The 576,716-nt window shown below is 40.2% G+C and overlaps 1 protein-coding gene and 1 long non-coding RNA gene across 2 annotated transcripts; both read left to right on the top strand.

The window, feature by feature from the left end:
- Nucleotides 1–143,003: 143,003 nt before the first annotated feature.
- Nucleotides 143,004–377,787, top strand: LOC139692858 (uncharacterized). The gene is made up of 3 exons (XR_011701805.1): nt 143,004–143,096; nt 279,829–279,956; nt 377,775–377,787. It is a non-coding gene; the product is annotated as an uncharacterized lncRNA (long non-coding RNA).
- Nucleotides 377,788–377,818: 31 nt separating this feature from the next.
- Nucleotides 377,819–571,349, top strand: LOC139692821 (nuclear receptor subfamily 4 group A member 2-like). Its single transcript, XM_071591103.1, has 11 exons — nt 377,819–377,945; nt 492,675–492,820; nt 551,448–551,875; nt 560,154–560,201; nt 560,670–561,559; nt 562,064–562,375; nt 564,081–564,295; nt 564,356–564,453; nt 565,070–565,311; nt 566,393–566,571; nt 567,266–571,349. The coding sequence occupies exons 1-11, from the start codon at nt 377,896–377,898 to the stop codon at nt 567,520–567,522; spliced, it is 2,865 nt and encodes a 954-aa protein (XP_071447204.1). The 5' UTR covers nt 377,819–377,895; the 3' UTR covers nt 567,523–571,349.
- Nucleotides 571,350–576,716: the final 5,367 nt, after the last annotated feature.

Below are 576,716 nucleotides of genomic sequence, written 5' to 3'. Positions count from 1 at the left end.
ATATCTCTATTTAAACTTTAAAGAAGGATAAAATCAATAAAATAGAAACTTTTTCTCCAGCGTTGATATTTTCAGCTGAATTTTTATTTCGCGGCGTTTAAAAATGTCAGCTTCAAATACTTTTTCTACTACAGTGTTTGGAGGTTTGAAGGGAAAGGATATTACTTGTGTTAGTGAGAGGACGAAATGACTGTGTACTAGCTGTTTACTACGGAGGAATACATTTAATGAGAAGACTTCAAGTCATCACAACTCGAGGCAAATTTTTGTCTGAAAAAAGTGGCTAATTTTCGCAGTCTCTTAGACACCAGATTTTAGTGGATGCTTGTGTATATGACTATGTATTTCGTGAGATAGTACAACTTACGGTCTGGTAAAGAAGGCGTTATTACAAATATTTCTTACTTTTGGCTTGATGTTTTCGCCGAATAATATCTGCATTCTATCCTGGCATTCATAAACTGGGTAATTTCTCATAAAAGTGAAGGAAAATACAGCAGATGGCGACAGTTGCATATTTATTTCGGATAAATTCCTACCAAACATGGATGAGTTGTTATTGCTTTACAATCAATGGTATGTGGGGAGGAGGTCATGGACCAGTGCTTGGGATCTAATAATTCAAAACTACTTATTTTTATCGATGCCTTGCTTGCCGAGCAGCTTTGACGTAGGAATCGTGGTGATCTGTTCAACATATTTCAGCCTGGAATGGTGCATTGTGTGCGACTTAAGCGCGTATCTCGTTAGTGCCATTGGCAATGTATCCGGTAGCTGTGAGGCTAGTTAAGCATGACACAAGTCTCAGGGCGTTGCTTAGAAACGTCATCCGCTGCCCTGAGGCAATTTGTGTGGCATTTGCCACCAGATCGAATCTTCCCCAAGCAAAGGTCCAGGTGTATGGATTCAACTTCCTGGGTACAAGGTCGATGTTATTAGTAGAGGACTAATTATTGCTTTTATACTAATGTCGTCATCAAATCCAGTTTAGTTTTTGTAAGCGCTGAATACAATCAATGATTTTAAACAATGGATGCACTTCTTGACAATACCACCTTCTGGGGTTAATTTTCGCGAAAAGATATTGAGTTGATGATCTACGTGCTATCTCTAATTTAGGTCATTTTGGTTGACGAAAGTTCTCCCTCTCTATAATCGTAATTTGCACAGTGTGTAGAAATCGTAGGATAGCATGCGCTGCATGAAATCGTACGTCGGGCTATCTACTGGTAATATTTTTGGGAAATAATTTGATAAAATCAAGTATCATTGAAAATAGTGAATCAATCGTTCAGATGATATGAACTTGTGCGTCGAAAATAATTAGTCAAATCTGTTCATTTTCTATACAAATTATGAGTAAAAAAGAGTCATCACAAATTGTCCTAAAGGTATGTGTGCAAACAGATAAATATAATAATTAATAATGCTAATAGGGGCAATATGTAAAGGTGGTGGTGTACCAGTATAATTCCTAACGATAATTCCTTCACATTGAAACAATAATTAAAACTGGGGGTTATTCAATGCTCCGAAATACATCACCGATTCCTTACCCGCAATGAATCTGCTGTTGCGTGTTAATGGGCAAGGCAGCTAAATGATAAATCATAGTTTACGTTCAATAAACGAAGCTTATTGATACTTAAAGATTGATGCCCTATTCGTGCCGTACTTTAAAATGGCAATATGCAGTATACTTGAATTACGCAAAGCGGTTTTTTTTTAGTTCTTTGGAATCAGAAAGCGATGTTTAACGGCCCAATGGTGAGAATGAGGAGGCGAGCGTTATAAAAGGATTAGGAGTGATGCGCTATGCAGTAAAAGAGCCGGAAATGGGGTGGAATTATGACGTGAGCGCTCGTTTGTGCCTGTTGCAAGGAAGGATGCCGGCTAAACAAAAATGCGTTGACTTACAGGGGAGTGAACGAAACCTTAGGCGGAATTCCTACATAGGCCCATACGCCTTACAGTTGACAATGAAATGCCATTTGGTAAACGTTCAACGGATCGCATTAAACACAAATATGGGTTACAAATCCTAGTTCACGTAGCGCGGATGCCGGAGAAAGATATTTATTTCTGTGTTCACGAATGCATATGTATGCTTAAATATTTCAGTTGTCGCCGAAGAATGCCGAAACCATTGTCATTCTAGGCATGATGGATATAAACCAAATATATTTGTAGTAACTGGTAACACTTATCGTCGCACTTCTTTCCAATGCACAAGCGATTTATGGGAGATTGTAAGTTTAGATACGATGTAATTCTCACAGAGAAAATCTTCCCCGTGGAAAATGGAACTTAGCTTAAATATTCTGTGCCTAGACTTTAAAAGAAAGATGACTGAGGAAATATGGTTAACAGTGAATATTGATTGTCGAGGTTGACTCGTAAAGTGAGACTTGAATTGTGAGCGGAAGACGAATCAAGAACAATTATTCCACTTACAACTTTCAAAAGAACTTCGTAGCACTTGAAGTATCCCCGCCATGAAAATTACTTCGGCGCGGTAAGTAAATCCAAATATTCTAAATTAGGAGGAACAGTTCCTCTCCATGAGCTGTTTAGAAGTGAATTCTGGTACCTAGAAAAATCACGCAGCTTGGGTTCTGATGAAGGCATTCACAGACATTACCCGATAATTGACGCTGTACTCACCAGGTTACCATTACGCTACTTGAAGCTTGAGGAGAGATTTCATTGAGTCTCTGAGGACAATCATTATTTTTTTCCAGTTATCGAATACATTTAATGGATAATCCAGTAATTGTAATGCAGTGGCTGGCTAAATAAATATGAGTACGTTCAGCTTGCGATGTAGAGATTATATTAAGAGTATAATGGATATCTTATGCTATAAAACCAGAGGAACGCTAAATTATGTACATAAATCTACGCCCATTTCGTCTCCAAATACATTTAAGCTCCAAACTCCGGAAAGAATGGTTTGAATGAGTTTAAAGTATCGGAAGCGATACATTTGCACCATATAGCAAGATTAACAAGGTAAATATTCATATTCTATGCTGTGATTGACCACATTATTGATGCGGAAGAGAAAATCATAAACGATGTAATTGGATTGAAGGATCTGGTCATTGTTAGCGTAGATACACCATGCGCACCGAATAGTATTCATCTTTAACATTTGGCCGAGAGAAATGATTAGAAGTTTTTCCATGATATTTAAAACTTCTTTTCAAGCATTGTTAATATTTTGAGCACGGGTTCCATAGATATAATAAAATAAATAAATAAATAAATAATCTATTTGAAACCAGTATGACAGCAGTGATATCATTTCATTACCAGTTGTTTTCCATGCAGTGTATTCATTAAACAGTTATGCAGGGATAATCAATCAGACCGATTCCATTATGCTTTTACTAAAGAAATTGTTTCAACTCTCCCGGGGATTCTTTACTCGCAAAAGATGTTGAGGATAGGAAATGTGGGAACTCGGTTTTAAAAGTAATAATGGACTTTTTCTGTGAAAATTCCATTAATGATAAAGACGGATATTCTTCTAAGTAAGACAGGGTAGAGTACGATTCATTGTGAGGATTTAGTTTTGTTTTTCAGTGAGTGTCGCGAGTGATTAGCTCCCTCGCCGCATTAGGCGCCTCCGAGGATGCCTGGTGAGCGAACGGTTCGGCACGACACATCAGCTTATCGTGGCCACCGATATTCTCATGACCATTGTAGTTAGCCGCGCCTTGACCGCCGACGCTGGTGCGAAGGAAGAGATGAACAGTTCTCGAGGTTTAAATTGATTGTGCCGTCCTTCCCCTTTCTCTCTTCCATTTGATGGCGTGCGTCACTCTTTGCTTTGGCCTGGAGGGATCGGAAACAAAAGCCATTTGGCATTACTTTCCTCTTCTTAACTTTCCCTAACTTAACTTCCTCTTAAAATTAAAAAATGAATTAGTTATTAATTTCCTTCCTGAGCGAATCTCCCTTTCTAGTTAGCACACGCAGCACACGTTAGAAGCGGTCGTTTTCTATGGCATGTTGGTCAATAAATAAACTAACGTGCGAGGTAATTACTGTCAGACAGGGATAAGAACGAGGAAGAGGGTGGTTGAAAATCCTGTCTCGAAATTTCCAATGCTAAACGAAAGTCTTAGCTGGGTGAGCATTTTAATGAATCCTTCCTCGCTGGACGGTGAACTGATTCAGAAATGTTAGAATAAAATTACTCAGCAAGAATTCGAAATACTATTCCTTCGAAATATACTCATTCTTTCCTGATTAACAATCTCGTTCATCGGCACATAAAGGCTTTTAACTAGTTAGTTTTTTACGTGATTTTTGCTTGGGTTACATTTTTTAATAGATCGGGAGTTTCATACTTTTTGGGATTAAAGCCTACCTAACTATGCTTCTAACATTTTAGTGAGTGAAATTTTCACACTATTATGAACTCCTTTTTCAAGCAAAACTCAACATCTTCGGAAACTATAAACTTTTTCCGAGAAAATGGAACCGTTTTTGCAATTTTCAGGGATATTCGAGATTTAACGAGAATTTTGATAGATTAAGATGGTCATTTTGAAGATCAATAAAAATTATTTTCAAGCCTACAATTAAAATAAATGAATAGTTCAAAAGATCCTTTCAAAAGAACCTTCGCCCTTTTGATCACGTAACTACCTAAATTAATTGGTTCGGCGATTTTCGAGATCATACGATTTGTCCTGAATACTTGTACTGAATCTGCCTATTATAGACATCTGCCGCGCATACACGTATGTTCCGCTTGTTAAACTGTTATTAAAGTACCCTCTATTCGTAATCTTTTTTGTGCCATGTGATGAAGACCGCGGGTAATTGAAACTTTAAAACTCAAACATGATTTTCAAAACAGAAGGGCGCTTATTATCGTACAAGTCACTTCAAAGGTACTGATTCCTCATCTCATTCTGAGTTGATATATGATCACACATTACCGCTGCAATGGAAATCGTATGTGATTATTGGATTTAGAATAAATTTCAAATTATCTGGAAATTTGCTTGTATGCACTGACGGCGAAATAATCCATTACGATGATAAATATTTCTTAAAATAAATCATTTTCGAAGTATTACAGTATATTCACATGCAATTATAATATATAAGCGAAGCTATTCTGATTCAATTTGTATTAATAACATTTAATATTTCGCAATAGATAGCGAAAGCTTTGGCTGACTCCACTGACTTCAGTGTAATAATTTCCTGGGATAACATTCAAATTCATAACTTTTTATCCAGCCAAAAATAAAAAGTTCAATTTAGGCGTAGAGTTTATGTTGCCTAACATGGGAACTTCAAAGTCCGTAAAAATTGCAGCCCTTAATTTTTTAAATAATGAGCTGTGCAAATTCCGTCGTATTCGGAACAAAATTCAATTCTTGTTGACTAGTCCTTCATTTAGGTACAAAAAATCATTAGGTGCACCCTTTCTGCTACACTCATTATCTATTAATGGAATCGATTTTAGTTACTTTGCAATGCAATGCATGTTTTAATGAACTAATAGGTATATTAAAGCTTTAGAAGTAAAATAATTAGAAAAGAGCACCAATTAAATATCATATTATTCCGATTGGCATCATACTATGTTCTAAGGCAGTAGAACCCATCCCTTGTCCTATGACCCTTATACTTCTGATTTTAATTTCGTACCAGTGATAATCATAGAAAATAGGTTGAGCTGAGGCCTGAAGAAACAATCTGTCTTTAAGAATCTAATATATTCCTTCACCTTCGATGAGTTCTCCTTAAATAGTAATTACAAGGACACAGTTGAACTATGTTAGAGAATGATCTTTAAAGTTTGAACTATTTATAGTGGATTTTTTGTGCCCACGCATCATGAATCACGAATCGAGCATCATGAATCGTGGGCCAAGCCAATAAATAGCTGAAGTTCAGGACCAAAGTGAATTATTGAAACAATACTAGTTTTCAATACTTCACCCGTAAATATAATACAAAAGTAGAACTTGTGAATGTTGAGCTTTTATTATTATTCCATATGTAAACTAAACGTGCCATAAAAATCATCAGTGTAGATACTTCTTTTTTGTATTTCAGTGGAATATTCGTATATTCATGCTTACAGGCTGATGTCACTGACTGTATATAAATTTTTACTGTTGTAACTTTTAAAGTAAAAATGCTTTCTATGTCTTTTAGCTTCATATTATGCAAAACTATTTTTATGAGGGATATTCAATAACAAGTGATATGCTTTTTCCCAGAGTTTGTAATGCAAAGTTTTAAGTCTGTTATATTGCTAGCTTAATGTACAATTTATATGTGGCACAAGTTTCCATGATTTGACTCCAGTTTTGCGTGAGCAACAACCGCTGAATTTTGAAACGCTTATTTTACCTACGGCTAAGAAGGAGGTAACACGCACTGAGTAATAAGCTGCGCTGAAAGGTTGATTTCGCCTGAACGAGTCGTGAGCAGAGTCCTAAGTAATGCCACAGGATGCTTGTTGAGAGTCTGCTCTTTCCTTGAGCGTAGCTGGAAAAATTGGTTTTACTTATTTTAAAAGGGAAAACGGTCGATTTCAAAAGGTGGGCCCAAAGCTCTATTAACTAACGGCAATAAACATTAGTTAAGATGCTGTCACTGTATGAGAAGATCGTCGGGTAGTATTAGGAGCACTATGAGAAATATTGAAAATTTCATATGAGTACAACCTACACTTGAGTAACAGAAAAATTGCCCATGAAACGTCGTTGTTCGCGGTGGATTTCGTGGTACCACTGCGAAACCTACCGCGAAATCGCGATTATCTCCGAAAAATCAAAGTGAAGTGCATTTATTATCCTCTGTATGGTGTATATTTATCGTCAAGTGTCTTTTTCCTGTTCCCAAATGTCTGGAAACGCACTCGTGGAAAGCGTTCAAAGGTCGCCAATTACAGAATACTGGAGCCAAATGCATGAAACTTATGCCTCATATACATTACACATTTATTATTAATTTAAGGGAACCTACCGGTTAAGGAAGGTTTTTGGATGGACACAGCTTCTAAATAAATATTTTGTGACACCTAACAAAATACAAAACCCAGCAACCTACTCTACATCAGGTCCCTCTTCATCTCTGAGTACTTCCTTTCTCCCTTCATCCCGCCCAATATCCCTATCCTGCGCTTTCCTCGTTTGCCTAACATTCTCCCCCCTATTACAGTCTTTAACATCCCACTGCCGATCAATACGCCCTGCATCCATTTTTCCTGCCTCCATAGGGTTTCTCCTAACAAACCCCTCTCTCTCTTCGCCCACCATACCAAGTACTTCCTCATTTGTTTTCTTCTCGGCACATTTCACCTTCTCCATTCTTTTCCACGCCCACATTTCAAAAGCCTCCAACCTACGTCTACCCTCCTGCTTCAGTGATCACATTTCCGCACCGTACATAGCTGCACTCCATATCAAAGTTTTTACGAGTCTCTTCTTAGCATCCTTACTCAACGTCCCTGCCATAAACTCCCTCTTCTTTGACATTACACATTAAGGTAACAATATAACATTAAATTAAATTTTTGCGATACTAACTACGTGAACGAACAGAAGTATTATCCCCCTTGATTGAACAATTTCGTACGTTGCCTTATGCTCTTCTGTCGACAATGATAAATAGGCTTGATTTTCTTAACCTGCTCTACATTTTCATTGTCTGCATGGGAAAAACCAGGAATCCCTTCTCATTTGCGTGGTATTTCCATTTATTTCACATATTTCTACATAAAAGTCAAAGAAATGGACGTGGTAGGCCGGTGGGGAGAGGGCTGGGCTACTGCCCGGGGGGCGAGGTTTGATTCCGGATGACGTCTCTGGGCACCCTCAGCTTCACCTTGGGGTGAGTGATTTTCTGGGCACCACATCCTCATCAGAAACCATAGACAGCACTGGGAAAAGAAATCTACTACTTTGACCCTCCCCCACTCTGACCTGTAAATTTCGCACGCCGTTGGGCTTAGTACTGGGAGAACTCTACCGTCACCTACCAAACCGAACTTCTTTGGAGTTTTTTGAGTAATTGTCTGTCAGCTCTTACTCTCTTTTCAGTCTTTCTTCCTCACTAATTAATTCAAATTAAACCATTGTCACTCATATTCAGGAACTATTTACTTCAACACAGTCGTTCACATCATATGCGATTGTTTTGAGCCCTTTCGTTTTAATGTGGTTTCAAATATGTGTTCTCTATCTCCGACATCATTGCTGATGATGCCGTGTTGACCGTAATTGCATTTTTGTCTTTAAAACTGTTTCTCACCATCTTAAAAGCTTCTGCAATCATTTCATGTCAGGATGTGTGGCACTTCTTCTCATAGATTCACTGTTTCACTCGCATTTCTATTAATGTAATTTCCTATACTTTATAGAGCTTTTTCCTTTTGGTTGTTAACTCTGCATTCTTCATAGTCCATTCTACCGTTATATTTCTTTATTTTCTCTGTGAATCAGAACCTTCATTTTTTTGACAGATTGGTAGAACGAATTTCATTATTTGTCATGTTTTTTATTTACAAATCCCGCATTTACATGATCATTCTAATTATTTTCGAAAGTCTTAGCATCTCATGCTTGATGCAACATGTAAAACCCGGCAGGCGCACCGGGAGTTTTTATCATAGCTCAGTGCTAATTAGGGCGAACGATCTTTAATGAAGCGCCAAAGACCAGTTTCACGCCATCAATTATGCATTCTCTGCCATTTATCTTTTGCGCGGTGACTCCTATTAGAGTATGAATATACAATGGTGCCTCAGAATGTGCCCAATTAATTCCGACCATTATCTTCATCAGGGCATCTTTATTCTGCAAGAAAATAACTATGAATCTTTTGATCTCAATAGGTGACCAGTTCAAGAACTATTTTGGTGCTTCATTAGGTGGCGAGTTGGGAATCGATACCCTTTCTCTTTCAACCTCACGACCTCCTCGAAGCTACTGGAAAATAATACGCAATCAGTCGCAGAGAGATATACATTCCTCGGGCTAATTTGCTCCCCGCATTCAGTGCTGCCCACGCTCATCCGAACCCCGACCTGCCTTCTCATGCAGCCTTGCTCCGATTCACACGCTCCGGCTCGCTGTCTCGAGGCTCTCCTCCTTTAATATCCCCTACCTCGTCCCAGCCAATCAAAACATCGTCCCGGGCGCGCGTTAATCTCCCGGCCGACGAATCGAGCCGCTGTTCGAAATCACAAACAATGTGACGTCCATTTCCTCGGGGGAAGAATCGATTTACGCATCCCGTTGGTCGGCCGCTGGACCACAAATAAAAAAATAATAAAATAAGCTGACGCGGAGATTCAGAATGCGTTCCGCATTAACTCTCCGCATCCGCGCTCGGAATCGGTTCTTAAGCGGGAGGAGAGATGGACGACTGGCAACTCCATAATGCATAGTCACTACCCCCCACGCCTTACCACCACCTCCTTCCCTCCTCTCCACATGCCCCCTCCTCTCCCCCCTCGGCTCACCAATGGCTGTGCCATCGGGGACGGAGGGGAGTGGTGGAGATTGCGAGGAAGACGGATGGCCATCGTGGCGGGGGATAAGGTGGACGAGGACTCGGGAGGCGGTGGTGGAGTGGCGGCGGCACCGAGTAGACCCCAGCAACGAGTCGGCGGTGGTGCACGCGGACGTCAGCGCCGGCGGACGTGTGGCGACACAAAAATATATATACCTACCTATGTATATTTTCCAACGGTGCGTTACGCAACTTCACAGCCCGCAGGCGAATAAATGCAAGCGCCAATGCTCTATGCTGGGGGAGTGGGTGGGAGGTAGGGAGTTCATTCGCCGTCGCCTCTCGTATCATAGCCCACGAGGGTAGGATAAGCACGTTCCCATTGCGTGCGTGTGTGTGTGCGTGGACGCGCGCTTGTGTTTCAAACGCGCTCTTCTCGGGGATCGAAGCGACGGCGTTGGGGAGAGGGAGCGATGGATGTGGGAATCTAGACATCCTTGAGGAGGCGAACGGGATTGGGGAGGAGCAGGTACCTTTGCGGAGCCAGGAGAGTAGGGTTGGTGAGTCGTTGGGGTTGGGGCAGGGAAGCAAAGGAGGTGATGAGAAGGGATGAAGGGGGGTTGAGGGGTTAAGGGGGACTTCGAAGGAGAAGCGGAGAGTGCGGTGGGGGAATCTGTCGGGAAGATCTCCATGGGTGGCATCAGTCTCTCTCTCGTCGTGCATGGCCTCTGGGAAAGAAGGGGGGGTAGAGTGGGAGGAATCGAGCGGAGATCCCCCTGGAGTAGGAAGGAGGATCTCCGAGGAGAGGGGAGGAGAGAGGGGTGGAATGCGGTGGTCCCGGGAAGCAAAGCGAGTGTATCAGATAAAAGGGAAGCACGCCGGCGGGAAGCGACGTGCGGGAAATGGTTGGCTTGCCGAGGGTTTTCCGATGGAGGGAGGAAAAATCGGTCGTGGGGTGTCTGGGGAGCCAGGAAGTGCATATAAGACGGCAGGGATGGGCGGTCACGAAACCTATTTTGAAGGACCGGAGGGCATGTGGGCGGTTGAGATTAATAAGGGAGCAAACAAATGAACCCCAGCGCATGGGAGTGGCCCCCAGCCTGTTTTATCCCGCACTCCTCAAGGGAGTTCATCTGTTAGCGACGTCATGCAATGAGTTGATTTCGCAAACCTACTCACTGTCTCTTGGTATAAGACCTAACTAAATATTTGATCACCTTTCTTGGCTGATTAGCAGTACATACCGCTAAAAGGCATTCTTCCGCTCTTTTTGAATTTTATGTTTTTTTTTATATTTGCTCAAAATGGAAACAAAAATTAGTTTTGATTTCTACTTATCCTTTAAAAATATTCATACATCTCCCCGTCATGCAGCTTTTGTGACGAATAAAATAATTGCAAGAAATGAGGAATCATATAAATTCAAAGGATTTTGAAAAGTACTTAATTTAATAGAAAACTCACTAAGTTGTCATACGTACACAAATTAATATCATAAAGTTTTTTTTATTTGCGTTTTATTGCCTTTCCTAAGCTTCGGACGCGTACCCAGACATTCTCCGCGCACCATTCAGGGTTCGGTAATTGAACGAGAGATGTATTTGGGATATTACGTAACACTGGAATCGCTGGTGGAGCGGGTGGCGGTAGGGGAGGGTGATTTTTGGAAGGGGTGCGAAGGGAATTCACCTCAAAATCTTTTTAAAAATATTATTTTGCGCAGATTCGGCTGGGTTCTGTTTATTTCCTGGGCGTGCAATTGTTTGTTTACCTTCCCTGTTAGGTAGGCATCCAAGTTCAAACCACCACTTTTCAGCAAATATAGTATGCGATTTTGAAGATGTAACCCCTTTTGTTTAATAATAACAATTATTCTTCTAAACATTATTCCTTAAATTTCAAAAAAATATTTAAACCCTTTTGATTCACAGTGGGTCATCCATCCTAATTGAAAACTTTAATTTTCACTAACCATATTCCAATTAATAACTCTTCATATTGCCTGCTCATCTATTTTTCCCTTAGTCTTCCAAGATGAACCAAATGAAGAGAGTTATAAATTGCAGATTTCAATAAACCAATAATTGGATGGAATCACTTAGGAAGATCATTTGAAGCATTTAGGGCAGTAGGTTGTGGTTACCTTCCTTGCACGAGGCTTTTCGTAATGATACACATGATAAAAATTTGGAAACATTTTAAGTTTTCGCAAAAATTGACATAAGCAATAAAAATTTGTTGTAGTTTTTACCAATGTTGTCCTATTGATTAGATAATATTTTATAAGATCTTGGTAAGTTTGTATAGCAAAATAGTGTCGCTTCCTTCAACTTTAGGAAGAATTTTGTTTTGATGTTCCTTCCATTTTAACTAATATGGTCATCATAATCGCAATTATAATTCTGCGTATTTTCGTATCTCTGAACATATCTTTATACATTTATGTAATATCTTTTTTGTATTATGAATTTATAGGATTAGCTGTATAATTTTGTTAATTACCTTAGCTATCTTAACCGATAACTGTAATATGTACTTTCGCCATATCAACTAAGAATGACACTGTAGGTAAGAGTGGATATTAGGTTTTTCTCCGATCACATCCAAATAACAGTACCGTTTCTAAGTGCTCACCTAATAATGAATGGGGTTGTAGAGTCGGAAATAACACACATAGGAGAAGGGACAATAGAATCGACAACTGAGAGAGAAAGTGACTGTGCTTTGTTACACATGAACTATACAGTTCGACCATTGAGGAAGGATGAAAGTGATTCGAGAAGAGAGAAGAGCGATCGGGAATTCTAGTCCTATAAAGAATAAGCGATTGTTTCCTAGTCTTGTTTGGCGTAATGGTGGTGCTGTTCAACTCCCGTGAGTGTAAAATAGTGATTCATAATGGGGACCCTTCCTTGCTCCCACTTGGAAATCGAGTCCGTGGTTTCGAGCTCCTATGCGCTTACGAATGGTGTGACATAGTGTTCTTTGATGAATTCATAGTTGTCGCAGCACCGATACGTCGTTTCTTTCGCGGCGTCCCCCACCTTTCCAATAAACCCTGGTTCTGAAGGATAAGGAGTGGAATGGTATGTTATCCTCCAGCGTCAAGGCTGAGAATAAAATAAAAATTTTAATCATGGTCTCTATTTGACCAATGAAAAATAATTGTATTTTTTGCTAGATTAGATATGAAGAGCTGGCCAACGCGACATCTATTTTTCTTTTTCTTTAAGCGCCTCCCTACCACTCTGAAAAATCCTATCCTGAGGGTAGGTTTGTACATAATAATTATCTCATGCATATTATTCATTTTGTTCTTTACTTTCCATAATGGCACAAATAATTAGAAGAGGTAAAGGATAAAGAAACTCAGAAAACATTTTGTTAGTACTTGGAAACCCTAGGAATATTGAAATAAGTTTAATTTACTTAGAAACCAAAAAAATAACTCTCTTTCTTTCAATTTCATAAAAGGTACCAGAGGAATCCTCGGGCCAGTAACTGACACCCCGCTGGCTCGAAAACATTCTAGTGGATAGAGAAGGTTTGTTATTGTTTGCATTTATTTTATTTATGAATAGGTATATGACTGGTCACTCGTATAAAGTGCACTATAAATACCAAAAATATATATATATTTTTTCGTCAGACTTTTTTAGATTTTTCGCATTTGATCTGGCGAAAACTCATTAGTTTTAATGGAGTCTCACTTGAGTAAATAGTATGCATATATGAAGATTTACTCTTAGTGGGTGACGGTGTTGCGGTTCTTGCTATGTTTTAGTTATTATATCTTCCTCTTACTACTGAAGTCAGAACGCTTTGGTCCTATGTTTGAAATGCATAACTAATTCCCAAACAATAAATGCTTTTCACTGCCTGAGACTTTAAATGCTTTGCTCCAAGGATGAGAGGGAAACTCATCTGTAAATCCAAATAAATATTTATGCACGGTACAATTAGAATAAACTAGCATTTAAACTGTATTTCAATGATATGTTCCTTATTATGATAATTGTGTTGTAACTTCACGTTCGGCGAAGCTTCCTGCGTGTAATTCGACTGCTAGATACAGTGAAACTGTAAATTCTTCTGAAAGGGAAGTAACAGCATATTGTTTGTATTCGATACACATCAAGCAATAATCTTTGAAAGTGAAAATATACTCTCCAGTTTGCTCAAGCGGCTGCCAGCATTCAAATTCAGATTGCACCCCCAAGAAACTAAATCGAGATTACTACTGATTTACATTACTCATTGATTGGGAGTGGCCTCGATTGCCGACGAGGCAATAACTCTGAATAAATAGAATAATTTACATTAATTCTGCCTCTGGAAAGACATTTTAAGGGAAAATTTTAAAACGTTTCTCTCTTCCCACGATTTATATCTCCTTATAATGTGGAACAAGTGCAGAATTTACATTTGGAAGAACTGCAGTTTAATGTAGGACATAATTGCCTAGGACTTTCCTGAGTCTTTTCCTGTGGGCCATTAATCGACTTCGTTAACGGCATTCTTTGAAGTAAAAGTTCAACCATTTTGCGCGTGAAGCGTGCAAATGAAAATGTACTTCATAGTTCGTATGCACCGAGCGCAATTAAATTTTATGTGCCTTGGTACACATTCTCTTGTGGAAGACAGCTGCGTGCCGAGATGCGCAACAACACTGTTCTTCCATTTTTAAGGCCTTCAACATATGGCTACTAAAGAATCATTGCAAACGGTTAAGATGGAAATCTCCGATATGATCTCGAGATTATGAAATTTCTAATGAGGACGCTAAAAGGGAAGGCATGGCGAAAGAATAGATGCAGCTTCTGTGCATATTGCAGTGAACCCATTTCGATTTTTCAATGACCGAATCACCCCCTGTCACGCATCATGAACGATTGGTGTAAACGAAATTTTGTGACCAATATAATTTTAATTTTGACGAGTTGGATAGTTTAACTCCAGGGAATTCTATTTTGTCAACTTTACATGAACTGCCGTATGAGTTATATCATCATTTGGTAATATTTGAAACGTGTGCTTATTTTATGTTATTTTTATACCATCTTAGTTTCATGAATATTATTTCCCCACTCTTAATTTCCGATATAGTCTTTGGATTGGTTTACGCTCAATGGTACGCATTCAACCTAATAAAGCAAGCTTCTATTTTCCACATGGGGCATTTTAGTTTCCCTCAGCATGTCAGCAGTGTGGCTGTTCTACATGTAGATATGCTCCCTTGTCTTTCACGTTTTCCATTCGACTTTTTAACATTTCGTTTTGTTTTAAAAAATAATTCATCCAGGTTTTACAGCCGTTGTCTGCGCATTGATGCAGATAATTTATCGTTAAGTAAAATGCCAATCTGTCAACATTTATGCACGTCTCATGATGAGGTCTATTTAAGTTGACTAAAAATACAGCAATTTTAGCCTAAGTTAATATGCTATTCATAATGTGAACGGATAGGCTATCAATTACCATTTAATCATATTTAAAGACTTCAAAATTTGGCACGGATCTCTTGAGTTAAAGTTACGTTTCCGTTAATTATTAAAATGCTCTACTTTTAATTAAATACACTCATGATAAATTCTATAAACACGATTTTCAATAATCTTCGACTTGTAAACAAATGTAATGGAAGAAACTTCACCATAATTTGGGCAGCGAGAAAACCAAAGGACAAAATTATTACTGGAAAGCCGAAGAGTTGTAAATATTTCCTTGAATTCGTGTTATATTTTCTTATACTATAGGAATTCGTCTTTTAATGCAAAAAACTGTATCTAAACACCCTACGAAAACTAATAATCTCTACCCGAGTAATATTTATGAATGAGATACTTCCAAATCATTTTGAGTCAACAGCAGTCTCTCATAATTCTAAGCAAACTTCATATTGAACATGAAAAATTCACTCCTCTGAGGGTGTGCGAAGATAATTGAAATAAGCGTAAACACCTTAGCTCACCAGAGACGTGTGTTATTTCCTCCGCCAGTGTGAAAATAAAAAAGGAAGCTATTTCATTGTTGGAAGATTCTTTATGGCGCCTCTTCTTATCAGAATTTAACGTGACTTGCACAAACTGTAATTAAGTGAGCCTTTGTTGAATCATTTGTTGAAATCGTGTCTTTTTCGTTAGTTTTCGTATCGTTGGCTTGGCGGCAGTAGGAGAGTCGAGCGCCGGTTGAGGTCGACCTCGTGGGCTCCTACAGTTGAGGCGAACCTCTATAAAAGTAATGAAGAAGAAAATCGTTTCTCACAGATGTCTGTGCTCCCAGTGGGTGTCTAACCTCTGGCCCCCGCGGTCGAGATGACAGGCAAGGATCTCCTCCCCTCGCTTCCCCCCTCCTCCGGCTGAGCGGCGAAAATTCCTTTTGATCTCCCCTCCCTCTCACTCTCATCCCACGGTCCCCAACGGCTCCACGTAATAACGAAAGACTTAGTCCTACATAATCGACTGTTTTGCGAGGGGTGATGACTAAATAATTTGTATGATAAGCAGTCGTCAAGTCTTCCAAATTGAAACTTCTTATCCCATTTATCGGATCGCTGGTCGTTAGTGACTACGTGCCGTTGACATTAATCCCCGAAACCACGATGCTGAGGGAAGGAAAAATGGTTATTTGATTTGTATGCTGCGTGTATTAACCTTGCTTCCAGCTAAAATGATCCTGGGTAAAATTTTATGGCATAAAAGTAGTACTCTTATATATTTCCTAGTTTGATACGCGTCGCTATTTCAAATTAAGAAAATCTGGATTTTAATAATTGGGTTTGAACGGATTGTTTTTTATTTTATGAATTGCATTGGAGCCTCTTAATTCTATTAGTCGTAATATAGTAGTTATATTAATGTATTGAGTACTTTATTTGTTATACTGTTCAATAATATAATGCGAATTTATCTAGCTTGTGCCGATATTTAAAATAAATGGTGGAAAAAAATCTAATTGAAATTTGAAATAAATTTTTATCAACAACATCTAGATGTGGATAGATAACTTCCTCGTAAAATGAAAAAGTAAGATAATAAGTAATAGGAATATTTCCCGGCCGAAGAAGAGTCCTCAGGTTGAAAGCTTTAGAGCCACTATCGACACCAGACGCATATAACCATCGCAGTAATCAAGGCGAAGTTTGATTTGTTGGATGAGCCTCAACTTGTTCATAATCCTGCGACGCTTTAATTTTAAACAGAATGGTGCATTTACCTTCTACTGCTTGCGGTTTTCTAGGTAGATCTGCTATTTGAAAAATCGCTCATCTTGGTAGAAGCTGATTGGAGTTTTCATTAAACGGTCTACCTCTGGTCGTCCGGCAACCGCTCAAGCTTCCAGTGCAATGTTTTTGTCTCTATGGCATCCATATGTCAAGGCATGAGATTTCCTTCAATAATGGATCCTGTAGCGGCTAACTAGGGATTATCTTGTAGGCAGGAATCACTCGACAGGCTAAGTGAAAGCGTTGAATTAAAAACTTACGTAGCTTAATCTATAAGAAGCTATCTAGCTTAATTCAGTGTAATTCAGAATTATTCGATCAATTGCTGTTCTTTTAAAATACTTACTCCATATGACATAATTCACATTTTATGAATAGAAATTGTAAATTCTTTAATGCAAACTAACTTAATGCGTTACTCATTTTCAGAATAGTTGCGACTTTCTAAAACAATGACATCAAAAAGAAGTATCCAGCTCCAAAAGGGTGTGATGCAAAAAAATAAGTGAATTTGCAAAAGTCGTCATTTAAAGAATTAAACAATCACTTTTATCTATTTACGCATTTACGACCAATTATCAGAGTGTTTTTGCCACCAAAATAAAATATAATTTACCGTAAAACGCCATTGGAGACACAATATGTTTTAAGGTTTACCTAAAATTTATTGAATGGAGTAGAGTATCATACGTTTTAATAACTAGATTATTGGCTCGTCGTCAATTAAAATTCAGAATATACAATTTGGAATATTTTATACCCATTCAAGACCATTAAGATGTTTTATTAATGTTATTATTAAATATATGATTAAACTTGGCATATTTTTCTGGTTAGAGTTAATTATTTTCCTGAATTCATTTGCTGTGTAAAGGAAGTGACTCCGCGCTATTTCATTTTATTTACCGGTCCGCGAAGGCACAAGGGTTTCTATCCTTACATGTCGGATATAGATCGATCAAATGCCTTTTGTGAATTCACTCAAAAGCCTTCTTTGAAAATGTCTCAACTACTCAGTTGTTAAATCAGTTACTATTGCTGCTCAGTCCTCACCAAATCTTCGATCGTGTTGCGATTTTTCAGTATCCATAGAAACATAAAAACACTATTTCAGTGCACCTTATGAGTAGAAAATGAGATATTTTGCAACTGATGGCAGATGTTTTGAAATAACTGTTTTATATTGGGAATCCAGTGTTCATGTAAAATAAATTCGTTTGTCCCTTATATCGATCTGCAATTCCTGCATTCTACCTGAATCATCTCTTTTTCTTCATTAGTCCTTAGTATTCTGAATAAACCTGAATGCATTTACCATTTTCATCATTCTATCGTTTAACGAATGCCTCCTAAGTACTCCCGAACAACTATCAGTAATTTTTCGTCTCCGTCGTATCACCGTCACTATTTCAAAATCATCCTATAAAAAGTTTTTGAAGGACGAGTGTGTGAAGTGAGAAGAAAAAAATGTGCGCACGTCCACGAGTAAAGAATTCAATTAACCTCTTATCAACAGAATTTTCCAATCACGACGGAAGTTGAATCGTCGGCTGGCGTTGGAGAAGATGCTCGATGGATGGAGGAGGTGGAGAGGGGTAGGCTACATAAATTGCCCAATTGATTGGTCCACACGCTCAGCCTCCCTTCCCGCAGCACTCGTCTCTTCTGTCCATTTCCCTTCCATCAATTGTAAGAGGATCCTCTCATCATTCCTCATTCTCATGTGAGATGTAAATTGTTTCTTAAGAAGTCGCCGCTTCCCTTCAAATTCGCTTGGTTCGTCACTTTCCCGCCGCCGTGAAGTGGCGCGTCAGTCGACAGCTTTCCCGTGAAACCGCCGATTGACTTGGCCGAATGGCCCTAGAGTTTTCCGATACAGCTCCATGGAAAGAATAATTTTTTTTCAATTAAGGCAAGTCAGGAGAAGCGAGGATGAAACTGACTTAGGAAATACTGCAGGCAACGTCGGATCTCAATATATTAAGCGTTCTCGTGAACCTCTCCTCTCTTCTGCTCTCTCCGTCAGCAGCGTAAAAAGAGGATGCGAAAAAAGCTTGTTTTTCTGCCAACATGCCTCATTTATTCTTATGGGCAACTTCTTTTTGCTCTCTCATTTTTGTCCCTTCGAGTTCAATCTCGGAAATTGGACGTCAGGGTGAAATGAAGTTGGGAAAATTATGATGTCTCTTAGACTATGGATAGATATTTTGGATCACCGTGGGGTGCGAACTAGTTACCTCCCCGAGAGACATCTTCTCCTTCCTCTCCAAGAGGGGATAGGAAATGTATCCTCAAGCTGGCTTTTGTTAGGGGTTCTTAATATTTTATGAAACCCTAAGGCGGTTTGTCTCCATTGTGGTGCTTAGGGAAATGGGTCGAAACCTCTTTATAAACCTTGAGGTCAATACTTGCCTCACCTCACTTTTACAAAGTGTGTATACAATTTATGGATAATAGAATATTTCAGACATTTATATACCAACTTACATTACTGATATGTATCAATACCAGCAGCGTACTCTGAAAAACCTAGGAGTAAGGTATCAAGGAATGTTGAAACCTGAGTCGAACTGGTCATAAAATCATGACACTTGAGCTGAATAAAACCCACGCCTGAGGAAAGCAATAAAATGATGTTTTGAAATAGAATAGTTTCGTTTTTCCGGTGGCGATTGGATTATGAGTTTACTGAAGATATATATTATACTTAAGATAGAAAAAAAGTTTTCTAGCTTGAAGCGATACAATTTTCATAGAAGGTTGTTTCCTCTCTTTTCGAAAAAAATACAATGAGTCGTGAGAGAGAACACATTATTTCCAAATTTATTTTGAAGAGGGGTTTGGAAACCGAAAGCATAATGCAATTAAAGCTGAACGTGAGAAGCTTATCGCATTAAATATCTATTTCGTTGGCGCCAAGGAATTTGCCTGTTTAACTCTGTGGCCTCCACATAGGTACATTTGCAATTATGGCCGACTTGTTTTTACTGCTGTTCAGATGTCCGATTTTCAATCCATTGAGTCAAAGTGTGAGTATTATTTATGTGATTCTGCATCGTTAGCAAATCGGCTGGCTGTGATTTTAAGGAGTGCGTCAGTACAGGTGCCAGTGTCTACTTTGCGATCGTGAAAGGGAATTGCGTTGCTTATTATTCTCCCTGATGCTAATTTTTATAATATTGATCTTTCATCATGCGCGCAATTAGTCGCCGTCAGTTCTTTCTTCAAAATGCCAATTGTAAAACTGACTGGCATTTAGTCTGTTATTTTTGTTTCATAAATCACTGAACTCATTCTCACTGCATTTATTTGATATTCCGACGATTAACGATTATTTTTGTATGTTGCTCGCTTACTGCTCGCCTCTTTACTCTACGCTGATGTGAAGCGTCCGACCGTCATTGCAACGATGATCACAAACATTGAGATACTAAACATAAGTACGTATTACAGTAACAAGAAAAATGCGGAACTCAATTTTTTTTGTAATCTTTGTTGAATTTTATCCAATGCTTGAGGTCGAGGTATCAGGTTTTTTTGAAGTATTAATGCCGAAACATGATATCAACAGAGCCAACCTTTTTTTGTACGTGACTTGCGCATAGTAGTTGCGTAGTCTTTCTCGACTTCTGAGAGAAGCTTTTTTTGCCACCTCAGTAATGCTATGAATTGCTAATTATTTTTATGAATTCTTAAGTGAAATTTCTATTATTTTGGAATTCTTAGGCTCTTTTTCAAAAATGGATGATTAAAAGAAAAGCATATCATTTAGGATTACAGGGATAACTTCAAACTCTAAACCACTGACCATTAGCCTATGTTCTATACCTGACGTTTACCGCGTGAGTGATATGTATTCCAGGGCAAGTGCATTCTATTGTGAGGTTTGATCTCGGTTCCATATTCATCCATTTAAGAGGTCTCCGGTGTCTTTTTTTACATTTCTTTAAGACTAGATACAGCTTGATTTCGAGCAACTGGCAATAGTGTAATGTATTTCTATTGGACTGCCACGATAAATCCTTGGACGCCTACCTGGTATTTTTCTAACCGCACCGTTTAAGTTAAGTAAGAGTATGTTTTATTTTCATCGAGGGACTTTATTGAAAGGAGAAAAATATTTCATCCAGAAAAAAGAGGCACCAACTGAGGCGTCTGAATTGTAGTGAAATCATCAAATCATAATGAAAAACTATGTGCATCAGTCGTAATAATTGAACAGTATTATTTATTGGCCGTATAGTATTACACCAATGGAAGATATTTGAATAGCAAGACGATCAAAGAAGACTGCGCCAACTTATCAGCTAAATCTTAAAATCAAACAATCATTCACAATAGACCTTGGGGACCTAAATAATTGGAACTCTCCCTTACAAGGCTAGTGTGCCCATTGTAAAATTTCACTTCGTCATTTAGAAAGCAGCAAGTTGCTGCACTCGCGGCTCTCTTCATTCCTTTGTCAAGAGACTCGGAGCAAGTAATCCCTTTGACCTACTATTTTTCATTCATTTTTCATTTGTGAACTCAGCCACATGATTAAAAGGCTCGCGCGCGAGGGCGCGTGTTGCCGCTGCGATAGCATACTTTACTTTCCTCCATACAGGCGAAATTGCGAAAACATAGGCTTCGACGCTGAGATAGAAAAACGAGCGATTCTTCTAGCAGATGGGATATGCAGAACGGCATTGAAGCTCGTATCCGCTAAGCTTATGAGAGAAAAACGCATTCGTTTTAGCTAATTTGTTCATTCATCACTTTTAATCGCGGCATTCTCACTTGGGGGCGCTAAACGGCGGGATTTCATTTGAATGAGCTTTAATTGGCCCCGACAAGTGAGGAGGAGGAGCACGATTAGTGATCCAATAGACGGTAATGGATTCGCGGTCGTGACGTTTCCACTTAAGCCCTCAAACTCTGCTCACTTCACCATGGAGTAGATACTTATAAGGAATAGGGTTAGGCTTCGTCGACACAGAAAAAAAACACTATTTAAGCATTGAACCAAATCCTTGCTCACGTCTGTAGCATTTATTACCCCGGGTGTTCCTCTGTACATACAGTTGTGCGCAACTAGGACTTTTCATGATGCTGTCATCATCGTCGATTATTTACCAAAGTGACGTAGGATTTCATAATTTTGTGGGACTAGGTTTCCCGTTCCTCCCCTAATAATGATCTTAGCATGGGGACGTCACTTAAAATAGTCACTCCACTGGGGTCAGGCACATTTTTAGTCGTCTCACATAGTGAGGTAGCCTTCTAGACTACTATTCTTTATGTTCCCACACTTCCACACAAGATAGCACGACCCTACCAAAAGTTCTCACTGCTGCCGCCAGGACCTATAGGGGTCTTTTAAAAGTTCTAGCTAATCCACCGTTCAAGGCTGCAGTCAGTTTAGTCCTTTGTAAAGACCACGATTACCTATCAATTAATTTTAGAGCTATTCAGGTGCGGCCAGCAAGTGATTAAATTGAGAGATAAGGCTTTTTAAGAAAATGACAGAGTGCATCGAAAGTGTTTTTCTCCGTCATTTTCTTCGTTATCATTCCAAAAATATTTACTTTTGAGAAGGAATCATAGCAACCATTGTCGTGCTAGTTCAATTTAGAGGGAGAAATTTTTTTCCTTCCTTTTTGATCTTCCGTTGCCTCTGTTGGTCAGTTGGCTATGCCAACGATGTGTCTCATTTGACAGCTCTTCTTTAACGGGTTCTGTCCATTATTAATAGTCATGTTCTATCTGATGCCATTTTTCTATAAAATACAATTTTTTCATAGCCACTTTAGCTATGATAATTATTTTTTTTTAATCCTGAGTTTATAATAAAGTAAGTCACCTGCCTTTCTACATTTCTGAGGTCAGTAATATCATCTTTTATCTGGGGTTAAATCGATCAATGGGAGAATCTAAATAATTATTTCAGAATTTAATATTTCTTTACTTAATATCTAATATTCATGATTTGATAAATGTTTTTAGAAAAAAGAGCGTTTAGTTCTTGTTAAAGTTGTATTACGTAGATGTAGATTTCCTAAGAATAATCCGAGGTCGTATCCGAGTTATTTTGGTTTAGCAAGCCCTCCGGAAAATGAGGACCATTCAATTGCCAGGCAGTTGGTTCCGCTGGAGGCCCCTTACATCCGTTCCCCGGAAACAGAATTTAGGATCGACCTTCAAAATTTTATGAAATGAAGCAATAAAATTTTCCTCTTCAGGGAACGCTTGACACTTTTCCTAGAAAAATTATGGTAATGGCGTCCGAAAAAGTTTTTATTTTATTTTTTATTGATAGTACAAATGTGATATAAATCAACCATGTGCCAAGAGTTCATAAACAATATCTGATTTTGCACTACAAAATTTGATCCAAAATAGTGCGTATTAAATCCGAATCTTTTTTGCTATAGTGCAAGAAAATGAGGTACGACGTATTTTGCTTGATTCTTGAGCCAGGAATATTTTGGAATAATATTGTTTTATCCTATTGAGTGGGAGAAATAGTGCTCAGCAACGAAACATTTCTGAAAATTTGGAGACGTTTGCTTCGAAGATCATTTACATTTTTGCTTTTTCGCATTCAATGGATTTGCTGAGCATTTAATCGTATTTGGTCAGTCTTAATCTTACCACTTGGGAATCCTCAAACCTAAGCTAGACATGAGTCAAGGTGTATTTTTCGTTCCAAAGGACTCAATTAAGAATCGAAGTAATAATTAGTAACTTACACATGAAAATTTTTTTTTAATTTCTCTCGATATCACTCGTTGAAAAGAAGAGTTTTCGTAAATTTAGCAAGAAACCCAGGTTATTTGAAATGAACAAATAAAATGGATATTAGTGATCAAGTTATAGTTTTCAGTGTCATATGACATGTTTTAAAAAATTTTGCTACCACTCATGATTGCATTGTTCTACACTCGAAAGGTTTTACTTCCATTAATTCATCGAATGTGAAACATCGAAAAATAAGGGTATACTATGCTTGTAAAAAGTAAAATAACCTTTTTGATGTCATTAGGGCTTTTATTATTATCGGGTTTATTTGGGGATTATTACGGGTTTTTTAATGTAACCTTTATTCAGTACTATGACCTGAAATTCTTCAGTCATCATTAATTTAATTTCTTTATAGGTAGAGGAAGATAAGGAGAATGAGATGAATGAAAACCTAGTGCTGAATATAATGAACAAGACATTACTGTGTGTTAGTAGTTGAAAAATAGTTTTTATCGTTTTATCGACTGCCAAGAGAACATTAAGGCATACGAGCAGAAGCTCACCGTTTAGGAGAGTATAAAACTTGGCAAAAACTGGCTCTTCTGCAAAAACTCACGTCATAATATACACGTTCATGGGCAGGAAATTGCCTGGAATTGCCTTCACGAAAACTTATTGGCATTGGCCTTTAATTATACTTGTTTTGATAATCACTAAAGTTGCTTGATTCGCAGGGTCAAAACAAGCAAATCCAAAAAAATCTATGCGTACATGTTTGACCATAGGCATAAAACCAATGACATCACGCATCTAATTAATAAATACATATATTACCTTTAGTAGCTTTTTTAGATGTTGTTCAGGAAGCTTGTTTTGCTGTAAAAAAAGGGTTTAAAAAATTCAATTTTTGGACAAAAAAACTGACAGATACACAATCTAAGACTCATGTTCAGCACAAATGAAAAGTTCCAGTTCATATGGATATTCACGCGTGATTATAATTCAGATGCAACTTAAATTTGCAAAATTTAACAACATTTACATTTTCATCTGTAAAATAAGCGATGCACTTGAGCATTCTAAGCATTCCCCTGGTGTTTCAGTAACATCTAGTTATTATTTCCTAAATGATAATTGTTAAACCTGTTTATCAATGGCAAAGTAAGTTTTTAGATTGACGAAACGATTTATTCATCCCAATTTTTAATTATTTGTTACAATACGCCGAATTTATTTTCTCTATCAATCTGCGTAGCGAACTTGCTTTTCTTTCGGTATTGAGATGCACGTGAAATGTTAATATACCATCGTAGGGATATTTGTGCGTGGGGGTAGTTTGCAATGACACTATTGACACTATTATTTTAAAATTTTGTGACAATATCCTCCAGGTGTGATACGAGCTACGCGAAATATTCGAGCTACAGAAATGTTCTCTATATTTAGTTTAGGGAAGCTAATTACTTTAAAAACAGGTGGAAAGACTGCCAATTATTTTCCTTTAACTTGGCAGTACAGTATTTACTAATTTTCTGTGAAACTAACTAAATTTTGCTACCTCTGCTTACAGCCATCTAGTTCCTCCAAAAGGCTGTGAACGGTGAGTGGACTTGTTAAGATGGAGACTAACGGTGAATGAAAGGGGTGTACTTTTTCATTAGTTAAGATTTAACATTCCTACATAAATAGAGCGGCACCAGGCAAGTATAGGGGTCGACCTTTTTTTTTAGGCGATCTGATCTTTGGATCAGACTGCCTTAAAACGCTGCAAAATCCTGTGAAGGCCCCGTAACTTTGTTAATGGCCGCTGCCAATCAATAGGCCGCTAATAAGCTAGAAGCCCTCCATGTGAGTGAAGGTGAAAACTACCGCATTGATCTATCAAGTAACATGTCTTTCTAGATCGATGAGGAAAAACACTAAAGAGAACATCATTATGTTTTGAAAGGCTGAGAGGTAAACCACGTTTTTATCCCCAGAAGTAACAAAGCACAACCTTATTACAGTAAACTGATTGAAAATTAGAGAAAAAGAGCAAAATTATGGTTTATAGATGGTTAATTAGAATTGATTTTTGGAAGCATAAAATACAGCTCCCGAGAACTGTATTAAGGTTAAAGAGGATTGTATAAAAGTTTAAAAGAAAAAAATGCAGTTGAATTAAGAAAATGCATAGAAGTAAAAAGCACGAATTTGAAAAGCATATAAGAAGAAAGCGCATTGCAGAGAAAAGTAACATTAACATTAGTTAAACCAGAATATCACCCAGAATACAGCATGCCAACTTTAGCTCAAGTTGGAACATAGAGAGCAAACTTCTTGCATAGGAAGAATAGCTAGCTGAAGAAATGAAAGAAATAACTTCAGAAAATTTACTGAAGATACACACAGAATGATATGGTGCCAGAGTTTAATAGTTGGTTGTGAAAGAGAACCACATATAAGAATCAGAATTTGATGTGGCAGTTAAAGGTTTTTAGATACTTGTAATATCACTTTAGTAGAACAAGCTGGATCATAGGTGTAATATTATGCAATTTTATCTGAATAATAACATGTTTATTCCAGCTAAGATTTTGCGAGTATATTTGTGCAATCTATGACATTTAAATCCTTATAAAACTCCGGGAGAAATTTAATGCACATATTTATTTACAAGTGAATATTTGTACAAAGGAGGCTGATGTCCCCTGGTGTATAAACCCCACGTCACACATATTTGGCTACTGAGTAATTGCGAAGGTTTCCTTCGTAATTATTCCCTAAATCCAGCAAGGACATCTCATGGAGGTTAGCGATGGTTTCGGTTTTATTAAAAATCCAGACTTACGAACAATAACAAAATTTTATACTCGTCAACATGTAAAAATTCACCATAATAACTTCGTCCTACGTTTTACAATAAGTTTTGGGAACATCTACAGATTATAAACCTGGTTTTTGGCTTTAACCGGAGGTTAAAGTTAGCCTTTAAGCTAACGAAGTATCATAAAAGCGGGTATGATTGTGTTTATATCCAAGAATAAGTGTATAGAAAAATGTTATCCTTTTGAAAATATTACCGTGCGGGCCATTCGTGTAAAGGCAGTTTAGAGATGAGTAATAAAGCTTAAGACGGATACTTTACCGGTGTCAGAAGAAAGTAGAGAAAAGAAGGATCAGAGGCTCTAAAACTGCCGTAGAATGAACATAAAAAGACCAGCTATGTTTTCTATAACTCCAATAGTTCAAATAAATCATATGATAATTCTGACTGGGCTGAAACTTATTTCAAACTTATTTATTATGCCTTAAGCAAGCAGTGATCTACACTGATGGGGTAACGATTAGTGGTTTGTTATGCATGCGAATAAGATTCCGATACTTTATATGATACACATACTGCGAAAAAGGACAGGATTTACTCTGTCACATTTATTCTTTATATTGGAAAACTAATGATTGGCATTAAAGAACTATTAATGCCAAGAAATTCTATACGCTATGATTCAATAAATCTTGAGTTTTGCCGATGTTTTTGTAAAGATCTGCCCTCAATGTTGAGAGCTGAAGTAATCAGGGGGCTTCATGATACATTTATTCATCACCGCTAGAGTAAAAACTGGAGCGTGGGAAAGTTTTTTGTGGCTAGAGAAGAGGGATCTCCAGTCATAAAAGAAGCAAGAGACACAGTGAGTGTAATCGGACCGGAAATGTTTGTATTCTGCCAGAAGAAAGCTATACTATCCGTTATAAACAATAATGGAAGTGTGGAAATTCATCCAAGGAGAATAATTTTCTATAATTTCTTGTAACGGTCTCAACGGCACCAAAAAGAAGATTGAAAACGTTAGAAGTGTGGTGTGACAGAAAATTATGACGATTAAATCGACAGAAGGAATCATCAATGAAGTCCTCTAAAGAAGAGGACAAGAAAGGGAATAGCTTGGGAACAGAATTGAACGGACTTAGAGGTAACGTAAGACATTAAAATCAACAGGAAATCAAGTTGGAATAATAAATGTTAGAAAATAGCATGTAATTCTGTCACCAGATCTACCTCCCAGTGACCTTTTCCTGCATCTTGACATTAAAGTTTGGCTTGGATGGCAGTGATTTTAATCGTTTCTCGCCAACGGAAACGCCTCTTTTTAGCGGAGAAGGAAAAGAAAAGAACTACTTTTGGCTTAAAAGGGCTAAAAAAAGTTAGAATATCGCCCTAAAAAGTGTATTGACTTAAAATCAGGCTTTATTGAAAAACTAGCTGAATACCCGGCTTTGCACGGGTTAGGGAGAAACAATAATATAAATATACTACATAAATAAAAACAACAAATTATAAAGTACAATAACACACTACTTCATGCAAATTTTAGAATCTTTTTTATTTAACACCTGTTAATAAACTACATTTTTTGTTTCATATCCGGGAGAAAGAATATATAAATTTTTAGGCGAACCTACTCTGGAGCAAGCAACATAAAGTTGCCCGTGGCTAAAACATGGCGATCTTAGATCAACACCACAAAACTTTAAAGACTGTCCCTGTGATTTCTTAATGGTAATTGAAAAAGCTACCCGGACTGGAAACTGTAATCTTTTAAAGTTGAAGGGAAGATCAGTTTGGATTAGAGGTATCCGTGGAATAAAAATTATTTCACCTTTTCCTTTTCCAGTTAAAATGACTGCCTGGATTATATTTTTCATTAATTTTGTCACACACAATCGTGTCCCATTGCAGAGTTTTGGTGGATCTAAATTTCGCAATAAAATGATTGGAGATCCTACTTTAAGTATAAGGCGATGTTGTGGCAATCCAGCTGGATCAAGTGAATTTAGGAATTCCGTTGGATAATTGACGGCTTCGTCAGCATCCACTACGGTATCAATCGATTTATATTCAATCACGTCTCCTGGCAGCATGGCTAGTATCTCCTTGTTAATTTCATTAACATCATCGTTCCTAGGAGCAAGAATGGCTCTTTCTCGCAACCATTCTAATATTTTATAATTTTGATTAACGTTAGGATAGACTGCTTGTATCATATCGCGGACAGTTTTCACCGATACACATAAATCTTTTTTTCAATGGAGTCAATTTTGGAATGACAGGCAGAGTTTGACGGAAGTCTCCACACAGGAGTACCAGAGCTCCTCCCATTAAACTGCAGTTTCCTCTAAGATCATGAAGTGTTGCGTTGAGGGCCTCAAAAGATTTTTTATGAGCAATCGTACACTCATCCCATACTATCAATTTACATTCTATAAGAACTTGTGCCTGGCCACTTGTTTTATTTATATGACTTGTGGGATTTTCTTGTCGGGAAATATTAAGTGGCAACTTAAGGGCAGAGTGCGCTGTTCTTCCTCATTCCATTAATGTCGCTGCAATACCTGAAGATGCAACGGCTAGAGCAATTTCTCCATGAACCCTGATTTCAGCGAGAACTAAATTAATTAAAAATGTTTTTCCCGTGCCACCAGCAGCATCAAGAAAAATGATACCTCCTTCTTGTTTATCTACTTGATCCATTATTGTTTCGTACGCGAATTTCTGATCTTCATTAAGAAGTGGATTTTTATCCGCGATGTATGCTTCTAAGTCTAAGACATTGTAGCTAGTTTCACGTATATAATCTGGATAAAATACACCCTGTTGATCTTGTACAGGAGCAAAAAGACCGAGTTCCACTAAAGTCTTGTTAAACATTGTGATACACTTTTCCTCCAAAATAATCAAAGTTTTATTAAAAATGTCGGAGTTAAACGTAATATCCAATGTAGGATTTTCACTTCGAACTTTAGCCAGTATATCCTCACTCATTGATTCTTTATATTTTCCCATATTGTTTTTGGGTTAGATGGATTACAGGAGGTTATTATGATGGCAAACAAAATTCGGATTTGTCCTGGAAGAGAAATCAAACTGGCCTCTCGCAATGAGTCATCCCAGTGTTGATCTCTTTCTAGCAACCCTAAATTCTGGCAAGCTTCTCTGAATGTCTCACATGTTTCTCCGTTTACCGTTCTTAATTCTGCAAATGAGCGAGGTCCTCTAATGGTATGTAGAAGCATTCTCAAAAAATAATATTCGGCGTTGTTAGGATGGACTGTGTAGACTCGGCCCAATGGGTCACATGAATAAATATTATTCTCAGGATCAAAGTTGCCCATTTTTCTTCTACAAAAGACTTTCCTTGATGTATTCCACGTATAATATCTCGGCAATTCTGAATACAATAGTGTTCTTGCAAAAGTATCCCGCTGGCATAGTTGGAAAAATGCTGTTTCTATGACAGCAAAAAAGTAAACAAATTACATACATACAAACAAACACTCTCCTTTATATATATAGATAGATAAAAATAAATTTGAAGAAATAAATCTCATTTATTTTTCAGGTCGGAAACTTTTCAGACCAGCGTCGAATTTGGTGATACCACTTTACCGCATGAAAAAATTCATTTACATCTCATCGATGTATTTACTCTGCGACTTTTAACAAATTTAGCACCAAATAACTATTCAAAAATACTTGAAATGTCACTCAAATTCAATTTCTCCCTTTGAGGCCCACAGACCAAGTTGAAATTCTCACGACGCTCAACCTAATGTATCATGACTTCCCAGACAAAATTATCGACTTCAGTAATTGTTCGACCAGATTATTCGGGACGTAATATCATGTTGGACAGCGTTAAAGAGCAAGAAAGAAATGATTAGACTGGCTGAGAAGAGACCGGAGTAGATACTTGCAGGAAAAAGATCTTCTGATCAGTACCCTTATTTTGAAAATTGGAAATTGTTTTCTGAATATGAGCGCTTCCTAGAACTTACGACAGATTTGAAATTACAAATCATGTGTACTCAAAGAAAGGAAACGAGAAGCACCTCAATTTATTATCTCCCGAAATAAGGATGGACAAAGATCTGTATAGAAGCCCTGGCAACACGACATTCGGCCCATTGGGCCATAACCTCCCCTGCCGTGCATGACATAACCCCTGGGCTGGGGTTATGTTATGTACGACAGCAGGAAAGGCAAGGCATCTGCGGGGTTGTCTACTCACGAAGTCGATGCAAAGCGTAATTGACTAGAACAGCACAGACGATACGAAAGAGGACAATACCAGTTAGAATAGGGAATGGGAATGTTAGGGCGATGTTGAGGAGAGGGAAATCAGTAAATATAAAGAGTGTGATTTACGCACAGCGGAAATTAAGATATCTTAGGGTCAGGCAAGGTGAGATGGAATTATATCAGTCATTAACGGAGCACTATTTATAGAGCCATTTACAGCGGAGAGGAAGAAACCCAGAGAGGAGTGGCTATAATATCGAACAAAAAGATAGGAAGGAGCGTAGTAAACATAGCATGTGACTGATAGAATTATTAGGAAAACTAAAAAGCCTAAGCTAAAGAACTTGATCATTGTGAAGATGTACATGCCAACTGGCAAGCATAGGAAATCATTAGTCATAATAGTAATATAATGAATTAGAGGAAATAATTGCGGTTGTTCCTGAAAGGAAACATTTGATAGTGATGGAAGATTATAACGCGTTGGTAGAGGAAGGAATAGATAGTTGTTAGTGAGGCTGAAGGTTACGGTTTAGGAACAAGGAATGACCGCGAGGAGAAGCAATGGAGTTCTGCAGAAGACAACTTTTAATCATAATGAACACTTAGTTTAAACAGCAAAATAGGATTAGGAAGATAGATAGATAGAGGTATTCATTTGAGGGGTAAGACAGGGGATTCGATTATCACCTGTGCCTTTTAAAAATATTTGGAAGAAATAGTACAAGAAACATGGGAAAAGCTGGTGATAGGAATGAAAGTCGGTGCAGAATTCAGAAAATAAGGTTAATGAATAATCAAGCCTGGTAAAGGGTTAAGAGCAATGCTGAGCACATTAGAAAAAGGGTGCAATAGATTTGGGATGCGAATCAATGTAACAAAATAAAGATAATGCAGTTTTCGAGTGAAAGGACGGCTAATTCAAAAGTATAAATTATGTGTCATAACTAGAGCAGGTGGAACAGTTAACCTGTCTCGGAAATGTGATGGATCAAAATTCCGAAAGTAGCCTAGTTATTTATTCAACGACTTCATTGGAGCGAGATTGAGACTTAATAGTCCCTTCTTCCACCTAACACTTAAACAGTATACATGCATTGAAGAAGCAAACAAACAACCAAGCCCTACAATGAGATAAACCCTCCTAGGCGGGAATCGAATTCGTGACCTTTGGGTTGGCAAGCGAGAGCGTTACCCCGCCGTCACCGGGGCCGATAATACCATCAGAAGAAGAATTGCGTTAGGCAAAGAAGATTTCAAAAGTAGGAAGGAGTTGAAGACGGGGACTTAAGGTTAGGTAGCTAAGGATGTAAAGAAAAGGCTCGTCAATATTTGATATGAAGTGTGGTTTTGTACGGCACGGAAACATGGTCATTGAAACAGAATAATAGGCGTAGATCGGAGACTTTTGAAATGTGGATGTGGAAAAGGATTGAAAAGGTAAAATGGACAGAAAGAGAAACGAAGGAGAAAGGTCTAGGAATGGCGGGCGAGGAGGAGGAATTGTTGGGAGAAATCCAAAGGCGGCAGGATCGAAATTTGGAAGCAAATAATTTTGATCGACGATGGAATTTTAAAGAATCGTGTAGACGTTTATAAAGAATCGTAGGACGTTAGGCAAGCGATGAAGGGGAAGGAAAGGAATTGGCATTCTGGTTGGAATAAAGGCAAGAAGGAGCTATGCGGAATCGAAGAAGGGTTAATGGTCATGTTGGATGCCAGGTTGTGTTTTTTTGATACGAGGTATAAGACATGTATCGTTGCGCCGATGTACTGTCTATGGCCATCCAAATCCTACCTTAATTGATATAATACCAATAGTAATAATAATGCATTGATCCTTTGACTCATTCACACTATTGTAATTTTTGGCTGAAAAATTTACGATAAGCAGAAGACTTAATTGATTTTCTCACTTTTAACTATCGTTTCTAACTTATTCGAATCCTTGGTGGTATACTCTGCTATTCCCTTGTCATTTCACGTCACGAATCGGTAATTTTACTATATTGCGCTCTGCAAAGGACAACTCAGCTTCGCACAGTAATTATAATTTGATGAAAGTCAAGGTAGCAAAATGAATCGCGAGAAGTATTTTTTGTCACTAACATAGTAAATTCGACACTTACTCGCGATAGAGAATCCATTTGCTGACAAAACTATTAACGTTCATCATAAGTCTGTCCATCTGAACCTTCCTTAATTTTTTGCTCTCTGTTTAAAATCACATCCATATGTAGGAGAAAAGTTTCAGAAGCCCCCGTAAGGAAATCATTGCTTTTTTTACGATTTGCCCTTGGCCGTGTCTGGATGAGGAATGCGAGAAAGAAAAGTTCTTGGTAGCCAAAACATCCCGTCGTTACTTTTTGGAGACTGGGGTGAGGAGTGAGATCGTCACTTTGACAGGGGTTCATTCATTGGGACGGGTTAACTTTTTGCGACTCGATGGCATTATTCTCAGAGGGCATCGCCCTTACTATCAGATTTCGACGGTCTCCTTCTGTGGAAGGCAGGTCAAAATAAATTGATGGTACGAAATTAGTGTATTAAATCTCTCTCCCAGTTAATTATACTTAAAATAGGACGATGAGAATAAGCGTTTAAGCAACATTTTTCACAACCGGATTTTAACATTGTACGTTAAGGGCGAGTGATGGTGCAGACGAAAAAATGAGTCAATTGTTTCTATTTACATTCTTTCAGTATCCCGTTCTCAATATTTGCTCTTATTCGTATTTTCCAAAATTTAAATGTATTTAATATTTGAAGGTTATTTGATTTCAAATCATTCCTCACTTCTGTTGAACCTAATCCGTGTTTCACCAAGGATGAATTTCCTTTGAGGCAATGGCGTTGATCTGATTATTTTTACCTATTTGCTAGGAAATTCGGCGTTCGTCGGGAATGCTTTTATAGACATTAGAATGACATGTGATTCTGCAAATTCAGTGATTTGATCATGTGATTCTGTTATAATTTCCTGACTATTTATGAATATGTCTCTCAAATTCGAGCTCATTTTTTTTGGTTCAGAGTCGTGACTCAGGATTCATTCGTCGTGGCCAGGGGACATGATGGTAGAATTCCGATTATTTGTTCTATTTTATAAATCTGCACTTGTGCATTCTTTAGGAAAAAGGCATAATAATTAGGTAAGGATATTACCAGAAGCGGCATACAAATTTAGTTTAAATGCAATTCAAGTTGCAGCACTACCCTATACTTGGCTGTCGGTGAGTGACTTTGTGCTGCGGATTTCTGAATTGCATACGAGTATACCAGTGAACGCAATACTTTTTTAATGAATTAATGGTTTTTTGCATGCGTTAGCAGACCGATCGCGTTCCTTTTATAAACCAATTAGTAGCGGAAGGGGGTTTAGAATGCGTACAGGTGATTTATTTTACATTGACTTCACTATAAATATACACGTAATTAACTCGTAGAACTCTTCTTTTCACCAACTTTCGTTGGTGTTTCCAGTAGCACCCTGGAAAAACATATCCATTAGGAATAATAAGGTGGGCGATAAAAAACCATCAATTCTTTTTCAGTCATGCAATAATTTTACATTTTTATCGCTTATGGTTTAAAATCAAATATAAGAATAAGAATAGGTGATTTTTGGGAATTTATAAATATAATCTAATGGAAAATATTTGTCTAGTGTCACTGTATATCGCTATACAATGCAAAATGGTCCATGGCGGAATATTAATTATTTAATTGCTCTAATATTCTGTTTGAAGACGGTCAGTATCATAATCAAGAATAATGTTTCAGCTTATTTGCGAAATATATATGCTGGATCATCGATTTAAATGGTAAAATGGGGTGTCATCGTGTGAACTCTATAAGGATGGTTCCAACAGAGGTCTATGTAGTCCCTTGGGCGATGGCGGACGCATGAAATCAAATCTCGCGCTCGTACATCTATGGCATTATTCTCTAGAGATTTATTGCTTCGCCATTGTATACCACCAACAAATGTTGGACGAGGCATCGCACGCGGGTGCTCATTCATCGGCCGTGTATAATCTGCCCATCGGACCGGCGGTTTCATCCCCTCAATCACTCCCAACTCTTCCCTCGAAAAAGAATCAGTTCGAGCACGGATTCATCACGGCTCTTATTCAGTGCCTCACCCATCATCCATCAGCCCCTCATAACGAGTGGTCCGTGTGCCGAAATGTGTGTTTTTTGTCGCATCACGTGACAGGTGGAGGGCACAACCAGGAGTGAGTGGATCGCGGTCGCACAAACTCGAACGAGGGGGGTTTTCTTTTTTTTTTAACGGTCGAGGAAGTCCGAAAGGTACGTAACGCAAGACACACACACACACACCAGTATCCGTGGCACGCCGAGGCAAACGACATTCGGCCTGGGAGATGTGGGTCAACAATCCGAGGATTGCAACCTTAATTATTCGACCCTCGACGACTCGCATACATTATTGCTCGTTTTTTGTTTTTCGTCTGGCGTCCAACCTGGAGGTTGGGTGGGCGGCGTACCTTGGGAGATGGAGAGAGAGAGAGACCATTGTGTCCGAAGTGCCTCGAGTGTTTTTCAAGTGAGGGCATCCCCGCCACGCCTTCGACTAACCCTTCCCCATCGGCCCGCCCCCCGGCAACTCGCCCCACCTCAACCCCTCACTCCTTCACTCCCCTCCCTCACCCCCGCCACCTCATAGCCTCCGCCTGGAACAGCCCCATTCCCTCCCGTCACCCTCTCCGTCGCCTCCACTCTCTTGGTGAGTCGCGGGGCACCTTCGGTAGTCTTGTCTGTCTGCAGGGTCGACAACCTTGATCGACCTCGGCACGGAGCCGCATGTGATAAGGACTTAGGTAACTGTGTGGGAGTAGGACACGTGTTAGAACCAGATTAACGAGCGAATTGTATTCACAGGTAACACAGTTTTCTAGCTCCGTGCTTACTATCCAGATTTGAATGCGAAGGCAGGAGATCGGGTTAGACTCATGACCCCCCTGAGCGACTTCACGACGTCAATTCGGCTCTCAATTTTTCCAGCAGGAACATTTTTTATGGTCTCTGGCCTCCCGGCGATATTCGTTGTGAAATATCGATGGTGGGAAATTTAGGTGAACGTTTTTAAAGCTCCTTCACAAATGTCTACTCTGCTAATTGATTCTTAATCTTCATGCATTCAATTTCTCAAACTCCGCCGTGTTTTGACCATTATATTTATTGCCAGCATTTATTTTACACCAGGGTTTTTCACTTCATGTGAAGCAATTTTATTAATAAGTATTTTAAAATATAAAGTACTAGCATATGTGACGCAATCCTTGATTCGTTTTTTCTATTTTAAAATAATGACGATATTAGGGATATTGAAACTTCATTTTTATGGGATTTGGAAATAATTTTGATTATAAAGCTATGTGGAAAAAGAAGTCACCAAATTCACGTTAATATTTGATTTTCCGCTCGAATTCTTGTTGCATTATATGCCAGGCGTTTGATTTAATTTTTCCGATTAATGGATGAAAAAAAATATATTTGGTCTCCTATTAACCATTTAATGAAACATTTTTGGAAATATTTTTGCCTTCCTATGCAATTTTTCTTTTTGTGGGCATACTTATAGATTTACAATCAACAAGAAATATTAAGAGGAGATGAAGCCACTCAAATTCTTTTTTAAAATGAATCACCAACACACAGACACATACGCCCAAATTTTGTGTACGAGTATATATATGTGTATATATATATATATATATATATATATATATATATATATATATATATATATATATATATATATACATACTAAATTTAATTGTTCTATTTTCTTAGGCCCCTCGCGTAATATTTACTTAATATTTTAGTATATTAGTAGTTTCGATGAAAACGCATTTTTAATTAAGGCAAAACAAAACTTTTATTATTAGCAAATCACTTAGGTTCACCCATCTGTCACTTTGCAAGCAAAGCATGATTTGGCGTGTAAAGAGAATATTTTTAAAGAATCGTGCTGCATTATAATGGTGCAAAGGAATTGTGTGTAAGAAATTACATTGAAAATGCAAATATGGGGAAGTGGTAGTCCATAAGGTACAGTGCTGGTTTGCTGATCGGTGTACCTGGTTTTCCCAAGCTGTGTGTTTTTCCGGGTCTTCATAGGCGGCGAAGGGAATGGAACTGGGTTTCTTGCCCTGATTTGTGAATTCGGGCTTAGTACTAGGTGAGCTCTACCCTCAGCTATTAAAATAACCTTCTGGTTGTTACCTGTGGTTTTGGTAATAGAAATATCGTTGAAGTTTCTGCTTTTGAACCACAATGTCGTTATATTTTTATATTAGCGTGGCGATCGATATGCATTTTTTTCCAAAACTATTACTAGGGATGCTAAAAATTATTTTATTATTGAAGTTATTTAAAAAAATAACCACCATCGGTGAAAAAATCGAACTGTCGGTAGGAAAAAGAAAACCCGGGATGAAAAAAGGCAATGTAAGAGCGGAGGGCTTCTGAAAAAGGAAGGCCGGGGCAAGGCTCTGAGACGTGATCGGGGGGACGTGGTAATGACGAGAGGGAAAAGTCGGTCGGTTAAGAAATATGGCTCGCACGTACCCGGAAAAAAACAGCGGGACCAGATACCGAAAAGTTCGATTGATTGGAAATAATAATCTGCAGCAATGGTCTCGGATTTGAGCGCAATTTGTCTTATGAAAGATATTTTCTTAATTAATTTCTCCATTTACGTAAAATAAACGCTGGATCAAGACAAAGAGTTGAAAGCATTCAATGATAAATATGAATGGCGATCAGCGGGTTAGGTCATTTTCATCATTATGGTCTTGTAATTCGTCAGGATAAAGATAAGTGGGCAGGCCGGAGGGAATATGTAGGCCGGCAGGTATTTCGGGGGAGGAGAGTAGATGGTGACACATTATCTCGGGTTTTCTTTATCCTACTCTTAAAGAATTCACAAAGGGGCAATGGTTTAATCTCCAATTAGAAATACCTTTCGCTACATTCCATTGGAGGGCACTTCGGAATTCAACTGTTTATGTATAACTACGCTAAAATACGCCAAGCCCAAATTTTTAACCGTGTACCCGGTGCTAGGTGCTACAAACCTATATATAATAAAATCAATATATACATAATTAGTGACATTTGAAATTATATATTCAAAAAATCCTTCTACATGTATCTTTCGAATTGAATAGTAATTGGATGGAAATAAGTTGTTAGTGAATTACTCTAACCGTTCGTTCGAAGGTTTCCGCGGCGATGAGTAGGTGATTTCCACATTTTTCGGGCTGCGTCCGCGTATGTCGTTTAAATGTACAACAGTTTCGCCAGCTATCCTGCTGGCGTCCTCAGGTCAAGGATGGCGTCCTCCTTGACCTGAGGACGCCAGCAGGATAGCTGGCGAAACTGTTGTACATTTAAACGACATACGCGGACGCAGCCCGAAAAATGTGGAAATCACCTACTCTAACCGTTGCTTAGAAGCAAAAAGAAGCTTTGCATACGATATATTTAAAAATTACGCGATTGTACGTATATACTGAGAACATTTCTCATAAAAAATCTTCTCTTATTAGCTCGCCTATTTTGCCAAACATTGTATTTTCTTTCATTTTGCGCGTATCCGATCTAAGCCTGAACGGAGTCCGTTAGTAGTAGGAACAAAAAAAAATCTCTTTGTAAAATATGTCTACTTCGATGAACTGTGCAAGTATTTTCGATATCATTATTGCTCTCTTCACAACGCAATCTTACTCGAACATCAAAAATACAGTTTATTGTTCTTGAGTCGGGGTGAGAGACATTTTTAAGAACGAATTAGGAAGGCTTTGACGACTGAAATCACACTTAAGTTAAAAAGCTGTTCCCTCTACTTAAACTCGGTCTTATAGCACAACCTCTTTCTTTTATTTGATTGGGAAAACTAAAACATAAATATCTGTGGAAGCTGTTATGTAATGCTCGAAGGTTTTATTTTACGAGCGGTTGCAGTAGAAATTCATGAGGACGTGGTTGATTCCAGGATCCAATGCTTATTTCCAAGCAGTCACGACGCACGTTTCATGAAAGGGAAAGGAAGTATATTTAATAACATCCCTGTTGGAAAGCGGCAGTCGGCCATTATACAATTACATTTTGCTTTCGAGGCAAATAATATTCCAACAAATTGTTTGAAGAGGAAAGAAATCCAGAGACACAAGAAATAATTTCTATTCGCTATTTGTCACTTGCTCCTTTATAATTGGTATTCTTCATAATGACTAGAATTTTGCTCAATGTTGCCGCATAAGGAATACAAACCTGTAACTTAAGAGGATTTATACTTTCCTTATTTACCGTCTAAGCTAGGTAAATAATCGTGACAATGATATCTGCTGAGCAGTTATGAAATAGTAATAAAGCAATCGGCCTTCTATTAACGGTGCCCCAGAAGCCAATTTACCGTTACTAATGTATTCTTCTTTCATTAGAAGGCAAATATTTTAAGCTCTGACCCTCATTGAGCATATTAAAAGGCTACCTACCAACACGGTAATAAAATGTGAGACATATTTTTGCATATTCCAACTTTGCATCGTTACTAATTCTCTATGTAAGCACTTTGGATCGAAAATATGTCTACTATCTTAAAAAGAAATGTTTATGAATTTATGGGAAAAATGGAATTTGAGCCTTAAGATGTATTTCGAGTTCCCTGATCATGGACTTATATATGCCCCAATTCCCAAATAATTGTGCTTAAAGATGTTTGAAATGGTTTTTCAGTATATTTAATAGTCTTTGCTAACGAATATTTTTTGCTGGTTTATATAAAATATAGATTTAGATGTGATGTGGTGGAAAAGTTCCATAATGACAGACACGAAAACTCTCGCAAATTTCCATTTGATAAAGATTTATTACCTACAAGTTTCTATGCACTACATCATTTTCAAATATATCGTCAAGCATCGAAACTAGTCAATAATAAATCTTTATTGAGTGGGAAATTGCAAGAGTTTTCGTCTCCGTTATAATTTGCTGGTTTATTTTACGACGATATGTGCACCTAAATGAAACTTGAAGCTCCCTACTCGGCACCCTCTTTCCTAATTAAATTATATTTTATCACGTGGCAAACTGAAATTGTTATAGCAATGAATTTGTCGCGTCTTGGCAACAATTTATTTATGATTATAATGATGGTCAATTGGTGACACATTTGAAACTTGCTAGATAATGACACGTACGGGGTCGCAAATATTTATACCAGAGTTAGAGAAATGGATTTAAAGCCACCAAACATGCGCCACAAGATTTTAATGCCGAGGTGTTATTATGAGGTGATTTTAATCGTTGGTTTTCAAGGTGCATTAAGTTGTCCATTAGACATTTTTTTATTTATTTTATTATTTATTCAGTATTAGTCCGAAAACAACACATTTTGGCCTTTATATCGAACTATTAACAACGGTAACAATGGTCACATTCACAAACACCCAAGCCCTAGGTGGAGGAAAACTCACCCAGGTGGGAATCGAACCCGCGACCCTTGGAATGGCAGACGAGGACTTTACCCCGCCGCCACCGGGGTCGGCAATTGAAATGCCTCATAAGATTCTAAAATTAGTGAAATCACATTTGTTAGATCACAGCTGCTAACGATTCAATTGATATGTTGCCTTTGCTGGTGGAAGAGCCGCGGATACTTCACTCGCATAATACGCCAGGAAAGCACCCAATCCTTCATTGCCCTAGAATCCGTTAAAAATAAACTCGGTTACATAGCTAAAGAAGCATAAAAGTTTTAGTTTAGTGAGTTATCGCATATGCAACAACATACAATTTTTCCTGACGTGTGCGTGAAGTACTGAATTCACACCGTCGGCTAAGTGTACGCATGATCGCATGTCGTAGTTCAATTGAAAAACTGACAGTGCACACCATTATCATGAAATTAGGCGATACGAAAGATCTACTAAACTCGTCCCGAAGGTCTTGCCGGAGGACTTAAAACAAAGTCCAGTGTCTGCTTGCGAAGACCTACTGCGACCCCCTTAGAGTCCCGACTTTGCACCATTAGACTATTTCCTATTCCCAAAAGTGAAATTCTCCCTCAAAGTACATCACTATTGGATCCTAAGTGCTGTCAAAGAAACTTGCACGTGTACCCATAAGGACCCTTCGGAATCCGCCGACCAGGGAACCTTCGAGGCGTGGAAAAGCCGCTGACAAAATTGTTGACGCTCAAGGGATGTAATTTGAAGAATTCTGAGACATTGTAGCAATATGTGCAACTAACCCATTTTTCCGAATTTTTTCCCGACACCTTTTATACAAATCATGCGCAATTGATGCATTTGGGCACTATCTATAATTTTAAGGCATTTATTGCGTACTTGGGCTCAGCAGCCAATAAGGCCTCTTCATATTATCTCACAAGCCACCAGTAGATGCTCAGAATCAGCATTACGATATTACTCCTTTGCATTCGTAAAAATTAAAATTCGTAAGTTTAAAAAAATAAATGTATCTACGATATTCACGAGATTTTGTTTTTGCATTAGCAATGGCTCCACAAATGGAGTGCTTAATCCTGCTTTCTTTCTGAGAGATAATTTGATGAATTAAAAATAAATATATTTTTTCATAGTACAACACTTTTTTTCTAAACGGTCCGCGTAGCTTACTTTGTAATGTATTCCGAGTTCTTAATCAATTGGCAACAGAGTACTCGATACCTCTTTTACCCTTGCAATGTTCAGGTCTATGTTTAGGCAAATTAACCTAAAAGAGATTTTTCAAATATTTGAGAAAATTGTTGTTACGTACAAGTAAGAGCTCAATTGTACGCATGAACTGAGTTTTTGACCTCAAAAGTGGCGGAGCAGGACCATGAGGGTCAAGTGGTGAGGATCGAGTAACGACCTCGCCAGATATCACAGACATTGCGGGTTTATCACCCGAGACCCGAGGTGTTTTTGCTTGTCCTTATTTTTATTTCGTACAAAAATATTTTCCAAAATATACTTATTAGGGGTTTTAATGAGTCTTTCCAACTGAATAATATTGTATTTTTTATTATTTATTCAAAATTTTCACGAGAAATCCACCTGCAAGTCTCGATATTTTATTGGTTTTATATTTGATCTTCCGTTAGCATCAATTAATTAAAATGTGTGATATCGTAGGAAAATATAGCTTAGCATCTTGAAATATTTGTGCTTAATTAATTTCCTGGTAAAGTTGACTATTTATGCAGTATAAATTGCCAGTATGGTTAAATAATAATAATGAAAGATGCGTCCTCTCCGGGGGAACCGTATAACTGGTTGTTATGTATGTGATAATAAACTAGGATCCAGCGTACTTGTGAACGAAAACCTTTTCGCCTCTCATCTGACTATTCATTAGATGCAATATGAGATGGCCGGATGTTTATGGCGTTACACCGTTTGCCTCTGTCGGCAAAATGCTTTTAATGCTCATACGGAGTTCAGGTCATCTGTTGGACATCTTTTTGATCCCCGATTCCTCCTTAGATACTTCGGTGGGACTGGCGCACACGAATATACGCATATATTCAAACACATACACACATAATGAAAAAGAGGAATCGCGACTCCATACACTTCACTAACGACCCTCCTGCTCTACAGCTGTACTCCATGTTATGCCCTCACTTTCCACCGTCGAAGTCTCTCGCAAACTCTCGGGACTTGTGGCATGCAAACGTGCGGTACTGAATTCCTTGAGTGCCAACGTGAGGAGGCCATTATCGCCCTTCACGTGCGCTCATATTGGCGCTTATCCTTTTCTCCTCTTAGGACGTTTGAAGAAGAAATCCCAGGTGATTGATCTCCCAGCCCCTGAGTTTATTTCTCGTACACTCTCACGTCCCAGGATTCGCTTCGTCCTGCAGCAAGTTTCAGCGGTGCCCACTTTAATTTTCCCACCATAAGGATTGAACCAAAGGCTATGCCGACGTTGAGTGAGACTATATGATCGAGCGCAAATGCCAATGAGGGACTCAGAGCTAATTTCATGGTAGTTATTGGTACTTACCGGAGATGTGGTTGATTCTGAGATCAAAGACGCGTTAAAGTTGAATCTTCGTCGCCAAAATTTCCCTTTGTACTCTAAAGGGCTTTGAGTAACGTTCTGCATAATGGTTACATGAAATTGCACTAATGCCAATAGAAATTTTGACCATAGTCCTCCACTAGTTTTTATTATAAGTAGTAGACCTAATTTTTTTTAAATGGAGGCTTTTGTTTTCGGTCTCAGCTTACAATAAAGATATTTTCACAATAATCTTCGCAGATATAACTTGTATACGCATTATCTGATTTCACCAATTCTCTTGCTGCGAAAAAACGAGCACGAGGTTGCTTCATTTAATTACCTGATAATTTCGTGGAGAGTTACGCTTCATAGGTCGCCCGGCAAAATTTTTCAGTTGAAAATCATAAATATTTCTTTGTATATTTGTAATGACGCTAGTTTCCTTGTTCAAAGTTAAGCTTTACATTTAAAAGTTGAATAGATTTTAAAATGTAGAGTACAGTCTTACATTTATTATAAAGTATTCTTCAAAAAAATATTGTGTACATCTGCCCTAACTTGAAGCCACGCGGTATGCGGTTAGTGCATTCTTAAATTTGCTTGCTTCAGACCAGACCCTCCCTTTATGTTGGTGATCCCACTGAGGTCTATTTGGCGCATATTCTCGAAATAATCTCAAGAGAAAAAGGGAAAGGGGAAATTGACGAATGAAGTCATAGGGAAAGGGATTTTAAATCTAGTTATAATTTCGTATGCATCCAGAATTTGGAAAGAGTTGGACGAAATTCCTATACGAAACCAGGACAACAAAATTCAATCGCACCCCCTTTTTTGCGTCAATCATACATTTTTTGCCCTTATTGGGGTACTCATCCATGGTATGTGCCTGAAGTCCCCCACACCTATTCCCTTCTTTTTCATTTCCACCTTCTTGCTCTCCGCCACACGGAGGATGAAAAAGGAAAACGTAAACGGAGATCAAACGCTTGCTATTGAGGGGTAGGGTGAATGGTATAAAAGGGACCTACTCATTCCCTTTTTCGAAACTTTTCACGACGTCCATCTCACAACGGGCCTCCTGGTTCTCTCTCTTTAAATTCCTGCCGTCTGGAAGATGACGCAACAGAAAGACGATGTTAATTTAAAAAAAGTAAACAAACATCTGTCTTTAACCCTTCTGTTTGTGCCCAAACAGCACAACCCAGTGAGTCTTTCCTCTGCAGCTACTTCCCGCCACTCACGCCCTGCTGCCGTCGCTATCCCCGCCGCGACTACCGCAGCCCACGGAACCAGGACTCGGACGTTAACTCGCCCTCCTCCCCTGGCTGCTTCTCCTTGATCGTCCATAACCAATCTTCTCACTACCATTCTTCCTACCTCGCCTATATCCTGTTGCATCCATCCCTCCCTCAAGCTTTGCTCCATACGAGGGCAGAAGATGCAGGCTCATGTACAATACCGTAGACCGCTTTCTCGTATTTCTCTTCCTTCTTTTCCTCGACGAACTCATGAAACCAGGATCTAGTGCGTCAAATTTCGGCTATGAGCCTTAGTCACGATGTACATGGCTCTATTGTCATGGCAATGAATGCTTGTTATTGATATTTTTGTTCCCAATCGATTTCGTTTGGAGCATGCGTGAAGAGAGGTATTCGCTTCATAACACAGTTCGTTTTCGTCAAGAGTGGCATTGTACCTAAGAATTTGTATGCCTGGTATCTATCTTCTTCTTGATGATTCTTCTACCTAACTATTCTACTTCTCTATTTTTGATAATGCTATTACCGTGGCCATTGAGCGAATCCCGGAACGATTTCTATTGTAACAATATTATTAAGCTCCCACTGGCCTCGGACTTTGGTTATCACGTTTTTCATTAATTGTTATGGTGTTGACGTTTTTCGTTGCATGTCCCTACGAGCGACCCTTCCCGTGATTAGCCTAATTAGTATGTGTAGAATTTAGCGAATAAGTTGTGCGCTGATTATTTAACGCTCGAGTTGTTCACGGTATATGAATCACGGGGATAATAGCAACTGAATTGTGAAGTGCTTATTTAAAGTCAGAGATTACGATGATTTTGTGATATAGAAGATGCACTAAAAATATGTACATACTTCATCCCTGTAGTTTCTGGATTAAATGTTTATTTTTCTTACATTCGTCTGTTTATTTATCTTATTCAGTGCTATGCCATAACATCACACCAATTTTATTGCCATGAACCCGAAGGTTGATTTGTTTGTTGAAGTAAAGGTCGCCTCGTACTTGGTCCTTCAGTTCGTTAAATGTATGAATAAGGATAAGAGGAAACCGAAACATGGGTACCGAAAAATTACAAAACGAATCACTTGGGATCGAATACGGGCCCTTACTCTGTACTCTAAAGGGCAATGAATACTTACAATAATAAGATATTGTGATGCATTAATGGCTATTACATGGTCTGCTGGATTAAGGTGTGTATCAGACCATAGCGACAATATTTTTTGCAGCTCCTGATTGTATATCTCCTTAAAGCTATATCCCTTAGTCACGATATTTTATTAGGTAATATACCGGCTAAGCAAGGTTTTTGATGGACACCACTACCAAATAAATATCGTATATCCCCTAAAAAACACAATCCAACATCCTACTCTACTACAAGCCCTTCTTCATCTCCGTATACTTCCTCCGTCCCTTAATTCCGTCCAACATTCCTATCCTATTGCTGCCCCTTCCTCGTTTTTTCCAACATTCTCCCCTCTATCACAGTCTTCAACATCCCATTGACGTTCAATATGCGTTCCATCCATTTTTCTTGGCTTATGCATATTTTCTTACCCTTATGATTTCACCAAACAATCACCTCCCCTTAATCAGCACTTCCTCATTTCTTTTTCTTTCTGTCCATTTCACTTTTTCCATCCTTCTTCACATTTCAAAAACCTCCAATCTACGACTATCATCCTACTTAAATTACTGCATCGCTGCGCCGTACATGGCTACGTTCCATATCAAAGTTTTACCGAGCCTTTTCTTTATATCCTCACCCAACGTCCCAGTCATCAATTCCCTCCTCCTTGTGTAAGCATCTTTGCAATGTAATTCTTCTCCATGTGTTCCTGCTACTTAGACATTTTGGTCCAAAACATTTCCGAGATACGTCAACTGTTCCACCTGTTCTAGTTTCCGCCCTCCTATTTTAATGTTAAACTTAACTTTTCTCTTTCAAGAAAACCGCATAACCTTTATTTTATTTGTTTTTAATCTCATCTCATATCTATCGCGCTGAATTTCCAAAACTCTCAGCAATGCTTGCAAATTCTTGCCTAACTGACAAATTAGTTCAAAATAGGTGAATACAGGAAAATTGCTATTCTTGGAAAACAGTTGGCACTTAACCAACATTTTAACTTCATTGTTAAAAATTATTCTTTAAAATCGATATGTGATAAGAAAGTTACTTTAATACATGCTAAATGGAATTAAAGCACAGCTCCTGTAGTAGGGATTTCAGTATTTTTGGAGGGTGCTCACAGTTTAATTCAAAGACTCTTAATCTCTGCGAGATTATGGTATTATTTCTGGCCTAATGACTTTGTGAAGTTTAGCTCTATTTGGGTTAAAGACCGAACTTTTTCCTTAATCCCCTCCTTCTAGTGGTCCCAATGGTTTTCTGGTCAGTATTGACCGAGTCTAATGTATAAATATCTCCCGTTGCCCCCCGATGACAACGGAGCATCGGGTTTCAATTAGTCATCGCTTAATTCCAAATTAACCCCGTTTAACATCCGGGCCGTTGCATTCTTCCTCCACCCGATCCTATTATATGCAACCTTCTCTCTCATCCGCGAAGTGTTTTCTCATCCTTTCGTTTTCGCAACTACGTCTACTCATCTATCCAAGTTTTTCGTGATTGCCTGTCGAGGCATTTGACAACCTCTCACCCCAAGGCTCTTACGTGACCCATAAAGTTTCCTACGCTTCTCATATTCCGTGCTTGCATTTAATTAAACGAGTTATGGAAAAAGTAGGATACATTTACTATTTTCATATATATTATATATTCAAGGTTATGCCAGCATGGCGGGAGCCTATTTTTGATAATTCCGTGCACGTACCGATATTTTTGCATGTAATTTTTACGCACCATGCGTACATTTTTTTGCAAAATGGCAATGAATTCTACAATTTAGCCCTAATATATCGGAAGAAGAAGAGTTCATGTTCAACATCATTGGCGAAATTAATCGTATACAGATATTCCCTGTTGATCACTTCCAGGGGTATAATAGAGGATATATCTACCATTTCGTATACGGCAGTGAAGAGGTTTACAATCGTGGGGTCAAAACGCAATATTTGATGGCCATGAATACATTAAAAATAATATAAGCATAAATAAAAACCAGAAGCATAAATGGAGACAATTATTTTTGCCGAAAATCCATTTCTGGAAGAACTCGAAACCGAGATCTGTGTATATTGCGATGCAGATTTGGTCATCTGAATTGCACCAGAGGACGGAGGAATCTTCTTCGTAAAGGGGCCGAGTACCGACCCGATCGATGGCTCTAGGAAGATCTCTTAAAAACAATGCCGACGGGTCCCAACAAAGGATTGCATAATTACGGGTGCATCGAGAGATCTCGTGGTTCGTCGAAACGACGTTTCCAAACAACTCCTCCGAAAGCCGTTCTGCCTCGGAGGAATTCGACGGAAACGCTCATTTCTCACCGTCCTCCCCCAATGCACGCCCGTACATTTGTGCATTTCGTAGCCTCCCCTCCTCTCCAAGCAAAAATAAAAAAAGATCTCTGTTCTTTTTGCATCCACCATTTTCGCATCCGAGACCCTCAACCGCCCACTCGGGCAAATCGCTAGTCGTCGCTAACCGTTCGCTTTTCTCCCCTCCTTCCATTTCCCCCGGCTTCGATTCTTCCGCGATGGGGCGGTGTGTGGGAAATCGAGACACGAATCACTTCACCCTCAACTCTTTCCCGGGCCCCCGAAAAAAAGAAAATAATGAAGGAAGGGAAGAGCTCCGGGAGAGGCGGCGATCGCGTGCTCCCCCGCAATTACCCGCCCCCGAGGCGATTTCAAATTAGGGACGGGGGTGTCGCAATGATGGGTATGCAATGGATGAGAGGCCCGAAAGGGGGAGGATGGGGGGGGAAGGGTGTCTCGAGGAGAGGTGGGGAAAGAAGGACCGTATCGGCGAGCGATACCGGGGACTCGGGAAATTTGATACGCGTCGTCGAAGGAATAAACGAATCCTTGGAGGGAAACAAGACACCGCGGGTCTGAAAGGTGCGTCGATTTCTTTTCCTTTTTATCCCCTTCGGGGCTGCGTGGTGGCCTAAGGGTAGTTTGTTAGGCTCCTGTCTTGAGAGTAAGGGTGCAAACCTGGACGATCCTTCTGCAAGCCCCGAGTTGATCTAAACTGTGTTATTTCCTTGGCACCAGATGTTCCTGGCGGCAGGCGGCACAAAGAAAGAAAGTTTACCTCCTACCCTGAATGAGTAAAAATTAATCGCCGTGGGGCTTGGTACGGGGTAAGATCTACCCTCACCTATCAAACCGAACTCCGAGTTAAAGAATGTCGTTTGGTTTTTTGCTTAGCCGTTTTATTTTTGGCGAGAAACAAGGGAATGCCGAGTATTTTGCGCGGGTGTGAGAGATTCGCAGGGTAGAAATCATGGGAATAAGGGCGCAAATGGGTTTGAAAGGAGGATGGATGGGAATGCGGAGGGGCAAGAATGGTGTTGGTGGTGTGTGCGTGGGTGGAATGGGCCGGGACGAATTAAGAGTCGGATTGGCTGTTGCCAAGGACGCTCGGCAATCCGATTGTTCGAGCCGAGAAGATGACTCTCTCGTCCCCGTGAAAACGCGGACTATTGGGAAATGTTGCTCTCTCTTTTGTTCATTTAGGCGCGTTTTGCTCCATTCTCTGACTCTCGAGATACGAAATGAATTAGGTATTCCTCCTCACTAAACACGACAACTTCTCTCGGAAACGTATTTGTCGCCCCTTATGCAATATTCAATTCAGACCCCCCTGGAATTCGATTAAGCTTATTGTTAAGTTACGATACTGGAAACAATTCCTTCTCGCCAACAGTGAGAATCAATATACTATATATGGTTTACTGTCATGGCACAGGTTACATAAAAATAGGATGCGTTTCGGTTATTGAGTTTGTTCGAGTTAGAGTGGGTAATGCGTTGCTCTACCAAATGGACATGGTAATGCAAAAATACTTTTATCAAAGCGGAATGGAAACTCGGAATTTCTATTTCCCTGTAAGACTATTTTTAACTATTCAACACCCCAATTACTTAAACCCACAGAATATTTGGTAAATACACTTGATAATTCTGCATAAAATGAAGTCATTTGGTATTTAACTTTGATTATCGGGTTTAAGATTATGACTGAATATTAACTGAATAGACTTAAGGTATTTACTATTGACTGAATATTAAACCTATTGCAACCTTTAAGCATTTCCCTTAATTAGGGTCAAAAATAGCATATGGGTATGTTTATGTTAGTTTTACCATCCATATTTTTTGTATTTATCTTACTACCTAAAATGATGGAGTATTTGAGGATTTGTTATTTGTGAACTGCCGGTGTATTTTTGATAACGTTATATTTTAAAAGTTTGATTGCAAAATGCGCGAATAATGGCAATAAGCGAGTTGAAATCGAATTCGAACGCTGTTTAATATTGGTTACGTTCTAGGCTCAGTGATGTCTATGGAGACCCCGCGGAGAACCTTGCACGCGGTCACGTTCTCTATTGCAATTGAATAGTCACACTATTGTGATTAAATTCTTCGTGTAGTAAAAATTTAGGTGTGCTATAACCAATGGTAAAAGTAGAACAATTTCGTATGGTTTATAATAAATCTACGTCTCATAGTATAGCATATAGTATGTCATAGCGGATACGACCAAATTATTACGATGGCATGAGATAGGCAAGGAAAAATTTGCAAGCAATGGAGTAGCACGGAGGAAACTCCACTCATTACCCACTCCATTATTCTGATTGACAGCTGAAGTGGAGGAGATTGATGTTTGGCAGCTATAGTATACTTACTTAACACTATTATGTATTTTATTGGTACTACTTCTATTTGCCGCATTACAGTGGACACTGCCACTCCTGGCAAAGGCATTAGAGCTGGGAGGTGCTCCAGGCGGTGTGACTATTCGAATATCGATGTTTCTCTATATAATTTAGTTACCCAACCATTAAAGAACATGGTCACTGAACCCAAATATTTCGTAATTTATACATAATAAAATCATCAAACCGTTTCCTGAGGGCTCAGAAACTAATTACTGGAATAGTAAAAGAGTATGAGTAAATAAAAGAGGAAAGGGCCTCGTGAGGAGGAGATTACATCATTATCCCTATGCCAATGAGTTGCCTTGATTGGGTCCGTTCCTCGGAAGTTAATTGAATCATTTTCCGCGGCTGATGAGCCGGGCGTCAAGAGGTCGGAGACGGGAAGGGGACCTCAAAAAGTTCTCGAGCCTGCTGCTACTACATAACAAATCGACAGGCTGACTAGCTGGGAGAATGGAATAGTGTTGTTTAGGGCGTGGACCGGGAGCAGGCGTGCCCAATACTCACTCACTCGCCCGTGCGGATTCTGAGCCGCCTCCCTGGCTCCCCCTTCTCCTCCTCCTCCGTGCTGCCCCTTTGCCCCTCGCCACCCACTTGGCTCTCTCCCTCCGCCCGCCGCCGACGGTGGGGAGGCGAGGCGTGCCTCACGAATCCCGTGGACCTCCAAAGTGGGACCCACCCACATTTCGCCAGAATTTCAATCCGAAGATATGCAAGAGAGCGGGTGAAAGGGGCCGAGGAGTGAGTTGAGTGTGTTTGTGTGCTTGCAAGTAATGGGTGGAATGATTCTCGGCGGAGGAATTTTTTTTGGGAATTGTCTCCGGAAGAAAATGAATCCTTCAGAACAATGGATCATTCGGAGAGAAATGAAATCCCTCCAGGACGTTGTGCAATGCTGTGAAATGATTTCAGAGCGCTTAATTTTTTTGATCTGGCAGGTGGATAGATTTATATGAAAATAAATCATGTAATTATGATTTATTAAGTCAGGGTGGCTATTACGCGGAAATTTATACCCCTGGAAACTTTTGTGCATCACATTGAGTGGGATTAAAAGAATGATAATGCTTGGATGTAAATTTTTAAAAATAGTTATTTTAGGTGAAAAGTATACGATATTTATTTAAGCTAGCGAAACAGACTTTTGCGAGCTATCAGATACGAAATTTGACTAATATTAAAAACACTCTATTTTCTTTGCCTTTAGCTTCATGGAAAGTTTTGATAGATATTAAATTTATTATTTCAGAGTTTCCAGGTAAAAGTATCTCAATTTTACACCATCTTCGATTACGTTTGTTTCCAAGTCATGGTAGCCTAGTTTATTACTGCGCTGGCAAGTATTACTTCCATATATTCGATAGCACTCCAAAGGAAACCTAGATTCCAGCATTGGCAATCCATCGCATTTTATATTCATGATTGCTATCAGGTAAATGCCTGTAATCTTTTAATGCTCTATGACATGCAGTGAATTGAAACCGTTGTCTTATTTAGATGAAGTTTTTTGATACAGTACGTTCTATGTTTAGATTAAGAGATCAATTTCAAACTCGTAGCTTTAACTTAATAAGATCTTTAATTGCACACCATGTCCCCTTACCTATGTTTTGATGAGTCTATTCCATTTCTTTTTCATCAAGCTCTATTCAGTTTCTATTTCTGGGCATTCATTCGAAATCAATGACTTCATCTGTCCACATCCCTTCAATACCGTAAGCATCTTATTTCCTTCTCCATTTACTCCATAGTGATCTAACCAGGCATTTTTCGGTGTTCCGTATCTCTTAGATCTCACCACTAATAATATATCAATAAGAAAAATTTATTTTTTCTCTTGGAAAACACATTTTTTTTTTCTTGAATTTTTGCAGATACAATGCGTGTAATGTTAATTAAAGCAGTATCTGCAAAACATTTCGTACAAATTATTTTTTAAATTCGGATATTTTCTCGATCTTCTCCACGCTCTCTCCAAATCCCTGAATGTTTTTTTTCACATTACCTGACGTGGCGTTGATGCGTTCGTCGTTTTTATCTACCTTCTCATAGGAATCTGAGTTTCCACAAATTAAGACGTTTACAAGGTGGCTATAATTCAAATTTCATTTGGCTGTTCTTTGATGGGCCCGAAGGGGGGGGGGCAAATAATTCCCGTGTCAATTCTTTCGTCGAAATACTGAATTCTTTATCCCGATCCTTTTTTCGTAGTATCAATTGCTAAATGGTCAATATTCTTATCCGTTCATTTTTAAAGTTTATGCTTTATTGAAAGGGCCAAACGTATTTCTTTCGGGACTGTTTGCCTTAGATACCACTTGAAGAACTACGCATTAATGGTTTTGATAACCTTCCAACAAATTCCATGAAACTGCCGGAGATGCCGCAGCAGTAACTTTGGACGGAGGCATACTTATAATAGATTTTTATGGGAAAAATACTTGAAACAAATCATTATGATAAATACTTCAATTTGGGCACTTTCTTTAGAAATTCATTTCTTAAAAAAATAACAAAATTCTACTGTAAGTGGTGTAGCCAGATACATGTTGAGGACCCCAATGGCATCGTTCCTTCTCCTATGGGTACTTTTTCAAAAGCTACACACAGATATTTTATTCAAACTGGGGTATTTTCATTCTGAGTTTTACCCTTGTTACCAATATAATGCATATAGCATTAGTATGGTTAAAAAAATATCCATACGGTGCATGCGCATCTTATTGCACGTTATTGGATAAATTTCTTACTACATCTTAAAGTGCTATTATTTGTTAGATGATAGTATATGTATTTGCATGCGTTTCGAATGAAATGATTTTTGCATGAATGTATGTGCCACTGTGGGTATGCTTTTGCATGTATGTGTTCATTTTGCATGTGGTTGTGCTCCTTTTTGCGGGTGGTGACCTAACACCCCCCACCACTTGCCCTTAAGACGGCTTGCGGGGAATTATGTAGATGTAGATCTTTATAGTCCACTGATGACATTGATATTACCAAACATTAACTTTACCTTAAACGTTCAGCTTTGCCTCCTCTGATGATGATTGGCAAGGTAGAATTGAAAAACGCCAGTGCGCATTTATACACAGCTACATATGAAGAAGTAATGAAAGAAATCAACTTGTTGTTATTGTTGGTTGTATACGCTCATCATGGCGAATTAATGGATCCCCTACGCGTGGATCATGATAATTTAACCCAACTTCATAGTGGTCTACCTGAAGGTTGACTTTGATTGGTTCGGACAGGGCTAACCTCATACGAAGCCCTACGGCTTCGGATATTAATGAATTCAGGGTGAGACGGCCAGTTCCTTTTCTTGTGTCACCCACAAATATTCTGGTGTCTGGAAAATCACGTTGCTTGAATTTAGTTGAAGTCACCGGATTTTAATCAAATTTAAATTGTTCAAAACTATATTACCTTTTTCATCCATTATAATTATTTAGATAAGCTTGATTGTTATAGTGAGAAAGTAATTTTTCGTTTGAACATACTTCCCACGAACATATTCCCTTTAAATCTTGGTGTCATAACTTGACATTTGCAAAAGTTACGTAGCCAAGAGTACATCTATCTCTGTGTGTGTTGGCGATTTTTTACAATTTCAGAAATGGATTTAAATTTGCAACAACGAACTTGTATTAAATTTTGCGTAAAAAACGGATTTAGTGGCGCACGGACGTTGGAAATGTTGGAAAAGTGTTTCGGCAACGATTCTCTAAAAAAAACGGTCGTTTACCAGTGGCACGAGCGGTTCAGAAGTGGTCGTGAGTCAATCGAAGATGATGAACGCAGTGGCAGACCATCGACATCGAAAGTCGGTGAAAAAATTGATAAAGTAAAAGAAATGTTGGTCAATAACCGCAAATTAACCATCAGAGAAATAGCGGAGGACTTGAACATTGCCTATGGATCCGCCCAAGACATTGTGGTTAATGATTTGGGTTTCCGTCGTGTAGCAGCAAAGTTGGTGCCAAAAGACCTCAATTTCATGCAAAAAAGAGACCGTGTTGACGTCGCAAAAGACATGATTTGCGAGGCTGAATCCGATCCCACATTCATCAAAAGGATCATTACTGGAGACGAGACGTGGGTTTATGAGTACGACACGCAATCCAGACATCAGGCAAGTGAATGGCGTTCACCAAATGAGCCGAGACCAAAAAAACCACGTCGTTTCAGTCAAAAAAGAAGGCAATGCTGACGGTTTTCATGGATTACAACGGTGTAGTGCATCATGAATTTTTGCCAGAAGGCCAGACAGTAAACAAAGAGTATTATTTGGGCGTTATGAGACGTTTGCGTGAAGCAATTCGCCGAAAGAGACCAGAAATGTGGGCAGAAAACTCGTGGATTTTGCACCATGATAACGCACCGTCGCACAGTGCTATCATTATTCGTAATTTTTTGACGAAAAATGCAACAAATACCATCCAACAGCCACCGAATTCACCTGATTTGGCTCCCTGTGACTTCTTTCTGTTCAATCGAGTTAAAAAACCATTACGGGGAACGCGTTTTAGCAGCCGAGAGGAAGTAATGGAAAAATCGCAGGAAGCACTGATGGACATACCGAAAACCAACCGTAACTTTTGCAAATGTCAAGTTATGACACTAAGATTTAAAGGGAATATCAACAACAGATGTACCAATTTAACAAAAAAAACAGAACTCAAATCGGAACGATGGGAGCGCCACACGGTGGTTATTCCGGGAACTTTTTGACCAAGGTAGTATTCCATAAAAGTAGTGTATGCTTGAGGGACGTTAAGGTAGAGTGAAAATGAAAATACGTAGTAGTCTCCGGAAGATGCATTGTGATTTTTGTTCAGTATCCATATGTTTTTACAATGTTACGTTTCGGTAAAATTGTTATTGTAAATAATATGCTTGTTTAAATATCATTTTTGTGATATGGGACCTTTTCCTCACTGGAATAACCAATTATTTACTTAAGGTTTGTCGTCGAATGATTCTCTTTCGAAGGCTGCAGATCTCCCATACTCTCAGGTTGCGTTCGAACTCTCTACTTTTGGGTTACCATGAAGGTACGTTAAAATTAAAGTACCTGAAATTAATTAGCTCAATAAAGGAGTACTGTGCATTAACACTTCTAAACGATTTTCTGAGATTTTAGTCCCAAGTTTTCCCAAAGTTTATTTATTTTATATCATGGGATAATTAAGCTCAAATCAATTATCTGGACTTTTTATGAGCAATATTTATTTTGTTTATGAGCAAAGTTTCAACTAAAAATATTTTATTCGAGGGAATGTTTTATTGCCATAAAAAACCTTGCAGATTTGTCTTTAGTAATAATCTACGTCAGAAATCTCTTGCCTATCTTAGTCCAGTTTTCATTTGCCGTCCTAAAAATTCAATCTCTCGCCAGCGCTATTAAATGTATACCTATAAGAGGCAATCATGGGAAGCACTAGGATTGTGTATCAAAGGATTCAAGATGAATAGTGAAGAAATAAACAAGCAAGAGATCAAACGCGAGAGGATCTGCAAGCAAAGAAATGACCTAGTACTTTGGGAATATAATATGAGCATCGACAAGAAGAAAATTAAAGTAATTTTGTGCGGAAGAGGGAAGCTGAAGCAAATATCACCCATTCTAAGAGTTAAACTAGAGCAAAGGGGATCATTTATCTACCTGGGTAGCAACACGATTTGAGATCAAAGAAGTTCGACCGACATCAAGCAAAGAATAGCGTAACCTAAGAAGACGTTCATGAAACAGGGACAACGACTATTTTCAAAGAAACTTAGGTTGCAAATATAAAAATAGTTCGTCAAAACGTTCGTTTACAGCACTCTACTGATCAGAGTCGTGAAAGATTGGAAAAGTGGGCCAGTGGTGAAGAGAAACCTCTGAAACATGGTGCGGGAGGAGAATACGGAAGGTTAAATGCAAAACAAAATTAGGAACGAGGAAGTATTTCAAGAGCAGAAGAGGGAAGGGCCATATGTAAAACTCGATGGCAAAGAAGAACTAGATGAATTGGACACAGCTTGAGGCACAGTGCATTGGATTTAAGGATTACCTAAACATGCTAAGTAAATAGGAAAATGGAAGAGAAGACCCCTTGAGAAAGATCAAGATGTAAGTGAATAGGACAATTAAGGACTTTAAAGAGAAACGCTGTCAGATGAGGAAATGAAAACTGATGAGAGAAGAATATAGGGCTGCAGTGAACCAATTGTAAGAGAGAAATACTTATGATGATGGTTTAAAATAAGTATGATGAAATGTTATCCTGACTATCTAATCAGCGGTTTCAGTTACCTATTTAGTAAATTGTGAAACGTTCTTAAGAATAGTTCAACAATCATTTTCAGAATTATTTTCAAAATACCATCTGTGAAGTTTTATGTTTGATAATCATCAAACCTCCCCTCCCTCTGACCTGAATACTATCAAATCCACATATTTTCAATAGAAACATGGAAACCCACTACGCTTTTGTACGAGATATTGTACGAGATTCCTTACCAGAGGGAAGATGCATAAATTACTTCAAATAATTCATTCAGTCTCTGTCGGCATGTTGCTAATTTTGTGTTTTTGAATACAATTAAGGGGAGTGAGACCGTTGCTAAGCTGTGCAAGAACGCAGGGGATCAACTATTAAAAAATACCCTTTTCTCATCACGAAATCAGGTAAACCAAAGCTTCACGAAAGTAGAATTGAATCAGAATGCTTTCCCCGAGCTGTTAGCACCAAGAAAAAGCAATTGAAAAACAGCCGTGGAACATGCCTAGGCTTTCATCTTTCACCTTTAATTGCAAACAGATCCGGAAAACATTCTCACGTACGCAATGAAAATCGTTGCTGAAGCGTTGCTATCCACGCGAAATTGGATACGTAAACATTGACTGACGGAGGGATAATGGAATATACTCACAGACTAGTTTAGGGAGGGAATTACGATTCCGCCGGGGAAATGAAAAGGAGCCGACGGTTCCAGTGAATGTACGCGCGATGCGCGTTGCGAGGAATTCATTCCCGTGGCCGGCGACGTCAATCCGACCATTTATGCACCTGAGTGTTTGTCAAAGTCCGCCGTCCGCGAGGAAGGATGAATTTTCCAAAAGGCGATCATGAATTGAACCTTTTTCTCCCGAGAGGCAAGAGAGGGAGTGGGGTAAAAATTGCTGTGAGCTAGAATAGCAGGCACAGATCCAGTGGGGGCTCCTCCCATCCATCACGAGTCTTATCCCCTCGTGCTTAGAATCCTTGGCGGCGGGCTCGTTGCGGCTAACGCGAGATGAAGGAGGAGGTGTCCGAGGAGAGGAGAGAGGGAGGGAGATGGGGAGGAGAAAGGAGACAGAGGAAGAGGGTGTCAGCGCATGGGAGCCAGTCTTTTGTTTAACCACCGGAGCCACACAATGGCGATTGATGGCATAATAACGCCAGTCGCCTTCTCGACCGTTCGGTGTCGATTTATACGCCAGATAAACGCCCTGTTACCGAAGGCTCCTTATGGCAATGCTCTGAGCCAACCGTTCTCTCTCCCCACTTTTCTTGGCTTCTTTCTCCTCGTCCCACCTCTCCTCTATTCTTCATCCTCTCTCTTCTCCCTTTCTTTCATCTTCCTTTTGTCTCCGCCCCCTTTGCATCCCGCCTTGGTTTCATCCCCTCGGGAAAGGAAGTGGTCCCTCCCAAAAAGGAATGCCCTCTTCCACCTTCCATTCTTTTATTGTCTCCTTAACGACGCGTGGAATGCAGAAAGCAAGAGCCAAATGGAGATGGGTGGACTCGGGTGAAGATGGCTCTTCTGATAATGATTCACTGCTATCACGAAAGGATTTTGCTTCAAAGGCTGCAGCGAAAATGGTCTTCCTACTTCCTTCCCTTTTAGTAAGGAGCGCAGGGATATACAGCCCACTGTGCTTGCTGAGTGGGAATAGCGAGGGATAAAAAAATACCTAAATTTTTTCGAGGCAGTAATATTTTCATCATTTTTCGTGGCGATGTCTTGACAAATGTACGAGTACTGCCACTCCAATCCTGTGGAGAACGGAGAGTGGACTAGCTGCATAGCAATTGATAAATATTGATAATGTTTCATCGGTATGAGAGCCGAAACGAGAATACGTTATGTTTACTATAAATTTACATAGCACTGCGATTCCTTTCTCAATGAATTAGTTATTTTGACGCTTCAAATTTCCGTGCCCGAAGTTAGAAGACAGGAAATTGGCAAAGGAAATATAAACTCAACCTCTTATCCCCTTAAGATTGCTAGGTGCTTAAACTGATGATCCTAGACAATTCATCAAAACTGTATTGAATATATAATTTCTGCGCGCGTAATTGATTGAAGTTGACATTATTTCCATAGAAATTTAAACGATCAGAGTTTAAGAGTGAATTTTTTTTCTGCATTTCCAGTTCTTATAAACCATTCCATTCATTCCATATTTAGGATTTTGAGCTAACCAAGTGGTACACGTAATATAGAATGCCAATCAAGCAATGTAATATATTCTTTTAATAATATTTAAAGTAACTTTTATGAGCTGGGTAACTACAGTAAGTAAATCACGAAAAATTTCAAAACCTGTTCTGGATAGGTATCTTGCAGTTAGTAAATCAAAGGCTGAAAACTTTTGTAAACTAATTTTCGTTTGCCCGTTTCGTTCTTAGTCAACTAGTCAACTTAGTGGATCGCGTAAGTAGGAACTTTAGAGGAAACGGAATAGGGAACTTAAAATTTCCTAAGTTTTTCAAATGCGATAAAGGAGAGTGGAAAAATATGCTTTCAGTAGAAGGGGACAATGCTTATTACAGAATTTGAACCTAATTTAATATCCTGGCGGAATATTCCAGTGGCCTCCATGGGTGCAACTCACGCTGTAATTTGTTTAAGATTAAATTTGTTTGGGGTTAAATGTGTGCGAGTGAAGGAGTGGAACTGGTTACCAGAGAGTGTTTTTACTAGCTACCTACATGGAAGGCTAAATGAGACTTGAGCTCTTCTTTATAGCATGTCGAACATGAAACCTACTTGTATTTGAGGCGTGTTACTACGAAATACATCATTTTTATAATTTCTAATTTAAATGCTAATCGAAGGCCGATGTAAGCCGATTAACACCACTTTGCGGGCATAGCTCATGCCCGTCAATTCCTTTTTAAATATAAAATAGCGTTGCTTTTCTACGTCTGGTCCCGAATTCGTCTTTGGATAATACTATAGGCGAAATGTATTGGCTTATGTGGTGCTGACCATGGTCATTTCCAAATGCTCATGATCTGCATCACATTAGGCATTAACAAACTGGTCAACATCCCCTTGAGGTCTGTGAACAAATGAAGTAATCTGTTTTAAAAATAAATCTCATTTTATTCCCTTGAGGAAAACAAGCATGAATTTGCTAGGGTGCAACAGTGTTGAGGACACCTAAAGATACTATATGTTGAGTGTTATAAATTAAAGGCGTTTCGTTCGTGCCTTCTCATTTTTTGCCGTGCTGCAGCATTTTTTTACCTGTAAAACATTTTCTAATTAGAGATTGAATACATTATGCTAAAAATAATATGAACAGTACATTTCGTGAACTCTTACTTTTTAAACGGTATCTTGATTGAACTCATTGATCAATTATTGATTAATTGCGAAATTTGCTGTTACTTCCTTGACAGCGTGAATGCAGTTGCAGGAAAATAAAAGTATTCTCATTGGTTGTGGCTCTTCCCATCACAGAAAGCTTTTTGGCTCTTAGATTGCATGTTGTGATAAAGTTAATGCCAGAAGCTTGCATCATCCACTCATTAATTAAGGCAATGCAGAAAAACGCTTAAGTCAATGAAATAAATAGCTATCAAGGTAGGTTTTGAAATCTCTACTCCGAAGTTTCCCTTTCGAAGTAATTGAACTTAACAGACCTCCGTGCACTGACCCTCTCTTTTGACTTCTTCTGAACTACGTTCTTCTGTCTTTATACGATAAGGTATAGTTTTTTTAGTCTTTTTACTGATACGGGTTGTATTCGTCTTCACACACTGTATTTTTACGGAAACATTTCCTAATTTGTGACCACCTCTGCAGGTTAATATAGGTATATTCTTATTTTATTTCTCTGTCTTTCAGAGCAGCTTACTCTGATGAAAATTATTGCACTTTTATGCAAAAAAAATATTTAGAATTACCGTTACATGACTTATGACAAAAATATGCGAATTGGTTTCTAATATTTTAAAGAAGACTCGATATTTTTAGCATTGCGGTCGAATAATAAGTTTTTTTAATCAATTTAATGCATAATTTACAAGACAATTAATAGGCCGGATCTATAATATTGCTACTTAATCAAATCGTATGATCAACCATAGAAAACTTTGTGCGTTGAAAAATATCATTCATACTCATTCGAGCACGTTGCCTACAAAGCTTTCCGAATTGGATCTTGTCGTTCATTTCTCGATATCAAAATAACACAACTTGCTGTTACGTTATTCAATATATCTGAAAAAATATTGTCTATGGCGCGTTCCTAATTGCGTTAGTATATATGACTCTACACCTTATCTCAATTTTCTTTTTATATTAAATTTGGCTATATGCTAAATTCGATTTTTTCCTCAACAAATATTTTGCATTGAAGGATAAGTACATCTTACACTTTTTTTCAGCCGCAATGAAATTAGGGTGCCAAATTTAAATTTAATGGCATTGACTTTGAGATGGACGGGTTTGTGTCATATATATTTTAGTAATCTATTCTGAATCACCCATTCTGAATAAATCTCATCAATTGCTTTAACTTTATCTGTCATTTATATTCTGCAATCCTATTGGCTAATCGATTTGTAATGAACTACATAGTACTTAGTCACTTGTGATTCGTAAGCGTATAAATGGGCAAGAACCTCTTTTATTCGCATTAAACATAAACCGTGGAACTCGCGTCAAACAGTTGTGAGTCAATAGGCGTTATTACAAACAAATGCACCAACTCGACTTTTTAGAATCACATCGTTGAATTTGATGGAAGCCGTCACGGTAGACTTGATAATTCCTTCTTCCTACTGGCCACTTAAGTCTACTTATTCCTCATATTCTCCGGAAGGCCCTGCCGCTGTATCGCTCGAGCTCGTAGCAAAACATCCGCAAAAACACATTCAAACCCACACACCGGCAGAACGTTGGAGCGAAACGATCTGTCAAGAGGGAGACGAGAGGCTTTGAAAACCTTCTGTAGTGTTTTGTTACCCTCGGTCTGAGGTCCCTGGACACCGTCGTCGTAAAATAGGGACTGGATTTGGCGTTAAGAGCCTTTCGAGCGGGAAGGAGACGGGTGGGAACCTCTCCCCTCTCCTAACCTCCCTGCAACAAACCCTCTCCCTCCCGACGCCCACATGTCGTGGAAACAATGAAGGATGGATGTATGGAGCAACTCCGTTTCGAGGGGTCGAACGCGGACGGGGGTAAGCTCCGAGAAGGAGCATTTGCTCGGGGGAGCCTCTATGGTGCGTTATTTTATGTTATCCTTGTGTCCCGTTCGGAAAGTGGATGTTGTGCGGCACGGGGCGAAGAAGGAAGGTGGGAAGGGAAGGGGTTGAGTTGGGGTGAGAGAGACGGGGTCGAGGAAGTTCAGCACGCCAAACCTTTATGACAGCTCAGTCTCTCTTTGTCTAATGGAAGCTCAGTGTTTCCCACTCCCACCCCCTCTGTCTTGCCTTTTTAACTTGAATTCGTTGCCCCTTTAGGCTTCATTTCCTCCTTCTGCCCTCCCTACTTCTCATCTCTCGCCCGACACACAACCTATGATCTTCAAATGTGGTGTTTACGATTTCGTTCTTGGAATAAAGTCTCGGCCTTTAAATTCTGTGCTTATTTGTATTTCTTGTTCGCGAACAGGCATATAATGTTCATGCCCAGGAATCGGATCACCCAACTCCAGTTTTAAAATAGCATCATGCCTCCTTACGTCGGTGCTTGCTTGCATCAGAGGTAGCCTTACAAATGCTATTTCGTGCTCTTTTACCAACGTTCTTGTTCGTATAATTGGACTAGTCTGGATCACTTTCACCAAAATATATGTAAATACTTTTCACGGGAAATTGTTATAGGACTTATAGAAATGATAGCTCAACTAAGTTAAAAGTTAACTCTCTCGAACATTTTTTATATATTTAAACTTTTTATTTGCATTGCTAAGGTGTCAACTGTACCTAAATAATAGGACGAACTTGGGGGAAGTAGAGGCAAACGGTCGAGCTTTATCCACGACTTTATCTTAATATGGTCGTAGAATTGCCAAAAGTGTATTCGCCGCAGAATGTTGTGGACATGGTAATCAGTACATTATTTTTAAAAGAGTGTATGCATATTTAATTTCCATTGTAATTCAAAAAATTAAATTCCTCCAAAAATGGTAATATTTGCCAAACTTACCTACTGCATGGGAATAAACCGTCAGATTACTACCACATTGAAACCCAAACGATTTTAAACCATCGTGTAAAGACTAGTATTTAGCGCAACATTAATTTTTAGTTTGACAATGGAAAATAGCATACAAAACGGCCAAATACTGCGCCTTATAATTTGTTTAGTGCCTTAGCATTACCCCGTCATTGGGGTGATGAACCTATTTAAAGCTCATAAAATGGTGGAGGAGTGACATACTAATTAGTAAGAACTTAATGTAACGTCTCCCACTAGTCACCACGCTACCAAACCTATGATAAACCTAAAAATAAATCGAAATGAAATTATTGACTTGGTAATTTGTGTATGGAATTACAAATTCAATAATTTCATTTCATTTCATTATGTTATGCAAAATCCATAAAATTAAGCTGGTGACAAGAAATTCTAAAAATAAAGATTGACATCAGGTATATCATATAGACACTAGAAAATATATTTATACCCCTAGGGATTGTTCTAAATAGTACAGCTTTCAATGAAAATCAAGCGTTAAAGCCTTCTATTTTTACTCAACCATTGCGGAGTGATTCTGGACACCTTAAAGAGTTCATTTTCCTTTCGAATGCAGTTAGAAAAACAAAATTTAGTGTCGCGGGGACGATCTCAATTCGTCCGACTCCCTAACAGATTGACCTTTCCTCTCTCCACTTTCCATTCGTCTCTCATTCCTACTTCTCCCTCAGCGTTTTTTTTTCCTGTCACTCACACTCTCCTCTCGGAAATTCGTGAGCCAATTTCTCTGTAAAATCGCTCTTCCTCCTTTTTTCCTCACGTCACGAGGACCATCAAGTATGTTTGCTTAAGAGAAAAGAAACCGTCAGTGTGATACAAATAACGCTCCACTTTCAATATATGTATTCCTCGCCCGTTTCATTTACCTCTTTTATTTTTTTTCCATGAGCTCTCAGCCGAAGGGGAAAGAAAGTAAGTGGTTCATCATTCATCACTCGGCACTAGGGAAGACGGTGTCATGGCAATTAACGAAGCTAAACGGGGCTATGCATTTGGAAAACATACAAAAAAAGACGATAGTTTGAAACCGTTTGATTTTCAAGTTATTCGGAGCCGCGCAATTACGCAACGGTTGTCGCTTTCCGGCGAAATCTCTTCCAAGCATGAGCTCCGTCGTTTGCAGCGGGAGATGCAACAGGTGTCGTTGCCGTCTGAAAATTTATGGATGAAATGCGTTCAACAGGTTGCTCTCTAATGGAATTTTCTGCCGAGCGGTATTTGCTTGCGACGCTAATGGATCGAGCTGGAGGAATTTGATCCCGAATTTTTTTCTTTATTTATTCAAGATGAAGCTGCATTTATCTTTGTTAACGTTTCACTGATTCTGTCTTGGATAAAATAATTTTGGGAGAATTTTGGGCCTATGAATTTCTGTATCTCTTCGTTTATTTTAAATATATTAAAACGAAAATGACACAGATGACCTTGCTCTTTTAAGGAGTTGATAATAAATATTTTTCATTTTTAAAACACGTTTCATCAAAATAGTTTAAATTAAGGAGTGCAAATATGGATTTGGGAAAATATTTCTCTGCATAATGTGAAGACACTTTAATTGAAGAAATACCATTCGACACCATTGGAATTTTCTTGTAATAATTCGGCTGTTATTTATCAGCAATGACTCCCTTTTACTGGTTTCACTTCGTTTCTTCATATTAGCTATCATCCATATGTGTAATAATCATTAACTGAGTTAGCTTATAACTCAAGCTTAGAAATAATATTTTCAGCCAGCTTTTTGTGACAGAGAAAAATCCTCAATTTGCTTTTCTTATAACGCAATGTACTTGGATATTTTGTGAAGTTATGGGTGCATTTATAAAGGAGAGGTAAGTGTAATGCTGTCTAGAAAAATATTGGAGGTTATATAAGAATCAAATTTAAATGCAGTTGACCAGCGGGCCTTGAGTTAAATTAATGGATGACAGCATATTTGTTTACTTGGAATTCAATGAAAGACGACACATTCCTATCATTTTGTGTTATCCGTCCAAAATAAACTAAAAGAAATGCCTTCGAGTAGCGCCATTTATATTTTTAGTGCATTCAACAAGTTTAAAATCTTTTTGAAGAGTTTTTTCGTAAACTTTTTATCCGAATGCCACGAAAGTTTAGCAGCGCTTATAGTAGCGCACCATCGAGTCAGTTTTTACACATCTGTCTTCTTCAAGGATTATTTGTAATTAGACTTATTGCACAATAATAATTGTGATGGACTTATGTAATTTTGAATGCATATATTTTATTGTCGTTTTTTTCTTCGCATTTATTTTATTTGAATTGCATTCGAGCCTTAATAGACGTAAAATTTTTGCAAATGTGCTAGAGCGAAGGTGAGTGATTTTATCACAAAAAGTGTATGAGTGTAAAAACAAACGGAGGTTTGACGTAATTAGTTTCCAAATGGTATAAAGCGAAAAACTCTTCTCTGGAATATGCACGCATTCGATATAAAAAAACGCATTCCAAGAAAATGATGTTCTCCTCATTCCCGGCCCCAACTGTGTCGGTTACTTTTTCTTTTGCCCTAGCTGACATCTTTCTCTCATTTCAACGGGAAATAGGAGTCTTTGCGTCTGCATTTCTGTCCACAAAACGTAGTCTTCGCCACTGCCGAAAGGATTTTTTCGCATTCCCCGTGACTTATTACGTCATTCGAGATAATTCATTGACGTGGTTCGTAATAATTTTTCCAACTTTTTGCACATATTCCAATTTATATCCTCCATGACCTCCTCGTGAAACTGCAAAAGCTACAGCCTGTGGAAAAAGTAACTGCAGATCGCTAATCACCGATTAATAAGAGATTTGTTGATGCCTCGAATTCCGAGTGAACACTTTTTTTGCCAGAGATGTGATGGGAAATTTATCGATAAATCCGCATTCCAAAGATTTTATCGCATGGTCCACTACCTGCATTGCGATCCGTTTTCAAGATACAGGATCACCCCCTTTTGCCCGAAACGATTAATGAGGATGGACTCGGCGTAACTCTATCGTCCCCGATAATACCTCCTCGCTCACGCTGCTCTGTGTTTTAATCGCTTTTTCGGCAGGAGCCAACGTTTGAGAAGTTGCAGAGAGGCACCGCCAGAACCCCCCTTCCCTCCACGGAAACAGGGACGGCGGGTGGCTTCAGGGCACCCCCCGGAAAGGTCTTAGTGAGAGAGGAGATCGGGGAATATTCTCAGGGAAGAGAGAAAGAGTCTCGGAGTGAGAACGGTGAGGCGGCTCCGTTTTCGCCCTGCGGACGTTTACTCCCTTCGCCCCGACAAAAGAGATCGACCCGACCGACCGTTCCTCTCCGCCGGAGGAGAGGCACGGGGTGGATGAGGAGGGATAGGGGGTAGGTGAGGTCCGGGGGGAGGAAGGGGGGAGTGGATCATAAATCAAAAATCCGTCCTCGAGGAAGTTTAATTAAGCATCACGCTCCCAACGTCCTGGAGCCGCCGACGCGTTTTCGAGACCGCGCTGGCGCCGTTATGCCTTCCGCAGTTATTTCCCGAACCGGCGACCACCCTGAGAGATAGGAGTCGGGATCCTCTCTTGGGGGGGGAGGTGAGAGGGATTTATTATAACGGAGAGGGGATGGCTTTCGGATGTGTTTCAGCTAGGGCTGCTGCTTCGCCAGGCGGTGAACCATATGGAGGAGGAGGAGGTGGGCAGGGCCAGGGGCACGGAAATGAAGCTAGCCTGCGTAACGGACCCCTTGTCATTCAGATATCTTCGTGTGGTCACGGAACGTCAAATCGTTTAGGGAAGCATGCAGAATTAGTGGTGTTCCTTTAAATTGAATCGCATTTTTCGCAACGGGTGAGAGTTGGGGGAGGCCAGAAGGCTGAGGCACAAAAACACACGAACCCATGCGCATATATCTTTATGTCAAAATATATTCGTTTTAGACTTGATTGCGAATTCATTAGCCTGGTTTGGAGAAAAGGAAATAAACTGAGGTGACTTTACCAAAAACTCTTGTCCAGTCTTTAACGGAGGTATTCAAGTTTGTCGATTTTGTTCGAAACGCATCACGCTTTACCTACTATAAATACTAGAATCAACATCCAGAAGGTTTTCATGCTTAAAAGAGGCGGGCATACACTAGCTCAGCCCAAAGGTGCGTGAAATAATCAATTCAGGCTAATTGTGTCGGTTGCTTTCCGTGTCACACATAATTAGTTATTCTTGGTACCATAAAATTACATGGCCTGAATTAAACTGGGTTTATCCAGTATATCCTCAATTATTTGAAGCTAAAACCCTCCCTTGGACCTCCGCTAGGGACTCGACAGTTTCTTTAAAAAAATTAACTAACCTAAATTCCTCTGGAGTAAGTGGGTATTAACGAATGCAATGGGCACAGATTATTACTGCCATGGAGTAAAAATCTCCTCTCACCCGCAATTCCCTTAGAAACTAAACATTTTTGTGTATCAGTTGGGCTTAAACTAAATGAGCTTCAACCAAAAGTAGCATGTTGGCTGTAAATAAAACTTTTTTAACTGAATGAATTTTAATTCTCAAAGTTGGGTTATTTATTACCTGAGCATCAGTTAAGCTACTGTAAGATATATTTAAAGTTTAAAAGGAATATTTTCGTAAATTACTGATCTATAATATCGCAGTTTAACTATAAGAGTAATTGCTAGAAAAGTTGGAGGATTCAAATGTATGCATTATAAAATATCGTTCCTTGATATGGGATAGTTTTTTAGTTAGATGGTGGGGATTTCCTGTTGAACTAGACAAAAAATGTTCACAAGCTCAAAAAAGTTCAGTGCTCAACACTGATATTATTTCGGAAAAAATATTTGACGCGTCCTCCGATTTTACAGTTATTATCATGTAGTATACCGTAAAAATGCAATTCTTAACTCTCCATTAAAGACTTGAAACGTCCTACAAATAATGCTAGAGAGTTACTTCATGCACGAAATAACCCTTATGGAATGAGATCGTGGCATTTATACTAATCTTCAACCATGACGCTCGTAATAGGTTGAATTAATTTACTTAATCACTTTGGCTTAAATTGCGTTCAACTCGGTGATTTTTAATCATTTCAAGCTGGTGGAGATTTGACTTTCATCTTGTGTGAGGACAAGTGAGTGCGTTTTATTTACGGCTTGCTTTAATGACCGTTTTGCGAACAAGTGGAAGCAAAGGGCGCGCCCGACTAATTGATGCAGAGATCGATTAGCTTCAAGCAAGGAAGTGCCTCTGAGTGTAGATCACCGATTGCATCGACTTGCATGTGCAAGAAGTTTTACTGCTCAGTAAAAAGAGATGTGTCAATCAATGTAACGATGGATCAAAAAGAAGCAAAAGTTGGGACCGCTGATAGGTCAATGTTTACAGTATCCATGGAGCTGTTAAAAATAAAGAACTGCCGTAGGTGCACTGAACGTCTGATTTCACATCCATCAGTATGATCGTATTAATTCTCCGAGTTGTTTAAAATTATCTTAATACTTCGATTGATGGGAATAAAATGCTTGAGAGGCTGAGCACAAGACGGTAAAAGTGAAGACTTGCCATGCCTGAAGTAGCGACTATCGTTCTTGTGCGATCTTAAAATATTCAAGTATATCCTTTTTTATCGAGATAAATGCATATTATTCCATGCTGATTACAATGTCGATCACACATAGTCTTATGTCATTCACATTGAGGATCGAAGCTTAAGATTCTTACGTGTAATAATAAATTTCTACAAGATAAAATTAATTTCTAAATTTGTCTGGACAATAAAATTGGTCCTTTCTGACATTTAAATTAAAGCTTTTCCAATCAAAAATATGACGACACCTTGCTTATCCAGTGGATTTATTTAACTAATTGAGCGGCCTAATCCATTCCCCACGTAAACATTTCATCTTGAGTTCATTTTCTCTTTTAATTCACGTTGTTTTTATTAATGGTGTCAATTCAACTTTGATTGCGCTATCCAACACGTGTGTTAATACAAGAAAAGTATATGTGCTTACCTGTTCACTTGTGCTACTTGAAAGCATTCTTTTAAAGCCAACATTTAAAACTATGCATAATAAGCAGATTACCGTAAGAATTTAGTTTTGGAACTTTTCTTACTTCCACCGAATTGAGTAAATGTGAAAGACCTGGAGGCGCTGCATGCGTACAGACTTTGAGATTTCAACCAAAGTATGCCTTTTTAATTGCCCTCGACTATGTTGACATTTTCTAGGATGTTATTTGAGGGTAGATTTTATTTTTAACTAAATACTTGTTCAGATAATATTTTGCCCTCCCGAATTCTTAGTTTTCCAATTGGCAGTGTTTCAATCGTAAAAATTTGTAAAACCTTATTTCAGGCAGACTTTTGTCAAACCCGTTATTCCAAGGACATTTCAATTTCAACTCATTCGAGAAAAAAGTCACTCCTGAATCATACTACCTTGATCAAAAATTTCCCGGAATTTATTCAGAAAATTAAAAATACAAGTTTATTCATCTAAATCTATATTGTCCCCTTCAAAGTAATCCCCATCGACTGCAACACACTTATGCCGGCGCTTGATCCAATCCTCGAAACATTTTTTATATTCGGTTTTCGGTATGTCCATCAGTGCTTCCTGCGATTTTTCCATTACTTCCTCTCGGCTGCTAAAACGCGTTCCCCGTAATGGTTTTTTAACTCGATTGAACAGAAAGAAGTCACAGGGAGCCAAATCAGGTGAATTCGGTGGCTGTTGGATGGTATTTGTTGCATTTTTCGTCAAAAAATTACGAATAATGATAGCACTGTGCGACGGTGCGTTATCATGGTGCAAAATCCACGAGTTTTCTGCCCACATTTCTGGTCTCTTTCGGCGAATTGCTTCACGCAAACGTCTCATAACGCCCAAATAATACTCTTTGTTTACTGTCTGGCCTTCTGGCAAAAATTCATGATGCACTACACCGTTGTAATCCATGAAAACCGTCAGCATTGCCTTCTTTTTTGACTGAAAACGACGTGGTTTTTTTGGTCTCGGCTCATTTGGTGAACGCCATTCACTTGCCTGATGTCTGGATTGCGTGTCGTACTCATAAACCCACGTCTCGTCTCCAGTAATGATCCTTTTGATGAATGTGGGATCGGATTCAGCCTCGCAAATCATGTCTTTTGCGACGTCAACACGGTCTCTTTTTTGCATGAAATTGAGGTCTTTTGGCACCAACTTTGCTGCTACACGACGGAAACCCAAATCATTAACCACAATGTCTTGGGCGGATCCATAGGCAATGTTCAAGTCCTCCGCTATTTCTCTGATGGTTAATTTGCGGTTATTGACCAACATTTCTTTTACTTTATCAATTTTTTCACCGACTTTCGATGTCGATGGTCTGCCACTGCGTTCATCATCTTCGATTGACTCACGACCACTTCTGAACCGCTCGTGCCACTGGTAAACGACCGTTTTTTTTAGAGAATCGTTGCCGAAACACTTTTCCAACATTTCCAACGTCCGTGCGCCACTAAATCCGTTTTTTACGCAAAATTTAATACAAGTTCGTTGTTGCAAATTTAAATCCATTTCTGAAATTGTAAAAAATCGCCAACACACACAGAGATAGATGTACTCTTGGCTACGTAACTTTTGCAAATGTCAAGTTATGACACTAAGATTTAAAGGGAATATCAACAACAGATGTACCAATTTAAAACAGAACTCAAATCGGAACGATGGGAGCGCCACACGGTGGTTATTCCGGGAACTTTTTGATCAAGGTAGTAAATCAAATATTACGTTAAATAGGCGCGTGAAGGCCTTTAAAAAAATTAAATCGGAAAAAATCACCATTTAATCTTGACCTTATTAATTACACAATTATATAAATAAAAACTTTTCTACCTAGAAGAAAGATAAAGAATTTATAACTATTTTTATCCACTTATTGAATACCAAGATGTCATCAAATAAACCAAGTAATTAGCGTTTTTTTATACAAGTAGGCGATGTAACTTATTTTAAAATGATGATCAGTGGCTAGCGGTAAGATATGATGTTGGTGACTTAGTGACCATTCCTCATGACGATAATATAGCGAGCCGGCCATATTCCGGACAGTACTTTTTATTATTTCAATGCTCTCAATTATTATTAATTATATTCTAATTTAAATACATGCCATATTAGCAATAATTGCTCATTATTTCTTATCACTCGGATACCACAATTTTGGAGTAAATAGTCTGATGGCCACATCAGACTTTTATGCCTTCTTCTATCGCTAGGTTTAGCTAGGCATGTCAAATATTGTGACTTCACTACTGACATTATTATTATAGTGACATTATTATTGTGACACATTCTACAAAAACCGAAAGTATTATTGTGTAGTAGAGTAATTTTTGCATAGAATTGGAGGATAATATGCATGATAATTTAATGAGTTCGGTCAAATTTTATTGTACGTTTAAGCATAGGAAAGCAGATAGGATAGGAGTTAGATTGAGTAATTGGGAGTAAATGGTTAATTGAAGTTTTTTTGAGCCAACGTGAGTAAATAAATGAGAAACAAAGAAAGAAATCTACTTTGCATTTAAATCTATTTTATTACCCAGAAAATGCATTCTCTGCTGCAACCGCTTAGAGCTACTTGAGATATTTTCTCAAAATTCAGGAAATATTGACGAATTGGCGGGCGAAATTGACGAATAGAACTACTTACCTCCATACACGCAATGATTGCATTTCGACGGTGCTCCACTTAGAAAAAGCTTCTGGTCTATAGGGATTTCATCTTTTCAAGCCAGATGAGCCTTCGATTAGCTAAACACTACTAGATCTTCCGTGTGTGACGTTTATTGATGTCGAGTAAAATATCGCTTAATGCGCATCTATTCGATCGCCAATCTATCAATCGGCACAAAGCAGCTCGCGGAAGCCTAGTTGCACAAGAAGCAGCTATGAGTCCATAGGCATTCACCGCCAGCCTAAACCATGACTACGGGGGTTTGAGAAACTGCCTCCACGACATATCACACACACGCTCACCCACACGCGCGCGCAGTCGCAGAGTTACGAGCGGAACAAAACCGCTTTTGAGCCAATCCACTCTGATCCGAGCGGTGAAACGGGTGAGTGGACGGAGGGGCGCGCAATTTTTTCCTCTAAAAGATAGGAAAGGGTTATAAGAATGCAGACGAAAAGAGTTATAGGACGCCCGAGGGGGTGAAGGCGAGGCAGCGGCGTTATTGAGGCGATGGTGGTGGAGGAGGTGACACGGCGGCAGCGGAGGGGGGCGGAGGGGTATTGAAGGGGAGATGAGGGGATGCAGTGGGGCGTGGGTTGCGGAAAGGGGTGCCGGGGAGGGTTTGTCGCCGCCCCACTACTCGAAGGAAGCGGGACTCCCTCACCCCTCGGAGGAATGTTGCGGGAATGATATGGAACTTGCACTCCTCAGGTGGAGAATGGCCCAGTGGAAAATGGAATCAACGAGTCCGGAAAAAAAGAGAGATAGGGGGAGGGAGAGTCATCCAGGTCACTGATAACAGCATAACGTGAGGGTTTTGGAGAGAAAGAGAGGCAGTTCTTTTATTTTTGAATTTTGCAAAGACTCGACTGCCTGGATCTCAACCACATTCATTATATTAGCTGTACTGTAGGAATTACAATCATTGATGTAGTGGATTTAATCTGAATCAGGAGGTGATATTGGATTCACCCAGTGGATTCTTCGCGCCACGTGGTTTGATGGTTTCTGGATAGCTCAAATTTATGGCAAGCAGAGGATTTATTTGAATCAAATTAATTTTCTAATTAAGAAGTTTTTCACTGTAGTTCATTACGAGCACCTACCATATGTATAAACTGCGCACTATTTAACATTACGTTTTATATCCCGGCCATAGTTTTGAACTTTTCTCACATAAATTATTTGAATTCATTGAATGCACAAAGATGAGTTATGATGCAACATTTTTATGGAACTTTTTTCCAAAAAAGTTCAGAATGGTTTGTATGTTGTGGTATAGTGCACAGTTAGCACACACTTTCTGAGTTAGCATTAAAATGATGAGTAAACTCTTGATTATAAACTATCTCAGGGTTTGGATATTGATGACGAGAAAGAAACTATACATATACGTATTTCATATAAAATAAAATTGATACTTGTAGTTATGGTGACTTGTATGACTGTAAAGCTACGGGGGAATTCCGCCGTAAATGCACACAGACTTGCTCTCCGCCAGGGGACCAAAATCTTTTCCTCCAATTCCGATAGATTTGATAGCTCCTTGTAGTAGTCTTGATATTGACTCACCAGTGCCAATACTGCTTAATAATGATATGCGATATTCATACACGGCACGGAGTGAAATGGGATTAATACTCCTCCGTATGCAAAATCGTGTCCCAATCATTGCTGTCGCTATTGTCCATTAGAACTAGGGAATAAGTGTTCTTAGTGTGATATTCTGATAATTGAACACATTTCATTCAGCAAAATGAATATTTAAAAGGTATCTTGGTACAAATATTTGTATGAACACCATTTTTACATTCCTCTTTTCAAAATAGAAACTCTCGATTTTTCTGAAATAGTTTAATCTTTTAATGGAGATTTTTAAAGACAATTTGGGCTGTATGTTCATATTTCTTCCACTGCATTAACGCTATCTTAATGCGTTTGCTCACTCAGGAGAAGGAAAGTAAAATAATTCCGAAAATATAATTCAAAGGCTCGATGAATGCGTCGTAAATGAAAGATGAAAAACGATTTAATTGGAGTTGATGAAGGAATGTATGAGCGAAGAGAAAATAAACGGACGAGGAGTAAGTAAATAGGAACCAAAGTATGGGAAGTGAAAGGAGATAAAAGGATTTGAAAAGGAGTTTGCGGAGAATGTCTTAGGCTCAAAATTGATTAAATCTAGGAAAATTTTCCGCAAGGTTGAACTCCGATGCATAAAATAAAATTAAATGAAAGCATAAGACGTAGCTAGACTTTCTTTTTTCCTTTATACAGTGAAGGTATCGTAATGAGTTGCCATTGTAACACGTGGATATCACTAAATTCACGACTGATTTAATGCAGAGAAGCTACGAATCGTTGCGATTCATTTAAATCTCAGTAAGCTCCATTAAATCACTCGGGAATGTCCTGTAGAGATTAGAATTTTTGTTTACGCCGTTCACTAGAAAAACACGCGTTGGTGGCACGAGAGCAGGCGTTCCGTGAATTCATGGACTCAAGTTTCAGTTTTTCAGGCGATCCACTCGCTCCGCATGTCCACTTACATGCCTGTGTTCTTTTGCCGTAAAATTCTTCCTTATTTCAAGACCATAACTTGCGAGAAGCTCGTTATTATTTGAAAAAGGGTGTGTGTGTGTGTATATATACATATATATTTAAAAGTTCCCGTCAACCCACCTGCTACATTTTTACCTCGGGCCTCCTTCGCTCATTTAAATGTGAAACAACATAATCCTGGTAATAAATAGTGTAGCGAAAACGCAAATCATGATGCTAGCAACCTCAAAGCCTCTATGAGTAAGCTGCATTTGGTTTTTCGAGAATGCTTATGAGACAGGAATGTCCCTCAAAGGGACAGTTCGTGGAAATCGGGTGGAATAGGGTGGGAGGGAAACTGGTGGGGTGGGTGGGGAGAGGCGGGAGGAGACGGGGAAGAGGGCGCGAGAGAGACTGGGTGCACAAGAGGAGTGAGTAAGTTGTGAGTGTCTCGAAAGTGTCTCCCCACCGGTTGTACCTTTGTATCCAGGCGACAGAGCGTGCGTGGTTCCCGCGAGATCTCGTCCCATGATAGCAAGTGCCTGACAAAACGCGGGGATAGGGGCGTGGGGGGGATGTGATGGAGGCATGCGGAGAGGTAGTGAGGGGAGTGGCTCGCGCGCGCCTCAAAGGAGGAGGAGGAACGGCGGTGGCCGGAGCGAGCAGGGGGGTGGGGGTGGTGCTCTCTCCCGCTATTCCCTCGCTCACCCCTCTCACACACCCACCCTCCAGGAAATAGAAAATGGTTATTTCAGGTGGAAGCGAACGAGGGGCGAGTGTGGGGCGGAAGGGGGGATTCCATGACTAGGGAGGGAGTGGGTGAGTAACGAAGAATAGAGAGACGATGTGGCTGAGATGGGAGCGACGGCGGACGGGAGGGGGAGATGTCACCGATGACGGGGAGGGAAGGGTGGCGATACGCGTGGGAGGACGTGCGACGCGAGAGGGTGGAAAGAAACGCGATCGGGCGGAGAGAGGGGTGTGTCTCGCAGCTCTCCTGGCTGGGGGCAGACTGGAAGGGACTGATAAAAGGGGAGAGGGGGGCAGACGGAGGGAGAGAGAGAGAGGCTGCGGTAGACGTGTGAGATGAAATATTCCGATTTGGAAATGAGAGAAGGCGCGTCTCGTGGTTTACTGGAAGCTCATGCAATACACCGCGCAATGAGGGGGAGGTCGTGATGGGCACGCCGATGGAATGGCTCGACTTGAGGCGGAAACAGTGACCGAATGCAGTAGACGGCAAATTCTGCTCCATAGATACTCGCAGGAGTTAATTCTAAATTATGCATGGGATAACATCAAATGAGGGTTTTGTTATTTATTAAAAACTCATTATTCATCGAAGTGGTAATTATTTTGTAATCAGGGGAAACCGAAAACTATTTCTAGTTTACCTTACCACTATCTTTGGTGGCCGTCTACGGTTTAAACGAGAGCTTAAAAATATCATGTGTATTTCAGGCCATGTGTTATTCATGGTATCAGTAGGAAGAGGGTAATTTATTTGTCATATTGCAACAAAAAGAATTATTTATTACTTAAGATTAAAATTGCTTCACTAACTCAATATATATTTTCTCTGAACGTTAGGTATGGGCATTCACCCTTTGTTCGTAGGTATTACAGGCGCAAGCAGCATTTTACGTATTTCAAGGTATCATGTAGGAAAAATGACGGATACCGAGAATATTTTCGACCAGTATTTACGTTAGTTAAGAGAGTGCCGAAATAGTACTTTTTACGAATTCATCAATTATTATTCACAAATTCCTACTACTTATTGAAGGCTCTTGCTTTGTTTACAACTTATTAAAACCTGAAATTTTAATTTATTCATTCAATTAAGACTAAAAGCCATCATTCACAACTAGCCCATATAAAATAAACTGATAATAGTCCGTAGGCGCCCGCATTTTATTTCATAGTAAGACATAAATCTTGCTAACGAATGGCTTGAAGTTGAAAGCAGTCTTTGTAGCATATTGAATTTAAACATCGTACGTAGATTAACTTTACTCGACCAGAAATGATTTGTTTCCCCGGCGAAGGCGTATTGCGTAATTTAGCTAGTGTCATTTTTAATTCTTAGATGCTGTAACCAAGGCGTTTACTTCTTGTAAAAGATATTTTCTCATGGAAGAAAATATTGTGAATAGGGATCTTTGCATCCTTCACTTGCTTTTCATTTTTACGATTTCTTGAAGTAACAAAGGAATTTTATTTCAAGTTGTTCATGGTTTTCCTTGTCCTTCTAATCTCGCCCTTTGTGCACCTTTGAAGCATGAGCTCAACCGTATGATTTAGTGTTGCAACCTTAGCTTAAACGAAAAACTTTTGATTCTTTTCGTCTTGACTTGAGGAATGGCCTCTGTAAGAATGTTTGCTATTTCACGGTCTTCCATGATATATTTTGAATTATAATGGAACATTCATCATCTTGACTTCAATGACAATGCTTACGATTGCAAGCCATCCCATTCTCGGTGCAGTTAATCGGTCAATGTTAAATGAGCAAGATTCATAAATTCCGAAGTAGATTTCTCTTCTAATCATAGGCGTTGGTTCTAGAGAAATTAATGGATGAGACAAGATATCCTAATACAATCCGTGAGGTAAGGGACCATTTCTTAATCTCGGTAAACTTACTTAAGAAATCAAATTTGGCATGGATTACTCAATTGTAGAAGTTGAAACAGTTGAATTTCCTCGGAGGAAAACAAGTTTAATGTCTCACAGTTGTCATGATTATTTTGTAATATATTTGTTGATATGAGTATCGAGTGGTATTTCTGCGCTAACAATTCTGTATACCTCCTAGGTCCGGAAGATTTTCCCTTGCGATATAGTTTTTCCGAGGTCAAGCGACAATATTTGCCCATAGAGGGAACATGCTTTGTGTGTCAGCAGGTGAGCGCGCCACCCACCAGACTAATCAGGGTGGCGAGTGAAAACACTTTCATCAGAATCGGCAGTGTATCTGTGTTCAGACAGGTCTTAATGGATTTTTTGTCTCCAGGCGCTTCGATTCCGTGCCTCGTTCTTCATTTCTTCGTAGGCCCCCTCTTAATATCTGTCAGCATACCAAATTTCCCTCTTTCTCTCCTCCGTTAATCTTTCTTCCTATAGTCACCTTCCACACGCACCACCACCACCCCCCTCACGATGTGGCCTATCGAATTTTCCTTCCTCTTCCTGGTACTTTTCAATACATTTACCTGCCTCTTTTCTGTCCTTTTCGTCGCCTTATCCCCTCAGTGCTCTATATGTCTCTTATGTCCATCTTATCTTCTTTATTTTGCACCACAGCCACACCTCCGACCTTTCTAAGTGGTTTTCTAAGTAATCCTTTTTTCAGACTTATAGTCCTCTTTTCACATCAATACAAACTCATGGACCCCATGTGACACTTCGCACTGATTTTTCTTCTCTGCTAAGACTCCGAGTTGTCAACAGTTTCTCTATCTTTCCGATCCCTACTTTTCATTGGCATATCTTATTTACAACTTCTTCTCCGCAGTACCCATTTCTTGTGATTGTGCTGTCAAGGTATGTAAGAAACCGAACTGTCTCAAATGTCTTCCCATTTAACAAGATTTCATTTAACCTTCATTCCTTGAAATTTTTATCCCCTTCGATTTTTAGATGTTAATCTTCATCCTATATTCTTCTCATACATAGCTTATATTTTATATATTTTTTAAATTTCTCTTTTCCCTCTGCCCTGAGCCATCTCTGATATCATCGGCATATTTGTTAGCAATCAGTTTCTCGTCGCCGCACCCAATAATGTCCTCGCAAACTAATGCCTATTAAAATTAAGAGCATGCAAACTCCTCGCTCCACACCCTTTCCCATATTTGCCTAATTTGTCCAACACTATGGTAAAACTTTATATTTAGATTAAACGTGTTAAGCAATATATTATGTTAATCGCAGTGCCTTTTCTGGGACTTTGAACTCTTCTATTCGCAACCAGCTTTTTTGGGTCTTCAAATAACTTATTTTTCGTATCCCATTGTCTGTTTCACGTATTGCGCTGCAGTTCCTCTCATACATTTATTTCTATTGTTATATTTAGGAGGTTATTTTCTTGAAGATTTTTTCCAAAACGTTTGTCTGATTCACTTCGCATAGCTTTTTTAACAATTTCTCTTCCCCTATTAACTGATCTTTATTAAACTCCTTGACTCATGCTTCAATAATGTAACCATTTATAAAAGCTGCCAGATATTCTAATGAAGTCTACAATCCTGCCTTTTTTCTTTCAACATTCTGTAAAACAATTTTTCAAATGCTCTATCAATGGATTATTTAAATAACTTATGTTAAATTTTCTCCTCTGTAAAATCTATTAGCACTGTAAATGCGTCCCTCGTGTGTTCATTTCAGTCTCATCAATGCCCCAGATAGATTTGTGATCATACAGGGTCTTATAGTTGGCGTACGTATTCTGGTAATTGTGAGGAGATTTTGAAATTGTGATTCCCAGCCTGCCCGCTACTCCTTTACTGCAAAATTGAATCCTATTGAAAAAATAGATCCCTTATAATCTTCACTCAGAGTATTTTCACCCACCAGTATTGTTTAGTTCCATTCTCATCCGCTGTAATGATCCTCTGTTTATTCTTTCGATTGCTTCACTTACTCCTCGTTTATCGATAGTTTCCTCATAATTGATGCATAGGGAAACAATTGATGATTTGTTACCATGTGATTTAACAATGTATTTTTCCCATTGCCTACCATATTTCATTACCAATTCCATTTAGACAATTTTCGGGGCGTCAAGAGTAACATCAGTGAGTTGGCAGCAGCGCCAATGAGCACAGGTGGAAAAAAACATATGATGCAGCTTACTTGTTATTGTGTTCTCCTGTGCTCATGAAGGCCGCGGCTCTCTCTCTTCCAGATTATGAGCGGCCTGGATGTTGCTTACAAATAATCATTAAGCGACAGTATCTTCATCGGATTTGGTAGAAATTTCAGAAACCCAGAACGAAGTGTATATTCCTACCCCTTCCATTTACCATCGCTTTTTCTTCACGTTTATTATGCATTCGTCCTTTAGCTTATTGCGCACTTCATCTCTACAACTAGAGTTGTTCCCTTCGTCCGCAACTTCCAGATATTGGTATGGCTATGTCTCCGAGGGAAGCTTAAGTGTCTTTAGTTTAAAGCAGACTAGCAACAAAGCCGGATTTTTCTCCGCAGGTCTAAGATTTATCTATTTCACACATATATAATGAACTTCTTTGACATTTATTTTACATTTTTCAATTTACATTTTTTTAGTTTATGGTTTTTTTTTATTTTTACATGATTAAATTTGCAATGAAAATTCAGTTTCTTGATCTAACCCAGCCCACCTATGAATCCCTTATCTTTAGTTTTGGGTAAGGTTAAGTTTTGAACTTTCCTGAGTTTAGCAGAAGTAAATGACGAATATAAGTTTCCCTCCAAGTTTGAGTTCTACCTTTGATGCATAAAAAGTAACTTTTTTAGCTTAAACCACCGTATTAGCTATTGGTTCACGTATTCAACATCATCTTGCAGATTGATTAAATAAATCTTTTGAACCTGATTGGTTTTTTCCAATTCTATGGGTTAAAAGAAATGTTGAATTAATTCCATTAAAATCGCACGTGGATCAAGATAGCGCTGATTTAATATATACGGTATGAACTTACCATAAGAGTTAATTTTATGGGAATATGAACCTTATGAATGCATCAGTATACTGTAAAATACACATGAGCCTCTATCATACGGTGCGAACATAATTTTTGTATTTATGCATTTGCACACAGCATTTAATAAACAGAATCAAGGAAATGGGTAGATATCTACATTTGCAGGAATTCTTAATTTGTGACGAATAGCACGTATCAACTCTAATGCCAGTGAAAACACTGGATTCAGGCTCAACGAAGAGTTTCCTGCAGGCGTTTCTACTTTGGAATTTGTACATCCGCCTGTTTCTCGTGAGGAAAGCCCTCATCATTCAGTGTCTGAAGTCGTGTTGAGAAGTCAGTATCACGCGAAAAGATTGTTTCCCCTGTCCGTTCGCGTAACATCCATCGGGAGGCGGAAACCGCAATGTTATTCGAGCATTCACGCCACCATTTGTAGGAATCGTTTTAGCGAACCTGACAGCCACTCCTCGCCTCGATTGGGAGCGCTAGCCAAACTTCCGAGCAAGAAGTTAAGTTCGTGATATCGGAAACTCGTTCGAGGCGATTGGCAGGTAGCTAGCAAGCTATCGTAGCGAAGTGGAAAGGGCCAGATAGACGTGTCGTCCGCGGTGGCATAGATAGGAGGGTGTTTATAGCGACTGGGACCGCGTTCGTGCAAGGGGACCGGAGAGAGGGAGGCGGCGGATCAGGACGAGGGGAGACCCCTTGATGAATCGGTTCCGCCCGGGGCCCCGTCACATCTTCGCCCAGTACCGACGCGATTCCGTCCTGAGATACACCAGGCACCACTCTGAAGAGAGGCGTTCGCACGGAAGCGGTAGTGGGCCCGCGGGCGGCGTCGGCGGCCCCAAACACGCCCACCCTGCTCCCTGGACCAGACGCTCGCCGTGTCTCCTCCCCCCAGGTATCCCATCCCACGGCGCTATCCCCATGAACCCCCTCCCTCGCACGATCCGAAACGACTCTCGCGCACTCTCCACACATTTCCTCTTCTTGTTCCCCGGGTAATAAGTTCGCGTTCCCTTCCACAGCCTATCAATCCTTCCTAGAGATGGAACGTTCGCAGCACGAAACCATATTTTTAAAAGTAGATATATTTTTTCAAAAATATGGAAAATACCTGCCTAAATCGCATTTTTCACACGACCCTTTTAGCGCTATATTCTGTATTATACCTACAATTAACTGATATAACATATGTTGAATAGGATATATTACCATTGATGGTCATTGGCTTAACTTTGTGGCAGGAAAGGATTGTCAATACAAACAAACAAAACAAATGAAACATTTCATTTATTCCATACCATGTATAGCGTATTCTGCAAGATTTACCTACTGTGTTAGCCTTACAAGTATTTTAGCCATAAACGCCATGAGAAGGAAAAAATGTGCTCCATTTGCTATTGATAACCACTTTGAGAATATGGGTAGTGGAGTTAGCAGTTACCATCCATGGATAATCCATATCAAAAATGGTAAAGTTTAGTCAGAGGAATCTCAGTGCAGTCACTAAAGTCATTCAGCTTCTTCGCACGCTTGGTAGGAGTTGGTTTTGCGTTGAGATAATTAACAACTCTTTAGCAAAACAACGTAAAATTAAGGTATACTTATACATTTATGTAATTGTGTGCAAAAAACAAATGGTTTTATAGGAGTTTAATGGTGTACTGATATAAAAATACGTCAGCAATACAATTTTTTAGATGGAAAAATGGCTCGTAGATAAAATTCATGGTTTTTTAGGTTCTAATTGGTGGAAATCCATTATCACTAAACAAATGAACTGGGCTATTTTCACACAAAAAACTTTATAAAACTACCGTGTTGAGCGTATCGGTGATATCATCAGGTTATTATCACCGGTAGTATTATAAAAGCTTTCTGTGTGAAAAATACCTAGTTTATTTATTCAGTTACCTAGTAGATATTAAAAATTGTTTATTTTCCCATTAATAGTACTTTCTTCTTCCTCATCCGATGGAACTCCCTTTAGAAAAATATTGATGGCATGGTGTGCATTTTTTCATCCATTGTTTAAAGACGCCTGCTTCTCGATAAAATTTGCAAGGAATATGTAGGCTATGACATGTATGATGTAGGCTGGATGACTGGGAGCCAGTGCGATGCATTTTTAAATTTCCTCGGAATGTTGAAAGTTAAATCCTTTTATTGTTATTATTTATTGGCATAATAACACTTTAGTTACATGGGAACAATTGAATTAAAGAATTCTTCGTATTTTCTTTTATCCTGTGTCTAATACGACAGAAAAATTATTTAAATTTTGAGCTTGTTTTTGCAATAATTCATGAATTGTATAATTTAGAGGTAGCCAATACCGATATAATCAGTACTTACGAGAAGCAAAAGGAAGATGGTATGAATTGAAGCCCTCACAAAAAGGTAAAATAAAGAGATCGATCATCATACTGACAGCACAATTGACTCACGGTGCGTAGCCGTACGTTCGTGAACGATCATTATCCCTTTCTTCATTCTTGTAGTTATCTTTGGCTGAGATGGTCTTTGCTCCTCTGCAGCCCTGGATTATTATAGTATTTAGTTTTTTTCCCTGGACGCACATTATGAGCGACGTCCAACATCGTATGTAGCTACCAAGCTATTGTGCTGACACACTCATATTCGAAGATTACAAGGACTATTATCATCCACGGCCATTTCACGTCGGAATAGTATAACGTAGAGCGGAACCATGACTTCATTTTCGTGTGGGCCAAGGATTTTTGCCAAGGGAAGAAGTATGTGATCCCAAAGAGCGTCAGATTGAGGTCAGAAAAACTTTCTCGTGAATTCATTGCATGCGCTAAAAGTTTGTCCGAATTGCTGTGGTTATTGGTGTTTCAGGTAATGAGATAATTGCAATTTGGGATATGGTCACTTGCGGCAAAATATAAAGTTATACTTTGTTTTACGAATTGAACATAATTCATACCACTAAGTGGTCTCCGTATAGATGTGGACGTTCAGAGCATCCGCTGAAATTAACTAATCTCAAATGTATACTTAAAAGGCACAACGCTAATATATTTAATCTGAAATTCAGCTCAAGCCTAATGTTAATATCCAGACAGAGAATTTGAGTTGAGTATTTGATGCAATTAGTCCGTTGAAGTCAATGTTAATATCCAGACAGAGAATTTGAGTTGAGTATTTGATGCAATTAGTCCGTTGAAGTCAACATAATGATCCATGATGTTCTATATGAAATTTTGTGGAGCGAAATATCATTACCCCATGTACTCGACGGCACCAAACTATTCGTAGGCTGTTAATACCGTCCTCCCGCAAGTGACTTGAGTGTGCTGGAAAGTTGTCTCGACTCAGTGTTTCGGGCCACAAATATAGGACCTGTGATTCTTGTGGGTGATTTTAATTTATCCATTCGCTGGGAATCTCCCACGACCCAATCAATGTCAATGACAAGTATTTTATTGGACATTTTGTAAATGTACTCCAACTTCCACAACACTTTCTCGAGAGCACCCGCGATACGGCAAATCTGGAATACCTGCTCTCGACCGCTATGCTCGAGGAAATCACCCCGTCCGAAATATTTTCGACTACGACCACAGTGGACCAGATTACATTTCTTCTTCCCTGGCTCCTGGAAATCCCGCGGGGCTCCCCCCACTCCACATAAGCCCTTTCTTGCCTGGTCGAATGTTCGCTGGGAGGACGTCAACCGCTCCTTCGACCTTATTTCCTGGAGGGTTCTTTCCTCACTATCCCCTGAAGGAGGAGTGGACTTCTTCCACGCTGTCCTCGAGGCCGTCATGAAAGATTTTGCTCCTCTAGTTAAGCCCGGGACAAAAAAAAATCCACTCATGGTTTAAACAGAATACTAAACATGTCCTTGGTAACAACAGTCGCGCCTGGTACCTCCATAAAGCTGTCCAAAATGTGGAAACGCGCCGATCCTTCGTTGATCCCCGCTGATATTCCAAATTTCTCATTCGCCACGACTACAAAAACTGCGCGCAGACTGGTTCCTCTAATATTTCCTCTATCCCCAATAAATCTAGTCATTTACCAATTAGCGCCGCAATCGTCCTCAAATTCCCGAAGCACTCTTCTATGGTACCAAAAATGCCGCGGAATCAGAGAGGCCGAACCTCCATCTAAAATTCTTTTCCGATTGCCTGCAGCCTGCTCCTAACTCTATCCATTCCCTCCTTCCTAATGAAAATCATTCCCTATTCCACATACAGACAGTGTCCCGGGAAGTTTTCCAATAGCTATGCAAACTACCCCTCCACCGCTCACCTGGCCTTGGTAGTCTCAATCCTAAATTTATTTGCAATGGCGTTCATCCCTCACAGACCCTTTAGCCCTCTTGCTCAGTCGCTATTTTTCCATAGGAAACTTCCCTCCCCAATGGATTTGCGCCAACGTCATTCCGATACATAAAACAGGCCCCAATGATGATGCTTCAAACTATCGCCCTATCTCATTGCTTCCTGTCTTCCGTTTGTGAGCGTATTATTATTAACATGATTTATTATTTCACCTCTCCCTTTTTATCTTCCCAGCAGCATGATTTCCTCCCAGGAAGATCATGCCTGACAAATCTTGCTGTCTTTCAGCACCAAAATGTCATGGCAATGGAAAAATCAAGTCAACTTGATGCCATATACCTTGAGTTCTCCAAGGCTTTCAACGCCCTCCATCATCAACTCCTCCTTCATAAACTCAGCCAACAGTTTGGCATACATGGTATGTTCCGCAGCCTTCTTTCTACCTTTCTCACCTGCAGAACCCAGGGTGTGATACTCTTAGATGCTTCTTCCTCTTGGTTTCCTGTGACGTCTGAAGTTCCTCTGGGTAGTGTCCTTGGGCCATATCTTTTCAATTTATTCATTAACGATCTTCCTGCCCGGCTCCTTTCCTCCCAGCTTCATATCCTTCTCTCTACTGATGATTGTAAGATTTACAAGCAAATTAATTATCCACCCGACTGTATTCACCTTCAACTTACCTTATATCAAATTTCCCTGAAGTGTGATACCTGGAGGCTTAACTTAAACCCTGGAAAATGCAGCATCATGACACTTGCTCTGAAAACAAAATCCCTGACGTTCAAGTACACCACAAACTCAACTCCCTTATGTAGAATAACAACTTTGAAAGACCTAGACGTTTTAACCGACCATCAACCAAATTACTCCGACCATATTCATACTGTAAAAAATAAAGCAATGTCCCTATCAGGCCTTCTTCACCGCTTCACAGAAATTAAATATCTAATAGCACTCCATTCGTAATTATCAACAGTTGTCCTTCCCATAGTATCATATTGCTCTCTAATTCGGTCCACCTCATCCCCTAGTAATTTAAAATGCCTCAATTGTATGTATCACTTCTATGCCAAAATAATCAAACACCGAGTCCCACATTTCCGCAGTATGTCCTCAAACACTGTTCTGTCTTCTTTATCCATTTCCAGCCCCGGAAACCGCAGGCTTAAAGCTTATGTAAAACTCCTGCGCAACACCCTAAACTCGACTATTGAATGCCCTGAACTGCTTTCCCCCTTCAACTACAGGATATCAACTCGATCCACCCGCACCCACTACCTACTCCATCTTCATATTCCTAGAATATCTCTCACTAAGCGCTCACATCTATTTTGCCTCTCCTCCCTTCTAAATGCACTCCCTCACACTGTCGATCCTTTTTATTGATCATGTAACAATTCACCATCCAAGCATTATCCCACCTGTCAACAAATTAAATATTTCCACTGTTCATGTTCGGCTCTCATTGTTTACTGTTATGCTGTTATTGTATTTCGTCCTCTTTCATGTTTTTGTTACCTTTTTCACTGTAAATTGCCGCTACTGCTGTACGTGAATAATGTTTACAATAAATAAATATATTCATCTTATCGGAGTAATTCGTAAATGATCTCGGTTTTGTATGTATTGTATTTTTAAAATTATGAGTGTGGTAAAATATTTTATGAAATACATTTAGAATATTATAAGCTAATTTCTACTAATCTCAGGCCTTATAGCATTCAGCATTCATGTAAATTAATTCCGATAGCACTCGCGCTAAGTAGTACTTAGAGCGAATCTCTGAAATAATGTACTTTCATAGGAAAATTTTCGATATGCTTCGTGCTTCCGCAACACATCTGAGCGTTCTACCTCTGTTTTTCAAATTTGTTCAACTTACGCAAATTGTGTAAATTGCACTGCTTCACGTGATGCACGCGCTCAGTTTCGTCTGCTAAAATACTCAAATCTAGGGACGAAATTGAGTAAGATTCCGTTTCGCAACGGAAAACAAGGACAAATTTTAGCAAGACAAATCACTGGCGTAGCTGTTAAATTATTCTTCGCCTCCGAAATCCGCCGCCATCCGCCCCAGGCTGTCGAGTCGGAGAATTGAGAGGGCGATTGTATCGGTGTGCGCCCCTCCGATTCGGGAGATGTAATTTTCCGTCCGACGTATCATATGCCTCTGGTCTCGATTTCTGAGTTGGAGAATGCATTTTAATGGGAGGAGACCCACTAATTCAGGTGAATTAACTTTAATACATTGGTTACTAACATTATTTAGGCGTTTGATTGATATTTACAGTTTGATTACGTCCCAAAAGGTAAAATTATTTTATTTTCCTATTCAAAACTGAATGTATAATGATTCAAAGTTGAGTTGAATTATCGAATGGTTAAACATCTCCGAGACGTAAATACATTCCCGAACGGCCAATCAGGCATTATTCTCTTCCAAAGTTATTCAAATTGAGTGAATGGGCGTATCTATTTTAAATTTCATGATTTTGAAGAAAATTGTTAATAATTTGCAAATAGGGAAAGTAGTATCCTCCATGAAAATTCCCAAGGGCGTAAAAAACACATTTTGATCATAAATTAAATCTCCGTATAATTTACTACATTTACAAATGCACGTTTTCCCGATTTTAACTGTCGGAATACCAGGGAGGACTGTGACCTCAATGGGCGAATCAGTGACTTCTGATTTGAGTTTTCATCTCTCAAAAAACGTCAAATTGATGAAACTCAAGAACTTTTTCAGCTGGCTTCCAACTAAACGGACGTAAACGAACGAACTATAGGGCAATAAAAGACTAATTTTAATTTTCAATGTACATACGTATATTCACTCCATAAAGAAAACATTAATGAAAAACCATCTTAATTTTGTTCAACTCGCATTTCGACGAACGACGAACTCCACCGCCGTAAACATCTCAGATTGTACCCTGCGATCATAGAAACTTGAGAGGGCTTGCAGAAGACAGAACGACCATTTATATGCGTACGCAGTTTCGAACTTATCCTTCGAATTCCTTCCTTCGTTATCGCTAACCTTTCGACCGCAGTTAACAAAGAGTCTCGTGCAGCCGTTTCGACGTTGTCCTTTCCTTATAAGAATATTAATTGGCGATTTAGGAATATTAATAGGCGATTTTCCCCTTTTAACGACTGCACTCCCCAAGCAACGCATTTCCGTGAAATTTCCATTCCCCTCCATCGGCCTTGTTCTTGAGGTGACGTCGTAGATATTCTCCCCGTCCACTCGTTCCGCCTACGCACGTCTCAATATCTCCATTTCCCCCGGCCCTTCCCCTCCTTGCACTCCACACTCCCCCCCCCCCATCTTCTAAACCGATAGGTGGGAAAGGGACGCCGTTGATGGGTTCGACACTAACGGATTCCATTTTGTGAACCGGAGCTCGCATTTTCCACTCTTGCCTCGCCTTCCCGAGATCCCACGGCCTCATTCGGAAAATCGCCGATCACCCAATCGGCATCCCCGTCTTATTTATTCCCTTATCTCCGTCGCGGGATCGAGATTCTTTTCGAAGGCATTGAATGACGAAGGCCTCTTTCTCTCCTCAATGCCTTCGCGTACAGGCGGCCGGGATCGGTGTCTCGGTGGGACTGAGTGCAGGGAGGGGGTAGAAGGGGGGGAGGAAGAAGGCGCGTGCGCGCGGAGTCGAATCCGCCGCAGTGTCTGGAATCCAAGAAAGAGGGTGAGACACGCCGCGTTATTAGTCACATAAAAGAAGGACAAGCGATTTTTGCCGTCATCCTCCTCATCGCTGCAAGCGGCGACAAAAATAACGGTGACGGTCGTGTGTGGACGATTCATGCGTTCAGTCTGAGAGAATGTTTCTCCTTCCCTTTTCCTCGCTCGAGCCCGCTTGGCTGCTTGAGGGCGAGGTCTTATTCTTTCTCTCTCTCTCTCCCACTTTCCCTCTCCCTGTGGGGTATTGGTTATTTATGGTTAATTATGGGTTAAATGGAAGAAGGGACCATTTGGTCTCAATTTCGCCCAAATAAAGACCACTATCTATCTATCTATCTATCTCCCTCTCTCTCTGGCAGTCAGTTGACGCAGGATTCCGGCGTTCTTCTCCGCACACCTATACAAGTTTGTTCAGTTTTTTCCGTTCGCTTCTACGTATGTTCCTCTTTTGTTCTGTTTATACCAACACTGATTGCCCTCCAGTAAATTGAACCAGGGTCTTTAAGGTTTTCGCGGTTTATTGGCGCGCTTTTTTTCGATGGCCCGTAAATAATACCCCTTTTTCAGGTCGTATGGTCGAGGCACTCACCTCTACCAGCGTGCATGAGATTTCCAAACGTTTATTCGAAGCATTTTGGCCCGAGAAAACACAGTTTGCTGGAGCTGTAAAGTGCTAGTCCTAACTTACCCACGGGTTTTCGAATTTATGTTGAAGACCTATTTACTCAAATAATTTTGTCTATAGTACAGAAGTCTGTTTTAGATGGCTGCATGTTTTATAGCTCATTTATTTTAGAAATGTGGTAAATCCAAATGACATACCGGGAGTTAATTATTATGGGCACAATTGCAGTAGAGCAACCGTAGGATTCGCAAATCTTTTGAGGAATCGGAGGTAACGTTTTGTTAACTGACATACCTAGGATTGCTTGGTGGCATGCGTAATTCCTTTTTTGAAAACCTAATGTGCTTTAAGTTTGACTTGAAAATCCATTGTATAGTTAGTAAAGACTTTTTAGAAAGAGGAAGACGCTTTCAGGTAGCGACTAGATTGTTGTAATTTTTAATAGCATATGCTCATCACTCTTCCATCGTAAACTTCTGCCTGTAAAAAGCGCTCATTCTTCCTATCCTGCTCACTTTGATTTAGTTTATGTTCGTTTCATTAACTTTTCGTCTCCCTTCTCCGCTGTCGACTCTGACCCCGTTAGTAGGATTTTCATCTCGCTACCGGCTGACTCCATGTTGAACCCAACTCTTGTCACTTCCACCACTCGGAGACTCCTCTCAACCCTTTCTAAGACGACAACCCTTTTTACAACCGAGACCTCGGCTGCCGCTGTAGAGTCGGGCGGCGCTACAACCGCAACAATGCGGGCTCGTTAAGGACTTTAGCGCTTATCTGATCCGACACGTCTTAATTAAGTCTGCCCCAAATGGCTTAATTATAAAGCGCGATCACGAGAGTTGCTCGTGCGGGGAAGGGATACGCATTGAAGGGGAATCAGTGGGTGGGGGGGGTCCGTGCAAGTGCCGTCGATCCTAACCTTAGACTTCCTTTGCGCTGTTGCAAGAGCAATAGTGAGATCCAGCACCCCAGATTTGCATGATCCCATACCCTATTGGGGACATTCTATTTATCAATTGAGATAAGGGCTATATTTTAACTCAAAAATGCATTCTTATTTTCAATGATGATTGATTCTTATTTCCAAGTTATACGTGCAATGGAATTTTGGAATCTACGGAAACCACCTGATATGAGTTTATGATAGTATGGTAATTTCGGTGAAATTGTGAAGTTATAAACGACAAATGCCTCAAGCAAGTCAATAAACAGTTTGTGTGGCTTTTGCAACGGTAGTGGAGTAATACTATCCTTTCGTCTTGTGTCCTCGTCCATTTCGCCTTTCGTGAGTGAAACTGCTTCCGAACGCCATCTCCGCAGCTCCCATTGTAATTTACGTTTCCTCGATAGCTCAAGGGGTTAGGGAATCGGCCCGGAAAGTCGGATGATCTCTTGTTCAAGTCCCGGTCAAAGAAATATTTTTGGGCTTGTGATCTACTCCATTCCGCCTTCCCCACATCTCCTGCGTTTTTCTTTAATACGTGCTACTATCCCTTTTCCTTATATCTATATCCATGTGAATGAATATTTGTTCGCCATTTGACAGGTTTATGTTATACACACACACATATAAATATATATATATATATATATATACAGATATATCTATATATATCTGTATATATATATACAGATATATCTATATATATCTGTATATATATATGTGTATATATATATATATATATATATATATATATATATATATATATATATATATATATATATATATATATATATGTGTGTATATATATATATATATATATATATATATATATATATATATATATATATATATATATATATATATATATATATGTGTGTGTGTGTGTGTGTATATATATACAGATATATCGTTGATGTGGAAGCACTCACGAGAGCAATATAATATTTGAATGGCACAATAGAACACAAAATAAAATAGATAACACGTAAAAGGACACTCGCATTTTAGATTGCGGCCTTCTTCAGGTCAGGCTCTCCTATTTTTTAATTAATAAACTTAGGGTTCTATTATTGATATTTCGATGCACCTATCTGATTCAAAAACTTAATCCACGACGAACATGCTTTTCACAACATGCAGCTTATTAACTTGTTTTCTACGATACGTTTCATCTGAAAAAGTTACAGAAAATTGTCCGAGCAAATTACTTGAAGGAAATAAAACATTTTGAAAGTGATGAATCCCCTTCCTCTTGCCCTGACGACCATTAATGACATAAGAACTGCTACAAAAAGTTAACGTCATAATCTTTTCGAAAGGAAAAACTCCTCAGATGTTAAAAAAAAATTCACGTGCGTTGCGAGAGAAGGGAGAAGGAAAATGAATGTTTTATTATGTGACCGTGCATCCCATCGCCGCCACCTCGTGAGGGGAAATTCACTCTTAAGGCTTTTAAAATAGTTTGTTAGATTTTTCGCGTCCCGGTTTCTCACAATCCCGAGCGTGACTGACCCTTTGAACTCCGCAAGTGAGCGTGAACGTATGACCCACACGCTGGGCACTCATCACCGAAACAAAAATAAAATAATCGAAAAATGAGTTGAGCTAGCCATCTCTCTCTCCCCTCGAATCTTTTCCACTCCCCATCCCCTCTCAATCCCAATTCGCTGTTCTTCGTAACATCCCGAGTGCTCGAAACCAAACAAATGGCTGTACTGGATTTTTTTATGCTCCAATCACGTTTCATAGCACCTACTTAACGACGACGATCAGTCACGAAAACACTAATGTTTGGTGTGAGCGGTTTTGCGCCATAGTCGTAATTTAATAGCCAATAATATAATGGCTCTCCGTTATTACCGTAATGGAAGTCTGTTATGCATAAGCCTATTTTAGATTCTGCATCAACAATGAGCGTTGTCGATTTTTTTATGATGCCTATAGTCTTAAAGTCCGTGTTATTTCCCGTCACCGGTTGGGTGACTTTAGTGTAGTGCGAAATAAGATTTAGGCGGGACATAAACTGAAAGCCATGAGTTAACAAAAGAGACATCAATTTTCGATGAGTATTTCATTTTAAAAATAAATCTTTTCTAATATGTCGTCTATACTATGCAGGATGAATATTATTTATTATTTCAATTCTACTTGATATAGGAAGAAAATTTCTCCGTCCTACCTTGTAATTTAGTTATGTTCCGTGCGAATTTATATCCAAGCAAACTATTGTACAATCATTCACCATTCCTGAATTAAATTCTGAATCGTTGATGGAGTGTTCTGAATCCAGGTGCTGAAAATAAGTGAAGATAAATCTCAGTCGAGAGATAACTGTTTCCGTGAAAAATTGAGAGAAGAATTCATTCAGTTTCTACAAGCTTTGAATTTGGGTGACAACCATCTTCTCGGCTCCTTTTGTATTAAGCAGTATTGTGCAATTGTGTGTAGGTAGGATTTTGAGGGCGTGCAGAAAGAGACGAAAGTAGTTCATCGCCAGTGTAAATCGTCATTGGCCTCATTTGGTGAAGTACGTTCAAACGGAAGTCCCAGCTGTTCCCTGCTCCATCCGAGAAAGGAGAAATCATCGCCTTAAAGTGATCATCGTGTAAATGTGTAGCTTTATAGGTCATTTAAGTCAATATAAAGGTTTTTTAACCGTGAGCCTCTGTTCAATTCCACAGTACAATGACTCAAATAATTTACTTTACTCTATATTAAACAGGTAATTTTAATTTGCTCTCCTGAGACCACATAATTTAAACTTTTTGTCGTAATATAAACGTATTAATATGTATTAAAGCTAGCATTAATATGCTAGCTTTCACGAGATGTTTCTTAGTTTAAAAATTATGCTCTAATACTTTGTTGCTTAGTATAATCCACCTACATTCAACAAATGCATTTTCCAAAACGTCTTTCATGTTATATAGTTATAAACAACTGGTAGTCGTTACATTTGCAAATATCTCCTTTAGACCTTCCAGCTGGCGAATTAAAATCAGAGGGAAGCAACACATTGTTTTTGGCATGTTGATGGTTGTCTACATTACTAATTTCTTCGAAATAGTCATCGTATTTCCTACAAATTATCAGAAAAAATCACGTAAAAATATAAAAAGTATATCTCGGTAACATCATTAATATAATTCCCTTAGTTCCATGATAGATGAAATAATTGTTCCTTACCTTTAGTGAGTGGTGTTGAACATCCAACGAAAACCGATTTAGCATGCACACACTACGCCTCAATCTATTGCTAAGTAATTATATATTTACGTTGGTCCTGAATATCACATTTACGTTGCTATTCATTATTTTAGAACTTTATAGCCTTTCCTTGATAAATCCTTGACATTAATTTTTCTAATGGCTTTCTTAATGAACGGTTTCATATTTTTCTTCCAATATTTAGTTCAGCACATAGTTATTGGCATTTTTTCCGGTTTCCCAAATCGAATTAACAAATATATCGAGAAATGAATTCGTGAACTAATGATATAAGATAAGAATGATTCTCCCTCTCCCCCAAAATGGGGATTAAAAATGAATTAGGCCTATGGCAAATTAGTACGAGGCTTACTGCTTTCGATAACTTCCTGATTAACATGCACTGAAGCCAAAAATAATTCCATCATGCTTAAATTATTCCTCATTTAAATTTGCATTCATGTTTCATTTTCAAATATAATGATGGAAATGTACTCGTTTATTACATTCATAAAGCAAAGGGAACACATATGGGACCGGTTGACAGCTAACCAGTATGGATTCGCATTAATTTCGTCATCAAGTGGTTTTGCTTTTCCTCCATCCTATTTTGTAACTTGAGCGGATTTAAGTGTCTTCGCCCTCGGCGGACAGAGCAGGCGCCATGTCCCTTGAGGCATTGACTAATTGAATCCATCCGTCGGTGGGATTTCACCCAGGGAGCCCGAGGGCGCTGTCGGAGGTATGCAATCGTTTGAATGGCTGTTGGTAGGCATGCCATTATTTTTCCGAACAGCTTTCATTTTAGAAGAAGAAAGAATTTAATTTCTCTCTAAAAGGTAATTGTGAGATTGACAAACGTATATTAGAGCAAGCTATGAGAAATAGAGTTTAAGGTGATTTATGAGAGAGTTATGTGGGCAAGGCACATCCATATCAAAGTTATCAACCGTAAGTTTTGTTTTGATAGATGAGAGTACATCTCATTCCAAATTTGGGCTGAAGCCAAGTGAAATGCACACGTTCACCCAATGGGGACCGGCTACTCCACCTGCGCCACCTCCAGTTATTTGCAGGGATTTAGTAATAAAGAATTCTCAAGGCTTGAATTATAGATGGGATTGTCCTCATGTATCACCCGTGATTTTATCCAAGGACCCTCTTGTCAATTTATAAAAATGATAAATTTATATATATACATATATATTTATTTATTTATTATTAGATGAAGATGACAAAATAGTGGTGTATTCATAACAGCCCTCCTTCTATAGGTATAATGGTCCAAGTTCAGTATGCTCAACTGAAACTTAAAGATCCCACATTTTCGAGTCCAGGAGATTATTTTTAACGCCCGTTAAATCATTTTCAATTTTAAAATTAACTGAATAGCTTCTCTTTTTTCACGAAGACATTTCCGGTTCTTGTGGCAGAGTCATTAGCGAAGAAAAATGAAATTCGTTAATCAAAATAAAGCCTTCGATTTTTTCCGTGTTTATGATAGTTTCCACGTGCAGAATAAATACCATATTAATCATTTCCTTTTTACTCTTTAAGTCGTAAAGGATTCTGGATGACTAATTTTTCTCACACGGTCATCGGACGTAAGTTATTACTCATGTTTTATAGGTCATTCTACAATTTCAAGTAACAAATGAGCTCCGTGTCGGTGCGGCAATCCTCCGTTATGAGACATCTTCTCGCGTCTAAGGAAATTCGAAAAACGGAAAGTGATGCACAACCCTATTGATTTGACAAAGCAAGAGCTAGATACTAAAGTTATTAATTGAAGGAAATTAAATAGATACTAAAGTTATTAATATATAGCTTTAGTATCTATTTAATGTCCGTTATTTTAGCAAGGTGATATAAAATGTAAGCATCCTGATATAACAATGAAAGCAAAGTAACTAGAGTGTAAAGTTGCTATAAAAATTTTGATGATTTATATTTTTATGTGGTATTTTTAATTGTAACTTATAAAGCTAAAAGACAAAGGCTGCTATATGACTGGGTGAATTTTACTGCAGCATGAACTATTGAACAGTTCGTGTAACAAGAATTTTACCTTGGACATGCAATTAAAACAACATACAAACTGGTGAACAAACGATAGTAGTAGTAGTTTTGAGGGGAGGCGACCGACAGCTGAGGTCATTTGCGCCATAGGGGATGGATAGGAAAGGATGAAGGGTGGAGAGAAACCCGGCGTCGGCATTAGCCTACTCTTTACGAAAGGCGCCAAGGGGTCCGCGGCTTAACGTCCCATCCGACGGACGGCGTACTCACTCAAAGTGCCCTCCACAAAGCACCTCAAGCAGGGATCGAGATACCTCTGAAAAATATTCAACACCGCCGGGATTTGAACCCGGGCCCTCTGGGTGGGAAGCCAGTACGCTAGCCCCCGCACCATCTCGATCCCCATGTGAACAAACGATTCGATGCACAATTGTTCTGAAAATAAAGAAGTTTTCATTGTAATGGATGGTGCTCGACGGTTGAGGTCATTGTCACTGTTGAAAATAGTTCTGTCGGTAATAGATAATACACTTGGAATTATATTACTCCTTGTTGTTATCATATTGCCATTTTAATTCATAATTATCTTTAATGCAGTTACAATGAATAGGTACTTCGGCATGAGCCTAGATTGAAAAGAGACCGATTCAGAAGCATTAAATGTATTAATACCGTAATGGAAAAAATGGCATAGATTTTTTGAGTAAAACTGTCAAAAAAATGAGCGAGTTTGAGTTAAAATCGACGATAGAAAAATATCCAACTTGGAAATGCCAGAAACAAAGCATGCTTGTGTATAACTAATAGATGTTTTTTGATATATTAGTCGATGCATGGTTAGTTATTTTACCCTGAAATTAACCAGTTTGAAAGTTGTAACATTAAACATATATATGATGAAGAATATTCGTAAAATATTTCCTAGAATTAAAATGTTAATTCTATACCTGTTTATCTACGCTAAAAATGTCGCGGCCGTCAATTAACCTGTAGTTTTTTTGCTGCTTACCTTAGCCTTGCACAAAACCATACCTTATATTGAACAGAGAATGGGAGTTCATCAACAAAAAACCTTCCACATGCGAAATAAAGAAAGTCGTGCATGAAGTGGAAATATTTACTGAGAGACGGAAGAGAATCAGCATTATTTCTTTGTCAAAAAAATAATCAAGTTAACTCCTCGCGAAGGACGCAATTTCTTTCCTTTCTAATGGAGCATAATTTTTGGCACCGTCTAGTTTCGAGGAATTGAGGCACGTCGACGCCTTCTCGGTGTAATTTTTAGCCTGGAAAAAAAGATTTCGTATGTTGCCTCAGTTTAAGGAACTGCGCATATTTTTTGGTCCTTAGAGTATGATATCATCATATCTGAGTTGCCCCATAAATGCTGTTCCAGGCCCACACGCAAAAATGGAATATTTAGGTTTGTTTAGAATTAATTTTTCCTTCGTTGTTTTCAGAGTATATTATACTCATCACCTTGTTCCGAATGAGTAGGTTATCGCTACCATATACTATTATTAACTCGTCTAGCCACTCTTTTCGACTAGAATGATAATCAAGGGGAATCATCTTTTGGAAAATTAGTAATTCCGAAAGGTTGAGAAAATATGCTAAGGTAATCCTCGTAAATTCTTACTGTCGCAAGTTAAAATTTAAAACATTGGGGAAATATAATTTCCTGGAGAATATTTCTAAAATTTATGTGAATTAGATAGAATTAATGAGTTGAAATAATATAAATTTTTTTTCTATCGATTGCGGCTGTTGGTAAATGCCATCTAGGATTCCGATAATTGATTCTTGATTTGCCTTAATTTTACCAAAGGGTCAAAGTTTTTTGCGGTTTGATCACCAAACTGTAATCCATATGCTTGCGGGTTTCTAATTCATGGTCTTAAGTAAACCAATTACCATGGGAAATTTAAGGTTTAAACGTTTAATAATATGTTTATCGGAATAATGTTTGATTTTCTCTTTAATAGCGTACAAGTACATGTACAGGTATATGTAAAGGAACGAACAATGAAAGTATATTTGAAAATATTTTTGCCACCATGAGTATTTATTGGCTGTAGATATGTAATGAGTTTGTCGATCATCGATGGAGGTTATACTCATCGTATTTATCCCACACCTCTATTCATAACAATCACAACAAATTATAATTCATCATAACTATTCCAAATTGCAATCGCTGATGATCCAGTATATAATCCCGCCTCCGTTAATGTTATTAGTTTACACGTAGATCCTAATCGTACGAATAATATCCGTTTTTCAGTTCAAGTCTAGTTCCTTGATCATAATAACAGGCTTAAAATAGGATCTGTACTTACATTATAATCATTAATATACGTTGACATAGGAAGAAACAACGTACTTTTGAACGGATTTTTTGGTTCGACGCGTTTCTCCGTGAAACATCCGCGGTGAAACGCTTTGCACCAATGAAAAACCTCTGGATAAATACGTTGTTCCTTCTTATTCTATGGATATATGCAACTTTCTCGAGGTGAAACGTGAAAAATAAGGTGTACCCGTAATTAAAAATAAAGTGTTCAAAAGAACTAAAAAAATGTATTTAGGCACAATTAATCCTAGACTTTCATAACAAAGCAGAATAAAATTAAGTTTATACATAAGTAATACTAAACTTTCTTAGGCAGAAATAACATGGAGATGAAACGTTGGCAACGATTGTAAAAAATGCGTACTCTTCTTAATCTTAGTTCATGTTTCGCTGCTACGTGTGTACTTAATTTTTTTCGACTCTTCTCAATCCTCCATGTCGTCACCGCCGCCAACACCCGCCTAGCTGTGGCTTCCCCTATCTAACTTTAGGCTTGATTTCTCTGATATGTCCAAAACGTGGCCAGTCAAACGCTGCTGGAACCGTCAGTAAATGTGCATTCCACGAAGAGGATCCACTAGTGTGACCCCCGTCTGCGTCCAGGCACAACGTTTGACCAAGGAAATTGGACGCAGGAGAGAAACTAAACCTTTTAACCTTTGCCATGCTGCTTTATGTGGCCGACGATTGGGAAAACAACAAGCCGCACCCGCTCTCAAATCTCCCCGCTTCTTTCGACCCTCCGAATTGATGCATGAAATATGTATTCCTACTCGTTTCAAATGAAACGAGAGGCACCCCGCAGGTTACCGTGGTGGGGGAGAGGATTGACCTAGGTGATTGTCACCTCGCGGGGTGACCTTCCTGGTGATGGTCCTATCCCTCCAAAAGCTCTGCATCCGTTTGGTGACCGACGGCAGCGGTATGAAGTATGCTTATGCTTTAGAGCTGTAAGGATTATTACACGATCGAGTGTGTAATAATAAATTCTAGCTAAGGTTTATCTCAGTATGCCGTACGTGGTCAATGTGAAGTGAAATATTTGACTCCTGAGATTATGGAACGCGAGCAATATCGTATCAGTACTAAATTTGTATGTATCATCGAAAGGACAGCGAATGAGTCGGCCAATCGAGCATCGAAACGTCGGCCAACATGGAACCTCTGACCTGGTGGGAGACCCGAGAAAACTTCATCAACATTTTTATGTAGGTTCCTATTATATAGTTCGAAGTACTAGCGCACATTTATTTTATTAGGCAACAATGAATCATTTGACACAGAATCATATTGGCTTTATATATACAGGTATATATATATATATATATTTTAAATATTTTTCATAGCCTATATACTACTTCCAGAGAGGAAAGCGATTCTGGAAAATGTCTCTAATTCACAATGATTTTAGCGTGTCTGGTGTGAAAGAATAAACTATAACACGACTATTTTGGTCGTGCAATGTTTTGCAACTTCTATCTTTTATAATTTCCTCCAACTTAATTTGGAATCTTGCTCATTTCTACGCTTTTCCCCTTGTTTCTTCATCGATTCCTAGCATTCCACATTCATACTATATGTCGCGAATTTTTCCCCTTTCACTCCATTGTGCAAGACAATTTTCATCCTTCGAGCATTTTTCAGTCATCTTCAAAGTTTATGGCCAAGTTTTTGTTACTGGTTTTGATAGCTTCCAGATAGATACGACAATACAAGAACTACTCAGCACTTAGCTTCCGTTGGATAATAATGAGAGGAAAACACAATGGAATGGAGTATGTACCTACTGGCGCCGCAATTAGTCTACTCTGGCGACAACTCAGACAGGAATCACAACTTCCCTTTTAGTTCTTTCCGAAGGCCAATGCGCTTCTTAATGCAGTTCCTCACTTTTTGCTTTCCTTGCCCTAAGGAACGAAACATTCTGTAGCACCATATGTGATTTAGCGGAAGCCCAATCACTATCAATGTCTGTATATGATGTGGAACATATCTGATTGCCAAATGGTAATATAAAGATATTTTGTATTATTAATAGCAGAAGAATCATTACAGATAACTCTGTGCTGTTGGAACGCCGAGTGGCTATTTTACAACTTGAATCTATAATTTATCCTATGTAATTTAATAGTTCTATATAGTTTTTAAATAATGATTCATTGTTATTCCACGCCGTACTATTTCTCAGTAATCGAAAAAGAAATTTTCTTCCACATTCAAGCTCTAATTAGTTATTACCGATCTGTATACTAATAATTTAAGTACATTTAAATATATTCCGGTTCTATGCTCTAAAAAGGGTCAAAACTCAGAAGCTTGTTCAGTAGTCTCCATAAGTGCCTTTGTTAGATGGAAGAGCTAAGGCTTGAGCATCGCCATGCAAACACGTGTCGAGGATGGATGGACTATAGTTTTAAACCCTATCGCCCATTGTCTCCCAGGTAAATGCAATTCTCAGGAAAACCACATCACTTGGGTGTGGCTGATGGCACACAGAGGCACAAGCTGTATTTCAAACCCGGTTGAGAATCCACCGGTTAATAGCCGGGTACAATGCCCTAAGGTCACCCCGTCATTGCTTTATTATCATGGATCAGAAGAGTCGATGTTAACGTTTGGGTTCGAACGCGATCAGATAAGAAGCTCTGAGGCGGCTGATTGACGTGACCGTCCATTTTGGAATGTGTCGTCACTCTTGCTCCTCGTGGTTCCAATCATTGCCCCCTCTTTAGTTTCCTTCCGTTTCTTCCACACCAGTCCTCCCTTTCTCTTCCATTTCATTCCTTCCTTCGCTTCTTTCAGCGGGGTAACTAGGAGTGTTCAAACTGTCTCATAAGTCTTCTTTTGCCTCTCCGCTAGGACTCAATGCTCCTGACCGTTTCCTTTAAGGTTGAATTTGGGTCAGGGTTACTGGTTACTCTCGCCTCTACGCTAATTCATTCGCTCATACGAATAAAAAGCGCTCGCGAGGTTATTTAGCCGAAGGCAATACCTCAGAAAATTAACTCTTCGTCGTAGTCTGTCATACCTGTATTTTCCAAGCTCTTGCGGCGTTCACTCTCAAATTAACAGATCTCAAAATTATCGGCAATATATATCGAAATTTGGATCAAATGAGACTGCTCCTATAACCATAAGACTATCGAGCTGGCGGCTTCGAATGATTATTTTTTTCTCTTTCCTTTCAAGATCATATCAAAGACAAGGCTAAGCACGGCACTCGTACACTTAGTATACTGTTGCCCTCGTCGGTTTAGAAATTATTACGAAACTTAAATTTGTAGCGAAATTATTTCAAAAATGCTATTCACTCCAGCATTAAACTGATAACATTACACCACACAAGTCATTACTACTTCTAAGGCGGTGAGGCCCAGTGTTGTATTATGGGGTGATTTAGACCTGAGTGCAAATGTCTGGAAAACTGTAGAAATAAATGTGCATTGGGCTAAACTGCTTTTATATTCCCACTCCTTCGCATAGTATTGATGAGGGTTTACAGATGAAGTGTGATTTTCCCAAATTTATCTATCGGCATGATCAAAAAAATACGAATTTCAATGACTCAGCCTGTCTTTGGATACTTTATCCGTGTTTCCTTATTTATTTACAAACATTTAAATCAAAGTTTAGAAATTACTGCCGTAAAAAATCTCGCTACTAGCTGAGTGGGAAGAGAAAATCAATAATTGCAAGATTTAATAATATATTTGTTTTTGAAAAATTACTAGCATTTTAAGAGTCACTTAAAAATATTCAGCTCAGTTCTCTTCAAATAGGTATGGCCTTTAAGAGTATTCAAGGTGGTTTATTTCCACAAAACCTCCGAGAATTTTATGATGCAGCGTCATCATAATACGGGTCGTATCTAAATAAACTGTGAAATCACAATGTTATGGTATTTCACTATAAAATGAATCACGCGATCAAATGAATCATTTGGTCATGCCTCGAATAAACAAATGCACTTCTATAATTTAAGAACCAACATTTTCTGTACCTTCTCAATATCAAGAGAAATTTGCTCTTTGAGTTTAACTTATGTTACCTAATGGAAATGATTCAGCTACTTTCTAGCCATACTTTTCCAAGTTTAGTATATCACCCTATCGTAATCGCAGAACTTAGACTCTTTAATAGGAGCGTATGAGGTGGAAAATATGAAAACTCGTTGCCTTAACTTAAATATTTAAAAGCGTATAATTAAATCCGTAATTTTTTAGAGTTTGAACATCTCGACGGTAATGAGTTTCGTGCAAATCTTTGTACTCTTCCCAAAGAGTCTGCAATTACGACAAGCGAGGCGAGATATGAGCTCCAGAAAAGGGTGACTTATTATCTTCCTTGAGTTCACGCCTGTGCTTGCGTCATACGAATGTGTTCCTTGCATAGCAATGACGAATTTCTTCTCTTTTTTGTAGTTTTAACCTATCAACGCACAACGCATGTGCTCATGCATTACCGTACGAATCTCTCCTGCCACATCATTGATAGTGTTATTTCAGCACTTGAATTATGGTAGAATGAAGCTTAAATAGCACTTTATTCCGTACGGCAGAACATTTTGTGAAATTATGTTCTTACGGTGACAAAATTACGCCTTCAGAATGAAATCAGCTTTAATGTTCCTGGAGTTAATTTAAGGTCACTTCTCATGACAATGCCACTTTAATGATGAACCCAGAATTGCTCTTTCCACCACCTCTTTATGAAAGAATTTTAATGGGAATAGGATTACCAAGGCCGTTTGTTTAATGAAGTTTGAGAGTTCATTCGTATTTATTTCCAATTTAGTGAAACCTTTGAGTAAAAGTGTGATAATTTCCAGCAGTTGAAACTCAAGATACACTTCCCTATATAGTTTGTGTTTACACGTATATAAATTGATGAAAGGGATATTCAACAGCTTCCTTTTATTATTTCCTCGTTTAATAACTATACGCAGTTATCCTGTATCGATTTAATAAATTTATGATGTATCTAATATAGCTTATGTGATATGCGTTTTTAAGAATCCTCTTTCAATTTCCTAGGGATCTGATATATAATTTTTATCTAGACTTTTATCTCGACTGAAAAATTTTGATTAGAAGTATTTTATTCATTATTAAAGTCTGTATTGGTAAACTCGGTGAAGGAAATACACATTTTACCCAGTTTTTGAAAAGCAGCTCTTAGAAATGGAGCGTAGTTTTTTATGGCTCTGAGACTTGGTTGTTGAGGCAAGGGGATGTGTAGATTCTATGCTTTTGAGATGTTGGCGTGTAAAAAGTGAAATGGACGGAAAGGAAAACAAATAAAGAATTACTAGGCATGGTAGAAGAGATGGTCTTTAAGGTAGAGCGTTGAAGAATGTGATGGAGGAAAGGGCGTTAGCCCAGCGAGGTAGGGGAAGGAAAATAAGCGTTGAACGAAATGAAGGGAGATAGAAAGCATGTGGAGTTGAAGAGTGTTTTAGTGCCCTTTCGAGTGTCAATTATTGCCGAGTTGGCCTAGGAGTGTAGTGATTTTTTGTGTCCATCCATAACCCACCTTAGCCGGTAGAAAGAAAAGATTGAGAAAAAATAACCCCTTGATATACTAGTTCTCTGAATGGGTGAGTGTTTATCACCTTTTTATAAAGCTTAGAAGAAGCTTTTATAAGGAATAAACTGACTTTAATAGAGACATCTAGTTCAGCCGTAGAATAATTGTTGTTTTTAGAGGCTTGATGAGGATGGACAAGCTGGACTCAAATATTTTTCGGCTGCTTTATCTACAATTTATACGAGTGTTCGTACTCTCTAAGATTTCAAAGGGAAAATGTTCCGCATTTCAACATCCTATTAGATGCCCTGTTTTGAGTAATTTTTGAATATAATTTTCTAACTTCTAGAAATGGAATAAAACTTTGGATTTTATTATTAGGACTTATTTTCATTTCCCTTGCGAGGAACATTTGAGTATCCTGGCTTCGGTCATCATCATTTGGTCAGCAGTAAATATGATCAGCGCTCTGGGCAAAATTGAGTCATGCTAAGGCGTTTTCTGAAGGTAGGATACCCCTCACCCTTCTCTACCTCAGCTACGTGAATGTTACCTCCGTTCATTCATTGAAAAATACAACTCATTAAACGAAGTGAAACCTTTCTTTCCTCCCTATTTCCTTCGATCTTCTCCATCATGCTATCCTAATTACATAGAAGCTCTGTACCAAAAGTAGTATAATTATTTTTTCCCGGATAGAACGGACGGGCGGCGGTCTCTAGCTGGGTTCGAGGGAGTGGAGTCTCAGAAAAGGCTGGAGGCCGGTGATAGCTGACTCCCAGCCTTTATGGAGTGGGGATCATTCGCTAGCGAAACCTCTATAGCATAACCTCGTTGCTCTCCGTCGTTGGATCAGCGCTACGCCATCAAATTTTGTGTGAAACTGGGTAAAACCGGGAAAGAGACTCATAACATGCTCAAGGCAACTTATGGTTATAAAGCCATTGGTAGATTGGGTGTTTTTGAGTGGCACTAGTTGTTTCGGGAGGTGAAAAATCCTGATATTGGAAAGGAAAATCATTATTATTATATAAATCTCGTTTCCATTAGAAAATTGTCCTGGTGGCGACGATCAAGTCTGGTCAACGATCACTCTTAAAATGCACATGCATACATGAACAAGAAGAACAGATATGAAGGACGACGCCGAACGTTCAGGATGCCCTTCGGCATCAAAATGTGACCTAAATCTTACAAGAGTGAAGGCTTTCTTAGGCAGGAATTGCAGGTTAAGTGTTCGTGTAGTTTCTGATGATCTTGGCATCCATAAAAGTTATGTGTATTGACTTGTGACCGAAAACATGGGCATGAGAAAGGTGTCTGCGAAGTTGGTTCCGCGGGTGCTCTCTGAGTAACGGAGTGAATAACGGACTACCTGGCCCGGCACAACGAGGAAACCCTGCCTCAGCCACCCTGCAGCCTCATCAGACTCATGTCTCCTCCCCCGCCTCAAATCCGTGCTGAATGGACATCATTACGGTTCGGTGGAAGCGTTACAACAGGCGAGGGAGCTTAGCAGCATTTCGGGCACCACCATCCAGAAGGCGTGCGAGGCGTGGAACACCCGCTGGCAGCGGTGTGGGGACTCATAGGGGTGCTCCTTCGATGACTTTTGAGCGAATTTATCACTTCTGGCAATAAATTTTTTTTCAATTGACTCAGTCCTACTACTTTTCGAGCAGACCCTGTATGACTGCACCCGTCCGCTGTGCAATTAGCTACTACGGCCGAAAGTGTCCATATGAACTACTATCCTAATGAAAAAGCCCCTAATTTAACCTATTGGAAAATATTAAACTCTTAATATCTATTTAAAATATAAAATGTATTTTTATCGCTCTGGTGGTATGTTGCACCTGCCTCTTGGTTTTTCATTGATGTCGGATGACGTTAAAGAAGGGAGCTGCTTAACGCCCAAGATATTCCGAATGAACGCGTCCTAATTTTCAAACTGAAATCGAGGCCAATGAAATTGTCCGTAAATCGCCATGTAATCGCCCTCCCTATCGCCGCTTTCATTGTCCCGAGTGACAATCTATTTCTCATTCTCACGCTCCGCTCACCGAACTCCCGTCATTTTCAATCTCTTCTAATTTTTCAATCTTAATTCCTTTCAAAGTCTGTCATTTTGAAAATAAAAGAACTCCAATAGTTGGAGGTTAGGTTGCTGAGAACAAAACACAATGGAGTACAACATGAATTGAAACGTTATATATATGCAGGACTACCCGAGTGTCGTGGAACGGGATTTTCGGATACTAATCTTTGTTTTTCCTAGTCATCGGGCAGCGAGAAGAAAGCCATTTTCCGATCGGATTTGTAGAGAGGATTGCCAAAAACAAGGGATCTCATCTAAATGTTGTGCAATATAAAACCTTTTCTGTCGGAGATGTGTGCCTCGGATATTCTTAAACAGCAATTTTGCACAGAATCAGGGGCGCTCTAAGCCACCCCAAAGGCCTAGCATCTACCTGCCGGCAATGATCTACCGTGTTTAAAATACCTTCTTTGATTTTTGGATTTTTTTACTCCATGGTAACTTGAAAGAAAGACTGAAACAATTAAAGGATCTTCATTGACTACTCAAAAATTATCGTCCGACTTTAAATCTCTCCTGTTTCCATGTAGGCTTCTCTCTCATGGCTACCATGTAGGTAACATCTCTCCATTAAATTTCATTGTAAGTATTAGAATTTTAAATTTCTTCATTTATATAAATATGAAGATATATTTGCTGAAAGCATTTTATACCCAACTGAAAATAACTAATACTCATTTTAACTAGTCGTGCAAGGTTTAAGGAAAATTTTCTCGAGCTTTCCTGGGTGCTTAAGAAATGATTACTATGGCATCAGAGTCACTGAAGAGTTTTAGTAGAAAATAATAGGATATGTTTTGAAATGGAAAGTATTGAAGGCAACTCAAATTGATGTTATACTAAAGATAAAGGAATTACAGTCACTCTATGGGATACCATTGTTTTCCATTGATGTATGAAGTGAACGGAAAAGTGCAGAATTAGAATAAAAGTTCTCGGTTAAAATGTGAGAAAGGGCATAAGTGCCATTTAATACGAGTTAATATCGAACCCTGTAACGGAGAATTCTAAATTTACCCGTGAGAAATTAAATTCCGTATTCTACTATTATCGATAACAATGCAGTAACGAACCATTGTGAAACACTGAAATTTTCATGTGGAGAAAAAATCGCTTGGGGCCAATAACGTGAGGCTGATTCGCAAAATATATTATGATCGGTTTTGAAGATTATTTTTTGGTGACTTTAATTTAATCTGTCGTTTTTTTTATTTGGAATGTTATATCTATGTGTTAAACAGCTTTTACTCGTTATTCATTGGCACCGACGCGTGGGAATTTAAGTGTCATCTCATACATGACCATTTGGCCATGAAAGTGCAACTTTGTATCATTAGTGTTTGAGAGAATTTCTTTAGGATATTGCTTTTTTTCGGCACAAACCAATCAAAATCAGTCATGTAAAAAAATAAATTAGTCTCAAATACGATTGTCTTCTCCCTTGGGAAGTGATCGCAAAATGTAGAACGTCACTTCTTGCCAATAGCAATGTTTGCAAACAATTGCCATCTGTTCGTCGTGGCCTTGGCGTGAAGCATTTTCAGCCTCATTGCAGCTTATTCTTCTCAAAAGATATTTTTTGAAAGGAGGCTATTAATGGCTTATGCGGTCGTGTTTATTACGCTATTGAGCTCTCATAATTAAATGATCTGTATCAGAACCTCTTCGAATATGGTATCCCAGTTTATCCATCTTACAAGTCCTCAGATGAGAATTATTGTTCATCTGCGGTGTCCCACTATTTGATTCGTATTTAAACCGTACTTCACTCACTTATAATTTCAATTTTTCTGGCATCTACGTCAGCAGATAAACTATGTAATCCAGGGACGATGGTCTGGCCGATGGTGTGCTCTCCTGCGCTTGCGATGGGTGGATACGTGGTTTATTTTGCAGATGGCCTGTGTAATGTTATCGATAGTAAGAAAATATGCGGACATTCCGAAGACAACATCCACAGAATGAAGCTTGCCCATTCCCATATAACCCCTACGATTTGCCTCACTTTCAGAAATAAATGTGAAAAAGTCGGCTATAAGAGTCTTGGATAGAAGATAAAAACAATGCTACAATTTCAGAGTGTAAAAATAATGATTTTTACACAATGAAATTGTTGCGTTGTCATGCAAAGTAGCGGATGACTCTGTCAAAAGTTACTGTCGCGGTATTTACCGCGATTTCGTCGAAGAAGATTAGAAGTCTAAAAGCCAACTCCAACTTTGCTATAAAGTCATAAATCGAAATAGATAGGTTGTGGATAGCATTGCAATATCCTCCTTGCCGAGTCTCTGAGTCTGTTATAAATTTAATTAAACACGAAGGCGTCATATCAAGGCGGCTGGCCGAAGTCGTTCTAGACAGCAGTGGCTCATTTAGATATTCCAAGTTTTGTTGTATTTTTGTCGTTTCACAAACCGTGGAACACTCCTGATTAATGAGAATATAATTTTTAACTGCAGAAGTGTGTTTTGGCTACAAAGAAAGCGCAAGTTAAATTGAACAATTGGCTATATTTGAAAAAAGCAAGTCTCATCTGATTAGAGCTGTTAATGCTCACGTCATCATTTTTCATAAAGTTTGCGTATCTACGTGTAATAATGAAAAAAAAATTCACTATAAGAAAGAGATAAATCAATCAGTGCAATTTCTGTATTTTTTGCCCCTCCTCCTCCCTCCCACGACATCCCCGGATCTGATTTCAAATAATGTAGAGAAAATATGTAATAATCTTGGTATAATTACCCCGTACTACTTTGCTTGCGATAATTTATTTACTCCAGGATTAGTTTTCACAAGGCTAATTATTCCATTCCTCCGGAGTTGTCGAAGAAATTGTTTCTAACCTATAACCCATTGACGGGAGCCAACGAAAAATGTAGACTGTCAGCTGAGCCACGATGATTGAAATGTGGGTATAAAGCGTCGGAGCTTTGAAGGGTTCTCATACTATCTGATTTCATGACCTAACTTTTCCTGGTGCTTTATTCTTGATTCTTGCAGCTGTTATGACGAAAAAAGAGATAATTACGCGATGAAGCATCCAGACGAAACGGCAGACAGAGACCCACACGCATAGATATATATATATATACACGAGGGTCATCCGGAAAGTAGTACCCGTTCGTGCCGCATGAAGTGCTGACGACGCGAGTAGCCGCTGGACGAGTTCAGATAGCTTCAGTGGCTTGTCTGCCTTCTCTGAGCCAAGTTGCGTGACGCTAGCATTGCCTGTGTTGTTTCTGTGATTGTTTACAATGTTTAAAAAAATTGAGAACGCCGCCAGTTGTGAAGTGAGGGCAGTGATTAAATTCCTCAATGCAAGAAACGTTCGCCCATGTGATATTCATCGCCAATTAAAGGAGGTGTATGGAGACAATGTAATGGACGAGTCGTCTGTTCGGCGGTGGTGTCGCAACTTCAACATGGGGAGGGGGAACACACACGACGATGAGCGTTCGGAGAGACCGTCTGTCATTACAGACCAACTGGTGAGCTCAGTTGACGAATTCGTGAGGAACGATCGGCGCGTCACAATTGATGACATCTGTGAGCATTTTCCCAATGTTTCTCGAACAATTGTTCATGAAATTGTTAAACACCATCTGCATTATGCAAAAATTTGTGCAAGATGGGTCCCTCGCGTATCTCAATGAGCTGGCGGCGAAGGACTATGCAGCAGGAATACAGAAACTTGTCACACGTTATGACAAATGCCTTAATTTGCTTGGAGATTATGTTGAGAAGTAGTTTAAAGTATCCTCTTTCAAATAAAATTTTTTATGTTTGTTAATATTTACTTTTGTGTCTTTATTTCACGAACGGGTACTACTTTCCGGATGACCCTCGTATATATGCGAGTCCGTTTCCAGCTCAGGGAGCGGAAATGCCTCATTCAAACGCAGATCGAAACATGCCTACCCAAATGTGATTCTCATATGCCTGCCGCGGCTTGTATCCCAATTAAATGCAGCATTGTAAATCAAAGAAATTTGCAACTTAAAACAAAAGAAATATGGATACGACAGCGGAAAGATAGTAGAAGATTTCGAGAAAAGTATAATGATTGCAATACCGAAGAAACCGAAAACATAAATGCAAAGAACGCAGAACATTGGGCCTGGTGACATAAGTATCAAAAAGCCTTACTCAGATAATTAGCCGAAGAATAGAAGGAAGGATAGAAGGAAACCTCTCAGAAAACCAATTCGGATTAAGGAAAAAAACGAAGAGCAATAGAGACAATTCTTAGCTTGAGAGTTTTGGCCGAAAAAAATGAGACATAAATAAGCTATCACATATGGTATTCGTGGACTTGGAGAAAGCCTTCGACAACGTGGAATGGAACAAGATGTTCAAGATACCAGAAGCACTTGGATTGGACTACAACGATAGAAGAATTATTCAAAACCTGTACAAAAATCAGGTTACATCGATGCAAACGAAAAATGGAAGAAAAATAGAAGCCAAAATAAACAAAGGAGTAAGATAAGGATGAAACCTTTCGCCAGCAATATTCAATGTATACCTGGAAGAGGCAATAAAAGAAACGCAAGATTGGCGTATCAAAGGAGTCAAGGTGAATGGCGAAGAAATTAACATGCTGCGGTTCGCAGATGACATCTCAGTAGTAGCAGAGACGCGAGAGGACCTGCAAGCAAACCTGAATACAATGAAACAAGTACTTTGGGAATATAATATGAACATCAACAACAAGAAAATTAAACACCTTGTGCGCGGAAGAGAGAAGCTGAATGTAGATATCACAATTCGAGGGGTGAAACTAGAGCAAGTGGAATCCTTCATCGACCTGGGCAGCTGTATAACATGGGTTGGAAGAAGTTCGACCGCCATCAAGCGAATAATAGCCCAAGCGAAGAACGCATTCGTGAAGGAGAGGTATTTACTTTGTCCAAAGAACCTAAGGCTGGAAACAATGAAGCAATTCGTCAAGAATTTCGAGTGAAGTATGGCGCTCTATGGTTCCGAGACTTAAAACATTGGAAAAGTGGACCAGCGAAAAATAGAAGCCTTTGAAACATGGTGCTGGAGGAGAATGCTGAAGATTAAATGGACGGACAAGGTAACAAGCGAGGAAGTATATATAAGAGCAGAAGAGGATAGGACCACAAGGAGAACTCTACGGCAATAACAAAATTGATGGATTGGACACACATTGAGACACAATAGATTGATTAGGAATATGGTAGAAGGTAAAATAGAGGGGAAGATTCCACGAGGAAGACCAAGAGACGTGTGCATAGGGCAAATTAAGGACGTAAAAAAGAGAAGGAATCAGGAAGTGAGGGGATTGACATTAAATAAAGTAGGATGGAGGGCTGCAGTAAATCAATTCTAGGCTCGAAATACTGATGATGATGTATTTGAACAAAATATACGAATTATTCTACGTTGATTCCTTTAATGAAATTATAGATATGCTATTTCTCTACGTGAGGGGCGTGGCAGCCATAGTAGGAAGAGCATTTGACTACTGACCAAAGGAACCAGGTTCTATTCACGATGGTTTTGGACACCCTTGGCTGTATCCGAGCTGTATTATTCTCTGACTTTACTATATCTCCTTGAGACATCGTTGGTGGAGGGTAACGAAAATGCCCCCCCCCCCGTAATCTGATTTGGGCTCCTCTGCCCATGGATTTCACCCGGCGGCGTAGGGCTTATTTAGAGTTAAGCTCTGCCCTCGCCCATTAAACCGGCCTTCGGGTTGATTGATATTATATTCATATGCAAAAAACATCTAAAAGACCGGTTTGGAGGATTCGGTAGCAAAAATAATTCTTTAATTGTAAGGGAATATATATAATTTCAGGAGAAAAGCTTGACAACTCATTCGAAAGGAGGGAATTAGAAACCAAAACAAGTATCACTAATCAATAACTATTACCCACACTGAAGATATTTCTTGATTTTCCTTTGCGTGGATGGATCTGTTGGAAACCTTTTATCCACACGTCACATAAAAATCAATTCTAGAAAGAATAGGCCCATCGCGCAACTTCTTGTGTAAAGTCATATATAATTGATCGTCAATTATTAGAGAAATTTCGATAGGAGAACGAGAATAATGATGGCATTAAAAAATGCATTCAAAATCTTCTCTTCCCAGATTTAATATCCCAATAAATGGAGGTGGTAGGTACCTGGTAGGGCTGAAGTATCTCCGCAGCATATTGGTTTCACGTTATGCATATCTAGTAATCAAAAACGGATTCTCGTACGCACATTTCGTGAAACAACACAAGACGTTTGGTTCAGAATCCATGTAGTTTCAGGCGATAAAAACGTTTTCGGACGCACTCAGCTAGAACTTAGATGTGCTTCCTGCTGGAAATTTTGGATACTCTTCAATACCTTTGCTAAATGCGGAGATCCATTCATATATGAAGCTAAATAAACTGTGAACAAGTATTGATCAACTACTTAGTAGTGATATTTTTAGAAAATATTGCGGGCATTACGTACAGAGTGTGCTAAAGCCAGATGCCATTTGGCCATTTCGTATGAGGCGGTAGTTATAACTTATGATATGCGTGCAACCGTAGTTGCAATTGAGTCCATGCATTTGCATTTTTCACAAGTATACATGATAACTCTTTGAAGTTACGCTATGCTGTCGGAACACCGGCGTAGTCTGCCCACTAAATCTCGAAAACATTTACGTGTACGAGGGCGATTCAATAAGTACCCGTGTTTGACAACAAAGGGCGTTCCTGAGGGAAGTTTATGTTATCATCGTGTGCTGTCATCTATCAAACGACGATGGAACAAATTTCAGACTGATTTAAAGGTTAGTTTGGATTTGGTAGCCATTCGACTAAGACTGGGATACCTGATGGAATCTGTCTCTTTCAGCTTTACGAGTGGTAGCAATTAAGTCAGGTTTACATAGGGTGACACAATTTTAAGCGAGGCCAAAAAAAAGAAGCAGCTGAAGAAAGCGATTTTTAGATAAGATTTTTTATTGCAAAAAAAGCTAGTTTGGATTTCAAAGAAGATAGCCCCACATAGATGCCGAAATTCTCCATAAAACTTCGCAAATTAATTAAAATTGTCACAAAATAGTTTTCTATTCTGTCGAAGCACCCACTACACCAAATGATTTAAAACTTGAGCTGAAACACGGTTGTGTAATTAGAAAAAAATAATAATGCTTAGAGGCATACAGGGTCCTTTTAATTATTGCATGTACCAATTTTGGAAACTTATGCGGCACATTTTTGCATGATAATATGTAAGGAAAGTGTATCCTACACTAGGCATCAATACACGCAACAAAAAAGCACACAAATAGAAAATGAGTAGTATTTTTTTGCGTAAAATATGTTCCTCACCATGGGGAGAAACACGGTCAGTCACACTAATTGCGTGAGCTTGTTTATCAGAGCCTTTTCTTCTAGAACCAAGAAAAGAAACTGCAATCCTAGTTCCAAAGCGAAATGTTTTACAGGGAAATTAATCACGAGCCCGGAAGTAACACACCAAATTGCACTGCCACTCACACCGCTTTCCATGAAGCGGAAAGAGATACACGTTAACGTTCATTTAAGCTCCACGTGCACATCTCAAGAATGATGCTATTTCAGACGCCTGGGAACCTGATGCTTGGAGAGATTTCATTACACCGCAGATCATCGTTCAAAATAATTACACTTGAAGATTAAAAATCATAAGGATCCATAAAATCGTATGCAAAACCTCCCTTAAAAAGCGAAAGGCTGTTTTAAAATTTTTAAGCCATCCTCAGGTCCTCATTATCTCACAAACAAACATATTATTTGTTTGGTTCGAACTAAACTTACTTCGAGGCACGTTTTGAAAACCCTTGGGTCCAGTTAGAACGGCGTGTTGTCCTTGTTTGCATATTGCAATCCAATCTCCCACCTGCCATCCTGAAGAGCATATTTTTTCATTTAGTTTCGATCATCAGCACACTTTTTTCCGCTTGAAATTGCAAGCACCTACATTTAGTCTAGAGAAACCTGCTTTCTCGAGCGTTGATAGACCAAGCTTAACTGCTCAGCCTACGAATATGTCAGATATTGATCACGGGTTTGCACGGAGCCTTATCAAGTAGAGCATCATATATTACATGGTTCTCAACTTCCTGTGAGCACCAAATGAGAAAGTCTTTCCATTTAATACTATTTCTTAAGTCCATTCCACCCGTTTTGAGTAGAGCTTGGGGTTGATATGGATGAGTGATTTTAAGCTTAAAACTCGGTTAACTTATGGCCTAAAAGTAATTGCTTCTCCCTCGAAGCTATAACGCTTCTTTGGAAAAAATCTAGTAGCGCTCACCTCAAGATTTTCCTCTCTGAGAAATAATAGCGTCCTATTTATGGAAGAAGAAATTGCAAGTAGAATTCAAATGATGCATGATTTTACTGGAAAATATTTCCTTTTCTTTTGATTGGGAAAAATAATGCAGAGATTTGAAATGGATTTCCTGTAAATAAAAATATCTTAAGACATGGTCCAGAATTATTATAATGTGCCTACGTCTATATTATTATTGCGATGATATTTATTTGGTCATGCTTGTTATAAAATTAATGAGGGGTCAATTTACTTAATTAATTCTTCTATATAGGTGACCATATTGATACTCAATCGACGGTCAGAGTCCAACAATTGTCGAACACAAGCCATTTTGTTGTCGGTTTTGCTGGTTGACGGCCGCCCAAAGCGTTGCTCGTCGTGAACCTCATCCCGGCCCTCCTTAAAGGCCTTAAACCACCTCGAAACTTGAGAGTAGGACAGAGTAGAGTCCCCGTAAGCCTCGCGAATCATTTTTTTCGTCTCTTCAAGAGATTTTCGGCTGCATAAAATATAAACTTTCCAGAATTATTTGCGTTTGAGCTCTCACGTGTTCCAATCTGTTGCAAATTCGTTTGGATCTGACTATCTTACGCTGCATAGTACTTATTTTGATCTTTTGATCGTGTGATTGTGCTTTGAACACGTCGCAAATTTCGTCCATACCATAGACACAACTTAGCAGCCTCCACGGCAGCTCTGTACTAATACCATTTATAAAAAGTGATTCCTCATTTCATTTTTGCACAGATGCCACATAAAATTAAGTTGGATAATACGGGAAGACCATACTCGTAATGTATGGTCTTAGGTTTACATTAAGAGGTTTACATTTCTTATTATAAATCACATTGGTATTGTGTTTTCAGCCGTCTAAAAAAGTTAATGCTTGGCGATGGATTATAGCCTATCGTAATATGATTCAACCGTAGCAGTGATAAAAGTAACCAGCAAAGAAAAGTCAGAACGTACGGCCAAGTGTGATACGTTGTTTATTTAGAGGGATTACCGGCTTACAACTCTATCTTTTTGCTGAAATGTAGGCGGTGAAAGTTATATATTCAGTGGAAATTCCCCTCCAAGACGGTTACACTCACCGTGCACTTATTAAAAAATGTATGCTACACACGCATGTTTCGTCAATTGTTTGTATTTCACAACCACACTGAATGGATTTGATAGGTTTTAATTCAACCTTTCCTTAATTCATGAAATCCGTTTGGGGATTTGAAAGGTTACAGATAAACACCGCTAGCGGCCTTCTTTCTTCAGCAAAGTGAGACGTCCGCTTGGCCGCATGGCTGAACGGATTATTAATCCCGAGTGTCACGTCTTGTACTTTTGCGGCCGAGGCCCTCCCCTTTCTCCGCTTACAAGGACTGAACTCGGCGTATTTGGGAGATGTCAGAAAGGGAAGAGGGGATTCGACGGCGGAGGTGGGAGGAGGAGCGAAGGAAAGGGAAATGGGGGGGAGAGGACAAAGTGAGTGAAGGGGGACCCCCTGCAGATTGATCCCACGAGCAGAGTGCGCAGATGGGCGGACGAAGAGGAATCGGAAAGGAAAAGTCGTCACCGAGACCTGGGCGCCGGGAGATCTTCAACTGTCACGCCCAAAATTCTCCGCTCGAAATAAATTCGTCGAGTCACAGTCGAAATAAAAAAATCAGAATAAATTTGGTCACGCACGAGTCGTCGCTGAGCTCTTGTGCTCAGTTGATACATTCGAGTGACTTCGTTTGGCGCGTGGAAAGCGTTCAGCGTTCTGGGATTCATGTGTGCGGTACATCAATTAGTTAAAGTCAAGTGCTTAAGTCCCGAAAGGAAGCGGATGAGAGCAAAAATATTCTCCGTTTTGAAATGAAAAGTGAAATCGTCATAAATTCTAAATGTGGGTGTAACATAGGGGCAGTGAGCGCAGAAATTACATGGAAATGGAGGAGTAGGAAAAAATCTTATGCAGTAATTAAAGTTAAAAATGGTATTATACAAAGCGGTATTTGGTATCTACTATATTTCAATCAATGTATAATTAAATAGAAAATGAATAAATATGTATAAAATATTTTGAAATATGAACAGATTGGTGAAAGCCCTCTCTCGTTATCCAAATTTTCACGTGTTAATGCGCTCGCTTAGTTGATGGGTCGTATGAAAGTTGATCCACTTTGAACCCGGTGTCAAAAAAATCCATGTTTCCGGTGATGATATAGCCACCAGTAAACAGCGTTGGTGAAGAGTATTTTTTTTAAATTAGGCCTTTGGACACGAGGCGTTTTTAAGATTAATCAAATCATATTTTTCTTACTGTTAATTAGCGAAACCTTATCTTATTTTGGTTCTAAATTTTAGATGGATAAAGTGGTGGACAAATTATTTATGTTAATTGCTACTTTGGTTATTAGACAGTCTCATCATAATCGTGTCCGATTGTTTGAGTGTCTGCACTCCTACTTTATCCCTGTGGTATAAATCATTTTTATTGCCCTCTGAAAATCACATTTCAAAAATTTGGACGTGCTTTTAGGCTTACGACGAGGTCTCCAGTTTGTCACCTCAGAGCTCCACGAACGAGAGCATAAAAAATATACAGGTGACGGCCCACAATAACCATTCAACTCGTAGACGTGAGCTACTGTAAGGTTAGTTCTTGGTAAGACGTGATACAGTGCAGTTGTCTCGCTATCTTATATCTGGTAATTTCCTATTGTTCCTCGGAAAGGAGGGGACCATAAAAGAGGTTAGGATAAATGCTATGTTTTTGAGAGGTGGGTAGGTATTGGGATAAATATTGTCAGGGCAAGGACGGGCGCTCAAGTGAAGCGAGAAAAGGGTATCAGCTATCAGGCGATGAAGTCATGAAAAATTTTGCTCCAGTGACGCACACTGGCGTTAAAAATGACACAAGAGAATTTTATGAGCAATATTAACAGATGTGTTTTGGAGATAAAGAGGCGAGATTTATTTTTCCACTACTTTGTTCAATAAATTTGCATGGGGGAGCGGCGCATTCAGCATTTTCGTATTCATTCTACCTAAGAGAGAACGAATCCATTTGAGTAACGGGATAGGGATACTTGTGCAGGTACATTAAAACTTTTTCCACGTGCATGGTTTTGAAAGGCTGAGGTATTTTAAGACATTCATCGTGTATGTTGTGTTCAGGATAGGGAATATTGCAGGCTTACGCCCTCAAGCTGCAATGAATGCTTAAAATTAAATCCAAAGAGAATTACTTCGTCACTCGGTGATCAAAATGACGATGATTTGAATAGGAATTTGAACTTCTATCTATTGATGTACAGACGTGAATAAATTTACAAATCATTTTAACGTGCACCAAGACCAATTTTTTTTAAAGAATTGGATGGTATAAGTGTAAAATTCTATGACTAACATTCATGACATAGTATTTTTAATGCAGACTTCGGGGGTAGCACCAAAACTGTTGCCGTTGGCCGATTTTGTTAGCATTTTTTCCCAATAAACGTTTCATCTAGAAGTTGTTGTAGGTATTGTGATGGTGAATTATGTGCACTAACAGTCACTTACTGTCACTAATTATAGTGTGTAATATCAGCAAATGATATATATCAAAGGAGACAATTTATCCTGGAATTCATTTGTCTAAAAGAAAAATATATATTTTTCATTTTTCAATGTACCTGCTTTATTTAATGAAAAGAAGCACAATGTGAAGATTAGGAAATAGTTGGGGATGAATAGCCATGATCAAAATATTTTAATTTTGAATACACATAATAAGTAAATGGGTCTAAGGTTTGGTAGTGTGATGACAAAATAATGTTAAATTAATTATTATTATTATTAAATTCTCAGATATTATAACCATGAGTGGAAAAAGTAACAATTTTAATTTAAATGTGGTAAGCTTTAACACTTGCATTCACTCTTATGACATCTTTAAAACGCAAGTGCAGAAAGTAGTTACCAAATAACCTCTCAATATTTAAAAAGTAATGCGATTGAAAATTTAATAACATGCTTGCTCGAACTTTGAGTTAAAGCAAAAATAATACCTATTCTCGTCTTTGCTATTTGAATGCTTCCTATTTATATGAGTTCTTCAAAACTTACGATTAACTGATTTTTTAGACTGACTGACTCATTTAGATATCATATGGCAAAAGAAATGGAGCTTTGAAAATATTTATCACAAATTACGGCTATTGCGTAAAAAGGCCATTGATCACGTACACCGATCGTTGAAATTGTGCGGTTTTCTTCCAAATATTTGTTCATTCACCTAATCACTTTTACTCACTAAGTAAGAGTAAAAATCAAATAAATCAAGTGTCCTAGGTTCGTATTGATAACTGCTCAAGCTTTGAAAGTTCCTAAAATGAATCCTACGTCAAAATTTCCCATGTTATTTTTGACTTTGAAGAATCTTCAGTAATTCCCAATGCTGAGATATCACATATGCAACTTGAACAAAGATGGTCCACTAGAAGCTCCCAGAACTCCAACACTAGAAGCTCCACAGTTGACCAAAATCGAAACCGTGTGGCATGCTCCAAGGTCAGTATTCAGCAGATCAGCTGCGGCATCCGCAGATATTGAGGTGTTATATCATCGCTGTGGACACGAAACTTGGAGACGCCAATAAAAGGCCTGAAACGATGGAGCAGTCCAAGCAATGGGCTACCAATAAACAGTTTGCCCCAAAAATAGCGGATATTTTTAGATGTTTTCAGGTTAACTATGTGGAAATCCATTATCACAAATAAAAACACCGAAGATTGTTCCTGTAGCTGGGATGATTTTGGAGACTTCATTTGGAAATCGCGAGTGATAATCGTCATTGACTATCTGGATACGCACGAAGATTCGTGTTACTACACATTACCAGTTCATATTATGCTTCTTTATTAGATATACTCAATACGGAGATGAATAAAAACGACCACGATTGGCTCACAAAAAATTCCTTTTCCATGACAAAAACATTGGCAAGAAAAATTGGTGAAGTTAACCCGTTCCCTATTCTCCAGATTTGGCTGGCTTGGAATACTTTCTGTAAATATTGGCTGGCGGGAAGGAGAATTGTATGTTCTAACGAGGAGGTGGTTGAGGAAACAAATACCAATTTTGCCGAGTTTCAACAATTGCATCATTCCGAAGGTTTCAGTAAACTGGAGCAGAATTATACGGAATAAATGAGCCTAAAAGGAGAAAACATTGGAAATTAAAAACTTTTTATTCCAAAAAAATGAGCAATTTTCATTTTGTACATATATTCACCTTTTATTGCGAAAAATAAGTGGAAAGAGATTAGTGGTACAGCATCCTTCGTGTGTCTACTCACCTAATAGCAGTCCTCATGAATCTTCTGTAATATACTGATTTGTGTTTAAAAGTATTTTACAATACTCAAAATCCAATTATTTTTAGGTAATAGCACTTATTATATGGTTTTTAGGAAGTCAATTTCAGGCTTGCAAAATATGCACACACATTCTTAGGAGTAAATTACGTTAAAATCTTCTACCGCCAAACAGAATTTTCTTCAGTCCGTGCGGCCGTTAGCATTTTTTATTTCTGAAATATCTTTAACAGTATGTTAATTATAATGAATTGCTAATATTTTTTGAAAAATTTGTTCAGTATCACTCTTTTTCTCTTCAGATTCGGCGCCGTGTGTCAGGGCCTTAGGTTTTCCGTTAATTAAGCGGTCATAGTGGCCCAATAATAGTTCTCAGTGTTTGAAGGAAGTCGACTGTATTTCATTTCCAAAATATGACCTCGAGCGAGACCTTATTTCTAAATCATGTAAAAAAATACATCCTTTTTATACAATTCTGATTAAATATTATCTCATATACGATGGATTTAAACATAGCTGTTGTGTAATATTTAACAATGTTAGAAGGTGTACAATAATTTAAATTAAAAACATAAAGAATTGAATTTACGGTAAAAAGGTGAAAAATAAAAACAAAGAAAAATTTGTACGAAGATATAAATTACAATTTATTTTCTTAGGAAGACAAAAATGCAATTATATGGACCAAAAGTTATGATATGTTTAACCAATCGAAGAAATACACTGCACTCAATTATACTTTATTTGAAGCATAAGCAAACAATTATTATATCTTTAACAATGGTTATATATGAAGTTGAAAAATATATTGAAATAACCAGCCTGAATATACAACTGCTCAAATACGAGTAATGACTTATTTCCGCAAAACACCGCATAATTTTCTGTTTCCTACCGAAATTGCGTTAAAATGCTTTTACGCTGTATGTGCTGCGATTTATAATCAACTGCTTTCGTCATTTATTTTATTTTTGAAAGTACTTCTTAATGATGTATTCGTGGCTTGATTGGGAAGGTCACTCCAAGGAAAATATGTAAAGTAAGAGGTTTCCTACTAAACATTTTCCTCTATATTTTCCCATGAGCCATTTTGTTAAATTATACTGAGAGTAATATTTTTAGGGCCCAAAAATGAATCGGCCGGATGTATTCAGGGTTGTTTAAAATATTTTACTATGCACTTCCGTTTTGGGATGTGAAATGTAGAGTAATCAATTTGGGAGACACTCTATGGGAAGAATTAAGGCAATTTAAAACAGAATACCCAATAATCCCCCCCTTGATGTTAACTACATTCTAATTACCTTCAGTTGAATATGGATGAGCACCCTCTCCACGTCACCGACGAAAATTGGCAAAATCAATTAAATACAGAGGCTCAAGTGGTTGATTCTTTGTTAATAGTTTATGTATTCTGGAAGTTAATTATGCTGTCGTATTTTACTTTCTGGCTGCCGTCTTCTTTGCATCATTTCCAATTTTTCACTTTCCTATTCACTTTCTCAATATTTCTTCGGCAGTCACACTCCGCACCTCTCTTCCGCTCTCTCTTCCTTTACTTCGTGCAATCCGTGCAAGTAGTTAGTTCCTTTCACTCTTTTCATTCACCCCCTCCCCCGTCCCCGAGGCACGAAGGCGCGCACAGGCTTTCATTCGCCCATGATGCCCTCTCGACCGAGAGGGCGTGTAAGGGATTGACCTAGGTCACAGCGTGGCTGGCTGGCGGTGGGATAACTAGCGTCGGCGGCGGGCGTGGCGAGATTATGGAGCAAGAGGCGTGGTGGATCTCGGTGAGGGAGATGAGGGGGAACGGGCGAGTGCTGGATGGGGTCGGGGTGGGAGGTCAGGAATGGGGAGGAGATCAGGGCAAAACGGCATGGTCCTAAATAGGAGGGCGTTTTCTGGGCTGTGGCCGGAGGCGCCTGATAGAGCTCAATGCACCAGGAAGAGGGAGAAGATGGAAGTAAATAGACAAATGCCTTTATTGTAGGCGGAATGGAGACCATGCAAATCACAGCCGTATTTAGCATCGTGACAAATACCTTTCAGTCTCCATGAATTAAACAACACCAAGCACGAAATCGCTGATCGGTTGAACCAATTTAAAATGCAATCAAGCGCTTGAAACGCTGCTAAGATTTACGCTCAGTACGTGCTCAGCAAACGCAAGTGAGTGACTCTTTGTAAGGGCATCATCACTCTAATACTTTTATTCGAGAGAAATCACATGTCCTGAACTATGGGAACCTAATGCAACTGAATAAATACAAACTTTACAAGTGAAAAATTTATTAGTATCATTTATCACTTGTTTTTGGAATTGAGAAGCATTTTGCGAAGTACGAAAAAGTCACACATTTTGTAATATAAGAAACTCATTAATCTCATTAAGTGTAATCCCTTGTAAAATTCAGAATTTTTACCCTTCTTTTTGGCCTCTATTTTTGCATAAATATAAAGGTATAAGGGTGATATAAACGAGAAGCGAATAAGACACTAGAATTACCAGCCAGTATGAAAAACTAGGGATAGATAAATTGGTTGAAAGTTGAGTTCAGCAACTTAATACGAGTAAGTCAAAAATAAAATAGTTGTATTTTGTGGACAATTAACACCTAATACTGAACTATATTTCATACAAACGTCATGTAATGTATATGGTTGTAATTGCAATATTAGAATTTTGCAGTTTGCCAGAGGTCAGAATGTTAGTGATTCAAAATTAATTAGCTAGGCTAAAGAACCCCTATAATGAGTCTGTAATACAATCATCATGAAATGTAGGTGATTTCATCGTTCCTGAGTACTTATTGGTAATAACATTTATGGCAAAAAACCTCTATCTAATGCATCTTCACAATCACCTATTTTGGCACTTTCCTTATGGCTTTGTAAATTTAATTATTTTAATTAAAATCTATATTATGCACTAAACCATCTGGTGTTACCTCACATTTATCAGCTAAAGGCTTACATTTCCCAATTGATATATAGTTCTCTACATCCGATCATTATATTTTCTAACACCGTTAGGGAATATGACATTTTAAGCTAATTAAATGAGCTAATTCTGCTGATATATATCGTACGTTTCTTATTCGAAATCGCCCTCGTATTATTTTAGTTGAAATCTGCACCCTGGTGAATCAGTTTAAAGGTGAGTAGGCGCCAATTTCAATTTCGTTATGTCTCAAGTACGTCTCGAAAGCTGGTGAAAATTTTGACACCGAGAGGTAGTTCGTGGAAAACGCCCCGGAGAGTTCATTCGCCACCCGTCAACTCTACCGAGGCTGGGTGGTTCGGGTAGGTGGAAAATGAGGGAGATGTAGCAGAGAAGGAAAGGGGAGACATGGAAAGAGGTGAATTTGGGGTGAGACATTCGGGAGGATCACCCGTGGTTGAGGCCTGGCGGTGGCGGGGGAGGCGCCGGGAGTTCGGTGAAGGGGTCGAAAGGGTGCGGAATGGGGTTTGAGGGAGATGCGAGGCGAGGGCGGGTGGGAGCTGCTGCCGGAGAGGGCTGCGTCGGTGGTCGGAGGGTTTGTTCGGAGCGTGCGGGGTGGGAGTAGACGATGTAGGGGGGCGGAGAATGGAAAGGGGGTGTGGGAGAGGGTTGCCGGTTGCGCCCTCATACCCCTTTCCACCCTGGTGGCGCGATCCGTGACTGATGCGAGTCGTGACGCTAGATTCTTCCACTACAGCCATTGTGGTTTTGACCCCGGAGATCGTTCCATTGTAAGGAAATACCGCTCACTCCTTTTTGAAGGCGCAGCAACTGCGGAGAAGCCGGAGATGCTGTTTTGTGTGCAGAGATTTCCACCTCATCCTCCCTTCCCTATCCTCCCCCCCGTTCTTCCCCTCCCCTCGCATCTCGGTCCCTCTTTCTAACCCTCCCCCGTCTATCTGCTTAAAGAGTAAACGCTACGTTCCTAAAAGAAATGGTTACGTGTATTTCTTTCTCTCTTTCTCTCTCTCTCTCCCTCGCTCAGGAGTCTTAGCGGCGTTCCCGGGAGTCGTTTTGTGACGAGACTTAAACCTCTTACTTTCAAACGGGCGGTCGGATAAAACAGGTGTGCGTGCCGATGTGTTTGTAGGTATATGTATGTGTTTGTGTGTATGTGTGTTTGTATGCGTGCGAGTTTGTTTGCAGGCGTGCGAGTTTATATAGAGAAGGGCAAAAGCATGGGCGGCCTTGCATCGAACGGGAACTGTTGTGCTTTTACTTTTCAATGCTTTTTTCTCTCTCAGTCAACGACCGTCGAAATAGTCCTGAGGGCTATTATTCAGTTATCTCCGAGCTGAGAATGTTTTCCTTTTCTAGAAAAGTGATCTCACTAGCAAATTACTCCATGCAAATGATGCCTTCAAAAATGTATAAATAAAATACTTTAGTCCATGGGTTTTTTTCCCAACTGATATGTTTCAGAGGGAAGATTTGAGTAGTCAGTTGGATTGAATTCATAAAAATAAAACCCCATCAAAAGGTATCGTTTTATCGAATATTTTCTTTTTTTCGGTATTCTAAGAGACGTGCTCTTTTTTAGGGATTAAGGATAGGTAGTTAACTAAATATAATTAAAAATAAGGTGAAAATTTAAGATACAAACTCACTTCTGACATAAATATACACTTGGCTGAGGACACTGGTGGGGCTGTAGAGCTTTGGTGTGCAGCCTTCTGTTTGCGTGCCTGGCTTAGCATGGCAATCCCCTCCGGCTGTGAGGGAATCTAGTAATAGATATGGTAGACGACCGAAAAGAGCGTGGGGGTGGATACCATTGGGAACAAGAAAGCGAGGTCGGTCACCTATAATCTGGACTGCTGATTAAAGAGATGAAATGACCATACAAAGACTACAAGATCAGGACTGGAATAGAAGATATGACTGGCCATTAGGATTGGAATAACGATTAAAACGTTGTAAACGCTTATCAATAAATTACAAGTAATAATATAATATTTCTAATCAAGCAGATTTTAAGTCTTTAAGGCATTTGAAAGTGTTGCACGAGCGTTTGCCAATTGATTTCTGGAATTAACTCCTGACAGTCACTTCCAACAGACATGCAAGTACCAAGTAAAAAGCGTGAGACAGTGAAACGACAATCACTCCCAATTTTTCAATAATATTATCATAATTTTCTCGTTCATTAGATTACTAATTTCTCGTTTCTTTGTAAAAACTGGTGACTTAATTTATTACTCGAAGACCTATCGGAAAGAGACAGATTTGAGGACATCCTAGTGCAAGGATATTTTATTAACACGTAAGAATTTTATTTCTGCAGTTCAGTTGTTCAATTTGGACTCGATTTCAGGAGCAGGCAAAACTGGTCTCAAAGTTTACAACGCCCATGTAGAACTAAAATCAAGGGCATGAATTGATTAAATTTAACTGTAGGGAATTACTTCGAATGAAATTACCTCGTTATTATTATTTTTATTGATATATTTTATTGTGTTTCATATACATACTAACAACTTGGTGCTAAATTTTAATCAAATTGTTTCAAGTTGAGCTAAATGATCATTACTAATTGATTAGAACAAGATATAAAAATATGACTTTTCGAAATTCGATTTCCAATAAACTGAGAGAAATTAATCATGAAGACATCCAGGAGGTAAAACTTACTCAAAATTTTATTCAAAAAATTAGATCAAAAGTATTCCAAAAATAGAGTAATTAGTGAAAGGAATATTTTGAAAATCGATAAGTAATCTTGGATTTTATTTAAAAGTATATTTTTTATAATAATAATGTTCCCGTCATTTTCGCTTATACATGATTGTGATAATTACTACTCGATATTGCAGTCATGTGGATTTTCTCTTAACCAATCTGATCAAAAAATAACTTACTGAGGTATGACAAAACCCCTAGAATAAGACTGATGTATTTTTCTTTGTATCATCATCATGAAAAAATATGCGCGACAAAAAAATGTTAATGAAACAGGCGTTCGAGAATCTATCCTCTCTGAACAGGCTCTTCCAGAAAAATGGCCGTCAATATTTCATTAAATAGCGGATTTAGATGTGAATCATTGTATTTAAATTTTTCCCATAAGAAAGCTCCAGAATGAATATACATACTACTCCACAAATGATGGAAGGAAATTCCTTTATTATTGGTGCACAATATGCTAGGCACTAAAAATGAAATATACGAGTAACGCATGAAATATTTCACAGCCGTTGGTGTTACAATGCTAATTCAAATGTGAATGGTTAGCCAATATGCAGGACTGCATGTCACAAGTTTGAATGCTCTGAGGCCGTATTTAAATATTTCACGAAGTATTTTCACTGTGTAAAATTTCGCGTGCGTTAAACTGTAAATTCAGTATACTCCGACGTGAAATTTTAAGTCTGGACGGTCTTAGATTCTTGGATCGAACCAGAGTGTGATTGATAGTAGATTTGAATTCACTTTGGATATAAATTAAATCTGTAAATTTTCGTTTAAAATCACTCACTGGGTAAATTGAGTGCTTTGATTTGGATTTACCTTACATCATCAGAGCGTCGTGACTGATTAAATATTAGATCACGAGTGCCTAACAGTTCTCTTCTCATCCCTCGGGAGACTCTTTATCGAGGCAGAAATAGCCTTACGGAACAAATAATTTTTTCACAACCAATGATACTGGTTTAGAAAGTAATCACCCGTCTGCGCGCTGTAGAATTCTGAGAAGCGTTACTTGCAGTGCGAGAGGGCTGAGACGCCCCTCCGTGTCGGAAAATCCGAAGGCATCCGCGAAATTTCCGCGTGATTCAGTTCGACGGGAATCGAGGAGGGGAGAGAGGGGAAGTTGGAGAAAGGAAAAGTTTCGCGGCATGGGGAGACCCAAGTTTCAAGCGAACATTACCCTGAGACATAGTTTCGTCAACCGTATAGGTGGCGGATGCATAAGAGCTTAAAAGGACTCCTCCCACTCTGTTCCGAATGTAATCCATATAAATATTTAGTACAAACCAAAAGATTTCGGAGAAGTCACAGCCGAGATGTAGCCCCTTCCACTACCACTCGGTCCTTAATAAATACTGGCTTCAGCCTCTTTTGCCTTCATAATGCACCTAGAAATCGTATGGAAATATTTAAAATATGAAATAATAAAATTCACCACTATTCTGGTACTAAGAGGGCACAACATCTTAAATGGATCTACCATAATTTCTAAATACTATCGCATCTGGTAAATGCTCTCTTATGCGCCAAAGCATGTACTATAGTTACTAATGCCGAAAGTAGTTAGGACATTTCGATTTAAGGACGATAGATCCAAATGAGTTTGATTTCGTGTATGGATCAATGTAATTCTGTCCCATTTAAGATTTTAGCTAAAAGGTGGATGGGGTATTCTGACCAAACCAAACGCTATCTTTTAATTAATTATATCCATATGTCCTCGCTTATATTTCCCCATACAAGCAGACCACAATAATATAATAATATTTCGATATATATATATATATATATATATATATATATATATATATATATATATATATAAACACAAATGTAGATTTTTAGAATATAGAGACACAAAGAAAGGACACTCACAATTTTTTATTTGACGTTTCGACAGCTCGGCTGTCGTCTTCAGAATCTGCTTCTGAAGACGACAGCCGAGCTGTCGAAACGTCAAATAAAAAATTGTGAGTGTCCTTTCTTTGTGTCTCTATATTCTAAAAATCTACATTTGTGTTTTTATATATTTGTGCGTCGCCGAAGAGCGTCCCATTTCGAAGATATATATATATATATATATATATATATATATGTACATACATATGCAATATTCACATGTGCTCGCGGGTGCTAATTTCACTAGCATCCTCATTCCTCATTGCTAACGTGTCTCAATAGGCATTAGGACTTCACTTTTGTAAATGCCTCTTTTTGAATGCAGGTGATGTATATTTCATTGCTATTTCCATTTCGATTAAACTGGAATCATTGCATCAGGTATTATTATTACATTTACACTTTCAGCGCATGATTTTTTTAAAATCATGAATGTAAAGTGTAACTCCTCAAGTTTGTAATAGGAAGGGGTCTTAATGAATAGATGGTGTGTATTCGAAAATGTGGTGATGAATGATTGGGATCCGAAATCCCTGGTCGGTGTCAGCTGAAATCCCTTCATCACACTCAAACTCTTTCACATCCTCGTTCATCAGTTTCCATGGAAACTGATTAGTCTTTCATTCTCGTGTGCGGTGAAGGGCGTTGGGCGGTCCCATATATTCCTTAGAGTTCTGCCCTCCACCTGTTCCCATAATGCTATTACGCAAAATTCAAAACCTCCTTCGCCACTCTCCCTTCAGTGACACCACACCTCACATATTCGTCTCCTTTTGAACGTGTCTGTTGCCTCTGACGGCCCAAGTCATTCGATTCCCGTTGCCGATTATTTTGGGTCAGTTATTTGAACTCACATGGCGATATACTAGGGTAGGCATTATTAATTTTGACTCGGCTTGTATGGCTGTTTTCCGAGTTGCGTAGCGTGATATATTTTCCTTGAATGGTTTACAACGAATGTTGATTGGTTTCCTTGATGTCATAAAACTCAAAAAGGACTAAAAATGAAAGTGTAAAGGATACTCTATTTAAGCATGATTAAAATGGTTGCCAACATTTTAAATTTCAAAGTTCAACTAAGAATTGTTATTATTCACTCAGTATTCAATGTAATTATATTGAATTATGAATATATTAATATTTTTTACCATATATTTAAAGGAGTTACATTCCCAGAAATATACATTTTGTGATGGATTTCATGATTAATTAGTCATGTATCCTGTAACTTGGAAACACTTAAGCGATCTATAGAGTTGTACATGTAGGCTATTTTCCTGGTCATGAAAATATGCTTTAATATTATTTGTAGGTCTCCTGTTGTTTTAAGGCCGACGTCCCGAAACTTCGAACTATGCGAATTAGTTAAATGAATCAATTTCATAAATGAGGTAATTGAATTCAACGCAATTTGTCCGTGGAAAATTTGAATGTTTTAAAGGGATAAAATGGGTGGGATAAAAATAACTAAGAGGGATCAGAGCTTGGGATTGCCAACTTACTTAAGGGTTCCTTGATTAAATCCCAGATCCCGTATATACTAGCTCATCGAAAAATTTAAACAGTGAGATTCTATGATTACTAGAACTTCGCGGTGAGGTTCCCTTTTAGTTTGCACTGAGCTCTATCTTCACTGGTATAACGCCAGATCCGCCGTAAAAATTAATATTTTGTTTATTACCATTGATGCAAAACAGAATATGGATATCATCTCCTGCATTTTCATACACGGGTACGAAATTAACACTTATATCATACGAATAGTCTTTTTGACCTTGTAATATAGATATTTACTCGACATTTTCACGCATCTCATCTTTAAATTATCTACTTAGAACTTTGATTGTGGCTAGGAGTAATGAAATTGCTCCTTCTTAATCAATTTCTTGATAATTTCTTCTAAATATTAGAATTGTTCTGTATTTTGTAGCTCGACAATTCCTTAATGTTTTGGATTAAACCTGTTTAGGCTAACAAATGACCTAAGGCACCATAGTGTATGTCAATGCCTGGCTTTTTTTTCAAATGCTTACCTCATTGATTTTAATACGAATCACTGGATTATATCTCGTTAATGCTCAACTATGCCGCCTTTTAACAAGATGTTGCAGGGGTTATGTATCAATCGAATACCTGAGTCGCCATGTTCCTGCCGTGGTTGCTCGTTTCCCTTTCCTCCCTGTCCATGTCTCTCTCTCTCTCATAGCTCGCCCCTTCACTTCGCATTACTCCATTCTCTGCTGCGAGGGTTTCCAATAAATCGAGTCGGCGGCTCCGTGCGCCCAGATCATCGAAACTGAAAGAACCAGTATTCAAATTAGCTGTCTGGAGTGGATTTACGCTGAGGTTTTTGTCTCTCCCCTCGTGTATACATTGCAATTTGTTAATTCTTCTCTCCCCTCAATCCAAGTCAAAAAGATTTTCTTGTGGCGAATTCCAATTCGAAAGCAATTTCTGGCAAATTCCATAACATTGAATTTGCCATATGGATTTTGTTTTTTCCATACAATTAATATATTTACAGTTGTATTCTTAAATGTATTAAATCGATAGTTTTATCAAGCTCCTCATCAAGTTTACATCAATAATATTTCAGTCAATTAACTATACTCAATTACATTCCAATATTGTGTTCAATATCAATATTTTTCCTTTCCACAAGAAATTTTGATGTAGTATCAAGTCATAGCGTGTCTAACATTTGCTAAACTTTTATGGTTTCAGTGTACAGTAACATTTTGATTAATCATTACCTCTGCTATGCATTTTATTAAATAATCAACACTTGTTAACCATTAAATTTTGTATTAGGACACTTTCGTACTCATTTTTTTTCATTTTTCTCTTCCTTGATCAAAATACTCGAAGAGAGAAATTAAGGTGCAAATGATTGTCTAAAATATCCCGGGTAGAACTGACTGCTCTTTCCAGCTCATTGTATGGCTCTAAGATTAAAACTCACAAATAGTTAGGTATGGTATTTAAGGTGCTTCGACAATGTCGGTCATAAGTCACAAATAGACAGTAGCATGAATTAGAAAGCTATCCCAATATAAATGTGTGAATTGGAAATAGTTTCTTCCTAAGCTACTTGAAAGAGTGCCAGCTAACCAGGTTCATTTTTACGGAAATTGATGACAAGGAATTATTTTTTTATAAAGATGGCATAGACAGGGAAAAAACCTTAAATATCTCTACCATAAACTAATAACTCCTTAGCATTTTCCCCATATTGCGATGTGTTCCCGTATGATCTGAGTACTCCAACTTATAAAGATGATATATAAATAAGAAAGTACTCAGAGATGAAGAGGGACCTGATATAGAGTAGGATGCTGGGCTTTGTGTTTTGTTAGGAGTCACAAAATGTTTTATTTAGTGGCTGTATCCATCCAAAAACCTACCTTAACCGGTAGATTACCTAATAAATATACATATATTACATATATGTGCGCGCGCACGCACACACACACACACATATACATATACATATATATATATATATATATATATATATATATATATATATATATATATATATATATATATATACACACATATATATATACTGAGAAATTCTGCAAATTTTGTTTTTTAATTGTCTTTTTGAAATTATTTGATTAAGGCCCTTGTAATTTTATTGCCAGAACTACCCTTGTGATAATCAATGGAAGTAGGGCATATTATTATACGAACAAAAAATTAATGTTGTTAGCGCAACTTTTTAATATATTACCAACGTTCGCATTTTTCGTCCACAGAAGAGACCTAATTTCTAATAACTGCTTTTTCATCGTACGGCTCAATCATTTGCCTGTTTTGAAAACAAGCTGGTTTCTTTTAATAAAAGGCTGCTGCATACAGTTCTCAAAAAATGTGTGAAAATTGGAATACTCGTATGCTAATAAAATCAAGGCATAAATCAGTGCACTTGAAAGCATTCTTAGCATATCTCTAGTAATTATTTCCTGGTTTTTACATGAATACTCGAAATAAAACCAAAAGAAATAGTATCTTAGGGTTTGGAATTATGATGCATGTATATAATTACATTTACAGTAATATCTCTGAGGTTTCCTTAAGCAATCGGCTGGAAGTGAAAGACATAGTGCAATATTATTGACATATTTTAATTGTTAACTTTTATAATTTATTCACAGAATCATCATTGCCGTTAATCACTTGTGCAGTTATAAGGACGTGGATGATATCTCCTATTGCACCCGTTTTCAGTTTCTTAAATGTTAATATGGTCATTAAATGTGCTTAAAATCAATGCTTGTCTTTTACCCGTTCCTGGTTAGAATGTAGTTCGAGGAGCTGTCGTTCCCCTCAACGCCTAACATACTTGATGGCAGTCGTTCTTACCATCCATCTCCGTTGTCTTGAGTCTTGAAGCCGACCCAGAGATTTATTTTTTTGGGTGTTTATCACGGCACCGCCATCTCTGACTTAAAATGCCGCTCCATACAGAATTCAATGACGTTAATTCGTAAACCGGTTGCCATGAAAATGGAGGTATTCAGATTTCATGCAAACTGCTTGTCTTCTTGTGTGTCACCTCACATTCCCCTCTTATTTATCCTGTGGTTGATTAACGCATGGATTCTATAAATGAATTCCGCTCGTTTGGCTTTACAACACACGTATCACGATTCAAGATTTCCTATTTTAGTACCGCTCGTTTAGCTTTCCTCGAGTCCTTTTCATAGAGGAATTAGCTATTCCCATAGGACTTTTTTTTAACTTTCGTTTACAAGCCTATGCTAAAAATATTTTGCTAAGTTAAAAATTTTTTAAATAAAAATGCGTATCCCTGCTATTTTTTGTAGCTCGTACCACATTACGAAAATTTTGAGCTACTCAATTGTTCTGAAATCAATTATTCTGGAGAGGAATGACATCGCTTACATTTTACCAGGCTGCTAGTTGTCCAAAATCTAGGACTGTGGAAATGATCTAACTAATACTATACTATACTAATTAATTGGGATAGGCAATGTGAAAGTTAAAAATTTTCTTTGAAATATTAATTTTACATCAATGAAATATAATCTCTTAGAATACAAAGAAAAATAATACCATACATTCCACATCAATTCCCCCTTCATTATCAGGTATAAATATCATAAACTATATGTTAATCCGTTATTGCTACGGTAAAATTATATCTGAGGGATTGGATTTTAGAGGCACGTGCATCATCATTATATTCACCGAGCAAGGAGGGAGAGAGTCTATTTTGGTGACCACTTCCCATTACGGGTCACTGGTTCGAGTCCCTTCTCGGTCGTGTCCAGTGGTTTCGCCTTGAGAAATCCGAAAGGAAAACAAAAATGGATCGTCGAGATCCATGGCTAGTGAACGTCAGAGGCCATCATCATTGCAACAGTTTTTATGTAACCCTACTCGGTATTCATGTGTCTTCATATTCACAGTTGGTTTGTGTTTTTTACTTCAAATTTGAAACCACACATATTTTTCATGATAAATAAACCGGCCCGCTGGCTAAAGAGCGCGAATTTATATGGCGTCATTTGTCTTTTAAGTGAAAATATGAACGAAAGGACGTGAGTCACTTGCTGTTTCGAATTTCTATCTCTTCCCACAAAAATTCCCGCCTGCCGTGTGAGAGTGCGAGGAATCCTCGAGTTCTCCTACATATGACCCCTTTCCATGCCTTTCCCAAACCGTTATTGCAACCTCCGCCCTCCGCGACCCGGGATCGGCCCCCCACACCACTCACACCTCCTCCCCCGCACCGCTGACGGATGCAACCTTGAGCGAAGGACGAGCCAGTCAGTCCTCAGTCGTGGGAGTGTTGGGCGGGGAGGGGAACTCCCACTCCTTCGCGGGGGAGGTGGCGAGGGAACGGGCGGCGGGTTGGCGGGAACGGTCGAGGCTCTAGGGTGCTGGCGGCCTGGAGCTCGCGGGCGAAGAGGGAGAAAGGGAAGCAGGAAGATGTGAATGTGAGGGAGGACGAAAGATGTAACCGGTACCTTATGCACGGAGCTCCAGGATTTCATAATGTAAACTCAACCTTATTTTCTAACAGTCGTGGTCTTCATAAAAAAAACTCATTATGGACTAATTAAAGATTTTCCGATTTCTAAATAATAGATATGGGATTCCTCGCACTCGATAGTCATTTTCATGAACGTATAAGGTTTTTGAGAGAAGTCGTAGCTAGCCATTTATTAGGGTCATCAATATCCCGTGTAATTCAAAGTTGAAAGTACTATATTTTTTTCAGTTTTCCTTGCGTATAAAGCGGCACATATTTATTTTTGCATGAATGTGTTCAAGTTATTGGCCAAAAGAAATTTATGAAGCTAGCTTGGTGAACGAAAATTCAGATTAATATTTACTATATTATTTTTAAACAGCTCGTTATCTATGAAACTATACTGAGAAGACACAGTATCTCACAATATTTTCCTACCTATATAAGAAAATATTAAGAGAATACCAAGAATGAATAGCAGATTTAGAAAAATATAGGGTTTAAAACGATGTGGAATTATGGATAAGATTTTTGCGTTTCCAATAAAGAAAAGTGCCAATCAAATTGATTTTCATTAATGAGTCTACATTCTGGTTTTCATACTATATAATTAAAGAAGTTCATGAGGAATAAGGTTAACGCTAATGACTTTATGTCGTCACAATTCTGAGTTGCATGGTAATACAAAGATTTGGTACGTGCATAAAATTTGGCCTCGGCCGCTGAAATCCTTTTTTTTATGAGAAGATCAACTCGGGTATCCTTGGGATTAAAATGTTAAGAGTTTAAAAATAATCAGCAACCTTCTTTTGTGCCCATTATTATTGAAGGCTAAGAAAACAGTGGCAGCATAAAAAGCTGCGGTAAGAACATTAAATGTAATTTTGCCTCTCCAATCAGCCGCATGTACGATTTTCTTTGCGTCTAAAACAACAATTAGGTAGATAATGCCTGAACAACTCGTGCAAAAAAACGAACTGAGGAAGAAATAAGGCTTAATCACCTAGGCGGGGACTGTTAAATGGAAAGATACAAGAACGGATGGGATAGCAGCAGGAGAAAACGATGAGGGAATGTTTGAAACAGTCAGAAGAAGATTTCATTTTCGATCTGATAATTGCGGATACTGTGGTTTTACCTTTCTCACCCCCTCTTGCACACCTACTTTGCTCATCATTTATTTTTTTTTTGTTTTCTACTGCCCTGATTCTCCTCTTCATGTTTCTCTGGTTTTCTACTTCTGTTCTTTGTGAATACACAAAACCTTATCGTAAGTTTAGAACCTTTGACTTTCTGGCATCGTTTCCCTAGGCCTGGGATATTCTAGCACAGATCCTTGACGTATATTAATTCTGCCTTGTGGCGTCTGGACGTTGTATTCAGTGGCATCTTTTACAATTGAAATATCTTCAATATATATGTTCATTTAACCATTCACATCTATACACGTAATTTATATTATCGTTCGACGAATGAAAAATGTAATAATTTGAGACTAGGGAGTAAATTCTAAATAGGTATGAGTCTATTATTTTTTAATTTTTTGCTAGATTATTAATATTAGGGTCTTAACTCAAGTTGAAGTTCATGTTAAGTTAAGCTATGGAATAAATCGGAGTTTCAAATTAAATTATTTCTATTTTTAATTTACAATATCCATTCATGCGTTAATCATATATACATATGCACACACAGCCTTGTTAAGAAATATTGGATCCGGCCCTGAGTAAGACCTTCGGTTATACATGTACTATGAGTGGACACCATTGTATCTTTTCAGCACTCACCACAAAGTCGCGTCCCCATTCCCAATAAATCTTTTTTTCTGTATCAATATCATTCCTTTTGCTTATATTTCTCTCCGTATTAATGATCACTGTCATTTGTTTCAAAAACTGAAAACATTTTTCCATTAGAGATTGGGATTTTTTTCCATGGGAAGTCTTTTTTTGAAAGAAATCACCTCTGGTTAATACATCTACTACAATGCACTTCTCGGCACGGATGGGAAGTATATTTCCCTCTTTTATCAGACCATTTTCCGTATCTTTGTTTTCATCATAATATAGGTAGCAATCTTTTATTTTTACAAATGAATCGACTTGTCTCATCATTTGAAGAGTAGTTTTTTTTATTTTATCCTAAATTAAAGCCGATTTTTTCTCTATTTCTATTGCTATTGAGTAAATTGGTCTAGTTTTTCTCAAGGAAGTAGGAGAAGAGGTTAATATTAGGATATTAATTTATAATTACAACGAACGGAAAGTGTGCAGTTTTTTAAAAATCGGTTATACAAATATTGATCTTTAATAGTTTTGAATATCTCAGATCTTAGAAATTTATGTAGATACAACAGTAAAAAATAGGGAACTGACAATTAAATGAATAAAATCGGTAAATATTATCAATGTCAAGTCTGCAACATCCTGCTATCCTTTCTACTTGTGAATACGTATGCTTTCACCAAAGGTACAGTTTTTAAAGCCATCACTGCGTCACTCTAGATTCATATGCCTCGCAATTTCGCAATTATTTGGAGAAAATGTAAACCGTAAACCTACTAAAATGGAGGGTCTTTCCGGAATAAATCCCCTCTTCGTTGATTGTTTTGCGTATCTATGTTTTCAATGAAAAAAGTGAGGCAAATAGGTACCGTTTAAATCGAGGCACAGCAGATTTATATCTGCTGCAAATGCTAAGTTTTCAACCGTCACCGGGTAATGACGTCACCCGTGGAGATCCCGAAGCTAACACCCAGGTCTTTCCCCAAAGAAAGCCGCTCTTAGAGAGCCGGAACAATGGGATCATCACCCGGAGCAGTCGGCGAAGAACAGGAACCTTGCCGGTCCCAGTTGCATATTTCTCTCTTTCGCTGTCTCTTCTCCGAAGGGGAGCATATATGCATTTTCCCTTTTCCTTCTCCCTTCGCTGCCATATCCCGTCCCTCCGCACTATTCCCTCGGCCATCAACTCTCCTTCCATCGCCCTCACGCTTCCTCTCGCTCCTACCAACCCCACCCCCACTCACCCCCCCACACTCCCCCACCACCTGCCCCTCGCCCCGGAGGACGGGCCCCATTTTCCACCGCCGCTCGTGAGTGCGTTGCCGTTGTCTTGTGCGCGGGGCGGCGAAGGCAGCGTGTGGTGTGTCTGTGTGTGAGCAAGCCGGCGCAGTTATTGGATCAAGGCGTGAGATAAGGAAGCAGGTGCCCCGTTACTTTCGAATCTTCCTATTTTCTTTCCCTCCCTCCGTTCAGGAGAGGAGGAGATGATGGCCTGGGGAACTCGTGGGTGGGGTGGGAGAATGGGAGGAGGTAAAGGTGGAGTAGTGAGCGAAGTCCGTGATCGAGGAAGAAGAGAAAGGGATTTTTCTTTTCCCCGAGATCGAAAATGTGAGGAAATCCGCGTCTGGTCCTGGGTCCTCCCCCCATCCTCTCCAACAACTCTACCCAACCCCCCTTCCACCCTTCTCGTCCTGCGCTCCTTTTGTTTCCGTCTCGGGGCGCTAAAATCCCCTCTTCTCCCTGTCGTGCCGGGACCACGCCAGTGGGTGAGTAATCTTTGGCGATGAAAAACGAAACAAAAAAACAGAAAATCCTCCTCAATTTTCATCCCCAACCTTCGCATTCCCACTCTCCTCCTTTTGGTCGAGTCATCTGCCTTTATTTTTGGTCTTCGAAGGGATGCGCAAGTGTGAGAACCGCTACCTATGGAAGGGAATCGAAAGAAGGGAAATATTAAGAAAACTTTTTTTTTCATCCTCCGGGTACTTCTCTCTCTCTTTCTTGACGTGTGATTCAGGTCCAAAAAAGTGATTCACGCAACCGATTTGCTCCTCGGGAATTTTTAATGGGTGGTGATTTCCATCCTCCGAGGTATAATTCCGAAGACGGCGTCCTTTTTGCTTCAAAATGCATTTTTCCATATCCAGCCGTTAGCGATGTCTTGGCAATAGTTCGATTATGATGATGCATTCATAAGACATATTGATTTACATTGAATATTTTGCTTCCTTATTTGAATTTCTGAGCGACGTGATTGTATTTATTTGTTTCTCATGCTCGCTTATATTAGTAGTTTTTTCTTTAGACTTGCCAATTGATTTTAGTAATACACGGTCTATCAATTCAGAGAATGAATTTTTTAAAATTTTATTATGCATATTTCCAAAACAATGAAATGAAATTTCCAAGTTTTGGTGAAGATTGCTTCTTTATAAACACTAAGTGCATTTTAATGTGTCTAAATTGTACGAAAGTCCTACTCGGGTTAGAAACTGAGGTAAAAAGGTCTTGGAAATATTATTTTAACACTACTTACAATCCATTCCACTCCAATTTTGCTTGCCTTCGTATTTTGGAGTTTATAATTGTGTCGTTTGTGCTTTGAAATTGGTATAAACTTTGAATTTGTTTACTTTTTTAACGACAATTTATCATGGAAGCCTAACACATTAATTGGAGTTTCAAAGGTCCACTGATTTATTTCCAAATGGGAATAGTGTTTATGGATTTTGACGGCCAACAGAATTATTAACGATACTACTAACAATACTATTGTTGTTAATTGTTATATCTCCTAAAGTAAAAAAATTAATTGGCGCTGATTTCCCAGAAAACATTTTTTTTGACAGAATTACTTAGGTCTCCCTTGTATATTTTCTATTTGGGGAAAAAAGAGATGAAGACTAACTTGATAGCTTTAGACAAACATTGTTATAATATGCTAATACACGAATTTCAATATTCAATCATTTAGTATAAAATAGTTCAATTTAATAGTCTTGTCAGGTTTAAACCACCAGATTAGATCTTATAGATAAATTCTTCGTGGGCGGCGAATTGCAGAGCACCTCCTTCGTTCACTAAATGGCTTAATGACTTGATCTCAGTGAATAATGATCGCTAGCAATATTACCTGTGGCACAAGTCATTTAGAAAGGAAGCAATTTTATGTATTGTAATCGAAGAATAATTGTTGTGAAACTCACACTGCAAAACGGGGCGATGACATGGTGGCGTGGAATTCAATATAGGAATTGGTATACCATCACTACCGTAATAAGCGACAGCATTAGAACATCGGTCACAGGCTCAGGGAGTGGGAAGGAGGCAGAGTTTCTAAGAGGGGTCGGGGAACAAGCGAGTGTGTAATTTTTCAGCAATTTGCAGCATTTTCTATGCGTTCCTCCCACAGCCTTCCAGTCTTCCGTTATTTCCTGATTATCCATGGGCATGAAAATGCAAATGAATAACTCACCCACGGGGTTTAAGTAAGATCCGTCAATTCCTCCACCTCATCCAATCACCGTGCGCCAAAGTCAAGCTCCCTAATTATATTCCCTTTCCTCTCCCACCCGAGTATTTCCATTTTCCCGAGACCAACTCAACTTCAAACGAAAGAGCGCCGTAATCTCCACCACTTCCCTCTTAAAGACTCTTCACTTTTTAACTTTTATGTTACCTCTAACTTAACTCAATAACCTTCCTGAGGCTTGGCGTGTTTGTGAAACTTTGGTGCTCCTCTGCGCCGCAAATGAAGTGGGAGACGAATGAGGCGTAGAGCCGAGAACTTCAGCGGGCCCAGAGATCAGTGGTGTCTTCTCGCCTTCGATGACGCGAAGAGATTTGAACGCCCGACTCTTTGAAGAGCGGGTGTGAGGGGGACGGGGTTCCGGGTGAAGGAATCGTCTAACTGGTAATTAAGGCGCCCTGTAATGTCTATCAGGGAGATTCATATTCAATTACTCGTTACCTCTTCCCCCAGACCTTGATTACTTCTCGCGTAACACACAAGAAGTAATCAAGCAAAGTCATAGTGAAGATATTTTTCCGTGCGTGTGTACATCACCGTCATCGGTTATTGCTTAAGAATATGGTAAATGTCGAAACGCTACTGACCGTGCTCAAAACAATCAAGGGATAATGATCTGATCCCACGTAAAACTCTGTCTGATTGGCCCTCTGTACTTCCTTTTGAACGAGGAATATTTTTATGGTTGCTTGAGGCGGTTCATTCATGTTTAGTACATTAGGTCATTCCTTTACTCTGGCGCTTTTACGTGTTCCATATTAGTGGCACGTTTGCTTCATTTTACATTCAGCGCTTTTGACGTTATCCTCTTAATTTTTAAGAAAAATCTATAGTCGTTACAGAATAGAAACCGCAAAACCCAAAAAAGGGAACAGAAGATAAATTGGCTTATGACCTAAAGCATCACACTTAATAATAATTCAGTTATTAATTCCTTGCTGTTCCTTGCAGGCTTCTTTTGGAATCCGTCGTGATTCCCGGTAATGGACAACATGTTGTAGCATATCCCCTCATCTCTTGAGGTAGCGCTTCCATTCATTTTCCCTGCCATAGTCTGCTTTAAGAGGTATTTCATGAATTTTTTCGCTAAGATGACGTCATTACGCCGGCTCGTTCAAAGGAATTCACAAAATAGGGAACGAAGGCTCAGAAATAACAGGAATAACCCCTTCAACGTCAACTCACTCCACTAACCACTAAGAACAAGAGAAAGTAACTCTTCTCATTTTGTTCCTGAATTTTTTCAGCAAGCTGTGTTTTGCGCTGTCCTCTAATTAAATGCGGCGAATCATTTTAACTAATTGAAATTCGTTTTAAGAGAATGCGTTTTTTCCGGTTTTCTATTTCCATATATCTCGAAAAGGTTAATTAGTTGCTAGAAAGCTTTCAGACTTACACTTATATCTAGTATGCCAATGGACAGTTTTCCCCGACTTCCAAATTGCGTCTACTCCTGATACGAGGGTAGCTAGAAAGGTTCTCGAAATCATCACCAGATGTCAGCACTAGTGCAACGAGTTTCCCGTGTAGTAATAGGTAATTCTTTGTAAGTGGACACATAACGCATAGGTGCTCTCGGAAGGGATCTGTGGTGCGGATGCATCTCTGTTGTTTTTTTCGTGTAGTGATTTGTACACATCGAAAAAAATGAGATTCGAGCAGAGATTAAATACTTCGTAAAGAAAGATATGAAACCGAAGAAAACTCATGTTGACTTTCAGAACACTCTGAGGGACTCTGCTCCTTCATATCCAACTGTTGCCAAGAGGACAAACGAGTTTAAGTTTGGTCGGGACAGCTTAGATCATGATCCGCGTAGTGTTCGGCCAAAATGTGTCACTACCCCAGAAATTATTGCAAAAGTAAATAAAATGGTAAGGGAGGATCGCCGACTGAAAGTACGAGTAGTTGCTGAAGCTGTAGAGATGTCATCTGATTGGGCATATCACATTTTAGCAGTGGAATTGGATATGAGAAAATTATCTCTTATAAGGGTGTCGCAACTCTTGACGCAGGATCAAAAACACATCAAAATTGAAATTTCCGAACAATATTTGACCAGTTTTAACAGCAATCAACCAGATTTTTTGCACCAGTTTGTGGCCACAGGAAAAAATTGGGTCCACTGCAATAACCCAGAGACAAAACAGTAGTCGAAGAAGTGGAAACATGTTGATTCACCACTACCATAAAAGAAAATGCAAAATGGTCGACCGGAAAGATAATGGCTTCAGTTTACTGGGGTGCGAAAGGGATTCTGCTGATTGTTTATCTTCCCACTAATCAAGCAATTACTTAAAAATGTTACTCTAACCTCCTGGACCAACTACAGCAAAAGATACACGAAAAAAGACCATGTTTGGCAAGGAAAAACGTCATCTTTCAGCAAGACAATGAACGCCCACACACGTGTCGTTGCTATGGTAAAATACGAGAACTAGATACGAATTGTTGCCGCGCCCGCCTTATTAGCCTCATTTGGCTCCATCATATTTCTATCTTTTCCTCCAGCTCAAAAGTTTCCTCGGCGGACGGGGTTCTTTAGACAAAGAACAAACAGTCGAAGAAGACGGGTATTTTACATGCCTGATGGAATATAATTTTCAAGACATTGGAACATCGCTTGACCAAGTGCATTATTTGTACATGGGGACTATATTGAAAAGTAAAAAAAAAAATTCACTGAGTTAATTCGTTTATTTCTATTCCATTCTGAGAACTTTCCAAAATACCCTCATATTTTAAGAGAGCGAAAAGTGTAAATGATCAAAATGCTTACTGTAACTTTGTCGTATTGACATAAAAAAGATGTCCACCATGGCTGCGAACACATAAAACATTGCGTTGGCAATGTTTGAAAATTTCTGTTTGTTTATTTTTCAGTGAATTATCAGTTCCCCTCAGTTTAAGCAGTTGGACTAATAAAATATTTTTGAGCCATCTGAGGTTTGTGGCCACCACCTCTCCGTTACCGTCATTAGCATTTAATAATAGAAACCATATCTTCTGCAACGAAAATTATTTATTTGTATTGTAATGTCCAGAATTCTCGTTCCATTTACTGATTATGCATACTGATCTTGTTAATAAAATAATTTGATACTATATGACGTGAATTATCCCATATTTATGTTATATTCCATTACTTTATTGACAAATGGAGAAATGAAATCGATAAAATTAAATTCATTTAGGAAAAAACATAACTCGACCCCAAGAAACTTGCTAAATCTTTAAATCTGATAAACATTTTTTCTTTACTCGGTATCGTCTTCGTGCTTTTTATCATCCCACCAAGAACCAAAATTCTTATCAAGGTTTTGATATTAATTACATGCGTGAAGCTGTTTTTGTGGGGTCTTCATCGAAAAAGGTCCATTCCCTACTCATGCTCATTTCATAAGCATCAGTAATCTGATGCAGGAAAGGCCTTATTACTAATTCAACGCGAAGGATCGCACTTGTAAGCGAACATTTTCTCACGTTCGTCATTTCACACCCTTCAGTCAAAGTGTTTTAATCACGTTCGCAGTTTGGTGGAAGGAGAGGTGGGCACGGGAGCATTGGTGAGGGGAGGACTTCAGATCACCCGCGGAGAATTGTGGGGGAACAAAAGACCACCACGCTTCTCTCCCTGCGGGGCAAAAAATAAAAAAAAGGCGTCCGGTGCCGAGTAACGCCACCGAATAATAATCGGCTTCCCATAGTAATGATGGGTTGGAGTTCGTTGCGAGGGTACGTACGGATCGACGGCCGAGGGGAAAAGGGTTGGCGAGGGGATTCGCCTCTCCCCACTCCTCGACTCCCCTCCTGGCCTATCTATCTACCTAGCCAGCCCGCGAGTACTCCGCACCTAGTAAGCCCATTATTTTACATCCCGTAGCGCATACCTCCAGGACCTCATCCCACCTCCAGTTTAACAGCAACAGACACCCGCAATCATTTTTTTGTCTACGTCTTTCTTCGGATTCGATTGATAATTGCGACCGCCGCCAATAGACGCGAGATCATTTTAATCTGTTCCCGCACACATTTACCACACCGAGAATCTTTCAGATTCTTTTTTCTCTCCACTAACTCGTCGTTACGAAAATGTGTCCTCTCTTCTCTCCCCTCTCTTTCTCTCCCCCCTACTCTCAAAGCCTTTAATCCTGACTTTATGGTGCGTTTTTTTGTTTAGAATGTTCTCCCGAAGTTATTTCGTCACGTTTCGCACTCGAATATTGAAATCGCGGGGTGGTGACGAGGGCACGAATGAGAGCCGATGGTATCGGAGAAGAAAATAATTTTCAAAACTTTCGCCCGATGAAAATAACAGATCTGACACGCTTCCAGGTTATGACTTTTTGTATTTTTTCCACGAAAGGTTTTCAACGCTTATGAGCTTATTTTCCAGAAATAGATAGTAAGAATCTCGTCTCATGCTTCCACATATTTCGGGTTATATACGTGTTGCTGTTCATTTGGGTAAAATTTGGGTTGGGATAAATGTTAAATTTGAGGTTTTTTGATGTCAGAATACAGCTAAATTTTGTTGCTACGTTTGCAGAGTAATAATAATCTGGGAAAATATAAGGAGGTACGGTACATGAGGACCTGGTTGTTTGGTGGGTATAGCGCTGGGCTACTGGCCGAATGGTCCGGATTTGATTCCCAGGCTCGCCTCTTGTTGTCACCCAAACTGTGTGATTTATCGGGTACAAGATCTATCTGGTAAACCAGAGGTGGTGCAAGGAAGGGATCCACCTTCTTGTTACACTGATGTGTGACTTTCACACTTCGTTGGGCTTAGTACTAGGTGAGCCCTAACCTCACTTTTCAAACCAGCCTTCGGGTTGATAACTGCAGTTGGTTGGTGTATATTTCATCGAGATATCTCATCTCATTTCCATGGTCCGAGTGGGTAAAAATACTATAGTATCAATTTTTTAAATCAACGGAAGTACATTAACTAAATTTTAAAATGACAGATTTGGATCCCTACTACCTTAGTTTATCAATCATTATAGTTTTTTTCGGAAAAGTATAAAGTGAAACCTTTGGAATTCAAAGGCAAAACATGATTTCTAAATTGTAATATGCTTTCTATAATCTGTTATATTTTATAAAGAGTAATTTTTATCAGGCCTATCAACCTATTTTGTACCGATCTAAAATGAAACTGCTATCTTTTTTTCATTTCGTCCAAAGAATAACTCTCGAGGGGTTTGATATGAAGTAATGCTGTACAATTGTTGTGTAAGGAAACGGCTTAACAAACTACTAATGATCAAGCTTCATAAAAAGGGTCGTGAGTTTTGGTTACGCAAGATGGCGTGCACGCAGAGCCTGGGGATTCATCGCTGATGTCGGAGGAAGATATGCAGGATGCATGCAATATATTATTTTCAGGTGCGGTATGTGATTTGCGAAGAGAAGGGATTCGATAGAAGAGAAAAGCGAAGGTTCATTAGTAGTTCGGATATAAAATGGGACGTTTAGATGAGACACGTTGTGCAGAGATAAATGTTGGGTATTGGAGGATGAGGATTGGTATTGAGAACGTTATGAAAATGTTGATAGTTCGGCTTGGAAGAAAAAAAGTAAGAATGGAGAACAGGTGATAATAATGGCGTCAAGCCGTCCAATTACAGAACATGTAAATATGAATGTTTTTGAAATCCGTGGATGCCCTTATCGAAATATACCTTTTCTGGCTAACTATTTTTTCATCTGAACTTGTAATTGGAGGTAATTTCTTTAATGAGATGCCTTCTTTTTCTCACGTAGAGAAGAAAAGCAAATTGATATTTTTCTTAAAATTTAATGCACTTTTAGCACGGCCCTTTAAAAACTAAAACAGAAGGCAGTGGAATAGCATTTATAATTTATGAAAACGAACTATTTGTGCGTCATTTTTTTTATTTTAATTGAAATTGGAGGAAAATATTTATGTATGAAACCGTATTAAAGCTATAAGGAGAAACCACATTTATACGCAAGTCAAATTCATCTTCTACTGTATGTGTCTCGTAAAATTAAAAAATTGATCGTCATACATTCATCGTTACATTTATGTTCATACTTTATGTCAGAAAAAGTATTGCGAGGTACAATACATTTCTGTTATAATTTTTCTCCCGGATTACATTGTTTTTAATCTTTAGTTACTTCCCATAGAAAGTAGATTTTAACTCTCTATTATTTTAGTATCTACGAATTTCTTATTTTTTTACGAATTACTTCTTTGATTTGTTTTAGTATTTTAGACAGCATTTTAAAGATTAGCTTTTAATCTAATATCATAAGTAACTATGTTTTGAGTCTCAAATCTACGCATATGCAATAAATCAGTCGTATACGTTTGAAATGGAGGCATACAATTTATTTTAATCAATTTTAAATTGATTGAGTCAATTCAAAAGTCTATCTGGAAGAAATTTGAAAGGTGGAATTCATTCGTGCAGATTCTAACAAAGCTTGTCCAGTAACTGTGAGGTTACAATTTTTGTTTATTCACCTCCAACATCTATGTATTATATTTCATGTCTGTTTTAGGTGCAACTGAATATACCAACAGAAATGGTGGTCTACTCTTCATTTCACTGAATTGACTCAACTCTCAAAGAAAATAAGCACGGCATCAATGGTAAGATTGAAAACATTTATCCTCTTTCTATTTATTGATAGGGTAAAACTTATTTCCAGATAGTGTTAATTCTTTTAACCCAAAATTGAAAAGCTTTATTGAGCTATAATATTTCATCACAATATCGGATAGTCTACATGTTCTCGTGATAGTCCTTCCTCCTTAACCGATTTGACACTTTTAGTGTTACTTACAAGCGCATACCTCTCATCTCATAGGTTTATGATACACAATAGGTTTATGATACATAATCTCATAGGTTTATGAAGACGCTTGGATTGAAGATGGATTCATCAAAAAATGAAGCAGCGAGTGGTTTTGCTTTCATAGTAAACATAATAATACATTGGACCCAGATAAGGTTCCATAATTTTGTGTATCCGATGTTGAATGAACAGAACGAACAACTCTTTTTGCCAAAAAAAATCGTCACCGGTAAATACGCTGTGAAAGTGGATTTTTGAAGGTCTGAGCGAAAGAATTCTGGAAAGGAATTTTGTGGGGATGAGCTTTGGAAGCAATCGGAATGGAATGGTAAAGGGGAGGGGATTTAGACCTGGGAGTGGGTGGATGAGTCGGGGGAAGGGGATTGGCGAGGAGTTGGGTGAGGAGGAAGATGCGGAGGAGGGGTCGAAAAGGGGTGGAGAGGAACACGAGAGGGCGTTGAGGTGCTTTCCAGAGGGCGATGACGGGCGTTTGTGGAGACCGAAAGTCGTGCCCGTGTAGAAAAAATGAATGTATAAAACCGAATTCCCTCCTCTCTCCCAACCCCTCCTCTCACTCCCGCTCCGAGTTTCCTCCACCTCCCTCCCCTCTCAAGAATCTCTCCTTCCCAGCCTCTTTCCAAGCAACCCTTCCATCCGCTTCCATCCACATCCTTTCCCGACCGTTTCATCCATCCACCGCCCCTTTTGGAGAACGCCTAGGCGCGCAGGGGAATCAGCATGCGGTCTCCCGTGACATACATACCGCTCGTATCCTCGTAACTCCTTTCCCACCCGCCCGACCGCAGCGCCGCCCCTTAACACAAGCAATCTCACACGCTCTCTTGCCTCTATGCAGCAACATCCCGCCACCCCCCCCCCCACTCTCTCTCTCTCTCACTCCCCCTTTTCCCCCCACTCCTACCACCTCCCCCCCCGTCCCGCGGTCCGCACTCGGCTTGCATACACTCTCCTTTGCTCCTTACCGACGCCCATTACGGGTGCCAAATAGCAATCTAGTCGGTCGGCAGTCTAGCCAACGTGAGATAGGGCGGGAGGAGTAACTTACCTTCGAAGTCAACCCGCTCTAGGTTCTTCATATTTTATGGCTGACCCGAGCGTGGGCTGAGGTAAGGGCAAAATCGTTCCCCTTCATCACGTGCGTGGACAGTCAATGGTTCGTGGTGGAGACGCTTCCGCTCCCTTCCGAACACCCTCCGCAAATCCTAGAGTGCTGTGATGAAGATGGAAATGGAGAAAATATTCGTGTGCATTTCATTTAAATCCAAGGATGTGATAACTTTTGTCCAATGAGTAATTGGTCTATACGCATATTTCAGGGCTAGAGTCATGAATTTATGCTGTATCCATCTCTTATATTTTGAATCGGAGTTTCGAAATTTATTTTGCCGTCGCAGAAGACTTATTCAGTGATGATATGCATTAAAATATTGTACTTTCGGCAATTGCTCACGTGCATTACGATAGAATCGTTATTTGAAAAAAAGGAGATATTAAGCAGATTTTATTTTGATTCATGAGGCCAGGTAGATTATGGTGAGGCGCTTGAATATTTGGTATTATAGCATAGGAATCATTAATTTTTAACCATAGTAAACTCGTTATTCATTTGGAACAGTTAGATGGTATAATCTAATATTCAATAGATCTGTAAATTATTTTAAGAAGCTCATAATACTTTTGATTTCATTGTCCTTGGAATACTCTCCATTCAAATGGGTACAAAATACAATTCTGTTTCTTCACCTATCTCCACTTTCAATCTGATCGCCCTTTCTTAATTTTTATCTATTGATAAATTTACATTCTACATATGTATGATGCTCTCGTAAGATTTTCTCTCATTTGCATCTATATGAGTGCATCAACAATGTAGCTGAATGACAGAAGTGCTTTATTCCTTATGCAAATTTAATGGATATAAATCATTCCAAAAAAAAGTCATTCACTTGAAATGGATGGAAATCGTCTTTCATTCATTACCTCCATTTTGAAAAACAGCGAAATTTAATCGCATTTCTTCGTTTTCATTTGGTAATGAATATTTCTCGGGATACCTGTTACCGAGAAATCGTCATTAAGATTAGTAATCCTACCCTACTGTTATCCGCAGATATTAGGACAACACAAACACACTCATTGCTTCTTCATTACTGCCTGCTGCGATTATTTAACACATTGATCCGCCCAATTTAAGTTCCACATTAAAGTCGATTTTTTCAATATTCGACATATTTTTCTCAATCAGCAATAACATTTCCCTTCTCACCCTCCTTTCAACACAAGCACAGACAGCTTCATCTCGCAGGATGTTGTTTGTTGCTATTTTTTACAAATCCTCAGCCGCATCGTCTCATTCTCGCTGCTCTTATCCGCTTCATCACACATATCTCGCCTTCATCTACGTTACTTGCAGCTGGAGCGGCATACAATGCTGTGGCTTCCCTCCCTGTACCTATCCAGAGATTTAGATTCCCTGCGCCGATAAATGACCACCAGGGCTGACTTCATCATCTTCCCTCTTAGCTAACGGAAACCTTGTGCACCTTGCGTGTAACAAGCCGCTATAATTTTCATGGGACCATTTCTCTACCGTGGTTTGTAGCTGTATTCACCCTGACTTCTTCTCTGTCTTTGTATTTCATTAAGTTTTTTATATGACTGTCACTTAGGTATTAATAAAAAAAAGTGTAAAGCTGGCATTATTTATCAGCAATGGGCCGTTTAAATTAGCTAAATTATCATGTTCGCTTTTATATTGTGTATTCTGATTATAATACTTTTCCTAAAGCTCTTGCTCATTTTTCGTGAACCAATTCCTTAGTTTTCCGTGCTTCAAATTACGGATAGAGCTGATATAGCATGTATAATTCCCAGAAGGACACTCAAGACCATCAATCTAATGCCTTGATTAGCTTTGATATGGCATTGATTGTACGATGAGTGTACCGAGGAGCAAGTTGGTTCATAATGGTCTGGCTGCCCATTAACTCTTGCCAGCCGTCACATTTCTTTAGTGCCTATTCCTTATTTCCAATTCGGGGATACTGCCGCCGTCGGGGAGTAAAAAACAGCACTCAAAAGGATAAAAGCGGCTCTCGCTGTTATTGAAGGATAGTTGTAGAGTCACGAGAACTAAGGCTCTTTATCACGGTGGCAATTTGTACGCGTCAAAGTGCATCTTTTTGTGATTTTTTGCAGGGAACTGAAGTTTAAAGATGAGTAATGTAAAGAAATCCCGTCCACATTCTTCGAAAAGCCTCTGGCGTCACTTGTATCAACAATCAACGCTCATATGATGTGGCATCATCCTTAGCCATTAACTCATAATTTTTTATACTAATTTATTATTTGATATCCCCTAACGAGGAGTGGTGAATTTCAAATATCGCGTCTTAAGGCAGAAGCAATTCGAATTATAAGAAGGTTTCAGGAATTAACTTTGATAGCTAGAAATTCGAATTTAAATGTTGCAGTAGGAAGACAAATTCACTGCTTTTTGAAGTTCTCCAATTTTCGGAGCACCTCACATTAAAGGCAGAAATATTTGTAATGACGCTGGCATTTAAATTCATGTCGTAATATGAATAATCTTCTCTGTTGAATGAATGACAGAAACGTTATATGGGCAAGGAAACAAAAGACTAGTTCAATATCCCTTTCTCGTCTCGCCACTTGTTGTCCTCTGAAACCTGATGGCACTGAAATGTGGACTCGAAATAAGGTGGGTGTAAGTAAATTAAAATTCCATCAGTTGCCAATATCTTGACTGAAGGCGGAGAGTGACTTGGAGGAGATGAACACAATGTAGTCTTAGATATGATGGGTGAGCAAGGAATTCCATGGATAAAAATGGATTAAATATAGGAGGAAATACTAGTATCACTTATGACAGTAGCATGCTGAAAAGAAAGAGATGGATTAGCGTCGCCAGGTAATGGAATACGCTCAAGGAGAGCGTATTTTGCATTGCATGAATAATTCAGGAAGTTTGGTAGACGTTATGGAAAGATGGAATATTTAATGCACCATTCTATATTGTATATTTCTCTCTATATACTTTTTCTGGGAATTAAGATTTCTAAACTCATGACCTATTTGTGCATAATGTGGTGTTGCATATCATCATGATATTTCTCCTAATTTTCGCTCTTTCTCTTTTTTTAGACTTTTCCTTTCTAATTAATGCCAGAATTCTCGACCTAGATTTGAATAAAGCTATGTATCAATCCATAATGCCAGATTTCATTAGGATAATGCTCATGAGTTATGCTTATAATTAGTGCCAGCTATGCCTGAGTTTAATTTAGAAATTGCTCTTAAATTAAATTTATTAAAATTATTGGCAGATATCACAGACTGGACAAAGTTTAATTGCACACAAAGTTTCTTTCATGAGATTTGTTAAGGTAATGTTTTCATTTGGTTAGTGTCGTTTTGAAGCCTTATAAAAACCTAGCCTATTATGCTAAAGCTATACTTTTGAATTTTATACTTTTGAAAACAATACCTCACAGACTCTAATATTTTGGCTGCCAAAAAAGTAAATTTATCTAAATATATTTTTAACCTGTGTGACAAATATTTGGAATATGTGAGAAAGAGAAAAGAGAGTAAGTAGTTTGTTCAGAGAACACCTTCATCTCTAGAATAGTAAAAAATTGTTTTGCGAAGAAAATAAATGCAACGGTTCATTGGAGAAGGTGGAAAAACAACTCCTCCAGCCACAAAAAGTTGAACGAATTACTGTTTTAGAAAGAAACCATACTCGGAGGGAATCATTTGCATTCCATGTTATATCTACTGGTGAAATCATTCAATCTGACGAAACATGATGGAATGTAGTAGTCATTCTTCCCATAAGTATTTTATGATCACAGAGAAAGCAATTGTATTTAAATTATTTTTGTTGTGACTTTAAGCTAATAGGAAAAGTGCGTTTTTTCCGCCGTTTCTAATGAATTGCGATATGGATATTCGCGATTATTCACTGCTATCTAGTAGAAATTAATGTCTCAACATCCTGTCTTCAACACGTTTTCCACATGTTTAGACAGAAATGACGTCAATGTTTATGTATATATGTATGTATACGTATGTATATATATATACGAGGGTCATCCGGAAAGTAGTACCCGTTCGTGAAATAAAGACACAAAAGTAAATATTAACAAACATAAAAAATTTTATTTGAAAGAGGATACTTTAAACTACTTCTCAACATAATCTCCAAGCAAATTAAGGCATTTGTCATAACGTGTGACAAGTTTCTGTATTCCTGCTGCATAGTCCTTCGCCGCCAGCTCATTGAGATACGCGAGGGACCCATCTTGCACAAATTTTTGCATAATGCAGATGGTGTTTAACAATTTCATGAACAATTGTTCGAGAAACATTGGGAAAATGCTCACAGATGTCATCAATTGTGACGCGCCGATCGTTCCTCACGAATTCGTCAACTGAGCTCACCAGTTGGTCTGTAATGACAGACGGTCTCTCCGAACGCTCATCGTCGTGTGTGTTCCCCCTCCCCATGTTGAAGTTGCGACACCACCGCCGAACAGACGACTCGTCCATTACATTGTCTCCATACACCTCCTTTAATTGGCGATGAATATCACATGGGCGAACGTTTCTTGCATTGAGGAATTTAATCACTGCCCTCACTTCACAACTGGCGGCGTTCTCAATTTTTTTAAACATTGTAAACAATCACAGAAACAACACAGGCAATGCTAGCGTCACGCAACTTGGCTCAGAGAAGGCAGACAAGCCACTGAAGCTATCTGACCTCGTCCAGCGGCTACTCGCGTCGTCAGCACTTCATGCGGCACGAACGGGTACTACTTTCCGGATGACCCTCGTACATATATATACACACACACATATATATATATATATATATATATATATATATATATATATATATATATATATATATATATATATATATATATATATATATATATATATATATATATATATATATATATATATATATATATATATATATATATATATGTTTATGAACAAGAAAATTTATAGCTCTATGCTTGATAGCAGCCCATAGGTAATAGTTTTCACAAGTTTATGCTTTATGCTAAGGGCAACGTTCAAGAGAATCTAATAAATATTTCGGGGAAATGCTTGGCTAATCTGGGAGGGTCCAAGTGTGGAAGATCGTGAAAGTAAAATATAATGAGTGTTTGATTGCGACTTCAATATCGAATTCAATGCGACTTTCATTTTAGCACCTGCAACAGCTGAAACAGGTATGATTTGAGTGTGTGTGCAAATAGGATGCATCACATCGGACCATGGGTAGCAATTTTCCATTGGAAAAAAATATTTATTTTTTATAAAACATCCATAACTTTTGGACCTTTATACTTTTTACTCATTTTTACCAGCTGAGCTTTAACACTACACAATACATTTTTGCTAATTTTGATAGCAGTTATTAAAAATGAATCCGCATGTTATGTAACGTTTGATTTTTCATTCCTCAATTCTTTTAACATTCTCTGTTAATACCAGTTATTATATTGACTGAGGAAAAAATATGAAACACAGCAATATTCCATCAATTATTTTCCACCAAAAATATACTTTTTTCCAATCGCCATGATTTGTTTCGAATATTAGGCTTACTGATTTCGTTCTTACTGTTCTTTTGAAATAATTTACTTCGCCACTCTGCTCTTTGAGTGGATTTGATTAACGAGGCAGAGGCAGATTGAGTTGACTTTAGTCGGAGAGAGAGATAGGTACTCGTAATACTCTTTCTGGTTCATTGACGTCCTTTTTCCGGACCATATTCCTGTTTGCATCCAAAGTCTTACCCTCTACATTCTAATTCCTGCTCAACCTTGCGCCCTTTCATTTTTCTTCTTCCCAACATCTCCGTAAGAGAAGTAAGCCTTATCTGCTTCATCGGCCCTATGCCTTCACGTCCACCCAATCCCTTTCCCTCTCCGTTCTCCACCTCCATTGGAACACAAACCCTTGGGAGGATAGCCCCCATCCCTTTTGGAAACGGCCCTCTATGCCAACCCTCCTCCTTGGGAGAGAGGGTCCCTCTACCACCACCGCCTTCCGTTCCTTGGACTTCCCTTACCCCCTCTCACTTTCCCTCCTCCAGGGCCGCCCATGGCCGCCTATCGTACACGGGCGCATAAGACACGGGCCCACATCAATCTCCCGGATCGCCCCCCATACTTAATCCGTCGTAGTTCCGTCCTTTAAGGGCCATCCTTCATCTGCCTTATTATTCTGTCTCCATCCTCTTCACTACCCGTCCTTATTTCCCTCAGTCCGTTTCTTATTTTCCCTCCCCTCCCAATCGCGCCCTTCATTCCGTTAAGCGTTTGTTCCCTTTCTCTATACGTACATGAATCCTTTCTCCAATGATTGACCTAACCCTTTTTGTTGCTCCTAGCTCTTGTAATGCGCAACCTATATTTCTGCACATCATCACGTTATAATCACCCGTGTCTGAAGAGCGAGAATAAGAGAGATTTTTCAAATGGTGTTGGTATTTTCTTATGTATTTTCTTGCAAATGTTGACAGAAAGGCAAAACCCGATAATGCTCTTGTAATGAAAAGGGAATGGTAAGTTAAGAAAACGATTTAAACCACACTGAAGGCAAATGACTTAATCATATTTTCAAGTTGTTTGAAATTTGATATAGTAATTAGGTCAACCGACCGAAAAAAATCTTAAAAATGATCACCCTGTAAATAGCTATAGTATAGCAAAAATCTCTACCGTGGGAATACGCTCATTTTTGCGCAGTGACGTTTGAAAAACTATTATTCTATAAAGGAGGTCAGATCATCAAGGTCAGATCTTTTTTTTCCAAATATATATTTTTATCGTAATGGTGGATATAGCTCATCAATGGGAATATTTTCCTATCTCTCGGTATTTTATGATTCATTGTTTCATAAAGATAAATTAATGGTAAAACTAAATCTTATTCTGTTGTTTTTGTTTATCATATTTAAGTTACGATATTTGGGGTAGCATTCCATTTAAGTTATTCTGAATCAATTTTATTTTCCTTAAACATATGCTCACTCCAATAACCAAAAGTGATTTTTCTTTTTATATTTTAATATTGTATTAATTCGAAGCCTAATTTCGTAGAATACATTTATCATTTCACCACCACCAATATATTACAATGCTCATGTAGGAAAAGGGATTTAATCTAGATGACATTTTTTTCTGTCTATATTGACAAACCGATATTAATATGAGTCCTCTTTGTGATGGTTAGAAACTTACAAATCCTGCGAATCATCCCTTGCAAGCCAAAGCTTTGCTGTTCTTCCCTGGTTCAGGTAAAGCTTTTTTGCAGCAGTTTGGCACTTGTCTTGATGATATGACGTTAATATCCTCAGCAGAAGGCTTTAATGAAGCCATTCAGCAGGAGTCGAACACGACCTTTCCTTTGGCATTGGAAGTGGTAACCCTCGCAAGGAATCAAAACGATGGTTTACTCTGCAGTATTTTCTCTATTACGGGAGTTGATTCGTTTTGCTGCGCCTACTCCAATATTTAAATCATACCTATAAACGCCCACCTCAGCCGAGTAATTTTATTCCTCTGGTAATAACGTTTTAATAAGAGAGCAAGAGAAATTTAGTTAACAGTTATATGGCCGACCGTTCTCGCTGCACAAGCACATCTCTTGACACACCACGTTGCATTTTCAATTGATTTATTCTTAATTTTAATTTTTTCATTTCATTAAATACTTCATTTAAATTTCATTCAACGCTAAAACCCGCCCCACTTTGAAAGTTGCAATATAAATTAGAGCTGGTTACGTTGCAGGCAAGAGTTCACTACCACCATGGCGATAATCAACCCGGATATTGCTTTTGATTTTTTCAATATTGTCCATTCATCTGACACAATTTCCCAATATTCTGGTTTACCGATTTCTGGAATTAAATGGCTTAAATATTGTTGTTATTTATGAGTAGGGATTAATATTTGGAAGGTATGGTAATGATAATGTCGTGAACAAAATTTGATCAATTAAGTAGGTATTTATCTTAAGTATGTACTCTTAACTTTGCGGAAATTGATCATATGTATATATATATATATATATATATATATATATATATATATATATATATATATATATATATATATATTAATTGCTTTAATTTTTCAAAACCCATAGAGAGGCATTCTGCTCTTTTCAGTGTCACATATATTGGTTCTAATCCTTCTAGTAATATAGTATATGTTGACAATCATTTTGTTTTAAATACCTTGTGATCCCATATAAACAGTTGGAAGAGAAATGACGTGGAAGCTGTGAGCGATTGCATATGCCTACAATTTGATTTGTAACGTAAATTTCACGTTGAGAGTTTTTCAATTTGATATTATATTTCATTGATTCAACATGTGCACCCAGAATGTGGCATTTTTAAACTACAGGAAGAAGCCACGCATCAATGCATATAAAACTTCGTCTTGTCCCCAAACCACTCATTCTCACTCCTATTCCTCTTTCACTTTGAGGTGTGAGGTCATTCCAGATCCGACATCATTAATCGACTTCGGTGGTAAATGCGTTTGCCGACTTGCTTAATTTTCTTTCATTTTCATGTGGTGGGAGAGGGTGGAAAAGTTCTCAAGTTTCCTTCATACCCAATAGGCTCCTCTTTCTTGATTCTCCATTGTGTTTTTAACTTCAATTCTGCAAATAACCTCGGCCTCAGGGAAATGACAGACTGAAGTAACCAAAAACGGTCGATTCATATTTCCTCTGGCTTCATACTTTTTTATCATGGTCAAAGGCATGCTATTTATTTTTCTCTCTTTTCACTATTGGAGTGTTCACGCCATGAAGCGGCCTTGAAAAAGCAAATTGCATTCATCCAGCACTTTATTGACCTTGGGTGATTAGAACGAAGAATTTTAATTGCACTTGAATAGGCATTCCTCACTCACATTTTAGGTTTATTAAGGCATAATAGAAACATTTAATGAATGCCAATGACTACCCGTATTCCTGCATGTTCTCACTGCCATTAAGTGGAGGCTGATTTGCATTTTATATTAATGTTCGTTGTTTCTTATTAGTTGATTTATTTTCGTTAAATAAAAAGAAGGAATAATTAGCATATTATGAAGGTAAAACGATGTATACTCTTACCAGAAAGTAATTAGGTAACTTTTGCTCTAAAAGTCACACGTTTACATTAATGCTTCCTTCTAATCTCTATGTTAACATTATTTCTTTGTTTCCTCCTAAGGTAAGAATTTCCAGAAAATATTTAATCAACTTTATTTTAGACAGAGATATGGAATACGATTCTGATGCCATTAGTTTCCCAAATGGATGAATCAACTCCAAACGACCTTCTATCTTAGGTTTTCTAGTTACGAAACTATTGCAAGTTGGTATAAAACTTTGTGTTTGACATGGTAACCACATCGGGTGTGACGAGTAGGTGTGCAAAGTCATTTTAGTCAAAATCCCTTAAGGAAAAGTGTAAACTGTAAATAAAGATAAAAACTTGATTTCAGTCGCAGATTGAATGAAGAGCTAGGATTATTTAGAGAAAGAAAGAGGGTAATATTTTGTTAAATTATTTAGAATAAATTGGTACTCAAATAAATAATCACTGATGAATGAATAAAAACTTAAAGGAACTGTTGTTGTTAAATCATTAAGCAACAAAAATTACACCGAGGTAAATATCAAAACGATATAATAAAGTTTCATACTCGAAAGTCATAAAAGGCTTATGATTTTTTAAATAACTCCGTAGACACTTTCATGTTCTATTTTATTGAGCACTATTACTTAAAGTTTTGTCGCCAAAAGATGAAAGATAACTTCTCTGTTGTTACCTCTCGAGCACTTTTAAAGAGCTAAATTGTAGAACCTCAGAAAAATGTAATGAATTAGACCAAACACCTCTGAAAATTATATCTAACAGAGAGAGCTTGGTAGTATTACCAATAAGTGAAATCTATGAGTTTTGATCCAAATGATTTTTACAAATATTTGCTAGGATTTTTATAGGAATCTCTTTATTATAAGTATGCCTTTACTGTCTGATATATATGGGATTATATTAAAATGGATTGAAACTACGAAAGCTGTGAAAGTCTGTGAAATTAAGCCTTGTTATTGTTTTTATCATATCTGTAAAAGTGACTATTCTGGGGTGCCAACTCCCACTTCCCCCCACCAGGTCATTTGATAAATTCCTCCGTACGCTTCGAGCAGTCCTCACATCAGTTGCTCGTCTAACTGCCCGCCCACACTTATTCCCGTGCCCATCTGCATGGAGAATCTCTCAGGCCATCATGCTCTTTGAAAGTGTTTGCTTCCTCCCATTATCCCTTTACAACCCTTAACTCGGGATCGCCAGCTACGGCGACCTCCTCTCGTTCCTTTCCCGACTTCTGACCCCTTGCCTCTACCCACCCTCCCGTTTACCCCACGGTCCTATATCCATCCTCTTTCCCCAATCTTTTTCTTCGCCTTTAATTTTGTGGCTTCCTTTCCATTTGATGTGATACCCCTCAAATGCTATCGATCACAGAGATTTCTTTTGCACTCCGTCGCAGGTGCGTAGATTCACCCGTTGATGTCTCCAGGGCAGCAATATACCTCTGACGCAAACTTTCGCGAATGACAAATATGTTGTCATTACTTATAAGGGGAAAAAGTCTTCACTCGTGTCTAATCGCTTCGGAAATTCCTTTTCTCATACCTCTTGTGAAGGAGTCTATCATTAATTTCCTAGTGTACACTTCTCGATTAGAATCGTAAGTCTATTCATCTACGCTTTTTCGTGACTTTTTGTATACAGAGAAAGGTAGTGTTTTTTTCGGATTTCCGCCAACTGCTGCGAGAGTCGTGGTTTTCTGTCGTGTTACTTGGCTCGAGGTGATAATGAGTTAATAACTAGTCTTAAAACGTTCTTTCGCTCCTGGCAATCGCTTGATTCGTATCTTACGAAAAATCTGTATTCCCCTATTTTTCTTGCACAATTCTTCGTCGAGTTCGGTTGAATCATTTGCGGTAGCTATCTGTTATACTCACTTTTTAAACTAACTTCCTGGTGGCTATCATTTCATCATCCGGTGTGAAATATCAACATAACGTTTTGCCGGTTTTGATTTGGATATGTTCTATTTTCTTTGGAACAAATAAAAATGATAGCCTTCTTTATCTCCTGATTTGACAATGTTCGCCCCTCCATAGGAGGCCGAAGGTAAGTGCTAAAGGAGTTGTATTTTTTATTGAATTTAATTGTCATATATTTACTACTTTTATTAATTTCGTGCTGCATGTGACTTCCTGAAAAAATAGCAGAGCGTAACCCTGTGTTGCCATTTTAACTAATTTCGATCAAAATGGACTACAGCTTACTTAATACCAATGGAACTTACTCTTTGCGTAATAATACCAATTAACATAAGAGAGTTGATAAATATGAATTGTTCATATCTATCGACTTGGACGGGAGAGAAAATCTCAAGGCAGAGAACGATGGGGATCTGATGAGCGCTAATGTTCACTTGGTGACATTGATAAGAAAGTTTATCGTTGTACCCTTGTATTTGTATGAATCATTGTAAGAAGACTGTGTCCATTCAAAACCTACCTAAACTGGTCAAATACTAAATAATTATATGAAATTACCACTTGAAAATAAGTAAAATCAAAACAGATTAATAAATATCTGTGAAAATGCGATTCAATACAAACACAAAACTGGGTATTTAAAAGACAAAAATAAAAATGTTTTGTTAACTCAAAACAATATGAGCAGCTTCTGAAAAATCAAGAATTAATTAGCCAAGAAGACTTTCTATAAAATTAAAATATACTGAGATCACATAAATAATTCTATTTTTAAATATTCATTTAATCACAATGGATGTATACAGTATACTCTTCTATGGATGTGAGACATGACCGGTGGTAGCAAACGAAAAACACGATTGGCACGAATGGAAATATTATGCTACGGAAAAATTATGAAGATATAAGATATGAAGATGAAACAGCCTATTGAAAACAACTGTGAGTATCAAGCTGAACGGAAATAAGGGGAAGAACCCGCATGCGATGCTTGAATCAGGAAATGGATGATCTGAAAGCGAGTCGTTATGAGCGAGATAACATCTGAGAGAAGAGCCGTCAGAAGATCTACGTCAAAAGTAACCAAGAATCGTTGTCTACTGATGGCAGTGAGATTACTTGAAAACATATACTCAGGTTTGACGCCATTGCTCACATTTTTAACTAGTGCGTGAAATATTTCATTAAAAATGGTGAATTTACTCTTACTGCTGCCGACCCTAATTTTTCAGGAATCACTGCTGCCCACACACTCCATTGCTGCTTACATCTTAATTGGGGAAAGATGTGGAGCAAGATACTCGAAAATCGTATTTTGTGACAGTGAAAGCTGCTTTATATTCCGTGCATTTAGTTCCACTTTAACACATGCAAATGTATGATAATGGTTGAAAATTGCAAATAAAAATGTGCACATGCTATCATTAAGGTAGGGCCTCGATTCCAAATTGAGTATTTTCTTTTTTTTCAGCCAGGTTGGTTCCGGGGTGTATTAGTGATATTCCAATCCCGAATTGTTTGGAAGCCACCGCTATATAATCATGTCAAATAAAGAATTAATTCAAACTGTGAACTTCATGGTTGATTCATTACAAAATTGAAATTGACAACTAACAGTCTAAGAAGTATAGGTAAATAGAAGCGCCCAAATAATCACTCTACTACTTTGTTTGAGAAGAACACGATTAATTGGAGTCTTTGGATTGGAATGGGTACTCAATTAAGGGAATAGTAAATTACCATATGACTTGGTCATGGAGTATCTTGCCGGTATCTCTACTTGCGAAAAACACGTCAAGTATCCTTATTGATCAAGGCTAAATCCATAAATATTTCTCATTGTTTTGGCCCGATATTTCTAATCCATCACTGTCAAGTTAAAATAGGCATAAATTATGCATTCCCCTTTTGGCGCAATCTTGGAAAGTTTTGTGAGTTTAGCGTAAAGAGAGAACACTCCGCCTGAGGCAGCGACCGTCAAGCCGAATCTTTGGAAGTTGTTCTTTTTCTTTCTCTTCTGTTCCCTCGGGTGACTTTCTGACAAGGGGTCAGTCACCCTGTCATTCACTAGAAACCAGTATCTTGTTTTCCCTCTCCCCTCCTCTCCATCAGCCCCATTGTAGCCTCTTTTCTGTCTTCAGGGATTTATTCCTCATCACCCTCAAGCGATAAGAATTGGCACATACCTTTTTATAGTTTTCCGAAAAAATTTATTAGTTTAACGTTACTTTTAATGGCTAGTGCTTTCATCATTTAACGTATCGTAAAAGCAAAGTCTTGAGATTCCGCGTAATGCCTCCCATTAATTGCGTAATATACCTTTTGGCCCCTCTAAACGGCGCTAGTTGTTTCGCCGAGCTTCATGTCTCTCCTCCGTCACACGATCCTCGTAGTTACCACACTTGTACGCTCCACTTCTTATGACCTTCGCTTTCTAAATTAGCTAATTGGTGTCGTCTTTGTCAAATTTATAACTTTCTTTTGGGTTTCACATTCACCGGAAAGTTTATATGATAAAAGCATTGGGTTATTATGACCAAATAATTTAAATGACTATATTTAAGTAAATTAAAATATAAAGTATATTGCATCTCCACAAAAATAGTGCAAATTATTCTATGAGGCAGATATTTTTGTTCAGTTTTGGATTCTTAACGTATTATTTTTTGTTTATTGCATTGCTTGGGAATTGGTTTCAGATGCAAAATTTCAGTTCGTGTTGAGTTACATATAGAACATTGGGTGACAATATTAACGATCGCTTGATTGATTTGATATGAATTTCATGGAATTTCTGGATATTTTTTTTGAAAAAGTAATGTTTCAGCATTGTCTAGCCTTCTTTCTAAGAGTTTCACCTATCAAAACGGTCAACAAGGACCCATCGTTTAGATGATTGTTAACTTATTTTTCTTATTTGGCTCAGCCAAACAAAATACTTTCAGATAAACAATTTTATTGCAGTTGTCATAGTGACTGTACGGGCAATTAAAATATAAGCTTCTTTCTCTTACATGTGAGGGATATTCTTGTAGGCAGGCTTTACGGAGTTTGAATTAAAAACGTGTCTCTACTTCATAAACATTAATCCTTGAGATAATGTCATCGTTAAGCTCAAACTCATACAAAAAGACAAATGAAAACCATTCTTATGAACTAGGGTCCAAAATATGTGCTGCTCCTTAACGTTTACTTTTTCCTGGCGTTTTATGGCTCATTCTGTTATTGAATTTGAGATAAGGTTTTGTTTCTATATATATGTAATAGCGGATTTAGGTCTTTGACTTTGTCCATTTCTAAATAAGAACCTTGGTATTTTCTTAATTGTACGAGGCATTATTTTTTGTCAATATTCTGTATAAATTCTGATGAAAACTCTTTTTTTCTTTTGAATAAAATATCAATGTGTAAATCCTTGAATAGATCTTTATCTATTACATTTTCGTCAATATATTACTTCTCACGTCAGAACATACAGGTTGTATGGGCCCTGTATATGATACCTTCAGTTACTAGTCGTCATATTTCACGCATCCTGAAAATGTAACCTCCAGAAATAATGTGTATGCACAATAAGTATTCATCCGCTCTTTTTTGCATCGATTCATCGGATTGGCTAGTTATTCAAATGCACTAAGAAGAATTTCTGATTTCAGCCTACTATCCTTTATCGCTGATTTGATTTTTAGCATTCCTTTTCCAATCCAGTAATTCATTCTCTTTACTTATTCCCGCAAATAAATCATTTGACCTGCTTTACCCTACAATTCGTCTTGAGAACTATATCCTTCGTAGATCACATTAAAACAGCCTTCCCAATCTATCATCAATGTCTTTCATTTTTCTTCTTACAAATTAGATTCATGGTTGTAAGGATTGAATTCAATCCAAATATAATTCGTCATGAACTGCTATCCAAGCATTCGTGATGCAGTTTGGCTGCATATCAGAGGCAAATGAGTACAAGATTATTAATAGCCTGTCAGTCAAGAAAAACATTAACGGAGGCATAATTTATTCCACAGAAAAGTGATACCCATTCTCTATAAAACGCAACCAAAAATCATTGATTTCAAGGATAACTCTGATTGCAGTTGGCTGTCATAGTAGGGAATGATGGAACATTTTCTTGTGCGAGTAAAAACTATGCAAAGTATCTATTAAATTGAAGCCAGTTCCGGAAACTTAAGGTGCGAAGAATGTTAAAATAAAGTGAGAAACAGCGTCTGTAGTATTTATAAATTATGATTCTAATGCTGTGATATGCAGTTAATATGATTGTTTGCAGATACCATAGGTTTTTTACATATTTTCATAAATACGCTTTATAAACGATACGTTACTTTACATGCTTATCCTAAAAATGGCTTTGTATTAAGGTTGCAGAATTTTCAAATCCTTATATTTCCTGGTAAATTGTTGCTGGTTTTCGTGGGTCATGAATCCTACTCCGTGATTTAATGCTAGGTATTATTTCCGAATATGGCAGTGAATTATTATGATGGTCACCTCAGTCGTATCCAATAGCTTTTATGCCGTACGATATTTAAGCTCCTGGAAACATTTCACAACCAGAATACTGTTGAAATCAAACATAACTAACCTAATACCTTAGTCACTAAGTACAATCCGGGAAAAAAATTAACTTCTCGGGAAACGTATTGATAACAAATGAAACTGCAATTAAAGGATTTTGGTTTACTGATCCACATGTTACCAAATAACCAAAGCATACAACCTATTGATAAAAATCAAACGGTGATTTCATTTGGCGTTTCAAAGTACTTTATGTGTCACAAAGTTTCTATTACATCATGCTTGCAAGTTAGGCTGATACTGGGTAGTAAAATAGTAAGAGTTATAGAGAAAAGTGTTTAAAACTTGGGATAGTTAGTATTGAACCGTAGCAGAGAATATTATTTTATTCAAAAATATTTTTTCTTGCGATTACCTTGCGTTTATATAAATTGCTCGTATAGATACTTCTTTTATGTGATTATTTAACGTGTATTACCAATTTAAAATTAAATTTCATCTCATAAACTGTAAATCATATTTTAGCTGTTTAAAGGCTAGATTTGAAAACTGATCTTCAGTTTTATTTCCAGTTTTAATCCGAATTAAAATGCGAAATTTCGTTCCCTCTAACGGCTGCGTTGCTATATTATAACGCCCCTGATAAGGAAGGAGTGCAAGTGGATACAGGAGGTCAGTGTATTGGTAGTTTGTGTATGAAATAGTATTTGGGCACATCCTTTAGTGCTAGCGTTTCGCTTAGTTCTCTATAATTTCTAATGTTTCACGAATAACGATCACTGATAAATATCATTTGAGAAACCGATAAAATAGTCAACATTTGGCAATATCATCATCAGAATCATACTGTCGTGCCGTATAGGGGTATTTGGGAATTTCTCTATCTATCTCACTCAATGGAAAACTCTTCTCAACCTGAACTTATTGATGAACTTACGAGCTCGGGGATAAATAATGCCAGCGGTGATTAAAATTTGTCGAATGTAAACATTCTTGTACGATATGCCAACCTCCCAAAATTGATTCTTCAACCGGTTTCTTAACGTATTGATTCCGCATTATGTGCCAAATGTGGATAGAAATCAAAGAGTCGAAATTTACCGAGGAAAAAACCACTCTGTCGACCTGGGTCAATTTAAACGACCAGCTGGCCGGTTCCATCGTCCCCCATTCGCATTTTTTACCAGTCTCCCGCCCCTTTCACCCGCGGCGTGTCAAAAAGGGCTTCTCCCGTGAATCCTTCCCGTTTTCCTCCTCCCTCCCACCCCCGCACCCAGTTCATGACGACGAGTCTTCCTCGCGCATTCCAATGTCACATTTCCTTTCACTCCCCTCATCCATTCTCCCATCTCCACGCACTGAGACCAACCAACTCTTCTCCCGACGGGTGGCATTGTCAGAACTACTCCCACCCATCCGCCTCTCTTCCTCCCGGACCTCCCCTCTCACCCTTCCCCTTCTTATCAGTACCACACAACCCCTTCGCCCCCTCCGTCTTCCCCCACCCACGCCACCACCAGTGGCGGCCTGCCTACCCCTCACGCGTCTGCTACCGTGGACCTCACGGTAGACAAATTACGGAGCCTTTTTTTCTAACGGGGACAATGCTGTGGGGAACCTTGAAGGCAGAGATGGAACGGTTGCGAAGAAGCGGATGGAATGAGATGGTCTCCAAAGTGGAGTGTGGGGAGGATAGGAAGGGCAGGAGGGGGAGGTGGGAGATCTCAAGGGTGGAGTAAGCGAGGATGCTTCCGTGCCGTTGCTTCCAGGCTTCCCGTGTTCCTCCGACTGGCTTCCCCTCGGAAAGATCCGTTTCTTCCACTCGTTTTTCGTGTTATTTTTTTCACCAGTCCGTATTCTCTCCATCCATCGAACTTAAACTTCTGTCTGTACATACTACGCTCTCTCTCCCTTCGCTACCCGAAAAAGGGTTTATTGGCCTTGTTTATTCGAACGAGGCCGATGGGAGCGAGGGTAGCGGCAGGTATTTTAGTGGGCCTTGCCGTGGAAAAAGAAGGCCTTTTTGGAATGAACGTAAGAGGCCTCGTTGTTTGGCACGGAAAACTGCGTGGGTTCCGTGGAGGATTAATTGGGCTCTATTTGACAAGAGACAGAGTGAGGGAGACCCTTTTGTTCAATAGCAATTGCCTTCCGCCAACGTGTTTACGTCTAAGTTGGAATTTATATTTGATTCTTCTTGGGAGGCATTTTAACGAGTTCCGGGAGTAGACCTTGTTGAATTTCCTCCATGGTGCTCGAAGAATTGGCTTTCACGGAAAGCAGAGGACTGTGTTGTCTTCGTTGGGAGTTATTTTGCGTTTTTTCACCCTTTTACCTTTTCTTAAGCAGCTTAATGGTACTTTAAAAGAAGATAAGAAAGCATGCCAAGGTTAAGTGAGTTTATATTAATAGCTTCTCCATCACAAGTGAACCTTCAAAAAGTCTGATAATACCCATATTTGCAGTGGTTTATCATTATTTGTCGTTCCCTCTTTACCATGTCCTTCAATGTGCGAAAGTTCACTAGGTGAGTTGATTCTAAATTGATAAGGTATTGATACCTCATATGCCTATGTATGCATTTTGAAGTGAAAAGCTCGTTTTTGCTCTTGAAAATCCGATTGATCGCGATTAAAAAGATTTACTTTTGTTTGATAGGCCGATCGAGATATTAATATTTCCTGATTTCATAACTTACTTAATCCAGGTTAATTGCCTTGTGGTTAACTCTCAAGTTGGTTTTCTTTAGGTCGTCTCGCTTAAAAATAAATAAACCATTATGGTATTTACTGCGGGTTAGTTATTAAAATATGTGTTTTCCGCATATTCTTCCGAACAACCGAGAAACACGAAATCGTGGTACGGAGGTGAAACTTTGTTCATCGTTTTCGCTCGTCGAGGAGTGCGTAACCGAGTAGCCTGACAGGATAATGATTTACAGAGGGGACAAGTATCTTCTCCAGGTGGAATCGTGTAGCATAACACGTGAAAGGAAACAACGACGACAAGGAGAGAATTCATGCTTAGTTTGAACCCAAGGGATGGGAATTACGACTTCGTTGGCTGATATTATTTTGAAAATGAAACCAGTGGTAGCATGGTAGATGACACAATGTCTCCTCTTTACAATAGGAACCCACTCAAAGCGTTGTTACATTGAGTATGAAATGTAAGAAATATCGACTAAAATGAGAAAATTAAAAAAAACATGCTTCTTTATTTTATGAGGCAATTCGTTATCTTCCATTAGTCTCCTGTCTTTCATTTGCCTTTATCCCAAATGTCCTCTCACTTGAATGTAAGTAAATAAATTTCACCAACCAAAATAAGTTTCCATTGCCTGACCTTTTCTCTGCCTAATACGTCGATTAGTTGAAAAATTGAGATAAAACATTGATTTTGAACCTTAGCCCATGGTTAAATGAGGAATACATTTATAAAGTTGTATTTTCTTAAAGTTAGCGTCTTACGCGGTTCTTCCTTCAATATTTATGGACCACCAGTTTAGGTTTCCCGAAATTCTATCCTAATACGACATCAATTAATTTAAACATAATGTCAAGTTGATTATAAGTTATATTGACGGCTGAGGTCGGGTCTTAAATAGGGCCATCACGATCAAAGTATTCCAACCCGCAGCCATCGGGTGCGCTGGAGAACACAACCCGGCGAGAACAAGATGTTATCTCGCTCCTGATTGGCCGCGGGTAACGCTCCCCACTGAGCTGTCAGAGATCTTTGTTCGATAGACAGGGTATGCCCACCATGTAACACAGTAACGCCATTCCGATAAGGTTGCATATAATCATGTGGCACAGTGAAGTCTATTTCAACATCAAATAGACGCTCGCTCATGTTGTAGCATTACGCAGCAATCTCGTTTTGAATTACGAATCTTTAATTTCATGACTGATATTGAAAGTTTTTACTTCATTAATAGGTTAAAGCTGTAATTCGTCATAGTCGTGCGCTCAGGTATTATTCACGACGTGATTTGCATCGAGCAGAAGTGAGATTTGTAGAAAACCTGCCGGCATTAAACTTTATGCGTGTGAAAGAAAAATGATTTGAAATATAGAACACTCGTAATACAAGTTATATTGGCCAATCAGAATGAACAGTATCACTCTTTGACCTTTTGACTTTGACCTTAATGTCGGATTTCTATGGCTAAATATGTATTTAATTATACATATTTCGGATTGCGACTTGAATTCAGAACTGGTTCTGGTTCCATTCTACGTATATTCGCTCATTTTCTAAGTTAAGACTTTCCGCCAGCCCCTGTCTCGTCCAAAACTTTACTCTTACCCTGCCATCTCGCAACCGACTGAGTGTCGGGGTTTCTCGAGCACTCACTGCGCAACGCTAATCAGGCAGACCCCTTTCTCCCGAGCATCGACAGGGGGGATCACACCATCCCCCGTCCAATCTCTTCATTTTCCATCCTCCTCACTTCTTCTCCTATCTGGATAATGAGCTTGAGCGTCCCCTCGTCTTCTCCTTCACCCATTCCTGGAATATTACCACCCCCCGATTCCTTAGGTCACGAACCGCACGCACGTACTACGGAGGAAGAGACACCTCTCCTCTGCCTCCTTCCTCTCTCCTTCCGCGTCTTGATGCTGCACACTCTGTTACCTCCTTAATCTTGATCACAAACATGCCTTCTTTGGTGTACACTCACTCTCACGTCGTTAAGGACCCTTGCACTCTTCTTCCTTGAAAAATAATGCGAGTGTTTTTAAGCATGGTCGTGTCCCTCATTGCGTGCTTTCGCTAAAAAAAAGTCCTCGGGAGCCTTTCCATCGCACGCACGTACACATCTCAGTAAACGTTTATTCATTCTTCATCGTAAGTTGAAGGTTTTAAAAATCTCCATTTCCGTGTAAATAAATATAAGGGTCGTGAACGAACTCATTATGGTGATTCTAATGGGTAACTAATGTCTTTTCAAGGGTGTTTATGTGATGCATACCTTAATTTGAGGAAATGTTTCTTTTGAAAAATCATCTAGTGCATGAGCAAGTCATGAGAACCCGTAAATATCCTTCAAAAATAATTCTCTGAGATGCTTTGACAAATAATGACACCGCTATCCTAAAATTAATTCATTTCGAGGAGGCTATCTGAAGTTACCGTCCATATATATGTACGAGTATATTTGCTACGAGTGGGGGCCAAAATTACTGTATATATATTTATATAATCACTTTTAGCGTGAAGAATTGATTCGGAAGATATTCTTTAATTCATGAATTATTATTTAAATATACTGCGTTAGAAATTCAATGATTTTATATAAAATCTCTGTTAACTATCACTAATTTTTCCCTACTCTCAAGCTGTTTACTTCCAGCTGCATCAGCTTCCCTTCAACTTTACTAAAGCCATAATTTTATATTTTTGCGATTAATTTTGAACTAGCCCCTCATAATGCCTCATATTCATTTCTCTACGATATGGCAATGAATCAAGAGAACAGTCAATAAATCGGTATTGTTTTTTGTTGTTTTTTGAAACTTATATAAGTTCGACAAATTATTGATGAGAAAATATACCATATTAACTTTACTTTTTGGAATTGCATTTTATCTCAAGTCATTCATAGGTTCTGGCCTTTAATTTCCATAAAAAATCGTTCCCTTCCTTATATTTCCCCACGAAAATGGGCCTTCCCACTACGTTTCTCCGATAACAGGGACGAAATCGTCGAAACAAGACATCACGTTAAACAGTAATCATATCGAAGCACGGTCAAAACAAGACATCAAGTTAATAAAAACCGGATGAGAACTAAAATTTTATAATAGATAAAGCTTTCCTTAAATAACTACACAGAATTAATCAGGATTTGAATCGTAAATATTGTGTATGCTGAATGAAAGATTAATGATTCTGGTATATGACATGTACATAACGACGTCCACTTCTTATCGTTGTCCCACAATTATAGTGCTGTAAACTAAATGCAATGGATCATCAAACTCTTAAGACAATTCAGAGATACTAGAGGAAGTCAAAGAGTTCTTATGATATATGGCGTAAGTTGTGAATAAATAATGCAAGGCAGCCGTTTTTTTACCATTTTTCTTACTTTTATATGCTCTTAATTGATGATTTATTCCAAATTTTTATAAATATATATATCAAACTGAGTACTGTCCTTCTCTTCCTTGAGAAAGGTGCCTTGGACCACCGAAAATTCGAAACCGAGTGAGTTTCTTTTCTTTTTTTGTGTGTTTTTCTTTATATATATATATATATATATATATATATATATATATATATATATATATATATATATATATATATATAAAGACTACATATACATACACACACACATATATATCATTCATTCAATGGCCTTTTTTCCGTCCTTTAATATCCTCACACATATTACATATTTTCTTTAATTTATGGATCTGTTTTGATTATGTGCATGGTAGCATGATGCTATTAATTGTTTAGCGAAATAAAATATATATTATAGTAAAAGAAACCCACATGATCCCATTATCAAGTGTAAGAAATATTGCGTAATTACGAGGTCAGAGTGCATAATTTAACGATAGCAGTTCTTTTACAAATTCCTGGATATCGTTTACTTGTAAATATGTCATTACTTGTATGTTATACCCACATCACTTCCTCGTTCTCGGAGCACCTTTCTGAAACCTAAAAGCCGATTCATAAGCATTTCAAAACGGCGTGCATGTGCCTTATACAAACTTCAAATTTGAACTCGATTTGCTTTGTCAGTCAAGCAAGTTCTACGCCCTTTATTAACGTTAGCAGACTCTGTAAGTACAAGTTATCAGGACATGCAAATTAGGTTTGGCGCTTCGGAAAACTGGCCTTGCTTGAAATTTTAGTACTCCAAGATCATTGCACTTTTTAATAGAATATATGTATCATATGCGATTACACATCGTTGTGAAATCGAGACCCGCATGGTGTAAAGTAATGATAAAGATTAGCGCTACATTGTTGAAATTAAGCATTTGGAAATCGATGTACAAAATAACTAAACATAATTTGACTCCATTAGTATTTCACGAGTCCAAATAAGGATTATCCATCGAAGTTTTGGTAATAATTGAAGGTCTCTTGATTAAGTTATATCTCTCCGGTCGTGCGATCTCCGTTTCCAAATTGTCTTTGTCCCCGTGCTGTGGAACACGATTGTAAACACAGATCGCCGACGACTAGTCCTTTCTCCGAGGCCACAGAGGGGGGCCCCCGGAGATAGCGAGCGAGCGACAGATACACTCACCTCCTCTGGTTCGGTCCTCTGCGGGATCGCTCCACATCCAAGGTCCCTTTTGGGACGTCCACTTGCCCGTGACGGCGCACGACTTTCCGTGATGCCGAACTGCCCCTTCGCGAATATGATGCATCGCCCTCGCACCTCTGCCCCGTTTCACGTGATCCGGACCGTCCTTCCCCCTCCCCCGCCACTCCCCGCGCCGCAAGTTGCACACTATTCATCCCCGCCTCCGCCCTGAATCAGCGTGCTGCTGCTTTCGCCTTTCGGATCGCCTCCTCCGTGCGCATACCTTGCCGATGAGCATCACCCCCTTCCCATGAACGTCGTGACACCCGTCGATCCTTTCCTCACCTGCTCAAAGCGCGAATAAATTAGTTTCGACTTAATTAATTGCGATGCGGCTGGAACAAAAGGGGTTGTTAAATGCTGACAATTGGCTGCGAATATGAATATCGACTTCTCACCGCTTCCCTTCCTTCCCCCCCCCCCCATTAAATTCAAACCCTCATCTCTCTTTCCCTGCACACCCTTGTACATTTCCATTCTCATTCGCTGCCTTATAGTCGTGTTGCATGGCGTGATATCGGCAGGATATCGAAGCGACGGGTTTATTTGAGTCACTGGTTCGTCGAAACGGTGGCTTGGATTGTTATTTAGCACGCAATCACACGCTCTGATGCAATTCGAAAACGCTACGGCGATGCATATAACGGATTTCCTTTATTGGCGCTCACCGCAGTGAGGTTCCGACAAGCATTTTGCCGATTCCATGCCAACGCCTTCCACGGCATTAATGAGTTCAGCATTCCATTATGGTGGACTCCTACCGATAAATAAAACTTTCCAGCCAATCAATTAGTAGGATGGCGTTTCTATAGTTTTTACTTCATTACACATTGACACTTCCTTAACTGGGGGCTCGTAAGAGAGATAATATTAAAGATTAAGGGGCTGTTAAATAACCAAAATGTTTCCCATTTCGCTAGATTAGCAGTTGAAGTGTTTTATATCGACTCAGAAATTTGTCTGCAGAGCCATCCCATTGTGGTCAATTTTCGTCTTCGGGATGGCCTCAACTTTCAATTTATTTAACCCCCGAGAACATTTTTTTGACGTCCAAAGTATAAAGAGGTGCATTTATTTCATTTGCTTCAAACCTTGAGATGGCAGATCTTATTTTTTCCCCCCAACGGTCCAGTGGGGAATAAAACGGTATCTCCATTTGTCAAAGGGAACGACCGACCTCCTATCGCGAGCTGTTTCAAAGACAAGGAGTGGTAAAAAACATACCGAGAGAGTTTAGACCATCTCACATTTATAGAAGCGAGAATTACATCATATGCCTTTAACTTTCCCTGTGAGGCGTTGTGTTTTGTATCCTTCATTCAATCCTTTGACGCTTGCGCACACGCGCAAAACACACATGTTCAATATGTCAAAGGCGCACACACACGCACACTTGCGCAGAGAATATGAAAAGGACTTACCCCGCCGGCCATGCGGATATGAAAATATTTTTTTTTTAATCTCACCGGCGGTCAGTGTGCACGGCCTTGGGATCGCCGCAATTTATTACGAACCCATCGAGGGTCCAAGACGGCATAACAGCTTCGAAAGGAGGAGGAAGGATGTTTTCGTGAAAAATCACATTTGCTCACTCAATCCACTCCGAGGTGTCAGCTTACCTGCTGTAGTCGTTATTCTCCGAAACCTCCCTCCTCCCCCTCTCCTCCATCTTTTCCCTTTCCCCTCTGCCCTTCCCTCCGGAGCTACCCACCGCTACCCCTCCCATCCACCACACATCCACTCCCCATCGTGGATGGATCGGAGCGTAACAAGCGCATATATATTAGCGCACCGCCTCCGGCACAGATCGTGGGGTGTGTCTTGGGGAGGGAGCGGGATGCTAGTCCATCGCCCAGGGATGACCTCACTGTGGGCAGCACGTACCCATCTCATTTATAGGCCATTTGCTCCTACCCGAATATCGGTGCTCTTTCGATGACGCCGCCGCCGGCGGGCCGCTAGATTCCGGCTGCTCCGGGTGACTTGCGTCCTCCGGAGAAGAGAATGTTGGGTCCCAGTGGAGCGGGGCATTGCGCGTGCAATGAAAAGGCAGCACTTACCCTGGCCTAAGCGACAGACGGGGGCGCGAGAGACGTGCGCCAGAACCGTGGGAAAGAGAAGATTCCCCATTTTAGACACCCCCGACGGGCTTAAGTTAGGGAGTATAACGATGCTCGCGGGGCGTAAACACCCCGCGAGGATCAAGCGCACGGAGTACTTGTGTTTCTTTTTTGGGTTTGGATGAGTTTTTATTTTCTCTTGGAAAGGCGTTTTGTGCTTTCACAATACTGTAAGTTTAAAAGTAGAAGGGAACAGTGCGGCTGGAATGTTCCACGGATTTACGGAACGTGTTCGCACACCGAGGTCCTATTTGCCTTACCTGCTATTTCGTGCTGATTATATATCTGAGATTCAACGATGTATTATTCGATGTGTGATTTATGAGAAAAGTAATTCGCGTACAATGTGGGCGGGTCTATGTTTTCCCCCAGCCTCTTCCACATTTTTCAAACTAACTGCTTCCCTCGGACGTCGAAAAGTAGCTTTTGATGCAATACCTCCTCTTATATTTACAGGTGCCATCACGCTCTCGTCTCACTCATGGGACTGCCGTAACTTGATCAATACTTCCAATGCACTATCAACTTAACACTTCACCGCTCATGATTACCACCGCTAACCCAGTCAAACAACCTATTTTGGCTCAAGTGCAGCGACACGAAATGAAAATTTGATTAAGGCTGGTGGAGAAATATTTTTGGTAAACCCTAATATCGTGACCTAAAGAAATTGTTAGTTTATGAGATTCAATACCTCCTCAAGTGCTCTTTAAAAGTTATTCATTTGCAAAAATATCAGTATACACCATGTGCGTTTCTTACGTTTGATCCATGCCTGGCTGATTAAATATAACGAAGCCAAAAGTGCCAATGCCAAAATGAATCTGCAAAAAAATCATTTTCCGAACGATATAAGTATTAAACGATGCATTTACAATGATAAAAATGGAATTCAACATCGCGGTTAACTTAGATTCCACAATGACTGTTAATGATGGATCAGTGATTACACATACGCCTGATGAGATAATAATTGATTCACGCGAAACTAATTGATGCGAGAATCAATCGAAATTTAACTAATACCTTGGATGCCTATTAATTAAAAATGAATAATAGATTCCTATTTGTGATTTGTACTGTCACATCTCACACCGAAGTGGTGTATGTTATCCTAAAAGAAGTTGCCGATGGTTCTTCTACCGTTAAATTTCCTTAGTTGAAACGCTTATATCACCTAATTGCCTATTTAAGATAAATTCCATGAAAATTAGTTTAAATAAACAAAATTTCTCAGCAAATTTTTCTGACTTAGATCGAAATATTTTATCAGATTATTTAAGATAAAAAATGGAATTAAAGTGTTTCAGAATTTACATGCCGGAAATATTGTTTCCCCTTACCATTTTGATGTTCGTAATAGAAGGGAGAAGTTGTGTCTCCCACCCTGAATAATTTACCGTGCACCGATTATTCTGAACTTATAGTATTCTCTCGCTAAGATTTTCTTCAGATACGTCGGATAATTATGTACATACGTGTATCCTTTTAACATTTTCCAAAACCATTTTATTTATTTTTATATTTTCCAGTATAAAAAGGTATAACTCTTTTATTGTAGGCACTGCGGTAAAGTATCGACTTTTATATCCCAATTTTTGAGGTGCATACCACGATCCAAGGTTTTTATGACTTGCAAATAGCCTCCATTGTAAATTCAGCCATCAATTTGCGGAGGGAGATCCCCCCCAGGGTGTAAGCGCACACATCGAAGAGGTGAAAGCAGCAAAAAATTTCGAATCATTAAATAGGTATGAACATCGTCGTCCACTCACTACAAAGAGATGATCCCTGTTTCGAGATTTTATTTCAGCCACTCTTGATTTCACTTTTTTTCCCCTATAGTAGATTGAATCTTTTGTTAAATTGAGGTTATAATTTTAGGACACGGTCTTCCTAAGTAGTCCTTTTGTGAACAAGTGGCCTTCTCTAATCCATTTCGTTTTATAGTCTAGTCTGTTTTCTGTCATAGTACTATCTGTTATCTCTCCTAATTGGTGACGTTGGTTTGAAAAACCGTTAGCACCTCTCTTTTACATTCATTAGGATACAAAAAGGATAAATATCTCTGTGACGCATTCCTACTCTTCAAATTGACAGCTTCATTCCAAAGCTTAGTGCTACCAAACCGTTTTGTGTTTACCGAGTATTTAAAATAAGTTCTATTGTATATGAAATGATGAATTTGGTGTAAGGAAAGCCATTTTCTTTTTTTTCCAATTTAATCATATGCCAATCAATTTTCAAAGCAGAGGTTCAATTTTAAGGTTCTCTTTGAATATATTGTATTTTAGTACAATAAAAACTTTGCACTTCATAAGAAAATTAAATGGAATCAGATGTTTGGCCATACTTGGTAGTTCGCATCCTACTCTTTGTCCGTCACTTCACTTACTTTTCTCATACCTCCTTTTAAAGTGTAAATTTATCACTTATCCACGCATCGGTCTCTTCTTTGAAAGTTTGAAAATTCTAGTGTATGAGTTAGTTCAAATAATATTTTAATATATACTAATCGACGTTGTAGAATTTATTTTGCATTTTATGAGGAAATTGAAAAACTATCGTTGGAATCGGAAAATTTTATTTAACAACGAGAATCCCCGAAAAAAGTATTTGCTGATAATTTTCAACACATCCAGGAATAAATATTTAAAAAAATGAGTTGATATATTTCCTTTATCTTTCCCTTCTCGGATATCGTTTAATGCACCGCCATCCTTTCATCCACGTGGATTGCTCGGCATGGTACTACGTGGTGTGGGGAGTTTAATGTTTATCATAATTACCTGTATGTATGATGATTTAAAAATTCTTTCGTTAAAAACTTTACTGCTACTAACAATATTTGTATGGAATTAGATTCATTTAGGAATAGGAACCCGACATGTAGAAATGAATGTTTGCATGAATATGTCACTTAATAATGAACTTCCAATAGGTTTTTACTCACGATTTTTCAGCCATGGGATGCAATTATGTATCTCTTTTCTAGGGAATATCGCCAATGCTCCTTATATTATGCCGCTTCTCCATCACAACGTTTTCTGATTACCAATTAATTTCCCACAATGATTCGTAGCAGTTCCGTGAATCGCCTTATTTTAGGTTCCATTGTTATTCATCGTGTTTATAACGAAATAAAAGTATAGCGCCCGTTATGAAGATCCGCGATCACGACCCTATGCCTATATTTGTAGAAAACAAATGTTATCAGCCCTGACGTTGGTGGGACAACGTCAGGGCTGTAGGGTGGCTTAGGCATGGTCGAGAATGTATTGGCAGATCCGTGTGCGAGGTTCCTTTTGCTCGTCCGAGAGCACTCGCAGTACCAACTCCTCACACACCTTTCTCATACCCATGTTTTCGGTAAAATTTTGATGCACATCACTTTCAGAGATGCCAAGTTTATCAGAAAGCATGCGAATACCTAATCTGCGATCCTTATCCAACACAGCCTTCTCTCTTGCAAGATTTTCGTTACTTTTCGAGGTCGAAGGGCGTCCTAAACTTTCAGCGTCATCAACATCTTCTCTAACCTTCCGAAACAGCTTGCGCCACTCAAAAATACCTGATTTTCCCATGGCGTTATCACCAAGAGCTGCCTTAAGAATTTCATAAATCTCTTCCCCGTTTTTGTCCAGTTTCACGGAAAATTTGATGGCGTAGCGCTGTTTCAATAATCGGTTCATGACGGAGGGTAACCAGGTTACGTTATAGAGGTTTCGCAAATGAGCAATCCGAACTCCGGAAAGGCTGGGAGCCAACTAACACCGGCCTTTAGCCTTTCCTGAGACTTACCTTCCTCGAATTCACCCAGAGAAATCGGGAAAAAGTTATTCATATTACTTTTGGGGCTGTAAATAAGACATACTGCACACCTTGTACATTCATACCTACGCATTTTAATGATTCTGGACTGACTATTCTACGTTGGACGACGGCGGTATAACTGCCGGAACGTTAAAATAATACTGTGTTCTTTTCATCTGTGTTTAGTTTTATTTGTGTATTTAATTGTACTATGTGCATACACAAGACATTCGAATTTAATGAAAACATTTTTATTTCTAGTGTTAGGGAATATTAACATGTTGAGGTGTTTTTAACGAATATCAATGAAATACTGACAATACATACGGTAAACTGTGAATAAGTGTCAGATTAAAAAATTATTCATTTCTTATTCTAAATAAATATGTAAAAATTCAAGTTTAATTTTGCTCAAATTTAATTTCTTTTTGATAGGTGAGAGTAGAGCTCACTTATAGAGCTCAGGTTAATATCGTCAGAGTAATTGAAGTCCCAAATACAATTGCTAACACAAGGATATACTTAATAGGAATGAAGAGAAACGTGTTCAGAAACCTTGAAACATATTGTCCGTACAATCTCAAAATATATTTTTTCTTGAACTCAATGAAATGATCCCTCAATATTTTCTGGCAAGCAGGAAGCATGAAGAAAGGCAGAAATTGGTTCTTGCCAAAAAATAATGAAATTTTCATTCTGTTCATGAACAAGGGCCCAGTAAATATTAATTATTCTTTTCATTGTACCGTTACCAGTAATAATGTTTTTCACATTCATATTTCAAATCCGGTTTCATTATATTCTAAATCATCCAAGTATTCCTTTATGGCCTTTTTTTTAACTTTCTTCTACCGGATACATATTTGTGCCAAGCTTACAATACGTGGATATTCTTTCCGGGGAAAAACTTGATCCATTAAATTTGTTGGTGGGCGGAAAACTGTAATTCCTTTTCAGTTTGTGATGAGTTACACTGTAATTACATTTAAATAATTCTCATTTACATTTATATATCACTGCGTGTCATATATTTCAATGCAGATCTTTATTCATTCTCCAAGTCGTCATAATTTTTTTCTTGCTCTTCCGTTGTGTATCACTGTCCAGTTCGGAGCTCTGCTTCTCTCTCTCTCGAGTGAGTCAAGATCATGGCCACATGTCCTACAATTTAAAAGTTGATACTCAAATGGAAGCCATGCTTTCTCCTAAGCATAACGGAACCCCCGGTGAGGCACAATGGGCCTAAAGAACATTGATCTCCTGGAGCGTAAACCTTTTTTTTAATTCCAATCTCCTTCGTCATTCCCAAAATGGTCTGTCTTTTGATGGGCAGTTACTATCTCGCAGCTTCTTGCCTTTGAGGGCGTGACTGGATTGCCACGCTGATGTAGGGGCGCCAGTATTGAGTAGGGGCTATATCCATGTCCACCTCTTTGATAAATGGAAGTATGCATTTAATTCCTGGTGTTTGCGTGTTTAAAATGCTCCTCTTTTGCAGAATACTTTAATGATAGATTCGTCATTGCAGTAATTTCTTTCCTGCCTACTAATGCTAAATAGCTGAAATGCTAGATACCTTATTCCAAACTAGTCAAAATACCGAGATTCGTTTAAATGTATTTTATGTCATTTATTTTTCCATATGTATTATTATATTATGATAAAAATCTTCATTATTTCATGGTAGCCGTGGTAAATATTAACGATTACGGTGGCGCAGAAGTATATGTGCTCTGAGCAGGAAACCAGTCCATAGTAATCAACCCGAAGATTGGTTTGATAGGTGAGAGTAGAGCTCACCTATGGCTTTGTTAGGTGTATGTATAAATCACCTATATAGCTCCTTTTATATTAGAGCATAATAAAAAGCGGTAGTTCCATTCCGTGTGCCACCTGTGGCTTCACAGAATTGTGATGAGGGTAAGGATGATTATAACTGTCACCCGAAAGCGAACCCGACTCATTAGGTCAGTGGCCCCACACTCTCCCCCCTGGACTCCACGTCACCCTTTCGGGAAGCATCGATATATTTTAATTTTTTTCGATATATATTAATTATATTTTCAATCAGTGAATTAAGAAACTTGTAGCAGATGATGACAGCTAATAATTTAATAATTCTTTCTCAGCAAAAGAGTTGCGTTTAAAAGAATAAAAAAGTTAAAATCAAGCTCAAAACGCGGAAAAGTTAAATTGAGATACATAATGAGAACTTTGGTATGGAGCATGAAATAAAGGGTAAAATTGAATAATTTTATTATTGATGCAATAATTACAAGTCAATCATTAGGTCGCGTGGTATCAAAAAAGGAAAGATACAAACATTACTCCTATAGGGAATAAAAAATATGTACCAAGATTTGAACGACATACTTCTCAAAAAATACATTCATTTTTTCTCAGCCTAGTCATAAACGGTCCAAAGTTACTTGAAAAGGGCTCTAGGATACTTTTGGGTGGCGCATTCCAATCTTCTATTTCGCAATGAAAAAAGAATGTTTTCCTGTATTAGGAAAATGCCTTCGCACTCTCATCTATTTAAAAACTATGGTATTTCCTCCCCAGTAAATAGGGCTTTTCCAACCTTCCTGAACTATCTTTTCAGTCAGCATGCCCAATGTTAAATGTGACATTCAAGCGTGCTTTCTTCCTCCTTGAGTCGAGCAATTCCCAGCCCATTAAATGATGAACTTAGAGGTGTGAGACAACACTTAGCGGATAAAAATTGAAGTTATTTGTAGAAATCTCAGGAGCCACCCCATAGATAGTCATAAAAAATACGATGCAATTGAAATTATGAAAGGATGTACCAAAAAGAACATAAAAATGAAAAAAAATTTAAACTTAAATAGAGAGATTATAATGGAAGAGAGCAAACCGAAAACGGCTTCTCCAAACGACGTAATAGACTTGAATAATAATTGAATAATGCGATTACCATCACGAAATTTTTTGTGAAGAACATACGGCCGTGATCAATTGATACTGCATCACCGAAATAAGAGCAAGGAAGCAAGGTTTTGAAAGTTTATCTTTAAATTGAAAATAATATTAAAGAAATAAGGAGGAATTTTATTAATTAAATTTATTTAAGGATTTAATTAATGGAATTAAGAGAAAAAACTTGGCGTGGAAGCCAAGCTCTGGAAAACGTGATTAAGAAAACACAACTTTGAAATATATGCACATGATACCCAAGATCTTTGGATGAAAAATTTAAAGAACACAGGTGTAAAACCTGAAAAAGTAGAAAAATTGTGTGAAATGAGGGAAAATGATGGCCGAAGACGAAGCAGAAAGAATAAGAATAGTTTTAAAAAATTACTTAAATGAAAGAGAAATGTTTCAATATGAAAAGTATATAGCTGGCAAATCAAATCTTAACTGGCAGGTAATACTGCAGCAAAACACATATTTAAAGTATGTTATTCTATGCAAGCAAGCCATGGTCAAATAATGGGCTGGCAGGCAGGAGAATACAGGTGGCGCTGCTGGAAATATGACATAGAAGATTATTGAAGTTATAATGAGTGGAAAAATTCACCCAAGAGATATCATGTGAGAAATCATAGAATAAAATAATATACTGAAAGCGGTGAGAATGGAAGATGCACTCGTAAACCTATTTGCAATACTCAAAGGCATGGTAGCTTCCAGACAAAAAACGTTTGAAGGAAAAATTGGAAGAACCAGTGAATGATGTCAAGAACGAGATACCTTAAGCAGACTTGGAGAGACGAAAATATTACGAGTTATTAAGAAGCGTGGAGGTCAGTCAAAGAGTTAGTGTGCTGCAACAAATTTATCTTCGGATTAATAACTGGCGATGATGACTCTCTCCATTCGTAACTAGAAATTTCAAGAAGCGAACAGGATATCTACTCTACAATATTTATGATAGTGATGCACAGATTAAAGTCATAAAAAGTAAATGTACGTGATTCATCAATGGTCGAGGTAATAATTACATATTGTGTTTTCCTAGTGCAGTTCATTGGATGAATGATGAGGCCTCCATGCTGCTATGAATACTCAACGAGTTTCCGCGTGAGTAATTTTCAGACTTTTTATTTCCAAAGTTACTTCGGACATGCATTATCAGAGTGAAATTTTAGGGCCTGTCTGAGTCTTGCTGGTGGAACGGCCTAAAAAACTGTAATAAAACCGTCTCCCGGATGCTCCCTTCTTGCGCCCGAGTTAAAGAGCAGGATTTGACCCTGGCGTGGTCCGCGTGCACAGATACCCGCACTCTCTCCCATGATCCTCAGCGTGACTGGCTCGTGTGTTATGTATATGCGATGTGCGCACCACCTCTGCCAGCGAGTGGTGGAGGGGGATGGGAGGAAAGCTGAAGAGGCAAGAAGATTGAGGAGAACGGTGGGGAATGAGAGAGAGGAAGGTCATATCCCCACGTCTTCAAACGCTGCGGCCGGGTGATTTGATTCCTCGGTGTATGGGTCCCGATATATCATTATTACTTAACAGGAGTATGTGAGCGGATCAGGCCGTGAGAAAATTCTTTATGTAAATTACATGCGGCACGTTGCATCCTTGGTGGTGGAAATATCCGTTTGCTACGGTGTTAGAGACGAATGGAGATCCTTAAGTAAAGCCGTGTCACATTGATTCCACGCATGCGATTGCTATTCCACTGAGTGAATAGATATGAAATGGCTGTGATTCAGGGAGGAGACTGATTTTTCGGTAAATTAGCTGTTCTAATACTTGAGTGATGCCTAGCATTGGTCAAGGATTCAACGCAAGATCTACATTTATCAATATAAATATGGGATAAAATGCGGCGGTTAAATATTAAATCTCTTCTACTCAATACCTCGCAAGCCACCATAAGGGCATTTGGCAGGGGCACCAGCCATGCATGAACAAATATGAGTTCATACTCGCATTTGTATTATATATTAGAGCAAAAATAACTCATACGCATACGTGCCAATATACATTATACATTAATTGGTTATATCATTAAAATTTTTTTTTGCTTAATACGAGTATATATTCGGATGCTTGCGTTCAAATTTGATATGATTTTACTTGAATTTGTCGGTGACGTTTCCTCTCTCTCATATTTTATTTCGGTGGTAGGAGCTATTGATATAATTTAGTTCCATAATAGTTCCCTTGATGGCACAAGAAAACTCAGGTGTCCGGTAATTTTCTATAAGTCCAAGTCTTGCATGCTCTCTTCCTAGCTCAAGGAGCTCCAAGCCCGAGTCATCCCACATCCCTTGGACTTTCTCTCTGCTCGTAGCAATCTCTAACAAACAAAGCAGTTTTCCTCTTAATCTAATCTACTTGTAACTCCTTGATTTTATTTTTTCCTTGGATTCCAAATACTCGTTCCGTGTTCCTAAATTTGGCCTAAATAAATTGTAAAAATATCTTTCTCTTACCTATTTGTTTCTTCAAGACTGATCCGGATATTCTAATGATGTGCACACTCTTAATAATACTCTCCAATGAAAGGCTTGATGTCAGTGCAGCACCAAATTATTTGACTCATATTAAAATTTGTTCCATTCCATGTATTTTATAATTTACGTCTTGTATTTTTTTCCCAAAACCTCAACGCTACACATTTCCTTCGATTAAATTTTCTCATTCTTTATACCATTTTGATATTTGGTCTTATTTGGCCCTCATTTTTTAACTTCTGTGTCCAATTTAAATGAATACTGTGACAACTACGTCTTGAAATGAGTTAAGGTAGCTGCTCCTGGCATGGGAAAGCAGATCGGTAATGTATACCAAGAAAGGTATGGATCCTTCAACACTTCCCTGCGGCACTCCTGAAGTTACGTCTGCCTGTAATGAACTCGACCTATCGACGACTTCTTTTTGCTTACGCTTAGAAATGAAGTCGCTTGTCCATTTCGTCACTTACTCAGTATTTTTCTAATATCGTAGTTTGTGAATCGGCTTCTCGTGATGAACTTATCGATGGCTGCCTTGGGATTCGATAACTATAGCATGAATTTGGGTATTTCCGTATCCCGATTCCAGAGTATCATGGATAAAAAGACTCAACTGTCTATCGCATAATCTACTTTTTCTAAACTCACTGGTTACGCCATGTTCGTTCATTCCTGTCCGGAAAGGTCTTTCGGTTTCTAACTGATATTCTTGATGTAACTGTATATTTGATTCTTTCTTGTGTGTTCTAATATTTTGCAGAATATTAATGATGTAAATAACTAAAGACTTGCAAATTATGTCATTTGTATCTTTTTGACAATATTACTTTGGTTTCCTTCCAGATACATGTTTGAATTTTGTTGAAATAATAAAGTAATTTTATTAATAGATAAAAATAATCATCTGAGGAATTCGTCTTTGGTATTTCATTAAAATGAATATACATTAATGTAATTCAGTAAACGAGTACAGTCGCATATTTATTTTGCAATTTTTCATTGTATTTCAAATTTTGTGAATATTAAAGCTTCATTTTTCTTTTTACAGGGTAGTTTCTCTTTAATCGGTATTGCATTTGAAATTTGTTTCCATTCCAAGTTTTATTTGCATATTAGGCGTTATTATTGACAAAACATATGTATCTTTTGGTAGTAGAAGTTTATATTTTTTCATCTTTTAGTATATTTACAGAAACATAATGAGAAACAAATACTTATTAATGAATGTATTTATCCAACAACCTTTGTCGATAATCGATTAAGGAGGCATAAAAAAATTAGGCAAAGGCTTAATTCTTATAAACATGCAAATTTCCTGAAAATGTACATGTAATATAAACACAGTAATATGAACACCTATGGGTACATAGTATAGCATCGCATCTCATCACCAAGCATTAATGCCATACTTCAATTTATTTTAGCTGAGCGTGGGTATTTCGCATTATTTTATTGAGCATACTAGCGCCACCATTATCAATAGTGTGAAAGTGCTACTAATGTGACCAAGCCCTGCAAAAATGTCAGAATAAGTTTGTTTAAGCATGCAGTATTTTGTTCATATGTCTATGTTAAGTCCATCTTTTGCAACCGGGTTGCAACTAATAATAAAGCCGATGAGTCCAACTAATGGAAAAATGGTAGATATGATTGTCATCTGTAATTAAAACCATCTTCAAGTACTCGATGTTAAAATGTCAATTCTGACTTTGGATTGCGCTAGTATGGAGCTTGGTTGCTGATTCTCTTACTTATTACAATTGCTCTTGTCACTGAATCTGGAAGTTTCTGAGGACCAAGACATTTTCGTACTTCCTCCTTGAAGTTTTCCTAATGCTCTAATTGTTGTTCGGGTTCTAGATTGCCTCATAGTGCTTTATTCGGAGACATTGTCTCCCAGTGTACCGGGTTTTATTTAGAGGTTGGATGAGTTACCTGAGAATTGTTTCGGTGATAGTGAGAGCGCCCTTTTTGACTCAATTTCTGATTTTTATGTTAATATATTCCCCATAAGCCGAAAGTGACCTAGACAGGCTCAAGAGACGCTGGTAAAATAACTGAGGCTCAGCCTAAATTAAACGGAAGCTAGGTGATTGCATTGTCTTCTTCAGGCAATATGCGTCAATCCTTTGAATGCCCTTCTGCCATACATATCTACTGCGATATTTTTTACAACAATTCGCGGGTAAATCATAGTGGGCCGGTATGAAAGATGTACCTCATGGACGTCGTCATGGGAGCAAAATTAAACCAATCCGTATGGAAATGACTCCAGTTAAGAACAAAATGCCTGCTAAAACTGTGACGGCCTGGATTACGTCTAATGCAGGGGCTCAAGAAAGAAAGAAAAAGCATTACAAAATGTAGGGACAAAGGAACAAATACCTTAGATTAAACTTCTAATCGTGCCGAAATATTTTCACAGGGGCTGTTTTCTGGCAACTTGATGTTTCAGTACTCTAACGTTGCATATCAGTAGAGAAAAATGGATGTCTGCTTCTCTTGGCGAGTCGGACGCATTCCTGTCTCTCGTCTATATTTTGAAAGCTTTGGAGCACGTTGCACATGATCCTGAAAATGCGGCTCTAAGTGCAATGCCATTACTTTCCCAGTGATCATGGGAGGAAAATATTTCTGGATGTTACGTAGTTTATCCAAATCATCAAGATACCATCAAAGTATTTAAAGTTGAATATTTCCGTTCTCTACGGCGTATACCAGCTATTTGCTCATAAATGTGAAGCCAACCGGAAAAATACCCACGTCGTTGATTTAGAGCGTTATAAAACAAGCCTTCAATAGTATTAGAGGTAGTATGTACGTCCAGGGGATAGAACAAGATGCCGGTGTACCAATGAAAAGTTTCTAAGGCATTCCGGCATATAGCCTTTCCATGAATTTATTTTCCGCTTAAACTCACATTTTCTCTTCAACTTTGTTCTAAGTACGTGTATTGTCTCTTGCATTCATTTAATTAGCTGGCATTGTGATATTCCCTACCCTTTAATTCTGAATGCTTCCGTGAAGGTCCTCCTTCCTCATCTCAAGTGTTTAAGTCTCAGGCCTCTCTATTGTAAATCTCTGGTTCCAGTAATCATAAAATTTCCACATTCTTCACGGCAGAAGCATTTCGTTTCTATCTTCGGGATTCTTTCGCACAAATGGTCGTTTCCGCACTCTCCGACTCTCACCTCGACACGCTTCGAGCCTCCCCCCGTCCTTCGCCCGCATCTTCCCCACCCTTGCACTCCCCACAGCACTCCCGCCTACCCCCACTCTCCCCCCAACTATTCTCTCTTCCTCCGGAGCGCCGCGGGCAACAACATCATCATCAGCTCTGTTAGATTTACGCCGTCGCGTCGTGTTCTTCCACACAGCGCCATTGCTCCGTCACCAGTCTCCCACTTCTTGCTCCCTTCTCGCATTAGGGATACATTAGGAAATCTCAACGCCCGCGAAGGGCATTGTCTACATTTTTCTCCGATGGAAAAAAACGCTAATTTATTTCACCCTATCCATTTCCGGTCTAAGAAAATAACGTATTCATAATAACTCTTTTTTGTCCGTTACAGTGTCCATGGATAGAATTGACTTTGCAGTGCTCGTAGAGTGATCAAACTAATTTCCGTGCATGAAGAAAATCACCAATTTTATTAAGCAGGCTTTCACGTTACCGCAATATGTACCAACACTACTACATTCATTTGGTAATGAAGTTTTTGCAGTGGAATTTTTATGGAAAGGTAATTTCAAGAGAAGATGTTCAACTCGTTTAGATTTTGTCTTACTGGTGAATTGGATGATTTAACAATAAATGCTTATTAATTTTATGCGTAATTTTACTGTTTTTACTCTTAATGTTTACTGTCAAACGAAAACTATCACGGCAACTTTTGAAACGCATGAGAATTTTAAATCTCTTGCCTTAAAGTAAGGGAACAGTACAGGAGTGCATGTATATTGTGACATCGTAGGAACCTTTTTGATTTGTTTGTGGAAAACGCGATTCGCGGTCCGTCAATTTTTCGCCAGCTGTCCATTCACCTACCTGATTCACTGTCTATATCCACCTGTACGCATCCTCCGCGTCCCCTCTTCCATTCCTATCCCCCTCTGACTTGGACACGGAGGTCTCTTTTCCCATCCTCTGGATAGTCATGGAAGAAATGGGAGGTCAGCCGTGATGGACTGCCTTGTGGCCCGCGCTATGGGGCTGACTTACAGACCGACTACGTGATTATGAAGGAGAAAGATGAGATAGCTACGTGAATCAAGCCGCGTATCTTACAGTAGGAGGGAAAGGGTTTATTTTTTTAGTTCATCCAGGGAATGACGAAGAGGATGAACTGGAATGGGAAAAGATTGGCTAGGGCTCGGATCAGACGAAGAAAAAGATCGCGGTGTTTATGATTTCCATGCCTACGCGTTCTATTTCCAAAGGAATAAATTTCTCTGCATTAAAAAAAAATAAGAAACGACTCGCCGACGGGTGAGGTGGAGGAAACGTTTAATGGGCCTCAATGTGCTTGTGTACCAGTGATGTTTATCAAGTGCTCGTGATGATAGATGACCCCTCGGTGCGCATTAGGCGGAGGGACTGCTTTGGCGTTTTCATCGCAGCGCAGAGGACGCCATTAAGAGCCGCGGCACTAATAAAACTGCAGGTGGCGCTTCTTCGCGGGGAGTCCATTTCGTGGGCGGCGACGAAAAGATAACGGCTCTGGCATTATAGGGTAGGCCCACTCCTCTTAAAGAGTATATCCGTAATTGCTGCACATTCTGGAGGAGAAATCGCCGAACCGATGCGCGAATATCGCTTCTATCGGAATTGCAAAGAAAATGGGTGTTTGAGTTTACAGCTGAGAGTAGACGTGGTTAAGAAAGGCATGAAATATAACCCTAGAAGAAATATCCACGAGTGCTGCGAATGGCCGCCACCTTTGTATAGAGGCCACGTCTGCTGGTATTTAATTTTATTTGAAAAAATTAAAGTTAAATTTCTTTTGCTTTTCTTCGTCCCTGTGTAAGGATAAACACATGATTTTTGCGAAAAAAAATAAGCTAACAATTGAGCAATATATTTTAAATAACGTTATCATAAAATGAGCATGTGGAAATCACTTGAATTAAGACACCACCTTGAGTGTCTGAATAAAGATGCCAAATTTTTCTGTTTCTTCTCTTAATCTTTTGCTGTAAGATTTTTTGCCTGTTATGTGGCCTTAATTGCTTCTTCACCGTCGTGAACATAAAAATCCAAAGACTGTTACCCAGGATTTGGTATTATTTGTTGTCATAACTGATTCCCATGAGTTATCATTTTGGATAAATTCAGATGGGAAAACTAACGCTCATGAGTTGCAGTTTTACTTTGGTGACAGTGATTAACTTTACACTACACTATTACTAGTACTGCTCAAAGTCGAGATTCCTGTCAAAAAACTAATGTTAAGAACGTGTTTTCCCTTGTTCATAAAAATTATCTCATATCTTAAATATTCAAGTCTTCACCGACAGGCGCATGTGAGCTTAAACTAAAATGTAATTACACAGCAAATTTGCGGTGCTCAAATCCGCAACAATTCGTCTAATAGCAAATGCAACGCTAGCCGAACCAAAACAGTCCGTCTCGATATTTACAATGTGGTGTGGTTAAGTTTCATCCACGGTATCCGTTTAAAGCTTTTCAGTTCAAGAAAGTCGTAGATTTCATCTTTTTTTTTCGGACATTACAGAGCTTATTTCCATGGCGCACGCATAGTCGGAAAGTGCCTCATTGGTTTGTTACCCATGCCAAAAGATCGTATAGCGTTGTACAAGGACTCAACTAAGAATCAACTAAGGAGCCAGCAGAAAGTGGTTTTTACTATTAGTGTATTGTGAATTAGGTGCAAAGGATGCCTGATAAAACGACAACGCATCATTTTAAAAACATTTGAATTTCCCAACAGGAGCAATTCTTCAAATTAATTAGCGGTTACAATGTGAATGGGAGGAGGGATTTCACAATAGAAAAACGTTTTCGTCACGTCAAACATCTTGGCCTCTTTCTCGTCCGGGCCTTTATTTATTTTTTTACGATCTTTAACTGAGAGGAAAAGCCTACCCTTATCGCCCCATCCTAACTCCAGCAATTTTCTTTCGGCGGTATTCTGACCTACATTATGCGGACGCTTTTGAGGCGATGAGGCTGAGTTTAGAGGGGAAACAAAAAACGCATCAACCCTTCCTTCAGTCATTAGTCTCCGCGTACACGCCCCCTTCCTGTTAATTCGAATCTTCGGATGATCGAATATTTGGAGGCCGTGCGTGATGGCGGCGCTCTCTTAAATTATTCCTGCCGAAGGGTGAGAGTGCACGTATCCCTCGGCTAGTGGTGCCGCAAGAAATCTTTGATATTTCGCTTTAGTGTATCTTTTGAATTGTCGCCCTAGATTTCTAGGATTAAGCACTAAATTACCCCATCATACAATTTTACCTCTACTCTCAAGGGAATTATTTAATATTTATTAGTTCTTTGATTGATCAACTGCTTACGGAAATTAAGGCTTCGTGTCAGCGTGATAACTTGAAGAAAATCATTTTATAGAAATAATGGCCACTGACACGTCCTGTTATGTTGGACGCACTCTTAGGAATCGCAATTTTAGGGTAAAATGTTTTTTAATACAAACTTTGTTATCTTTGAAATTCACGTCACATCAAATTTCAAAAACTCATTGCTTATATCTAAATATACGAGGGTCATCCGGAAAGTAGTACCCGTTCGTGAAATAAAGACACAAAAGTAAATATTAACAAACATAAAAAATTTTATTTGAAAGAGGATACTTTAAACTACTTCTCAACATAATCTCCAAGCAAATTAAGGCATTTGTCATAACGTGTGACAAGTTTCTGTATTCCTGCTGCATAGTCCTTCGCCGCCAGCTCATTGAGATACGCGAGGGACCCATCTTGCACAAATTTTTGCATAATGCAGATGGTGTTTAACAATTTCATGAACAATTGTTCGAGAAACATTGGGAAAATGCTCACAGATGTCATCAATTGTGACGCGCCGATCGTTCCTCACGAATTCGTCAACTGAGCTCACCAGTTGGTCTGTAATGACAGACGGTCTCCCCGAACGCTCATCGTCGTGTGTGTTCCCCCTCCCCATGTTGAAGTTGCGACACCACCGCCGAACAGACGACTCGTCCATTACATTGTCTCCATACACCTCCTTTAATTGGCGATGAATATCACATGGGCGAACGTTTCTTGCATTGAGGAATTTAATCACTGCCCTCACTTCACAACTGGCGGCGTTCTCAATTTTTTTAAACATTGTAAACAATCACAGAAAAAACACAGGCAATGCTAGCGTCACGCAACTTGGCTCAGAGAAGGCAGACAAGCCACTGAAGCTATCTGACCTCGTCCAGCGGCTACTCGCGTCGTCAGCACTTCATGCGGCACGAACGGGTACTACTTTCCGGATGACCCTCGTATAAGCGCATTTTCCACATTGCCTGTCGGAGAAGGAGCCTTTCTTTGTCTACGTGCCAGCATGTGCTCATGCATCGAAGCACTAATTTTTATTGCTTTTGCCAGAGTCGCAGAAAAAGATGATGCCAAGTAGTCCGTCGAGTGCAATTAAAACTCTCCCATGATTTGGTGACGGGAAAAAATTATTTTTTTCCTTTCCGACGCTCTTCGTATCTTACATAAAAAAAGCCTCACTCTGTGATAACTGGCGTTGGGTAAAGATGAAAGTAGACGAAGTGATTCTGAAAGAAGCGAGGGAATCTTAGGGGCCTCTTGCATTTCAACGGTTGGGCAATTTGGCATCCAGGCAATCGAACTTTCTTCTGAATGCGGAGTCTCGGTCGTGAGGGAGAAAACTGTGGCCAATTAAGAGAAAAATAGGCATCAACGCCGTTTTTAGAATAGCATCGGATGACAAAACTCACGCAAGTTTGTGTGGCTTTGATCCTCATTTTCCGCTTGTAATTTGAAATGCATTGCGGATTTTACCTCGAGGGCGGATGATTTATTCATCGTCATACCCTCCAGTGTAGTCTACGGCTCAGATTGTTGCTGTGGTTGGCGTAACGACCTCTCACTCCGAGGAAATGTTTCATTCCTGGTTACTGCCGAGATTTTTCTATTTCTCCCTCGTTTCGATATGGGCGTAGACCGCAAATTACTCAAACTACTACGCACTGCTAATCAGATGGAGTATTAAAAAAATATTACGTCTTGGGGCTCTTCTGTAAGGGTGTATTACCGCACAATTTGTTCCCTGATTCCGTAAATTAAGTGTCTCGCTTGCAGAAAATATCTTTCCAGTCCTTAGCAATAGTACACTGTCTTCATAGATCGTACCTTTAAATAATCAAGTTATATATCATTTCAATTTATTAACAGGTTAAAAACAGTATAAATTATATTTCCAAAATCTTGCAATAAGGGCGACTTCACCTTTACACATTTCACTTGACTAAGGATTCTTATTCTAATTATATTGTGAACTGGCGCTAAAAAGGGTTTCACGTCCCATTTTTCACAACAAATGCTAAGAATTACATTATAAATAAAACGAAGATATTACCTGTTATTTTACTTGGCCATTCTACACGGAGCTTCAATAAGCGGGTATCATATGATCAAATTGTGAGTTCCATCTTCAATTAAATATTTTATATAATTCTATTTAATCTGGATCTAATCTGAAACCCCATGCTATTTCCATGTTGATTTTGAATGAGGAGCTTTCATAGCTCTCGTGCTTGGCATAGGAAAATATATGAAAAGTATTAACTGGCATTCATCGTGTTCAAGTATTCGGTACTTGCATTCGTACACCTGTACTTAAATGTTACCTTCGAACCGCAGCTAGGGTGTATGGCAATAATTGATTTCAATTAAAGTGTTCACAAATAATATGCAATGCTACCTAAACTAATAGTTTTTATAGGTACTCATTCAATAATATCGAATAGAGCTAATTACTTATTGTTCTAAAGTTTAAGAGATGCATTGCAAATGCTAGTTGGTTGTAATCAAATATTTACTCAGATGAGAATAAACGAGGTAAGCAAAGAAGCAGGACAATTATGAATCTCTATTATCTGTTATGGTAGTAAATGAAATCCAAGGTAAAGATTTTGCGCCAACGAGGAAGTAGAGACTAATTTGCAAACTGCCGATGGCATAGCAGCAGACAGAAAAAGAAGACGATCTGAATGAGTCCCGCCTGCTAACTTGGAGAAAGTGACAAAGGTGCAGTCTGATTATAAGCTACAAAACCGAGATAACGACCTATGGAAGAGAATAAAACTAGGTGAATTCCAAATCCGGCTGTGAAAACTAGCAGGAGTGAGAATAAAGATCACGAATGACGGAAAAAAAGTTCTCATTTGATAGTAAAAATACATTTGTAAGTTAACGCTTACTCATAAGCATAAGTAAATATAAGCTTATAAACTCTAATGCTACTCTTCAAGATGTTTTTTCGTTGTTTACGAATTACGAAAACGTCTTTACGAATGAAAATATAACCAGCGGAAGCAACAAAGGAAATATTGGCAGTTTGGGCATACTGGTCTAAAAGGGATTGGTGTTGATCAGATATTAGCTAACCAACCAAGGAGTTCTTCGAAAAGTGAGAGTGACAAGAATCAAATAAAAAATGATGGAAAGAAGAGGAGAGCCAAATTCGGCCCTTCTTGCAACACGATGCATGGCAATAGCTTGATGAAGACAGATTTTAGAGCAAAAGTGAACGGAAAAAACAGCAGAGGAAGACCCACAAAGAAGCTTGGTCGAATTCGCAGTTTTTATTTTCAGATTAATATTCTTGTCGATCATTCATTTATCTCAACTCGCCAAATTTTTCCGTTTTTACAAATATGGAATTGTGTCAGGTGGGAAGTGAAGAATGGAAAGTTTTGACACTCCACTTTTATGCCATGCATAGCATACAGTGTGAATTTAAATTAAAACTAAACAATTTAGTTATCTAGTATACTTAATTTGAGTCAACTAATTTTGAAATGCGTAGCTTCAAAATATTGGATAAGATTTCAAATGTGTAATTCGATGCTATTCGGAAGTTGGTTGAGTCCACGGCAATTTTCAATAGAATCTTAATGCTCGGCAAAAACTTTCTTAGAATCAGAAAACTACTAAGAAATGTAATAATTAAAAAATACATTTTACAGTTAGGTACCTCATTTAAACTATAGCGAAGTCCGTTTCATGACAGGTAATATTTTATTAAAAGTATTGATTGAATAGAACCGTGTCGTGTGTCTAAGTGCAGTAACCAATTTTCAAGGAACATGACGGAATCATGTGGTTCAGCAGTGACTGTTGACAAACAGCACAATTAGCGCTTTACCCAAATAATCACTCACCGAGGAAAGACGAATTTACCGCACAAAGCCACTTCTCAGACTGATGAGAGATGTGTTTTCTACTAGGTTTTCATAGCAGCGTATTAATTCCTTAACGGATGAATGCTTTCTCTTCCTATTATCAGCTGGTTTACGAACTACTTTATTACTCGATAATTTGACCACTGAGCTCCCCGGGAAGAAAGTCTTTCTCCTCGCAACACGCACACAAACTCTTATGCGCCAGTCTCAAACTGCTCATGACGCAACATTGTAAATCGCCTCCTGAAAAAGGTAAACAAAGAAATTGGTGGGGCGCGGGAATAAATTTACACTGCCGTAAAACTCCGTGGTCCAATTAACCCGCTCACCTTGGCTGGCCATAATAAAAGCTGGCGAACAAAAAGCCAGGTGCATGATTAAAAAAAAATAACGGTCTAACCACGACGTACGGGATGCGGATGCGATATGGTGAAAGGCAAGAGAGTGGACCAACATCGCCGTCTTAATTCCCAGCCTCCTTAATCCGCTTCCCATCCGCGATGCGATGACTTGAGATTCGTCACAATTTGTCAGAACTGCCATATCTCCACCACCACGGCCGCACAAGCCATCCACCCTCCCACCCCTTACACCGTGTTCTCACCCTCCCGCTAATTCCTTGAAATATCTCTCCGTTCCTTAGCGCGCGGCCTCCCCCGCTCCGCCTTCCGACAAAAACACCCAAGTCAAGAGCCGAAATCTCCGCACGGGGCCTTCTCTCCTCCACACACCCTCCTCCTCAACCCCCCCGTCCTTCCACCCCCCCCCCTACCCTCCCCCTCCCCTCTCCGCCATTGCCTGCCATCACTCTTGCACACGCGTCTCCCTTTTTTTGACGCACGTCTTTCACCCTCGACCTACCCTTCACCTCTCCTCCCCATCCTTAACCGAAGCTTTAAGGAAAAAAAGTCACCGCCGCCTCCTTCAGGCGTACACACTCTCCGACCCCGGCTCTTACGGCCAGCCGCAGAGGCCAGAAGGGTCTCAGAGCCGCCTTTAAAATCCTTGCCCATCGGAGTCTCACGCCCCGCATCAACCGTGAGGGGAGGGGAGGATTGTGAATGGAATGGGGGGGTGTAGGTGGGAGGGAAACCGCTTTATAATCGGCACTTTTGGGAGAGTTAACGCCGTGCGCTCATCCCAGCGTAAATCAATTCCCCAACGCAAACGTCAGCGTCCACCGAGTCGACGGGGTCCTCCGCGGAAAAGTAAAAAATATATGTACATATAATAAAGCACATCTAACGGCTATTCCTATTTATTCCCTTCTTCACGGCTCCGTATCTTTTTTTCTACCCATGCCCTTCTCAACCTAACCTCCTGCCCCTCCATCTCGTCTTCTCTCCGTGCGATGGATGTTGAAATTCCCAGTATGCACGTCCGAAACGTGTACCGGTGGGAATAAGAGGATGAAACTTCTTGAGTGCGTATTTAAAACGCAAATGGTCGTCATAAACATCACCCTTCATATGAGACAGGCTTATTTCCTCGGTCACTTCTTTTTCCTTTTTTAGCGTTCTTTGTTTCCTTTTCATCCGGTCTACTGACATATTCCTTGAAATTGCTTTTACGCTATGACAAGCGGAATGAATGAATATTTTCAGTATGGCGTATAATTTATGTTATAACTTGCTTACGGTCAGTTATTACTAGATTAATAATAATTGAACTGAGCAGTTGATTGTGTGAAAGAATAGTTAAAACATCTTCTTGCATATTTTTACATTAAAATTTTACAGAACTTGCCTTATTTTGCAAAATCAATTGAGTAATTAAGTTTATGCAGTATTTTGCACAAATTAATCCCAAATGTCTAAGCAATGGTGTACTGCCCTGTTCTAAATGTACAATATGCCCTTGATTAACGTTTTTGGCATATTTTTACGTATAATTTAATCCGTCATTGTTTTTTTCCCAGCTGATATTTTGAAACTAAAGCCTGGGAAAGGTTGGTATCAGATGTTAGTAAATGAGCATTGAATTTGATAAAAGAAACAACAATTCCACTGAATGGTTTTATTGATTTACGATCATAGTTTCGAAACTTAGGGGCATCGTATGGTGATGACGCTAAGGTGTTCCTTTGGAACCACGATCGTACATCAGTAAAAATAATTCTGTCAAACTGTTGTTTTTTACTAAGTTTTAAATGAATTCCACACAATATTGCTTGAAACGTTCTCCTTTGTAAGAGAGGATCTCATTAGGTCAGTTACATTTGCAGATGATCAAGCTTTAGTTAGCCATTTAAGCGGGAAATTTCAGGCATTGCTGATTGCACTGCAGAACTAGTATGAAACGTAATTATGGGGTGAAGTAAGTCATAAGAATACGAAGGGAATGAACTCCTCAAGGAATGGAAATGCTAGGTGAACCATTTTAGTTTGATGCCATAAATAGGAGCAAGTAAAACAGTTTACCTATCTAGGGAGAGTTTTAGAAAAAATACAGAATTGTCGTAAAGTCATTAAAAAAATTGCCTTGTGTAAAGAAGCTTATTTAAAGCGGAGGTAGTTCTTGGCATAAACCCTAAGTAAAGATTTATAGAAAAGGCTGATGAAACTCTGACGTGGAGAATTGTTTTATATGGCTCAGAATCATGATCCTAGACGGAAGAAGATAATTGCAGATTGGAAGTTTACGAGATGATACGATGTGAGATTGGGGAGGAAAGTAGAATATTACGAGGGACCTAAGACACTCGTAAATTAACACAAGGGGTTACCAACGAAGAAGTGCTAGGCATGGTAAGTAAATTAAGTTTTTTTGTGATAAATTCAAAGAGGGTTTAAATAGGCAGGGAATATTGAGTAGTAGTGAATGTGAAGAATATGCTAGGGAGGGCTATGTTGAGCAAGCGAAGAAAATATCAGGCAGGCTAATACGAGGTGTATATTCGAATAGTATCTTATATTTGAATTTTGGCGGATTATAACGAAGTTGTAAATATGTAGTACTATCAATTGATTTTTGCCGAGGCCACTGAAGTTACTTTGATTGAGTAGCCGTTTGCCTATAAGTGAATGCAGATAACAGTGCCCGCGAAAATCGTTGCTCCCACCCGTTGCAGAGTGCGCGCAGTGAGTCGATTTTTACGTGCGAAAGGATCATCAACTGCCCAAATTCATCGGGAGTTTTGCCTATGTTTTGGAACTACAGTCAAAAGTGAAGAAAAGATGAGGCAATGGTGTCGAGACTTCAAAAATTGTCGCGCAAATGTGCATGATGAAGAGTAGGCAGGCTTATGGCAAGCTTAGTATCCAGATCGATGAAATCATTCTACTAGTGGACCAAGAACCGCGACCTGATCTACGATTGATTGGCTCCGGCTGATGAATTTTATCTTGTTGGACGTACCACTATTTACACGATTGTTACAGAAAATCTCTGCTATTACCCATTGTGCGCAAGATGGGTACCGAAAATGCTTATTGGCCAACACAATGAGCGAAGAATGTTGAGTGGACGAACGTTAGTGGACCGCTATCAACAAGACGAAGATGACTTGACCTTGCGACTAACGACTATTCCCCCTTCTTTAAACACTGGCTTGGTAGAAAACGATTTGAAGGCGACGAGGACCTCAAGACCGCCGTTGCCCACTGCCTCTATGTTCAGTTCCTAGGTGTGAACTTCTATGCTGAGGGATTAAAGAAGCTTGTGCAGCGTTGCGATAAGTACTTAGAAGCGAACAGCTATTATGCAGAAAAGTGAAGTTGATTTGTAGGAAACTAACAACATCAATAAAAACTTATTCTAACAGATATATTTTTTATGATCAAACGGAATTTACTTAAAATAAATTAATAAAATAACCCTCGTATAATAATAGTCAATATCTTATCATTATCGCCAGAGTGCTCACCAATGTCTTCATCACTTTGAACAATTCTTCTTAATGGTGTAGATTTCCGATTTTTTTCTCCTCTTCCAGTCATTTAGGTCTTACTGGCGGGTACTATGCTATGGGCTGTTTTTCAATTTTGTAAGAAAACATGTCATATTATATAAATAATGAGTGCTATGACGGTATCAAAATAAGTATTTAAAAATGAATATTCCGCATAACGGCTAACGGAATCCATGAATAATTGGCAGTTGCGATTTTACAGTTACCCCTCGATTGTAAATTACCCCATTAAATTTCGTATTATTCGTTAACACTACCTATCATAATATGGTGTGTAGTATCTATCATAATGTGTAAATCCAGTACCTATCATAATGCGGAGAAAACTATTTTGCGTAACTCTGTCTCAACTGCAATGGTTGTGCATTCCTCATTTTGAGCAAAATGTCCATTACAGAGGCTCGTCCGGCTTTCATTTTTAATCGTGGAAATTGCCTCTTTTTACCATTTAAGCCGTCATTTTACCTGGTACTCGCATTGAATTCTTGTTTAGTCTTAATAAAGGAATTTTTAATATCTCGAAGTAAATGGGGCATTTCCTCGGCCAATGCTAAATTGTTTTTGTTTGTCGGCTTTAGGATGTAGTATATATTTCTCCTGCATAATAGCTCGTTCAGCAGTTGTGTTTATTGGCGTTTTACTTTAAAAATGTGTATATACTCGTTTGAATTTTCCGCACGCACTGATTAGGTGTTGGGGTTTGCCATTTTCTTCTTTTCCAGGGGTATAAGGATGGCCCTTTCAGAAAAGAAGACCAAGGGTGAATGTATTTTCAGATAAATCGACCAGCGCAGGCTTTGTTTGTTTTGTCTTCTCCCCCGTACAATTCTACCGACACACCTGCCTTTCGAACGCTCTCCAATCCACTGAAACCTTCCCTCACCCCTCTCCTGAAATCTCCCTTTCTCCTCCTTCCCTCCTCCCATCCCACTGTCATTTACTCCTATTTCCTATCACTTCACCCTCCTTCTTATTCCCTTTGCCTAGACTTCCTCTGTCACATCCTCGTGTTTCCTAGTCTGGTATTTTCAGAGCTTCTTTCTAGGAAGGCAGATGCGCTGGACTCTTCGAAGTGGTCTTCCCATCATCGGTCTATCCCCGCGAACACCGTTTCCCAGCATGACATTGCTCCGCTTCCAAGGAAGTCTCGTTTCGCAGTGCTACATCATTCTATTTCATGTTCCCCATTTCTCGTATGCAACTTCCCTTCAAATATTTTCCCCAGCCCTTATTTCCTTGTGTATTGTGACGCAATGATCCATCTCTGAGTCATAAAGTGATGTTTCTTAAATATTAAAAGAGACGCTTAAAATTTTCGCCACCCATAGAACTATAGGTCTTTTGAAGAAGATTGGATTCATGATATCGAATGCTCAATAAATTATTGCAGGAAATAAATTCTGTCGACGTGTAACGGAAGACATGTACAGGGTTGGTCCGGAAAATAAGTGTGCTGAGCTCAGGAAAAAAAATTTATTACACTTTTACATATCTTAAGCTAATATTCCTCAAAATAGGACCCTTGTGAGTCGATACACTTGTTCCAGCGGCGTTCCCATTCCTGGAACGCTCCCGCGAAGGCATCATCGGGAACCTCTCGAAGACACGTCGTCACGGCCTCTTTGACGGCGTCCAAAGTCCCGTATCGCGTTCCTTTCAAACTCCTCTTTATCTTCGGGAACAGAAAGAAGTCCGGTGGTGCCAAGTCCGGGCTGTAGGCCGGGTGCGGCAGCGTTGCCACGCCGTGCTTGGCCAAGAAGTCCGACACGACAAGCGCGGTGTGAGACGGCGCATTGTCGTGATACAGCCGCCAGATGTTTTTGATCGCTCGCCGGACGCGGGCGACTCGTTTTCGAAGCCTGTCGAGCACTTGGACGTAAAATGCAGCATTTACAGTTTGTCGTTCAGGTACAAATTCGTAGTGGACGACTCCCCTTTTGTCAAAAAAGACAATGAGCATCGCCTTGATCCGAGATTTGCTCATGCGAGCTTTCTTTTGACGGGGTGATGATGGGGTGTGCCACTCCGCACTTTGTCTCTTCGACTCCGGGTCGTACTCAAAGATCCACGTCTCGTCACCCGAAACAACGTTCCCTAAAAAATGTGGATCATTTTTGCAGTGATCCGCAAGTTGTGTCGCGATTTCCAAACGATTGAGTCTTTGATCATCACTGAGCACTTTCGGCACCAACTTTGCACAAATTTTTCGCATCTGTAATTGCTCCCTAATAATCTCGTGCACTATTGTTTTTGGCACATTACACTGCTCTGCTATCATCCGAACACTAAGACGACGATCAGAGTTCAGTACATCGCGAACTTTTCGCACATTTTCGTCGGTGAGTGTCGTTGATGGGCGTCCAGGCCGTGGTTCGTCGTCGACCTCTTCTCTGCCCTCCACGAACATCTTGTGCCACCGAAAGATCATGTTTCTGGACATGGCTGACTCCCCGTAAGCCTGGTTAATCATACCGACAGTTTCGGTAGACGATTTCCCAAGCTTTACCGCAAATTTGATGGAATAACGCTGCTCCAAAAACTTCGGCATCGCGTTCCGTGACGTGGGTCGAGCGTGGAGGTTCGCGTTAACAGAGCTCCTCACTACACCACAGCTCAGAGCCGACTGCCTTTTTCAGCGTCGCTTGCCAACATACCCCCCTCCAATCGCAGCCCGTCAGAGCGGTGCTGGGCGCGCCTGGAGCGGCGGGAAAAAATCAGTACACTTATTTTCCGGACGAACCCTGTATATGTTGACGAAGGGTAAATCACTGATAGGATAATCAGGGGTTAATTAGAAAACACCTCTTTCAGACGATCTGTCTCAATGAAACTGCCAACATGGATTGATTTCTTGGATAGTTTACATCAATGTCTACTCGTATCATTTGCATGGTAAACTCAGCAAATTAATAAAAAACGTGGTTAGCATGAGATTAATTTATCACTTCTATAACATGAGGAATATGATATGATTTTTTATGCGAAAAGTTTCAGATTTTTACATCTGAAGTTGTTGCATTGTAATGCACATCTAGCGGATGACTCCGTTAGAAGTTACTGCCGCGGCAACTCCTACAGTTTCATGGAATTTGTAAATTTTCGATTATTACCTTCTCTTACTCTTATTTGAACATCTCAACAAACCTTTTGATGAATATCCTCGTCGGAGAGAAAAAAGCGTCCGCAGAAGTTAAGCATTTAATTCTCGAAAAAATATGTGGATAACTTGTACTTTACGAAGTCAAAAAATATGAAGGAAACCGCGAAACGACCTGCCAACGTTTCTCTAATGGTCTACCAAGCAACGTGTTAAATATTAACAAATTAACCTTTTTAGTGTATAAATCAAAAAACAATTATAAAGAATGTTGTAAAAATAGGTAGGAGTGCCTATTTTATCAAAGTTTGATAGATTTTTGTAAATGGGTGGTGTACCTGGAAAGCAAGAGGTAGGTACGTCCTCGTATGTAAACTTGGCAAAGTTACACATTCGGACGCCAGCTCTATGATAAAGTCAACAGATGACAGTTTTTTTTAAATAATTAACGACTGGAAAATTGAAGAATCAGAGTGAACATTATAGCTTTAATGCACGTTCTTAATTCAAAGAACCCACAAGACTTATCCAAATGAGGAACGGAGAACCCAAAGAGGTATCCATCCAAATGGTGGTAAATTGTTTAATTTAATCTTAAGGTTCTACTACATTTCATGTAATATCAATTAAAATTGGTATGTTACCATTAACTACTGGTGTCCATTTTAAAAGTAAGTGATTCAAAGCGTATGAGCTTAATTCAAATGCGAATGCTATTTTCCCTCCGTAAGGTATTCATTTCATCAAAAAGCACTTTTCCTTCAGATTAATATTTTACCGTACCCACGTTAAACACAGCCGACTTAAAAGGAATTTCACCCTTACCCTTGCCGCTTGCCCTCCTCACCTCCCACCCACCTTCCACCGAAATGAAGACATTCGTCCGCCCAGCCCGTCCCCCTTTTGATTTCCCCCTCCCTTCACTCCTGTCCGCCCTTCCTGTCAACCTGCATTCTTCCCTTGTCCTTCTCCTTAATATCATCCTCTCTCCTCCACTCTCAAACTCCAACAAATGTACTTTCTCCCCGCATCCCCCCCAGTGATTCTACTCTTTAATTTCCCACCGTTCTTCGACCGTTGCCTCGACCTCCCTCTCTCTACTATCCTCAGCCACCTCCTCGCCAACCCCCCCTCCTGGCGATATTTTGGGTGAATTCAGTACATTTTTTTTGTACCGAGCCGGCTCTACATGGTTATTTCTTTTTCCCGCCGCTTCGCCTGAGACTTAATGATTGGGTGTTAGCAGGAATAAAGGATCTCTTACGTTTCCCGACGAGCCAGAAGTAAACCGTGGGATTTAAGTTGGAGGTATTTTTTGGATCAAAGTCAATAGCAAAATGGAAGCTGCTGGTGCAGTTTCGTTTCATAAACATAAGTGTGGAGAACAACCGGCTGCACGATGCGGTCTGAAAGAGTGTTCCCTTCTTTGCATTGCCAAGAGGGTTTTTTAAATCATGGTTGCCAAACGCTGTTCAACTTCGAAGCTATCTTTGTATGAAAACTATAAATTTATTTCGTAATAGAATCTCCTTATTCCTGGTGGCCACAATACCCGAGGGGTATTCCACGAACTTATTTGTTCGCGGATATAGTTTTCTGTAATAGAAAGACTTCGAAATGAAATGAAATAATTTACTTTGCTAAAGTAAATTATTTCATTTCATTTCAATATGTTATGAAAATTCCATAAAGTTACGCCTGAGACAACAAATTTTAGCTAGACTTCGCTTTTGATAGATGGGAGACTCGTAGAATAGAGAGCATAATTGTCGTGAGGCTTCACTTGAAATTCTTTGACTTAGGATTTGATTAGTCTACGAAAGTTTTACTCAGCATTTAGGTATAGATAATTGAAGCCCGATTATTACAAACACCGGTTTTACCACTTGGAAAAATGGACTCTTGGTGAACTTGTTGGTAGTAATTGTGATCCCTTACAATTAGCCGGAAATATGGCATTTTAAAGCTGTCAGTTCCGCAGTTTATCTCTCTAATCGTATATCCTTGATCTCTCCTATCATAGAGCGATGGGATAACTAACACGTTTTTGACTTCATTAAAATGAACTGTGTGTACGTAATTTTCCACACTACCATTTATTGGAAGGCGACCATGGCATCAACGATTAGCTGTCATTATACCTTGATTATGACAGTTACCCGTTGAAATCACTGTCTGTGTCTAATAAATTGAGATGTTGAAAATTACATAGTCACAGTTCCTTTTAATATGAAAAACTTCCTCAAAGTAAAGCCTGAAACGATTTTTTGTAAATGGCTTGGCAACACAAAAAACATGTTTATAATTTACGTTAGAGATTTGCTCTATAATTTAACATCCTGTGTGTGAGTGAATGTTGAAGATGGCAATTAAAGAATTGGTAGAAGAAATCGAGTGAAATAACTGACAACAGGTCATGGATATCAACGAAGATAAGGTAACATCAATATAAGAACTCGATTAACGGAAGAAGGAAGCCTTCTACTACAAGTTATGATACCTGTCATACGAGAGTCGAAGAAGACCAAAGAAGATAGGGTTGAAAGTTTATGCAATGCAATCGAAGTGTGCATAAAGATACAAATTATCAAAAAATTATTAATTTTATATAAGGTGCAATTTAGAGAAAGAAGAACAAAATTCAATACTACCTATCCCGGCCAATGCATGAATGGGAGCGTGAATATACTGGCAAATTATAAAGGCATGTGATAAATATGAAGGAGTTGGAGCGAATTCAAATGATTATTTCATTAAAACATTTAAACGTTTGTTGAACAGCTTTACGAAAACTCCGGAAGACGATATTTAATTAATTTCGAGGGAAAGTTGAACGAAGACGTCAGTCAACGGAGTAATTATCAAGATTTTTGGAGATAAAGCTAAAGAAATTAGGTTTAAAATAAAAGCAGTGAAAGAAGATGACTGGCAGAGATAAAGGCCTGAGATATTCCAGGAACAGCGTACATTCATCCCGAGATGGTGTGGTGGCTAACGTACACGCTTCCTACCGAGAGGGCCCAGGTTCAAATCCTGTAGACAACAAATATTTTTCAGCGGTATCCCAATCCATACTTGAGGTGCTTTGTGGAGAGCACTTTGAGTAAGTACGATGCCTGTCGGTTGGAACGCTTAACTGCGGACCCCGACAAGAGTAGGCTAATGCCGACGCCAGGTTTCTCTCCACTCTTCCTTTCCCAAATATCTCTAATGGCGCAAATGACCTTAGCTGTCGGTCGCCTCTCATAAAAACTACTAGCACCGCAATCAATGCAGAGAATCTAGAAGACTTAAAAATAAAGGCATTTTTAACCCTCCTCGTACGAAATTGATGAGATATTTCAAAATAAAACACGAAATGTAATTGTTATAAAACTAAAATATACGCGGAAGAAAATAACTGAAGGGGTCTTTCCTCTCTTTACCTTAGAAGCCGTATAAAATGGGAAGGAAAAAGGGCTACAGGAATTGAAATCCAAAAAGCTCCTGCTTGGGAGCGTTCGCGATTATTACTCAGTTATTATAGGTACTCAAAGATCATGTAATCATGAATATTTTACGATAAATCATTTAAATGGAGTATAGCACTCTATCCGTCTGGGATATGGCCCCCTGGAAGAACAGGTTGGAGAAGAACTTAAGTCTGGAAAAGCTGAAAGGGGAATCTGAAAACAAGGAGAATTGTTAAACCGAGGAAAGATGAAGCATGCGGAATTATAAAATAGGGCAAGATATTAGCCACATCACGTGTATTAAAACTAGCAGTGCCTTTAGGGTAGTTGAAGAAAGAAAGATAAAACGAAAGGTACAATGAGGAGGACCAAGAAACTAAGCCACGGAAATTATAAGTGTAAGATACACGCTAAGTTAGCGAATGTGTTTCATTTGCTTCTTCTTCTTCTCTATGCGAATCTTGTCAGTTAATCATGCTTAGCGCTCAAAAAAAATAATATGGTATTTTAATTATCATTTCCTTTTGTCAGATAGAAAATTTTGATTCTTGGATTTTGAAAATACGGCCTTCCATAGATTCATTATAACGCATTCTACTTCATAATGGCGAGTCAGAGAAGAACAGAAACTGAATTTGAAATATAATAAATGTTTTCTGATATTTTTATTAAATAAATCATTTGCGTATTGATTGGTTTATAAACTAGATGGCATTGAGTCATAAGTGTTGTAAGATATAATTATTCTCTGTTGCTACCTTCCCGACAACTGAGCATTGGTTCTCGGTAGGCTTAAAATTATGGGGCTATCTAACAAGATTTAGGTTTCATTAAATGAGCTGGTGAAATTGTTACAAAGTTTAGGGCTTACGTTTCTTTCTTACTCTTGTCAGACTACATGTAGGCGACGTGATGACGATCAATCGAGTAATTAAGGTCCTCGTTCAGTCAACAATTGTTATTGAGAAAATAACATATTGAAATTGTTTTTTCACGTCCGGGACACCTTATACCTTCTTGTCTCGAACTCGGCACTGTTTGTGTACAATATCATAATGTGTTAAGGGCTATCCAAATACCGATTTTTGGACACTTGCGATGATTGTTAAAATACAATATCGAAACACCCCCAGGTGTAGAAACCATTTAGAAAAGGTGTTTTAATTTCGATTGAAAATGATAGAAAAGTTGTAGCTTATGCTTTTACTCCTGAGGTCCAATTGTTTATTCACTTAACAACTTGTGCTTGTCTTGGACAAGCAGAAGAATTAATGAGACCAAAGAGACTTTGGTCATCCCAATTCCCAAAATAATGCGTGGCGGTAAACATAAAGGTCCCTACCACGAATCCAATCCCTTTGTTGTCTGCGCCCCCTCTCATTGCCACCGTTGGATGGCTTAAAGAGGAGGCGTGAAGATTCAGATGTCGAGAAAAAACAGTAACTATGTGAGTTCTGTAAGGCCAGTTATTTTACCCGAACGTGAGAAGCTGTTTTCACCGTCTTAATAAATTAAGTGAGTCTTTCCGATTAATTTTTCTTTCTCGATTCAGGTCTCAAAATCAAGCTCTAAACTGAACCATAAAAAACTCAATTAACGCCATCGTTGTAAATGCAATTATTTGCCAGAAAAACGGGAAGTAAACTATCGTTTTTTTCCTTGAATGAGATTCTTATCTCGAAATTCTGGTGGATGCTCAACGTTTTCAATTTAAGCGTACCATAACTGCCATTGACGGCTGTCAACAAGCAGGAACGGCCAAATGAAATATATTTGGAGATTTTTATCGATATGCATGACCGATATAAATATCGATTAATCATTTATTTACCTACGACTCACTCCATGTTTGGGAATACATTAACGGGAAGCTTACTTTCTCTGCTAGAGAAACAACGTTCCTAACTAAAACCTATTGAATGAGGTACTATTTATGTGTAGAGAGGAAGGCTTTCAACTTGTATCAACTTAGAAAAGTTTGTAGGAGGTTTAACAACGAGTCAATCTTGAATCATAAAAATATCTCCAAGTCTTTAAGCGTTCCACATTGATTCCAGATATTATCCCGCATATTGCCAGGTTGCGGGGTGAAAAAACAACGAATTTCCATTATTTCGGTCCCGGCACGAATTCTCTGAAACTAACGGCTTCTGAACTGGTTTACAGATGATCCCAGCTTTCCACTGGTTGTACCCAATAGAAGGTTTTATTTTTCATCATAGCATATGATATCTAAATGGCTTTCAAAGTGTATAATATATAATGTGTTCCTTATGAAACCCATCCCCGTTTCTCTGAGTCATTCATATTTATAGTTTGGTAAGTATATATTTAATTCCCAGAAACAGTTTTTGATTGAAATTAATGCTTACATAAAACCAAAATAAAATTTTCATTAACTTTTCGGAGGAAAATCTAATTAAAAAGTCTATAGCAGTAAAAAATTTCTTTTTACTCATTCTTACCTCAGAATAATCACTCTCTAAGAAATCGACCTTTGGTTTGTTTGCGAGCCTTTCGGAAAAATCAAAATTTTATGCGTACAATTTTACATAATTGTAAAATAGTTTAGGAATTAATGCAGGTTTTGCTTATTAAAATTATAATGCCATAATGTATTCATTCAGTTGATTCTTTAACAAACTTCCCATCGTCAGTTTATCATATGAGATTGAAAAAGCGATTCAGATAAAGTGATTAGCCAGGCGATCCCGCATGACAAAATTATACGGTATCTTAACTTATTTCAGATTTTGTTAAACTGAACTGCAAGTTATTATAATATTTCCCATTCGATTGAATAGACATAGCGATAAATGAATGATTACGTTAATCTGTTCCCTAACCAAATTGATATGGAACACACGGGTTGTCCCTGAGTATTTGGTTGCCCGCCTTTTTATAGACAGTATCCTTAAGGTGTTAACGTTAATTTGAGCAATTTGAATGTTTGGTGCAGTTGAAATCGACTCTATTAAATAAGAAATTCATTATAAATTAAAGAGACGAGATATATATCAATTGTAAAAGATATATGGGAAAAACACTGCAGTCAGCTTGGGTGAAGAAGACAGAATATGGCGTAAAACTCACCGATTACGCAACGCTAGAACATGACCACGACAGGGACATAATCTACATCTACATAAAACCCCGCAAGCCGCCGCAAGGGCGTGTGGCGGGGGGTGTTAGGTCACCAACCGTAAAAAGGAAAAATACCACAAGCAAAAAAAAAAACAACACGGAAAATTACACCCACAGCAGCGCACATACTCATGCAAAAATCCCTTCATCCAATACTCATGCAAACACATATACCGCAAAACAACTAAAAAACTGCACCCCATGATGCAGCACGAAAGCCATCCTACAACACGGAAGCCAGGACACAACAAGCAAGAAATTGAAAACCACATGAAAATGCACCACGACATAATTCGCTTATAAAATGATAAAATCGTTATCGACTCAAATATATAAATATTTTATAACATCTACTTTTTCAGCACTTTCTGAATTTCTCTTAGGCGCAGCATATATAATGCATGTTTATGAGAGTTAATCAATGGGTAAAATACTATTATCGGAAGAGAAAGGAAAATTCATCGTAGAAAGCGTCTTTAATAAATTATATCGTAACACTTAAAATTTTAATTTAAAAAATAAGAAAGTTCAACCTTAGGCACATTTAGCCTCTATAGCATAGGGCAAGCCTTTCGGAAATGCATGGATGATGGTGCTTCTAGTTTCGGAAACGGTTTGCTATTAGTAACCCTCTTTTCTTAGTAGATTGCTGTTAAATGCTCACCTATACCCGTTACGTGGCTTCATTTTCATAGTCGATTGAAGCAACAAGCGTTTTTTTATTTAGAAAAATGAAAAAAACGAGCTTTGTGCGGTGAATAACACATTTAAAAGACTTAATACCAAAAGAGATCATAGCTTAGTTGGATGAAGTTTGTAGCACATCTGCTCTTGTCTTGGTGACTGTTTACAATTGGGAGTTTAAACGTGGCCGTACATCCGCAAATAGTGAACATCGCTCCGGACGTCCAGCGGAAATGACTTCCTCTGAAATAATTAAAAAATCCACGATATGATGTTAAGTGATCGACGAATTAAAATTGACGAAATATTTGAGACCACAGGGGTATCACTACGAACAGTATTGTCAGTTTTACACGAGAAATTGGGACTGAAAATAATCTCGGCAAGGTGATGGCCATTGTTTTTGGGATGCACGCGGAGTCATCTATATAGTTTACTTCCGCAAAAGGAGAAGCGATCCACGGAGAGTATTGTGCGTCGTTATTGCACCGGTTGATCAAATGAGTCAAGGAAAAATATTCTCTTTTGGCAAAGAAAAATACTATCTCCCATCAAGAAAATGCACGGGTTCAACCCTTCACAGTTTATGAAAATGAAAATTATGGAATTTAGGTTCGGATTGCATGTTGCAACATTTGCCGTATTCACTATATTTGGAATTTAATTCTCCGTAAAGATCATCATTTTGAGTAAACTTAATGAAGAATCATATCAGTTAAGTCATGAGAAGCATGGGTAGTAGTTATCAGGCGTCACCTGGGTAGGGCAAATTGTTATATATGTGCGCTGTAGCGGTATACCGGAATAGAATGACAAATGGCAAGATGGAGCCATGTGAATCATACGGCATTGCGTGATATCGTGATTATATGACTTAAAAATGTCTTTCAGATAGTGCGATAAGGCATTTCGCTACTGCCTTTTCATTTCCACTCTTAAAAATCGATATCTTTTTTCATTACATCACATGAAGCCTGAAGTCAGTCATTAATATCAGGAATGTTTAATGTTTTCGTCTGGATGAATGGAATAGCTAGTCACCAGGGGTTATGATTCATGGAGGAAAAAGAAACACCTGAGTTTTCCGCACAGTATTTTTATGAAATACAGTATGACCTGTATGAACAAGTGCTTTATGAAACATGAGCAAGCACATCTCTCGCAGTTTCTTGGTAGCTAAGAATTATTACTGAGGTAATTTTTCGTGTCAGTTGATATTTTTGAATATCGTGTGTGAAGTAAAGTACTAGAGATGCCATGTTTTTCATGGTAGCAGCTTGCCAAAAAGTCGAATTCAACTCAATAAATTTTGGCCTTCAATAATATCCGGATAGAATACAAATTTTTATAATTGCTCTCGTCCTTAAAGTTTAGAATAGGGATCAGTTTTCACTGTGGAGAATGCCTAGGATATATCGTATATTTGGCAGTAGACGAGGGGTTTACATTATGTTAAATTTCATGATGACTCTTTAACACTAAAAGCCTCAATTCTCAGTACATCTACTGTAAAGTACATGTACAAGTACTATGTACAATCTCACAGTAAGAAACATTCCGCTAAATGGAAAAAATAAGAATGGTTTTAAGCTATCTTGGGGAGATTGATTTTCGTCACTACGAAATATTTTCTGCTCTTTGACCTCTCATTAGCGCACTGGATCTCATTACTCATTGCAAATCTTCTTTCTTTTGGATTATTTTTTTGTGTCCGTAAGTTTCATTTAAATAACTCTAGTGAGACGGCTTTTCAATGGTAAACTTAGATTTGCTATTTTTCATAACTTTAATTTGGCTTAAAAGTCAAACCTTCCCAGCAGTTACGGGCACTTAAACTGAAAGATTTATTGTCGTATCACGTTCTTTTTTGTACAGGCATTGAACGATGTATAAAATATAAAATTACTATAGTTTACGACCTTTGCATAGCGGGGATAAGAAGAAGCGTGAAAGTTACTAACATGTTGAGTGCCCATCAATTTCGGCCCTTTTTGGCGTGACCAGTCATTTTTTCAGGACTCATATATTTATCCTTAAAAATATCTTTTTTCACATAGGTTTCGAATTAATTATTTTTCCTTCCAACTTAAGAAGCACACAAAAAAGGCAAGCATGTCGTGAATTTTTCTATTTACCGTGGTAATATTCGATGCAATGATGCTGTGTTGCCCTCGACACTATCTTCAAACAGTCACCTAAACCATTGGAGGCCAAGAATTTGATCCTCCAACCAAATTTGTTCTGAAGCATGTGAATCGCTCGTTCGTCCTTTATTCATCCAATCTTAATTTGAAACTTTATTGAAACATTATATTTAAATGAAGTTTCTTATTAACTGGTGGTTTTTGAGGATTTGAAAGCCTGTAATGGTTGTCTTTTCCCTTTTACTTCCGGTTGTAAGAGCTTACATTTATTAGCTTTACATTTCCTGCAAGAGCTTTTTTGCGCAACATGCGTTGCAATTTGTAAATCTTCGGGAAAATTTTCTAATGTATCCTGAAGTGTTAGTGATTCTTTGAGAAGTAATGACTTAATGCATTAAGCAGTTATGAAAGGATATTTTCCACTGTTCAAGATGGTCCACCGTCTTCAAAAATTAAAATTGGGTTTTAAAATATCAAATTCTCTTCAAGTCTTCATTTTTTGAGTAGCCTTTATTGTTGCTGTTCATCCTATTTGAAACGTATTATTAGAGAATGTACCCCGCTAGGAAACTTAATCGTTGGCTATACCATAACTTAACGGGCCCATAGAATACTCGCCGTAGTAAAATACAGAGTGGCCTATAACTACATTTTTAAAGAAAATCTTTAAAATAGATATCTTATGTCCATATCCTTAAGGGTTACAACATTTATTAAGTTAATGCTAATAAATATAATTTTTTATCTACTTTCAATTAAAATACAATTATTGGATTCAACTCTTCACGACATCAGTCTCCAAAAGAGTAGATGATTTCAACAAATTTTGCGGACACTATGGTCGTTGAAACACTCCACTAGCACTCCGTCAAAACTTTTTCTTGGTACAATTGATAATTGGTATTTCCCTCATTAGCCCAGGGGTTAAAAGGGAAGTTTTCCTCAAAATGGTATTTCTCTTTTTGAACTGGCTACTTTGCAGTGCATTACCGACCATTCACTAGCAATATATTCTTCTTAACATTCTGTAACTCACTAAACATGTTGTGAATTCACATTTGGGACCGATCAAAAATGATATCATTTTTTCAACACGTGCTCGAAAAGTCGAGTTTTTTTTCTTGGTCGATTTCATCGATTCTAATTTCTCTGTTGTCTATTTCTGAAATGGCAGAATTGCTATTACCCTTGATAATGGTGTTTTTAGTGAATCTACCAATAATGGAGGGGAGGGATATTCGAGCATTTTCATAATTACGATTATGAACAGGGTCGTCGAAAGATATCAACCAAGCTGTTCTGAGGTGATACAGATCTCTTCTAGACATTGAGCTTACACGAGAAACGTCGGCCCATATTCCGATGTATCTCTTTATAACGATAAGGAGAATAAAATTCCTTGCGAGGCATAGGAACCGGTTATATGATAGCAAGGGACGTGATCGCAGATGCGTAATGAAATGGTCCAAAGGAAAATGTATCTTTTCAACAGGAAATACTGGCATTTATTGAGGCACAAATTTGACATTTCCATTAATATCTGCACTGATAATATACGAGTACATTACCGTTTATTCCGTCTCCTAGCAAGTACGAAAGTATCATTGAGTACTAATTTAATATTGTAGCGTGATAGCCTAGCGAGTGATGTTCGACTACTGGATGGAGCACCCCGGTTTAAAATCAGGGTGGTTTCTCGATCCTCAGTGGAAGTCAAGCAGTGTGGGTCCCAAAGCGTCCTGGGAAAACACATGGAGAAAGGAAATGGAACACACGTGTGAATTCCACTCGCCTTAGTGATTATTCCAGTGAGTTTTACCTTCGGCTATCAAAATGCTACCTTTGGGGATAATGACAATGTTTGTGGTTTATCTCTTCATCCTTATCAATGATATCATCTGCTGGCCACCACGGTGTATGGCAGAAGGTTTCAGGGCGCCCGTCATATTTGAGTGGTGTTTGTGCATTTATGTAAATGTGGGTTAAACTGATGTGTTCGTAATAGGAATGTCAGATTAAAATTGGGTTTTAAAATATCAGTTGTTGGGTACTTAACCTTCTTTTTGTTGTGACCGCGAGACGTGCGATGGGAGAAAAAGTATTTAGATCTGTCAGAACTCGAATCTTTTTCTCTTTTTTCTCTCTCGAGAGGTCGGTTTTTTTCCGTTGTAAAATGCGGCACTAATCGGAGGCTGCCACGGCGTCATAAGAAAACTCGTGTCCTGTGCCTTTATAAATATCTTAGTCTCACTTGGGTCTGAAGAGACTCATCTACTTTTCTCTATTAGCCCCACACACCTTTTCGTAACAATTTTCCACACAAGTCGTTCTTTAACTTTACTAATTTCCTTCCTTAATTAACACTTCCTCTGGTGGACCTCAATTACTTCCTTTGACAGGCCACATATTCCAAATGTGGTTTAACCAAGTCGATACAACGTCTCCCTTTTATCATAAATTTTCCGGTGGTGAAGCCGAATCTCTCTCAGTAAGCGTTCCTCATTAAAGACTATAGATATTAGTACTCATAGGCAATTGTTCTGAAGTACTTCATTTAATTTCGTCTATTCTGTGTCATTTATCCCATTTTCTAGGCTCCAATATTATATTTCTGTGAACTATGAAGGTTAAATTTTAATCACCATTTCGTTAGATTCGTAACCATCACCAGTCCGAGGTATTGTCTGAATAAATAGAAAGTAGCACGGCGTCATCTTGCGTGTTAATTTCCTAGTAGGTCATTTTGTCATCGGCTAATAAGTAATCTAATGTTCTTGATCAATTTAAAGCGTATGCCATTATGTGCATTGAGAAGAGATGGTACTCTATCCCGCTTCATTTTAGCGAATAGAAAATTGCATGCCGCTTTTGCAATCCATTTCTTTTGGGCGGCATGATGAGAACTTCAGAACACAGTGAGTTACTTTCTCGCAATTCCTTAAATCGTTTCATTTGGACGTGGGATAACTCTTTTAAGCGGTATATCATGATGATCAAATTCTTAAAACCTATGCTGCTGCATACAATTGAGCATTCCTTTACCCGTATTTTAGGATACCATGAATAAATTGGAGGCCCATAAAAAAATGGGTCCATACATCCGTGTTGAAATCATGTCTCACCGCCAAATCATCAGTTGTCGTGAGTCCGTAGCTTGAATAAACTATGTACACACAGCCGTCACCGCTTACGCCGCTGCCCACGAATCCCTCGAGCGCACACCCTCTCCGGCTGGCTCCGTCCCCTCAATCTCTTCCCGCGAAACCGGACCTCCACTGGCCGCCGCCGCTGTGACATCGAATCGCGGACTAAGGACCCGTGAGTGACGCACGGCGGCGTCTCCCCTATCCAATTTGGAGCCCCCGTGCACGCGGTTTCGTTTCGCAACTGTTCCCTCCAGCCTTCCCACCCCTTAAACCCCCCCAGCCCCGACTCTCATCTTCCTCTCCGTCACCAAGACCCGCACCCTCCCGGCCAGCTTCCCCTGACTTCTTCGTCCCCCCTCCCGCCCAAACCCGCTCGCAGGCCCACGAATACGTGCTGCGCACCACCGTCGGGCGTGGAAGGGGCCGCTCGGTCCGGGAGGGACTTCGCGGAAGGTGGGGTTGGATCTTTCCTGCTTTCCCATCCCCCTACACCCTCAGCGCCCCGGCACCACCTCCCCCTTTCCAGGGGCAGATGGCGCACCAAATATAGGTTTCGTCACATACTCGCTAAGACCCAAAGAAGTGCCCTCCTAATCGAATGTTGTCCTTTTTCGGGGACAAAAAGAAATCCGCCCTCCAAATTACCTTCCTGACGGGTGTTATGGGCCTTGTCTTTGTCTTGCGTGCCTCCTTTTTTCACTTATTTTGTGGCCAGGTATTTATACCTCGAACTGGGAGGTGTGGGTTTTGTGGCATGGCAAGGTAGTAGGTGGGGAGGTAGTAGGGAGGTGGCCGGGAATATGTAGAAGCGGGGGAATGCTTGCCGCTCGCATAAAGCTTTTGAAATCACGAAGTTGTACCAATGCGTGTCAAAACAAATTAGGGAAATGATTTATGTCAGTGTGTCAAACCCCCACGGAATTGGATGGCGTTCGAAATTCATCCCACCTAACCTTGCCTACAACCGCTCCAAAATTACACATACGGTTAAATAATTATGTGGTCATGAGGTTCATTACTGGAGTTTCTGGGCCCAGAAAACCCACATTGTATTTATCATTGTTTTAAGTTGGTAGTGCTCTCATTTTGTAGGCTAATATTTCGTAATAAATTACTGGTATCGTATTTCTTATTTGATTTTTTCAAACGTTTTATTTCCCCACGGGTGGAATTTCTTTCCAACTTAAGGATATTTCCAATAACCAATTAGAAATGAATAACAGAATATTATGGTTGTGGGATAAAAATGGTTATGTATTTTTATCCTCTGCTGTAGCTTAATCTATCACTAATGAACACGGCAAATTCAGCAGATGCAGTGTAATATAATGATTTACACGCTTCGTAGTCGTACATATTGATGCAATTCTTTGCTTGGGGTTACTGAGAATTTTTCAACCGTGTACAAAGACGGATAAATATCCTTACATTTATGCTACATAGGCAGCCACAACTTTGATGGTGGGAGATGATTCCACGCCCTGTACTTTCAGCAAACATTATCGATTACTAAAATGTTACGGACAAACAAAGGAGTGATAAAATTCAGGTAATGAACTGATTTTTGCCTACAGCTTTATGTGAACTACAGTATCTATGTCTAAACTAATCTACGCGTGCGGTAAGAGGTGCTATAATTGTTTACAGAATGGTTTATAGTCTATATAGGTATTTTAAAGAAGCTACTTAGTATAAAAAATTAAACTCATTGACTTCAATGGCATTTATTCTGATCCTGTATCGCTCATGTGAAAAATTGCATCTTAAATATATTTTATTTTACAAATCCGTGAGTAGTTAACAGAACCCTCGCTTTTCAGCTGCTTTTAAGCAGAGGAATGATAGGTATTTTTTAAGAAAACCAATCCAAAGAATTCAAAGTGAGCTGAAATTCTTAAAATAGGTATCTTATTTGTGACAGGCTGTGAGGACTACTATTGACGTAACATGGCTCCTCTAAATTTTCACTCGCGGGATATTTCCTTAGGTCGGGAGGAATGAGTTCTCTAATAAGGGCTTTTATGAAATTTCTTGGCGCTTACTTCCTCGACTCTTGCAGCTATTATTAAGAAATGCCAGAATGGGTTCTTCTCATCGTGAAGCGTGTCAGCGACCCGAGCAGAGCACGAGAGAGAAAAAGAGCCTAAAAACCACGAGAGGATGATGAGGAGGTTGGACGTGATGAGATTCGTTGTGTGACGGACATGACGGACAGATTACAAAAGTGGGTTGGCAAAAAAAAAGAACGCGAAGGGGATAAACGCCGTGCCGCTACTCTCTTGTTACCCACCGCCTGAGGGTGGGATTGGAAGAAGGCCGGGCGAGGGAGGACCACGTGTAAGGAGGAACCAGGAAGGGTCTCTAGGCGGCAAGGCGAAGAGAGAGCCTGCCTCTCCGCGCGCCCTCGTCTCTCCCTCCCTTCTGGGAGTGGTGGGAGAATGCGGCCTCTGTGGATGTGTCCCGCGAGGGTAGAGCGTGCCTCAGAAGCATTCCAGTCTCCCCGTTCGCTCATTAGCTTCCCAGGCGCCCCCATCGCACCGAGCGGAGCAAGAAGCACGCGCCTTGTCACCATAGTGCAGACGCTGGGGCTCGGGGGCTACTCGCCGCAGTCACGGCCTCCCCTGATTGAGGGCCGGCTTGAGGTCGTGAATCCATCGGCGACGCTTGAGCCCCGGTGGAGACAATTGGGGGAGGGGGGGTGCAGTTGATTTGCGGCCCCACTGACCACTTAGGACCCAATTGCGAGGCTGTGGCGTCACTCGGCCGCGTCAACGCCCACACGGTTCCCCAAGGCTCAACCCCCGACCCCTCTCTCTCACCCCGAGAACTTGTTTGCAATTCAGTTGAATGCAATACCTCTACTTTTCTAGCCTCTTTTCTAAGATTTCTAGCCACGCTAACGAGATTCGCTTGGAATCTTTTCATCAACACAGCATCTATGATTGGGCCGTCCGAGGATTTGATTCTGAACATCTGCGTTTCTCAGGTTGTATTTTGTTTTCCAGATTCATTCATTGTGGCGGTAATGCAATAATTTTCGTTTTCCCTCTCAAATTACGACTCACCAGTGCAGTTTTCCAAAATCAACTGTTGTGCACTATAAATATATCGGAAGAGCTGGTCTTTGAAATGAATCGCCTAGATTTTTTACTTGTATTTTTCCAATCCTCATTCCTGAAAAATTAACTCCAGAAAGCATCAGTAGTCACTGAATTTTTGAAAGAATTGCTGCCTCCATAAATATAACAAATAATTTGGAAGGAACAATATAATTAATTGGAAACATTAACTATGGAAAATACAGTAAATAGTGAAGGGCCCCTAGTCCCGAATATTCTCAGAATGGAATAGGTTTTTTTCAATGAAATGAGGTATTTATATTAACTGAAATGCTTAATCATTCTTCTAATTGTAGAGGATCGGGATGGTGCGGTGGCTAACGTACTGGCCCAGCTAGAGGGCCTGGGTTCGAATCCCGGCGGCGTCGAATATTTTTCAGTGGTACCTCGGTCCCTGCTTTAGGTGCTTTTGGGAGGGCACTTAGAGTGAGTACGCCGTCCCTTGGAATCGGACGTTAAGCTGTGTGGAACCCTTGGCGCCTTTCGTTAAGAGTCGGCTAATGCCGACGCCGGGTTTTTATCCATCCTTCATCCTTTCCTGTCCATCCCTAATGGCACAAATGACCTTAGCTGTCGGTCGCCTCCTAAATACTACTACTTCTAATTGTAAATTTTATAGGTACCTCCCAAAACATGATATCATTTGGTCATCATTTTACTTGATAAACCTTTCCTGTAGGTTCCTTACACACAATTACGAGAGTGGATTTTTTATTTCATTACTTCGGGAATTTCTTTTTGTGGTTTCAAATGATGCACCTTAGGAAGCCATTTAGCGGGTAATTAAAGGGATGGGTACTTAGGTGCGTCGTAAATTGTGGATTTGTAGGAAGTTAAGAGAACGTAATTAATCGAAGGAATTATCCCCTGAATACACATGTCCCTAAACACCTTCCTTTCATATTTTTCCGGCAAGTAAGCCGTTAAGATGCCCTAACAAATTAGTGTTTTATTGGATGCCACACTTAGGTAAAGGATTTCTATCAGCCATTTATACCGCGCAAATACCAGGTCTAATTGACGCAAATGATAATTTATCCACCACCAATATTTACGAGCTTATTCCGAAGATCCTTTGCCAGAATTGTCTTACTGTGTTTTATGCAATATGTTCATCAGGCACATCTACCTATATGCTCATTTAGAATTCCAAACCTCTCTACGGAATCCATCTATTGTCTCTCATACTCGTCTGACTCTGAAGCGCGGCTTTGTCCTTATTGTGTTTAATCCTATTCGAGGGGGTTTATGCGATTACTAATACCAAGGGAATCTTGGGCAGCTAAAAAGAAAAAAATTGCTTGATTTTAATTTAGTATGTTGAAAAATTATTTGAAACTCCCCACAGGAGCCTTATTTCTGCTCGGTACAACTCCACTCTTTATAGTTGAGTAACCTCATTATCCTCTGCGTATTACGAGAAAATTACTGATAATGATGGTCATTACATCCGTAAGATTGCCTAATACATGTGTATTTTATATCGAAATTGAAATTATCGATTGCAATCTCAAAAGATGGCGCGATCATTATTTATGCCCGTTTGTTTACGCTCGTAAATTTGTTTTGACCGTCCATCAGTGAATATTTATTCGTTGACAATTGTCGCAGCGAGTTCGATTTTCATTTCCTCATCTTTCATTTGAGATTTTTATACTCTGGCATAGAAGCCAAATGTCGTATCAAGCCGCCACAAAAAGGAGCAACACAAGCTAGCATCACTTAATTCAGCATACATTTTGCTTCGACTCAGCCTCCGTTCGCATACACGGAACCACTCTGAGGTTTGATTTCATGGAGTTGACGAACAAGACAACTTCTTCAAATGGTAGCCGATTTATCACGTTGCCGTGCTGAAGTCTCATGCGTGGAGCAAGTGCTCTTTTCAATGAGATCTACTCATTTCCTGGACCCGAAAGTTAGTCCAAAATTTGGCGGTGAGTTGGGCACGCCCTATTACTAGAAATTTTATTTCGGTTTCTTCCAATTGATCCCGGCACACATTTCCTGTCTTTAGCACACACACACACACGCAAACACCCACACAAGCACTCCCTCACGCACGCACACTGGAATCTCCATTTCGACCGTTTTTCTTTCTCAGTTCTACCCAGTCTTCTTATCTTACCGTAACCACCTTCCTCCAGTGGTCTTCCCGGCTGTCCCTCCCCCTCTGCACGCCTCCCGCCAGCTCTCTCTCTCTCCCAACCAACCGCCCACCACCCCATCCACCGGACCAACACCCATCCGCCAACATGCCCACCCACCCTCCCCATTTTTTAACGACTCCTGCTCGCTGGGCTTGCTTGGGAGTGACTCTTTTTCTCATCAACACTCGGTTGTGGTTTGCCTCACCGGAGGAGAGCTCCTGGTACGCCCGCATTCCTCCGTTCCCTTAACCCTCCTCCTCCTACTCTCTCCTCTTTGCTTGCCGAAAAAATATAATTTACCGTGTATCTTCACTCCTTTCGGGTGATTTTTCGCGTAGTTCATTAAATCGTCAACAAAACGCACAAACACTCACACACACACGCACCACTTAGAGGTTTCCATTCGGTATTTTGACCAATTGGATGGACCCAGGGTGCGCCCCAGCTCGGTGCGCGATGATGACTTGCGGGAAAAACTCGTTTACTTATTTTCCTCCGCCGCGTATTCGGTGGACTTCTGTCGTTAATATTTTCATTGCAATGACCTGCTCTCGTGCATTGTGTGCGGTTTTCTGCCCAAGCCACGGCTGGGGTCCGAGGGAGATGATGGTAATGCCAGGTACAAGATGCCGAAAGCCTCCCCTACGCGACCTCCTCTATCTCCACTGTGCGCAAATTCACGATATTGAGTCGCGGTGGGATGAGGAATCAGAATTTACCAAGTTTCAAAAAACTAATACTCTTACTCAGTGGAATACCATTTTAAGAAATTTTCTCACGGCTGAAAGAATTATTTAGGTCAAAAGTTTGGCGTTATTTTAAATCGTGTCTTGAATTAATTTCCCTGAAGTACATCTAAGAGGTGTGTCTAAATCAATTTAAAACCAATTTAAAAAGTAAGTATCGATTACCCAAGTAGTGGGCATGTTTCATATAAAGTTTAGCTTAAACTGATTTTTTTGAATTTACTATATTAATCATATTTGTTTCTTTGCATATATATCGACTAATTCAAGATAATTTGCAGTATTTATCTTCTCTATTCTAGTTCTGCTTAGAGTGAGGGTACTTTTCAGGTTGGTAACCAAATAATTATAACAAGTTTTGTTATTTAAATTTACTGATAGAATTTAATATTATTTGAAAAAACTAGACATGATTTCATTACGTTTTTCACTAATTAAATAGCAACTCTAATTTTCGTAATGATGCCAGCATGAAACACAGCGGGGCCAGAATTGACGAACACCTGTTTCAGTAAGTTATCTATCCAAATTTTTGGATTAAGTGCTTTTTGAAAAGATTCTACATATTAGACTGAGATTTCAAAGGATTTCAATACGAAAAATTGAAGAGTCTCCCACTATTTGCGAAAACTTTTGAGGTTCACTGAGAACCGATATACCTAAGACTTTAAATCTAAATTTGAAACTCTCATTGTAAGTACACTTTAGTTGAGGAATGTTTCAATATGACCAAGGAGACCACTGAAATCCCTGGCGGGGTCATCTGGTGGAGGAGCAGTTCCATAAGATTTTCCAAGCAATTTATCACCATTAAATTTTGTGAATAGAATTAGGCGGTGCGAAGCCTTAGGTTGACTTGACACCAAAAGAGGGCATGAAGGTTTCTATTCGTGATGCCAAACCATAATATAAATAGTAATTTTTGTGGTCGACACCAAATTTTCACTCTACATTTTTTGCCAACCAGGAATAGTGAGTAGGGTGAGACACGGCCAAGGAACCTTATCTGTCCATTGTTTCCAGGAGAACCAACTCTGGAAACATGGGCGTGCAATATAGGGACCGAGGCCAAATTCACTGTGGTCCTCGGCAGTTTCGAGGTCGAATGGTGAACTTCCCTCTGTGGTTTATGCAGCGAAATCACAATGTACTTGCGAAACGTTGGCATTCCTAGCCGATCCAGTTCTTTCTTACACTAGTATTTAGGGCTGAAACTTGACCGGATTTATGTTGATTTGTGATCGCTTGGAACCGGTCGCCCCAGGAAATAGTGCCGCTTCTGGTTGCAAGGTTTTTCATATAGACTCTCGATGCGATTGTGCGCGCGTGTGTATGTGTGTGTTTGTGCGTTCAGTTTGTTGGATGTTACGACATTTTGATGAAGAAATTCATCTCTGAGCAGCCGTGGACCGGCGACGGACCGGGCGGTGGCGGGGAGGAAGGGGTCCTCGGCCGGGCAACTCGCGCGGCGGAGGTGGCACGTCGCCCGCTTGATTGTAAATCAATCTCTTAAAACCAGGCTCTCCGCCTTCGATCACTTTTTTAATCTCTTTTTTGAAATTTTTTTTTTTTACTCCCCCCTGTTTTCTTTCCATCCTTCATGGTCGGACGTTTGATGGATCGGAAATACTTGATCTGACAAGGTTGACGCGATTTTACTTCACGGCGATCTCTCGAGTTTCTTTTACCTCTATTTTCGGACGCATAGTTATTTTTTTCTCTTGAACAGGAATAGTAGGCGACTGAGAGGGTTGGGCTTTTGGTGGGTCACGCCCGGGTGGATTCGGGCGCTGATGTTTTCATGTATCGTTCTCTCCCGCTGGATCGGATACAGTGTTGATACAAAACGGTCGCTATTTTGTGTATGATTTATGAAATCAAATGAATGAGAAACGGGCGGCCTGGAAAATTACCCATGCCGCGAGGATTTGGTAACGTTTTGCGCCAATGTTCGTTTATGCTAAAGTGCTCTAACGCACTCCTTTGACCCTAGCGGTTGTCCCATTTAATTTAAAGAGGTTAGATCCAGTTTCTCTCCGAAACAGTCAATTGCGTGTTAAAATGCAAGGGAGAAGCGTGTTTATCGGTAATAGCCGAAGAAATATATTTCCCTCGAGGAAAGCACGCGATGACGGCTACACCATTCTTGATTTTCGGCTTTTTAGTGAACCCACCCCCACACATTTGTATTTTTCGGAGCACACAGCTGAACAGGTGATGGCCTTATAATTCACCCAATCTAAGTAGTCTCGGATATGAGCCAAAATCACTCCCGTCATGTAATTGTTAACGTGCCTTTGGATATAGTCATATTTGAGCCAAGGAAAGTTTCTCGTGCCCTGCTCAATGTCTTGAGGAAACGAGAGCATTGATAAAACTCGTAGGTAACCTATTTACAACACAGAAATCCGTTTCTCCTTCATAACACAGGTCTAACCAAGTGATTAGCATGCTTCGAGGTTGATAAAATCTTGGCGTAATATGAGAATTTTTAAAGGATCTTTTAATCTTGAAACGAAACAAATTTGAAAATTATTATGTTGATTAGGGTGGACGTTGAATTGGCTATACTTATAGACTAAAATATCGGAGTTTAACTTCCTAACAATTCTTTTCAAGTGCCTTGTAAATAGGATGTTCAACTTTTTTTAGGAAAATTTACCAAGCCTCTACCATAAAGCTGATAAATTAAATAGGTTCCTTACACCGAAAACGTTCTCGTTAATGCTAGCAAAATTTAGAAACTTCATAAATGCACTCTGGAGATTTTTTTCATTACATTTTTAGCCATGGATGGCCTGAAAAACTCCTTTTCTTGAAAATTTGTCCCTGAGATACTACCTCGATAGTCTTTCATCGTCGGAATTTCCTGCAGTGAATTACTATATTTCGGATTCCCCTTAAGGATGAAAATCGTCTACCGAAATTAATTTTTTTGCAAATGATCAAGGTTCTAGGAAATCCGTAGAGCTGCAAGCATTTGGTTTTGACTTAACTCTTTCCACAAAAATTTGAGGAAATCGCATGTTATAATTGCACCGTCAATCCCGTAAAGATTAGTTTCCTCGCCCCAGTCTGCCTTTGGTCAATATTTTGGTGGACAATCCTCGCCTTGTGGCACATCCGGTCTCTCGTACGTCAGATTCGAGTATCCCCCCACCCACCAGCCATCGTCCACCTTTCCCTCGCCCCTTGAGCCCGTTGGTGTCTACGTCTTCGCGCCAGGACCCGATATATCTCCGCGAGACCAGACGGTCGCGAAATCGGAGCATGTTGCAGGTTCCTCCCTCCCCGTCTCTCCTCGCACCGCCGCCGCCGATTGGAATTGAATCAATGGCTCTCTGGCGTCACGCCCTTGTAAATCCCGCTTGGCATCGCGCCCTGTGCTAATGCCCGGAAAGGGAGAGAGGAGGGCAAGAGGGTCGCACCCCATCCCGTCTCCTACCCCACTCCACACCTCGCGGTCCCAGAACACGCGCGGCGTGTCGCGGAAGTGGTGCCCGGGGACCCCATGCGCGTAATGAGAGAGGAACGCATGATTTCCGTCACTTGAACGTGGAACTTCGGAAGAGAGTTTAAAAAACATGGGCGATTGTGTCTGTGGAGGAAACGAAACTTTACAAAATGGGACCGGAGCGTGTATATAAACATCCAGACTTTCAATATCCACATCAGCGTATTTTCTTGAAATGCGTGCAATCTACACAGCCAAGAGAGGCATCGGACCATTTGATATGTGATTGTAATGTGAGTATAAATAATAACATGTATAAAATTAAAACCAGATCAGGCTATTATTGTACATGGATAAGGAGGATATGATAAGTACATAATTGTGCGTATCGTAAATAGAACAGAAAAACAGCTTTTTTCTGATTCTGAAAGATAGTGTAAGCGTTTTAGAACACACTGAAATATTATCTGTTTTTACCTGTGGGCATTCTCTTAATTACAGCAAGATATAGAGTGGAACCCGATATTGTATACATAATTTTGTGGACAGATTTTTCATTATTTTTTAAGCCAGCTTTAGCTCTTTTAGGTCTTTCTTCGGTATTTCCCCTATCATGTCGTTTAAAATGTATTCTTTCTTCTGATACTTTCTCAAAATAATCGCATCTATCATAAACGTTGTTATTCCTCTAGCTTTCAGTATCTCCGTTTTTTCCTTATTCTTATTTCATCGAGGTTAGCCCAATAGCCTCAATAGCCCTTCCTTTCTCCGGATATCTACCACTTTTGGCAAAGTTTTGTGTAATTCAGTTTATTTTTCTCCTTCTCCAAGCCCACATATAAAAATACGTCGATATACTCCACACCTCCATAGACCATACAACACTTCCATTCCCATTCGACACTTTTTTGTTTTTTGTTCATTGACACGCTTCTAGTCATATGATCATTCCTTCACTTTACTCTTAATTCCTCCGTGTGCTACGGCGGGCGTTCTTCAATCTATATATTTTGAAAATCTGTTCTAAGTCATTAAAATTAAGTCGATATTTTCTCGTACTCTCGAAATGTGTCGTAGAAACGATCGTATATCTAATCCGTGACATTCCAATTTCTTTACTTAGTCACTTTTAAATCATGGTTTAATGCACAGTACTTTTAGGATCATTCATTCCGTTTTAACAAAAGTTGCAATGTTTTCAGTATTTTACGGTTGATCTGTCTTGAAGTTTTTTTTTATCAGTGAAAACCATATTTTGATAATATACTCTCCATGCTTTGGCAATAATTCAAGCAAAATGGGGATTGTGGCTTCGCTGGGAATGAGGAAGAACTCTTTCTGTTCTCTTAATCCCTGAACTTTCTTACCCAAGAAAGAAGGGCACAGAGGATGGTGTGAGACCCCGTCCATCACAAAGGGTGCAGGGTAGGCAGATGATGGGGTCGGGAGGAGGATAATGCCCGAGGAGAAGCGGCAACAACGTGAACGTCTCTGTAAACAACATGCCAGGTGGCAATTACAAAAGAAATAATGACAGCTGAAAATCTCAGAGGGTGAGAGGGAAGGACTTAATTATTCCTCGGAGATAAAATCATCCACTAGTCCACACTGAAATCCTTATTGCAGAATTAACCTATATTCTTTCTCCTATTGCTTGGATCTGATCTATTTAGAAATTATTCCCACGGCTTCAGCAATATTAGTGTATAATTTCAAATTAATAAAGAAAAGTTTTACTTGTATCCATTCATTTAGCAAAAATTTTTATAAAAAATCTTTTTCATACTTTAATGTTGCAAAAATTTGACAATCAATGTTTTAATCAACTGAATTTTCGTATTTATAAGACATTTTAATATTTTTCTTGAATCATAATTGCAATGAAAAGATTGCGTAATTAAATTCATACGTTAACTACAAAGAAATTCAGTCATGTCTTAAATTCGCTGTGTTAAAAGTGCATAATTATTATCTCTTTCAGCTCAAATCCAAATCGCTCGTCATCGCAGATCTAGCCCCTCGAAACTTCGCCTTTTCCTTCTTATACACCCTCCTAATCCTCCTGCCTATCACTCCTACTCTGTATTCTTCCTTCCAATGAATAATGTGGTTATGCTGTCGAAATATTTAAAAATACGGAATCATTAGCAATATTTTTTGTGGTTTATGCTATCGTTCAGCCTGTGACTATAAATTCACCTTCGCTATTTTTCCCCGTGAACAAATATGTGCATGAACACACTTTGGTATTGGTTGAACGGTCTCAGGTTCAAATCCAGGAGGTACTTCTGGACTCCCCATGCCTCACCCCGACCAGCTCTGTGATATTATGGGTTCCAGATTATCTATGGAAAGTAAACGTCCCTTTCTAATCTGAAGTGCGAATTTTACTAGCATAAGGGATTCGCGACGGGTGATCTCTTGCCTCGTCTATCAAAACCAATTTTGAATCAATCGCTGCGGTTATGGCAATAGTTAGCAACTTATTGGAATGGTATGGTGCTAAATATTCCGTAGGGTTAGCAACAGAAATAGAGCGATCGTTCAATAGAAGCATGCTCTCTGGGGAGATTGATAAACATTGAGTAATCAAGAGATAATGGAGGTAATCAAGAAGTAAGAAAAAGTGAAAAAAGAATCTGAAAACTGTAGGTCCGAGAGGTCATTGAGACTAAAAGTTTGTGGAAATCCATTGCATGATAGGAAAGTTGCGTCCCATGGATAATACATTTGCTATTCAACTATTTTCGCTGAAATGAAGTATACTCTGAAGATCCTGTAGAGTAAGGAATATTTATTATTTATTAATATCTATTCCTTTAGCCATTTCTTTTGTTTCTTTGGGGTTTCCATATTTCCCCTCTTTGTCCCCGCCTCCCTTGCTCCTCACTCTTTTCTTCCCCCCCCCCTTCCTCAAACAGGTATAAATATGACGTATCACAAGTTGAATCTTGTCTTGTACCTCAAGATGGTTCGATGAACTGAAACGCGTAGTACGTTACAAATAAATCTGTGGGAAAGTGCAATTTTCTTTTCTTCTAATAACAAAAATATGTAGTTGTATGATAAATATATTTTCAGTGGACTGCAAAGTTTATACTTTGTCACTTTCTTATCAACTTAGAGTAATTTCGAATTAAAAGGAAAAAGTTAATTAGATAAATTTGCCCCGACTGCCCACTGAAAGCTAGAAAAGAAAGGAACGTAGTATTAATGAAGATGCTCAAAAGCGTGTTACGTGGGATAGGTGAAGTAACTCTTGAAACAGAGAAATGTGAAGGTGCCTATGTTAGATATACGCATTAGATGGAAACAGAAAATTGAATCCAGACATGCAGGATATCTATCAGCAGATCACGTCTACTGATACTAATGAAGGTTTTCAATAACAGCTTTTAACTGATCAAGGAGATATTTACATTTGTAATTTGATAATACGTTACATAAGATATATTCACTGATTCATACCTGCTTATTTTAAGTTCGACTTTGAGATTTGTAAAGTAATTGGGAGCATAAACACGGCTTGTTATAAATTTTTCTTTCATGTTTCTAGTATATTCACTGATTCTAGGGTAGGTTGAGGTGAAATAAAATTTATTTCAAATCCAGGATAAGATGGGAATGGTACAAACAAGAAATTAAAACTCTGGCAAGTAACTTTAAAACCCATTTCGCTGAAATCCCAGAAAACCCCCTCTTGTAGATATTAAACGAATTTCTAATTAAACTGGATTTAACAGAACTGAACTCGATGTTCCTGCTCGTTGACGGGATAACGCAAGCGATATTTTAATGGGCAGCGTCCACGGGGGTAGTAATTCGGCCGAGACAAAAGCGTGTGGCTGTGATCCTCCTGTAATTATTCGTGAGTGTAATTGTGGATTTCTCGCGCATTAGGAATGGATTCCGGCGAGAAGGACGAGAATCAATTAACGGAAGAATGCAACCTGGCTCTCCCCGCGTCATCCTCCCCATCTCTCTCGAACCGTCAACCGCTAAGGAAAGAATAACACTAGTGGGGCCGAGCGTTGGGAGAGATGAAGCATCCCGTTGGGCTAGAATTGACGAGTAGGAGGGAGAGGTGAGACGCAGGAGGTGAATTATAAGTGAAAACGACCACTTCAATTGCCCCGCTCTGTCCAAAAGAACACAGGAGGGATCATGAGCGGGGAGGGGATAAGAGGTTCATGCCTTTGGAGAAAGACTCGAAATACTGTCGGGAGACAACGGGGGCGGGATTTCTCCATCTCCTCCCCTCTTTCTTTCTCAATTAGCGAAGTCTCCTCTCCGCCAATGCACTCCATCAGCATTTACTCAATTTCCTAGGTGTATTTAAAAGTGATAATTCGGTAGAGTGAGAAGCATAATTTCATATGCATATGCACTCAGGGGAAATATCTATTTATTTACACAATAATTCAAGGGAGTGTGATCGATGCGCACGGCCGACGAGCAGAGCGTAGAAATTGAGAGATACGAGATTTCCTTATGTGCCCAACTATGAAATCTGTCTATCCTCATTGTTATTATAACTCCATCACTGCTACCAAACGGCAATTGCGAGTTCCACTAATCTTCTCCGTCCCATCTGACCACCTCACCTTCTTTGCTCCGTGACTTCTCTTTTCCGCCCCCTCTCTCCTTTTCTCTTTTAGACATACTTCCACGAAGTACGCTTCACTTGAAACCTGTTCGATGCTTAGTATCCAAGGGTTTATTTTCAACCCTGATTAAAATTTTTATCCATGGATCTCATTCTCCCTGGATTCAGCTCTCTCTTTCATTTCCTACATCTTTAATGGAAATCATCGCGCTCGTCATTTTGTTGGTTTCTCTCACGAACCACATGACTCATTGTTGTCTTCCGCTGAAGTTTTGCTCAACTCCTCTCTCAGTTAGTTATTCACGGGCCCTTTGTAGGTTTTGGTACAATGTACGACTGCTAATTAACTTTTTCTCCTAAATTTTAACCTATTTAAATGTATAGCCTAGTTGCGCTTTTAGCAAAGTCGGCGTGGGGGAGCGGGAGGAGTGGTGGGCTAAGGACCCGGGTTAACGGGCACATATTCAGTCGGGAGAGTGAGGAAAGCGTGGTGGAGGGATCTACACCCCCTCCCAAACCAAGCTCCCTTGCTCCCCCGGCCCCCTTCGAAGGAGGGATGGGAGAGAGTTGGGACCACGCTGACCTCAACTCTGAGGATACCTGTTTGTCCACTCTGGGCAGGCGTGCAATTCAGAAACATATATCTCATTCCGGAGCGGTAATTCTTAAATAAAAGCCCTCCTTCCCTTACACGCCTCCTCTCGGCCACTCCTAAGACTCTCTCGCTTCCCTATTCCTCTTTTGAGATCCTCACTCTCTCTCTCTACTCATCCCTAGCTTTCTCCTTCGTTTCCGTTTCCCGTTCCCTTCCCGGTGATTCTCTTTCAGTCTCACAGAGACCCCTCCCCTATCAACTCCCTCCGACCGATACCGGATTGGCAGCCTCACACCTGCAATTCAGATTGCCTTATTATGAAATGTCTTTTTTTTCACCGCCTCTTTTTTTCGATCCTCGCTCTTCACCACTCCCTCCTTTGGAAATCCGCGTGGAAGCTCACGACGACTGCATCGCATTCAATCTCCTCCTCCACTTCTCAATTCCTCCTCTCGGGGCGAGAGATCCTTAACTCCTCCTTCCCTTCTCGACTTCCTATCCGATTTTCTACCTTGCTTCGTCCTGTTCACAGACTGGCTCGAAATCGCTTGCGGTCGCGATGGGATTTTGATTTTAATTAAGTCGGCGTTTACCGGGCTTTTTTCCTCTTTCGAACGCCCCCATCTGCGAGAAGCCCCAGGACCCCCCTGCTAATTAGGCTTAGAGCAAATGATCTACGGAGTTTCATGTTTATAAATCTGGAGGAGGCTGAAGCGTATTCCAATAATTGCGTCCTATTAGCTGGTTGGGTGGGGCGCCCTCTCATTATCCATATTTTCTCATTTGAATGATCGCTTGAGAAGCATTTTATAAACTGTTTGAGAGACATTCAGTTTCTATGAGAACTGACCTTCGTGGCTCTTGGTGAGCAATCGCAATAAGACGCTCGGGAGAGGATTGAGGAAATCATAGCAGTTAATATGGTCGTTGCTGTGATCAAATTGTGAATTTGATTAGTTAATCTTTTTTCGGTTCGAAACCTAGTTAAATATCTTCGGTAAATATGTCTAAAGTGGTGCGTATTCCTTTTATGTGGGCGCCTCAGCTAGTCGAAGTCGGTTTCGGACGCACATTTTTCTTGCTCCCCGATTACTCTCATCATTTTACAGCAGTGTAATATCCATTCCGTGCCTCCTTTTCGTTTTCCCTGCACCTCCCATCGACAGTATCCAATGCGTTTCTTTTGCCTCACGCATAAGTCTTCCCTCTTGAAATACGACACGAGTAATAAGCGGTGGTGGGAAGAGAAATTGGAAGAAGAGAAAATCATTCCCCTGGGCCCTTGCTTCGGCGGTAAATCTTCGACAACGAGCCCGTTCGGTTATTTTTTTCATTCTTTCGCCTTGCTTTTGAGGTCCCTGCATTCTCCGTCGCATTATTCCTGTTACGTCTTCTATCCCCGTTTCTTAACCTGCAGCTCCGCGCACCCCTGTGACCAGCAAGGCGCATCCGAGGCTTAAATAATTCGTTCGAATATTGCATGCAGTTTGAAAGGAGATGTGCGTGGGAGGTGCCAAACAAATTGAGTAACACACAAAGAGTGAATTTCGGACATGTGAACTTGGTTACCATTTTAGAATGCATCGCCAGTCCTCATTCATGGATGAGCTTACTTTTTCACGCGGCAAACTAAGCAGCGAAACTTCTCGTCGACGAGCACTGTTAAGATTTATTTTACGATTGGCCTCTCGTTTCTCACTCTTTCGTTTTGCCGTGACACAATCAGCCACCGACGCCAGGACATCAAATTGCTTCCATATGAGGAACTGAATCAAGTTGCATCAAAACTAGAAATAAATCATTTTCACTTTTTAGCTGGAAGTGAAAAGCAGATGCGTTCTAACTATATTACCCAACCTTACATCAGATGATTGGTTTTGACCACTCATATTGAGGTCCTCGCTCAGATCTCTCCTTTCAAGCCAATCACTCTCCATTTCAATGCTAATCACAGAATTATTTTCCATCCACTCGAGAGTTGAATATAATTCACACTAAGGCTGAAATGGGGCTACCCGTTCATCATTAATGACTTGCAAAACGGGTTCTTAAGTCCATGTATTTTAATGGGTGTTTTAAAAGCTTTTTAAAATTCTTAGATTTTAAGTAGTGGTGATATAGAGATAAAAGTAGTAATTTCCAGCAATTTTAACGACTTAAAACTTCAGTCAATCGTTCTTTTATCGGCATATTTTTGCAGACCTTCACAATTAGAATCCAAATATGCCATAAGTAACACAGAAAACATGTTTTCTTGTTACAAGGTGTTGAAAATTGGGTAAAAGTGTTTCTTTCCCAAGTCAATCTTAAATTTTGGCGATTAATGGTCATTTTTTAATAATTTGTCATATACGAGCTTCGTATTATTTATACAAGCCATGCACAAAATAAGAGTTTTTGTACCATATTTGTGAATCGATCGAAATGGGTATTTGAAATTTTATTGTGCATTCTAATAAATTCTGATTAACCTTGAACATTTTTACGAACCGCTTCTTTTAGAAAGATAATGCCCTTCTGTATAAATAATTTACTTTATACTTCACTGCAAATCGATAATTTTTTAACTGAATAAAAGTTTTAATGTATTGAAAAACTTAGTATAAATCTCCCACTATTGGAATTATTTCATATTATTAGAGCTTGAATTCAGCCGATAGGTTTGATACTTTGAGGATTTATCTAGATCACCTTCAGATCCCTTAGGCTAACCGCCACACTTTCTCCGAGCTCATACTGATTTTCATTAACATCAAGATTGGTGTCCGTCAACACCTTTTTTTGCTCCACGTTGGATTTTCAACGACACACCATCAACTTGCTCGACCGTGACTGATTGGAAAAGCTACTTATTGCTCACATGTTATTTAATATTCCATATATTTACATGCATATTCTTCGAGAGCGAAAGATTTCGGGGCGCTGAAATTGCTTTACCCTAAATATATTTTAAAATAAGTGATTAATATTTTCCGGAAATTCAAGTTCAAATTATCAGTATGTGCGAGTTTTTCTGTTAAACTAACGCCACTAAACTATTTAAATAAAAATTGATTTTTTCATCGGCTCTCTTTGGTGAAAAATTTCTGTTCGTTACCAAGCATGTTTCTAGTTCTACTGACTCTACCCCAAGAATGAGGGGTATTGAATGTTTTGAAATTTGATGTTAAATATCAATTATTTATGATCGTTGCATAATTTGTGTTTAAATAGGTTCGTATGTCACTGCTTTCGCCCGTATTTAAATATCATTGAGGGTAATAACGTGTCAGAAGTCCCAATCTTAAGATAACCTCACAGATTCATCAGCAAATTCGTCATTTCATCGAGATACGTAACATAATAAGATAAATTTATTATGGGAAAGACAAATTTGCACTTTAATCTGTGGATAAGTGGAAATATTTTTTTCTCATTTTGACGAACTTCCACTACATCTCGCCTGAATCTGTTGAATATATTATTATTTTTAACGTTGATGTTACAGTACATTTGGCATTTCCTTCTCTGGGTTTTAAAATTAGAATAAATAAATTTTGTTTTTTTTTCTGGAATGTAATAGAATTGCCTTATTCTAAATGCTTCCGCGACACATAGTGCCAAACTTTTGACAAAGGCTTCAATCTTCATTCTGGTTTTTTGTTACTTAAACCACGGAAATTTCCGAAAGACAAATGGAACCCTTCATCAATTATATTTTATTTCTACTGATTGATATTGCGTTCAGCCATGTTTAATAGAAATATTTGCAAGCACTTGTATTAATTGGGCATCCAAAACGAAAAATTCAGCTGGTTGATGTAACTTTTTACAGAGCTATTACCAATTTACCACCATTTACAAAGACTCATCTGAGGGTAGACTCGGGTAGTCAAGGGGGCTGAACAGCTCAATGACTAATAAGATCGTAAATCAGATGGAATCCAAATCAGCTAACCTTGGAAATGGATGTTTCGCCATGATGTTATATGGGATGGAGTGCAACCGTAGTAGTAATTGATAACTAACAAATAACACTGCAACTGCTCATTCGCGATAGTAAATATAATATTTGAGTAACTCTAAAGTGCTCGCCTTTAAAGATTTCAAAACCCATTATTTAATCTAAATAAATCTAAATGGAATAAATAATGTATACCATTAGATAACTCACCCACTTTCCACATCCGAGTGGCCGATCAAATCTAGATACACCCTTTCTCCTGAACTCACTATCATATATGAGACTCGTAGGCACAAGATTCTGAACGTATATGGTTACGCAAACTCAGATTTGTGAGTTAACACGGCCGCCTTGCAGCCGCGAGATCTGCTAAGAGCGGCAGCAGTCAACCGAAGCACGCGCCCGCTCCTCCTGTTGCGCTCCCCGGGAGTCCAATAAAACCCCTTAAATGCTCGCAATACCCACTCTGACCACATGGCTTCCCTTACCTTGCTCTAAACTGTCGATCATCGGCGTGTTCGAAACCTCAAAGTGAGTTCACCCTCGGAAAGTGCCCGGATTATCGTATTTTTTATTCCATCGGCTGCTCGGTGGCCGGTGGTAATTAATTAGAGAATTAAGAAATTTCGAGACAGGTACGTAGACGGATTATCGATTGCCTTAAGGGTTGACTGCTGTGAATGTTGTTAACTTCTATGTTACCCCTGGGGCCCCGTGACCTCCTTGGCGAGAGAGTAATCATCGTGCGCCGACGGAAACTTCAATGGCCGAATGAGAGATGACAGCAGAGCCTTCAATGGCGAAAGAATAAAAGAAAGTAATCGACTCAATGGGAACATTTTCAATTCCTTTGCATATGTATGTAATCATCTTCAGTCATGATATCGCAATTATAAAATACCTAAATGCCACAGTTGATCATTGTTCAATAGAAATCGTGCTTTCCCGGTGGGTCCCTTTCTTTCTTTAGTTCTTTAATGGTTATAACTCAATATGATTTATTGACTATTGAAATCTTTCTCCTCCTCTCCTCGTGTACCAATATCAAAGTTAAGTAGAGTGCAGTTATTAGCAAATCAATTTGTTTAAAGAATCAATATTTGAGTACCAAATATTTTTTAGAGCCTACAAGGGTGGTCTGAAAAGTTTCCGACCTCAGAAAATTTCAGAAAAAATGTCTTGCATCTTTCTTAGGTCGGAAACTTTTCAGACAACCATCGTACATTCAAATGCACCGATTACATTGTTTTGAGTTTTACATCACTTTGCGGATAGCTATTTAGATTTATTCAAAATAATTTATTCGATATTATCATGTACTACTTATTAAAAAATGTTCATTAAATTTTTTTATCATTTCCTTATTGACAAATTCATCGATTAAATTGAAGAATAGCTTCAATAAAGGTAAAATATGGTTTATTGAGAAATCATTGCTGTAATTGTGAGAATAGGCATGCCTGGTTATTAACATATGATTCATTGAATTTTTGAAAAATTATTCACGATTCGATTGAAACAAGGTAATAATGTGTCCGATAAAATTTTCAATCTACTAAAAACTAAGCAATCAGGTGCTTAATTGTTTAGCAATGTCACTTCCGCGGTAATTATTGTAGTTCTGCGTCTGCGTACTCTACTTCATCTTCCCTTCGGCTCCAAATTCACCATTATTTTCCTGCTGCCACGTTTTTAACTCTTCTTTATCCATGATTTTCTGGTTACGGTGACATTCAAAACGATTCTTAAAGGTATTCTCCTCTCACCTTATACCCGATTAGCACAATAATATGTTAAATTAAATTAATTTTTGGGTTTTCATTACACTCAGAAGGTATCTCCTACCACTTGAATGCTTCTTAGTGCAAAATTTTGATTTCATAAAAGGAGTATTTTTATCACTTCAACGACCTACAAGAGTCTTACTTTAGCTATTCATATTCAGCATGCATATTTAGCTACTCATAAGAAACTCTGAAGAAAATAATTCTTAGAAAACAGTTAAACTTCATCGTAATATTACAGAAGTGTTCATTTTTCTCAATATGTCAAAACTAACATTTGTAATAAAAGGTGAGAATGCACCATCACTCCACTTTAAAAATGCATGACCTTTACTGCAATATTACGCATATTTTTTCATATTCGGAAAAATTAAGTGAAAAATTCGGCTCCCAGTTTCCACGAGAAATATCCAAGAAATGGTATTCTTATGATTGTTATGAAACATATTCTTATTCATATATATGATCCTATTAAGCTGAAATTTAAAACTATATTTCGGCTTAGGAGTTTTGTGGTCAGTAAACTCAAACAAGACAAGGTAAAATTTCATTTCAGTGGTATCTCGCCATCGAAATGAAAAAAAGGCGTCGACCTACTGAAAAAAAATAAGGAAGGCAGTGGAGTCGGTACACGAAGCTTGAACGAAATATTTATGCTTATTAAGGTTATGTTTCCCGAGTGAGGCAATAAGTGCGCGGTTTATTAATTTCGGAGGCCACAGCTTTCCAATCAATCTGGTGGTGGCGATTTAGACGACGTTGGGGGTCAGCTGAACTCCCACCGCAAAATACTTGCAAGGACCGAAACTCGCTGCCCGCCTGTCAGATATAGTCTGGAATTTCTAATTTCGGAACCGCGTTTGCAAGAAATAACTGTTGTGCGCGAGGCAAGCGTGTGGCACAGATTTCGTCATATGCGGAACGCTCAAACAATCGAGCCGTTCAAGTATAATGGGCTGTTGGATATCTTTCTTAGGAGAAGTCGCAGGTTGTTACTAGGAAAATATAATTTATTATTCCTGTTCTGCTATCCATGTATTATATATTGCAAATACTTTTCAAGTACATCCTAGCGTTGGCTTATTCCGAATTACAATTCTAACCTCTGATATTGTCAGCGATGCTTAATGTCTTTTTACTTATTCTTGCCAATAGCCAAAACCAATTGTTCAAGTTTACGAAAATATAGCAGGTAATATCTGCAACAAGTAATGTAATATCGGTGTGTCAACGTTGACCTAAAGCCGCGTTTGGAGCACGAGGAACTATACCTAAGAAGTGGGCTACATTGTGGGGTAGTTTAAATACAGTAGCTCACACTTAACAGTTTTCAGTGAGCAAATTAGAAAAATCACAGTCTTCAAATTGCAACAGCAGGAGGCGTACTGAATGTAGGGACGTTTAAACACCAAGATAGTGGCTCTAGCACTTCCCACCGCCGCACTAGGCCGAAACTTAAGTTACTTTCTTGACAGTCTTCGCATCTTTCTTCTCCTTAGAATGGTTAATTTTTTTGGGAACTAATACTTTTAATCAGATCACCTAGATAATATTAATATCATAAAGTAAGAGCCAATCATGATACTAGAATATTCCATTGTGATACACATAATTCCTTTTCTAGTTGAATAATATGGCCCAAATTAGTGATGTAATTTTTAGTGTTCGGCTTTTTCTTTGCTCGGGAACCCGCGTAGGATCGTAAGAAGCATCGAGAGAATTATCAGCGAGAGCTATTTGAACACTGTATACTCTTCTTTACTGAATAAAATAACAAGGTTAATTAGGTTCATAAAGATCTGCCGTATGGAGAGAGAGAGAGGGAAAGATCCATTGTGAAGCACTTATCTCCAACATACGTATACGCGTAGAGAAACCCTAAGGTATATTAACCATGCCATCCACGAAGGGACACTTGAAGTATGTGACGTCCGAGCTCTCTCCTTGGAGTGTAATCGGTTTTGTTTTTTGTTCATACGAGAATCCCTACTTAATCCATCATAGTGAACGATACTACGCAAAAGGCCACCAGCGTGATCGCTGAAAGTGGAATCGGCTGATTGAGCAGAGGTAATAATACTCTATGAGTCAGAATAACAATTTAATTATTTTTTACAACTGGAATTCAAATAATCTACATCCAATAATTCTTGTTATGTAAATATAATTTGCGTCTATGAAGACGTTTTTCCCGCATATATTTGTACCTAAAAAATCTTCTCTGATTAAACAATTGCATAGAAATCATCTTAATTATATAGACTTTCGGGGGTTTGCTGAACACTCGCACTCCCTGGATCAGGGATAAGGAATATACTTAGAATGGACTAGAGGATGGCAGAGTTTCAAATAAATGTCCAGCGCAACGGTTAAATTGTAAAATGTATTGACTCTTAAAACATTCGTTTATCGCTACAAGAAATAAGTAGGCAAATGAAATATTGTTAATTGAAAATGATTTTTCATAATTTTACTCAATTTGAAAATTTTTAGCAATACACTAGGGGTATATGTATGAATTACTATGTGCATATGAAAATTACTAGGGGTATATGGATAAAATACTACTAATATCAATTAGGTGTCAAATTAAATCAATAAATCTCATAAATTAATGGCTGCTTTTCAACATCTCTTACCGACATGTATCTGTAAATATTTCTGCAAATTAGTAGAAGCCTTTGCTGTATATTATTTACTTCATTTTATCCGGTTAGAAATTCAGCTATTTATATAATTATTGTTTGATATTAAATTTCTCCATACGTGGATATAGAGGAAAGTATTATTTTCATGAAAAAAATCGACTTCAAAGTTTCAACAGATAACCCGGACTCATTTGAGCTATTTTCTGGATGTGTCTGAATATAGTGATAGATTTTATTGTTTGCGCTGTGACTAAGAGACTATGAAACAGTTTAACATAAAATTTCATCATCAACGTCTTCATCAGTAGTAAATGAACTAGTTGATTTTGGCCTGGAAGTGACCATTTAGGTCTTCTTTTCAACGTCTGTAAATGGCACCACCACAGTAAACCATTTTAATAGAGTGGGAGAACTATATACTATTTTTAGTAAAATAACTCAACACCATCCATGAAACAACATTTTGTTTTTTCCGTAAATTATAAAATAATTAAATTATTGACGTGAGAGTTGAGGTAAGCAAGGGGGTGACGGGGTAAGCAAAAGCAAGACAAAAGGCTGGCTAAAAATATGAATATGGATGTATTTAAAGAGCTTATTTCATACTTTTGAATGTGGTTACCATAGGTATCCCGTTGGCGTTGGTTTATTCTCCTGAATGGATGAAAAAAGTTACTAAAACCCCACGTATTTAGAAATAAACTCTAGAAAGAGTAGATTTTTAGAATATTGAGTATACATTTGTAATACAATAAATTACCGTCCATTATTGCTCCTCATTTTTGGTCATGAAAAGCAAAGCTTATAATTGTTCATGAAAGGGAATAATAAAAATTAATAAAAAACAAATGGAGTAATTATTGTACTGGCCTTATCATATGTTTTGGTACGTAGTTGACTGTATTGAATTGCCCAATGTGTAACAAGAAATGAGAAAAGAATTGGATGAAATTGGATAAGGATGCGAGTGCAATGGGTGAAAATAATCTCATTTTTTCAGAGTTCCGATAATCTCTTTGCCTCTTTTAACTAATTGATTCAAATGCTGAGGTATTAAATTTCAATTTCTCTATAGATTGTTAATTCGGGTGAGGTGGAAATTAACTATATTCAAACAATGATGGACTTATTCGTGTTACAATCCGATAATTACTTTTTCATGAAAATAGAATCCTGTTGTCTTACTATGCATATTTCTTTCATAAATATTAACCTTAGTAAAAAAATGAAGTTCATATTTATCTCCAGTGGTGTTCACAAAGTATGAAAGAAAAAGGCAGGCTACTTGCAACCGGAGGAGTCACGTTACGTATTTCATTTATGAGTCATATAAAACTTCGCCATCTCCGTCCATGATGTTTGACAATAAAAGTGAATGAATCGAAGAAAAAATGACGTGAAATGAGGTCTTCTTGAACAAAAAAAGGTGAAAGCAGTCAAGTTGCGTCGTAAAAATTTACTTCAATCTGGTTTTTAGCATCTTGTTGAACAATTTTTGAGCTACCTAATTGCTATTACCAATTAGAATCGTTTAAAACGTAAATTAGAAATTAAAAAATCCTATCCAAAAACGTTTATTTGGAGTAAAATATTACATTAATGCGAAACTTGGACATTGGGAAAGAGGGAAAAGGCTCGGTTGGAAGCAATGGAAATGTAGATTTGGAGAAGAATTACAAGAGCATGATGGACGGGCAAGAAAAGCAACGTAGAAGTATTGAGAGAAATTAAAGACGAAAGGAATTTAATAAAAGGGATGGAGAAAAGGAGAATTTAATTTGTTGGGTATGTTCTCAGACATAACAACTTCCTGGAAAATACAGGTATCATCAGTCAGTCACCATCAGTCTTTCAACCCTAGGATTGGTTTACTCCAGTTGCTACATTCTACTCTCATTAGAATGCAAGGCAAGGTTGCATATTCCAGGGAGAATAATGTGGTGGTTTCCCGTTACCATCCACATCGTAGTACTGCGGCCGATACAGTAAACTTCACTCCATTGCAGGACCGACCCACTCGGTCTGCGCCACAAGGGCCTGATAGTGAAACTGCTGTATTTCACCATGGGCTCAGGGTAGCTTTTAGTAGGAGTTTTTTCGTTGTCGCGTGCCAAAATACCATTTTTAATGGAAAATATTGATACGGGAAAACATAATGGAGTTGAAAATAATAGGAAAAAGGCAAAGAAAGGCCAAGAAAGAAATGCATAGATGATACAAAAAGTATTACGAATATAAGAGTGAGAACCTACAATGAACAGAAAAGAACGGCAATGGAGAGAGACCAATGGCTGCTGCGACAAGGCTCCGACTTTAGAAGCTGATGTCGAAAACATTTAATGAATTTTATGTTTTCTATTTTGGTTGCATAAATATGATAAATTGAACAAGATCCTTAAACTTTAAATGCCTAATTTATTAATATAAGAAATTGTTTCACAAATTCAAGGGCTTCTGAAAAAATATTCGCGTAAGGGAGATATAGTAATGTTACATAAGTAGATATCAATTGGATAGTTTTTCAGTGGAAGTATCAAAGGAACCAATGTACTCAAATCAAATTTTACAGTGATATATCAGCCTGTCTACAATTTATGAATTTACATATCGCTAAAATTTTTCGACTGGACTAATCATTAACCCTCTTAATTACCGGTTTAATATCTTTGTATGATAAAAGTATTCAAATCCTTATATTTTAGTGTGGTTTTACGGGGAAAGACTTTTATGTGATTGAACGAGATATTATCTGCTGACTTGAGCTATCACTGCCTACGGCCAAGATCGAGTGTTGCGTGATTGAAACTTAAAAGTCAGCCAGACTTTAGTGATCATCATACCACTTATTTGCACGCTTTTGCTTTAATGGGGATGTAAATTCTGTTCCAGTCGTCTTGGGCAGCTTCTGAAATAAGTTGTACGTTTTCTTGGCTACTGGGTATTCTTAGCCTTCCGGGATCATCTTGGAGCCATTTTCTCCCGCTTTCAAGAGTTCAGGTGGCTTGATTTCCCACAATTTCCAATGATATTACCATATTATCAATTCTACGATGTTTCTGAAGGAATGCTGCATCTCTGATTTATTTCACGATGAGTGCCTCGTCTTTTGCGGTTTAGAAAGCTCTGGTCTGTTTTTTCCTCCTCCCTTCGAATGAGTTTTTTGTGCGTCCGAGAAGATCGCCGCGGAATTTCCTGCTAATTCAGCTCTTCGAATGGAGGACAACCAAAGAAGATACGCCGGGTGTTGAGCCTATTTTTTGGCTGGCGATAAATTCGTGGTCTCCGCGCCGTAATCTAGGGTAAAAAATCCGTACCCAAACCACTTCCAAGAATTTCCGTACTATGCCAAAATTTAAACAGTATTCCCACCGATGGCCAGTGTTCGAAAGTGTATATTTTGGTTTTTTTATTCATGATGAAACGCGCAATTTTTTTCAGGATTAGAATACGCCTGTCAGCAAATAAACAAATTCTTGAATACATGCCCCCGATGGTTTGTCGTCAAGAGCGTATGTGCTTTGCATATCGTTTATTATAAATGACCTGAGGAGCGGCCGTGCTGATTACGACCCATAAAGCCATTGTAGGGAATAAACTATGATAAACTATGAACTATGATAAATGGTATGCAACTCACGGACAAACTTACAACTGTATAGATTGACACATACTTTTCATTGAAAAAAACTTTATTGACTATCAGTTAGTTCCGACATTTATAATCTTAGGCAACATTGGCATGCCAATTTTTTTTATTTCCATTAATAAATACTCATTTCATCTTTCAGTATCAAAACCCCCTCCATAAATAAGTTTCTTCGGAAGAAACCTCACTGAGGCTGTTACTTTTGTGATATAAATAAAGCAGGTTACATTATAATTTAGAAATAATTAAAAAGTCTTTGTCAACAAAAATCTATTTGTTTGATATTAGTGGATCTGTTATTTGTATAAATTTGGCCACTTTATTTCAAAATTACTTAAAGTTGTAATACGAGGTCGTAAGAGTTTTTGGCCACTCCTAAGCTGATGAGAGGCCAATTCGTTCCCAGTCATACGTGCACGAATAATAATTTGCATTTATTTTTGGTCTTAGCTAAATTTAATGTAAATATTCTAGTTTTAATTGATATTTAATCGCGTTCTTTCCCCATTAAAAACTCAAAAACAAACCGTGAGGGCGTGATACACTCGGCTGCAGAGTTTTGATTAACACTTTCTTGTAGGCATGAGTTTCGAATAACCACTATAAACTTTAGGTATTGCCATATAAATTGTTTGGAAGAAATTAGCCGTATAGACTTTTATTGGTCGTAAGAATATTTACTATATATAAGTATGCAGTAACTTTTTGAATTTTATTTCGTACGATGTCAGTCTCAGACGAACTCCAGAAAGTTCAATTAAAAAGTCCTCCATAATTTAACTCTGACCCGCACGACAGAGCCCGCCAGGCTTGAATAATGACTTCATCCCTTTTGCACGACCCCGCCACCCTCGTCGACTTCGAAACAACCGCTCCCGTGGTTGCAGACCAAGTGTCACTACCGAGACACTCGGGTGAAAGTACCCATCCCCCTCAAGCCCCACTGACAAGCTTTTGCAGCAGCAGCTAGCTGGCCACAGAAAACACCAATCCTAAAGAAATGATAAGCCAATTTCCAACCCTTTCTCTCGGTCGCAGCCCGTCCCCACAACAAAACCAGAGAGACGTTCTCTTTCCTTTCTTCTAGGAGGAGAATACAATTAAGCTACTTGTAATTTCCTGCCTCTCTCCCAACTCTGCGAAAAGTTAAATGGCATAAATTTATGAAAAGTCAAAATCTATTTCGCTTATCCATCATAGTTTAGTTTCATTTAGGAAGAAGAAAGGAAATTCCTAATCCAGATCCTCTGAAAGCTCGAAATTTGTTAATTCTATACCAAATATTTACTGTTTACCAGAATTAAAAAATAACTGATTGTATATAAAACCCTTCAAGTGATTTTGTCGCTAATATTTTGGAGGCTTCATTTTAATTTATATGATGAAATTGGGTTTCAATTAGTATCGTAATGCTTGTTCAATTTACATATTTACTTATATGAAGATACTCGCATAAGTAGCCGTTTGCACTGGCAGTGCAAATAACTGCTTTATTTCCTTATTTTATTAGATGGGACCTATAACGTTACCGAGAAGTTTAGGGTTGGTTAAGAGAAATTAAGAGTTAATTCCCTAAAGATGGTAACTATTTTTTTAATTTTTTGCTTTTGAAGCAGTGTATTCATTACCAATATCTTTTCTTTTACGGATAAAATTTTTCTTGAAATCTTATTTTATTCGTCATTGACAGGCCTAATATGAAAACGCGTGTAATGTACATCTCAGAAAATTGGTAATCAATCTCATCTTGTTTTTCATTGGCGTAATAGCCTCAAAATGGTCGTTTAAAAATATATTTAATTTTTACTTATTCAGTGCGCTGCACAACTTGTTATTTTGTAATTCCGCATTTCGTGTTATGGAAAGCATATGAATGATCACGCAGCGTACACGCCTACCATCAAATTATATCGTGTACTTTCCGAAGTAGCTAACTCGGCCATGAGCTTTCCCGAAGCGGAATATTCAGAGATAAATCATGCTTTACTTATGCTTTTCGTTGATGTTGATGAAAATAGTTTGCTTTCCGCATTCACTTACGTCAAGAGAATTTCAATTTCCAAAGCATTTTGCATAACGTCCTTGTACCGACGAAAAACGGTTCGTCCAAGCGAGAGGTAGTAAGTGCAAACCCCGGAGGAATTTGCGGCCATTATCCGGCGAGAGCGCCTCTTCAGAGACGAGCTGGCCCTTAAGAGTGTGCGAGAGAGGTTGCCAACGCCCCCGAGCGGCGCCCATCTGCCTCCCTACGCCAGACGCCCAGACGGATAGACAGACAGTCTGGCCGGTTCGGCCGGAATTGAGTCGCCCCTTGCGTTGCCACTTTTACAGTCGCCGACATAACTCGTGATATCAAAATATACGATTCACCTGGATTATAAAAATTCAAGTCGAGATTCCCCCCGACGGGAAAGTTTTCACGAAAAAAACGCGAGTCGTTTGGGGGAGATAATAATCTCTCGGGTATTTATTTTAGCAGACCACGGGTCGCTGGTTAATTCTCACGGCTGTGTTGCGACAGCGCGGTACCTGACGACACGGTTTCCTCCAACCGTCATTCCTCTCTCGCTCATCTCCTCCGGAGGGAGCGCGAGGTGGGTGGAAAGGCGGTCGGGGGGAGAGAGGAGAGGACTCATTCAAAGTCTACTTGATAGCCCATCTCCAAACGAGTGGAAGGAGGAAGATGTAGTGTGGAAGGGGACTTCCTCCGAATGGCTCCATAAAGAATGACAAGCCTTTGGGTCAAAACTCGTCCCTCGCCCTTCGACCTCTCTCACCCCCATTCAACCCTCCCGCTGAGCCACCCTCTCTCACTCGCCCCCCCCCCTGGCCAAGTCAGAAGTCGTACCCACGAAAATGAGTCCGGTCCTCTTCTGCAAAGGGATCCGTGCGGCAGCTTGCTCGATTGGGCATAATTCCGCGCGGCAAACCACCCGAAACTAAACCACTCCCCAAAAGTAGCCAAATGACGGCCACCCGCGGCTCTCGGAGCTGGCAAGGGATAGAGGGAGAGAGTGAACGGGGTAAGTGGGATGATGGTGGGGTGTACATGTTGACGCTGTGGGACATGACACGGCGGTTGCAAAGCTACAGAACTCGATTCCCCGGCCAAAATGGACGGAATCGACCCGAAAGTGGGGGATTGAGGCTGAAAGCTTGATTTGGGTGTGGGAAGAATGGAGCCCTTAAATCAGGGAAGAGATTTGGGAAGCCCTTTCCCCGAAATTTACCCCCCCCCCCGCTACAACCGTCTCCCGCCCCCTCACTTCTCAACGAACCGTGACACCACCATCTCTGCCCTCTCACGGCACCATCCTCCATCCCCTTCCACCATACCCTTCCACCTCCTACCCTCTTTCTGCTCGCACCCGGTCATACTGAGCCGTTTACCTCGGTTTTACAATTGAAGTAGTTCACAACCACTGTTACAGAAATTGTGATATGCAATGTATAAAGATCGTTGCCAGTATTTCTTGTTGTTTCTGTTTTAACCATCGAGAGTTCTTAGAATGTATTGGGTAATTTAACTAATCCAGAGGTGGTATGGTGAAGTCTTTTCTATGGTCGATAATAATATTTTACATTAGTCTGTAGGAACAGGTTTTTTTTACGGAAACATTTTTACTCTGCTGTGTGATTCGCTGCAAGACTATCTACACTCAATTTCCCGGCCCAAATATTTAGCACTGAACAATATATTATGACGCAGTATCACTGTAGCTCCCCATGTACGGAATAATTTTTAAAAAATTGGTGAACAAGTACAAAATTATTATTTATGAGGAACATAAATATGGGTACGATGCAACTTTTAGACATATAATAACAATAAAACGCATACAGACTTTTAGTGGAGTAGAATTTCGACCCTATGTCTCAAAAATACTTATTTTCACTGCTAATTTTATCCGGCTCATATTTCCAATTTTTCTACCGACTAAAAGCATGTGAACGAACACAGTTGCTCATTACGGTCTCGTTTCGGTAGTGTCCATTTGACGAATTAATAATTGTACAACGATATTTACTTCTTGAAAGAAGCAAATACTAACTTTCTGATGTGTTTTGCAAGATATTTTGTTACCTTATTGCACGCGTGGTATTACTAAAAATGCGCTCTGTAATAAACATCCTTTGCTGCTTTACTTCTTTAAAATTTAATCCTCGCCCTTAAAATTTTTGTGTCTTCAAAACTATTTCTGCGTCATTTTTCATATAAATTTTTGAACCCAAATAAGGGAGCCTACGACCGTGAATTTTCTCTAATGCTTTCCCTTTCTTATTTGGCAAAAGTGGCCCACAGCATTTACATCGGTGGAATTAAATTTCAAATGGTAGAAAACTCATTTCCATAAAGACTGGGAGGAGTTCACTCCGCATTTTTCACATAGTTGATGCGTAACCTTCATGCGGTCAAATTTTATCACTCATCATGAAAGTGCTCTCTTGGCTTGAAGACTTAGTAATGAAAGCTCAGTTGTACTGCGAGAGCCATACTAAGTGATTTTTTTAAGTTCTAGAAATGAGGAATTAAAAAGGACTTAATTTTTTTCCCTACAGTTAAATAAACTTGGAAAGGAAAACATCGAAGATAAATAATGCAAATGTTATTTTTACAAGAGTAATTTCAATGGATTTTTCACTCAGAGAATGTACGTAATGTTTTATTGTGTCCACATGTCCCATCTTTGAAACACAAATTTGGCTGATATATAATCAAATAACTATAGATTCTATAACCTCTTGATTCTTTACTTTTATTGATTTCAAAGAGGAATGACCTTTCGGTATTAGAATGCATCAAGAATGTGAAATTATACGCAATGCTTTTACCACTAAAAAATAAGATATTTTACATACTCGTGCATATTTGAATACTTATTTTTTACAACTTCAGATGGCATATCAAGGAAAGCTTGTCATGGGTCCTGGTCCGTATCCCTTTCAATTCTTCAACCAAAGGACAAAGTAATGGATACCAGAGTTTAGAACATAAAAATTCCGCCGGAGAACATCAAAATAGTGTGTTTTAGTATCTTGTTTTTGGTAAACACCTTCTGGCCCGCAATTTAATGGAATTCAGCATACTGTCATCCAGAAGTCATGAGGCGGCAAGAACCACACATTACATTCTAAAACTCTAAACTTAGCCATCGCTCCGTTCTTTTGTAATTATTTATGCTCCTAAATTGCTTTGCAGAAATTCAGTTTTTTTCTCGGAATTGTTTTAGCTACTTCATACGCCTCGCCATTAGATCCTGCCATACCAAGTCATGAATTCGAATAGTTGGATATTTACTTAATTTTATTTCCAACTGAGATGGAAATCTATTCAACCATTGACTTCAGAGGGGGTTATTCTTCCTTGTCGAGTGAGTTTCAGAGGGTTTTGAGCCTCAGATTCGTTAAAACACTATAAAGAATTTTTTTACGGAGATTGTTTTATGTTCCTCAAAATATAAGGAAATAAAAGTATCACCCAACTAATGATTTATATGCTAACTCTCTGAAATGTGTCTTTTAATTCCTACGTACATAACCGGAAGAGGGAAAGGAATGCCATTTGGCATGCTTTGGTAAAGGTCCTTTAGCAAATAAGGTTTTGACCAACTGAGCTAGGTACTGATGAAGTTTTATTTTCATAATTTAATGTCGATTATTAATTGGTGACAATGGAAATGGCTACGCGTGTTCTCTCCTCTGATTTCAATTTCAAGGAGAGTTTTGATTTTTTGCAATAATTTGTATCAATTAAAAAAGCCATTTTGAAATGCATCACCTTCTTTGCGACCAATAGGCGCCGTTAATTATATACTCCTTCGGCAGCGACCGATCAACTTCCTTCGCCCTGATTGCATCGATCATTCCCTTTTCTCCCCCTCAACATTATTCTCGCCTCGCCTTCGAGCCTTCCTCCGTGCTATCTCTCGCCCTTCGTCCCTTCCTCCCTCACCACCGCCGCCACCCTCTCGCTCCGTCCTCGCCAGCGTCTCGCCCACCCCCTCTGGTCACGTGATACCATTCTTCTCTTCTCATTTGGAATCCGCCTCGCGGGTGGCCGTAAATTAGGGCCGTGCGCGCCGAGATGTGTCCCGTTCCTCCCCTCTCCCTTCAATGCCCTCGTCCCTCGCTGCCCTTCCTTCGCCTAACCGCGCTTCCACCCACTCACCCCCCGGTCTTACCCCAAGATTCCGTTCTTCCGTGCCGGGACAGAAAATGCCCTTGTCGTAATGTTTATTTAGATTTACTTCCCGATTTGTTTTTTTCACTATGTTTTAACAATTGTTTAAAAAACAATTACCTTCGGGCATATTGCTATCGATAATCATAGTATGTTTGGATGGACCCAAGAATTTAATAATACATAACTTCAGGCCCCTTCTAATGCAACACTTAGCATATAAACATGCTGTTACTACGCCATAATAAACCAATCTTCAAATTTTACATCATTTCTATCTCCCTCTAAATCAGCATTCTTCCCTCCATCAGTTTCCTTGAAGAAACTTCAGGGAAAACCTTACTCCGTCGTAAAATTTTACTGTGTTGTTTTGGCCCAATTTCGATAAGTGTGTGTTAAATACCTCAATTGTTGCAGAATTTTGAATTTTGTTTTCTCCGTGTGAAGGTGATTCGCGAGGTTTGTTAAAACGAAGATTTTAATTTTTATTATCTTAAGATAATTAGTACGTGCCATGGGAAGAGTGGTGATCGTGTTCCCTAGGCCTGAGATGCTACTGATGTCGAGGGGAGCGCACGGGAGGGCCGGGGCCGCCCGCACACCGTAATTGGCTACATCCAAAAGCCTCGAGATTCCCCCGGCGTCGAGGGAGCGGTACTGTACGTGACGAGTGACTTCCGCGATCGAGACAAGAGGGCGCCAGCAGCCTCTTGTGTCATGGCATCCCTCCCCACAGTCCCCATTTTTTCCCCGTCCTTTCTTTCCCGATTTAATGCATGCAGCACCTGGACCTCATTGCTCGCTCGCGGCGGTGGCGTTCCAACGATCCACGGAGGACGCGCACGCGATATCTTAAGAAAAACCGCTTGGTAACACACGCTAGCTCTCACACAAACACACAAGCGCGCGGTCCATGCGAACGAGTTTTGCAAGTGTGTGTGTGTTCCGTAGGGTAGAATTCCTTTGAGATCCCCGCGTGGCTTGTAGCTTCTTGGCTCCCATCTACTTGCCTGTCGTGGTCCACTTTGGTTTCCGCCTCACACTCGAATCGCTTTCACATTGTCTTCATGGTATTCATTCGTCGTTTATGTGTTGACCAGCCGTCTTTTATATATGCATTTTTTTCGTCCGTTCAACCCACCCCCGGGAATGGCAGCAGCGGGGAAAGAGATGCCAAAACAATAGTGGTCCGGTCCGGCCTTATTCTTCGTTTTTCCGTCCCAATGAGTTTCTTGCCCCCTTATAATGTGCTCAATGTCCCCTCCCCCCAATCTCTCTTTCTCGCCCTCACCCTCGCCGTCACGTCCTCTGGGAGCTCGTTTGTTTGTATGTAGGTCGAATATAAAAGGGGTGAGTAGGATTTTCTTGCCCTGCCAATATTTCTCTCCCTTTTGTATTTGCATACATTTTTGGAGTAGTCGATCAAGAAACCCATTTTCAGAGAGAATTTGAAAAGCGGGCGTTTTAGATGAGAGGTAAGCCATTAAAGTGATGATGATAATAATAGAAGGTCGGCTTTTCTCACGGCCATACAACAGCGTACATTAAAATGATGGAATGAATGAATCAAAAAAATAAAACCAAAATGCGACTTTAGATTAATTTAATATAAATCTGTCATTCCGAGGATCAGATAAGTTAGATTTAAGTAAAACGTGGCAATGAATTAAAAGTCTGATTAACCGTTACGGTGAATCATAAAACCATAATCTCTTGAAATGTCTTCGTCTCTTGAAAACAATTATGATTTTAATATGTGCCATGTGTAAATTCTGATAAACAATAATGAAAGTAAATAGCACAGTTTCAAGATGTTATGCTCTAACGAAACCTGGGTCGCGATAAAAATACTTAACGTGGTAAAGCAAAGTGTCTTCTTTGATAAAAATGAAAGTGTTTGTTAGACTTAATATATTTAGCCTATGCACAACAGACATAAAGCTGGAATGAACACCTACAATTAGATAATTTGAAAGCTTACGAATCTTGGACACACCTTGATTCGTCGCGTAAAAGTCAATTACCTAAAATTGGAATGCTTCCCCTCACATTTCCTTTCAGCTCCCCCAACCATTTAACTCCCCGTTCGTTGTCAAATCAGTAGCACCTTCCCCAACCTTACTTGTTTCTACATGCTCTGGTGTCATAAATTGTTAATACGGCCTGTGTTTTTTTATTTATGACATGTATGGTGGCCAGGTTGGCCCTGGAATAAGCCACTCTCTGACCTCTGCTCAAGCACCCCAATGAACGAATTGCTAGATTTGACGTAGCATTAATGGCCGAGGGATTCGTGCCCTTCCTTCCTCGACGCATGCAGCCATTGCTACGGTTTCCTGTACGATACATTTTTAGAGTAAATTTTAAGATGTCTTCCTCTTATAAGGAAGAAATTATTCCCATTCCCATCATAAAAGTTGTCTTCCCATGTTACCTCCCTGCCAAATGGTCGACTTGTACCAACTCGTATTGTGTGAATAATATTCTACGTAATGTAGAGGATCCTAAACCGTGCGTCGTGACTTCCTCGTGAAATACGAAATTATACTTAGAGCGGCGTTAAAACCGAAAATAATGGCTTAAAATAAACAATGTAATATAATTGATGTATTTATTGAATTTCGATACCTAATGTGTTGAAAAACCATGATCCTAGTGAGTGACTTATTTCACTCTTTTTTTCTTACACGAGTAAAATCATGTCAAGTTATGTATTTATTGCTACATACTTTGTGTGCTTCGTGTCAAAAATATTTTCATGACTCTTCATTCAGTTCATGCAATTCATTAAATACTCCCATGTTCGTTATCATCAACTGTTCTTAATTTCAATACCAAGTCAAGAGTTAAAAGCTTGGACTTTGTAATTTGAGATTGTTATAACAAAAAACCCAACTTAATTGCATATCATTGGACAGATGTCGATATTAAATTCATTAAATATCATATCGACTATTCATTAAATATCACAAAATAACGTTTATCTCGACATTATCTGAGAAATATTAATCCGTTGGGCCGTTTAGTCCGTTGTTCATAAATACATCAAATTTTGGAAATATGATGTTGTAGTGATATATTAACAGGTCGCGGAAGTCCGGGGGTAGAGCATAGGACTCCGCTTTGATGCCCGGGCAAGCTTCTCTGGGCACTCTCAACTCCACCCGAGTTGTGTGATTTTTCGTGCACCAGATCTTCCTTGAAAACTATAGCCGGCATAGGAGAAGGAACTGGCCCCCTAACCCTGATGTGAGAATTTCACACACCTCGAGGCTTAGTACTGGGTGAACTCCAACATCACCTACTAAACTGGTTAATTACTGTGTCAATAGTTTTTTTATGATATGATATTGTCTAGCTGTACTTCTTTATCATGCATCAAAATGGATAATTACGGATGAATATTTGCATAATTGCGAAAGGATTGAGAAGAATACTCATTTTATCATTCATTGAGGTTTTCCTTTATTTTTCTAGTGGTAGTCATCGATAGTGCCCTTACCATTTGTAATCTTACATAGAAATATAATCAACAATAGAAATAATAATCGAAATATTCTTGCCCGGAACGGGTGTCAAATTCGCGACCTTGAATTTTGCGTATCAGCGGAGTGTATGAAATTATTGTATGCGCATGGCGTGCTGCATTGAATTAAATAGGCCTATTAATTGACTCTAAGTTGTTTGAACACCTAAATAAGAAGGAAAATTTTGAAACTACTCACGGGATTGTGGTTCTTTTGGTGTCTGACTCCATATTTCAGTTTGCGCATTAGTTTTAGACCTAGACCTATTTTTTATTGTACTCGGTGTGATTTAAATTCCTAGCATCTGAATATGTTAGTTAAATATTGAAATACATTTAGGAGAATAACATGCTTAGCCTAGTAACATCATGGAGATATGGTGATGAATTCGAAATATATTATTTCAACCGGGAATGTACATATTATGATGAACTTACTTTAAATCACGTACTGGCGGGCGCAGTGTTATGCACAGTCATTCATTCAGCTTATCTCATTTTAATTTACGCGTGAAATAGGCGAAGGCTGTCACGGCTGAGCATAAATGGACCTCCACACACAAGGTTGGGGCGGAAATAATCAGTCATCAGAAGGACTTAGGAATGCTGCGGAATAATAAGGCTTTTGGATTGAAATTAACAAAATGGATTTATTACCCCACATATTTTCGCAATTCACTGCTTAGCAATTATTCTAAATGAGAACATTTCCACCCTTTGCACGCTAATGCAACCTTTTGTATTTATTTAAAGTTTTGCTACGACACTTATTCACTCCTTCATACCCCCAGCTGTTTTGAGCAGCCATTAGGGTGGAACACGGAAGTCTTTACACCTGCCCGGGAGAAGATGCAACTGTTCAATAAAATCGCTTAACTGCAGATTCTTTTCTACCTATTACACAAGTAACAACTGGATTATTGTAAATTACTCAGGATTACGGGCCGTTACCTACAGAGTCATCCTAAAGAGTAATGCTTGTCTCTCTGAATATCCACCATCTCCTTTATGCTTTTTATTTATTTATGTGGCATTAGTCCGAAAATAGCACATTTTGGCCTTTACGTCGGACTGTTATCTGTGATAACAATGGTCACATTTACAAACACCCAAGTACAAGGTGCAGGAAAACCCACCCAGGCGGGAATCGAACCCGCGACCCTTGAAATGGCAGACGAGGGCGTTACCTTGCCGCAACCGGGGTCGGCGGCTTTTAGCAGCCTTATTAATTTAGTTTTTTCTAAATATGAGGCTTTTATCTAGAAAAATTTTAATTAAGCCTCATTTCTGATACCAACTGATTTACACAGTTTTAACTATTTCTGGGTGTGATTACTGATTATTTCTTTTCGAGCTCTTGCTACTTCCTGCAGTTATCGATATCCATGGGGTGATTTTTGTTGGAAAGTAACGCGTAAACCTTCCATGAGCTAGAAATATTATTCAATATTTTAATATTGAGAACCTAAGAAAAAAATTATATTAATTTACGAAACGAAATCGTTCGTTAACCGAGAACCTCGCTTTCAAATGTACTACATCGATCCTTATTTTTAAATTTTTCAGAACTATGAAGATGTATCATATTGAATTTGTGCCCAATATATGTGATAGAATCCTCAATTACCATTGCTAAAATTTAAAGAGTATTACGAAAAATATCCATGTACCACTAAGCAATATATAAAGCCTAAAGGATCACCCCGGGGAGGGTAGAAATATTATACACCTGATAGGCTTCCATTTGCGGAAATACACGATAAATAAAATTTTTTTATTTTTTCACTGTTCTTTTTATTGAAAAAATACAAAATGTTTCAACGTAAGCAATAAAAATAATGGTGTAAAAATAAAATAACTGTTGTCGCTTAAGGGAGAAGAGAGAATATTTTTCCGGAGATATAATTTTTCTGCTAAAAATTTTGAATGGATGCATTTCATTATGCCTCTTTTTACATCTATTAAAATATAATTTCTGTACATTTATGGAGATATTTAAAATAAGCATTCGTTCATATGTAGTAGTGAAAAACTCGTTGGTATCTATTTAGTTATTTAACCCCGAAGTACACATGGAGGAATTAATAGGCCACCTTAGCCAAGCCAATGTCAATGTAATCAATTAATGCTTCTTGTTGTTAAAAGTACTCTTTTTTTCCAATGTCCGTGTGAGCGCAGAAATAGAAATAGTGGGAAATCTAATTGAATATGTAAGATGTGGAGATGCAATTTAGGGATTACTTATTTGCTGGGGTAGATGAGGGTACTTGATAAGCATCACGAGTAGTATTTATCTAGGACACATCTCACTGAATATGTACTGAAACTAAACTAAAACGTTTTAGTTCAAATGAGAATTCGATTAATACATTTTGTCTCCCTATCTTAATCCCTGATCTAATTTATTTCTAGGAAAAAAGTAGTCTAAATAAAAACCTCTTCTTTAGAATTTCCTGAAATCAACTTACAGTATCTCTAATTTTCACCTGGTACAATAATGGCAATATTTATTTTTTATTTATTTATTAAAATTCACATGTGCTGATAGACAATGTCAGGTGGCACGCAATTCCCAAGTAATCACAAAAGGTAAAAGGTAAAATCAGACATTAAACAAAAGTACATTTAAAGGGAACTTCAAAACACAAATCTCTTTCACAAAATAAGAACATCCCCATCTCAATAAAAATAAAATAAAAATCCCCATCAATCAATCAGCATGGAAAAAATCATAAAGTAAAAAAATTAAGCTATTTCACATAATTTTACGCCACATGGCAAACAAATTATGACATATATTCCTTACATTTTTCATTAAAAGTATGCACTCTGTTAGGAAAGGGCTCGAATGTTTTTTCAGGTAAGGTGTTCCAATCAGCAATTGTTTTATTTAGAAAATAAAATGCTTTTTATTCGTTGTTTGTGCCCGGCATTTTACCTTGAATTTGTGGTCATTTCTCCCAATAAAATTTGGGTTCCCCGCCTCTTTCCTAAGATCTGCCCAAGCTTTCTCTCCCTTCAGAATGCGAAACATTCCACAAAGTCGGCATATATTTCTTCTAATTTGTAGAAGTTCCCAGCCCAGCGTTTTTAGCATGTCAGACACACTCTCCATCCTCCTATGCTTCCCCAGTACATATCGGGCAGCCTTTCTTTGTACCTTTTCCAGTTTTTTGATATGTACTTTAAATATAATTCAATGAACACTGAATATATAAACAAACCATACTACCATTCATTCTATTAGATTAAATTACATTATCGCATTAAATTCATCTCATTAGAAAAATGTGGTTTGGTGGTATTTATTTGCTTTTAATTCTTCATGATCAATGGTATAATAGTCATTGTTTGGTCATTGAGTTTATTAATTGATATATATTATTGAATCACTTTCTTTGAAACCGATGAAACTAGTAAATATTTTACTTAATTCTCTCTTAATACTTATATACAGCAGCTAGCATAATAAATAGTGTTTGAAAGTAATACGATTTCTAACTACATATTGAAGGCTCAAAGGTAAACTTTTTCACTGTAAACCTTATATTTTGATAGTTCTGAAAATGAGTTGTCATTCAGAATCCAAGTTTTAGTCGCCCACTTTAATAGCCCCTCCTTCGAAACCTTAGGAAACGATTAAAATGTCGCATTCAATCTCCTCCCTCGTCGGTGTTATTCCGTTCTCGTCCCGAGGGCAGAGCTGTTAGTTATTTTTATGGACTAGCGATTATCGCATATGCAATCTCACGCTCATCCCTTAGCCTCATATTCCATTTTCGGCGTGACGTTGTATAAATTTTCGAAGTGAGTGAGCCCGGAACATCCTCCGTATTTGTCGAGCTGTTTTGCTACTGGTTCCATTTTCAACGACGTCATGAATTCCCATTCGTCTAAGTGGGTTGAGTTGAATAGTTGAGTTATAATTGCTCGGAGAATGTCTTGTTCTGGGTCCCATTTCAAATGAAATAAAGCTAACCGTAAGTCAAATGTAAGATAGTATGGCAAGCAAGCTCCACCCCTGTGAATGGTCAGTAATGAAGTTCATTCGATTCGTCTCAATACAAGTGGATTTTGATCACGCCTGTGAGTACTAGTTATGGCATATCATATTCTATTTTATTACTAATGATATATCATGTTCACTCAGTCCCTAGGGACGATAGATGAGTTAGTTGTGCGTCTAAGCGTCGACAATGAAATATATAACCCGATGGAGAGTCTTCACCATCAATATAGTTTAATTATTATAACAATATATAGGGGGTTTCTCTGAATTGAATCAGGACCTCTGATAATTTCGGATTTATTGAATTTTCTCTCTTTATTTTATCAAAGGAAATTGTGATATATTTAACAAATATATCATATTCCTGCTTGTGGAAGTGCTTCTCCTACGGCTTACTCAGCCTTAAGTTGCAGAATAGTGTCCAGGTTGTACTTAGACAGCTATGTCGAAGAATTACATCAAACAATTTGAAGATATACATTCAATGGAATAACTAATGGAAAAACTTGTCATTGGAGAGATTTATATCTCCTATTTCATGCTAATCCTACCTACCACTGTTTTAAATGTATATCGTTTGAGTGGGTGAAAAATCGTTTCAGGATCTGGTTTTAAACTGTAGAAGTATCTGAAATGAAAGGTGCACACCAACTTAAAGATGGCATTGTTTTTTGTCATTACCCAATAAACCTGCTGCTATAAGCCATTACCAGAAACGGAAATCATTCGCTGAAATGTTTTTTTGCCAAGCGATGTAGCATGATTTCGTTCTTAACTCGGTCGGAGGTGAAAGTTTTTTTGCAAGTCTCAACCGCCAATAAATTTGCTGGCGTAAGCGATCCTTGGACTCGAATCTTCATTTCTCACTATTTTTCCAGCTTACCACATCCCAGAGTCACTTGGGCTCTCGTGACTTTTTATCATGACTTTTTTCTCTTCACCGAAGACCTTAGTTAGTAGATAATTTTATCTTTAAGCCTGTTCATGTGTTCATGTGTGGCTTCCAGCTGAAAGTGACCTAGCGTTCATGATTCTGTGAGTTGTGCTGAGAGTATTATGATGAACTTCACCTATTTAAAGTGTAAATTAACTTCACTGTTAAAAATAACTAAACTCAGAATTTGCTGCTACAAAATACACATTGTTTTCTCTCCGAACGCCTTTCTTCTTTCTTCCCTTAAATTAACTTCTTAACTTCCTTCCAATAATGGCGCTGTCCAGTATTTTTGCCAATTGTGAATTAGTGATTTATTGCTATGAAATGCACGTATGCCATTTGAAAGTCGGAAACGGATGGTATTTTTGCGTTGGTAAACATTTCAACTTATCTTCTCATAAGCTATCGTAATAGGATAAAGTATGTGCGGAATGTATGTTGACATTACAGATATATATAATTTTAAGAAAATAGATTCCCTATTTATTAAAGTGATATTAATGAATTAACTCTTTATTTCACTTTTAAATTTCAAATATTATACTTGCAGAATGTACATGTACGGATCTCCAGTATGGAGCGGTAGGCTATAGAATTTCGAATAGTAAGATATTTTCAAAATCTTTTTTTAAAAGAACTCGCTTTGATGGTAAATAGTGGAATTCGAGATGTACCACTCTAAAAGGCAAATGCGACCTGGATTCGTTCAATTTTCTTTTCATACTGCTTTTAAACTCTTTCCTGCAAGGAGAGAAAGTTATATTGTTATGAATTCTTAGTTTTGCATTCGAAAATGATGCAAATGCGTCCAAGTCACCTCTACTCAGCTGCAGACTTAACACTTCCCGAGGTTTTCTCTTTAATCAGCATGACAAAGAAAAATCCTTTCTGTGTAACTTGCGGTTTAACATACGTTTGTCTGGAGTGCAGGTACACACACAGGGAATCAGTAGAAAGGAAAATCCTTTTAATATGTGCCACAGGATATTTTGATAGGAAACTCATCACTTTGATCAAGGAGCATAAATTGGTAGTCATCCATAAGATTTTAGCGATCGGTGAGAGCGAGATTGCCTTGTCCGCATTCTTGTGCTTAAACATGCGTTGCTTGACGAACGGCAGGGGTCTCTCCCATCTATCATGTCCCTCCGAAATTTTGCTTACACAAAATTCCAATTAACAGAATTTAAAAGGATTTATCAGCGAAACCAAAATTGATCTTTATTCTCTGGAATAGTTGTTTATCAGACGATTTACAATCCGACAAAGCAAACCACTTCTTCTTATCGCTGCCTTTATATAGAATACATTAGTCTCTCTAACTTTCTTTTCGCCTCCAGCTATTTATACTTTTATGTGTTCAGTGACTATATTCAATGTTTGCTGAGAAAGGACTATACTTTCGGTTTATCCTATTACGCAACCTAAAGATTAAAAATAATGAACAATCCTGATTGAGAGCTAGTATGTTCTCTAATCAAAAAATCTGCATCTTATTCCCTAAGAAAATTCCAACATCTTGAAGTATAGCATGTTACTTTGTGATTGGGTCAGAGATGCTTCGTTAAATCTCTGAAGCTACTCAAGTACACCAAGCCGTTAGCAAGGCTGTAAAATTTTTAGGAAATGCCCGAGGCCAAATCTCACACCATAACCATTAAAATGGTGCAGAAGACGAAGTCCAATTCCCAAGTTTCATTTCTCATTCGCCCTTAATTTGGTAACGTGGATATTTAGGAGCGCCCTGAAATTAGTCTTGCGGAAGGAATTTAGTCGTGTCCCAGGCGCGAGTATCGTTCGGAGCTATTTAGACGTGGCGAGCAGGGCAGTTTCGGCGGCCCGCCTGCTTAATCCTAATCTCGTTAAACTGGCCCTTTGGGTGTGCACGAGTGGTCTCGCCCACGATCTCTTGCCGCTCTAGCACTCGCACTCTCGCTGCCCCTCCCCTTTCGCCAGTGGTCAATGAATCACTGGTGGTGGACTAAAAAGGATCAGGGAAAAGCCAGAGAGGCATAAACGCCATTATGACTGTGTTGCAAGCTTCCTCGGCCGCGTCAGTCAACTCCTCTCAATGTGTCCGCGTGCCTACATCGCATGACCCAAATATGCCCTCCGTGCGACGCTAGTTTTTTTTTACGCGCAATCACTTGGGGGACCCTCAGAGCTCAAATCAACTCTATCAGAATGTCTTGGGAGCGGCCCCTTATCTTGAGTCGAAAAGCTCGTTCTCTTGAGGTCCTAATCGCGTTAAAAAAAGGAGGAAATTCGTTCCACCTCCTTTGCGTCGCGTTGAGGCAACACCGACCAAGAAATCCGAATTTCAACCTCTTAAAATCTGGGTGAATGTATTCATGCGTGCTCATTCCCACAGAACTGTCGTTTTTCGTCAACATGATCTTTTTTGCAATTTTCCGAGCTTCTTTTTGGAAAGATAGTACCAGTAGCTGTAGTGGGTTCTTGTGTATTGAAAAATGGAACAATATGTGAATTCGCATGCACTCTCCGTAATATAATTTTCGCCAATTCAGCATTCAATTTGTATCACAGCATTAATTTTTTTAATAGTTGAGTTCATGGCAAACATAGTATTTTAACAAATTTATTCATTTCATAAAATAAAGGCCAAGCCGTTTGTCTGTAACAGTTTTACTTGGCTTTTGCAAGGCATCGTTCTGAATATGATTTCATCTCAATGCTTGTCACCTTTTCTGTTTCTTCTTTTCTGATGCCCTATTTTATCATTCATTTGCCTCAGAAAAAAGTTCTAAAACTTCGTTCCAGTAATGATACAATATGGTTGATCTTCACTGTTTATCTTTCCTTCTGAACCCATTCATTTCCCATGCTTCCATTTCTGCCAAATTTCGCTCCTAACAGCCCAAGGGATAACACAGTGTTTACAGTCGGAGCGCGACAACAATGCACGCCATTTCATTTGATAATATCGAATGAAAAGTTCAAAATATATTCCGAAACTTTGTTTGCCATACGGTTTTTACCAAAAAACTCCACGACGTGACGATTGAGTTATTTATGGCGGGATACCGTGGAGCTCAGGTAACCCAGGAGCAAGACACTGCTAAAAACGGAGTCTGTCGGATTAGAATGATTATTTTTATTTGAACGTGGCGCAGCGAGTCGGAGGGTGTAAGAGAATTTCTATTTATTGGGTCAACACTCCCTCGCCCACGCCTCCGTCGCCCTTCGCCCCTACCTTCCCGTGCGTGTGCAGGCGCGCGCGTGTGTGTGTGTATTCCGTCCACTCGCACCGTTATATCCCCTCGTCGTAGTCTCAAAGGGGGGAGGAGGACAAGCAGCCTCACTCGTAGAGGGAATTTTTCGTGGGCATCAGGTAGGAGGTTGCACAAGGTGAGGGAAACCGGAGCTCGGTCAGGACGGTCCACCTCACTCTCCACCGATTCGCGCGCGGGACTCTCATTTATATATATCTCTCTATTTTTTTATGTCGTGTTGTTATCATTATTATTTCGAACGAGAACGGTAGTGGCCCCCGTTGGAGAGTTTCCCTCCATTTGGTCCGCGGTCGGTCCGTGCACTCAACCCGACGGGGAACGAAACGGAGGAACCGGCCGCGCCGAGGGTATAATGCGCGGGCCAAGGAGACCGAGTTTACAACTTCACCGAGGGGAGAGAGGGGGGGCGTGCGATGGCGCACTCCTCCCTCGCGCTCGTGCGTGCCGGCGAAAGAAAGTGACGCGGTGGGAGAGGCGCCGCGATGCTGCTCTGTCTTCTGGGGAGGCTTCCTACCTCCGGTCGGGGACGACGCGGAGGTGTCTGGGATTTTATTCAATCGACAGAGGGTCCATTTCGGGTTGTGGAGAAAGGGGAGGCGAGGTGACCCGAGAGATGAGATGGCTCGTCCGGGGCGAGCGTTATCCTCTCCAGCGCGTCCGTCTCTGGGTGGAGGTTGTCTCGGCCATATGGTTGGCCGTCGCCGTTGGGTAATACCTACTTATATGTGGATATGAATTGTTTCCTAACATACCCACCCAGTGAGGCCGTGTCCGGTCGCGTTATTCCTTTTTATTTATTTGTTCAGCGTCGAGGTTAGCGGAGAAATTCGCGCTCTTTGTCACACTGCCGAGAAGATAAAAGAACTTTCAATGAAGGGTTGTTTCTGTCCTTGAAGGAACGCATATTCGGGCCAATTGATTTCATCTACGAAAATATTGATATTAATTTTCCATTCATCAAGATTTGATTTAGGAAAGCGTTGTTATTTATCCGTTTCGATAAAATTAGAATGAATATTCTTATAGTTACAAAATATGATTGAAATAATCGATTGGTATTATATTTCAGAAAGTTATATATTAGCCCCTATCGAATTCAATGTTAGAAAAATTACGATATCAAGGGTAATTCTTATATTAAAATGATACTGTGGCTACAATTTATTTTATTGTTTTACAATATTTCAGATACTGTTATTATTAATCTATTAAATGTCACGACGATGAAGCTGGCCACGATGAGTCTGAAAACGTTAATTTTACTTAAGAGCTTGGCTTTCGCCCAAACTTTTATTAAAATAATACAAGTACAATCCTTTTGAGAGCAGTTTCATTAAGATGTCTGTGTGTGTGTGGGGGGGGGGGGAGGTCGGCAGATCAATGTTAAATGTTCAGCACATTTTCTTCTATAACTTCACTTTTTAAACACTTAATAATCCTATTTCATAAGGCAAAACTGAGGTACAGTTTATAATTAAGTCTTAGTTAATTAAGTAGCGTGGTAATTAATGATAATAATATATGTAGCCAGTCATTTGAAAGTGCTTCAAGACTACATAGTCACATTTTCAATTAAAGGTACTTAATAGAGAAAAGCGTAAGGAATGAGCAACCGTATTTTTCAAACATTCAGCACTTCGCATTAATTTAAAAAATAAATAATATCCCCATTAACGGCTGTTGAATACCTTTGGAATCGCCTTCACAAGAGGTTTTTTCTTCAAAGAAAAATACTGTAGCTTTTTACCAAGGAGCTATCCATGACTCAATATATCTCTTGCGTTTGTGAATACCGGCTTCAGAAACAAAGCTCGTGAATTTTTTTTTGATACATTTACATGATTTGACGGGAAAATTGATTGAACTTAGTACAGCGGTCCAACAGTGGTACTGTTGGTGGTTTGGCCAAAATAAAATCAAAATCCGCTCGTAACAAAAATTTAAGCACGCACTTACGTGTTGTTCAAATGAAATGATTTGAATTATTTCATTTGCACCAGGCGTAAGTTTATAAATCAATGCGTAAGTAAATAAATTAAATTATTTAGTTTTAGTATCCAAAAAACTCTCAATTATAAAAGTCCCAAAAACATGCTTGCAAACAGAGGTAATTGGAAATAGTGCCAAAAGTTATATTCGTTGAAATCAAAAATTCAGTTTTATACACAAAGAATTGATTTTTTGAGAATGAGAGATGGGGATTTAAATTTACTATTAATTAGTATAATATCATTTACTTTTACCTATTTAATCCTATTTCAATATTTAAATGCCAGGTGTACATAGAAGGGAGCATTTTTATGATCCATTGTGTAATGCCTGTTATTTCTCATACAAGTCTAAGTTTCTTAAGCTAGATGATTAGCAAAAATTTAATTTTCATTTCCCGCTTAATCTAAAACTTGATTGTACGTGGCGATTTGGTATATGACATGATGTTATAGTGATAACATTATTTCTTGTTACGTGTGCCTTAATCCGTTGAATTATATATGGAAATATAATCGGATAAGAATTCTTCATTAGCTATATCAAATTTAGTATTATTTATCCCAACTCTTCAAGGTGAGGACAAGTGTGAATGCCTTTGCAGTCCGCTTGGTAAGGATTTCTATTCTGGGCCTCACATAATGAATTATTTTGGTATCTTTCAGCGCGCCGGCCTCATCTAATTAGCCAAATTGATCGGCGGAGTGGTTTGGTTGTAAATTATTGTAATTTAACCGTTTATTAGTGATAAAGTTGCATATAACTCAAAATTAGGGCGATATCTTTCTTCCGATATCGCCCTACACGAAGGGAAATCTCTTTTTAATACACCGTCTGGTATTATTTCTGAACCATAGCCTCAGGACAGGTATTGACTTGAAACGCGTGGCAAGAACCAAACATTCGATCCTCTAATGATTGGTTTGTAGGAAAGTTGCTCTATTAACTCTTCTAAACACGTCCAGAAAGCTTTAGCACTCCAGACACCCCCTATATTTTTGGCGAGATTGAGGCATCTTTTACTTGGTATAAGGACAGGGTCATTGGCAGTGCTGTTGGCGATAAAGATACGCCTCTTGTCGTCAGAGGTACATTCAATGTAATAAATGGCTTCAGAAATGAAAGCAATAATATCCAAGATTGTATCCTTATCCCTGACACACAGAAATGATAGATTGGAGAGAATTTCGTGCAGAGGAAACGTTAAATCTAATGAAACAATGAATTAAGATTGTGGAAACCTGATCATGAATTGCCTTTACTCGTATTCACGTTCATCAAACTGCCCAAATGAAATTTCTCATGATGTTATACACATATATTTCCATTCTTTTCTGTATAAGTATAAAATATGTTCCATGCAATGCCTGAATATACCTTGCTCTAGTGTCTGGCAATATATAGTATATACTTCCTCCACGTTTGCAGCAACAAGACTAATCATTTGAGTGGTATAATTTTGCATTCCCATCACAATCCATTCTATGGGAAAGTTTTCCTTTGTCTGTTTATGTTACATTTATCATTCATAATTTATAAATCACCACCTGAAAACTATGGCCGATGACAAGATTATATTTTCTTTGCACTAACTACAGACGCAAAACATTCGCATTCAAATTGTTGTTCGACAGGTTTTACTCGATTAAATACTTAGGCGTTACCCTCACTCACGACTTCTCCAAGGTAAAAAATACACGGGGAAAAGGTGGACAAGCTAAATAAAATATTACTTATTAGAAGAGTATTGGGGAAATGTGACAAAAAGGTTAAAGAGCAATGTTATCTTTCCCTAGATAAGCCTCATTTAGAATATACTGCTAGTAAATGGGATCATCATGAAGTTGAATTGAATGCCGAATTAGATCAGGGTAGGAGAGTTAGTGTTGTGAAACGCTGTTACGATTAAATGAGTAGCTTATCAAAAATATTAGACGAGCTAGGTTTGAAATCACCCACGAGGCGAATATTAAATTATAGATGAAATCTCTTTCATGAAATGGAAGGAAGTCTCTTTAGATTATGTTGAAAATGTATTAGCAGCCCCAATGCTCTGAGGTGGGAAAGATCATGTAAATAAAATAAAAGTGATTGAGCGTGGAGCAGATAGATTTAAGAAGTCATTTTTCCCACGAAAGATAAGGGATCAGAATGAGGTTATCCGAACGCGCTAGTTGGGAAACGTATTACAGGGTCAAAAGTGGTCTGGTGTGTAATCAACCCCTGCCACGCGCACTAGCAATGGCTTGCAGTGTACCATGTATATATGGATGTATTCCCATGTTTTGAAGAATCCCTAGCGTGTATTCTGAGTGGAAATCAGGATATTCAAGTTAGCATTTTAACTCTTATGGGAAATGAATGTAATTCAAATGCGCTGTTGAACAGTTGCATGATAATGCAAATGGAACATAACGCAAAGTTTAACATTAGGTCATAACAATCCAAATCTATGATATTCAGACGTGGCCAGTAGATTTCTTTCAAATATTTAGCTACTTCCATTTTTAAAACATAATTGGTAGCGAGCACTAATATTTTTATGACAGTTTACAGTTACCAACTGAATATTTTTTATAAGCAAGTAAACACTCATTCACTCGTTAAAAATGTCTGACATATGCTTTCAAATTATTTTTTATCAAATAGACTTATTATGTGCCATATTTTTTTCCTGAAATTGCTCACGATAAATCGAAACACCTTTGGGATAATAGCTTTTCTGAAACTTTGCTCGGCAAAAATGCATAGGTGTCTACTTTTTAAAAATATTCTCCCATATAAGCGAGATCATTCGATTTGAAGCTGAGGAAGAGGTTCAAATGAATCAAAATATTCTTTAGTTATGAGTGTTTGAGAATCATAAATAGCTCTCTTTACGATTATGTAAGTTGTAGATGTGCTTCAAAAGGTGATTTGAAATTTATTCACCTCTGGTAATCATATCGATTGGGACAGCGGTCAAGATACGTTTAAAATTTTAACAGCTTACGTATTCTTGGACCTAAAAAGGGGCCATTAACACTAGTTGTCCCCAATGGTCCTCTCAGAACATGCCACCTAATTAAGTATCATGGTAGAGATTCTGGAGGACAGACTGGCCATTTCGCATCAAATAAGTTATGTCATTAAGCTTGACGAACATGACCTTGCCATGCTTCATACTTTACCTTGAAATGTCTTTTACACTCTGGAAAGGGAGGTATTTCTGTTATTGCCAGCAACCAATTACCAAAAAATTTTCATTTGATGGATATTCGGGAATGAAGTTGTGCTCCTTTAGTCATGTAGTAGTTGTATTTAGGGGAGGCGACCGACAGCTGAGGTCATTTGCGCCATAGGGGATGGACAGGAAAGGATGAAGGGTGGAGAGAAACACGGCGTTGGCATTAGCCTACTACTCTTTACGAAAGGCGCCAAGGGGTCCGCAGCTTAACGTCCCATCCGACGGACGGCGTACTCACTCAAAGTGCCCTCCACAAAGCACCTCAAGTAGGGATCGAGATACCTCTGAAAAATATTCAACACCGCCGGGATTTGAACCCGGGCCCTCTGGGTGGGAAGCCAGTACGTTAGTAAATGGCTGATTTCATTTTTTACTAATAAATTCATGGAAATGACTAGATTTTCTTTATATGCGGTACTAATATTTTATTTTAAATTGATCTTTCGTCATGTAAACTTTGCGGAAGCAGCCCGTGATGTGCTTCTGAATCACAAGATTGGCACTGTTTTGAACGTCACCACAATTTGAACGTTAGTAAGTCAATTCATTATGCCTACCCTGGAATTGAATTGACGTCAACATAAGGTGTGTTATCCTGTATTTTTCCATAGCTTCCTAACTGTGCATAGGTTTTTGGTAAATAATTCAAACGACTTTAATTTCCTAGTACTTTCAAATGCATTGTCACTTATCCTTTAATAATATTTAGCTCCTCGGATCCATAAACTAAATAGTGGAAGCGTCTAATTACAGAACCATTGTTCTTTATTATCCTCAACCAGCCAATTAATTCCTCCATTTGATTAAATGACAAGGTTGGCTTCAAGTTGTTGAGGCATAAGTTTGACAGCGACGAAAGAGTTGTAGGTACCCATAACCCATTCGTCAGCTCGCCTAAAAGGGCGGTTACACTTCAACTATAGATTACAAAGGGGCGTGTTGATCCATGGAAGGAGTACTACTGTAGTTCAATTGCTAGGAATACATCTGTTCTTCCCCCGAAATTCCGATTATCCTAACAAGTTCACCTCCCTGTGGATATACTCCAGAATAAAACTCCTATCAGTTGAAAAGAAGAGATGTAAGCCCTCTTCATCTCAAAGCAAACTATGGCCGAATTAAATTAGCCACTATTGCCGTGAAAACGAGTGTTCTCACTTTCCATGTAATGCCCCCAAGTAATCCTTCAAAAAGTATACTACATGCGATATTCATATAGATATTCATATTGAAGAAAAATAATCTCTAGAGCAAATAGAAATCAGGAATATAATCCACAGCTCGAAATCTGCGACTGGAAGAGGAAAACATATATAGTAAAAGCCCGCAAAAAGTAACCTTGGAGTAATGAGCCATTGCTCTCAAGTTCTGTTTTATCTAGGACATGTATTCGGATCTATTGAATTTTACTCCTTCATTCCTTTCCCGTTTTATTTTACGTGGATTGATGGCACTCATCTCTTTTGTTTGTCTGATGCAATCCAGAAACACAATCGTATGGAGGCATTTAATACCCAAGAAAAAAGGTTTGTTCGGAAGGCTTTTCTTTTTCATCCCAAGGCAAAATAAAATCTGCTCGGGGCGCTGCCAATTCGGGCACAAAGCTCTTGTGAAGTTCCAAGTCCTCTTACCCTCGCCGGCAACTGTGACGTTCGTACCTGCGGAAAAGCTAAAGAAGACTCGGAAGTTGCCGAATAACTGACCTCCAAACGGAGCGAGAAGAATCCCATCCTCCTCTCTCATGCATCCGACGTGTCACTCTCTCAGCACGAGCCCCTTCTAGTGCTAGCTAGCTAGCTCCCCCCCCTTTCCACTTCTCCCCTCCCCCCCCCCCGGCGATCTATTGAGCAAGCGAGAAGGCAGGCGACGGCCTATCCGCGCTCACACTTGGTCACAGTCCAGCCATCCCCCGCGGCAGGCCGCGTGTAATCTCTCCTCCGCGCGCCGCCGTCCGCGACTCCTCCCCCCGGCCACTCCCGAGATTCACACGCACACCTCTTCTCGCATTATACGCGTCCCTCCGCCGTCCGTCGCTCAACCCACCCGACGAGCCTCACGGGAAGGGAGGGGGAGGATTCCTCATCTCCCTCTCTCGGCGCCTCCCTCCTCCTCGTCGCCATCCTCCACCCCGTCTCGCGATCCATCCCCTTCCTCCCGCTCTAATCACCCCCCCCCCACATCTGCACCGCCGCTCGCTGCTTGCCGATGACACGCCGGGGGCGTTTTTTCGCCGCACCGCGTTCCGCCGCTGTGGCGCGGGCGGGCCGCTCGCTTTCCTCTGGGGCCTCGTTTGAAGGGGCCGGAAGGAGCCGAAGGGCTGTGAGGGGGAGGGTACAAAGCGTACACACAATGGAGGTAACTGCCTGCAGAAAGAGACGTCGACGCATCAGAATGTGTATTTTTAAGAGATCATGCATGCTACATCGATTCCGTGAAACAGACATTTTAACCCGCTTCCATGCCCAGTAGGTACGGGTACGTTTATGAATAAATAAATTCCGATTGTGTGGGGAACCGGGGAAAACAGTTTTCGTTCTCATTCAGTGAATGTTTTTCGACTTGTGGCGCGAAATATGTTGAACCAAGTCCAGCAGAGTGCATATTTTGAGATAAAATAAAAACCCTAGGATTATTGGGCTTTTGATTAATGTGTTCTTCTCGACATGTTTTTTTAACCTATAAATATCAGAAAACGTAAGTAACACATAAAACACTGACGTTTAGAATGCGATTTTGCTCAGTCTTTCCTCGTATATTAATAGTTTACTTTGAAATCTTCATAACCTTGCCATCTGTAATTCGTTTCCGATTGCATACTAGCACAAAACATCATATTTTTTCGAATTTTTAGTAATCTGATTAATTTATTTTTATTTAAGTTATGTCACTCAAGAATGGTTAAAATAAGGCTAATATTTTAACGTCAACCCAGAATAAGTTCATATAATTATTGAGAGATTGCTGTAAATAATCCCCATTGTTTTCTTTTAATTACCACCTTCACTTTGGTCAGCGCCCCGTTGAACGAAATGCTGAAACTTGTTTTTAAACAATTTTTTGGGTAATTTTATATTTTTGATCAATATTAGAACAATATGTTATTACCCATGTTGAAGTTCAAAGTTGAACACCAAATCATTATTTATATATGCATGAAATAACATTCATAATTAATCACAATTTAGATTATTAAGTGTTACTAAGTGAAGAAAAAAATATTTCTATGAATCCAGATATGCCGTCCATAACTAGGCAGAAATATTTCGGGTATGGAAATTGCATTTTTCATCGATTCATCCTCGCCAATGTTGATGGATTGAAGCAGTCCAGGTAGAGAAGCCCCACGCGGAAAGAGGAGTGGGCCGGCGGGAGGATAAAAAAAGAAAGCGGGAAACATGGACTTGTTTTCGCCCGTGTTATTTTATTTTTCCCTCTGCCCAGATCTTTCGTCTCGAGCGCTTTTTGTACTCCCGAACCGGAGAGAGAACTGGGTCTTAGTGATACCGTTTTAGCGCCTTCATCCTCTCTTCGAAGAGTCGTAAATATATCTTTTTCGGGTTCGTGGCCTCGAGTGTTTTTGTCTTTCCTGCTATCGGAGGGGTTTTTCCAACGCGCAAGGTAGGGGTAATCATGTTCTCTGCTTCGCCGGGAAATATTACGGTTTCAGTTAAAAAGGAAAGAATTTTGAAAGGCGGTAGGACGAATCTATTCATTTAGGCTATGTGTTCTTTTTTTAGCCGTGTGCCTCAAAAAGCAATTCCTTATCCTTCCAGAACCTTTCTTCGCTATATTCTAAAGTAGAAACGGAAGCCTCTGCGTGATAGCGTCGTGTCAGTAGCTTCTCCTGACTTTTTTCATCTTCCTGAATTTTCTTAATTGAAAGTCACCCAGCAAGGCGCCCCAAAGGAATCTGGTAGGGAATGAACCATGTTCACCCTTGGAGGAGTGAAAGGAAAGGAGGGCAGGGATAGTGATTAAAATGTAAATGAAAAGTTTGCGGAACGAAAGGGTAAACTGGTTCGAAAATCTAGGGGTTTTTGGTGGCGTAAGAGATGTTTTACATACAATATTTCTTTCATACCTGTATATATACAATACGATCTCATGTCGTATTGAATTCTTATCGTGAACGATTTGAGGGAAGAGTGGAATCCTTCCGTTCTACACTATCTTGTCTTTTTTCTCTCTTAGGATTCATACCCTTATCACCAGGTAATCCACAAATTGAGTCGACCCCTGTGGTTTGAAATATTGGCCATGTACACAGTTCCCACTCCCTTAACTTTTTTCCTAGTCTTTCGTCAATTTTTTGTACCTCCGGTATTGTTACAGAGCAAAATATCTTCATTATATTGTCTTTTTTTGTATTTGTATGTAATTAGTTCTTTATTAAAAGAAAATTTTATATTTTTCATAATTATGAGCCTCCTTCATGTAATTTCAACTGCAAGGCAGGCGACGCAAAAACAGAAGGGGTCGCAATTTTTCTGTATGATAAATTTACGATTTTAGAATATTATTCCTTTATCATAAACTATTTTATGCGATTTTCTCATTTTTGTATTAGCTCTGGTAAATTTATAGATATTGATTTCCTAACAACGATTTGTATTTTTTTGGTATTTATACACACACACACACATACATACATATATGTACATATATATATATATGTATTTATTTATAATACATACATATGTATATATACGAGGGGGGACCCAAAAATAACGGGAATGTTGTTATAGATTCTTTAGTTCTCAATATATTTACATTGAATTTTGTTCACCTTCAAAGTAATCCCCATTGACCAAAATGCACTTCTCCAAATGACGCTTCCATTGTTCAAAACATTTCTGAAATTCATTTATCGGGATTTCCTTTAGGCCTTCTAGTTATTTTTGTTTTACCTCCTCCACAGTACCAAAACGCTTTCCTTTCATATCCCTTTTAAGCCTGGAAAACAAAAAGAAGTCACAGGGAGCTAAACCTGGTGAGAAGGGGGAGTAGACAATCGATGTCATACCGTTTTTTGTCAAAAACTGCATCACGGAGAGGGTGGTATGAGCCGGCGAGTGAGATAGCGAGGGACAAATTTGGCTGCAACTCTTTTCATATGCAAATCTTCAGATAGAATCCTCTGGATTGAACTCCATGACACTCCAGACATCTCACAGAGTTTATCAATGGTTCTGCGATTGTCTTCACGAATGAGGGCATTGATTTTGTCGATGTTTTCGTCAGTTCTTGATGTTGAAAGGCGACCTAAACCGGGTTGGCCTTCAATTGACATTTCACCATGTTTTAAACGCGTAAACCACTCGTTGACTCTGGTATTGCTTAGGCCAGCTTCCCCATAAGCAGTCTTGAGATTTACAATAGCTTCCGCGGCCGATTACCACAACAGGAAACAAAGTTTCACTGCAGAGTGTTGCTCTTGATAATCCACCATCATGTTTTTCACCGAAATGAAAAAAGTTGTTTCACTGAAACAGCTCTCACTGACGGACCTATCCAGTCACAGCGACGGCGCTGCGCATACTGACGCAGGAGGCGTCAATTACAGTCTTCAACATCCCGCTGCCGGTCAATACCCCCTTCAGCCACTTTTCCTGCCTCCATAGGATTGCTCCCAACAAACCCCTGTCCTCGCCCACCATACCAAGTACTTCATCGTTTGTTTTCTTCTCTGTCCATTTCACCTTCTCCATTCTTCTCAACACCCACATTTCAAAAGCCTCCAGTCTACGTCTATCCTCCTGCTTCAATGACCACGTTTCCGCACCTACGCTCCATATCAAAGCTTTTACGAGTCTTTTCTTAACATCCTTATTCAACGTCCCCATCATCAACTCCCTCCTCCTTGTGAAAGCCTCTTTGCCTAGCGCAATTCTTCTCCTTACGTCCCTACTACTTTGACCGTGTTGGTCCAAAACACTACCGAGATACGTAAACTGTTCTACCTGCTCTAGTTTTTGCCCTCCTATTTTAATATTAAGCTTAGCCTTTTTCTTTCTAGAAAATCGCATAACCTTTGTTTTATTAATATTGATTCTCATCTCATACCTGTCGCACTGAATTTCCAATTCACTAAGCAATGCTTGCAGCCCCTTGGCTGACTGACAAACTAAAGTTTGGTCATCAGCAAACCTACGATGTTACGAATGCTGCGCCCACTTTCATTCCTACCTCGAGTTCTTCCCATGCCTCTTTAATCATTTCCTCTACATTCAGGTTGAACAGCAACGGTGATAATGGGCAACCCTGCCTTACACCTCTTCCTAACACTGCTCAACCGGACTCCCCGTTCCCCACTCGTACCTGAACAGTCTGAGACATGTACAGGTTGCGGATTAGCTTCCTTTCCTTCCAATCTATTCCTATTTTCTGCAATATACTCATTAGTTTTTCCCAATTCACTCTATCATACGCTTTTTCGAAATCTACGAAACAGGCAAATACCTCCTGGTTGTGTTTTATATTCCTCTCGATTAGTAATCTCATTACTGCAATGGCATCACGCGTACCTCTGCCCTTCCTAAACCCAAACTAATCATCCCGTAAGTAATCATTTGCCCTACTCTCTATCCTTTTGTTTATGATCCTGAGAACAACTTGAGCTGCGTGGGATGTCAAACTAATTGTCCTGTAGTCCTCACATGACGTGGCCTTTACCTTTTTGTGTATATATATATATATATATATATATATATATATATATATAATAAAATATCTTCGAAATGGAACGCTCTTCGGCGACACACAAATATATAAAAACACAGATGTAGATTTTTAGAATATAGAGACACAAAGAAAGGGGTGGCCCAATCATTCAAACCGCCCGGGCTAAACCAAGCCCACTGAATGCATCAATTGGCTGCCTACATATCCCCCCCACCCCCTTGTTCATTTCCTATTGGTCCCTTTACCTCTCCTTCCCCCACCTCTCCCCCGCACATCCTCTCCGCTCTTCCCCGAGAACGCCATTCTGAAGACGACAGCCGTGCTGCCGAAACGTAAAATAACAAATTGTGAGTGTCCTTTCTTTGTGTCTCTATATTCTAAAAATCTACATCTGTGTTTATATATATATATATATATATATATATATATATATATATATATATGTATATAAACATACATACATATATTTTTTTGTCCAGCGAAGTAGTTTCAAGAATTCAAAAACTTCCTTGTCCACATTGACTTTTCATTTTTTCGTGACTGATTTTCAGTCACTGCACCAATGTGACGAGTGAATTGACATTACAATGGAAGTCTCTTTCTTGGGCTTGCAACTGCGCAGATTCTTAATCCATATTGAAGCACGGCTGCAGGCTCAAAGATTATAATCAATTGACAGGAGGGGGCATGAGTGATTACGAGTGTCATTAGTTGAAATATGTATTACGGTTATAGAAAATAAAACTATTTGGGTCAAAAAAATGTAGTGCACATATTGTATATGCACGTCATTGATGGATAAGTAATGATTTCATGCGAGATATTGTCAGCGTGGGCCACGGAAACCAAGACAGATTGAATAGACTTTCGAAAATGCAATAATTCAATTGGAATTCGTCCATGGATGCGTCGTATTCATTAAAACTCGAGCGCAAACTAATTCTTCCCAAGTGCCTAATATTGCGATGCATTTCTTCATATGTGGATCTAGAACAATCAAAGTGGATTCTAGGTCTCTGTTCATGGCTTTGAATTTTTATTCATACCATATTCATATCATTTATTCGGATTGCATTCATAGTATACCTTACTTGGAATAATATTAAAATAAAGCTAGAAATTAATTCTCATTACCCTTAATGAATACGAGTTCTCTGAATTATGATTTGATTTTGATGACCGATTATGTTTAATATTCCTAAAATAAAATTAAGTATGAAGAAAATCACTTGAAGAAGAAAATAGCAGAGGCTGTTCTTGGCTGCCACGACCGACATTGAAAATGTTTGCAGGCATCTCTCATCTTTTTCGAATGACTCTCGCTTCATGAGCAGTAACGATTCTTTGTTCGTCATTATTCCCTTTTCTGATTCACTCAAATGAGTGGAAGAATAGGTTAGAGACTTGATACGCACTGAAAGAGATGAAGGGAATAAATGAAATATATTTCGTTTTTCTATATACCTACATACCCTTCGCACTGTTACATTTCGTACTAGGCTCTGTCAAGAAAAGGCAAAATTAAATTTAAACTAGTGAATTAGATTTCAGGGCAGAAATTAAATTACGAGGGGAAATTTTCAAATTTCTTTAACACTGGTTATTCCATGCATCCTAATTGTGCATTTTTCACAATCATGCATTATTTTGCGCATCCAATTCTTTTCCTACGAATATTCTTAGCCATTAGATTCTCTCCATCTGCATTCGCCAATACCCTTTATCTACCCATTCCTATAAAACATTCACTCTACTCTCAAATCTCTTTCGGTGATTTGACACTAATCCATTTCTCAGAATTGCCATACCGACAAATCACCCTTCTTTCAAACTTGTCAAAAACCGGAATATCCGATCCGCATTCTTTCAATACCCTATGCATATCCTATTGTTACCACAAGCACTCTCCAGTAGCATTTCGTACCCGCCGCAATGAGTCGGCATTTATTTTGCTGTGGCACAATCAAATTTTATTTCACGCAATATGGTGGAGGGAAGTGCACTTTTATGCACTGCCGATTCTGCTTTCTTAGAAAAGCATTATTTTTTGCGTACTCCATGTATAACCAACTGCCTTCTTTTCGGCATGCTCCCGACATTGGAATCCATCTGGAGGCCGCTGGAAGTTGGCTCCCAGCCTTTGCGGAGTGCGGATCGTTCGTTTGCGAAACCTCTATAACGTGACCTCGTTAGACTCCGTCATGAACCGGTTATTGGAACAGCGCTACGTCATCGAATTTTGCGTCTTACAGGGCAAAACCGGCAAATGTAGTCATCATACGCTTAAGGCAGCTTATGGTGATAACGCTATGAGTAGATCAGGAGTTTTACAGAGTACAAATTGTTTCGGCAGGGTAGAGAAGATGTTGAAGACGCCGAACGTTCAAGAAGCTCATCGATCTCAAAAAGTGACGAAAATCTTGCGAAAGTGAAGGCTTTGTTGGACAGGGATCGCAGATTAAGTGTTTACATGGTTTTTGATTAACTTGGCATCCCTAAAAGTGATGTGCATCGAAAAACATGGGCATGAGAAAGGTGTGTGTGACGTTGGTGCCGCATATGCTCGCTTAGTAACGGATTATCTGACCTAGAACAACGTGAAAACCCTGCATCAGCAACCCTACAGCCCTGACGTTGCCCCACCAGAGTTCTTCCAGTTACCGCGCTTCAAATTCGTGCTGCATGGACGTCACTAAGGTTCGGTGGAAGCGTTACAACAGGCCGTGACGAGGGAGCTTAGCAGCATTCCGGGCACCGCCTTGCAGAAAGCGTACGAGGTGTGGAAAACCCGCTGGCAGCGGTCTGTGGACTCACAGGGGTGCTACTTCGAAGAATTTTGAGAGAATGTATCAATTCTGGCAATACAATTTTGTTAATCGACCTACTACTTTTGGGGATAAATTATGTATTTGGAGAAGAATTGCGATAGGCATAGAAAATTTCACTAGGAGGACGGCATTGATGACAGGGACTTTGGGTAAGTACGTTAAGAAAAGACTAGTGAAAACTTAGGCAAGGAGCGTCTTTAAGGCAAGTTGATTGACCTAGAGTGGAGGTTTTTAAGATATGGGTGTGTCGAGGAATATAAAATGTGAAGTGGACGAAAAGGAAAACAAAAGAAATGCTATTCATAGTAGGGAATGAAAGGACGATTGCTGGGATAAATCAAAAGGAGGCACAAAAGATGGATGCTGAGTAATTTGATGGGTGGTTGAATGTTGAAGACTGTGATAGAAGGGAGGGCGATAGGCAAGCGAGGAAGGAGGAGAAACAAATAGGTCTGTTGTAGAGGAGTGATGGTAGGTAGGAAGTATGCGGTATTGAAGAACGTTTTATTGGAATTTGGGGTGCCCGGTTGTGTCTTAGAGGCGATACTAAGAAATGTAAACGCGTTTAGTCGGTCTACATCCAAAACCTGCCTTGCATGGTACAGCACCAATGTATAGCGCGATGAATCTTTATTAATAATATGTGCCAAGATAACTGTTAAAATTATAAACGTGCTTTTATTTATAAAATATTATTTCCACCTCCCGGTGCCTATTAATCTTAATAAAAATCTGCAAACTCTTTTCTTACATATATTAACTGTTTCATCAATATTTCATGAGACGCATGATCGCGAAGGTGTTTTCCATGCACGAGATGCGACCGTCGGGATTGAATTGTTAGTGCAGTTGGGTGAAGATGGCGCGCCCTTAATAACCTACTTGAGAAATGAGGGAGTAGTGTCTTTCACTTTAAGTTGTGGTGATTATTTCTACGTTGTGTGGGAATAGAAGTAGTGCCTTATAGACGTAAGTTAATTCAAAGGTGACCGGGACAGTTTCGATTGAGTGATACAGGACTTGGTTCCAGTTTGGTTTCCACGGGTACACGAGTTTGACAAGGAATTTGACAGTCCTGCATTCCTAAATTGGGAATTCATATCAATTGCGGTTGGTTCTGTAGACAATGGCATCTTCAATAGACAGCTATACAACCGGTTGGAAAACTTCTTGCTGTCGATTGATTAATAAGCACTGAATGGGGGCCTTCCGCCTTGCATGACTTTGGCGCGTTGGTCGGCATTTTGCAATTTTATTGCATTCCGTAGGGTCTGGAGGGGCAACACACTTGGTTCATCTGGACTTCGAATTATTTATAATGAAATCTATACTTTTGTTAATTTTCCAACCTTGCTAATTCATCTCATTTAGTGAAAATCGAGGGCTAAATGTTTTTCAAAATGTATATGATTTATATTCTATTCCGTGAAAGTTTTTATTGAGACTCATTTATCGAGGCCGTCATTTATCACTGTCATCATCTCTATGGGTCTCTAGTATAAAGGTACAGCTTCACCAGCGATAAGGAATGTTCTATTGATATTCTTCGTTGACGTCGGTGCCCTTTGTCATACCGTGACTCCGGAATTATTGAGTACTCATCCTTCTATCGCGTATAAAGGATATGTCATGTACATATGGACAGCTTGCAAGAACAGTTATCCTTCTTCAGGCAATGCTCATGCATTTGTGATTTTAAGTAAATCTGTCATTATTTCTCATAATAATTATTTTTACCATCTTCATTAATGTTAATCAATCCTGGGGGAGGTTTGACCCTGCTCCCCACTCTGTTCTCCCATTTGCTAACCACTCATGTCTTCATTGTTCTTCTCTTCAGACACAGTTTCAGTTCATTTTTCTATTATCTTCTTCTTCTCCCCTTTTTTTCTTCCATTGCAATCATTTCACTTCGCTTCTGTTTATACAGCTATCTTCAGCAAGCCGTTGTATATCTGAAAAACTGTCAAACAGCCCTTTCCCTTCTTGTCTCAGGGTCTTCAGTCTTCTCGGTTGGCTACTCTACTCCTTCACTCTTCGTAACAATTCTGTATTTCTTCTTCGATCCGACCGTTTGATCATTCTTCCGTGGGGCACATTTATATTGACTCCGCCAACTATTGACCCCACCGTCAATATTCCTATAGGATGTTCCATATTATAATAAATTTATATGATTTCTATGCTTATGTTTAAATTGTGTAAAGTTAATTTTCTTTCATTTTTTATACTCTCCGAACAATTTATTCCATGATTTATTCGTAACCAGTGATCCTACTACCCAAATATCAAAACGTTTTCATTCATTTGACTTCGGATTTTCACTGGGTTTATATCATCTCCGGATATCTGGCTTGATTTACTTTTTTACCATCATGTTACACCTCCTCATTGTCTTCTTTAAGATATCCCGTGTATCATCTTTAGGTTCCCTTGTTCATTTGATCTTAAATCTATCTTTGGTGAAACACAGGATTCTGCATGTCCCTTAAATCCACACAGTTTAAGCTTTTCCTTTATTGCATGCGTTCCTTTCTCTGCGTGGTAGTTGAAACTAATGATTGTGAGGGCATTTCTTTGTTTCAGTTGTGTGACAACATAATTCATAAGTAATAGCAAAATCCATTATTTTCACGCACTGTGAAATATATTTTATGCCCACCATTTATTACTTCCATCTTCGACAGGATATGAAAATTTTGTGTCAGTCGGCGTTGTTGATCGTTTTCTTTTAATCCACAAATAACTGATCTTCATATGGCCTAAGAGACGACAAAGCTTCACTTTGCAGTCTGCATATAGTTTATTATGCTTGCACTATATTTTCTCTAAATCCAAAAAGAACTTAAAGTGGTAATTCCTCGGATTTGGGCTTTATTCTTCCATAGATCCTCGAGCCCGGAGGACCTTTAATTAAAGCCGTCGATCGCAGGAGATTCGAAAGAAACAATCCATTTCGGTATTGACTAATGCAAGCATTTATATCTAATAAATACTTCTCAATATAAACGCGGCATTTTCAATAGTTGTGCTAAAAATATTGAAACATTAAATTTAATAATTTTAACCGCCACTTGATATAAATATTTATTAATGTGTTTATTTATATGGAATTTATGTGAACGCAATTAATGCGGAACAGGTTTATAAAATAATCATTTGGCATGTGTAGGTCTTTTTTTTTTAAACTACAAATCGTGTTTAGAAGTAAATCTTCAAACTTTGTCAAATATTTTATCCGAGTACTTTGAGTATGAACATGACTACCTAATAGTATATATTTTTACCAAGTTTAGGTATTTTTCTTAGTGTGGTAAGCCTCTAAGTCATTGGGACTGAGCCCAGCGGAGGACTACTCACACCAATACACGGTTTTGTTTCTCTTCCCATGATTCGTGCGTACAATACATCTCCTTTGTGTGTTGGCCTTTTTTCTGGGGTATAAATCCTTCTGATTAAATGTCTCTCTGGGAGACGTGTGAGCGTGTTTTCTGAATAACGTAGACACGGAAGTTTATGCTCCGCTCTTCTGGTATAGTTTACGAATAATAATTTCACCATTTTCACATTGAATGATAGTTGATCCATTTTATTTCCGGTTTTATCTCGTAGTTAATCATTAAATTTAGAATAGCGTTATTCAGCAGTCTTCGGAATAACTTCATATACCATTGATTAAGGCGCTTCCTTCCTATTAGATATGTCTTCAGTGTCTGATATCTGAGGCCAGCTTTGGCACTCTTAGATACACATTAGCTCTCTTGAAGCGATCCTTCATTATTCTACGCTCAGATTATCCTTTTGCTCCCAACTGATTATACGTCTTTGGTTGCAGCCTTGAACTATTTACTATTTAGTGATGAACTCCCAAGTGTTATCCCCGTTCAAAAAATCGAATAAACGGCTAGTTTAACTCCAAAATATTTCACTCCAGGGTATTATATAGTGTCTGATATTGATAGAAAATCACGCAGTATGATTGCTCATGATGAACGGATGCTTGTGATAATGACTTGATGAAAGTTAAAGATGAATTTTCTGCTATCTAGAATTGGCCAGCTTCTGTCAGTGTTATATTCCAGTTCATACCATCGCTCTTTTTCCTTCACATCTTTCGTAAACCATTTCAATGAAATTTAAATCGCAATCTTTGATTAAAAATTAATACCCTAACGGTCCCATTCAAACTCTTCAGAGAAAAAACGTCTCCATATGGTCGAAATTGATCCCCATTATGGTCCCACTTCCATACAACCCTATCGTAGCAGAGCAAATTAAATATAAATTACATTACATACTGAGTGAACTATGAATATATTGGATGGTGGCGGTACTAATTTAGCTAACATTATTACAGTTATTGAACAAATAAACATACAAAATATCGAGGAAAACACTGGGCATCAGGTGCCCAGTGTTTCCCAGCTCTAGTAAAACCCACCATGTAGTACCAAACACTCCATCATCTCGTGTGGAGGCCGCGATAAGGGTTTGCAGAAGGGAATATAGGGTCACCAATCATTAGAGTAATTGTTGATAAATGATATTCCATATCATTATATTTTGGGAAAGTTCAAATTGCCTTATTTTGTGTTTTCTACGGTTATGACCACGATTTGTGTGAAAAAAAAGCCCTGATATCGTTCGATTTGGCAGTAAATTTACCACCTCTACTTATTGCGGCATTACAATAATTTCTTCTGTGCCAACGACAAACTGAAATTATTTATATTTATCTAAAATAAACTCTTTCGGCAAGGTCCCAAAGACAAAGAAGGAGTGTACGTGGAGCATATGCTTGACCCTTCGCTGATCGTAAAATGAGAATTGAATATCGTAATCAATGAAAGTATATCTTGAACAAAAAAAACCACTTTGTCCCTGTTTTGACATGCTGAAAAATTGTATGCCACTCTTATATACCCTTTACGCCAGATGACAGTTAATTAGGGAGACATTCTCCCTTAAGGCAACAAATATTCGTATGACCTCACTATACCCACAGTTATTTTTAAGTAACCTCAGATGTTTTTCCTTGATTTTCAATTTGTATATGCCTGTATGTCTTTTTAATTTTTTTTATCCAGCGAGTATGCATACTTTCGCAGTTATGTTCGTGTTTGATGCCTGAAGCTGTAAAAAAAGCCAAATATAGCATTCACCCCAATTTGGGTGAATCACGGATCTGCAAAGGCGTTACCATCCTGCTGATGATATCACCTTTTTATTCTCAGCTCATCTTCCGTATCCATTCACTCGCCGCCTGGCATAATAGGCGCGCACCATACCAGGTCTTCGGAGAATCCCGCAAGGGATATAGGTACAAATGCAAGATTGCAATTGCGAAATTGACCGAAAAAAAGGATGGGATTCGAAGACCGGAGGCAAACACGAGAAAAAAATAAGCAGTTCCAAGAAGCATCATCAGCCGAGAGCAAAATCTGAGGCACAGCAACAGTCACACGCTACCCCGAGCCGCTTCTCAGTGAAAGTTCATAATGGCCCCAGCAGTTTGACCCACCTTTCGCAGCAGTCAGACCTCCAACCTACCCGAAGTCTCCCTCCTCCGCCGCCTCGTCCTTCCCCTCCTCTTCTTGCTTTGCCAAACCACTCTCCCTTTCCATACTCCTCTCCCCCCACCCCCACGCCCGCCCCCCCATCTTCCGCCCAACCCCCACCCTCCTTCCTACGTCCCAGATCTGCGTCCCCAAACATCCCCATCCCCGTCCTACCCCCGGGCTCGCTTTCCTTCCCTCACACCCCCCACACACTCCGGCGGCCGCTCGCCTCCTCCCCGCCTTCACTCCGTCCCCAACCACGAGCAGCCCGCCGCTCACCTACTCACTCCCTCAATCCCACCGCCTCCGCTCATCCCCCGAGGCAATGGGACGCTCGCGTGAGAAAGCAAGTGCAATACGGGCCTCCCGAAGACGGAGGCGACCAACTGTCCTGCGGGAACCCCGCCGGCCGCACGTCGCCTTCCGGTTATTAGATGTTATCATTTGCAGATAGTCCTCGGTGATAACGTGAGTCCTTTCGGGGTGATATCTTTTCTTTACATGACGTATGACCCCGCTGCTTGGCATGTGATGGAAAAAATTCATCTCATTGTCGAATGCTTGTAGCTTTCTCCTTAGTGCTTATCCATCTTGATGGCAAATAAAAAATAATTAATGAACTATTGCTTTAGATTTCATGAGAACAGTTAGCAATATGTTAAACACTTGATGAACATAAATCCTGAGGAAGGAAGGATATCAGCAGAAAATCTTGCTTCTTAATGTCTTGTTCCATTTTCAGTCGTGGCTTCCGGGAAAGCACCCTCACTGCAAACATAGGATTTATGGTATTACGCGTTACCAAGAGCAGTCGACTAAATTAAATTGTAGTCAAAAACATTAGCGATGGTGATGGATGATTACACGATAGTAGGATCTCGGATATGGATAGAAAAGGCAATTCTAATGAGAGAAAAGGGGCCTGCCTTAACAATTTGAATATTCTATTGAATTTTACATCATATATGACGCCTGAAATAGGTTTTCTATCAGCAAAAAAGCAATTGCATTTGTGTTAAAAACATGGTGCCGTCATGAGTCCTTTCACCTCACTGTTGGGCAGCTTTAAATATATTTTCTTCAAAAACTAAATTCAAAGCCCTTTCTGCCATTTATTTGTATTCATTAGAATTTAAAACTTAAAATATACACTAACTAACTCACTGGTTCACGATTGCGGTTTACGTTCGTATATCTCACACGTATATTAATGGCTTTTTTATATTTTTTCACGCGTAATTTGAATCCCAGGGACCGCCAACAATAATTATTGAGTTTTTCGCTCAATTACCTTTTATAAATATTTTTCAATTGGGATACCGAGGCTACCTAAGATAAACTTTTAGTTTAAATAACAAGAAGTCGTTGTTGTAGGGATATCATTGAACTGAATGGCAAAACTCGTTCGCAGTACATTCTTGATGTTTTACTTTCCGGCTGACGAATGGCCAACTTCATTCCCCACTTGGCATTGAGAGGGATATTTGTATACCGCCAAAAAGTAACCCTTAGCTTAAACATGGAATCTGGTGCGGACCTACGGGAGTGAGCCCAGTGGAACAGCCATCGCAAGAGCCGTCGCAGCATCCAAGCGAAGCTTTCCCGTCGCCATGGCGTCTTATCCCCGCTGAGTTGGCGTGGGCGCCAAAGTAAGCCACGCGTGGGGACTGGAAGCATTCGATGCGCGCGTCGCATTCCCTCCTGCCATTTATTTCAATCTTCCAATTATTTTACTTGCCCCTCGGGAATTCTCCACAGGCATCTAACAAGAATCAGCTTCCGCCCTTGCATAGCTCTCCCTGGATTATTGGCATCTATACAGCTCGGAGCTTGCGAGCGTACTTCAAGCAATTTTATTGCGTATAGCTATTTAATAAATACTCACTTCATTTTAGAATATATGCATAAAGTGAATGTAAATAATCCAGAACGAACGCAAAATAAAATCTGATTATTATGTGATGAATAGTTTATGTCTTTCGGATTCTGAAAACGGGACACGAAGAGAGATTATTAAGTCATTACACTTGAGATATATTGAAAATTTACCAATTTGAATGTATTTATTTGAATTGAGAATGCTTAACATCAATACTGTTTGCAATTTCTGAGGCATTACTTCAATTTTAAACTGACAATCTCTTCAGTTATACTGCAATAGCGTTTTATTGATTGGATATAAATGGCAACGTATTCTATGGTGTATTTAAATGTTTTTGAGTTTTACTGTTATTTCACAGATATTTATTGAAAGTTTATAGATATTTAACGTTAGCATATATATTTATCCATTGTGTTTTTTCATAGTTTTCAGTTACAACCTGCATTGCGCGGAATAATATATGCTAGTTCATGGGGTGACGATGCACATCTTATGAGATTTAGAGATGTTTAACGTATGTGATTACCCAGAAACAAGTTAATTATTAGGTATGAAAGAGATTTTATCAATCGCTTATTTTAACAATATATTTTGTAGTTACGATGTTTAAGAAAACATTTCTTAGCTCAGATGGGTTAAGAGCAAACGTTTGCGCAAAAGTATCTCGGAAACTGAAGGAATGCTTCCTACATGATGTAGTTTCCAGCGTTACTTTGTGGAAGCAATCCATGACTTAAAATACGTTTTGCATTTCCACATAAAATTTTATTAAAGACCCATGTATCAACGAGTTTCATCTTCTTATACTTCATAGGCTCTTGTTGTCAACCTCATACATTAGCCAGCTGATATTTTCATTTAGCAGACTTGTATTTACATAAGAATAGAGGAGAAATTGTGTGTATCGAGCAAAATACCACACAGCCATTTCATTATTTGATGCGGAAAACTATTAATTTAGGGGCACAAGAAATGGTTCATTTCAGGCCCCAAAGAATAGCCATCTAAACTTTGGTAAATGTTTTGTTCTTTGCAAACACAAGTCCTAAATAAGTTGAGATGAAAACTTCATTACAATTTTGAGGCGACAACAAAACTATTTTTTTATTATTGACCCCATCAAGCCCTCGCAAATGTATTTAATTTCCAGGCTTATTCAAAATGTGATATGTCGAGGGGAAAGAAAAATCAAAAGTACGATCGATGGTTCAACCATGTTTAAGAGTGTAACTGTTATGATGCTTTGACAAATATAAAAATATTGCTACAACTCTCTTGCTGAATATTTTTTTAAATCGTCGGCTCAAAATTACAGACCTTGACAACCTTGAAGTTTGTGAAATGCTTACAAATTTGCCATTTTTCTTTCACGTATATAGAGTAATGATATTGAATAAGCCATTAATTGAACCCCTTCGGTGAACCTACTCATTTGGAAATCAAGTGAAAATTTTTTAAATATATTTTTAGGTATTTTTAATTGCCAAATTTAAATAATAAACATTAAAACTGTTAGTATTCCATCACTTTCCAGCACAAACGTAGTCTTCTAAGGGCCACGCGAACGTTCAATAGCCGGGGGCGAAAGGCGTTTTGCCGTAATTTCTTGACATGCATCTATACATTAATAATCGTTTTTTTCTTGGCATCTTGTAGCCACATTGCCTCACGCATTTTCTCAATTGACTGGAAATGAGGATTTGGAGTCGTTTCTTCGACTCGTGTAATGAATATATTTTGATAATATTTCGAGTTTTTTTCGAAATCCTGAAAAAGTAAGTTCAAAACACCTTTTCTTATTTTAGTTGTTGCGAGGCCTCCAAGGCGCGTAGTTTGTGAAGGTTGCATGTTATAGGGTTTTGCCGTGTTTACTGTTATAACAACAAGCGCGGGGAAAACTAAGAACTCGCAACCTTTGTACTGTTCCCGTAAGATTAGTAAGAAATAACAAACAGTAAGAAAACTTTATTTGTAGGAATTCCTTTCGGTCATTTATCTCTCCCATTGATAACAAATAGCTTAGCTCCTCAGCTCATAGTTGATACTAGTCTCAATTATGTTTTTATGAATACCGCCCGTTGATTTTTAGCAGGTAACTACGCTCTGGTATATGGTATAACAATGATTAACCATTTCTTTTTCACTTTTAAGTAGCATTGCAAACAAAGGAGAAATTTATAAATACACCAAATCTGTTCATAAAAGGGGTGGTATGTTTACGTAGCCTTACGTGTTTATGTAGTCGCTAAAATGGGTCAATGATTCTTTCCGGGTTTCTTCAGAGTATTCATAAAAATTATTTCGCCACCAGTTTGGCGTCTCCTTGATGTCCCTTTTATTTTTGGATATTTATTTATAAAATATTTTTGCTCATAAAGCATCATTAAATCAACAGGACTCTGTTTGATTAAAATTTCAAAAAACACCCATCCCCCTAGGGTGGAGACTTTAACGACTGGTAAATTTAAAAAATGTATTATTGGTACCGACGAGCATGTTTGGGCACGATTTCTCCAAAGAACTTCCTTAAGTGCATTACTTTACCGTATTGAACTTAAGGTACACCAGGAAATATCGAGTTTTTGTAAAACATTTGCCGAATGATTAGCCTAATGCCAGTAATAAGAAATAATAATATTAAGCTTCAGGTACACAAAAAACTCATGATTTACAATAGTTTCCAAAAATATTAAGATGTCTATCGAGACAAATTAAAGCATAATAGTAAATTATTTCCATTAATGACTGGATTCTCATGGTTTTCTCCCCCTTGGGATTATGATTGTAAATGACAGTTTACCGGCTTGTCAGTCGGTACCTCCAGATCTGATGGTGAATGACGCGCCGTCAAATCTGTCTTTTATCAAGGTGATCTCACGCGGGAGGAACCCGAAATCTTTCGAGTCATCTTCATATCACTGATGAATCCTTTGCAGCAACATTTAATTGCCTTCGTAGTTGTCGAATAAATTGTTTTTTTAATATAACCAACAATAAATTAATACTGTAAAATAACGATTTATATTTGTCCCCTGGACAAGCTATCAATAACAAGGAGACTCCTCACGTTTGCTTTATAAATATGGACCTAAAAAAAATTACCAAAAGCGATGTTTTTATTAGTTTGATGAAAATTGCAATGCCAACATATTAAGTGTAGGGATTTAATCCTAAAACTAACGATAACATTAAATATCCTCTAATTGTTGGTAGGTTTCCCTTTCATTCTAGAAACTGGAACAATCAATCCAAGGCTGTTCTCATCTATCTCTTTTAATAGTTCAATGCTTAATGAGGAAAATCATAAGGTTCTTTAATTTATTTCTATAATGTTTTATTCCATTGAGGTCATTATTTTCAAATTTGAATTGAAAATTGAACAATATCAATCAAACGACTTCGCGTTACCGGTAGTTACAATTTATTAACGACCCAAATCATTCAGTGAAACTACCCACGAAGAGACTTATTCAGTTTTGGCACTCTGTCCCTGAATTGATAAAAATAGTTAAAACACGTCCATCAGATTATGTTTTCGACTCCACATGCTTTTTGAGCCCTTATTTTGGCCCATTTTTAAGAGTCATGTTGTCAACAAACATAGCCTGTAGATTAAAATTTGCACTGTTAATTGACTCTGGCGAACCATGATTCCCAAAAGGAGACATAGTGACTGGCAATTTGAGTGTTGAGTGGCTCTCAAATAAACAAGTATTTCCTAAGGAGGCTTTCACAATAGAACTCTTTCATTTCAGTGGAAGTGGACGGCTATTTCTGCTTGAAATATAGAAAGTGTACGGCCTGCAGGGAATGCAAAATCGCATACTCGAATGCTGCAAGGAAACGTCTCTCATCAACACTGTGGAGGGACATTCATAAGGCTCGCTTAATGGATTCGTCAGCACGTGTGCCTCTTCGCGCGCTGACTGTGATGATCAGTCTTCACCGCGGCTATACGCGCATCAAGGCGGCCAGAGATCATGTCACGATGCGAGCGCAATCCCACCACTCAAGGCATCTCACCTCCTATTTCTGCGAAAGCCTTGCAATATGTGAATGTATTTCAGACGCAAAAACTACGTATACTTACTAATAATAGCAGAATAAACGAGCGGCGGTTGGAATTCTACCGTATCAATTAATCTAATGCCCAATACCAATCACAAACTTGTAGTACAGATAAAAGAATTTATGTATGAGAAGACAGGAAGGCTGGATGGAATACGTTCTCAATAAATCCAAGCCCAAATGTCTAATCTTTTAAAGTATGCATAGTAGAAATTAACTATTTCTAAGGTATTACTCATGTTTATATATTGTATTTACAATTAATACTGGTTTTATCTGATCGATTTCCATTTTTCTATTTGTAGATATCCAAAAAGGAGGTTTTCCGTGCCTGAGGTACACCAGAAGCATCGTCCAATGCTGGTTAATGTCAGCCTTTTTCCGGAAATGCGACGGATTTGCATGAAGAATTACTGATGTAAAAGCAGTGAAGGTAATTTCAAATTCAAATTCTCATACAATAAGGAAATATTTCAGATGAAGTATATTAACTGGTTTATTTTCATTTATTTGTTCATGAAGTTATTTATTTATGCAGTATTTATTTGGAAATATTTTATTTATTTATTTTACATTAATCCGAAAACAGCGCTTTGGCCTTATATCTTACTTTCAACAACGAAATAACAAATACAAACACCCAAACCCGGCGTGAAGGAAGAGCAATGAAGGTGCTGCATGTATTACGAAGCTGTTTGGTAAAAGTATATCCTCCGTTACTGAAGCATCGGTCTGAAAAGCATTTATTTAGCAGCCGATCATTCTAATCACTCGTCATGGTGTGAAACGGAAAGCTCTCTCTATCAGTTTCTCCTTGTTTCTGCTCTCCCCCACGCAGAAGATACCACTACCACGTAGACGGTAACCTTTTATACCCAATCACCCCTTCTACAGACACCATTCCACATCTTCCCGCGATGAAATCATAGTGATATGCCCTAGATGCTTTTCGGTGTAAAATCGGGAACCATGAAAAACGAGGGAAATTGCGCTCCAAACGTTGCAAGGCGGTGCGAGACTCGAGAGCTGACGACCCCGCTTTCCCGTGTCGGCCAAACTCTGGGAGGAGAATTAGGAGTCGCTCCATTGCACGCACGACCCGAGGGCCGTTTCCCGTCGGGGCCCTCTCCTCGGCGCGCCCTAAGACGTTCAACGGACCGGATTCCTCCGCCTCGGCTCCTTCAGTCGGCCAGCCTTCTTCCGGATTGTCCCACCCCGCAAGGGGAGAGCAAAGAGAGATCCGCTGCCGCCTCCACCGCCTGCCCGTCTCATAACTCCCTTTCGTTCCTCTTCCCCTGCCTCTTCGCCCACATACTCTTCCTTTTTCACTCTATGCTTGTCCTTGGGGCTCCTTTATCGTCCCTTCCACTTTTGGGGACTTCAGTAAAGCGAGGTACATTCTTTTTAAGCGAACCATCATGCGTAATATCCTAGAAAAATTGTATTTATTTATTTATATAATTTAAGCGTTTGTGTCATCCAATCAAATAATACAGATTTAGACGTACTGACATATAATTAGACAGGACTATAATGATGCAGGCATTCATTTTTTGCACGTAATGTGAGTTGGTCATAACATGCAAATTTATTCGCTTAGATACACGCTGAAAAATAGAGCCGGATTGAATTCACAAGTTGGGATGCGTGTGCATTCGATTGTCTTGAAAGTATGTACCATCTTTGGGATTATCATTCCTCTTGTTCTCGATGAACGAAGCCTATTTACAAATGGGATTATGAGTGCGTTTGTGTGCGTGAAGTCCTCCGTGCACATATTATAGTGGATGAGGGGGATCCGGAATAAATTTCCTTTCGCCTTTTCCCTCCTCCCATTCTCTATAGCTCTCTCGGCTCGTCCTTTCCCCAACCCAATCGTCCGTGGCCCTCGATTTATTTGCCCGCGAGATAATGGAAACGCAGGAATGGAGACGGCGTAGACAAAGGAAAGTCCCGAAAGGGACCGACCCCTTCCTTTTCACATCTCCTTTCAGTGAAGGAAGCCGCGTGAGTGGGGGCCCCGATGGATTTTTTTTCACTCTTTTTACTCGTTCAAATTAAAATCAGTCCCCACATCTCCGCGATAATAACTCTTTAACTCGTCTATTTACGTTAACATGTTGGATTTTTTCTCAAGTCCTGAATGTCAGCAGAGCACAAATTTGTAGGTTTTCTATTGGCCCGGTTTTACGGTTTTCCTGACACCCGGTTAATATGATTCATATGCCATGAAGTTACACAATAGGTAAGATAAACTGATATTTTATGATCATAAGATAATTTATTCCTAGCTTTTTAATCTTCGAATAATTATGGAGTTTTTATTCATACAATTTTTAATTCTAATTTTAGCACCTTCCTTAGAGCTCCCGAAATTGGAGAATTATTACTCCAAGTTTCAGCATCTCATTCAAATTATAACATGACATGCTAATTTATCAATATAAAGAATAAAAACTTAATTGGTTATGTTACCAGTAGCACAAAACTACTCTTTAGCGATTATCAGCCAGTATAAACTAACTTCTTCATATTCCTGCCCTAAGATGAAAGTTTTAAATATTCATTCACTATCGATTGGCAGAATCATCATTTGTAATCAATGGATCTTTGAATGCTGGAAAAATGGCTCTTCAGATCGTACAAGAGTGATAAACTCCATGCTCCGAATGAAGAGTGAGATAGAGTGCCCCATTCGTTTGAATTTTAAGAGTTGTGAAAGTTACTTCGTACTTCGTAAGGTATAATTCGGTCACTTTTGCCCTGAAGTATAGATAACTTCAAGAAAAGTATTCATCTATCGAATTAAATTTTTCTTGCAATCATAATAGAAAAGATAGTATTGCCAATTTTTTTGTAAGCTTCTATCCTTTCAATCTGAAATCGTTCGTTTTCAATGTACCGATGAATGTTATTGCAAGGGATGAAAAGCTTTAAACGACGGCGAAGTAACCACACTTTGGATTATACCTTAAAAGCAACGGTACAACCTGTTTCTACGAGCATTTACAACACCCAATAAAGAAGGTACGGATAAAAATCCTTCAAGTTTTCTGTTCATATTTCCCACGCTTGAAAAATCGCGCAATTGCAAAGAGGTCAAACGGTAGCTGATGCGATTAGCTCAAGAAACCCCGAGTTCATCTCCCCCTTGTGTTTTATGCGGTACCATAAATTAAGGGACGGATTTCGACGAAACTAATGTGCGTCTCTAGCAAACTGACGGGCTTCAACAAGGAGTTGGGACCCGAGGCGGGGTGGAGGGTCAAGATGGGGCGTCGGGGTCATTCCTCCGGAAGGAGATGGTAGATGGAGAGAGGGATAATGTAATTCCTCTGGAGCAGAGTGAGCAGGTGACACGGCCGATGAAGCGGTGAGCCAACTTGTGCCGAGAAAGTTGCTAAAGCTGCGTTGCCGTTGAAAGCAGAGGAGCCCATGTCCCCGGTGTACGTAATTCACGAGAGGAGCAGATGAAAAATCAATTCGTGTACACGAGGAGACGGAGAGGAATAAGCGAATGGATCACAATTCGTAGTAGAAAGCAAAAAGGAAAAATTACCGTAGGGACAGGAGACGAAGAAGGAAATCGCTCCCTCGGCAGTCATGCCAAGACGGGCGACATAATTCAAGGAAGAATTCTAGCCATGGGAGCATAGAGTAAAAGACTTACGTCTGGAGAAACATTTGTAAAGACTAAAAATATCAGATCGAATTTATAAAAAAACTGGTGAATAAATTAAAACAAGAATACAGTTTAATAGTCAGGCAACTGCTTAACTGATTGTGATGACCAGATACTACTTCTGCAGAGGGCATTTTAAGATTGAACGAGCAGTCCTTATCGCTTCGAGCTCCGGCATCATTTGAGAGTTCACCCTGTTGTACATCACGCATTTTAAATGGCGGAACCTCATTATTCTCTCTGAATTTTGCAAAATTTTATATAATATAACTTATTATGCTCGAAATTGTCTACCTCTCAGTCTTCGACATTCTGGTACGTTCAAATTTTGTGGTAGCTCCTTCAGTTTTGACCCATCGTAATCTCACTAAAAATGTCTCCGAATACATTGATTCCTTCTAAGAATGAGTTTTCCGAATGATCTCGATGAACTACCTCCCTTCTTGGTCGTTAATAGAGAAAAACGAGTGGTTAAATATCTAGCGTGGTCCTTTTTCCACGTCAGTGATGTCATCATTCAAAATCCTATTTCAACATGAATAATTTGTAATGTCAGCTGTACATTTAAATTCTTCTATGACGAAAATAGGTAATATTGTCGCATCTTTTTATTGCAACCATATACTTTTTAAATTTGAAAGGTTTATAAAATATGCTTGTGAGAGTTAGAGCATGAAACTTTCCTTTTGATATATTTGTATATTGCTCATCTTCTAGTATTTTTATCTCCCTCGTTTCAACTTCGTACACTCAATGCTACATGTTGCATATGCTTAGCGCAATTGATGATTATTCTGAAAAATAATTTTTATGCAAAGGAAATTAATAATTGTATTTTGGATGGAAAATTAATTTGATGAACATTTTTGGGGCAAAAATTTGCCTCACTTACACTTTGCTCCAATTATCCTTTGCTCTTTTCTGTTAGGCTGAGATAATGTTGTCTACGTAATAAAGTAACCTTAATGCAAAATTTGTTTTCCAACTTTTAGAGTGTCATCTTGTATGATCAATATACATGGTTTATGTAAAAAGTATTGGGAAAAATTTCGGAATAATAGATTTATTTCAGATATTGCTGCAATACCTCAAAACTCTTTAAAATAAATCCCTTGGCACAGACACGATACACTTTTTACAACGGCTTTTCCACGTCTGGATGGTTCCCTAGTAGGTGGATTCCTATCGTAAGTGATTTAATGAAAATTTTTAGTGAAAATATTTTCTTCACTGCAAAACTTCATCTGCTGCTAATTTAACAAGTAAACGGGGAGTAAATAATTTATAGGTTACATCCAAGGCATTATTTCACCTGTTCTCTTCAGTAAGAGAGATTCTAGTAGACTATCAGAGATAAAAAAATGACAGCTAACGAGAATTTTCTTTGCGCTCGGACTATTAAGTCTCTGTCCACCGCTGCATGTAACGTATCTACGGGAAGAGATTTCCCTCAGTTGCATTTTCCGTTTTTCTGCTTCATACACAAATTGAATCTAATTATATGATGTCGATAAACATTACTTCTTTCTCGGTCCATGGATATCTGAAAATTAGTTTTATTTTGTTCTGCCTTCAAATCGTTACGGTCCCTTTCATACTAAATTTTAAATTCCTTCAATAATGTGTCTTATTTATGAACTCAATGAGAATTGATTTTCCGAATAGGTAAAATATTGGATAATATATAAAAGTCGAAATAAATACTGCCATATTATTACGAGTGAAAACGTTTGTAAATACTATTCATCCCTAATATTCCCTTAGGATATTCAGTGTTTTGAAGTTCATTTTCTTATGTACCTACTATTTCAATAACATTTCTCGCTGGATCAATGTAAATTACCAGTTCTTCAGCTACTCCTATTGCTGGTTATCCTCGCTACCATAAGAGTTTATTCCTACACTATGTATGCATCAACTATCATTACCTGAGCTGAGCTATGCCTGACAATTGTCTTCATCAATTTTAGATCTAAAATGTGAATTATGCCTCATATCTTTAAGAAAAAGGATACCGCCTTTTCGTAATCAACCAAAATTCGTTATGTATGTAATGTATTGCATCATCAAAATCTCCTATGTGATAGCATATGTTTTGCATGTACACTGAATCCTATGTAAGATATTGCAGTAAGTACCTGGTCTTTGTGGTGAATACACTTCCAAAAATACCTTAAGCGGTAAAAACCACTAGTGTAGATAGCTTTAAGGCACAAAGGTGGACGTTCTCCCGTTTCTTTGATGCCGGTATAATTTTGTTAAGACCCACCTGTAACGTAAATCAAGATAAATGTACGCAAAGCAGTTATCTGGAAAAAGAGCCATCATGCTTCGTGGTTGGACGAAAGTAAAGACGCATAAATATTACCTACTCAAATGCGCGGGGAATTCAACGCGTGACTTACTCATAAGTCTTCGAAAATTTTGAAACTTACCATCTTACATTTTTTGTGAAAGAAAATTCTTCGGTACAAGTTAGTTCACTTTCATTGCCGTGGTTGGAATCCGAAAAGTTATGCTGGAAAGCGTCAGGTTAGCGAATTTTCATATTTAGCTTCTCTATGATGCCCTCATGTGCTTCTCATGAAATTCATTATAAATATTGCTGCTTGCACGCCGTTATGCCACCAGTTAACAAGAGTATAGGCATGTCTCCGGTTTATACTGTTTGAAATGCTAGTGGCTATCGTATCCCGCAGTTTGCACAATTTCGCACCAACCGGCGCTGAGAATGGATCCACCGAATGAAGAAAAGTACGATGGCTTCTTCCGAAGAATGGAAGAAGCCACCGTACCTCGTTTCTACCTGGTAAATCGACTACGCCTGCTCATCATTCACCAACCATTAACCTCGACGTGCCATAGAGAGATAGGGGAGTTGGCGAAGCCTTCGCTGAAGTTTTGGAGGGCATGAGTTGAAAAGGTATTAGGGACCTCGAGTACTTAGATTGTGAAAAGGCACGGTGCGGTGGAAGGATACGTGAGGGTGAGTGGTGGTTGGGTTGGTTGTGTGCGTGCGTGCGTGTGAAGGAAACGGTGAGGGATGTGGATCAAGGTGAGCAATTAAGATAGGGTGGGCGAGGAAGACGAGGTAGGCGTTGGAAGAGTACACCTACATGTACACCGAAATGCTTGTATCACTCCTGTAATTTACTCTGAGGAACAAGTAAAAAGTCATTCCTTATAATTACTCTTCGCTCGCAGGGAAACCGCAAGAACCAACGAGGCCACAGCTCTCGGGATTAGAACATTCGGTCCCGAGAAATTGGTTCTGGCGTCACCCAGTGTAATTTCGTTATTAATTAAAAAAAATGGTTATATGTGTGATGATGATTTCGTAACATAAGGTAGTTGCTACCACAAAAGTCCCTTTGGTGTATGTTGAACATGGTTTCAGAATTGAAGACACTCTTCCACAGTTATTAATTTCAAGGGTAGCTATGGCTGCAACCTTAATGCGGATAACTAAATCACCAAAACACGTTACCTTCCTACTCCTGATAAGGAAATACCCGCCCTAACCTTTTGAAAGTGACGCACAACTTAAGTAGGAGATATTTTTTAACTTAGTTCCGTTTTGTATGGGTACCTTGAAATTTAATTGCGCAATTTTTAGTGACTCTAAAATCATAATGAAGAGCAACTGTCTCTACGGTATTAGAAAACAGTGATGATAAAAATCAATGCTAAATAAATAAGTGCCTTGACGACGACCACAGCAGTCAATGCGGCACAATTTGAAGTTCAATCGATAGGGTGTTATTTTGCGGTGAAATTCGGAATATCAGTTTGCTTGTTATAGTCAGCTTAGTCATTCGATTGTGCCTTTCTCCTTTACAGCCGTTGGACGTGTTGTGTACAGTTAAGTATCGAATGCGTCAGACGCATGAAAAGTGTAATACATGTAATACAGTGTAATACATACTGTATATCTAGGGCATTGAAGACTCGTATGAGGAAATTTCTTCTGTAAGTTGTGAAAAATCTGTTCAGTTATTGCAAATATTATAAAATTTGGGGATAGATATTCAAGCATCATATCGAAAATTGCAAATTTCTCGATCCGGAGACTAGTTTTTATGGGTAAAATAAGAGTTTTGTATGTGGTGTTCACAGATTCGGAGTACAGAGATGCCACTTTTCTGTGACACCTGTGGTTTCCCAGCAACTAGTAGTGCCCATAAAATCTCATCACTCGGAATTCTTATGTAATTCTCATAGGGAATCACCCGAGATTTTGACCTGAGACCCAGAGATAAGTTCAAGCGTACTACTCGCTAGGTAACTCTGGTTCCCTACGCAATATGGGTACCTCACATAAATGTATAATTGCTGTTTAGAGGCGCTTTATTTCAACCTGCCACAGACTTCTATGATTGCTCTTCTGTGCATAGAATAAATTTCCATGCAACAATTAGTTCCTTAAATACATATATTTCCCCCGGCAAGTGTGAGTGGAAACCCGACGGTTTTTCATTGGAAGTTCCAATTTTGCTGTTGCTGAAGGTAAAAACGCCACAAAAGAAAAGAAAACAAGATGAAAATGGCAATCTTGCAAATGGCGATAGAAAATGGAGAATTGCTAACAAGTTTTAAGATAATAGAGTCATGGAAAGAGGTTTAGGTTAAGAGAATATCCCACGAAATTCCATCTTCATTGAAAGAATTTCTCAGTGAAAACTCTTCAAACTTCTTCGCTAAGCATAATGGAATCTTATTTTTTTTAACTGCTGCCTTGATTGCTTGAAGCGAGGTGTAACAGAAAATAAGTATGCTTAATATATAAATAAAATACGCATATTTATAGTGTTCGTCATGTTGGCAGGTGATAGTCGAAATCGCCTTCGCTATATTAAATATCGATCACTGCTTTTAAGAGCAAATTTGACGAATTAAAAGAAAATTCACAAATAATCAGCCGCATTGGCACTCCTTGAGGTAATGGATTTGTTAAGAACAAATTGTGATGGAAAATCACTGGAAAGGCGAAAGGAACTGGAAATTACTCAAGACAAGTGAAGATGTACACTGAGCCGAAAATCTCTCAATGCATCGGCGGGAGTAAGTATCAGAATGGGAAAAGGCAAACTTAGGATTAAAAACACTGATAATAATAAAAATAAATCCGTCTAAACTGGAAAGAGGAAAATGGATTTTTGTCTGCTCTGTGCGATGGGCCAAGTAAAGAAAGGTCAATCGCAAATTCCGGTCCAGGTGAGTTCTTTCATCAGCTATCAAATCTACCTTTGAGTCGGAATTTTAAAATGTTATACGAGTATATTTATTCTCGTATTTCAACTGAGAACATCACAAAAGTTAATAAAAATGTAACAACACACAAAAAATATCAAAAGAAATCGATTATTACTAAAATTTATGGTTGACAAATCTTTTCGGCAAATTGGAGTATAAAGAAAGCTACGATTTTCTTTCGTTTTAAAGAGAATTAAGTTCAATAATGACCTAGAAATAAATCATATAATGAAGATGAAAGATCATATTGTGTTTAAAACCAAGTTCTACATCTGCGGTTGCATGGCAATAGGATTTTACTATTGTCCCTGAATTTTATCGTTATCCTTGCTAATAAAAATGATCCATATAAATTAAATTTGATGTTCAATACTATGTAAAAATATAGTTGGCTGCGCTGAATGCCAATTTAGAGCATTTTATTTGGGTTCAGGGTAAAAAGAGACGTTTCAGGCGTGATATGGTGGGATATCATAATTGATAAAAAATTAAAAATTGGCCATTTTCCTCAAAATTGCCAATTTTTAATTAATTTAGTTTCAGGGTGTTATGATAGCCATTTATTTACCGTTTTCAATTCTTTTAAATCTGATCGTTACGGCTTCCCAAGAAAAGTTGATAAACTTCCTAAGCATTCCTTCTTGAAGCTATTTAGAACCCTCTTGTGTGCAGTTTCTTCAAACTGCAGTGCCTTTGAAAGAGATATAAAAAGAAAAAGGAAACGAGACACGGTACGGGTGTAAAATACTATTCAAGATTATCTGAGCAGTAAAAGTTATGGATCACCAATCAGGGATTCAAATTTTCTCTACTTTTTACTGTATCATGAGATTTCCACGAACACTTTTTAAAAAAGTTTGACTTAGGATTGAATTTCGACGGTGATTTGATACATAGACCGCATTTAATTCGTTCCTTAGAGTGATACATGTTTGACTTTGTATTCCAGAGGAGAACAAAATAGCAACAGTCTGCTATTTCAATAGCCTGCGCTGCGCTTTCGACATTAGAGTGAAACAAATACCAAGGAAAATCTGAACAGAGCGGTCGGTTATGTAGACTGTAGGACTTCGCTTTTTAAGTCGCGGGATACCACTGGACAAACCTCAGCGAAAGTTCAAGCTGCGCGAATTTCTATATATTACGAGAACCCTATGGTAAACCTCGGACGACATATAAGAAAGATCTTACCTACTTTGTGCGAGTGCGAGGTTAATGTCCTTGCCTGTGAAAACCTACCTTATGGTTTATTAATGTTTCATTGGTTAAAGGGAAGCTGTGCATACATTATTTATTAAATATTTTAAACCATAAGTCTTCATAATATATGTGTTATTAGTTGTTATTTTTCCAATCAGCCCTTCAAATATGTATGAGAATAACCCTGAGGTTATTGAATTTAGGTGTGTGGCGCATTTTGATAAACTGCAAGTTAATGCGTTTATTTTTTAAATTGCTTAGTGTGGGAGTGAATAGTGGGGGAGTGTCGAAAAACTAAAGACAATTTTGATGGAGGAGAAAATGATGAGGCAGGGATGAAATCTACGGAGGGGCTCAGAATGAAGGGTTAGGTGGGAAAGGGAGGAGGAAAGGGGGGATGAAGGAGAGGAAAGTAGGAAGAGAAGAGGGAAGAGGCGGTCGTAATTCCGGTTAATGGCGCCCGGGAATGGATCGCGGATGGCCACTCGTCCGAGCGGCCCACCTCGCAGATCGAGTCAGCAACGGAAAAATCTCATTCCATCTCCCCCTAAACTCCTCTTCCTTTTCTTTTTCTCTGAAATAAAAAAGAAAACGTTCCCCTACCTTCCTTTTTTCTTCAAGCTTTTCCATCTCTCTCTCTCAAAAACCCCACACACCTATCTTACCCCTCCTCTCTACCCACTTCACCCTCATCCTCATTCATCCCTCCCCATTCCACCCGCCCAAAACATCGCTGCAAGTAATTTATGGATTTGAGGGGGAGCTTATTTCTCCCTATTCGTCCTCTCTCTAAGTGGAGAGGAATGGTCCTGGGGAGAGGCGGAAAAAAGGATTTCGGGCCTCCTCTGCCTTCTTGTTCTCCGCCCACTTGACCTCACTCCATCCCATCCCCTCGCCCCCTCTCCCCCCCCTATTGCTCTCCTGTCCTGCCGACCCCTCTTGTCCTGTCCCCCCCACCCCATCCTCCGCGGGATAGGGACGGAAGAGATGAATTGCGCGCGGGGGATGAGGCGGGAGAGGTGGAGACGTAAATTTTTCGCGGAGGATCAAATATGATTGTGACACAAGGCGGCTCGCAAGTAGCTTGATTAAGAGTCAGCTGGGGAATGAGGAGAAGAAGCAATGGAGACATGAGAGCTGGACGTGAAAGGAGAAGCCCGGAATGAGGGTAGGTAATTATGCAAGCCGGATTCTTTATCAAGCAAGAGCTCGCCATTGGGCTCCGTTTGCCCCTTTTATCCGGTGGCTCCTTTGTTTATCTGTTTACCCGAACGCCCCGTTGCTTTATTTTTTACTTTCCCCCTTCTTGCGAATTAAGTGCATGCAAATAAAGTGCACGCAAATAGAGTGCACTTTCAGATTTTTCCCTTCCGCAAGCCCATCCCAACCAAAACTGGAGGGGACATGAGGCGCGGAATGTTTTGGAAGAAATTTCCCGAAATTCCTCGTCTTTCTTTAAGTTGCCGCGCGCACTGGATGTCTTCCCTTGCAGTTCTCTTTGTCGCCTGCTTCGCGAAATGCAGGCGGCATTACTAATGAAGTCTTTCGGGTCCGCTACTTGAAGTGCTGGTTTGGAATCTATGGCCCAGATGCGGTCTTAAATAAGGACAGAAGTCATCGGATAAGATGGATTGTACACTTCATTTTTTTGTTTATTTGGCGTGCTGGAAGAATAATGAATTCCCGTCGTTCTCATCTTAATCTTGCCCTCGATCGGTCCACCCGTTACACAGTGAATTAGTTGGCAAATGCTTGTCCAATGAATTTTCAATGTATTCCTAAGGTCAATAATTTCTTGCCAAAACGAGAACATGTTAATTTATTAAATGAGGGTTATGTGCTCTGATCTAGACATGAACAGAAAGCATCTTAATTGAAAACATATTTTCAGCCTCGGCTTCCAAAAGGTGATTGATGAAATCCTTTGGAAGTCTTTCTATTAGACTTTCGGAATATTATTCGAATACGTGTAGTTATTTCAAATAGAGCTCTGCAATTTGAGGGTCCTTTCATTCGAGCACATATTTATTACAATACATTAAATTTCTCGAAAGCATACCATATACAGTGGTATAGTGATGATCTCTTTTCATCATTAGGAGTATATTTTGTGAATGGCGTATTTTACGAATAGTTGCAGGGGTGAACAGTTTAAAATTCACGTGTCGGATACGAACATTTAAGTCAAAACCAACTGTTAATTTTTTATTTCTTTCTACAGACCGCTTTGGACTTGTTCTACGTCCGAGTTGATTCCATTGTTCTTCCCCTTTTCGCTCCGTTGGCAAGCAAGCCTTCTTACAGCTTATTGCAGGGTGGTCCTCAACCTCTTGGTAATTGGCTCAGGGTGGTCCTCAATTTCCCACCTGCAAGAGTCCGCAAAGTCACGTGCGAGGTGAACCTACAGATAAGACGAGGCGGCGGGAGAGGCGATAAATCCAGAACATCGGGCGAAAAATCTTTATAACCTAGCTTTCCAGCGATGAAATCTCGATATTCTCGCGGTGAATCTGCCGTTAAACCGTCACTTATCCTTTTTCCTCGAAGACTTGAAACGGCCAACACATGACCCAATGCAACAATGGATCCCGTCCTTGTAGTCCCTATCTAACTTGAGGTTGATATACATAATATACTACACACGCTCATGCACTAATACATGTACATAACATACACACATACGTATATATGTGTGTGTGTGTTATGTACATGTATTTGTGCATGAGCGCGTGTATGTATGTATGTATATATATATATATATATATATATATATATATATATATATATATATATATATATATATATATATATATATATATATATATATATATATATATATATATATTTATATCTATATATATATATTTATATCTATATATATATATATATATTTATATCTATATATATATATATATATTTATATATATATCTTATGCGAAAGTCTCACGGACGTGAATAATAATGTACATGAAGTTAGTACTAGCGAACAAAGTCAAAAACACAGAAACACACGAAAAAGAAAAGAAACTGACAAGTTTTCGATTATTCGGTGGTGCAAGCCACCTTTCTCCAGGAAGAGAAAGAAGGACCTCCATCTCAAGGAAAAAAGGAAGGAGTTCCTCCCTTCCCTTCCTTGGGAAAGGTGGCTTGTGCCACCGAAAATTCGAAAACTTGTGAGTTTCTTTTCTTTTTTGTGTGTTTCTGTGTGATTGTCTATTCGCTTGTGCTAACTTCATGTAAATTTTACGTATATATATACATATATAATTAGCATTAAATAAAACACTCACACATTGCTTGACGTTTTGACAGCTCGTGGTAAAGAAATGTATCTCGCAATCCACAGTGTGAAACAGTACGTAGAGTGATACCTTTATTTTTCTCTCCCAGCAAAACAAAATCTGGCATCCAACACCACAATAAACCCCTCTTCAGTTCCGTTAACTTCCCTCCTCCCAGCCTTCTGTCCAACATGCTTATCTTTTCCCTTCCTTGCGTTTCCCCCCCCCCCAATCACAGTTTTCAACATCCCATTGCCAATCAAAATACTCTTTATCCACCTCTCCTGCCTGCTTTGAATTTCTCCAAATAATTATCTCCCCTGCTCCCACCATGCCTAGGATCTTTTTGTTTGTTTTCCATTCCGTATGTGTCACTTTTTCCATCCTTCTCCTCATCCACATATCAAAAGCCTACAATCTTCACCTTTAGGGAAAAAAATAGGAAATAATATAGTTGAACACACATTGAAAGTTACAAGGAAAAATATGGAACATCCGGCATGCGTATCCGTGACCTCTCGATTAAGCCGATTACTAAAAAAACTGAGAACTTTATGGACCAGGCCTAGATTAAACAAGTAACCCAATAAGGGACACTATAATTTTTTTTTACATTTCCGCAGTCATTTCATTTTCATTATACGTATACATGTGTATATATATGTATATATATATATATATATATATATATATATATATATATATATATATATATATATATATATATATATATAACTTTTGGGGATACATTGATTATGTTATATGTTGTGGAGGTTTTAGGTGTTGAGGCATCAACTGTAAAAGGAAAGCGAAAAACTTGGAAGGCAAATTTTCAAACATTCAACCTGTCATCTAGTCAAATTCAGAGAGACTGCTTATTGGCCCAGAAGACTGTTTAATGCCTCCGAAATTAGTCCCGTATGTTTATTTTGCTTTTCTTTAAGAGTTTTCCCGTCTTGACATCTATCCCCAAGGCATTTTATGAATACTATATATAGTAATGTTTTTCCTTCCCGACATGCGAGTGAAGGATCACATCCTTCTTCCACCTGAGGCACTAGTCGGAGATGGGCAAAAGGGGAAGAGCTGGCCTCACCTTAGCTCACGCGACATTCAACGAAACCGAAGCCGGATAGGAAAGGAAGGCTTCACACTTTTTTGGGAAGGATGTGTGAGATCGCCGGGTGCGACGCGGGGTATAACACGAGGGGCGAGCCCGGTCGGTCGCCGTAACGGAGATGGGGGACGGACGGACCCCACTCAGCTCCTCGCCCCGTCCCCGTGGCTCCTCTCTTTGAAGGGAGGCTGGACGGGAGGGGGGCTGGAGAGAGAGAGAGAGAGAGGCCTCGCCTCGATGAAATACGGCCGTGACTGACTCTCCTCCTTATGAACAGAGAGCGCTCACGGATCCGTGAGGCGTAAATTTCGCCTCCAATCCTCTCTCCACCCACCCTCCCTCTCACACACGGCGTTCTCGCAGGTGCACGAGTGGGAGGGAACGGGTAGGTTCTTATATCAGTATGTTTAAGACTTTGATCATGGAGGTGGAGAGATAGAGGGTGGTATGGCTGGAGGAGCAGGGGGAGAAGCGAGACGGGAAGAGGAATGGGAAGAAGAGAAAACGGAGAACGGGAGGTCAAAAGGAAGATCGGGCCGATTCGAAGGCAAAAGTCGAAGGAATGAAATGGTTGAACGATGTGTGCGTGTACCAATTGTTACCAAGTAAACCTATGCTGCTTGTGTATAACGTTTGCTCTCTCTTCAACGAATACCACTACTCCTATCTTCAGATTACCAATAAGCTAGGTTTAAAAATCGCCACTATCACTTTCAATACACGGGTGTTTGCGGTGAATTTTTTAGGTCAATTTATAAGTATTCTTTGGAAAATACATATGTATTAATAGTACTACAGTTATGATGCAAGTTTTTGTAGCGTCTCGGGTTTAATATTTTGTTTCCAAGTATTGGATTTCTCTGCATTTATGGTTCAGTGTTGCCCTAACCGTCAGAGAATCTGAAAACCTTAATTACCTTGATAATATTAATACATGTATAAGTCTAAATTTAATGAAAGTGGATGTCGATAATTAATTGTATAAATACCATAGTTCATCGCGTGACGCCTAAAATATCCCCGATGTTAATGAGCCTCTAGTTTTCTCTGCGATTGATATAGGAATGCATATATTTGTATATTTTTAATATATTTTTCGACGTTTTGGCTCTACTCAGCTGCTTAAGTGAAGGGCCAAATTCGATTAATTAAACAGTTTATCTTAAGTGCCGCGTTAATTAGTCAGAAGAATATTGAAATCCGTCGACCTTCATGTAAAAATGTCCTTTTTTTGTTTTCTAGTGAGTTTTCTACATATGTTTCGCTCTACACGATTCATGTTGAAAGATTCATGGACTTAATTCTATATAAAAGGCATGTTCTGTAAAGTATTCTCTAAATAACGAATACTGTTATTATGATTCTTGAAATGTACGCAGTTCAAATACTGTTACGGATATGTTGTTACCCATCCGACAGTGGGAATACTTCCGGACTCAATATATTATCTGACGTTCCGAAACGATGACCCATTAAAAGTGGGTTCCACATATCGGCTACGAATTCTGTCTTGATTTGTGAAATGGTGTTCGATATTGCCTAACATGAAAAATAGCGCTGTTCATCTACTTTCATGCATGTCTTTTGTCATCCTTTCATTTAACAACCTAAAGGATCGGTTATTACTTTCCCCCCTATATTTTGCCAAAGAACCCTCCAGAAAACCCGCTCTTCTCCCTCTCAAGTCATTGCCTCCCCACTTTTTGCTCATTTTTTTCTCGTTCACATATTTTCTTCCTCCCTTGTTTCCTCCCGCTTTTTTCGCTACCGCCATCAACCAGGAATCTACACTATCACCAACCCCATTCCCTTATTCTTCCTAAATCCTTCCTTAATCTTATTGTGCTTCCCGCTTTTTTCTAACCTAAACTTTTTTTCAAGCTAAATTTGCAAAGCTTTCTTTTTAGTATTTTCCCTTGCAGAGCAGTTATAAGCACTTTTTCGCTCTGAAATTTGTTTGTTTTGGTTTGCGGCAGGGTCAAACTAGACTTCTTGAAGGGTCTTCAAGATCAAGCCTCTGAGATTGTTTCCTTCAATCTCAATGCTATTATGTTTATTTACTCTACTGATAACTAAATTATTCGGCTTCTCTACTACTTGCAACTTTATCATAAGGTAAATAAGCCATAGTTAGCTCCGTTGAAGACATGGGCATTTGTCGTGCACGATCATTTCTATGCATCAAAAGGAAAAAATAAAATCAATCAAGTGTCGGAAAAGTCAGAATAAGGTTGGTTTTAACTATTGAGGTTTTTTTGACAGTTTCAACGTTTAATTGGCATTATAAATGTAAGACTAAACATGTAAACATTTTTCTGCCGATTTTAAAGCAAGAAAATGGTATATTTTTCATGAATGCCTAATAGTTTTGAGAATATCATTATTTTTTATTTCCTTGACAATTGGCTCTTCTTTCTTTCATTTTTGAGGAAATATTTTTATTAATGAAATCCATTGCAAAAACTTACATAAGGAGTGCCATAAGAAACATGGCAATCGTTACTTTCCCGTTTTACTCGAGAAGCGTCTTAAAGTAAGAAAATATCGGGTAAAACTTTCTCTCCGCATGAAATTTGCATAAAACGATTCGCCCATCAACGTAAAAGGTGGGAGAAATATGCATCACTTTAGAACTCCACCGCAACGGTCGATATCTCTGGATTAAGACGCATTTCGCATCCCCGGAGAGCAAATGGATTCTATACTCAAATAAAGTACATCCATAATCAATGCTAAAGCTTTGGTTCTCCATTTTTAGCTTTCATATTTTTCCACAGCGAAGTAAAAACCCATTAAAACCAGGCTATGAAAAATCATTCGCGTGGGTATTATCGGCAGAAAAGGGTCGTGACCGAATCATCGCCATACATTAGCATTACCTTACCTAGGAGTCCTGATTTATTCTATGTTTGAGCTTGTCGTTTTGGGATATATGCTAGCATTGCCGCCCCGTCTATTTTTACTATGGTCCGCTTTGGATTAACAGCCAGTTTTTTCTTTTGTAACTTAAGTCGCGGAAATAAATATCAAATCCATATTGATACCCTCTGTAAACGGCCAAGAGAATCCTGTTACAGAGTTTATTGTCGCGTTGGAGACTCAGCTCACTCGTATCTCCAGGCAACCCTGTTTTGCGACTGGAAATCTACCACCTCGGTGACTTTAACGATCGGGTAAGACGGCAAATGGTCGATACAAAGTTTATCGACAGCTCGTGCACTTCGGATCAAAAGATAGGTTTCCACTCCCAACGAGGTGCTTCAGAAACTCCATCACATCTTCGAGAACGGCGTAAAAAAGATAAGCTGACCTATGACAAGCGAAAATTAACAAATAAAGATCACATATCCTCAGAAGTAGAAATGCATTTGGAATGTACATTTGGAAGGAACCAGAAACGTTTGTTGGCGAAAAGAAATTAAACAGTTATATTGATGCGAGTTTGGAGGCGTAAAAATGAAGTACGTCACTATTAGGCTAACATGTTCTATAATAGCGAAATGTCTTGTAGCTTAAAAATTTTCCTTAGGGAGATATACTCACGATTTCTTTTTTTTTGTTGATGAAAAGTCTGGTAACATGCTCATGCATAATGAAGACGACGAAGACAATACGATATACATAAGTTCTATTACAATTTAGGTGACACATGTTTATGTGTATGTATCATTGTGCGTTCCAAAAGTAATGCAATTAAATTTCCCGCGCCACTTTATTGGTCGGAGTGGGATGAAATCACTTAGAGGAGGTATGGGCGGGAAGCTAAATTTTGCTGCAAAACCGGTCTCAATTTTCTGCAAGCTGTATAAGCAGCAGTGCGTCAGTTATTGTAAACGTCTGCGCGCCGAAAGTGTCACAAAATACCAACTGAGCGGAAATTTCGGGTGCCCTTTTGCAATGTATTGAAAATGAACCTGATTATTTGGAACAACATCATCTCTTGTGATGAAACCTGTGTTTTTTAATACGACCCAGAAACAATACGCCAAAGCTCTGAGTGGCACACCGACTAGTCCCCCAAGCCCAAAAAAGCAATAATGAGAAAATCAAAAGTAAAAAAATGTTCATTGTCTTTTTCGAAAGTAAAGGAGTAGTTCATAAGGAGTTTGTTCCTCAAGGACAGACAGTTAACGCTGCCTACTATGGAGATGCACTGGAAAGACTCCGAAAAAGGGTCATTAGGACGAGGAAAGACATCTTCGCTGCTTGGCAACTCCACCACGACAACGCGCTACGAATCCGTGAGTTCCTGGCCAAACACCAGGTGCTAACGCTTCCCCACCCCCCAATAGTTCTGACATCACCCTTGCAGACTTTTTTTGCTCCCCCGGATTACGGCAGCTCTGAAAAAAAACCGTTTTTCGTCCATAGAAGAGATCCAATTAGCTGTGACGAAGACCGTGCCAAAAGTCCCCGAAGACGCCTTCCAGGGCGCGTACCGATCATAGCAGAGTCGTTGAAAAAAATGTGTAGAGGCCCAAAGTCAGTACTTTGAAGAACTTTAAGTGTTTGTGCAAATCTGTTCAATTAATTACTTTAAAAAATCAATTGCTTTACTTTTGGAACGCACCCGGTATACATGTATATCTTTATATGTGTGTATAAATATCTTAGAAATAGAACGCTCTTCGGCGAAGCACCACTTGACTTTCGACTTGGGGTCGAAAGATCCGGTGTTCAAGTCCTGGTGAAGGAAATATTTTTGCACTTATAATCTGCTCGTATCCGCCTTCCCCACTTCTCTTGTATACGTCCTTTATATGTGTTTCTGTCCCTTTTTCATATATCTATTTCCAATCTAATGAGTATATATGTATAGCACGCCGGCCACATCCTTAATACCAGTTAGTATAAATTGATCACAATAAAAGAATCGTTCGAATTATTTGCTCAAATAACAGGGATAAATCCGCCAAATTAAGGTATTACGTAAGTTTTCATCCGTAAAATTCAATTTTCAACTGTATTAATTATCGATATACGTTCTTCATCATTAATTTGATGCACTATCTACTAGTTCATGGATAATTTTCTTTTCATTTTCGTCCTTCAATGCTGACGCGTCCGTATGAAGAATTTGGTCAGCATTGTCCTAGGCCGTCAATTCACTTATGGCATCAAAACACTCTGCATAAAACCACATGAGCCGCCACAAGAGTGGGAGAAGAAAGAGCTTGGAAAATAAACATAACAATATATAATAAGACATTTAAAACGGAGAGTATGAATATGTGTCAATATTTCACTCTCTTTTTATTCCGGCAGAGAAGAGAAAAATTAAACCTTTGCTTTCTAATTTTCTCCCTACTGCCTGAGTAACCAATTTATTTTTTCGTAGGCTTATTTCTTCAATGCTGAAAATAAAATTAACCCATTCATTCATTCGTCATGTATTCAATCTGAATTTGAAATTTGAATCTGAAAGACTCTAATTCTATGCTTGTGATATTATTACCCCATTAACAGTCTCAAAGGAAACACTTGACGGGAACTGATAGTTTTTCATTACCATTTTTTAATTCTTGAATTAGCTTCTGAGCTGATTTCCAATTAATCTTAGCATCTTCACGTTTGACCAGCCAGAGATAAATAATATTATCTCTCTATATTTCACAGCAATGAATTTCTGTATCGATTCCATCCCATGAAAAGGGTAAGTGGCTGTACGTAAAGATTATAGGGCCATAGGTTTGATTCCTTAAGCAGCTAAGAAAGAATAATCATTCACAGAAGAATGGGAATGGTTACTGATCATTTTTGGTTTGGAAAGTGCAGGGGCACGCGTGATACCACAACAGTAAAGTCATTACCTATACAAATAAACATAGAATATAAATCGGAATGCATTTCTTTACTTTATGGATTTAGAGATTGAGTACAACAGAGTTGTTTGGGTACCTCTAACATATTTATCCCACAAGATAGAAGTGAATTGAAGGGGTAGGCGAACTATCCGAAACCTATTCGTCCGAAGTGAACAGATTCGGATTGCGGATGGAAAGTTTGGTGGAGCAGGGTTTGACTGGAAGCCAGACACGATTTTTTTATTATCACCAATACTTTTTAACGTACACGCGGAGGAAATGATATTAGAGTGATAGGAAGGGCTGGAGGAAGGAATGAAAGTCAGTAAGTAAACAATAAAGCCAGATTTTTGGATGATCAAACTTTAGCTAAGCAGTCAGCTAAGGGATTTCAATGATTGCTGAGGGAACTGCACAAATTGTGTGATCGGTATGGTATAAGAATAAAAAAATTAGTTTTCCAAAAAATTGGACGGTAAAGGTAAACATTAAAGTTGTAGAACGAATTGGAGATGTGTGAGTAAAATCTATTTACGCATGCTTTTAATGTTAATGATTCAAAAAATGAGGATATGACAAGGTTCAAACAGTGAGGATATGACATCTTCACTTTAGCTGAAGAAGCTTTATAGGGTAAGTGAAAATTTAAAAAAAAGTGAAAAACATTGCCTGAAGCATATTACTATCGTATGGTTACAAAATCTTGTCGTTAAGTCAAGAAGAAAGTCCTTGATTGAAGACTTATGAGAGCTTCATTTGGAGGATGATTGAGAAAGCGAAATGGGTGGAAAGAAAAACGAACAAAAGAGTTATGGTTAGGAGAAAAGTATGGAAGTATGGGGAAAAAGTTGATGGAAGAAATTCAGAAAAGTCAGGAGTAAAATTGATTTCACAAACTTCTTTGAGGTCGCACAAAGTCTTCATAAGTTTTCGCCGAAGCCCGATATGGCCATTACACTCAAGGTTTTTAGTATTGCAATCAACAATACGTATACACCTGAACAACTCTGAGGCGTATGTGCAGGCCTGTTTTTGTTAATTTCAATGCATTTCCTGAATTTTTAAGCGATGCTTCCATGCTTAAATTTAATTTCCTAATTTAAATATTACAATAATGTTTCCTGAATCTAATTCTAGATGCCATCCAATGATCCATTTGTGAACGATGTGCTAATCACTTGAAGTTTTTTTCGAACTGCATGACCCATAAAGTCTCAAAAATCTATGTAAAATCTGTCAAAAACTCAGCATAGTTATTTTTTTTGCGAATTCATATTATGTAATATAAAACTTATAGCCCTGTTATACTTTCCTGAAGGGTACTATAAATTAAGTGTAACCAACTGAGGGTATAATCTTTAATATCCGTCTTTCGGTTTCGGTTGTAAAGAAAGTCGTCATTCCAGTCTATAATTCTTTTATTTATTCCACATTCGGATAGCTTATGTATCAACTTAGTATGTGAGATTTTATCGAAATTTTGTTAAAAATGGGAACTTACGCTTGCACCTTTCCCTTTATTTCAGAAGCTCGGGAATAAAAAGATGTATATGTGTCTCACAAGACCTGTTTTATTTTGGAGTCATTCTGGTTGTTATATAATAGTCGAATAAAGGCATAACTTCACTTACGACCGTTTGCTTTAGTGGTTTGCATAACAGGTAGCTTAAAAAGATTGGTTGATAATCTGCATATATTAAAATAAAGTATTTGCAAAAGTATTCTATATTAACAAAAATGGATACTCGGAGCCAATAATTTAGATTGCGGACACGTTCTTAAATAATACAACTAACCTAGAGTGAAAACCACATTAAGCACTTCCTCGTAATTGGAATTTTAGTCATATTTTGCCATATTTATGTTTACAAAGTTTCAACAAGTTTGGAATACAAATCAATTAGTCATGCAAAACGATTGTCCCATTCTAATATTGCAATCTGCCAATGTTTCAAAATATATTCACTATTTTTCAGGCATTTTTCCTTCCAACCGCGTGTCAATACTGCTCGTTCAAACATCCCGCCGTAAAACACATGAGTGATGAGTTAGGGTGGGAGAAAGAAAATGGTCCCCCCTTTGAAGCGATAACTTTAAAAAACAAGCTACATTTTTATTTTTTTAACAAATTGACTTTTTCATAGGGCGGGAAGCGGCTGCAAATTTCCAGTCACTGAGCATTGGTGTATTCATTAATTGTCCGTTTGAGCCTCCTTTAAAAAGTTTCTCCCGCAAGAACCGTGGCAAATTCTCCTCTGTTGGCCGGTGGGGATAGTGGGAAAGTAAAGTCATCCCTCATCACGATGATAGGTGAGACATTGATGGCTAAGAAATTGGTCCAGTGGTGCCATACAATCAATTTTCCCAGTTGTTTGCCAGATTACATATTTTTAACTCTCTGGACGAGAATGTAAACTTAGGAAAAAATGCGACAGTAGTGATTATATGGATTCAACAAGACAATTTTCGAACTATCGTTCCCTGACAGTATTTCGCTCCTCTCTCATGAACTAAGAATTTTTCTGGTTTTCGTGGGTTTTCGCGTGGGCTGGTCGCCCATCTTTCCGCAACCTGCTCCTTTCGGCGCACCTGTTGTCATGCATTAACGAGCACGAGACACGAGAAGATCCCGGAACCGATGTCCTCAGCACAGGGGTCATGCTTCCCTTCACCTCACATAACTTTGCACCGCAAGCTTGGAGCTCCGTAACCACTCATCAAGGGCTCATTTGAAGTAGTAAGATGAATTCATCCGATATCTGCGTTTGGTTTTGCCGTAAGTATGGCCGTTTAACCAACCGAAGTGCCTATTTGCAGTTTTTCGTGAAAAAAGTATGTTTTGGTGTTTTCAATGTTTCATTTCATTATAAATAAAACGTGGCAATGCCCTTGGTTAAGAATGGCGTAAAAAGATTATTTATTTTCCTTCGAAGGTGTGAAAAAATTGCTGTTCGGGCTCTAATGGTGAACAGATTGTTCAACTGTTAGCGCAAATTTCGTGGTTACAGTCCAGCTTAAATTATTGTGTAATTCTGGTAGTTCGGTCTTTTGCAATCGTTCGGAGATGGTGGATGTGACTTATAAGACTCCCACGTAGGACCACAACCACAGACTTTTTCAACAGAGAAGAAATTAAGTCTCATTAACTCTACAGTGGAATAAATCACTTAAAGTGTCATTTATTTCGTGAATGATGTATTAAAACTATTTTTAAAGAGTCTTAACCGAGCATGTTAAGAATTGGACTGTTAGCCATACAGTTTATATTTCTAGATTTTACTGTTCTACATTGCATCGATATAATTTGCCATACCCTTTTTAATGCACATTCATTATTTTCTTGGAATAATATACTCCAGCATCTCATTAATCGTTGCAACATTTACGGCTACTAATCTTTCTAACTACTCTCAATGCTCTTAAGGTGAAACTCAGATATAGTTTTTAATGTCTCAGAAAGACTCCTGGACGTGAAATTAACGTTGTTAGGAGTAACTGAGTGGAAATACTACATTATTGAAAAATTTACAGTGAATTTATGGTCCTTGACGAAGTTCACTGGGCATTCTTCAACTCCTGAAGTTTTATGTGGTCCTTTGGTTTAGTATAACAGTATATTCCAGTTCGAATTTGCCAGAGATTTGCGCTTCCATGCCAGGTCGTTTGGCAGTTATCTCGGTCTAACACCACGCTCGGAATTTCCATCAAGCCTATCCAGTTTTAGATGTTTGGACTTCTTACAGGGCTGCAGCTTAATAAGGTGATGTCCGAAATTAGCGCGATAAGCGTATTATTTCGTAAATTATTTCAAATAAAAATATAATGGTAGAATAATTATGGAATGTGAATGGTTGAACTTAATGAGCTGCGTTACGTGACTGAGTCATCAAAATAGCAAAGTTGTCAGTAATATTACGATTTGAAAAAATATACGTTAGCAATAACATTAATTCTTTTTATAAAAATCCTTATCTAGTATTGCTCTCAGTGCCCTCAGCAGATTAGTTCTTGAAGAATCTTTTACGACTCCTAGAATCGGTCGAGTTATAGTGTACTCTGTTACTATCTTTAGGAATTTCAATGAAGAAGTTGCTGACTTATCATGTTGATGAACGCATACAGAGCCGTTGATTTTTCATCACCGTGTTTTTCCAGTAGTCTTGTTTTCTCAAAGCTTATATATGTAAATATTGGAATAGTGTGCATCCGCAATTGCCTGACTGAGTTAAATACTTTACATCTCGGCAGGAAACATCAGTTGACATGCAAGTACTTCGCTGAGCGAAATAAATAACAATTTGTGCCTAATTATATGACAGAGAATGTTATTAAAATTGTAAAATCAAATGATAATGGAAATAACTAAATAGTTACTTGGGATACATATGATAGATAATTCTAAATTATACTATATTAATGGTATTGTTGAGCATCATTTACATCAAGAACCTTGAGAACAAGGCAAAGACCAGTCGAGCTTGTAATGAAGTCAAAATAAGAAGAAATATTCACCTTCTGATATTAAGTATAATTGAACCTTTAAAACCACCTAATAGCCTTCACATCTTTAAGAGAGTGAAACGTGGTCGGCAACCTTTAAAATAGACTATGAAAGAAAAATGAAGTTTTGCATAAGAATTATGGTCGAACAGCCGTAATCGAAGTCAAAGAATTTTACGCGAAAGTGAGTGGAGAGATCGGTGAAAGTGATTGAAATGAAGAAAACAAACACACTGAGTGTATCATAAAGCGTGGAGGTCTGAAGACAAATAAACTGTATATATATATATATATATATATATATATATATATATATATATATATATATGTATGTATATTTGGCATAAATATTATAATAAAACCTCAAAATTGAGTTCTTTGTTGAACTAATAAAACGTTTGCAGAAGTATGAGTGCATTAGAGGTCTATTTACTTGACAGAAAAAAGTACAATGGAATATGAATATATCGAAAAATACGTAATATTAAATATGGAGCAATCCTAGTAATTCTTGATACTGATGAGGGTGAATTTATGATAGAGAATATGTTTTACTTCAAAAGATCCCGTGTATTAAAAAATTATATATTGAGCAATTCTTTTGAAATATTAATCATTAATGAAAGTTATTTTCAGCTAATAATCACATTTTTCAGACGCTATAAGTATACTAAAGATTTCTCACGGTATTTCTCCGGCTGTTTGACTTCATCGGTAAAGATGACGTAATAAGTACCGTATTTCTTTGATTCATTGTTTTTCCAAGGCCATTGATAACTTACTCTTCAAGAATTTATGATTTCACTCGGAATAAGAGATGAACTACTCTACGTAGATATATTAATCGTGCGTTGTAATTCTAATATGAATAGGTGATTGATGGCTTCGATGGTCACGTCCTTCCATGCTATTTGAGAATGCCAAAGATATTTCAATCACAATTAAAGCATAAATCAAAATAATTTATTAGATATCATATCTCTATGAATAAAAAATTCGCATGGTATTTACTCACAGTTGGTGCAACTTGGTAAGTAAATTGAACAGAAATTATTAAACATTTTGTATCACTTACAGATTTACTTGGAACAGTATGCACTCGATTGAATGAACCCCAATTCTTTATTGCTGGGATCTTTTTATTGGAGGCTTATATGACTTAGACTCGTACTCGTCCCAAAAGAAGATGATTTAATTCACCTGGTTCAAGATTTCAGAAACTTTTTCCTCCGTAAACTAGAAACTTAAATTATTATTCAATAAGATATTCTAGAGTGAATGCATTTTCTCCATAACTATTATCCTCAGTATATTGACTATTTCTTCTGAGAACATTCATTGAAAATTATTATATTTTTTGTTATGATAATCATGCATATTTGCTGCCCCACTTTCGTAAAGTCAAAGTGACAAGCGATAAGAAATATAAAGCAACGTCAGTTGTCAATTCCAGAAATAATACATGAAAAACCTTAAGTGTTCAATCGTTTTCCTAATACTTTTCGATACTAGTAACTCAAATTTAATAAATCATTACTTTTTCGAAGTGTACTAGATAAATGTAATTTTAATTTTTTCTTCGAAATTTTTTTACATAGTCGTGAAATAACAAAGAGACTTTTCTTCGGTGTTTTTTTTCTTTCTTGTGAAGTTCTTGTGAAGTGAAGTTTTGGCTCAGGTAGTTGAAGTTTGAAATTTTTATAAAAATATCCATGTAAATGAAAATAAAGAAGAAAAATCAATAAACTGAAAATAAATTTCTTTTTCCCACCGGTTATGTTGTAGTTGGAATTTGACAAGAGCAACTTGGGTGACTATTTTACTTATGACGTCGCGATCGAATTTAAATTTATGCGCCACAATTTTAATTTGCTTGTTGACTATTTAGTATCATAGCTTTGCTTTAATTGAGTGAAGGTTACCCTAAAAGGATTGGAGTTTATAGCTTGCTTGCAATCCAGGTTACTTTGGTAATGGCTGCAAAAAATGTCGCAGATAGCGGTTGAGAAAGCGTGTAAACACGGAAAACGAAAGCAAGGGCAAAAACGCTAATTGAAATAAAATACCACCGGGGACGGAGTGAAACTACTCGGTAGTATCATAAAAGCCTCATTTTTGTTTTTTTTTTATACAGTCAAATCCCAGAACACACTTCTACCAAAAAAAATACTTCTCTCGGCGATGAATCTTGCAAACGCAAAAGCTTTTCCTCTGGAAATGCCTCCTCTGCAGAAGCCTAACTCATCCCTATCCGAGACGAACTGGTCGAGTCTCCGAAACGAGAAAGAAGCGCCAGCCAAATCCCAACAAATCATGTCCCAAAAGAAAAGAGTTAAAACCGTTTTCACTTTTCGAAATGAAATGAACATATTCTTTCCCCTCGATTCTTTATTTTGCTCAACCAGTTGAGCTCACGAATCGGAGAAAATGTGCTTTCAAATGACTTTCGTAATTACATGGGAGTGTCGATGTGATTCATCTGCCTCAGAAGAGAGCCTCGTATATTTTAGGGCGTTGCCTTAGGGTATAGAATCATTTTATATTCTCGCTGTTCATGTATCTTACCTCAGGGAAGTATTACTATTGATGCTGAATTTTAATTCGATGAATCACTGCTAGATATTTTAAAACAATCATGTGATTAGAATCAATGTCAAATTATGCACGTAAATAAAAGGGCTTTTTCATATGATTTAGTAATAATTTCAGCCGACTATTAGGACATATGATTTCAGTCATTCTGTTTTTAAACCAGATTGTTTCTTTTCTCTGTATGTTTTGATAAATTTGAAGGCAATCCAGAATTGATCTCAAATAATAATTCCTTATGAACATAACAGTAAATCTATAAGTTTCCATAAGGCAATTTATAAAATTATAGTTAAGAAGGGAGCCTGCACACGCTCATGATTGGAAAAAATGCCGTTTACGCTTATTGTTAACATCGATTGCCAGTTACAGTCTCAGTGGATCATCTTCGTGAAGTACGAGGGTCATCCGGAAAGTAGTACCCGTTCGTGCCGCATGAAGTGCTGACGACGCGAGTAGCCGCTGGACGAGGTCAGATAGCTTCAGTGGCTTGTCTGCCTTCTCTGAGCCAAGTTGCGTGACGCTAGCATTGCCTGTGTTGTTTCTGTGATTGTTTACAATGTTTAAAAAAATTGAGAACGCCGCCAGTTGTGAAGTGAGGGCAGTGATTAAATTCCTCAATGCAAGAAACGTTCGCCCATGTGATATTCATCGCCAATTAAAGGAGGTGTATGGAGACAATGTAATGGACGAGTCGTCTGTTCGGCGGTGGTGTCGCAACTTCAACATGGGGAGGGGGAACACACACGACGATGAGCGTTCGGGGAGACCGTCTGTCATTACAGACCAACTGGTGAGCTCAGTTGACGAATTCGCGAGGAACGATCGGCGCGTCACAATTGATGACATCTGTGAGCATTTTCCCAATGTTTCTCGAACAATTGTTCATGAAATTGTTAAACACCATCTGCATTATGCAAAAATTTGTGCAAGATGGGTCCCTCGCGTATCTCAATGAGCTGGCGGCGAAGGACTATGCAGCAGGAATACAGAAACTTGTCACACGTTATGACAAATGCCTTAATTTGCTTGGAGATTATGTTGAGAAGTAGTTTAAAGTATCCTCTTTCAAATAAAATTTTTTATGTTTGTTAATATTTACTTTTGTGTCTTTATTTCACGAACGGGTACTACTTTCCGGATGACCCTCGTATTTTTTCCAGACGATTAGATCTTCCTTAATGCAAGTAATGCTGAGAGGTAATTGGTTACTAAAGACAGTGGTGGAGAGCAGATGTTGGGTCAGTGAGGTAGATAAGGGAAAGAATTGGTCTTTTGAAAGAATTTCTTAGTGTCAAAACGTGCAAGAAGGTTAAAAATGGTTTATAGTAATATCTATCAAAGTGTTTAGTACCATATAATACCTCTACCGTATATATACCAAGGTATATATGCGGTAGAGGTATCTATGCGTAGAGCCTTAGACCGTATGGTACATCATTTTCTATGCTAACAGAAAAACTACCGTTAACTCATAGGCTGTTATTTATAATATTCTTTAATAATTCTGTCATACTATCGAAGTGGAAATTTCGCATGAGCACAACCTTTACTGCTCGCCTGAGATAAGGAGAATGACAAAAAATGTAGCGCTAACAGAAAGAGGTGATATTCTTTCGCACGGATATAGCATCTCGGTAATTTAAATCTCATTCATTTATATTTATTTGTATATACCCTGCAATCCACCGCCAGGGTGGGACACCAGAATAATTTTACCCGAACACGTAGCCCTACCGCGGTCAGACAACGTTATTATGTTCCCCTATCGTTCGTGGAAAAAATGAAATCTTAAATGTATCTGTTCTACACTTAATCTCTCTAATTTTACTAGCATGATCTCTCCTACCGTATTATGATAGGGGTAATAATACATTTTCAATATCACTGCTAAAGAGTACCACTTCCAATTTATGCGAGAGATTTAATCTGAAATTAAACCTTCGCTCCGTGAGTGATTCCCCGCCTAGCCCCTCTAATATTTTGCATACGCTACTAAGTTCATCATGGCAATGATTTACAAATCTAGCTCCTCTATGCTGCACGCGATCCAATTCGGCCATTAATCCAACTTCGTCAAGATACTTGCAGCATATTCTAAATGAGGCCTAACCAACGACAGATAACATTTCTCTTTTTCCTTTTCATCACATTTACCAAGTACTCTTCTAAAAAATACTAGTTTTTTGTTACCTTGTCCAAATATTCCCCTTATGTATTTCACCCAGGAGAGATCGTGAGCGAGGGGAACAACTATTTAATCGAGTCTACGCATTCCATTTCGGTGTTCCCGATGCAGTAGGCGTTCAGGAGCTCTTTTTCCAAAAATGTATTACTACGCACGTTTTTAAGCTTAATTCTAATTGCTATGTGTCGCACTAGCGTTGTATAGCATTAAAGTCATCTGACAAAGCTGCTGTGTCCTCTGGATCACGGATATCACGGTAAACCCCGTGCATCGGCGGCAAATAAACTTATCTTACGAGTGACCACGGTGGCAGTTTCCCTGACGTACAGGAGGAAGTAAAGTAGGAATAATAATTGTCATTGGTGTATTCCGCAATTCACAAATTTGTTCATAAATGGATGTGCCTTTTGAATCCATGGGTTGATTTTGGAAATTTAATCTTAGAGAGGAATGCGAGTTGACATAAATTTAAGTCAACTGAACGCTGGTTTCCTTTCCCTGACGGCAAATTCTTTTACCGTCCGTGTATCAGAGGTCGTCATTTTCATGGATGCGGTTGGGTGTATCGACTGCGCCAACAGTCTGCGCCACCGAGACGGTCTCCGTGGATGAGGTACGGTTTGGTCAATTTGTAGCGGCATTTGCGCACCCCCTCCCATCGCTCAGCAGACGCGCCTCAAAGAAAACCGGGATAAAACACCGAATGTGGATTCCTTTGGGGACGGACGGACTTCCAAGTTGGCCGTCGCTACCGGATGTGTCGCTTGCCGAAAGGAAAGGGGGATGAGGAGGGCGGAGGAAGGGCGGAGGAAGGGCGGAGTGGTCTGGATGGTATGGCAAAACTGGGAGAGGAGGAGTCTCGCACGTGAACGCGGCGACTGGTTCGGGAGGGAAGGGGAGGAGTACAAGGCACGAGGATCGCCTCACGGGAGGGAGTAGGGTGCGACGTACAGGCGAGGATGCCGGAAGAATCTCCTCCATCCGTTTGAAGACAGTTACACCTGAGCTTTGGTCCCTCTTTCCCAATCGCATGGAATTTCTCCGTCAACGCTATCCCTCGTACAGTTCTCAGATTTGCGTTGGTCCTGAAACCAAATTGTGTTTGGCTAATGAGGAAGAGAAGGTTCAAATACGAGTACTAGTTATGTTACTAGATGCACGGATAAATTAAAATGGCTGAAATTAACTCTCTTATTTACTAGTTAGATATTTTAAATTACCAAAGAGGTAATTTATTTTTTGTCCTTTTCAATATGCAAATGTTAAAATAGAAACGCCGAAATAGTTCATTCTCCACGGCATTCTTACCAATGTGGTCATCCGTGATCTAAATGGTAGGCACTTAGTTCTCTTTTGTAATCTGAACTGATAATAATTTTATCACACTAATGTAATCGGTGATTAGAGGACACTTTCCGTATTTATTTCGAATGAATCATGGAAGGTACCGAGGATTTTGATGTTCTGTTCTCCAGTTTTTATGGGTATGATCTGGTGCACCATATTTTGTCATGACTTAAAACATAGCTCATCTTTTGACCAAGTCTTTATCATTGGAGTTCCTTGGATTATTCCAACGCAGAAAGTATCTCGAAGCGTGATGTGACAGCAAATCTCTATCTTATTCGTTTTATTCTCGAATTCTTGAATGACCATCAGGTTCAAAATGTATCATCTCACCAAACCAGAATTAATTGCTACTTCTGGCTCTAGGTATTATGAGTGGATTAATTTAAAATCATGGTGTTAATTAAATTTAAAAAATATTAAACAAAGTATATACTTTTCCAATTAATCCGAAATAGGTTCAATTAACTCTATTGTAGGCATTTTCCAGATAAAGCGTTGTGGCAATTTATCTGCGATAAAATTAGCTCCAAAGATGAATCTTCCTTCTTCCGTTTTCTTCCTAAAAATTAGTCAGTCCAGTTAATTTACATTTTGAAACTATATATAGTTTTATCATGTCTATATTTATGTAAACATACACAAATATTGTTTGTAGTAACTATACTTGATTTATATCTAGTATCTTAAAATATGTATAGAAAACGAAACGAAATTTTTAGTTAATGAGGCCTTCTTTTTATCATGCTATTCTTGCTACTCACACGCTGGAGAGATTTTTAATTCTATACTTGTAAGCTTCTACAAGAATATTGCAAACTTCTGAAAAAAAATATTCATATATATATATATATATATATATATATATATATATATATATATATATATATATATATATATATATATATATATATATATATATGTGTGTGTGTGTGTGTATATATGTGTGTGTGTTTAACAACAAAATTAGCAATTGAATGAGCACTAAAATTATATTTGGACACATTCAGTATGAGCTAGATACATCTTTTAGCTTAAACCAGGAAAAACTTTGGCATTAATAATACATCCAAATGGTCGGCGAAATCTTTGAAACTAAAGAAAACGAATGTATCATTTTAAAAAGGGAAATGATATCCGTGCTCGGCCCAGTATTTATTGGCCTCTCCTTTCGACTCAACCAGCGTCTGTTGGCCTCGAACCCGAGTCCACCAAACTCGAAGCTGTGTCCCAACCGCGACCACTTCACCATTGGCAACAGTGGCGGGGCAGATATGGGCGAGAAGGGGTGGGGGAGGGAAAGGAGATGGGGTGTCGTGTCCAAGATTTCGGCGGATGGTAAGGTTGAGTTCGGGGTGGGAGAATGGTGGAAGAGGGGGTCCAATGTGGGTCACGATACGGTGGCGACTGGAAAAGTGTGAGGGGGGCTTTCGAGAGGAAAGGCGGAGGGGGGAAGCCGTCAACTCGTGTCTTTTCACGGAGGAAGGCAATACCTCCGCTTGGGGAAGAAACACGAGTCGAGGGAGGGAGGGAGAGAGGGATCGGGGGATAGGAGGGGGGTCCTCATCGGGAGGATGTTGATGCAGAAGAACTGCGAGTGTTTTCGTGAGAAGAGAGGGAAGAAGTACCTGGAGGAGGGGAAGGAAGACTCGTCGAGACATTCCGCTAGCAGATGTGTACGTTAAGACGACGCACCGCCGCCGCTTCCAAAAGAAATGAGGTCAGACGGGCGAGCCACAATTAACCCTACCTGCCCCTCTCATTCACCAATCGTAATTTCTTGTTTATTTTTTCACCCATACTCTCTCTCTCTCTCTCTCTCTCTCTCTCCATCAGCCCCTAATTCTCCTCCTTCGTTCTCGCACACACTCTTTCGTTAATTTTGGATTTTTTTTGCTTCTCCAAGACTGGTTTCACGTTCAACATACAGTCATTTTTTTCCATAAAATCCCTCCCTACCTTCCACCGCCCTATTCCTCCCCCTCTTCTTCATCCCGGCGTGGTTTCTGGCACGCGATTGCAGGCAGGGTAGGAGAAGGTGCAAGAAAGACCAGAGTTTATTTTTTTCCGGTGATTCTCTCTTTTTTTTCTCCATAATCTTCCCTTCCCTGCCTATTAAGGAACGAAATCCGTGCGTGCTTTAATAGAGATTGCCCGAGATCATGGGAGGGCAAAAAATTTCTCAGATTTTTTTTCCTCCTGCCTTTCAATTCGGAATCTTTCGCAATTTCACGGTTTAATTCGGTATTTCCCCTCCCTCCGCGAAAGATGGCACGGGGGTAGGGGAGGTGTAACTACCTGGCTCCCTTTTTCTCCGTTTTCGTCTTGATTTTTGTCTTTTTTTCGGTCGCTTTTATTCTCATCTCATTGTTGATGTGGAAAGAGAAGTCATTTATGAAGAGGAAAAAAGATTGAGGCTCCAACTTCGGATCGATGCCATCTCGCCATTTGGCTTCGCGTCACTCCCTCCATTATCCCCTCTACTTCCCTTCATCTCAGTTTTCCCTCTCATCTTCCCTCTTCTTCGACTCCCTCCTATCTCTCTTGACGAGTTTTAATAGCTTTCATGCTTCCTCCTTCGGACGCTATTTTCTTTTGACGGCGAAGGCCGAGTCATTCATTAGATATCGACAGGACTAAAAAATCTCCAATCGCGATGAGTACGAGGCTCAAATTGTTTTATAAATTCCTCCAAGAATTTGCTTTTGACAATTCCATTCATCCTACATTAAACTTTTAAATATAGTCTTTACACAATAGTCTTCAGTGTAAATATGAGTGCAACGTAGAGTGGAAATGATGGGCCACACCTTTGTTGCTTCTTTGAGGTAACCTAAACTATTCAAAGATGCCATGGAGTAATTCGGTTTCTAATCTTTTGGTAATAATTAAAAAGGATATTTCCACACCTAATTGTCAGTAAACGTTTTATTCATTTGAAATTGTGACTTTATTGACCGCATTTTCCTCTCGTTAATTTCACTAGCTCGTAGCTTTTTCACTCGAATAAATGCATTAAATATTATTCAATTGGTTTATGCAAAAGAATTATGATCGTCGCGTGATTGGTTTCATTCGGAGGCAATGAAGTTTTTAGAATGGAAGTCTGGCAGAGTCGTCCAACGTCATTTCGTAGCACCTCAAGTCCTGCTGCGAGGCACAATGAAGCAGTCAGTTCCCGACATGGTTCGATAATCCCAATCGAGTCATTCTTTTACTACCCTGCCCTTCTTTTTGAAACTCTCGTTCCATAACCAATTCTTGGACCCGACTTCGACCTTGTTGGCAATAAATGGCATTAAACTCCTTCTCAGACTTCCGTCAATCCCATTTTGCCTCTCTTATATTGCATAATCAGGTATTCTGAAGTTGCGTAAATATTTTACCTGCTCCCGCAACGCCAGCTGGTAAATACCTCATGCAAATTAATATAATTTATTCCGGCGCATAAAGGAAATACTGGTATATTTTACGAAATTAAATGTCGAAAAAGCGGAATAAATAAAAATATCAAATAAAAAAGTAGATATAAAATTGAAAAGATGGCAATAGTGTGGGGTTGCTGGGTTTCAATAGAATTATGAGTCGATCATTAATTAATCAGCCTGGGTTATATCTAATTTTAAGTTTTTACCTATGCATAATAAAGAGGAACGTTGCCGAAAGAAAAACGATAGGAATGTTGTTGATTGTGTGTACAATCCTATGCTCCCCGGAGACTACAGCTTCATTCTCTCATATGAGATTTGACATCCATATGCATTAATGGAAATGCCGATATCATTTGGTTTGGAAGGGGAACTAAGTAATATACTAGAGCAGATAGAGGAATGGAATTAAGGGTGTTACTAGTCCTCAAAACTCACTTGAAGCATATTTTGTTGCTTTACTAAGGCCAGTAGCGGACGATTTTTCATGTCCTACACTATTTTCGTTTGTATTTTCCTTTTAACTTTGCTTACACACTTGTTAAGGCCTCCGAGATTATTTATAATTCTCAAATATTCTGCTGTCATTCTTTTGAATCTAAAACTGAGTAGTGGAGACGATCTTTTTTTTAATGCATCAAGAGCGTTTCGGGCGTTCTGGGCCATAATTACATTCCTCTTTTCCCCATCAGATCAAACTCGTAGCCTGTGCCGCAGGCGGAGATCGGAACCATAACTTAAATGGCGAACGCATTTCCCCTTATACTGCTCCTCTCCCTCCCTCGGTTCGCCTCGACGCCGATCTGAGCCACAAAACTCGGACCGTCTAAATGTTTAAGCCCGTAATCCGTCTCCTGGTTGTCGCGCAGCCTCAAACCCCTAGTCGTTCAAATGCAGTGACTTGGCCGCGTGGTCGTCCGAGTAGCGGCTGACCTTAAGATTGTGCAGTCTGTCGGGGGAGGGTCTGTGGGGGAGAGGGGGACGAGCGCTCCCGAAACGGAGCCCGGCTTCCCGGGGATGGAGCGCGCGTGGCACCTGGGGCGAGGGCGTCGGGAGGTGGTGAGCGGAATCCAATCCCATTATTCGCGGTGCCAGGGCTCCCGCATTAGTTATCTCCAAGAGCTCATCAAGATGGTTATCTAAAGTGCCTGGGATGGCAGGGCGGGGGGTCGGAGGGGTTGGTTGGTGGCTAACTGTTCTCTCACGAAATTTTATCTCATTCGCTCAAAACTGTAAATTGTCTCGAACAAATATGTGCTTAATATCTTTTTTGGCATCTAAACTAATTGGATAATTAAGTTTCCATAGCTATTAATACAGTTATATAAGTTCGTGAATGTTTGATTCCACACCTCTTCCATTTGTTCTGGTTTATGGCGATTTGTGCATGAGCAGATGTTTTATTTCTCTTCGCTCGATAAACATTAACTGACATCCATGCATATTAGCTTACCCCTCGACTGGTAGCATTTTTGTGCTTCTGTAAATGGTTGAAGCAATAATTTTGCTATGAATTAGAAAATTTATTATGAAAGTACAGGTTCTGAGTATTTCCTTATTCGGATTGAAGGCAAGTAATATGCTAGCAATGGAATGGCATATAACTGATGGTACGTGATGCCTTCAGGTTCTCCTGAAATTCATAAAATATCGAATATAAAATGAGACAAATTAAGTCATTTAATGTCAGTGGTCAAAGCTACACATGGAGGAGTGCGATAAAATATTGATAATTTGATTAAAAACACGAAGAAACGTTGATGTAAGTAGGCGTCAAATTAGCCGAAACGTTACGAAAGGTTCAAAGTTACAGCGGTGTTTCTCTCTGTAGAATTTATGTTAATTGAATGTGTTATTGAAAATTTGCACAACTTTGCATACACGATAAGTAATAGGCAACAAAGTTGTCTACTTAATTACTCTTGCTCTCCACGTTTAGAAAAACTTTTAAGAAAATATAATATGGATTCTGAATTTTATCGTTATCCAAAACTTGGGATTAGGTGTATAAGTGTATATGTGTGGTCAGTTCCTTATATGGAGAAATTGTTAGCATCTGAGTATAGAATTAAGATTAGAAAAATCTTTAAAATATGAGTTCCTTTCAACACCGCAGTTTATATTTTTAGTGAGCACAATAGAAATTACACAAATTCAAATTTTATTCACTCCACGTCGTGCACACTGTACTACTCTCACTTAGTGAAAACTTTGGCACACCGGCGCCTTTCAATATTCACCCCAGTGGAGTGTGATAATGGACTGATTTGTTTTACTTTTTAATAGTTATAGTACATCTGCGAGGGCTTTTCCATGAAGAGTCATCATAGATTTTTTCATTCACTTAATTTATATGCTTACATAACCACAAAAGACACCACCCTCCGTTAACAACCTTTTGACAGTTGTTGTCACGTCAAAGTACGAGAAATCTTCCCCGAATTTGCTAGCTACATCAAGGTGAGAACTCACATATGGTTAAAGAAATATTTCCTCGAACCAGGTATTAAGGTGTAAATATTGATAACAAAGTATGAATATCAATTATGCATAAATATTGATGTCCCATCCCCAGCCTCCACACTTTTAGATCACACTACCTCTCCTCACCTTCCCCTCCAAACACTTGCTGTCTCCACCCCTGGCCTCCTGGCCACTCACCTCACACCTCAAACAAAACACAACCTGACACTAAAGCAAGGTCCTCCCCATCTCCACATTCTTCCTTCCTGTCTTAATTCCGTCCTGCGCGCCTATCATATTTCAACCCCTTCCTCGCTGGCGTAACGTTATCCCTTCTAATCTTTTGAATCCCATTGCCAATCTAAAAGCTCTGCTTCCATCTTTCCTACCTCATTTTTATTTCTCCCAACAATCCCCTCTGTTCCCTCACTTCCTTGTCTGCATTCCATTCTGTCCGTTTCATCCTTCTCCGCACTCACATTTCAAATTCCTTCAATCTACGGCTATTCTCTTACTTCATTGACCATGTTTCCACGCCGAACAAAACGACACTTAATATCAAAAAGTGTTAAAGATTTTTCTTAGGATTCATACCAGATGTCCCTGTCATCAATTCTTTACTTTTTGTGTAAACTTCTTCCTAAATGCAATCATTCTTCTAACGTTACTATTAATTTGGCCATGTTGGTCCAAAACAATTCCGAGATAGGTTAACTCTTCCAACCAACTCTAGTTTTCTACCATCCTATACGCTTTTAACTTGACTTTCCTCCATCTCGAACACTCATAACCTTTGTATCATTTATTATTTATTCTCACCTCATACTCGACCCCGATGGTGGGGTAACGTTCCCGCCTGCCAACCCAGAGTTCGCGGGTTCAAATCCGGCCCAGGTGGGTTTTCCTTTACCGTTGGCATGGTTGTCTTCAACTTTATGTTAAGGGCAGAAGATTGAAATGTATAATCTTAATCTCGCTCCAATGAAGACGTTAAATAAATAAATACCAATCTCACGGGTTTCCCAATGCTCATAATAATGCTGGCAACCCCTTGGATGACGGGCTAACAAAAGATTGATAATGCGAAAACCTGATTATACGGATTCTCTGCCTATTCCTATCTCCAGTTCTTTCCATACTTCTATAAGTATATCCTGCATATATACGTTTAAAATCGCGTGTGAAAATGGACACATTTTCGCCTTACTCCTCTGGTGGTACAGATTTCGGATAAGTCGCATTTCCCGCGAATATACTCATACTTTCTGCAACACATTCTTTAAAACTAAATTTTATAGTTACCCCTGGATTAAAAACTAAAACTTGACCATCCGCAAACATAACTGATTTTATAAATTTATCAATGGCGTTCATTCCTACCTCCAGTTCCTTCCATCCAAGTTTTACAATTCCCTCTCCATATAAGTTGAAGAGCACGGGTGATAATGTACATCCCTGTCTTACTGTTCTTCCGTCCACTGCCCATCCTGACTCTACATCCGTCTCACCTACATGAGCAGTTTGACAGGTGTAAGATTTGTGCGATTGTGTTTGTTGGAGAAATTCTCTTAGAAAATCTGACAATATTTTACTGATCTCCTTCCCTGAACCATTCTGGAAAAGTTTCTAGTAACATTCATCAAATATATAGTAACATTTACCTTACCTAGTGTTACAATTTGTTTACACAGAAATAGTTTACGGTGAAAAATTGCGACACGAGTACTTCGGAAAAAATTGTGAGCACCACATGCAAATAAAAATAAAGCCTATCAATCATTCAGGGAATAAGCTTTTGCAAACTTAGATAGATTTTCATTGGTACAGAACGGAGACAACACATTAGGCGTTTATGATATACGTATACCAGATGTGATGCAGGGCAGCGAGTTGCTTATAATTGTTGTTATTGGGTTTAGAGATGGTGAATGTATTCTCTGGCTGAAATAGGAATGTGGCTTATCCAGCCCGTACATGCCAGAATGATTTCTTACAAATTGGATAAAACAAAATTTTTTGTAAGGTATTTGAGGGGATGAGAACAAATCGATAATACGAGAATTTTAGAATTAAAACAATACACAGAACATGTGGAATAAGCATCGAGCCTTAAGGTACACATTTGTTTTCTTTTAATTACTGGTTCAGTTCCGTTTAATTCATGAACCTTCGCACTGTTCGCCTAGTCAGAAAAGGTTAAACCGTAGCTATTGTCAAAAAGTGTGGCCAGCTACTTTATAATGCTAGATGCATGATTTCTAATAAAAATATTTACCTTTCCATGGACCGATTTCTAGTATTTTGCATCTTCTCCTTCATATAGTTATATTTCCTGTACCAAAGAAACTGCGGGAGATGCCGCAACAGTAACTTTTTTAACGGAGTCATCCGCTAATGTGCATTTCAATGCAAAAATTTCAGAGTATAAAAATCATTCGCCTTGACTTTTCCGAGTTTAAGAGGACGCCTCGATAGCTTAAGTGGCTAAAGCACTCGACCGGATATTGAGGGATCTGGGTTCAAATCCCAGTCAAGTCGAAAGATTTTTACACTCTGAAATTGTTGCATTGATATTTCCTCTTCATTCATAGCGTGCATATTCCTTCTCAGCCGCTTTTACCGACGGCTTATTCGTGTTTAACGTTTCAATCTCTAGGATGTACAGTTTAATCTTTACCTTGAGTGACAATACTCCGCTAAATGAGGAAACAGACAAAAAGTCCTCTTCCATATAAAGGCGTAATTACTTGAAACGAGTTTCTCTCCACCGCCTTTCAGATTGTCACAGTCAGCGTGCTCGCAGAATCAGTCACATTTCGTTCGTTGCGAACGTCTATGATTTCGCCAAACCCGTCGATTAAGAGTAGATCAAGAGTAAAGATAAATAGCCTCGCTGTTAGGGCAAAAAATGCGTCAAATTCTGGAAAAAAAGGTTTCGAATCAATCTATCAACTTCAACAAGCCTCCACGGAAAAAAATTGGTCCAAGTCAATTCCCAAAAAAAACAGGTATCACCGTTGCTTAATCCTCGTGACAAGAAAACCAGCCAAGGGGAAAAACCACCCACGATTTGGCGTTGGAAATAAGATATACATGGCCGTCAAGGGGTTGGACTTAACAAGAAGTGCCTCATAATGGCGTGATCACGGATTTGTCTTCTGATTCCAGCATAGAGCACAGAAAAATCTCGTAGAGGAAGGAAAGTAAAACAAAGACTCGGCCGACATGTGACAGCCGACGTGTCATGATATTTTTTAATTTGGAGGAAGGGTGGATTGCCTCCCGCTGACCGGTAGTGACGGTCTCAGTGTCCTGCGTTCGGGCGTGCTTACCATCCGCGGGGAGGTTATTTAGGTGTTCGGAGGGAGGGGCGTGGAATTTCGTTGGTTGCAAGGGGAATAAGTTATAGGTCGAGCATCCGTGTCACGTTTCAAGTGTGCTGAGGAGGAAGTGTGCTCCCATGCGACAAAAAAGAAGCGTCGGCCGGTGCCCAAGAATTGGGGACTCTTCCTCGCATCTCGCCTTACAACCAGTAAGAACTGGGAATAAGTTTAGATGGCGTAGAAGGCAGAGGAAGTCATGTGTCGAAGAAATGTCCAGCAACGGTTAGGCGAAAGGTAATGGCACCTGATTCAAGAAAAGGACTTATTCGTATCGGCACACTAATAACTATCATGAACCCCCGCTCCTCCTGGTGCCCACTTTTTCAAGAACTTCAGTTGTTTTTTTTAAATATGGAGTTTCTTATCTTATTCCCAAAATGCTGATGTAATATTCATTGCTTTTAATTGATTGGACCATAAATTAAATTTTCTAGTCATTTGACTATTTCCATTCCTGAAATTTAAATTATTGGTATTAGTCTACCGGCTTAGAGTTGGTTTTTAAAGCACCCTGTCATCTTAGCCCAATTTACTACCGCTTTCAAGCCCCAATTATCATGACACGAAATATCCCGGACGCCATACCATTTACGTATTATAGTCACTCATTCTTCGGTTCTTTATACTTTCTACCCCCTTACATTGATAACATACCCATTTTTTTCTTTCCTCTACCTCCCTCTCCCAGCATTCTACTATCTACAACTGTCTTCACCCATTGCCTTTCAGTTTCTCGATTATCCACTTGTTCTGACTTCTTCGAAGTCCTCCTAATAACCCTCTCTCTTCCCCTACCATGCCTAGGACGCCGCCGTTAGTTTTTCTTTCCGTCCTTTTTAATTTTTCCTCAAATGCATCTAAATCTACGCTTGTTCTCCAGCCTCAACGACCGAGTTTCTAAACCATACTACAAAACGACACCCCATATTACAGCTTTTACTAGTCTTCATTCATATCTTCAATCAACGTTCGCCTCTTTTACCTGGTCCAGTTCATGTCATCCTAATTCAATTTTCTCTCAACCTACCTATTTCTTGAGAAGTTAATTAATTTTTCCTCATGATTTTCTCTCATTGGTGACTCTCATTTCACACCTATCACAACAATTCTGCAATACGCTAAGTAACAATGGTAAACATTTGGTTGACTGGCCAGCTTACACATGATCATGCGTAAATATAACTCATTTCAGGAGTATTGTGTTATGACAGGAAGACACCATTAACAATACATATTTCGGTCAACAAATTGACAATCGTAAGGGAGATAAAAATGTTCAGAGAACTTGCAACGGAAAGAGTCAGTGCAGAGTAACGATGTTAGAGGTCAAGTTGGAAAAAGGGCTGAGGTTAGCGGGTTGGTGGGGGTGGTGAGGGAATGGGAGAATGGGGTGGGGAAGTACAGGAGTGGCAAAGTGACCGTTAGTAATCCGGGTGGGGACTCATTGTTTTAATGTTTTGAAACCAAATTAAAGACTATACATTTAACGTCAAATGTATCGTTGCTAATACTTTTGCGTAAACGAATGTTTATTTTTAGACTTTTGCTAACCTCAATTTTGGAGTTTCCAATCCGTTTTCATCAAGTTGTCATGTAAGAAGCTACGACGTGGACCCTTTCGGAGTTGCTTTTAGCATACACTGATTCATTCTCAACGGTTCTCAAAGTACGATAGATGTTCATTAACTTCACAATAGGATTAGCTTCAAGTTTGTTTGCTCCATGTGAGAGTTGGCACAGTACTCATTTCAATATATGCATTTTGATTTTTTTCTAAACCCTGTTTCTTTAGTGATATTCGGTCATTGCCATTCAAATAATCTTCGTGGTCAATCTTCAGACACGGGTATATTAAGTTGTGGCTTTGAGAAATGGGCCACAGGCTTAGCAAAAATTCTTGGAAGAATGAGGCGAAGAGATATACAACGCCGGAGCAAAAGACACCTTTCGAAATGCATCTCAAGGCTCACAGTTGACTTTTATTGGTTTCTTTTCTGCATTCTTTCTGAGAGACTATCTTGATGCCCGGGATCAAATAAAGAATCGAAGGCTTTAACATAAACATCGAGCTCTCCTTGTTTTGTAATGATGATATAATAGCTTCTAAGTCACTTTCTGCATTTGGTAAAATAAGTTCCCGCAGTCCATTGGTTGAAAATTAATGTTACTAACCAAATGGTATCTTCATTGTGGGTAGGTGGGTATTGTGTATATGCATGTGTGTGTGCGTGTATATATACACAAACACACACATTCAAACACCAAAACCCCCAAATGGTGAACAAATATTCATTCACATGGGCATAGAAATAAGGAAAAGGGATAGGAACACATATAAATAACGAACACTGGAGAGGTGGGGAAGGCGGCTTCGAGTAGGTCACAGGCGCAACAATATTCCCTTGTCCGGAAACCATCACTAAGAGGATATTTGCTTTCTGTGTTCATCTTTTATGTGTTCCTATTTCTTTTCCTTATATCTATATCCATGTGAATTTTTTATGTATGTATATATATATATATATATATATATATATATATATATATAATTATATATATATACTCATATATACAGAAACATATATAAGGAAAAGGGATAGGAACACGTATAAAGGACGAACACAATAGAGGTGGGGAAGGCGGAATCGAACGGATCACAAGAGTAAAAACTCTTGTGATCCGTTCGATTCCGCCTTCCCCACCTCTATTGTGTTCGTCCTTTATACGTGTTCCTATCCCTTTTCCTTATATATGTTTCTGTATATATGAGTATTTATTCGCCGTTTGGCGGGATTTCGTGTTTGAATGTGTAATTATATATATATATATATATATGTGTGTGTGTGTGTGTTTTATTTATGCGTATATATAAATGTATATAATTCATGCATGTAAATATAGCCTCTACAAATTTTGGAGAAGCCTGGTTATGTTTCTTTTCCCTGTTTAAACAAATTAATATTTTCCGTTTCTATTCCGCTTCAAAAATTCAGCACGATTTCTTTCAAGTTGCTACTCGCTCACCTCAAAGTGTATCGTTATAATGCAGACTTTTGCAATATATAAGAGAAACTATTAGGGCCAATCGAGTTCCATGAATACGCTTTTTCTGAAAATGCCGAAAATTTGTAGTGATTCACATCGTTTGAGTATTTTTTTCGCACTTGGACGGATCTCTTGGGAAATGCTCCAAGACTGTTCGATAAATACATCCCTTATGGGCCTGGTAAGCTTTTTCTAAGTCGTTAAACACTTACCCGGCAATTTCGCTTGCTCTCACCGTGCTCTATCGCTGCAATGTAGGCCATGGAGAGGAGGAGAGGGATGCCGCTCGAAAATGGACCTTGGGCACTAATTCCACGTCGAGGCACTCTCAAAACATTGGAGGCTAATATCCTTGATCGAAATCAAATTTATACGATCTCCAGGAAACCTTTGAACCCTCACTTGCCGCCTCACCTTCGTTGGGACCGGACGTCATGGCCTTCCCGACCTGTTTCATAATTGTTTTTTTATTCCTAAAAGGGAGAGAGCACTAATATTACGGTTATTTTTCGATATTGGATGATTATAAAGCAAGCACAAGTATAATGTAGGGGTAAATTACCTATGTGTAGCCTTGGTAATTCATTATTCGTTTTCCTCGTTCGGTTAGTAGCTTGAAATTGCGATCAAAATGTTTTAAGAATACCCTTCGAAAATATTTTGATATGGTACTGTTATTTCTTTAGTTGTTTTTTGAAGAGGAAGAAAACCATTCATTTGTGCTGAATGATTTTGAAGTGCTCTTACGTGAAAGCTGAATATCATTTCACTATCATTCAACCCTCTCCTGTTTAACATTGTCTCTTCTCTGTCACATGAACGACTAATACTATTAGAAAGATACAAGGAGTTAGATAGAAAATTAAAATGAATAATGTTAATCTCTCTTCAATAAAGACGTAAAAGAAATAAATACCAATCGCACTGACTTTCAAATGCGCATAACAATGCTTGCAACTCCTTGGATGACCGGTAAATAAAAGCTCAATAATCCGCAAACCTGATTTTATGGATTCTCCACCGACTTTCATTCATTCCTATCTCTTGTTCTTTCCATGCCTCTTTAAGAGTACTATACGCATATGCTTTGAAAATCACGGGTAAAAAAGTTCATATATTTGACTTACTCCTCTCCTGGTACAGATTGCACAAATCATTCGAGTTTAATTTTGATGCCAGAGAATGATAATAACCTTATTATCGTATTACATTCGTAGGCGAGAGCTTAGAGATATAATGATGGAAATTGATGGGCCGACGTAGGGAATCATGTTTCCCTCGCACAAATCGAGAGCGCCGCAGTAGAATAAATCACAAAACACAATTTGAACTGTCAGAAAATGAAACAATATTGAATTTCAATAATCGCCCTTTAAATAATGGCTCTTAATCGTACATCCTCTGCCACACGCCCATTTGGAGGTTTAGTAAAATGGTAAAACAATGAAATCATGGAAAATATAAGTCCGTTTCATTCTTAGTTTTTCACTAAAACAGGTGTTCCAGTATCCCTTCCAAAAAGAAATGATCGCATTGATGTTTATCTGCGTGTAGTTTGCACTCTGACATTCCTCTCGCCGCAACATAATGCTTCCTCAACAATTGAGACTTAAGATCTCTTCTTTTCAGTTACCCTTCACTTAAAATCGGGGTCGGCTCCGGTTTAAAGCCCTTGGCGGGCCACATACTCACTCAGATGAATACTCCATCATATGGAGAAAAAGGGTTAAAGACTTTCCATGAATTTTGACATAAATTATTCACCATTATCATGAATAACTGAAGAGTGAATAAAGAAAATTTAGATTTTTTCAACTGAAATTTCATTTTTGTACCGATTTCCCAGAGAACCAATATGTTAGGCATTATTTTTATTTGGCCAAGGTTTTCAAGCCCCAGACGCATTATTTCTCGTTCGAACAATTTATCATAGTTTTCTATGCACGGTAAATCCCTTCATAAATTTGTTAAACACGGCCGAGAACCTTTTCCACCTCCTATCGGAGGCGTCAAAAACATTAAGGAGGAAGACACCATCAAGGTTTTTTTCAGTTTGATGCCCCTGCTCACTTCTTACCCTCGGGGCCATCAATCACAGAGGTGTGGGGGGAGAGGGTGCAGCGGGAGCTTCCCGCGCGGGGAGTTAGTTGCTCTCCCTCCGCGGAGATCCGTCGCCTCCGAGTCCGGCAACAATTAGTCGGGGCGATGCTCCTCCTCGCACCCACACATGGGAGAGGCAACTGTTTCGTCCGAGAAATCATCAATCCATCGGTCTCCCTCTCCCTTTCGCCCTCCCTTGCCCTCTCGCTCTCCCAGCTCTTCCACCCACCGCCTCCTCCCCGTCCTCACGCCGCTGCAGTACATTACTAACCCCTCCTCAACATGCACCATCTCCACGCACAAAATATCCTTTCACTCGGAGACACGAGAGAAAGAGAGAGAGTAAGGCGCTCACTCTGCGAGAGAGCATACACGCACGAAGCACTACGAGTGCAGCGCGCGCAGTGGTGGTGCACAGACGGAGGTGATGCATTGCCGACTCGTCGACGCCGGGAAGCTAAAGGATTGGGGGCGGAGGAGGGTCATTGAGTTGGTTGGTGGGAACTGAGGAATATGCCGTTCCATCTCGGTGGGGTCGAGATACGGGAACTGGACCGCGGGAAATATCGATCGCTCCCTTTTTAAAATAAATAACTGCCTCTTCATTTCCACTTTCCCCTCCTCCACACGTTTTCCGGCCATCCATTTCAAGGGAGAAGCGGAATTTTTGCACACATGAAGGCGGTCTGGTTTGGTCACTCCCCGCTAAAAGTGTGTCGTGCATGAGAACGGTGTGAAATGACAGGTTTTGATTAATAATTTTCTATTTGAATAATTTGTAAGTGGAATTTTTACGCCCTCAAAAGCAGATTCGAAGACACAGTAGTGAAAATCACTATGGAATTACTATAAATACTGGGAGTCTTAATTTATTTAATAAATAACGTGGTTCTCTTCTCAACCAGAATGTAATGTTCTTTTTGGAAAAGTAATTTGCATTTTTTTGCAGATTAATCTTGAAACCTAGTCACAGTAATGTTTCAATAACCAATAATGAGGCACCTCCTGACTCTAATTAATGAATTGTCAAATTAGGAATTGTTGATCAATTTAGTTCTTTGCGTTGGTTAGGCGGTTTCACTACTAAAAGAGTATTTTCACGTGTAGTTACTTTAAAATCAAGGATAATTGAGTTAACTTTTCGTGATGATCTTTTGAAGTTTAAAAATTAAAGATTTTATAGGAATTAATTTAATATTTAGCATGGGTAGTTGTAGTTTCTATATGACGAGTAATAGCGACTGTAGAAATGAATGAATAATATAATTCCTCTTGAAGGGTAAGAATTTCACGCAATTTGCAATCATATCTCGCCACAAACTGATATAGCGTCCGGCTAAGAGTTCATGGGTTGTTTCTGTTTATCATTATTAGTTGCTTACGAGGTAGGAAATAATCGTAGGTAATGTTTTTTTCCTGCCGGCAGAATTACGGATTTGTTTCCGCATTGCGTCACCTGGCAAGGCCGTTTGTGAGGAGCAGGTACTTAACTAGAAAGCTGATCGTCATAAAGAAGATAAACAAGCGATCAAACTCGTCCTTCAGCTGGATATCGAGTAATCGCGCGACGAATTTGGAATAAACATCCAATGATGCGAATACTAAAATGATTATTACAAGCCATTACAGTTGCTTGGTTTCCTTCTTCACCTGATATGTACCAAGTCATTCGCTTTTCTTGTTCTTTCTTAAGTGCCGAGCGAAATTCCTTCGTCATTAAAATTGCCGATATCCTGTTTCCATTGTACCTTTTCTTGAGTTTCCTTACCGATTGTATTTCATCGACTTAAAAACTTAAATGGCTGACCCTTCTTAGTTTCTTTTGAGGACAACATTGACCCCATTATCATTTTCCCTTCATCTAACTGGTTATTAGATTATTTAATTAATCTGGGAGAGTTTACATTGATTTTAAATACTTTGCACATTAACTATAAAAAATAACGAACAAAATCCGAGATAAATTGTATATAATATATTTTTTTAATAGTTTAAACACTTTTGGGCAGTTGTTTTTTCAATAAATACCAAATTAATGGCGGTTATATTCCGTCATAACTCATGAAAAAGAGCATGGGAAAGAATTTATTTTTTTTGCGACACAGATATCGGCATAGTTTGTTCATACAAGTATAATATCCAAATTATTTTGTTGACGTTATTATAAGACAATGCCATTACATGCGTTCGAATATTAATAAACTAGTAAAGTGATTTTTACTCGCGTATTTTTTCTGAGAATTTCAACATTCATAGAAAATGCCTCTTATCGAGGATTTTTGCTTGGTTTTTAAGTTCCGCATGGATCTTCGATAATAGACGCAATCGCAAGTACAGATATTCCATAAATGACGGTAAACATGCATGTCGGAGACGGAATCGGAAGCCGTGAACCCAAGTGATGTTGTTAGACTAAGAATGCGTTATCCGCCAGGCTAACTGATACAGTCAATTGCGTTTGTTTAAGCAATAATAAGTAGAAGCCTGAGTTGTCACTCCCTTCCAATAGAATTCGCAATGCTGGAGTGAAAAGAGTTTTCGGAAATCTGGGGTATTTTAATGGAACAACCACGTCGTGAGTACATTAATCAAGTGCTTTGACTTGATGAAATATCTCGGTTCAGATGAACTTGTCGAATTCGCGTGCAGCTACGGGCTTGTTACGAAGTGAAGACCGTTTTTCTCAGCCTTGAAGAAAAATCCTGAAAATGTTCACCTGTTCACCTTCTGCTGCGCTCTCCTTCTTTCTCTTGCTCCCTCAAGCAATAAACTCGGAGCGCGCTAATGAGGAGGCGAAGCGGGCGGCGTGGTGCGGTGTGGCGTGGCCAGCTCTCCGCGCTTCTTGTCACTTCGATTACAGCCATTGAAATCACCAAGCCCCACGTCTGCGCCTATGCGGACGATAGAATGCATCAGCTGCCGCTATTTTCAACCACCCTTTAAATTACAATGCATTGCCAACAGCACTCTATTGAGATAGCTACATGGGTAGCACAAGAGCACTCCCAGACAATTCACGCTCAACATCATTTGGCGCACTACATAGTAGAGGTAGGCTTGGGATGGTCCCTGCGTGATTATTTTAAGCCTTAATTATTTTGGAACAATACAATAGCGCAATTTCCTGAGTTTTTGATATCTTAAACTTCTTGTCTTCAGGATTTCCAATATATCACCCATATTCTTACTTACGTCTCCCTTTAACTTCAGCCCCCACTATCCCATTTACATCCAACATCTCATCAGTCGACCGTTTCTGCCTTTCTTGAATGTCTTCCACACATTCATTATGTGGTTCTTCCTCTCCCAATTGTAAAAGACTGAAATCGAAAAATAGACGGATTCCAACAACACTTCGCTCTATGGTAATGCTTCATTTTCCTCCTCTTCGTGTCCCCCAGCCATCGTTTGTTCTTTTTTGTACACATCTCTTTGATTTAGATTTACATAACTTACTTACATCAGCCACTTTTAAAATACTGATGATATTATTAATTTAAATTTTTTTCTCATTTCCTTAAATGTGATGTTGACCAAGTAAAATATTTCATGTTCAGATTTTCATGATTTCATGTATTTAACTTCACCCTCTTCTATCATTGATAAATATCGATTTCTTGTAGTTGATCATTCCCCTCATTTCACAGCCTTTGAGGTCCAAGAGAGATCGAAATGTTAACGCCATGTGGAGGATTGCTCGATTTGTAAATTTGACGTGGAAACTCGAATCCTAGTTTCGTTCAACATGACGTAATTCTTCAACGAATGGCGAGAAAATTAGGTGTAGACTCCGTTTGGAAGAATAATTGAGCTGTCAAAGAATTCAAATAGAATGAACTGGCTTATTTTTGCTGTAATTTTATGCGAAAGAGATTGGTGCGGAAGGAGTGTGAAAGAATGACCAAGTAGAATTATACACTTTCGGCGACAAGAATAGAAGGCAATTGACTGGGAGATGAGTTTTGAGTTTTGGTTGCAGTCTTAAAATATTTGGTATTTTTTTCTCTTGGGGGACTTTCACCAGTTAAAATGCGATTAATACAGATTTACTTTTTGAGTTTGAAACCAGTTACTAAATTATTCATTCCCTGAGATCTATTAGTATTTAGTCTCTAGGTCAAGAGAGATTTTTTATGAATCCAGGAACTAAGTAATGCAACACTTATAAGCGCCTCTAAGTTGATGCCCTAAACCATTCTTCCAACCCACATGCTTGCTTGCTGGTCCTCTTCATTCTGTGGAAGATGCCTTCCTCCATCGCTCCCACCGAACATCTTCTCCCCTTTAAATATTTTAAATGACAACATTAAAAGACCGAATAAGTCCCACTGACGATCTAAATACTGAGTACTCAAAATCAAGCGATTGAAAGTTTGTAAAATGAGCTATATTTCTTAAGGCGTTCTGCAATTCAATATCTCCCACCATACTGGTCTGCATTATAAAACCATGAGCTTCTGCCCATTTTAACAAGTGACATTTAGTATTAAACTGAGATATTTCAGTAAAAAAGCCGAATATATTGCTGGTGTTGATTATGTTTTAAGGATAGTATTAGTGATGTTTTATACCATACTAGCGAGAGGAAATACTTAAAATAATAGGCCAAGAAAAATTCAAACTTGGAAAGTTAAGGGACTCAACCTGCCTAACTCTTACGCTAAAAAAGTTGGCTATCAATATAATTTCTATTAACTTATGGTTATTTAAAATAGTATAAATAGCAAATAATTTGGCCACACAGCGAATTCATCTTTCATAAAAAAATATCACGATGATCAACTCAATCAATCAAATAAACATCAGTTTGGCTTGATAAACTACGGTAGAGCTTGCCACAAACTAAGCGCTATATACGGCGAGTGAAAGTCACATATCAGACTAAGAGGGGCCAGTTACTTTCTTATGTGCCACATGTGGCTTCCTAGGAAGATCTGGTACCCGAAAAATTACACATCTCTGGTGAAATGGATTGCCGCAGAGTCCTCACCCGGAATCAAACCCGAAGCCTCCGGTCAGTAGCCAGTAGTACGGGTTAACCCGTGGACTGCCAGGCCCCTTTTTATTATGAACAACCTGAAACTTGTTGTTTACTTATGTTAATAATAAACCTACTTTTTCGGTTTGCTAAGTGTCTAAAGTCGGTAGCATAATTGAAAATATTGTCATAATCTAGGTTGAGTGGTCTTTTTGATAAGCGATACTTTTCGAAACATAAATTGGTCAAAAGAAACTTGGTACCACTTTCATCAGAAGTGCGTGCGTTGTCGAATTTGTATTTCCCTGCGTGTATACGTGGATATTGATGCAATTGTATATTATGCATCATCGTCCCAGCTGTTATTTTGGTCACTAATGTCAGTTTTCAATTTGATTAAGTTACATAATAGTACCTTTGGCAATTGAGCAGTGTTAGATGGCTCATTTTAAGCAGCTTTTGACGCCGCTAAAGAAAACGAAGGAGGAGGAGCACCAGGTTATGGCGTCACCTCCCTCCTTATCAGTTGAGAGCATCTGCAAGGTGGAGAGTAAGGAGACCCATGGTCTTTCTTTTGCACGCTACGATACTTACATGGCCCATGGGCGAAAAGTATAGACGATGTTAGAAGTAGTGTCAATATAATTTTCCACTTCATCACTCGAAGTGTACAGCTATGGTGGTTACGCATGATTTAAGTAACAAGAACTGCTAGAAGTATCTTTCACATTGAAACTATTAACGAGTTTTTGATCCATTCATTCGTAGTTAATTCGTTCATTTAATCTAATCTCGATGTAAGATAAGATAACTAATTTTAACATTTGATATTTTTATCCAGAGCAATTTTATGGCAGTTAAAATATCATTAAATACATGCTGCAGAAATTGTTGAAGGAATTTCATCATATACTTAATATGTATTTTACCATGAAATTATATTAAATTATATAGGTATATTATACTACTCTGACTAAATCTGATGACTAAAATGCATCACCAGGACAGAGAGCACTTAATTTTCTTTTCATATTGCTTATTTCTTTATCACTTAACGCCGAAAATATATAAATAATCCACTTAGTCTAATGATTACTTCTTTGACTAGACAGAGAAAATTAATATTTGTATTCCTCATTTTCTCATCAATTGTAACAAGATCTCTCCTCCAAAAAGCCTTATTAGGCATCCCTATTTTACTCTATTAAATTCTGTTTACGGCCGGCGTTAGTTATTCATTACATAAGATGTTCCCACTATGCGAAAATTTCAAATTGTTAGAAATGTAATATTGCGCCGTGCTTTGCGTTTGGCCAAGGAGATGATGGAATATTATCATCCTAATTTCCTTGCACCAAACCACCGTGTGAAGTACTTGAGCATTTCATCCCGCCTTGAAAAATGCCTCTTGAGTTTACAGACCTAAGGAATCCTTCACTCAAATGTTAACTTTTACTTCTAGATCAGTGATACTAATGTAAAGTAGTGACATGCGCCTAGTTTTCTCCGACGAAATAGCTAGAACATTAAAGCAATAGTATGCTTGTTCTGTTACAATCTCCTTCTTAGCAGTACAAGCATGTTATTTCTTTCTTTTTTTATGCCTACAGCGGTAAATAATTCACTAGGATTTTCCTAATGAAAACTGACTTGTGAACTCATGATTCAATGCATGATTTCATTCATCTGAATTTCCTGATTTTCATTGATTCGGGGATTATTTTATTCAGAACAGAATAAAGTCTATCCTGAGCCAAATGTAGTGTATTCAAATTTGCTTTGATGTCTTAACTATCCCTAATTATTTCCTTTGGGAAAAAGAAGCCTAGAGGAGATTTCACCCAGTTAACTGTAACCACTGATTTTCCGACTCCACGACCTCGTCAGGTGCGGGAACTGCGATAAAGCCACGGTGGATGGAATATTCGATTCGTGGGCGTTGCTTATGGATGTTGTTGTCGGGGTAGGAGGACGCGAGCCAGTGACTTCACGTGCGAGGCATTCGTCTCTCGAGACCCCATCCCCTCCGCCGCCCAATTCTCTCTCCTCCCACTCGCGCGCTCTAGCCCTTGTCTCTCGTGATCAATTGTCCGACACCTGTCACCTAGAGGCAAAAAAGGGCCGTTTAAAAAATATTCTACATACCCACTGCCTGCGTTGGTCGCTTTCTAAAAAATAATTACAGGGGGTTAAAAATTTCGTCGGTTGGTAAAGGGAATGCTTTCCTATCAAAGCGCGCTGTCGTAAAGAGGACGAATTCCTTGACTTTTTTAACCTTCACCATGCAGTTTCACCTTTTTCTCCCCATCAAGGTACCCCCGCGTCCCGCAGGGCCTAAATTAAGCAGTTGGTATGTTGGTAGTACGCTCGTCGCTCCACAGTCGTTTGCTTCTTTATTTTTACCATATTGATCATTGTTTGTCTCCCGAGCGTAACTTTTTAATCTCCTCCTGTCATCGTCCAACCTCGAGCTTTCTCCATCTTGTCTCGAATGCTCTGGACGGCGAGCTGTCGTTTCATTTATTTTTTAATCTTATAAAAGCGTCCGGGTGTAGGTACTAATAAGTATATAAAAATATATATATATATATTATGTGTATATATATATATATATATATGTATATGTGTGTGTGTGTGTGTTCGCCAATGTGTTCTCCACCGACGCAATACCCTCCTCGCGGCGGGCTCTTTATCTTATCTGTGACCCGAATCCGTCACCCAAGCTAGTCGCCTAAACCGAAAGTGTGTGTATGTGTGTCTGCACGCGCCTCGCCCCCGCCTGCTTACTTCCAGAGCTCCCAAGTCGCTCCACCTCTCGCCCCCACTCACCCCCTCACCCTCCGCCCGTCACACTCGGAACGCCGAGCTTCCCCTTTTGCCCCATGCAATATCACTCCGCCCTCTACGCCCCTCCTCCCGTATCCACCCACCCACCACCAGTGACGTCCCGAAAGTCTCCCCGAGGGTGCAGGCGCCGATCCGCACAACGGCCTCGCCTACCATAACACTGCCGTCGACTCGGCCGTGCGGAAACCACACCTCCACCTCCGAGGACACACTAGTCGAGAGCAGGAATCGCTTCCTCCCGGGCGACGATTCGTTTATTGGTTTCTTTTTATTTTATTTCTTCTCCGGCACCCCGACTCGATTTGTCAAAGGCTCTGGCCCTAAATGCGTCCCCGAAAGAAATTTCGTGCAAATTCCTACCCACGCCCCCCTCTGGCTCTTCCCGCTCTCCCTCTTCGTGCGCCTCCACCCCATTAAATAAAACCCCTGCCAACGCTCTTCCTATTTCATACCTCGAGCTTTCACGCGCGGCCCTCCTCCCGTTTTGTCGCCCAGGCCTTTATAACATTAGATTTCTCCCCTGGAGTGAACCAGGGCGTGCTCGAGTCGTCGGCAAGTTTGGTCCTCACATTAAAGCTGTCAGACGTGAGTGAGTGCGCCTCGGGTTCGTTCATCACGGTAGATGATGATTTCTAAGGTCCTTAATCCCCTTTGGATTTTAAATGAGCTAATATTTTTTACGGTGTCACCTACTGAGATTTCTAGTCACGGTACTTTCAATGGGCGCGAGTTAGATGTGGCCGAAGGCGCCATGGGTATTTTTCACCTCTTTACAATTCTGCCACTTTTCACACTCACTGCGTTGTACTCAGAAAGTTACTCTGCGGAGTTTCCGGGTGTAATCACAAGAAAACATTGCAAAACTAATACTATCGCCTTTCACGAAATTAATCAGCAGCTATTAATGTTCATTTTTGTGATCGGAAGGAAATAATCAGCTCCGTCCGGGTTAGGCAGTTATCAGGATCCTTTAGACCCGACGAAAAGTTAAAAAAGATAAAAAAAGGCTAACTAGGAAAGGGGTCAGTTTTGCTCCATTGGGTTGATTAAATGAAATTTATTTCATGGAAGCGAGTGAATTATTATCCGGCGGCTGAATCGCAATTTAAATATATCGATTTGAATATCTGCTACAGGAGTCCCCATGTGTTTTTCTGTTGAAGGTAAATGTGTGTCAGTTCGATTCCCCGATATTTCAATACCGTGGAAACCTTAAAGAATAGCATGCCATTCTTGTTAAATTTCAATCCGTAGGTTTTCATTTTTCTGTCATATTACGTAGCATGTGAAATCAAAGAGGAAAATTCATCTATTTTTACGCAGAAAATAAGAGGGGAAACACGGACTAAATGTCAGTTTTAATAGCAAATATCTCATTCTGTGGAAAAATGGGCAAATTTTTTAAAGCATTTTTGGGTACGTTCTAAATGGAGTACGTATGTGCATGAAAACCCATGCAACCCAGAACCGACGATCTATTTAACTAAAAATTTAAACATCCCCATTTCTAGACTATAAGCCGTAGTTAAATCTCATCATAGTAATTCAAAAACGTACGTTTATAAATTTTTAGTATGACCCACTTGGCACATGATACCACAGTTAAGTCGCCTTCATTACCATTAATTTGGCTTAAAATATTCTAAAAAATATCCCTTCAGAACGGAAATATTTTGATTCTGTATTTTAATGCTACATTTCCAGAATTTCAATAATATTTAAGTATTTTTATTACACGAAAGTGCAGTTTTAATCGGCCCGTTGCTGAAAAATTAATAAGGATGAACGAATTCTAATGCTTCACTCACCTTGTGCGTGCGTACAATGATATCTTCTCATATTCCTAAGGTACTCAACTTCGGGCCACAAAATACCCATTAATCGAAAGTTTATAGATTATTTTACATATTTTAATGATTAAGATTTACTCTCCAATTCTTTCGTTGAATAATTCCGTTCAAAATCATCGACTTTCGGTAGCCTCTGCGTCGTCATTTGTGGCTCTTTCATTCTTTCACTTTCGCGTTCATTACAGGTTGGATCATTAGGAGTCATGCGTCATTGTTCCTGATGATAGGATCTGCTATCAATGTGAAATCACGAACGAAGAAGTTATTAATGACGACGCAACAGCCGACGATAGACTCCAATACCAGTCATCAACGATATGAAAACCTGCGTTTAGTATTTTCGCACAGAAATTCGTTGAATTATTGTCATTTAGTTTGTAGGCTGTTGAATTAACTTAACTCGAATATACCGTGATTAGGTGATGCTAATTGAAAAAACCTGTTCATAGAAAATTCCTTTGGTTCATAGTATAATTAAAGCAGCAGCTTATTGTCGAGAATTAGCATTATCAACATGGCCTATTTATGTGCCCTTCGCGTGATGCTAAATGCATAAAACAGCTTACCCCATTAATTCAATTTTTTTCCTCAACATCCGGAGCTTGGTTTCATCATTCTTATCGTGTAGGCTTCATCACTGCCCGAAGGATCGTTTAGTTCTAGTTATAACTACTGTGATTGGTATCCATACGAATTTTCGTTTAAAATAACAAAATATTAAGGAATTGAAAATTAATATTTTTTTCCAATGGAACATTGAATGAGATAAATAGTTATAATTAAGCAGCAGGTGTCGAAATATAACGCGGATGAGGAATGTTTGTATTGCTCAATAGTTGTTATTGTACGGCCTCAAGGGGGTACCTGTTTATTTTTGTTTTCTCCCAAATTTTCTACTTGCATGTTTTGTATACTATATTGGACGAGGAAAACTGAATGTTGAGCGGTTTTTAGAATCGGAAGGCTCTCTCGTCACGCTCGCTTCAGAAACTATCCCTGATTTTTGGGCTGATGACTCGCAACATCGTTGCGATATCTAATTTCGCTAAGGAGTGTTCTCTATCATTATTTGGGCCTAGTTTTCATCATCGCTCCACTCTCTCAACTATGCGGTCATCTCTCGTAATTCAATTCTTTGGTCGCTTTCGCAATGCTTCCTCCCCCTCCCAGCCCTTCTCCTGCGTCCTATACAAATTTTTCCCAGCGGACCGTCAACTGTAAATTTTACGCGCATTAGGAAACGTTTTTCTCTAAGTGAAATTGATCAACATGGATGGAATCGGGATAGCCAGGAAAACATTTTTAATCGTGATACGAGATGCTACCATTTACACATGGACCTAAGGGTTCCCTCCTGTAACTACAAAAATTGGTGCAAGTGCATTTGATCAATTATACTTATGGGATATATTCTCGAAATTTAAGTGCAGTAAAATGAAGGATCCACGTACAAAACAGTTTAAGCACTGTACGTTGGAAACAAAAATTAAATTTTAATTCCGATTTTTAAAATCATTTCATTTGACTATTATAAATTAAGATTAAGGTGTGAAGTGGTGGAACTGTTCCATAATGACAGAAAGAAAAAATATTACAGTTTCCGACTAGTTTCGATGTACTGCATCGTTTTCAAGTGAATATAAATTAAGTGCATCGAAACTAGTCGGAAATAAATCTTTATTCAGTGGAAAATTGTAATAGTTTCCGAATCTGTTATTACTTTGATTATATTAAATGATATCAAATAAATTAAATGACGGATGGACTAATTGCGCTCCTTTACAGCCTTTTTAAGACTGGCTATATTAAATAATATTTCCATATGCCGTAAAGGAAAGCCTTTTACGGCTTAAGAAAATATTATTTAATATACTGTAGTCAGTCTTAAAAAGGCTGTAAGAAGCTCAATTTATACTTCATATCATCTAATGTGTTTATTTTAAGGACGAATCAAAATGTAACCAACAATCGAATCGATTGAAATTGAAAACGCATTGTTTTCACTTTTCTCAAAAATGTTTGGTTCATTGCCCCCATAACTGAACGTTTAAGTCACCTTAATAAACTGGTACTGAAATTGGTTCTGGGATGGATTTCAGTGCAATAACGGGGTGGCTCAGCGTACTGTGCCATGAAAGTTTCATTTGTATAGCCATCTCAAAGCTGTTTGTTAAACACTTCACGTATTTACGTCACACATCATATAACTACATTTTCAACGCTGAAGTAGGATTGATGTAATGTCAATGCTAACGGTTGATTAAAAGAGATTTTCAACTATGGACATTTTTGATGGTCTGCAGTGTAGATTCTCATGATGGACATACGAGACATAAAATCTCGTATATATGAATTCAGAATGCGGAATATCTGATTAAAGGATGATTTTCAATCATATTGAAACTCCTGCTCTATGTATTTTGTCATCATTGAACGCAACAGAAAGCAAACATGTATTTTGTTGCCTGTAAAAATTAGATAGATGACATTACCAGACATTTACAAGTTTGGAATTATCGTCTTGGACTAACGGAATAAAATCAAAAACCACAAAAAAAGTGAATCTAATGTTGAAAATCCTAGGCAAAAAATGCAGACTGCCTTCAGAAGCAATTTTGGTAAATGCCATCGGCCATTAAGTAAATTCTCCCTGGATTTTTATGATCAATTCTTTTTCTATGAATTATTTATTGAAATATGTTTTCACAACGCCTAATTTTTTATTTCCTTGCACGTGCAATGTTGATTTAGTTATTCAACAGATCCAGGCGAGTTGTAGTAGAAGTTTGTAATTATAAAAAAAACAAATTTCCACTTTTCCATAAGATTATTGGTAACGTACTACGCATTTCGGTTCACAGAGCCATCTTCAGGTACCAGACTTCTTACGTTATAGACTCACAATAAACGTTACTGATAAAGTTGTGGAAAAGTGAAAATTTGTTTTTCTCATATTGATTAAGTTATATTTTATTAATTTCACAGGGTTTCAACTATACCAACTTTACTAGATAAAAATAATGGATTTTATATTTGAGGCAATTCGTACGATTCACCTTACGAGCCGCTTGCCTTAGGAGCTGTTTGCATTAGATTTGCAAAGGAAAGTCACAACTGCCACAACTCTTAACCCCCAGCCTTAATTTCGGTTTTGATGTTTAACACTAATTATAGCCCTAAGTACAGCCTTGCAAATAATTGTCAGAGGGTTGGGAATTAAACAAACTATGCCTTTCTTCTTCGTTTGCTTGCCATTCCATCCCACCTTTCTCTTTCCGGAGCTCACCCGTTCACACTCGATCGACACCATTCGGATCGGGTAGTCTGGCCACCTCATTTGCGTCTCTCTCCTCCTCTTCTGGTACCATAGCTGAATTTCTTTGCTCCACACTGTCCTCAAGACGCATCTCACCGTTCCCTTCCCAACCGACTCCCGTTCTCATTTCTGCATTGGCTAGAGACTTCACTTTTTTCATTCCCACCTTCTATTCGCTCGAGTGCCTCCTATTTCCTCTGGTTAATTGAACGGCACTTCACCTTCGACTGGGGATGCGATGCATTATTTCGCGGGCATTTCACCCGAAGACGCCGGTCACGTCGCTGCGCGCCATGCGGTCTCCCGTTTTCGCTTTGGGGCGATGCGGAAGTTAGAAGGCAAAAACTAGCGAGATGGAAACCGTGCCCCGGGGAATGGGCGCCAGAAGCAATCCCTTTAACCTACACCGGCGCTGAGAAAATTCCAAAGCCACGTTTTGTCCCACGGCCCGAGACCACAAAGTGTGGGTCAGAGTTCGATTCTTGGAATCAATTTCGGAGGTGATTATTAAGGTATTTTTCCTTGAGCCTCTTAAACTTTTTAGATGTCCGTGGGTTCAAGTCGAGATGACGTATTCGTTTTTCATCACGTCATACAGGTGATTTGTGGGAAGCTGGATGTGCAGTTTATATTGTAAAGAGTAAGACGTGTGAAACATATTTGAGAACGTTTTTGATGCAATCATCAATTCCGTCGTTTGCAAATCTTAAAGGTTTCATGGATCGGCAATATCTTGTTGTTCCTCAATCATGCCAGGACAGCAATGCAAAATTTAATGCTGTTTCATAATAAATTTAAAAAAATTATGCATGAAATAATTATAATTGTTTTTTTTGCTTTTAATCATTCTATTTCAATATTGGGGTAATAATGTAAGAATGTATTAAAATTATCAGTTAATTATCTCTGTAGTTTATATAAGTGTCGTATAAAAGCTATTACATACCAATCAGGTTCAAAATGCCTACCTGTCACGTTTAATGGAAGGCTTGCGTGAAAACTACGTAATAAAATGTCCTGAATGGTGCGTAAAAAGGTTTTCATATCACAATGGTCTGTGGCATTACCTGAAGAGAATTGACGACAGACGTAATTTTGCCTTGAACAAATGAACATGTGCAGATTGTATGCAGCGCAATTCCAAATGCGTTGACGATTGACAAGCGCGTCCAGCCATCATAGTACCTATATCCAAGAGCCTCATAAACTCGATGATTGGACGGCAAGAATTTACCCCCTCTAAAATTTCCATATAAGACACTAATTGAATCCTTGTACCGCGTGCCCCAGATAGCAGATAACGATAAGTCATCCCTAGCAAATATAACTCCGTAATTACGTACTTCCACAGCAATCAAGCTTCAAACAGCTATAGCACGCCACATAACTTGGAGCACTATTTCAAGAGTTAATGCATTCCCGATCATTATGCCTCGTTTTGAACCGATTTTCCTGGAAATTTTTCTCTTCTCCTCCATTGATTTCATCCAAATATAGCTAAAACACAGACATTTCCTTTCCTCTTTCGTGATCCTCAGAGAGGGAAGGCTTTAGAAAAGACAGGAAAATTCGTGGCCTTAGTGTTTTGACTCTTCCAGTCTCTCCCTCGGAGTAACTCAAGGCGGTGCGACAGGATTTTTTTAAAAAGGGAAACCCAATATTTAATATTCCCCTTTAAACTATTAATCACAATAGAGAAAGGTCCAGCTGGTATTGATCTCACGATTATTTGGAAATGTGCTGTCCTTGTGATTCATTTTATTTCGCGAATCCTCAGAAATTGTTAGCTGTCCATTAGTGAAAGTAAGAGGAGAGATACCGCCGAGATAGAAGGAAGGGGTGGAAGGGGAGATCTTTTTATTTCATCCAAGAACCGTTATAACGGAGAGTTTTATTTTGTCTTGGCAACGCGCTTGTCATTTCCTTCAGAGATCTCGAATGCCGTGTCACCTCCGTGACTCCTCGAGGAAATGAGTACGAGTCGAATCATTTTTGTTGGGCCCTGTCCTCACCCCAAGTGGGTGGCGATTTGTTTTCCTGTCCTGACGTTGGGAGACGCAATGATGCAAACGCAGTCACCACTGCCTCGATTCCGTTTCGCTCCATCGGCGCCACGCGAGTCACGTGGCGGCGAGGCCTTGAACTCACAATTTCGAGTGCGACACTGGCCCCGGAGTCGAGGATACGGTTATGGTTTCACGTTTTTTTTATAAAGGCGAAAAAGGGGTTGTCTTTGATTTCATGATGAAAACCATTATTCTTCTCATGGCACTTTATCTGCGGGGTTTTCGACATGGAGCTAACAGGACCATTACCAAAATGGGTCAACGATGGCTAGTAATTCATTGACAATATCTTATAGCGAATTGCGACATAAGAATTTAGGTATGCAATATCCTTTCAGATCTTGCAATCGGAAATGGGCCTCAGGAGAGAAACAGTATTTATGAAAGAAACCACGAAATCACCGATCTAATTTCTCATAGTAGACATGACTAAAGGTGTGGGCAATAATTATAAATTTATTGCGTCATATGTCTATTAATCAAGTTTAAAATGTCGGTATTGGAATACAAAATGTTTTCGTAACAAATACGATGATTTTTATATTCGAGGTACATCGCTACCGCACCACTAATTAATAAGTAAATAGAGTTTTTAGATGTTAATTTTTATATTATCACTCTAATATTTTGTGTACTAACAGAAAGTATTAGCTGTACAATACTACAACGGTTAGGGTGCAGCGAGACATGCAGGGCATTTTGCAGCCTTGACATGACACCCTGGTTATTTCAGCCTCAAATAATTTTTTCCCAATCCGTTCTGTTCATATAACCTCTGCTCCGGACATTTAGGGAGGCACCCAATGTGAAACAATGCATTCAGAAAAAGACAGTGAAATGTTTGCGATCATGAAAATTTGTGATCTGTTTGGAATCATTGCGATGTTTATTTAATGAGTTTTTAATAAATTAAAACGATCGTAATTGTAGTCTTCATAAAGTCCTCTGCGAAGAGCGAATAAAGACCAGCTCTGAAGTGCTACCTAATGATACAACAAAGAGGTTCTACCTCAGTCTTTATATGACAACCTTAACTGTGTTTGTTTCAATGTTTTTAAACGGAGTATAAGTTCACTTCTCTTGTTTCGTTTACTTTTAGGCTAATAAGATACTCTGTGTGTAATTTTTAGTGAATCTGTGTTACGCCGTATCAACTCATCGTCAGTTTTCAGGAGTAATCGTTTAGAATATTACATTCCTACTGAGGTGGGTCGACAAAGAGGAGAATTTGCCATTTCTACTTCGGGGTGCATTTTAAATTGTTGAGATTTTAAAGCGCACCTGTACCTACAGGGAAGGGTGATGGTAGATTTTTTTTAATATGGGCGCAGAGCTAGTCTTCAAAATCTTATGATGGAGCGACTCTATCCGATGCCGGAACTGAAGACTCTCCTCCCTAGGAAAATTTAGTATTCTATTTAGAGAAGAACGAAATGAAGAAAAAACCTATTCAGACAGATATTGCGCAAAATAGCTAAACGAATTCAACATAATTTATAAACATATCTTATCTTTACCCCAGATTCGAATTAAATTAACAACTTTGACTATCTAGCACGCGATTATGATTCTAGAAGCAATGTGTTATTTTTAATTTTTGATTAGTCACCATCTTAGCTAGGTATTTCATTAGATATTTTTGAAAATAAAATTTGCATTTCTCTCCGAATAAATCTTGAACGTTCATTAAGATATGTAACACAGAAATCCTCGGAGGGAGATAAAATATACTATCCATATTTCCGAAAAAAAAACTAAACGTTCGTGTTCTCCAAAGCGTTTAGCGCAATCACGGAGGTGAAAACATTTTATGCTGACCGGTGCATCATAAATCGTTCACATTTATTTAAACTGGAAACCTGCCCGAAGAGATCACAGTGAGAAATATTCTTACCTTGTCACTTGAGTGTTTTTTGAACCCTTTCATTCATCGGTAGAACGTGCCGCGTGGAGACCGATTAAAATCCATTTACCGATAGTAAGATTAAAAAAAAACGAAAGCCTGGCGCCTATTAGTTAGACAAACACTGAAGCACAAAGCGGTTTTTTCTCAGCCTTCTCCATTTTTTTCGCGGCGATAACATCAGTAGATCCTAACCTAACAGCTAGAATCCCATACCACCCCTCTACACCCACCTCCCAAACCCCTTTTCCCACAGACCTCTCACCTGCATCCCCGTGACCTCCCTCACCCCGCCCTCTTCTCGACTCCTCCCCATTGCCCTCCCTTTTCCTTTCCCCGTCTTCCTTTCGCCCCACCCCCCTTCTCTCTCTCTGTTTCCCCCCGTTCCCTCCGCCGCAGATACCCACATCTCCCTAACCCCCCCTCCCTTCCTCGATCTCCGAGATCCAAATCCTTTTGCAGTAATACGACCTTTCTCCCTTTCACACGCGCTCACTTATTTCATTCAGAAGAACCTTAAAAGCCGGATTCATCTGTCGCAACGTTTTCTCCGGTGCATTGAGATATGAGGGTCAATTGCGGCCTCCCTACTCTCATCTCAGGCCGCCTTGAGGTGGAGATGTGGGCGCTAATTTAAACCGAAGATACGTTAACCCTGGATCCAGCAGAGTTGTGCGTTGTACACATAAAGAGTCGCACTCACACTCGAGCACTCGAGTTAAACACGGTGCATTGATTGTCTCGCCGTCGCAAACACGCCCACCTCGCCCAGGCTGGTGAAGCGGGCTCGATAAACAAGAAGATATATTGGCAATGCTGACCCGTATTACTGGGATTTCTAAGACTTCTTTGAATTGCCATTGTTTGAGTTAGTGGTTTGTTTTTCTAATTCCCGAGTTTTCTGTTTTAGCGAACTCTCATTTTGATGTTATGTCCCATTTCCATGACTAATAAATTTCATGTAATTACTACTAGTGAGTCAAGTTGAGTATTTTCAATCCATCATCTGTTTTCATAGACCTTGTATGTCTTTCTTTTCGTGAATACTTGAAACCTACCTTAAAACATGAATTTAAATGGGGTATTCTAAAAAGAACTGCTTTATTTATCTACTGGTATTATTTATCTTTTTGAACTTATTTTAGTTGAAATTATCTTTTGAAGCAATCGGATCTTAGGAAAAAGGCAGGTAAATTACTTATATTCTTAAGATAGGTCAATTTTTCGTTGCTGAATGGATATATTTAAACGTCCGATATTGGGTGTTAATATCATTTATCATTATGCTGCGGAATACAAAATAGAAATTGGAATACCTTGGATAGTTATTATCTTAGATCTCCTGTTTGGTATTTCATTTTTCCTTTCCGTTAATTACGGTATTCCATTTGGTCATTTAATTATAGATCAACCGCTACGTTAGCGTGAATAACCACTACTATTTTCCCATAATTACCAATAAGCAATCCATATATGTAAGTGAATAACTTAAAATATAATCTCAGTTTTGTCATTCAATATTTTGATTGTAGATTACAACCCATTTAAATTGATTTACATTAACTTTTCACATATTTATCCAACTTTATGCTAAACTTGCATCTGATGTGTCAAAATTACTTTACCTTAGTTGTTATTCTTGCGTTTATTTAAATTTTATTTCCATATAATGAACAAATTTTTCTATTATACTAACTAAATAACGCTCTAAAATAATAATAATAGCAACTAGCCAACACTATTAAGTGAGCATGAAAAGAATATTCACCTAAAATGACGTAAACCTTTTTTTTCTCGAGATTGAATATCCGTTGCTGACCAGAAGATAACTATGAATTCATTACTGTTCAATTCGTCTTAATCAATTCGTCTTTCGTAATTAATGTTCGACTCTATGGATGCGGGAATAGAGGTGGATGCTATAATAGTCGACCTGTCAAAAGCCTTTGACAAAGTTGACCACGATCGCTTAATGCTTAAGATGGGCCAATTGCCACTACACACAGATGGAAGAGTAATCTCTTGGGTCAGAAATTTCATGGAAGGTCGAACACAAAGGGTAAAATTAGGAGAAGTGTATTCTGAAAAAGCAAGGGTAACATCGGGAGTCCCACAAGGAAGCGTACTTGGCCCGCTATTGTTTTTAATATATATAAATGATCTCCCAATAAATATTAATTCTCAGATAAGACTTTTTGCAGACGACTGTATTATCTACAGGAAAGTCGAAAATGACAGAGACCGTGACAAACTTCAGAGGGACATTAATAAAATGGCTGATTGGGTGACAAAAAATGGGATGGATATTAATGTTAGCAAATGCAAATCCATCACTTTTAGCAATAAGGTAAATGGAAACCATAGGGAATATAAATTCTCAGAAAATGTCATTCCTAGAAGTGATACTGTCAAATACTTAGGTGTATATTTAACTAAGGACTTAGGGTGGGGGCTAAATGTGGAGTACATCAATAAGAAAGCTTTCAAAACTCTTCATTGGGTAATGAGAAACCTAAAAGGGAGCGTTAGAGCAACCAAGGAGAAGGCTTATCAGACCCTAGTAAGACCAATTTTAGAGTACGCTTCTCTTGTATGGGACCCTCATGAAGAAGGTCATATTAAAAAACTGGAAAAGGTGCAAAGAAAGGCTGCCCGATATGTACTGGGGAAGCATAGGAGGATGGAGAGTGTGTCTGACATGCTAGAAACGCTGGGCTGGGAACCTCTAGAATCTAGAAGAAAAGTAAGCAGACTTTGTGGAATGTTCCGAATTTTGAAGGGGGAGAAAGCTTGGGCAGATCTTAGGAAAGAGGCGGGGAACCCAAATTTTATAGGCAGAAATGATCACAAATTTAAGATAAAATGCCGGGCACAGAGGACAAATAAAAAAAAATTTTCATTTCTAAATAGAACAATTGTTAAGTGGAACACCTTACCTGCAAAAATATTCGAGCCCTTTCCTAACAGAGTGTATACTTTTAAGAATAGATGTAAGGTATATATGTAAAAATTTGATTTATGTGTGGTGTATGGTATTATATGTTATAGCTTAATTTTTTTTATGTATCTTTTTTTTTCTTGCTGGTTAATGGTTGTAAATGGGATGGGGATTCACTTGTTTTGTTAAAGAGATCTGTGTTTGTCTGGTTTTATGTATTATATTTTGCAATTGTTTGGGACTTGTGTGCCACCTGACAGTGTCTATTAGCACATGTGTATTTATAATAATAATAATAATTGTAAAATAGAAAGGAGTAACAAACGCCTCGACAAGAAAATAAATTATAGCACCGTGATTATCCTTTCCTATTTTCGCAGAGAGAGAAGTAATAGAAATAATGTTATACATATAGGAGGAGATTCCATGTTTCTCAGAAATTCTTTCTTTTTTTCCCTTTAGAAGTATTACGACAAAGAAACTACTTGTGTGGAAGTTAATAGAGTAGTAGGCAAATGATAAGTAAGCTTCACATTTAGAATATTGCTAACTTACGATAAGTTCATCTCTATAACTTTCGAAATTCCCATTTATGCTTTATGTGCACTTTGTGTGCCCAGCCACTTTAAAAAAGTAGTCAACGCGTCCATTATATATTTATTTCGATACTGGATTAGGTTTGAAAAATTTCCATTTTCATATTCGCTCCATACCATTTTTGGTGACGAAGTATTAATGTGCATGCTTATCTTTAGTTTATGACTTTAGCTAAAAGTACGCTAAGGCCGCCATTTAGGCTCTTACGTCACTAAATCCAGAACTTTTGACCCATGGGAAAATTTTATGTCTATCATATCTAGCTTTTTGCTAACTGCACATTTACTGTGGTAAATGTACCTCTTGGATTTCACATAAGATAAGTAAAAATTCGTGACTTCCTTCAAGATCACGGAACGAAATTCAGAGCCAATGATAGCTTAAATACTTGTTTAATGGATGTAATGATCCTATTGTATATTTTATTTCCTAAGAAGTGACATTTAAGAGTTACATTCGGGTTGATACGAATTCATTTCTTCAGTTGCATGGGGGTTGCATATTGGTCAGTTTCCAATCAGTATGTGATATTGTCGTCCTATTTTTCTACTGGAATCGATTCTTAAATTCCTTAGAAGTTTTACTTCTTACTGTATTTTATCCTTTTTTCCTGTTTAGTAATCTTTCCTTTAAGCTATTGACAATTAAAATACGAATCACAAAAGAATATGGGAATATTTCGTCTTGGTAAAGCAGTTACTTTTGAGGACACACATTGATATGCAGAATTTGCAAGTCAACTTATTACTCAAGTACAACATATGGCATTACATGCGACATCTACTCGTATTTAGTTTGTGGTTTGGGACTCTGCAATTATAAGAGTGCATTTACTATATCAAAAATTAATAATAATAACTTTGTAAGTTCTACTGATTTCTATTTTAAAAGCGACCGGTTTCGAATGGTCGACATTATCTCCTGTTGATGTCGACTATTCGACGAATCCGGTCGTTTTTAAAATAGAAATCAGTAGAACTTACAAAGTTATAATCATTCACTTTTCATAATAAAGTTCCATCAAGTTGAGCAGAAAATCATAGAATTTATGTAAAAACTCCTTTCCTTCGTTGATTTCATTAATCTTCATCGGAATTTTTCGTCATCAAATAGCTTTTTGTAAGTAAATGTTTAAAGTAAAGTTTTATGCATCCATTCCGCAATAATTTCGCGGAGAAATCACCTTGAAGTTACGAAATGGATTTGTAATTTATTCTATTTTAAGAATGACAGTACCCAATTTTAACTTAAATTCTTCTGCCTATAAAATTCTATGACACAAAATGTCAATTGCGTCTGCTAAGGAAAACTTTTGTTATTAAAAGATTTTTACGCGAAGAGTCTCTACCTATGTCTATACACTTAGGTTAATAATTTAAAACGTGTGCTTATTATTTTATTATATCTTAGATACCGTCTAGTTTCCTCTCAAGTAAAATGATAAAAATAAAAATAAAATAATTTCGATGTATTTGGAAAATTATACAAATAATTAGGATTTTAAATAAACTGGATCCTCTCACTTGGTAGAATTCTCATTTCTTGACAGAGAAAACTTTAAGCAACGTAAAAATTTCATTTGAATAAAACAAGAAAATTTGTATTTTATATATTTTTATTGTTTGTTCAGCAGGATGCTTATAACCGGTCCTTTGCCGCTTTATTAAACTAATGGCAGTACCATAAGAATCTTTTTTTTATATTTTAATCATATTAGCTCCATTCAAGTACACTTTCCTTTTAAGTATCATAAGTCATCGAAAAGAAAACATATTGTTCAGATTGAAGGTCAATGACTAATCCAGATGCCGCGGTTTCCATTCCCGCCTCGACCATTTTGAATTGATGGAGTTTCTGGTATCGCTTTTACGGCGCCAAACGATCATAGCAATCATGTCTTCTCAAACCTTTAAGAATTAACATGAATTTGTTCATTTATTAGTAAGCTGGGAGCTAATTCAAGTATTAAATAATATGATCAAAACTTTAATGGTACACACAATCATTGAATTTCTCGAAAATTTAATTACCTTTTTATCATAAACAAACTATTGTTTGCCTTTCATTAAAAAGAAACAAATAATAATTTACCCCTTAATTTTATAACTCTTCAACACTACTATCAGGCTTGTCTTTTGGTAAAAGCTAGACTCTTAATGAGTCATATATAGTTGTTTTTTTATTTCGACGACCGATAGTACCGTGCATTGAGTAAAGGAAAGTAGAAGTGTTCGTATCAATATGCACGCGCGTATAAATGTTCTCTCGCTAAAGATTACATTGTGAAACAAATTCCAACATAATTGTCGTGGTATTTTACTTTTTATTTTAGTAATAGTGACACTAGATTAAATTATTAGACAACCTGTAATTTATGCTTCCATTAAATGAAATAATATTGGCTATTATTGTTTATCGTAAATTCCATTCATACGCATTAAAATAACTGAGGAAAAGTTCCAAGGTATGGTCGATGGGAATTTTATCTAAATAACACACTTTCCTCCTTAAGTGACCCTATCAATTTTCATTCCTCTCTCTCTCTCCTTTATTGTAAAACCGCATTGGCCTCTTCAGCGTCTCGTTTTTTCCCTCAAATCTCTGAATGCAAAGTTATGACCGGGGCCGAGTCCCTCAGAGCGACGGATGCGACAAGAAATTTGGCCGTGGATCGGCCACTCATTCCCCTTAAACCCGTTGGAAAGATACCACTGAGCGATTTGTGAGGATGGGCATGCAAGTCATTTCCACCGTGCTCTTCGTCTGAGAAGGCCAAAAACTTTCTTTGAGCAACGTATGCAGATGGCGGCCGCATTAAATAGAGCCAATTACGTGCTTCACGCACTCATGCCTTTTATTGTCCCGGCGTCGACCAGTCAAAAAGCAACCATTTCCAGCAACCGGTTGACCAATCAGGGGAGCCGATTTAGATACGAGTCCTTCATTTTCGCGCAAATAAAAAGAGTTGGAGCGAGTAGGACGAGAGCTTTAGGGTCGCGCGTTTTTTTCAAAACGCCTACCCAAGTAGAAAGTCAATTCCCGTGATTTTTAAGTGGAACGGAGTCTTTTCCGTGGGGGTGAAAAAATTATTGCCATAGCTCTTCCCCACTTCAGTCCCATCTCTCCCGAGCCTCGTTCCTCAACCCCTCCGATGGCGTTGGGAAAAAAGTGCCTTTAAGCAAGGCGAAAACAAAACAGCGACATGGTACAAGATCCTTTCAAAGAGGACTAAATTTATTACACCTCCCCGATTCGGTGTGGTAGAAAGAAGTGGGAAGGGGAAAAATTGGGAAACGAGCGGTCCCGGATGTTTTAGCAGGTGTCCTTCCCGTCTCCTCTTTGCCCCATCCCATGTTCTCAGTAGAAGTAATTTAAAGTAGAACGCTTAATGGCCTGAATTTTGTCAAAGTCTTGGTGGAAATCCGTCATTTACTTGCAGACATTTGGACGGAAGAGGCTGGTCTTGGTTCTCATTGCTCAAAGTGTGCGATCCAACGTCAAATTTAGTACTGCGACGCCCGCGTTGGTCCCCAACAAAGAAAACGTTTCTCTTGCAAGCCATAAAGATTATTTCGGTGGTCGCAAGAATTTTCCACTACATTATAACTAATTGGAAGGAAAAATGTTTAACTGCTGCTTTCCGAATATAAAGTTACATTACAATCCGGGGCACATTTATATAAATTATGAATGAATTTACTTTTTATTCGTGAATTTTGGCCGTTATGAGCCTCCCTTTGACAATAAAAGTTCAACAACACTTATGTCAGTGTTTGCAGAGCGTTTGCTGTTATATTTTGGAAGATTTTCATATATACTTTTATCTTTTGGAAACCAGCCACTGGTTTCATAGGTTACTGCATAACCATCATATGGTTATGAAGGACTTAATAATAATACATCAACGGGACCTCCTTCCTAGGTAGGTACTTATCAATTAACAACTACCTGTATTTTTAACTTGCGTAAAAAGTATTTTGGTAGAAATAGATGTGCTTCAACAATTCTTTTTTACAATACTCAAAATTTCAGAAGCTTTATTTTTTTTCATGCGGCAATTTATAGACAACCAATATATCGGATTAAGAATACTTTAAGCCAGCTGGTGAATTCCTGGGATAATGGCCGGAGAGCCCGGTTCAATTCCCGGGGACGCTTCTGACCACCCTTTGCTGCATTTAAAGTGTGTGATTTTTTCGGGTACCAGATCTTGGGAAATCATAGTTGGTAAAGGGAAAGGAACTGGTCCGCCTACCCTGATGTGTGATTTTCAAACACTCTTGGGTTAGGTATTGGGTGACATCTACCCACCACTATTGACTCAATCTTAGAGTTGATTACAGTATTTTGGATTTTTCATCCATTGCAGTGTAATTTCGAGGAACATGCGTCAGATGAAAATAAGTTCGTAATTTAGTGGAAATCTTTATTTAAATTCTTCATTCAGTTTATGAATGGTCATCACTAATATTAGTCAGAACAGTAGAACATTAAGGCTAAAAATAAACTAGTCTGAATTAGTCTAACCGATAGCGTTGTATAATCAGAGAAAAAATTCTCGCTCGGCAACCATTTGCTGCGATAATTGATGACGGTAGTCATGTCAGTATTTAAACATCGAATTTTCGATCTGTCATCTTATTACTTAATATTGAATTTCAGGTTGTCTTGCATGCTTGTTTGTCTTCAATATATGGGTATAGCTTTAGCTACTTAAAATTTTACAAAAAACAATGAGTCTATATATTTATATATAGCCATTATATAAGCCATTTGGCGTGTTTGATTGTGTGTGTGTGTGTGTATATATATATATATATATATATATATATATATATATATATATATATATATATAACGATTGTACGGAAAAACTCACACGAGCGGCACAATAATGTAGAGTCTCTCTTGAAGAAGGCCTCTGAGAGGGCCGAAAGCTCGAACAATTTACCGTGTGAGTGTCCTTTTAAATGTTGCTATTCTATTCTATTTGTGTTATATTGTGTCAGCCCATTATATATATATATATATATATATATATATATATATATATATATATATGCTTTAATTGTCCTATACCCATAACGATATAATATAGTAAATGTATTTCGAAACTTTATGGAAATTCATGATGTTTGTCGGAAATTATTTGGTGTCCATTGCCGCAAAGAAATCTTGTTTTACTCAACCGGTTTCCTTGAGCTTTCATCCCTTGATGAACGCCTGATGATTACGATAGCTTGTTGAAACCGGGCCTTGCGAAATGAATTATTTTGGGGAAATTGATATCAATTAATGTCAAACAAACACCCTAGTACACGCTATTTCCACATGGCAGCCAACTCGGCTAATCATTACTTCACTCCCTTTCATCTATCCTGTCAGAGGCGAGGCAATGAACTCCTACTTGAGAACACCATCTTGTTCATGGGACAAAAACGTAAAAAGAACCTTCTTAAGTCACAGGAGTTTCCGTCAAGGTGGAAATTCGCGTTTCCGCGACAAGAGGGTCATCGCATTTGAAAGCAAAAGGGCGTTTTGACAAGTTTATATCGAAACATTTTTTCCAAGCCTTCATGCGTTCCCACAGAGTTTCTCCTCGCGGTTTTACTACGCCTTCCCCACACATCGGTAAGATCCATTATGAGCCATGCGTGGCTCTGGTCCAAGTTGGAAGAGAAAACCGCGCACAATTTCTCCCCGTAAGTTTGACGAAGCAGCCAGAGGCTGGGGTCACTGGTGGTGTTGAGGAGGGTGAGTGGGATAGGCATGAGGAACGGGGATAAGAGGGTGGCGACCGGCGGGAGGATCACAAGAGGGCCTGAATTCGGAATGAAAATGTCTCAGGACTCAAGCTGCGATAAAAAGAAGTTTTCATTAGTGACTCTTTCAAGCAGCAAGAATGCGCCGTTAATAGGCTATGAACTACGATGGTGGCGTTTGTCTTTTCTGGTATTCTCCAGGCCGACCGATCTTCTTTTTGGTTGTAATGGGCTCCCAGAAGTCCCCACCGTACCGGCGCGAGTGAGAGAGGAGGCAGATTGAGGAGTTGGCCGGAAGATTAGGGACAACGAGAGAGTCTCCAAAGTCGAGGCGGTGCAAGAGTTATGGCCATAAGTGACACGGGAGAAAAATAAGACGCCGACCCATCAGGTCTCTAAAAAGAATTGCCTCCTCTTCCAAGTGGTGGGATGCGGAAGGTCGTTTCTCGAATAAACACACATACTAGTGAGCTGGCCGACTAAATAATTTAGCTCATCTTGTGACCTCTTTCAAAAGAGTTTTTCAGAATCCTTTCGGATTATATTTGTCCTGAATAAGGCGCCTCAATTTGTAACGAAGTCAGACTACTAATTAAAAGAATAATAAGCTTAAAATCTCCCCCGGGGTAGTTTTTTCTCATTCTCAAAAATTTTATATTTTGCTCTTATTTAGCGTCTCCTAGACGTTGTAGTTAGTGTGTAATAACATTTTCATTCCGTAAACTGTTGAGAATATCCGAAATGTTAAAGATTAAACGCATGCATTACATGCATGAGGATGCATTATTTTTTAAAATAGGCAAAATAATAACAGGTAAAGGGTGTCCATATGTAAGCTGCATTCCTTGATATGGTATCTTCTTTTCTCGGTAAATAATTTCTTTACGCAGTCAATATTTTCAATCTGTTGGCATAAAGTTTGCATTCAGATGGCCATTTTTTAATATTCCACCTTTAATTACATTATTCGAAATATTTTGATGGTAGGTACTGCTTAATTGTCGGGGGCAAAACCTGTGATCTTATTTAGGTAGATTCTAATTGGTATCCCCGCCACAGAACGAAACTTATGATCCCTGCTTCACCTGGTTATTTTAACATTGTTAAAATGGCTATCTAACTTATCATCTTCTGCGACATTGAACAACATATGACTTTTAACTGTTTGTGAAATACGTCAATAATCTTTTCAAACAAGATATTAAAGGATTTCCTATCCCGAAAGGGGCAATGAACTTCCGTACTGTACGGCCCCATTAATAATAGTCACTTTTATGATTAAAACACTGGACACGTCCACAACCGGTAGAAAAGGTTTTTAAATTAATTTCATTCAATTTTTTAACTACTTTTTCACCCAAAGCCTAGAAAACGCTAATATATTTAAGGTATTTTTCCTACTATCTTTAGTGTTCTGGCTAAACCGCCTCTTTTTCAAGTTAAAAACAATGCTTTACTGTAAGTTGGACTAAAATATATGCGGAAATAAAACTGCCCTTCTCGGATCCTAAATGTGCCTCAACGGAATCATTTTTAGCGGCGATCGTAGAAGCACTTTGCTTCATCAATAAATAATTATTTTTTCTCTCTCTTGACACATAGTAGCTAATGGTTTTAATCTCCACTTCAGTGTGTGCTTATGCATACTTGTATACGTATATGTACTCACAGGAATATATATGTGTGTATGTATACATATATAGTATTAGTGTATATACGTATATATATATATATACACACGATTATATATATATATATACGTATATATATATATCAGTATTTAAATCGTTTGATTAGTTTACTGCAGCCCTCCGTTCTTCTGAAGTCAGTGTTAATAATCTCACCCACCGATATAATCTGTTTTACGTCCACCCTGATCTGTCCTATATACTTGTCTTTTGGTCTGCCTTTTGGATATTCCCTTAAAATTTCTCTCCTGTTATTTTTTAACTAATTCATTGAGCCTCAAGATTTGGCCAACCCATCTATTTCTTCTTGGCCGTAGGGTTCCTCGTTCGTATAAGGAAAAGGGGTTGTGGAATCGAGGAGATCACAATCGCAAAAACGCTTCCTTGACCAGGACTTGAACCACGGATCTTCAACTTGCTGGACCGATGTTCTTACGTTCATAACCCTTTTCATTGTATCTATATCCATGCGAATGAATATGTTTTTGACATTTTGCAGGCTTTCGTTTTTCTATACACATACACTACACTACACATTCAAACACGAAAACCCGCCAAAATACGAACACATATTCATACACATGGATATAGATATAAGAAAAAGGGATAAGAATGCATATAAAAGACGAACACAGACTTGGTGGGGAAGGTAGAATCGAGAAAATCACAAATGCACATCATGTATCCCTCTAAATGAAACTATAAAAAGCTGTTACACGCCCGAATTAATTTTCCGAAAGCATTTGCCTATTTTTCCAATACAATTGCTTAAGTTCTTAAATAATTTTATTATAATTGTATAATAAGCGGTGATATACTGATCAACTCCACAGTAACTATAGTTTTTTAATCAGTTACCTATCGCTTTCCTCTTTTTATATATACTATGATATAATTACTATTGCCACAAAATATTTTTTGTAATGTGAAGTCGAATTAGAGCAACACGGGCATAGCGATGGGCTTGCATTTTTTGTGCAGCGTAAATGGTTTATTTGTGAATAGTTTTACGAATTCAATTTCTTAGGTTCCAGATTTCACTTGCTTATTTTTTTCACCGAGGCCGCTCAAAGTATGCGAATTAATGCAGTCAGTCGACGGATTGCCAACGCAAACAATTCAGGTTGAGGGGGTTTCATTGAAGAGGGTGCAGTAACGTACCCTACAGGGAGCGGGAGATATCATCACATTAATGAGTGCTCTCCGGCCATTACAAAAAGCGTTCCAAGTGACGTAAGATGGCCCCGAAACTGAAGAGAGTCGTGTGACGCCTCGAGTTATAGGTTTTACGAACCGAACGAGTTCCCACGGTTGGTTAGACAGATCTAAGATCTCGCGAGGGAGTCTGTTAGGTAGGGGAGGAGAGGTGGGGAATGCGTGGGGTGGGGGGGGAGAAAGGAGGTGGCGGGAAGGGAGGGCGTGTTTGAGAGGTAAAAGCAAATCGTTATTACGTTGGAGAAGGGAGTTTTATAGCAAGGGAAAGGAGCGGCAGAGTACGCCCGAATGCGCTCGCTGCACCTGACTACATGCAGGGCAGCCCGAAAGATGAAACAGCATCGGCGATCCAACAGACGAGATCCTGAGGCGGTGGCGAGTAACTGTGTGCAATAGTCCAGTTCCCTAATTTGGTAGGTGTTTCTTTTAGGCCATTGATATATATATTTATTTATATGTGTGTGTGTATATATATATATATATATATATATATATATATATATATATATATATATATATATATATATATAACATTTGGACGGCACAATAGAACAAAAAATAAAATAGATAATATGTAGTAGGACGCTCGCATTTTAGTTTGTTGGAGTTTTCGGCCTTCTCTGAGGCCTTCTTCAGAGTCACACTTCTTCTGAGTACACATACACATATGTGCGTCTATATATATATATATAATTATATATATAATTATACATAATTATATATATAATTATATATATATAATTATATATATATAATTATATATATATATATGCATATACACCCACACATTTATACGCCAACACGCTTCAATCGCAGGACGCCCTCAAACATTTTTGAGTATTTACTCCGCCATTCATCCCTTACCTCCGTGGCCTATGATTAATTAAAATGACTGCGGGGAATTTCCGCTGCAAAATGGTTGTGCATTATGGGTCCTTGAGTCAATCACGTGACGGAGATAAATTGTGGCGATTTCTCGTGCATTGTTTCGTCACGGGCTGAAGGCGTGGGAGTACTAGAGAGGGAAACCGATCTGTCCAATCAGGGAGGAGGATGTCCGTTATGCGAAAGCATGCCAATACTCCAACCACCATATTTGTATCCTTGAACGCAAACGGTAAATTATTTTCAACGAGGATACTGCGATGATTCTACATAGTTTCACAAAATTCGTTTACTCTCGGCGTCGGTGCCACGATATCATCGAGTTGGAATATTGCTTAAGCATAGTGACCTACAAAAATCTTTGGAAATGCTTTTTGGAAGTAATTTTATGACTGACGCCATCTAATATTTTCGGTGGAATAGAAACTTTTAACCTCGTAACAAAGATATGATAAATATCAGTCGGCATTGCTCAAATTTTCTTCAAAACGATTTATTAGTAGTGCCTCGGGGATTTTTATAGTCCTATTTCAATCTCCCATAACTGATACCAAAATAATTTTCAAATGTGGTTCGAATAGATACTTTCATATTCATACATATATGCACGTAAATGTATATATAAATAAATATATATATATATATATATATATATATATATATGTGTGTGTGTGTGTGTATATACACACACATATATATACTACCTTGATCAAAAAGTTCCCGGAATAACCACCGTGTGGCGCTCCCATCGTTCCGATTTGAGTTCTGTTTTTTTTGTTAAATTGGTACATCTGTTGTTGATATTCCCTTTAAATCTTAGTGTCATAACTTATAATATTTGCAAAAGTTACGTAGCCAAGAGTACATCTATCTCTGTGTGTGTTGGCGATTTTTTACAATTTCAGAAATGGATTTAAATTTGCAACAACGAACTTGTATTAAATTTTGCGTAAAAAACGGATTTAGTGGCGCACGGACGTTGGAAATGTTGGAAAAGTGTTTCGGCAACGATTCTCTAAAAAAAACGGTCGTTTACCAGTGGCACGAGCGGTTCAGAAGTGGTCGTGAGTCAATCGAAGATGATGAACGCAGTGGCAGACCATCGACATCGAAAGTCGGTGAAAAAATTGATAAAGTAAAAGAAATGTTGGTCAATAACCGCAAATTAACCATCAGAGAAATAGCGGAGGACTTGAACATTGCCTATGGATCCGCCCAAGACATTGTGGTTAATGATTTGGGTTTCCGTCGTGTAGCAGCAAAGTTGGTGCCAAAAGACCTCAATTTCATGCAAAAAAGAGACCGTGTTGACGTCGCAAAAGACATGATTTGCGAGGCTGAATCCGATCCCACATTCATCAAAAGCATCATTACTGGAGACGAGACGTGGGTTTATGAGTACGACACGCAATCCAGACATCAGGCAAGTGAATGGCGTTCACCAAATGAGCCGAGACCAAAAAAACCACGTCGTTTTCAGTCAAAAAAGAAGGCAATGCTGACGGTTTTCATGGATTACAACGGTGTAGTGCATCATGAATTTTTGCCAGAAGGCCAGACAGTAAACAAAGAGTATTATTTGGGCGTTATGAGACGTTTGCGTGAAGCAATTCGCCGAAAGAGACCAGAAATGTGGGCAGAAAACTCGTGGATTTTGCACCATGATAACGCACCGTCGCACAGTGCTATCATTATTCGTAATTTTTTGACGAAAAATGCAACAAATACCATCCAACAGCCACCGAATTCACCTGATTTGGCTCCCTGTGACTTCTTTCTGTTCAATCGAGTTAAAAAACCATTACGGGGAACGCGTTTTAGCAGCCGAGAGGAAGTAATGGAAAAATCGCAGGAAGCACTGATGGACATACCGAAAACCGAATATAAAAAATGTTTCGAGGATTGGATCAAGCGCTGGCATAAGTGTGTTGCAGTCGATGGGGAATACTTTGAAGGGGACAATATAGATTTAGATGAATAAACTTGTATTTTTAATTTTCTGAATAAATTCCGGGAAATTTTTGATCAAGGTAGTATAGCGGAAAGTCAAGGTAAGCAGTATTTCACTCGCTCAAAAGGAAATATTCTGTATATATCTCAGGCATGCTATGATGAACTTTGAATAAATAAAGATGCGAAAAATATCCTCAAGCAGTAAATAATACTGCGAATACCAGTAGTAATGTTTCCGGAATAAATTCCTTGACTGCTTCAATCAGAACCTTAATATTAAGTATATGGAACAAGATACGCGATCTGTACTAGGGTTATTATAATTTCAAAAAGTGTTGACTTTAGATGTTTTAGTTTAAATATTTATTATCAATGATACATAAGGTTGAATAGGATAGAAAACTGAATATTCAATTCGTAAAAATATGAGTCATGCTATTATACCTCACATAAACAAAAACAGAATGTAGCATGTTATTTGTGAAATTGGTAACGCAAATCTGCGATAATATGTAAACAATTTAAAATGAACAATATCGACGCGAATTTGCATAAGGTCAGCCATAGCGTAATTGATGAAGAAATTTCACGGAAAACATCTCGAAATCTAAGAGCAAACGTAGAATTCCAAGAGATTCCAAAAGGATGCGTGAGGACTCCTTAGTTCTAAATTATCTCTTTTTACTCAATTAATTACAGTCACTCCTATTAAGAGCTAGTAATAATTGAACCATTGATGTGGAATATCAGATGGATGAAACGAGTATAGGAAATTTCAGTTGGGAGAATGTACCCTCTATAAGAAGAATAACTTTTCAGTTACTAAAATCTGCGGATCTTACGAAATTCCACACGACTCAGGCTCATTTTGATTCATTTCAGCCTGAAACTGTCCTTCAGGCACACAAAAGTGGGCAGAAAAAAGCCACCCACCTCAAGATCAATGAAGTAAGACTTGGAATCATTAACCGAATGCAGAAAGATGGGAGTGGCAATAATAGCGACAAAAAGAGAAACGCGAAGAGCGTTGGAATAAAATCCGCGAGTGGAGAAAATGCGTCTATTTTACGATACGCACCGGATGCGTGGGAGGGCACTCTCTTTCCAAAGATAAAAAGTGTCACCATTTGCTCTCATTTGAGTCGGGCAGTGAAAGATTTGAGCCCTGAATTATGAAGCGTTGGCGACGGAGTGAGAGAGAAGGATGCGTGGGCGGACTGTTTAAACCCCGTCGGTTTGATGACCGGGAGGAGCCTTCCTCCGGAGAGAAGACGCGTGTGACCGCGGAGGGAGAAGCGGAGGCTGTGCAGGGAAGTGTGCATGCGAGGTGCTGTGAGGCGAACGAAAAACTCTGGTAGGACAGTGTGTCGCACGTCGCCCGTGAGAAGGTGTACTTTGGCGATTGCCGAAGTGAGATAACTGTCCGACGCCAACCAGTTCTCCTGGGGATGAACTCGAAGTGCATAACTTGCCCCTCTCACTTTCCGTACGAAAAAATGCACAAACCGGAAATGCAGGTGGAGCATTTTTCTATTTTTTTTTATTTTCAATGCACCTTCTGGTCTCCTTTTCGTTACGTCGTTATAGGACCAGTTTTGATTATTACGAAGAGTTAAGGTTAGCGAATCAGGTTGTTTTGAAGGTCTTACACTAGGGAAGGTTGTCGGGAGGTCATGGATGTTGTGTAATCGAGTTGCCCAAGTTCGATTTTGACTTTTGGTTTCGAGTCTGCAGGTGGGCCATGGGGTTCTTTTTCAACGGCGTCGTGGAATGGAAATGCGGCACTGTTGGAATCAAATATATAATTAAATAATACTAAATGATTGTTTTGATTAATTATTTGTCTCATGAAGTACTCCATAATCAATCAACGAATTATTTTTCCTGTACTATAAGTATTCAATCCAAAGGAGACCCGGATAACGCGATATCTCTAAGAATAGGTAGTAGTAAGTTGCAAAACCATCTGATTCGAAAACTTTAACTCTATAGTCGATTCATACTTTTGGGCATCACTTTTATGCATACTTGCGATAAATAATTTTCCATGCAATATTTTTGGTTATCGGAGCAAAAATGTTTTACTAAAGGATATGCAGGTTTATAATGGCAATCACTCACTTCAGAGTAGATGTCTGAATAAATAAATTCTTTTATATTCTTAAAATAACTCCAGTAAATCATACCACACATCATGTTCTACGATCAAAAATGGCAGATTACCTTACCATGGCTTTGATCGATTGCTTTGATGCTAAAGGCTGATTTTCTGTAAACGCAAATCATCTCTTAGAATGCGCAGGTGGGAGGCATCTCTGTCGTTCTCCTACTCGTAATAATTTCTTTAGTTGTCAGGAGAGCCTACTTAAATCATGCAAAAATTTGGATAAGAAACATAAATTACTTTTGAGAGGAATCACTGGTGTCTGGAATCCGTAGCTCAATGTAAGACCACTTGTTGCCACAAACAACTCGCGATACCGAGTTACACAGGAACGCAAACTGTGGGAATATTTTTTTGCCGGAGGAAGGCCACGGTGATCGGTGAATAAGAGTTCCTTAATTTATCGCGTGATGTCAGAGGCGTGTGAAATAATATCCTCGCGCACGCTGATGGTTAATTGCAGCCACCAATCGTGGACGGTGAACACATTCTCTGCGTCTAGGGTAGGGAGGGAATGCCGCGTGTGTCACGTAAGGGGCCCCCTCATTAAAATTTCACCCCGTCCTCCCGCCGAAAAAAAGGACAAATTGCTGATCTCAGGGAGACACCGGGGAATGGGAGCTCCGCGTGTTTGCTAAGTGCCCGCCAAAACAAAAGGACGCTGCCACGGGCTGCGTGACTCACTCCTCCGCTGCCAGGGGCTGAATGCTGAGAGGGAGGAGCAACGATTGGTCGGGCACCTCCCCTCGTGCTCGGGGACTCAAGATAAAAAAACCGGGGGAACAAGAAGCGCCCCCCCCCCTACGAGATCGGTTGGGCCGCTCCACGGCCGAAACGCAATCGGTGAGACGCGCAACCCAAATGATAAGCAGATCCACAGAAGGTGAGCCCGGCGTGAGTCAAAATGAGGTGTGTCGCCTTTATAACAGGGATCTCTCAGCTCCTGCCTCAAGGGCCACAATTATGTGCCGGAGATAGTCCCCTATTATCATAAAGGGGTGACGCGATCTCTTTCCGACCGCTCCCCTACCTCCACCTCCTCCCCCTTCCCCGCATCTCCCGGGGCTGTAATAGGTGCGGCAGGCCGTATAAAATCGAAACGGAAGTGTAACTCATCTTATTGACTTTTTTTACGTCCACGGTAGCAGGAATCAAATTTTTCCGAATGATACGCCGAGTTTCCTTCTTGAGTTTTAATACCACCAAAATAAGCCGTCGAGCCTAAGCTAAATTCAGCTTCCTTCAAGGTTTTAAGGTGTTTCTCAAGTCTCTCCCAACCATTAGCGAAATTAACGATAAAAATAACGGGTCCGTTCTTTGATGAATTCAATAGTTTGCTGTTTTTTTTATTTGAAGTTCTCATTTTTAAATGTCCTCATATATTGTTCCTATAAACCTTTTAGTGATAATTAAGGGAAAAGCGAAATTTATAAATACGAGAAAAACGGGTGGATACTAAATAAATATTGGCCAGCAGTTTTTTAAATCAAATTTTATCTATTTGTTACAGTCATATGTAATACCTAAACCAACATTCATTGACCTCACTATTTTGAAGCATTAAAATGGATGAATATATTATTCTGAGTTTCCTAAATAAAGATTATTTGCAAGCACATCGAGGTGTAGGTTCCATTTTGATTTCAGTACCTTGGGTTCTATATTCATTCATTATAGGGAAAGAAAACTCGCCTATTTAGTTTTTACGTTACGATGGCACGGCCATCTTCGTCGGCCGTGCCGTCGAAACGTCAAAACTTATTAAATGACAGTCTTTTCTCAGTGTTACTTTGTTTAAATGTTTTAATGTAAGTTTTATTTCATTTGTATATGTACTCGTATATATGTTTATGCGTGTGTGTGTGTGTGTAATTTCACAAGAAATGGTTTCAAAGTTTCAATCTAAATATTATGAAATTACTAATAACTCCGTGTGAATTTTGAAAGTTGCTCCTGCCTACCTCGTATCTACATAAAGTGTTATGGACCCCCTATGTGAAATTCTGGACGTATAATTTCGATATTTAATAAATCGAAATACGTACAAGCCATCGGTGAGAAAAGCTCACGAGTTGCACTTCAACCGTCAAGGGAGTGCTAGTAAAATTTTACCGTTGTTTTTAGCGCTGTGTTTAGAGTTGTGATTAGCGAAAGCGAATCCTTCTGTAAGAAAGTGAAACAGCGTCGGTGAGGCCTACCCAAATAAAGAAGTGGATTGTATAAAACTCGATTGGCTTGGCAGTTTATTTCATTTAACATATCATGCGTAGCTTATGTTCCTCGTGACGTGAATTTGAATTCCGACGGGCGATTGTCGAGTGAGAGCGAGGAAGGACCCAAGTGATTTGATTGACCGTTACATCCAGGAATGGGGCAACAGCGTCCGCAACAGAAAGTCGTGGAAGTCTTTAAAAAAAATAATAAAATTAAATAAGTCGAGAAAGTCCCGTCCCATTCCCCCTGCATCCATATTCACGGGAAAATTGGTTAGGATAGAAATTATCAAATTACCGACCCCATCATTTCGTAAATGTCCGCGGTGCATGCGCGAGCACACAAAAAATTGGTTCCCTCACTTCTATTACAGGGTTCGTCTCGGGGAGAGAGGGCATCGCGGGAGGATAAATCTCTTCCTCAGCCTCCCTGGAATCTCCGCTTCCTCCTCCTCCGGGCGACCTCCAGCCCACAATGGCACCCTCCGGCCGATGCCGGCGGGTATCAAGACGAAATGTTTCCCTTGTAATTGGCGGATGCGGATCCTCGCTTTCATCCAAAGACGGTCGGAAAATATTCAGCCCAGAAATTGCGAGGTTTTCGCGAAAGCAGGGTTACCGGTTTGGGAGGCATAATTTCCTAATTTCCGTAAAACGCTTTTTTCACCGGGGATGGCTAGCTTCAACCCAGGTGAAACATTAATACTCGTTCAGTTGTGCAAGAAATAATTTCGTCGATAAACAGCAAAGCGAGCCCAGCTTCTTTGTTGGTATTTTCACCGTATGGTGCCTACAAAGAACCTCGTTAACTAATGTGAACTCCCTTAGTGTGAATATTGTTTCTATTAAAAGGAACTATTATCTGTATTTATTAATTATGCGTGAAATGAGATTTAATAGTTGTATAATAATTTCATAATCTCTCTGCGGACACACTAGGTGTTCCCGGATGACAGTCTGTTGTTTACTTAGTCTTTCCGCAACCTTGTTGTTGTTCGGTGAGAGGCATGAAGTTTTAATGTCGGCCGAATACAGTAACATTACGACTACTAAAAGTAAAGTAGTGTGGTAAATAACGTCATTGTTTACTAAACCTCTTACTTAAATACCTTTACTTTTAAGTACATCAAAATGAGAAATACGTCAATAAATAAATCTTGCTATCAAACATAAGTTTTCACCCAGTTTTATTCGGTTTTATGTTTGATAAATTGAAGTTCAAATGGTCTATTTTTTCCATTCAATATACTTATCCCCTTGGATGTATCTAATCCAAATATTTTAATTTTCCCTCTGATTATCCATAGTTGAATATAATTTTATATTCAACTATGAATGTTCAACGATGATTTCTTTTGATGGAACGATTTCAGCATAATTAGTATTTAAGAATTAATTATTGTTCTTGTAATCACCGAAGAGTGTTGTTTATAGGGCTAAAACGGACGGATATAAGAAAATTATGTGCCTCAATGATTCGTTTGCTGAGTTTCTAGCAGCCTATAAATTTAATTCACATTTTACTTATTCTGACTGAATTTACGAGCGTATTGCTCACGGTTCTGTGGCATTAAAAAAGTACTTTTTTTAGTTTCAGTTGCTTGCGTGCGAAAATCTATGGTGTTGAAACGATCTCTCTGTATCATCCCACGCCTCATTCAGTTTTAATGAAGGATGCTGTAAAACAGCCCCAACATCTTATTAAAGTGAATACTCTCATAAAACACAAGCAACATGATTTATAATACAGTGCTTTAACGTAATATGCCATAATTGTCATTCAAGGATAATTTTTAATTTTTTCACCAAATTGGATTCCACTTGATGAAAATTAATTCTGTCAACAAATGTTATGTGAATCATTACTTCTAGGTTATTTCATTTTGAATGTTTAAGACGATTCCCCATGCTCCATACTTTTCATGTGATTAGTTTTACGCTCTTAAATAATACTTGTAGCGTGATCTTGGAGCATGCATTGTATATTTTAGCATGGACGTGTAAACGATACATTTGCTTCTCAAAATGTATATGAAACTGTAAAATGTATGGACTTCTTTATCGCTAGTAACTTCGTCCCTCAGTATAATAACTGAATTATATGAATAGCCAAATGTTTCAATAATCCATTGAAATTCAAGCTTCAATGATAAATAACGATTCATTCCATTGAGATATCAATTATATTTTATTATATATATTTTTTAATGATTGTGGCATTCCATCCCCCTATTGCCGTGAAATTTCATCCAGTTACATGACTAATATTTCTGATATATTTCGTTTAACGAAACGACTATTCCCACGAAGTTCGAATGCATAATTTCTGCATTCGCGCCGCCATGTAGTAAACATAGAACTGGAATATTTTGACGAACACCTGCGCTACTCCGCACCTGTTTTCCCTTCTCCCACTCGTAAGGTCAGTATGAAGAACAAAAGAATCCGCGAAAATTTTGTTCGTGCCCATTTTGCACCGCTCTTCATGTACCGCAAATCCCTCGAGAACTTAAAAGTTGCCCAACAACGAAATTTTCCGCCCTTAGCCCCAAAAAGAACCGTCCTCTCATTCTCCCCTCAAGCGACGGACGGACCGCAAACGGGGTATGGGGAGGACGAGAGGGGTGAAGCGATAAACCCGAACGCACGGCCATTAAAACTCCCCAAATCTCGGCCCGGAATCGGGTCGCTTTTGCAACGTCCTTATAAAAAGGGGGAGTGGTTGGAGGAGTAGGGGAATAGTGGGGGGATGGAAAAAAATCCCTCCCATCCTTTTCGGACCCGGCGATCATCGGAGATAAGGAGACAGGGCCCGATGACGGGGGCAAAGGATTCTGACCGGCGGGAACTTTGGCGAGCATGTTGGAACTGCACGCACGATTAGTCCCGCTGCCAGCATGCATTCGAGTCGCTTTCGGTTGGTGTACGTATTTGTCAGCGGGAAGGTTTCGGACCTGGCATTATCGGGGCTGAAGTCATATCATTGTTGGTGGCCGCAAGGTTTATACGGAACGGCTCGCGGGGATATGGCCGTGAGTGGGAACATTTACGCAACCTTTGATTTAATCTTTTCTTTGTGAGGTAGCCCTGGCTCAAGATGAGCGCGAAACACATAACAAGTTGGCATGTCCAATTCCTCTATCTCGCGGCTCTTTCTCTGATTATTCTCATTTATTTCCTCATTTTTCCCTCTCGCATCATTTGCTTAATAATGTTGCTGCTCCACATCTGAGCTTCCTAATCTTGGATCTGTTAGTGAAGATGTTTTAAAAATATTTCAGATACCAGCATTCCTTATAAGGATGTAGGGCATGAGGTGGCGCAGGTGGTGAAAAATTGTTTCTATTGATTAGCATGATAAAAGATTTTAGAAGAGTACTGCAGAGCCGCCTTTTAATTAAATCTAGAGGTATGGTCGGTCCGTTTTGCCTATCTTCATCGAGCTGGTCATTATGAAATGTTATAAATTATTTATGCGATATTGCCCACTATTGGTGCGATTACATCATGTGCCTCAATTCTATATTCAAAATGATCTGTATTTGAGGATGTAAACTATTTAAACTCAATGCCCATTTACGCTTTACTTGCGCCCATGACGCTTCAATAGGCTCTGGGTCCATTTTAATTTTTAATAACGAATTTATTTCACATCACTGTGAACTGAGGCAACGATGATAACCGAAAAATCTAATGAAACTGTAGTCACATAAGGTCTTAAATTTAAAAAACTTCTGGGCCGTCACATACATATCGTATGTACAGTTATTAATAGTTACAGCGTAAGATAAGAATAGATGTATTCGCTGGAATCATTCAGAAAATACCATCTTATGTTGAGCAGCTAGATAGCACTATTGAGAATTTTAGAAATTTCCAATTGAGTTGTAATTTAGTAAATCAAAGCATTGAAAATGTCTCATTATTTTAAATACGAAATATAATAAACATATTATACAAAGGAAATATCCTCATAGTATTTCAAAAAATATGGAACTGGAATTCAAAAATACCATGTGCTAAACAAGTTACAAAGTATACCGGTAACTAAACGTTAAAACATTAAGCAAGATTTAAATTTTAAATTATTCTTCAAGTTATTATTTCGTAGTTTTACCGCTTAGAGTAGGTTTTGGATGTATTCAGACTCTACACTCCTACATTTCCTAGCCTTGCCTAACAAGAAAAATCTTACACCTCAGACAGCAATTGTTCTACAAATCCGCACATATTTTGTCTCTCATCCTCTATCCTCATGCAGCATCTTTTTTCTGCCCCTATCCCGCTTCCTCAACATCCTCCCCCCCTAATTCACAATCGTCAGCATTAAATGGCCAAACAAAATACTCTGCATCCATCTTTCCTGCCTTCTCCAAACAACGCTCTGTCTCCTCCCCAGTCCTACCTTGTACTTCTTCACCCACATTGAATATTATGGCATTAATCAATGTCAATGTGAATTTTCATAAAATATATAGTGTATTTTTAACAGTTTTTACTATCGATAGGTAATATCTGTGAGTACTAAAGCGCTGAACGTGGATTTTTATTGTGGAAATTAAGGTCATCTTAAAAAGTGTTACTTGAGGTTAGATAAATATTTTGGTACGTTAAACCGCAGAAATCGATTCTGAGGTTAGTTTGAGAGGCGAAAAAAGAGTTCATTCCGTATTGAGCCCTTCGGTGTGTGTAATTAACCTATTTAAGTATAGTATGTCAGTTACCCTCCCTGATTTGGTGCTAAATAGATGGGTGGATTTCAAGAATTAATCCTCAACCTAGCTGCAACATATTTGTAATCGACTCACAGCACGTAGTCAGTGGATAAACGGCAGCACATTAGCGATGGTAAACAAAACTCCCAAAGAGGGATCTTCGCTCAACTGTACGAGTACAGCTGGTGGTGCACTGCGCTTAAGATCAGCCATCCCCACGCGTCGCGGCACACCGAGTGCGTTTCCATTAGAAATGAGCACTCACGCGTGAGCACCGCTTACGAAAAGAGTCCGCGCATCGAGAGCTTGTAACAAGGGACACCGGTGCGCCTACACTGACGGCGTTTATATTAACACCGGCGCAAGACAATCTGGCGCGAGTGTGAGTCTACATCCGTCGCGAAGAACCGTGCATGACGAACGCATTTCCCATTTCTCCCCGCGCTACTTAATCAGATAAAGGTGTCATAAAATGTTTCACGGGCTTTCAAACAATCCCATGACTCATTCGTCGCCGATTGAAAACCATCGGCCTCATATATGGAGACGGTGCACATTTGCATGGCGAACGTGAAGACGGGCGGGTACACACACACACGCGTGTGCGTACACGCACAAACGGTGGCGCGCACGCATTCTAGTCCGTGCAATGCCCGAGCACCGGCAACACCCCTGCCTCCCCCCCTCCTCCCCTCTTGCACAACGGCCTCACACACATATCCCCACCCGACAGCACCACACACCTCCGCACTCACCATCCGCCCTCCCCCCATCCCTTCGTACCCACAACCCTCCCCGCTCCCGCCTCTCCCCAACCACGTCCCCCACCTCGAGCCGAGCACCCCATTCTTTTTAAGTGGTAGCGTATGACCTGGTCCAGGTCGACTCTCTCCCCCGCTCCATTCCCGCTCCTCCCTCAGACTCTCCACATCCTCCTCTCCCCACGCTGCCGCCCCCTGGCCCACTCCCTCCCGTAAGAAACCTCTGGACAGGAGAGGAAAGCTCCGCCGCCGCACCGCACGAAGCTCGCACCCCAAACCCCAACGCCACCACCACCAGTACTAACCCTTCCTCCGCCTCCTCACCTCGTCTTCACTTGCCCGCGCTCAAGAGCAAGAGCCGCAGAGATAAGGAGGGGGAGAGGGGGTTGAAAAGAGGGTCGGTCCCCGTCCGGGGGAGTTTTCGAAGGCGGTGGATGATGATGTCCGGGGAGAAATTGGTTTTGCCGGCTCGCTTGGGTGGGTGGGATGATCTTTGCGTGTGTGTGTTTTATTTTTATTCCTCCCACCGCCCGTTTTTTCCTCTACGAAGGTGTGGTCCCCCACCCTCCGGACCCATCCTCCCCATCTCTCTTGGGTGGGGTCCCTTAGGAGGAAGAGGAAGAAGGGCCGGGCGGCGCCGAGGGAAAGCGGGGCCCGGATCGGAGCGTGCGTGCGTGCGTGTGTTCGTCGGCGTGATCCGACGACGGCGTATGGGCCGTTTTCGCAATCGGATGGATACGGGTTCGGAGTCTCATCGGGTGCGCCGCCGACGACGAGGGAGGAGCACCACTCTTTCCTCTCCCGAGGACCATGGGGGCGGGCGGCCGGGGGCCGAAAATCCATCTCCGCTCCCCGCGTACTCTCTTTCTCCCCCCCTCCCTCTTTCTCCAAGGCGATTTCACCCCGCAGCTCGCCTGTCTCCCCCACGCGGCCTGAGTCCATTATCCTATCGGATTATCTCTCCCCGTCTCTCTGTTCTCCTCCTTCCTCTTCCACGTTTTCTCTTCTGTGCCGGTTTCTCCCTTTTGGCTAACGCCTTTCTTGTCTAGGTCAGTTACACTTTACGAGTTTCGTTATGTTTACTTTATCATCGCACCAATTTTCCCGAGGCTGGGCGGCGACCCTTTTGGTCCACCGGGGCTCCGTCCGACGGGATCCGGCACCCACCCACTCGGAAGAAGGACAACCGCAGCCGCGAAGCATATGGCGCTAATTTTCGGGAACATTAGCAACAGTATATTCTTGGTCCATTGAGTGTGTCGCCCTTAGCGTGATTTTGTAACTCCGTCGATCCAAAAGGGAGATATATAGTATGTGCTTATAGTAGGGCTACATTAAGTTTGTGCAAGAGGGTTTTTTCGAAAATTTCCAGCCTCTTGGCATAATAGAGGATGCTTATCTTTTTCTTAGTCTTGAGTTTAATAATAATATTATCTAGTATTCCCCAGTGAAATGGAATTTTAATGATATTACACGAATTTCACATAAACATACACAGGGTGAAGATTAGTCCCAGGTGTGAATCAGAATTAAGACATTGAATGGTAAAGACCTAAATTGTATTCCCTATGCAATTATAGTAAAATACTGAATTTTTAAAACAGAAAATGTGGCCCTAATTAGAATGCTGTCTTTAACAGCGATATGCTTTTTTCTGTATTTTATAGCATTCGCCGTCACACCACGCGATATGGCAAGCGATTTTCGAAAGAGAAACTAATCCAGAGTAATTCCTTGTGAATACGAGAAGTGCAAATGGCCTTTTAAATTTGACCCACCGTTACCTTTTTACACGATTAATATTTATTGAATTGTGAAATAGTTTACCCGTTAATAACTAATAACTTGTACTTTCAGCCTCAAAACCACATCGTTTTGATGAGCTTCATTTCCCTACCTACATGAATCGCGTAAGCATAAAAGGTTCTTTTAATGAGATCTTCGACTTTTCTCTCTGTTAGCTTCCTATATTTGCTTTTCTTACCTTCGCGGTTTTAGGACGCCATTCGACTGGCTTTTGATTACCTTCATCACCATTCCTTTAAAGATGATCTCCTAAGCATGAAGATTTGTCTAAGGCAGTAATTTGGGCAATGCTATGGAATTGCTGCAAAGCCCTGCTTGAGTTGTTTGGTGGGATTTTCTGCGTGAGTGCTTGAAACTTTAGATTATGTTTGAATTTGTTCAGCGTCTGTTTGTTGGTGGGAATATAAGTCATGTAGTGCATCTATAACTGTTTGACTAAAGTGGCTGCTGAAGAGAAGGGAAAGCATGCCGCAAGACTAGGATTCGTATCCCGGTTTCCTTCGGAGTCCAAAATTCTCAGTCTCATTTTTTCTCGGCTGAATGCATAAAATCTATCATAGAAAATTCTCTACGTAATAAAAAAATCCATCGCCTGAGAGAGAATGCGAACGCTGTAATTGCATCCGCTGCAAAGCTTTCCGAATCGGATTTTCTGCTCTTTTTCCGATAAAAATATATGCTTCATATATCACCTAGCATATCTCTTTAAAATTTTTTAAATATAGTGCGTTCCTAATTGAGTTAAAATAATGCCCCTCTGGCCACGATACGATATAATTCACTTCATCCCTAATTACAGTATCAGAGTTAATTTTAATTTAATATTCCACTACCGATTGAAAAGTAATCATATTTTGCATTAAAAAATAAGTATATAGTACGCATTATTTATTAATATAGTCACAATTACGTTAAACTTTCAAATTTAAAAGTTCATGGTATTGTCTTTGGGAAATAGGGGTTGCTGGCCTACCCTCTTTAGAAATCTATTTTAACAAACAACCATGTTAAGGAGGATATACATGTGCTTGCACTTCGTTGTTATCTGTCAACCGTATTATATTACACTGGTTGTCTGAGTTTATATCAGCTGCATACTACAGGTATGTATTCATACCTAATTCTTAGTTTTTTCAATGAGTATCTTACTTTAATTGCTTTGGAATATCATATCTTAAAAAAATACATGATATAATTATTATTATTATTTATTTTGATTGCTTACCAACGGAACTAAATTAGTCCCCATCTATTACATTCTGGGAAATTTTGACTAATTCAGTTAGTGTAGCAAAAGGCATGCTCATTTTACACAAAAGTGCTTCAGCAAACTTCCTAAGTCCGTTAGTTTTCCCTTACCGACTCCCCGCAGTGAAAGAAAGATGCTATTTTCCGAGTTTATGAAGCAAGTTTTTCACATGCCAGATAGATTTTTTGTCTAATACATGTAGGATATAGATTATCAAGGTATCGAAAATTCTGTTCCCTCTTTTCAATAAAATCTTCTCTATTGGTACAGAAGTTATCCTTCATTTTAATTATGGTTTTCTTAGTCGAATATTCATTTAAATAAACTATTTAAACTCAAAATTAATCCGCTATTACGCTTTAATATTTGATACCAAGCCTCATGCTAGGTTTTAGTTTAAAAGTTATTCGTACATATTTTTATATATTGATGTTTGGTATATGTCCTATAATAAATGATGGATGGTTATTATTACTCTGCATAGAATAATTAATCCATATCTTAAAAACCATTGAACAGTTTTGGAGAAGTTTGAAGTATCCGTGTAGACTTTTATTAAGGCTACCATCAAAGAATTTTCAGGTATTCATTACATGTGAAAGTATTCACAACTTGCATGAATTTACAGCACATTCATCATTTTTTTCCAGTTTAATAAGTAAAGTATGTGATATAATTTTGATCAATAAAAAGTAATAATTTTACTCGGTTATCATTGAGCATCAATATCTACAGTGAGGAAATTTTCATCGACCTACTCTCACACGATTTTCTTCAAGTTATTCTTCAAGATTCCTTGTCATACACTTGATGACTTACGGTTTATTCCCCACTCTTCGAAGTTTTTGGAACCCATAACTTGTTTGATAGTGTTACCGTAAACTTTCATTTTGTCTTCTGAATATCTTTCCTATAATAAATATGCCACATTGACCTATAGTTTCCCTCGTCCCTTTTCACTTTCTTCGGGCCCCTCTTCACCATTCAAACCTCATTCATTCATATCTTTTGTGATACAGCAGATCGAATAGAAAAATTACGATTTTCAGCATTAGGGAACCGAGTGTTACCATTGATAGGCGAACGGTCCTCTCGGCGACGAACAGAAACATCCTTTCTTTTCTTAGAAGTTTGAAATAAATTTGGCACATGCGCCATCGCGCGCCGGAGCGGAATTTAAAGTACACGTCCAGTTTGACCTCCGTTTCCTTGATATATGTATAGCCACGCAGCTGATAAAACACCGGCACCGGTCGCTATTAAATTTAAGGCCTTTTATTCCACGGTAACATCTCCACGAAAGTGCTTTCCCTCGAATATAATAAATAAGTCGCTCGCTCGCATCGCGGCCCATTCTTCATGGATTTCTCCTCTTCGAGTCCCCGCTCGATGTCCAATAGCCATTTCCCTCAGCACTTCTTTTGCCCTTAAATCGCAACTCAGTTCAACCCTACACGGAAGCGACGATAGGACGGGTAGCGTTCACGATTTCCACCCTTCAGAGAAAAGGGCCTTTAACCGTGTCACCCATTAATACATTTCTACTACTCCAGGCTAATCCGGTTCCAGTTGCCCGGTTGAGCCTACTCCAAACTTCTCCATACTTCAAGAATTATATCCACCCAATGCATGTCCTTTAGGTCAATTCCGGTAATTTTACCTTTTCTTATTTTTCGGTAGCTCAAGATTTTCGAGTTATGCCTGATTAATTCGTTCTATCCGGTGCATTGTATACTGCTCACTTATTTCGTATCTATAATTTTAATAGAAAATATTATAGTCATATAAATACTTTTTTATCCCTCCAAAGTTTGGTACCAGAAGTATGTAACACTTGTTACCACAATTTCACTTCGTCCTTTTTTTGTTCGCGAGAATGTTTTCTGATGGTGCTAATTGTTCCTATAGAGCGACTATTTAGTGAGAAACTTTGAATTTTCCGTAATTTTGAGCCGACCCCGCCCCCCCGGAAATTGAAAACATTAATTATAGGTTATGTCGACCCGCCCCAAGTATTGGCAAATGCACGTACGCCGTTCATGTGGGCTCCGTACCAAAAGATGTCCCTCCCCAACGAGTAACATGAGCGCTGAGGAAAACTACGAACCATGGGCGATTCTGATCATAGACCAAAAGTTCCCCGATGTGCGCATACAATTTCTAGTCCATAGATATACTGCAATATTTGTTTATTTTCCTTGTTCAAAACATTTTTACATGCATGTCTACATTTTTGGGTATATGATTATTACGAGCAGCTGGAGAACATTAAATTCATGTATATTTAATTCGTTCGCAGAATAATGAGAGCTAGAACAGCAAACAATGGACCCTTACTTGATGTCAAAGAAAAATTGTCTCGGCCCTTATTTCAAATGAGAATGATTTACGGCAATGATTAAGGCAATGAGATCTTGAAAGATATCACGGAACCACTTTCAACTAAGGGAGTATTTCCTGAAGTTCATTGCCCCGCTGGAAATGTCAACTAGTGTTTGACCAGGTTTTCGTGTGTCCTTTTATTAGTACAAAACGGACCTCCGACGGGGAAAAATTTTGAGGCGTTAAATGTACTGAAGTTACTATCGACTAGGTCATGTCCATCATTTCAATCTTCTTTATTCGATTTTTAAACATCCTTAACATTCTCACTCTTGACCGTTTCCTCGCCGCGAGTGGTGTTAAAATTCTTAAAAAACAATCGTGAATTCACGAGGAGAAATAATTTATTCCTCGCGTCATTGGACTTTCCGACAACCTATAGAGGCTCTCTCGCGTAGATATTTCATTTGGAGAAAACCGTCTGTATTTTTGACCTCGAGTGTTTTCTTTCCGTTGACAGCCATTGTGGAACATGAGTGAGCAGGAACATGCCCCACTGTATGGACCCCTTTCAAACCTCTCCCTCACCCTCATTTCACCACTCACGCCATTATCACAGACTTTACGATGAGTTATTGCTGTGCGCGGTGGAAAAGCATCTTTTTAGTGGAGGCCCCTCAGTCATTTGGGAGGACTCTCCATTTTTCTTCGCTCGGACTCGAAAGAATCATTCCATAATGATTTACTGTTCCCGATGCGACCCCTCGAAAGTTCATCGATTGAGTCGCGTGAAATTAATCACCCTCTACTCATTCACCGCTGATGTCCGCCGCGCATAGGTTTGGAGCCTTTTCTAATTGCGGGCCTTAAAATGCTGGACCGCATTCGCCGCGATCAAAATGTGTCCTCGATCTTCAAATTCACCCATCCCATCATCTGTCATCTCCTTCCGCCCCACCCGCACTTCCCTCTCTCCTCGTCGCGGATGCCTCTCCCCGTCCTCCCCAGACTCAAAACTCTTGGGTGGAACTCTTCAGGCACCTTCCTCACTCTCGACTGTTCCACCTCCGAAAAGGACGGCTGGAGATTGGGGGGATCGGTGGGAAGAGGTCCGTTCGTTGTGTCCATAAACCGGTTCCCTTCGGACCACGCTTTCATGTTTTATTTTCACGACCCCACTCAGCCCCCCCTCCCCGCCCCCCGCAGTCCTCCACTCCTTGCCCCCGTCCCCCTTCCCATCCCGCTCCTCCACCATCTCCAACGCCCCCCCCCCACCGCCCAATTTCTCGCCATGTCCTCACCTACCCACTCACTCTTTCCTTCCATCCTTGCATTCTTCTCTTTGATGTTGTGCGCCCCTGTGTGTATTAACGGCCATCTCTAAACAAATAATTAATTCAATGTATATAATGCTGCGTTGGTCAAACAGGTTTGTATTTGCCCTCGCCCGCGACTGAGAAATTTTTAGTTCGAATCCCACTTAGTGGAGCGGCTTGCACCTTGCTTCCTGCGCTTTTTTCTTCGAGAAGAATGCTTGCTGTGCGAATTTAGCCAAGCCGCTGTATGTTCGAATAATATATGTATCTACTGTCAGGTGGTCAAGCCACACAGGAAGCATCCCTTACCAAGACGGTAGCTCTACCCCAGTAACGCTTAAAGGCAGGACATGTAAGTAGAAGGATATACATTTCACAAGAAACAAATAAAACAGAACAAAAGATATTTTTTTGTTTTCATTAGCATAAATGTCTCTACACAAACGAGGACCACTTCCTCGCGTGATTGGGTTGACAGCTTTGGGGGGGAGGTTAAAAAATTTCAGTCGCTGGCAGTTTCGCCAATGAGCACTTTTTTTGTTTGCGCCAGAGGTTTCTCAACACAACCTACTTCATGTCTCTAGTAGCCGTGGACGTGGGTCCATGCAGTACGCATGGAATCCAGTGATGTCCACACTCAAGCCGTCGACACTCCACTCTCTCATTCCTTCCTCTCCTTCCTTCCCTCCTCCTCCACCCACCTGACGCACCTTCCTCTTCTCCATCCTCCTCACCACCTCCCACACCATCTTGGGTTTGACTTCTTTCAAGTAATTTATTTTTGGTAGTCCCTTCCGCACAGGGGGCATCGAAATCTGCCCACTCGCATCACGGCGCTAAAAAACAATCTAATGGAAGAATGGCCTCCCTTCCCCGAAGCGTCGCTCACCTCGGGACCAAACACTGAGACTAGTCTCACTTGCTGATTTAGTATCCGCTTAATAGTATAACGTTGACGAAGGATGTCTTCCTTGGAGTCCGACATCAAATAGGGTTAGTCTTTCGCAAATTGATTTCCTTTTCGTTTATAGTCTCCCGCGGCGGGAAAAGGAGGTTGTCTTGATACGAATTCCGAAGAGATGTAGATGGCGACATAACGACTATCAGGTGTCGTGGACCATGTCGTCTCCGTTGTTGGCTGAATTAACGAAAACTTTAATTCTGGCCTGGTCACGAAGGCTCCAAAAGTGGAACGCTGACTGTATAGATTTCACGCCGAAAGCAAATTTATACATTAATGCATTTTGTAACGTGCTGAAAACTCAGTCATTATCAACTTTTTTTAATAAATGATCATCTAACCGAATTTTATATAAATATGTGGTTCTTTTAAAAATCAACCTATTAATTTCGCAGTTAAATTTATTCTTAAACGATTTTTCTTAAGAAATCTGTGGAATTTTCTTGAATTTCTGAGTTTTTAGGTACCGCTAATGAGCTACTTTTATCCTAGTGAATTGGCTATATAAATAATCAATTTTTATTGATGCACTGAAAAATGAAATTAGCTAAATAGCTGCTGGATTTTCTTGAATATCACAGTTATTCTAATAATTTCTTAAAGTCCAAAATATTTTTTTAGATAGTCAAATTATCTTCTGATTCTGCTAATTGTAATCACATTTTAAGGGTAACTTTTCTTGCGTTATCTTTTCGTAATTACAACCAGAATGTCTTAACTAGGCTGAGCTTAAAGCATAAAGTTCGCTTGGTTTTCTTCCAAAAATTTTCAATTTATTCCGCATTCGTGTCTACCTACTAAAAATGCAAATATCCTAAAAACTTGTTTCCTTAATACTCTGGAAACCTTTTAAGACGTGACTGAGAATGAATACTTACCGTAACCTAATTTTCCATCTACCAATTCTCTATCAATGATGATTTGCAATAGAAATTAGTTATTTTCTTTATCTCTTTCTACTTAAAGCATCAAGTGAAGCGTGCTAACCATTCTGCTCTACTCTCTCTAATTTTATTTTATCTAATAATCCACGAATTTTATATTTATTATCTTGCTTTTCTTTGAAGTTAATATTTATTTGTGATTATCAAATAAATTACAGAAGAACCAACTCTTTCACACGATGATATTGGGGAAAATATAGCGGTCAAGTAAGCGATTAAAATGTGAAGGAAAAAAAAACAAATAAAGGCGAGAAGGCGAGGCTACGGGATGCTGAGTGCCGCGAGGCGGGTAAGCTTCTACAGAGTCTCACAGAGTCATTCGGAATTTATTACGGAACTGGTTTTGTAACGTATTATGAATGTGAAATCAGGTTGTCAGACAATAAGTAAAATCCGTCGGATACCAATGATGGAACCTTACCACTTTCTTCGAAATCGGGTCGGCATAATTTGACCGGGAGCCACAGCGGGGCTCCGAGTTTGTTTCGATGGAGGTGTGACCATATGGGCGATGTAGTGTCACTAGGTGACTCGCGTGTCACCTGTCCAAGTTTTGCTTGGCTGCATAAGCCATTTCAAAGCTGTCCTTTGATTATAACTTGTTTCCCCTGAGGAACTTTACGATCACACTCGAAAGTTTCGCAATAGGCATTCCCTAGATAAGAATGGATATCCTTTTATATATATATATATATATATATATATATATATATATATATATATATATATATATATATATATATATATACACTTGTCAACCTTTGACCTTATATTTCCTTTACATAAATTTTCTGGGCTGTAATTTAGCTGCTCAAATCTTACTTTTTACCTGTTTTGGAGATAAACAGAGCGAAAACGTTCTACTTGACAACAGTTCATTGAGCATTTTTCTTTCTTGTCCTGATCAGATAATGCATTCCGTTGAAACATTAGCAGGAACTTACTGCCCTGGAAACGTTCATATTATTTGAGCTGGTCGCTACCATTGCAGTGGCATTTCTTTCGCCACCTGCTGATTCTCCGTGAAAAACTGAGTAATTTGTTTCTCGGTGTTATCGTCTATCGCGTTTTTCAGCGGCTTGAAGGCACACTAGGAGCGATCCAGAGTTCCTCCGGATTGACCCTACTTTTTGCCCACCCGATCGGAGGCAAAAGAAACCCGTCCGGGAACTATCTCCATCTGATATGTATATCCCCTGGCTGCCCTGTAGCTCAGGGATATCTTCGCGCACGCAAAACGTGTAATTTATTCAAACTTTCGCGCCGATCTCTGTGTTTCAAGGAGTTCGAATACAAAAACATTCCGTTGCTAATTTCATCTCTTTAATTAAGCCTAAAGGGAAATTCTATACCAACGACAGAGGGATGCTCCGTTAATCCAAGGAACGACGTCTTAGTAGCGTCAATCAATAGCAAAGCAGCGAAGCAGCAAAAATGGCAGCGAAGTCCTCCCCTGCATAGTTTCGTCTTAAATTTTGTGTTCAATCACAAAGCTACTTTCGCCATTAATTGAACTGGAACCTCATGTCAAAGTTATAATTTGGAATTGAAATATTATTGTTTGTTATGTTACACTTTGAGCGAATATATTAGTTTCACAAGTTTGAAAACTAATATCTCAATCAGGTGTTTTGAAAATTGAGGTTTTTTTATGTCTAATCTGTACGTGGATGTCGTTGCAGTGTTATCGTAGTCGTTCCGGTTCTCCCTCGTAAGCCGTATGTATTTGTGCCTGTATTTTCTGTTTCGTGTTGTAGTATAGCTGTTTTCTATTAGTGTATTTATTGTGTAGATTTAGATTTATTGGTCAGAGAGAGTTATTTAACATAAAACCTTGGTTAAGTGTATAAATTTAATGTGGAAAATTTTTGGAACCGTTAGTCCTCAGGAGGTTCACATGCAATCCAATCACCATGATAGCCTAGGTATTAAGGGTGTTTCTTTGTCAGTAAAACACGGTATTTTACGTCTTTTGTGCTGTAACCTAAAAAAGATACCCGATAAATTGAAGTTTTAGTATACAATCGCATAGTTATATAATACGATTAATTATTCAATGAAAATGAAGGAGCTCAGAATTTTTTTTTAATCATGGTTTTTTCACTTCATTATTTACTTTTATATACGAGTATTACTGATTACAAACACTTCATGGTATATTGAGTAGTCATCAGTTCTTATTCCTAAGCATTTGAATAGAGACTTTAGTTATTTAATGAATATTATGAGTTAAAATGTTGTAAAGTTAGAACAAAACATTTTTTTCTTGATAATCATCGACTAGTGGAACTATAAATCTGCCTCGCACTTTTCATTTTTCGATTACTCATTGACTTTTTCTATGATTTCTTCTCTTCATTTATAATGGAAGGAATCTGTGTTGATTCACAGTTTTTACGGTTATCTTTTGTTCTGATTCCAGGTATTTCGTTTCAAGCAGAGATATTCTCATTAGTCTCTCCCGCTACCGAAACCTAATTAAGCGAAAGCCTGTAGAGGAGTCTCCAATGCCAAAGTGACTACTTGAAGAAAAGGTTGAGCGGATGAAGATCATCATTGTCGGAAAGAACAACAGTTACCTCAAGGACAAGGGGTAAGATTGAATAACTTGTAAGACTACGCCATGCATTTTTTTGCGTTGTAATATTTTAGGATTGTTATCATGTGACCATGAGTCTTGTGTCCTGCGCTAATTATTGCCTTTCGCTTTGTGGTTGAGTAGGGTAGTAAAAAAGTAAATTTTGGGTGGAAAATAGGGAAAGAACCTTAAAAACGGAGTAGGAAATGTTTCCATTTGGAAGAATTTTATTTTGTTTGCTGACTGGTTAAGTGGAGCTTTAAGAAAATATGGATTAATTGCTGACTGCCCCACTGGAACTTCCGACTGGGAAATGTGTAGTCCGTCTTTCGCAGCTTACCCGACTTCCCTCTCAGGAAGAAACAAAAGTTAAAGTATACCCAGTCAATATCCGTGGCTATCTGCCTCGATTACTGATTAATTGTCCAAACTCCATATCCAAGTTTTAATGAAAGTGTTAGGATCCCAAGTAGTTAGTGGCAATAGAAAATGAAATAGAAGTATTCGGTAAGCAATTTGAGTATTTCCTGAAGGTTGTAATCCGATGTAATATTTGGATTCGATCCTTTACATGCACAGCTTCTATCCGATTCTGGTTAGAAAAAGAAAATTGAAAGAACGAAACTATTTCCCAACGATCCATCCATAACCACGCCATCAACACGGGGTGATCATGCATGAATTGCTAGCTATTTTCAATCAAAATGTTTTCTTTTCAACAAGGGAAATTATAAATTAAATATTGACTAATTTTGGATTTTTGAGGAGCCATCAAAATCTTATATTGTTAATGCCTGTCTAACGACAGGTTTGTAGGTGTATCCATTTTTTTCCAACTGGCTTTTCTCGTCTTAAAATTCGTTACTTCCTCCTGCGTGATATTTGACCATCCATATGGGTAATTTAATATCTTTCAAACGAATTTATTAACTTCACAACCGGATTTTTGCCCTTATAATATGTCCACGGTGGATGGCTGGCAGATCATGACGCCATGCCTCTGCAGATTTGCGTCCACGACACGCCTTCCAAACCCTCGGTGAATACAACCAAGTTGTGGTTCCCTTTCAGATAAGGAAATCCGCGTTGCGCAACACTTTGAATCCATGCTATTGATTCCCGCCTCGGGAATGCACATCTCGCCTCACCCTAGTTCCCGAAATCTCCACGCTGTGCTGGTATCACCTGACAGTGAGACCGGTTCTTAAGTATTCTCAGGACCCGCCAAACTGAGAACACGCCCACGTGTTTGTTGAAATATAGAGTATCTCCTCTTGGAAAGAGTTGCTTAGTATCTGGTGTCAGATTTTTTCGCCGTTTTCCCGCTAAAATTATGGAAATTAAATCACACCTCAAGACCATGTCTGTTTGATTACTTCAATTCGTCGCAAAAATTATGCAAGATCCTTATAGATGTATGTATAATATTTTGAAGAAAAACAAAAATCAAATCGGAAACTACCTGTCTTAATAATAAATGAAATAAATGTCGTCGTTGATGCAATGCTGAAAAGATCGATTGTTAATTATGTTGCATGTACGAAATATATTTGCAGAAGTTGCAGCAATACTTTTTAATTATCCTAATTTACTCCTATTATAATGATATTTATTTTCAATTAATAACATCAATGATTAGCAAATTACTGAATACATATTATTTTACCTTTTTCTGGTGTAAGCCCGCGCAGATACTACAATTGATTCAACCTTTCAGTGAGGCGAATGCAGAATAATTTGTAAGTTTAAGATATTATTACGCAGCAAAAACAATTTTTTGATATCCCACTTAAATTTTGGAAAAAAAACCTTAAATGCTTTCTACGCCTTCGCGTCAATATCAATAAAAAAATCCCATCAAGCCCTAGGACATCCTCCGTACGCATACAAGACTTGTATAGTCCAGAAGGAAAATTTCTCGAAAGTAGGTAGGTTGACGTGATATGAGAGGAGGAAAGAGGAGAGGGTAATAAGAGGTGGAGTTACACTACCGACTTAAAATGGAGTATCTTTAACGGGAAGTATATCATTTCAAAAATGTTGATAAAATATTTGACAAATGTGAAGATTTAAAAATATCCTAAAAATCTAGCCTATGGTCTAGGTAACAAAAGTGTAAAAATGAAGATATAAATTCATTAGAATTACTTTTCAAACAATAGTTAAGTCAATAGGCACTCATGGTGAAAAATGTTTAATCATTTCACATTTTAGTACATTCCGGCGATAAATTTTCTGCACGTCCAGCCGAAATATTTAAAATTGCGTCCATAGTATAGTCGCATTTTAACCGACATCCACCTCTTTCGTCCACTTTATTGAACCTATTCTTAGAATATAAAAGCTGTTAACCAGTAGTTATTAAAGCATACTTTAAGAGTCTGTATTGGCAATTTGAATGGAATAATATAAAGTTGTTTTCGTTCCGTCATGTCACGGTTTCACCATGTATCCATGCCCACGTTATTAATAATAAGACCTAATTAATTGCTCGCAACAAAATTGTTTTTTGCATTTCTTCTCTCTAACTCGTCCGAGCATTATGAATTCTTCTCATAGAATGGGTGTATTTTAAGCTTAATATAAAATGTAATCAGACTAAATGCACGATATATATTTTATACTTTAGACATAATTTCCATTCTTCTAAATCATGTTCATTCTATTCAGTAACTTTAAACCGTTCGAGAATTTTATTGTTAATGTGCTAACCTAAATCTAATTGAAAGAAATATTAGGCGGAGGAATTGTGATGCCAGTGTACACGTCAAGAAAATTTTCCATCTACAACTCTTCGTGATACCTATTTGATTATTGTATAATACATGAGGAATAATTTTTGAGATGATTTGAACAAAATTTGGTCGTAGAGTCATTTATATGAAGAGGAAGAAATTAACATGTTGTTCTAGAACCACAAAGCTTTTGTACCCAAGGCATGCATAGATAAGGCTTTATATGGAATTATGGCTTCCGCGTGACCATTTATTATAAAGACAAAGAAAGGAAAAATATTCTTTCCAATTCCATTTCCAGCAAATGATACTTTTAAAAGGTAGAACACCCGCAGTGAGGTCTATTCATCCTTGGACGTTATTTGGCATTATTCCTTCAAAAAGCCAACAAAAAATTGTTAACGATCAGCGTCTTTGTTATTTATTCGACGAGAGGATGATTTATTCATTTTCATAATCTCCAAGACTGTCGAGACGTAAGTTTTCCACTCGCCCAGTCTGCATCGCCCCCGACTTCCTAACCCCTTTCGCCTCGAATTACCCTCACCCCTTAATTTCCTCCGCGCGTTCGGTCGTGCAAGCCATAAATACTCTGAAGTGCATGTAATTACAATCACTCAGATCGTATATTCAAGAACTAAGGGAGACCTCCAATAATATTATGCTAGTCAAAGGTCTATTCCGTTCTTACTGGATGAAGATATAAATTGGAAGCAATTTTGATGTCACATTAAAGCCCTGTGCCACAAATAAATTTTAATGTAACTGGAAGTAGAAGAGGCACGCTTTGATCATTATTACTAAAGCGTATTCCTGAGTATAAGGTTTTAGATGGATAAACATTTTGTTAATCAGTTAAGTTGAAGCATGAAGTAGTTAAGACTGGATGCGAACAATCTTAGTATTGAAACTGGAACCTCTGGACTTTTGAGCACCCTACAACCACCATTGAGAAAAAAATTCCCTTATGGTTTAAATGCTCTATCTGGCTTGGATTATTATTTATGTTGTAAATGCATGAAAAATAAGTTGTTCATACATTACCTCTCTGATATAATCCAAATAATAATGAAATACGACCATATATACCAACTTTCAAAATGTTATATTAACAATACATGGATTGGTAATATCGGATGTATGAAAATTATATTTTTAATCATTTTAGCCAACATTTTACAGTAGCAAATAATATATTCTACTGTGTGTGTATATATATACACACACAGTAGAATATATTATTTGCTACTGTAAAAGGTAGGCTCTATTTATATATTCATATATATATATATATATATATATATATATATATATATATATATATATATATAGTATATATACATATATATATAGTATATACATATGTATGTACATGTATATAAATAATATGTGGGTCGCGGTATTCCAGGGGTATAGCGTTGGACTACTGACCGGAGGGCCCGGGTTCGATTCCCGGGCAAGCCTATCTGGGCACCTACAGTCCCACCCAAGTCATGTAAATTTTGGGGTATCAGATCTTCCTGGGAAACCACAACCGGCACAGGGAAAGGTTTGAATTCCTCACGCCGTCGGATAGTGGGAAGCCTGTACCATCACCTACCAAACCGATCTTAGGGTAGAAAACTGTATTCATGGTTTATATAATATATTCAACAAGGGACTGGAGCAATGAATCAATCAAACCTCGGTTATGAAAACAAAATTCCACTCCGGTTCAATTTTCAAAATGAAGATTAAACATATTGAATTAAAAGTTTTAATATTTATGAATTGGGTGCAAAATAATTGGAAAATGTGTTTCCAGCAATATTTTGATTATGTTATGACTATTAAATAATGCCGGAAAAATTACTTAAATTACCAGGTTCAGTCACGATAAGTAGCCTTTACAATTTCCTCATCTGAGGCATGTTTACACGATACACAAACATACGAGCCCGGGAACCGTACATTTATGAACATAGTTTTGCTACATGCATCACATTTATATGCCCTTTTCATCTCATTATAATTTTCTCACTCTTGGCAGCGTCAACGAAACCTGCTTGTTTTATAGGTTTCACTTGAGCAGGGTCGTGCTTCTTGCATTCAATGTATTCTGTCAATTTCCTTGCCGAGCTGGAGAATGAAATCTGGGCTTTAAAACTGTCTCTCTTGCAACTTCTTCGTACACGTATAAGACTTTAGTGTTGATTGTTGTCAAATCTGAAATATTTTTCTATTTAAGCATAGGCCACCTCCGGCTCTCAGCTTTCAATGAGTACTTAGAGATTATTTGATCCATTACGTTAGCTCCGTATTTGGTTTCAGTATAAAAGCAAAGACTTAAGTTTCAACTCTGTGCCTGTTCCGTTTAGCATGAGTGCAAGGAACTCCTTTCCAGCGTACTCTTATTCTTCTTTCCCTAATGCATTGTGACAGTAATGTGAGGTTAGTTAGACCCTGAGGTTGGTAAAAAAAATAAAATCCCGGGATCTTCAAATACATCCAAGTAAAATTGAAATGGGACAAAAAGTTTCGTTTGTACTTTTAGAGTTAACAAAAGAAAATTGATGCTGTGTAATTATTATTGTTTTTTTCCTTGTGACATTGTTTAAATGTTTAATAACCCTAATTGTATTCTTTCTTCAATTTTCTGAGAAGCACTAGTTCGTTTTCCAATGACTGGGCCTGCGGAACCGAAGAATCAGCTAAGAATAACTGATCATAAGTCTCCTCTAGTAAAACTGCAACAGAATTCGTAGAAAAAATATCGTTTTGCGGTTTTAATACCGAATATCTTTGATTCATTTGGGTTGTCCTCACTTTCCAGTAGCCCAAAAATTTCATAAATTATTTTTATTTATTTAATTTAGTATCCTGCAAGCCACCGCTAGGATGTTTGGCAGGGGTTGAATACATACCAGACTAATTTGACCCTATCGCGGTCGGACTATCAATCGATGCAAGGCCTAGATTTTAAGATGAATTTTATATGAGAGATGTTTAATGAAAAGGATAAATTAAGCTTCTTTCGGCAAATGACATTTTACGGCTTAAGGAAATATTATTTAATAAAATCAGTCTAAAAGGATGTTTAAAAAAATGAGGAATTATGTAACCATGACTGTTCAATGTGGCAATCAATTAGTGTGTGAATATGGATGTATGAGCGTGGCAGATGAAAATGTAGGCACAAATGTCGTTCTGTTTACGGGCGGGGGAGAATTGGTAGATGAGAGCACTCAGGATCTAAAGTCGGCCGGGTAGAATACAAATCTGGTTAAATTGGCCTGGAACGAAAGTTATTTTATTTTATAAATAGGCTGGGAATATTGACGAGATGATGAATGTAAACGTTGGCGTGATTGTTCAAGTGGATGAATGTGTGCACTTCGGCAAAATGGTAAAGAAATATAGTCGGAGAGAGATGAAAGAAAAGGCGTGAGAATGGTGGCAGAGAGGTTACGGAAAATACGAACATTGTCTGTTTATCCACGGCAGCACAAATAGCAGTGTACAAAACCTCAGCCTATCTCTCATTATTGGAAGGTAGGGAAGCATGGTCAAGTCGGATTAATTGTAAATGTCATTTAAACTAAGTTAAAAGTCAGAGGGTAGGGGGTACTTGAGGGGTTTTTGCAGTAAAAATTGGAAAGAGAGGGTGAGAAATGACTTAGTCATGAAAAAATGAGGAATTAGCGGTACTCCATCAAATTTTGTGTTGGACAGAGAAAAACGTGGGTACGGAGACTTTGGGCATGATTCGCCAAGTATTCCAGGATGAAAGCATGTCGCAAACTGCAGTTTTTAAGTGGCCCAAGCTCTTCAACGATGGCCTAGAGAGTGGTGGTCGTCGACGTCAAGATCCGACGACAGCGTGCAACGTGTGCATTAGGTGATGAATGCAGACCGTCAGTTAAGTGTACGCATGAATGTAGATCTTATTGGCATTGATAAGATGACGATGCACACCATTATCACGGAAAATTTGGCGATGCGAAACATCTGCGGTAAACTCCTTTCAAGGCCTGCTTCAAGGTAACCGACTATCTGACGAAAAACGACATCGCGACGATTCCCCAACCCCCTTACAGTTCCGACCTGGCGCCAGCAGACTATTTCTAATTCCCAAAAGTGAAATCCTCCTTCAAAGGACGCCACCATGGGAACCTAAGTGCAGTCAAAGAAGCATTCCCGCGTCCCCTTCAGGACCTTCCGGAACCCACCTACCAGGAAGCCTTCGAGTCGTGGAAAAGCCGCCAGCAAATGTATGTCGACGCTCAAAGGATGTGCTTAGAAGAATTTTGAGGTATTGTAGCAATATCTGAAATAAATCTATTTTTCAGAAACTTTTCTCGATTCTATTTATATAAACCATGTAAGTCGTGTATTCTTATAAGTAGTTACGTTGAGTTTGGGCTATGAATTTCACCGTTAATATTTAAGCACAATTAAAATCTTCTATGAATGTGTTAGCCTATTCAAAATTACGCACTGGTGCCAATTTTAAACTCTTAAAATGAAAAATATGATAAAAATAAGGTACACGATATTCGAGTTTTCGTATAACTATTAAAATGATGGTCGTGAGTGATTTCATCAGCTGTGCAATACGTGGATTTTATGATCGACTTTCTTATGATTCATCTAGCGTTTCAAACTGATATCATTGTTTTATTTCCGGGCAAATAGTACTTAGCTCGTTTATATCAGAAATTTATCAGTGAAATAATGCATGAAATAGTAACAATGCCGAATATATCATGAGATATCCTACAGTATCATTTATCATAGTCGAATGTGTAAGTTACTCGAAAGATTCCTACCAATATTTCCGCAACTGATTCTAGAGGTTTTTATTCTCATTAATTTTACCACATTATATGGGAGATTTCATTTAAAATATTTTATTTTGGGTATTGTTTGAAACAATAAATTGTATGCTATCTCAAGTACAAATATATGGCGAATTGTAATTTTAAGCATATTCATGGTCTAAATTTCATATTTCATGCATTTTTAAATTGAAAAGTGATATTTATGCAAATAGTTGCTGAAAGAAACGACTTTTAAACATCTTTCCAGAAGCGCGCCGTAAACAAAGCAAGTAAGATGAAGAATGGTCTGTTTTTGGCCCATTTTTTTGTGGAACACACCTATCGTGACATCAGATTATGCACATAAATATCTTGTTCTTACCATTAGTTTATCTTGCTACCCCATCACTTATGCTATCACTCTCAAGAAAAGATACAACATATAGTACTCCAGTCAGACTATTGCACTGACGTAGGCCAAGCACCTCGACAACCACTTGAGTGGTGCACTTACCGGCGAAGGTATGGCCACCATAAACGGAGATAGAACCGGAATGGTCAATACGCCTCTGCGAATAGTGTCTTGGGGCATAGGGACCAGACAGTTTGCGAGGGCAGGCATTAAACGGCAGCATACCAACGTGGTCGCGCAATAAAACACCACCCTCACCCGACTCTCGCTGTCATAAAATACTTACCAAATCGAAAATAGAAGAAATCCCACCCTCTTGAGTGCACCAAACCTTTCTCGCCACCAAAAGTGCTGCAATGTGTTCTGGAGTGGGTCTTGATGAAATTATTATTACGCTTTACTTAAAAACCTCGAAATAATGAGATCGGAAATTCACCTAAAAGAAAAGCCAGGTTGGTTAACATCTTGGTTAGCCATACTACTTAAACATTTAGTTAGTCAGGTCTATATGCTTTTAATGCTAGCTCAGAAATTATTTTCAAGCAAGACCTACCTGAATCTCCTGACTGTTCTCTTGTTTTTAATATTAGAAAAAAGAACCGGATTTGTCGTCATCTTCTTTCCAGAATTCTACGCGTGAAGAAAATAATATTTCTAATCTCTGATTTTTGTTCACAACAAAAGGTAATGCATGTACTTGTAGCACTTGAATTTTAAAGTCATTACCCAGTGCTCTTGAATTGAAACATCATGTAGTTTTCTATATGGACGTCTTAGCCTCTCATTTGAACGGAATCCGGAGTTCTGTAAGTATGCATTTTGGCCAACTTCTCAGTGACATCGATCGATGCATCGGTCTAATGATACTCGTCGTAACAGTTTAAGGGGAAGCGACCGACAAATATGGTCATTTGCGCCAGTAGGGATGGATGGGAAAGGAGGGGTGGTGAGAAACCCGGTGTAGGCATTAGCCTACTCTTGGCGAAAGGCGCCAAGGGGTCCGCAATTTAACATCCCATCCGACGGACGTCGTACTTACTCTCAAATTGCCCTCCACAAAGCACCTCAAGTAGGGATCGGGAAAGCACTGAAAAATATCCGCCACCTCCGCGATTCGAACCCGGGCCCTCAGGGTGGGAAGCTTGTACGTTTGCCACCACATCATCCAGATCGCCCTAATGATACTCTCACGGTTTTACTTTGGAGTTTTACTGTTGACTAATCATTTTCCTCTTTTAACTAAATGCTAATAATTCTCATTCAAAATTATCTAAATTAATAATACGTTGGACACCTAACGTTAACAAGCAGTATGTAATCGTCAGCGCTTGGATGGTTTGACGCATCTTTGAAATCAATTTCCTTACCTGTTATCTTGATGTTATCTTTGAAACTTCTTTCCTTATCCGCTCTATCACGCATGGCATTTCAACAGCTATGACTTTCTTCCTGAGAGCATTGTTTCCATGCAATTCCCTAAATTTTATAATTAGTTCTTCACAGCAAAATTGTCCAAATATAACTTGATACATCATTACCAATGCTCATTAATGTCCACAGTATTTGGTTAAAGCAATCGCAGTGAGTATTTAGTTTATGGCATATGACAGAGAATACTCAACGAGAAACCTCGGTTTCCTTTCATAAGCTTTTCTCTACCTAATAAGCTACTTCACCTCGAGTCCCCTCGTTAATGATGGGAGTAGGCGGTGATACATATGGAGGGGAGGGAAGGGGGTGGGAGAGTTAAAAGAAGCGTTTTGAATTCGGGGGATGACGCACCAGCAGGATGATTGGAGGAAAGGAGAATTTTCGAGGGACCGGAAGCGAGATGAGAGGGGTTGCTAACCGGGGTCCCTTTGCCATGTTGGAGAGGGAAGCAACTGGGGTGGGGCCACGGGACGTTCTGAGGGGGAAGGAGGAAGGTGGTAGGGGAAAGGCGAGTGTGGGGAGAGGGACGACTGGGGGAAAGGGGCCGAGTAGAGGTCGGAGTATGAATGGAGAGGGCGGGAACGACGGGGATGGAGGGGAGAGGAAACGGTCCTCGTTTCCCTCAATGGGCGAAAAAATTCGTAATAAGGGGCGGTGAGGGTTGGAGGGTAGGATTGAGGATGGTTAGGAGCGCTCCCGTGGGAGAGAGAGCAGAGATAACGAGGGGGGAGCGCGAAGGGGAGACGATGAAAGCGAGAGAGGGATATAGGGAGGGGGGGTTTGCCGTGGGGGTAGGTTTGGGAAGAGTGTAGGGCGCAGGGGGGGAGGGCGGAATAGCTGATCGGTGCGGGTTGGAGTTAAAGCGTGTGGACTGAGAGAGAGAGGTTTTAAAGGTCCGCGAAATGAAGGCTAGTGGACGATTTTTTCTGCGATCCACACACGTCTTAACCCTACGCGTAGTACTTATTTTATTATTATTCCTCCTAATAAATGAAGATGGACACGGAATTAATTCTTGTTAATGTCATCCATTAGAAATTTCTAGCGCTATTCGCCATATCTTTTTGGCTTTTTCAAAGAACACTATACATCTATATACGTATACATTCGTATTTTATATATGTACATATGTATATATATGCATATATATTTATATATGTATATATGTATACATATGAATACATATATATCTATTGTTCTGTTCAAGTGTTATATTGCTCTCGTGAGTGCTTCTACATCATCGATATATAAATATATATCAATATATTTGCGTGTGTATATATATATATATATATATATATATATATATATATATATATATATATATATATATATAAGGAAAAGGGATAGGAACATCCATGGGATGACCAGAGGAGATATGGGGAAGGTGGAGTTATCGTAGTAGTAGTAGTATTTAGGGGAGGCGACCGACAGCTGAGGTCATTTGCGCCATAGGGGATGGAGAGGAAAGGATGAAGGGTGGAGGGAAACCCGGCGTCGGCATTAGCCTACTCTTTGCGAAAGGCGCCAAGGGGTCCGCAGCTTAACGTCCCACCTGACGGACGGCGTACTTACTCAAAGTGCCACCCACAAAGCACCTCAAGTAGGGATCGAGATACCTCAGAAAAATATTCAAAACCGCCGGGATTTGAACCCGGGCCCTCTGGGTGGGAAGCCAGTACGTTAGCCCCCGCACCCTCTCAATCCCCACGAAGAAACATTCATAAGGTGAAGAATGTCAGGATGGAATTAATCAAAAGAACCGTTAGACATGACGTAGAAAATGAATATTTTAAAATAAAATCATAATATCTGATGTAAAGAAACTGCCAAATACAATATTTCCCTTCATTTCTTATACACTATCACAACCCAGCGTCCTCTCCTTTTCTGCTGCTCATGCTTCTGTTTTTTACAGCAATATCCAGGGCGTCTCTAACAGCGAGAAGTGTAGTAAGGTGGGAATAAGGGGTTGGCGGCACGCTCAGCGTGAGAGAGCGGGTGGGGGGTGGGAGATGTGGCCTGGAGTGTGGCGGGCGATGACGTGCAGGGGCGTTGTGACTAATTGTGAGGGCGATGAATGGAGGGGACTGTGGGGTGGGGTCAGATGATGGGGGAAAGGGAGGGCTACGCCGAGGGGTCTGGACCGGGCGTGGATGAATGAACCGGAGGGGATGAGACTGGAAGGATGAGGGGGGAGGAAGGGGAGAACCCTAGGTCCTGTCCGTGGGCGTGGTTCCCAGGGACTCGTGGAGAAGAGACGAGAGTTGTTTTCGAGCCTTCTCCAGGCGCTCGGCTGCTCCCCCTTCACCGTGCCACGGCCCCGTCGTTTGTTCCCCTCCCCTCCCTCCGACACCACCTCCCCCCCCTCCATCACGTCAGGGAGAGGGGGGAGAGCCGCCACCGGTGGAATACACCCCACGGCCCGTGTGTGACGCATGAATGGCTCACTCATTCATGCCCTGCTCATTCTAAGCAGCTACACCACTTACACGCACACTTCCGACTACCCCCCTCCCCTGCCCTCCTCTCCCCCTCCGCCCCTTGCCGCTCCTCCCGTGCGTCGTCCCGCCCACCCCCGCCCTTCTCCTCCTCCTCCTTCCACTTCCTCCTAAATTCCCCGAAAACTCCCGCTGCGTGGGCCGGCTGGAATAACATGGGGCATACGTCCCCTCCCCCTCATCTCTCTCTCTCTCTCCATCTCCCTCTCCCTCCCTCCCGCCAGGAGAGTGAGTGAACGAGTGAGAGGAATTCGGTTTCTCCGGGTGATTGCAAAGAATTAATTCCATGAGCTTTCAAAAAAATTATACCCCCTAGAGCTGACTGGCGGTTTCGCCAATGAACATATTTAAGAAGCTTCGGGGGAGGAAGAAGCAATCAGGTTTGTAGTGAACTGTGTGTAATGGGCCGGGTAAGGAAATTAATTTCTACCCGGGTGTACCACATTCCTCGCCTTCGCGATTCCCCGTTTTACTTTTTCTGCCTTCGCCTACAGTGTGTACTCCGCGATATGAGGAACGGTTGGCAATTTTCGGGAGTGTAAACATCGAGATTTTAATGAGTTTTTGTGTGGGAGCCGGGATTTCCCTAATTATCCTACGCCTGAGACAATAATTGCATGTTTAAACTTCCAAATTTAAACAATTTTCGTGGGAAAGTTTTCCCTTCAATCAATGGGATTAATACCCACGTAACTTGAATTTCAATAGACTAAAATACCATGCTTTCATTAATATCCTTAAAATTTGATTGAGTGTTATTCATTATACTTTGAGCGAATGATTTTTCTCTTTACTTTTCATGACATATTTTTGAGGGTACTAAATACGTTAACTTCCTGATTTCACGGTATATTCTAATATTAAAAGTTCATTACTATATGTATTTTGCAATGAAAATTAATTGTTAAGCTATTAATAAATTTATGTTATAGCCATCCTTTATGAGAACAAAATTATTCATCATGTTAAAGAACATCATTTCATTTTTCATACACTTTAAATTCTGCATAGTCTAATGCATTAATTAGTAAGGAAGTAGGAGTGCTTAATCGCATGCTTGAGTTTCTTCCAAATAGCAGGTGATCAGTGCGTTATGAAAACCCTTACGAGCGACTGACTACTATTTCATCAGGGGCCTCTCGATGACCAATTGAACTCACTGCATAATTCAATATTCGCACGGACGGTTTTAGGTCTAGACCAAGCGCAGCATCCATCACTTTCCCCCACCGGAGGTCGCGGACGAGCGGCAACGCCTTAACTCTTCGGCAACGAGACACTACCATACCCTTCGCCCCACAAGTCATCGCCGTTCCTCGGTTGTCTTGGTGATGCGTTTCCCATAACTCATCAACGCCCTGTGTCCGAGTCATAAATAGATGGACCGAGAACGCGAGAGAAATTACTGCCGTTAATCGATCCCCGCGGCACGTTTCTCGTTACCCGACCGGAGCGAGGGAAGTCGTCTCCAGCACCGTCGGGAAGTGGAATACGAAAGGGAACCATAGACATATAAGTCTCTCAATCCGAATATTAATAGCTGCAACCCTGCATTCTTTCCAATTCCTTCCCCCGAGGTAAACCTCCAATATTCTGTATCCCATGTTGATTCCTTGAGCCCGTCAAAGCTTCTGTTAATTTTAAATTTTAGGGCAATTATATATTTATTAATAATCCGACAACAGTCCAGTTTTCCTTAAGCTTAAACGTCAGATTATAAACAATAAATAAAGACAATCTCTAGCATCCAAAAAGAAAACACACCTGGGCGGGAATCGGACACGCAATCTCTATGCTAGTCGGCGAGGATCCCGCGTTTTCTTCCCGACTGACATCCTCTTTAGCTCTCCATAAAGTATTTGTTCCCAGATCTACCCTATAGCTTTTATCACAACTCTCTGCGCTTTTCGTCCCTTCCATTACGCTACTTACGAACTGTCTCATGGAGTGTCCCATGCTCCTTCGCCCACACAAATACAAGAGAGTCAAAAGATGGCGTTCCGTGTTTTGATTAAAAATTCACGAGACAGCGTCAGGAGCGTGGGCGGCATCGGAGGGGGGTCGGGTGAGGATCATTTCTCCGCGTGTGCGCGGGGGGGGGGGGATGTTGGGATACCGAAATACGCGAGGGGGGTTGGGTTGGCGCTCCCGTCCGCTCGGATTGCCCTCGGAAGCCCCCGAACAGGAGCCGAGGAGTGCACGAGCCGGGTTCGGAGGGAAAGAGACGGTGGTCTCCCCCGCTCAACGAGATTGATGCCCGGTTTTCACGGAAACACGCCCCGTTGCCGGGCAACGCCCACATGCGCCGGACGCACACGCGCTCCGGAGATCACATCCGAGAGAGGCTCGCTCGCTTGCACACAGACAACGTGCACACACACACCCACACAAACAAAGAAACCGACACGCGGACTCTGGGGCTTGGACAGTCCACATGCAGACGCGGCCGCACTCCTTGACGGCAATGCATGGCGGGCCGGAGGGGGCGGGATGGGGAGGGGGGAGGTCCGGATGTGGAGTTGGCGTGAATAAGACTAAGTGCTAAGTGTAACGTAAGATGCGGAGAGCGGAGTGGGTGTGTCGGCGGGAGTGGGTGGTGGCTGTGGCGTCGAGGTGGGAGGGGTGGATAAATGGGAATCCGGGGGAGGGGGAGATGGAGTGTGGGAGATGAATGAGCGTGAAAGGGAGGTCCGTGCGCGGAGAGAGAGACGGATGGTGGCGGGGAAGGGGGGTGGTAGGAGGAGAGGGGTGGATGAGTGCATGGGTGGAAGAGGACGCTTGAAAGGGAGCAGGCCTCACGAAGGGAGGATATCCGGACAAATGGAGACAGATTAATGTGGAAAGCGAATGAAAAACGTCTTCTTCCCTCCTTCGAAGAGAAGGAGGTTAAGGTGGTCATGACGATGAGACTATGGTAAACACCACCCCGATTTCTAGCTCCTCATTTTCTAGCTACGCATTTTCATGCTCAATCTTTTGGTTCATAAAAGGCATGAAAAATGACTCGGTGTGCGCCCTCCGCACTGGTTTATGTTGCTTGCCTGGCCCTCCCGAGTATTTCATAGCCTACGAACCCTCGTTTATGCCATTACTCCGGCACTGGGTCAAGTGATTCAACGGGAGTTGGGTTGAAACCGAAAGCTTTCATTGTCCTTTTTTCCTTCATAGGGCTCAGCATATTTACCAGAGGTATGCTCGACTAACTGGATAGAATTTTTTCACCGTCCACATATGTAATTTTTGTCTGTCAGATATATGGGCTATACCGACGCGGCTCAGGGAGAATGTCTATTTTTATTCTGTTCCTTATTCGTACATAGAGGGCATGGTCCAAGGGTGTTTTTGTGCAGGGAAAATATTTATTTTGATGGTTGAAAGCGTCGATTTGTTCTTTCACATCTTTTCTCATCTGATCGTTCTTTCGGAACTCCATTGCCTTTGTAACGCAATTCTTCGGCTTCAAAATCCCAATTATTTGTTATTATTTTCATTATATGTTGTAATATGTTTATCATACTTCTCTATAATTACTAAGAGACACCATGGCATATTTTGTAGTATTTTCTCACCATCCAGCCCTTGGTCTAACCTAAAACACACAAGAATAGTTTTAGCGTAAAATCATGATTTCAGCACATGCAAAATCAATTAGCACTATGGGATATTATTGTATTTCACCTGTATAATACCATATTGAAAACTCAGTACCTGAAATTGTGTGTGTTATTCGATACTGTAAGACGAATTCCGAAAACCCATGCTGTCATAAGAAAGCAATATTTCCTGAGGATTGAACATAGAATTTCCAGATAAACATTATCTTCCATTAACCATACACACACATTTGCGGATAAATATTTTGAAATATGAATGTACTATCCACGCTTTGGAGCGCCATAGCGAAAGATTACGCAACCATGGAATGATGTCATACAGAATGTTTCACTCATCTAAGAATATACTCGTACAATGAAAGGAATATTTATCTTTATGCTTGCAAGGGATCTTAAAACGATATCGTCTTTTACCAGTAGCTTCGAAAGATATTTGAAACGTTGATTCATCCACGTGCATAAGATATACACTTCATGATCAGGATAAATGATTGCTTACAATTCCTCGCATTTTTTAAATGATATAGCGGTATAGGGATTTATATCATTAAGATTTAAGCACCCTATCCGGAAGCATTTATGAATGCTAATATCGAAGCTGGAATAAATAGCACTCTTTATCTTTATTTAAGGGATAAAACGAACGCTTTGGTTGTTTGGTGTATGCTGACATGTCTGCGGAAATGTGCACATGGAAGAATTCTTTGAACGAATTTTAATTCCTATCCCGAAAAAAAGAGAAAAATAGTGAACTGAGTTAACTCAGGAGTCGCACAGGAGTCAAAATTTATTTAAGAATATTTGACAAAAGTTTGGCAATTTAAGCAAAGTAACAATTAGGTAATAATGAATTCAGGAATTGGTAGGGGCACGCGTGAACCATATGATAATGAGGGCATTAGAAATAAGGGTAAAATCGTTAAATATTAGGAAAAACTTTCAGTTTTCTGACGACATAATTAAGAGAGTAATAATTAAATGATATCCACAGACAGAGGAGTAAGGACAATGGAGACGAGCGAGAGAGCGCTGTTCGTATTTACCTGTGATTTTTAAATTATATGACGAGCAATAGAAGGGCTAAAATCAAAATTAAAGTATACGAAGGCATGACATATTTCAATATGTGAATGATTAATTTTAACATGAGAGATCATCAAAGGGGGTACAGTTTTTGTAAAACATATCTAAAGACTAATTGGGGATGTGCAGGTTGAGGGTATATAACAAGAAACTGAAAATAATGAATTGCTCAAAAAATAGAAAGATATATTAAGTGGAAAGATAAAAATATGACAGGTGTATGGCTGCGTAGGTTTTCGCGGCGGTGGTTTGAAGGATTCTGCATTATCGGGTTTCACCGTGTCGTTTTTTGATGCGGGCAACAGTTTCGCCGAAGTTGCATTCGGCGTCTTCAGGTCGAAGATGAGTGACTCGGATTTTTGCCACCCTTATATGGGTGGTCCCGTCTAGTGGCTAGTGGCAATCAGCAATCTATATTGTAATATAAGGAATGTATAGTACCTATATAAAAGCAAATAGTTGGGTGATCAGAAAAGGTGGGAACAAAAATTCCAAAATACGCCATTATGTTTTAAATTGAATTGAAATTAGGGTTGAAATTGGTTTGCATGGAGCGAGCTGAGAGTGTCCGTTTGTATCTATCATTATTTCATTATGATGCTCCTATGTCCGCCCTAAAATAATAATTTTTATATAATTTTAAAGCCTTTCGAGAGCAAAGGCAAGGCAACACATTAGTTTTCTATAAAGCGAGTGTGAAGGGTAGATTCTGCAGTTAGGGATGTATAAAAGGTTCATAATTTGGCAATTGGGGCTTTTAGTGGATTATAAAACTCATCAAATTTAAGAGATAAATTAACAAAATATTAAATTACACAATAACAAAAGTTACTATTCTTGTAACAATTTTTGTTTGTTCAAACATATACTGCATTAACTTAATTGCTACGAAAATTCAAAGAAGTATGGCCGAAGCGTTTTTATTTGTCGAGCGTCTTTGTATGTTTATGTACTATTCATTTTCATATTTCTTTGTTGATTTACTTACTAACCAATCCTTGACTGCGTCATAAAATTGAGAATATTAAATAATTTTTTATCTGAAGGCTGGGGTAAAAACTTGAAAGTTTAATAATTGCGTTTTTGCAAAACTGCTTTACAACTATGGAGCTATTCAAGATTTTATAATTAACTAATGAATGAATTCACATTTACTAATTATTTGGATGTTTATCACGATATTAACTTTGTGTTATCTTTACTCTAGATAAAATAATTCTACTAAATTCAATTATAGTGGGTAAGGGATGCAAAAATAAATAATCGCCAGCATAAGAGCTCCAGTCCGCTATTTCTTCGGAACAGAGGTAAACACAAATACCCTCAGCAATTAGGTTCCTAGGCATGTGGGCAAAAACTTTTAACCTTCATTATCCGGGTCTTGTCAGCCTTTCGGGCATTAGCTTGACATTTGCTCGATACCCTGCTAATCATGGGCATGATGAACTGACCCGTAATACTTGCCAAGCACTGCCACCGAAGAGTGTGAGGTTCCATCTCCGCTGAAGGAGTTAAGTAGGAATTTCATGGTTTATTTTTTGGCTTCAAGACTTTGCCAGCACATATTTCGACGTCCAGGCAATTTTGTTCCACCCAAGTAAAGGTGAGTGACTTACACACCAATCGCGCCATACACAATGTGTCACCTGTAACTGTTAAAGCTAGGCGTAACGCTATACCGCTGTCCAATAAACCCGTTGTCAACATTATAGACGATTCACACGAGGTGTTTCATTCCAGACATTACGCCCTGTGTGAAGCGAGCTAACTGCCAGCTAATGAGGTGTGTCCGTTACTCGCCAGACGCAACCAGAAGAGAAGCATGGAACAAACAATCGTTAAATAGATGTTCACTGGTGAGGAAATCCGGAATCCCAGATTTACCAGTCATTATCTTGTAATGTATCCTCTTCAATTCTAAGACTGGTTGACGGTAAACTTCCATTCATTCGTGTGCATTGTTGGTTCTCTTAGGCTCAGCCAATTATTTCGTCCTTAATCTCCCGTAAATTAGTCTAATTTTATTGCAATTGGCTCTCGAACATCTTTGGAGTTGCTATGATTCTGTTTTATGAATTAAAATATTTTTTTTCAAAAGTCGCAAACTCTACTAAAGACTTTAAGGATCCATACTACTCTTATGCCATATAAGGCCGAATTGACAATAATTTTGACAGCAGCGTACATACACAATGGTATCTAAGTGCAAAATATTTCTCAACATGTGCAAGAAGAGTCGCCAGTAATAAGAACAGTGAAATAAGTTGCTGAGATAAGATTACTGTTGCGGCATCTCCCGCAGTTTCTTTGGGAGTGAAATAAGTGTTAAGCAAAATAACTTCCACTTGCTGAGGCAACCCAGTAATAAAATACATCCGCTGTTCAATAAAAAAATTATCGTATTTTTTATAAAATAGCATTACTTATTCTCCAAATTTTTATGCTCCTGATCAAAGTATCCCCATTGGATGCTGGGCACTTTTACAACCATTTTTTCCAGTCTTCGACGTCATGCAGGAAAATATTTTTGATAAGTCCTTTATAAATACCTCAGCAGCCTTCAACACTGCTTCTAATGATGAAAAACACTTTCCAGGAAGGCGTTTTTCAACATTGGGGAACAGGAAGAATTCACGTGGGGCTAGACTACAGGGAACTACTCTTCACATTGATTCTTCCGAGATAGTCAGCTACAACATTTGCGGTGCTCGCCGTGCACTAAAGCATTTCCAAATATCTTCTTGCTATTCTATAGAGAAGAACAGATTCTCTAAAAGCATCCAGTTCTACAAGCTCGTCACGAGTTACCTCCATCTGGCCATAGGCGAACAGATCTTGCAACGGCAGCTGCGGTCGCAATACTGGAGTCAAACCAATAAATCTTGTTCCAAGTGAACATTACACATTAAGCTAGCATTAAAACCTAAAATTAAATTTTTGCAAGGTGAATTATGCGAATAAAAAATGTATGACCACTCTGAATTGGATTGCCCTCGTAAATATTTTTCTTAGCGCCACCGTTAGCAGTTACTCCGATAACTTATCGTTCACGAGAAAAATCAGATTTGAAATCTGTCCGTTCTACAGTTGGTATCTTTAATCTTAGTTTAATGATTACTGCTACCTTAGTACAACGGGGTCAGTAATACATTTTTGAAATATCCGTGAAAGAGACCTACTTCTAATTTTCACCAGCGGCTTTAATGTTCTTCCTTCCTCATACAAATCTCCATCGCAGCGAAATCATGATTAAGCTCCTCGTGAAAACTCCTCCTCCTCGTCAAACAGCCGGAATGTAATCTATCATTACTTTTTACGGGAACATTGAATACGCCTGCAATTACATTTAAAGGCAGAGGCCCAGGTACTCCGCAGTTCACAAGGCTTATCAGGTATAAAAGTATAGATAGGAACGAAATACGTTTCCGCAAACGCATAAACGTTTCCTTAATTTTTGAACGGCGATGGGAAACCGCATTTGAAGGATTTTGACCTCTTCGTCTTCCTGTAAATTGCACTACTAAAGTATGGCGAAATACAAAAGTCCGCTTCAGTAAGTTATTTTTGCTCTTTTCCAGAAGCCTCAGTGGTAATTTTAAAATCAATGTTATTTTAAATTAAAATAAGAAACGCAATCTTACATGATGAAAAGAGCATATCCATTTACATTGAGAACAATCAATTTTCTAGGAATATTGAATTTTAAAAGCCCATTCACTAGAACACTAATTACCAGTAGTATAGTTATCACAAAATTGTAAACACTTGCATTTCAAACAGAACATTCTTCAAGGAACTTTTAACAATAAGTATCTTCGATTCAATTGTATTTCACTCCCCCGTTTCTTGAAAAGCGGTTTGATGTTACCCCCACAGGTATTTTGTAGCCCTAAAGATTTTATTTTATCAAAAAGTTAAAAATGAATCATTTATCACAACTGGTGCGCCTCCATCGTGCATTTTCATTCACGCGAACTCATATATTTGGATTAATTTTTCCTCAATTATAAAATATTGCTTGAGTTTATTTTTGTTGCGAATGTTATCAAGAAAAAATTAAAGCGCAGCGCAAAGAATAATGACTAAATCACTGAATCGAAATATGATTTTCTCCCTTCGAGGAGATAATACACTATTCCAGAAATAACTCGATATGAATGATTCTCCGCCGTTAAATACTCTTAAGTCCGCCGATGAAAGGTGCGGGATGGTTGTAAAGCAGCTAACCAACTCCAATGTAAACGATTTTGAATTTCACGATAGAATCTCTTGCATTAAAATATTCTGGATGGATGAAGGAAATTCCTATACCTGAGGGGAAAAAACTCTAATTGACCCGATAATCCTAGTGCCATGAGACGAGAGCAGTTATAATTCTGGGCAGAAGCAATTATAAAATAAATGGTGCATCGGCTGACAGCAATTTAACGACCAGTAGCTGCCGACGCAGAATAAGGCCTTGAGGTACTTAGTGAATCGGCTTGAAGGACTGTTACTGCCCGGATCCCCCGAAGGCATTAATAACCCTACTTGGTCGTCACTTTCGCCATTACCTTCCTTTCTTGTCTTTTGTCTTGTTTTCCACTGACTAAGCGCTCGCTGCCCTTCCCATTAAGCATGGCCGCCTTAAATCCCTCTGTGCAGTCGCATATGCAGAATTTATTGAGAGGCCTGTCGACCGGAGGGCGTCCCCTCAGCACAATCTTGAGGTTGTATCGAGGAAATAATGGAGAAGTACTTAATTACAGCACAGCAGTTAGATTTTCTTTCGACCAGAGAATTTTTTATATCGCCTCAGTTTATTTCTCATAAATTGCATTAAAACGCGCTTTACGTGTGGTGGAAATGTGGACTACAGCCTTATCATTTACAAGTTACCCATCTGATAATAAACTTCCATGGGTTTTTCATGAAGACTGTGAGCATGTCACTAGACAAGTTCTTATTAAAGATGGAGTTGGTATTTTTTTACTACCTCACGTACCTATAGTGACGTATCTCCGTTTATCTTTCAATACCTCATAGATATTGATCAGGCGTTTAATTATTTGCTTGTTTTCTGACCTGTTTCCCGGAAACATTTTTCGGCATCATTCACTCACTCTCGTGACTTCGCAGAAATGTACGTATGTATGTCTTCATCCTGCACGAATCCATGGGAATTCACTGCAGCGCACCCCCCCACCCCCCACCCCCCCCCCCCGCGGTGCATCCAGCGACCGCTGGCATGTTCGCGCACGCGGCACTCGAAGTTGTCCCCGAAATGCACGAAGGCGCCTTAGCGCGTTCGTTGTCTCCGAGAGGTTCATCTGAGATTCCCCCGAGTTGGAGATTTTCCCCGCCGAGCGTCGCACGCGTCGGAGTAGGGCGTGTTTACGTGCTTGTACCGAGCGAAGGTTTCATTCCGTCGCCCAGCGTGGGACGAGGGTGGGAGGGAGAGGTGGTCGGGGAGGGGGGCCGCGGAGAGGGAGCAGAGTGAATAATGGAGGCGACCGCCTGAGGACAACACACCGGAATGGGACGGGATGATTGCTCTGAGGAGTGGTACCCGCCTCCCCAGACCAAACTCCTGCCTCCGCGCCCACCACCCCCCCAGAGACTACCCTTGTTCGATGACGACTGCAAGGTGACGGCACGACGTGACTAATGGCGAGGGGGCGATTTCAAAACAATAGAAAAATTCACGCCCCCGCCAATGGATATCGCTTAGCGAGGGGTTCATTCCACGTGAACTGTGAGCATGCACTTAAACCGATGAGGTATATTACGTATTATTGCACCTCTGTGCAAAACAGGGAGTATTAGTAACGACAATGATAGAATTTGATTGTGCGATTCGTCCTCACCCAGTGTCATTTCGTGGGGCGAAATGATGTTGCTCCTGTGTAAGCAAATAAAACGAATACGCTTGTAGAAAATATAGCCGTCTGGTTCGTATCAAACACGGAATTGGGGCATTAACGAGTAAGGCTCGTAATTCAATCAGTGCTGTCACAGGTCTGCCTAGACTGCACAGTTTCGCATTGTACTTTTCTCCAACTTATGCTGGCACATTAGTCGTTTTTCAGTTGGTTCACAATAACAGTGACAAGTTTTATTTACATTGAGCATTAGTCAAAATCCATTGTTTCGCGTGTGATCTACCAATATAAATTGCATTGGGGCAGCAGGTGCCAGCTGTCACTGAAAACGACTGAAAGTTATCACCTTTCAGCCAATTATGCTACTCGAGTAATAACTCAACGGCTCCCACATTAGTGGAATTCATTACCGGTGGATGACCATTAAAATCTCTATTTTGGGATAAATAATTCAAGTAGCAAGTCTTAAAATTCCGACGACCTTGTCAGAAAAATATTTGCTCACACAGCGGCCAGGATATCGTTTCTGGAAAGAAAAGGGTGTCGGGGGTGTGTACTATATATTTCCGTGACTCGTGTGAAAAAATGATTGTTTCCACGATTCGACCTCATAAATAAAAATGAGCCATTTCGTGACATTCACGAGAGCGTGTCCGGATGGAGCCGAATGAGGAGGAGCCGTTGACCCTCCCTCCTTCTGGCCCACAGCGCGAAAAGCGACGAACGAACAATCCGTCGCCTGGCTGTCGTCAGCACGCGCCCACCTTCGCCTCTTCTACTCCTTCCACACAAACCCCACACACACCCTTCCCCCTCTCCCCGGGAACAAAAACGGCGGGGCTCTCATAGCAAAACAGGCGATGAAATAAGCATGGGAATGACGTCACGAATCATGTTTTCATCAAGCGGTGGCCACAGAGATATCCGGAAGCTCGGAATTGGGGGAATCAGTGTTCTCGCCTTCCCCTCTCCTTCTCTATCCGTCTCTCTCTCGTTTTAATTTATTTTTTCCTCGTGAGTCGGCTACCGTCCACAACCACCATTTACGCTCGGCAACACGTTATTTGTGCTATCGCGGGCGTTCAAATTTACCCCTTTTTAGTCTGGATGACCATGACGTCACGCGCTCCGCGTGACCGGGCCCTTCGGAGGTGGAGTTGCGTTTCGCGATGAAATAGGATTAGAGGGACGGGGTGGAAGAGAGGGGGGAGGGATCGAAGGGGAGGGAGGGAGTGGAGGACGGAAGGGGATCTTCAAAAGCCACCGCTGCTTTATCGAGAGAATTACGACTTCGATCCTTTCTTAGCCATGCCCCCCGAGAAAGAAGGTGCTACCTCTTTGTTCTGTCACACGTGGTCAATGCACAAAGATTTATTCTATGCAGAAGCGAACTTTCTAAAGCATTTGTTGCGCAATTGAGAGCATAGAGGCGAGGAGGACAGGCTTTGAAGAGTTATTTTTCGAATAAATATTTTTTCTCGGCATCGTTGACTTCAGCCTTCACAAATGTCCTCGCTTGAATGATTTGCCAAATCTATCCTATTCACACCCGGAATCTGTCCATCAGTGCTATTATTTACTGTTTGCTTCTCGAACGGTATAACCTGCCGTATCTGTTCAAACTTTAATGTGTCATCCTGTCACATTCATTCAACTTGCAAACTCCATTCGCCGGTCAGTTGGTTCAGTTGGAAAAAAAGCTTTTGCTCCCTGTAGATAAGTCTCAAATCTGCAATGGGAAAATAATTTTTCATCCGAAGGAGTTGCAATTTGTGTCTCTTATAACAATTATTTAGATTATGAGAATTATCTCAGTTCCACCGATCAAAATCATAGAGGAAATTATTTCATTTTTCAACAAATTTTGTTTTGGAGGTGAGCATAAATGTGCCTGCAATTTACTCTCTTAACAATTAATGAACCGGTTTTGCTAGAATTTAAAATTATCCTGAATGAAAACCATACCAGAAACATGTTATCATTGAATCAAATTGGTTATTAAGATTGCATGCATCACTTTTTTTAAAAGTTATTGGCTTGTACATTAATCCTTGCCTATTAACGTTTAATGTGTAAACATAGATTTCTCTCCGATTAAGAATTTTAACCAAAATTTTTACTGATATACTCTGACATTAATTTAAGTTACAGGTATATACTGGACTACTATATGGTTTAGCAATATAGATACAGTTGAATAATGGATAAGATTTGGAGGTGATTACACTTTATTACATCTAAAGAAATCACAATGAACTTACATATGTGTGAAGACTTTACCCCATTAAAAAATAATTACGATAGTACCTTAAGTGAGGATGTCAGTACAGAATTCTCCAACACATTTTTTGCGCTAGTATTACTAAGTTTGGGTAAATGCGTGAAATATGGGTTATTGCAATACTATCTTCATAATTCATTGAACTGATGCGTTGGCAGTAATATTCCGCGGAAGATCGCGTGGAGTGTGGTCCAGAGTCTGAGATAAATGATCGAAATATTGGCGTTTATCTTATTGTGATATGTTGGTAACACACCAAGTAATTAATGCTTTTGAGTTTCGCTTAGATGGAGGGATAAATTTTTGAAATTATGGGATCTTTCACCGAGTGTACGGCCTCACTTCAGCGTTTGCTTTTTTCTTCATGCTTATTCCAGACTCTCAATCCTCCTCTCTCCCTACACTCTCCTCTTACCTTAGTTATATGTAGTTAATGGCATTCTCATAAAAAATTCCCATATCAGATATTTTATTGAAAAATTTTTAATAAGTTCCATTCTGGTAATCCAACCCAGTTGTAATAACCCGTTCTTCCATAAGAAACTAATCAGGAAATATTCTGTGCCAACGAAAGTTTAATTAAAGTTGTCACAAAAATATCCATTTCCCTATTCGTGACGGCCTCAAGCGGTGATCTATCCACTCAGTTCCTCGCCCGCCTTCATGTCCCGGCGGCATGCTCTGCCGGGGGGTCGGGGACGGCGCGACCCGGCCGCCCGAAAGCCTTCTCGTGAAAAGGGAGTGAGAGAGAGAAATAGACCCCGGCGAATGAGGGAAAGCCGGCAACAAATCACGAGCAAGAGCGCGGATATTACCGCGGGAGAGCACACATCCCTACAACGCCGAGGCGATCGAGCGCAATCCATCCGGGGCAGCGGTTCCCATCGAGAGCCGCCGCTCGGGAAAGAGACATTGAATCGCGTGTTTTCGCGAGTCGCAGCTCGGCAGGCAATCCCGGCGACGCGGGGAGGGCAGGGAAGGAAGGGTCGCGGGTGGGTTGACACCACGGCCGTTTCCTTGGAAAAACGTCCCTTTGTGTGTGTGTGTGTGTCTCCCCCCGCCTTATACTGCCGCGAGACTCTTCCCTCTCACCTCCCCCCCCCCGGCTTGAGCTCGTCTCCCTCGCAGATCGTGATCCCTTGTCGTCTTGCCTTCAGCTGCCGCCGCCAGCCTCCACCCCTTCTTCCTCTCGAGAACGGACGGAGACGGGAAAGAAAAGGCACGGGAACTCCCGGAGGGCGCCATGGGTGGTCCGCGGGACTCCTCCGCGGACGCCACCATTACTCCCCGCAAACGAGAACCGAACAATGACTCTCATCGCGGGAGGAAGGGAGGGAGGTCGGAGGTAGAAAAGAAAGGGTGGGGGAGACCGACCCCCTCCTCCATCCCCCTCTCTCTCACTCTCTTTCCCTCCTCTTTCCCGTTCTCGAAAGAATCCTTCTTCCAGCCCTCTATCTCTCTCTTTTCACACACATACTGCCTTCCGCAAAAAAGGTGGAAAAATGGAAATAAAAATGTCCTCTCCCCCGACTCCTCTCCCTCTCTTTCTCCCAGTGTTTCTCCTCCCTTACCATTGTGTTGCTGGCCGATGCAAATCGGGAGTGAATGCCTAGTGGCGTGCTTCTTCCCTTTTCCTTCTCGCTGCCCTCCCACCCCGTCATCGGGGAGATGAAGAGCCTCCATCCTCTCCTCCCCGTGGGGGGTTGGAGGGGGTCGGGGGTGGAGCGGGGGTGATATCGCATGCGGCGGCAGCGCGGGTACGACGGGAGTCGACGGGGCTCCCGCGACGGACGACGGTCGCGTACACAATGAGACGCGCGGGGAAGACTTTTGACTCTTCGGGAGCAGAAAGGAGTCGTATTGCGTGCGTGTGGGTACGACTCCGCGTCCGCCGTCGTCCGACCCCTTCGCCGTCGTCACCGGCCTCTCGAGTGCGTGAGCGGGACGGCGGGCAGGCTGTGTGAACCCCCGAGTCCCTCGTAGTTTATTTCGAGACGGGGAGAAAGACGCGGATGCGGGAGGGGATCACCGCATATGCTTACGGCGAGAGTCGTTTCGCGCCGCTTGAAGAGGGAGGAGGGGGAGAGCTTATCGCCGCCGCCATCGTTTTCCCTTTCCGGTGTTTTACGCCTCGCATTAGGAGACTACCGTGTGCGCTTTTCCAGCGATCGCCTCGGCCCGTTTTGTTTCTGGCACTCTTGCGTTTCAAACGGAACATTGGGGATTTTATCAGGAATGAGGTAATATTTGAATAACTCCAATTACTGTTCTAATTTTTCTTCCGGAAAAATTTTTCACGGAAATGTAATAATTGAATTTAAAAATATATTGTCGTCGATCTTCCATCTTCATTCAGGTAGAATGTTAATTTGGTTGAAATACATATTCATACTCCTATTGCTCGTAAAAACATGAGGAACATCGATAACTAAGGTGAAAGAGAAATTAAAGGAATGCAAAACATTTAGAGTCATATATAACATATATATGTAAAAAAATTATATATATATATATATATACATATATAGTTATATATAATACATATATGTATTATTAATATGAAATATTATGTGCATATGTATACATAAATTATCTCGCAAAAAGGTGAAAGCATTCATTCGGATGTAGGTACACGGAAAAGTGAGGGAAGCACAAAAAAGACAATCATAAGGCTAGTGGGGAAGGTAGAAGGGTGCGGACAAGGAAATTTCTTTCTTTCAATCAACTAGAATTTCCTTGCCCAAGAATTGAACTACGGACTTCCGACTTTCCGGGCCGGTGCTCTAGCTCATCCGCTTAATTTATCCTTTGGGTGGTGTTAGCTATTGAGGGTATTTCCGTATGGTGCAGAGAATTGGGTACTGAGGAAAACTTTGGAGAGGAATATTTAAACCTTTGGAATTTAATGTGTGAGCAAAAGCTGAAAGTCATTTCGAGCTAAGCTGGTTAAAAAATATGCTAAAAAATGAGGATGTTTTGGGTATAAATTACCAAAATGAGAACACTTATGGTTAAAATTGGAAATATAAGTGCGGAATGGATGGTGCATTTACTGAGGAGACAGGTTTTCTAAAAAGCGTTATTGCGGGCGTGTTTTTAGGGGAAAAGGAAAGGGAGGAGGAATCAATATACTGGACCACTTGAGAAGATGAACGCACTGCTCTATGAAATGGAGAATATCAAACAGTTCAGTTCAGTAGAAAGTGGCAAATTGTTGTAGAAATTGCTTCAGACCAATAATGATGACAGCGAATGCTTGTAGGCTCGTATCAATCGCTCATATGCTTTCTATTTTCACATCTTCCAACTTATCAATGGGCGCTTCAATTAAAAGTTTCGTTTTATCATTAAGTATTTCTGTATCTATTTTTTCCCAGATAAACCTGTATATTAAAATTTATTGGTATACCATTAGTTCCTTATTTCTAAGAAGTTTGACATGAACAATTTGAGCTCAAAATTTTACCCGAAATTCAAAAATAAACAACTATTTACAAAGTTTACAAATTTCTATATTGCATAACTTTTTTTAGTTTCTGAAGGAATGATATATTTTTTAATATTATTTAAATTCATTTATTATGAGACTCGGAAATAATTATCGCGTAACATACTCGTAACTTCATGCCTTTCTTCGTTGTCATTGCACCATTCCCCTTCCCCTGGCCATATTGACAGATCTACTTATTTTAGGAAGGGCCCTACGATTAAAGCTACCGGCGAAAATACAGTGCTCCTCAGAACTGTGTGAAAATAAATTTTAATGCTGATCATCATGATATGTACGAGTGTACAATGTGCATTTCAACCCGAAAATTGTCAGCCTCACCCCGATCTTCCCTCTCCTAGGCCAACTATTATATACGTAAACCCTTATGGTTCACCACACTGAATATGTCTTACTTGTCCACCTATGAATTTCTCATGGGACATTCTCGTTAATTTTCCCTTCTGTCACATTTTAAACGAATCTCAGGGTAAGTATTTTAAAAATTTTCAAAAGTAGTATCATCTAAATGGAATCTACTATAAATACGTTCATTCCCCAGGGCTATGAACGCTCGAACAACGTATCCGTCGCTAACAAGGTTTGCCAATACCGAGAAAAAATCGAAAATATTCCGCTAGTGAAGTTCATCGTCATTCTCTGCAAGTCACGTCGCAGTCGACAAATTTTATTCGTCCTTTATCAAGATCCTGACCCCTTCTTGCGTGGGCAACTAGACCGGGATATCAGTTCTTTTAACCATCATCAGAGGATCGAATACGTCAACCTCTTGCTTGCGCATTGCATGCCATTTTGTAAAACTGACCGCTCGCATCTACGTCACCAAGAGTTACTTGCATGGAGAAAAACGTCATTGATAATAGATCTTCCACCTTCCACTAGGAGCATGAAAATCTCCTTCCTCAGACTTCGCAGGAAATTCGCTGTATTTCCATTCATGAATGCATGCTTCTTCTCCGCCACCTTTAATCTAACGGTCAGGCGCTAGTAGCGCACCGATCTTACGGAGGGAATTGGGAAATTTCGGGCGTTTATGTATTCATTTCTTGCTTTTAATATCATGAAAGTTTTATTCAATTTGCTTAAAAAAATCCCACTATTTTGTCTCTCCAATTCATTATTTGTGAAGCAGACCAGGGATTTCCTACGTTTTAATCGGTAAAATGATTTCTAACTGAAGTGAGTTATATAGTATTACCCAAATTTAGGAGCTACAAGGCTTTTATATATATATATATATATATATATATATATATATATATATATATATATATATGAGGTGTATATATCAACAGGTGGGTCGTTTTTGGATGAATACTATATGTGACGAAATTATTTATTTGATTGCCCTTATGCAACGAACAAAGCAGTCTTTCTCTTTCGTCGCAAATCAAAGGCCATAAATAAATTAATTTTGTGTGTGAACCCTGGCTATTTTTACTTTTATACAGTTTTTGCTTTATCTGTGTTGCTTAATGTGATATGTACAATTTTGATAGAGTTAAGACACCCTTATTTATGTTACGAAAATATTGAGAGCCCACGGAAGTATTTATTTCGGCAACACAAGTTGCGCTAGTTAAGTATGCACCTTTAATTTAAAAATAAGTTGCAATGCATACATCGTCAATAAGTCATGGAGAACGTAATTAGTATACTATCTATTAAGAAGGTTGGAAATACGGTTTGTGGTAAAGTTTAGCAATATCATCATCTTTTGGGATTAGTATAAAAACGTGTAGCTGTCACGAAGTTTTAAAAGTGACGATATAAGTAATTTGAATCAATTCCGCTGCAATCGTTTCTCTACGTCTATGCTCTCGGTCCATTTCATCAACTCCCAATGACTCATAGCAAGGTCTTATAGTTCCCAAGATGGAATTACCTGCGATTAAGAAAGACGTCAAATGTAAGACATAGTTTTAACTTTTAATAATTGCAAGTGGAGTTGTGGTAATACATGTATACTTGTTTTGGTGGTAAAAAATAAGTATCAAAATTGTTATCTTTTAATTGGATATACTAAACGATTGAAAAAATTCTTTATCCTGAGTTGTAGTGACAAATTTATCCTTCGAATTACCATTGTTTGTGATTAGACAATCGACATTTTTTATAACAAATATATCTGGTTGTTCTCCAGTATTTGCCTCCTGGAGAATTGCGAACTTTGGCGCGGCAAGCTACTACGGTAATTGTCTCCGATTTGTTTTTGACGTCATAATCGCAATACTACGATGTGCACGACAAAGCTCACATTACCTTTTAAAATTACGGAGAGAGTCAATTAATGATTGGTTTTACGCACAAAATAACGCTCATCCAGACCTCGGTTTCAAGGAAAGAACCCGAAGGATTGCGTCGCTGACCTCAATAAGGCACATAAGAAGCGCTTACATTGTCCCGGTAGACCAGCAGTGGGAAAAATAATGAACTGTATCGGAACCGTTCGCCGGTTAAGCATGTACTCAATAGCAGTATTGTTTTTTCATCTCTTTAGGAGTGTCACCATATGAAAAGTGTCCTCACCCACAACGGTGTTTTAAATTATTGCCATAACACGTAATACCCGTTTAAAATTCAGCAAAACTATACTATGAAATATTTCACACATTGAACACTAGACACTATGAACACTAGACTTCTACAACTTAAAAATAGTTTCTTATAAATAAATAGACTGTTATCGTACTGGCTTCTCACCCAGAGGGCCCAGGTTCGAATCCCGGCGATGTCGAATATATTACAGTGTTATCTCGATCCCTACTTGAGGTGCTTTGTGGAGGGCACTTTGAGTGAGTACGCCGTCCGTCGGATGGGACGTCAAGCTCGGCGCCTTCCGTTAACAGTTGGCTAATGCCGACACCGAGTTTCTCTCCACGCTTCATCCTTTCCTATCAATCCCTAATGGCGTAAAAGGCCTTAGCTGTCGGTCACCTCCACCAAATACTACAACTACTATGAATAGGCACCGGAGACTTATTACCTATTTTGGGATTCGTCCAGGATTTTGTCGTTGGCTTTCGAACTCAGTACTCCGTGGTTGGCCGAAAAAGTATCCGACTGAGGATTTTCATCCGTTCAGAAAATTCATTTTCCGCGGCCATTTCGGTAAATGATCGCCATTTTCATTCCTACGAAACAAAAACGGTGGCACTGAAGAAAAAAAATAATTAAAAACATCACGAAAACATTTGTGTGCAGAGATGCACACTTTTATCACCAAATGCCGTATTTTATGCTTACCACTCTAAACCTCGGGAACTAGAGCGTTAAACAGGAGCCGGTCCGAAAATTTTCCCTGGGGTGGACGGACGCAAGAGGACATTCACAAAATTATTATAATTGATAGAAATAGTTACAAGTCAACCCTATGGTTGGGTGGCGAAATGCTAAAATAATATCGTAAAAATCCAGTTATTTTCTACCCAACATGAAGTTCCGAACCGACACGCGAGGCGCGATTTTAATAAAGCCAAAATGGAATCGGAGGGAGACCGGGAGTTAGGTTTTCCTTCTTTATGAGGGCGGGTCAGAATTTTTAGCTGGTCGGTGCAAGTCGCCTTTCGCCAGTTGCCCCTTTTTGATTAACGGGATGACCCCGCATCCGGTATCCTTCACCTCTCTATTCATCCGCAATTTGTTTTGCTCGTAATGTCGTAGCTATTTGATTTGATGCACTTTCATATGACCTTCATTTAACAATTATCTTCAGGACCCGTAGGTGCCGGGGTGCTATACGATTTTTCCACCCTTTATAAACTAAATATATTTTTACCTTTCTGAACCAAATGTTTCCACAGTTTTTCTTTGAATTCCCTTCTCATGCTTATATCTCAAGTTTTTGAAAGAGGTATCATGTATTTCATCCTCTCCTTTTACCTCAGTAGCTTTTTTAATTTCTTTTTGCTCCTCCTAAACCCGCAGTTCCTTGTTCTTCCTTGTTTTGCAAATACGTTATTTATTCAAGAAGTTCTCTCGGGTTTCCCACCGGGTCAGGTTGCAGTACACCGACGTTTCGAAGGCTGACTCTGCCATCGTCTTCAGGGTGAAGTCACTTCACCCTGAAGATGATGGCAGAGTCAGCCTTCGAAACGTCGGTGTACTGCAACCTGACCCGGTGGGAAACCCGAGAGAACTTCTTGAATACCATACGCCGGGAAAACCTGAGATCCTACGTTATTTATTATCCACTTATGATTATCAAATATGAATGCTCGTATGTTTTCTAATATGGAACGAAATTACTTGTTGAAAATATTCTCAGAATATAGATAGATACATATTATTCAAGGTTTGAGGGGCAGTCTCTCTATACAGTCGTAAAACACGGGTTAATCTCTCTGAAATTTGCTTAAGTTGTTTCATCTGTATTTTTTTGCGTCCCTGTCACATTCTCTCACTATCCTCCGTCAAGAAATGTTGAGTATTGCAAAATGGATGATCATATACATACCCTAGGTACACGTACAGTTTCTTAATTTGACTCTAACCTTATTGTTTCTTCAAAATCCCAAACAAAGGTCAAAAAAGTAGGGTTTCCTCGGCATCTTGTATTATTTCATTACAGCACATGGCAGTAATAATTTTCTTTATATAAGGGGCAGTTCTCAACTCACAATATATTATGTGCCAATTATGTCGTAGAGATATCAAAGGCCAAGACTGTGGGTCATTTAGGACAAGCACAGACGATAAATCGGAGTAATTCATGTTAGTCAGCGCATGAAATTTATATCAGCGTAGATAGTACATGAAAACAATGTGGAGTCGAACGCTATGTTAAGTTGAACCAAAAGTGGTTGGTATAATTAAAGTAGAGTAGTGTTAGTTTTTACGTATATAATACAATGGATTACAACCGCGTTACGCTCCTCTGTTTATTACATGACATAAAATTCACACTTTATTTACACAGAAGGGAAAAGAGAAGGAAAGGAAAAAATGTTAGTTTTTCTTAAAACATAAGTTTTCCACCTTATGTCATGTCATAAACAAATATTTTTGCCTCTTCCTTTTTCTGCTCTGTTAGAAGAATTGTGCTAAGGCTAATTATCGCTAAGCTAATGAATAATTATGACCGATCTACATGTAATCCTGCATGCCACTGCTAGGGCGGGTGGATATTGTAACGTAATTAATTCCTACTTATTACCACTTTCCAAATTCAATGGAAAGAAAGGGATAGAAACTAAGAAGAATTAGGTAAGCTAAGGGTAGTATAAGGGAAGAGAGAGCTTTTTGGGAGGAATTCGAAGGACCCAGGAAGAGTGGATGGAAGGCATATGTCGCAATGGAATATTGGAGACTGTAAAACAAGAGAGAAAGTTAAAATAAACAGGTAGAGGAAAGGTAGAAAATATGAGACATGTTGGATAGAATGAAGGGAGATGTATATTAGGGGTGGTAAAAATGTGATTTATTTTAATTAAGGTTGGTGTAGTAATTAGTGTCGTGTCAGGTAAAATTTAAAAGCATAACGGAGTAACAAAAGCCTTTTATTACCTGGATCTACCAAAACCACACCTTGACTACTGCAAATAATAACCTAATAATTTTTCCTTCTCACTCAAATTAAATATTGTTTTCATTATTTCTTGCGCCGGTAAAGCTAAATCTTCAATTAAAATTTCAAAATTTAATCGATTCACATATTAGATTGGAGAAATCACTGTACAAAAAAAAGTAAGGGTGATCGTTTAAGCTGAACACTTGTTGCCATGCATTGTCAACTATGCAATTAGCATATTTATTTACTTTCATTTGGATTAATTAAGTAGGCGTTTGTTTCTAAACCAATCTAAACTCCCTGTGGAAAGCATAGTCAAGCCTGCTATTAGTGAGGTTTTTAAAGATAAACTTGTGATCAACATGTAATAGAACGGTTAATACTGATAATTACTTTTCTTAAGCTACACCCATTGTTTTGCTTGTCATGAAGACATACAATTATCGCTAGTATGCTGCATTTAGTAACAAGCTAATTATCATAGCAGCATAAAAAGAACACTATGGCGTCTGTAAGTAGGCGTTTCCATTAAGTTTAACTCTCCACACCACAATCGCTCACGAGCAAATGAGCACGGATCGTGACAAGCAAAAATTCACTGATGTGGGCACGCCAGTTTTATGGCTAGAGCAGTATTTCCTTAGATGAATCCTGCACAAAAACGAATGTTTGGAACTTACGTCTAATTATATTCTTGACCTCGCCTAGAAATAGAAAAACAGAGGTTACCCTCAATTATCTATCCAACAGTATGTCTATTATTGAGGTAGAAAAGGTGTTACGAATTAAAATTCCAGCACAAGCAATTAAACATTCCAAAGAAATAATAGAACCAGTTAGCTAATTTATCGTTTCTAGATCTATAATTTGACAGTTTTCAATGCTCAACTGTGAAATTCACGATCATTCCAGTGAATATCGTATTGTTATTATTTTTGAAAAGAGCACAAAGAGATTTAAAATTGAATCCAAAGGAATTATGATCATATATATTATTAAACTCTATGTTGAGCAAAGTTTCTGCATTTGATTTCCACATTTTTCGGGCTGCGTCCGCGTATGTCGTTTAAATGTACAACAGTTTCGCCAGCTATCCTGCTGGCGTCCTCAGGTCAAGGATGAATTCTGCATTTGTTTGTACTAAATGGAGCACCTAATCTGAAAAAGATAACTGACTTTTCGGCAGAACAAACCGACATACATGTATTTGGCAGTCGTAACTGCCATGATTTACGTTAAACTAATCGTCAAACATTTCATACTTAGCTTGAAAAATCATATTTAAACGTAAAATTTGTAGATAGTTAAGTGGAGGTTCAAATAATACTTTATTTTTAATCATTTTTGAGAATTATTACTTTACTAGAGCGCGTATAGCATTATTGTAGAAAAGCGATTGGGGAACAAAATTGTCGTTTGAATTTTTGCTTAGTTATTCAAAACATTTCCTCCCCACTTTCATGAGTTTAGCATAGCAATTGTGTTTACGAATACTATGTTTACGAATAGTATGTAGTTTTTTTTACCGATAATCTGGCTCACGAGTCATTATTCTAAAATCAATCAATCAATTCATGAACCAAGGTCGAGACATCTGGAAAAATGTGAGTAAGATTCATTTGCCTTTACTAACTGAAATAGATCTAATGTCATTCGATAATTCTGTTTTAGTGCATTGTACTATAATATGCGCAGTGTGTACGAAATTCACTGTCCCCTAATGATTTAGTGCTTTATTCGCTAACTAGCAATAGTTTATATAAAAATTGGGTATCGCCTTTTGGAACAAGCGTCTCTTAATCAATCGTGCGAATGTTGGGGAAAAAAGCGTTACATGTTATGCCTCAATCAACACCTGCTTTGTCAATATAAACGTTTGATTTTGCGTTTCGAGAAATAAACGACCGTGGAAACGTCCAATTTTAGTGTAAACCTTTCCTAATTTATTTGCCAATTCACTATTCTCTCCATTCACGCAATGCAATCTGAAGTTTCTCGTGAGTCGGGAAATGTGATGGATGGTAAACGGAGAGGCCAAATGCATGCCTATCCATTCCTTAAATGGATAGGCATTTGCCCTATCCATTCAAGATCAACAATATATATATTGTATATTCTTGCATCAAGAGTTGCAATGTTTAGAATGAGGTATAACACAGGCATTTTATAACGTAGGCCCATTTTATGGATAGGCTTGACATAGGTTTATCCCCTAGGAAAAACATACTTGTTTCTTCTTATTCAAGTAAGTTTGATCGATGCTGAGAACTAGTAAAGGAAAAGTCTTAAATTATCAAAAGAAGTTTTCCGACAAACAGCATCCCTTGTACTAACGGCGGAGAAATATCACTGCAATAAACGTATGCCTTACTCTTTACGGAGAACATGGCTCCTTCGATTAATCGAGGTAAAAAAGAGAACGGTATGCTGTTTCGCAGCACGTGAAATTAATATAAATCCACGGAGGCGCATTAGATGCAGGGACATAAATTTGATTGTTCTCCCTCGCCACTCAAGATGTGGGGCAAAATATTCCCCCTCCAAATCACGCGAAGGCTACTGGGAAAATGGAGTACCACACTAGAAAAGACTTGTGGTATGAAGGTGACTTTATATGTAAAGTATATGACGGCAGTTTGAGGTGACTGGCCTTGCTTAGGAATGAAATAAGAAATATGATTTATATTTCGTAATACGTACCTATTCCTTAAAGCAAGCGTCTTAGGATTGCGTAATAGTATTTGGTTCTATTTTTATTTGTCTTCCCACAGTTGGGCAATAACTAGAGGATTACCATGAGGATTTGGACCGAGTGAAAGTTAACATGGTACTGTAAGGAAAAAGATGCGGTGTTCATTAAGAAGGTGCGTCCGGAAATTCAATAAGTAGGCCTTTGGGTTGGACAAGGTTTAGAACACTCATCACGAAGCAGGGTAGAGGAAAACGGTTTCGCCTTCTATTTCTAGCCGCATAATCTTGCAATTACAAAGGTACACAATGCTGTATACATGACCACACGGCTCTCCGTCAGAAATACGTCGGCACATATTACCCGTGAGTGGCAATAATAAAAAAAAATACCAAATCGGAAAAATATAATTTTGCAGTGGTTCATTTCGTAGTTGCAAATTTAAATGAACTGTAAAAACTCAGGAAAATAACATGAGTCAATTCAAAATGCTTTTAATGATTCTCTACCGAGCTTCTACTTATTAATGGAGGGTGAGTTATTGGTATATATTACTTAGAATTATTAACCTTATTGAAATAGGACCTAAGTAGACGGGACCATTTGTAAAAGATGGTACGTAGTTACACTTAGTTTTTGGTTAATTTGAATTAAACCGAGGGATAAGCCTCTAAATTTAAGTTTGCTGATGAAGATCGAGTGACTGTATCATTGCGTTTAATGCATCTTTATCGTGTATTGAGAATTTGAATCTCTGCTTTATTTAACTATTTTTATTCCTCAGCGGGAAATGGACGCCATTTTGACCAAAATACCAATCCAATCATTTTCAAACAGTCTCTGTCTAAGGTTTTTTAAATACCTTTGCCTACAATTCAAATATATCATATCAGTTACGAGAGTAAGTCAAATACAGCGGTAATTATATCACTAGTGAAGCTCAATTGTGTGATTTTTTTCGCGTACGCGATCGTCAAGTGTCTTTTCTGTGTTCGGCGGTTAATTATATACTCTCTCAGAATAATTATATGGGACTTATTATGTTTTAGATTCTAATTTTTCTTTATAATAACTACACTATAAATGTCATCCTTACTCTTATCGCGACCATAACTTTGATTTTATTGTATAGCTTTCCAAGTTTATTAAGTAGTGCGATAGGTACCTATGGACAACCACATGGCAGTTATGAAGTTATAATAGTGTGTTATAAGACTACCGATTTAAATAATTTAGATAAATCATAGATATTACAACTAGAATAGTTTCATAATGGTACCACGAAAATGACAAAAGTTGCAGAATCGCATAGGAAGAAACACCGTGGCAGATCGCTAGTTGACTACCACAATAAATTAATGTATTGCCCCTGTTTAACTTTTCAAACTCAAAATTTTAATAGTTCTTCGCCATATATTTGTGCCCTGAGAACCTTGTATCTGATTGATTACTACCCTTAATATCTGGGTGAAATTCCTTATGCACTCATAGCGTGTGATTACAGAAAGGCTTTCTGTGGTCACACATTTACTTAAAAATATTATGCAAAGGGTTATGAATTGCAAAACTAGATAGTAAACTTGCTGCTGACTTATGATACCCCAACCTATTTTTGCGATTTAATTACTTATACACATTGAAATTCGCCTCTTTCCGCAGAAATGTTCACATAAATTGCCAGAGAAATAGCTATCGCTCAATTCTGGAAATCAATATGTACAAAGAATTTCTAAAAAGCGGTTCCTCTTGCAAAACCTTCACCAAAGCAACTTTAGAGTGACGTTAAAAATGATAACTCCCTTCGTGGTAAATTTTAGTGGCTGTAACTATTGTTATTAGTAGTAGCCTACTAATATGATGGACCATAGAATTACACATTACTGTACTCATAAGCTCTTAACTAACACGACACAAAAAATTCACAAATCCCACACTACACAGTACACTAACTTATTATTTACCTCTGCATATTATCTACCTATCTTAACTCCTAAATGCCTACCTATTACTTTCCTCGCTTTCCCAGCATTTCCCACTATGTTAGTGGCTGTAATGTGAAGTTGTAAACATGTTCAGCTACTTATCTCGTGACGTTACAAAACATCGTATGGACTTCTCCATTCATTTTTTTATGAAAAGTCCGCAGTGAAACCTTGGCTTCTCTATAATGAATAAATATTCCAAGCGCAGTCATGCTGTTTGTAGCCTCATCTGAGAAAAGTTACCGAAGTTAATCCTGTTCAAAGGTCGAAGATGGGGTGGCATCCCGTCCACTGTGCGCCATTTCCCTTTTATTAACGCAATCGCAAGACGGCTTGTCGAAAAAATAAAGCACGAAAGGACACTAAATTTGTGAAAGTCTGAAACAGGTCCCACTTCTTTTTGCTGAAGAAGAAACCGGACGTGACATACATGCATGTACTTCCACAAACAAGAGGATGCTTGATTCCGTTGTAAGTGGCTCACCTCGAGCATAAACGCAACGGAGAACGAAAATGGCGAATGTGAAAACTACGCTTTCCAGAGTTATAACGTTCCCCGAACTTTCAAAAGTGATAATTTTTCCCTTTTAGAGGGAAAATCCCGAGAGTCCCTTCCGCCAATTTCATGGGAGTTATGTCGCATTCGTCTTAGCTTCTCACTCTTTTCATAAAGATACTTACCATTAAAACTTGAGCTGGAATTTAAGAGTGGAAACTGAGGTCGATCGATGATACAAGGAATCGCCACTAAGATGAAGGTAGTGGATGTGTCTCAACACGGACGGATATCTCCTCAAGGTACGATGCATATAATTGCCAACCGCCGTACATTCCCTGCCTTTTACAAAACATTTTCCTCCTAGTAATGATTTAAAACAAGCTAATGCTTCCTTGTTGCTGAATGAGAATATGACGAAGGAATGAGAAATTGAGGAAAAATATTTTTGTGCCTTGCGGATTCATTTGAAACGTTTTTGATGAGTTTTTTCTCTCCTAAACTTAGAGCCAGTCTTGACCAAACTCACCTAATAAAGTGTACGCGGGTGCGAGAGTCTCGTTTCCTATCAATTACACCCGGACAAATGACCGTGAAGGTGACACTGCGGTGAGCCTTAGCTGCCGACTCAAGTGCTCCCTTTAGGCAAACAAGGTAAATAGAGGGAGATAAGTTTTTTACACGCGGATATCGCCATCCCACCTATATTAGCGATCAAACATTCACTCGCCCATAAAGTATTCGCCGCTTAACGGTTCTCCTCCTTCCTCTCCCTCGTCCAAATCGCCTTATTTTCTCATCTTTGGTGGACCAGGGACTGTAATTTCTCCCGTCCGGCCCTTTCTTCTGCTTTTCGCCGCCGCTCGATCATAATTTGAAGGAATGCCTCCATCGTGTCCCGTAAAAGGATGTGGGTAATATTCAGCACCCCAAAATTATCCTTGGGGCACACGAAATCATTGGTGATGTCACTTTCCCGCATGTCTACTACTAAGAGGGTAGGAGGGACCATGGGTTTGGACGAGGGGAGGAAGCAAATTATATGCCCCATGGGAAACGGGGATTGGTCCCGGATAGGTGCTTGATCGATTAAAACGCACTCATCACGCCCACTGCGATAACTTGGAGTGTCATTTATCGCTTGTACGTATTTCTACTTGATCAGTCATTTCCCATTAAGGCACAACAAATGCTCCAAAACTATAGACACCAACGATATCGTGGTTGCTAAAAATGGCAGTTTATAATCATGCTGAAAGATAGCCACACGGTGATGAAATTAAATATAGATAGCATTTATTTTCAATTTCAAGGAGATGTTAAAATATGTTCTCTTTGCTTTTAATTGCCAAAAGGACTACGAAATTGATATTGCAGGTACATTTGAGAACTCTCTGTATGTCATTTTAGGATCCCACCAAGTAGCACGGTTTAGGGATTTTATTTTTACCGGAAATACGTTGTTAGAGCATTTTAAATTTGTTCACTCTTAATTAAATTCCTTTAATTTCTCTCCTGATCACCATTCTTTCCTCTTAGATCTTGTACACCGTTCTGTACATGGCTTTGGGTGCGGTTTTTCTGAAGATACATGTGCACGAACACCGTAGTTATTTACAGAATGGCAAAAAATATCGATAGCTTTCTTATTAGTGTTACGATGAATAATCCAAAATTGTTATGGAGCATTTTCTTAGTTACCTGAAAATTATTCCTCCTTTCCCGAAGGCGTGCATCCAATACCCGGAGTTGATAGTGATTTTGAGTTACCCAATTAGGAACTACTTGGAAAACGATTCGAGGGAACGACGTCGAATGAAAACGTAAAAAAAGGTTTTAGTGCCAAGAACAAGCTTCTCTCCAGCCTTCCTCCTTTTCCTTCTTGCCAAACAGTATTAATTGCCCAATTAACCAGATCACACTGGTGTACTTAGTCGCTATATGACCCTATAAATAGGTGCTTCATGTTTTATATTGGATTCCTCTTTATAGTTTAAGGATCAATGCATACCGTCTAAAAGCTCCCACAGTGGATTTTTCACTGATAGGGCAGTATGAAGGGTGATTAGATTGAGATCGCATCGAATTCTACCCAACGCCTCACACACCCAGTATATGGGGGCGATTTCATTTCCCCCGGGAAAGGTTATGTTTAGATAGAAGTGATGAGAGGCATTATTTGGGTTCGATCCCGGAACCTTTCTATAAATGGAAAAACTCTCTATCCAACCTGTCCAACACGCTGCTCGCACGAGGAGATTGGAAATTATAAATACCAAATTGAGAAGTGTGTTAGGAATCTTCGATCTCCACAATTGTAAACTTATGCAATATTTATTCGGTTTAAATATTGAAGATTTACATAACATGCCAGAAATATTAGCTTGCGGCGATAGTAGATTAAGAAAGTTGTACTCCAAAAATAAATGGAATTCTCTTGATGAGCCATGCAAGCATAAAAGTGTTGCTGACTGTTACTGAGTACTTCCCCTTCGCGTGAGCCAAAGAAAGAATAGTTGCGTTTCTCCCGTCGAGAGTTTGTCTGACTAGTCGAACGACTACCGTTCTGCTCTTAGGAAGTGCGGTGGAGTAATCAGAGGGACTGCAGTAGCCAGCTACTGTGAGGCCCTTTGTTTGAACTATCGCAGCCTTAAGATCGTAAAGGATGTCCCAAACAGTTCTTAAACGGATATAAAAAAATTTCATGACAATTTTCACCAAGATTGCATCTATGGTATTAATAGAGTCCGTGCAATCCTGATATTCAGGATATTTTCCAGTGGACCCAAGGGGTCATAGGATTAGAATTGCCCTTGGAACGAAATCCAAGCAATGTTTGGATTTTAATCTAACTGTACATATTGTACAAGGATCGCGGTAGTCCAGAGGTAGAGCGTTGGCATACTGATCGGAGGGTCCGGGTTCGATGCCCAGATATGCCTCACTGGGTACCTTCAGCTCCACCTAAGCCATGTGATTTTACGGGTACAAGATCTTCCTGGGAAACTACAAGCGGTTCAGGGGAAACCACTGGCCCCCATACCCTGATGTGTGAATTTCACACGCCGTCGGCCTTAGCACTGGGTGAACTCTATCATCACCTACCAAACCGATCTTCGGGTTGATTACTGTGTTTATGGTTAATATATTTTAAAGAAATGGCAACGTGATAGATCATATGTGTAGTTAACTATCTAAAATATTGGAATAACCGAAATTTTAATATTAAAGGCAAATACTAGCAGAAAATGTAAGCAAATACTATGTGTAGCGAATTATAGCCTATAGAGAGATTTTGTCAAGATATTTTAGTACCCTGGAAGTCACCGCTAGGGTGTGTGGCAGGGTGTGAATACACACCAAACTAATTTCAATCCGAATTCAACTCTACCGCCGTCGGGCTATGTTATCCTGATCCTTTATCGTTCGTGGGGAAAATTACACCTTAAATCTATTGGTTCTATACATAATCTCTCTAATGTTATTGGCATGATCTCTCCTACCATAGTACGATGGGGGTAATAGGACATTGTCAACATCACTGTTGTAGAGACATCCTTCCAATTTATGCAAGAGAATAAATCTGAAAGTTAAACTTCGCTCCGAGAGTGATTCCCAGCCTAGCTGCTCTAATATGTTGGATACCCAACTAAAATTATTATGACAACTTTTTGCAAAACTACTCCTCTACGCTGCACGCAATTCAATTCGGCAATAAATCCAGCATCGTAGGGATCCCATATACTTGCAGCATATTCTAAATTAGGCCAAACCAGCGAAATTTGACATTTCTCTTTGACCTTTTCATTACAATCACTCCTCTAATAAATCCTAATTTTTTGTTATCTTGTCCACATATTCCCTGTATGTGTTTCACCCAGAAGAGGTCGTGAGTGAAGGTAACGCCTAAGTATGTAATCGAGTGTACAAATTTCATTTCGGTGTCCCCGATGCATTAGGCTTTCGGTAGGGAATTGCTCTTTTTTCAAAAAATGCATCAACACGCATTTTTTAAGTAGCATTAAGGTCATCTGATAAAGCTTCTGTGTCCTCAGAATTGCGAATATTACGGTAAACCTCTGCATTGTCGGCAAATAAACGTATTTTACTAGTGAATACTTAGTTTACTTACTAGTGAACGTAAAGTAGGAATAAAAGAGGTCCAATGCTTCTTCCCTGGGGAACACCTGACGTAAATGTTACTACAGTTAAACTCCATCTATCACTACTCTTTGTACTCGACCATTCAAAATGTCTAATCCAACCCCGGATAATTTTATCAATGCCGTATGCTTCTAGCTTTGTGGGTAGTTTACTATGAGGTATTTTGTTAAGGCTGCGCGGCTTTCTTAAAACTAAAAAAATCGCATCCATTTTAACATAGCTTTCTCCCGAAATTAGAATATCATGAACAAAAAGCGCAAGTTATGTCTTGAAGGGTCTACCCTTTCGGAAACCGTGTTGCTTTTTCATTGATATCTTCTGATTATCGAGGTGTCTCACTATCGAACTAGCAACTATATGTTCTATAAATTTGCACGAACTGGATGTGAGGAAAATAGGTCTGTAATTGCTCGGTTCCTCCTCGTCTCCGTTTTTAAATATTGATGTTGCGTTAGCCGTTTTCCAATCTCTAGGAACCTTTTGATCTACCAGCGACTTCTTAAATATGATTTCTAGATGCGGTACAATTTCCGACGCTAGCTCATTAAATATACGAGCACGTATTGGATCGGGCCTGGAGGATTTATTAGGCTTAATTTTCAGCAAAAGTTGTATTTAATTATATTATTCCATTCTACTCCATGCATTACACTGTGTGGATCGTTCGTTTGAGAAACCTCTCTAACGTGACCTCGTCACGCTCCGTCATGGGCCGGTTTTTTGAACAGCGCTACATCAATACATCAAAGTTTGCGTGAAACTGGGCAAAACCGGGAAAGATAATCATGAAATGCATGTAGATCGGGTGTTTTTGAGTGGCACAAGTTGTTTTAGGAGGGTAGAGAAGATGTTAAAGACTCCGAACGTTCAGGGCGCCCTTCGAGTTCAAAAAGTGACGAAAATCTTGCACGAGTGAAGTTTTTGTTGAACAGGGATCTCAGACTAAGTTTTCGCATGGTTTATGATGAACTTCGCATCCCTAAAAGTAATTTACATCGACTTGTGACCGAAAAAATGGGCATGAGAAAGGTTTTTGCGAAGTTGGTCCCGAGAGTGCTCTCGGACGAACAAAAGGAAACTCGCACGCGGATCTACCAAGAGTTTCTTCACCAAGAGATTGAGAATCCAAAATTTTCACACAATGCCCCAACAGACTTCTATCTCTGCCCCCGCTTAAAATCTGTGCTGAAAGGATGTCACCACGGCTCGGTGGAAGCGTTACAACAGACCGTGACGAGGGAGCTAAGCAGCAATCGGGGCGCCGTATTTCAAAAGGCTTACAAGGCTTGGAAAAACCACTGTCAGCGGTGTGTGGACGTACAGGGGTGCTACTTAGAAAACTTTTGAGTTGATGTATCAATTCTGACAATACTTTCCTTAATTTACTCAGCCCGACTACTTTTGGGATGGACTCTGTATTTGGCCGTCCTCCACCTAGAGAGAGGTACAGAATGGACATCGAACAAACCACGCAAATTACAATCTCCTGCTAGTTTTCAAAAATCCAATTCATTCTAAACTGACAAAATTAATTAAATTACATCCACAGGATGCCGCCCAATCTACAGTTAGGGTTTGTGGCAGGAAGAAACTCCGCGCCCTCAAAATTACTAGAACATTAGGGACTAGCAGAGAATTTATGTAGTTTAACTTATGGAAATTATTTTAAAGATAGCTTCAATACAATAATATTTAACTGGAAAAATGACTCCACAGTAAGTTAAATCCATTAAAAACTTATCTCTTGAGCCAAACGTAGTTATTTACCCCGTAGAATAAGAAAAAAAACGCAAGTAAAAAATTAATCAAGGGGATAAAATGTAATAACTTTTAAGTTCCGTAATGGCCAACCAACTTTTGAAATGACGGTTATCAGGAGATATCTTCCATTTATAATGACTGTCTCGAATAGATTATCTAAATGCCGTAAATATGTCTCCATGAAAACTTTCTATCAAAATTATGGCTAAAATATAAGGGAGTCAGAATTTCTAAGAAATCGTCGTGCAAGGGAAAACTTTAACCGTTCAAAGTATTTTTTAAACATATAGAAGGTTTATCTCCGAAGGCTCTAACAAGAAAACACTTGATAGATCTGTATTTTTGGTGCATTATTTAATACGAAATGACAAATGAAACGTCTGAAATGCAGTCTTCCACCGCCAACCTTATTATCCGATTTCTGGTGATAAGGTAGGCATTTCTTTAAATGGTTTAATATCCAATGGAGTTTCTTGTAGTACAGGACTCTACGCGGACTATTATGACATATCCTCCACCCCTGACTGTATAGACGCTTTTTAGTTAATTTTTCTGTTCTTTCTAAATGCTTATCCTGGTATGACAAAATAGTGATAATTTATTTATGGAAACGAGCGTATTCAAAGCCCATTTGGTCCCTTTTGTTACTGCTTTAACCTGTGCATTAGTTAAAGTCCGTAGTGGAGAAAAAAGTGTTAAGTTATTCAGACTATTACAGCCTGACGAAAAAGTAGTCCTGGCTCCCGTTTGTGCATTTTAAATTCCTTTCCCCTATGTAATTTCTTAATCGCTGCTATTTTCGAATCTTAAACGGTCATTATAATTCGCATTCACCCCACGGACGGGATAAATGTTTCGGGTGACCGATTTGTCGGATTGAGTTATGCTTACCTCAGAAACTGAACCAGAAATGAAACAAACCAGTTTGGGGCGTAGTGACACTCATTTAAATGTACTGCTACTGACCTAGCGAGCGAAAAATGCCGAACCTGGACTCGTTGCAACGACCGGCATCACCCAGAACTGGAAATTTTGGCATCGTGTCCAAGAAATTTCCTCCAAATAATCGTTCTCATCCAACATCAAGTATTGGCAAGACTGGGTGTTACGCCGGGTGTTTTAACATAGTTACACAATTTGAAAAGACTCTTTTTTTAAACTTATTCCATCGCTCGTATCACTGTTGTGGAACATGCGTAAGGTTTTATACACTCATTTTGTTCCTTCCTGTGAAATATACCATTCGATATTCTCTTTATCATTACCTGACACCCAGTACTTTCACATAAGATAGTCATCATATCTCCGTTGGAAAATATTTTTGTAAACAAGGTCAGTGTTCCTTTTTAAAAGCCTCATTATTTCCATTTCTACAAAATTTAGGGAAAGCTACGTATAAGGCAATTTTCTTACCGTCTAGTAGGGCAGATTGAATTTAATTCGGTGGACAAGAGTGTCTTATTCCCGACTCGATTTAATCGGCAGATGGAGAGTGAAGGCTCGACCGCAATTGAGGATAAAAGGCTAATCCCTTTCGCTGTCGTGCTCTTGGCTCAACAGCCCAGTTTTACCACTGAAAATTGAAGTGCCGAAAAAGATCGTGAAGGTAAGATTGCTCTTGAGATATTACTATCATTGCGTCAACTCGGAATTATTTCATACCCCGAAGTATCTCATTCCTGGATTCTTTTTCACCTATCAAAATGACGAAGTTTAACTGAAAGGGATCGGTGAAGGAGACGAGAAAAGGAAAAATGTTAACCTATTGCAGGCTCGGGGTCAGCTGTCAGTATCAGGTCATGTCGTTCAAGGGTAACTTAGAATTACAAGTACATAATTGTAAAAATATTACATTGGATTCACACCTCACTTCAATGCTTCCACATAGTGAACAACTAGGAAAGACTCAGTAAAAAAGGAAGTACTTCAGTAATCAGGTCTGAACATCCCCACCCAGACATTAAGAAGAGAAAGGCAAAGGACCACTTTAAATAATACCAAATAAAACCGCCCAGGTTTCTATACGGTTACGCTAAACCCCACTTTCTTTCTTCGCTTGGCATAGTAGTGCTAACAGATAAGGTAAACCGATCAAAACAAATTCAAAATATATAATTACTGTGGTCCAATCATTGAATGTTCCCACTGTACAGTCACTTTCACTAGCCATGGAATGCATTCTATGTAGATACTTCATGGCGGAAAAATATACTGTCACTATTTATTGTGATACACGACTGCTATCTTCGAAATTCCTAGTTTCATTGGCTATCAACCAAGGCGTATTACCAGAAGCTGCTGTCAGGAACACCTAAGCTATAAATCGAGACAAGTTTTCTGAGGATCCTAAAAAAAGAGCGGAAAAACTTTCGAAATTACATACTACCAGTGGAGAAAAAAAACTCCTCATTCCATTACGAAATTTAATGAATAAAAATTTAGTCCTCGCTTTAAACGGGTTTGAATCATTTTTTGCCGCGGATTGTACCCGATACCTTAAAGGTAAGAAACATATCTGGAATGAAGTGCGTAAAACTTGCATTAGGGATTTTAGTATAATAATCAGTAGATATTTCCCATCGAAATTAACCTTCAACGCAATACTACCTTGATCAAAAAGTTCCCGGAATAACCACCGTGTGGCGCTCCCATCGTTCCGATTTGAGTTCCGTTTTTTTTGTTAAATTGGTACATCTGTTGTTGATATTCCCTTTAAATCTTAGTGTCATAACTTGACATTAGCAAAAGTTACGTAGCCAAGAGTACATCTATCTCTGTGTGTGTTGGCGATTTTTTACAATTTCAGAAATGGATTTAAATTTGCAACAACGAACTTGTATTAAATTTTGCGTAAAAAACGGATTTAGTGGCGCACGGACGTTGGAAATGTTGGAAAAGTGTTTCGGCAACGATTCTCTAAAAAAAACGGTCGTTTACCAGTGGCACGAGCGGTTCAGAAGTGGTCGTGAGTCAATCGAAGATGATGAACGCAGTGGCAGACCATCGACATCGAAAGTCGGTGAAAAAATTGATAAAGTAAAAGAAATGTTGGTCAATAACCGCAAATTAACCATCAGAGAAATAGCGGAGGACTTGAACATTGCCTATGGATCCGCCCAAGACATTGTGGTTAATGATTTGGGTTTCCGTCGTGTAGCAGAGCCAAAAGACCTCAATTTCATGCAAAAAAGAGACCGTGTTGACGTCGCAAAAGACATGATTTGCGAGGCTGAATCCGATCCCACATTCATCAAAAGGATCATTACTGGAGACGAGACGTGGGTTTATGAGTACGACACGCAATCCAGACATCAGGCAAGTGAATGGCGTTCACCAAATGAGCCGAGACCAAAAAAACCACGTCGTTTTCAGTCAAAAAAGAAGGCAATGCTGACGGTTTTCATGGATTACAACGGTGTAGTGCATCATGAATTTTTTCCAGAAGGCCAGACAGTAAACAAAGAGTATTATTTGGGCGTTATGAGACGTTTGCGTGAAGCAATTCGCCGAAAGAGACCAGAAATGTGGGCAGAAAACTCGTGGATTTTGCACCATGATAACGCACCGTCGCACAGTGCTATCATTATTCGTAATTTTTTGACGAAAAATGCAACAAATACCATCCAACAGCCACCGAATTCACCTGATTTGGCTCCCTGTGACTTCTTTCTGTTCAATCGAGTTAAAAAACCATTACGGGGAACGCGTTTTAGCAGCCGAGAGGAAGTAATGGAAAAATCGCAGGAAGCACTGATGGACATACCGAAAACCGACCGTAACTTTTGCAAATGTCAAGTTATGACACTAAGATTTAAAGGGAATATCAACAACAGATGTACCAATTTAACAAAAAAACAGAACTCAAATCGGAACAATGGGAGCGCCACACGGTGGTTATTCCGGGAACTTTTTGATCAAGGTAGTATATGCGTTCACGTCATGAAGATTAACCGTTCTTAGACAAGGCTGTGTTGGTACGAGTAGCTCTGATATCTAATGCATCTATCTTGATTAAAACATCTTGTACATTTCAACGTAATATATTATCCACTATTTATATGTGTTCCAAAAGCGAGTATCTGTAAATACCTTATCAATGAGTCACTTCAAATAAACCATGTCAAGAAGATCATTTTAATTTGAACGTACATGAGTAACCTGGTAAACAGTAACCTCCAAGATTCTTAACTGCATTTTTTCCACCAAGAAAAATCATGTTCGATATTATGAACGCTATATGCATTAAAGAATTAAGAGATAATAGGTATCTATTCTGACTGCACTTTGTGTTGCACAAGGGAAAAACAAATATTTTCCTAAAAATGGTCAGGAGTAACTTGTGTCCGAATTTATAAAAGAAATCGCCAATGAAAATGATGTGTACACCATTTTCTTGTAACTCACACGTAGATAAATCCAAATAGCTACAGGAAATTCCACGTAATGTACTTTAACGGATCCATCCGCAGATGTGCACCTAGTTGTAAAAATATCACTCAGGAATTACACCTAGTTGATTTATATTTTCTGTCGTTGTATGAAGGATTGAAATAGAGAGAAAGCAACGGATATTAGTTGAATTGTGTCAGAAAATTTGATAGAGTATTATTGTACGTATGTACTGACCAAAATATGTTCATCACTCTCCCGCCGTTGCAGACAGACCCTACAATAACAGAATCCTCAGCAAGTCATTTTTCTTATTTTATGTTTTATCTTTTTCCGTCTTAGTTATGCTTAATTTATCGTCCACGGTTTTATCAAACTGTCGCGTACAGCGTCACATTCTTCATTTTTAAATGCCATTAATGGGAGGGAACATTTCTCCGTTGAAGATATTTGTTAAATAATTTCAAATGGCAAAATAATGAAATTTACGATGAAACGAAATAGCCTTAGGCAAAAAAAAACATCCTAGTCTGGCAGTTGGCTTCTCTGGGTGGGGACAGGTTCCCTTCCAAGTAAGCCCTATGGCGAGTGAAATTTACAGTCAGGGTAGTGGGGCGTGTTCCCATCTCGGTGCCACCTCAAGCTGCTTCCCTTAAGTTTGAGATATTCTTTCTTCTTGGAACTTAGAAAGGATTGTACAGCGATATTACACCAGGAACGCTCTACACTGTGCAGTATGTCATACATTTAATGCTCAGTTTTAAATTTTATCTGATTTTATTATTATTATCACCCTACCACTTTTACTACACATCCTCACATTAACAATGCCTCAGTAGACTTTCGCAGGTTTTTCAAACCTTCCCTTTCTCCATGGGTGTTTTCCTGCAGCGAGTTTTTTTCGACGAGGATATCGTTTCATAATCCTTACGTTTCTCTCACAAAAGTATGTATTTTTTCCCACCTTTCTCAGTTATTTTCTGTGAAAATTTTTTTTATTTTATTTCGTATTTTTCTTATAATCACAATCAAAATTTCAAAACACTTTATGTCAATGATTATTTACGTATTTATGCATATAAACGACGTGGGGGTAGATAAAAGAAGGAACTATCTAGTCTCAATTGTGGTCTAATAAAGAAGTTTTTTTATTATTATTGTTACTAGTATGATTATTACGTTCATGAGTTGTTGCCACGGCGACCATTTATGCTGACAATAATAACATATAGTAAGAATAGGAATATTTTGCTTGGTTTTTCAAGATTGTCTCCTCCTCGAACAAATCATAAGGCTCCGTTTCATCGCGGAAACTGAGAGCGAGAGAATCCTAAGCCATAGGCTGCCGCTTGGGAGTCGCAAACCTGGATGTGTTGTCTTCATCTTTGCCACCAACTGAGCGGGTTACCGACTTTTCGAATCCCCCACGAAACACCTTGCCGCCTTCCAATTACTCCGGCACTCCCCGCCTCCGGTGTCCATCTCACTCCCGTCTCCTCTTTCCCCTCATCATCGCTGCAGTCGCGAGACCACTTTCGCCAACTCCTGCGACGGGCCGACACTCTTCGTTAAACGGGTTTAGCGCACCGACACAGTTCTCCCTCCCTTCCCCTCCACCACACTTATCCCAGTTCGCATCATCACACGCACGCACGCCTCCTCCCACCCTCTCGTCCCCGTCACCATCACCGCCCATCCCCCCCTCCTCATTCTGGAGAGACATCGACGAAGCGCCGGAGCAACCAGGGGGGAAGGGGGCCGCGTTTCGCAACGGGTCATGGCCCTCCACGCTCCTCTTTCTTTCATTCTCTTCTCCCCCCCTTGAATTTTCATCACCGCGATCGCCGACCCCAACCCCCTTTGGGAGACGAGACGTGATTTTGGACCTAACAATAAAAATAAGTCGAGAAAACCCCCTCGACTCCTCCGCCACCGGGATAGATGAGCGGGGAGCGTCAAGTGGCGGCCCGGGATGCATAAATGCATGCGTAAGCACCCTGTAGAGGAGAGCGGAGCCGTTATTATCTCACCCTCCCGGTCTTACACCCACCCCCTTCCCACATCCCCCGGTCTCTCATTCTTCTCCAGAAAGCAGACACACACCCCACACTCGTACATCTCCACACCATGTCCGGGTCTCTCGACTACGTTAAAAGCCCGCGTCGGTGAAGAGATTTAATTTTAAGCCATTACGCGAACTCGCGCCTTCTCCGGGCACACGAAATCCTTGGCGGTAGGGTCGGTGGTGCGAGTGGAGAAGAAAACGGGGGGGAGGAGAGAGAGATCTTCATTTGAATCCATTATTGGAGGGGGTGGAGGTCGAGGGAAGAGAGGAGGCGAGAGACGCTAGAGTGTGTTTGAGAGAGGATGCGATATCGGGGTGTGTGCGTCTTCCGTACGAGTGGCGCGCTCCCCGGTGCGACAGCAGTCAAGCTCCGAGAGGGATTTCACGTGTGCGCGCTCGCCTCTCCCGCTGCTGCTTCTCGCGCGTGTCTCTCTCCCCCCGTGGTTTGGGAGCGGCTCTCGTCCCTCGAGGTGGGTTGTTTATGGGCGTGCTTCTCGGCGCCATCCCCCATCCCCCGCCCCACGAGCGCGTAATATCACAAGGAGGTCGAGGAGACTTCGGAAGGAGGAGAGAGGAATAGCAGACGAGGGGATATGTGTGACGAAGGGGGGAGAGGATTAGGAGAGGAGGAGGAAGAAGATCCGAGGAACGATTAACATCCCCAGCCCTGCCCGATCCCCCCGCTCCCCTCTCGCCCACTCGCTCCCGCCCATCCGCGCGCTGGTCCATACTTCATCTCGCTCACGACTTCCTCCCCCCACCCGCCAACGCGTGTGCAGGGGGGCCCGTTCCTCAAAACGGGCGGTTCCCCGCCATCCCGAGGGACCCCGCTCGAGCCTTGGGCATTCCCAGCCCCTCACCCAGGACGCGCGATGGAGGTTGGGGGAGAGGGTGGGGGGTAGGGCGCGCGATCGTGATGCATCGGTGAAATTTTCATAGGCGTTCCGCCTATTGAGAATGAATATATTCCGGTTCGTCTATGCCATAAAACACTAAATATGTCATCATGACGTAACATCCACGCCCAATTGAGAAGTTGAGCGCACTTAGGTTTTGGTTTTGCCGACAGCCGAGTCTCTAATCTCCCGGGTTGATTCAGGAGGTTCAGATAGGCATTTGGTTCTTCTAACTGAGAACAAATCGCGGTCTCACAGTAAAAATAAATTCTTATACCCGAGGCTTAGGTGAATTCTTCAAAAAAATGCATCAGAAATGCTTCACTCTAATGAACTGCATTTAATTTCGTTAAACTCGTGCTATTCTCTCGAAAAAAATAACGTGAAGGAATTTTTGACGCATTAGTTTCTTTCCTAAGGTAAAAATATCATTGGTTTTGACGACTCTAAATAAATTAATTTTCCTTGCTCTGGTGGAAAGTCTGATACGGGATTGCGAGAGATAAAAACATCGCCCTTCGTGATATTAGTCGCAAAAGGGTTTTCTTAGAATCTCCCATGAGGCATTCTCGATAAAAAATGATTGTGAAACATAATGACTTCTGCGTCTGTACTTGGAGAAGAACACATTGTATTTTTCCACTTTTCTTTATATTGGCACTACTAGTTTCAACGCTTAGACGTCATCATCAGGTACTATATACTCATGTTGCCGTCCAATTATATAGTATACCATTCTTGTGTGGGGTAGGGGTGGGTGAGAGAGGGAGCAATACTGTAAGGACTGCACTACCTAGGCCAAACGGGGAGATCTTTAAAAATACGAGCGGAGGAATATAAAAACTGTTTTAGGATATGTGACCCCGCGCAAACTCACTTCGCCAAGCATCTGTGGGAAGAAAAACATGGGAGTGATTTCAACCTGGGACTGATACACCGAAAGGACATAGGAAGGAGGATGAATAAGTGGGAAGAGCTGGAAATTTGAAAAAGGGTCATTTGGTCAACGAGCTATTGTTTGAACGCCTCTCCCCAATCCTGGAAGCATCTCTTTCCTTCACGGAAAGACCTAACTACCCCCCCCCCACCTCTGTGAACCCCACTAATCGCCTTTCCTGATGTTAAACACCCCTCTCCTACCCATCAACGCCGATCACAACCCCTCCTCTTTCCCCTCTCTCAACCACCCCTTCCCCTACAAGAATGGTATATACGAGGGTCATCCGGAAAGTAGTACCCGTTCGTGAAATAAAGACTCAAAAGTAAATATTAACAAACATAAAAAATTTTATTTGAAAGAGGATACTTTAAACTACTTCTCAACATAATCTCCAAGCAAATTAAGGCATTTGTCATAACGTGTGACAAGTTTCTGTATTCCTGCTGCATAGTCCTTCGCCGCCAGCTCATTGAGATAAGCGAGGGACCCATCTTGCACAAATTTTTGCATAATGCAGATGGTGTTTAACAATTTCATGAACAATTGTTCGAGAAACATTGGGAAAATGCTCACAGATGTCATCAATTGTGACGCGCCGATCGTTCCTCACGAATTCGTCAACTGAGCTCACCAGTTGGTCTGTAATGACAGACGGTCTCCCCGAACGCTCATCGTCGTGTGTGTTCCCCCTCCCCATGTTGAAGTTGCGACACCACCGCCGAACAGACGACTCGTCCATTACATTGTCTCCATACACCTCCTTTAATTGGCGATGAATATCACATGGGCGAACGTTTCTTGCATTGAGGAATTTAATCACTGCCCTCACTTCACAACTGGCGGCGTTCTCAATTTTTTTAAACATTGTAAACAATCACAGAAACAACACAGGCAATGCTAGCGTCACGCAACTTGGCTCAGAGAAGGCAGACAAGCCACTGAAGCTATCTGACCTCGTCCAGCGGCTACTCGCGTCGTTTTGTCTTGTTCTGTTTTTTTTGTTAAATTGGTACATCTGTTGTTGATATTCCCTTTAAATCTTAGTGTCATAACTTGACATTTGCAAAAGTTACGGTCGGTTTTCGGTATGTCCATCAGTGCTTCCTGCGATTTTTCCATTACTTCCTCTCGGCTGCTAAAACGCGTTCCCCGTAATGGTTTTTTAACTCGATTGAACAGAAAGAAGTCACAGGGAGCCAAATCAGGTGAATTCGGTGGCTGTTGGATGGTATTTGTTGCATTTTTCGTCAAAAAATTACGAATAATGATAGCACTGTGCGACGGTGCGTTATCATGGTGCAAAATCCACGAGTTTTCTGCCCACATTTCTGGTCTCTTTCGGCGAATTGCTTCACGCAAACGTCTCATAACGCCCAAATAATACTCTTTGTTTACTGTCTGGCCTTCTGGCAAAAATTCATGATGCACTACACCGTTGTAATCCATGAAAACCGTCAGCATTGCCTTCTTTTTTGACTGAAAACGACGTGGTTTTTTTGGTCTCGGCTCATTTGGTGAACGCCATTCACTTGCCTGATGTCTGGATTGCGTGTCGTACTCATAAACCCACGTCTCGTCTCCAGTAATGATCCTTTTGATGAATGTGGGATCGGATTCAGCCTCGCAAATCATGTCTTTTGCGACGTCAACACGGTCTCTTTTTTGCATGAAATTGAGGTCTTTTGGCACCAAATTTGCTGCTACACGACGGAAACCCAAATCATTAACCACAATGTCTTGGGCGGATCCATAGGCAATGTTCAAGTCCTCCGCTATTTCTCTGATGGTTAATTTGCGGTTATTGACCAACATTTCTTTTACTTTATCAATTTTTTCACCGACTTTCGATGTCGATGGTCTGCCACTGCGTTCATCATCTTCGATTGACTCACGACCACTTCTGAACCGCTCGTGCCACTGGTAAACGACCGTTTTTTTTAGAGAATCGTTGCCGAAACACTTTTCCAACATTTCCAACGTCCGTGCGCCACTAAATCCGTTTTTTACGCAAAATTTTATACAAGTTCGTTGTTGCAAATTTTAATCCATTTCTGAAATTGTAAAAAATCGCCAACACACACAGAGATAGATGTACTCTTGGCTACGTAACTTTTGCAAATGTCAAGTTATGACACTAAGATTTAAAGGGAATATCAACAACAGATGTACCAATTTAACAAAAAAAACAGAACTCAAATCGGAACGATGGGAGCGCCACACGGTGGTTATTCCGGGAACTTTTTGATCAAGGTAGTATACTGATATTACATTAGGCACCGACGTTGATATTAAATATGACGTCAAATAAATCTATCGCGGAGAAGAAGGAAACAACCAAAAAATATAGTGAAACGATCTATTTCTCTGAAAATGTATAACTACATTATTGACTACATTATCGGCTACTACTTAACAAGGATGTTTACTTCTTGTACTAATTTCCCTCTCTTCAATAGCTCTTTTATTCGTCATATGCTGACATTATCAGGTAGAATATGGTTTCATTGAGGCAAATATCTCTAATAGTTAAAATGCTATTAATAGTGGTCTAACATCATTCGCCTTGCTTGCTAGCAGAAATGCATACGTCCCGGAAACTTAATCGAAATCCATGCTAATGTAAGTGACAGTCATTCAATACTATGAATTAAACATTTCCTTAAATTGAATTTCATAAATTGTCAGTCAAAAGCTATACAGAATTTTCTTGAAATTAATAAGAAACATTATTTATTCTGAGAACTATCTTTAACTTTGTTATGGATGTCGTCCTATTATAGTTCCTTTCGTGTTCGCGTATTAAAATGATGCGCATTGATTAGTGAGGTCGGGGACTTCAATGCCGGCGCATTACGTAATGTTAACCTTTCCATTATCTCTATGCCATCAATTACGGATTTGAAAGCTATGGAGGGATATTAAACGCCCTTGACGCTATTACACTCCGACTTGTCTCTAGTCCAGAGTCACGCTCATATCATCCATATCGTTGCCTTTATTTCACCGAAAAATGATCCTTCTCGGTCGACTAGCTCCAATTTTTGCTTTGGAGTCGGAGAAGAAAAAAGGGACCCAAATAATCGCATAATTTAACCGACCGTGCCGCGTCGTCATCTGTCATTCTTCGCGAGGCCATACACTCGCTCATTTCCTTTCGTTTTTGAGTCCGAGCATATTTCTCTCACCCTCTTCCGCCGCACTTCCCTCCCCACACCATCTCCCCTCATTAAATGCCCCCAAAGGATTTGACCATCGAACTCAGAAATGATACGGATCCAATTTTTCACACTTTGAGTGCAGCCTTCGAACAACGAAGGAACATTCACGCTCTCCGCCGCGGCCCAATATTTTAAATTCAAAAGCGGCAATCTCTCCCTCCCTCTCTCGCCGAGATTCCCTCAGGCAGCAGGAAAATGAAACACGCGCGGCGAATCACTCGGCCAATCAATCCCTTTCCTCACCGCGGAATATGACCCGCGCGTCCCCTCCTCCCCCGCGAGTCCCGCGGTGGTGGTGGTGGTCATTTCGTGTGTGCCTTGTACATCGCCCGTGTGCCACACATTCCATCAAATTCCCGTTCCCTCCCATTCAATACCCACGCCCTCGCTGAAAAAAAATAGATGCTACAGGAAAGTTCATCAGGGATCCTCGATGTAAATAATTGTCCGCCTTCTCCCGATTGTCTCATTTCTCCTCACGAAAGGACTGGAGTGGTATAATTTCGTCTGGCTTTCATGCCACTCTCCACAGTAAACCATTTGATCGAAGAGAACAGACCGCACTGAAATGATTTTGCTGAATAACAAAAATAAATCATTATAAGAAGCATGACGTGCTAACAGCAATGGTTTTTTTTAAATACTCCAATAGTGGAGGTTTTATCAAACCTTCAAATCACCCAAAGAAAAAGCAGTTTACTTGACCGCACTCGATTAATGCCTGAGGGTCTTTCAAATCCGTGGCCTTCAGGTTGGGCGGCAAGCTTATTATTATTGGGCTCACCTTGCCGACGAGGTGTTTTGTAGTGCTCACATTGCCGTTGAGTTTGTTAATGGCGACACTCTTTCAGGCTAAATGTATAATCCTCGTCTATGATATATCAAATTATAATCTAAAGCTAAAAAAAGCATCGTAAATGAATTTATCTCACATTTGTACCAACGACAAATATGATTGTTGCTGAAAACCACACCTCAATCAATAAAAAATGACCACATTGCCTCATACATTTCTCCCCATTTTACCGTATATTTCACACGAGAATGTGATAAAACGAATGAATGCGGAAATGAAATTGTGATTTCCCACTTTCTTAGATTGTGAGGACAAGTAAAAATCACCTCTCTCGAAAGCACTGTAGGGCTTCTTAGGGCAATAACTCCCAGATATAATTTCCGTTGTATGTCATTTCCTTGAGTTGATTGGTGTCCAAGAAAATATAACACTTAGAAGGCAGTTGGCGCATATATTTTGCTTTTATTTTAATTGTGCATGATAGGAAAAAGTTTCAGAGATAATACATTTGCAGGAGAGTACTCACCTTGTAGGTGCATCCATTTCTCCAGAAAACTCGTTGGCTACATAAATCTTCGCGAGCATTCCACTTACGACTGCCATTAACCGTCTTTCTTTAGAAAACCAACTCGGAAATCACATGTTACATGTATTTCGAGATTTTTGCAACTTGAAATAATTGATGCAGTTTCTTCTCGCTTACCCTGTTCTTTTAAAAACCACATCCACAACCCTTCGCAGACCCTTCGGCTGGAGTGAAGGCAGCAAGCTCTGCCCGATGTATTTCCCGGCGGCTGTAACTTGCTCTCTGTCCGTATGTGTGTGTGTATATGTGTGTGCGCGTATGTATCCCTTGCCATAGAACTTCTTTGTTCCCAACAAATCGCACTTGTGACGCACTTCCCAACCCTCCTCCCCTCCGTATCCGTTCTAATATTAACACCCGATACGTCCGAGTTGGGATTTATCGACAGCGAGCAATCTAGCATCCTTCCCTTAGCAACCAAGACGATAAATCAATTCAGCTTCCCTGTGCAACGACGGGTACACGTTTAAGAAGTCGGCCTTTACTACGCTCGCTCCGCTTGCTGTACTCTGAATCATATACCTACGTCCGGTCAACTGTGTTTTTTTTAGATCCTCACTGCGACCAGTTGGGCCGATAACTCGTCTGTCTCGGTCTTTAACTTGTCAAAGATTTAAGGGATTAGCTGATTGAAATTATTTTTTTTAGTGGTTATCTGTTGCCTTAAAAGGAAATTTGAACCCAATGTCAATACTTTTTAATTCGACACTGTTCTAGTCGCTACACGGTGGAATTTCTGTTATCTGAACGTTTTCATTCTTTTAGTACTTTAGAGTGGTTTTGAATTAAGCTGGATAATTTTGTGTTTGGATGGAGCTCACCATCTTTGATTTTGAACTCCAACAGGTTTCCCTAAGAAAACACTATCACCCAGGCTGACTAAGTCTCATGGGGTTTTAAAGTAAAACCATGCACATGATGCGACGATGACTAGGTCTTCGTAAACACTTGTGAAGCAGTTACCTTTAGGGGTGGATGCATATATGAACTGTTTTACGATGTTTCAGCGTATAAATTATTGGCGCCGGCTCATCCGCATGAAATAAACGGCAGAGGATAGATTTAAAGCACAAACTCATTCAAGCATGTATAGAAAGCAACGAAAATATATATACAACTCGGAATTGTTTGATGCTCTCAAGGTTGGAGTTGTTCATTTTTGACAATTTTATTATACTCTGTGAAAAAGAGTTAATATAGAAACTACACAAAAATCTAAATTGTGCCCTGATAACTCATTTACTAATTAAGTCTAATTGGGCATTGCTATGTCAATGTTATGTTAAAAAAAGTCATCTATATCTTCATCCTCGTTGAAGATATAGATGACATATTTTTTCTGAAATGAGCTCCTTTCTGGCGAAAATAAGTTCACATACTACTTAATTTAAGAAAGGTTATCGTTCAGGATAAGAGTGATAACAAAATTGTACAGGCATCAAGCGAATACTAGAGTTTATGTGATGGTTCACAAACGCTCTTGGACCAGTTTAAAGTAGTTGATAGTATTCAATTTATATTCCCTCTCAAGTTAAAAATTCTCGTTATTCTTGTCATCGAAGTTGAGGGTATTTTTCCGCCTTTGGTAGCATCATAGATATAGCAAATTTTTCATAGCTATGTTCGCAATCCTGCGATTATTCGCAGGTTATTCTTGAGTTATACTACGGCTTTTTGCATTGGTCAGGTCTTTTTAATATCCTCCGAGTTTTCTCCTTGGTGCGGTTCCAACTACTGCTTTGGACTTTCGACGTCGCTGGACGGCAGACAAAGTGGTCATGCTCTTTGATGCCAAAGTGCTATTGTGTTCATTGTGGATAGAGAGCAAAACGTTTTGCTGCTGTTGGTGTAAGCATTGTTGGCGATGTGCGTTTGAAATGGAATACAATCTAATAGTGCAGTAAAGATGGAGAAGATCAAGGAATTTGTGAGAATCGATGGATCGGACAATAAATTTTGGAACTGCAGAGCGTAATTTTTGAACGCAATATTCCATTCGCCGCGAAATACTACGTACTTCAATTACTAAGCGTCTCCTTTAGAAAGCATGACAATGCTCTGTGTTAGAAATGTTATATTAAAAGCAAAAATTGTATTCTTTTATTGTTCTTAGAAATGAGTATAAATTACATGCATTTCCTGGATCACATAAGAGTTCTATGGCCGTAATGGGGAATGAAATGACAGGGATGTAGGAGTTATGACATAAACGTTAACTCTTAGATAAAATGTTAAATCTTTCAGAAGCGTTTGCAGTGGTGGAAATGATTTCTCCATGAAACGAATTATACCTTTTTATAACTGACTTTATGCTGCAAAAGGAAATAAATATGGCTTCGACACTAGAAGTATTCAGTGTTTCCAAGCATCATTCCGATTTTTGCAAGTACTACAGGCTAATTTTAATTCAAAAATACATCTTTATCACATAAATGTTTCTAATTCCTACTCTGCAAACAGGATTCAACGTTGAATAGTTCAATGTTGTGCGCATATTAAATTTACTTTTTTCGAGCATATTTCAACGTTAAGCAGAAGTATTCTTCTTCTTTGGTCAAATCGTACCTATTCCACAATGCTCGATGAGAGTGGCTAAATTATTCCATCTGCCATCAGACATAATGCTATCGTCCTCGGAATGCGTTATTTATTTTATTTCAAATATCGACCCTACCTACCGACTCCCTCTGTGTACCACTCGCAATCGCAGAATATTGAGGTGATTATGTGTGGCGGTGGAACCCAGCGCGGAGCTGTGGGAGATCAGTGTCTTTAAGAATTTAGAGCAACATTAATTTAGGCAGCCACATTGGTGTCAATCATCCAACCCACCAGCCATAATTTGCATATGCATTTCCTATGGCGCCATCATTTATTTTTCCTTAGTTAACAGTTATTTCGTTAAAATCTTGTCTTGAATTCTCCTGGTTAAGGCAACTTTTGGATGGACACAGCCAAAACAATATCTACTAAACAAAAACACGACTTGAAATCTGGCACTACAGTAAGTTCCTCTTCGATTCCACATGCTTCCTTCTTCCCTCTCTTCATTCAATTCAACATTCCTATTCTAGTCTTTCTCCTTCCTCGTTCGCCTAATATTCACTCCTCTATCACAGTTCTCAACATCCCATTGTCAATCGGAATGTTCTGCATCCATCTTCCGTGCACCCTTTTCATTTCTCCCATCGATCCTCTCTCCTCCCCCGCAAACCTAGTCCGCTCCGTACAAAACAACACTTTGCACAAAAGTTTTCAATAGCCTTTTCTTAACATCCTTACTCGACGTTCCTGTCATCAATTCCTTCCTCGTCGGCAAAGCTTTTTTGCACAACTCAATTCTTCGCCTTATATCCATACTACCTTAGCACCATTCTGGTCCAAAACACTTCCGAAAAAGTTATACTGTTCCAACTACTCCATTTTTGCATAGTATAAATAGAAGAAGATCCCGTGGGGTAGTAGGAGAGAGGAGGTGGGGTGAGGCGTAAATTCCCAATCGCTCGCCGAGAGAAGACCACTTCCGAAGAAACGCGCGCTCTTCCCCGCAAGTGATGCCGCCGTCCAGGGACACCGTCGGCATGCGGCGGTGTCCCTCGACGGGGAGGCGCGTGAGTCGCTCAAGGAGCGCTCGACTGCGTGCGCGAGTTTGAGCGTGATTGTTACCTTTCGGATGAGTAAGAGGGCGGGGCGGATGCCATCTCCTCCTGCGCGCCCACCCTCCCTCCGGCCCCTCGCCGCCCGAGAAGGGGAGAGGAGGTTTGAGACTTCGGACGGGGTATTTCATTTTCCTAAGCGTGCCGTCGAGTGCGCGTGATGTCAGCGCCGTCAGGCCCCCGAGGGGACCGGCCCAACCTTAACCTCCACCCCCTCTCCACCTCGTCATCTCCCCTCCTCTTTAGACATCCGATTCGTTCGAGCGCCGACCCGCGTGCCCTTAAAATTTTGCATTGGCGATGGAATTTGGAGAATTCACAGTTACGTCGCTTCAAGGTGTTCATATCGGTCGTTTTGTGCTAAATTTCCCACCTCCTCCTCGAGAAGGTTTCGGTATCCTCGCGGAGAGGGGGGAAGACTCGTGGGTCAAGAGGTGAGGCTGGGTATCATTCTTGTAATTTTATGGCGCGGGCTTGAAAGATCAACGTGACACGGAAGGGAAATTCTGGTTGTTGCCAGGAAAGGAATAGATTATTTTCCAGTAAAAAATCAAGTGGTTGGAGCAGTAGCCTAGTGGAGAGTGTGCTGGGTCGTCATCCTCGGGAGGTCATAGTTTCAAATGTGGATGCTACCTCTGTGCACCTCTATGGAAATCCGTGTGGTGCGGTTTCCTCTACTCTAGTATTTCTTGGGAAACCGAGTGGTGGCATGGCGAAAGAAAAGCATCACCCGAAAGTGTGAATTTCATACGTCATAAGGTTTAGTTTGTGGTGAACTTTGACATTCTTTCATAATTTGAGGGCTCATCGAATGTTTCATGAGATTCCATTCATGCACACAACTGAAAAAAGAGATTTAAGGGTCCGCCACTAAGTTAATATCATTAGCGGCCAAGTTATACTTGTAAATCCTTTCATTAATAGGATTTGAATGACATTTTGGAAATCGGTGTGTTCAGTCAAACTGATCAGGTCAGGAGAATGATGGATTCTAATATATGCTCACTTATACAGCCAATCAACGTGGCTGTTTCAGTCAACTTGCAATCCTCAAAATAACAGCATCTCATACTACATATCTCAACAGTATTACGTTGGTTTTAATTTACGTGGGATGTGTCATACTCTCGATCAGCTTTGCTTACCCGTGGTGACGTCACAAGCGAGCAAAGAAAGATCGTATTGTCGCATTTGTATTCCCACTCATGCATAAATTTTCATTGTGTTCAGGAATTAATTTATTTTGAGACACAAATTCTACACTTTTGCTGAACTTTTCATGAAAAAAATAATTCAAAATAATCAGATCAAATTTAGAAGGGGCGATATTCTTATATGTGAGTCGATGATTGAAAAACTGTTCTTTGGTTTCATTACCCTGCTTCAACAGATGGATTAAAATTATCTAGAGGCCTTCGCTTAAGTCGTGAAAATAGGCGTTTTATGCACTTTGAAATAGTTCTGGAAACATTTCAAGTTGTGAGGTAATTCTAGATATATGTTTTCTCGGAAAATACTCGTTTCCGTTCGTTTCAACGATGATACTCTCTGGCATTATCATTTGGTATTTACATAAAGAGAAGTTGTGAGTGCTTAACGAGCCTTAAACTGTGACAAAATAATGGAAACAACAGCTCTCTTATAAGGCAAGGGAAACCTTACCCCTCAGTGTAAAATACCATATGTTCTGACAGACTGCTTGCACCGTATCTCCATGATTTTGAGGGTATATAATGGAATAAATGTAACGCCACAATTTGTTAAAAGACTTCATCCTAATTTAGAATAGTTGTTATTTTAATAATCAATACGAGCATGGGAATTCATAATACTTGCCAGAAAAACTACGAAGCATTAATAGCGTAACGCAAAGACTATTATGAAGCTGCTTAACGAACCGTCTGAGCTTTCTATGCATTATGCTTAACTATGAAATCTCTAAGTTTAGAACAGTTCTATATGATCGATGTGAAATCTAAATGGTGAATGACTAGGTGAAGTGGTGAGGAAAGATAAAGTAAAAACTTCAGTTAATCCTTGAAGTCGAACTAATTTTATTTGATGCAGTAAAAATTCAATTATTTTTAAGGCAACACCCATTCGTAGGGATTCGTTGTTCGGATTTGAGTTATCCAGTTTTCTATTTATTTGTAATCTCTCACCATAAAGGATAGCCAAGTTATGATAGCTTGATAGAATGTTGTGAGAAAATCAGGACTTGTGAAAAGAAATATTGGAAATCGGAGTTTGTCGATTCTCAATGCAAGCACTAGAGTGGAGGGAGAGAAGGGGTTAAAAATGAATTGATTCATCCTACTGCCGGAGGATGGTGTGTATTTATTCTCCGCTCGACAAAAAAGTGGGGCACCAAAATACAATCACCAAGGCAGTCATGCCCCTTTGATTCATTTCACGAGTTAACAGTCAACTTCATCCCGTGGTCATTTTTAAATCAATTTGATAAAACTTTACCATCGGTCCCTTTAGGATTTATATTACCAAAGCTGATTTATTTTTACGCACAATTGTAACGTACCACGGTAAATAAAGCCGTACTTTTGTCCTTGATGTGATAATCTATTGATATGACAGTTTGAAATATACATTGTATGGATTCAATTATTATTTGGTAGTCTGCCGTTTGAGGTAGGTTTTCGATGGACACAAACTCAGCACTCATGCATTTCATAGCCTCGCCTAGCAAGAAAATTTGTGACACCCGAAACTACATCCAACTGTAATTCATTTCCGCATACATTCTACCTCTCTTAATTCCAACCAACACTCATATCCTTTTCCTCTCCTCCCTCGTTCCCCTCTATTACACTCGTCAACATTCGATCGCCTTTTAATATATTCTTCAACCACTTCTCCAGCGTCCTTAAGATTTGCCCCAATAGCCCTCTCTCCTCCCCAACATGCCTAGCACGTTTTCGTTGGTTTTCTTTTTCGACCATATCACTTTTTCCATCCCACACACCCACCTTTCAATTACCAAACTTCCGCAATATATAAAACCACGCTCCATACCAAGGTTTTCCCTGATCATTACTTAATGCCAACGTCCCTACCATGAAATCCCTCTTCCTTGTGAAACCGTCCCCAAACGAAGTTATTTTTCTGATATCCCAACAACTCGTCCTCCTTGGTTCAAAGCACTTACAAGGTTGGTTCTCTGCATGCTCTAGTTTTCCCCCATTTTCAAATTTGAAACTAAATTTCTTTCTTCTCGAGAACCTCAGAACCTTTATTTTGTTTACATTTATTTTCATCCCTTACGTATCTCACTGGTTTCCTAATGCGCTCATCAATGACTGTAACCCCATGGCTGACTGGCTAACTAGATCTTGTTCATCCGTAAATCTAACTTATTTCATGGAATCTCCATCTAATTTCACTTCTACCCAGAGTTCTTTACGTGTCACTCTTACCATATCCTTTGTATATACATATATTAAAAAGAATTGTTGGTAATGGACACTCTTATCTAACCTCTCTCCTTAACACTCCCCATCCCGACTACCCATCCGCCACTCTCACCTGAGCCGTCTTAGACATGTGCAAGTTGCGGATCAGGCTCCTATCCCTCCAATCTACGCCTATCTTTTGCAATAGATTCATTCATTCTACTCGATTCGCTCTATCGATTGTCTTCTCGAAATGCACTAAACTAACGAACACATATTACTTTTACTTTATTTTATTTTTATTATTTTTAATTTCAGTTACTTATTTATTGATTTACTACATACATCTTCTCTTATTTCCCTCAACCATCCTTTGCTCATTTATAAGAGTTCGGCTGGGGTTGACTTTTCCCATAATACAATGCGTAAATATGAGTATTCAAATGGCATGACACATCTTGTTCACGATATTTTGGGTTCGGGAGAAAATAATGTTCCCTTTGACGCGATTAGTCTAAATTTTAAAAAACTTCTTGCAATTAGTTTTGTAGCAAATTACTCACAGAGCGGCAATGGATATATATTTGACAGATAAAGATATTCTAGGCTGGATTTAAGACTTCATGAATGGTCCCGTACACAGTATAGTAATCAATGATGTTAGCAAGAAGCCACGTACAGGTTGTGTCCCATGTATAGTATCCCCGACAGAAGTGTCATCGGGCCTCTTTTATTCCTTCTTCACGTTAACGGCATGAACACTGTGGTTAAAACTCGTAGTAAAATACTCTTTTTTGTGCAAACGATCGCGCTAGGGGCAAAAAGTATTTTTTTTACTAAGTAGCCTAGTGTGTGGTCATTGTTATACCTTTACCTTTATTTTGTTTTCCTTCTTGTTAGCAACAGGTCATCTCGCACCTTCAGTGATGTATTTAACACTACCTCAGTCTCGTACTCGTAAATAGCTGTATATTCACCGTACTGAATTTATCTATGTTTAGCATTATTCCATTATTGTAAATAACATTCTTATTTTAGGCAACAAAAAACTAAACAAAGCTTAATACTTGATGTGGATTCCTGGTGCTCATTCATCCCCTGCCGCACGCCCAATCAGTGGCTTGTCGTGCACCAACTAGAAGTAGAAACAGAAATAAATTTTACATGGTAGCCCAGAGCAATTAAATGCTATAACGAGTATTCTCTAGCACTGAGTTCTGCATTTAGTTACTGGCCCCAAAAGGAGGATATCAGATCACTCGAAAATATTTCGCCAGAAACTGGGAACGCTTAATTGTGATGTGAGAGGACCATGAAAAAAGTCGGCGCAACCCTAATCACGTGAAATAACCTCGATGAGGCCCCCAAAGCATCTACTTGGTTTAATCTTACCTCGGTGTGTTCCTGTGTGATGTCATGGCACGCCTCCGTGCCCGTAACTTGTTCCAATCAATTGCTTAGTCATCTTCTCCTCTTACGTTCTTCCTTGTCTCTCTTCTCTTTTTAATGGGGTAAATATGACTTGGAACTTGCTCAAGTATTACAATGTAAAGAATACCTAGCATTGATAATGGCTTATGGTTGAACCGGATTCAAGACCTCGGAAATGAACAGAAAGTAAGTGAGATTTCTTAGTTGTCATGAGTAACCACCTTCTTCTAATCTCTTCATTTCTTGCGGAACTAACGTATTTTACCCACTCTGCATCATTCGATATGTCGGTATGAAGGTGTATTTTATGTGGCAGCTAGAGCTTATTATTGTTTGTTAGATTCTAGTACACGCTTTGAATTACACATAAAAGTATTAAGGTCTTTAAAATAGTTATTAAGGCATTTATTAAATTGAATACAATAATAAATCGCTTTCATGCATATTTTTTCAATTATTAGTGAACAAATTGTACAAGTATCAGGTTTACGGTATTATAAAAATTTCCTTTCTTCTCTTAAAGCTATACTTCATTATTTTTACTTAAATATATCACACAAACACACACACCGTAAATTTAGCTCAATTAAAGAGTTACAGCTGTATCCTCGGATGAAAGGCTCGCTTAATAAATCGGCTCTCTCCCCTTACAATCATTATTGCAAGGAGACGGTCACATGTGGTCATAGTGCACTTTACATGGCGGATTATATTGCATATACGAGTACTACCTATTAGTGAGCAGTGGTATACCGATTATTAAGGAAAGTGCAATAGAAGGGATACTAGCGCGTTTATAAGAGCGTAGGCCTCAGTTATATCATTTGACATATTTGACGCCGGTTTCGCCCGAAGTACGTTGGAGAAATTTTGCCAAAACAGATGAAATTCTGTACCTTTAGCAGGAAATACTGCACATGCCCCGTAACTGTCTTACAAATCTTGTATGCCTTGCTTTTCATTGCTGGTAAAAGTGGTAGAATAGCTGCGAACGACATAAGTCATAATGAGGTACGTTTTTCTTGCAAAATTGGCCCACCAACCAGCAAAATTGGCAATTTTACGTATTTGGATGATTACACTTGGAATTTCCGAGGTGTGAACGAGAAGGAACAAATTTCGGGGCATGAAAAGGAAGGGAAGTGGTATCACCTGCAACGAAGTGGAACGGCATGAAGTAAGTGATTTAATTTCTTCATTTACATCTCGCCCCACAACCTACTAAAACGGCGTGTGATAGTTTGCGTAAGGTTATCAGCCATTTCTATACAAACTGCATGGTAATGTAGAGAAAGTTCAAATTGTGGTCCAAGACGTTTCCAGCTATTTTAGTCTCGAATTTTGTTCGGGGGAAAAATGTTACTTTATAGCGATCGGTTTGACGATTTTATTTTCCTCAACTTCTGCCTGTGGTGTCACCTGCCCATGTAATGTAGATCTTGAGTTATTTCTTCAGTCAGTATTGAGCTTTGATGTTTTGTATTTATCCAAATATTTTAGTCGCGTATGTATTCACGATTACAGCGTCTAGAAACCCAGGTTGCCCAATATTAATACGACACTCTTTTCATTCCTAGCGATTCTTCACTATATACAACCTTCAAGGTTTTCTGTCGATCCCGTTTCATTTCTTTATTAATTCCTTCAGTTCAGGGTTCCCTACACGACCTTTATTCAGAATTAGGTCAAACCAACGCAAAATAACACCTTTCTTTGTTTTTCATTCGAATATGTCTCCAGTATTTGTTAGATGACATCTTTGGCTCGCAGAATAGGTGTAACCTTTTAGCTGTTGTTAGTCGTCTTAGTGCACAGATGCTACTGACGTAAACATCTATTTATTTAGGCATACATCAATATCTGTCCTTGCCAAGATGTAACTAATTCGTGTATTATTCATTAATTCTTTCGTTTGATCACACAATCTACTTTTCATGTCGAAGTGTGCCGAGGAGGGTAAAACTTCGGCCTCCACCTATCGTTCGGAAAGGGCGTCGCATTCATCCTCGCCGGTGCTAGCGTTGCACCCGACCGCTCCCTTTCTCGCCGCCACGGGGGAGCGCGGGCGCCCTGCCATCACCTTCCAACTGCCCGCCCCCGCCCGCCTCGGCGGCAGTCTCCCCCGTCGCTGCCTGCGCTCGATGCTACGATGCTCGAGTCCGTCTACGTGCATGATACAGGGAAGTGGTACCTCCGGGCAAGGCAAGGGAAAAGAGGGAAAGGTGTGTTGTCTCCCGATTATACGAGTGCTTAGGGATGGGGTAGGGTTGATTGAGGAATGATCGGGGAAGATTAAGAGAATGAAAAATAGGTAAACGATTCATACGATTCTCCAAATGGTCGGTTCCCTGGAACAAAGACTTGAAGATAAAATTAAACAAGAGAACTTATATCTCTATTTTGAGGTAGATGCACTTCCAATACACCGTTTAAGAGGTCATGTAAGGAGGCATATTCATTTATTAGTCTTTCGATCCGGAGATTAGATGGCTGTAGTTCCCCTTTCTCCCCTATCCGTTAACTATCCTTATGGTCATTATTTCCATTACGGAGCTGAATCTGACTTTTTCCTTTCCCTCTATTCTCTTTAATTCTCGTTTATCATTTCAACTGCCCGTTTAATCTTCGGTATCCGCCTCCGGCATAAGGCTTTGAATGCTTCTATTATTCTCTGATCTGCTTTTCTAATGTTCAGTGTCACTTATCCATAGATTTTCTCACTCCACACGATCTCTTAACGTACTGCCTACTTGTTTGTGGTCGTATTTTTATCACAGTCGGTGAGTTTTTATCACTGCTATCCTGGTTTATTCTGCAATTCATCAACGCTGAACCTTTTCTCAAGAGATAGCTGCCTGAAAATCTCCACTAGTTCTGATTTATCTCTTTGCGGTTCAACATTTGCTTTTAGCTTCTCTCTTCCGGTTGCTAGGATTTTAGTTTTTATTTTATTCATTTTCCTGTTGTGTTCTCTTAGTGCCTATAAGAAAATCTGCAAATTTTTACGAATCTGTGCTGTTACTCCCATTTCATCTTTGGAAAGGCGCAAGTTAATTTGACTCCTTTTTCTATCCAACCTGGAACATAAAATTGAATTAATCGTTGTTTTAATCTCTGCTGAACGAACTAGAGGTCTAAATATGCCGTGTCGATTATCTTTGTCGTATATCCTACTGCAGTGGGATTTATGAAGGTGAATTTTAATAATAGGAAAGATATAAATGAAACAACTTAACTGTATTAAGAGGGCGGGGTACGATTCTGTGGTCTCTTCTGCCGTGCCGTGACCAACCATGAACTTGTCTAATTCTTTTTCCCATTCGTCTACCCTTTATAACGTTGCGCCTATCTTAAATATTCTAAATGGCCTCGCATGATTTATGGGCTACTCCAAAATATTTTATTTAACTTTCATCTTAATTATTCCTCTGAGTACTGAATAAATTGTTAATAAAAATCACTCAACATGTTAGGATATCTATTAGCAGCACGTAAACCAAGAAATTTGAAGAAGCTTTTGAAAGTTGTTTTATTAGTAAATGGAAAGTATAAAATGTTGCATGATTCCGTTACCAATACTCACAATGGTTATTTTACAAGGGAATAATTACCGATAGTAAATCAAAAGACACAATAACCCGCCCCAAGATGAGTTTAATAGGTGAGGGTGAAGCTTAACTCGTGTGAAATTCGCACAACAGGTTAGGGGGATCAGCTTATTTCCATGCATCACCTGCTCTATACCAGGAACATTTGGTATCCGAAATATCACAGAGCATGAGTGAAGCTAATGCCGTCCAGAGAAGTCACCCGGGCATGAACCCGGACCTCCCGGTCCATAAACAGACGATCTATCCAGTAGACTACCTGGTCTCGGAATACACTGTATTTCGGAGACGGGGAAAGATATTCGTTCATATACGGCCAGGTATTGTTGTAATAACCCGTTTTTTAATCCCCTTTTAGTAGTCTCGACGGGCGTCCGAACGTCATCGCAGATGGATAAGCTTTCCTTTGACGAATTAATCTGCGTTCTCAGAAGATCCTTGAATTGATAAATAATCCATCCAAATACTCAAACGGCTCGCTCAGCTTAGGTCTCACTGTATCTATCAAATCTATCGAAGAAGAAATATGCAAATTTAAGTTCAAATAATTCATTAAGTTGGTTTTTGGAGTCACATCCATGTTAAAAATTACTTATTTTCAGTTGAATACTTTGGTTCGGTGTCTTTTGCCCCTGATACCATTAAGATGTTGTCATGTGTTTAGTTTGCAAGGGTGGTGATCAATCAATTCGTTTTATTCGTGAGATTGCGAAAGTAACCTAAGCTCCGATTTCTTCTGCAGGAGAGGGAATAGTGACAAAAGGTGAGATAGACTGCTGAGCAGACGCCACGTTTCTCCCTCGCACTTTTCATCGCCACAGCAGCACTCTCCGGTCGTTTCACTGGTCACAGTTTCTGGTATCAAGGAAGGATAAATTCATCCTTTTTTCCTCCTTTAAGTACCTGTAAGCTTCATCATACGATTTGTTGGTGTTGATCCGATTGCAAAGGTATAACTCTTCATGTCGTGCTCTAATCGCCTCTCGGAATTGATTCAGAAGTACCGCGAAAACGAAAAATGAGTGTCAAGTTGGGGATAAATGTATTAAGAGTTGCAGACAGGTTAAATAGAGCACCTTGCCACATGCACAGAGAAAGTGCGAGTGGTCAGAGCACGCGCCATTGGCTGAATGGCTTGGCCTTTTGTTCGATGAGGGTAGTAGGAAGGGGAATTAGGCCCGTAGGATTAACCAGTGGTTTCGAAGGAAAGTGTGAGATAAACCGGTATTTCCTTACCTTCCTTTTTAGTATTTCAAAAAAGATGGGGGAAGTTCATCGAAAATTATATCTAGGAATAAAATTAACAAATGGCTCTCATATAAGGCACTTATCTAACCATAGAAAGAAATGAAGTTCTAAAATCACTTCGAGACTTAATTCCCACAAGAGAGAACATTTACATCAACCTGGTATCTTGAAAACTAGCAAAGCATCGGCTGTTTCGCAGAGAAATGACTCCACACCAGGCATTCACGATCTATTTTCCATGTTCTCCAATGGTCAAGATATATTGAGGATGCTGTATGATTCAAACGATGGAAGCAGCCGGGTTTATAAACAGCTTCACGTGCACTAAAATATTTAAGATTTAATTAGTATTTTATGAGTTCGAGACAGGTACGATTAAATTTTGAAATTATTTTTGGGATCCTTTTGGTACTCAAGTGAAAATCAGGTATTTTTATTCTTGATAAGACAAACGTTTTAACTGAACGATCTCCATCCTCGAATTTTCAGCTTGCTCAGAGGTAAATTCGATAATGGTATATTTAATCTATGAGGTTAAACGACTTAATTCCAGAGGGATGTGAGGAGTGTTACATTGGAAGGCTTTTATGTTTAAAAGGAGTGTTGTGGCTTTGCAAGGAGCCAGTTACAGAAAACAACCAAATAGAAGTAAACAGGGCCGTAAATTCTTTTCGGGATGCTAGCAAGTAAAACGAGAAATTGAAGAAAAAAATTTAAGTTGAAAAGGTTAACCAATACGTGATAAAGGGAGGAAGTTTACGGAGAAAGTCCCATATCCGGGGTGGAGATCACAGGAAAATGTCAGTCAGAAACCGGATTTGAGTACATCAATGCGGACTTTGGTCCCGAGGAAAGTGGTTTATTAGCTTTGTAAATCAAGAGGAATCTGGACCACTCAACGGACGATTGGGCACAATATATTCCATTCAACATCTTAAAGATTTCATTCGTAGCTTTCAGCAAGGGCGCTCCCTCACTTTCCACTAGGACTCCAAGAATTCTAAATTAGAGAAACGGAACACTTTTGACGGCTTAACAAAATCTGATGGCTGCTGTGACAACAAAGGATAGGTGATTGAGGGAGAAGGCACGCGGAGATGCTGGCCAGGACGGGAGATCGAAGGCTTTTGCGTCTCGAGCGGTTCTAACGAGTGAATTAATTCGGCGGAGCTCGTGTCGAGTGGTGACATGCCCCATCCCAGACCAGACCTCCGCCCAGGTGACTAAGGCATGCTTAATGGGTTTCGTCACGCCTTCAAACGGTCTTTCATGCTTGCTTACACCAAAGTGCCTAGCCGTCTACTCTGCCTGTTTCCCAAACCTTCGAGACATCCATAAAGACAGGGAACCACGTCTTCTTGGTTTACGGTCCCGAATATTGCCCGTTCACGATCGCATGGACGCGCGTCCACCGAATCGCAATTTCGAGTCGTCGGGGATGTAAAAGCATCGCGCGGACACAAGATCGCTATCACTCTCCATCTTCCCCTTCCCCTTTCCTCTCTCTCCTCCTCCTCTCTCTCTCCTTCTCTGTCTCTCCTCCTCTCTCTACTTCTCTCTCGTTCCCTCCCTCCCTCTCTCTTCCTGCTGCCCATCCCTCTTTCCCCCGCGGAGTCGTAAACGTGCGGATAGTCGAATGATCTCTTAACTCGGATTAATGATTGGCTGCCATAAAAGGATACTCATGTGCCCGCAGGATTGAACAGAAACAAAAGTGTTGATTTCAAAGGGGGTGGAAGCGTACGGGGCCCTCGTCCCGTGCCGAAGGATTTGGATATGAGGAGGCGAGGGAGAGAGAGAGGGAGGGAGGCAAGGGGTTACTGGATAGAATGCGAGGGGAAGGAAGTGAATGATGCTTAGGAAAGATGCTTGGAAGAAGTCCTTGGGTGCTACAAGGAATGCAACAAGGATTCTCAAGAAGTTTGGGGGGGGATGGATGAGTGCGTAGGGTGTTCCCAGTCACCCCCTCCCCCCGCTCGCCCGTCCACGGAGGGGCGGAGGAAACGGTGGATGTGCCACGGGGGGATTGTGATTGGTACGATGATGAGTAGGGAAGTCCGAAAAATATGAAAATGTGACGCTTGGAACAAGGAAGATTCAAGGTGTGATCTTATCAAAAATAAAGTACCGCAGCAAGAAACGAATCCCACCGCTCTATTCGTGACTCTGGTGAAGGACAAATCAAAGGAGCCCAGCATCCTTTCATTTTTTTGTGTTAACTTGGCAAATCACCCAATTTTAATTTGCTGTGATGATCGGATCCACAAGATTGTGGATTCAGTTTGCAAATAAAATGGTCAGAGTGTAAAGTTTTTTTTCAATAAACTGAAGGAATAGTCGAATTAAAATAAAAAGACCAATCACCAGGCCAACCGCTAACGACTTTATTGGTCAATAAAGCCGCTAGGGTTTTCGTGATGGGTATAGTGGATTAGCCGGTTTAAATAAAGGTGAAGGGTTTGAATCCCACCTCAGGCATGGGCGTGTGTTTTTTTTGGTCACATTTTATATTCGATTGAGTTTTACGAAGCGAGATATAAAGTACGTCAACATTTAGGCACTAACAATTTAACTACTACGCCCTTTTATTATTTATTGGGTTTCCTGAGGGATCATGTTCACGAATTTTAAGAATTAATTAGTCATTAATATTTTTTCGCATCTAAAGTTTAACCTACCTTAAAACTGATACTCTATCGTAACAGACGTGGTAGAAAGTGGAAATTCACCTTGTAAAATTGATTTTATTATGCACACAGACGCAGAGTTATAATCCATAAATGTAAGTAAAAATTTCATTAATGTCCTGTAAAGTATTTTGCACATTGACTTGAACTTCGAAAGTCGGTTATGTATTAGGAATTGATGGTTAGTGAATTAAACTAACCACCCGCCCGTCTTAATGAATTTTTGTACGAGTTTCGTTGTAACGAAATTGCCCCCGCCTTAATGAGTGGAATTTCGAGTGGAAATGGAATGCCGATGACAGTGAAAGAGGGGGTAATGTTGGGTGATGCGTTAGTTAGAAGATAAGGTGAGTGAAATTTTGGAAGTATTAGGATTTTAAAAATAGTTTATTTGCAGAGTAGGAATTTGCTGTTCTCATTTTCGTGTTAATAGTACCCTTGAAGTGCCGCAGTTGTAATTAATTATTCTACCGTTCAAAAATATAGAAAACATTCATAAGATTTGAATGCATCACTCATTTTATTGGTGCGTTTTCTTCGGTGTTGAAAATGTTTAAAAATTACAGTTTACAAAACTATTTCCGATGGAACATCCAGACTTGGATACATTTTTGTAATATCTCTCCTTCAGGCGTCCAAGTCCTGTCCGTCCGTCCTACCGGATCTTGGGCGAAGCGCATTCGCGGAGGCGTCTGCTTCCACGAGATGGAGATGCTCGCGTGCGTGGGCATAGGGAGGGAGGGCGAGCACTTAGGTAGGCACAGGAGGAGGAGGCCGAAGGGTGTGTGTGTGTGTGTGTGTGTGTGCGGGGTGAGGTGGTGGATGGGTGGGAGGGTGGCATCTGGGAATGAGGCGGGCTCGCCCCGCTCAAATGCGAATGCGATGATGATAATAATAAGATGCAAGGTACGCATACATAAGCGCAGCCATCCGTTCATCCACGTCCACGCCCGTCACCGCAGTGTCGCGCTCTCGCCGCTAGCGTGTCTCACTTAATCAGCGGAGAGGATGAGACACGAGAGGTTGGGAGGGTCATCGCTTGAAGGGGACGGAGGAGATTGAGGAGATAGGAGGGAGGGAGAGGAGAGGAGAAGGAGAGTAAGAGCACGGGGAATGAGGAGGGAAATGGTAATGGGGTGAGGCGTGATTTGCACACGCTTACTCACGCTTAAATACGCCCTCGTGAATCGAAGGAATCGTGTTGTCATTTGTCTTTTTGTGCTCGCTCCTCAAATGTGATTATTTTTTAACAGCATGCAGGAAATCACCCCAGGTTAAACTAAAAATATAGCCCTGCGTGGTTTAAAACATGTGTGTGACACATTCTTGTTCTGCATAAATATGTAAAGTGCTCTCTCATTTTCCCCCTGAAATTAAAACGATTCCCGAGGGACCCAACTGGATTATTAAGGAAAGTCCGGCCATGCCCTTTTAAGCGCCTCGATTTCCGCGTCTATGCAAAACGCAATGCCATTCAACTTCCCATTTTAGAGTTACTTGAGGAATATTGTGTGAAAAAACGTCAACCGCATTTTAAATTGACCATTAATGGAGAGGGAAACTTGGTGAGCGATGATTCAATAATGATTCATGGAATTCTGACCAAATTTTCACGACATCATTGACCGCCGAGCGGCCCACGACGAAGGCTATGAAATCTTTCCGGCAGAAATTTCTTACGTATGCGGATTATTTCTGTGATTCAAACATCTTGAAAATGTGCTCAATCCTCGGGTGCCTTATCATTGGTCATACATCTTTAACAGAGCTTTCGTTTCTTAAAATTACTCGTGTCAAATTCGGTCATATTCTGCGCGTGGCTTAAACTTTTTTATAAAATCTTCTCGTGGATCATTACTGAACATATGCGTTAGCTAAGCATGAAATAATTTTTCAGAGTAGTTCTACTTTATCATAATGCATATTAATCTTTAAGAAGTGTAACTTCAAAGCCATTTAACGGGAATATTGAAGTAAATGGTTAAATAATATTACCCGTGACTCATTAGGGTGTTAAATAAATGATATTATCTCCCATTCATAAGGTACCAAATTTTAAATTTCTTAAAACCTCTATGGTTTAACTTGGGTACAGCTATTGTTCTTCGTCAAAAGCAGGTGATTAGTTTAACAGTTCGGACCAAGCTGTAAAGAGAAACGCTGGCTCATTATCTCGTAATAACATATGCCTCAGGTCGCACAAAAATTGCTCTGCAAGTAGGCCGAGTTATTCAAATGGGTAACACACTTGTCTGTTAAATCGATGTTCGCGGGCTCGAGTCCCACCTGAGTATGGGCAACGAACTCTGGTGGTTCGAACCTCGGAGCACCAGATGACAAGCCAGGAGTGACTTTTCAGAATCCCATGGGAAAATGGGCCACCAGATGCGTCTACAGAGCAAAAAAAATTCAAATAATTATTTTAATGCCCTTTATTAAATTTTAGACTCCATTGACTCCCTGACAGTGACAGGAGTATTGATGATAAGCTTCAAATATTCCCCGAATATCGTTCGGACTTTGATTGATGTTTATATCAAGACACCACAAATATTACAATATAAGTACCATTATTGAAAATTTTATTAATAGAAATATATACGCTTACGGAAGTCCCGAGCATAGGAAGTACCAGAAATTAACTCCGTAGTCCAGTTAAAAATCAATTATCATTAACATTAAATATATGCGTCAGAATTGCCTACTACAGTAGGAGGGATCGAAAATGTGACGGAACTTGAAATAGGAGACTATAGTAATGTTTCAAAGCTTTTTTTTAAGAAAGTAAAGGATTGTTCTTTCATATTGTTTTCCCTAGGTGCTTTTTCAAACACTAGGGCTGTCAACCACGAAAAATCTTACACAGGGCTTAGGTAAGATTTAGGGACCATAAAAATTATAATTCGTATTTTTAGCTACTGTATTAACGGCAACGGTATTTCCTGGCAATAAGTAAACAAAGATTTCATTGTACTTAAATGCCTAGACATTGCATGCAACAAATATACTTAAAGATATCTCAAGTCATTTTATTTTACAAGTTGAAGTTGACAGGTATTTACAAATAACAGTCAAGTTCCCTTAGGTATGGGGAAATGTGATCATCTTTGACGCATTGTTGAGAATAGAAATGGCCGCATTTGAACTAGCGCCAATCCACTGCACCACTCTCCGATTGTCTGTGGTCTCAATATGCATACCATTATTTTGTGCGTGCATTTACAATGCTGAACAATTTGAAATTGTTTTTTAAATAGGTAAATAGTGCATCTCATCGAAAGGTAGAAGCAGTCCGTGGCAAAGTCGTGCAATATTCCCATTGATTGATCATGAAGTTGTTCTACGTTCAATTTGATTGTTTTAGCGGAAATGATGCCACGTAGGCCATTTTTATGTTTGAAAGTGCCTTGAATATCTTAGTTACGGAGTCAAACGAACGCGAAGTAATTTCATGTCTGTATTATACCGTATAGTTACTCGCAGAGTAAACTGACGCCTAATGAGAAGACGCTTACACAAAGAAAAGGTAGGTTTAAGGTTATTTCAATATTTTTAACCATTCAGCATTTTTAGTCATATTAATGCCCCATCACCTGAAAACTTCACCAAATCTTTCCTAACATTTTAGCCTCAGGTGGATATGGAAAGCTTTTGAGAACGATCGGTAGAAAATTTGTGGTAAAATATGCTTCTAAAATAAATCGATAAAAATATTATTTTTTAATCATCAAGCGAATTCTTATAATAATACGCTGCCTAATTAATGCCTTCCGGCAGCCATCAAATCGACTTGGCCTGTGTCCCAAAGAAATAGCGTTGGTACGTGGAGCTGCGGTGAAACAGAAATTTAATCAATCGTTTATCATGGCTCTAATTTTCTCGAGTGGAATGGAAGTCGAAAAATGAAATGATTCTACCATTAGCAGTCACACTATCTTGATCTATGAATATTAGTTAAGCAAACGTTCACCGCTCAAGTTATATGAATGACTCTAGACAAAAAATATGTAAACCAAAACCGCTCCTTAAAATGAATAAGGCATATCTTAGAACGTTGCATGCATTTTCTAAAATTTGTACGGAAACGTCTAAAGAAGAGCAGGTTAGACGAACGAAAAATGGTGATTATTCGTCAAGATGATCCCCTAACTTTTGTAGTCATGTTAATACAAATATAACCTTGCTAGAATACAATGTATAATTAAGCAAAGTTATATCTGAATTACTATAGTGCATATACTCCCAAAATAATTACTAAGGTAAAATGAGTGATTCAATGATTTTTGTATACTACACCCATGTTGACTCTAATATGGCTCTTAGTATTGACATAAAATGAACCTGAATCAATGAAGTTCAAGTACTAATGAATTTTAAAGTCAACTTACTCTCCTATTTGCAATCTTTATTATGACAGAGGCCGCTTGTGCCATGAAGCACTTTGAATGTCAAGGGAATCCGATTTGTGGATTCTGAATGTGGTACTCGCTGGAAACCAAAATTTATAAAAACTCAAATCGTGGTGCAATCTTGAGTCACGTTTCCTTAGAACCACGCAATATCTGATGTAATGAGGAGCATGAGCTGGATAAGATTACAGCCTAATCGCATAAATCGATAAGTAAAAATAATCACCCACTGCGGATACATACAAGTTTCATCTAATTCGATAATGTGGTGAGTGGCTATCGTTGATGATCGTAATTATGGTAACTCCATGTGTGGTGTGTACGTAATGGTACTATTGTTCATAACAGCGAGCCAATTTAAACGTCCTCTACGAAGAGTGGGAAAAGAAATGTAAAAAAATTTTAATCCCATACAGTCAAACGTAGATAAATTCATGAATATTTTAATATTATTGTATTCTCATTAGAATTTTTATAGTTGCAGGAATTGAAAAATTACCTGAACCTTTGAGATACTGCACCGCCTGGCATTAGGTTTTCTCAATAATTCGGAAATCTATGTAAGTCTTTAGCCGACAAAGAAAATTACGCTGAATTCTACTGCAGCGTATTTTGGTTTAGCAAATAACTCGCTTCCAGGTATAGTATTGCAATAAATATTACCCTCGGGCTGCCAATGGCCGTTTATCCACTGCGTTTTCAGTCAATGTACAAAACTAGTGAAAATTGATTGCTAGTTCCATACGAATGTAAAAAACTTAAGGATCTGCCGAGGAAGTTGATCACCCGCATATATTTTAGTCTATAAACAATAGTCCAGTATTTGATGATTATAAAGCCGGAAAATGTTTAGCTAAAAATAGATTAAATCCATCTTGATGAAATTCCTAGTTTGTGTAATGATGTTATATGAATCGTGCAGATAATAGGGAAGTTAAATCATGAATATGATATTATTTTCTGCTCCCATACCCGAATTATTTCGAGAAAAAAAATATTGCAGTCATGCATCGTGCTTAAATATTAGCTCCCCTTCAAAATAAAAACTTTCCCTGGAAACATTCATATCCTGAAATGCTCCCTACCCGCCAGGCATTCAAATAATAAATTCGTTCGTCCTAAATAGATATTCGAGAAGTTGTTACTACGAGTCTTAGCTCTCGTGACTCACCAATTTGATATTCAAAATACTTTTCTAAGATCGAAACTAAATGATTATTACGGAATTAGTAAGTTCGTGTTCACAAGGAGAGCAAGCAGCAAAGATTTTTTCAATGGGCATTTTTAATTTTGCAGGTGGAAATTTTGAAGTTTACTTTCTATCTATGAATATTTATGCTTCACGACGTTTCATTGTAATCAAATAAACTCGTGCACATACTCAGATATTGTATACCAGACCGCTAACATATTTTTAATTGGAAAGAGATGAAAATTACATACTACCTTGATCAAAAAGTTCCCGGAATAACCACCGTGTGGCGCTCCCATCGTTCCGATTTGAGTTCTGTTTTTTTTTGTTAAATTGGTACATCTGTTGTTGATATTCCCTTTAAATCTTAGTGTCATAACTTGACATTTGCAAAAGTTACGTAGCCAAGAGTACATCTATCTCTGTGTGTGTTGGCGATTTTTTACAGTTGCAGAAATGGATTTAAATTTGCAACAACGAACTTGTATTAAATTTTGCGTAAAAAACGGATTTAGTGGCGCACGGACGTTGGAAATGTTGGAAAAGTGTTTCGGCAACGATTCTCTAAAAAAAACGGTCGTTTACCAGTGGCACGAGCGGTTCAGAAGTGGTCGTGAGTCAATCGAAGATGATGAACGCAGTGGCAGACCATCGACATCGAAAGTCGGTGAAAAAATTGATAAAGTAAAAGAAATGTTGGTCAATAACCGCAAATTAACCATCAGAGAAATAGCGGAGGACTTGAACATTGCCTATGGATCCGCCCAAGACATTGTGGTTAATGATTTGGGTTTCCGTCGTGTAGCAGCAAAGTTGGTGCCGAAAGACCTCAATTTCATGCAAAAAAGAGACCGTGTTGACGTCGCAAAAGACATGATTTGCGAGGCTGAATCCGATCCCACATTCATCAAAAGGATCATTACTGGAGACGAGACGTGGGTTTATGAGTACGACACGCAATCCAGACATCAGGCAAGTGAATGGCGTTCACCAAATGAGCCGAGACCAAAAAAACCACGTCGTTTTCAGTCAAAAAAGAAGGCAATGCTGACGGTTTTCATGGATTACAACGGTGTAGTGCATCATGAATTTTTGCCAGAAGGCCAGACAGTAAACAAAGAGTATTATTTGGGCGTTATGAGACGTTTGCGTGAAGCAATTCGCCGAAAGAGACCAGAAATGTGGGCAGAAAACTCGTGGATTTTGCACCATGATAACGCACCGTCGCACAGTGCTATCATTATTCGTAATTTTTTGACGAAAAATGCAACAAATATCATCCAACAGCCACCGAATTCACCTGATTTGGCTCCCTGTGACTTCTTTCTGTTCAATCGAGTTAAAAAACCATTACGGGGAACGCGTTTTAGCAGTCGAGAGGAAGTAATGGAAAAATCGCAGGAAGCACTGATGGACATACCGAAAACCGAATATAAAAAATATTTCGAGGATTGGATCAAGCGCTGGCATAAGTGTGTTGCAGTCGATGGGGATTACTTTGAAGGGGACAATATAGATTTAGATGAATAAACTTGTATTTTTAATTTTCTGAATAAATTCCGGGAAATTTTTGATCAAGGTAGTATTGCAGCCTTGTAAAAGCAACTGATGATGAACTTGATCTCTTAATTGTTGCTGCCGAATGATTCATAAATGTACCATTTAGATATTATAATGATTAGCCAGTCTTATTTTACTTTAGCTATATATGGTCTATTATACTTCAGCTATATAAAGTCTTCCACCTTGGTAATAAACAAACAGCGATAGAGATCTAAATGGAATGATGGTGTACGAAATATCATACAAAATTGCCGTTTCATTTAAATCTATGGTATGTTCAAGGCCAAGTTCTCATATATCCCATTATACTGTTCTTGATATCAAAGTCTATTGATATCAAGAACATTATGAAGGGACACAAGGGGACTTGGCTATAAATATACCGTGGATATCTTGATAACAAAGTATTGATATCCAGCCCAAGGTGGGTACCCAAACTGACTCAATTGCTACGCGTATCTTTACAACAATTAAATGTTTACTTGTCAAATATCCTGAATATTTTATCATATAGCAAGCCCTCTAACATGTCTGGATTTGTAAAAGGAATCAATCCTTAGTGTGCTTATAAACGTTTTTTTTCGATTAGAACCTTTGGAAATGCTCCACCTTTCACGGAGCCATTACTTACTGGATGTATGTGTCGCATAATAAAATGCGTAGTCCGAAATTTGGCATCACCCTTTCTCCCAAAATCCACCTAGTTGCCTTGCTCCTTTCCTCAATCCATAAAAAAGTGTATTCATTTCATTTTCATTCTGCATCATTCAAATATCCTTTGCTTTTTATTTCATCCACGCATTATTCCAATTCATATATTTACTGCCGCAGAGCCAATCACTTCATGCGATTCGCTGTTTTTCTTCTTTTTATCAAGTGTATGTTTTTTCGAAAGTTTTTCGCGCCCCACTTCCCCTTAGTGGCCATTTTCTTGCGCGGAGTCTATTAAAGAATCCAAGTTTCATTCTTCAAAAACTTTCTCCACAAATCTAAACATTTTGTGTTTATTATCCCATGTTTAATTTCTTTGTTTTGCTTTGTATCCTTTATCTGATGGTGAAATGGAATGAGAGGCTCCACAGACTCATTTCCAACCGATTAAGTTCGTTTATATATATGATGCCCATTATACCTTAAGCGAGGCACGGATATCGAAAGAAGGCACGTGCAAGACAAGGAGCCATTAAGCGGAGGGAGAGGGAAAGTGAGTCGGGTGGGTGGGGGTGGGAAGGGGGAGAGACTCCCCCGAACCGGACCGTGCCGAGTCGGTTTGTTCGAAGTTTCCATCCCGCATTCCTCCCCTCTCGCCGTCCCAGCCACCCTCCCCTCCCGCCCCCACCCCGTCGCATCACCAAGTCCTCCCTCACATTCGGGCACAAGTGGGCGTTCCCCATGTGATATCGATGCTCTCCCTCGCCACTCCCAGCCGCCTTGCTCCGGGAGAGGGCGGATAAAGGGTTTTAAGGAGACCGGAGGAGGGCGAGGATGGGAGAGAGTCCGAAATTTCTAAACCCCACCTACCGTGCGCACACAAATCACCGAAGCAACGGAACGCGAAGCGCTCACGGAGGACTTGGTTGCTGGATCTCCTAGAGCGGTGCGGAAAGTGGTAGCTCCAGTTATAATTTTTATAAAATGATACCTCGCATTGATTATTTCAGGAAATGGATTGCAGTGGATTTGGAACACAAATGCCAGAGGGTCAACCGTAATTTTTATGATAAGACATCGATATAATTTCGCGCATTTCTCGAGTTCATCACCAAATTTGCCCTTTCGCACAATAAAGGCAAATGGAATGAGGGTTTGTGGTAAGGCTTTAAAGCACAGGAGAAATCCATGGGAGTAAGGGATTATACTCGATAGTAATCGTTGGAGGTGTATCTGACGGAAAATTAAAATTTAAATCAAGGGTGAGGCGAGGTTCGATGGCGAAGAACGTAAAATCCTGTCCTGATAGATAATCGTAGGAGTTGGGATGATCGATAGAAAATTATCTTCGAACTTAATTTTTACGACATCGTGAGGGCTTTCTGAATGATTAGAAAGTAGGATGTGTGGGCCACAGATTCATTTCAGAACTCATGCTCTTAATGTATTTCCCTTCCTCCATGCCCTAATCCTCTTCTCCTCTGTAAGCTCTTCCAAATCTCATCGCGTCCTGAGTAAGAGTCAAACACCCGGATAGAACTTCGTCGGGAATATTCTGGGTAGACGATGGTGCAGGCATAACCCGCCATTCTTATGAACCGGCAAAAGTGGTCCTCAGACTCCGCCGACCCCCCTCGTCCCCTTCGCCTACCTCTCCTTCTCTCTAACTGTGTTTCAAGTTGGATTCAAGCCCCCTTCCACCCATTCCCCGTACTCTCATTCCTTTTTCGCCTTCTTGGCTCCCTTCCGCCTACCCCTCTCACTCATCAATGTGCCTCTCCTCACCCTCTTCCTTTGGTATTGCTACATCGTTTTATTCTCCACAATATTTGCCCACGTTTCCTTTTCCCTTGTCAACCTTTTGTCCCTCCGTTTCCCCGCCTTCTTCCTGATCCAATCAATTCGGCAACACGGGTGAGCCATGATGGAAATGCTAAATCGATAAAATCGAGAGAGGCATGTTCTCGTATCAAATATTCACTAGTAGGAAAATTTGGCTAAAGGTGGCTATTATTATGTTTATTCATTTGAGCAGTATTTTAAACCCCTTCACATATATATACCCCATATATATATACATACATATATATATATATATATACATATATACCCAATACGCATATATATATATATATATATATATATATATATATATATATATATATATATATATATATATATACCCCATAAACACAGTAATCGGACCGAACCCTCCTCTATACTAAACAGAAGTACTCTCACCTACTAAACCGAAGGTCGGTTTAGTAGAAGAGGATAGAGTTCACTCGGTACTATGCCCAACGGCGTGTGAAATTCACACATCAGGGAAGGGGAGCGGTTCCTTTCACTGTGCTGGTTATGGTTTCCCAGGAAGATCTGGTACCCGAAAAATCACATAGCTTGGGTGGAGCTGCTGGTACCCATATAAATGAAAAAATGGATTCAAAGCATGTTGACTGGCATTGGAATGCTGAAAACTGTGATACAGGCGAGAATAAACGAGGAAAGGGCATGAATAGGATAGGGATGTTGGACTCGATTAAGGGTGGGAGGAAGTATACGGAGATGAAGAGAGTCTTTTTGTAGAGTAGGAAGCTGGGTCGTGTTTTGTTAGGAGATACAAAATATTTATTTGGCATTTGTGTTCATCAAAAACCTACCTTAAGCGGTAGATTACCTTTTCTATATATATATATATATATATATATATATATATATAAACATACATATATAAGGTCGATCAAAAGCGTGGCAATCATATATAAAAAATAACACCATATTAAGAAACACTCACAGTCTTGGTTTTTTAATATTTCGGTGGCCTGACCACATTTTGTGTTCATAAGTTTTACATACCATCGCCACGCTTGTGACTGACCTTATATTCACTTTTATGAATATTTTTGTGAATATATATATATATATATATATATACTCGTGTATATATATATATATATATATATATATATATATATACATATGTATAAGAGATATGTGCCCTTTAAGAAAGAAAATTCAATAAATACCCCTATTTATGTTTACAAACACCCATTTCATTATCAAAATTTTTATTATTAAGGAACAGACGTCGTTATTGAATCGGTGAAACGCCAAGTTGAGACATGGAACTTTTAAGAATTCGCCGGAGTCGTGTTTCCCTGTAAGATATTTCCATTTCTTTTACCCTCGTCAATTTATTACGTGATTTTCAATGATAAATGATTTTGTCTTTGATTCTTAAAATATTTCATCTATCAGAGGAAATTTATATTAAAACCTCTCGTACTCATAGCCTTTTAAATCCCCATTGATCTCCTCACTTTTTTCGCTATTGGCTTGGCATGTATTTTTTTGCATTTGTAATCTTTTCCGTTCCCGTAATCGGCTTCCCTCCTTTCTTCCGTCGCTTCCGGTCCCCACCGCACCCCGCCCTTCTCTCATTCCCAACCCCTCACTTTCACTCTCTCTCTCTCTCTCTCTCTCTCTCTCTTATCCTGCATTCGCTTTCCTGAATCCGATTCCTATTCCTCGCCTGGCCTCCACCACCACTCTGCTTGTGGCCGGCTTTCTTATGCACTCCACCCCGCCCTCTACTCCGCCACTTTATTCCCATCGCGTCTAATTCACCCGCTCGGCCCTCCCCCGATTACCACCCCACACAAAGCAACCGCACACCCACCCCACGAGTCCCCTCCCAACCCCTAGGTCGCCTCGAAAAAACCATTCTTATCCACTCCCTGTATATGCACGGTATAAATATATTTGTGCTTATTCCCCAAACTCCTTCCCCTCCCCTTTCCCTCCCCTCTCATTCCGCTTCCCCTTCGCGGCCCTCCCGCTATCTGACCCGACGCCCCTCCCCTTCTTCCCCTAACTCCACCCCCCTCTCACCTGTAAGGCCTCCTCCCGTGAATCGATGGGCGCCACCCCACCGGGCCACCGGAGAAGGCCTGCACTCCCCTAAGGTCATAAGCCATCGTCCGCCTCTCAGCCAAGTCCCACCAACATTTGTCTTTTTGTTATTTTTATTTATCGCAGTTATGAAAAAGGGAGAAAAAGGAAAGTGGGTTCTTTTTCGCTCGACACACCCACTCTTTCGATCGAAAATATTTCACATATTGAATGTTTTATTTCCGAATCCTCTGCTCGAAAGTAAGGCAATGTTGAGACTGCTCTTCTGAATATTGCAATTGATCATATATCGACTCTTCAACTATTTCCCTGAACAGACTATCTAATTATTTGTAAAACTGAGGTAATTTCTTTTTGTTTCGTTTTAAATAAAATCAAATTAAAACAGGGCTTGAACGTAAACTTTTGCCACTAAATGTGTTGGTCTACCTATTAATAAATAATATAATTTCTACGCATATCTCCGTTGACTGCACATAGAATTTATTATTTAACTCTATTGTTTGAAAGGAGGTGTAACAACTTGCGTTGTGTAAAAACGCTTGACATTTGTAGAATTTACTTAATTTTTATAATTAAGCCAAGCATGAACGTAAAGGAAACTAGAATCTTCAGTCTGCATTAAAAAATATTGTTCTTAAATTTTCCTCGTCTACCGTCAAAGGCTCGTTCTTTGAATAGATCGAAATTTTTCATTATTCTTCACTTTCAATTGATATTATCATTGTGAGCCTCGTCCAAACCCGCAATTCCCGTGTTAACATTTGCACCTTATGCAGCCATCGCATGGAACTCACAGTTTTTCTTCCAAACGATTTATGCGATATATAGATAATGAGTTACTCCCGTTGGAGGAGGCCGTGTTGAGATAGCATCTTTGCTCTATAGCGTGTGTTGAAACCAGCCTCTCCTCGTTTTTGCAAAATATTCCCTTCATGTAAGCGAATCGCATATTAATTGACGGGAGGAAACAACGCCTCGAGTTAATTTATTACCCGTCGGAGATTAGTCAAAACCTACCTCGAAAAATAAGAGAAAATGAAGTCAGCATGGTTTACCAACTGGGGCAGCCCTTCGTTCTATCGGTCACTCCGGGGATCCGTTTCCCTCTCACCCTTCCCCCGATTCGATTTGCGACTCCGAAAAGGACTGTTTGGAAAGCATCGAAAGGGCGATTAACCGAAGTTCGCTTCATTGGCTTCCCTCCTTCCCATCCCAAACCACCGAGAAGGGATTTTATACCTCAGCCGATCGCTTTAGACCCTCCCCACCCCCCGCTAACACTCCCCGCCCCACTGCCCCCCCCTTTCGCAAACCGCCGCACACCTCGTTTCGAGGATGTCCCGTATTCCGTGCATTGAATGGAGTCTTGAATGCCGATCCCTTCTCCACCGACCACCTTCAGCGTTTCCCTTTCTTCCTTCATCCTCCCCCCCTCCCTAAGGCCTCGCCCCCCAACTGAAATATCCCGGTCGCTATTTTTCATCCTGGGGGAGGGAGGAGGGCGGAAATTTGCATGCACGTTTGTGTTTGGTGGGCTTGCATGCGGCATACGGTGAAAACTCGCCCAGCTCTGCACCACCGACCGCAGAAAAGTAACGAGGGATCGTGTCATGCAGTCGAGTCGGATGGCACCAGATGCACCTGCGGGTGCTCTAGAAATAACTCTGCTAGCGTCTTTTTTTTTAATGCCGGCGTTATGTGAGCCAAAAATGACCACTTCGTACTTTGAAAATTGTAAATGGAACCCCCAGAGTGACGGCCGTCTTCATAAATGTCGCATAAATTGCCTTTGAAATGCTGTAAAAATCCGCAGGATAGTTTTGTCACCTCTGATAAAGCGACGGCGACTCGATACAAAAGTTTGCATTTGACCGCGGAGTGTTGTCACATTTGTTTTCCGTCGACCTGCAGCCCGGTGCCCAAAACCAAGACTTAATATCCCTGGCATTCTCGTCCGGGCCTTCCCGTAGGTCTCCCAGACACCTACTACGATTTAAGTTCCTTAAAAAAAAACCAACCGAACCCCGGGACGCCACCAACTCCCCTTCCCCTTGAAAATAGTGAAATGTAAAAAAAACCCCGCTCATTCTCTGCCAGAACACAAAACGTGCGGGGAAGAACCTCTCGTCTTTCCCTCGGGACGTCCGCCCACACCCCTCCCTTCACCACAACCCCCCGCTCCCCGCGCCCTCGCGCCTCCCACATCCTCCGTCGCCGCGCTCGCCTGCTTCTCTCCCTCCCGCACCCGCCCGTCTGCCCGCCCACCCAAATTCGTTGCGTCATCAACGCCGCATCCACGACGTCACAACTATGACGTCTCCACCCCGACCACCGCTCCCTGCGGCGTCCAATCCCGGGCGAGCTGGAAGCGTCGCCATGCGACGGCATGAAAAAAGGGGCAGCAGGTGAAGGGGGGGAGGAGAAGATAGGGGGAGCACGTTTGGGGTTGGGGGTGGAGGAAAAAATGTATACGTATATATATAAAGCGTCGTAAATGACGTCATGGATGTGGATGGGTGGGAGGTGGTGGCGGGGACGGGGCAGAGAGATAGCGAAAGAGATTTAGAGAGGGCGAGAGAGAGAGGAGTTTCGAGATAGACTACGAGGGAAGTTTGAGAGGGGAGTAGACGGTGAATAAATTAGCATGGTGGTGGACGAAAAAATATTCTTTTTTTTCTCCTACGGAATAGTGTGAAAGTAAGAACCCCCACCAAACATAATGGGTAATGGTTGAACGTCAATTAAATGATGTATAGTCTTCGCGATGAAATCCTCTAAGAGTGAAGTGTATCTCATATGCTTTTAAGCGGTACATAATCAAATCCATGTCCTTCCTGGTACTCAAAAGTAACAAGTATCTGGCGAGTCGTGAAAGATTAAAAGAAGAGGGGATTACGCCACTCGTACGGCGCCGCCATACAAACCCACCTCCCTGCCAATTCCAATTTCTCACCTATCCGTCACGTTGTACTACTCATATTTTCCGATGAAAGCGATGGATCTAGGAAGATAACAGAGCAGAATGTATTTATACAATTCTCAATAACATATAGCTTTCCGGAGCTCGATTTATTTTCCGGCTCACGTGCAGAGACATATCGACGGTGAACAATATCTCTCCGATGACTAGACGTTGGAAATACCGAACGGCCTCTTTTCCGAGTCTCGAACCACACTTCTCGGACCGGATGGTGAACGGCGAAGATTAATAAAAAAAAAGAGAGAAGGAGGATGATCACGTTCCCGAAGATCACGGCGGGGAAGCACTGGGCATGAGGAAACTAGTCGCGGGACAACAGGAGGTGGAGAGAAACGGGAGAATGAGGAGTCGTAAACGGTTGGATTTTACTCTCTCTCTCTTCCTCTCGTGCGAGGGTTAAATCCCCTTCTCATCCCTCCCGGCCGTGGGGCAGGGCACAGACACGGGGTCCGGTGAAATAAGGCGTGGGAGAGACCCCCTTCAACGGGGACTAGGGGGAGGGTGGGGAAGGGGGCGTGGGAGGATGACTCCGCGGATGGAGGGAGAGGAGGAAGAAGGAGAAGAAAATAGACACATTCACTCACTCACTCACTCGGTTTTGCGTGAGTGTGTGCGCGCGCGCGTGAATGTTTTGGAGGTGGGGGTGCGGAAGGATGGAAACGAAGGGAGGGAGAGGATGTAAGGAGGAGCCAGAAGAAGAAGAAGAAGAACAAGGAGATGGAGTGATAGTTAAGAATGGTAGAGGGGCAAGTCGGTTTTTTTGCGCAGGATCGTTTCATTCCTTTTTACCCCCGTGGCGTGTGTGGGATGGACGGGGGGGAGATGTTCCCAGAGAAGGAGAGGGCGCCCTGACGGTGCCACGCTAGCTTCATGTAAACCCCTCCACAGTTCCCCTCCTCTCTCAACCCCGCCTCCACTTCCCTTCACCACCCCCCTCAATCGGAGTCGTGTATAACATGTAAGGCACGAACATCTGAATGTATTTCTGTGTGTATACGTATAGATCCATGAATATAACAAAGAACGAGAGAGAGAGAGAGAAAGGGGGAGGTGGAGAAGGTGGAGAGGAGAAAGAGGATGTCTCTTTCCCCCCCCTTCTCTCCCACCCTCCCTCCCGTTCCTTCTCTCTCTCACTCCCCCTGCGCGCTCCAATGTAACGATCGAACCCGCGGTGAAGTGACGTCAGTGCATCCATGACGTAACGGGCGCGGAGAGGGAAGGAGGTGAGGTGTCGGCGGCGAGGTGGGGCGGGGTGACGGCGAAGGGGGTAGCGCGGAGGGGAGGGCGGGCGAGAGAGAGTGGGCGTCCGGGAGCGGGGGAGAGGAGGTAGGGGCGAGAGAGAGGGAGATTTAATATAGGAGGGGTAACAGGCCGACGAGTAGTTCAGTCGGTGTCCTGGCGCGGCTAAGGCGGCATCGCGGAGGAACACAAACAAGATCACCCAACACACATTAATACCACAGCAACCAATATCATTACTACTTCTCACCGCATTCACAAACTATTTCGCACAGCCACCTCTCATCACTTCCACCCAATCAAACCAAATCTCCGCTCTGAGTTTTACGATTCGACCCCGTTGAAATTCAGCATCCAGTGATCTCGAGGGATTCCGAGTCTCATCCTTCGAAGGTGGAGAGATTACCTGTGCGAGTCACCGCCGGAAGCATCAAGTTGCCCTGGCCTCGATTTGTTCTGTGGATTGTGTGGACAAACGTTGACCCGAGTTGAATTCTCAATATTGTGAGCCTTACCGTTTTCGGGGAGACCGCCGCATCGAGTTTGTGGTGTTCCAATCGAGGATCTCGTGAGAAGATCCCCAGAGCCCGGGCCCTTTCAACTTCTTACCGGATTCCGCGGGGACTGTGGACTCTTTTTAACACTCGATTCCGTCCCGTGAGCTCGTTATGAGAGTGACGTGAATCATCGTCGCCTCCACCAAAGTTTACGGAACCAACCGTCCGTTCGGGAAAGAAGAGAGAACCGGAACAGTTTCCCCACCGCGCGAAGAAAGGGGAAGAACCGTGTGGATTTTTTTATTTTTAATGTTTTGTTGACGTCTCGCTCGGGGGTTTTGATATTCGGACCGAGGCGCATCGCACCCCAGCCCCCCAAAAAACCAACCAACCCGGTTCCCACCCGGTGATATTGTTCGCTTTCCGGGGCTCTTCTTCATCGGCTGTCCTCCGGTGGGGGAGGAGGAGAGGTGAGAGAGAGAGAGGAGGAGCCCTCGTGGGTAACCACCCCGGCGTCCCTCGCCCAGCGCGGATCCCGGGATCAGCTGACGGAAACCGTAAGTACCGCTCCCCGTCACCACGTTACGAAGGGCGGGGCCCGCGCACGGCTCCGGAGCGCTGAAGAGGGGGCGGGAGGAAGGCGTGCCGACTCGGGTCGCGCGCGCGGCCGGGCGGATAACACCTTCGGAATGGGGGTCGCGAAAAATTCCCCTCATCTACCATCCCTCCCCCGCAACGGCTCGCGGATAATGCCCCTGTGCCCTCTCCTCTACCTCCTCAAATTTTTTCATCCTGCTCAGTGTTATATCTTTTCCGCTTAATTCATCGCATCCCGGACGCTCCCCATCTCGAAAAGAGGTGTACACGACCCCCTTTGGAGCGTGCGCGTGTTCGCGGACCCCCGTCGAGTTTCCCTGCATCGACGTTTCGCTTTCCCTCTCGTTTCGGAAACAAATACACTAGCCCACGCATGCTCCGAGTTCCGGGGGAGAGACGGGGCAGTCAGTCCCTCTCCCGTGTTTACCGAATTCAGACGGGGAGAGCGATCATAAGCCATGAGTCGTGAGGACGAAGTAAATAAAATACCCCACAATTTAACTGGAAAATATCTAAACCGCAAGTTCACTCGGACGAACGGGAGTGCATGAAAGTCCATAGATATAAGAATAGGATTCGGTCTCAAGAGGCGTCCTGGGGGGTCAGTGGGCCGATACTGTTCCATCACCATCCGGGCTCTCATTCTTTGCGTCTTCTTCCGGTTCATTGCATTCGCCCTCCCTGCCGCTCACGAAGAGGTCGAAAACATCCCAAAATCGAGAGGGTTGAGATGGGCGGCGAGAGTGAAAGAAGGCGAAGGGGAGAGGGTGGCGGAGGGGGGTGTGTGTGTGGAGAGGAGCCTGAGCGAGAGTCAGCGAACGTAGCAGCTGGGAGGACTAGCGGGGAGGTTGTTGATTTTTTCTTTTTCATTTCACCCGGCGGCCCCAGCGGTGTGTCAGTGGGGCGATCGCGTGCGCGTTTCGCTCCCTCCCTGGGGCCGGGGGGGGGGAAGATGGAGACGTGGGAGAGGTGAGTTCGCATCGGGGGGGGGGGAGGGGTCCATTGTTTCGGTAGAACAAAATTCGATCAATCTCGGAGCGTACGCGGGCGGATTCTTCTTTTCTCCCCAGAAATCCTCCCCGCTAATTTTTCAAAAATCTCACAAATATTGAACGGCAGTTTCGTCCTCTACATTTTTTTCTTCCCACAGCTCTCACCATCCTCTCCCGCCCACTTAAAAAATAAAAAAAGGATACGTACGGGATAGTCCCTATTCAATGACGTGCTAGTAATTTTTTTTGTCTTCCTCAGCCGACGGGGTAAACAGGGTCCGCAATGGATTCGTATCCCCCATTCTCTCCGGCTCTCTTTTCCGTTCCCCCGTCGTCGCATTTATGTGGTTGCCCCGACCCACTCCCTGGGAAGAGGGTGTGGGCAGATTTTCTGATCCGGATTAAACGCGGATTGCAATAATGCATTTTGAAAAACGCGCCCCCTTAGACCACACCGCCGCCGCCGCCCCCCCCCCTCTCGGGGGGTCTCCACACACACGAGCACACCCTTTCCCCCTTCATCCCCTTCGGCCGTGTGAAGAAAGACGTCATCAATCATGTGTCTCGGCTCTGGGGAGTTTCGACCGAAATTCCGTCTCCTCGAGGCGAGCGCGGGCGTCGGCGGCGACGCGGACGAATGCCGCAGAAATACCGAATCGACGGGAAAGGAGATTTTAATCTTTCGATGAAAAGTTGCGTCGCCTGCTCCCCCGCCTTGATTGAAGTGATGATAATCTCGACTCCGGAGCAAGGATTAATACGATAAAGCCGGCATCCCGACAAGGTCTACTCCGTTGCAAATACTAGAGCGAATTTCAGAATAATTTACGGTGCCGTTTGACCGTTTCGTCATTCTATTCAGAACGGATAAGCTACGGAACGGGATTGAGGGGGAGCTGGATTTACGCGAGCGCAAGAAAACTCGAGTGCGGAGCCGTCGCAGTTTCATCCCGCCATTCGATTGGCGCTTAAAGCGGAGTGGATTTTCATCCCTCAGCAAGAGCGAAAGTGAATTTTTGCTTTCTTTCTTTCTTCCGTTGGTACTTCATTTTATTTTTATTTACGTTCCTCGGCCGGATCTTCCGGAGTCTTACTGTGTGGATCCTTCCCTTCGCCCCCTCCCACCGATCCTCCCCCACCTCTCTCTCCCCTCTCCGGACAGGGAAGTGATTTCCGGGAAGGGGGTGTTGTGGAGGGGGGAAAGGCGGGTGGGCTCTCGTGAGGGGAATACTCACGAACTTTGGTGGCGATCAGGAGCGGTCCTCGCGAGGCGAGGGTGGAGCGCGGGAGAGGGGAGTCCTTTTTAAAGGGAAGCGTCCAGCGCCGGGTCGGGCAGGCGCACTCGGCGCCGCGACCCTCCCGACGAGGGGCGCGCGCGATTCGACGCGGCGGACGGCGCGATGGTCGCGAGCCGCGGATTGCAAAAGCCGTTCATCGCGGAAGATAATCGAATGGAAAACGCAAGGAAAGTCCGAAGTGCGAGAGAGAAGGATCACATTAAATGCATGCGCTGGCATTGGACCTATAGTGAGATGTACCATCTCATATTTATTTACCGATATGTAGATTTTTTTAAACCTAAAATCAATAGAAATAAACTTCTTGTTCTTTGGAATGAATGTAAGAACTTCCCCTCAATCAAGATATTTCTTTTTTTACGGTTGAGTCATATCCTGTATATACTATATATTTGAGTTCAATGTTAGTATCCCTTCAGGGTATTTAATAGTATTGTTTCTTTCAAAAATTTGAAAATGTTTGTTCGTCCATTTTATTTGGAATTTTCTCCTAGTTTATTTATTAATTCGTGTTTCCTCGCAGCTATGAAAACTAATACTACCAACTATTCTTTGAAGGATAGATCTACACTAGCTATTTACATGGGGGCTTAAAAGACCCTTTCTGTGGCTAATTATTGTAGTTTTTTCGCTTCTCTATCGGCCAAATATTGAAGTAAATGCTGAAGGCAGAAGGTTATCAAGCAACGAAAGCTGGCAATTTAAAAACACAATGAGGAATCGTGTAACTCTCATCACGGTTGACGACACGCTTTCCATGATATGTTCCCGTTGGCGTCGCAAATCTATTTGAAAATCTACATCGGACATTTCCACTCTCCCCGTTGCAGGATCACGTGCACACAATGTTAAATTCATAGCAATCAAAGTATACGTAGAGTAATCCAGGTTCTTTGGCGCTCGGTTGGAATTATCGCTTTCAAAATATTTTTCCTTTTATTTTCTTCGAAAATATCGGGACAAGTGCATGCAAAAGGTACGATATGGGTTGAGGTAGTTGCCAACTCATTTATCATCAGGTCCGGCTAAAATTCCTTTATTCAAGTTATTAATCTTATGAACTATTAACGCTGCCCAGCCATTAAATCCTTGCTCTTTTTCTAAATTAATTCCTACTTCTAATCGTAGCTCTCGCGACATCTGTTAATAGATATTTCGTCCTCAAAATGGCACACGCCGAGGCATAGACGCACTCATGCGTAAGGAATTATCGGTTTAATTCCACGAAGTAGTTCATAAAACCGGCATAAATTATAACTGAATTTCGTTAGAATTTTGATGTATTATAGTGCCCTAATGGGAACTTAGATATAAAGGAATTTTGAACATTCTAGCGAAGTTTTTTTTATTTTGTTTTTTATTTTACGATTTCGTTCGATAAGAGTACAGTAGGCAAATTTGAAACTATAAAATGATATAAGAGTTCTTAAAATATATTAATAGGCACCTTATGGAAAACCTCTACGAATCAAACTGCTAAGTGTGGGTACGCAGTGCTGATCAGAGTAATTGAAATAAGGTTACCCGTAATCACTCATACTTTTTATTTTTCAAATTGGCAATAAAATGACAAACAAATAAAATGACTGATAAACAAGGGAAGCAAGAAGAGAGATAGTTGAGTAAATGCCCAAGTAACATTGGATTTGGGAATAATAAAGTTTTATCTAGGGTTCCTATTATTTAAGTAAGTATCAATGTTATCATTGTATTAAGACGAGTAATATTGGTTGTAACTAAGAAAACGAAAGCATTGATTTTGCGCTTAAAATAGGACGACAATTACACGAAAAAGTAAGTTCCTAGTACGTGGGTCAAAAATGAATGTAGCAGTATCTATGGAATTTCCTCAACTAAATACGAGTTTTAATAACAAGGAAACCTTGAGGAGGAGGGTTACATTGTTTAGCCCAGCAATATTTAAATGGAAAGAATATAGGAAAAGTTTGCTTGTTTGAGGAAGTGAGTGTGGAGGAGGATGAATAAAATACTATGAACAATAGAAATAAAATATTTCTCTTGCACAGCATGAAAGATAGTAAATTAGGAGAGCTTAAGCATTAAAATACGAGTGTGTGGTGGAGGGAAAATAGGTTTAAATCTTATTGAGTTACTTAAAAAGCTCAAAAAAGTTCTTTTAAGGTTTTCAGATACGGCATAGACATTCACATTGGTCCATATTTGAGGACACAAGCTTAGGGGACATATCGGCCATTTTTATTGGCTTCCATCAATCAGGCATTAGTAGAGATTTATATCAGTTGAATTTTGAAGTGCTTTCCAGTTCCCACGGCCGCGGGCCATTGAGTCATAAGGAATTTCGACGGTAAAATAGCCGTTTGGAATTTAGCATTGAAAAATAATTTTTTTTTTTAATTTCATAGGAATGATAACATAAAATTTTGTTTGTGAAAATAAGGATTTGTCGAAGTTTATGACAAATTCTGGGTTAATTTGAGGCTTGTGATAACATGTTATATTGCAGTAAGTCACAATAATTAAATGCTTGCACATATAGCTTGATAGCGATGAATGTAGAATTTATGTACGCCCTGAAAAATTTTATTTACTCTATAACATCCTCTTGGACATAAAATTCCTTTTGATTGACATTTATACGTATAATTCAGCTTTTCCATTAGGTATGACGTCAGTTCTATTATTATGAGGACTCAGAAATTTAATAATGAATCCACCTCAATCATGTTCACCTTGATTTTCTGGGACGAAGCCTAAACGTTTCCTGTTTTGGACAAATATTCCCTGAGGTTCTCTTACTTTATAGCATCCCAGAAAAGATTAGCAAAGTGGCAGTTGATATTCCAAGGGAAAACATTTTTTTTTCAACTTTCCATCTCACGCATTTCAGAGTACGAAAAATTGTACTAATTCCGATTCAATTTCCAATCGGGCATAAATAAACATTCCTTTCTTATGAAAGTAAACGGTGTCATTCTCCGAAGGAAATTTATAGCGTAAAGACGATTTATATTACGTCAAATAATACTCCGTCCCCCTTAAATAAAATAACGAGTCAGGCGGAGTCGTGACAGATCGAGACGTACGTATGACAAAAAAATCTAATACATCCCCTCATCGATTCGAGCAGATGTCACTCACGACGGACTAGCCGATCTCCTTCTCTCCCGGACGATTCTAGCGGTCGCGGGGATTTTTCGCTCTCCACGGTTCCGCTTTCCACTTCTTTCGCCCGATAAAGTGGCATCCATTTAGTGGGGGCGTGCGGGAATAAAAGCACACCGCGAAGGCGGATGGCGTACAAAGAGAGAGAGATAGAGGGAGGGGATGGAGAGAGAAAGCGGAAGAGTATGAGAATGGCATCCCTTCCCTGCATGGGAGAGGTGCGGAAAGGGAGGCGACATATGGCCGAGGAGCAGGGGAGCGTTGGGAGGACGGGAGAGTACAGCGGGTCGGCGAGAATGGCTCCTCGTTCTTGCTCCCCTTTGCCCCCCATCCCCACCTTCCTCCACCCCCGCAATCTCCACGTCTTCCCACCCACCGGCAACACTCCAACCCCATATCAAACCCCCCTTCACCTCCCTTCTCCCCATCGCCTCCCCTCGTTGTCGGCCGACGGCGCACTCACAACCGTTAGATCGGAGGCCGGAGTTCGATCCCAGGGGGAGGAGGTGGAAGATCTCTCTTCTTAGATTCTCGCCCCGTCGACCTCGTCGGAGAAAAGAAGTTGACGGCTCTGGTCTTTTCCGCAGGAAGCGTGGCATGACCACACGAAATACCTCCAATGTGCAAAATATCTTCCAGGATTCCCTACTGGGTTTTCCTCCCCCACCTTTTTGTTCCGGCTTTCCTTTTCTTTCCATCCAGCTCCTCTCCTATTCCTCCTGAAATTGCTGAATCTCTGTCGTGTTTGCCTCCGGCCGTAATAGCAAATAATCACCCCAGTGTACAGAGCTTACATTAACTTAAGTGATCATTCCTTGGGAAGACGAAAGATCGCCGTTTCCAACCACTTTCCCGCTTCCCTCGATCCTCCTCACGCCTCCGCCGTTTGCGTACGCCGCCCTCTCCATCCGTCGCTCTCCATGGACTTCTCTTTTCTTCCCACTCCGGAACCACCCAGATACTTTCACCTCCACTCCTTATTTGTTCTCTGCTTTTGTTGGATGGAATCTTCCTTTCATCGGGTGATTAACCATCCTACACTTCGGCTCTGTAACATTTACTCGCTTATGCCGAAGTTGGTAAACCGTGAGAAAGGTCTCAAGTGATTCCGTTTTCGAATGCATTCCACAACTTACTACAACTAGTATATAGGCTACTTTTTTTCACAGCCAGAAATAATAAATGCTGCATATGTTACTTAAATCGTCGTGGAGACTAACTCAGGCGTCTGTGATGGGTTTAGGTAGAGTGGAAGGTGGCGGGGGGGGGGGGAGAGAGAGGGGGGTTTGTGGGTCGCCCCGCAGAGGCATTAGCGGAAGAGAATGCTCGTACTCCTCCCATTGCCTCCCCTCCTCTCTCAGCGGAGGCTGTAATTTTAATAATCGGTCCTTGTCTTCTTCCGTCTGCTGTGACTCCCGACTTTTTTCTCCATTGCTTCTCCTTTTATTTTCCCCTTTTGCAACTCATTCGTCGCTCCTTCTCCCCGCGACACTTTCCGCCAAGGCGCCTCCGTCCCCCACCTCTTCAAGTCCCCCGTCCCCCTGCCGGCCCTGCTTTCCTTATCCTTCCCATATCTCACCCCTCACACTCACCACCTCCCCCCATTCCCCTCCCTCTCTCAATACCCTCACGCATTCGCACTCTTATGTCATTTCCCCATTCGTTTTGCCGCCCTCTCTCTTTCATACCCTCCCACCGCTGTTCCCTCGCCCCCTGCCTCCCACACTCACTTCCTCCCGACGTACTCAACCCACTTCTCGTACCACGAGCACTTCTTGCGCCCGCAGATCCCTTTTGCCCGGTTGCTTGTTTCCTTGTGTGTGAGCGAGAAAGAGAGAGATAGACGGAGGGACAGGCGCACATTGGACTTTTTCTTGGGTACGCGCAACGTGCGGCCTGCTTGTGTGAACACGTCCATGCGTGCGTTTGTTCGGTACATGCTCGCACTCGGGTGCCGTCTTGGGTCCGAAGGGTTGTTTTCGCATTGATAAGACAATATTCTCCGCCCGTGCGTCCCTGATTTATGCGCGTACATACGTATCGATGTACATACATAACTAAAAGGGAGTGGTGGACTTCCTAGCCACCACGTTTTTCATCCAGTTGAGCGCATAAATTTCCCGTACCTCGAGTTTTCATCCTGTATTCCTCTATCTCCCATTCTCGCTTTAATCCGTCGAAACAAAAATATATAACTGTGGAGGGATATTCCCTTTGAAAATAATCTGTGGTCTACATATCAAACGCAGCAAATGATCAGTTCGCCGCCTAGTTTCCTGCTCTGTACAGGATCACTGGTATTTCGGATCACTCGAAACATTTTATCCTCATTTCTATCTCGGTTTGGTACGGATATTATGAACTGGCACGCGATAATGGCCGTGTCAAATTGGATCATTATCGACCAGTATCTTTCAACGCAATGGCTATGAATTTTCGTCTGAGTGGCTTGGTCGGACAGAGTAGGTACTTTTACAGTGTCCGATACCCAGTTTTACCGCTCCGGTTTACTACGCACCGCATTAAACGTCCTGTCAGCAAACAGTGGTTTTAACTGTAATGTTCTCATCACATACCTGCGTGAATTAATCAGTCTTCATCTTTGGAGTTACTTACGAAAAAATCATTCTTAAGTTATTAATGAATACAGTATTAAATTATACTATCAGGCGTAACTTCGGCGAACTGCATTTCAGAAAGAGACGCTTGACGTTTGATAGACGTTTAATGAATAACCATCTGATTCCCGTGCATTTTGTATTATCGTCTCATCACTCTTCTTCACTGTTTCTATATTTATTTTATTGGCAAACGTGAAATCAAATGTAGGTGTCGGTGCAGTGTCCTATGTAAGTATAGTGCTGAAGTTCTAAGCCAATTTGTTATGCTAGTGAAATGTATCCTTTTAAGTGAAATATTTTCCTCAAGATTTTTTGTCAATTCAGGAATGATCGTCCAATATCTCCGGCTGTCGAAATATAGAAATTAGGCTCAGAGCAAGCTGTATAGGACAGCAGTTTTTCTATCCGTAATGACAAAAGGTATCTTTTTCTTCAACCTAGGATTTCACACTGGCTTACTTCTTACGATAGAGAAATTACTTGGGTAAACCGGAAAACCTTTTCAGAATCTTTTGACTCTTTAAATCTCAGTTGCCCCCGCGGTGGATCAAATCCACCGAGTCATCTGCATACCACAGCGGAATCCTTCGCTATCGTCTAAGATTCTGTTTCTTTGCTCTTCTTTTGTTTTATTTGTATGTGAATGATATCTACCATCATACTTATCTATCACTTATACCACATTATACCACGGTACTCACTTATCATAAGTTCTCTTTAACGTAGGAGACTGTATGTGTGTGACAAATCATTTCTTCAAATACTTCTCACCGTTGCTACAATATTAGCCTCCATATGAGAAACAAAGTTGGCGATTGCACCAATTTGAAAGTCTTCGTCGGTATCAATTCTCGAATTTTCTCCTTCATTTATCTTCTGCGTTTAAAATCGGTAATATTTTTACATTTCGAAGCAGAAGTGTTGTAAAACAATGATGTGTCTATTTTTTCCTCTTTAATTCACTCTTTATTAAATGCATATGGTGACCATGTCGGTCGATAAAAAATTGAGGACTTCTTTGTCATGTTCCTATTTCTCCTTAACTCTTTCATTTCCGCTTAATATGTTTTACGAATTTATCTAAGACAAAGCATAAGGATACGGTGCGCCTTATTGTATTTCTCGTAGAGGAGGAGACATGGTAACCAAATTTGGCAAGCTATGGTGGCTTTGCTGAAGAGATTAATGATGTCTACTCCTTGCATATGCATGTTAAATAAAAATGATGACAAGTCTCACATTTATTAAGAACTTTCACGAGAAACACGATTTTATTTCGATACGCTAGGTTCAATCCTCAGCTAGACAGGAAAAGCGGACTAATTAATTTAAAAATGAATATTCAGAATGATTTGGAATATTACTAGGTTGTTTGGATGAAAATTAAAAGACGCGATGACACTGGAAGAAACTAATTTCAATCGGTTTAGCGCATTCCTAATTAAGCACCTTTTTCAAATTTAATATCTACCTAATTCTGAAAGATTAATTTTATCATACATTTGTGTTAATTTGTGACAGTTTAGAGAAAATCGTTTCGATTAGCAACCTGTTCTAGCAGCTATACAGCACATACGAGGGTCATCCGGAAAGTAGTACCCGTTCGTGAAATAAAGACACAAAAGTAAATATTAACAAACATAAAAAATTTTATTTGAAAGAGGATACTTTAAACTACTTCTCAACATAATCTCCAAGCAAATTAAGGCATTTGTCATAACGTGTGACAAGTTTCTGTATTCCTGCTGCATAGTCCTTCGCCGCCAGCTCATTGAGATACGCGAGGGACCCATCTTGCACAAATTTTTGCATAATGCAGATGGTGTTTAACAATTTCATGAACAATTGTTCGAGAAACATTGGGAAAATGCTTACAGATGTCATCAATTGTGACGCGCCGATCGTTCCTCGCGAATTCGTCAACTGAGCTCACCAGTTGGTCTGTAATGACAGACGGTCTCCCCGAACGCTCATCGTCGTGTGTGTTCCCCCTCCCCATGTTGAAGTTGCGACACCACCGCCGAACAGACGACTCGTCCATTACATTGTCTCCATACACCTCCTTTAATTGGCGATGAATATCACATGGGCGAACGTTTCTTGCATTGAGGAATTTAATCACTGCCCTCACTTCACAACTGGCGGCGTTCTCAATTTTTTTAAACATTGTAAACAATCACAGAAACAACACAGGCAATGCTAGCGTCACGCAACTTGGCTCAGAGAAGGCAGACAAGCCACTGAAGCTATCTGACCTCGTCCAGCGGCTACTCGCGTCGTCAGCACTTCATGCGGCACGAACGGGTACTACTTTCCGGATGACCCTCGTACATATATAATCATACATCCATCTATAAACATAAATACATAATCCACAACTGCTTCCATTATGTACAATAGTTTTCAAAGGGACACATTTTTTCACATATAAGAATAAACACGTGTATATTAAGATCTAACATATAATAGGTATATTTTTGTGTTGTAAGATAACTAAATTACCTGGTACAAAAATTAATATTCTTTCCACATGCTTAGTTAACTCCATACTTTTGTTAGTTTTATTCCATGTGATAACGTAGGGCCCTCAAACTTATATTTGATGTATATTTCTCTAAATTGTGCAAAGAACTTTATTTTTACACTTCCTTTGATAGTCTATGAGGAAGCATGCAATACATGCTTAATTTTGTTGCATGATCATCTGAACAACCTTTTGTGGTCAATTTGCATTTCTAATTTCTTTTAAAAATCAATAAATATCCTCATTTTTAATTATTCAGTTAGCATTAAACATTGATGCGTTGATATTTGTGATTCATTTAAAATAACGTGACACCCACCTCGATGAATTCGAATTCGCCCAGCATGCGTTGGAATGGATATTCCCTTTTCGTTGCCATAAGTTTGATATTGACTAAAAGTGTGGGAAAATATTTGTTTAAGCCATGTGAGTAAAATATATGTTAAATATCATTGAAAAGTTTAACTGATTCGCCGGAGACATAAAAAGCCATTAAAGTATGAAGCTAAGAATCGAATTTTTTCTTTGAAAACTTTTTCGCTGTATTTTACATTTTAAATTATTTGCATATTAATACGCCTACGTAGCATAATGTAGTCCGTCGAAAAAATAATGTAGAAAATATCTTTAGAAATGCTCTTGAGATGTCAGGGAAAGAGACGTATCAATTTAAACTGGTTTTCCGCTTTCCCCCCTTTCTGTTGATCACCTCTTCCCGCGCTTCCCTGATTTGTTTCGTTTTTTTTCTCTCCAGCATCTTTGAAACTTCAGCACGGGAAGGAATTCGCATTTCAACCAGACACGTACAAGGGAAAGCCTTGGTAGGAAAGGAAGACGGTCGCACATTTTCAGTGTTTTTTTTTTCTTCAATTTGTCACCTCCTGTTCGAAAACAATTCTGAACGATGCACGTTCCATTAGTGCAGAGGTAAAATAGAAACGCTCGTCTCGAGCTTCACGATTACATGATAAACAGTAAAGTAAAAAGGTTTAGTTACTCAAATATCAGGTTCATAATTAAGCTGATCGTCCCCATGAAAGGTGAACCAATCGCGAGGAGCGCTCAGCTAGTTTGCTGCTGCTTTTCTGTGCCAATTGATAATTAAGTAGTTAGAATTAAGCAGATGGACCAAAATGAAAGTATTCGTTAGCTATTTACTTCCAAATAAAGGCATTTGGCATTACTTTTCATGATGTATTTGATGGTCGTGTTATCGATTTCCCCAGCGATCCCCATGACCACTCAGAGGCAAAATAATAATTCGAATTTCGCTTGCATGGGCGGACAAAAAATTTGTAATATTTTATTCATGATAGTCGTTTTTGCTCCCCTTACCGATGGGCATAAGTGTTGAAGGAGAGTCCCACGGTGAATCCTCTGAAACTATTGCCGTTTGAAAGCCTAACTCGCATTAATCAATTGACGAGATATATTAGCGTCGGCCATATATGAATATACGAGTATTCGAATATACTCGTATAGCTGACGTTTCTGACCTTAATGCATTAATTAGGTACACGAAGGTACTTTCAGAGTCTCAACTTCACCTCATAAAATGTATCAGCAAAGGAATCTATTTGACTTAGGGAAATGTTTTAGTGTGTATACCTCACTGTTGTATTGTATGATTATCTTAGAAATAGAATCACCTCATTGTATTCCAGAATTCTATAATGATACATATGTTGATAATTGTATGTTTGTTCACATATTAAAACCATCGTACTCTTAGAAAATTACTGCATTTTGCTTTACAATTTGTTAATGTTTCGCATGAAAAGTATAATCCATAACCGTTCTGGAAATAGTGTTTAAAACAAAAATAAATCATTTCAATGACCCCAACGCGATCCTCAATCATTTCAATGACCCCGTATCTGAGGATCAAACGATTCCAAAAAAATCCAAGTACCAGCGTATCTCCCATTAGACTGCCATGAAGACCTTAATAATTTCAATGAGGGGACTCGAAAAAGAAGCCATGAAGACTACCTCGAAAGATCTGCGATGAAAAAAAATCGACACGAGCGCAGTCAAAATATGCAGCTGTTCCGGGGATGTTACATTCTAGAGATCAGAAGTATTCCAATGGACATCACCACGGTCGTCTGCATGTACGTGTACCATTAAAAATGATTGTTTAGTCACTTTTACGATGAGCGGTCGAGTGGCATGATATCCTCAAATAATATTCAAATTGAAACATAATGTGGGAACGGAAGAGCCATGAGCTTGTGCAAAAACCGGACTGATTTTACGGCCGTGGAAAAAGCGGCAAGCGGAGCTACACCTAAGCAACTGCGGGCGACGCTCCGTTCTGGAGGAAAATGGGGTGCTAAAGTGGTGGTGGGGGTGGCGTTGGTCTGAAATCGCGGGGACGTAGAGTGGGGGTGGGTGACATACATGGCCGTACGCAGATAGCGCATCTTCATCCCCCTCTCCTCTCCCTCTCTTTATTTCTCTCCGAATTCCTCGGAGGATTATTAATAACGCGGTCTCGAACGAACGCTAAGAAGGCTTCCTTTTCTTGAGAGGTTTTAGGGGAGGAGGGAGGGGGTGGTTGGAGAGGTTGCCTGATGCTGGGTCATGGAATGAGGGAGGGAGGAGGCCCCCCGTTCGGGTCGGAGACGGCAAGACGGCGGGGTAGTGGGAGGAAGAAGGGGGTGAGCGAGGGCCACATTTTCGCCTCTACCCCTGGCCCATTACTTTACCCATCCCCGGGGGAAAAAAATTATAATCCAATCCCCAAGGGCTGTTTATGCGTGTGTGAGAGATAAGGATGATGTGGGAGAGGGGGCGGGGAGCCGACGGGGGCTGTTAATTCCGTCGGAGTGTTCACTTGCGGCCTGGGATGGGAACAAAAAGTAACATCCCCTTAAAAATCCCCTTAGTCCCTCTTTCCCCCCCACGCCACCGCCACCACCCCCCAGTGGTTCAAAGCCTTGCGAGATGTTGCATGTCGTCCCGTTTGATGCGGAGCTGGTACGCTTTTCGTTTCGATTGCGCATTCTCCTTCTTGGTTTCCTTTTTTTATTATATCGCTCCTCTCCCCCCCCCCTTCCCCAGCTCCGTTCCTCCCGCCCCCCCCCCCCCCCGTGGGAAATTTTTTCGTGAAGATGCGAGCGAGAGGGAAGAGTCGGCCTTGTCGTGGGGACGAAGAGATTTCGAGGGAGCGAGAGTGAGAGAGAGAGCGAGGTCGATTGGGGGAGGGCGGAGGGAGGAGGAGGGAAATGGAAAGGGAGTCTCGAGTCTTTCAGTCGGGAGGTGTTTAAATAACGGCCGAGGGGCACTGTTTCAAGGGTGGAAGGGGGTGTGGGGTAATATATTACGGAGTAAATCACGAAGTCCTTTTCCTTTTTTCGTGCTGTGTAATCATGCGTTGAGATATCTTTCGTTAAATGGGACAGGAAAGCCCTTCCGTTCATTGTAGAAGCGTCTGCATCAATTAATTTAATAGGGCGAACATGAAAAAACTGATACTCGAATTTGATGTAGCTGATAGGTACAAGGTGCCTTCAAACAGAAAACTATTACCTCGTGTTTTTACTTTTAATTCATAGTAAATATTTTTCCAGTGTTTGCAAGTCATTAGCAATTTAAATTAACGAAAGGTCGGGCGTGTAGAAAATATTTGATGATAGCTTCGTCTTATGAATATTCACGCACATGAGGAAATAAAGGAAGGACTGCGAACCGAAAAAAAATCCACAGCGGCGCAGATTAAATTATTTAGTACATATTAAATTTATTACGATGGAAGAGCTATCCGATGCTTGAAAATAAATTGTTTTAGTGATGATAGCAGAAGCGTATGTCATGGCCAGTCAAATCGACGTCAGCACTTTTAGTCTCATGACAACTTCCTAAATTTCTTTATAATCTTTTAAAAGCGGTTGAATGAATGTCACCATTAAATTGCAATGATTTTTTATTACAAATTTTAGGAGACCTCAGCATGAGTCCCTAAAATATTCATGATGCCAAATACTGAAAGTAGGCGGCCTCGGTAGAAAGCGTACGAGTATAAGTAAAATCCCTCGGAGAGTTTTTAGCCTCTCTCCTTTTTGGAGTGTCATTAAAAAGTGAGTGAAACTCGGCTTGCTTCCACGAGAAATAGCCTTAATTTTCTTCATTCATTAGTCTTTTCACTGTATTATAAATTAGTTTTTCCAGTGCAGTGCATCAATCTAAAAAAATGCATATGTGATTCATAAACTGATTAACCACGCAATTCGAAATAAACCACCTATTCCGGCAGGAATTCAGTCGAGATTGAAAACACGCCAGTTAAAACGTAAAACTAACTGGACCACCGGCCCCGGTGGCGGCGGGGTAGCGTCCTAGCCTGTCAAACCCGAGGTCGCGGGTTCGATTCCCACCTAGGTGGGTGTCTCTCCATCTCGGGCTTCGGTGCATGTAATGGTATCTGTTGTTACATGTGCGATGAAAAAGTTAAAGTGCTGTTTTCGGATTAATGTGAAATAAATAAATAAATGAGATCGCCTTCGAATGTCGTTACGTGCATCTCGGTGGCGGGAAACAATACTGAGATTCGAAAACACTCTGAATCATACATTATTTCGAAGAACACTTTGTCGAAATTCCATTCGGGTGCATTCAAGATGCCGATTCAAAAATTTTTTTTCGACGGCAGTGCGCATTCGTAGCGTAACGGGAAAAATTGCAACACGTGTGTGGACGAGGGTGGCGGGAGTAACCGAACGAGGTCGGTGGAAAGCAAGAGAGAGAGAGAAAAAAAAAGAGGGAGATCGAGCCCGAAAAAGGAACAAAAGGGAGGGTATGAATTAAGGGTGGTGCGGTTCCACGAAAGGGGGAAAATGGGCTGGAAGGTTTGGGGGGGGGCGGAGTAGTGGGTCCGGCTTCCCCAGGGGGGTGAGGGGATATGCGCGTCCGTTACGGGAGGACGTGGAAGGGAGGGGAGACGTAGTTACGGAGAGGGGGTTGGGGGAGGGTTGTTGGGTGCGTTAGGATATGAATCTCGATGAAGGACGACCGGTGAGGCCTTCTTCCCCGCTGGCCGACAGACCACCACCACCACCACGTGCTCCTCTCGTTGGAGAGGAGAACACGAGTTGTCCGAGGAGGAGAGCTCGAGGGTGAGGGAAGGGGATGGGTTGGGGTGTCTCTCGAAAAGAGTCCAGGGAAGGGAGGGGGGAGGAGAGGCGATCATGAGGAGGCGTTCTCTCGCGGTTAAAAGCCATCCCCAATTTTATTTTCTCGTTTTCTTTTAATTCTTCCTTTTGTTCGGTTCGCGCCACAAGGTGAAAGGAGTGGAAGGACTTCTTTTCCATCCCAAAGCGGACGAATGTTCCTTCGCCTCCTGTCTCAACCTCGTCTTTAACCCTCGACCTCACTGGGTTTCCCATAGGTTCTCTCTATCTCTCTCTCTAACGACACGATTACACGGTACGTGCAACACCCGCGGAGGGCCGCGCGTCTCCTCGAGACCCGAACTCCTCGTTCCCCTGTCCCGTTTCCAGAGTTCCGTATCCTTTCGACACGTCACCTTCGTCCGTTCCGAATCCGACTACGGGGAATCAAGGACGGACGCGAGAGTGGCGATCAAGGAAATTTGGTCAGACGCGACTTCAGCTCAGCAGTTCGACTGGTTGGCAGCGGGAACGGTGAAGGCGTTGTTTAAGGAAAACGGGCCCCGCGTCTGATGTATATCCCGAGTCGTTTTTCCGTCGAAGACACGGTTCGACGAAACGAAATTCGATAGAGATGGTCCATGAATTCTTCTCGAAGATTCCATCCCTTAAGGCGGAAGTCACTCGATGGACATTATGAGCGATTAATTCATTTTAGTAATTTTGATTTGATCTCGCAATGTCTGTAATTGGAAGCCCTGAGGCTGGTATAAGAGTCGCATGCCTTTTCTATGACTTTAAGGGGTTATTAATTGCATCGCGTTGTGATGGTAGCAATATGAATAAAAAAAGTGTGATTTCACACACTACCAAATACGAAAATGTATAAAATATATTCGAACGGTTCCATTTTGAAGCTATTTAAAACAGATGCATATATATATATATATATATAGAGTTAAGCTAGCTGGAAAAGTGAAAATTTCCAGATATATTTCATTGAAATGTCCTGTTTTGCTTCCGCAGTAATATAAAGTACTCGTGCATAGATATTTAGTGTACATTCATTCGCGTTCACCGAAATAGTCAAATTGAAAAGCATATACCCAATAAATCGATTTTAAAAAGAGAAATTTAAAGAAATGAAACTCGCTCAATATCTTGTATTTGTTGTGGGATTAATTATACAGGTTAGGGCAAAATAAATTCTCCGCAAATCCTGACACGACATGGGCACAACGTAAAATACCAATACCTGTAAGCACCATGTATATTTACGTCAGGAATTCGAGGCAGCGAACAATAACACCGTAATTTGGGATCGTAAATGTGTTGATTGTTATGATTTCCCCGTAACAACGAAATAAATCATGGCTTATTTGATTTAGGTGGCGATACCACGGTTTTTAAGGAATTGTTCACGAACGACGCATCAGTAAAATATTGTGTTCGGAAGTGGAATGGGAACTAAATTGGAATGAAAATTTCGGGACGGACCTCCACTTGGACAAAATTGAAGTTTACTTAATTTGGTTGAGGGAAAGAAGCTTTTGTGTTGCTCGCAGTAAATATGAGAAAAAAAGAATCTCTCTATCCGAATTCTGGATACCAAACAGACAGATGATATTAAAAGTATTATTTAAAATTGTGAAAAATAAATATTACTTTGGATATGGACGAAAACCAATGTAGGTGAACTGATAAGAGAATACAGTAAAAATAATTTAGGAGGAAATTTTAGTTTTAGAAAATTATTCATTCGAATTCTAAACCAAATGAAAATATAATATAATTTTTAAGCAGATCTTTTGTTCATTTCCGCTCACCTTCTGGAAGACATTCCGGACCTTAACCACTAGCTGCAAAATAGAGCCGAGACACACTCAAGAAAAGAATTGATCGGTTAGGAGATCCTCCTATTTATAGTAGTCTGCGAATCCGAACAAAACATCTTTGGTATCTTTTAGTACCAGAATAAAAGAGTTAGTTACTTCCGACCTGAGAAATTTTTTTCGGTTTTAGTAAAGTTTAATGTGTCATACTGTATCCACACCAAGACTCCTTGATTTAATGGAGACAGTTCCGATATTGCGAGCGATTCAAATTTACTAACATTGTAAATGCCCCGTTTTAAATCGTAAGATCTATCAGAATATCCTTGCTATAAAAATATTTAAACCTACTTCACAGTAATTTTCCAACCATCATTAGTTTACCTGAATGTAAATGAATATCATTGGTGCAGTGCAAAAAGTAATTTACTCATGCCCTTTGTTTAGTGACGGCGCTTTTCCTTTATACAGTATTTAGTTTCCGTTGATTATTTAAATCAATCAATCGATATAAGTGGTGGAATCAGCTCCCGAGCACATAGCAGCCTTCATTTACATGTAAACCTAATGATAACTAGCGTAATGTCGTCCTACTTTCCAAGCAGTTATAGTAGGCACTGGGAATGGCACAACAGACGAGGCGATCACTTCGGGGCATATGAGAAGGCGACATTCTTGGTGCCACGTAACTCAAAGCAATCTGGAATTATTCGTGCATAAATAATTGAATTATGTTGGAAGAGGAAATATAAATATTTCTCATAATCATATTTCTTGGAATACTGCTCTGGGTGGTTCAGAATATTAGTGGTTATTCTTTGTCTTTCTATTAAGTTTTGCGATGTAATTGGAAAGTACATTAAGTAGTGACACTAAGTGAATTGCCGATTAATTCAGTAGTGTGGTCGCACGACGGCTGCGATGATAATAACTTCGGTGAATTATTTTAATTACAATCCACCCCTAGATGTATAGCTCTTCTCTCTTTTATGAATTGCAGTCCCTTCTCTCTGGTTACTTTCAAAGATTGCGTTCAAGAGTTTTGTGGCGATCAGTAAAGGTGAGAGAGAGTTCGTTTTGCATATCAATTAACTTCTTTCCGAATTCAAATTCAAGAAAATCAGAAGAAACATGTGGGTAATCGACACCCTTGTTCCAGTAAAAAATGTGTATCAACTGCGATCTTTTCGTGTGATGAAAGAAGAGATCAATTCCGCTGGACCATTTATTTCTAAAAACTCAAATGAATGTGTTCCAGATATTATTTCCTACATGCTACAAGCACTTCAGATTTGACCCAAGCTTTTTATTGCATCGGCTCAAAACTAAAGGTGCGAAAACAGCAAGTAACATTTCACCTGGCCGATTCTTTTTTTCCCCTCTTCACGCGAGCGACACGAAAAAGATTCGAAACGCCATACAGAAAATCTTTCTTAATAAATCCCCAAGAGCCTTCAGAGATATAGCCTAGAGGACTTCTTTTTTGCGTCATTTTTGTAATGATTAGTATCCCAAATGGCTTTATTGCGTGTAATCACACCTCACTAACGAAATGCGGGAGCTGAGTGTCAGTGTGTTCCCTATGGATTAAGACGTACCTACGTATCATTTTTTTGCGATTTGATTAGCACCGCTCGCAGTCGGCTCAAAAGAAGAGAAAAGCCTCGGCGTTTCACTCCGCACAGCCACGTTCGACGCGAGCGGGCGGAAGGAGGGGTTATTTCGCCGCGAAAAAAATCTTAATCGTGGTCATTTCGCCCTGGGATTTGCTCGCAAAGTTTGAAATCCGCACAATCAATCTTAAACAATCGTTTTCTAATTTGCATGCAAATCGAACGTGGAATCGTCCCGGTCGTGTGCAGGAGATCGCGGAATTAGTAGCGCCCCGGCCCCCCGGAAGCATCAAACGCCCGACTCGGGTCGCTTTTCCCCCGCGCGGCAATAATGCGAGCAGGGGTCGGAAGGGTGCGGCGCGGGACGTGGTAGAAGGGGCGTGGAAGGACTAGGGGCGGACGCTCCAATCTCCGTCGTCCTTATGTCATTAAAACTCTCCCCGCCCCCCCTCTCCTCCATCCCTGCGGTGATGGTGTAATCGAATCCTAGCCCGACGGCTCTGACCAGGGATGCAAAACTGGAGGGACGAGACAACGCAACGGACGCATACACTCCCTGTCTGTCTCTCTCTCTCCTGCCTCCCCACCCCCGATTCATTTTTTCCTCGGCCTCCGTCCCCCATTTCCTCCACCCCGTCCTGTCACACCCCCACCGCACTCGGGCGGACTTGCTCCCCGCGGCGGGGAGTTCCGCGCCCGAGCGGCGGATGGTGGCCCTCCCCTAGTCCCAGCGGGAGAGCGAGTGGACTGCCAGGAGAGCGCGTTCCAAGACTAGGATTGCAATCCTCAAAACCGTTACTCTCCTCCTGCACCTTTACACCCATCCACATCCGTAGAATCGCTTTTAATTGGAATATTTCCCATCCCCCTTATAACCCTTAACCCTCTCCGCTCCGACCTCTCCTCCTATATATATCTCTCTCTTCTTCCTCTCCCCGCGAAAGTGTCCCTCTCGCCGGTTTTCCTCGGCTTGGCAAGAGGGAGAGATGGACCGAAGCGCGCAAGGATGCTTGTTTGATTGATAAGGTCGAGGAGGGAGCTTGGGGGCAAAGGTGGGAGGAAAGGGCTTTAAAATACGACTCGCACGCCTTCGACTTCTCCTCTGGCCATTGTGTCTGATCCGGACGGTGACAGAAGACTTCACTCTCCCGGTGATCCCTTCCTCTCTCTCTCTCTCTACCTCCTATCTTTCATCGTTTTTTTAAGTTCTCTATTTTTCCTCATCCCCCCATTGCTCGATATTTGACGAATGGATGCCGCGGGATCGATGGGGTTTCGCTAGCATGCATGAGACGTGTCGAAATCTTTGAGCCGGGCAGGAGAAAAATCCAACCCGCGCAGTAATTATGGTGCTCTGCTTCGTTCGTGGTTAACAAAAACGCATTCCAATCGAGTCCCGTCGCTTATGTCGCTGGGTTTATCTGTTTATTTCTCCATATCGTATATTTCGATCGTGACAGTCGATAGCATTCTTTTTTCTGATTCTCTATTCCGATCTTTATCATTACCGACTCTGAAGCATACGTTTTTTTCCTTCTAGAACGCTCATTGCCGCAGAATATCTGGTTTGACAGCTCAAAGTGAATTATGACAAATTAAGTATAGCATTGCTCCAATTAAATTGAGTTAAATTATAGATGATCGTTTATTGTGTTACCTCACTTGGAGAGTGCGCCAAATAAATATGTTTAGGGTAAGTAATGTTGAAATCGGCAATACTTATTTGTCGTGATCATAACATTTTTATTTTCTTCCGGATGATATCTTCTCTGAAATATTGCTTTTCAAAATAAATAAAAGCCTTATGCCATGATTTCTTTGCCATTGATCAGACGTCTATCACAACGATCGTATAGCTCACGAAGACGGGAGATCTCCTCCCTTTCCCCTGGAAGTCATAAAACGTTCAGTCTAAATAATTTGCTATCCTTTTTCAGCGTACACTCGGACGGAAAAATAATCAAAGAGGGAGTTAACCAGGTAAATGAAAATCAGACCCGGAGCTTCACGCCCTTCACCTGGTCTTTCTTCATTCGCACTTTGAGACTTGAATGCCCGATCGTGCAGGCGGAGAGATTTAGTTGACCACGAGGTAAACGTTTTCGTCCCAAACATAAACCTTTATTAGCTAAGAAGAAGAATAGAAAGTCACTCCCATGTCACGCTGTATTTACAGCTCGTCGTGGGAAAGCGTTCGAAGTCATCGCCGTTTGCGAGAGGTCGTATTCTCTAAGTGCGCGCACGCGTACACGCACCACGCAAGCAAACCGTTTCATTTTCAGTTTTGCACGGGAAATTTTCCGTTTTAATTCATCCTCAAGGTTTTCTCGCTATCCGTTATGCATACCTTATAGCTCGAATTTTATTGGCATTTCAAATGCATGACTAATAACACCCTTTGTTGCCAAAGAATTCATTCGGTTAGAAGGAGGTTCTTTTGTGGGTATACTTCATTCGCTGAGTCACTAATTACTTGCTCGATCACTGCATATAGATCGTCTATTGGAAATAATTTATTCCTGGTGAGAGTCGTAAACACACCAAAATTTTGAAACGATAATGGTAATTTATGGTATTTAAGTTAATAAACGTCTTTATTTAAGTCGTGATCATATCATGCGTGGGTTTTCAAAGCCGTTCATTCAAGCCATGCAATTTTATGCGTGTCAACTTAGTTTTGAAATGGTATTTTGTTGAAATTCCTGTTTTTTGTGATCATAGTAAATTTACGGTGTGACTAAAAAAATAATTCTTACTAATTTCACTTGTTTATCTTCGTGTTAGCGTATTTTGCTGCAAGTATTGGCATTTGAAGCTATATTTTTTTAGAATCAGATATTAAGTATGTCGCAAAGCCCTAATCGATGAACTATACGAATACAAATACTGTTTTAAAAAATCATAATTGGTAGCAGATACTTCGTTTAATTTTACCGATACATCTGCATACAAAAGGCATATTTATACATTTTATTTCCATTATTATTTTAATCCAATTTCTTCACTGTAATAAACGCATCAATCAGTCTTGGCAGGTGAATTGATATCCGAATGTATATTACGTTATAATCTTTCGCCCATGGAGCACACGGGTGGGAACCACTGTCGAAGGTAACTTGTCAAGGTGGCTTTAAACCTTAATGAACCCAGTATTGCGTCTTACGAAAGCATATTTCAAATCGAAATCATACATAAGATAATTAGGCGACCTATACGAAGCCCTGAAAATGATATATCCCTCCTATTAATGAGTACAAATAACCCATGACGAAAATCCGCCGCAGCTTACGAACTGGAGCGGATGGACAGCCACTATCATTCATCAATAGCAGATGTTCATTATTCTTTCATCTGTTGATGGAGGAATAGATCGCTCCTAGTAACACATCCTACTGACGATATGACCTCTAAATGGAGCTATTCATCGGCAAGGGCGTTGGATTATTTTCAGTGATCCCTTCGTCCTACCCCCTCTCCTCAAAACGGCCGACTATCGTTCACTGCAACGGGGCGCCCCACTGGCCGCCATTACGGTGGTGATGAATTACCTGAGGCATTGCAGAGCCTCCCGACAAGGATGAAAACCCTTCTTAATATAGTACCCGCATATATTGCATCCTTGAGAGTATTACCAACGGCATGCCCCCCCCCCCTTCACCCCACCTCCACCCTTGTCCACCCGCCCCCGTCACATTCTAAAAAGGGCGCTTGGCACCGGTCGCAGTTGTAAAAACGCATCGCAATTAGATAATCATTCATCCCTATGAATTTATAGCTCCACAGAATCTTCACAATTAGTCGCTTAGCGATTTCATTTGGTTAGGATTTTGGTCCAGAGTTACCGAGTCCCCGGCGACATTCATGACAGTGTTCCATGCGATGCGAGGACTTTTATGACTTCGTTTCGGCATTGCCTCCTAGATGGCTGCTGTAAAATTCCCTCGTCAGAAACTGGATACACGCTTGAAATCTATCAGAAATGAATATGGAACAGCTCTAGTGGGTCATTATTCTTTATCTTCATAAACATTAACGATTTAAATCATTGATTGCGTCTATCATTTACCATTTTAACTACCTTGGCATATTGTAGATACTTTGTGTTCCCGTCGAATAAAAGTTTAATCCCCTCCTTACTGCAACAAAATTCCTTCTACAACTTGTAAATGTGCTTTACCTGGGATATTGCGCAATTTGGCAGACAATAGCTATTGATTACCAGTGTCTGTTCGTGGTAGAGGTTGATCCTTACATTTTTACGCTCTTGACTGCACAACACAATCATTTTAATTACCACTCGTAGAACCAGTCGCAAGTGATTTTAACTTGATTGCCAGAATGATTTTCTAATTTATCGTCAATGCTTAAAAGTTTATTTTGATGTGAGAAAATAAGTTATAACTTCAGCTTGCTGATTAATAATATTTTGTAACAGGGTTCAACAAGTATCGCTAAAATTGCCCACACTGGTATTTAACTTACTGTCTCAAGGTTTGCCCTCTAAATTTATAGAATACCGAAATAATACGAAAATGTTCGGTGGCTCAGAAGTAAGCATGCAAATTGGGTGGCAGAGACGTGACAAAGACAAAACACTGACATTGACAAAACTACCATGACTCACGGAGACGAGTAAGTATATATACTTGTGTGTGTATATACATAATAAAAGATATTTTCATAGTATCAAGGCACACGCAATGGGAGGTACGGAATATGTTTTCCTTATTCTCCATGTCTGCCAACCTGCGACTCTGGTCGAGGAGATGTGCAAAACTGAAGGGCGCAATGTCGTCTCTTCTCCTTCCAACAGTTCCAGTAGTCCCCTCGAAGCGACCGACTCCAGTGAAGACGGCCGAGGTGCGGCGGCAAGAGGGTGCGGCGGCGGCCGAGAGGAGGAGGCCGGTGGAGCAGAAGAGTCATTAGGGGAGGAGAAGAGGGAAGAGGACTCGCTCAGAGGTAGGTGAGTCGGCGGCCGCGTGGTTGGGGTGGGGGAGAGTAGCTCACCCTCTCGGGTGGACGGGGGGCTAGGGGTAGAAGGGTTAGGGGAGTGCGGCGGCACCCGCCGAGTGGTCAAGGAGGGAGAGGCACGGGACACTTCAGGACAGGTGACGTGTCCGTTGGCCGAGGCTGCGATAATTCCATGCCCCTTCGCGCGGCTATGAAAAGTCCTTCAGAGCAAGCGGATGTTGTTTTATCTCGTCTATATTTTGACATATATTGCAAAGAAGGGATTATAACAATGCCATATGTGTACACGAGAGAGGGATTACATATGCATGCAAAACGGAAACGGGAAATCCATTTTCAATCTAGAGAGTAAAATAAGCGGTCAAGGTTTCAGTACAAAAGTTTCGTCTCCTTAGTAGCTTGGATCGTAGGATTGGGATAACAATGGCTTTCCTTACATATCGTCCCAGAAATACATGCCACGAATTGTGAAATAATACACCTTGTAGCCCATGAATTTTGTTTTGCAAAAACTAAAGAAGGTAAGAATAAGCCTCTGTAAGGACAAGGATCACAATTTTATTTCCCTTCGGTCCCGGATAAGAGGGTAGCAGTAAGTGGGCGGTTATTACGCGTAGAAACACGGTTGGCATTACCCTTCCATGGTTTCGCACCTCGGGGCATTTCCACTAAGGTATAGTTTCGAGTGCTTTCGCAGCCTCTATGAGCACAGTTTGGATGATGGTGGGTCCAGCGGCAATCGGAGGCTGGGAATGCGGTGGGAGGCAGGTTGAATTGGAGGATGAGCAGCGTGGATGGAAGGATCCCCGACCGCGTTGTTGTGTCGGAGGTTGAGGCTGGGTGTCTGCCCGGCGGCTTAGATGGCCCTCCCACTTCACCCTCCTCTCAGTCCTGAGATTCGGCCTTGGCTTCCGAAGGTCTATCTGAAAACCGCCCCCTCCCCGTCGCCACTCCTCTCAGATCGTCTTCCTCCCGCTAAATCCGCGAGTGGGCAGCGCACGCATTCGTATAGCATGCATGAGAAGCAGAATGGTAAGTCCGAGCTCCGGAGCACAGTAGGCCGCTTCTCCGCTCGCTTCTCTCCGTGATGCATCAATGTCTTTCCACCTGAATTTGGGTAATGTGTCGATTTTCAAGTTCCTCGATGACTTGATCTGAGCGTCTCGGAAATCCGAGCATTTATATGGAGTCATAAGATTTACTTTGAGATGAGCCATCAAAATATTTTATTGATCTATTACGAATATATTTCGGTCTCTTGGCCCATGCGTCATTTTTGCTATTGCTGATTCTCCCTCAATAGTATCTAACCTGAATAGTTTTAATGTTCTCGCTTCTCCTCAGCTTGGCACATAACCTTATCTTTCTTCCAACTGCTAGGCATTCAAATGTTTTTGTGGCGAGTTCGCTGTTCTTGTCTCCGTCCGAAATGGTGTACCTCAAGGTTCGATTTTCGGCCCTCTACTCTTCGATATGTAAATTCGAAAAATATCTGATAAAATTCGTGAGGAAAATTATTTTATTTTTACTGATGATATGAAAATTCAATTTAAATGCCATATTTATGATGTTTCTGGAATCATGGTTTTGAATCGTCAAGAATGAACGACTCAGCTAAGGAATTGTTGATTCTGTGTTGTATCGCCCAGGCTTTTGCCCTATTCCCAAATCAATCAACATCTTCGATGCTCGGCATCTTTCGAGTCTCCTCGGTTACTCACTTGAGTCAATGACTCTTTTTTTCCAAATCCCCCACTCCATCGAATTCTCCATGAACGCTCTAGTGCAACCCCTTCTAATCCACACATAGCCAAATAGGCATGTATGAATATACGCCACGACATGCCGAAAGATTCCCCCTACCCCATTCTTTTCCTCACACCCCCTCCCACCACGAATCGTTTGTCGTCCACGGTTCCAGCCACTCATCCGCGTGCGAATTCTGGCTGCGGCTCGCACTTGCACATCACTCGGGGAGCCAGTGGTAGGATTGTCTCATGTGGCGGGTGAGAAGGAATGGGAAGAAGTGACAGGGAAAGGGGTGGCAGGGAAAGAGGGGAGGTCCCTTGTGCAACGTGCCCAAATGCCGTCGCCATCGGATGCCCAAGTGCCCTCTTCCGCTCTTCCCCTTTCCCCCACCACCTCCCCTTATCCTCTCCACCTCCAGCCGATGCCTTTCCCCTCCGAGCGCAATTCTCTTTTTAACCCCTCCGCACCGCCATCCCACGCCATCGTGCATATGTTTTGGATGTAAAGAAGTGGGTATAAGACAAGCGGTGCCGTGGAAAGACGAAATTAAAACCACGAAGAATATTCTCCGTGAAGCCTTAGACTGGAGTTATTTGGCCATCCACCAAGTTTGAAAATTGTATTAAAATTCAATGTCATATCCTATCATCAAATTAATATTATATATTTTTTATTTCCCCCATTAAAGAATTCTTAAATATAGGTTACTAATACATACATAGGTCTCAATTTGAAACTTAATATTTGGTATTCAGGTTGTGGGATCCACTTTAATTTCCAATTGATTCATTTATATCGATGCCTGAGTGTAAAACTTTATGTTGCCGCTCTAAATTGTGCCTGCTACACATACCTTACCGAAACGTCATAAATCTAAAGTCAGTAATTCTTTTTTGTTTTCCGAAAAACCCAGGCAGTCTCACTAGATTGTATCTGTTTTATGAAAGCAGCCTTTGGTTGAAATATTTATGGCAGTACAGGTGATGTGAACTTCTTGGAAATTGCTGTAATTTCAAAAGCTACTTTAGTCTCTTCGCGTCGGTAAATCTTATCTTTGATGCTCTCATGGTGACAAAACTCGGATTCACCCTTGCAGAAAAGCTGACGATTCTATTTCCTATTGATATATGTTTGCCATTTTTCTCCACTCTCCTTCCTTCGATAATGTTCCTCACCCCAAAAGGTGAATTCAATTTCCTGTCTTTCTACAATAGCTCGCCAATAACCATGTTTTGACGCTCGAGAGTAAATAAGAGAGAGTAAAACTGCGTTAAATACTCCCAGAATTGAACTTGTCGTATCAATTCCCTTCGATTAGCTTCCATGTGGTAAATTGTGCGAATTCATTTTGCCATAGTTGTAGGGCTTTACTCGAATTAACAAGAGTATTAAATTTATAGCCTGCATACTTTGTACAGGACGTTTGAAAAGTATGTTTAATTGGAATCACATGCAATTTAATTCTCCGTCAGAGAGCACTTAAAAAATCATATGCCCGCCACTTGATTGCTACGGGATGGTTCCAAGACGTTAACTCTACCTGTTTTCAACCGAATTTTTTGATGATGATGTAATAAATTTGGTGAATTCTTTCTTAAAAATTGACTTTTTGCATTTTTTGGATGCATCTTGAGAGAAATATTTTCGCTATGTTGCCATTTCATACTTAAGCCGGTGTGGCAAACATCTCGGAGGAGCGCAGATTGTGAAACAAGTATTTAACGCTACTCATTTTGTGCTGCACACCGAGCATTCGTCAGGTGTTAGGCATGCGGCTGAGAGTTTTCAAAACTCTCGAGCCTTAAATTAAAGAGTCAACAAGATTACGCATCTCTGTATGCTCGCTTGTTTGCGGAAGCTCCTTTACTGCCCCTTAAACGTTTCCCGCCTCTTTTTCACTCTCAGTTCTTTCCCAGTGCTTCCCGTAATCTCCTACACAGCTTCATACACTTATTTCACCTTACGCTTGCCTGTATTAATTTACCCAATTTTTAGCATGCCAATTACTGTGGTAGATATTGTTGCGTCCTGTTTCGACGAGTAAGCAGAATCGATTCAGTGAGCTTGTCGAGATTTTTAACGCTCCACTAGCTCCTGTTTAGGTGTCTTTTGAAAAAGTTCAGGTTTATTGTCGATTTTAAGCCACTCTGTATTGAATTTTAATTAAATAGACCGTTGATATGTTCATTAATAGTACCTCCAGATTTCGGCACCGGTTTTCTCTTCTTATATCTCATTCTAAACAACTTAATTATAGATCCTATTTTGTATGCGTTCCCATGGAAAATTGTTCTACAATGTTTTCGCCAATGCGATGAGTGATCCATTCTGAATGGCAGAAAATTGTTGTAGCAGGTGGCAAAAACTACCACTTCATCAAATTTCCCGAGAGTGAAATTGCATTATTGATTAAATCCGTCCTGATAATCAGATATTTTCAGTTAATATACGGGGTAATAACAATCGTTTCATTCCATAATCTCTTTCTGGTCTAGTAAGACCCAACTCCCCTTTTCATCTTTTTGCGGTCGCCGTATCTCAATGCACACTCGTGCCACTTCGGATTCTCCTCCTCCTCCTCCTCCATCCCTACTCTCTTCTCCGTTTTCCCTCCCCACAGCCGTCCCACGCCGACTCGTTCGTTATTCTTACTTTGATTCCCCACACAGCCCTCCCCCCATCGAAGGATTCCAACCGGCGCAATTCATCTCCAAACCCCTCCCCCCTCTCCCACGTCCATTCTCCCCCCCCCCGCCCCGACTCCCCTCTCTCCCCCCCGGGGCCTCAAGGGCGACGAGTAGGGCGTCTGCAAGAGTAGCAACAGTTAGTCGGCAAGGTGAGGATGAGTCCGCCCTCCACCTCCACTTTTTAGATGGATGGTTGGGTCGTTTTATTTTCGCGGGAATCGTCGACAGAAAGCCGCGGAGAAAGAATTTTCCACATCGCCTTTCCGAATATCTCTCGAAGATCGGATTGAATCGTAAGTCCCGAGCCGGCGAGCGCTCTTAGCCTCCAGCCCTCTCCTCCCTGCACTCTCCTCACCCCGTCATCCCCGCCTCTTCTTTATATCTCTCGGATTTATCTTATTTTTTCAGGAAAGTCATTCTTATTTTATTCATTTCTTCATCTCTTAATACGTCGAATAATTGGCTTCCATTCCCATTCAAGTGAACATCCCAAGGTCTCGAGCATTTGACGATTCGCTCGCGGGGAAGTTACGCAATGATGACTTTTATATAATTATTTCGTCTGTTTTGTAACAGTAATATTCCCCCCCAAACAATTGAGGTAGAGGTGAGTGCCATCGCTAAAGTTATCCGGAATTCTCATTCGCCGTTTATATTCATGTCTCTCAAATTTAACCCCGCCAACTGGGCGTCTTTACCATAATTTTACATCTCTAACCGAGCATGTGCGGATTAATTCGTTGGCGAGCTTGCCTTTCATTTGATTGTCCGCCCTAATTTTCCCTAGCGCTCCGCTTTCTAGACCATAGATGGATTAACTAGGTCCTAAGAGTCAGCCATATTAAGCTTTCTCAATCATTTTCCTGAGTTAAAATATTGGTTGATCGTCGGTACGACTAATCAATACATTTTTTCCCAGTGATTTCATTTTTGAATATGAACTATAACTGATTCCTTCTTAAATTTCCATAAAAGTTTGGCTCATTATACACCGTACAGGAGCATTGCCTCACTCTTAACATTCGGTAAGTTTATTTTTTACGGAAAAAATATATGTACAGCTTTGTACTTGTATTACTCGTAATGAGAAAAAAGTATGGCTTTCAATTACATTCTGTAATTCAACGTGGTATTCCATGGTATTTAAAAACAAGATAACAGACTTAGACTTTGGTTTCGGGTGGACTATTAATCACAGAGGTGTTTAGTGAAGCACAAATTTTCTATTTTTGAGCTTGCTACCTATACTACCTTTACTCCAAAGAGCCCATTCTGTACATCAGGTTGCCTATGAAGCAATGCAACTATTTAAGTAGTCGTCCTCTTCCGGTTTTCACTCATTTCCACACTTCATCCATCACATCGCACGCTATTAGTAGGTACATAAAAATGGTTTCTGTGCTTATGAAATGACGTCCAATACTTGACCCATTGACTCAAATTTCTGTTTCGAGTTTTTATTTTCGTCCGCACCGGACAGAATTGAGCAATCCCGTCCCCGCACGACTCTCCCAGCGCCGTGAAAATCTTCCTTAAAAATACCTTCCTACCCGCACGCCCCCCCTCCGTCCCCGTCTTCCCCTCATTCATCCAGATTACCGTCCGGAGCCACCCGCATTCCAAGCTATTCCAGTTCACATCATCGCCATTAGCCTTTAATGACCACAGCGTCGCCCCTCGATCTCGCCTCCCGCTGCCTCCGAGCGCGCCTTGTGGGGAGGTCAGCATCGCTCTCCGGTGAACTGCGTGGGCAGAAGCCCTCTTTGCAGCATTACCTACCCCGACCAACCCCCCTACTGTTCACCGTGGGCGCCGCACATGAAAGAGGATCTGAAATCGGAGACCGACGTGTATTGTATAATGAATTCGCACGTTCCGAGTTTCCATGTTTACCTTCACGTCATCTACGGTGGGCCGTCCGGAAGCGTTTGGAACCACCTTATTTTCGGACGAACTCGCCTAAGCCTTCCCCTTCCCTCCAGGGAATAGATCATTCACTCTCCCTTTCTCGTCTGTGGCCACCCCACCGACCTATTCCCCGCTTCAGCCTTCCCTCTTTCTTCGAAACCCATGACGGCTGCCGCGGGGGAAACTCTTCCACCGGGTGGCCGTTGGGAAACAACGGGAAGAGGAGTCAGAGGGGAGGGCCACCGGTGTCTCCCTTGGGCGCCGGTGTCGTTGTGAGATCGGCGACTGACGGGAAGGAAACCCTGCGGGGAGGGGGCAGAGGGGAGTCTTCGCCGCGTAAGAATAACAACAACAGAAAGGGTGGGACTGGGTGCCCAACTCGGAAGCGCTGTCAGTCCGTTCGTTCCTACAGTAAGAGTTGCGACATTTTTTCGGGAAATCTTGATGAATTCTCGTTTTTAAGTGCATTGAGTAAAAATTATTGAAATATGAGGTAGATTTATATGCATTTACTGAAATTATTAATATGTAACGTTACATTCGGTTGAGAAAAGAGTTAAAAAGTCACAAAACGCTTCGTAAAGCATTCTTTTACTCTATGGTAGATCATTTCGTATCGAATTGTTTGAATAAAATGTATTTTTTTTTGGGGACAATAGATAAAAAATATAAGTCATTCATTGAAATATTAATAAATAGCGTTTAAATTAACGAATATTTAGTATAATCAGGGCTTCCTTCCATAACTCCGCCGTTGAATTCTCTGGAATGGTGTTTCGTAGGCTGACATCAGACCTGGGATAATCTCTTGAAGGACCATTTGATGTATCCCAGAATTTTGTAACGTTTTGGACGTGTTTGGTCATACCACTTTCTCAATGTGGCCACTCTGATGCCCACTTTCTCATATATGCCAAATACCGTAAACAATCCCATTTTGGGAAATATTAACAGGATTTACCCATCCTAATTCATTTTCCGTGCAGATAAGTTGAACGCTGTTTAGGTTTTTTTCTGACTCCACCACTACTTCCACCCGTCCGCCTCTTAAGAATCCTTTAATAGTATTCATTAGGTTATGTTGGAGAGTGCTTTTTTTTCCTTGTGAAATTTGGCCTAGTGATGCATGGACAGTAAAGGGCTCTATAGTGTCTGATGAAACTGGAAACTACGGTAAATACCACTGAGGAAGTAGGAGTTTTACTACTTTTACTTTTATTGCTTATCTACTTCTTGAGAATCGACATTGTCGTTCGCATGGCATTTCCTGCGTAAGGAAAGTTTGAAGAGATGCACATGACCTTGGAGGTGGTCAGTAAAAAATCCATGGTGGCTAAAACGAGATACATAATGGGGGACGTAGATATACCGAGTATCGAACTCGGGTTATAAGTGGGCGTACCGTTTATCTTCCCGCGCCACGAGGGCACTTGTACGTCATCGCCCATTGGCTCCGAGGAGCAGATCGGCTCATCTAGCACACAGGTCGATTCGAGCGCATGCCAAGCAAAAGGGGTGGCAATGTTCAAGGCATTGCCGCCCCTTCGTACCCCAGGTGAAGTCCCCTCGCCCTCGTATCCATTTTGCACCATTTATTGCTTACAATTCCATTTTGTTCACCCGTGGCCACTAACGCCGTTTTCATGTGCGTGGCACTCCCTCGGAGAGAAGACGGACCTTTCCCTCCCGCCTCGGATAGGTATCCTTGGCGGAATGTGCGCGTGGCGAAGGACGAAGCAAAGGATTTGAAGGTTTGCTTATATTTAATTTATGTGTCCCTTATGGGGATCGGTAAACGTAATGATGAACTAGGCCGAACTACACCTTAGAAAAGCATTGCTTAAATTCAAAACGGAGCTTGATTACATGGTGATCAATCCTATAACATTAATCCTACTTATAGTTAAATGAGATTGTACTGATAAGTTTGGTAAGGTCTCACTCTTTGCCCTCTCTCACACATTATGACTCCGAGACTACTACCTATTTCTTGGTGCAACCGTACAAACCTTGAATAAAGACCGGTCGTCTTGCGCTTATTCTGTTACAATTGATTTCATAGAATTTTTGGAGGTATTAATTCACACTTAACGGTTGAATACACGCGTGGATAAAATGTATTCCTTGAGACGTCACTTAAGGTATGCCCTGAAAGAGCGTCCTCGGGGAGATGAAGTTTTCTCTCGCTTTCACTGCAGCTCTTCCTGGTGACACCTCTCATTAAAGCTTTTACACCAGCCACTGTATTTCACCGTCAATTTCGCAAAATTGTTCGTCAAATATGTGTATTTTTGCTTTTCCTTCTCGTTAATTATAACTCGTGGCAGTGTTAATGCACGAAAAAAGACATACATTTTCAGTTTCATATCAATTAATTGAGATGATAAACAAAGATTTTTTGCGGTATTAAAATATTTCTTTGAGAAGCCCGACTAATTCCCAACGCTAAATTGCCACTTTTTTTGCGTTCACGTCGAAAGATGACTCTCGATAAGGGAGGCGTAAGATGAGAAAAATGAAAGGGGAGAAAGAGGGGGAAGAGAGGGGCTTGGAAAAAATGCCGCCTCGAACGGGAGAAAGTCCCGAGTCACGATTCATTCCTTGCAAATCGCAAAACCCAGTTAAAAGAGTTCCTTATTCCTTTTTTCCTCCGGAGCCTAACGACTTCGGCGTCTATCTCGGTGGCGGAGATGAGTCCATCGTCGGGTATTCTCCCTCTCTCATCCTCCCTTCCCCCCACCCTCCTTCTCTATTCGCCTATTTGAAATACTCATGTTGCCTAGCTGCGAGTTTAATGATCTGAAATCCGAGGATCATTACTACTCGCACAGACGCCTGCATGTCACTCTTGGGCGTTATTTCTGTCCCCAGTCGTCACCCGTCCTTGTACACTTGTATACCATTTTCTAAAGGATACGCCAAACCACCTTTTTAATTCCATCTTGGATTCATTGTATTATTTCACGCGTTCTGTTCGCCTTCAAGCCCTCAATCTTCAAAGAAAATTCTCCAAACGCATTTTCCCTTGCCCGCCAGAACCTCTCAGCATCGGAAGATAGTAGTCATTTTGTTTAAGGTGCTCCGAACACAGAGTTCGTGCCGGCCAAGGAACTCGATTCATAAAAATACGGGCGTGCATTTAGCGGCACGTATAGAAAGGCCATACTTGAGGCAAGATTCGAGCCGGCAACCTTCAGGGTAGTCGGAGAGCTCCTCGCTCTGATCCTACCTCTCGATTTATGAGTGACATTCCTGTTCCTTCCCCAATTTGCATTTAATTCTTGCATTTGTAAAAGTTTCACAGGAGCCCTTCAAATGACTACCGTAAGATTTCGCAGCGAGGCATCAATAATTCAAGGTTTGCGCGAGCATTATGCCGTTCAGGGATGACCATCAATCCTTCGCAGTCCCTGAGATCGGTACCTATTTTCGCCTGAAACTCTCACGCATCAACTTCCTCCCGGCAATTAAATACGCATCTTTCATCTCTTGATTTCATCCCACTCACGGCCCCCCTATCCTTCGATGGAACCTCCGAGAGTAATTTCTCCCTTCACTTGCCTACGTGCTCCTTTGCTTCGCTGAAGCAGTCACCTTTTTTGGCGCTCGAATTGCCTGCGTTGGCGTTCAAAACTCAATCCCTCCTCTCAACACGAGCTGCTCACGTCTATCTTTCCATTCATCGTGCTCATCTATCCCTACTTTTACGGTGTTTATCCTTTCCTTGCTGGCACTCTTACACTCTGTCCGTTATTTAATAACTTTCGCTCAGCAATTACGAATTTGATGGGTGACTGCCGTTCATAAATAGGAATTATCAAGATTCCCATGCATTGTGGTCTTGTGGGGGGATTGGTGGAAGGGAAATAAAAACCTGGAGCGATTGCGGTCGTAATATATACTAAGTATCTCTGCCGTTTCTTGCGGTTTTTATGATTTGTCCCGCGATGGTCTTTTTTTTCTCCTCCCTTGAGGCAATACTACCTGCAGGAACTTGGGTTGTTAACTAAGTAACCGTTCATGGAGAAAGTGATACCAAATTGGCGTGTGCTATTAAGAATTCCTTTTATATTTGCAATCAAGGATTTCAATTCAATCTTGCGTGTGATAATAAACATTTCTCCTCGCATCACTTATAGTTACAATTATGATCCATCACTCCAAGTTACATTAATGTTATATTTACTTGATTTTTCTTCCTCGATGGTAACGTGACTTTCTTTATTCTCCCTGATGCCGTGCGCTGTAATATTCCAATATATTGCCAACTTGACTAAGTTATATTTAATTAACCATTGGTAGAAATAAAAATCATTTTGCGATTATTTTATTCTCGTTGCTATGAGAAAAAGCTTTTCATAAGCACCTTTAAAAAAATTCACAAATTTAGTGCATAAAATTTATTATTCTAAATTTAAAGATATTTTTGGAAGTTTCGTTGGCAATCAAAGATCTAACAGTGTTCTTCATTAGAGCATTGTATTTTATAGATGATTTCTTGCTATTACTATATAAAGTGCTAACCATTATGACAGTCTAAATAAATAGATGCCATTATCTCCCACCGACAATAGTTGTTTTTCATTATTCACCCACATCCTCGGAAAATGAACATTCTTTTGTGTACCTTATTTTTGTAACGATAATTTTAGTTTTTTTGCAGTCTTTCCCGAAGTGGTGAGCTGAAATACTTTTTTAAGTTGTGGATCATAGGTCGCAGTTAAATAAATTTTCTCGAATTATACAATTTTCATAAAGTCAATTTCCATTTGGTCGCCAAAAGCTAATTATCTCTTAGTGTAAGTTCCTAATTTTTTAATCATCTACTCGACTCGTTCACCTTCAGCAGCGATTCTCCAATTTTCCAGAAAAACAAATATTGGGCATGATTTATGGTAAAACTTAGATTTATTTGCTAGTCTTTGGAATGGGAGACGAATTATTTTTGAGGTTAAATCTACTTGAAGAACACCAGATTTCTTTAGATGTAAGAATCATTTATCTAAGTAAAACTTAGACACTCAGCACTTTCGATTAAAACATCCCTCTTGCAGTAAAGGCTATGTGATTATTAAAAATGTTAACTGGCCTTTTTCTATGAGCCTACGTACCACTTATACCTTATTAATACCGAAAGCCAGATGAATTTTGGTATAAGTAAGGTTTCCTTCTTATATCTATTTTGCTCAGTCATCGTATTAATGTCATTGGTGTACATTTTTTTTCTCTGGTGAAAGCTTCCAGTTCATTTTAACTTATATACAATTGCTCCCTTTCTGCGGAAAGGATTTTCTGGAATTTATAGTTTATAAATCATCATAGAATTTGACTTGATCAGCCAAATGGAATGGTTAGGCGTTCATAAATTGTCTGGGGTACTATTAATACAATTCTCTCAAGAAATATATGCGTGCCTTTTATGGGAATACCGGCGACGTAAACCTGGAAGTTAAAAGGTCTTCCTATTTCTCTGTCCTTAAAGAATAATTTTCTTAACCGCCTATATTTATACATTAGCACCTCGGAGCTTGATACAAGATATCCGCCGTATAATCTGGACATCAGATGCGGCGAGACCACACAGATGAAATCGCATTGCCAACCACGGCTGTCCATCACACGTCCCTAATCCACCTTCACGCGTACTTTTCTTGCGAATTCACATATTCCCTCCAACGAACCACGGACTCACCGTGCCTACCAATGAGCCCATCAAGATCACAGTTCCCCGAGACTCGTCATCCATCCTTTTGCGTTTCCAGTTAATTAGCAAAAAATTCTCTCCCGGCTCAATGTATAAGTTTGGGTCACGTGATTTTACGGACCAAATCCCCGATTTGCATATTTCAAAGCAGCGCACGAATGAACATTGGAAAAGCGGTAACGCAGCATTCCCAGGCCTGTTGATATCTCCGACGCATCATATTCACAAAATGACGATCGATCCCGATGCGAACACAACGAATGGTCAAGCATCGAGGATACGCAACGTCGGACCCAGCGGATCGCGATCGATCGCGAATTTTTTTTCGTACGCCGCGAGGAAAATCAAAGCATGTTCATGACCTCGGTCTCGTCGATCTGATAGCAGCAGACTTTATTCGCTCACGTGAGACGGACGCGAACCGTCTCGTCTCTTCTGCCTCCGGGTGGATATTCAGTGGCGACTCCTCCTCGCTCCACAAACTGGAAACTCGACGGAGTAGATTCTCCCCCGTCGAGGCGTGCTATTTCGCCCCGGGATCCCTTCTCCCTCCCGCGGACTGATGGCGATACACGTGCGGTCCGGATGGCGAGACGTCCATTCCCCCCCCGCGACCGCTGGACGACGCACTCCGACGCATGTTGTGTAGTATTCGGCCGTCCCCTTGCCCGTTAATTCTTTTTTTTAACTCTTTAAATTTTTTTTAAAACTCCGACTTCGAATAAATAAAGTGTCCCTTCGCTAGAAGCTTGTTGCAGGGTCGGGTGGCAAAGGGGGAGAGAGTACATCCCACTCAAGATCAACCAGGTTTGGAGGCTTCCCGACGCGTTTTGCGGCTCGAAGGTCAGTGGGGTGAAGTGAAGATGAGCAAGAATTTCAGAACTCGTGGCGTTTTATTGCCTCCCGCCGCCGCGGCTCGTCCTCTTCGTCCGGTCCGGTCGTCTTCGGGAGGGAGGTCGTCCGGTGGGAATTTCATATTACCATCCACCACTCCCTTCCTTCCTCTCTCCCTCCCTTCCTCCCCCGCCCTCCCCCTAGCTCTTTCACCCACCCACCCGCCCCTGCCGCTTCTTTTCTCTTTGTCCCTTCCGATTGGAAAAGGAATATCGTGGTCCCTGGAACGCTTGCAACGCCATCCACGTTTCTTTTGCCAAAGTAGAGGCAAACATGCCTGTAACTACGCCATAGACGCGTTGTTGTTTCGTTTTTCTTTTTTTTTCCCCTACAGAAGTCCCCATCGATCAGATTGGGAGGTAAACGGCAATATTTCTGATCGCGAACGTGTGACAACCGACGTCTAAGGAAACAATTGAAAGTTAACTCTTTTGCATTGGCAAAGTGTAACAGCAGATAAAAATCTTTCACCGCTCAACTTCCTGAATCGATAATGCATTGCGCCACTGAATGCATTTTCTCCAGGTATTCGATTCCTGAAAGGACGATTGGCAGGTAAGATTTTTTTATTGACGTCATTCGCTTGAGAAACGAAGTAAAGGAATGTTCGTTTATAGTTTTTCCCTCAAAATAGATGGCACGCATCAGCAGTTTCGCCTGCTCGGCATCTGTGGAAAATAGGAGATTGAAATCGTCGAAAATCACTTGTCCTTTTCTCCATGGATGCTTTTTAAAAAGAATTTCGCTCATTTTTCACCTTCTGAAAAATGGAAGGCGGGGACGAAGGTTGGAAATTCCGCATCCCTGATTTGTTACAAAGTGGAAAGTTTTCATGTTTCCTGAAAAAGCTATCGGAACTTAACCCTTTATAAAATCCCACCGTGAAAAAATTGGGGTCGAGGGTCACGAGGCGAGGAAGATGTTTGCTAACCAAAGCGGAGGAGGTGATGTTCTTGGGAGATACGGGCCTTATAAGGACAAGCGTGTTCTTGTGTCCACGCAAGGCATCACGCGGGGCTAGGCGGGCAGGAGAAGGTTGGGATGGGGTGGGGAGGGCCCGCGTGGTGGATACGGAGGTAGGTATTAGTTGGATGTTGGAGATTATATTAGTGACAGACGGAAAAGGGATAACGGAAACGTACTTTTTACATAGATGCATGCGGGGTCCGAAACGTCTCCTTGCCCAGAAACCTACCAACTTTTACCCAACACTAACGTGAGACGAAAGGCCTTCGCGGGGCAGGCGGGTCGAGGAAAAACTTTCTGCCCCACCCCCAGTGATACGGCAGCGATTGGCGAAGGCGACCTAGCCGACCACCCGACCTTTTTTTCTTTAAAATAGGACCCTTGAAAGAGATTAGAATTGTTGACGTTTGTTTAAAACGCGTATTACCAAGTTTCTCTCTCCCAAGCACGTTAGTGCATAAGAAGATGAGTAACAGGTTACTCAGGAAAATATGCCGAAAATACGATGTGCGAAATCGCACGACTTTCAGGGGTGAGGAGGAAGAGGCGTATAATTTAAAAATGTCGCGCTATCGTAGTGAGCGTGCGAGATGGGAGAAGAGGAAGGAGAGGCTAAAAGGGCCGGGAGGGGAAGATGCTCGGGTTTTTTTCGCGACGGATAACCGACAAAGATGGCGGAAAAAAATCTAGCCAAGTTCCGTGGATCGGCGGCGGCAGTAAAAACAGAAAACAAATGAACAAATAGTTTGGCGCGGGCATTTATACGGGAAGGGGAGGCAGACGCGTCCCTCCAAAGCCCCACCCCGATCGTGAGCGGAACTCCGCCTTCTTTTTTTTCTTTTATTCTCCATCCCTCGCGCTCACTAGGCGGAGGGGGGGAAGGTGGCCCCTGGTCTGCTTCGCCGTGGACACTGCCCCAGCCTGCGACCGTGTGTTTGCGGGGGGTGAGGATATAGGAGGAGGAGAGAGGGGGGGCATGGTTGAGGGAGGTGGTGGGCAGAGTAAGTCGGCTGGAGGATAGGACGCACCTATTCCTCGAGGTGAATCCATCCTCCCCATCGGCATTGAATAAAAATGGAGTAGGGGGAGGCTCGCGAAGGAGTGCGTGCGCGCGTGGTGCTGGGGAACTAGGAAGGGGAGAGTTACAAAGGGGGTAAGGGAGGGGAAGAAGAAGGACAGGGAGGGAGGTGGGCTCAAGGGAGGGAGGATTGGAAGGACACATTCATGCAGAGCCGGCCTTAAAAGATATCGGTTACAATTTTATACTCCCTTTCGGAGGAATTATCGTCGGGTAAGTGGCTTCGTATCCCACGGTGATTTGTGCTCTCCTCAGATTCTGCCCCCTCAAAAAGAAAATAACTACTTCTTGGCTTGGGTGACGCTTTGAGCGCAAATATTACTTTTCAGTTCCCTGAAAATGGATTATCAACGAACGAAATGTACGTCTTCTAAGAACCAAAAGTTCTCCCTCCAATCTTAACTGTATTTACCTTTTATCTGAGGCATTCCCGGAAAATTTTCGGCTATATTTAATGCATAATGTAAGGAAAGGAATCCAATGGGGAATTTCAAGAGTGGGGTGGCAGGAAGATGAAACGAAACGTAATGATAGAGAAAATAAATGGAAAGATTCCTGCGCCCTTTATTCTGAATTATGATATTTGAGTAAACCCTTATCTCAATCTAATCTGTAGAAAAAATGAGAGATAATGCGTTCGTGTGGATATGTATTTGCGTCACTTAACCGTGGTTTTCCGATGTTGCGAGATATATGCGCAGGCATAAGTGACCCCGAAACTTCAAGACGGTGTCTCAATAGGCGTAACCGAGAAGCTAATCTTTTGGGCTAATGGTTTCAGGAGAGCTAAATGCTACTTTTATCTCAAGTGTTCTTCCATTACCTATCTCATGTATGCATGGAAACTCCCCTGAACGGGGTAGGTTTACATTAAAGTGAAATATTTTGTTATAAATCTGCTCTTGCATAGCAATTTATGGTTTAAGTTCTACTCCGCAGGCTACCAAAAGAAGATGACAAGCAGGAGAAAGTAATGAAATAAAATATTCCTGAGACTATCTAGATTATACCACATAATCCACCACTATGGCATGTGGCGGAGGTTGTTAGGTCATGAGCCATACATGTACAATCGTTACATCTACACAGATATTAGTTCGATCATTCAATCTATTAAAGGTAGTCACCACGCAAGAATCTACTTACTGACACAGCACGACTGAGTGACAGTTTGAAAAAATTCGCAGATGCGTATTTTTATAATTCCACCATAAACAATTATGAGTTTGTATGGAGCTTCATAGCTGTGTCATTCTTTCGAGCCATTGAAAGAAAAGAAATATTAAGCTCTCAGGAGCCCTCTCTTAATCTTAATCTGAATAAGCAGATGTTGGCTTTCGTTCTTTATTTCGTGAATTTTAAGTAATATGGTTGGTGCAAATACTATTACACACGTATTACAACGTGTTTGTTCCTTCTTTGATGTCTCTAAGTTGAGCTCGTAATTCAGTCATGGTTCAAAATGAGCGATACGAATAGTCAATGGAGAACGTCTAGTAATTTGTATGAATATAATGATTATGATATTGAATTGAGTCTTTTAGTAATAAATTGAAACACAAGCAAATGGCAGCCGACAAAACCTAATATAGTATACTTATACATCAAGTATCAATGAGTTTTCACAAAATAATCTAATGTACTTAAACGCCATATACCCGATTCTATGTTATTTGAACCTTTAGAATCTAGTGAAATCCATTATTTTCATCATTTTTCTTATTCCTCGTTAAATTATGCACCTGTTTACGGAAAATCCAGTTGATTTCTTAAAAACATTCAACACGATTCAATTGTGTAAAATATTAAACAACCTTTGAAATCGGTTCATATTTTCACTTTAAATTTGATTGGACGCAATCTAGAAACTTACGTACATGTATACCTTTCCACATTTTCGACTCGTCCTCTCCCACCATTCGCGTGCGTTTTCCCTGCCATGCCTGATCCTTCCTTTCTACCTTTGCATACACTATCATTCCTTATGCCCTCAAAGCTGCATTTCTCGTTTCAAACAACTACACCCCAAGCAAATCCGAATGCATTGCAGGATTCCCATAAGGATGCGCCTGTGCGTATACTGGTACTTTCACCACCACGGGAGGAGGAAAAAATAGACGATTGACTTCAGCGAGGTTGAGAGGGAACTGGTTTCGGATTCGGATTTGACTTTGCTTTTGTTTTGTGCATTTAGCCGACAGTATATTCCCATGCAAGTGCAAGTTGGAGCTACATTTGTCGGCGATACTTAAGTTGCGTAACGGAAAGTCATTAGAACAAAAGTTTATGTGCGATACAGCTCCAGTTTTACCGTTATAAGCTCCCGGTCTTTGTTCGTCGATAAACGAGGTGATTCCGTCGGCTTCTTCGCCTTTTACTAAGGAGTAATTTATGTTCGCTCTAAATTGCCTTCCAATTGACTCTATAACTAAAATGATGCATTGGAAAGATGAGGGTCGTGTTAACCAATTTGAAGCTGATATATTGACTCGTGATTTTCGAATTTTATTACTCAGGATTGAATACTCCTAACGTTTTCAACCCTCCACCAATTTTTGATGGAAATTGAATGCATACATAAATATGCAACCATGCATATTTAGGAATGATATACGTGAGGTATCTCTCATTTCGTAAATATTTTTAAAATTTGCAGAGTCAGACAGGAAAATAAGTTTTTAAGAGATAGTTATACATATTTGATCATTTTAAGGCCTGCTTCGGGTAAACGTACATACCTTACGTGGTCATAAGGATGAAGTTTTTATCGCTTTTAGAAACATATTTTCGTAGCCGAAAGCACCATTTCCGGCTAGTATTAAAAATATAGTCGTGTCCCTGAATGGAGAGACGGCATTTCCCTGGATTATCCAGAGGGGTGCGTTAGGGACCTGATTCGCACTTGTAGAAGACTGGCCCAGAAAGCTTTTCCCAACAATTTCCATAATAATTTTTTTGGCGACGATAGGTAAGCCACCGGTGGCCGAGGGGAAGTGGGAGAAACGATGATCGACCGAGGAGGCGCGCTCGGGAGGAGAAGAAAGTTTTTGACGAGGCACCGTCACGAAGCGTGGGCCTCCAACTCGGGAGTGTATGGGTCGGCTCCCTGGAGGAGGGTGAGTAGGCTGCCCGGGGAGGAGGGGGGCTGGGGACACGTGGAAAGGGGGGGTGCGGTGTGGGGTCGTGGCATGTGGTGGGAGGGGGTGCAGAAGGGAAAGCGAGGAAGGAGGAAAAGAAATCGGAGACGAGTCTGCACACTTCGGGAGAGAAAGATGGTGGGAGGAGGAGGTCGGGAGATGGGATGAAACGTCAAAGTATCTTTATTTACAGCCGGCGTACGGCTGATAGGGAAAATCGGCGATTGCCATGGAGATGGTACGGTGAGCCGACTCACAAATGAGGAAGAGATACCCAAGGTTTTTTTTTACGACGGAGCGGGCAGTTTTTCCCATGCTTTGCTTGTTGTGACATCTCAAAGACGCGTCCGTAAAAGATGGCCAGGCGTGATTTCGTCCGCCGCCTCCCTCGCGAGCGGCGGACGAAAGCGATGCGAAGGGATACAGGTCAGGTTTTTGGTGGGGGCTCTTCCTTCCTTTTGCGAAATCCGAAGTTTGGATGCCAATTATCCTTCTCCTGCCCTTATGAGGGGAGACACGCTCTCCTCTAATGTAGTAAGACTCACGGTTAAAGCCAACGGAGTGGGTGACCGTATCTGACGAATTCGCCGGAGGTCGGGAATTCAAGTAACTTACCTTGGTCGATTTGAGGTAAGATCAATTGTTTTCCTGAGGTGAGTTCGGTAATCACCTCGGCTCCTTAATACTTTTGTCTGATATAGTTACACGTAGGGAATAGCAGCTGATGCGATGGAGAGAGTCAGTAGAGCAGTGAGGAAGCAGAGTTCAAAACCTTACTTTGGGGATTTTTTAATTGTGTTTCTCCTCTCCGATTGGATGTTTGGCGGAACTCACTTCAGTAGAGCGCACGTCTCCGTTGAATATATGGGAGGCTGATACTCATCTTAAGTGAATTAAAATAGCTATTGTTAAAAATGCAGTCTGAAGTCTTCTCTATTAATTTACTTCATACAGTATAATATTACTACCTAAGTGTCCTAGTTCAGCACCTCAGCGGATTATTGCATTTCATGACTCACTTTGTGGAAATTGGAATATTTCTTTCAATTTTAATCGATTCCCCTTGAACCGTAAATGCATGCTTTTTTACGTATTAATGACTGGAAGCCTCTTATTCACCTTCCCTTCTTCACCTACCTATCATTCCCATCTTTCAAAGCGTATTCACTACCGGATACTGACAGTCTTAAACAGGTATAAAACGGCACCCTTCATTCAACTTATTTATGCATAACTTTGCGGAAAATCATGCACATGACAAACTCAGAACCTATCGTAACCTGGCAAAGTATACTTCGGTCGACCGTGGATTCAGCGACAGCAGGTCGTACTATCGAGGCATTCTTCGGGCGCCGATCCATCCTTTATTCCTGCCCGGGTCACCCGCGGTTCGTTCAACTTTCGATCGGTGATGATGGGCGGGTGCGAGAGAGAATCCGCAACAGTCCCACGCACGCGGCCCAATCCCTTCGCCGTCGACTCCGCGGCTTTTAACACCGGGGGATGGGCGGGAGTGTGGGGCGAGAGACCTGGAGGCGCGGGGATAGACGTGAAGGAGAGTTTAGTGGGGAAGAATGTCGCGGGGGGTTGGGTGGGTGGGGGGGGAGGAGACCGTCTTATTCTTTGGAGGTGGAAGGAGAAGCAAAGAGCGGGACCGTAGATACGTGACGAGGAAGCGGCGAGGGTCTTGGGAGCTCGAAGGCGGTGTCTTCCCAACGGCGAGGGGCGGAGGAAGATAAGGGGGCGATCCCTTTTCAGAGGGAGAGACTTTCATATCGGAAGGGCTGAGAGTGGGCCGAGTCGGAGGGGGTGAGCGATTAGAGCGAGGGTGGGAAAGATTGTGGATCGGCGGCGGGGAGCGATTTGGGGACGGTGGGCTGGGATTTGGGGGGAGGAGGAGGAGGGGAACGAGAGCGCCACGTCGCGGCGGGAGTGAAGACGGCGGGTAAAAAAAGAAAAACAAGGACGAAACGATTGCGAAGCGCATTGTTTTGCTCCCTTTCGGAAATCTGTTTCCCGCGTGATTTGACATGATGCTTCCCCGATGAGATGGCGAGATGGTTCGGTTTGATCCACGTCGGAAAAACAACAATGAGACGGAATTGGAAAGGAGATACGTTCGTGGAGGAGGGGACTGGAGGCTGAGGTACGGGTGGGAAGGAGGGGCGGGAGATAACGAGGTGAGGGGCCGGGGAGGAGGAGGGGGGAGGGGAGGGGAAAACCGAGCGGGCTGGTTCGAGATCGGGGAGGGGAGGGACTCTGGAGAGGGGTGTGGGGTTAAGAGGTCGCGGGGGTCAGGGAGAGAAAGTTTCGCCTGCGATTGCGAACGCTTTAGCGTTGTCGGTGAGTGAGATGGGGGGGCTGTCGGTGGATAGAGAGAGGGGGGCAGGCGAGAGCAGGAGGCTGGGAGTCGTGAATGGGAGGTGGGGGGGAGGTCGCTGCACAATGCAGGGGTAGGGGAAGGCGTGTGTGAAGGAGGAGAGGAGGGTGGTGGGTGGGAGAACTCTCAGATCTTGGGGAGCGAAGGGGTCGGAGGAAGTTGAGCGCGGAGGACGAAGAGAAAAGAGCTCTGCGTTTTTTTTCGTTTATTTATTCTCGATTTCCACCGGTCGGGGAAGGTGGGCGGCAGTTGAAGGAGACGCCTATGATTCAGGCGAGGGTGAGGGGAGCGTTCGAGGGTGGCGATGGGAAAAGGCGGGAGTAATTCACGTCGGCCGCGCGCTGGGAATTATGTTCCTTCATCATTATACTTTCCCAACTCACTAAACCCTCACAGTTTATCAAATTAGGTTTATTGGTAAGGGATAAACCTCCCTCATTTTAGAAAGGGCAATAGTTCTGGTACCAAATCATTTTCTCGTGAGTGTGGCATTCAAAATATGCATTACTCTATAGTATCCATATAAATATCCTCCTCCCCCTCGGATGCTGGTTGTGCAACCCTCACAACAAATACTGAAACACGATGATCAGATGAATGCGGCCCTCCATTATTCCCTTCCCGATGCAACATATCTGGCAGTGGTGCTTCTTCCAGGTATTGGATTTTGAACGTATTCCCTCCCTATCCGTCAATGCAACCTACTTGCTTGAAATACGTTTCCCCCATAGGTTTGAATTGTTGAGGAAATTAATTGAACAATATTTTGTCGCCTTACTTTTTTAACCGGTGCTCAGCTAATTTTTATCCACACCTACTGGCGACTTCAAATATGTCTTTTAATTAAATCTTAAATTTCCGAACTCTAGCCAAAGAAATTTCCTATGTGACTTGCATCCCTCAAGTGATAAAAAGTTGCATCACTAACATCCTCCCTTCATGTAATAATATTTCAGTGCGAGACTGCATTTTTAAATTAATGCTCACTTTCTCTGCGAGAAAGAAACAAGTTTATGGCGAAGAGCATATTAAAAAAAGGCCGAAGTAAAATCTCTAAAAGGTGTGTCTATAGGTAGATTTCCCAACGGTTGGCTCGAGAACGGGTATGACAACGGGAGTGGATCTCGGGCCGACGGGAACGGTGGCCCAAATATGGGAAATTACGAGGTGTAAATCACGCAGACGAGTCGACGAAGGAGCGGGACAGTTAATTTATTAGCGAGAATCAGAGAAAGAAGGATTTGAGGTTACTTGGAATTTATAAAGTGTTTACATGTTTTATTTATTATAGGTTATATATACGGTATATATATAGTATATATATAATATATATAATAAAAACCCGAAGGTCAGTTTGGCAAGTGATGGTAGAGTTCACCCAGTACTAAGCCCGACGGCGTGTGAAATTCACACATCAGGGTAGGGGGCCCAGTTCCTTTCCCTGTGCCGGTTATTTTTTCCCAGGAAGATCTGGTACCCGTAAAATCACACTGCTTACGTGGAGCTTCAGAGAGGCTTGCCCGGGAATCGAATCCGGGTACTCCGGTCAGTAGTCTATAGCGAACCCGATATAGAGGGAAGGGATGCGCAGGTACACGTGTGTGTGTGTGTGTGTGTGTGTGTGTATATATATATATATATATATATATATATATATATATATATATATATATATATATATATATATTTCCCTCTTGGTACTTTTACTAATAGAAAAACTAAAAAAATAAATTAAGACATATAATCCATGCTGTGCACAATACGTCAGGGGAAATCCACACCCATTATATATCCCAATTAAAATCTGCGCGCTACTCGTGTGTACGTACCGAACGTAAGGTGCAGTCAGGCGAAACGCCATCTACTTCCCGGATTTAATTTAAGGCAATTTACATTCCACCGTGAGCCAACAGGTTAAGTAATTTTCAGAAGCATTGACTCTTACAACTCATTCCTATCCTAATTCATCACGACACAAAATGTTAACGCGAGTCGTGAGACGTGATGCGGGAGGATGTAGGAAATTGAGAGCACAAAACTGATAATGTTTAACGTAGCGTGAGGCATACTCCATCGACGGAGCAGCGTCTCGACGACTAGTGCATTGGCGCAGGTGCCGCTTTAAGCAAGCGTTAGGAATAAGGCTCTGGCCTCGGGTGTGTAACAGGTGAGTTGCGGAGTTCGCCGGGTGGGTGGGAGGCGGGCGCTCGCGGGTGGGGAGAGCTCCGGGAGGAGAGACGCCGGTAAGGCGCCGCGGGGGCACGTCTCCGAGCGCGCGGCCCGCTACTCTCGAACCTCCTTCCACCACTCGTGTCCCGCGGCCCCACCCCGGCGCCCTACCCCCCTACTCCATCCCCCGAGATCCCCTTACAACATTGATAACGGCCCCCGTACACACGGAGATGCTTATCGCCACGCCCCAACTCATCCCCCAACCCGCCAAGAGGAACAAAAGAAAAAGGTGTCTCTATTATGCACGTACATACATATACGTATGTACACATACATATATATATACATATATATATATATATATATATATATATATATATATATATATATATATATATATATATATATATATATATATGTATAAATAAATACATGCATACTCGGCCAGGTTCTCCCTATCCTGGGGAATATATTATTTTAACGATACCGGCGTCACCCGAGTGTGAGGGATATCTTGCAGCGGATTCTGACGTGCTCCCTCGCGAGACCTCGAGAGAGAGATTGCGATACGCCCATGGGAGCCGAGGGGGGATGCATTAACCTACTTAATTAAAGGACGGTAATGATGGGGAACGGCGGCGCAAAGCAGTGTCACTTGCTTCGTCCCGTGTGTTCGCACGCCGAGAGTGAGATCGCCTTTTATGCTGCGATGAACCGTGGGGGGAAGCTAGCGTTCGCTGGGTGAGGAGGCACCGGGGAGAAATTCTTGTCCATCTCGCGGACAATGACGTCATGACTCGACTCCGACATTACTCACCGTTCTGACCTAGCTCGAATGGAATAATTTTGAATAAAGGGAGCGCGTGTTCATGAGACCGCTTATGTATATTTTTTTCCAGCATCATTTGCGGTTTTTACTGACCACATGTCTTTTCCAGTGATGGTTTCGAGGGAGCGCCAATGCATGCGTCCCGTATGTTTAGAGCTGCCCTCCCATGGTCTCGCTACTTTCGTTAACTCAGGTGTGCCTGCCTCCCTGACGCATTCGCTGAGCGTGCGATCTCATTCAAAGAAGTCGTAGTCCCACATCAATTCGAAGGTGTCACTTAAAGCGTCAAAACAAATTAATCCGTCTCCCCACCGGAATGATGGCCGAGCTGTGAAATGCACGACGTAAATCCGTCGAAACATTCGAGCGCTCGAGGAATAGCGGGCAACGCGTAAGGAACAGGTTCGAGGGAAAACCTATCGACCTTCGCGTATTAGAAATCCGAACACGAACGGACCAATCAATATAGTAGGAGCAAATTTGGGTCTCTTTCGCTCAAAAAGCAAGAAATGGAATCGGAGGTGGTGTTGTGTATATACGACGTGCTTCGGCTGATGGCGGAGGAGAACTCGAGCTGAGCGAGGAAACAAATCACTCCTAAATTGAATATTTTATTTCGAAATGAAGACATTTAAATGGCTGCTGAATGGAGGTTTTGATTTGAACTTCGTGTGAAGTTAAGTCATCCGCTTGACGCGTAATTTGGCAGGGCGACGGATATTTCATCGCGCGATTGACTTTCATTAAATGATTCCTATCCGCGTGGATAATAATTTCTTGGGAAACTGCTGTTGGACGCATTATTATTTTCATCCTGTGTAAGTACAGTAGTTGGTTGCTCACGGCCGGCAGGCAAACGGAGAATCTTATTACTTGACTCTTGATCTCACAACGAAGGCTCTATTTCAAACCAAACAGCCCCCTCCCCTCGGCGCCTCCGAAGCCATCGTCCCACCTGGCACCTTTGCATACGTTCTCCCCCTTTTCATCCCCCCACCCATTCCCACCACCCGCCGCCACCCTCTCCCAACCCACTCATCAATCCCTTCCAGCTCCCTCCCCATCACAGGCGCCATTCTGCTCTTCGCGCAAGAGTTTTATTTCCAGGCATTGCCTCAGATATTAAAAAAAATCGTCGCTGGTCACCAGCATGCTTGTTTCTTTTCCATAAAACTCTTCCCTTTCTCCTTTGAGTATTATTTATTTCCATAAATCCGTACGGAGTGAAGCTCCAAACGACGTACTATGAAGTGGTCCCTATGTTCGTCTCATATGTTCACGCCCCCGAAGTCCCTCGCAGAGTATACGGAAAAGGCGAGAATGAGGATGCTTGCAGTCTCTGTCCGCATCGTGTTCCTTGAACGGGTGTTTCAAAAGAAATTGTTAAAAGTTTCCCATCAACTTTTCCTGGAAGGGAAGTTTCTAGTTCTAAAGGGTGCTAGGTGATAAATATCAAGCAGAAGTCGACCGGGATTAGAAGGACATATTGATTGGGTGGCGACAATCATTCTAACCAGTTCTCTCCCTGACACACTTTCCCGTAGAATAATAAAGCCAATGCATTAATTGTAGTTTAAAAACAATTACTACGAACGTGTATGTAAATGCGATTTTGTTGTAATTTTTGCTCTATACGCTTAGTTTTAATTGCCTCTACGTGGAAACTTCCAGAAGTAGCAGAAAGTATCGTATTTTTATATGTATTTTTTTCTTGAATGTACGATATGATTAAAAGAATTCGTAGTCCCACGCGGTGACACCAACTTATTCCAAGAACTACTTGCATAATTTGGACCCTCAGTGATACGCTACGGAGCGGTAGATTTATTATAAGTTAGTAATGTGTGTAATCTGTGACAAATTGCCTCGTAATTAATGGACAAATTAACAGTGATTCCTCTCAGTCTTAAATCATTCAAACTCAGACGTTTCATTGAGTCATATTCTTCTTCTGCATAGGAACATCCGCATATATCCATCTTATCCTGTAAATCTTCAAGTTCTTACGCGTAAATTTTCTTTTAATGCAGTGAACGGCGCACAAAACATTATTTCATCTTCAGGGATTTTCATTTTATTGCTCGTGTTCTCATCATCTCGTATTCAACCTCACCTCGACTATATATACAAAATTCTTCCGTAGATCACTGTAGCGTACGGCGTGGTACAAACAAATTCCTTAATCATGAGGCCGTCAATCACTCGGCGTTCGTGCTTTACTATAAGATGTCAGTTCATCTCCAACAACTATAAATGTGATTCAAGTCTCATTTATGTATTTGAATACGTGCAAAGTGAACTTCTCATACAATAGAGCCGTGAGCTGATTCATAATGCAATAAAATGAAATCAGTGCATTTTCCTCAAAGAATGATGCGCGTAAATCACAGGGCAAGTGCGCCTCCTCCATCATAAGACTGAATTAAATTTCACTCTCTCGCACATTCTAAAAGTCAATCTTTTGGGATTTGAAACCCATATTAACAGTCAAAAGACCTTGAAATCTGAAGGGATTTATTATCATTCCCTGTGTAGATCTCTATTTCGTCATTCACAATGGCCGGATTTTCACAAGCCGTTTCAATTCAATTTCCAGAAAGTTTGTCTCCATGACGGAGAAAGAAAAAAAGAGGAGGAAAGTTGGTCGTCACTTCGAGAGGTTTAACACTGACCTATGATCTTCAGGCAAGAAACCTTTACGCTCGACAATCATATGCGTGCAATGGTCATCTTTTCATTGATGAAATTTACGAGGTCGCATTTGGGAGTGCAATTAAAAATGAGAGTCGAAGAAACATGTTTTTTCACGCGCTCACGATGAAACACGACAATTTCGTATAACTGCAGCATGGGGTGCGTTGCAGTGGATCTCTAAATCACTTCCGAAGGCAAGCATGGCGCTATATAGCATTCTAACGAAACGGAAGTTAAAAATAATACCAGTTTTAAAAATTTTTTTGAGCTAATAATACTCCTTGGACGAGTATAAGAACTGCAGAGAAAGGGACCTGTTTTGTGAGGAAGACCATCGAGTTTGAAATGTTCGTAGATCCTTGTTTCAGTCCGATGTAATAATTCTATCGCTACTTCGGTTATGTGGTAGTGAAATCACTTGCATGTTCTTAGACGAAGTTGAATGTATCACTTCCTTAGGCGAAAGCCTCACGATCCCAAGGCGTTTGAGGTCAAAGCAAGAGATCTTCGTTCGACAGCCACATTTATCGCGGCGGTTATGCTCTTTCACCAACTCCCCGCTCTCCCGCAAGACCACGAGTTACACCAGAGGCGACCCCCGCTCCCCCTCGTGCGAGTGCATCGAAAAGGATTGTGGATGGAATGTGGATAGAGAGTGGATGCGGGCGGGCGGGGTTTCCTGCCTCCAATTTCTGCCACGTCGCCTCCCCCTTCCCTCCCGGCCATCCTTTCGGTCCTCCCGGCTACCAGTCGCATCCAACCAACCTCCTCCCCCAACTACCCACCTCTTTTCCCGCGCCCTCTCGATGTTGACATCTCGGTCGGTCTGCATCTTTTAATTCCTCCGCGCGTCCGACGGCTTCACTCTTCCACGAAGCAGAGGGAAGCGAAAAGAACGACCGCTGCGCTCTCTTTCGAAAGCGTCCCATTTTTAGGAAGGAGACAAAACTCGCCTTTCGACCCCCGTTCCCCGAGGGGAGCTATTGCTTGTGTATCGCCCGCCTCGTCCCTCATCCCCGCCCGGCCCGTGGGAGCGGGAGTGCGCGGCCTCCGATCGAGGCGGCGAGTGTGTGTGTGTGTGAGCGGGACACATAGGGGAGTGGACCACTTCCGCGGCCCCATTCGCCGGAGGGTCTTCCCCTTTCCCTCTACGACCCCACCCCCCCATACCTACACACCCCCCACACCCGATCTTCCGCCATCCTTGACAAGCGAGCGTAGTTTCCCCGCGTCGGTCACCGGTCGGGAGCGATTCCAACAGATTGCTCGCTCTCCTGCAATCGCCTGTCACTCATACTCGATCGTACGAGTTCTTCCCCCCCCCCACCTCCGTGACAGCGCACGACGCCTTCGAATGAAGTACGTTTGGAATACTACAAATTAGTTTCGCTCGTACATTATATTTCATGCCACAAACATTTTTTGCAAATTTTTCTCGTCAAACTACAGGGTTGCAATTGGCAGTGATATTGAATTATTGACGTATTATTCCTCTTATAGATACATCCTTGTTTGTTATGGTAGTTAATTTAAAGTTTTCAAATTAATTTGCAACGCTCAAATGATATTCGAAGTTATAATTTATCCTGATGTAAAGCAAACTAGGGGGTTTTTATTTGTGACAGCTGATTGTCATCTCATTCATGTTCATGAGCCCCTTGGAAAACTCCGTCTTACTGTTTATACTCCTGTCTGTCAGTTTTAATTGCACGGTGCCAAAATACTTTAAATACGAGGAAGATTCTCGTTTGTTGCCTAAATGGGCAAATGTAAGTAATAGGAAGTGAGAATGCGAATAAAATTTTTAATGATTTCAACTGGCGTTTTCTACGAAATATCAAACATAATGCCTTTCGAAATTTCTCGTACCTTATGGAGAAATGATATTTCACATCCACCATTGTTAGAATTGCTTGTCGTCCATGAATAATGAAGGAATTCTAGTAACTGGATGAAATATTCTTCTTTTCTGTTCTTGATGAAGTCGAATATAGTTCCATATCCATGGTAGGCTTCCAACAAGTGTATGAGTGCTCTAGCTGCGATTCTCGTGTTGTCGTTACTGCAGTATGCTTTTGAATACTATAATGAGGGGTGGAAATTCTGCTGATCTTTCCAGATGAGTGTTGAGAAGTGTATGCATATTATAAGAACTTTAATTTCCTAAAAAACGATAAATGGAGACAAAGTTCGGTTTTGCGATAATGCTGGTACGTTTAGAGTGCGGTGTTTGTATAAAGGTGGGCAAATACCACTCTATAGTATAGGCGTGGTAACGTTTCTGTAATATTTCTTCCATTTTTTTCATGGGTTAACTAACGCGAAGATTTCTTTTCAAGTAATTTATTATATTTTATTGTATTACACCCGATCGCAATAAATATGGTTTGAGGAATGTGACATAAAAAATACATGAGTATTTCCACCCAATAAAATTTATTTTCGGTAACATACAATTTTTACATTTTAAATACATGTGGAAAATATTTTCATTTGATTTTTATCGTTCCTAGTGTATGCATTCATAAATTATTGCTGCTCAGTATTTTTTATTCGTCTTATGTAAATGTTGATGACACTTTCCGGCCTGTAAACTTTCAAACAAATACGTATATCCTTACTGGACAAAAAATTTTCATAGTTAAAATTATTAAAATTGAATATTTACATAAGTGAATAATCATCAATTTCTATTGTTTAAAATATTGCTTTTTTTCCCCGTCGATATTTTCAGTGGTGTTATGAAAAACACAGAAGTTGATGAAACGCCTCGAAAATAAATGCCAAAAATTTGGGCGGCTGCAAATCCTCAAGAGCGTTGCGTCTTTCTCATCCTGTTACTATACAGGCATGGGTAAAGAATGTCATGGCCTGTTAAGGGTCGTAGTCCGCATTCGCCATGGAAAGTGAAGGAATGAACACCCAACGTAGCGAAGGTAACGGAAACTAATAAAAAGGATTAGCCTGAGTTTACGAGACACTCTGGAAATGGTTTAGAGCTTGATTTAAAATGGACACAGCATACCGAAAAAGTCATGCGGTTCCAAAGCAATTCCGGTTAAAGAGTGAATGTTTCTTCATATCCTCGAAATCTGTAAGTATTTTTTATAAAAAAACTTGGACTGATAAAATAACAAGCGCACTTTAAATACAAACAATATGCTATTCTATTGTAGTTCCTCCTGAAATGCCACAGAGACATCTCAGAAACCACATGGTCAAGGCTTTGACTCTGGTTGAACGTGATGCAAATGAATTGAGCTCTTTAAGGGAGTTGTTCTTGCCAAGTTCCAATTTTTCAATGTGTACCGTCATCAACTAATACCAAATAGTTTTGATTCCAAGGAAGGAATAATTTCCATTCGTTATTGACGGTCCTTTTGTCTTTATCGTTCAATATTGTAAATTACATAAATGTGCCCCGATCAGTCACATGACGTAACCCAGAAGAAACCAACCCTCCTGTCCGCTGATCACCTTCTTATTAAAACTATCCTTCCACCATCAACTCATTCCTCCCTCTCTCTCTCTTTCTCTCATTTTCGATAATTCTCCTTATTTTGCCACAAAACACGGAGCATCGATACTCTGAATAAGATCATTGAAATATGAAAAGAACCAATTAAATGGCATTTCTAAATTGAGTATGAAATTTTTCGTAAAATAGGCCCAAATACCTACGAATGTAAAATTCAATAACGATAATAAATGGCATTCAGCTATACTTAGTCACTAATGGCATGGCATATTTTGATGAATGACTAATAAAGGCATAATTAATCGCTATACTAACACATCAGCGTTTGCATCGTCGGAGTCATTTTCCTTTTCTGTAAGTAATTTTGTTCAACCTAACTGAAGATTAAATTATGTCCATTTTGAGGGGAACTGCAGTATATTCGCTTTCTTCATCTTTCCTCCTTAATCGAGTCAAATATTCACATCCTCATGTTTATTGATGCCACTGCCAATTCATTGGATGTCTTTATTTTAGGTACCGAACATAATATATGTACGCGCAGCGTAAAGAACATTTACATTGGATTTGGACAAAAAAGACTTTCTGATCCGCTGTTAATTGCAAAACATATTTCACAGAAACCTCTGAACACTGCAAACGATTTCACTCAAGCAGAGACCTGATTAAATTTTTTCTGGGAACATTTTCCGAGTTTATTTCCAGCGTCTCCGCGGCTTCCGTGACTGGCTCTCGTATCCGAAGTTGTGGAGGGGATCGAGCCGAGTTTCATGTTGATGTGATGTTCTGTTATTTTTTCATTGAGTGCGACGGATGGCGAGCATAAAGCACGGGGACAAATGAGCACGCGAAATGGATCGACTGCCAGAGGCGGAACTTTCGTCGGAGCAGTCCACCGTTAAACTAAATCAACATGCAAATCGAAGGAGGAAATGTTTCCCTCCCTCCACCACCACCCCCTTACCCCAACCTCACGTTAGATGTATTATATTTGTATTTTTCTCCAGACGAGCCGAGAGAGGAGGAGTGAATAGTGCGTGACGCTGCTTTCAGTTTTTTCCCATCGTAAAACTGAAACGCGAGAGCGAGATTCGGTGCGAGGGGTGAGGGGGTGTTTCATTTTTCAAATGTTGACATTCCTTTACCGGGGGAAACATTCGATTTCTCGAATGGGCCAATTAGCGTGCTCGGGAACACAAAAACGTGACTCGGAACGGTAATATTTTGTGTTTATACGTGGAAAAATGGGTAATTATTACCCCTGTTGACGTTTTGTGTCGATCAATGAGCATGTTCGAGCTCCAAATATTTCCGAACCGCCCTCCCCCACCTTCGCCACACCCTTCTAACCCGACACCCCTGAAGTTTCCCTTTCATCGAAGCGGCGGTGCCTCGCGCTCATAGCCGTCGGAGATGGATGGGGCGCGCTGGCCCCTCCCGCTCCGAAGCGATCGCTTCCCCCGAAAAGATCGTGCGCTCCCCTGGAGAGTGCGGATCCGTTTCAGATCCAGCTCCCTTCCTCTCCCTCTTTCCCCCCCCGCCATCAGTTTGCACGACTATTGTTTCAAAACGATTTATTTTTCCACCAAGTTTCAATTCCTTCTGCTTCTCCTTTGTGATTGCAAATAGGTAATTATAACTTTTGAAATCTCTTAGTAAGGATTATAAGTCATGTCTGAAAGTTCCAAAGAAGAATTTTTTTCTGTGATCATTCTTGGAAAGCATGCGCTTTAACCGACTACACAACGTGCCACTTTCTCCTCGTTCATTTTCCGTCATTTCTTTTCCCTTCGACAGCATATTTAGTACTGGAAAAAACTTCTAAATGCACTAAAGTAACCTTTTTTTAATTCAATCAGTTTTCGGCTACAGTGGTTACTCCCTGTAAGAGTGCAGTGTCCAGTATTTATTTCGCTAAGGACTGGACACGAGTCAGTTCGGACAAACATATTCAATGAAAAGGAAGTGTCGTGATTTCTCTTCGTAGGTTAGTCGGTATTTCCTCTCTCCCTTTTACATAAGTCCGAATTGCACAAACCCTATCTCCGTGATATTCCACGACAAATAACCGACTTTCATATGCAAGAGTGAGTTCTGGTCACATATATTTGCCTCCCACCCCACCAAGCGGCTTGATGCAATTTCAAGCACCTAATCCCGACTACTTATTTTCTCATTTCTTTGATATTTCGAGAAGTTTTACCTGGGAAATAAATAGATCGAATAACTTTCGGAGGCGGACAAGATAATGACTCCGGCGTGATTGCGTGAAATGCTTAAACTACTCTTGGTGCATGGGACTGTAATTGCACACTCTACCACTCTGCTCTCGAAACGGTCCTTTAATGAAACGTCCTACACAATAAAGAATTTCGATGCAGATTACTGCAATATATTTTTATATTTGCAACGCGATGCGATAATACCACATTTTCATATGGCCATAGTTTTATGCTGCATCATTGTTATGGCCTTCCTATTTCAATCCTCTTTATTATTTCCAAAGTACATAGCAATGAATTTGGGAGTAATCCAGGTACTTATATTTATGTATAGGATAATATAGAAAGCCGTAGTGTGTTACTCAATTTTTATCGATGAATAGGAACTCCACTCAAGCGCTACACGCAAGCCAACTTAGCTTGCCAACTTGACATGTTGCCCCGGTACGAGAAGCCAATAACACCAATCAACGACAATAGCTATCGCGTTCAAATGGTAATTACAATACCACCTAATTGATCAGGTAGCGCCGTGTAAAAAATTCATCTGACAAAAGTTTGCAAATTGAGAAATATTTTTGTCAAAGCATTATTTCCTACCAGTACCTACCAGAATGTTTTTTCGATTTTTCATTTCAATCCTACAATCCCAGCGTGTACACGTTAGAACCTTCCGCCCACCGCGTAGGTTTGGAGACGATACAACAGATTGATACGTCAACATTAACGGTGGCTCCAAAAACTGCGGACGAAGACTAAGATTCCATCACTCCGTGTGTCGCCCCAAGTCCTCACACAACCACCACCCCCACCCCATCTTATTTTCGCGCTCGCAGTCCGATTGGGGAAACCCCGCGCCGGCCGCCACCGCCTGCCCTTCTCCCCCAAACACTTCCCGTCTCCACTCCCAACGTCGTCCACACCCACCGCCTTGGCGATTTATATTTACTCCCCCTCAGGACGGGGAGGGAGGGTGGGAGCGCACACATTTGACGACGCTTTAAGCCGCGTGCTCGGCCACGTGAACGCAGTCCCCTCTTTAAAAGCAGCGGCCAACTCACCCGCCCGCCACCCGCCCCCTGTCCCCCTCCCTGCCCCCTGCGCCTCGGCCACTCCCCCGTACGCACGTAGCGATCCTCCCTCTTCCCCCACCCTAAGCCGCTTCCCACCTGCTTTCCCTCCCGCGGTTCTATTCCTGTGTCCCACATACACACATCCACACCTCGCTCGCCCACCCCCGTATCACTCCTCGGACAGAGCCCAAACCGCAAATTTTTAGGCGCCAGAAAGGAGGAGGCAGTGAAGGAGGAGTTCCTTCGTTTCTTTCACTGCTCTTTCCACCTCTCATTTGCCTGAGGTCGTGTCTCTCTGAATCACCAGTTGGATCGATAGAGAGACGTCTTCCCGAGGCGGACTTATCAGCGCCGCACTCTAGTTGCTCTCTTTCTATGGCTGATGAAGCCTCGGTTGGCCATATTGCGTTTTTGTATCACTCTCATGTGCGAAATTATGATGTATGTATGCATGGGTTTATGCAAGCCCATGGGTTTAACTTCGTACCTTCATCAAAGGTGTTTTTCCACTATGTGATTTCAGAGAAATTCGCGGTTTGTATTCTTATTTGGAGACCAAAAAGAAAAAATTGGAGAGCTCTCAATCAAGTATATCAATTACAAATCCAAGATTTGAAGCTGAGGATTATCCGGGCGACCAGTTTTCTACCAACTCGATCGTTTGCTTTTGGTGCCACCGAAGTACATCCTACCAATCCGGTTTATGCAATTGCTCTTTTTGTCCTGTTAATTTAGGTCTTCAAGGAATATTTTGTAGTAAGAATTTTGCAAAGTGATGGGAATTTAGTCTCAAAAACCTACACCCAACCAGTTTTTTTTATTTTCTAAAAAGAGGCGTCGTGCATTTTCCAAATATTATTATAGCATTCCGATTTTTTCTCAGAGCCCTCATTGACTGTCCTTTATAGCAAAAGTACTTCGGAATGGAGAGTCATCTCGAGGGGTTTTTACTGGGAGTGTGATGGAAGCAACATACTCAGTAGAAAATAGCTACTCAAGAAGGCGAGCATCATTTGAAGACTTTTTTGCGGACCTATGTCATTTCCTCCAACCAGCATTGACTCTCGAGGAATCATTGAGCAAAAAGTAGAAGAGAAGAGATGGAATGAGGCAAACTCGAGTTGTGACGGAGTAGTGGGGGAGAAAGAGCAATTTTTCCATTATTTAATTAATAACCTTCATAAAAAAATTGAAATATGAGTGAAAGGAATATTATTTTCACGAAGGAGAAAGAAGCGACCCGAACTGGAAAGTTATGTGAGGAACGATCCGTATAACTTCATCATCATTATAACAAGAAAGTGGCTTAATAAATCAGATGGTTGGCTAAAATATTAAAGAAAAGCCCCGCATTCTAGGGGCAGTCATCAGAGGTGAGTGTTGTAAACTATTCTTGAAAGCCACGACAAGCCTTCCCACCAAACGCGAGAAATGCATCTTGCCTTCAAAACGGAGAGCGAAGCGTTTAGCACGCTTGCACTAATGTACGAGGATTGTGTGGCTGCAATAAAATTTCAGCCAGAAATTATGTTACATTTGAGGAGCATTAGTGGCTATTTGGAGCTTCGTGGGTGCAATTCACCGGGAGGGTGTGGGTGGGGCCGGAGGGATTGCGAGCGAAGGCGATGGCAAGGGGAGGAAGGTGGAAATGCGAGCCGCCCGCCCTCTCTCCTTTCTCCACGCTTCTTCTCTTCTGTGCTCATAACCCCACCCCATCCCTCCATTCCATATTAACTTCCTGCATCCCTCCGTCTCCTCCTCACCCCCGCGGCCCGCTAATAATGACCACTGAGGGAAGAGAGAGATAGAGGGCGGGGCGGGAATGGAGGAGAAGAGGTATACAGAAGAGTGAATTCGATGAGAACGGCCGGCGACCACTTATCGTAAAACTTGGCGGAATCCCATCGCAGGGAAAGGGCGCAGGGGGGGGGAGGGCCGATGGGAGACGCGAAGGGAGGGGGTGAGGGATGTTGGCTGCGAGGGATACCGCGACTTCTTTCGGGACATGCGCTTCGGGATTTATGTCCCTCGTTGAGTCAGCGGAGAGTGAGCGTGCTGTGGACATTATAGCGTACCCGAAGAGTACGCGGTGTAACAACGTCGAGGAAAAACACTGGCTCCCTCCTCGTACGGACGGCGTCACGTGGTCGACTCGAACCCCTATCCACGGGAACGCGAGGGGATCTCCGCGGTCCCTATCCCTCATCATCGCTTTTCCTCAGTCCGTCCATCCAAAACCCTCCTCTGGCCCCTTCCCTCTCGTTACCTCGGCATTTTTACTTCTTTCTCCGACCGAGTGCTTCAAAGAGTGCTACGATTTGCTGCCGCGTGAACGCTTTGATGAGAGCGTCGCGTCCTTAATGTAGCAAGGACCATCGCAAATCTCAGGAGGTAAATGAAGGCTGTCAAAGTCATTTATGATTCATGTCACGCATGAGATAGAGGGAAAATAGGCTTAATCACGTACTACACACTGGCTCACTTCAGTGCGTCTTGGTTTGCGCCCGAAAATAGACATTTTTTTTGGAATGCAGACGCGCTCTGATCTCACCCAAGGTTGGACGGGCAAAGACTCGGATGATTTTCGAAAGAAAAACATTCAATTAATCAAATTCACCCAATTATTATGTACTTAAATGGGTGCTTAGAGTATTTTTATGTGTTTTATGCGTTTACTGCGATATTGTAAGTATTATTTGCATTATTCCAGTTCGTCTAAGATAACGTGGCACAAAATGAGTAGCAACATAAGAAACGTCAGGGTAAAGTGGCTGATTAAATGAGTTAATGTCAATGCCACTTTAACTTCAGCGGCGCCGTATGATGACAATTAATTAAAAGTTTTGGACCACTGGAAAAACCGGAAATTTCGGTTATATAATTACTCAGAATTATTACCTTTTAAATGACTGATTTTAAATGGAAACTAATTGCCCTTCCCTGTTTTGGCTACAAACGGGACCACCACCGAAACTTTCGCAATTTGCTAGCCATAAAATTTATCGTTTTCTTACCGTTTTTAATTGCTCTCTGTGTAAACGGGCATTCCACTTTTCTAAGGGGAGTAAAAAAAAAAGTTGCGACAATCGGAGAGAATTCTTTTATTCTATTTTCCTCGGGATCGAAACTGCATCCAAGGCCCAAAAGTCTCATGATGAGGAGTCCGCGAAGGCACTCCGCGCGGGTCGGGCGACTCAAGTTCGCGTGCATACGACCCTCCACCTTTCTCCATCACGATTGCCATGTTTCCCTCCTCCTCGGCCGAACTCCTCCCCTCACGCGCCCCCATACATAAACGCCGTGCGCTTATGTGTACGCTGGCAGTAAACGTGCCTACGAACAACAAAATACGTCCGTGTCTCCCGTGTCGTGCTATGAAAGTAAAAGGTGAATTTTATCTTCCTCCCTCAACCGTCGCTGTGTTTCCCAACATTGTTTATGTTTTTTTAATTATTATGCGAGCTTATGCGCTTAATTTATAGCATAGGTCCGCCGTACGGTGGAACTCGTATACCCATTAGCCTCACAGAATGGAGAGGGAAGTAGGTCGCCGTGCCTACGGCGTTTGTGAAAGCTAATCACGTGGCGTTAATGCAAAAACCATAAAAACTGAAATTTTCAACAAGTTTATGGCCGAAGAATAAGAGCAGCCCTCGGACGGGTTGCTTGGACGCTAAAAATCGCCAAAAATGCTCGAATAATATTTTTTTTTCCTGTTGCATCACTAATGCATGTTTAACCCTGCGGAGTGAAACATTTTCAGTTTTAAAACACTGCTCACTTGGCATCCAGTCACTTGGCGTCCCTTTTCGCCGGGCGCAAGTTTGTACTCACATATAACTTGAGGCACTAAGACACATTTGCTGTAAAAACTTAATTACCCGTGTCCCAAGTGAACATATTTATAAACTGTCCCCTCGGAGTAACTCCACGTGGAGATGATTATTGTCCCTCTCCAAGGTCATGCTGCACTACTTTGGGACAGGGTGAGAGTAATTAAATTTGACAGAAGTAGGTTCTTATTTTAGGTGCGTCTTATTCCTCTCTTGTACTTAATGTCATTATTGAAGGTAGTCCACCAAATTTTTAGAAAGGTTTTGGACGGTCATCGGAAAGAATGACTGGATGTCAAGCATTTCCAAAGTAATTCTGCTCGGTGTGATTTCATTTGGTATATATAATTCTCTTTCTTTCCTTCTGTTTCCGTGCGGCCCCAAATGCTTACCCTTTTCCCATCGTCTGCCTTGGATTCTTTCCTCGCCTCGGTCAGTCTTAAATATCCCTTCTTCGAATTTTCTCCAATGACTTTATCTTCATAGCTAATTCTTCATCGTTTACCTTACACTCTTCACAGTTCATTTCCTTCCTTTCTCCCCATATGCATGTCTCTGAAGACCCCAATATATCCCTTCAGCATCCTTCCAAATAACCTCCGGCAAACCTCCAACCTCCAGTCCTGCAGCCTTAAGAATCAGGTTTCGGAACCATGAAAGCTACATTTCGTATCAAGGCCTTGCCAGATCTTTTCATAAAGCCTTTTCAAATGTGCATGTTAATCCTGCCTCTTCGTGAAGGCTTTCTCTTCTCTTTAAATATGATTGAATAGCAGTACTCCAAACCCTTTACTTGTCTTAGACCTTTCCTCGGCAAAATGATCTCTCCTTTTACCCGTGTTTTTTGGATCATGCCCCACCCCAATGCATCAAAGGTTTTGATACTCTCTCTAGAAGAAGAGCCAAGTAAGTTCTGAAAAAGCGTCATATAAATAAGGAGTTTACATTAAAAGGGAACGAAAGTGTAACTGTTGTTAATTTACGTGTCTTTAATTAATATAAGTTTGACCGGTAATTGATATTTTTTATTATTTCGGTGAGGAGGTGACTGGGGCAGTATTTGTTTAATTTCCCCCTGTGCAGCGTCCTTCACACGATGATAAAACACTCTACACAGTGTGCACTTATCTTCTGTTCTTTCATAATTGTGTTTTTAATGTGAAATCTTACTGCATTCGAACAATTTTGCAACATTCTCACTGAGAATGCTTATGTTACCACTTTCTTCTGCTTCCTGCTCTGCCTGACACAGATGACCCTAAGGGAACAATAATCACTCCTCCTGTCAGTTCAGTGTTTAGGGGGTCATCGGAAATGGCAAATGTTCTCACTGCCTCGAGTTTATCGTAATCCATGGTGAGAGACACTGAGTGAAAGTTTGAAAACAAAGGGTGCAGAATTGCAAGGTCTGCTGCAACGTGCGCCTCTTTGGGTTTATGGAATTAAGGGAAGTGTAGAGGGGCCTTGCAGTACCAATGGTCATATTAGGATAAGGATTAACATTTTAATTAGTGATTCAAACGCTATTTTAAATTTATTTTCAATCAGGTAATTGTCACTTTCCAAAAATAAAGTCTCATTATGAATTGTATAAACAACTTACTATTGTATGACATCGAAAATGCTAATTACATACAGCACAGTGCATACGTGGTCCAAATTCAATATTAAATAATTCGGTTATTTTAATTGATATCCTTAGCAGTAAGGATTGAGTTTTAGATGTTCCAATGGCCTATATTGAAAGAACTGAATACCATTAATTAAAAACACATCGCAGCATAACATTCCTGAGTCGCGATTCAAGCACATGATTTCGGATCCCTCGATCTTAGTTACCCGTTGGTGGCGAGATTATTTCTAAAAGTATTTCTAGTCCAGCATCTATCGATGAAAAAAGAACAAGCAATAAGTTTTATTGTGCGAGTTATGTACCTCATGCTTAATGTAATAGTATTATGTCTCCATCAAGTATTGAATAATGTATAAAAATTATTTTTACTGCGATCGTGCAATATCCGTGTAAGAATATGAGTTTGCCAAATGGACCAATGAATGAAATGGTAACAAAGGAGGGATCATTGAGTCCTCTTTGATATTCTATTTCCATTTGCTTATTATTGCTTATGAATCCACATCACATAATAACTTTCCCCTTAGGAAACAGCTTGAAGCTCGTGCCTTGTCAATCTACGATAACCCATTAGCCGGCACCCTCACGCACCAAGTTAATTCGGAGGTAATAAGCGCACGAGTGCGCCGTCGGGCGCTAATGCACCCGGCGACGCCACGGGTGAAGCCGAAGGCGCACGAAAGTATCACCCGTCGCCCGTTTCCCTTCAAATCCGTCCATTTGATCTTATTGCCGAGCGACAGTAAAAGATTCGCACCTCGAGAGAGAGCGACCGTCGATGGAAAGAAACGCAGAGTCAATAAACGGAATGGAGCTTCATAAAATGGAGGCAAGGATAAAAATTATAGTGATGGCGACGGTAATGCTAATAGCAATAATAATAATAATGGCTATAACTCTCCGAAAGAAATATTTCTTAGTTATATACTCTCACGCGCTCACACACAGACACACACACACACCTCTCGCTCTCAGTATTGTTCACGGTTTGCTTTATTCTTCCACTCCACTCGAGCGTTCGTAAAAATAACCCGTAAAAATCTTCCGCCTCCTCAAATACAAACCCTTCCCCAAACTCCCACCCCCACCCTCGCCATATCCTCACGCCATCCTCCCCCTCTCCTCCTCCTGCTCTCTCATTTCCCATTGTCGGGACCCTCCCGCGTCCCGTGGTCACATGGCACCGCCAATTTTACTCCACCGCCCCTCTCTGCGCCACTTCCCTCGCCGTAGTCACAGCACCCCTTCCTCTCCCAAGACCACACCCTCCGCGGTCCAACCCTCAAGACCCCGCCCATCCACTTCCCCCTCCTCCCCGCCGTCCCAACCCCTCACGCGCCCACTTGGAGACGGACCATCATCCCCCTCGTACTGGCTGCTTCTAACGGGTCGCCACCGAATATTCTATTTCCTCATTGCGAAACGGGACTTGCCGCTCATGATTTTCTCCGTGCGATTTGTCTTAGATCTTAAAATCAGATTTCCAAAGCCACAGAATGAGTGTGCGTATTATGCAGGACATAGTGCATCTTAACATACGGATTCATAGTTCTATCGTATATGATTGAATCCGCGGCCGATACAATGCTAATGATTTCTAGGAAAATATAGAAATAGCAACTGGACTCTCGGGACAAGAAGCAACTGGAGTGTCATTGACTGAGATAGACAAACTAATTAAAAGAGTGCATGCAAGACAGGATTAATACTTTGATGCATTCATCTTTCAGCGTCGTTAGTCCTCTTGTCGTCCCGGAGAAATTTTAAATTATGAAAATAATATTAGCTATAGCCTACTGGTAATAAATCTCAGTGTATTGGGAACTTACTGCATTGCATACTGTGTACTTATTGCATGTTTTGAATATAACATTTTATTTTTAAATAATTTTACTTTTTCCGCTTATTTATTTTTTTCCTGACGACTTCTTACTGCATGTGGTAATTCTGTTAAATTAATTGGGATAAAAGTAACCCATTTAGACCTTAAAGTGCTTCGTACTAGTCTAGCTTGAATTAAAATAAATTTGGTACCTAGAACTAATTATCCGAATTTTGAAACAGTCTTCTTCCGACGAGTTCAAATGAAATGCTTACATCTAAGTGCGACGCAAATATGATTAAATAAACACGATTGGTGGATTATGCAAATTTTGAGCGCTTGCATTAGTCGCGATTAGAAATTAAATTGGTTCAAATGCGTCGAAACTGCAGCCCGAGTCGGTTGTAACTTTCGCCGCCCTCCCGCGACCGAAACCCGTGATTTATTAAGCGGCCTCCATCTCCTCCCGCCCCTTGGGACGAGGGGTTGGTTGGACGGGGGCTCCCTCACCCCCGTTCGTGAAACCAATTCATAAATGGTACAAGCTCACCCCCTCCTTACCCTCCCCGCTGCCCTCTCTCCCTCCCTCGCCCCTCATTGGCCACGGGACCGGGTGGGCGCCTCAACGGGCGCCGGTAGACGCCGCCGCCTCTTCCCTGGCAGCCGTCCCCTACGCTCCTGACATCCCCTTTAAGATGGGGCGCCAGACCCTCTCCTCCGCGGCGGGTACCCGCCCCCCTCCGCCCCACCGACCCCCTCCTATTTCTGCCGTCGGTGAAATTCCGCCCATCCCGACCACATGATCCTTTCCCCACCTGCCTACGCGGAGGAGCACGAAGCCCCAACCCCCGCTCCTTCCTCCCGCCCCGCCCACTCGCGTGTGCACTTCCGTGCCCCACAGGGTCTCTCCTACTCCCACGCCCACGCTCGATTTTTCCCCACAACCCCCCTCCACTCAGCCCTCCCCGCAAAAACCCCTCACTAACGCCGTCCGTCCAAATCCCCTCCTCCTTCCTCATTCCCTCCCTTCGCGCCTCCTCCCCCCCTTGGCAAACTGCTTGCGTCAGTCGTGACGTCAATGGGACTCGCCTATGACGTCACACCTCCGCAGAAGTCGAAGGCGCATGTTTCGCCTCCCAACCGACCGTCGCCTCTTCTCTCTCTCTCACACCACCCAGCCCTCCCACCCACTCCCCGTCCCGGTCTACTCCCCAAAGCACCCCTCACACCCCCTCGCCGCACGCCGCATTAATCCCTTTATCTCTCCATCTCTTTCTCTCTCTCTTTCTTTCTCCCTTTCTCCCTCCATCCAAGCCAGCTGCTTTGGGTGAGCTCGGCGAGTTTTAGGGCGCTCCTCGTAGGGCGGATGGCGAGCTAGAGAGAGTAGATAGTGTCTTCATCCCCAGAGTCCCTTTACGCCTGCCCCCCGACCCCTCAACCCCCGACCTTCCCTCGCTCGACTCACCACTCCCGACCTTTGTCTCTCCCTCACCGTTTCTCGGGGTGCGCACCCTCTTCTCCGATTCTTCTGCGTCCCGTGGGAAACTCGAGGAGGCATCCCGTTTCTTCCTCCTCTGCTCCCCCACCCCCTTCAACCCCCTTTTCTTCTTTTCTCGATATCCCTTTCCTCTTTTACGCCCGCCGGCGAAACGCTCCCCCTCGGAGCGCCCCCCTCTCGATGCAGCCTCCCTTCACTCGTCGTCGGCCGTTCAAGTAATTGCTCTCGACCCCTTAGCTCTCCAAGTAATTATCCACTCCTCCCTCCCCCTTCGCCCCTCAACCTCTCGAGGGCCACCTTCATCCTCAATTCTCCGCCGCCCCGTAATTATCCCTCTTCCTACGGCGCCTTTTTATTCCCATCTCCCGCACCCCCCTCGATGCTCCCCGTGTAATGCTCTCCTCGCATTGAACCCCCCCCTCGCCTTTATTTCCTTCCCTCGGTGCGCCCGCCGCCTTCTCGGGTCGAAAAAATCTTTGCCCTTCGCCCTCACGAGGGAGAGAGAAAGACGTGTAGTCCATCCCAGCAGTGAGACCGCAGGAATATAAGTGATGAGGGGGACCTACACTTGGGTCACGAAAATTCTGCCGGAATGCCTTTCTCCAGTCGATTCATTTCGTTCTTCCCTCCGGGTTTCTCACCGTCTCGCGGGAGAATAAAAATCCATAGTCGTGAAGAAAAGAGCGGGATCGGGGAACGTTCGGGCGGGATCCAACACGCAAAAACAGAAGCCCTTTCTTGAGTATCTCACTTTGAACATGCTCGAATCGTTTCTGCGCGGAATCACTTGGGTCAGTTGGCGAGTACTTTCCTTTTGGAAACTGGTTACAAGTAATTATTCTGTACGAGCTAGCGGATTAGCGGTCCATGGGCTGAATTCTTGAAGAATCCGATAATCATTTGCAGAGGTTCGCACAGGTGCATGCATCCGACTCGATGCCGTCTGTGGCGTCCCCTTCCACCCTCTCCCCTCTTCTGCCCCCCCACCCCCCGCTTGCGGCGTTGCGTGAGGCCAGAGATGCATCTCGCGGTGGATCCGTTTATTCATTCATGTTTCGCATGATATTTTGCTCGTCCGGCCCGCTCGATGCTCAAAGCCGCTCCCCGACTTCCTCCTCCACCCCTGTTCAACCCCCACCCTTACCCGACTATCGCCCCCCCCCTCCCTCCCTCAGGCATACACACACCTGTTCCTTTCGATTCCCTTTAAACCGCGGCGCTCTGCGCGTCCCTCTCCCCCTTTTCCTCTCTTACCCCAGCGGGCGCCACTCAATCCGCCCCTCCGCTCCTCTTTAAAAGAGACGAGGGGGAAGAGAGAGCGAGAGTCGTCAGAAGAAGGAATTTCTTTATTTTACGTCTTTTGCTAACCCCCGCAGTTCCAGCTCACTCCGCCCTCCACGGCACCCACGCGACCATATCGAACCGACTTGCCTCTTCTATTTCTGTGTTATATGCCGAGAGAGAGACCGAGTCGAGGTGGTCATAAAGGGGAAAAATAAACTCTGAGGAAAGTTAACTGGCCCCTTGTGAGCTGTCCATATCCAACCCATTCAGATGTCCCCCGTTATCCCCGAAATTCACCCTTCGCCCAACGCCACGCTCCCCATTCATCCACCTACGGAAGAACTCTCTCTGGTGGTTGGAGTGGGAGGAGGGTGAAGGATTCTCACGTCGACGGCGTCATCTTCGTCTATTTTTTCCCACCGGGAGGAAAGTCAGCCAGGGTGTGGAGATGGAGTGAGAGAGAGAGTGTAAGTGGTGGGAGAGATGGCTTCGTAGAAACAGTCCAACCACAGCTCCCGCCCCCCGTAATCTCTTCGCCCCTGCGCCTGCCTCCGTGGGTGTAACTAACTTACGGGCTAACCCGTCGTCTCCTACCCCACTGTTTTGTTCCTTAACTCTCGTCACCTCTCCCACGCAACCTCTAAACCTTTTACAGTCCTCCCACCCCCCTCCGGCCCACGCTCTCATCCGACCCCCTTCTAATCCCACCGAGTTTTATCCCCTTTAGTGCACCCTGTCCGAGCCATTTTCAACCCTTCCAACCATCCCCTTCCCACCCGACAACCGTACACTCCCGCCTTGCCCTCCTCCCCTCACCCTTTGTCGTCTTGTGCGGACAATGAGACCGAGTGGGGTCCCTACCCACGCTCCCAATCTCGCCTTAATTATCGTGGTTCCTTATTTTGGGATTTTTATTTCGAGAGCGACTCCCTTAAATTGCCCGTGTTGTATTCCCCCTTTTTTCCCCGTCCGTCCGAATTCTTCCCGCACTCCTTTACCGTTCCTCTTCGCCTATTCATCTTCCTTTTTTGGATTGCACCCCCCCCCCCCCCACGGACTAATATTAGTGCCGAGTTCGTTTTTGGCATTTTCCGCTCGCCCTCGCTTCTTTTTTCGGCGAGGATATAATATGCTGTGCGCACGGAGTGTCCCCCATCCCTTGCGTATCGTCCCACGATGTCATTAATTAATTGAAATGACGCAGGTGAGCCTGGTTCTTGGGGTGTTTTTAATATAACTGGGGACAGAGAGCGCATGCCCGGGGTCCAAATAATGTTTCCAGAATTGCGCTACCATTGCGATATACTTTCATTATAGTTTTCTCTCACGTTTCGATATAATATCTCGTGAGAAAAGGGACTAGTCATACACTCGAAATATACACTCGATTTAGATATTAAAATGGGTCTTTTTTACGTTCAACCTTACGCAAAGGAACTCGAGTCCAGACCTGACACTGTAAATTGCCTCAGCTAATACCTCCCACTCCTCACGATCTCCTTCTTCCATCCTTGACGACATCCAACGACGCCTTCGGTTACTTTTGAGATTTTCTGGATACGGAGCACTATGAGCGTGTGAGCTCTGTAGTAGACGAAGAGTCTCTTTAGCTTTCAAACGGAGTGAGCATTAGACCCGCAAAGGGATGGATGGCAAGCCCCTCTCACCAGGAGATAAAGAGTGGAGGAGACGGGTCGTCTTGCCCGCCGGTGCTTTCAATGAAGCAGGCGCGCCAGGGATGCCGCCGGCCTCGAGGGGTCTGCCTTTACGAACAAGGGGGTGCATTGCACGCCTCCCACTGGCACATGCAAAGCAACGGGTTACCTGCAGGGGAGGGGGGAGTCGGCAGCCACATGTTGGAAGCCCTTATACCCCCCGGCGTCACCGCTGTGTCAAGCGCAAACTTGGGCCGCTTCTGTCAAACCGTTTCTCAGCCACACGTCCGGTGGAGTGTGCTCAGATCATCCTTTCTTTCCTTATTTATTCATTGGAAAACGTATTAAACAAAATGGTAAAATGCTTCAAGCGTTTCGCGTTTATTTTGTAAGTATATTTATATTTAGCGGCAGTTTACAGGGTTTGGTTTCCGATGAATTCTGGTACTGCACAGTACTGTGCTCCTAAGCCCTGGATAACATGACGCAAAATATCCTTAAACCGTGAACTCTTATGTTTTAAAAACTCGTTCATTGGGACTGCAAACTTTCTACATCTCTCAATGTCTCTTTTAAAAAGTAATATTGGAACATCTCATCGAAAAGACTTTTGCGTTTCCTGACGAGGGAGCACTTTCATATAGGCAAATCTGATTTTGATATAAAGACTGAGAAAAGTAATACAGCGGATTTTTGTTAATGCGGAAGGTTTTTTTTCCTCTCGGTCACTCCACCTTGGCCGCGAAACTTCGAGGTGTGTCGGAAGGGCTAGCGGGACGTTGTGGAAATATCTTTGGAAAGGCAAGTGATGGCATGATAAAACTCCTTTCGTGCCAGTGCTATTGATTTTCCATGCCATCCGTCCCATTTAAGGCGGTCAAATCGGGAGAAAGAATCTTTGATTTACTTTCCCCCCTCCGGCCACCATTCCCCCTTCCGACATCAACCCCATCTCCACTACCCCCTCCACCCCCAGCTCACCCCGCCCATCCCTTCCATAGTTAAGTTTCCCTAAATATATATAGTACACGCTTCCGTCGACACGCATCCCTTTACGCAGAACCGTCACATCGATTCAGGAGAGTCGGTGACGTAGGTCGCCGGTTGCTACTCCCCATTGAAACTGGGAATTACGCGATGGTGGGCAGCCACATGACGGCGTTCTCGTAATCACTCAATGACGATATTGTTTGTCATTTTTTTCCGCCTGCCCGGGTGCACGCCCACGCAACGGGGAGCGGCCGCGGGTGTCCGGGGGTGGAGGCGCGGCCGGGTTGGAGGGGTGAGGGGACATCACGCGCCTTCATCGTTCTCGCTCGAGAGGGAAGACGTCATGGGAGTGACGATTTAGCGCTGAAGGAGGGGGGGAGAAAAAAAAAGGGTTTCCATAGGGAGGAGTGGTGTTGGGGTGGATCGAAATGGAAATAGATGTGACGTCGCCTCCTCGCCCTGCCCTCTCTCTCGCCCGCTTCCCCCAAATCCTCCTCCCCCCTTTCCGAATCCTTCCTCCCTCCCTCTCTCTTTCTTCTACGCTCTCCCTCCCTCTCACTTCCCTCATGCCTGGTAGTTTTCGTCTTGCTCGGCAGGGCGTGTTAGTAGTCGAGCCGGCTACGCGAACGTAATAACGGCCGAACTGGAAACTACTTGAGAGCAACGTGGCGGAGAGAGAGAGAGCGGGCAATATGCCCGACCTTCTCAACCTAACTTCAAGCTCTCAACGCTCGTTTCACAGTCACCTGAAATATTAATGTGAGTTGATGTATGTATATTTATTTATCAACGCAATACTGAGAGATAAAATCTCTCGCCCCGAGACCACAATCATTCACCTTCCTATCAGCCCTTGACGTGATTGCAAGATTAGGAGTTTACTAAAAAAAGTCTTGGGAGAGAGATATAAGGGTGGGGCCCATCGATTAAAAGGTCGGTGGAACAGTCGAATAGGTGCAGAATTCGACTGGAATTTTTTATTCAAAGTGCTATTTGTTGCGCGTGTTGTTCGTTTATTTAACAGCTTTAAAAATATGTAAACATTTCAAAATGACATAGGAATATAGCAATTCAAATACGCGGACCAAAATCCGGATGTTGCTTTATTTGTTGTTTAACTTGATTGGTTTTTTTGGTAAAATAAAAATTGAGACCGATCCTCCCTTTTCCTGTGGTCTCTATCTTGCCAACCACGGGTATCTCTTCAGTTAATTTCCACTATGCTCGATTGGTTCATCGGATTCCTCGCGGCTTTCCCCACGGTGAAAATGGGATTGTATTCTAGAGAGTTAATTTCATTGACTTAATGTTTTACAGCCACTGGTCATATTAATCCAGCTGCAAGAGGTCTGCTTGTTTTTCTTGCGTTTGACGTAATTTGGTGATGCTTTCAAATAACTCCATTATTAATGTATTTGTGGGATGAAGCAATATTAATCTTAAGTTAATTACTACAAGTATTCCATTGTACTCATACCTTTCCCATGTAACGCCCTCCGATTGCGAGATATCTATTCCTAGGAGTTGTAAAAGTATCTTATTTTCAAATATGTTCTTTTGAAATTGAAATGCAAGTATCGTTGATGTACAGTCATAGCTTGTAAGGAAGAATAAAGAAGTATCATGAACCACACACAGTAGTAGTAGTAGTTTTAGGGGAGGCGACCGACAGCTAAGGTCATTTGTTCCATTAGGGATGGATGGGAAAGGAAGGGTGGAAAGAAACCCGGCGTCGGCATTAGCCTACTTTTATCCAAAGGCGAAAAGGGTTCCGCAGCTTAACGTCTCATCCGGCGGACGATGTACTCACTCAAAGTTCCCTCCACAAAGCACCTTAAGTAGGGATCGGGATACCACTGAAAAATATCAGTTGTCTCCAGGATTCGAACCTGGGCCTTCACGGTGGGAAGCCAGTACTTCAGCCACTGCGCCATTCCGATCCCCACCACAAACACATAGTAGATTAAATAATGCCACACCCTCGACGAGTTTCGCCAAAAAATATATAGCGTTCAAGAATGTGTGAGGGCAATGCGAAGGAGTCGATGATAAAAGTCCATAGGCTACGCCAAACTCATAGAAACACTCAAGGAGGTATTTTTTTCATTTTTCCCTTTCAAGGCATTGCACGAATTTGAAATAAAAGTTCTGATGATTACTATATTTTGTATTTAAATTTAAAATGTATCGTCTAAAGGGAAACATCATCTCTATGTCACGGTTTTCACTGGTGGTTGCCAAAGGCGGATAGGAAAGCGGAAAATATATCGATTTCCAATATCTTCTCAGGTTGCGCCCCCCAACCACCATATCACATTCATTCCGATAGCTTTGGAAATATCCGTTGTGTTAAGGTCCGGCGTCAGCAGTCGCAAGCCCTTATTTTTATGAGAGAGCCCTTCCATCTTCACCACGGTTATGAAACATAATTCGCGTCGGTCCATTACCCCATCTCCTCCTTTTTACACATTCAATATTTTATCCCGGTGCGGTGTGAAACCTTCCCCCGCTCCCGTTACCACTCACCCACCCCGCTCAACAAACTCATTCGTTCCGACCATCTCCGCGTCACGGCCTCTCGACGATGTCGAGCGACAACACCCCGGCCACTAGGTCCCCTCCACTCCACCGCCGCCTCCCGATGTCCCAGATCTACACCCCCTTTCCGTCCCTCGCCGCGATCAACCTTCGCAGGCCGGCCCTCGGAGACCCTCCACACATGTCCCAGGGCTGGACACCCCCTCGCATCTTCCCTCCCTCTCACTGCCACCCCCCTAAGCCGCCGACGCGAAAGAGAGTTTCCACACAGCTCTCCGCAGGCATCGCCCTTGCGGAACCAGGTCTCGGAGAGCGGTGGGGTGTGGGAGGAGGGAATGAAAAATGTGCGTGGCGGAGAGGAGGGAATGGGGTGGGGTAATCCATCCCGTAATCTGAGAAGTGGGCCACCCCTGCACTTCAACTTATGCATCACCCTCTCTCTCCCTTTCCCCCTTATTTCCATCTGCCTCTATTTTATTTTTTTGTCGATCCCTCTCCTCCTTTCTTTAATTGCGTGTCCCCCGCTTTAAGGGGGGTGCTTTTACCCCGTCACGGCCTCGCGGGGTCCATTTGGCACGGTGCCTATTGCGTTACAGCGCGGCGCCATAAATTATAACCATTCTTCCCGGACAACGTGCCATACGTTCTGTATGACAGCCGGAGACACCATTTAATCCATCCGCTGTGTTCCCACGTGGTGAAAAAAAAACTTCGAGTTTAGTCGGCGAAGGGAACGTTCCTGGCTCCATTGGAAGCGTGATGTGTCGTTCAGTCGCCAAGAAAGGAATAAACAATTTGTGGCACGCGTTCACACGGACAGGTTGGATTTCTAATGAAATTGAACAAAACAGTTTGGTTTCATCGGGAAATGATCCTCCGTCTATGTGAGACATTCATTTTTCACCCTTCGCCAATCTGCTCGCGTGCGTTCGCACTTAGGTGACACAGCCGCCCTCTCATCGCATTTTATTGGAATAGGAAGTGCTCGATCGTTGCTGTAATAGCGAATCAGAACTTCGATTCAAGGCAAATCATCAAATAGTATCAGTCAAGGTGCATCTCATAAATATTCAATGCTTTTTCAATCGTGAATTTACGCTCCCCATCAATGCGGTAAATTCCAAGGGTATTGATATCCATCACCGGATACGTGCCCTGGTCAATTTTCTGTCGGCGCAAAAAAGGGAATGCGAGCATTTCTTTTTTCACCACCCCAGCCTCTTCCCTCGAGGTGACTCTTTCATTCTCCGAAAAAGAAATCGCTCGCCTCGGGGCCATTGGGAATCCCGCCGCCCGTGGCTCCGTCCGACGGACCCCTCTCTGCCCTCGAACCAGTCAACCGAGAGAGAGTCGGTCCCTCTCCCAACCCCTTCCCACCCGGCCCGGACCCTCCGCCACCCCTCTCTCTTCCTCCAGGCTCACCCCTCCCCCACGCGCCGCAGCTCCTTTCATTCACCACCACCACCCCTCATCATAATAGACCCAACCTCATAAAAAGGCTCACAAAAGAACCAGTCCCGTGTCGGGAAGTTATTATTGCTGCGCGAACACATACACATACACACACACGTTGCCCGCCTCCTCGATCCCCTGGGCGGAATAAAGGCGAGGGTGGGGTGGGGTGCGGTGAAAAGACGGGCTCCGCCTCTCGAAGCGGAGTCCCCTTTCAGACGGGTGGCGAATTAATAGCTCCTGCGCTCTCATCCCATATTATGACACCCGAGCACAATCAATCGTAATGACTTTTGCCGCGGACTGCATTCTCCACCGAGTTTTGCGGATGTTTCCACATTGGCACTTATCCGAATTCATTCAAGTCCTAAATTCGAGCACATCCTTCGATCACCTTGTATTTGTTTTCTTTTCCTTGCGCCTTCCGATGCTCTATTAACTTTGCGATTTGTTTAAAACTGCACAGATTCTCTTTGTTTGCTCATGTTTCATCGGAAGACCTAACATGAAGTCCCAATTGTCTTTAAAATTCTAATTGTGTACTATGTGAGTCACCGTATACTATGAAAAATCAAAATAATTTTTCAAATTTGTTCACAATCAAATCATTTCAGTGACGTTTATTTTAAGTTCTGGAAATTTTTTTTGTAGCTTTCCTGGCGCGTTATTATATTTGTCACTGAAGCCGACTTTAAACTTTAAGACCGGTTTGATTGACTAGAGCAAGTTACTAAGCCCTGGGGCTTGTGAAATTCGGATATCCTACTTTGAATACAGGACCCTAGGTTATTAGATGAACGCGGTACCTTATAGACTACTACACAATCTACGATGATAAAGTATCTCTAAAGCATACGAGGAAAGGAGTAATGAGGGCATCATTTTGGAATGAATTACTATCCTTGATTTTTAAAAATAGCTAAAAATCACTTTTACCATATAACCGAAAGTGTTAATTCTATGCCTCAATTCTTTAATTGACGCTTTTTTAATTATCTGTCGTATTATTTAATATTATTTAGACTTATTTCCAAAAGAATTTTATCTTATACAAAAAATACCACGCACCTGGTATACTTATTGCCATTGAAAGCGGCAGAACAAAACACGAATGCTGGGCTATTGAGGGAGCAATTTTCATTTCAGGAGCGGATTTATCTGTCTAACAGCCCTGGAAAATTCCTGCAAACTCTCCTGTGAGTAATAGCGTACGAGATTTGTTTTTCTCATCCCCGCACTTTTACGCTCTAGCTTGTCAGGTATGATTGAAAAATTCCACTTCTCGCCCGTACATATCGCCACGCTTTAACATCTCACATAACGTGCAATCACAAGGGCGTCCACAGGTTGGAAAAGGAGTCAGCCAGAAATGGAAGACTGTCGGGACTGCATTCCCAGCATCGTCACCATCGCCTTCCCCAATCACTCTCCCCGATTTCACATCGCGTCCATGCTCTCTCTCTCCCACATTTTCTCTCTTTACCTCCCTCTCTCTCTCTCCCTCTTTCCCTCTCTCCCACCTTGGACGTCTTCCAGTCCGCCAGAGGTGCGATTGTAGCTTTTGCGAGCGAGGGCAGGAAACGCGATGATTCCACAACAGCATGCCTTCATGTAAATTAAGAGGACGGCGAAGAGTTTCGCAATGGAATGTTGTTGCCCCCGCCCATTTCATCCTCAACATTACCCTCACTCCCCCCGTCGTCCCAGCCTGCTCCTCTCACCTTTCTCTCCCACTATCCCTACCTCTCGTCCTCCCTTTGCCGTTGATTTCCGTAATGAGACCGCGGAGCGATTTTTATTGTTTCCTCGAAGCTCGCATCTACCCCTTATTTTAGAAATCCGATTGCAAAAGGTTTTATCTTTCGATGGAGAGAGATAGAAACAGGAGGATAGAAGATGCTTTCGCGTTTCTCCCTCATGTGGGAGTCTTTAGACGTGGGCGCGTCGTCGTACGCCCGCCGAATGGGGCGCTCGCATTTTAGAGCTGCGATTAGAGATATCACATCCCGCCCGAGGGGCGCACCGTTCGCCTCGAGCTCCGGGCTAATCGCGCGCGAGAACCGGTCCAGCCGTTCAACTCTCCGATGGCTTCCTCTGTTGGGCGGATAACGAAAAGGCCTCCTAGCGCTAAACCATCCGCAGTTAACGTGTTCATTCGAGTGGAGAAGAGAGGAGGTGGGTGGACATTTAAATGATTCGTAAATCGTATCAGGCTATCGTTTAGATAGCTAAGCGTTTGGATAGTAGACGAGGATTAACTGATGCCTAACAACCAGGAAGAAAGCTAAAACGAGGTTAGAGAGGTTTGTTTTCGAGAACTATTCTTGTGAAAACTGCCCGAGAAATTTAATACCCTCCTGATTTCCCAGTTTAAGCACTTGAATTATAGTTCTTTTAGGTACTTGCTATGGCTCTATCTTCTTTTAGGCTTCAATTAATCCAAGTCATTGTCGTACCGTCCAAGCACTAACGCCTGAAATATGTATCGAAGAGTACTTTAATTTACTCTCTACAGCATACAATTCATGCATATTACACAGACTATTCAAAGAGTACTTATTGTAATTTTGAAGCATCTAAGGCCATCAAACTGAATACTTTGTTATTTTACACATCACATAATAATATTTTTCCTTCGAATTTTCTCCCAATTATTGTAACGTTAAACAACATATTGCTATAAGCAGCATTTCTATAGTTATTGTACAGTTTATTAAACTCGCTTTTTGGTGGCCAAAAATTACTTTATTATTACGCATTTGAAATGCGTAGAAATTAGGACAGTACCCTTTTAGTTGATTATAAGCCCTTTCCTTCAAGTAGTTGTTTTTAGTAATTCTGAATGATCTCTGAAACATTTGTCATTGAAATACATACTACCAAAAATTTAACGCTGTTTTAATTTTTCGTATGCACATGAAGATTTTGTTTTACTGCTTAAAATGCGTACTGTAACAAAATAATCATTGTAAGTATTGAAGCAAGTGGCTCAAGAATTGAAGCATTTTCTTGCCCATACTTAAAAAGCGTTATATTTCTAGTGAAATTAAACTACTTTTCTATCGATATAGAATCATACCGACTTCATCAAATACAAAAAAAGGAGTTTGAATTTCCATTTTTTTATATTTTCTTTGAGCTAATTTTCATTCTAAATAAAAATAATCGACAAAAGACGCATGTTTATTTCGTCTCTTCAAAATTCAATTTGATTCGAGTACTGTTTCCTCTAGTGATATTTTTAAGGAAAACAATATTTACATTTATTGATATTTTATGTATACACACACACAGATATATATGTATACACACTCATACATATGAATATGCTTACACACACTTACTTCCCACACACAATTTTTATGTTTGCCGCAGATTAATGTAAACCTAAACAGTCAATACCGGCCATCTATTTTCTTTCACGTGATAATGAAAATCACCGTTCTGAGTTGCCTTAGTAAGGCGGTTGGTTACTTTCTCTGCCAAACAATGGTCTCGTTCAAATGGTCCATTCGCGACTGACTGTCTGATTAATTTCGTTGTGATCCCCGTCGGGATTTCACGCGCTTGTTTCACTCTGAGGGGAATATTTAGCTCCCACGAGCAGCCCCACCCTCCCTTCCTTCGAGCGTATTCCTTAACACGGGAGGGAAATAAACCCCGGGGTCGGGGAGCACGAGGAGTAATCGCCCTCTTTAGTAGCCGCGTAACTCTTCGCGCGTCGCTGTTAAGATCAGCCACTCCGTCACCTGGGCGGAGTCCTCTCTGGGCGGACGACAAACGGCCCCCCTGCACAGAGGAGTCAGGAGGCGTCGATCGGCAATGGCCGACGACTTCGCACACGCGAGCAGACAATGGAGCGCGAGATCACCAGTGCGCTAGTTCGCGCAACGCTCGGAAGGGACCATTTTTCCATGAGTTTAGTCGCGGAAACTGCTGGTAAGATCTATAGCGGAGTGCTTGGCGCTGGATATGTCTGGAAACAAAGTCGATCGCGGAGGATGCCTGAGCTCTTCGATGAGCCATCTGCTCTACCCCAGTATGCTGAATTCACTCGGGTACTATCCATTGGGAAGATGGACGGCCTCTTTTGTCTCCGCCGGCAATCAGTGTTGACTGGCTCTTTCAACTACCTCCATTTAATTTTGGTCGCCGACAATGTGTTTTCTCTATTATTTGTTTTGATTTAAAGATGAAGCTCTTCGAATAGCCCTTTGCGCTTCAAATATCCTGCACACACACGCATATTTACATATACATAAAGAAACTTATGTGAAAGTCTCACGGATTTGAATAATAACGTATGTGGAGTTAGCACTAGCGAACAAAAACACAAAAAATAAAAGAAACTGACACGTTTTCGAATTTTTGGTGGTACATGCCACCATTCTGGCTTGTACCACCTAATATTCCGTACTCACCATACCATATTAACCATTAATCACTCAGGGGGTCTGCAGCCCCTTTGCCATGGCTGTATCAGAACTATGAAATCGGAAGTTTCATATGCTTATTTCACTCCATCCACGGTCGCCCTTCCAATCTCCCGTCCCCTTATCCTTCCTCGCGTGATTCCGCGAACGTTATTGCTCATTCTCTAGATCGAGTAATTAACGGCGTTAAGTCCCACAAACTACAGAGGTAGTCTGGAGAGTGGTGCGTTCTCCAGCTAAAACGAAGGACATGCGCTCGTGTCACACCTCCCACTTGGACACTGTTATGACGATTTCGTGATAGAGATAAAGCGTATCGACTGTGAGATATGACATCAGCCATAAAGTACACGCATTGCTAATGTTTTTCTGGGAAATTCAAAGCCAACGACATCCGTTTGATACTCATGAGCGGGAGAGGTACAATATCGAGTTAGTTATCTCCCCGTTGACTTTTTTCAAGAATCGGAATGCCTGTTCCATTGTACGCATTCGTATTTTTTAAGCCAATTGCCACCTCAAGTCGCATCAGATTTCACGATTAGACGCAATCCTTTCAATTATAGTTGAAATATTATATCAAATGCCTTTCATAGCATCGGGAAAAAATCCTCGAAAGAATTAACTTCCTGGAGTGCGACAAGGTCTTGAAGGGAGTATTTTCTGCGTATCCTCGATCGTTAAAAAAATTGTGTTCTTGTGGTCAAAAGTTCCTGTTTCGCAGGACGGAAAAGGGAGAAAGAAACTCTCTTGAGTGCACTTGTAAAATAACCGCATTTCATCCTCATCTCACCGGTCGTTTCATCCTTCGTCCTCGTTCACTATCCGACGGACTTTTGGTCTCGTCGCGAAGGGAAATTCCTAAAAATCAATTCAAAGGCCGTAAAACGGTACTTTCAATACAAACACATCCTTTGTTCTCTGTTCGAAGCTTAAGTTTTGAGAATTCTCCAAAACGTCTCCGTCGTTCGCGAGGCGCTTTCCACAGGATTTTGATTGGAGTTGATGCATCACCTGCCTGCCGATATTTTTCTTGCTCCATCTCTCTCTTTCTCTCGCTTTTCCCCGCCTCCCTCACCTTAATTGCCCCACAGAGCCTTCAAAACGTATTTTCCGCTTAAATATTCCGACGAGGTATGTTTGTTTGCTGCCTTCTTCGGGTTTCCAGATTGACTCCGAATTATAAATCAGTTGAAAAAAATTGATTGTTTATTTTTGTATCCTACCCAGCGATTCGTTTAAATGTTTTTCAACCTCTCCTCTTCGTATTATTTCCCGTACCTTGAAGCATGTTTAATAATATTGAACAGAGTATCCTTGGAATCCTCAACACGACAGTCAAAATTTCGTTTGACAACTGATAAAAATATAGGATAGCTCAAGCAAGTAAATCATAAAATAGCGCCTCAGCCATAAGTAATACTCGTTGAGGGAATTTTAATTAGAAATTTTAGCAATCAAGTTTTCTGTAATTGTTATTACATAATGAGAGTAGTCACGTATTGCCCACTTAAGGAATAGGGAAACTGATAGTTTCGTCGAATGGTCGGCGCCAAATCATAAAGTAGGTCTACCGTCAACGTGTGACTATTTTTACTAACGTATGAGTTTTTCGTAGTCTTATAGTGAAGTAATTTCATGACGATGCTTGCCTCGGGTGCCCTTAAATATCCGGACTCCACATTTAGCGCTTTTTCTCGAAAGGAGTCACGGAGCTCTTATTCAGGTTGGCTGCGATTATGGGGCCGTATTGTGGATGCCCTGGCGCCTATTTTGCAAATACCACTGGTTTCATGACGTAGGAGGCCAGGGATTGGAAGTGGCAGGGAAGGGAAGAAGCAGGGGGTTTCGGCGGTGGAGGAGGTATGTGAAGACGGGGTTGAAGTGGCGAGGGGAGAGATGGAAGGGATGCCGGGAGTTGGCGAGTGGAGGTGGGGTTGGCGGCAGGCTAAGACGCCTTGTGGGGTTACAAGAGGGCGGAGGTGACGCTTGTGAGGTGATCGTCTTCTTGATTGATAAAGCAGACTGTGCGAGTAAAAAGACCCATTCATTGCGAATATGGGCCATGAATGGATGCCTTTACGGGCCAAGAAACAAAAAAAACTAATCATCTAGGAGAATGGTGATTCAGGAATTACTCCCTTTCATGCTGTCTGCTTCTACTATATATATATCTACATCATTGCAGGAAATGTAACTTAGGTGATACCTACTAATGGCTAACATCATTTCCATGCTCTATTTAATATTATCAGTTTATTTCTGTATGAATATCAGTGTATTAGAAATGTGTATTGCATTGATGAATAATAATGATAGGTATAAAAATATGGCCCTTAAAAGATACGTCTAATCTTCCTTACCTTTTTTGAATTTTTGCCTTGGGTCATTATTTTGTTAACCCTATGGATTTTTGAGCATGCAACTATTAACAGAGACTTATATTGAATGGAATCCCAGTTGAGTTTCTAAATTTTTCTTTGGAAACATGTTTAACTGCTGTTTTCCTATATTGATTCAGTCGCATCAGATATCTGAACATTCCAAGCCTGGTAGTTCTTCGTTCAGAGCTTACTTGCACATATATGATAAATTGGTCATCCAAATTCCGCTTGTTTCTCGCCGCTAATTAAAATTTGAGTCCAAGATCGATTGTTGCTAGAGCTACATTTTCCCACACTCTGCTGTGGAATCACAGTCCTAACTGTAATACTCCGATAGAAGTTCGACTAAGCGACATATGTTCAGTTAAGCCCACTGGTACTGGGAGCCTGGATGAGGGTGCTTTAAATCCTTGGCTGTGTCAAAGAGTGACAACTAGGGAAGGGGGGAGGGGGGAGAATTACGCTCCGCTTTCATCGGCCCGAAATTTAATCGAAGAATATCCTGAGGAGGAGGTCTTGCGTAAACTTAAATCGCGCCGCAAATTTCCTCCCCGTTGTCACACTCGGAGTATTTCCCTTATGTATGTATATATGCCTATATATCGCCGGTATACGAATGAGGCAGGGTATTGGGAGTGGGATGAGGGTGGGAGGGAGGGGCGCGGATGGAAGGGGTGGGTGTGTGCAGGAAGCGAGCGAGGTGGGCCGAGAACAATGGGAGGCGGGGAGAAGGAAGAAAGGGGTGGTGGGCCGTTTGGAGGTTTCCAAGAGGACCCTTGGGACATTTAAAGCGACTCTCCGCCGTCAGGCCTCCACCGCCGCTCTCCCTTCCGCCCCCAATCCTCGCTGGAGCGGCGCCCGAGCCACGGCGGCGATGAGGGGGGGGGGGGGAGGGCCAGGGGTGCGGACAGGGGTTCGTTGTCGGCGTGCGATAAAAATGTAGTGATATAAGAGATAAAGGGGAGGAGAGGGAGGTTTTTGGTAGAGGTTGGGTATTTTTTTATCCCTCTCGAAGGGGTCTGGAGAGAGGAGGGGGTTTGGCGCGGTGTGGTTGTGAACCACGGAGAGGAAGAAGGCAAGGTGCACTGGTGGGCGAGGAAGGGTGCATATTTCGTTCGGGGTGGAGGGGGTTGACGCGGAGGGGTTTCCATCATTATATAACCGGGCGGCGATCCCCCTGACGGATCAGTGTGTCAGGGCGGCCTTCTTCTGATAAGGTCCGTTCTCCAGTTCCCGATTATTCAGTGCCGGCACAATTTCCTCCGTGTCGCCGTGTATTCTTGTGCATTGAGGTGAAGGTAGTCTCATTTGATACAGTTGGCACGACTCTCGTTTTGTATCACTTCGTGTGTCTTGTGATTGGAATAATGTGTCCAGCGGAAACAGGAGAGGGAGCCAATTGAAGGGACATAACGACGATATTAGACCTCTAGACTTTCTCGAAAATTTGATTCTTGATAAGTCACTGCTAGCGATGATTGCAACTACCTCTGCTTCTGGTTAGTATTTGAGTATTTTATTAGAAATATTAATATATTTTGAGGTACTGGATACGAAACGGGTTCTAAGTTGGCTGAAGAAAATAGCTGTGCCATATAATATTTCGCTTAATGTTGAGAATTATAATTATCAATTCGATTACCATTGATATGAGTATCCGTGTACATATGCTTGCGTTCCTGTGGCTCGCCTCTCAGTCATTATTAATGCATATTTCAACCTTCATTAAGGCTCTAAATATTTTTTCGCCTCATTTTTTGGGATGGCTTGGCGACATGTGACAGAGAAATTGTAAATTGTGTTCCGATGTTCTATTTCCTTTGGTTTTATGAACTGAGTAGTTCAAAAGAAATCGTTTTGATTTCAACACTTTCAGCCTATGATTGTTATGTATTACTCCCGAAATATTTTGTCAGTTGGTCATTGTGAGTCTTGGACCTGCTAATTATTATTTTGTCAGTCAAGCCTATGTACACACACATCTTCCATTTAACATGTCCACCGAATACTTTGGATTGTATGGTATGTTCTCGATAGCCAACTGTGCGTGTGTGTCTGTCTTATTGCGAGATATCGGGAAGTGGTCGTCCGGTGGCTCAAATCGTTTCCTTCCTCTCCACAGTTCACCCGAGGGATCGCTCCAAGGACCCGTCGAGCGTGGTGGGCGTCGAGGTGGGCGGCGGAGATCTCTTGGAGGTGTGCCCGAGCGCCGCCGTGATACTCCACCAAAGGCCTTCGTTCCACCACCCCTACCTCCACCATCATCGCCTCCACCACCACGAGCAGCTCGTCCTAGAGGCGTCCGCTGGTGCCCATCTCCCGGAGAGAGCCGGAAGGCGGGACCCGGAGTCCCCGGAGCAGGAGACTCCGGGAGAGGTCTCCGGAAGAAGGGCGGGATCCAGGGAGGCCCCGGAGAGTAGGAGTGGGGAGGAGGGTAGGAGGAGGGGGGAGGAGGAGGGAGGAGTGGTTGGTGGAGGGGAGGATCTAGAGGGAGGAGGAGACCAGGCCTTCAACCCACTCTCTTCAAGTATGCTCCTCCTTCAAACTCAGGTAAGCCGCACCCATTCGTCCGCCCCTGAAATCCCCCGGCCCTGTACCATGCATTCGAATATATTGCAGCAGACGGCTCACTCTTTCTGTTAAAGTTGAGTGATTCACATACACACGCCAATGGATGTAATTATTATATGTAGGTGTGTAAATGGCGACGATTTTTTCAATTTTTCTGATTACCAAAGCTACCGCTGAGCCCAAGGTGATATATTTTTTAAGTTCTCAAGTACCTATTTGTTGCAGGCACTCCCTCCTCAGTTTGATCAATGAATTGAAGTCCGTTATTCTTTCTTTCGGGCTTTCTTTCCCATTCATCGGACATAAGAAAAGAAATTTTTCCCCTTGCCCTTCACCAGGAAATAGTTTTAAATTTGTCTAAGTTTCCTTTTAAGTTTTCCTATGACAAAGTTTAAAATCCAAAAATAAAATACTTAAGTTCAGTTATTATGTTATTATTAATAAAAAGTAATGGATTTTTCTAATATAGATTATGAAAAAACTAAGTAAGTCAGGTTTATATAATGCCCATAGGTGTAATTCAAATCTGTTTGATCACCAAGTGATTACTCCAAAACAAATGATAATATATAACTTTCGTATGTATTTCTATAAGCATAAAATCATCAAAATCCTATGATGCAGTGAATTGTGTTCTTAAATGACTACATTCAAAGGTATTATAAATTTATTTTCCGTCTAAAATATATTTTATTGTATATTGTATTTATTCTTTAGTGATATTTTCCAAATACAGTGACTGTCGTAAAAAATTAGGTGAAATATTTTGGATTCCCTTTAAACGCACCATTTTACTTGTATTTTATTTTCCAAACTAATAGCATTGTCATTATTTAGCTCTCGGGTACGGAAGTGAGACTCTTTGATCAAATTATCTAATTGTAAGAGAAAGGGAAAATTAGGATGGTTTTCGGATTAGTACAATTATCTTGAAGAAACCAGAGAAATTATTCAGTTTTTTGTCATGTGGAAATTGCTGAAACGGGCAAAGTAATTTTTTGTCGGAAAGAGGAGTTAAACAACGAATCATAGAAAGGTTAGCAGATTGCAGCAGAGTATGCATTCTCCATATCACGTCAATATTGATATCCATTCAAGTCAAATGACTGGCAATGACCCGAGCGATTACTGATCGTAATCTCCAGAAGATTATTAGCTCTTTTCAGATGACGCACTTGACATTTTTATCTGCCATTATAAAATATCTAGCTTGGGTCAGACTCCTCTTCCTTTTCCCTTTCCATTGATGCAAATAAATGTTTCCCAACCGGGATACACGTACTCTTTAGGTACTCCAAGAATATTCTGAGCTATACTGGACATTTGAATGAAAATGGCCCACGTATTGCTCCAGTTTAATTTGCTGGTAGATTTCCATCTCCAGGGGAGAGTGAGCCCCCTCAATGAAAAAAGTTTGCCATAAAGATTGGCAAACACTGGTGTAAAGGAAACTCCTTTTCCACAACTGTGTGAGTGCGCATACTATTTGATTTTCCCAAAATTGATGTCACTTACAAAATATATAAGTTTTCTTCATGTGAAATTTTTCATCTTATTTTTAATTAAATATTTGCCCAATTTTATCAATTAATCTTAATTTAGGTTTCCGTTATGACGCCACCTTAACGATTCGTTTTAAGTTTGCCACTATCTCTCGCATTATCGTCATATTTTATCGTCACATATATACATTATGATAATTAATTAATAATGATCATACGTTTATTGGGATTTATTTTTGAGAAAAAATATTCACGAGAATATTTGAATTAGGCAGAGATGCTACATTTTCCACGGAACGCAATTGGAATGTCACATGAGACAGAAAATGAAAGCGGAAGATAGAAGTAGCGTGTCATTGCCAGCGTGAGCTCTGTTTTATCGAAGAGCTCAATTTTACCTCATACTTCAGACGCTTGCATTCATTTGTTTAGAATATTACTCACATGATACAAGAATTTTTACCAGAGCAATTACCGCATTGCACAACATTCACACTTTTTTTTTGCTTGAAGCGCAAATTGTATTTCATTTATATTAATTTGCACGCATTCGGGAATAAACCTCCAGTACCCTCTCTTGAGAAAGTGGTAATAGATATGCCATCAAACAGCCTTGGAGAGCAATGAAGATCCAGCTCGCGCGATTTCATTTCTCCTCACCCGAGAAAAATGGATGAGCAGGATCACGAGAGCGGAAAATTAAATCCGAGTGCGATGGGTGGGACAAGGGGGAATGCCGGATGAGACACCCGAGGAAGTCCGTGGTGAAAATTCTCGAGGGAGCGGAGAGGGGGGCGTGGGGCATGGAAGGCGGGGCTGGAAGGGGAGAAAAAAGGAAATTTCTTTTCTGAGGCGTGGTCATTAGACCTGCTTTGCAGTCGGCTTCCTTGCCATTGGTCGTCTCGGCCGGGTGAGAAAGGGTTGCAGAGAGTGGATTCGCCCCCTTACTTCCGATCGACGCTCCCCGCTTTCTAAACATCCATCTCCCCATTCTTCGTTCGCCACCAACGTACCCCCTCCCCCGTCTCCCTTGCTCCCCCTCCCTACCTACAGCGCCAACCCCATTTTCCACCGCCTCCTGCCCCATTTCATCCCGCCTCGCGTCCACCACCCCCCCCCCCGCCCACCCATCTCCTCCTCGCACTTCACCACCAATCCCCCTCCCCAGCCGCCGCCCGCCTCCCCATCCCTCCACAACCCCCTTAAATATCAAATACGTTCCGGGCTGTGACGTGTGCGAGAAACGTCTCGCTCCGGTGAGGCTGACATTTGAGAGGGACTCCTCTTCTCATTTTTATCGCCGGCGCTTCATTTTTAAGGAGCGAGGAGGAGGGAGGCCCACCCACCGACTCACCTACCCTCGGCCCACCTCCCGCGGAGGAAGCACCGGGGGTAGAAGTAGAGATGGGCGGGGAGAGGGGGGTTGGAGAAGACACGGGCGCCGGCTTCGGCGGTGGTTGGCCTCGGAGGAAGGAAGCGAAAGGCAGTGGCGTGTTTGCCTCGTAGGGGGAGGGGCGTGGAGGGAGGAGGAATAGAGAAGGGTGCCCCTCTTGCGGGGGTGGAGTGAGTGGGATGAGTGAGCTCGCTTGGGCCGAGGGGAGGGGGGAATGTCTCGGGGTGGTGACTGGCTGACGAAAGTGGCGAGAGAGGGATGCGGGGAGTGAATAATGAATGGGGGAAAGAGCGGGTGGGAAGACAGAGAGAGAGAAAGAACGAATGGGGTATTAGAAATGCGGGACATTGTATTGTGACGTGCGATGTAACAAGAGGTACGTGACATTAAGGTAAGACATAAGGATCAGTGGGATAAAAGAAAGGGGATAAGAAACTTTTTGCGTTTCTCTTATTTGAGGAGCATCAAAGGGCATTGATGGAGCTATAATAAGCATACTAAACACTAAAAAACAAAGGATAATTAAATAGTAATTTATGTCAATATCACGGTAGCTTCTTTCCTTGGAGAATGTAAATCAGAATGAGTAGACAAGTGTTACTCGCTTTCTTCGAGCACTTAAACTTCTATACAAGCTTTAATTGCAATCTTTTGTATAAATCTATGTAATTATATGTATATATAATTAAATCACATAGTTACCCACAGCATTGATGACAATCTTTCATAACAATTTGTATCTTAGTTACACGTGTAACATTTGATGGAAAGGAGCAATGATGTCAATTATTTATCTAAGCTTTCATTTGTTCATTATTTTATTTTATAGCCAGTCACATTAATTTAAATTACAAGATTCTTATGTATTTTGATATTTCATTTAAGATTTCTAATTGTATATAAATAATCTCTTGATTGATATTGCCATTTGATGTATTTCTCAGCAGCGTCGTCGAACTTTTTATCGATAACGGCTTTATACAATCTTGAATACCTCTGACATTATACGATTCTTTCATAGAGTCATGCTCGATATCATCAGTAAGAACATTTCCTTGCATGATGTTCGCAGTCTTGTTATCGAGGAAACTTGGAGACTTTAACGCTCTACATCAATAAAATGAAAATGAGTTACTTGATATTTCTGAGTACTGAGTACTAAGTACTGAATACTTATTTCAAGATGTTATATCTTATTCATGCATGAATAATGTAATCTTTAGAATTTATATAGTAGCAGTTGTTTTATTATATAATCCTTCCTTCAGTTTCTGTAATTCAATATGTTGTGATCCTATATTTTAATGTAGAACTTATGATGGAAATGGATGGTATTTCTACTGAACATTTAGAGTTTAAAAAACCAGGTACATTAGTCACCAGTGTTCTAGAAAATAATTTTATACAAAATTCACTGTTCTCTCACGACTCAGTCAACTTGAGAGAAATTAAATGCTGAACATCTAACACTCATTGGTATTTTAAGTCTCAACAAAATTTACATTATAAGGATTTCTTATTTTGCAACCTTTCTTCTGTCTCTTTTGTGTCGTATTTCCTCTCTTCATGATGACTTCCATTCTATACGTATTCCTCTTTTTATATTGTCGTTCATCTTGAAAGTACATCTCAGTTTACTGATTCCATTCAGTATGTTCTAATAATCTTGTTGATTTTCCTGGATGAATTATCATGGCTGTTTTAAGCCATATATTTAATATTTCATCATTATTCCCTGTTGATTAGTATTGTGTGAACAATGGCCTAAATTTGTTATTTCTGGTGGATAACTACTACATACTTGTCAATTCGAATCACAGATGTATTACAATAGCCCCATAATAACCTTTTTATTCTTTCGTGAGGAGTTGATCCTTCGAATTATCTTCCTCATTCATCTCTTTGTTTCCGTTTTTACCCAATATATTCCAGTTTTTCACGCCCTTTCAGTGAAATGTTAACCCTTTTACATATTTTCTTAAGCTCCTGAGCATTTTATTTAGTTACCTTCAACTTTTGTTTGATGCTCCGTGCAATTCGTCATTGATGTCAAGTTTTAGTTCCGAGAGAAGATTGTAATCATATAATCTTCATCTCACTTGTTTTATTTTGAGATTTGGAATTATTTCAACGCCTCCACATATGTTCGCACTTATCCCCCACTGACCCAGTGTATTTTAGAGTTAATAAGAAACTCACGCTGGTTTTCTCCCTTTGCCTGTGGTCCTCTCTTCATTCCGATTTCTTCTTCCCCATCCCATTAACTGACCTCTTCCCCTCTCTCTATCAATCTTTCTCTCTCTCTCTTTCTCTCTTCCCCCATCCCCGTTCTCTCTTTCCTCGTCTTCCCTCCCCTCCCCCTAACCGCCCAGATTTGAACCCCAGTTGACAACAACGGATGTCGGATCTGTCGTACGTGGAGGAGGGTGGTGGAGGTGAAGGGAGGGTGGAGGAAGAGGCCGACGAGGTCACCAGGGGCTTAGAGAAGGAGGGAGTGGGGTGGCTCGGGGTTGGTGGGGCGGTCGAAGCCGCGGTAGGGGACCAGGAGGAGGAAGCCTTTGGGAGCAAGACAGAAGGGGGCCGAAGGCGGAGTCGCCGCTTGGAGAGACTTCGCAGGGCGGAGGAAGATAGAGAGGAAGAGGAGGAGGTGGTGGAGGAGGGCAAGAAGAGAGAGGGAGGAGGAAGAAGAAGGAGGAGTCGGCGAGCGAGGAAGAGGGGCGAGGGGGGTGACGAGGAGGAGGCGGGGGGTGGTGGTGGTGTCGAGGGAAAGGGGTTCGGCAAGCGGGGTGCTCGGGCTATCGCGGGGTTCGGGATGGGTGGGAGGAAGCTGCTATCCGGCACTGAATCTCAGGAGTCTGTGGAAGTGAGTCGCCCATTTGGAAACAATTGGGGGGCTTAGAACCAGCAATGGATGCCTGCCCAATGTTTCGAAACTCAAAAATCTATATGAATAAATTGGCTGTATATCTTGTTTTTATGTGTTTGTGCGTGTGCACGGAGCATCTGTATGCGTCTGAATATATATTTTTTATTGGTTTCCTTGTTGATTCGTTGCAGTTTTTGTTTGCGCTTTGTGTCTCTTTGTTGGTTGATAGAAAGTCTTGTCTTCTGCTGGAACGTTGAAAATGATCATACGGGAGGCTTGTTCAAGGAAGGTGAATAATTTTCTTTCTTACCTCAAAGACTAAGGTGTTGCCATTTAATTTCAATGGCGGTGTCGTCATAATACTGCAGCCTGGTACCTCCTGTCCAGGTAATCCAGTTGAATGTGAGGGAAAAAAGCTCCTTAGAATATTTTGCATGGATGACAAAAAGTGTTTTTGTAGCATCTTTTGTTGTGTGCCGTTGCTTTCGTTCAACATGTCTGCTGCTGCTGCTTTTGTCACTCCCACGCTCAATTGTAGGAATTCTTTTTTGAAGGAGGACCTTTGTCTTAAATGCCAGCGGATGTAGGATTTGAACTCTTGAGCTCACTCATTCTCACGACCAAAAGAATTCCTAACTACGTATACTTTTCGTTCCCCCAAGTTGACAAGGATTCACTTCCTTCTTTCTGGCCGCGTGAAATGTGTTCACACGGATTTACTCTCTCCCACTCGACATTTAAAAAATTAATGCTACGAATCAAGCACTTGGAGCTTCAGTTCCCTTTTGCTATTTATTCAAATTGAAGTCCTGGAAAAGCGGTGAGTTAGAATGGTGTAAATGTGCCTCTAAAGTTTCGCTGTTGTCTCTAAGCACTATTTCTCTCTTTGTCGTGCATCCTACCCTATATTACCCTTCGCACAAATTTTCTGTTATATCCTTCTTCGCCTTTATTATCCTGCGTGTCTTAATTTTCTTTTAGACTTTAGTATACAAGATTTAGTAGACCATTAATTGTGTCGTGGTGGAAGATTTCAGTCTCCTTAGAGCGCTGTGCGACTTCTCGGCAAAAAGCGGAAATACATTATAAACCTAATTTCTTACAGTTGTGATCATTATTTTTTATGCGCTCTGCATTCATAGTTTTGGATAATTTCTATTTATCCAATCTCACTGCAGAATTCTTGCTAGATTTTTAACCACTGAGTATAATGTGTTCCAATTTGTACCTGTGAGGGGAGAATGATGAGATTAAACCAGTTGAAGAGACCTAAAGGTTATTAAAATAGTTTTTGCTTTTTCTAGCGTATAAGTAGAGTGGTAAATGTGTGTTTTTTTAAAGATAACCCATATTTTAAAAAAATAATTTTACTGAATCATTCTTAATCTAGTTTTAAGCTGTAAAACTTGAGGGCACATGTGAAGGTATCAATGCATTAGATTACTAGATACATATCAAGATGTTTATCATCTTACATTATTTAATTCTCAAACAATGAGTCGTATTTTCATGACGGAATAGTTAAGAAAGTAAATATATTTACTTCTATAATTCCATAACTTACGTGCTGGATAAATAATTTCCTCGGCTCAACAATGAAATATGTCGTGATTTATAATAACACATGCTTATTTTCGGTTTCTCTTAGTGGTAATTTTTTGCATGCTGCTACTGACTATGGCTGTAATAAAACAAATAAAAATAAATACATGTATAGTAGCTCAGTACCTTATATGCACGACATACACACACACAAAAACGCACACACATTTATAAATATATATATATATATATATATATATATATATATATATATATATATATATATATATATATATATATATATATATATATAGACGTACTGCTGTATAATCATAGTTTAGTCCTACGACCTAATTTTGCCAGAATTATTTCATATTTTATCAATATGATTCAAATTGGAGTAGTTTCAATGTATGGATTATAAAAAATTATTCCGATGAATCCTTTTTTCCGCAAGTATTACAATCTGTTTTTGCAAAGAACGCAAAACTTTCTAAGCTACTGACACATTCATGGCGCTAACAGGTATTACTTACATATTGAAACGGTTCATACTGCCCACGTTGCAAAGCCCAACTATATATATCGTAAAAACGGTAATGCGCCCAGTATCTACCAACATATTTCCGAATCCTCGGCAATGGGCATGAAAAAATGATGCCGAAGAAACGAAAACGAAATTGACTTCCATCACATATATGGGCATTATTATTTATCTTGCCATCGAAACCGAAATTGCCGAAAAACGGAATGGAGTCAGTCCGTCGGCCATTATTCCACTCCACCGACCCCGAGAGCTAAACACTCCTCGATCCGAATTACTTTTAACGACTTCTTTATGGGCACGTGCGTGTTTAATGGACGGCCACCCTCATCCCCCAATCCACCCCTCCCTACCATGTTTGATGGCACCCTTCCTCAAGACACTCACGGAGACCCTCTTCCAACCCCCAGGCAACGTTCGGTTCGAGCAGCTTCGCCGATCTCCTGTCGGCCCCCTTCGCCGACGAGGAGGAAGAAGAGGAGGAGGAGGAGGTCGGGGGCGGCGGGGGAGGCGCCAGGGGCGGTGGCGGCGGAGGCGGTGGGGCGACCGAAGGGGGCGTGGCGGCGGTGGGCGTGGCCTCCTCATCCCCTCCCCCCGCGTCCACCCTTCACCCCCACCACCATCACCATCACCACTCGGGCCACTCCCACCACCACGTGACCGACCCCTTCCTTTCCCACTCGCACCACTTCCACTACACCGAGGAGGATACCTCGGCTGCCTTCCACCCCTCCGCCCTCCTCCTCCACTCCTCCTCCTCCAACTCCTCCACCTCCTCGTGCTCCTCGGCCGCCGTAGTCGCCACACATGCGCGCCCCGACCAGCAGCCGCGCCTCCTCCCGCAAGAGCAGCAGCAGCCGCCCCAACAGCACCACCACCACCACCACCAACAGCACCACCACCACCACCATCACCACCACCAACAGCAGCAGCCTGTCGTGCCCACTTCCACCACCGTGATCGCGCACCTGGCCTGCGTCCAAGAGGAGGTGCAGGCGCCCGTCGTGGTCTCCGTCGCCGCGGGGGGCGTGGTCGAGGGCGCCGGGGGCGGCAACGGGGGCGAAGGATACAGTCTCCAGCAGTACCCGCACCCCCACCACCACCAGCAGCACCATCACGAGCTGCAGAGCGTTCTCCACCACTCCGTCCACCTGGGCCCCGCTCCGCTGCCCAGCTTCCAGGAGACGTACTCCCGGAGGGGCGCCGGGGGCGAGGAGGGGTCGCTGGGGGAGGGGGAGGACGCGACCCCCGACGACGTTTTCGCCGCCTTCAAGATGGAGGACGACGACGACCAGCAGGGCCACGTGGCCATGATGGACTGCTCGGACGTGGTGGGATTCGCCGCGGCGGCCGCCCAGCAGTCACCAGTCCAGCCTCAGCAGGCCCCGCAGGGGGGGCAGCAGGGGGGGCAGCAAGAGGCGGGGCCCACCGCCTACCCATCCGACTTCGGCTTTGGCAGCGCCATCTCGGAGGCGTCCGTGTTCTCGGCCGGCTCGTCCTCGTACAGCCCGCCGCCGCCAGCCATCCCCATTCAGACGTCCTCTCCGCCCTCGCACTACCCGTCCTACCTGCAGCCGCCGCCCCAGCGGACCGGCTTCGACGTGATGGAGTCTTCGGCCACCCTGCAGCCGCCGCCCGCCCAGCAGCTGCTGCTCCACCCACCGCCCCCGCCCCCTCCCGCCTTCCCCGCCGTCCACCAGCACGGCATGACCATGCAGCAGCCGCCTCAGCAGCACTACGCGGGGTGCGTGCAGCAACCCACTCACCGCCAGAGGAGGGCGTCCCTCCCCGTGCAGCGGAGCACCGTCGATCACACGTGAGTTCCATCCGCCCGTTCGGTTTGAATATCTAGCCGCACCTCTCGCTTGAGGCTACCCCCAACGTGATTAAATGCATTAGAAACCCCATTCTATTCTATTATTTTCCCCGTATTGCTGTGCTGTATCATGTCAGGGGTCCATGTTCGGAAAAGAATCTTTCATATCCATGGGACCCATTTCTTTAATAGTCTTTGGAATTTAAATTAATGAATGATCAAGTATGCATACTAATTAAAAACTCATATGATTTCTCGGAAGATTTAAGAAAGAAAATTTACATCGACGAAAAGTTGTCGTATTGTTTAGAAGCGATGAGAAGTCCTGCTACGATGTTTAATAATCGTCAGGAACCGATTCTCTATAGACTCCTTCATACAATTATTGATAACTTATAAACGCTCGTTCATAAAATGTGATAGAGTTTATATTCTGATGATTCCTGCTTTCCCTTCGTCGAAATGACCTCTCTTTCTCTCTCTCTCTCCCCTCCCCCACCTTAGCGAGGTGGCGAGGCCAGTAAGCGTGGGAGGCGTGGCGGGCACCATGCACCACGGCGCCATATCCTCCCCCGCCTCCTCGTCCGCGTCATCCGCCTCCTCGCCGGCCGCCCCCTCGCCGATCGACACCGCTCCCGCCAAGAAGGGCTCACGGACGTCGCCGCCCCCCACCGCACCATCGGCTGCCGCCTCCACGCCATCCCCAGCGTCTTCCTCCTCGCCATCCTCCACGCCCTCCACGCCATCCTCGCAGCTGTGCGCCGTCTGCGGAGACACGGCTGCCTGCCAGCACTATGGAGTGCGTACTTGCGAAGGGTGAGTGTTGATGCGCGCAGATAGCTCGAAATGTACGCCCCTCCGTTCTCCTTCCTCGCCCATGTAGACCCTTGAATTCAATCGTTTATTCTTACGAAAAATATTTTAGCCGTGGCCGATGATCACATTGTGAACAGACGGACGAAAAGGGGGTGGTAGATAAATGTGGGACGAAGCATACGGTGGTAATTTCTTTTATATTCTGAAGTGATTGTCATATTTTCATTTAATGGAAGTTTTCATAGTAAAATTGCTCACGGTCGTGAACGGTTTCATTGATGACATTCTGAGGTAAGGGTCGAGAGAATATATAGAAGGTTTCCACCCTTTCTTTCCTTCTCTAATTCTTTCGAATCACGTGCGCTATTACTTTTGTTTTGCTGCACATTAGGCTTGACCTTCTCCGTTTCTTTTCTATCTTAATTTCGGAAAGAATGAGAGCACAGGCGCCATTTTAAGTCAATTTTCGCCGACGCTGGACACCTTATGGGAATGGCTACTTACTCCCCTTTCTAAAAAAATTCTGACCGTTCAAATATAGCTTTAGCATAAAACCAGTCAAGAAATATCCTTGAGTTGCTCCATTAAATAGTAATAGTTCCACTTTTTTGAATAGGACATTTTTAACATGGCACCTGAAGCATTGAGTACGAGATTAATGAGAAATTTGCTGATGACCGTACTCGTAGATGAGAAATTCGCCTAGGTTAGACACTCCAGAGATTTTGGAACAAGGAATGTCTCGCTAATTCCAACGATCGCGGTTTTTTGCGTAAATATATCTCATAGCTCAAAATGCATGAAGAAATAAACTAAATCGTATCGCATCTTGGTCGCTTCCAACTGAGATCCTCCGGGGGGTGGGGGCCATGTTGCCCCTTCTCGTTATGCCCACTGCATGGAATACGTGCACGGCGGGATAGCCTTGCGTTGATGCTTATCTGTCCCGGAAACCTCTTTTTCAGTCGATACGAAAAAGCGCTTCATTTCGCTTCAAGTGATCTCCTCGAATGAGTCCTCAGATTGTGATTGAAATGAGTACTCAGCACGTATGGAGGGCAATTCAGCATTCAAAATACAACCCGTATGATGACTTAAGTTTTCAGGTACCTATGGTGGACCATATTAGAAAAAAAACTGCATTGCATCATTTGATCGCTGCTTGAAAAAGTTGACTTAACGTTCACATTCTATCGGATTTAGTTCATTTGCTTTCAAATGTGCGGTAAATTTATTTTCAATCTGAATTCGCTGTAGAATCTGGCCGTGTAAATCGAACGCTTGCTTGAGAATAGCGTCTTTGTATCTTTCCCTTGTAAACTGCAATTATGTCTATTCAAGGGAAAGATATTTCAAGTATCTTCCTATCATAAAAATCACTTAGCTTTGACAGATATATAGACATTTTAAAAATAAAATCGGAATGAAAATTTTCAAGAATTCCGTTATCGGCTGATCGAACCATTTGGTTGATGGAACACCCCAGGTTTCTAAAAAATGTTACTTAAAAGAGTTATTAATTATCTTGTACAATAGTGGAAATAATGCGCTACGCGCGAGTTATTAGTTTTTTCCGGTATCATATTATCGACAAAGACGTGCAGAAGTTTACGATTTGAATCCCTCCCATCCCAATGCCCCCCCCCCCCACCCCCTGGTCTCTCATTCGGACTGGTGCGAATAACCATCCCACGTGTCCTTTCAGTTGCAAAGGTTTCTTCAAGCGGACGGTTCAGAAGGGCTCCAAGTATGCCTGCCTGGCGGACCGCGCCTGCCCCGTGGACAAGCGCCGTCGGAACCGGTGTCAGTTCTGCCGTTTCCAGAAATGCCTCTCCGTAGGCATGGTCAAGGAGGTGGTGCGCACGGACTCGCTCAAGGGTCGCCGGGGGAGGTTACCGTCGAAGCCGCGCTCGCCTCAGGGCGGCGGCTTGGGCTCCGGCACCGGCGGGGGCGGACAGGGGGGCTCTGGGGGGCCGAGAGAGTGCTCGCCCCCCTCCCCGCCCGTGCCCTTGGTCACGGCGCTCGTCAGGGCCCACGTGGACACCACTCCGGACCTGGCCAACCTGGACTATTCACTGGTGAGGATCCAATTGGTCAGTTGTGGGGCCTTGCATATTAGGGTGGATCGATGTGAAGTTACTAATTATTCTGCTAACCAAAAAAAGTACAGAGGTGGTGATAGAGTAATATGCTGACTCCGTGATTCAACTACATAAATAGTCAGCTTTCTCCTGTTTCTGTCTCTCCCAACTCTATTTCATTCTTAAAATCACATATTTCAATCACTAAATATTAATTCTTCTTAAATACTCGATAAATGTGCAAAATTAGCAATTATTTATAGAATTTAGCTCTCATTTTTACGTCTGTTTTTTTCGAAGTAATTTCCAAGTAAATTTTATTATGTATTAATAATCGCTCATCTAATTGTCGTATTATTTTAATGCTTTGTTCCTTTTTCTCAATAAATGATTAATCGTATCACCCTCTTGTTGTATGAGGTTGATAATATTATTATGGTAACTGTTTTGTTCTTAAAAGAGGGCTTCAATTCTCTAAAAAGATCGAATGTAATTGCTAATGGTAAAGAAACTTTGACATTAGTCATACGGAAAATGCCGCGGACAAAAAATGAAAAGAATAGCCTTCGTCCAATTCTTCCTTTATTAACCTTCGCCCTCGCTTCTTTCACAGTACCGCGAATCTCCGTTGTACGGCGATGGATGCGATAGCTTAGGGGACGATGCAGACCCGAATGGAGGGCAAAGCGAGGCCGAGAAGGTGGAGCAGTTTTACAACCTGCTCACAACATCCGTCGACGTCCTGAGATCTTTCGCGGAGAGGATTCCTGGATTCAATGACCTCTGTCGCCAAGACAGAGAACTACTCTTCCAATCAGCTTCCCTTGAGCTCTTCGTCCTACGCCTAGCTTATCGGTAAGTACTCAGAACTTTCCAATTTCGTTCAGCTTTCATAGTCCCCTTTGTTATTTTGACTAGTTTGTATTTTCTTTTATAATATAATTTTTAAGCAATTCTGTGCCTGCAGTTTAGTTGAAATACTAAAACATCAAGCTTATTAGCAATGCTCAGTTATCCAATTTCAAAAAACACCACTTTTTATCGGTAATATTTTCAAAAGAATTTTCAACAGTGTACTTTTATGGAAAGGATATCCTCGAGTTATCATCATTCATATTTTATCATAGAGAATAGCTTGTAAATACTAGGTCAGTAATATCCGTCTTACATTTTACGTCACTGTCATTACAAGACGCAGTAGTGAAGATCCAGGAAATAGTAGGCAAGTGCAAAATGGCAGGTGAAAAACTTAACACATTCAGAGATTTGATCGCCTGTTTCCGCACAAGAAGCATGCTCCCCCATGCTTTATCCCACATAATTCGCTCACATTTTAATCAGTGGAGTGAATTTTGAACAAAAATTTAAACCGACCTGTAGCGCGTCCAAAAACGGAAGTTTGCCCGTATTCAGTTTTAATCATGGTCGCTGCGTAGAGAAATGTGACTTCACAGTTCATCATCACCGTATTCCATGCTTACTTGGACTGTTCATGTTTCAAGCTGATTTACCTGATGTAAACAGTCCATCTAAATATTGTATAGACTAGTGCTTAAAGGTAAAGTAAGAGTGGAATTTTTAGGATGTAAATATTTATATATACATTAAGTATTAATATGTACTGACAAGCCAAAGTATTTGCTGAAGTGACCACGGTTATGTATTTCAATTTAAATCGAAGTATGTTGTTATTTTATATTTGCATTCAGTTATCAAAACCCAAATTTATGAGAAATTATAGCTCTAATCATAGGTTTTATTTGGCTAAAAATATATTTTTATTATCTCTGGAATGCTAACAATTTCGATTTCGCTATTTCAAACAATAATGTTCACACGCGCATTAAGAGAAACACTATACTGAAACTGATTCTTGGAGAACGTTTTGAAAAGTTCAAATATTACCCAAAATGTCCATTTATGTTCCCGCAAACAGGACGAAACCCGATGATAGGAAGATAACATTTTGCAACGGAGTGGTATTAGCGAGAGAGCAGTGCGAGCGGAGTTTTGGCGACTGGCTCCACGGCATTCTTGCCTTCTCAGCATCCCTCCATGCGATGCAGATCGACATATCAGCCTTTGCCTGTCTCTGCGCACTCACCTTAGTTACAGGTAAGTCAAGGTTTCCGTATTTTTTTCATGAAATCCTATTTATTTACGAATTTACTATGTAGATCAAACTAAACGGTCACGTAAAGTCGAAAACCATCCTTTATAAATTAGTTCATCACCTGATTTTTTAAATTTTTTTAAAATAATTTTTTTTAAATAATTTTTTTAAATATTTCCCCTCAAATTTAAAAAAAAAATATTAAGTTTTTTTATTTGAAGTTGACTTTGTTAATTAGTATTTTAGTTGAACTCATTCCCCTTCGCCTGAAACGTTTAAGGTCTCTGAACAATGTTGAACGAAAAGCCATGCGATTGTTCATAAATAACATGTTTATATTCAAATATAATGTGAAATTCTATGCAAATGAAACTTTCACAAAGTTTCATTATGAGTAACTTGCTACCTGTAATGCTTTCGCTGGGTAAAATGGGGCTTTATGGATACTGTATAAAATTTTATGTATAGCATAAACCCCAATTGTACGGTCAATTCTTCATTGGTTTCATAAAGTTTCAGTTATTTTATTAATTTTATGTAGCATTACCTAAGTTGTTTAATCGATGGGGCTCATTCTCTGATTCTCATCAAGAGTGTCGATAAGGAAATGATATCTCACCCCGGCCACTATCGTGCGTGCCGGCCGTTTCGATGTCATCGCTCCCTACTAACCCCCGCTCCATGTTACGCTCACAGAACGTCACGGCTTGAAGGAGCCAAAGCGTGTAGAGCAGCTCCAGATGCGCGTCATTGGATCGCTGCGCGACCACGTGACCTACAACGCCGAAGCATCCCGGAAGGCCCACTACTTCTCCCGTCTCCTCGGGAAGTTACCTGAACTCCGCTCCTTGAGCGTCCAGGGCCTCCAGCGGATCTTCTACCTCAAGCTGGAGGACCTCGTGCCCGCACCACCCCTCATAGAGAACATGTTCGCCGCCTCCCTCCCGTTCTGAAGCGACGCGCGGATTCCCCCCCTTTAAGTATGCAGAACGGTGGATCGCCGCCATTTTCTTTACCTGCCGGCTTAAGTGCCGACCAGTGAGTCATCCCTTTAATTCGAGTACCATCCACCCAGCGCCCCCTCGCGAGGAAGGACGGGAGGGTGGGAAACGGACAAGGCAGGAGAAGAAGGCTCCGCGCGAAGGCTTGGAAACGACGGAGATGGAACGAAGGGAATAGAAGAACCAGACGAAAGGGACCGCAACTTGTCCTCCTCTATATATCTCTCTATCGCACTCTCTCTCTCCCTCCTCGTGGTTTATCCCCGTTTCGGAATGTCCCCTCCCTCTGGGCCCCGCCACGCGGGAAACCTCACCATCTTCCCTCCTCCTCTGCCCATCGTTGCTGGTCGGTTGGCCCATATACATTGTTGGCCCTCTTGTGTGAAGTTGGTCCCAGCGTCGGTTGGCCACGTGGGCACCTCAGCTTTGAACACGTCGAAGACGCTAGTCCAACTGGCGGCACTCTTCTGATCTTTTTTGTTACTATACACACATACATACATGGTAAATATAAGTTTATAAATATGTAAAAAAATGGATGTGTTGTTTCCCGGTGCCAACTGCACCGGAGATGTCTGTTACGGAAAGTCAGAAAAAAAGGTTCGTTGAATTTGGAAAAAGGATGCGATGTCTTCCGCACGCCTTTTTTTCAATTATTTTGCGTAGCCCTTTGGTGAAGGTAGACGAGGAGAGAGGGGATGTTTTATAAATGTAGGTAATAAGTTACCAGGCTTCACACGCTCGAACCCTAAGAGGATGTGAAGCCACCGTTTTGGTTAAACGACCCTCCTTTAACCGACGGTTAAAAAGATTATTATTGTTGCCCTTGTGATTGCCCAGTTGAACCTACCCTAGTGAAAAAAGGTTAAAAAATATATACATATATTATTACTTATTGGGGGGTTTTATTTCAGGGGCCATTTTAGTTACCCTTTTTTTAAAAACGATGCGTTTAGCACAGTACGGATGCCTCGAGAATTGCCAATCTTTGAAACCAGAGGAAATACTTCTGTGAATTGTATGGATGGCTCATTCTCAGCCATCCTTGTTTACAGGACAGACAAGGTATCCACACATTTCCACGCTTCATCCTCAATATTTTATTTTGAGGTGTCAAGCTGATGGGCACATACACCAGAAGTACAAAGAAGGAGATATTAAACATATCTGTACATAGACTCCGGTGTGTATGCCAATGATCATACCAAGAGTTATGTGGTCACTAAGTACATGATGTATAAATTTTGTCACTCTATATTCAAAATCAGCATTTTTCTCCTGAGAAAATAGTGTATTATAATTTCATGTCTGCAATAATTTTCATTACTTATTGCTGAACATCAGAAGTTTTTTCTATTACTTACGCATCATTGATATATCATTGATTTCAAAGCCAAAAATTTTATGTTAATGAATTTGAAATTTCTTATATTTTTCTATACTAGGATGCTATTAAATGGATAGACAAATTGCTGAAGAGAAAAAGACCTATTTAATAATAAAATATGTTTTCCTTAAAACTAAAATATTATTCTCCTATTGGATGCATTATCAAATCAAATTCATTGCCACAAAACTGATATGTGGTGAATACATATATGTACCATGTTGTACAATTTAATCCAAAGATCAATTATGTATGGAAAATTGGATATATATAATCTTATCTAGATTGTACATAAATTGGTTGATTTAATCCATTTTGTACTCCATGAACGTTGCAGTGATTGGCTTTGGATGAACCTGATGCTCAAATTCAGCATCTCTTTTATTTTTTAAGGCGGTACAAACTTACATTACTAAGCTAATGAAATGCCATTTTTATAGTACTTTCTTTTTAAATAAATATAAAGATGTGTGTGCTATTCCTCATAATCAGAAGTCCAGGAAAGATAATTACAATTATGGGAGCCCCTCACACATATGCTAACAAAAATAAAAACATAAAAGCCATTTATTTTACTAGCTTGCTGAGAAATATCCTGCCCATAACATTTACAAAATCATAAAACATGATGTTGTTACTCAGAAAATATTGTCTATTTTCTGCAATCCTTATTTTGCACGTAAATTTTTCTCAACATTGAGGGGTTTATGAATAAAGCGAGGAGATTTATGAAATGAATGAATTCGATTGACAAAAATTAATTGTTGGTCTTTAAATATTTTATTATATAAATATAAATATATTATACACTTTTGCCATAATTCTTACATATTGCATACATTTTTAAGTGTCATGTATTTGTCATATCATATTTTTTAGTTTTACTATTTTCATATACCAAGAAACAGAGCTTAAAGAGGTAGCTAAGTACTTCATACAAAATTAAAATGTTTTTATTGAGATGGAAGTTGCATATTCTACAGAAGTACCCTCATGTGCTTCAAATGTCAGAATGAAACTTTTATTTGTACCGAATTAGCTCTTGGCCAAATTTTAATAGCATACTTTCTGTTAACTTGCTTTTATTATTCAGTATTTACTCACCAGTGACTTCATTTCCCCTATTATTTATAAAACAATGTGCATGCAGTGCTTAAATACTTAAAAACATATTGAATCTTTTTTTTTTAAACTCAGTTACCTCTAGGTGTGTGTTTGGTGGCCATGCATTGACTTAACATCAAAATGTGTTTCATTTTTAAAAGGTTTGAAATTCCTTTTAAGCCACTTGTTCTATTTTATGTGATGTGTGGTGATAATATTGAATAATAGATATGACTCAGTGTGATGATAAATATCTTTCCCAATGTTGATCCTACTGTTTCCAAGTTTAATACCTTACCATGAAAACTTTCTAAAGATGTATTTTGAAAAAGCACTTTCTTGATGGTGTAAATGTGTATATACAGTCTATTCTGCTAAGAATGTAATGGGAGGTGGTTCTGTGATTGTTCTGTTGAGACAAAATGTTGGATAGTCAATGAAATCCAATTAGTTATTTTATAATGTGGTTGCTGTGAGCAATGCAAAGATGGTACAATGAAAGGTATATTGACGACAATGGGAATTGTCCACTTTTACAATACAGTAAAGAAGGCATGGCTTTAATATAATTTTTACTTTTGTTTAAAAATACTGCTGTCTTTTAAATATCTATGCTGAAAAAGTGGTAAATATTTAACTATTTCCAAATTTGTACTTAAAGATGCTATTTTTACATCATTTTGATAGTATTACCTTCAAAATTAAGGATATTAAGATTATTTATTATTCAAAGCAATTAATAGATGCAATAATAAATTTAAGATAGGTTGAAAAGGAAAAAATGCAGGGCCTATGTGTAAAAGTTACAGACAAGAATATGAATAGCTGCAAGTTACCATGACTTAATTGAGTTACTTAATTTTGTGTTATAAATGTCAGTGTTTGAAAATTTATCAGTATAAGATAAAAACTTGAAAACTTATAGAAAAACTGTTTTACGTTACCGTGTCTATGATGTTTTCTTTATCTCACTCACTTCCCTAAAGTTTGCCATCTAAGTGTTACCCTCTGAAATTGGTATCATTGTGTATATGGATTTGCCATACTGTACATGGAATTGAAACGTTGCTTTAATATCAGTAATATTACCAAATTATGCCAGTACAGATTTTTTAAATGTTACCTAATAAATTGGGATAGTAATAATAATGAAAATTATTATCGCTGAAACGTTTCAGCAGTACTGAATGGCTAATTCATCCACTTAATTGATGTAGCTGTGGCCTTTTCTGTTTCTGCTTTCACTGTACTTTTATTGCCCGTATTAAATATATTGATAAACAAAAAATGTATTGTATTTATAAAAAATTATGAGCACACATGACATTCAAAATCCATGCACTAGATTAAAGATGTGTGATTTTTTTAAAGAACCTTTATCAAATATAATGTGCTTGGTAATCTTTCTTTGCGCTGAATTGATGATCTGTCATTATACCAAAGATGAAAAACACGTCTTTATTTAACTTTCGCAAAAGGTAGAGTATTCTCATGATTTATTCAGAAACTAAAGACTATCCATGTTGTTATGGAAAATTGTGAATATAAAATTATCTGAATCTTCTTAGTGAAATATGAGTGCTTTGGTGGAACATGATTTTTTCTTTTTCCATGAATGTTTATTGCCATTGGTATCCATGATCACAACATCTGGCTGTTATATAGAGCACATTCCTAATTACCTTACGCATATGATGTTATGCATGAAGATGTATTCAATCACCAGACTTGTATGCTACTTACCTTGGACTGTGTTCTTTACTATACAACCCATTTCCTTCATAAATGTTTGGTCTTGTTGAAAAATAAAGAGCTTTTCATGATGTTGAATCACTACTTTTACCATCACTTTACATTTATTTTATAGAAATTAGTACACTTTTAGCCAGGTCTCGCCTTGAGTAGATTAAATATTATGAATTCCATTCAGGTAAATCATTCCTATGAAAACAATATAAAATCCAAAAATTTTTTTCTACCATTCTAATTCTCATTTTATGCAGCGAGTATATAATAAAATGATGCATAGATATATTTCAGTCTGTTAGTAGGAAAATTATTATTTCATGAGGATTTTAGTGACCACAAAAATAATATAAATAATTGTTTTCAATAGCAATAGAATAGATGAGGAATGGTTGTATAATTTGCGAATAGAATAGATCAGAATATTTGCCAAGTCACATGTTGATGCTACCAAGGATAGGTAATAAAGAAATAGTGCGCACTGGAATAACTGACGTGAAAACCAATTGTGATGCAAATAATGTCCAGTTCTTCTGGTTTCATTGACTATTATAAAAGGACATTAGGATCCTCTTCATCAAGACATTAGATTCAAAAGGAGATTTAATTTAAGAACTTACTTTTTCTCATGTAATCCTGTTTTGCCATTGCTACTATTTCGATTATTAGCACAGAAGATTAGCACAGAATGCCTTTCTCAACCTCTGGGGTCACATAACATAATGCATATATGCAATAGGGGTAGGAGAGGGATTGCTTATCTTGGAGCAATTAAAATTAAATGAGGAGGTCCACATAGCTGTGCAAGGGAGTATTACTCCCCTCTGAAAACCATTCCTTCTAATTCAAACAGAATATCTATGGAGGATGGTATTGTAATGAATGAAACACCTCACTTGGCGAAACAGTTGGGTGAAGAGGATATTCTGAAAGCTGAAAAAGTACTGAAAGCAATTTACCCTGTGTACCTTCCCCAAAAATCACAGACTGGAGACGAGAAGGACAGCTTTCCAATCACAGGTACTTGTGGAGATTAAGATTTACATAATTATGACTGAGGGCAGAGAGACAGTTATGAATAAAAGATGGGAGACAGTAGAAGTATTTAGGGGAGGCAACCAACAGCTGAGGTCATTTCCACCATTAGGGTTGGACACGAAAGGATAACGGGTGGAGAGAAATCTGACATCGCCATTAGCATAATCTTTACAAAAGGTGCCAAGGGGTCCACAGCTTTATGTCCCATCTGACATACTCAGATGTCAGACATCCGGCGTACTCACTCGCAGCGTCCTTCACAAAGCACCTCAAGTAGGGATCGAGATACCACTGAAAAATATTCAACACTGCCGGTATTTGAACCCAGGCCCTCTGGGTGGGAAGCCCGCAAGATAGCCACCACATGGGAGAAAGGAGCATATCCAAAAAGGATAGGCTGTGTCCATACAGAACCTACTTCAACTTGTAGAATACGAATAATAATGATACTTCAGTAATCAACCTATCCGGGTTGGGAGCCAATTCCTTACCCAGCACACCTGTTTCCCAGTAAGTTTGGATAGTTGAAAAATCACACAGCATGGTCGCTAGTGTGTGATTACATATAAATGTTATACATATATTTTTTATATCATATATATATATATATATATATGTGTGTGTGTGTGTGTGTGTGTGTATGTATATATATATATATATATATATATATATATATATATATATATATATATATATATATATATATATATATGTATATATATATATATATACACAGTCTTCTCATATATATACAGTCTTATATATATAATTACAGTCTTCAACATCCCGCTGCCCGGTGTATATACATATATATATGCTGCCCGGTATGTATATATATATATATATATATACTATATATATATATATATATATACTATATATATATATACTATATATATATATATATATATACTATATATATATATATATACTATATATATATATATATATATATACTATATATATATTTATATATATATACCGGGCAGCGGGATGTTGAAGACTGTAATTGAGGGGAGAATGTTAGGCAAACGAGGAAAGGGAAGGAACAGGATAGGGATGTTGGATGGGATGAAGGGAGGAAGAAAGTACTCAGAGCTGAAGAGGGACCTGATGTAGAGTAGGATGTTGTGTTTTGCTAGGGGCCACGAATTATTTAATTAGTAATTATGTCCATACAAAAACCTACCTTAACCAGTAGATTACCTAATAATAAATAATATATATATATATATATATATATATATATATATATATATATATATATATATATATATATATATATATATATATATATATATATATATTTTTTTTTTTTTTAAGGAAAGTCTCACAGATGGGAATAATAATATAAGCAAAGAAACAAGATATCACTAGTGAACAAAAACACAGAGAAACACCCACAAATGAAGCTCGCTTGGATTCCAAATTTTCATTGGCCAAAACACCTTTCTCAAGGGAAAGGGGGAGCTGAGCTCGGTTCAAACTCCGTTGTGAGTTTATAAACATACTCAATTATAATTTTATAATCTGTATATATATGAAGGAATGTTTTTCACCATGGAAGATGCCCCATATGGGTAGTGTCATATGTATATAATAGTGAAGTTCTTCTCACACCTTTTGTTGAAATTCTCATTCTTATGTTAAGGTCTCTCATTGGTACATTCTCTAGGAGGTCTGGTGCATCCTTTTTTTCCTATAGGATCTGTCTGCACAACCTCAAGATATTATTATTTCCTGTAGGATCTGTATTTTATTATTTCATTATTTTCATTTCATTATTTCTTTAAAAAAATACTTTTTCAGAGTATAAGATTATAATACCGTAGAGAAAACACCTACAATTTTAGTTTTAATAGCCAAAAAAATATTTGTCTATAAATAACCCTAGGGGGAAACTAGCAGCACAATGGTGTCACTTCTTTCTAATTCATAAAATGAAGTGAACACATCTTCGAAGGTATGATGATAGTGAGGATAAATCTTCAAGCAGGGGAAAACGTCATTGTCATTTAAGGTAAGGATTTGACTGCTAAAAAGGAGGAGGAGATCCGTAGCTGGGAAATGTTACGGACATAAAATTGGAGAGAGTGAATTAATTTTGCATCTAAAATTATGCAAGACTTCACTGTAAAACTTTTAGTATCACTTTTTACACCATTTGCGAAAAAAGATACGTATGGTAGCCACTCAAAGTAAGAGTTTAAAATGTAAATATATATAGAATCTTTGAATAAAATATTAAGCATTAGACATCCTTAAGGAGGGAACCACCTTAGAAGAGTTTTACAATTATGTCATTATTTGAATATTAGGACTGGAATTCCTCCGATGATTAAGCACCCTGGAGCGAGCAACCATTGAAAATCTTGATGATGCTTGTGATTGCTATCTCCTGCAGAGTGGCAGAACCCTAGGAATACGTGTATTAGCCGAAATTGTTCAATCGCCCGAAGGTCAAATTCCTTATTAGAATACGTCATCCTGTAAGCTATGCACCCCTCATTCGGTTCTGCGTTTTGGTTGTAGACTTCCGCGGATAGTGATTACATGCCATTTTATTCCTCGCTAAATCTTTGTAGCCTCTCCAAATAATAATTTTTGGCACCAAGGATAATGGAGTGATTCGTTGTCATTGGTTTCTAACAACACATCTTTGAAAATCTTGTTTTACTGAACTGAACCTTGAAAGCATCTTTTTGACTCGGCGAAAGTATCACTTGTCACATATGCACGTCATTCACATGGCAGTTAAATGAAGGTTTTAAAACATTTAGTGTTTTGTTTCTAAAGAAAAATCAGATTTTTTAAAGATGCATATTTAGGTAACTATGGGTAACCCTGAGCCACGCGATTCTCGAGAGAGTTCGGGTTGCCCGAAGTTTTGTGAAGCTGTCGCGTGCTAAGTGACAAGAATTTCCTAACCATTGAGCTGTGCGGCGCGTGTGCCAGCCTTTCTTCGTACTCCAGATGGTAGTGATAACTCACCTGAACGGAACACGATATGGTGGTATTAGGCAATTACCTCGGGAGAGCAATAGAGTTCTTCAGGACTTTTGAAAAATTTATTGTTCAATAGTGCACATGTGCTACAGTATTTTTTTCTTGAATGTATCAAAGAAATGCCTCGAAAATTTTTGAATTCAAATTAAGGCGATCTTTGATAGGTATTACACTTAATTAAACCATACACTAAATACCTATGTAATTTTCATTTATGATGACCAAGGCATTAGCTATACATCAAGTGCATTCATAAACATTTAATGCGCGTCGTAATAAGTGCATCACGCTCTAAATTCGTCGTGACATAGTTGGGATCTGTCATCAACATACGAGCCGCAAAGCTGCAAATAACCCTGAGGATAGGCAGCGTTAATTTTGATGGTGACCATCTTCTCCGTGGAGATAAACCCATTTCACTTGAGACAAGGTATACGAATTTATTAACCATTTACGATTGTGCGATGTGCAAGGCGATAGGAAATCAGTGCCATTTATCCTTAGGAGCAGCAGCTCACCATTCTTTTCTGTCCTGTACACTTAATAAGAAGCATGAAGGGACCTTTCCTCGTTAAATGATGACAGATTTTAATTTCAAGGCTGGATTGTTATTTATTATGATGAATTATTTATTTATGGCATTGCTACAGTTGGGTTCCTGGGCTGGGACGGCCAGAGAGTTTACAAAGGTCAAACGTGCCAAGCAGCAATTTAGGAGTTATCCTGAAATTTTGCATCACATAAAAGCTACAGACCAATACATGAACGTCATTTTGAATGCAAATAATTGGACTTGGATAAAAAAAGGTCAGGATGTGTTAGTCCAGGCCAGTTAGGCCAGGAGCGTCGGCATATTGACCGAAGG

This window comes from Hetaerina americana, unplaced genomic scaffold (assembly GCF_022747635.1).
Source record: "Hetaerina americana unplaced genomic scaffold, ioHetAmer1.1.p SCAF_42, whole genome shotgun sequence".
Taxonomy (NCBI): domain Eukaryota; kingdom Metazoa; phylum Arthropoda; class Insecta; order Odonata; family Calopterygidae; genus Hetaerina; species Hetaerina americana.
The sequence above is the reverse complement of the archived record's forward strand: the minus strand, read 5'-3'. Positions and strand labels throughout refer to the sequence as shown.

Bases quoted from the DNA above. Each gene is read 5' to 3' on its own strand.
- LOC139692821 (XM_071591103.1), top strand. From the start codon at position 377,896: ATGAAGATCATCATTGTCGGAAAGAACAACAGTTACCTCAAGGACAAG. The intron at 562,376-564,080 runs GTGAGTGTTGAT...GTGTCCTTTCAG, and splicing joins GGAGTGCGTACTTGCGAAGG to TTGCAAAGGTTTCTTCAAGC. The intron at 564,296-564,355 runs GCGGCGGCTTGG...GGGGGCCGAGAG, and splicing joins GAAGCCGCGCTCGCCTCAGG to AGTGCTCGCCCCCCTCCCCG.